This window comes from Trachypithecus francoisi, unplaced genomic scaffold, assembly GCF_009764315.1.
Source record: "Trachypithecus francoisi isolate TF-2019V2 unplaced genomic scaffold, Tfra_2.0 Lachesis_group3, whole genome shotgun sequence".
NCBI lineage: Eukaryota > Metazoa > Chordata > Mammalia > Primates > Cercopithecidae > Trachypithecus > Trachypithecus francoisi.
Genome location: NW_022681468.1, coordinates 56,173,182 through 56,749,897, shown reverse-complemented (window position 1 = coordinate 56,749,897; position 576,716 = coordinate 56,173,182). Strand labels below are relative to the sequence as shown.

The 576,716-nt window shown below is 37.2% G+C and overlaps 1 long non-coding RNA gene across 1 annotated transcript; it reads right to left on the bottom strand.

Moving 5' to 3' along the window:
* Positions 1-232,204: 232,204 nt before the first annotated feature.
* Positions 232,205-557,590, bottom strand: LOC117069693. Its single transcript, XR_004431636.1, has 5 exons — positions 557,198-557,590; positions 448,524-448,646; positions 357,841-357,964; positions 251,193-251,320; positions 232,205-233,161 (listed from the first exon to the last, which is right to left on the bottom strand). It is a non-coding gene; the product is annotated as an uncharacterized LOC117069693 (long non-coding RNA).
* Between the last annotated feature and the right edge of the window lie 19,126 nt (positions 557,591-576,716).

Genomic DNA, 576,716 nt, shown 5'->3' with positions numbered 1-576,716 from the left:
TTCCCTTCTCCTCTCCTCTACGGCTTCTGGCTTCTGCTCTCCCCACTCCCCTCCCCTCCCCCTCCCCTTCCCTCCCCTTCCCTCCCCTCCCCTCCCCTCCCCTCCCCTCCCCTCTCCTCCCCTTCCCTCCCCTCCCCCCCTTTCTGCCCCTCCCTTTCCTTATACTGTGGTGGTAATGTGTACTGTAAATACAGTCAGAATGAAATGGCAGCACTCCAAGGAATAGACATGAGATATCTAGCTAATCAGCACCTTGGGAATAGCAGAAGTTTGAGGACAGTGACGACAAAACAGATTTCCTTTTGCAGACTTGGTTAGACCCAACTTCTCTGTGAAAGGTCTTGCCAATTTAAACATAAAGCTCTAAGGGGAAATAAGCTATATCTTTCTTGGGTGAAATTCACTGAAAGGAATATTAGAGTAGGACCTAGACAGGTCAGTAGAAATTTAATACAAATGAAGGGGTAGGAAATCTTATATAGAGGAATTATATTTTGCAATGCAAGGAAGTATAAAGAAATCCCATTAAAATTAAGTATGGCTGAAGTATTGCATGTCTGCTACAAAGTACAGATAAGGTATTATCCAATTGGGAAGGATCTTGTATGTCAAGACTTTAGCCTTTATCCTGTAAGCAATAGTTAACATGTAAACACTGTTGAGGAAGAAATTACTGAGTCTAGAATTGAGGCATTTTTGTTAGCTAGGCAGTTTCTTCAATTTCTTAGCAAGAAAAGATTGAAAAAAAAATCATACTGGTATCTATTACATGAAAACTATTTAATTTATTCTTCATGTTCTTTAGCTCATGTGATAAGTGTTTGGCATAGAATGCTGTAACAGTGAAAAAAGTTCACAAGTGATCAGGTAATGAGTGGAAGTGTCAAATGCTGCCATGGGTGCAATGATAACACATAAGAGGGATATTTATGTTGGTCTTGTGGGACTTGGGAAGGCTTTTCAAAAAGGTTTTATTCTCTTTGACACCTCAGAATTGGCATTACTTTTTTTTTCTTGTCTGAAGATGTAGAGTTTTTAATCACATAGTGTTCATTTAATCACTCTCAACAACACCTATCCCTCTTAAAATTTTTTTCATACCTCAAATAAAAGAAACTCCTCAAGACTTGCTATGGATAAATATATGCACAGATAGTCCTTTCAGTTAAGTTTTTTTTTGTTTGTTTGTTTTTGAGACGGAGCCTCATTCTGTCGCCCAGGCTGGAGTGCAGTGGCACAATCTCGGCTGACTGCAACCTCCGCCTTCTGGGTTCAAGCATTTCTCCTGCCTCAGCCTCTCGAGTAGCTGAAACTACAGGTGTGCATGCCACCAGGCCTGGCTAATTTTTTGTATTTTTAGTAGAGATGAGGTTTTACTGTGTTGCCCAGGCTGGTCTTGAACTCAAGAACTCAGGCAATCTGCCTGTCTGGCCTCCCAAAGTGCTAAGATTATAGGCATGAGCCACCAGGCCCAGCCTCTACTGCTTATTTTCGTAAAACTGATTTGTTTTAAGTACCTCTTAGAGAACAGTATCTTAATAAGGTGCACTCTCATCTGAGTAGGCTACACCTTGCAACCAATTTTCTGTCCCTTGTACAGCATGCTTGTTCAAAATTTTGTGTAAAAAGAGAGGCATTGCTTTTTGCCTTCTCTCCTTAAGAGGATTACTAAAAGTCATAGTATTATATTTTCCTCCTCCAGAATTAATTGTATTTTTTAAAACACACTATTGTATATTTAACTTACTGCCAAACTCTTCTTGATGGCCCAACATCAGGAACAATGCAACATCAGTAAGAATAGAAGAGCTGTAATACTTCTCTACCCAAGCAACACTGTTTAAATCATTTCTTGCCCCAGCTCACTCCTTTCTCTGTTGTTCAATTAAGCATACCACCAAAAGAAAATGCCCAGAGTCTCTTCAAAAGAGCAGCAAACTATTGAAAAATTTCCAGAATCAGGGATAGAAGCTTTATGTTTATGCTCCTGTTTCTACAACATGGACCCCAGCTGCCATCTTAGGTAATGGCAGCTGCTGTTGTGGCCAAAACGCAAGAGCCTGAGTAGAGTTCTAAGTTTTGGGTAGTGCCAGTGAGAAGCAGAGGTGAGGAAACTCCATAGTGTCATCTTAGTCATCAATGGTTGTGAGGGAAATAAATTGGTTTGACAACATGTTTGTTTTTGTAACAAATAGAATTAACTTCAGAAGGTTCAAGTGAGGAGACTTCATGGAAGGAACTATTTACAGAAGCATGGTCAAGAGCAAACAAGGATGTTAAAATGTTAACATTCCTAAAATTGAGAGAACAAGAGGAGGAAATAGGATTTCCAGAGTCCAGAAAATGAATCATGAAGGACAGGCTGCCTGGTGGGGGCTGTTGTCCTGAAGGATGGCAGCTACTGTCAAAAATTCAGGGCTGGAGCAGAGAACTGCCCAGGGTCCTCTTTCCTATTGCATTCAAATCTCCTACAGATGACTCTCTGTTTGCTAAGTCCGTCAGGAAGCCAACTGGCAAAAGAGCGGAGAGAATACATTTTGCATTGTCACTCTCCCAAAGCACAATTGGGACAGAAAAATGGGAAGAAGTGGTTAAATGGAAAATAGCCATGTGGTGGTTTATCTTAGGTGTCAATGTGACTGGCTCCAGGTGTGCCCGGATAACTGATTAAACATTATTTCTCTGGATATTTCTGAAAGAGATTAGCATTTCAATTGGTAGACTAGGTAAAGCAGATTGCTTTCCCAATTGTGAGTAGGCATCATCTCATCTGTTGAAGGCCTGAATAGAATGAGAAGGTGGAGAAACAGATAATTCCTCCTCTCTCTGTCTGATTGCTTAGGCTGGGATATCAGTCTTCTCCTTCCTTTAGGCTGGAATTATATACCATTGGCCTTCTGGTTCTCACATCTAGTTCTGGTTCTCTTGGATTAGAACTCACATCATCAGTCTTCCTAGTTTGTAGGCCTTCAGCCATGAACTGGAACTATACCACTTGTTTTCCTGAGTCTCTGCCTTACAAACAGTAGACCTCAGCACTTCTCAGCCGCCATAATCATGTGAGCCAATTCCAGATAGATAGATAGATAGATAGCTCTTATTATTTTTAAAATGTAATAGAAAATTAAAAATCAAGTACTTGCACTTAAAGTACTTATACTTAAGTATAAAACAGGGCTGAAATATTTCTGGTTTAGATTAAAGCATGGTAATATTTGTTAAGACATAGGTAATATGTCCTTAAGAAAAAAGTTCAGCCTTAGGGCAAACCTTTTAGGATCACCTGAAGATAATATAAGTTTATGTATTATCTTATGATCAACACTGATTGCTTTATTTATGGATTATTTTAATATAAAGTATGAGTATTCTTACCCATACAGTATTTTATTATTTCATGTAACATGAATTTATTTATATTCTACTTTCTGGAAGTTTACCTTTTCCACTTCTAAAACTGTTTTGTCTTAAGAAAACAGAAGATACATTTAAATAAACAGTTTCTAATTGTCCATTTGACATCTTTACTTGGAAGTCTAAATGTAGATTAGACACAACATATTCCAAAGGTAAATTCATCACTTTCTCCAGAAATATAGTCCTTTTCAAGCATTTTCAAAGGTTTTCTATTGGTCTTGAAACTAAAGACAAAACTGCTCACATGGCTTATAAGGCTCCAAGTTACTCCTCAAGCCTTATTTTGTTCTGGTCACAATCTCGTTTCAATTTCTTCAGCAACATTGGTGTAGTTTCCTTGTTCATGTTTACTGTATTTCCTATAGCCTCAGGAAGTAGATTTGAAAAAACTGTTTCCTAAGCCGCTTTTTCCCTGCCCTGTAACTCTTGGCTTAGTTAACTTGTGCTTATACTTCAGATCTCACGTCAATATCATTTTTTCATCATTGTTCTAAAATCCTGCTATCATGTGAATGTTTCCCATAAAATTCATGTGTTGGAAACATAATCCCCAATTCAACAGTGTTGGGAGGTGAAGCTTTTCAGGTGTTTAGGTCAAGACTGCCCTCATTAATGGATTAATGATTATAAAAGGGCTTGAAGAGGGAGTTTGGTCTATTTTGACCTGCTCTTCTGCAATGTGATGGAACAGAGTTCTGGTCCTCCCGAGGATGCAGCAGCAAGGCACCATCTTAGAAGTGGAGATGGGCCCTCACCAGACAGTGAACCAGCTGGTTCCTTGATATCAAACTCCCAGCCTTCAGAAGTGTGAGAAATAAATGTCTATTCTTTATAAATTAGCCAGTCTCAAGTGTTCCTCCATAACAACACAAATGAACTAGGATAAATCCCTACTCTAAATCAAATACTTCTATGTTTTCTTTCATGGTAATTATCAATTTTATTTAAATATTGGCCTGATAATGTTTTCTTCTTTTCTTCTATAATATAATTTCCATAAGTTCATGTATCTCAATAAACTAGTAAAGTTATTAGGCAGTTAATAAAAATACTGAATGCATGAAAAAATTCATGAATAATACATATTGTTGAGTCAATAGTTTCTGGACTTCGCTTGACACTGCTGTTATCCCAAGAAGAATGATGAATGGTTATTGTAAGAGTTTTTCCTCTTCACTTTTTTATTTTTTATGAACTCCTAAAAATATTTTGAGTAATTAAGTTTGCTGGAATACTAATTCCATGAGTTCAAAATATATTCACATTATGAATTTCTAAATTATTTTGCTAAATAGTATATAAAAGTGTAATTCTTTAATTTCAAGCCAACTCAGGTTAGGAGAATGTGAAATCCTGCTTACATAAATATGCCCATCATACTAACCATAGGTATATTGATCATTGGATATTGTCTATTTAGCTTTAGTAAGTGAATGTATTAAAAGAGATAGATGCCTCTTATACTTCTAATATGGTCCAATGTTTTTCTTTTATATAACCACCACTCAGTCATCATATAGCAAAATAGTTTTTTATAAAGTATGCAAGTAATCTGTGAACTAAATCATCTACCTAAATGAAACAGATTTGGAAATATTTGTTATATAATACATAGATCAATAAAATTTGGAATTTGAAGACATATTGTAGATTATAGCCTAACTCTTACACCTAGGAATTACCTGAAGAATGTGGGACCTGTGGGTACTTGAATAACTTGTCTAAAGTCACTCAATTGTTTAATAATGTCTAGATCTAAGTTTTGATATTCTTAGACTTTTGCTCTTTGCATTAGACATTATCTCATATCTTAGAATTTCATTTGTGCCATAATAGCATGGATACTTACTTTATTTTATTAATTCATAAAGTCATAATAACTATCTCCCTTAAGCCTAGTGTCTATACCTAACAATTTGGCATATAAAATTATAACCAGCAACTGACAAATACCTTTAATTTCAGACTTATTAAGCGATGTTATAAAAGAAAATTGGTGTGTTAATTTGGAATATATAATTGGAGTGGATGTTTAAAAATGTGGATCCAGTATTTACTAAGGGAGAAAAACAGAAGTTTTCAGTCTTCAAGTGCAGAGCTCCTGAAATAATCATCAACTATGTTTAGCTAATAACATAACTACGCAGGGTATTAGACTTTACTAAAGACTTAGCGTATAGGATGAGAGAAGAAATAAGACAAAGATAAATTTAAGATGCAAGAAGCTTTTAAGATTTTGATGAAAAAATTATCAGAACAATAATTTATCTTTTTGCAGTTAGTTTGTTTTACCTTACGTAATGAAAGGAGTCACCAAGTTACAACCAGAGTGTCTATTCTTTCTATGCTTGTGGGCTTTACTATTCTTGCATTACTTTTACATAGATTATAGGTTGTCAGGAAAATTGGAATTAGATTGAGAATTCTGAAATGTTAATTAAAGAATAGTTTTGAATATGTCGATATATTGTTTTGATTTTAGTCTTCTATAGTTATCTCATACAGTTGAACCACTAAATGTAATGATCATGACATTCTTCATCTGCACAGAAATGTCTGGTGATTGGACTAATATAGTTCATCAGAGTTTATTTATTGGTGATAATGAAAATAATGGGAATGACATTGTTGAGTTATATCACACAGTGAGTAAAGAGATGTTAGTACTCATACATAAAGCAAGCAAGCATATTTTCTACTTTCTATAGGTAAAAACCAGTAACAGGTAATTCACTGCTAACAGATCTCTTTCCCTAAGTCTTGTTAGATACTCAGTAATTCACAAGTGTATTTTTTGAGTAACAAGCAAGAAGAGTAAAACAGCAAGTGCTTCATTTGTTTTCTAGCCTGAGTTGAAACTAAGCAGCTCCATGCTGGCAGCGCTTTGTGAAGAATTCTGTAATTTATATTGCTTTCCAAGGAAGCTGGAACTTCATATAGATTACTGGTTTTTTGACATATAAAGAGAATGTTCTTATCACTTAAACTGGCAAGTGAAGTCCCCATTTTATAAATCAAACAAACATTTTAGGATTTTCTTGAGAAACAGAAAATGTTTTACATTTCCAAAATATACTATACTTTCATTTCAATGAGATTTCTATAATGTTTTCTATAATATTTGACATACTCCTTTCCTTGTAAGCAATGTTATAGAAAAATATGTGTATGTGTATATATGTAGGTGTATACACACACACACACACACACACACACACACAGTCTTGCACTGGCTTTGGGGTTTGCTTCCACGTGGTGGGGTGTTAACAGGCTCTTTTGTCCCTTGTGATATCTGTGCTTATATTGGTTCTCATATCCCCAGTGCCACTTGAGCTGCCCAGGGGCACATGTTAGACTGGAATTTGGGTTAAATAAATATGCACCTGGGAGAGAGAGAATAATGTTACTAAATGAAAGAATTTATTGATAATCGGCAGAAAATACCTTCTATGGGAAACACATTTGAAAGTTTTTAGGGAGTAACAAGAAATACCAGAAGCTACATGGTTTTAAATATTCCATTGAAATTCTAAATCCAAGTAGAGGGTAATTAAATACTTGATCTAGAGCATCTTGAGATAGCATCTTATGAAGCCCTCCTATTACACTGCCCAAGAATCTTTCATCAACATCTAAAGTAACCACAAAGAAGAAGTGATTACTATATGTCCTGTGAGGCTGTGGGCTGATAGTCCTACTACAATTCTGTAAATGCACTTTAACTGGTGTAATAGCTATTTATTACTGTTCTTTCTTTCGTCTAGAACTCAATCAGCCTCTGTTTAATTAGATAAGCCCTTCCTGATTCAGTAAAATTACTTTTTTGTCTCATTCTCCAATTCTTATATCAAAAGCTTTTCTCTCTTGATCTTTTTCTACTACTTGCATCCACCTTAGTGAGGGCCAGGTTGCCATATACAGGTTTTGACTTTGTGCACTGCACAAAAAAACTTGCCCCCCAAAAAAGCAGCTGGAGACTGAAACCCAGCCTGCATTCTTCCTGACATGCAATTTTCCCAGGGAGAGAGAGAGCATGTTTTTCTAAATGGCACAAATTAAATAGAGTAGAAACAGCTTATGAGATGACTTAAACATCCTTTTTAATTGTGATTGCTGACATTCCAAAATTTAAAAGAAAAATAAAGCCTAAAATTCCAAATGCTAATTTGTATGTGTGTGCATATGTGTGTGTGTGTGTGTATACAATATATATTTTCCACTTTGTGGAATTACAGGTCTTCAATTTACATTATTCCATTCTCTTTCTTATAAATGAACCAAATGATGTCTGAGGAAAGACCAGAAGTCACATGTTCATTTTAGCTAAAACCTAATCCCAAGCTTGTGCAAAATATTACTTGTTTTGCATGTCTAGTGTTTGCTGAACACCACAAAGCTTACAGAGTTTCCTGTCAGGCCTATGTATATGCTATAATGAAAGTAAAATATTTAAATCTTTAGCTGTATGGTGAAGTATCTTCTTGAATTAACTGGTAGGAATCCCATTAAAATATTTCACACATTCACAAAAAGATGAAAATTAGGTTTGAGCCATTTGATATTCTGACATGTGGTATTTAGCTTGCAGATAAGATCCTTTTAATTCAAGCCTTGAAAACTTTTAAATAGAATGAAAGACTAATATCTGAAATTTCTTATCTATCTTTATCTTAAATTTTAGACTTTTTTGGAGAATCAGAGAAAAGCATATTCAGACTAATAGCTTTAGTAAGCAGGATTCATCACTCTCTTCCTTGACGCCTTAGTTTACGGGACATACACCACCAGCTGTAATAATAAAAGGGAATTTTATCCATAAAATATTGAAAGTTAGACTCTAACACTAAGATTACTGACAATTTAATAAAGATTTTTTCTTCATGCATCATAGCCACCTTCATAGTTCTGATGTACAACTTGGGAAAGAATGTTTTAACACTGATGAAAAAAAAACACTGGACAAATTACAGGAATCTCTTTATTCTTTATTTCCTAATCATGGATTCATCTGTGATGTGTCCAAAGCAGAGACTGGCCTTTTAGTTCTGAAACTTTACTTTTTTATGGTTTGTGATATAGGTGTTACAGAGACGATTTTAACATTGTTGTCATTCAATGTGACATTTTAAAACCTAGGAGATATCAAAAACTAAGAGGTTGATTATAGCAAAATGCCAGACACTGCAATATTTGAATGATTTACACATAGCCACATACTTGTGAAAATTGAGACAACTAAATATATAATGCATCAAATATTTCCTTTTAAAGAAATTTATCTTTAGAGCATGAGAGGAGCAATCTCTCATTAATCATCTACATCAAACTACTCATTACGTTACTGTGCAAAACTTCATATCCTTCTACAATTGTACCATTAATCATAGGTTGTACTGCCAGTAAAGAATGCGTACATATTTCATGAAAACAAAAGGAAATATTTTTAATTTTCTTGGCACATTCCTGAAAACTGAAAATTAAAAATATTTAGTATTATGTCCGGAATTTGTTCCTTCCGGTGGGTTCTTGGTCTCGCTGACTTCAAGAATGAAGCCACGGACCCTGGCAGTGAGTGTTACAGTTCTTAAAGATGGTGTGTCCAGAGTTTGTTCCTTCAGATGTTCAGATGTGTCCAGCATTTCTTTCTTCTCCTGGGTTTGTGGTCTTGGTGACTTCAGGAGTGAAACCGCAGACCTTCGCAGTGAGTGTTACAACTCTTAAAGGAGGTGAGTTCAGAGTTGTTTGTTCCTCCTTGTGGGTTCTTGGTCTCACTGGCTTCAGGGGTGAAACTGCAAACCTTCACTGTGAGTGTTACAGCTCATAAAGGCAGCATGGACCCAAAGACTGAGCAGCAACAAGATTTATTGTGAAGAGCGAAAGAACAAAGCTTCCACACCTTGGAAGGCGAACCAAGCGGGTTGCCCCTGCTGGCTCTGGTGGTCAGCTTTTATTCCCTTATTTGGCCCTGTCCACATCCTGCCCATTGGGCCATTTTACAGAGAACTGATTGGTCCATTTTACAGAGAGCTGATTGGTCCATTTTACAGAGAGCTGATTGGTCCGTTTTTACAGAGTGCTGATTGGTGCATTTACAAGTCTTTAGCTAGACACAGAGCACTGATTGGTGCATTTACAATCCTTTAGCTAGACAGAAAAGTTCCCCAAGTTCCCATCCTACCCAGAAGCCCAGCCAACTTCACCTCTTAGTATGGGTTTGACATTTTTCTGTATCTTCCAGAGAAAGGAGTGAATACTTTGAAAACTCATTCATATGCATACTATTTCATAAAGTGTATCCATAATGTTTTATTTTTTTCTGGAAAAATCTTGTTACTTATTTCCAGTTGAAACTGCATATTTCTTCAGAAAATTTTAAAGACATTTGAAATTGTCAGAAATTAGAATTTTGTACCCAAAGTTATTATTTCATAAAGAGAAATATGTATATTTAATATTTATTAAAAACATTTAAATATTTTTAAATAAACATTTATATTTATTAAAATATTTAAAATTAATAGAAACCGTGAAGTGACAGAGTTCAATTATGATCAGTTGATCTTTTATTAGTAGCTACCGAGCAGCCAATTTATCCCTTGAAATTTACTCTGATCCTTGAAAACATTTTGAGATGTGAGTAAATATAGAATAGTTGATAAAGATACATGGTACAGAAAAAAAAGACAAACGAAAGCTACCAGAATATCAAAGCCCATAGCACTATAGAAAATATATTGAACTTATCATTTTATTACTATTAATTATGTATAGTGCTTTCTAATTAAAATGTTTTATGTAAAACTTCCTGTCCTCTCTGTAAATTGTAAAAAATCATGCATATGTACTACATTTTTCAAATATTATGAAAGACAATTTCTGACAGTTATTATATGAGTGGATTTCGAAGAATGCTTCTGAGGAGTGAGTGATTCAATTCTACAAAGAACACGGCTCAATAAATTCTTTCATGCCCTGATAGAGAGAGATGAAATGTGTGGCTTGTGAACTTTCCAAACAAAACATCTCAAAATCTGTAATTCATCTAGAATATTCTGATTACTTTTTGTGACCAGGGCTCCTGTAAGCCTTATTCTGTATTAAAATGCTAAAATTTCAACCAAGCTTTTAAGAAAGGAGAACTAACTTGAGAACATGTATCAACTTGTTAGCTGACTTAAATATCTACATTTGTCAGGTCATGAATCAAACACAAATTTAGTTAATCATAGATAGCCTGAGAAATTTACTCCCACGTCTAGACAACAAGAATTTAAAAATCAAGCCATATGATGTAAAGAAATTAGCTAAATTTTGTGTGCCAATTAATTTCAATTTTTTGTTCAGCAAAATCTAGGAACTGCTTACTCTATATTTAGATTGGAAGGTTCAGAAAAAGAACAAAATAAGATTCAAACTTTTAAAAAAATCGAGTTTTATTTACTATGTGGAAGTTTGTGGAAGTGTCTCTGAATTGTATGAAAACATATATGATCTTGAAATGAAAAAATATGTTGCCTACTTTTCTGGTGAGGGGGTAGACTAATTTACACCTTGTTTGAGAAGCTGTCGTCTGTTTTTTATGCTGAAACTCCAGCTCTTTATTCTGTAAAAAGCCTCAGGCTTGAACTGTCCTAAATGAGTCTCACCTGTTAAATATTGCAACTGATATTCACTGTCTTTCCTAATTTACTTAGCAGCTTGTTCTGGCAAACACTAGGTGGAATACCACGTCCACAAGTGAGAACAAACTATGTTCAGGCCTAAAGCAGTACCCAATCTGGGGCTCAATATATATTTATTTATAGACCAGCATCTTTTATCTTCCTTTCCAAATAAGGCTTACAAAATATTTTTACTAGTAATGAGATTTGAGAGTAGATAATTCTTTTTTTCCAGATGGAATTTCACTCTTGTTGCCCAGGCTGGAGGGCAATGGCACAATTTCGGCTCACTGCAACTTCCACTGCCAGGGTTCAAGCGGTTGTCCTGCCTCAGCTTCCCAAGTAGCGGACATTACAGGTACACAGCACCATGCCCGGCTAATTTTTGTATTTTTAGCAGAGACAGAGTTATATTATATTGGCCAGGCTGGTATCTAACTCCTGACCTCAGGTGATCTGCCCACCTCAGCCTCCCAAAGTTCTGGGATTACAGATGTGAGCCACCACACAAGACCTGGGAGTAGATATTTCAAGGGAAATAGAGCAATAATAAAAATGTTGGCTACATCCTTTTCCTTGTGTATAAACATTTTTTAATTTTTTGTATGTAATTTTCTTCTTTCTTCTTTCTTTTCTTCCTCAATCTCTTCTTTTTTAAAATTATTATACTTTAAGTTGTAGGGTACTTGTGAACAACATGCAGATTTGTTACATATGTATACATGTGTCATGTTGGTGTGCTGCACACATTAACTCGTCATTTACTTTAGGCATATCTCCTGATGCTATCCCTTCCCCCTTCCCCCACTCCATGACAGGCCCCGGTATGTGATGTTCCCCACCTTGTGTCCAAGTGTTCTCATTGTTCAATTCCCACCTATGAGTGAGAACATGCAGTGTTTGGTTTTCTGTTCTTCCAATAGTTTGCTCAGAATGATGGTTTCTAGCTTCATCCATGTCCCTACAAAGGGCATGAACTCATCCTTTTTTATGGCTGCATAGCATTCCATGGTATATATGTGCCACATTTTCTTAATCCAGTCTATCATGGATAGACATTTGGGTTGGTTCCAAATCTTTGCTATTGTGAATAGTGCCACAATAATCATACGTGTGCATGTGTCTTTATAGCAGCATGATTTATAATCCTTTGGGTATATACCCAGTAATGGGATGGCTGGGTCAAATGGTATTTCTAGTTCTAGATACTTGAGGAATCAACACACTGTCTTCCACAATGGTTGAACTAGTTTACAGTCCCATTAACAGTGTAAAAGTGTTCCTATTTCTCCACATCCTCTCCAGCACCTGTTGTTTCCTGACTTTTTAATGATCGCCGTTCTAACTGATGTGAGATGGTATCTCATTGTGGTTTTAATTTGCATTTCTCTGATGCCAGTGATGATGAGCATTTTTTCATGTGTCTGTTGGCTGCATAAATGTCTTCTTTTGAGAAGTGTCTGTTCATATCCTTTGCCTGCTTTTTCTTGGGGTTGTTAGATTTTTTTTCTTGTAAATTTGTTTAAGTTGTAGATTTTGGATATTAGCCCTTTGTCAGATGGGTAGATTGCAAAAATTTTTCCCATTCTGTAAGTTGCCTGTTCACTCTGGTGCTAGTTTCTTTTGCTGTGCAGAAGTTCTTTAGTTTAATTAGATCCCATTTGTCAGTTTTGGCATTTGCTGCCATTGCTTTTGGTGTTTTAGTCTTGAAGTCCTTGCTCATGCCTATGTCCTGAATGGTATTGCCTAGGTATTCTTCTAGGGTTTTTATGGTTTTAGGTCTAACATTTAAGTCTTTAATCCATCATGAATTAATTGTTGTATAAGGTGTGAGGAACAGATCCAGTTTCAGCTTTCTACCTATGGCTAGCCAGTTTCCCCAGCACCATCTATTAAATAGGAACCGGTGGTGATATCCCCTTTATCATTTTTTATTGTGTCTATTTGATTCTTTTCTCTTTTCTTCTTTATTAGTCTTTCTAGCAGTCTATCAGTTCTGATGATCTTTTCAAAAACCCAGCTCCTGGATTCATTCATTTCTTGAAAGGTTTTTTTCTGTCTCTATCTCCTTCAGTTCAGCTCTGACTAGTTATTTCTTGCCTTCTGCTAGCTTTTGAATGTGTTTGCTCTTGCTTCTCTAGTTCTTTTAATTGTGATGTTAGGGTGTCAGTTTTAGATCTTTCCTGCTTTCTTTTGTGGCCATTTAGTGCTATAAATTTCCCTCTATATACTGCTTTAAATGTGTCCCATGGATTCTGGTATGTTGTGTCTTTGTTTTCATTGGTTTCAAAGAACATCTTTATTTCTGTCTTCATTTCATTATTTACCCAGTAGTCATACAGGAGCAGGTTGTTCAGTTTCCATGTAGCTGAGGGGTTTTGAGTGAGTTTCTTCATCCTGAGTTCTAATTTGATTGCACTGCAGTCTGAGAGACAGTTTGTTATACTTTCTGTTATTTTACATTTGCTGAGGAGGCTTTACTTCCAATTATGTGGTCAGTTTTGGAATAAGTGTGATGTAGTGATGAGAAGAATGTGTATTCTGTTGATTTGGGGTGGAGAGTTCTGTAGATGTCTATTAGGTCCACTTGGTGCAGAGCTGAGTTCAATTCCTGGATATCCTTGTTAACTGTCTGTCTCATTGATCTGTATAATGTTGACAGTGGGGTGTTAAAGTCTCCCATTATTATTGTGTGGAAGTGAAAGTCTCTTTGTAGGTCTCTAAGGACTTGCTTTATGAATCTCGGTGCTCCTATATTGGGTGCATATATATTTAGGATAGTTACTTCCTCTTGTTGAATTGATGCCTTTACCGTTATGTAATGGCCTTCTTTATCTCTTTTGATCTTCGTTGGTTTAAAGTCTGTTTTATCAGAGAATAGGACTGAAACCCCTGCTTTTTGTTCTGTTTTGTTTTCCATTTGCTTGGTAGATTTTTTTCCATCCCTTTATTTTGAGCCTGTGTGTGTCTCTGCACATGAGATGGGTCTCCTGAATACAGCACACTGATGGACCTTGACTCTTTATCCAATTTGCCAGACTGTGTCTTTTAATTGGGGGAATTGAACCCATTTACATTTAAGGTTAATATTGTTATGTGTGAATTTGGTCCTGTCATTGTGATGTTAGCTGGTTATTTTGCTCATTAGTTGATGCAGTTTCTTCCTAGCATGGATGGTCTTTACAATTTGGCATGTTTTTGCAGTGGCTAGTACTGGTTGTTCCTTTCCACGTTTAGTGCTTACTTTAGGAGCTCTTGTAAGGCAGACCTGGTGGTGACAAAATCTCTCAGCCTTTGCTTGTATGTAAAGGATTTTATTTCTCCTTCACTTATGGAGCGTAGTTTGACTGTATATGAAATTCTGGGTTGAAAATTCATTTCTTTAAGAATGTTGAATATTGGTCCCAACCCTCTTCTGGCTTACAGAGTTTCTGCTGAGAGATCTGCTGTTAGTCTAATGGGTTTCTGTTTGTGGGTAACCCGACCTTTCTCTCTGGCTGCCCTTAACATTTTTTCCTTCATTTCAACCTTGGTGAATCTGACAATTATGTGTCTTGTGTTTGTTCTTCTCAAGGAGTATCTTTGTGGCATTCTCTGTATTTCCTGAATTTGAATGTTGGCTTGCCTTACTAGGTTGGAGAAGTTCTCCTGGATAATATCCTGAAGAGTATTTTCCAACGTGGTTCCATTCTCCCCATCACTTTCAGGTACACCAATTAGAGTTGATTTCCTCTTTTCACATAGTCCCATATTTCTTGGAGGCTTTGTTCATTTCTTTTTACTCTTTTTTTCTCTAAACTTCTCTTCTCACTTCATTTCATTCATTTGATCTTCAATCACTGATACCCTTTCTTCCACTTGATCAAATTGACTACTGAAGCTTGTGCATGCATCATGTAGTTTTTGTGCCATGGTTTTCAGCTCCATCAGGTCATTTAAGGACTTCTCTACACTCTTTATTCTAGTTTGCCATTTGTCTTATCTTTTTTCAAGGTTCTTAGCTTCTTTGTGATGGGTTTGAACATCCTCCTTTAGCTCATAGAAGTTTGTTATTACCGATCGTCTGAAGCCTTCTTCTCTCAACTCATCAAAGTTATTCTCCATCCAGCTGTGTTCCATTGCTGGCGAGGAGCTGTACTCCTTTGGAGGGGAAGAGGTACTCTGATTTTTAGAATTTTCAGTTTTTCTGCTCTGGTTTCTCCCCATCTTTGTGATTTTATCTACCTTTGGTCTTTGATGGTGGCGATGTACAGATGGGCTTTTGGTGTGGATGTCCTTTCTGTTTGTTAGTTTTCCTTCTAACAGTCAGGACTCTCAGCTACAGGTCTATTGGAGTTTGCTGGAGGTCTATTCCAGACCTTGTTTGCCTGGGTATCACCAGCAGAGGCTGCAGAACAGCAAATATTGCAGAATGGCAAATGTTACTGTCTGATCCTTCCTCTGGAAGCTTCGTCTCCAAGGGGCACCTGGCTGTATGTGGTGTCAGTCAGCCCCTACTGGGAGGTGTCTCCCAGTTAGGCTACTCTGGGGTCAGGGACCCACTTGAGGAGGCAGTCTGTCCATTCTCTGATCTCAAACTCCATGCTGGGAGAACCACTACTCTCTTCAAATCTGTCAGACAGGGACGTTTAAGTCTGCAGAAGTTTGTGCTGCCTTTTCTTCAGCTATGCCCTGCTCCCAGAGGTGGAGTCTACAGAGGCAGGTAGGTCTCCTTGAACTGTGGTGGGCTCCACTCAGTTCGAGCTTCCTGGATGCTTCCTTTACCTACTCAAGTCTCCGAAATGGCGGATGACCCTCCCCCAGCCTCACTGCTGTCTCACCATTGGATCTCAGACTGCTGTGCTAGCAGTGAGCAATGCTCCATGGACATGGGACCCTCCCATCCAGGCAAGGTATATAATCTGCTGGTGTGCTGTTTGCTAAGACCATTGCAAAAGCACAGAATTAGGGTACGAGTGTCCCAATTTTCCAGGTACCATCTGTCACAGCTTCCCTTGGCTAGGAAAGGGAATTCCCCGACCCCTTGTGCTTCCCAGGTGAGGCAATGCCCCACTGTCCTCCGTGGGCTGCACCCACTCTCTGACAAGTCCCAGTGAGATGAACCCAGTACCTCAGTTGGAAATACAGAAATCACCTATCTTCTGCATTGCTCACACCAGGAGCTGCAGACTGGAGCTGTTCCTATTTGGCCATTGTGGAACCTCAATTTCTTCCTTCTTTACTTTCTTCTTTTCATCCTTTCTTTCTGTTTAATGGGTAGACATTTCATAATTGATTTTCTGCATAAAATAAGAACAATTTTGAATCTGAATTGTAATCCAGTGTCTTTCCATCCTTATAAAGACTTGAAATTCATCGCTTTCAGGATGTTTTATTCTAGAAACATTTCAGTGTATTTTTTTAATTATTGCAACTATAATATTTTTATATCATATTTAAGAATATATAGTATACTTTGCAGATGTCACTTCTGTCCTATCCATTTTATAGGATTGTGAAAATTAAAATAAGAAAATATTTATATAAATAATATTCAAATATTAGGTCCTTGCAAATTCTGAAGTATTGTACTCCTAACTGGTGCAATTATCTTTTCTTGGGATTATTTTTTACAGCAGAGTTTGCATTTATGATTATAAGATACTCTTCAAATAGGTATTAAATCAGTGAAGACTCATTCATTATGTTTTAGTTATTTGCCACACTTAACACTTTATTTTGGGCTGGTTGTCTTTGTTTATTAGTTTCCTTGGAAACTAGTGTGTGAATCACTTGCATTAGAGTGTGAAAATAGAGTTGCCATGGTTTGACCCCAAGTTTTGATTGACATGAGTTACCTCAACCATGAGGAGAGTTCCATTGTATGAAACAGACTCACACCTGTGGTTGATTTCAGTGTAAAATTGACACGCAAACCTGAGTGGCATAAATGATACCACTGTAAATGCACACTGTAAAGGCTTGTGAAATCTCTTCGTAACACCTGTTCTGTGATTTAAATCAATAGGGACTCTTACTTTCTTAAATAGAACTTTTACTGGTTTAGAAACACTAAAATCTTCTGTTTCTAAAATAGTAACAGAAGCTCTCTGAGAGGATAGCACATACCAACCTAGGTTTGTCTCTTGACCTTGCTGCTGATTTATGGATGCCTCTTGGTCAAATCTGAGTTTGTATGTGTTTTTCAACCAAGAATAGTTATCTAAACATTGACTATTATGAACTTAAGTATAGGGACTGTTTTCAGATATTAAATAACTCTGTAAAGTAAGTACGATGTCAAGAAATGTGTGAAAATTTAAACCAATAAAAACATAGGTTTGTCTTTTATTATAGACATTTGTAGGAAGTCCAAGCTGCACTCTTCCATGTGGCAAGAAAGATATACTCTAACTATCTGTTCTGGCTGGCAAAAGAAGATTGTTACATTTTGGGGAATTTTATGAGTCAGCGGTTAAGTAGTTTGTAGGTTGAAATTTGCCAGGGTAGCAGTATTTACACCACAGAAACTGACCAGTTTTACCAATCGGGACTTTGTTTTCTCCCTGTTTTGGGGAGGTGAGAGGGTGGTGGTAGTTTTTTCTGCATGTGTTCTTTGTTTCTGGAGATCTAGCTGCTAAGCATTTACCAACATACTACTGGGCTTAAATTATCTCTTCAGTAACAGTTTCTTTTTTGAAAAGCGAAATCAATTTCTACATAAAACCATATTCATTAGGTGTCTTCTAAATGCTTGGCATGGCCAATTGTCCTTGAGCTCACTCTGCTTCTGTTATCTGTATTCAATTTTAAGAAAGGAACAGGATGACTTGTTTTATAAAAATAAAAATACCTGAGTGAAAGAAAAAGGTCAGCTTTCAGAAACTGAATAAGAGAGAACATTTGTAGACAAAAGCTGCTGCTGGGAAAGCTCCTCTCTGCCCTGTTCACTGAATAACGTTTGCTCACAGAATCACATGGCTCTCAGTGCCCATCTTTTTCCTTTCAGGGACATTTTGTTATTTTTATCTTCTGTTTCTCCTGGTTTTCCAGTTGTATGTATTGTGTCCCTAGAAATACATTGTACTGGAGAGACCATGACATAATCTCTGCCCTGAATAAAACCATAATCTAGTGGGGACTGCAAATCCAGTCACAATTGGTTATTTACATGCAGGTACATATGCATGTAGATAGATATGCATGCATGACTTTATGCATGATTATTCCCACAGGTTTCAAAAATTGAGTTTAGAGTATTTAAGGGAGCTGTACATAGTCCACAGTTTTAATGCAAAGAAAATAAGATACATAATTGTGTTACTATTATTGCTATTATTTGGATAGTAAAAGTAACTCATAACAAATAACGACAAAGGGCAAAAACGTTTCACTCTGGTTCCAGGTCCATATAACACTAGAGGTCTGCTCTCCTCAGGGATCCAGGCATCTTCTTTCTTGGTCTCTCTCTTCTTAATATGCAGTTTTCATTTAGCGGCTTAAGATAGTTGCTTAAATTCCATATTTCCTATCTTTATTCTACTTAGCATGAAGGAGAAATTGGAAGGAAAGTATATGTTTTTTTCCCTTTTAAGGAGACATCACAAATTTCTTGCAACACATCTACACATACATCATTGATCAAAATATAGTCATATGGTCACATGTAGCTGCAAGAAGTCAAAGACGCATAGTCGTTTAGCTGGTGGCAATGTATAAGGTGATTAAGAGGTAGCTGTCTGTTATGAAAGGAGAAGAGAATGGATATAGAGTGGCGCTAGGAGAATGGCTCTATGTGTGAATCCTGTCTAGGGGTCTGGTTACCTGAGGAAATCAAAATGACACAGCACTTAGGACATGAGTCAAACAGTATCATACACTGAAGGAAATACTGAAGAAAGAGCATTTTCTATCAGTGCCTGAGAAAACACATTTGCCTGGGACAGTCAATCAAGGCCTGACCCAGTGGTAATGATTAAAAAGGAGATCCCTGGGTAAAAATAGAGAAAATGTTACATACAGGCCAAATCTCAACAGGTTACTTGGGCTTCAACAAGCAGTGATACAGATTCTCTGGCATCCAGGAAGCAAAAGGTTAGCGCACTGGATCAAGAAAGGTAGTCAAGATCATCTTAAGTTTCTTTTTTTTTTTTTTCTTTTTCTTTTTCTTTTAATGGAGTCTCACTCTGTTGCCAGGCTAGAGTGCTCTCAGCTCACTGCAACTTCTGCCTCCTGGGTTCAAGTGATTCTCCTGCCTCAGCCTCCTGAGTAGCTGGGACTACAGGTGTGTGCCACCATGCCCAGCTAATTTTTGCAATTTTAGTAGAGATGGGGTTTCACCATGTTGGCCAGGGTGGTCTCGATCTCTTGACCTTGTGATCTGCCCACCTCGACCTCCCAAAGTGCTGGGATTACAGGCATAAGCTATTGCACCTGGCCATTTTAACTATTAATACATGAGAGAAGGCAATGGACAACAGTCCTATTCCAGTGTGGCCAAGCTGAAAACTGCATTTAAGGATTCTTGTGAGGAACAGGTCTAGTCCTGCTTCACTTGCAAACAGATGGTACAAGCAGGTCAGAATCTCAGGCAAGTGCCTGAAGAACGTGCACACCAAGGAAGAAAGATTAGGGGAAGAGATAGTCTTTCCCTATTTGGCAGGTAAGAGCCAGAGTGAGATAAGTTGGGTTATTAAAGTAGATGTAACTTTTCTTGTACCAAAATTTGCCTTGCCCTGTCACCCAGGCTAGAGTGCAGTGGCATGATCTTGGCTCACTGCAACCTCCGCCTCCTGGGTTCAAGCGATTCTTCTGCCTCAGCCTCCTGATTAACTGGGATTACAGGCACCCACTACCATGCCTGGCTAATTTTTGTATTTTTGGTAGAGAAGGAGTTTCACCACATTGGCCAGGCTGATATTGAACTCCTGACCTCAGGTGATCTGCCTGCCTTGGCCTCCCAAAATACTAGGATTACAGGCATGAGTCACCATGCCTGACCAGTGGCCCTAATTTTGATTTCCAATTTTCTTTTCTTTTTCCTTCCTTTCTTTCTTACTTTTTCTTTTTCCTTTCTTTTCTTTTTTTTCTTTTTTTTCTTTTTTTGTAGATGTGGAGTCTTGCTTCATTGCCCAGGCTGGTCTTGAACACCTGGCCTCAGGCAATCCTCCTGCCTTGGCTTCCCAAAGTGCTGAGATTACAACTGTGAGCCATGGTGCCTGGCCATGAATTCCAACTTTCACATTCACTGGTAATGTGATTAGAGACAAGTTGCTTTACTTCTGTTTCCTATCTGTAAAGTAAGAATAACTCTGGTAGTACTCTCTTTGGTAATTCTGTTATATGGATTTGTTCATTTGCTTATCTGGAATATTTATTGAGCTGCTTCTGAATACAGGACACTTTTCTTTTCTCTTTTTTCTTGAGACAGAGTCTCACTCTGTCACCCAGGCTGGAGTGCAGTGGCACAATCTCAGCTCATTGCAACCTCTGCCCCCCAAGTTCAAGCGATTTTCCTGCCTCAGCTTCCTGAGTAGCTGAGATTACAGGCACCTGCCCCCGCACCTGGCTAATTTTTGTATTTTTGGTAGAGACATGGTTTCACTATCTTGGCCAGGCTGGTCTTGACCTCCTGACCTTGTGATTCACCTGCCTTGGCCTCCCAAAGTGCTGGGATTACAATTGTGAACCACGGTGCTTGGCCCACAAGACTTTTCTAGGTGTTAGAGATACCCGACCCAAAAAAAGAGTGTCAAATACCTGTTCTTATGGAGTCCACTATCTAGTTGGAGAAGGATAACTGAGATAGTAGTTTAATACATATTTCCCAGAATATAGAAAAGCTTTCCTAAGAGTAGCTGCCATCATTTCTGTTATGTGTGAAATAAGGAGATGATTCAGAATGTCATTTTATTCAAGTTTTGCAGTTGATATAATATTCTATTGACTTTGAAGCAACAACTATTTTCAGGATGATTCCAGCCATAATACTCCTTAAGGAAAATATGAGATACATTGAACTTAAATCACTTAAAGTTAATTATTACTTGTTTTTTATATTTTTATTAATATTTGTTTAAATACAAATATATGATATAGAGGAATATTATTTACCTTTTTCAAATGAAGGTAAGATTTAAAGGTTTGAGTGACATGTACTTCTCCCATCAGAACTATTTTGCATGAAATACCTAACTCAAGTGCTCTAATTCAATTACAATTGAGGAAATATTTTTCATTCATGTTTCCATTAGAAGAAATTATATACTGTCTTAGTTCATTTTATGGTGCTATAACAAAATACTACAGATTAGGTAATGTATAATAAACAGAAATTCATTATATGGCTCACAGTTCTGGAGTCTGGGAAGTCCAAGACTGAGAGGCCACATCTTTTGAGGGCCTTCTTGCCGGCATCATAATGTGGCAAAGGTGTCACATGGGCAAGAGAACACGTGCAAGATAGAGAACAAGAGATCAAACATCCTTTTATCAGAAACCCACTACCACAATAACTAACCCACTGCAATAAGAGCATTAATCCATTCATGAGGCAGAGCCCCTGTGACCTCATCACCACTTTAAAAAAACCAACCTCTCAATGCCCTGTTGCATTAAGAATTAAGTTTTCAACACCTGAACTTTGGAGGACACATGCACACCATAGCAGATACTTTCTTACTTCTGGACTACTTCCTTTGTTATCAGAATTAGATTGTCCTTTATTCAAGCAAGTAATTTAATATTAACTTAATGTTCTCAATATATATGGTATATTAAAATTACAGTGTATCACATGACCTACTCTGGTTTCTTAGTTTGAGAATTAAAACCAGTATTGACAAGGTTTATTAAATTCTTCCTTTTAGGAAGTAATATTTATTTGACATGTAAATGCTTCCTATTTTATTTTACACACTAAAATAGAAATGATAAATATGGATTGCGATAGAGTCTAATATCTGGATAAAACTTTTAGGAGAAAATGAAAAACAAACAGAAGTACTCTTTTATGAACTTTATTGCCTACTGCTTAGAAAATGTTTTTATCAGGAAATAATTGATGTGGTGTCTTTGTATAGCAATCACACAAAATAGAGTGGTAGCACAGCTCTCTTCTCGTGTGTGGAAAAACTATAAACTATAGATGTACTATATTTTATTGTTTAATTTTTTCTTTATAATTATGAAAGAAGTTACATTAAATGGAATAGATATCAATAATGATTTATATTTGTATTTCTAAGGTTAGAAAGATTAAAATGAAGCTCCCTTTTCCCCCTCTTTACAGCAGGTGGGGTATGAGGAGTCTGTAGCTGACTGGGACAGTTGCTGCCCTATAGTAATTAATCTTAGGAAGATGCACCATGATCTGTGCATTTGTGGTTTGTCCCTCTTTATTTGGACTTTAAAACAACACAGAATTATTTCAAAATATTTGACTAAGCATAATATGAATGAACTTTAAATTAATTACATGTAATATAAAGTATTAAGTTTCAGTCTCATTTAGCCACTATCTTCTTAACTGCAGACATGTTAATAGCTTTCAAGCTATTAAGTACCAATAGTGTATTCGAGAGTCTATTTATTGGCACCCAAGCAACACTTGCTATTTTCACTTCAGGTGATTTTAAATTAACAACACCTGCATGGAATTATTTTGCTAGAAAATTGGAGCAAATGAATGAGAAACAAAAATAGTAGTATAAAATTTATAGTAGTTATTAATGTATTGAGCTGCTTGGTGCATGCATAACTGATTATAATGTTTGCAATTATTTGAAGCCGTTGTTTAACCACCAATCCCACCCTATTAAGGAATTGAAAAACTAATTAGAGACATCAGCAAACAGAAAGAGAATCTGAGTCCTGGCCTTGGTCCCAAATTGTTCTTCGTTTTTATGGTTTTCTGGGTTTTACTCTTTTCTAGGCAGTTAAATTTCTATGCTAGATACAAGAATTTTCTCAATGACTACCTCCATTTACCTAAGTAATTTGATAATGTAAAATGTTTTCTGAATATACCGCTCTACTCTTGCCCTTCCGTTGCTCCCATCCTTTTATTTCTTTGGCAGCAAATTTAATAACACATGAGACATTTATTCTAAGTACTTTTAGACATGATGATATTGACCACTCCTAGATAACCTAAATTCCAAAGGTCAAATTTAAACTTGGATCTCATTAAAAATGTTTTTAATCTACCTGTCTGTCAAAAATATAACACTAATGAAGAAAATATTAAAATTTACAGGAATATCAATTGTCATATATCGAGCCAAAGCAAATTTTATTGTGCAAGTGAGATTAAAAGCCAAAAATATAGTTATGAAGAGTAATGATAGTTGAGGACACATTTGCTGTAGGAAATATATAGTCTGTAACAGATAATTAAACACTGGAACCTTAGAAACAGTTATGCCTAACTTACTTGGTAACATCCAGTGTTGTAGTGCAGCAGGTTCATGTGGATTTGCAAGAGTCCATTTCTCCCCCATTTCACACTGAGTGACCTTACATTTGTAGCTTGACATTGGCCATGGTGGAAATATTTATACCACAGAAATCAGCAAATGCTTCAAATCAGCTTTACCGCCCCTGGAGAACTGGTTGTTAAATTTACTAGTATGTCACTAGTAATATTCTAAGAAATGAAGATTAGAACATATAACTTTGTAAATTACATTTTGAAGCAAGCATATTCTCCTTGGTGTGTTTCCAGAGATCCTATTTCTACTCTTTTTACAGTATTAGAAACTGGGGCTGATGATCTTCCTGAGTTCTATTTCAAACCTTCCATCTTTTCTAACTCGATTCCTGGATATACTGGACACCAAAGAATGCCCAAGAAATGTGTCTCCGTTCAGGCCTATAAGGATCAGACCTCTCTAGCAGTGAAAGCTACCTCTTCCTGTAGTTTACTCGAATCCTTTTTATTTAAATGGTTTGTTGGATGAGAATCTTACAAAAATTAAAGGTCTACTAAAGCATATCATCAAAACCAATAGATTTTGGGGCCTTAAGAATGCAGCCTTTAACACTGATAAGTAGAAAAGAGTTAAATCAGCAGGTTTTGGGTGCTCATGGTTCAGTGAAATGTTAACTCCATGGGTTTTGGTTGTTAAAACCCTGCACATTCCAAAGAACTAGCCTTTTACCTGCTTCTGGACGATAGTCTCTAAATCCTTTGAATTCCCTGCTTGAAGAGTGTTTGTTTGTTTGTTTTTTGTTGTTTTGCTTTGTTTTACCTGTGGCCTGAGTCAGCCTAAAGAATTTGTGTTAACAATATAATTTTTGGTAGGGACTCTGAGTCACATTGCATGAGTTTGACTTCTGGAGGGGCTGGCAATGGAGGTAGTCAGGTCAGTCACACTGGTGCTCTGTGCCTATAGGATAGATCCTGCAAAATATCCCTGGACACCACAGCTCAGCTGAACTTCCCTTGTTAGCAATACTCTGTGCATGTTTGTCATGCATTGTTGCTGGGAGAGTTTAGCACTGTCTGTCTGTATGATGCTATGAAGAGAGAACAACTGGAAGCTTATGCCTGGTCTCTCCTGAACTCTACTGTTGACCTATTCCTTTGCAGATTTTCATGTGTATTATTTTTTCTGTAATAAGCTGCAATTGTGATTAAAATAGCTTATATGAGCTCTGTAGGTTCTTTCAGCAAATCATTGAACTTAAGAGGGTCTTGGGGATTTCCAGTACAGTGGTCTTCAAAGGAGAACACTCATACACTGATTGGGATTCAGAAGTGCTTGAGTCTACCCTGCCCTCTGTCATGAATACAATTCTGTGGCTACGCATCTGCTCCCTTTGCTAGATTCCAGATTCTTTATATAATAAGTCTAAACTATATGATTTCTAAGTTCAATCCCATATCTGATATTCTATGATACTAAATATACAATTTACCTATGATATTACTGGCTAGCATGCCAAAGATGGCAACTCTCAAAGCCCACATCTTTGAACGTATTGAGGCGTGTGATAATACTTCAATGGCAGTAGTTATTGCTTTTGTTTTTGTTTTCTTGCTCCTTCCTATCATCTGCTATTCAAAGGTTAAGTAATCAACAAAATATTTTGAGCCCCCATAAATATGACAATGTGTTAAGCACTGTGAACAAAAGAGATATTTACATGAAGTTATAATTATACTTTTCCTTGTTATTATTAGAAAGTATGTTTAAAATATTAAATTATTTTGCCTAAATATGAAGACTGAAAAGCTTTCAAGGGATTGGAAAATAACTTCTATCAATTTAAACATTCCAGAAACATATTTATGAGAGTAATTACATATGATGGATGGTAAATATTATCCTCAGAATGTAGTGTATGTTTTTCAGTTTCTTACCAGATTGATTCTTACAGTCAACAGTAAGATAGAGGCAGGTACTTGCTTGTTACATAGCCATCATGTCTTGTTAATAATTATTATGTTTTCACCTACAGAGGCTTTTCAGATTCGAGAAAGCAGAACCAGTTTCTACCCCAAGGGGTAGGAAACAATGTGCCAATAACACAGAAATATTAAACAAACACAGTCATCTAAATCCTTAAATAAAATGTTGGTTTTTTTTGTGTTCAGTTGCATAAAAGAAAGGCAAAAATGAATAATACCAAAAGTTAATTCAAACTGCTAATTCTATTCACTGTTCTTGTGATAATAAGGCCATACATTTAAAAAAGATGGGAATATCAAAGATTTAACTTTTTTTTTTTTTGAGTAGTAGAAAAAAATAATGTTCTATTTTAAAACTGTTCTGAGTTTTTCCTGGGAAGTGAGTAATGGTTTGATTAAGATTGTGTGTGGACAATCTTGATTCAAATTGGCACTTTGGATTCTAAACCAAGGAGCGTAGAATGAATGGAGGCTTTGCATTGTGCAAAATATGTCATTTGACCTTTATCGTTCTCATCTTTTGGGAGAGTTATGATGGGTATCAGGAGAGACATCAAAGTGCCTTCCTTTTTTTGTAAGATAAGGTCATAAGGCAATGCATCTATTTTCTCCCAGATACAGAAATGAGAAACAAGGGATGATACTTTTAAAATATGGTAAAATGTTGATACATTCCTTCACTGAAGGGTACAATTCCTGAAATTTTAAATTAAATGTTAGTAAGAGAATATCAACAATTATTTAGGGGAATCGGTGATTTAAAAGAATGTGTTGTAGAAGACTCAAATGTATTATGGTGGCGATTTTATTGATTTAAAGTAAGCAACTGTCAACATTATATGTTGATACAAAGTTATTTAAAGATAAGCAATAATCTAAAAAAGAAAGGAAAGAACAAATAAATAAAGCAAAATAGCACACAATGAGATCCTCTTGTCTGCCAAACTTGAGCTTTGGCTACTGGGGTTTCATCTGTAAGCAGAACCACTTGTGTTCTGATCTTCATTCTTTTTGTCTCTGTGTGGAAAACAAAACAAACAAGCAAGCCCAAACTCTTTATGTCTCTGGAGAAAAATGCCTTTTAAAGACGGTATGTGATGCATCCTATTTCATAAAAGTCTTGGATCCCACAGACACAATGTACAGATAATTTGGGAAGATGAAACAGCAAGTCTTTTCTTGGAGAAGGTGAAATATTGTTATAAATTGTTAATGTGAAACTAATGAGCCTTCTCAGGGATGTGAGGGATGGGCTGGCACAAGAACCATTGGCTGGGGCTTTGTGAACGTCACTGAGGCACACCGGTAGTTGGTTCTCACAGCTGCCTGGAGAACCCGGGCCATCAGTGACTTTTAGACCAGGAAAACATGCGGAAGCTACACTGCTTCGCTCGCTCACTCCTCAGTTGGATGTGGAGCTTTTCTTTTTTTCATTCGCTTAGGTAGACCTGTTTTCCAATCTTTTTTTTTTTTTTTGCTCTATCGCCCAGGCTGGAGGGCAGTGGTGGCACGATCTCGGCTCACTGCAAGCTCCACCTCCTGGGTTCACGCCATTCTCCTGCCTCAGCCTCCTGAGTAGCTGGGACCACAGGCGCCCGCCACCACACCCAGCTGATTTTTGTGTATTTTTAGTAGAGACAGGGTTTCACCGTGTTGGCCAGTGTGGTCTCGATCTCCTGACCTCGTGATCTACCCGCCTCGGCCTCCCAAAGTGGTGGGATTACGGGTGTGAGCCACCACGCTCGGCCCTTGTTTTCCAATCTTTAGTGAGGTTTCTGGGCAAAGTTTAAGTCTCTGGTTGAGACCCCAGATGACTTGCTGACCACTTTGTGGTAACTTCTTTCAGGTCCTAAGGTAACTCTGGCCTACAGAAGTTACTCAACAAAATATTGTACTACCATTCTCTTTCAAATAATTTTCTACCTGAATTAAATCATTTGCAAATTGCTTGCCAATGTTATTCAGTTTTAGGTTATAATAATAGACAAATCCACTTACGTGTCTTCATCATCCATATTTTTACAGTTGATTTTTCAGTCTAGGAAAGTTTGTCAAACATTGTCACAGAGCAGTTATGGAGACCTGGGATGTGATGTATTACTACTTACCCTGGTGGATTATGAATCCACTTATAGGCCAATCTAGTGTGTACTAGGGAAAAAGCATCATGCCGCACATCCCTTTAGACCTAATTTGAGGAGGGTTGATGGAGAGGAAAACTGGTTCTTCAAAATGATAGGGGTGTGTGCATTGTCACTCCGGGAATTACTGTGAGTTTGGGAGTCTGCCTCTTAATTTGTGCATAGTAGAGTTACCTTCCAAAGGAGGAATTTTAATGGCCACATATTCAGTTAGTTTTGTAAGCAGGTGCTGTAACTTTTCTGTTTTAAATATAATTTAATATATTGAAATTTTAATTTTTAAATTATGATTTTTATTTGACATTCAAATTGTAGAATTGGCCACTTTTTTTTTTTTTTCCTTGAGATAGGGTCTCATTTTGTGACCCAGGCTACGGTGCAGTAGTGCACTTACAGACCACTGCAGCCTCAAACTCCTGGGCTTAAACAATCCACCACCTCAGCCTCCCAGGTAGCCGAGACTACAGACACGCACTACCACATCTGGCTACTTTTTTTATTTTTTTATTTTTTTTAACATTTTTTAGTAGAGATGAGGTCTTTTTATGTTGCCCAGGTCGGCCTTTAATTCCTAGCCTCAAGTGACCCTCTTACCTCAGGTTCATAAAGTGTAGTCATTATATTTATAGAAGGGTTTCTTATCAAGTTACTTTTGATGTTTTTTTTTTTTTATTATACTTTAAGTTCTAGGGTACATGTGCATAACGTGCAGGTTTGTTACATATGTATATTTGTGCCATGTTGGTGTGCTGCACCCATCAACTTGTCAGCACCCATCAATTCATCATTTATATCATGTATAACTCCCCAATGCAATCCCTCCCTCCTCGCCCCTCCCCATGGTAGGCCCCAGTGTGTGATGTTCCCCTTCCCGAGTCCAAGTGATCTCATTGTTCAGTTCCCACCTATGAGTGAGAACATGTGGTGTTTGGTTTTCTCTTCTTGTGATAGTTTGCTAAGAATGATGGTTTCCAGCTGCATCCATGTCCCTACAAAGGACGCAAACTCATCCTTTTTGATGGCTGCATAGTATTCCATGGTGTATATGTGCCACATTTTCTTAATCCAGTCTGTCACAGATGGACATTTGGGTTGATTCCAAGTCTTTGCTATTGTGAATAGTGCCGCAATAAACATACGTGTGCATGTGTCTTTGTAGTAGAATAATTTATAATCCTTTGGGTATATACCCAGTAGTGGGATGGCTGGGTCATAAGGTACATCTAGTTCTAGATCCTTGAGGAATTGCCATACTGTTTTCCATAATGGTTGAACTAGTTTACAATCCCACCAACAGTGTAAAAGTGTTCCTATTTCTCCACATCCTCTCCAACACCTGTTGTTTCCTGACTTCTTAATGATTGCCATTCTAACTGGTGTGAGATGGTATCTCATTGTGGTTTTGATTTGCATTTCTCTGATGGCCAGTGATGGTGAGCATTTTTTCATGTGTCTGTTGGCTGTATGAATCTCTTCTTTTGAGAAATGTCTGTTCATATCCTTGCCCACTTTTTGATGGGGTTGTTTGTTTTTTGCTTGTATATTTGTTTGAGTTCTTTGTAGGTTCTTGATATTAGCCCTTTGTCAGATGAGTAGGTTGCAAAAATTTTCTCCCATTCTGTAGGTTGCCTGTTCACTCTGATGGTAGTTTCTTTTGCTGTGCAAAAGCTCTTTAGTTTAATGAGATCCCATTTGTCAATTTTGGCTTTTGCTGCCGTTGCTTTTGGTGTTTTAGACATGAAGTCCTTGCCCATGCCTATGTCCTGAATGGTATTACCTAGATTTTCTTCTAGGGTTTTTATGGTATTAGGTCTAACATTTAAGTCTCTAATCCATCTTGAATTAATCTTCGTATAAGGGGTAAGGAAAGGATCCACTTTCAGCTTTCTACTTATGGCTAGCCAATTTTCCCAGCACCATTTATTAAATAGGGAATCCTTTCCCCACTTCTTGTTTCTCTCAGGTTTGCCAAAGATCAGATGGCTGTAGATGTGTGGTATTATTTCTGAGGACTCTGTTCCTTTCCATTGGCCTATATCTCTGTTTTGGTACCAGTACCATGCTGTTTTGGTTACTGTAGCCTTGTAGTATAGTTTGAAGTCAGGTAGCGTGATGCCTCCAGCTTTGTCCATTTGACTTAGGATTGTCTTGGCAATGCGGGCTCTTTTTTGGTTCCATATGAACTTTAAAGCAACTTTTTCCAATTCTGTGAAGAAACTCATTGGTAGCTTGATGGGGATGGCATTGAATCTATAAATAACCTTGGGCAGTATGGCCATTTTCACGATATTGATTCTTCCTATCCATGAGCATGCTATGTTCTTCCATTTGTTTGTGTCCTCTTTGATTTCACTGAGCAGTGGTTTGTAGTTCTCCTTGAAGAGGTCCTTTACATCCCTTGTAAGCTGGATTCCTAGGTATTTTATTCTCTTTGAAGCAATTGTGAATGGAAGTTCATTCCTGATTTGGCTCTCTGCTTGTCTGTTACTGGTGTATAAGAATGCTTGTGATTTTTGCACATTAATTTTGTATCCTGAGACTTTGCTGAAGTTGCTTATCAGCTTAAGGAGATTTGGGGCTGAGACGATGGGGTTTTCTAAATATACAATCATGTAATCTGCAAACAGGGACAATTTGACTTCTTCTTTTCCTAACTGGATACTCTTGATTTCTTTCTCTTGCCTGATTGCCCTAGCCAGAACTTCCAACACTATGTTGAATAGGAGTGGTGAGAGAGGGCATCCCTGTCTTGTGCCAGTTTTCAAAGGGAATTTTTCCAGTTTTTGCCCATTCAGTATGATATTAGCTGTGGGTTTGTCATAAATAGCTCTTATTACTTTGAGGTACGTTCCATCAATACCGAATTTATTGAGCGTTTTTAGCATAAAGGGCTGTTGAATTTTGTCAAAAGCCTTTTCTGCATCTATTGAGATAATCATGTGGTTCTTGTCTTTGGTTCTGTTTATATGCTGGATTACGTTTATTGATTTGCGAATGTTGAACCAGCCTTGCATCCCAGGGATGAAGCCCACTTGATCATGGTGGATAAGCTTTTTGATGTGCTGCTGAATCCGGTTTGCCAGTATTTTATTGAGAATATTTGCATCGATGTTCATCAGGGATATTGGTCTAAAATTCTCTTTTTTTGTTGTGTCTCTGCCAGGCTTTGGTATCAGGATGATGTTGGCCTCATAAAATGAGTTAGGGAGGATTCCCTCTTTTTCTATTGATTGGAATAGTTTCAGAAGGATGGTACCAGCTCCTCCTTGTACCTCTGGTAGAATTCAGCTGTGAATCCATCTGGTCCTGGACTTTTTTTGGTGGGTAGGCTATTAATTGTTGCCTCAATTTCAGAGCCTGCTATTGGTCTATTCAGGGATTCAACTTCTTCCTGGTTTAGTCTTGGGAGAGTGTAAGTGTCCAGGAAATTATCCATTTCTTCTAGATTTTCTAGTTGACTTGCGTAGAGGCATTTATAGTATTCTCTGATGGTTGTTTGTATTTCTGTGGGGTCAGTGGTGATATCCCCTTTATCATTTTTTATTGCGTCTATTTCATTCCTCTCTCTTTTCTTCTTTATTAGTCTTGCTAGCGGTCTGTCAATTTTGTTGATCTTTTCAAAAAACCAACTCCTGGATTCATTGATTTTTTGGAGGGTTTTTTGTGTCTCTATCTCCTTCAGTTCTGCTCTGATCTTAGTTATTTCTTGCCTTCTGCTAGCTTTTGAATGTGTTTGCTCTTGCCTCTCTAGTTCTTTTAATTGTGATGTTAGAGTGTCAATTTTAGATCTTTCCTGCTTTCTCTTGTGGGCATTTAGTGCTATAAATTTCCCTCTACACACTGCTTTAAATGTGTCCCAGAGATTCTGGTATGTTGTATCTTTGTTCTCATTGGTTTCAAAGAACATCTTTATTTCTGCTTTCATTTCGTTATGTACCCAGTAGTCATTCAGGAGCAGGTTGTTCAGTTTCCATGTAGTTGAGCGGTTTTGATTGAGTTTCTTAGTCCTGAGTTCTAGTTTGATTGCACTGTGGTCTGAGAGACAGTTTGTTATAATTTCTGTTCTTTGACATTTGCTGAGGAGTGCTTTACTTCCAATTATGTGGTCAATTTTGGAATAAGTGCGATGTGGTGCTGAGAAGAATGTATATTCTGTTGATTTGGGGTGGAGAGTTCTATAGATGTCTATTAGGTCCGCTTGGTGCAGAGATGAGTTCAATTCCTGGATATCCTTGTTAACTTTCTGTCTCGTTGATCTGTCTAATGTTGACAGTGGAGTGTTGAAGTCTCCCATTATTATTGTATGGGAGTCTAAGTCTCTTTGTAGGTCTCTAAGGACTTGCTTTATGAATCTGGGTGCTCCTGTATTGGGTGCATATATATTTAGGAGAGTTAGCTCTTCCTGTTGAATTGATCCCTTTACCATTATGTAATGGCCTTCTTTGTCTCTTTTGATCTTTGATGGTTTAAAGTCTGTTTTATCAGAGACTAGGATTGCAACCCCTGCTTTTTTTTGTTCTCCATTTGCTTGGTAGATCTTCCTCCATCCCTTTATTTTGAGCCTATGTATGTCTCTGCATGTGAGATGGGTCTCCTGAATACAGCAGACTGATGGGTCTTGACTCTTGATCCAGTTTGCCAGTCTGTGTCTTTTAATTGGAGCATTTAGTCCATTGACATTTAAGGTTAATATTGTTATGTGTGAACTTGATCCTGTCATTATGATATTAACTGGATATTTTGCTCGTTAGTTGATGCAGTTTCTTCCTAGCCTCGATGGTCTTTACAATTTGGCATGTTTTTGCAATGGCTGGTACCGGTTGTTCCTTTCCATGTTTAGGGCTTCCTTCAGGGTCTCTTGTAAGGCAGGCCTGGTGGTGACAAAATCTCTAAGCATTTGCTTATCTGTAAAGGATTTTATTTCTCCTTCACTGATGAAACTTAGTTTGGCTGGATATGAAATTCTGGGTTTAAAATTCTTTTCTTTAAGAACGTTGAATATTGGCCCCCACTCTCTTCTGGCTTGGAGAGTTTCTGCCGAGAGATCTGCTGTTAGTCTGATGGGCTTCCCTTGTGGGTAACCCGACCTTTCTCTCTGGCTGCCCTTAAGATTTTTTCCTTCATTTCAACTTTGGTGAATCTGGCAATTATGTGTCTTGGAGTTGCTCTTCTGGAGGAGTATCTTTGTGGCGTTCTCTGTATTTCCTGAATTTGAATGTTGGCCTGCCCTAGTAGGTTGGGGAAGTTCTCCTGGATAATATCCTGAAGAGTGTTTTCCAACTTGGTTCCATTTCCCCCCCCCTCACTTTCAGGCACCACAATCAGACGTAGATTTGGTCTTTTTACATAATCCCATACTTCTTGCAGGCTTTGTTCATTTCTTTTTCTTCTTTTCTCTTTTGGTTTCTCTTCTCACTTCATTTCATTCATTTGATCCTCAATTGCTGATACTCTTTCTTCCAGTTGATCGAGTCGGTTACTGAAGCTTGTGCATTTGTCACGTATTTCTCGTGTCATGGTTTTCATCTCTGTCATTTCGTTTATGATCTTCTCTGCATTAATTAGTCTAGCTGTCAATTCTTTCACTCTTTTTTCAAGATTTTTAGTTTCTTTGCGCTGGGTACATAATTCCTCCTTTAGCTCCGAGAAGTTTGATGGACTGAAGCCTTCTTCTCTCATCTCGTCAAAGTCATTCTCTGACCAGCTTTGATCCGTTGCTGGCGATGGGCTGCGCTCCTATGCAGGGGGAGATGCGCTCTTATTTTTTGAATTTCCAGCTTTTCTGCCCTGCTTCTTCCCCATCTTTGTGGTTTTATCTGTCTCTGGTGTTTGATGATGGTGACGTACTGATGGGGTTTTGGTATAGGTGTCCTTCCTGTTTGATAGTTTTCCGTCTGACAGTCAGAAGGACTGTCTGTTGGTCTGTTGGAGATTGCTTGAGGTCCACTCCATACCCTGTTTTCCTGGGTAACAGCAGCAGAGGTTGCGGAAGATAGAATATTGCTGAACAGCGAGTGTACCTGTCTGATTCTTCCTTTGGAAGTTTCCTCTCAGGGGTGACTCCACCCTGTGAGGTGTGGGGTGTCAGAGTGCCCCTAGTGGGGGATGTCTCCCAGCTAGGCTACTCAGGGGTCAGGGACCCACCTGGGCAGGCAGTCTGTCCGTTCTCAGATCTCAACCTCCGCGTTGGGAGATCCACTGCTCTCCCCAAAGCTGTCAGACAGAATCGTTCGCGTCTGCACTGGCCCCCGCTGCTTCCCCTATTGGACTTCAGCTGTGCGCTGTCCCCAGAGGTGGAGTCTACAGAGACAGGCAGGCTTCCTTGAGCTGCTGCGAGCTCCACCCAGTTCGAGCTTCCCAGCGGCTTTGTTTACCTACTTAAGCATCAGCAATGGCGGGCGCCCCTCCCCCAGCCTCGCTGCTGCCCTGCGGATAGATCGCCGCAGACTGCTGTGTTAGCAGTGAGGGAGGCTCCGTGGGCGTGGTACCCTCCCGGCCAGGTGTGGGATATATTCTCCTGGTGTGCCTGTTTCCTTAAAGCGCAGTATTGGGGTGGGAGTTACCCGATTTTCCAGGTGTTGTGTGTCTCAGTTCCCCTGGCTAGGAAAACGGATTTCCTTCCCCCTTGCGCTTCCAGGTGAGGCGATGCCTTGCCCTGCTTCAGCTCTCGCTGGTCAGGCTGCAGCAGCTGACCAGCACCGATTGTCCGGCACTCCCTAGTGAGATGACCCCAGTACCTCAGTTGAAAATGCAGAAATCACCGGTCTTCTGTGTCACTCGCACTGGGAGTTGGAGACTGGAGCTGTTCCTATTTGGCCATCTTGCTCCGCCCCCCCGATGGTTTTAATTAGTGATGTTGATAAGGATTCAGTATGTGTATACATAATATATAAATGTTGTTTCTTAGCAAATATCCTTGGAAATTTTGAGTTAGAATGATGATAGTATGCTAGATTGCTAAAACTAAAAACTGTTGTATTTATGTTGTTCAGACATGTGTTGACCCATTCTGAATGCCAGGCACTGTTCTAAGACACAAAATATCTCTACCCCACCAAGGTAATGCAGACTCTTCCTGAAAGCATTGAAGATACTGAGTGAAGTGTATAGGCTTCTTATTCCTTACACACTTGTCCCTTTTAAATGATACCAATTCTTTAAAAGGTGCAGAAGAGTGGGATTCAGCTTGAGGGAGACATTAGTTTTGTGGGAAATAAGCATTCTTTTTCTGATTCTCTTTTTCTCACACATTAGAGTAGGCATAAAGGGTATGTTGTTAGTGTAAAATTTGATTGGAATGCAATTTTGATTTATTCAGGAAGAATAAGACTAGTAGAGTTGCTGCCCATTTAAGTTTGCAGCCCTTCTTTCAAAGCATTGTCTGCTCAAGGACAATACTTGTATTTAAAGACACAAAAGCAGCAGGCATACAAACAAAAACTGCCTTTTTACTCCCACCTGGTTATTTCGCTTCACTTCCCTTCATCTGAATACACATAAGCTTTTCTGAGGATGTTTAGAAAGAGCATCCCTAAGTGTCAAGTGGAGTGGTGACCCTATTATTTGCTTTGTTTGACACAGAGGAGAAACTCAATGAATATTTTTTCAATGAACAAACTGGTTCTTATAATTTCCTCACCTAAACTGAATTAAGTCTGTGGGAAAGGGATTGTGGAGTGCTTTTTAAAATCCTTCCTTTTATCCATCCATCTTATTTTTTTTCAATTTACCTCCACTAATTCTAAGTCTAAGGTAGTCTGACTTATGGCTTAAAATAACTCAGTGCCTTCCACACACCACTCATTGTTTTTGTTGTTGTTTGTTTTTTGTACATCAAACGCAGGATTTAATTTTGAAAATATTGTTTCTTGTTGTTCTCCAAGCATGAAACAGCCTTATTTATTCATTTTACGTTTGCCTTATGCTGAAGTATACGCTGAAACTTAGGGGGTTAAGAAAGTATCTCAAAATATTTGATACGGATCTATTTGTGACTTGGCATATTCATCCTATAGTTATGCAAGGTTTCTTGGAGCATTTCTCATTCAAAGCACAAAATACACTCTTCAACAAGAACAAATAAAAATACAATATGCAGTCTTATTAATAAAGTCTAAAACTTTAACAATTTCTAGACATTTTTGTTATCAGTCCAACTTTATAAGGAACTTCTCTGTATCCTTACTTAGTAGATACACTTTCTAAAAGCATCTAATACTACGGACACTGTGCACATTTTTACACATAACTTCCAGAAGCTTACCAAAAACTTGAATAGAAACATTGAAGAAAAACTTCAGTTGTAGAAAGCTTAAGTAACACAGTACATTAAAATGTTGTGACCTTACTATATAACAGGAACTCTCCTAGGCACTTTGTACATATTCTAATTCGTAGTATAGTTGTAAGGTATATGTAAGTAACCTTCTCCATCATAACCAAGATAACCCATTTTTGTAGTTTAAGTGGAAAAATGATTCATTAAATTATTACACAGAATATTTGGAGAGGCCAACAATTCACATTTTGATGTAATAAAAATCACACCACAGTTGGATACAGCAGATACAGAGATGTGACACACTCTGCCAATATCTAGATCCTGGACCTCTGCCAGTGCTGTCTCTGGAGCATAAACACCTCCTGCCATCTTCATCACAATGATTCTACAGGGAGCCACTTTTCTTGAGTCATTCTCTTCAAATTCAAAGTTTCATACAGGGGTGGGAAAAACCCATGTCACATGTCAGTATTCCACCTGCAAGGGAGGCTGGGAAAATGGTATTTGTCTCTCTTACAGATATGAAACATAGGATGTGGAGAACTCTCAAATTTAGGAAGGATGTTTAAAAGATCCTGGGCAAGCATAAAATGTCTACTAGAATAAATATTGAAAACCCATGATACAGATGAAAAATGAAGGCTTAGTGAATTTCTCAAAGTAAAGCCTGACTTCAAACTCAATTCTACATGGCTCCAAAGCCTGAAGCCATCGTGCTTAGCAGCAGTGTCTTCTGTATTCAGCATTGCTGAATTGGTCTAATTAATGCTTTTTTGAGTAGAATGATTTTTTTAACGCTAGAATATTAATAGTGACTTATAACTGTATTTTTTTCAACACTTATTAAGGCTTGATTCTATGTTTGGTAATGAGTTAAGTTTTGGAAATGCAAAGATTAAAAATATTCCATGTTTTCAAAGAGCATATAAAACTTCAAAGAGCATATAAAACAAGAGTTACTCCTATTTGGATGTGTGTATTTGTAAGGGCTCTCCAGAGAAGCTGAACAAATAGGATGTGTATGTGTACAATAGTCCCCTTAGCTGCAGTTTTACTTTCCCTGGTTTCAGTTAACTATGGTCAACCAGGGTCCAAAAATATTAAATGAAAAATTTCAGAAATAAACAATTCGTAAGTTTTAAATTGTACGCCATTCTGAATACCATGATGCTATCTTGGGCCATCTGCTCCATCAAGCTCTGGATCTGAGTCAACCCTTTGTCCAGTGCATCCATCCTGTATCTAATTCCCACCTGTTAGTCACTTAGTAGTCATCTCAATTATCAGATCCACTGTTGGGTTATCACAGTGCTTGTGTTCAAGTAACTTTTATTTTACATAATGGTAGCCTCAAAGCACAAGTGTCCTGTAGCTAACTAATAAATTACACTTTATCTCAGGTATATATGTATATATAGAGAGAGGAAATAACATACCGTGGGTTTAGGTGTCCACTCAGGGTTTTGGAACATATCCCCCACACATAAATGGAAACTACTGTATATATGAAAAGGGATTTATTTTTAGAGAATTGGCTCATGTGATTATGAAGCCTGACAAGCCCAAGATCTACAGAGTTGGCTGGCAGGCAGGCAACCCAGAAGAAGCCGATGCTGTACTTCAAGCCTGAAGGCCATTAGGCTAAAGACACAGAGAAGAGCTGATACTGCAGTTCAAGTCCAAATATCTGCTGGCAGAATTTCTTTTTGTTCTGGGGAGATCAGTTTTTGTTGTATTTAGTCCTGTAACTGATTGGATGAGGCTCACCCACAATATGAAGAGCAGTCTGCTTTACTCAAAGTCCACCAATTTAAATGCTAATCTCATCCAAAAATACCTTCACAGAGACATTCAGAATAATGTTTAACTACATAAAAGTGCACCGTGGTCCAGCCAAATTGACACATAAAATTCACCTTCACAATTATTCATAGACTTTATAAGGCATTCTTCATCATTTGGAGACAGAGATCCCAAAATGACTAGCATTAGTTAGGACTAATTTTAATATATCTATATTTATATTTATCTCCTGTGTTCTGATTTCACTTTATGAAATTTAGAGGTGTGGAAAAAAAAGCAAAACTTTAAATTCTATTGCCATTATTAAAATATGGCAAAATTTGGGAGGAGGGTTTGCATTGTTTTGTCTCAAGTACTTGATACATGGCAAAATAAGTATATGCCATTAAAATTTAATTTAGAACATAAATACAAAGCATTATTGGCTAATTTTTTCTGAATTTGCTCACACTGTTTTTGAGAAACTTACTTTCAGAATGACAGCGTACCTTAAAATTGTGCTTATGCGTCATGAGGAAAATGAAAGAGATTTCTAGATGAATACTCAGCAAGTAATACATGTTAATTATAAATATTCCCTATATCTATCCTCAGTATTTCAGTCTGTTGAATCAAATCAAATCAAATATGCATTGCAATCTAAGTTAGCCTGTTATATGCATATATACACATCCCTTTAAATATAAAATATGTCTCTCTATATAAAATAATCAATTTTATAAAGTAAGTGTTGAATTTATGATGAGATAAATCTTTAACACTGTAACAAGTGTTTTTCTCTAATACTCTTGGGAAATATCCTATTTTCCTGAATTAATCTAACAAAAAAGATGAATCAATTTTACTTTATACTTATTTAAAAGTATCTTTTCTAAAACATTTGATTTTTTTTAAATGGATAAAGTGGATTTTTAATAATCTACAAAGCCAAACATTTTCCAGTTGTGAGTAAGAACAAAAGTTGTCATCTAGACACTGCATTTCTATCAGAGTTGAATGGGAATTTTAGACTTCTTGGTTGTAAATACTGTTTAAACACATTTGCACAGAATTAGGTAACAATTATTGTTAAAATAAATTTTTCTAAATGTGAATAAAGTTATTGTAATGAACCTATTTCTTTAATATTTCTTTTATTGCCATACTAACTGTACATTAGGCTTTCAAAATAATAATCCCTACTTTGTTTTTTACAGATCTCATTGGGAAAAGAGCCTCTGGAAGGTTCAATAAAGCCATTCTAGTTTCTCAAAATATCGCTAAAGTAACAATGAAGAAAATTTTATAAAATTTTAAAAGGTCAAGGAAAACATCTTATATTTGAAATAAAAAAATAATTACTAAAGCCATATTTTTTATTTCTTACAAGAAGCGAACAATAATTGGCCAAGAATTCAAAAAGTTTTAGTAGACTTCGCTTGTTCATATATATAGTTAGATGCTTGGGTGCCTTAGGTTTTCTTTTCTCATGCTCTTTTCTCTCTCTCTCTCTCTCTCTCTCTCTCTCTCTCTCTCTCTCTCTCTCTCTCTCTCTCTTTCTCTCTCTTCTCTCTCTTTCTCTCTCTCTCTCTCTCTCTCTCTCTCTTTCTCTCTTTCTCTCTTTCTCTCTCTTTTTATGTAGGAAGTTTGGGTGGTAAGAATCCACCTACTCACTAGAATCACCCGACAGAACATTAGAACTCTGCTCTTTTGAAGGATGAATAGAGCAAGTTATTACACACATGATTTTTGACTTACATTAAAATTGCAGTTAAACATAAAAAACACAGAGTAGTCAATTTAAGGTTGTGATTACCTATATACAAAAGGAATTGACAGGCCCACATATAAAATAAATTACAAAATTTTTGCTTATAATTAGATTCAAAATGCTCTTTCACCAAAACATGTAATGTTGTATTATAAGCATATAATTATGAGATTGAGATACATTTACAATATTGGCATACAAAGTTTTTTATTGAAGGGAGGAATTACAAGTACCAGATAATGGTGATTCCAGTGAGTATGTCTGATGCTTTACACTTACTCTGTATTTAAGCACTTCTTTTCTTTCCTACTTAACTAGGTTTTCTTAAATAAAATATTATAAAAAATAGATGAAACATTTTCCTACAAATCATGAATCTCTACTCAAGGGCCGCTATATAAAGTCAGGTGATTAAGAGAGCTATGTATTTTATAGTGATATGGAACAGACAAATATGATTAGAACCAAGGTATTTTCCAAATTGTGAGTATCCAGAAACAATTATTCCGATGACAGGTAACTCTTAAGAAACACAACAGAGCAAGAACGACAAGACAACAAAAACTCTTCAATTTGCATGAACTACATCTGCTTTTCTCAGCATAAATGATAGGCTAGCCTCATTTTTAGGTTTTCTGTGAATGCTGATCTATATTCCACAACAAAATAATTTGATATTTAAGAAATCTTAAAACTTTGATCTTAGAGAAAATAATTAAAACAGGAAAAATATAGGTATATTGGAAATAAATAGTCTCCCTAGTTGAAGTTAATTAGAGGAATCTGCTGTTAGAGCTAGGTAGTTGGAATACGCCACTCTTTTTCGACTTTTGGGGTTGTCTATGTTTATCTTGCATCTTTGTAGCCTCTTAGACTTCACTACCTGAAAGATAGACTAAAAAGGGTCATCTGTGTGTTCCTTTAATAGATTATGTTGTAAGGCCGGGCGCGGTGGCTCAAGCCTGTAATCCCAGCACTTTGGGAGGCCGAGACGGGCGGATCACGAGGTCAGGAGATCGAGACCATCCTGGCTAACACAGTGAAACCCTGTCTCTACTAAAAAAATACAAAAAACTAGCCGGGCGTGGTGGCGGGTGCCTGTAGTCCCAGCTACTCGGGAGGCTGAGGCAGGAGAATGGCATAAACCCGGGAGGCGGAGCTTGCAGTGAGCTGAGATCTGGCCACTGCACTCCAGCCTGGGCGACAGAGCGAGACTCCGTCTCAAAAAAAAAAAAAAAAAAAAAAAAAAAAAGAAAAATAGATTATGTTGGTTGTATTTCAAATTCTTGTTATAAAATCTAAAATTTTTATATCAAATATATTTGTTGTAAGAAATATGTGAAAAATTATGTTTATAAAAGCAGGTTGAATGTTTTGGAAAAAACTTGATATAAGTAATTTTCTGTCAAATTAGACTTAGGTGAGACTGTTATAGGTAGTTAGACATGAGTGGGGCAGGAGAGGGCGCTTCCTCTCACACACTAGAAATGGTTCGGTAATTATTTCATTGCCTTTCAGAAAGTGATAAATTGGCACCTGACGCCAGGGCGAGGCCATTTCTTGATGATCCACACTTGTTAACGTTAAAGTGTTAATTAAAGGCAGGCCCCAGGGAGAATAAACTTCCTGATTATGCACATTAAGAGACAAAAATGATGAAGTATGATTTCCTAGGTATACACCACCGGAAAAAGGAAGAAACTCTCAGATGGGCATGCATATAACCCCTTAAACACACTGCGTGTGCGCATTTCCCAATGGTAGCGGAGGTTCTGCGCGTGCAGGCAGCCCATCCTAAGGGAAGAATCATAGGAAAGAGGAGAGCCTACAAAAGCCCTAGGACCATGGCGACACGGGGCACTTGATCTTCTCTCTTTTTAACCTTCAGGGGCCCACTTGGATCTCTTCCACTTGAGCTTACCTTTTTTTCCTGTTCTAAGGCCTTTTAGATAAACTACCACTCCAGCTCTGGAACTCCCCTTGGTCTCTTTTTCTGCTTTATATGCCCCTCAGTTGAATTCTTACTTCTGAGGAGACAAGAATTGATTTGCCACCAGATAACTCATATAATTCAGATCTCGTCCACTGATAACAAGACTAATTATACTTCACTGCAAACCCTGATTAGCTTCTAGAAGCATTCTGCCCAGAGTTTACATAGCAAGTATATTTCCCACATTTCTAAAAAAAAAAAACTATAACTTAATAAATAAATAAATAAATAAAAATTATATTTTATCATATTATATAATATATAACTATATTATATAGCATTATATATGATGAATTAATATACATTATGTTTTAGGTTAAAATAAAAATGTTTTCATTATATATCTATTACTTTTTATAGTTCCCTGATTTGACTGGGTTTTAAATAAACTGGCCAAAAGAATATTTAATTTCTGTGTTTTCATTTCTTAACCAAAGAAATACATGAAAAATATTCTCATGTGTGGAGAAGAAACTTGTCAAAGGTAGCTAGACATGTATATTGAGGATGATGTGCTATTGTAGATTTTCCTTTTCTAAATTAAAGAACTCAATTTTTTTCAGCACCTCATCAAGTGCATGCTAGAATGAAAAAAAATCAGTAAGATTATTTGACCATAATGGTATACTCAGTTATTATTAATGATCTAAACATTCTATTTCACTGTTTATTGTGAATTCAAATAATAACAGTAAACTCTAGTTGGTCCATGTACCTAAAAATATACTTGTAATTGTCCCAAGTAGTATTAGCAGTATACCTTCTTAAATATAAGAAATGAAATTCACATATAAGTACATGCTTTTCTCCTATGGTCATACATGAATTAGATGGAGGATCTTTGTCAGCCTTCTCTACATTCTACCAGAAGATAGCAATGGAAATATTTCATCATGAGTAGGGGCACATTGTAAGATGTGTGCCCTGCATGAGGGTGGTGGCTGAAGGACTGAGTGTTGCAGAATCATGCCCCTGTTATTGGGCTAAGTCTGCTCCTAGGGAAAAATAGGGAAAAAGTGCTTTTTTTTTTTTTTTTTTTTCTAATTTTCACAGGGGGAAGTGATGAGCTAGCTGTTGCACTGCAGGAAAAAATCATTTCTATTATTTCTTGGAGCTAGAAAACATATTTGGACTGCTTATAATTATAATAATCTTAGTAATATTATCATTGGTCAGTGAAATGAGAGTCCTTTGAATTCTTCTTCATCCATGTGTCTACTATAACATATTACTCATGTGCTCTGGTAACAATATATTTTAAAACTGTATTTTTATAAATGTGTCTTTATTTTTTGAAGTAAGACTTTCGCTATTTCTATTTTTATTATTTCCTATTATTATTTAAAAACATTCTTTTCCAGCTTTATTGAGGCATAATTGACAAATTGTTTAAGTTTGGGACATATAATGTGATGATATAATGTGAAATGGTTGCCACAATGAAATGACTTAATATATCTAGCACCTCACTTAGTTACCATTTTTTTACTGTTGTTGATTTGTTTACTTTTGTGGAACGAACATTTCAGATCTACTCCCTTAGCAAATTTCAAGTATACAATATAATATTGTGAACTATGGTCACCATGTTGAATATTAGCTCCCCAGAACTCATTTCTCTTGTAACTGAAAGTTTGTATCCTTTGACCAACATATCCCCAGTCCCCCTAACCTCTAGCCCCGGGCAACAACCACTCTGCTCTTTGTTCCTGAGAGTTCAACATCTTTAGATTCCACATATCAGTGAGATTATATAGTATTTGTCTTTCTCTGTCTCACTTATTTTCTTTAGTGTGATATCTTCAAGATCTTTCCTTTAGCATAGTACCATCAAGATCCATTTATCTTGTTGTTTTTCCTATCGCAAGTGGCAAGATTCTTTCCTATATAAGGCTGAATAATAGTCCATTGTATATACATATATACCACAATTTCTTTGTCCATTCATCAGTTGATGGACACTTGAGTTTTCATGTCTTGTCAATTGTGAATAATGTGATGAATATGGGAGTGCAGGTCTCTTCCAAATACTGATTTTGTTTCCTTCGAGTATTCATCCACAAATGAGACTGCTGGATTATATGGTAGTTCTATTTTTAATTTTTTCAGAAACTTCCATGCTGTTTTCCATAATGGCTGTACCAATTTACAGACCCACCAAGAGTATAAAAGTGTATTTCTTGTTGCTAAATTCTACTGGGAAAATTCGACAGTTTATTTTCCATTGCATTTATTCTTCTATGGTTTTCTATTGAAGTACTATTTTAGAATCTGGATTCATAGTTTGAAAGAAGAACTATGTGTAAGCATTTTTTCCCCTCACAACATGTATAGAGAGATAATACAGGTATTTCTAAATTTAGCTAACATTAATTTAAAGATAAAATTCCAAATTTTCCTGAATTAGATCAGATGAACAGATTAATTTTGCAGTCTTCCTCAGCTTTTCAGTCTTATATCTTGTTCTTTTCTGTTGTTTGTTTTACTGTGTACAGTCTTGATCTTCATTTGAAACTTTACCTTCCAAGTGCCTAGTTTTAAATGATATGACCAGAGTAATAGCAATCACATTGGAGTAGTAGAAATTCCACAAGGGTCATAAAACAGAATATATTTCTCTAGAAAGAAAACTCAACCTTTAAGTGGAAATGTGTACAGATGATGCTTCTCTGATTATTTGTTCTGCCAAGACCTGGTTTAAATTGTATGTATACTTTGGAAGGCTAGTGTTTTTCTTCTTCTTGTACCTCTTTGAATTTTATTTTCACTTTTGCTTATCCGTGAAAGTTAGTACAATTTGTACTTTTGGCTTCTAGCATCATATTCCAACTGACTATGCATGAGTAGAAAGATTAAAAACCACAGTTATAGGCAAATGTATATAGGCTAATTGGGAAGGTATTGCTTTTATATTGTATATTTATCTTTGTTTCTGTAATGCTCTTTGTCAGAGCCCATTTACTTCATGCCATGCCTGGAATAACAGCATCATCATCCCAATATTCTCTCCAAATAAATCCAGATCAAATTATAGACTATAACTGAGTATGTGGTAAATCTGCCAAGTAATTAAGCCACTCACTGGTGCTAAAATCCGAAATTCAATTACCTTTGTCACTAGGAATATGATGACAGTTATGAGTCCAGTGAAAAGTAACTTTTTTTTCCCTAAAATCTTTAGATCTTTTCATTATGGTTGTATTTTGAAAGGACTGTAATGTGGAGGGTTGTCTACTCTAGATCTTCCTTGAAATGATGATTTTTAGGATGCTGTTACTTTTCTGGTTGGCTTCTTTGGAGATTTGTGTGGACTTGTTTATACACAAAGCATACAAACAATTTGGGTTCTGGTTCTAGAGAAGTATTGACTAGAGGGCAGTGAACAGGGAGAATGTTTCTTTTCAAGAATCTTGGGTCAACAGTAAGTTCTATGAAAGATGTTTGGTGTTTCCCCCTGCTTTTTCTCTGAGTTATATATTCACTAAATTGGCAGTTGAATATTCTTCAGAAGAGAAAGCAAGCTCAAAGAAATAGTCTCAACTAATTTATCCAGCAAGTGTTCACTGAAGATCTACTCTCTACTGTGTACTGTGAACATCCTGGAAAGACAGTGGAGAGCAAACTGAGTTGTTACCTTTATGGAAATTATAGTGCAGTAGATGTCTACATTAATGAATACTTTCAATGTCCAATTGTGTTTTGAATGAAGTATATTATTTCCATGGAGGTGATAATGCTAATCAATCTGAGGTCAGAGAAGGCTTCCTAGGGAATTAAGAGTAAATTTACAGTCAGTGGGTGGAAGGACCATTCTAGGACTAGGAGAGAGTATATGCAAATGTTTTGATATGGTGAAAATGTGGTCCCTTGTGAGAAAAAACAAAGCAAAACATGACAAAACCCAAAAACTACCAGAAGAAATACCTTTAAATACCTTTTTATGATTCTAATATGAAGTTGTAAGATTTTTTTAAAAAGAAAAACTTATGGAGGGCAGTTCCAAGATAGCCGAATAGGAACAGCTCCAGTCTGCAGCTCCTAGCATGAGTGACGCAGAAGATGGGTGATTTCTGCATTTCCAACTGAACCGGGTTCATCTCACTGGAACATGTTGGACTGTGGGTGCAGCCCACAGAATGTGTGCCAAAGCAGGGTGAGGTGTCGCCTCACCCGGGAAGGGCAAGGGGTCGGGGAATTCCCTTTCCTAGCCAAGGGATGCCATGACAGACAGTGCCTGGAAAATTGGGACACTCTGCCCTAATACTGTGCTTTTTCAACGTCTTAGCAAACAGCACACCTAGAGATTATATCCCTCATCTGGCTCGGCAGGTCACACGCCCACGGAGCCTTGCTCACTGCTAGCACAGCAGTCAGAGACAAAACTGCAAGGCTGCAGAAAGCTGGGGGAGGGGCATCCACCATTTCTGAGATTTCAGTAGGTAAACAAAGCAGCCTGGAAGCTCGAACTGGGTGGAGCCCACCTTAGCTCAACGAGGCATGCCTGCTTCTATAGATTCCACCTCTGGGAGAAGGGCATAGCTGATGAAAAGGCAGCAGAAACTTCTGCAGACTTAAATGTTCCTGTCTGACAGCTTTAAAGACAGTAGTGTTTCTCCCAGCATGGAGTATGAGATCTGAGAATGGACAGACTGCCTCCTCAAGTGGGTCCCTTAACCCTGAGTAGCCTAACTGGGAGATACCTCCCAGTAGGGGCTGACTGACACCTCATACACCTGGGACCCCCTCTGAGAGGAAGCTTCCAGAGGAAGGATCAGGCAGCAACATTTGCTGTTCTGCAATATTTGCTGTTCTGCAGCCTCCGCTAGTGATACCCAGGCAAACAGGGTCTGGAGTAGACCTTCAGCAAATTCCAACAGACCTACAGCTGAGGGTCCTGTCTGTTAGAAGGAAAACTAACAGAAAGTAATGGCATCAACATCAACAAAAAGGACATCCACAACAAAGCCCCATCTGTAGGTCACCATCATCAAAGACCAAAGGTAGATAAAATCACAAAGATGGGGAGAAACCACAGCAGAAAAGCTGAAAATTCTAAAAATCAGAGTACCTCTTCCCCTCCAAAGGAACACAGCTCCTCACCAGCAATGGAACAAAGCTGGATAAAGAATGACTTTGATGAGTTGACAGAAGTAGGCTTCAGAAGATTGGTAATAACAAACTTCTCCAAACTAAAGGAGGATGTTTGAACCCATCACAAAGAAGCTAAAAACCTTGAAAAAAGGTTAGATGAATGGCTAACTAGAATAAACAGCATCGAAAAGACCTTAAATGACCTGATGGAGCTGAAAACCATGGCACGAGAACTACTTGACGCATGCACAAGCTTCAGTAGCTGATTTGATCAAGTGGAAGAAAGGGTATCAGTAATTGAAGATCAAATGAATGAAATGAAATGAGAAGAGAAGTTTAGAGAAAAAAAGAGTAAAAAGAAATGAACAAAGCCTCCAAGAAATATGGGACTATGTGAAAAGAGGAAATCAACTCTAACTGATGTACCTGAAAGTGATGGGGAGAATGGAACCAAGTTGGAAAATACTCTTCAGGATATTATCCAGGAGAACTTCCCCAACCTAGTAAGGCAAGCCAACATTCAAATTCAGGAAATACAGAGAATGCCACAAAGATACTCCTTGAGAAGAACAACCACAAGACACATAATTGTCAGATTCACCAAGGTTGAAATGAAGGAAACAATGTTAAGGGCAGCCAGAGAGAAACCTCGGGTTACCCACAAACAGAAGCCCATCAGATTAACAGCAGATCTCTTAGCAGAAACTCTGCAAGCCAGAAGAGGGCTGGGGCCAATATTCAACATTCTTAAAGAAACGAATTTTCAACCCAGAATTTCATATTCAGCTAAACTAAGCTTCATAATTGAAGGGAAAATAAAATCCTTTACAGACAAGCAAGTGCTGAGAGATTTTGTCACCACCAGGCCTGCCTTAGAAGAGCTTTGGAAGGAAGCACTAAACAGGAAAGGAACAATTGGTACCAGCCACTGCAAAAACATGCCAAATTTTAAAGACCATCCATGCTAGGAAGAAACTGCATCAACTAATGAGCAAAATAACCAGCTAACATCATAATGACAGGATAAAATTCACACATTACAACATTAACCTTAAATGTAAATGGGCTAAATGCTCCAATTAAAAAACACAGACTGGTAAATTGGGTAAAGAGTCAAGACATATCAGTGTGCTGTATTCAGGAGACCCATCTCATGTGCAGAGACACACATAGGCTCAAAATAAAGGGATGGAGGAAGATCTACCAAGCAAATGGAAAACAAAAAAAAAAGCAGGGGTTGCAATCCTAGTCTCTGATAAAACAGACTTTAAACCAACAAAGATCAAAAGAGACAACAACATTACATAATGGTAAAGGGATCAATTCAACAAGAAAAGGGAACTATCCTAAATATATATACACCCAATATAGGAGCACTGAGATTCATAAAGCAAGCCCTTAGAGACCTACAAAGAGACTTAGACTCCCACACAATAATAATGGGAGACTAACACCCCACTATCAACATTAGACAGATCAACAAGACAGAAAGTTAACAAGGATACCAAGGAATTGAAGTCAGCTCTGCACCAAGTGGACCTAATAGACATCTACAGAACTCTCCACCCCAAATCAACAGAATATACATTCTTCTCAGCACCACATCACACTTATTCCAAAATTGACCACATAGTTGGAAATAAAGCACTCCTCAGCAAATGTAAAAGAACAGAAAGCATAACAAACTGTCTCTCTGACCACAGTGCAATCAAACTAGAACTCAGGATTAAGAAACTCACTCAAAACCCCTCAACTACATGGAAACTGAAACAACCTGCTCCTGAATGACTACTGGGTAAATAATGAAATGAAGACAGAAATAAAGATGTTCTTTGAAACCAATGAAAACAAAGACACAACATACCAGAATCCATGGGACACATTTAAAGCAGTGTATAGAGGGAAATTTATAGCACTAAATGGCCACAAGAGAAAGCAGGAAAGATCTAAAATTGACACCCTAACATCACAATTAAAAGAACTAGAGAAGGAAGAGCAAACACATTTAAAAGTTAGCAGAAGGCAAGAAATAACTGAGGTAAGAGCAGAACTGAAGGAGAGAAAAAAAAAATCCTTCAAAAAAAATCAATGAATCCAGGAGTTGGATTTTTGAAAAGATCAACAAAATTGATAGACCACTAGCAAGACTAATAAGAAAAGAGAGAAGAATCAAATAGATGCAATAAAAAATGATAAAGTGATTATCACCACTGATCCCACAGAAATACAAACTGCCATCAGAGAATACTATAAACACCTCTAGGCAAATAAACTGGAAAATCTAGAAGAAATGGATAAATTCCTGAATACATATACCTCCCCAAGACTAAACCAGGTAGAAGTTGAATCTCTGAATAGACCAATAACAGGCTTTAAAATTGAGGCAATAATTAATAGCCTACCAACCAAAAAAAGTCCAGGACCAGATGGATTCATAGCTGAATTCTACCAGAGGTATAAAGAGGAGTTGGTACCACTCGTTCTGAAACTATTGCAATCAATAGAAAATGAGGGAATCCTCCCTGACTCATTTTATGAGGCCAGCATCATCCTGATACCAAAACCTGACAGAGACACAATGAAAAAAGAGAATTTTCGACCAATATCCGCGATGAACATAGATGCAAAAATCCTCAATAATATACTGGCAAACCGAATCCAAGAGTACATCAAAAAGCTTATCCACCACGATCAAGTTGGCTTCATCCCTGGGATGCAAGGCTGGTTCAACATGTGAAAATCAATAAATGTAATCCATCATATAAACAGAACCAAAGACAAAAAACACATTATTTTCTCAATAGATATAGAAAAGGCCTTCTACAAAATTCAACAGTCCTCCATGCTAGAAGCTCTCAATATACTAGTTATTGATGGGACATATCTCAAAATAATAAGAGCTATTTATGACAAACCCAGAGCCAATATCATACTGAATGGGTAAAAGCTGGAAGCATTCCCTTTGAAAACTGGCACAAGACAGGGATGCCCTCTCTCATCTCACCACTCCTATTCAACATAATGTTGGAAGTTCTGGCCAGGGCAATCAGGCAGGAGAAAGAAATACAGGGTATTCAATTAGGAAAAGAGGAAGTCAAAGTGTCCCTGTTTGCAGATGACATGATTGTACATTTAGAAAACCCCATTGACTCAGCCCAAAATCTCCTTAAGCTGATAAGGAACTTCAGCAAAGTCTCAGGATACAAAATCAATGTGCAAAAATCACAAACATTCCTATACACCAATAACAAACACACATAGAATCAAATCATGAGTGAATTCCCATTCACAATTGCTTCAAGGAGAGTAAAATACCTAGGAATCCAACTTACAAGGGATGTGAAGGACCTCTTCAAGGAGAACTACAAACCAGTGCTCACTGAAATAAAAGAGGACACAAACAAATGGAAGAACATTCCATGCTCATGGATAGGAAGAGTCAATATCATTAAAATGGCCATACTGCCCAAGGTAATTTATAAATTCAATGCCATTCCCATTAAGCTACCAATGACTTTCTTCACTGAATTGGAAAAAACTACTTTAAAGTTCTTATTGAACCAGAAAAGAGCCTGCATTGCCAAACAATCCTAAGCCAAAAGAACAAAGCTGGAGGCATCATGCTACCTGACTTGAAACTATACTACAAGCCTACAGTAAGCAAAACAGCATGGTACTGGTACCAAAACAGCGATATAGACCAATGGAACATAACAGAGCCCTCAGAAATAATACCACACAACTACAACCACCTGATCTTTGACAAATCTGAGAAAAACAAGAAAGGGGGAAAGGATTCCCCATTTAATAAATGGTGCTGGGGAAACTGGCTAGCCATATGCAGAAAGCTGAAACTGGATCCCTTCCTTACACCGTATACAAAAATTAATTCAAGATGGATTGAAGACTTAAATGTTAGACCTAAAACCGTAAAAACCCTAGAAGAAAACCTAGGCAATACTATTCAGGACATAGGCCTGGGCAAGGACTTCAATACTAAAACACCAAAAGCAATGGCAACAAAAGCAAAAATAGACAAATGTGATCTAATTAAACTTAAGAGATTCTGCACAGCAAAAAGAAACTACCATCAGAGTGAACAGGCAACCTACAGAATGGGAGAAAATTTTTGCAATCTACCCATCTGACAAAGGGCTAATATCCAGAATCTACAAAGAACTTAAACAAATTTACAAGAAAAAATCAAACAACCCCATCCAAAAGTGGGCAAAGTATATGAACAGACATTTCTCAAAAGAAGACATTTATACAGCCAACAGAAACACGAAAAAGTGCTCATCATCACTCGTCATCAGAGAAATGCAAATCAAAACCACAATGAGACACCATCTCACACCAGTTAGAATGTTGATCATTAAAAAGTCAGGAAACAACAGATTCTGGAGAGGTTGTGAAGAAATAGGAACACTTTTGCACCATTGGTGTGACTATAAGCTAGTTCAACCATTGTGGAAGACAGTGTAGCAATTCCTCAAAGATTTAGAACTAGAAATACAATTTGACCCAGAGATCCCATTACTGGCTATATACCCAAAGGATTATAAATCATGCTGCTCTAAAGACACACGCATACGTACATTTATTGTGGCACCATTCATAATAGCAAAGATTTGGACCCAACCCAAATGTTCACCAATGATAGACTGGATTAAGAAAATGTGGCACATATATACCATGGAATGCTATGCAGCCATAAAAATGGGATGAGTTCATGTCCTTTGCAGGGACATGGATGAAGTTGGAAACTATCATTCTGACCAAACTATCACAAGGACAGAAAACCAAACACTGCATGTTCTCACTCATAGGTGGCAACTGAATAATGAGAACACATGGACACAGGGTGGGGAACATCACCCACTGGGGCCTGTCATGGGGTGATGGGTGCGGGGAGGGATAGTGTTAGGAAATATACCTAATGTAAATGATGAGTTAATGGGTGCAGCATACCAACATGGCACATGTATACATATTTCACAAACCTGCATGTTGTGCACATGTACCCTAGAACTTAAAGTATAACTTAAAAAAAGAAAATCTTAGGAAAAAACTTCTTAATTTTCATATGTTTTCAATTATAGGATCAGATATCCATTTGTAAGAGCCTTGTAAATTTTGATTTAGTTCAAATGCTGCTCAACTTGAATTGATTTAGCAAACTTTTTTCATTTCAGCATACCTTATTGCTTTGACTTTCCTAGCTGTTAAAGTGTATCTCAACTCCTACGTTTAGCAATCTGAGGTTGTTGCTCTTAATAGCTTGTCATATACTTCAATCTATAGCAAACTAAAAGCGAACTAAATTTTATCTAATCTATTTGTCCAATAATTTATCATCAAAATAAGGCGAAAAAGTTCTCTTCCCACATCCTTCCAGGTTTTCTGTAGTTCTTTTTCTTTCATCATCTTCTGCTAAATATTCTTACCAATCACCCTGAGTTTTCACGTCATGATTCTTTACTTTTTGCTACTTATTTATGACTGTCCTATTAGTTTCCCATACCATTCTGAAGAAAAGGAATGTTTCAAACTTCAAATGTGTGGCTTAGCACAGTGTCTGGAACATGTTAGATATTTAATAAATACTCACATTTTTTCCAGAAATTTTGATGAGAACTCTTTATTTTTCCTTCTGTGTTTAGCAGGGTTATTTAGCAGAGGCTCCATGAAGGCAGGAATTTCATTTTTGTCTGTAGTTCACGCCTAACTTTTTAGGAAAGTGCCTGGCATAAAGCAGGCATTAAATAGTCATTGGAAGAGATAAGGATTGATTAATTAATATAATGTTTATATTTTCTAAAGCATTGGATATGAATTTAGAAAACTTTTTTTTTTATTATACTTTAAGTCTGGGGTACATATGCACAACGTGTAGGTTTGTTACATATGTATACTTGTGCCATGTTGGTGTGCTGCACCCATCAACTCGTAAATGACGAGTTGATGGGTATAACTCCCAATGCCATCCCTCCCCCCTCCCCATAATAGGCCCTGGTGTGTGATGTTCCCCTTCCAGAGTCCAAGAGATCTCATAGTTCATTTTCCACCTATGAGTGAGAACATGCGGTGTTTCATTTTCTGTTCTTGCAATAGTTTGCTGAGAATAATGGTTTCCAGCTAAATCCATGTCCCTACAAAGGACATGAACTCATCCTTTTTTTATGGCTGCATAGAAAACTTGAATTTTTATGGTCATGCAATAGAGCGATTTCAAGAAATGTTTTCTAAGGCAAAAGCTACTATGATGTACAGTTTACTTTCAAATCGTTTTCTGTTATTTAGAAAATTAAATGCAGTGTAAACTTTTTAATACTCACTACACATATCTTATATAGTAGAGGTTACTGCTGAGTAATTAAAATGTACATGAATAAGTAACATTTCAATTCAAGATCAGATATCTGAGATCCTTAAGTGACTACATTTACTGATGATTTTGGCTATGGTCCAAATATAAAATATCATGGCTGTTAAATGTACTTGTTGGCATTTAATCTGTTAATTATCATTTAAAGAGAAAGTCCTTGACATTTCAAGAGTTATTTCCAATCAATGCTGCTAGATTGTGCTACACTTCATTTCCTTGCACAAAAAAATTACATAAGGCTGTGACAGCATAAATTGAATAAATATTATTATCTAAATAGAAGAATTTCCTGTAACAGGCTTTAAATTTCCTATAAATTTTCCTCATACAAAAATAGACTAAGAATGCCTATGGCATGAGAGTTACTCACAACTACTTTAGCAATGCACTCTCTTGGGGAATACAATCAGGATGACAACTGTGTCTGAGTGATTGATTAGCAAGAAGTTCTAGGCTTCTTAGTTCAATCTCTCATCTAGAAACCAGTCAAGCAGGAATGATTCCTTCCAGAAATCACACACTGATATCTCAATTTTCTTCATGGAGTTATAGTGAATGCTAAATATGTTTTCAAGCACAGGCTTTAACAAAAGATTTCTCATTTAAAAGGAATTCATTTCTAGCTTTAGAAATTCAACCTGTATCAATACTCTTAGGGAGATATCAATCAATTTCAAATATAAGAACTTATTTGGAATCAGATTCAAATACAAGTACTATAAAAATAAGATAACTGGGGTAATTTGAATACTGAATAGATTTTGATGATATTAAGGAATCATTGTTTCCTTTTTATAAGGACAATAATGACAGTATTACTGCTTTTAAAATAATCCATTTTTTTCAGAGATTCAAACTGACATATTTACAAATAATGTAGTATCTGGAATTAGCTACAGGTTGATCTAGCAAAAGGTTGGAGAGAGTGGGTGAGGTATAAATAAAATAGAATTGGCATTAAGGCAATAACCACTAAAGCTGTGTGATGTGTTCATCACGTTCATTACAGTATTCTTTCTTCTGTTTATGTTTTACTTTTCCATAATAGTAATTTTAAACAACATAAAAATTACCTTACATAGAAAGAGAAGGAAAAGTAAGGAATTAAAAGTATGGGCTTCATGCTAAAGGTAAAGAAAAATAAAATCAGCCCACGCAGAGCTTTCTCTCCTCAGCTCTGTCCCATATAGTCACAGAACTGCCATTTTGAGGCAAATATTTTTATATTTTTTTCTGTAATTTTGTCTGTCTTACTACATTTTCAGGTTATTGAAAGAACCCATTTAAAAAGTACTTTGTGTCTCCTACAGTATATAACAGCAACAACGAATTACTTAGTATTGAAAATGTGTGGTTTAATTTGTTAATAAATTTTTAAGTAAAGCAAAATGGAAATTTCTGTCTGCAGGAACAACAGGATGCAAATTACAACTGAAGGCAATGTCAGTGGGGGAATACATTAAGCAGATAAAAGCTCAGGAAGGATTTTATTTTAACAAACTATCCAAAACCAGAAAGAGGTAAACAGAACAAAAATCTCAAAAAGATGAGTAGTTGTTAAAAGGGCAATCTACAAGCAGCGTAAGAGGAAATTTACTGGCGGTCACCTAGAAATATGAAAAAATACAATTGATCAAATGGCAAAATAATATTTACTTAGTGTCTCGTGTGTGCCAGGAACATGAAGTATGTCTAAAACACAAAATAAAACAGAATTCCTATCTTCATGAAATCTCCCTTAAATACATTAAATAATTACAGTTGCAAAATTTTTTTAGAAAAAAAATGCAAACATTTAAATTAAAACACTTCAGAGAATGACAATTCCATTTAGTAAATTTACACTTTATTCTAATGCTGTTAAATGTAATTTTATTTATGTTGGTACAAATTATGTGATGTTTGCAAATTGCTACCTTACATGAAGAATCAATCTAAAATTTTAAAAAATACACTGTTGAATGAAGCAACTAGAAATTTTAAATGCAAGTTTTTCTCCATTTAAAATTTTAGCATAATAGATAAACTTTACAAGAAAAACCTATCACTTTTTATATTTAGTATCATAAATACTATTTTGGTATGTGTTAATTTTGTATATTTTCTATTTTATTTTGAAGCTGAGTGGCCGGGTGCGGTGGCTCACGCCTGTAATCCCAGCACTTTGGGAGGCCAAGGTGGGCGGATCATGAGGTCAGATCGAGACCATTCTGGCCAACATGGTGAAACCCCTTCTCTACTAAAAAATATATATATAAAAAATTAGCCAGGCATGATGGTGGGCACCTGTAGTCCCAGCTACTCGAGAGGCTGAGGCAGGAGAATGACTTGAACCTGGGAGGCGGAGCTTGCAGTGAGCCGAGATCGTGTCACTGCACTCCAGCCTGGGCCACAGAGAGAGACTCTGTCTCAAAAAAAAAAAAAAAAAAAAAAGAAGCAGAGTTAGCTGAGGTTTAAAGCACTCATTTATTCTGTTGTAGATGCAGGTGATTACTCCTTTTACAAAATCCTTTTGGGGCCCTTGAATCCCTATGCTCCAGTTCGCTTCCACACTGTGGAGTGTACATTCATTTTCAATAAATCCCTTCATTCTTTCCTTGGTTTATTTGTGCATTTTGTCCAATTCTTAGTTCAGACACCAAGAACCTGGACACCCTCCACCGGTGTCCTATTTTGGTGAGCCAGCCAGGATGAAGAGGTGAGCCCAAAGTTTGGTATTTACTTTTCTCTTTTCTCCTTTTCCTTTCTGGTCCATACAGGGAAATCTCTCTCTCTCTCTTTTAATTTCCAACTCAGGACACTTGGTGGGCAGTGTGTAAACACAGAAGCAACTGCAGGTTTCTGGCCGTGGCCAGGGAAACTAGGGTTTCCATGTGGATAAACCTAACCACCACTACACAGTTCACTTAAGGAGCCTGCATCTTTCATTTTTTGTCCCTCTCTTTTTTTTTCAGTCTTTCAATGGCTGTTTCCTAGTAGCTCCTTGGAAATTGAGGGCAATTGGTTGGGGTCATCCTTGGTACTGCCTGAAGGCCTAGGAATGAATGGGAATAATTGCCCTGCCCAAAGGAGGGAAGGATTCTGTTTTTTCTTATTTTTTCTGTGTGTGATCACTGATCCCTACATGTGTCACAGTTCAGAGCAAATTTGCACGTTTCAGGTGCCTTAAATCTCCTTTTCTTAAGCTAAATTCTTTCCTTATCATACTCAACTGGCTAAGGACAAAAAGCCCACCCAGTATCCAGTTCCTCTCATTACAATTTATAACTATTACTATGAAGCTCCTAGTAGGCTCTGGAGGGAAACCTGCATGTGGCACCGGTACCCACCTAATGTCAGAGACGTCTGACACTCTAAGTTTGGACCCCAAAGGAGGATGCTCTGGGTGATCCTGTGGACCTTAGCTTCCCCAAAGGAGATGCTCTTGGTAGAGGTTCTGAGGTCTAGTCATAAGCCTTCCTTAGAATTTTCTCTCACAGTTGCAATGCTGCTTGGCCCCAAAATTGTTTAGAATCTGGAGTTTACTGACTAATGGGAAAGTGGGATGGTGTTGCACGTATGCAAACTTTTATGCTGCTGTCCTAAGCAGGGGGCTTGGTTAACATTTATGTCCTCCTTTGGTATTGTTTGGCACCAGTGGTCTTTGGAGACTGGGGAGGTTTGGCCTTTAAAAATCAACTGCGATGGAGAATGTTTTTGGCCAAAATTTTGGTTCACAGCCTTCCTTGGATTATCTATTGGGACAAGGTAAAACTGGCAAGCTTGGCATTGCTATTTCATGGCTAGGGTTCCAAGCTGTTGGATCTTCATTTATGCATGTGTATATGTGTCTAGATGTGTTTATTTGTATGTGCACTTATTATTATATGTTGTGTCTACCAAACTGTCTTATAAGTAAAAGAGCGCTCATAAATAAAATAAGTCTAAGCAATTTTCAAGTTCACATGACTTAAAGTATAACTTTACTAAACAAGCTAGCTTTAAAATTATTAGTGGAATAAAAATAGAAATGCCTCCAGAATTTTGTCTGAATTTTATGTTTGTCTTTACTAGATATTTTTAAATGTCAGTGTTAATTCAAGCTGGGAGCTACTTGGGGCAAACCTGCCTCACATTCTATTCAAAATCTCACTGAGATAAATGCATATCTGATTGCTTCCTTTGGAAAGGCTAATCAGAAACTCTGAAGAATGCTACCACTTGTCTCCTACCTACCTGTGATTTGAGAGCCCCCAAGCTCCCTCCCTGCCTCGCCTCGAGTTGTCCTGTCTTTCTGGACTGAACCAATGTTGATTTTGCATATGTTGATTGATGTCTCATGTCTTCCTTGTTAAAAGTAAAAATTAAGTACAGAGAATGGGATAAATGTTTCAGGTAAACTTTTTGCATAAATTAAAATCTTAAAGTTATTTTTGATGCTCATTTAATATCTGGGACATTTCCAATTAAGGGATTATGATATGGGGAAATATGTTTCTAAAATTGTAGAATTGTTCTTATTTATAAAAGTCCATATTTGATAGCTCAGGATTTCTTGCTTTTTAGGGTTTTGCTAAAGTGTAAGGTTATTAAGATAAAAATTCTAGTTAACACGTAATTCTGTATACAAAATGTGACAGGAAAGGTTATGCTAATAGTGAAAAAGAATAATTTTGTCTAATTCAGAAGTTATCTAAAAGTTATTTCAAGTTATAGATTTGAAAAGGTTATTTATGAAACAATGTGGTAAAGAACCATTAAATAGGGGAGAAAGATGTGGAAAAAGTTTAAATAATAAAATATTCTTTAAAACCTGATAGAAAATTGGAACCATTTGGCTAGTTAACATTTTCATAGTTAAAGCTCTTAGTCTTGATTAAAGTAAGAAGTTTTGTCAAGAAATGCATCTGCAGTTTGGCAATTCTTTTTTTAAAATAGTTAAGCAGGAAGCTGGATTTAGTGTAGAGCCAAATTTCACACACATGCTTGCATTGCTTCATACTATGTCTACCATTTTGCATGACTAGTGCTAGAGTATTGGTCATGTGCTTAAAGTGAATTTCTTGATTCCACAGGAGGTATAATAATATTGCTGAATTTAAGGATATTGAATTCTATATGAAGTATTAAATATTTGTTATGTGGGTTTTCTGGGAACCTAGGTAACACTGTAGCTTCCAGGGTAAATTAAGTAGGAAAACTTAGGGTTGGTTTCCATTTTATTTGTTTTTGTTTCTAGTTTTCATTTGTTTGCTATTTACTCTCCATTTATCTTGAATTCCTTGGCTGCTTGTGTCTGGCCTGCAAGAATTGATAGAGCACACCTGCCTTTAACCTAACTTTGGATTTTAGGCTTCATGAATAATTCAAGCATGTTGAGTATTTTTTTGTAAATAGAATTTGAGTTATATTTCTGTTTCTGCCTGATTTCTTCAAAATTCATAAACTATTTGTGAATATTCTTAATTCATGGGAGAGGATTTGTTTGCATACAGTCGAGCAGGGTTGCTAGGGCCGCTCAGGGAAAGAGAATGCAGAAACCTGGCATGCTGGCAAAAAGGCAAGAATTTCTTACCAGTCAATATCTTGCCTCTTTCTCTCTGTGCAAACTGTTTAAATATGTTAGAAATAATTTTTTGGTGCCACAAAAGAACTAGCACTTGATCATAAATTTAATTTTCTCAGCAAGGCAATTTTATTTCTATAGAAGGGTCCGACTTGTAGATGGAGCAATGGAGAGAGCACAGCTGAACAAGGGAGGGGAAGGGGTTTTTATTCCTGACACAGGTAGCGTCTACTGCTGTGTTGTTCCCCTATTGGCTAGGGTTGGACCACACAGTCTAAGCTAATTCCAACTGGCTATTTTAAAGAGAGCAGGGGTATGAGTCAGAGTGGTGGGATGAATAATTTGGTAGATAGGATGGTTACTAAACAGGTGACTCATGATGACTCAGGTCAGAGCAGGTGACCAGTGGTGACTCAGGATGGAGCAAGTGATAGAGATTAGGAGGGGGTTGTTCACTGAAGCTAGGGGCAAGGAGACAAGAGAATGAGGAACTTAAACTTTAAAATGAAGAACAAAGAACAGGGGAGCTGAACATACTGATGCATTTGTTCTTTGGAGAGCATCTCAGAACTCATTGTACTTAACAATTTACAGGCTAAAACCTTTGAAGAGGAATTTATTATATCCTACAATTTCCCCTTCAATTTTCATAGTACTTCCTCTTCAAACTTTTTTATCATGTCTTGGCTTTGCTGCTTGACTTAATCCTCTGAAAGAAAAAGCTTATCTGAATAAGGTGGAGGAGAGTTAAGGAAGGTTTTAGTAAGTGCTGCTTTTACATGTCTTTGCACTAGCCCACCGATGCATGGTATGACACAACACCTAACAAGAATGAGCACACTTATTATGCCCGCAAGAGAAGTAAGAATTGAGGCTATGAATTCTTTCCATTTACTGAACCACCTTTCTAGCCACCCTGAGAAGGGGTTATTGACTCCAGAATTTTAGCTAGTTCATTGGATAAAGCAATAAATATTTGTAAGGCTCTTGTTATGCTCCCAATGGGAAGTTGTCTTATGGACTACCAACAAACAGTGCTGTTTGGGATAAAGGTACAACACTGAGTTTCAATCATAACACAAACACCACCTTTTGTGGCTAATATCATATCTAGGGCCATTCTGTTTTCCCAGGCCATCTGGCTAGTGGGTCCCAATTGTTCTGCTATCCCTTTGATAGTATCCCTGGTGTAATTAATAAACCACTGCTGATTATAATAGATGTAATTTATCCAATGTATGTTATTAATTTAAAGATTGATTTAAATCCTGCAGCTCTTTGATCTCAGGCTTTAAATTCATCTGGTACTCCTCAAGGAACCCCAACAGAATTTATATCAACATGGGGGTCAAACGACCCATGTGAGGTACTTCTTCTTTTGTGATTTGTTTATTATCATATTGATGGAATGCTAGAGTGAAAGGGATGGCGAATTGGACTGCAGCACAAGTGCTGCTCTAACAACTTGGCAGAATACTCGGTAATAGTCCCCCACAATACCACCACACATCTGCTCGGGGATGAACAAGGACAGACTGATTGGTAAACTCTTGAAAAAGACTTGGTTTCACTGCATGCTGTTAAGTCTCCAAGGAATGTTAACTTTTCCCCCTGCCATGAAAGGCACAGGGTGAAGTTAACATCAGGGGCTGGAGACCAGATGGCCCTCAGGGGCTGACCTGCAGGGCTCTTGACCTCAGGGAACAGGAGTGAAAGAGTCTTGCATGACTCATTACCCCAGGCTGTGGGGTTCTGGAAGAGAGCTACCATACAACTCATGCCCGGTCCGTGAGAGGACCACCCAAGTGGAAAGGGGACAATTTGGGTCTCTGGCCTGACTGTCGCACAAGCGTAACAGTAGCTTTTCTTTAGCATGCAAACAGAATATTTAATCCATTCCAACCAAACATTTGTGTCCTGATACCCTGTTTCAATTGCTATAGTTTGTTTTAAATCTTTTACCACTACAACAGTTACTTCGGTTTTATTGTTGGATATATAATGAGAGAAGGTTTGGTTAGTGGAGAACTTATGAGGGGGAGAAGGGGGTGCAGGCGGTGAGGAGGCAATGAAGCACATTTCAAAGAATCTTATGGGGTCCTTCTCTGAGACTTCTGTTCCTATACCATAGACATAGCCTAATGAACGGGAAGAACTCCAGGGAACAGAGATGGTAATCTGTACTGGATTACATTGATTCAACTGACAATGGGGTGGTCCGTCCTTGCTCCTTGATAGTCCATAAGACATTAGATCAGCTATGGCATAAAATTTCTGTTCTAAGAGGGCAAGATTCCCAGTTCATTCTGGGATCATCATCAAAATCCTCCCAGACTAACTGATCCCAGTTAAAAGATTTTCAGTCTGAAGAGAGCCAGGAAGGACCAAGATACTTTTCTGAAGTGGTGAGTCTCAACATTTCTTAAGGGGATAAGCCAACATCTCTCCGAGGAGCATTTCAGATTCTCAGCAGGGCAATGAAAAGGCATTTGCCTCTGGTTTGGCAAAACTCCACAGGGTATCACAAGACAAGCATCAAAAGTAATAGTTTGGGGTGAACTTGACCTAGTTACATTAATAATGAGAGGACTAGCAATAGAAGGGCAAAAGAAAAAGATGCAATATAAGAGGATCAAACCCCTTTTAGCGTTAGCGTGGTTGGAGTTGGCCCTAGAAGAGCTGTCCATGATTCTGGAGGAGGTGGTGCTCTTTTGACCCAGGTGTGGTGAGTCCATCCTCTTTCTGCTGTTTGAACTGTGATCTCAGTGGTTAGAAGCACTAGGTAGGGTCCTTCCCAAGCCAGTTCAAGTTTTCTTTCCCTCCAACTTTTGATGAGGATATGGTCCTCAGGCTGATGTTGGTATACTGGAAACTCTAGGGGTGGTACCTGTGCTAAAAGGCCTTTAGTTCTGAGGGAAGAGAAAGTGGAATATAAACCGATTATGTAATTTCTGAGAAACTGATCTTTTGTTTTGAACATGGGAGTGTGAGCAGTGGAGTGCAAACAGGACAATTTATACGTATCTTAAGGGGAAAAGCCAACATCTCTCCAAGGAGCAGTTCGGATTCTCAACAGGGCAATGAAAAGGCATCTGATTCATGGTAACTGAATCTCTAAGGCTAATTTGGTTAGGTGGCATTTTGTATAGTTTGGTTCTTTCCTTCCACTCTTCCTGATGAAGGTGGGTGCCAGGGAGTATGATATTCACATATTATATTCAATACCTGGGCTAATTTCTTAATGACTTGTGCAGTTAAATGAGTCCTATTATCTGAATCAATGTTTTCTATTAATCTAAACTTGGTATAATATTTTCAGCTAATGCCTTGACTACTTTATAAGCAGTTGTACTTGAAAAGGAAATAGCTTCTACCCAATGAGTAATGTGATCTATTACTAATAAATGCTTTAGACGACCAAATTGGAGGCATCTCTGTGTAATCAATCTGGATATTTTGGAATGGCCTTAAGTCTGGACTCCTTCCCACAGGGACAATCTTTTTATAGTTTGTTTATCAGTTTTCTTACATACTAAGCAACTGTCCTTAACCCGTTTGGCCAGGGTATAAATTCCTACGCACCCATAAACTCTGAGGACTGCATCACACATGGCTTGGGGCCCTCAAGGGCTCCCTTAATGCAGTTGGAACAAGATTTCCATCATGAGGGGTTTGGATAACAGGTCTCTCTGGCCTAGCAATACCCATTTTCCTTCTGAATTCTCTTTAGCACCTATTTTTATTAGTTTTTAGACCAAAGAAAGCCAAACACCATTTTATATTTGATAATGCTTCTGGTATGATTTTTATACCAGATGAACTAAATTTTACCTTTATATTAGTGTGCTATTAATGTAAAACTCAATTTTAATAAAACCTTGTAGATATATATTTATCCAATTTTAATGTCTGACCATAAGCTAAGATTTTTTTATACTCTTTTTAACCCTTTATAATTCTTATTAAAGAGCAGGTTAGTGCTTTCAGAAAAACCCATTGTGCTTCTATTTTAATGTCCAGTTCAGAGAAAAACTGGGTAGGGTGATACCACTTTAACTTTAGCCAATATGTTTACACACAGAATTTCCTTTACAATTAACATTTCAAAACTTACTTAAACCTTTAAAACATTTGTTTTCTTTTCCTTCTTTCCTTCCTTCCTTCCTTCCTTCCTTCCTTCCTTCCTTCCTTCCTTCCTTCCTTTCTTTCTTTTCTTTCTTTCTTTCTTCTTTCTTTCTTTCTTTTTTGTTTGTTTCTTGAGACAGAGTCTCACTCTATTGCCCAGGCTGGAGAGCAGTGGTGCAATCTCAGCTCACTGCAAGCTCCACCTCCAGGGTCCACACCATTCTCCTGCCTCAGCCTCCCGAGTAGCTGGGAGTAAAAGCACCCACCATCACGCCCGGCTAATTTTCTGTATTTTTAGTAGAGATGTGGTTTCACCATGGTCTCGGTCTCCTGACCTCATGATCCACCTGCCTTGGCCTCGCAAAGTGCTGGGATTACAGGTGTGAGCCACTGCGCCTGGCCCAAAACATTTTTTTTAACCATTTAATGTAGGTAAAAATCCACTTTCTTATGCCTCCTTATAATCCTTTTACCAAAGGTATATTTTGCTTTCCTTACACACTTTGCACATAAACTTTTTCAATAGTTTTACATTCAGGAGGCCTAATTACTTTCAAATTGTGCAACATTTCTTGCATAAATTCTCTTTTATAACACTTTTCATGACTTTCACAATCTTTGACATGCCTTAATTTTCTGATGTAAACATCCCTTTTTTTAAAACAACCAGTTAATTTAATTTAGGACGAGAATTTACCATGTAAGATTCTTTTTACATGAATTCTCCTTTTTTTAAATGTCAAAGATGATAACCATTCTTTTCCAAAGCAAACTTCCTTCGTGTGTGGACTAGACTGCCTAAGGCCACAAGTTAGGATAATACATGTTACATTGTTAACTTAGCAAACTTTACTTTTGTTTAAAACCTTGTAAGTTTGGGATCTTAATTATCCTTTGCTATTAATAAGACCTTGTTCAGTCCAAATTTTTTCCAAATGTATGAGCCACTCCAAAGGCATACTTAGAATCAGTATAGATGATTCCTTCCTGGTTCTGTAAGTGCTTTAAGGCTTGGCTGAGTGCAAATAGCTCACACATTTAAGCAGACAAATGATTAGGCAATTTTCCTAACTCTCTTTCTACAAGAGTTTCTCCATCAAGTAATCAATACCCATTGTGTCTTTTTCCCACGTTCACCCGAGAGAAACCATCTATCAATAAGTGTCATCCCGTCCTGAAGGGAGTTTCTCCTAGGTCTGGTTGGACCTTTGTGTGGTAATTAATTAAATCTCAACATGTGTGCTCTCTCTTTAGATTTAGATCCCCTGTTAAGAAACCTGCTGGGTTAAGCGAATTATCAGTGGTTAATGTTAGATCATCTTTTTCTAACAGAATAGCCTCATACTTTGAGATTCTTGAGTGAGCAAGCTCCTTTTTCCTTTTTGACTTAGGATAGTTCTGACCTGGTGAGGTGTGCTCACAATGAGATTTCCTCTAAAAGTTATTTTTCTACTTTTTTGTTAGCAAAGCAGTTGCCACCGCTACAGATTGAATGCAACTGGGCCATCCATGGATTACTGGGTTAAGGACTTTTGGTAGGAAGGCTATGGGTTGTCAGTGGCCTCCATGCTTTTGGGTAAGTACTTCTAAGGCTATGCCCTTGTTTACAATGACAAAAAGGTGGAATGGCTGCTTAAGGAGGGTAAAGCTAGGACGGGGCAGTTACTAGTAGATGTTTTAACCTTTCCACCTGTTGGATTTCTGGTAATTGCCAAATGAGGGAGTTTGGCCTGTCTTGCATGAGCTTTTTGTATAAGGTTTTGTTTTTAGGGCATAAGAGTCTATCTGTAGACAACAATATCAGACTAATCCTAAACTTTTCGAAGTTCTTGTTTAGTCTCTGACAGAGGCAGGGATATGATGCCTTCAATCTGTTTAAGCTCAATTTTCCATTTACCTTTGCTAATTAAATGACTTGTTCTAATATTTGACTAAATAAATTTGGAGACTCCGTAAACCCTTAGGGTAAGACTGTCTATCAGTATTGCTATTTTTGACCAGAGTGAGGGTCTTCTCAGTCAAAGACAAATAAGTCCCGACTGTCCTATGCCAACAGAAAAGCCCAGAAGGCATCTTTCAAATCTATTACTGTAAACCACTGGTGACTGCATCGGATCCTACTGATAATAGTAAAAGAATTGGGAACTACAGGGTGTGTAGTTTGAACTATTTGATTAATATCTCTAAGGTCTTACACTAACAGGTATGACCCATCTGATTTCTTTACAGGCAGTATTGGAGTGTTATAGGGAGACATACAGGGTTTAAGAAACCCATCACAGAGAAGACCTTCAATTATCAATTATAGGTTTTAAATTTACCCTGGCTTTTAAAGGAATAGGGTACATTGCTTTTGCTTTACTACTTCCCCAGGGGTTTTTAATTTAACATGAATTGGAGGAATCTGTAACTTACCTTGATTCCCGTCTTTTGACCATATTTCGGGATGAATGTGTTCTTTGTCTGTGGTAGTGAGCTAGCTTAGGGAGGGGAAGAATTTCCCATGTTTCATTTGGAGGTCTAAGCCTAATTCTAGCATTAAATCTCTTCCTAATAGATTTATCCCTTCTTCTGGAATTAACAGAAATTTAATATTAGCTGATTTGCTTTCATATATGACTTTTGTTCTTTTTTCCATTTAGGACATTCTCTTTTGAAGTGACCTATATAGATTTTTTAATTAGAAACATTTGTTTTGTCCTCTTTCTCTCCCTTTGCCTCTCCGTCTCTCTTTGCCTCTCTCTCTCTCTCTCCCTCTCTTTGACTCCCTCTTTGCCTCTGTCAGTCTTTCTCCTCTCAGATATTTTTTTTCTCTACCTTTGAGTGTCCTGGCTTTACTCTTTCATACACTTTATATTGCCTGGAGAGTGGGGGTCTAGGTTCTTTTACAGGTTCTAGCCCCCTGGGTACTTTGTTGTATGGTGGACAGCAGAATTTTTGCCTTCTGCTTTTGTTTTTCTTCATCTCTTCTTACAGATACTATTTGGGTTTCTCTTAGGAGCTCTTCTATATGTTTATCTTTGTAGTTCTCTATCTTTTTAAATTTCTTGTTAATATCTGGCCAATGGTTAGTGACAAAAATGAAGTTTTAATATTCCCTGCCCAAGAGGATCCTTGAGACCTAGACCAGCATATTTTCTCATTTGTTCCCTTAATCTGTCTAAAAATTCTATAGGCCCTTCATCTTTCCCTTTCTGTATATTAAGTGTTTGGGTACGATTCTGGGTTCAGGGTACTGATTCTTTAATCCCCTTTATTAATTTCCTATGGTCCTGCATATTTTCTTGGTGGACTGCATTGTTATTGGCCCACCAGGGGTCTTGGGCAGGAAATTTTTGATCTGCTCTAGGAATATTTTGACCAGGAAGGTGTTCACATTCCTAGGCTCCCATAGCAGCTCTACGGATCATGCCTTTCTTCCCCCAAGAAGAGGGTAAAGAGAAGTTCTGAATATCCTTTTTACTTGCTCTATCACATGTTGAAGTCCTTTTAGGGAAGGGTACTTTGGTTGGTAGTAAGTGGGCTCTTGGGACAATTCCCAAGAGGCAGGTTTATAAGGAGGTGAACAACAGGGATAGGAGAAGGGTCTGGGACAGCAGCTGCTTTTTCTTATTTTTGGTTTTATCCTTCTAATATTTTAACATTAGACCTAGGGGATTACCAGGGGGAATATTATTGTTGCTAGCTTTATCCTTTTTATCTCTTACCTTACTTGAGGTATTTCCCATTTTTGGGGTGAGGCTCCATATCCCTTACTGGAAATTTCTCACCTTTTGGTGCAAGGCTCAATTTCCCCTGCTGGAAATTTCTTACCCTTTGGGGTGAGACTAGATTCCTTGCCTCTTTTTAACCCCCAAGATACCTTGACCAAGGAATACTTCACCACCCCCGCAGATTTTCTTGCCTTTGTATGTCTTGACCAAGGAATACTTCACTGCCCCCACAGCTTTTCTTACCAAGTAAATGCTTTGCCACTTTTGTGACATTTCTTGCCTTAGCCTGTGCAGAGATACGTGATCACCATGGTGTGTGAGGATCCATTCCCCCAGGTCACCAGCGGGTTTCTTTCCTCATTACCGGGAGTATGGGTTTATTCATCACCCCAGGTGGGTCTCAATTCATTACCCCTGAGGCCACCACATTGAGGCAGTGGGGTGCACCTCCTCACTGGAGAGGTCTAGACCCTTCCCTGAGGAGAATAGGAATCCCAGGTGAGTCCTCAAATTTGTTAGAAATAAATTTTTAGTGCCACGAAAGAAATAGCACTCAAACATGAATTTAATTTTCTCAGCAAGGCAATTTTAATTCTACAGAATGGTGTGACTTGTGAATGGAGCCAATGGCAAGAGCACACCTGAACAAGGGAGGGGAAGGGGTTTTTTATTCCTGACACAGGTACCCCCTACTGCTGTGTCATTCTCTTATTGGCTAGGGTTGGACCACACAGTCTAAGCTAATTCCAACTGGCTATTTTAAAGAGAGCAGGGATATGAGTCAGAGTGGTGGGATGAATGGTTTGGTGGGAAGGATGCTTACAGAACAGGTGACTCAGGATGACTTGGGTCAGAGCAGGTGACTGGGGTGACTCAGGATGGAGCATGTGATAAAGGCTAGGAGGGGGTTGTTTACTGAACTTAGGAGCAAGGATACAAAGAGAACAAGGAAGTTAAACTTTAAAATGAAGAACAAAGAACAGGGGAGCTGAACATACTGATACATTGGTTCCTTGGAGAGGATCTCAGAACTCATTGTACTTAATTTACAGGCTAAAATCTTTGAAGAGGAATTTATTATACCCTACAATTGAAAAGTAAACATCACTGTTTATGTCCTCTGTAAATTTTTAAATTAATTGGTTTAATAATAATATGAGCTTAAATATTTTTTCAGAAAAGTGAGAAACATAATGCCTTTTATTTAGCTCATGTGACTTGAGTTATCTTTGGGAAATAAGCAGTTTTAAAGATTATTGATAAAATACAAATGTCTTCAAAATGTAAACGTGGTCTAAATTATGTTCAAATATTAGGTTTGCTAAATGCTTTAAGGTCATAAACTGCTTCTTTGGCTTTTGAAAATTGTTTAACTTGCCTGCTTTCCAGCTAGGTAAGGCCTGGGGACATGTGGAGTTGGCCACACCCCTAGCTATACTGGAAATATTCAAACCTTTTCAGAACATAACTTACCAGATTTTATGTTAAAATTAAAATTGCTAAGAGTTGTCTTTGTAACATGTAATTAAGACTACTAGAAACAGTTTTACATGCAAAGTGTGTAAGAACAGTAAAATGTGTTCTTTTGTAATAAAATTTCTGAGTCATTTTGGCAAAATATATAATTTATGGTATTCTGGAATTCCAAAATCAAACTTCAATTTCAAAATTGTCTTTCCTAATGCCTGGCTTTTGGGATGGATCAGAGGCCTCCAGAAAATATCCAAAAAAGAGGTGTACAGGATTATTTGACATGTTTAGGTACACAGGATTGCCAAAATGATGTTCAATCTTCTTTAGGTATTTTTTGTGAATTAATACTAATATATGCTCCAAAATTGTATGGAATTTCTAAAATTCTGATGTCTAAGTATGTTTATTATGTTAAGTTATTGTAAGCTACAGAAATAACCAAATTTTCTTGTCAGTGCTCTGCACCTAATTTGGAAAAACAACTGGTATTCAAGAGGGTATAAGTCTAATGTTGATTAAGCATGGACTCATGGAGAACTAGATGACCATCTTGTCCTTTATGAGTCCTTAAAGCTTTTATTATTAAAAGTTCTGCATTCCATGACTCATGGAAAAGATAAAATGATCCAAATTGAATATATTGGTGTAGTGACTCAACAAATTACTGAAATAGTTTATAAGCCAATATTTGGTCCCATATTATTGGGAAAACAAAGCTTCAGGTACATTTGGTCACCTAGTGGGCCATTTAAACATTTTATAAAGGGATTTCATTCAATTATTTTTAATGCATGTTTTCTGTTTATGTAAAAGCTTTCCCATGCAAGAGGGCTGATGTTATAACAGTAGATTCTTATGCTACAGTGTATTTTCATCAGGTAAAAAAGCTTTTCATAGTTTGGATCTTCTGAAAACATCAGAGAAAGACTTTCCTTGCCATCCACACAACAACAAAACTTTGGGAACTTTAGCTTTGGGTTCATAATCTTACAACTGTGAAGGGGCCCCCTACACTCTTAGAACTGTACACCCATTGGAACCCTTAAGGTAAAACTAACCAGGTAATTTTTCCAAAGAAGACGATGGCATTCTTGATGTGAACAGCTTTTCCCAAGTTCACAGATTAAGACTTCTACTGTCATGAAACTCCTATCTTTGAGTATTTTCCCTTGCTTATGCCTCTATAAACAATAGAAGTGGAAAGGGGATCTGTTATATACACTTATGGGGTGTACTTTTATTTGTGAAGGAGTTTACAGCCAGCCTTACACATGGATAAACTTATGCTTTAATAGATACAAGATGAAGGGCCAACGTAGGTAAGAAACTTTAGTGGTACATACATTGCCTCCTAATCAGTTAAAAACAAAACATTGGTTTATTCCTCTTAACCCACATCATGAGTTAAAGAGAACATTACCAGGAGGCCTTCACTCTTCTAGAAGGGCATCATTTGTTAGGTCCTTTTTCTGTGATTTAAGGTAAAAGAGGCAATGATTAGAAATGTATTCCTATGATAGGCTCTATACCAAATTCTACTGTAAAGGCCTTAGTTATACAACAGACTTTAAATTCTTTTGTGAAAGTTATGATATAATTGGTTAAACAAAGAAATATCTGTGCAATCGCTTGCACTCGTGGCCTATGGAAAAATATATCAAATGAAGATTATAGAAATTCAGCGGTAGGGGATTAACAAAGAGACTGCTTAGTTAAGTGAGCAAACTCTTTAGCTGATTCTTTGATCTATTTGATTTTAGGAGGTTTGACTTGCGGGGACCTTGAATAAGGAGCATACTCCAAGCTCTTGTTATTATTCTCCCAGTAGTCATAATAATAGTCTTCCTGGTGTGCTGTATTCTCTCAAATGTTTTAAATGCTTCCATGCAGCCATCTCTAGAATATCATATGGTCTCTCTTCAACTAGAATGACAGAAGCTAAAGGAAATGTGCGCCCATGAGGCCACTATAGCCTATAAATGATGTGCTGGGACTGGAAACCCAAAATGATGGCAACTGAGAGTGATGCTAAGGCTCTAAGTTTTGGTCACACTCTCACCTAAGTGAGAACTTCGCCAAAAAGAGGGAGTTTTTTTAAACAAAATTCTGGGAGGCCATTTTTTTTTGGACTAAGCTCATGGACTAGGCCCCAACAGACCAAACCAAACCAAAATGAAGTCGTTTGGGCTAAGACTTTAAGGAAACACATTGATTCTAGAGCAGACTAGGTTTTGTTTTTTTCTCCTGCAAATCTCTATAACAAACATTCTCGACAGCATAGGTATCTATGAAGTCCCACTGACGTTCCCATTAAATCTTTTAACCAAATTCATTTCCTCTCATCTAGAGACCATCAAGCTTCTGATGATCAGGCAATAAAGGCTCCAGCCAGTTCCAGGTGAAGACACCAGCCCTGGCCATCAGGGAGTTACCCAGCCTTTTCTAGACAGAGCAGGACGAGAGTTCTATGATCCCCAATATGCAGGGACTATGTCCCAAGTCAGCATGAAGCAGTTACAGAAAAAAGACCATTGGTTTCTCTGCCTCCCATAAAGATTGATGGGGATCACATCTCTCAGCTGGGAGATGAGGCAGGAAAAGGGTCTGGAGGCAGGGAACATAAGGCCAATTCACACTTCAGCTATGACAGGAAATATCCTCTTCATAGGGTATAGACCAAGTAAATAATTTTGTAACTTTATCATTTTCATTTATATACAGTGTATCCCAAGTAACCAATGGAATCCTCTAGAGGGTATTTAAACTCCCAAAATTTCTATAATGGGGCCCTTGAGCCCCTATGCTTGGGCCCACTCCCATACTGTGGAGTGTACTTTCATTTTCAATAAATCCCTTCATTCCTTCAAAAAAAAAAAAAAAAAATTGAGGGGAGCACTGTCTCTGTTTCCCAGTGTGATTATAGACTTACTGTCATTCAACCAGTCAGAAAGTCAAAAATAACAAATATTTATTTACCAGTTATTATTTATAATGATGTAAAGCTAACCAATTGCTAGCCTCAGAGAACCATGGTTGAGTGGAAGCCTGAGTCAACCCTTTGTTCTCTGATTCCACTTTCTTACTAATCAACAATAGTGGTAGGGAAGGCTGCCCTCCTGATTTTATCATATTGTTTATTTCAACCATTAAATGGGTTTATTCTTGTAATTAAATTTAGACCATTGTAACACTCCAAGGAGGAATTCTATACCCGTAAACAATCACTTATTATTCCCCTCTACCACTAGTCCCTGACAACCCCTAATTTCTATTGCCATAGATTTATTGTTTTTGAATATTTTATGTAAATGGAATTATAAAGTCTGCGGTCTTAAATGATTGGCTTCTTTCACCCGGCGTAATGTAATAGCATATGTTAGTACTTCATTTCTTTCTATGACTAAATAATATTGCATTATACAGATATTCGACATTTTTTAAATCCATTCATCTGTTGATAGATGATATGGTTTGGCTCTTTCCCCACCCAAATCTCATTTTGAATTTTAATCCCCACGTGTTGAGGGAAGGACCTGGTGGGATATGACTAGATCATGGGAGTGGTTTCCCCCGTGCTATTCTTGTGTTATGATGTAGTTTTCACAAGATCTGATGGTTTTAATGGTGGCAGTTTTTTTCCTTTGCTCTCTCTCTCCTGCTACCACATAAGATGTACCTTGCTTCCCTTCACCTACCCCCATGATTGTAAGTTTCCCGAGGCCTCTTCGGTCATGTGGAACGGTGAGTCAATCAAATTTCTTTTGTTTATAAATTGCCCAGTCTCAGGTAGTAACTTTATAGCAGTGTGAAGACGGACTAATACAATAGACATTAATTTATGTCTACTCTTTTGACTATTATGGATAATGCTGTTTTAAGCAGTTATTACAAGTTTTTGTGTGAACACGTTTTGATTTCTCTTGGCTGTGTACCTAGGTGTGGAATTGCTGGGCCATATGGAGACTCTATGTTTAGCATTTTAAAGAACTGCCAAACCATTTTCCAAAATGGATATACCTTTTTATATTTCTAGTAGCAATGAATTGGCAAGCCAAGTTGTATCCTTGATGGCACTTATTACTGTGTATCTTTTTTATTATAGCCATCCTAGTTTGTGTGAGGAGGTATCTCATTGTAGTTCTGATTAGTATTTCCCTAGTGATGATGTTGTGCATATGTTCATGTGCATATTGTAATTTGTAAGTTTCATTTGGAAAAATATCCATCCAAATTCTTGCCCATTTTTGAAAAGTTACTATTTTTTTAATTAATAAATTTTATTCTCAGAGCATTATTAAGTTTAAGGGAAAATGAAACAGAAAAGACAGAAAAACAGAAAGTTACCAGGTATTCCCTGTCACACTAACCCAAAATTTCCCTGTTATGAACATCTTTCCTTGGTGTGGTACATTCATTACAATTGATGCATCACTATTAATCAAAGTCCATAGTCCATTAAGGCTTATGGTCTATGTGTTCTAATAAATGTGTAATGTTATATAAGTACTATAAAACTATCATACAGTATAATTTCAGTGCCTTAAAAATTCCCTGTAGTCTACATATTAATTATTCACCGCTCCTCCTCAAAACCCTGACAACCACTAATCTTTTTATTATTTCTAGAATTTTACCTTTTCCAGACTCTTATGTCATTGGAGTCATATAATATATAACCTTTTCAGACTGGCTTTTTCACTTAGCAATGTGCATTTAAGGGTCTACCATGTCTCTTTTGGTGGCTTGATATTTCATCTGTTTTTATTTCTGAATAATATTCCATTGTATGGATGTGCCACTGTTCATCTATTCATACATAGGAGTACATCTTGGTTGCTTCCAAGTTTTGGCATTTATAAATACAGCTGCATTCTTAGGGATGGCGTAGTGGAATAAAAAGCATCACTGATGGTCTCCCCTGCAAGGATACCTAGTTAACACCTTCGTAAGAAACAAAATCAAGTGAGCACTCATAATACCTGTTTTTAACTTAATATGACTGAAAGAGGCACTGAAGAGAAAAAAAAAAAAAAAAAAGAGTCCTGAATTGCTGATGCCACCCCTCCCACACCCCCAGCAGCAGCAGCAGCAGCAGCAGCAGCAGCAGCAGCAGCAGCAGAGTGGTGCAGACAGAGTCTATACGTTCTGGGAGACGGAAAGCGCAGCAATTGGAAGGCATCGAACTCAATGCTTTTCTTTTAGAGCAGAAAGAAAAACAGACCAAAGTTAGCTGATGCCCACCCACAGAGGGATCATTTAAACTAGCCCTAGCCACGGGAGAATCAAAGATCCTTGTGGTCCAAACTTGACCACAAACCTTGTGCCCCCAAACTTTGTCACTGAGGACGAAGATGCTCTCACCCTCTAAGTAAACTTGAAAGACAGTCTAGGCCAGAAGGACTGCAACTTGTAGGCTAGTCCTAGTGCTGAACTAGTCTCAGAGACAGTGGACTGGGAAGGCATGCAACATACTGAGACACCATCTGGGGAAGTCAAGGAAGTGCTGGCATCACCCCTACCCAAGCCCCAGGCTGCACACCTCATGGCTGCAAAAGGGACCCCTTCTATCTGCTTGAGGAGAAGAGAGGGAAGAGTGGGGAGGACTTTGTCTTCCATCTTGGACACCAGCTCAGTCACAGCAGGATAGTGTACCAGTCAGAGTCATGAGGCCCCTGTTCCAATCCCTAGCTCCCAGATGACATCTGTAGACATATGCTTGGCCAGAAGAGAACCTGCTGCATGAAGGAAAGTAGGCAATCCTGCTAGCATTCCCTGCTAACTAAAGAGCCCTTGGGCTCTGAATAACCGGCAACCATACCGAGATACTACACCAAGGGCCTTTGTGAGCCTCTCAAACTTACTGGCTTCAAATGAGACTCAGCACATTGCCACCTATGGTGGCTATAGGATAAAACTCTGCTTGAGAAAAGAAGAGGTAAAAGTAAAGGGGACTTTCTTTGTCTTACACCTTAGGTACCAACACTACCACAGAGGGATAGAGCACCAAGCAGGATCTTGGGGTCCCTGATTCTAGGATTTGATTTTGTCTGGCATGTTTAGACCTGCCCTAGGCCAGAAGGGAGTCAGCTGCCCTGAAAGGTAAGTACCAGGGTAGACAGCATTCACCACAACTGACTTAAGTGACCTTGCTCCTTAAGGGAACATTGGTGGTAGTCTGGCAGTACTCCCCATGGCCAAGGGTGGCAGTGGCTATGAGGTCAGGCTCCTTTCTCTTTGAAAAAGACAGGGATCAATGGACAGTATTGCATCTTGTGGTTTAGGTGCCAGGTAGACTTCTAAGGTTTTTGACTCTAGTCCCTGAATCCTGGATGATACTTCTAGACTCACCACAGGCCTAGGAGATCTCACCACCATGAAGGGAAAGACACAGGCCTGGCTAGCTTTGCCACCTCTGATTGTGGAGCACAAGGGCTTAAGAGAACATATGTGGTAGCCAAGGAGTAGATATAACAGGCCTTGAGGAAGACCCAATGCTGTGCTGGCTTCAGGTATGACCCAGCACAATCACAGTGGTGGCAGCCACAGGAGTGCTTGTCTCAGTCTATCCCCAGCTTTAGGTGGCTCAGAACAGAGAGAGACTCTGTATGTTTGGGAGAAAGTAAGGAAAGAGAACAAGAGTCTCCCCCTGGTAATCCAGAGAATTCTCCCAGATCTTGTCCAAGACCATCAAGGTAGTACCTCTATGAGTTTGCAAAAACCACAGCATCACTGGGGTTGGGGTGACCCTAAAGCAAAATCAGCTTATATCACATAACTGAAGTTCTTTCAAATATTTGGAAAGACTTCCCAAGAAAGATGGCTACAAATAAGCCCAGAGAATGAAGACTAAAATAAATACTTAACCCTTCAATTCCCAGACACCAAAGAACATCTACTAGCATTAACACCATCCAAGAGAACATGACTTGGCCAAATTAACTAAATAGGGCACCAGGGACTAAACCTAAAGAAACAGAGATATGTGACCTTTCAGACAGATAATTCAAAATAACTGTGTTGAGGAAACTCAAAGAAATTCAAGATAAAAAATAGAATTAATTAGAATTCTATCAGGTAAATTTAACAAAGAGTTTAAAACAATTAAGAATCAAAATTCCAGAGGTAAAAAAATGCAATTGGCATACTGAAGAATGCATCAGAATGGATCAAGCAGAAGAAAGATTTAATGAGCATGAAGACAGGCTACTTGGAAATATATAGAGGAGACAAAAGAAAAAAGGAATAAATAAATCATACCTACAGGATTTAGAAGATAGCCTCAAAAGGGCAAATCTAAGAGTTATTGGACTAAAAGGGAAGGCAGAGAAGGAGATAGAGGTAGAAAGTTTACTCAAAGGGAAAATAACAGACAGTGTCCCAAATCTAGAGAAAGATATCAATATCCAAGTACAAGAAGGCTGCAGAGCATGAAGCAGATTTAACCCAAAGAAGACTACCTCAAGGCATTTAATGATTAAACTCCCAAAGTCAAGGATAGAGAAATGATCCTAAAAATAGCAACAGAAAAGAAACAGCTAAATATGCAATGGTGCTCCAATAAATCTGCCAGCAAACTTTTCAGTGGAAACTTTACAGGCCAGGAGAGAGTGGCGTGTCATATTGAAAGTGATAAAGGAAAAAATGAAACAAAGCTTTTACCCTCAAATAGTATTTCTGGTGAAAATATCCTTCAAACATGAAGGAGAAATAAAGACTTCACAGACAAACAAAAGCTAAAGGATTTCATTAATACCAGACCTGTCCTATAAGGAATGCTAAAGGGAGTACTTCAATCAGAACTACAAGAACATTAATGAACAATAAATAATCAGCTGAAGGTACAAAATTTACTGGTAATAATAAGTACACAGAAAAATACAGAATATAATAACACTATAACTGTGCTGTGTAAACTACTTTTATCCTAAGTAGAAAGACTGAATGATAAAGTAATGAAAAATTGTGACTAAAACAACTTTTCAAGACATAGTCAGTAAAATAAGATGTAAATAGAAACAACAAAATGTTAAAAAGCCCAGGAACAAAGTTAAAGTGAGTTTTTGTTAGTTTTCTCTTATGTGTTTGTTTATGCAAATAGTGTTAAGTTGCTTTCAGGTTAAAATAATGAGTTATAACGTAGTAATTGTGTGCCTTATGGTAATCTCAAACCAAAAAACATAAAATGGATACACAAAAAAACAAAAACAAGAAACTAAATTGCATCACCAGAATAAATTATATTTATTAGAGAAAGAAAAGAATGAATGAAAGAAGAAAGAAAAGACCCAAAACAACCAGAAAACGAGTAACAAAATGGCAGGAATTAAGTTCTTAATAATAGTAACATTGAATATAAATAGACTAAGCTCTCTAATCACAAGACATAGAATGGCTGAGTTGATGGAAAAACAAGACTCATTGATCTGTTGCCTACAAGAAACACACTCCACATAAAAAGATACACATCGACCAAAAATAAGTGGATGGAAAAATATATTCCATGCCAATGGACACCAAAAGGAGCAGGAGTCACTAGACTTATATCACACAAAGTACATTTCAATGCAAAAACTACAAGAAGAGGCAAAGAAAGACACTATATAATGATAAAGGAGTCAATCAGCAAGAGGATATAAAAATTTTAAATATATATGCACCCAGCACTGGAGCACTTAAATGTATAAAGGAAATAAAATTAGAGCTAAAAAGAGATGAGTCCCAATATAATAATAGCTGGAGACTACAACACCCCACTTTCAGCATTGGACAGATCTTCCAGACGGAAAATCAACAAAGAAACATCGGACTTAACCTGCACTATAGATGAAATAGCTCTAATAGATATTTACAGAACATTTCATGCAAGAGCTTCAGAACACAAATTCTTTTCCTCAGCACATAGGTTATTCTCAAGGATATATGTTAGGTCACAAAACAAGTCTTAAAACATTCAAAAAATGAAATAATATCAAGTATCTTATCTGACGACAATGGAATAAATCTAGAAATTAATAACAAGAGGAATTTTGAAAACTATGCAAATACATGGAAATTGAACAGTATTCTCCTGAATCACAACTGGGTCATTAAATAAATTAAAAAGGAAATTGAAAAGTTTCTTGAAATAAGTAATAATGGAAACACAACATACCAAAACCTGTGGGATACAGCAAAAGCAGTACTAACAGGAGAGTGTATACTTATAAGTGCCTACATCAAATAGAAGGAAGAAAACTTCAAATAAGCAATCTAAAGATGCATATAGATTGCATCTTTTCTAGTTTTAAAGAACATAATACCCAATAGGTAGTTTTTCAAGCTTTTCCCTCTTCCTTGCTTTTGGAGTCACTAGTGTCTACTGTTCCCATCTTTATGTTCATGTGTACTCATTGTTTAGCTCCCAATTATAAGTGAGAACATACAGTATTTGGTTTTCCATTTCTACATTAATTCACTTAGGATAATAGCCTCCAGCTAAAGCCATGTTGCTGCAAAGGAGATGATTTCATTCTTTTTCATCACTCTGTAGTATTCCATGGTGTATATATATCACATTTTCTTTCTTTATCTTGTCCACCATTGATGGGTACCCAGGTTCATTCCATGTCTTTGCTGTTGTGAAGAGGGCTGCACTGAACATGTGAGTGCAGGTGTCTTTTTGGTAAAATGGCTGATTTCCCTTTGGGTATATACCCAGTAATGGGATTGCTGGGTTGAATAGTAATTCTATTTTTAGTGTTTTTGAGAAATCTCCAAACAGCTTTTCCTGGGAGCTGAACTGATTTACAATTCCCACCAACAGCGTATAAGCATTCCTTTTTGTTCTGCAACCTTGCCAACCTATTATTTTTCACTTTTTATAATGGCATTCTAACTTGTGTAAGGTGATTCCTCCTTCTGGTTTTAATTTGCATTTCTCTAATGATTAATGATGTAAAGCATTTTTTTGGGGGGTCTGTGTTTTGGCTGCTTGTATGCCTTCTTTTGAGAAGTGTCTGCTCATGTTCTTGGCTTACTTTTTAATGGCCTCATTAGTGGTTGTGTTGTTGTTGTTGTTGTTAAGTACCTTGTAGATTCTGAATATGACTTCTTTGTCAGGGGCTTAGTTTGCAAATGTTTTCTCCCATTTTGTAGGTTGTCTGTTTACTCTTCATAGTTTATTTTGCTTTGCAAAAGTTCTTTATTTTAATTAGATCCATTTCTGTTTTGGTCACATTTTCTTTTCAGGACTTAGAAATTCTTTGCCTAGGCCAATGTCCAGAAGAATACTTCCTAGGTTTTATCCTAGGATTTTTATAGTTTGAAGTCATATATTCAAGTCTTTATTTCATACTGAGTTAATTTTTATATATGGTGAGAGGTGGAAGTTGAATTTCATTTTTCTGTCTATGGTTTGCCAGTTTTCCCAGTACCATTTATTGAATAAGTTATCCTTTCCCATTGTCTTTGTTGACTTTGTTGCAGATTAGTTGGTTGTCAGTGTGTGGCTTTATTTCTGGGTTCTCCATTCTGTTCCATTGGTCTATGCACCTATTTTTGTAACAGTGTCATGCTTTTTTAGGTACAAAGTCTTATAGTATTGTTTGAGGTCAGGTTGTGATACCTTTAGTTTTATCCTTTTTGCTTAGGATTGCTTTGACTATTTGGGCTCTTTTTTTTTTTTTTTTTTTTTTTTTTGGTTCCATATAAATTTTAGAATAGATTGTTTTTTTCTAATTCTGTGAAGAATAACATTGGTAATTTGATCAGAATTGTGTTGAATCTACAGATTGCTTCAGGCAAATATGGACATTTTAACGATATCGATTATTCCAATCAATGAGAATGTAACATTTTTCCTTTTGATTGTGTTCAGTGATTTTTTTCAGCAGTGTTCTGCAGTTCTTGTTGTAGAGAATTTTTTTTTTTTTTTTTTTTACTTCCTTGGTAAGCTGTATCCTAAGTATTTTATTTTTTGTGGTTATTGTAAATGAGATTGCGTTCTTGATTTGAATCTCAACTTAAATGTTATTGGTATATAGAAATGCTACTGACTTTTGTACATTAATTTTGTATCCTGCGACTTTGCTGAAGTTGTTTATCAGGTGTAGGATTTTTTTGGCAGAATCTTTAGGGTTTTCTAGATATAGAATCATATCATTGGCTAAGAAAGAGAAGTTGACTTTCTCACTTTCTATTTGGGTGCCTTTATTTCTTTCTCTTGACTGATTGCTCTGGTAAGGACTTCCAGTACTGTAACAAATAAGAATGATGAGAATAGACATTGTTATATTGTTCCAGTTCTTAAGGGGAGTAATTCCAACTTTTGCCCATTCAGTATAATATTTGTGGGTTTGTTATAGACGGCCCTTATTATTTTAAGTTATGTTTCTTCAATGCGTGGCTTGTTGAGGGTTTTTTATCTTAAAAGAATGTCGCATTTTATTGAATGTTTTTTTCTGCATTTATTGAGATGATCATATGTTTTTCGTTTTTAATTCTGTTTATGTGGCTAATCATATTTATTGACTTTGAACCAATCTTGCATTTCAGGAATAAGGCCCACTTGATTCTGGTTATCCTTTTGATATTGCTGGAACATTCAGTGTGCTGGAATCATGTTGAGGATTTTTGCATCTATGTTTATCATGAATACTGGCCTGTAGTTTTGTTTTTTTATAGTGCCTTTGCCGACTTTTGGTATTAGGATAAACTGGTTACATAGAGAGATGAATCCTTCCTCCTTTAATTTTTAATAGTTTCAGTAAAATTGCTACTGAAATTTTTGTACTCCTGGTAGAATTTGGCTGTGAATCCATCTGCTCTGGAACTTTTTTGGTTCATAGGGTTTTTTATTATAATTATTATAAATATATAATTTATAAATTATATATTATAAATATATTATAATTATTATAAATATTATAATTATTAATGACTAAATTTTGGAACTCATTTTTTGTCTGTTTATGGTGTCTATATCTTCCTGGTTCAATCTTGGGAAGCTGTGTGTTTCTAGGAGTTCATTTCCTATAGATTTTCTGATTTGCACATATAGTGATGTTCATAGCAATTTCAGAGGATCTTTTGAACTGTGTGATCAGTTGTAATGTCACCTTTGTCATTTCTGATTGTGTTTATTTGAATATTTTCTCTTTTTCTTTGTTATTCTAGCTAGTGGTCTGTCAATCTTGCTTATCCCTTCAAAGGGGCAACTTTTCATTTCATTGATTCTTTATATAGTTTTTTTCTCAATTGCATTTAATTATGTTCTGATTTTTGTTATTTCTTTTCTTCTACCAGCATTGAGTTTATTTTTTTCTGTTTTTTCTAGTTCCTATGGTTATATATTAGGTTGTTAATTTGAGATCTTTCTATCTTCTTGATGTAGGTGTTTAGTGCTATAAACGTTTCTCTTAACACTGTTTTTGCCATATCTCATAGGTTTTGGTGTATTGTGTCTCCATTTTCATTTGTTTCTTTGAATAATTTTTTGATTTCTGCCTTAATATCATTGTTTAGTTTCCATGTGTTTGTGTGATTTTGAAAATTCTTCTTGGTATTGATTTCTAATTGTAGTCCACTGTGGTCAAGAAGATGCTAGGTATAATTTGGTTCCTTTTGAAATTGTTGAGATTCGTTATGACTCAGCATGTGGTTACTTAGAATATGTTCTGTGTGCAGATGAGAATGTACATTCTGTGGTTCTTGGGTGAAGTATTCTGTAGATTTCTATTACATCCAATTGTTGAAGTGTCAAATTTTAGTCCAGAATTTCTTTGCTAGTTTTCTGCCTTGCTGATCTAACACTGTCAATGGGGTGTTTAAATCCCTCACTATTATTATGTCGCTGTCTAAGTATTTTCTTAGGTTCAATAGTAATTTTTTTTGAGACAGAATCTCGCTCTCTCACCAAGCTGGAGTGCAGTGGCATGATCTCAGCTCACTGCAACCTCTGCCTCCTGGGTTCAAGTGGTTCTCCTGCCTCAGCCTCCTGAATAACTGAGACTACAGGCACGCACCACCATGCCCAGCTAATTTTTGTATTTTTAGTAGAGACAAGGTTTCCCCATGTTGGCCAAGATGGTCTTGATCTCTTGACCTTCTGGTCTGCCCACCTTGGCCTCCCAAAGTGCTGTGATTACAGGTGTGAGCCACTCACTGTGCCCTGTCCAGTAGTACTTGTTTTATAAATCTGAGTGGTCCAATATCAGGTGTATATATATTTAAGACAGGTAAGTCCTTTTTGAATTGATCCCTTTATCATTAGGTAATACTCTTCTTTGTTCTTCTTTTAAACTGTTGTTTCTTTGAAGTCTTTTATCTGATTAATAAAACAGCAATCTCTATTCCTGTTTTCCTTTTTTGAAATAAATCCTTCTCCATTCCTTTACTTTGAGCCTATGGGTGTCATTGTGTGTGAGATAGAACTTCTGAAGACAGAAGAAGTTAGGTCTTCTTATTTTAATCCAATTTGCTACTCTGTGTCTTTTGAGTGGAAGGTTTAGGATACTTATCTTCAATGTTAATATTGATATTTGAGTTTTTGTTCCTGCTGTGGTGTTCTTCATTAGTTGCTGTGTAGTCTCAATTGTATAGTTGCTTTACAGGGTCTGCGGGCTACATACTTAGGTGTGTTTTTGTGGTGGCATGTATCATTCTTTTGAGTCCATGTTTAAAACTCCCTTAAGCATCTCTTGTACAGCTAGCATGGTGATGACAAGTTCTCTTATAGATTGCTTATCTGGGAAACGCTATTTCTCTGTTGTTTATAAAGCTTAGTCTGGTGGGCTATGAAATTCTTGGCTGGAATTACTTTTCTTTAAGAATCCAAAAAGTAGGCACCCAATTTCTTCCAGCAGGTACTGTTTCTACTGAAAAGTCCATTGGTAGTCTGATGGGATTCCCTTTATAGCTTACATGGCACATTTGTCTAGTTACATTTAGGATTTTTTCTTTTACATTGACCTTGGAAAGTCTGGTGACTATGTGCCTTGGGGATAGTCATCTTGAATAGTATATTGTAGGAGTTCTCTGGATTTCATGTATCTATGTGTCACCTCTATAGAGAGATTGGGGAAATTTTCCTGGATTATATCCTCAAATATATTTTCATAATTTCCTACTTTCTCTTCTCTTTCAGGAATGCCAATTAGCCACATACTAGGTTACTTTACATAATTGCACATTCCTTAGCTTTAGAATAGCTGTCATTAAAAAGTCAAAAAAATAACAGATGCTGGTGAGGTTGTAGAGAAAACGGGACACTTATGCACTGCTGGTGGGAATGCAAATTAACTCAGCCACTGTGGAAAACACTTTAGAGATTTATAAAGGAACTTAAAATAGAACTACCATTTGACTCAGCAATACCATTATTGGATATATACTCAAAGGAATATAAATCTCGATACCAGAAAGATACATGCACGTGTATGTTAAACACAGCACTATTCACAATATCAAAGATATGGAATCAACCAAGATTCCCATCAAAGTTTGACTGGATAAAGAAAATGAGGTACACACACCATAGAATAACACACAACCATAAAAAACCAAGATAACATCCTTTGCAGCAATATAAACGGAGCTGGAAGTCATTGTCCTAAGCAATCTAATATAGGAACAGAAAACCAAATACCACATATTGTCACTTATAAGTTGGAGCTAAACAATGAGTACACATGGACACAAAGAAGGGAACAATAGAGACTGGGGACTACTTGAGTTTGGAGGGTGAGAGGAGGATGATAAACTACCTATGACTAAAACACCAAAAGTAATGGCAACAAAAGCCAAAACAGACAAATGGGATCTAATTAAACTAAGGAGTTTCTGCCCAGCAAAAGAAACTACCATTAGAGTGAACAGGCAACCTACAGAATGGGAGAAACTTTTTGCAGTCTACCTATGTGACAAAGGGTTAATATCAAGAATCTACAAAGAACTTAAACAAATTTACAAGAAAAAAATCAAACAACCCCATCAAAAAGTGGGCGAAAGATATGAACAAACGCTTCTCAAAAGAAGACATTTATGCAGCCAACAGACACATGAAAAAATGCTCATCATCACTGGCATCAGAGAAATGCAAATCAAAGCTACAATGAGATATCATCTCACACCAGTTAGAATGGCGATCATTAAAATGTCAGGAAACAACAGGTGCTAGAGAGGATGTGGAGAAATGGGAACACTTTTACATTGTTCATGGGAGTATAAATTAGTTCAGCCATTTTGGAAGACAGTGTGGCATTTCATCAAGGATCTAGAACTAGAAATACCATTTGATCCAGCCATCCTATTACTGGGTATACACCCAAAGGATTGTAAATCATGCTGCTATAAAGACACATGCACATGTATGTTTATTGTGGCACTATTCACAATAGCAAAGACTTGGAACCAACCCAAATGTCCATCCATGATAGACTGGATTAAGAAAATGTGGCACATATACACCATGGAATACTATGCAGCCATAAAAAAGAATGAGTTCATTTCCTTTGTAGGGACATGGATGAAGCTGGAAACCATCATTCTGAGCAAACTATCGCAAGAACAGAAAACCAAACACCACATGTTATCACTCATAGGTAGGAATTGAACAATGAAAACACTTGGACACAGGAAGGGGAACATCACACACCAGGGCCTGTCATGGGGTCAGGGGAGTGGGGAGGGATAGCATTAGGAGATATACCTAATGTAAATGATGAGTTAATGGGTGCAGCACCCCAACATGGCACATGTATACATATGTAACAAACCTGCAGGTTGTACACAAGTACTCTAGAACTTAAAGTATAATAAAAAAAATTTAAAAAGAGGAAAACTACCTATTGGGTACTATGCTTTCTAACTTGGTGATGAAATAATCTGTACTCCAAACCACTGTAACATGTAATTTACCTGTGTTACAATCCTGTACCTGTACCTGTGAGCCTAAAGGAAAAGTTATTTTTTTTTAAATGGAAGTGCTTATTCATTTTCTACTTTTCAAAGAGTTTGTGAAGAATTAGATTTAATTCTTTAAATGTTCTATAGAATTTACTAGTGAAGGTATCTGGGCTTACACTTTGCTTTGTGACAAGTCAGTTAAAAACATCAATCTGGGCTTACACTTTGCTTTGTGACAAGTCAGTTAAAACCATCAATCAGTCTCTTTAATTGTTATAAGTCTATATAGAATCTTTATTTCTTCTCCAGTCATTTTCAGTTAATTTATATTTCCAGGAATTTGTCTATTTTATCTAAGTGTTTTGTTAATTTGGCATACAAACATTGATAATATTTAATTTTTTAATTGTTTCATAGGTTATTGGGGTACAGGTTGTGTTTGAGTACTACTAAGTTCTTTAGTGGTGATTTTGAGATTTTGGTGCACCCATCACCTGAGCAGTATGCACTGCACCCTGTTTGTGGTCTTTTATCCCTCGTCCCCCTCCCTCCCTTCCTCTTAAGTCCCCAAAGTTCATTGTATCATTCTTATGCCTTTGTGTCCTCATAGCTTAGCTCCCACATATCATTGAGAAAATGGGATGTGTTTCCATTTGTTTGTGTCGTCTATGATTGCTTTTAGCAGGATTTTGTAGTTTTCCTTGTAGAGGTGTTTCACGTCCTTGGTTAGGTATATTCCTAAGTATTTCATTTTATTTTTTTGCAGCTATTGTAAAAGAGGTTGAGTTATTGACTTGATTTCCTACTTGGTTGCTGGTAGTGTATAGAAGGGCTTGATATAATTTTAATTTTCTTAAATTTATTGAGGCTCATTTTGTGACCTATCTTGAAGAAAGTTCCATGTGCCGTTGAATAGAATGTGTGTTATTCTTTATAGTCTTTTTAGTTATTTAATTTTGAATTTTTTTCTTCCACTCTTGTCTCTCTCTTCTTTCTTTTGGCTCCCTTCTCCTCTGATGTATATATTGTTGTGCTTAATGGTGTTCCACATTTTTCTTAGGCTTTACTCGTTTTTAAATTTTTTTTCTCTTTGCTTAATAATATCTTTTAATATATCTTCAAGCTCCTGATTCTTTACTTCTGCCATCTCAAATTTACTATTGATCATTTTCGCATTTTTTTTTCATTTTGAATATGCAGTTTTTGACCCCAGAATTTCCAGTTTCCACTTGGCACTTACTTAATAATTTCTTTCTCAATGTTTATATTCTATATTTGATGGGAAATTTTCATCATATCTTCCTTTGTTTTCTTTAGTTTTTTTAAAAAAATTATCTGAATATATTTGTAATATCTTCTTTTAAGTTTTCGTTTATAAATTAATCATGAGGGCCCCTTCAAAAACAGTTTGTACTGTCAACATATTTTTTTCTGCCACATTTCCCTGTTTCTTTGCATGTCTTATAAGTTGTGTTGAAAACTGGACATATTTGACAATATGTAAATAAATTTGATAAATTAAAAACAATTTATCAAAACTGAATATAGAAAATTTGAATTACTCTGTATTTATTAAAGGAAGTAAGTTCAAAATTGAAAACCTGTGCACAGATTTTAACCTAAACTCATGGAGTGATTCGCACCAGTTTTGCCTTTCTGTAATGAACAACTAGATAATTTGAAAAATATAATAGCTATTTTCACACACATTCCATCAGCCAATAGATGACTGTGATCATGAAATGAAATAATCAACCAAGGTAAGCATCACTGTAGATCCCATAATCCTGGAGACATTGACAAGATATTAAGAGAATGTTAGATTTACTATTTATCAAAATTAAATTTTAGAACTCAGATGAGGCCGGGCACGGTGGTTCACACCTGTAATTCCAGCACTTTGGGAGGCTGAGGCGGGTGGATCACAAGGTCAGGAGATCGAGACCATCCTGGCTAACATGGTGAAAACCCATCTCTACTAAAAATACAAAAAATTAGCTGGGCATGGTGGCGGGCGCCTGTAGTCCCAGCTACTAGGGAGGCTGAGGCAGGAGAATGGCTTGAACCAGGGAGGTGGAGCTTGCAGTGAACTGAGATCACGCCATTGCCCTCCAGCCTGGGCAACAGAGCAAGACTCCTCCTCCTCCTCAAAAAAAAAAAAAAAAAAAACCTCAGATGAAATGTAAATGTTTCTTGTAAGACACGCATCACACATAGTAACATGTTTAATGGTAAAAGACTGAAGTGCTAACTTCTAAAATCGGACTTCTAAAATGAGAAAAATATAATAATATTTGCTCACATTTATTTTATTCAATATTGTACTGAAATACCTACTTAGTGCAAGGAGGCATGTAATAAAAGGCACATAGTTTGGAAATGAAGCAGTAAAACTGTTTTTATTTGTAATGACATGTTTGTCTACACAGCTGATTCTAACATTTATATAAAAAAGTACAGAGCCTAGAATAACCAAAATAATTTAAAAACAGAAGAACAAAGTTAGAGGTTTTACAGTACTTGATTTCAAGATGTAGTATAATGATACAGAATTAAGTAAAGTGTCACCTTGGCATATTGACATAAGACATATAGATCAATGTAACAGAATAGAATCCAGAAACACACACACATGTGATAAACTGATTTTAACATGGATGACAAGGTAATTCAATGTGAGAAGATCATGTTTTCCACAAACTGTGCTAGAACACCTGAGTATTCATATGGAAAAAGAAATGTATTTCAGTATCTACTTCATATTATATGAAAAATTAACCAAACATGAATCATATACCTAAATGAAAATCTAAAACTAGAAAAATCTAGATGGAAATATGGAAGAAATTCTTTGTGAACTCGGAGTCAACAGCAATTTCCTAGGACAAAAAAAGGCCACCCACAAACTAATAACAAAATCAACAAATTGTACTTCATTGAAAAGTCTTCTTCAAAGAGCCACATTAAGAAATGAAAGAGTAATCTAAATAATGACAGAATATATTTAAGCTTCCTATTTCTGAGAAAGTGCCTATCAAAAGATATAAAACCTCTTATAACTCATTAATTAGATAACAGCCAAACAAAAATGGACAAAAGATGTTCAATATTTTTAGTCATCAGCTCAATGCAAAATAAAAAACAACGTTATATCAATTTGAAAGATAAAACTGAAATGATGATGATATCAATTATTCATGAGAATGTGGAGCAAATGGAATTCTTATACATTTCTGATGGAAATGCTAAATGGTATGACTACTTTGGGAACTAGTTTCCCAATGTATTACGAAGGTACAAATACATTTATCACACAATGCTACCAAGAGATATAAAAGCATGTGACTGCGTGGTAACTTCTATGTAATTGTAGCAATTTGTTCATAAGCCCACAAACTAGAACAGTACATATGCCTACCAACAGGAGAATGAATAAACCAATTGTGGTAACTCATTCAAAGGAATACAGCACAGCATTGAAAAGGAATAACCATATATATATACATATATGTATATATGTATATATAAAATATAGGTCATATATATAACATAAAAAATGAATGAATCTTAGAAATCATTATGTGGAATGAAATAAGGCAAAAACAATAAATAGTATACCCTATGATTCTATTATATAAAGTTCCAGGATAGGTAAAAGTAATGTATAATGATGGAAAGAAATATTGGCAGTAGATTAATTAAGGAATAAGGTTGTGTTTACAAGAAGTTATGTATTTGTCATAATTGATCTCTACCCAAACATTATACTTGATTATGTTTTCTTGTAAATAAATTATATTGTAACCAAGTAGGTTCTGAATGTAATACATGTCATGAACAAAATACATTCAAATGGAACAAAAGAGAAACCTAAGAAGAGGTAGATCTTTCTCCAGCCTACAGGCAAACATTATAAACAGTTTGGGGTGTATTTTCCAGAAATATATGTATATGGATACATTTGTAAGAGCACAATTGAATTTTTAAATATCAAAGGCATATTTTATACCTAAAGGAGCATTTATAGATTTCTATAGCAATGTTAATAGAATTGTAAAATTTAAAAAGTCTATTTTCTTTCACTATTTGAAATAGAGAGCAATAACAATGTTTTATTAAGTTTTGCTTCCTCACTGGCTTCATTTTTTAGTGAATTACAGTGCTTTTAATATAATAGTAGGTCAAGGCATAATTGTTAACTCTATAGCATATTAGTCTCTTCAATCTCTCCATCAGGGGGATAGAAGAATATATTTTAGAAAAGGAGTGCATGAAATGTAGTAATCAGAACTTGAGAGAGAGCTATTTTAGAAGTTTATGTAGCAAATCGAGATTTTAAAAAACACTCTGCTGTACCAAAATTTTTATATCCTAGCCATTTGATTTCTAAGGGTTATTTTTCCTTTGAAAATTAGTAAGCAAAGTGAAGCACCGTAATTTTTACTACTGATTTATATAACCCTGAAAAGTTGATCTATTTTTGGAAGATTAAAGGTAGACCAACAAAATTTTGGTAAATGGTAAGTAATGAGCAGATTTCATCTTATCTGCCTCAAAATGATTTTTTAGCACTAAATCTTCTTGTTATATTCACATGCATATTTAACTGAAGAAAACGTGATGATGAATATACATTGAAGAGCAGAACCAGTTGTATGTCCAAGGAAAATGCTTCAAATGAATAGGAGAGCAGATCACTCACATTTTATAAATATGAGAAATCTAAGCTATTTTATCTAATTATTTGTTAAATTGCAAAAGTACATTTTTTTGTTAAATGTTCCAAGAATATCCTTCTTATTTTTCTTATGTGTATTCATTTTAATTAACAACAAATTGTGCACATCCCTTAGGATTGATGGAACTTTATAATATAAGATTCCATTTACCTAGAACTGCTGACGTAAATGAAACCTGATTACACATCTGATAAATAGGAAAAATTCTCATTTTTTTTTCCTCAGTGATTTTGCTCAGACACAACTGAGCAGGTTTCATATAATTTCTTTATTTTTTAATGAGTTTCACAGAGAGCTAATTTAAGATGTGGATTCATGAAATAATTTTTAGGGTCACAAAATGGACCATTAATAGAGTCAGAAGTAGACACATATTTCTAGTCTGTCAAAATTATCTAAATTACACAATAGCTTGATTCCAATATTGTGTTGTCTCCATTTGTATTAATCTATAGTTGGGATTTTGAAAGCATCAAGACATTGAGTAATATTGCCTTATGAAAAAAAGCAAGTTCACTTTACATGAAAAGTAATGTCTAAATTAGGCATTCATTGTTGGCCATCTTCAAAGAGTGAGACCTATTGGGGAGGCTTGGGAATTGCAGATAAAAAGTAGGTTGTGGAGCATATATGAGGAATTCATCATAGAATAGACTACTGCATAGAGGTGAGTCTTCCGACAGAATCAGGACACAGCCTATAAATCTCAATATGAATCTCAGTGGGCACAACATCCAATGTTTTGTATTCCATATCCATCCAGATTTTTCATCTTTTTTGCATCAAAATGTTGAGAAATAAAATGGAAATTTGTATTTTTATCTGAAATGTTTTCATCAATATCATGTTTGAAATTATGATGGAAGTATTTTATAGGATGAAATTATATTAAGAACACTTAATTTTAAATAAAGTTCCTTTAAATCTAATCTGCAATAGATACTATATTCACTTTCTAATTAATGATAAAGTACAAACTCTCATATTACTCTGTCATAGATGGTAAACTATTTTACCATGATTAGAAATTACTTTTAATTCTTATAATTTTTATTAGCATTTTCATCCACAATTGTAATAATCTTGTATTTAAATATTATATTTTTACTACATAGAAGCACTTCTTTCTGAATATGGCAAAAAGACTTATTTCACTGTACATTTAAAAATACTGAACTTGATAAATAATAAAGTTGCCATTTAAAAGAATTCATCTCAAAATTAGGGAGAATCAATAAAAGAAAATGATGACTGAACAAAATATCTTCTCAAAATGATTGCCACTCTTGCTTCATGTTAGAATTCATTGGAAGATACATTAATATTATAAACAGTATCTTTTCTTTTTCTAAGCACAAAACAACTGGACTTGCTCTTTTCAACGATGACTGTTCTGTGTTTGGAAATGATCAGAACTGGACTTTTCTCAGGAATAAGCCCACATACTAGAAAACATAAATTAATGATCCTCTTGCGAAAAACCCCGAGAATGCTGTATTGCTCTCTTGGCCCTTCTCTGGCATGACACCTAATGGTCTCTTGCTATCTATTGTTTGCACCTTGAAGAAATAAGATTATTTATGCCAGCCTTGCAAATAAGTACATAGCAATTTATCAGCACAGAATTGTTTTGTCAGCCCGTCTTATCCCATTGTTTTGCCAGCTAATGAACAATAACTTATTTTACCTTAGTAACCTAGCATAAATCACTGGTTGTTCTCAACCAATGTCAGTAGCAGTATCATCAAAGTTGATAGCATATAGTCTAAACAGGAAAGTCTAAGTAAAGTAGAATAATATTAGCATTTATTTTTAAAAAATAATATAGGCATTATGCCCATAAAGTTCTGTGCCATTTTGGTCTATATAATATCAAATACTCTTTTACATGCAATTGAATCTGGCATATTGATCCTATGAATTTTTTTTCTCTTCTCCTTCCCAAAACTTCACTAAAACTACGTTGTTTTTTTAAAGCAAATTCTGGTTTCCAAACCAACATGTAAGAGAGAAGCTCAAAGTTACCACTGCATCCTAACAAAAAGGTGAATAAACAGAAAACTCAACAACTTTCCGTAGATTTTTCAGAGACATGTGGTCACAGGGCAACACACTGCTCCCTGCCACACTGGAGAGACCTATCAACGAATAGCCACAGCTTGCTGGCGCAGAAACCCGCGAACACAAACATCTGCAGGAACCAGCACTGAGGTACAGAAACCTGAACTATAACTGGTGAATTGCTGGAGGCTCAGAGTGGGCAAGTCTGAGACATAAAAAATTCAGGGTGACCTAGTCATCAGGGTCCCACACTTTTATAAGTTTTATCTCCAGAAGCTTGACTAAGTTCTCATAATAAATACTGAAGAAAAATCCTCCTATGCTTTTGGCAGAGGGAGAAGAAAAGGAACCATCTGGAATAAGCCAGAGTATTCTGTTGTTTTTAAATGGTCTCCCCTCAAGAGAAGCTATTTGACCAAAACCTGACCTGCTGGGGTCTATCAGAGCCTTACTTGCATGGGGAAAGGAAATATCCAGATCCAGCCCCCTCTAGCCATCCATCCTAACTAAAGGATGGGGAGACACTGAAAACATGTGTGACATTCACAATCCTGAGGTACAGGCTCACTGAAAGAATGATGCCTATTCATGGAACCACAGAATGCTTCCCCTTCCTCCACACTTTACCAATACGTTAGTAACTAAAATGCTAAGGGCTCTACTGGGTAAAATAAACAGCATGCAAGATCTGATGCACCATGTAAGCAGAAATCTGAAAATTCTAAAAAAGAAACATAAAAATTGCTAGAGACTTAAAAAACACTGTAACAGAAATGAATGCTTTTTCTAGGTTTATTGGTAGACTGCATGTGGCTGAAGAGAGAAACGTTAAGCTTAAAAATATTGCAATAGAAACTGCCAATACTGAAAAGAGAAAAAAGGGCTGAAGAAAAATCAGACCAGAATATCCAAGAACTATGGGGCAACTATAAAAGGTGTAACATACATGTAATGGAAATGCTAAAAGAAGAGAAGAAGAACAGAAGAAATATTTCAATTAATGTCAGACATGAAACCACGGATTAGAGAACACTGAGCAGGATAAATACCAAAAATACTATACACCTAGGCATATCATTTTCAAACTACAGAAAATTAAAAATAAATTTAAAAAATCCCTGAAAGAAACCAAGGACAAACAAATCACCTGAAGTATAGGGGAGCAAAGATAAGAAATACATCTCTCTTCTTATCAGAAACTGTGCAAGCTAGCAAGAAGATAGAGGAACAAACTATGTAAAGCATTGAAAGAAAAGCTTCTAAAACTAGAATTCTGTACTCTGCAAAATTATTCTTTGAAGGAAATATAAGCTTTCTCTGACAAACAAAAATTTAAGGAATTTATTGCCAGTAGACCTGCCTTGCAAGAAATGATAAAAGAAGTTCTAAATTCTAAACTCAGATCTACATAAAGAAAGGGAAAGCATAAGAGAAGGAGTAAGTAAAGGTAAAATCAAAACATTTTGTTATTATTAATTGATCTAACAGATAACTTTTTTCAAAATAATAATAGAAATAATGTAGTAAATTGCTTTACATATATGTATATATAAATCGCTGTTTATTCTAATATATAAGTGAAATGTAGGACAGCACTGCTAGAAGAAATAGGAAGAAAGGAATATTTTGTTATTATAAGGTACTCATGTTATTTTTGAAGTGGTATAGTTTTATTTGAAAGTGGACTAAATTATCAATGCATATTGCAAACTGTAGGGTTACTATTTTTAAAAGTTAATAAAAGGAAGGATGATTAATGTGCTAATAAAATAAAGAAAATGAAATTATATAAATGTTTAATTGAAGCCATAAGAGGTAAGAAAAGTGTAGAAAAAATAGTAAACAAGGAAAAGAGTAACAAATAGAAAACACAAATAAATATATTAATTCAACTACATTACAATAATTACTTTAAGTTTCAGTAGTCTAAATACACCAATTAAAAGAGAGACATACTGTCAGACTAGATCAAGAAATAACACCCAATTCTTTTGCCTACAAGAAAGACTTATACAGATTCAAAGTATTGGATGGAGAAAGATGCCATGCCAACATAAATTAAAAGAAAGTAAGAGTAGCTATATTAATTTCCAACATCAGACTTCAGACAAAGGGCAGTTATCAGGGATAAAGAGGGACATTACATGATGAGAAAGGGGTCAATTCTCCATGAAGTCGTAATAGTCCTTAACAGGTGTATGTCTAACAATGGAGTGTTATTAGTACATTTGGGTTGCTATAACAAAAATATCACTGACTAAGAGGCTTATAAACAACAGAAATTTATTTCTTACAGTTCTGGATACTAGGATGTTCAAGGTCATGGCACCAGCAGATTTGGTGTTTGGGGAGGGCCTGTTTCCTGGCTCATAGATAGCTGTCTTCTCTCCATAATCTCACGTGGTAGGAGGGCCAAAGGATCTCTCTGGAGTTTTTAAAATAAGAATACTAATTTTACCCATGAGGGCTCCACCTTCAAGACCTAATCACATCACAAAGCCCAACTCCTCTGCCATCACTGATGATCAATCAGTTGATCAATCAATAGATGATAGATAGATAGATGGATAGGTAAGAGGGTAATTATGGGGGAATTGGCTCACACTACTATGAAGGCTAAGAGGTCCCATGCTACACTGTTTATAAGGTAGAGAAGCAGGCATTCTGGTAGTGTGGCTTGGTCCAAGTCCAAAGACCTCAGAACCAGGAAAGCCAATGGTATAACTCTTAATCCAAGTCTAAAGACCTGGGAACCTGGGGAACCACTGGTGCATTTCCCAGTGTCAAAAAGCCAGAGAACCTGGATTTCTGATATTCAAGGGTGGGGAGAAAAGTATCTTGGCTCTAGAAGAGAGAAAGAGAGAATTTGCCTTTCAGTTGCCTTTTCATTCTATCCAGGCCCTCAGCCTATTGGATGGTGCCTGTCCACATTGTGTGAGAGCAGATGTTCTTTACTCAGTCCACTGATTCAAATTTCAGTCTCTTTTCAGAAACACCCTCGCAGACATACCCAGAAATAATGCTTTACAAGCTATTTGGGCATCTCTTAATTCAGTCAAGTTGACACCTAAAATTAACCATCACAATCACATTGGGGATTATAATTCAACATATGAATTTGGAGGGAACAAAAGTATTGTCTATAGCAGTATATATAACTGAGATAAAAACTGCTTGAACTTCAAGGAGAAATAGATGACTCTACTGTCATAATTGGGAACTTAAACACCCTTGAATCAGAATGGGCAGATCCAAAATGCAGAACATCAGTAAGGACATAGTTAACACCACCGTCAGACAACAGGATGTAATAAACTTCTATTTATTTATTTATTTATTTATTTATTTATTTATTTATGAGACAGAGTCTCACTCTGTCACCTAGGCTGGCACAATCTCAGCTCACTGCAACCTCTGCCTCTCAGGTTCAAGTGATTCTCCTGCCTCGTCCTCCCCAGTAGCTGGGTTTACAGGCACGCGCCACCACGGCTGGCTAATTTCTGTATTTTTGGTAGAGATGGGTTTTCACCATGTTAAACAGGCTGGTCTTGAACTCCTGACCTCAAGTGATCTGCCTGCCTCAGCCTCCCAAAGTGACAGGAGTACAGGCGTGAGCCACTGCACCCGGCCAGGATGTAATAGAATTATATAGACTACTTTATCCAACAACAGCACAATACACATTTTTCTGAACCTCACATAGGATATTCACCAGGACAGACCCCATTCTGAGTCATAAAACACAACCTTAACCAATGTAAAATATTGGTAATCATGCAGTGCCTGCTTTAAGACCACAATCAAATGCTGCTAGAAATGAATAATAGAAAGATAGCTGGAGAATCCCAAAGTACTTAGATATTAAATAATAAACTTGTAAATAACATATAGGTCAAAAATAATCTCAAAGGAAAATAAAATATACTTTGAACTAAATGAAAATGAAACTAAAAATTAAAATTTGTGTAACACAGTGAAACCAGTGCTTAAAGGAGAATTTATGGCACTGGATATATATGTTAAAAAAAGAAGAAATATCTAAATAACCTAAGTTTTCACCTTAGTAAACTAGAAAGGGAAGACCAAATTAAGTCCAAAGTAAGCAGAAAAAAGGAAATAATACAAATTTAGAACAAAAATCAATAAAATTTAAAACAAGAAATCAATAGAGAAAATCAATAAAACCAAAAGCTGCTTCTTTGATAAAATCAATAAGCCAGAACCAGGCTAAGTAAGAGAAGCAGAGAGGACACAAATTACTAATATCAGAAGTGAAAGGAGGACATCAATATAGATCCCAAGAGCATTAAAAGGATAATAAAGAAATACTATCAACAGCTCTATGCCTATAAATTTAATAACCATGGTAAATGGACCAATTCTTTGGAAGACACAATCTGCCAAAACTCACACCAGAAGGAATAGATATTCTGAATAGGCTTTTATCTATTAAGTAAATTGAATTAATAATTAATAACTTTTCAAAACAGAAAGCGCAAGGCCCAGATGGATTTACATGTGAATTCTGTCAAACATTTAGCATATTATACCAATTTTCAGCCATCTCTTTCAGAAGATAGAAGCAGGCCAGTCATGGTACCTTATGTCTGTAATCCTATAACTTTGGGAGGCTGAGACAGAAGAATTGCTTTAGCCCAGGAGTTCAAGACCAGTCCAAGAAACACAGCGAGACCTCATGTCTACTAATAATTAAAATATTAGCCGGGCATGAAGGGTGGCATGTGCCTGTAGTCCTGGTTACTCAGGAGGCTGGACAGGAGGATCGCTTGAACACAGGCGGTCAAGGCTGCAGTGCACTCCAACCTGAGCAAGAGTGAGACCTTGTCTCTAAATTAAAAAAGAAAAAAGAAAAAGAAGAAGATAGAAGCAGAAGAAATACTTCCTAACCCATTCTCTGAGGCCAGTATTACCTTAATATCAAAACCATCCAGAGACAAAATAAGAAAAGAAAACCACAATCTGATATCTCTCATGAACATAAATGCAAGAACCTCCAACAAAATGTTAGCAAATTAAATTCAATAACATATAAATATGCTACATGACCAAGTGGAATTTATTCCAGGTATGCATGACAGGTTCAACATTCAAATTAATGTAAACCATCATATCAATAGACTAAGAAGAAGTGTCACATGGATAATATTGATACATACAGGAAAAGCATTTGACAAAAATCAAACACCCATTAATGATAAAAACTCTCAGTAGAGAGAAGAAATAGAGGAGAACTCCTTTACTCCATGAAAAACACCTTCAAAAAGTGTACAACTAGCATCATACTTAATGGTGAGAAACTTGATGTTCTCCCAGTAAGATCAGGAGCAAAGCATGATGTCCCCTCTCACCACTTGTTTTCAACATCATACTGGAAGTCCTAGCTAATCCAGTAAGGCAAGAAAATGAAATAAAAGGTATACAGGTTAGGAAGGAAGCAATAACTCTGTTTTTGTTCACAGATGACATGATTACACCGAAAATGAAAAAGAATTTACAAAATTAAAAAAAAAAACAGTTGGTACTAATATGACATCACAGCATTAAAGGTTGAAGGAAAAAGGTTAATACAATAAAAAGCCAGTAGCTTTACTATATATCAACAATGAACAAGTATAATTTGAAATTAAAAATGAAAGACACTTTATATTACAAGTCCCCAAAATGAAATGCTTGGATAAAAATCTAACAAAATGTGTGCATGGAAAACTACAAAATTGTGATGAATGAAATAAAAAAAGAACTAAATAAATGGAGCTATTTCATGTTCATAAGTCTGAAGACTCAACATTGTCATGATGTCATTTCTTTTCAACTTGTTCTATATATTCAATGCAATCTTCATTAAAATTCCAGCAAATAATTACATGCCTATTGGTAAACCATTTCTAAACTTTATATATAAAGTCAAATGACCCAGAACATCCAACATAATATTGAAAGAGAATAAAAACATGGAAAGACTTAATACTACTCAACTTCAAGACATACTATAAAACTACTATAATCAAGGCAGTGAAAAAATGGTAAAAGAATACACAAATAAATCAATGGAACAAAATAGATGGTCCAGAAATAGACCACATAAATAGAGTCAACTGATATTGACAAGGAAGCAAATGTAGTGCAATGGAAAAAGACAGTCTTTATAACAAACGGTACTAGAATGACCAGACATCCATACGCAAAACAAGTAATTAATACAAACACAGACCTTATATCCTTCACAAAAATTAAAAGTTGATTATAGACCTAAGTGTAAAATGCAAAACCATAAAACTTCTACAAGATAATATAGGAAAACATCCTAGATGACCTTTTTAGATAACACGAAAGATATGCTTCATGAAAACTTGTATGTTGGACTTCATTAAAATTATTATTTCCCGCTCTGCAGAAGACATTGTTAAAAGGATGAAAAAAGAGCCCATGGACTAGGAGAAACTATTTGCAAAACCAGCTAAAGGACTGTCATACAAAATATACAAAGACCTCTTAGAACTTAATAAGAGCACAAACAACCTGATTTTTTAGAAAATCCTGAACAGAAGTCTCACCAAAGAAGATACACAGATGGCAAATAGGTATATGAAAAGATGTTCCACATTAAACGTCGTCAGGAAAATGCTGATTTAAATGATGAGACATCACTACACACCTATTAGAATGGCCAAAATCCAGGACACTGACAACACCTAATGCTGGCAAGCATGAGGAGCAACAGGAACTCTCATTCGTTGCCGGTGGGAATGCAAAATGGTACAGCCGGTTTGGAAGACAATTTGGCGGTTTCTCACAAAACTTAATATCCTTTGACCATAAGTTCCTGCAGTCATGCTCCTCAGTATTTACCCAAAGGAGTCGAAAACATATGCCCACATGAAAACCCACATATGGATGTTTATAGCAGCTTTATATAATTGACAATAGTTGGAAGCAACCAAGATGTTCTTTGGGAGGTGAAAAAATAAATAAACTGTGGTGCATCCAAGCAGTAGAATAGTATTCATTGATAAAATAAATGTGCTGTGAAGTTATGAAAACACATGGAAGAAATTTAAATGTATATTTCTTAATGAAAGAAGCCAATCTGAAAAGGCTAAATACTGTATGATTTCAATTATATGACATTTGGGAAAAGGCAACATTTTGGAGGCAGTGAAAAAATCATTGGCTGCCAGGGGTTAGCAGGTAGGGAGGGATGAATAGGTGGAACATAGAGGATTTTCAAAACAATAGAGCTATTCTGTATGATACTATTGTGGTGGATGCGTGTCATTATACACTTGTCCCAAACCCATGGAATACAGACGAAAAGCAGACTCTAGTATAAACTATGAACTCTGGGTGGTAATAATGTGTGTCAATATGTGTGTCAATCATTGGCTGCCAGGGGTTAGCAGGTAGGGAGGGATGAATAGGTGGAGCATAGATGATTTTCAAAACAATAAAGCTATTCTGTATGATGTTATTGTGGTGGATGCGTGTCATGATACACTTGTTCCAAACCTATGAAATACACACCAAAAGCAGACTCCAGTATAAACTATGAACTCTGGGTGGTAATAATGTGTATCAGTGTAGGGTCATCAATGGTAACATTTATACCTCTTTTGTGGGGATATTGAAAATGGGTGAGGCTATGCATATGTGGGGACACTGGGTTTTGAGAGATCTTTGTACCTTGCTTTCATTTTTACGTGAACCCAAAAGTACTCTAAAAAATAAAGTGTATTAATAATAAGAAAGAAAAAAGTATTAGACTAATAAGAGATCAGGGAACAGAAAAGATGATAACATACTGGAAATTATAGAGAGGATGGACACATTTATAATGGCTTAGCAAACCACAGACCAGCTAAACATTAAGCAAGCTCTGGTAACTGTGTTGGGCGGGTGGAGACAACATAAATCAGGCTCTTCGGGAACCTTATATCCAGGAAGGCTATAATGTCCACTTCTTGAAGTATATTACAGTGGTCACAAGGGAAAGATGATTTGAATAACGTTAGAATCCAATGTACATGTAGGTGTTAGATAACCATACATTCCTTCTCTCAAAATGATGATTTTCTAGAGATGTGAAACCATATAAATGGACTTGAGACAACAATCAGGGCTGAAGGTGGAGGTAAATCACAATTTAAAAGAATATTGTTACATAGTTATCTCCATAATAAACAATAAAACTGTCACACTCTGGGTTTCTTATTATATTCCTATTCTTTTGCTGGATATGCAAGCAAAGAAATCACGGTTTTTGTTTGCTTCACAGCTTGAGGGCAGCAAGGGAAGTTACCACTGCAGTGACAGTGGCAGAGAGATAGCACTTGTCTCTTGGAATTCTCCCTCAGAGAAATGCAGAGCCACCATCAGTTGAAGGGATTAGGAGGTGGATAAGGCAGTCGCATTGGAGGCCCAGGTGAGGAGCAGCAGGGGCAGGGACCCATGCTGAAAACAAGGCAGCTGCAGGTCTGCTGGAAGCCCGCAACAGTTCTTAGACTCTGCTCCCTCCACAGCCTGAGGACAATAGGGGCAGAAATGCAGCTGGCCTGTTGGTTACCTCTGGGAGCTTTCTCTCAGAGAAATGGAGAGCTGAGACCAGCCAGCATGCTCAGGTATGGGTGGAGTGGCTGAGCTGGCATTCCAGGCTAGTAGGCCTTGCCTGGCAAAACAATTTACAGATTCAATGCTATTCCTATCAAACTACTAACTACATTTTTCACAGAATTAGAAAAAAAGAGAAAAAACAATCCTAAACCCATTTGGAACCAAAAATGAGCCAAAATAACCAAAGCAATCCTAAACTAAAAGAATAAAACCAGAGACATCACATTACCAGACTTCAAAGTTATGCTACAAGGCTACAGTAACCAAATCTGCATGGTACTGGAACAAAAACAGACACAAAGACCAATGTAATAGAATGGAAAACTCAGAAATAAAGCCAAATACCCACAACATCTTCTTCAACAAGGCAGACAAAAACAAGCAATGGGGAAAGGACTCCCTATTCAACAGATGGTTCTGGGATAACTGGCTAGCCATATGCAGAAGATAAAAACCCGACTCCTTTTTTTCACCATATACAAAATTCAACTCAAGATGGAGTAAAGATTTAAATGTAAACCCAAAACTATAAAAACTCTAAAAGAAAACCTATGAAATACCATTCTGGACATCAGTCCTGGCAAAAATGTCATGATGAAGACCCCAAAAGCAATTGCAACAAAAACAGAAATTGACAAATGTGACCTAATTAAACTAAAGAGCTTCTGCACAGTAAAGGAAATTACCAACAGAGTAAACAGACAACCTACAGGAAGGGAGAAAATATTTGCAAGCTATTCATCCAATGAGGCTCTAATATCCAGAATCTACAAGGAACTTAAACATATTAACAAGCGAAAAACAACTCCATTAAAAAATAGACAAAGGACATAAACAGACACTTCTCAAAAGAAGACATTAATCCTGGCAGCAAGCATATGAAAAAATGCTCAACATCACTAATTATTAGAAAAATACACATAAAAATCACAATGAAATACTATCTCACACCAGTCAGAATGGCTATTACTAAAAAGTGAAAAATATAAGATAGGGTGACAAGGTTATGGGGACAAGGGAATGCTTATTCACTGCTGGTGCAAATGTAAATGATTTCAGTCATTGTGGAAAGCAGTTTGGAGATTTCTCAAAAAACTCAGAACTACCATTTGACCCAGAAACCTGTTACTGGGTATATACTCAAAGGAATACAAATGGCTCTACCATAAAGATACATGCATGCATATATTCACTGAAGCATTATTAACAATAGCAAGGACATAGAATCAACCAAGATGCCAATCAATCAATGGTGGACTAGATAAAGAAAATGTGATATATATACATTGTGGAATACCATGCAGCCATAAAAAAGAATGAAACTTTATTCTTTGCAGCATCATAGATGCAGCTGGAGGCCATGATTCTAAGTGAATTAACAGAGGAACAGAAAACCAAATACTGTGTGTTCTGTCTCATAAGTGGGAGCTAAACATAGAGCCATTGAGTTCACATGGACACGAAGAAGGGAACGATAAATACTGGAGCCTACCTGGGACTGAAGGATTGGAGGACGGTGAGGATTTAAAAACTACCTAGTGGCTACTACACTCATGACCTCAGTAATAATGTACACCAAACCCCCATGACATGCAATTTACCTATGTGACAAACCTGCACGTGTGCCCCATGAACCTAAAATAAAAGTTGGAAAGCAAAAACAAAGTTACTTGCATTTGGGTATTTTCTTGTTTGCAACCAAAGTGTCCTGATGGATATAGAATGTTTATCAGTCATTTATAAGTTTGTTAGCCATTTGTAAGTCAGTACTTGACAAATCTGCTTCGATATATTTTGCTTCCACAGGTAATGAGAAATTTGAGAAAGGTACCAAGACTTGATTTAAGTCACACTGTTACTCCATCAAAGTAGATTTTTTCATTCAAGTGTTTCTTTTCATTCAAATTTCTTTCTTTTTCTTTTCCCTGGATCACCTCTGGAAGAATTAAAAGAAGCAGAAAAAAATGACAAAATCCAATGATCAGAAATAAAAAAATGGTTTGGGTTTGGATAATCCACAAACTGCACAATACATCTTGGAATAATTAAGTTGATTATCGTTCAGAAATGGTTTAGCTTCAGATATTCCTCTCTGTGTATTCCGTATATTTGTATATGCTTTCAATATAAATCAAACCCAAACTGTTAGGCAGAAATATGTTTACCCACTAGATTTTGTCATTTTATTAGGGACTCTGAAGACTTTCCTGAATTCATAGAATTTTAAAATAATTTAGGCATTTCCCAGAGATTCCTGGAATGGAGTGGACACTAGTGGAAACACTAGTATGCATATAGAAATGTTGATGAGTATAAAAAATTTACAGTTTGAATTTAAATGTTCAGATATGTAGCAATATGGACAAATTAAAGTGCCTTAATTTTCCTATTTTCAGAAATTAAGAAACAATGGGAATGTGACACACTCACAGTTAATATACACATTGCATTGTATTTTCAATTTAGACTGTCTGCATGCCATACAGATATGTGGCCTCTACTTTCAGGTGTCAAATTTCACATTATTAACACCTTCCCCACTGAATCTTCTTTTCAAAGTGCAGTCTGCTGATACCTCTGCCCAGCAAATCTAGCTCTTGGGTCTGCTTTACTTTGATTAATAAATGGGCAACACATTGTCTAGCATTCTCAAGATGTGAATTCCAGGTACGGCTTTAGTAGAGAATATGGGTCTTGAACTTACACAAACTTGTGCAGACTTGTTCAGATCACTTCACTAATGGCATTGGAGTTCCTCAGGGTTATCATAGGCTATGCTCTTTTCTCACATTGTCTTTTCATAGATGATTAAATCAATTTCCCATAGCTTTAAAAACTTATTATAACTTGACAATTCTTGAATTATCACCAGGCCAGCCATCTCTTCTGAACTCCGTATCTGTATAGATACTTGCTTTTTGACATTTCCACTTGAATGCTCCATTGGCATCTCACATTTTTAATGTTCCAAAACTGAACTCTTATTTTCTTTTGTAATAACATTTTTGACATTTTTCATTTTCCTGGCTGTCCACGTCAGAAACATGAAAATTATCCAGATACCTCCCTTCTTCCCATTTTCCACATCTAATTAAACTCACATCCTACCAAAGCTTTCTCCGGATGTTTTCTTATGCTACCTTTGTCTAAGTCACTATCATCTTTTCCTATGACTTATTGTAAATATAAATCTGACCACAGAAATGCCTTGAGAAAATTTAATGCTTCCAATTGCTCATAAGATGAAATTTAAAATGATTAATAAAACATACAGGCTGGGCGTGGTGGCTCACGCCTGTAATTCCAGCACTTTGGGAGGCCTAGGCGGGTGGATCACCTGAGGTCAGCAGTTAGAGACCAGCCTGACCAATGTGATGAAACCCTATCTCTACCAAAAAATACAAAAATTAGCTGGGTCTGGTGGCGGGCACCTGTAGTCCTGGCTACTCAGGAGGCTGAGACAGGAGAATTACTTCAACCTAGGAGGCATAGATTGCAGCGAGCCCAGATCACACTACTGCACTCCAGCCTGGGTGACAGAGCGAGATTCCGTCTCAAAAACAAACAAACAAACAAATAACAACGATATACATACAAAGCTCTGCATAATGGATTGTGTAACTTCTGTCACCACTCTTATTTTGTTGTATATTTTTGTCACACTGATTTGCATATTTTCCTGCTTTTCTTAACATGACATGTTTCTTACTTTCCACCCTGAGAGACTTCATGTGTGTTGTTCTCTCCTCCCAATTTCCTACTTTTTTCTCTGCATCTAATCACCATGCCTGACTTCATCCTACATAACAAGCAAGTTTCCATTTAAGTGTCATTTGCTTAGGAAGGTCTCATGTTTTGTCTAACTTACCAGCAAACTTGATTAGATTATCTTCTCTTATGGTATTTCCTAGGACACTAGATTTTTATTCATGATAAAATATTTAATAATATATACTATCTAGAGTTTGTTTACAGAGTCAGCTTTGAGAGAAAAACTCTATAATCCAAATTATGTTTTGAAATGCCTTAGGAAGGTGTAATATTGGAGGCCAGTATTTCATTTCCCTCCAATACGTCTAAGTAGGTCGTTCTTCCAAGAATGATACAAATGACTGTTTCTTTTGACCTGCCTTCTATGAAGCATTTATGATGAAGTGGTGTATAAATAAAAAATGGTATCTTTAGACACTAGACATGCATTCTATATTACTGAAGGCCCTCAGAAACAGACTCTAAGAGAAGATCAGTTTCCCACAATTTACACTTTCTAATCCCTGCACACCAGAGAGTATGTGATTGGCTAAACTATTTATGCATATGATTCAGTTCTAAGGATGGGTTAATGAAAAACGTGCCATATTTCATTTCTTCAGTACATCTGATTTCATTAAGAAACTCCCCTCAAACTTTGCATTCGATGTTGAGACTAGTAATGCCACACACACACCAAAAGGTATGAAAAGGTTTATCACTCACATAATAAGTGTTTCTGGAGGGAACAGTGTGACTCCCAACTAGGTCTGAGAATGTCTTGAGAGAGAAAGAAAACCTGACAGGCTTGGGGTACTGATGGCGTTTAAGAGGTGGAGCTTGGGTGAGGGATCTAGTATGTGGCTTGAATGTCACGTGAGGGCCAAAGGAGAGGGCACAGGGGCTTTCTTAGCTTGCTCAGATGTAGGGTAGAGAGAAAAGGGAAGTGAGACTTAAAAGCTGTACCAGTCAAACATAAAAAATGGAACCACATTATTTAAATGATGAAGCTATTAATAAAAGGGTGAATAATAAAATGGTTTTACATTTGCCCCATTAGAATGTTTGCTTTTGCTTCTTTTCCTCCCTTCTCTTCCTCCCCAGCCCAGGCTTTCTGTTTGCTGTTTGCATGTTTGGTGCTATTAACCCAGGATACTTGTTAAACTAATTTTCAAATTTGGTACATCCTGGAATCTGCAGGTAATGGGAGTTCAAACCAAACAGCCACAGGAGGGCTAACCTTTGGCTGTAGACATGGTTAAATTTTTCCACCCAGCTTTCAAACAATTTTCCTCATTATCTTGTAGCTATTAGGCAAACATGAACCTTTCACTGAAAGTGTACTCTTTCACAGTGTCCTGGGTTTACATAGTGGTCTCAATTTCAACTCCCCACCTTAGTTCTGTTTCTTGAGTATCTTCTAAAACCCAAGACTCTAGATTCTTAAAACTGGCAAGAACCATCAAGAAATCAGGGTTTCAGGACCTACCTACCCTTATTTTTCTTATAGCCTCTTTATTTTTTTAAAAAATTCCTGGTCATTTAGATAATGTGTGTCTATTATTTTGAAAATTTTTCCAAGTTTGAATTCGTTTTCAGGACATTTATTTCACAATAATATTAGAAATGAATATTAAAGCCTTTCATTTACATTCCATTCTCTACTTAAACCAAATAGGTACATTTTAGCAAGACCTTAATATTTGTTTTGTATATAAGAAGAAGTGTCCGATTCTGGTAGAAATAGAAGTTGAATATTCCAACTCAGAGTGCTCATAGAGCATGGATATGTGCATATTTATGTGAATACTTATGAAATATTATCTTTGTCCTGCAATTTACATAATTGGCAAGACAATCTTCGGATTTTTTGCTTCACTGTAGGATTATGAGGAATGACAATATGCAATGTATAGAAAAAGAAAGGTAAATACAAATGTTTCATGTGTCACATTGTTTTTTCAAATGCTTCTGAATTTAGAATGTACGTAATATTTTACTGTCTTTTTGTTAATTTTTTAGGCACTCATGTCTAAGGAAATGTTCTAAGTTTTGGGTGTATAATGGTGAGAACTAAAGTTATACCACCTGTTGATAACATCGTGAATGAAAATTTAATTTTAGTAAATTAAAATTTAATGTACAATTGTACATGAAAAAATTTAATTGTGCGTTAAATTGTAGAAATTTATATATTTTGTATGCTTATTTTCATTCTGAGAAAAGTGCTGAGATTACAGGTGTGAGCCACCATGCCTGACCTGAAAACTTCCAAATGATACTTTTTATAGAAAATAACTAAAATATAACTAAAACAAAATATATTAATTTTCATTTGTAAAATATTGATTTATTTTTAAAATGACAAAAGTTATATGTATTATTGTGTACAACATGTTACTTTGAAATATGTATACATTGTCAAAAGGCTAAATCTAGCCAATTAACATATGCATTACTGACATATTTATGATTTTGTGGTGAGAACGCTTAGACATTTTTCTCTAAGCAATTAAAAAAATATAATACATTGTTATTCACCATAGTCACAATGTTCTGCAATAGATCTCTTGAACTTATTCCCCCTATCTAATTGAAATTTTATATCCACTGAAAATTTCCTATTTTTGTATTCACTGAAATTGTGTATCCACATCATCCCAATACACCTCCTGTCCTCTAGTCCCTGGTAAGCATCCTTGTACTCTCTACTTGTGTGAATTCAATTATTTCAGATTCCATATGTAAGTGATAATTGTCTTCTGTGCTTGGCTTACTTCAGTGACAATGTTCTCCAGGTTCCTCCATGTTGTCACAGATGTCAGAATTTTCTTCTTTTTAAACGCTGAATAGTATTTTATTCTAAGTATTTGCCACATTTTCTTTATTCATTCATCTATTGATGGGACATTTAGGTTGATTCCAAGTTTTAACCACTGTGACTAATGCTGCAGTGAACACAGGAGTGCAGATTTTATTTCCTGTGGATATATGCCCCAAATCAGGATTGCTGGATTAGCTGGTAGGAACTTCCATACTGTTTTCCAGAGGGGCTGTACCAACTTGCATTCCCACTAATAGTGAGCAAAGGTTCACCTTCTGTCCCATACTGCCCAACATGTTATCAATTATTTTGTATTCAGTTGATAAGCAACATGTTTTAAAATAAAGTCTCTATGCACTATCCATCAACGTTCAATAAGCATTTTAATGTTTGAGAAAAACTGAATCAACCATTTATTAAAACTGACATTTTGAAAAATTTTATTAACTGGTAATTCATAGAATCTATCTTAGAATACACTCTGCTATGCATTTTTTCAACATAAAGCACATTTAGAATTTGCTTTCCTAAACTTGTAAATACATCAATATTTGATTGTGTAAAAGACAATTTGATATCATTGATCTGACCAATATTGCACATATAAAATCAGTTTGGAATTCATCAGTGGGAGGCTGAAAATAGTCACCTCCAGTGAGGTGATACCTCACAAATGCTAGACTTAGATTTTCTTTCTTTTTTTTTGCCCTAGAAATGTTGGTGTATAAGGTTTTAACTTATGTTATTTCTTCAAAAGTTTTTATAATTTGGGGACCCAAACACACAAAACCAACACTTCCAATTTAATTATTAATTACATCCTATTACTTTATAGGATCAACTTCAAGCAGTTAAGTGGTTCAATTTAATAGTTGTATTCTATTTCAGCCACCCCATAAATAATTTCATAGATTTCAAGGGCATATATTTAACAAATGATAATAGGAAATTTCAGTATTTTTAAGATACAGTAAATTATTGGAAAAATCGCATGGTCAGTGTCATAACTGTTTCACTGTAGCGTTCTAACCATACCAATTTGAATACTTTCAGAAGTGCAAATGAACTTTAGATTTGGTTGTAAATGGTAATTTATTTATTTTTTATTTGTTTGTTTATTTATTTATTACCTACTCACATTTGTCTTTTGCTATTTCAGAGTGAAACTAGAGCTTTTCTGGGCATATCACTATTTTTTAAAGATTATATGGAGCTTTATCCCTTCCTTGAACACTCAGCATATTTGTTTGTGTTTAAGTAATTAAGTTAGATTTTGGTTTCTTTGACTTTTTATGCACTCTTTCTTCTTTTTTTAAAAAGGAGACATTTTACACTTCACAAGACATAAAATACTATTATATTTAATTCTCCTTAAGAGAATATTATTCAATTGTTTAATTCACAATACAGAGAGTGAAACCATGTAGGATGAATGGAGTAATAAAAATTATCTTAAATCTTTTTGTATATCCTATATTTAAATCAAATTACAGGCAGTTTAGTTGTTCTCAAGCAGAATATTTGTAATGTGACTTAATACTAAAATACATCTTACTTCTCTACTGATTTTATATGTAAAAATCTGAATAATTAAAGTAGATTTTAAAAAGAATTTACCTTGAGAAGCTATAAAATGAGGTGTCAGTTGAGGTTTCTAAATACAAAGGAAGGATTACTTGCAATTGTCCTCAAATTAGTGTAATCTTTCCCTGCAGCCCACAACTGAATTTTTTTTCCACCTGTATTTCTCTTAATTTTATGTCAACTGTTTGTTCGAGATACTTGGGTTTACTAGCATGCTGAGCTGATGGAGTAGAAAAAAACACATTTTCCATACGCAATCACAAAAAGATGAATTGGTACCAGCTTGTTAAGCAACACACTGTATTATTTAAATAAGCTTTCTGTGCCTTTTTTTTTTCTAAGATTGGGCAGTATAATTCTCAATGGGACCTATATAGGAACTCAATCACATAAGTCAGGAGAATCTGTAGCGCCAAGGCAGGGCTGACTGTCTCCGTTGTCAGCTGTTAATTATTGAAATAATTTCCTACTGGTTGGTGCAAAATTCCTTTTCCAACCCCTCAAGGTCCTTTGTGCTACCTGCTACTATGACTCCTTCCTGAAGATTCTGAGGACCACTCTACAATCTAAGGGGAATTTCTGGCACAGCAAAAGCCATCCAGTACCCTTCTCTTGTATCTGTTCTGATTGGTTGTTGCTTTTTCTCTGTAATGATTGTTAGATGTGTTGAATAAGATCCCTGGTTCTATGAGATACAGTCCTAACAGAAGACAAATTCTATGTCACTGTTGGTGAAATGACCCATTACCTGGTATAAAATATGCTTTAAAAATATAACAATGAGAGTCAACCAAAGTTTGAGTAAATAAACCCAGAGATACATTATTTACACATTTAGATGTTAAACATTGATCAAAATATCTGACATTGAGTCAAACAAAGAATGCATGTCTCCTTGCTTCTTCCCAAAGGCAATATTGGGTCCATAGAGAAATTAAGATGGTATGAGGTGTCTAGGGAGTTAATTAACTAAGTTCTTTTCAAAAGCCTGTCCCGTATGCTGGAGGGAATATGACCCACCACAGAGACACAGGGAATTCTTCCACCTCCACACCTGAGGAATTGACTAGAAACTTTCATTCCAAATATCTTAATAATAGGTTACAAATTAATGATCATTATATGGAATTCTTTAGTTAACTCTCAGAGGTACACAAAGATGGAGGCTGCAAGTCAGGAGACAGTTGATATTTTGAGACAATTAGAGTGAAATGGAAGGAACAATATAGAAGGATTTTGAGTCCTCCAGTGACTACTTGTGGACCTTTAATGATGATTTCCTTGATCAAATGGGAATTCTAATACAATTGTAAAGAACTTTTATGGAAACTGAATATGAAACATATGTAAAACATCAAGATTAGTGGGTGGCACACTTCAAGAACTCAAAAAGTGAAATTATTGACATTATGTATACTAATTGAAGCTAATAATCATTGTTGGTTTCCTTGTCTTTCAAGTATTTTCATATTGTCTTCTCCTGTTAATTATGACTTTAAAAATGTCAAGAGCAAAATAATACAAAAAAAGAGAAAATAGGAAAAATGTCAAGAAAAGAGAAGATGAAACACTGTTAGGGAGTAAAGGGACTGTTTATGAATGCTAAAGACAGTGGCATTCATATGAATTACCTGTTCAGGTAACTTCCTAACTTGTTCTATTAGTACTGTGCACACGTGGCAGGCAGTTCAGTCAATGGGCTGTCAATCTCTTCTCACCTCTCCTTCCTTTTGGTATTTTTTTCCACTTCGCCACCAGAAAATATTTGAAATATTTTTTAGAATCTTTCTAACTCTGAAACATTTTGGTAGAAACATACATAAACCATAAAAAACATGCCTATTGTGCCCCAAGTCTCAATATTGGTAAATTTTACAACTTTACCAATTCTTCGATTGTTTCTCAAAAACCTTGGATGCAGGGGGAACAGTGTCCGTGAAAACCTGAAGCAATTTTTTTGTTTCAATAGCCAGAATTCCCTTTTGTCTTATATTCTACTCTAGTTTTCTCCAGGCCAAACTTATCTGAGTAACGCAATTAAAATCAACCAATTCTGATTTGAAATATCTCACAGGATAATTTTAAAGGTACAGTTGAATTTTGTTAGTAGAAATTAACAGTTTGTATGTTTATTATCCTGGGTAAAATCTCAGATGATACATTTTTTAGAATGTTATCCATATTGGTTAGTGTTCTATGTGCATTTGAGAAGAATATGCATTCTGTTTTTGTTTGATAAGTACCTTTATTAGTGCTTTTGAACATATTCATTTTTATTTTTTTCTGAGTTCTTATTTTGTGTAAGAATTCTTTAATAGCAATGTTTGCTCAATTGTACTGATCATTTTTAGTTACAAAATATACCTTTTTAATAGGACTTAATGATATATCAAATTTAGTAGATTTAATTCACTGTCCTATACTGTAGATATAGAACCAACTTAATTGAAACCACTATTATATGGCCTAGTTTATGTTTCTATTTAATTTATGTTCTTCCTCCATGTTCTTGATTGTACTTTTTGTTGAACCCTATTGCGTTCTAATTAGTTTAAGTATAAGATATGCTACTCTCACAAAATGAATTGGTTTGATTAAGTTCTATGCTTCAGAAAAATTTATATAAAATGAATATTTGCTATTTTATAAAAGCTGAAAATAACTCTCCTATAAAATTATTTGGTTTCAAAATGTTTTTGGAGGTAATTACTTATTCATTTAAAATAAGCCACCCAGGATACTGATCTATTCAGGAATTTAGTATTTAATGAGAAAATTTTGTTTATTCATTTAATTCTAACTATCTTCTGCTTCAACTGGATTATCACATTTATTGTATGGTTTCTTATGGCTATGTTTCTTTTATTTTTTATTCAAAATATTATTTTATCACCATTTTGGAGGCTAGGAGGTCCAAGATCAAGGTGGCAGTAGGTGAAGTATATGGTAAGTGCTCAAGTACTCTGCTTCCAAGATGGCGCCTTGTTGCTGCCTCCCCACATGGCAGAAGGCAGAAGGGCCAATGTAGCTACATTTTTTATATTTTTAACCTACTTGTCACTTTAAAATATTCCAGTTATGTCCATTTACTGTTTTTGGTTCTTCAATTAAAGTTTCCAGGCTAGATAATATTTATTTATTATATTTCTTCAAAAAACATGTTTGGACTTCTATTTTTATCAATTCTTAAACTTTCCTGGTTTTAATTCACTGGTATTTGCTTTTATCTTTTTCCTTATGTTGGTTTTGTTTTATTTTGTTTTTCTACCTTTATAAACTGAATGCTTACATCAATGTATTTTCTTTCTAACTTAATAAGAAGACATTTAAAGTTAAGTTTTAAATTTTTGGATAATTTTGCATATAACCTATAATATTCAATATCTAAGATTCAGAAAGAGATATTTGCTATAGTGTTTGTGTACCTATCTTCAAAGGAAAGTTCATATGACTTCAAAGTAATCATATTCTCTACTGTCCATAGCTAATTCTCTGAGGAGTAACCATTTTACCCAAGTGAGATAATATCTAGACTGGCCAAAAATAAATGGAACAATTTTATATGTGTGTGTGTGTGTATATATATATAATGTGTACATTATATATACACATAATTATACATATATAATACACATGCTATATATGCACACATGCATAAACATGCATATGTGTGTGTGTGTGTTTTTTATGTGTGTATGTATATACACTCACATGCTATAAATACACATTTACATACATATATACTACATCTATATACCCATATGTGCTCATAATAATTTGTACATATACTTTTAGTATATTAATATACATACACATAGGGAAATAAGTCATATTCTCTGTGTTGCCATTTTTTAAATTGCCTATAGTTGAACTTTGTATATCTTCTTTAACTCACTAGCATTTACAGGTGGTAAGGAGTTGAGTTGAGGTTTAAATATTGACACCTGATTATTCTTTTTTGGGGTATCATAAGATTGTAGTCAATGTTGTTTATGTGATAGCTACATTTCAGAGTTTGTGTTTTAAGATCTATATTTATTTGTTTCTTTCAAAATATTCAATTTACAAATAAGGATTTAATATACTCACAGTGTACAACATGATGATTTGATGTATGTATACCTTGTGTAATGATGACCACAATCAGATCAACACATCCGTCACCACCCATGCTGTCCATTAGATCTCCAGAACTTATTCATCTTAAAATTGAAAATTTGTGGCCGGGCGCGGTGGCTCAAGCCTGTAATCCCAGCACTTGGGAGGCCGAGACGGGTGGATCACGAGGTCAGGAGATCGAGACCATCCTGGCTAACACGGTGAAACCCCGTCTCTATTAAAAAAAAAAAATACAAAAACTAGCCGGCAAGGTGGCGGGCGCCTGTGGTCCCAGCTACTCGGGAGGCTGAGGCAGGAGAATGGCGTAACCCGGGAGGCGGAGCTTGCAGTGAGCTGAGATCCGGCCACTGCACTCCAGCCTGGGCGACTAAGCGAGACTCTGTCTCAAAAAAAAAAAAAAAAAAAAATTGAAAATTTGTATCCTTTGACCAACACCTTCTCACCCCTGTCCCCTTAACATCTAGCCACTGGCTACTACCATTCTACTCACTGTTTCTATGAATTTGACTTTTTAGATTCTACCTCTTAAGTTAGGTGATAGACCATTTATCTTTTTTTGTATCTGGCTTATTTTTCTTAGCATAATGTCATCCAGGTTCATCCATGTTGTCACCAATGGCAGGACTTCTTTACACATTCATAAAATATTTAGAGATAAATTTAACCTGGGAGTTGAAAGATCTGTATACTGAAAACTATAAAGCATTGATAAAAAAATTTAAGAATAAATAAAATGACCTCCCATGGATTGGAAGAATTAATTTTGTTAAAATGCCCACATGAAAAGCAATCTAGAGATTCAATGCAATCGTTATCAAAATTTCAATGACTTTTTTTCACAGAAATAGAAAAAAATACAAAAATTTATATAAGGACCTCAAATAGTCAAAGCAATTTTGAGGAAAAAGAACAAAGCTGGAGACATCATACACCTTGATTTCAAACTATACAACAAAGCTATAGTAATCAAAATAGCATACTACTGACATAAAAACAGACACACAGACCAATGGACCAGAATAGAGAGCCCAGAAATAAAGCCACACATATACGGTCAAATAATCTTTAACAAAGATACCAAAATACACAATGGGTACAGAAAAATCTGTTCAATAAATGACATTGGGAAAACTGAATATCCACATGCAAAAGAATAAAATTGGACCCTGGTCATATATACAAAATTTAAAATGAATGAAAGACTTAAATGTAAGGTCTGAAACTGTAAAACTCATAAAGAACGCATAGAGAAAAGCTCCATGTTTAACACTGATCTTGGCAGTGATTTTGTTTAACATGACAGCAAAAGCACAGACTAAAAATAGAAAAATTAGCTGGGTGTGGTGGCGGACGCCCGTAATCCCAACTACTCAGGAGGCTGAGGCAAGATAATTGCTTAAACCCACGAGGCAGAGGTTGCAGTGAGCCAAGATCACGCCATTGCACTCCAGCCTGTGTGATAAGAGTGAAACTTCATCTCAATAAATAAATTAATTAATTAAACAAACAAATGGGACTATATCAAACCCAAATGCTTCTACACAGCAAAGGAAATGATCAACAAAATGCAAAGGCAACCTTTGGAATAGCATAAAATATTTGCAAAACATATTTAATAGAAGGTTAACATCCAAAATATCTCTCACACAACTCAATAGCAATGAAACAAATAACCTGACTTTTAAAATAGACAAAAATGAAGAGACATACAAATGGTCAACAAGTGTATGAAAGTGTGGTCATGTCACTAATTATCAGAGAAATTCAAATCAAACCCACAATGAGATATCACCTCATACCTTTTTGTATGGCTATTACGAAGAAAGAGATAAGTGTTGGTGAAGTTATCACAAAAAGGAAATGCTTCTACACTGTTGGTGGGAATATAAATTGATATATTCATTATGAAAAACAGTATTGTATTGAGGTTTCTCCAAAAAAAGGGTAACATCATATTATCCAGCTTCTGGACATATATCCAAAGGAAATGAAATCGTTATCTCAGAGAGATATTGGCACCCCCATTGCCACTGCAGCATTATTCACAATAGCCAAGATATGAAAACAGTCTTAAGTGTCCAGAGTTTATTTTTATAATCTATTTTTTGTTCAATACTTGTGATTTTTCAGGGCTATTTAAAATGAGTTTATATTCAGTAAAGTATGAATTATGACATATGTGATAATCATACTGAATACACTGATTCTTATTTTGGTCTTTGATATATTTTCAAAATCTGTTACATACCAAGATCACTTTATAGTCTTCTACCAGTATTGCACTTGTATAATTTTCTTCTGATATTTTTAGTTATTTCAGTTTTGTGTATTATGTTACATTACCAGCCAATACATATTCATGATTCCTAATCTTCACTATGTACCCATTTAATTTACTAATGGAGGGTTATAGTCTTTTTCTCATTTTAAGATTTTTGCATTTCCTTATAAGTGTAAAGTTAATTTTGCTACTCTCAATATTTTATATAGTATTTATGTTTTCCTTTTTTAAATGTTATACATGAAAGCAACATTTTCTTGTTTAAACAGTCATTTTGTTTTAGGTTTATGTAAACATTGTACAGTCATTTAAAATAGTACCTAATTCACAAGTTTATAAGGATTGGAAACATGTATATTGAATTCGTAATTGTATACTCAGTGCACATTAGACATTCAACTAGCCATTATATAATTCATTAATGTTATTATTATGATCATTATCAACATACTTTATCCTTGCTAGTATTTTGGTTTATGTAACTGTCAATATACCCTACACATTTTATTTTTTAAGAAACATCTTCTAGTGATTTATAATTTATTTTTCGTCTATATATCATTACCTATATCTTAAGCAGTATTTTTCTAATTTTAAAAATTAAAAATAATTTATATTTTTGCTATACTTTAGGTGAAATTGAACATTCAACATGCTTTGTTATTAACTCACTTCCTTATATTTGATAATATATGAGAACTTTAAACCGATTATGGTTTATACACTCAACAACTGAATTATACATATATTCCTTTTCATACATAACATTTCAAAAAATGTGCATTGTATTGGAGCAACACACTTATTCAGCTTTAACTACATATTTAACTATTTTAATATTTTATTAGTCTCTGCCATGATAGAAAACATTTCCAATATTTCAGTGTCTTGCAATAGTAAACATTTATTTCTTGCTTGTGTTGTGTAATAGCTGTTTGACTGTAGTTATGCTGAGTTGTCTTGGCTCAATTGCACTTAGCAAGGATCACCTCCTTGTAATTTCTCAATCTAGAACCCCGGCAAAAGGAGTTGCCACTCTTAAGTACACACTTTTCACATGATGAAGAGTAATAGGGCAGAGTCAAACCGTGCAAATGCATGTAAACTTTCTGCTTGGATTGTTTGTACGTTAGTCAAGTCATTTTTCAACTGGAAAATGAAGTCATACGGCCAAGCCAAAGTTCAATGGGAAAACATATTTCTCCTACAGGGAAGTATGGGCAGAGGGGAGTAATAACTTTGAATAAATAATGTAATCAACCACAGCTGTCTAACATAAAACCAAAGTCTTCTGCTATAACTTCCTCTATCTTTTTTAATTGTTCTTGCTGAAGTACATCTGAGACTTGCATTTTTAAGGAATGTATACTTGAGTAATATATTTTCACACCCTTGTGTTTTTAGAATATCGTTTGGATATTTTTCTCCTGGGTAGGTGTGAATCCCTTGGAACACTAAAATTTTCCTCTTAAAACTTTTTTAGATGATAGTACTTTGGATCAAGGAAGAATGCTGAAAGTAGATGGAAATGGTAAAAACCACAAGAGATATCTATATTTAATAGAGAGGAGGAAATGAATTTCTGTAAAATATTAAAAATCAAACACTAACAGAATGAAAGTTGGTAGAGTGTAGGTAAATATTTTAGTAAATGTTTCAAGAAGAGAATTTTAATAGAGTCAAATTCTACAGAGAGATCAAGTAAGATGATTGGACAGAATCTATTAGAGTTAATAAGAAGGATACTATTGCTTTCTTGAGCATGATAGGGAAGATCTTATTCTTCAGTGCGTAGATGAGCAAATGAGAAATAACTGGGGCATAAACAAATGCAGACAGTCTTTCATTTGACTGTGAGAGAAAAATCAAGCCAAGGAGTAAGGGTACTAAAGGAGTTTCTTTTTAAATGTGGGAGCGTGTTTAAATATAATTGGAAAAGTTAGGAGAGAAAAAATATCATATGATAGATTATAATTTTTGGAGCAATATGTTAAAGAGATAGTAGTAGGACTTGGGAGCATGAAAAGACAAGGAAATACATCTTTTTCTTTGTAACAGTGGGGAAGGAAGAAAAGATGAATGGGGATATAGACAGGCATACACAAGAGGTGTTCACAGAAACGAAGTCTTTCTTATTCAATGGAGCCAAATCCCTCTATGAAATGAGACGTATTCATTTTACTGGTCTTTGGTGAAATATGTGAAAGGATATTTGAGGCAGGTGCTAGAGAGTTCCAGTTAAAATAAACATCAATTTCTTGGCTTGAGAGTCCAGTTAGGTTTAGATACCACAATTGGTTGTTTTGTTTCATTATGCTTTCCAATGCGTTCTGAGTTTTCTAGGTATTTTGGAGCAGGAATGTACTTTCATCAAATTTAGGTCATATTAAACACCATAGATATAAAAGACCTATCTTAGCACAATGATGTTATTACTAATAGTAAAGAAAACACAGCACCACATACTATATATCAAAATTTTATAAAACTGGGTTATGTCTTATATAATGTTTTATGTGTCATCAAATATTGTTTGGATATTCTCTAGCCTTATTAATACTTTTCCTGAGTTGTTTCAGTCTTCCCTTTGTCATCATAGTTTCAACTCATTTTTCTTTTCACATGTTAACTTCAGTGTAGTGTCACATAAAGTGAAGAGTTAATGTACTGTTTCCATCTTCCTCATAAATTTTACATTTTATTTTAACATGCAATGTTTTTTAATACTCCCTTTAATGCTTTAGAAACTTTAATCCTATTTTATCTATTTAAATTGCTTTTCTGTTTTTTTTTTTCTTTTGGTGCATTTGCCTAATTTATATTTTACCACCATATTCCTTTTCATACATAAAAAACTTAAAAATGGTTTTATTTTTATTTTAAACATAATATAAGCTTATTGCAGAAATTCAAATAATGCTGAAAAATATAAGATTAATAAAACAAAAAACTTTGCATAGAGAAATAATTTTTGCTGACATTGTGAATATTGTGCCAGATAAGTTTCTACAATTTTACATACAGGGAATATACTTTTTATGTTAGATATAACTCAAAAGCATTACGTTCATTTTTAAATGCCAAAAATAGGGATCTACATTATCATTTTAATTAAAAAGTCTTCTATCGTATGGATTCCACATATTTGAAACCTTAAATAATGGAGAATGAGGTTGTTCTCAATATTGTACAATTATATTCACAAGATATATTCACAATACTATATTACTATTAGTATGAATTCTTTTACACATTTTTAAAAAATATAATTAAGCTGGGCATGGTGCCTCACACCTGTAATCCCAACACTTTGGGAGGCCGAGGCAGGTGGATCACTTGAGGTCAGGAGTTTGAGACCAATCTGGCCAACATGGCAAAACCCCGTCTCTACCAAAAGTACAAAAAATTAGCTGGATATGGTGGTGGGTGCCCATAATCCCAACTACTAGGGAGGCTGAGGTAGGATAACCGCTTGAACCCAGGAGGCGGAGGTTGCAGTGAGCCGAGATCACACCATTGCACTCCAGTCTGGGCGACAGAGCAAGACTGTCTCAAAAAAAAAAAAAAAAAAAAAAGATAACATTCTTGGCACTATTATTGGGATTACCTTAAATTTATAGATTATTAGATTTTTAGGTAGAATTACCTGATGTTGAGCTTTCCCATTGAAGACTTCTTTTGTATCTATCTGTAGTCCTTTCTTCATATTTACTTTTTCACGTTTCTTCCTAAGTTTGTTACCAACTATTGAGGTCTTTCATGTTCCTGCTAGTGCCAGTTGGGTGCTTTTATACGTAGCATCTTCTAATGTGCTTTTTTCCCTGAATTTAAATAAGTAATCATTTCTGTAAACCAGTTTGTGCTCATAAATCTTACTGAATTCTCTTGTTATTTGTAAATTTTTTGGTTGATTCTCTCAGATTTTTCAGGCGTACAGCATTATCATGTATAAATATTGATAGTTCTACATTCCAATGTTTGTAACTTTTATCTCTATCTCTCATCTATGACAATGTTAGAAATGATTGTTGACTTGTTCTTTTCATGACTTAAACAGAGAACTTTCTAGTGCTTTTCTCATTAATCAAGATACTGACTTCATACTTAAGATACACATATTCTATCATGTAAGCTTAAAAAAATACAGATTTTTGAGCTCGCTTCATAATTAATGAATCAAAATCTTCAGGTTGTTATATAGTGATTTTTATTAACAGCATAAATGATTTTTTAAACTAGGGCCAAAATGCATAATTTCAACTACTATATTGATTATACAAATGTTTTGTCAGACTTCTCTTCCCTACCCTTACCCTTCAAGTCACTTTTATCTATAAATACAGTCTCATTTTCAGGTGAACTTCAGTGCAAAATTTTAAACTCAGATCAATTTAATTCTTCCCTTCTTTCACTGACTATAAGCTGACTCCCTCCCTCCTTTCTCTCATTTCTCAATGCTAATATGTGACCCTAGACTCATAATTAGGAAGAGAGTGTGATGAATTATTTAAGATTTTCTTTCTATTTTACTTTTTATTCCTCTGCCCCACCCACACCACATAGCCCTAGTGCTTGTGTAATGGGAATACAGGATTACAGTAAAATAAAAAATCTCTCTTCCTTAGCTGGTACAGTGTAGTTCTTTCTTGGATAACACTAAACTTTCAGCATATCTTCCATGATGGCAGGCTCACAAGTTCTTGTTCCATTGTGGGATGCATATGTGTGTTCTTCAGTGTCCCTGTGGGAACTCCCCATGGCATAGGTTGCAGACATAAGAAGTATACTCTAATACTTAAAGCTACCAACTCCTTTCAACAGGTGTCTATCCCACCGTATTTTACTTTTTAGCCTCTCGAGAAGCCTTCTTAGGCAGAGTCCCACAAAATGCTTCAAGCCTGGTAATCTGCTTCAGTGTTCATTCATCTAGTCCCCAGGAAACTCAAGTCTGGTTACTTCCACAACTGTCGACGCTTGGTCTGTGCTTAAAGAGATCAGTGCTCTGCCTCATCATCTTGGGTAGTTACAAAGTTATCCAGGCATGAATCAGGCATCCATCCAGGCATATAGATGCCAATCTCTCCTTGCAGCAACACTGGTCTTTTTCTGAAGGGTTCTGTTAAAACCCTTTAATTCAGTCGAATGTATCAGAGAGTGCCTGTTCCTGTCTCCCGTGGGAAGGAGTGGGGAAAAGTGAATGCTCTCTAGTCCTAGGCCTATAACTGCTTACTTTGATGCCTCACTCTGCTTTCAAATTCTCTTGTTAAATAATTTGAAGGTAGAAAACCAGGTAAGAGGGCAAGACACACTAAGCTACCTTTACCTGTCTAGGAGCTTTTAAGTGTTTACGTATGCAGGGCATAGCCAATAATTTTTCTTTCCAAAATTTAATCCTAGAGTTGATTCCATTAACTTAATAACTATCACATGCCACTATATTTTTAATTTAGTAGCTATGGTTTAATATACTAAATCTCTGTTAATAAACCAAAAGAGTTCTACTGCATTTCATTACCAGAATTTGTAATGAAACTCTTTCATTTCAAGTACTTTGGTGTCATTTCAGATTGCTCAGGGTGAATGATTGACATGTGCTCATTTAAGCACTTCATATATATCCTTCTGGATTAAGAAAACATTCCTAAAAAAGCAAAGTGTAATATTAATTCTCTTAGATGTGTTTCTGAAGGAAGTAAATGCTGTAGTATGAATTCGAACTTCTCAATAAAACTTTAGTTAATGAAAATATCAAAAATATTGAATTTTACTTTTCACAAAAGAAGATATAAAATGATTGTAGAACTTCCTCAGGATACACAACCCTATGGAATTTCATGGCATAATAAAAAACTTATGAGATTAGGGACCTGTGGGTATTCCATTTTATTTTAGTAGCATGTGATTTATAATCATCCGAGTTGATGGGTGCAGCACACCAACATGGCACAAGTATACGTATGTAACAAACCTGCACGTTATGCACATGTACCTTAGAACTTAAAGTATAATAATAAAATTAATTAATTAATTAAAAATAAATACAAAAATAAAAAACATTAGTTGTAAATACTTTTTAAATCATTCTAAATGATTTAGGCATAATAGAAAATGAATTGGCTCATGATATTGAAACTTAAAATGTAGATCTTGGCTGCCATCTCAGAGCCTCTCCATTTATGAAGACAAGGTGATTAGTGGCACCTTGGGACACGCAGAAAGAGATTATCAACCCCTGGAAAAAAATGGTCTCTCATTTGCAGCACTTCCACTAAATGTCCCAAGTTTAGTAGTTATTTGCAAAGATTTGGACACATGCTTATCCTTGTTCACTTATTATTGATAAGGAAATAAATTGGTTAAAATTTATTAAACCAATAAATGTAAGGTTAAAGCAGCCCATGTTTTAGAGAATGAGTAGTGCCAATTTCTTCCAAACAATAAATTATAAGAATATGTAGTTCCCCAAAGGAAATATGATTTCTGTTACCAACAAATACTAAATAAAAACAACAGATGCTTACTGGTGTATGAGTTTTGGTGTTACCACTTTTTACTGGAAGCATAGCAGTAAATATATAACAATATATTTCAATCTCAAACCCCATACAGTTCTAGATTTTTGGAGTAGAATCTTAAAAAGTGATAGATGAATAAAATCCATAAGCTAAATGAAAATAATTTTAAGTAATTAAACACTATAAAACAGAATAAACATAACAGGAATATAAAAAACATACCTCATTAAAGAAAAAAATATTTTTTGGTTTTAGTTTTTAAATTCTATTTCCTAATTTTTATTGATTTTCTATCTGTTATTTAGAACTGTATGTTTAAATGAAGTTTTAAAGTTATCTTTCTGTTACTGATTTCCAAATTTATTTCTCATTTAGACAGAGTATTTTTATCTGATACAATTTTTGAAATCCATTGCTTTATGGCCTTATCTCTGGTCTTTCATATAAATTACATGTGTTCTTAAAAGAATATGAATTCTGTGTCAGGGTCAGGTGCTTCTTTTGTACATGTATATCAATGAAGTAAATATTTTAAACTTTGTTCTTAAATTTTTTCATCTCTCACTTGGTCTTTTTGCCTTTGTATCTTGACTCTTGAATTATTGCTTTCAAATAACCGAATGCATCTTTTGAAAATACGATGGAAAAATCAGCTATTTGTGTTGAACTTCCTACAATGCAATTGCTGTTGGGCATTGCAAATATTAATTAATTAATTAATTAATTTTTTGTTTTTGAGATGGAGTCTCATGTCACACAGGCTGGAGGGCAATGGCACAATCTCGGCTTACTGCAACCTCTGCCTCCCATATTCAAGCAATTCTCCTGCGTCAGCCTCCCAAGTTGCTGGGATTACAGGCATGCACCATCACACCTGGCTAATTTTTGTATTTTTAGTGGAAACAAGGTTTCGCCGTGTTGGCCAGGCTGGTCTTGAACTCCTGACCTCAGGTGATATGCCCACCTTAGCCTCCCAAATTGCTGGAATTACGAGTGTGAGCCACTGTGCCCAGCCAAATATTAATTTAAAAGAAAGTTGTTGAGCATTGCTAAGAAATTGTCTTTTGTGTTTGTTATTTTATATAAATTTTGTCACACATTGGTTTATGTGTGAAAAGGATAAAGCAGAATATTCATTTGGCTATGTTTGATAAAAAATTTCTTAAAAATTAAATATACCCATATTTTTAATAAAGCGAAGGCTGGAGGGAAATTAATCACACTCACAGGTGAACATATTTTCTGCCACTCACACCTATTTTTCTATTTAAACTCCTAACCAAATCTTCCCATGGCAATTTATATTGTGATTGTTAGGTTAAATCATTGCACTATGGTGAATATTTGGCATTTCTTTGTCATGTGGTAATTTTCTAATGTTAATTTTGTTGTTTTAAATTATTGTTATTGTTAAATTTTAATCAGATGTAATTAATTAGATATCCTCAATTAGATATAACTAAAATTAGATTAATTTACATAATCAAGCCTTAGTACAGTGTAGGAATAAAATTTCAAAATAATAGCTTTAAAATATTTTAATCTGTTGCTTATGATGACAGCAATAGTAACTTTGACATTTGAAAATAGTAAAGCAGCAAATAAAGTTTTTAAGAAACAAACAGCATAAATTTTTCTGGGAGATGGAAATAATTTAAACATCAATGTGAATTTATAAGTAATATTCAATAATGCATATAACAGAATTAAAAGATCCCTATCTATTTACTTATCTGTGTATCTATCCATAATAGTATCATATATCTTGTATGCACTATGAATATAATTTTAATAACTGACATCATCCATTTGAAAATAACTTGTAAATGTAAGACTTGTCAAGCACCACTTAAACCAGACAGAAGAAGTAATAAGGGCAGTGTTATTTCAGTCTAGTTTAACTGTCAAAATTATTTAATAAGCTGCCACACTAGAAAGTTGGTTTTAGGCTATTTTAAAATAATTCATATTTGTTCATTAGTACTACCCGATAAGCCACAACCATGAAGTTTCAACTGCAAGAGTAGGTCACTATTATTGCCTTAAAATACAGTATTTTGTGACTTGAAACCTATCCTTGTTTCTGTAAAAATTACTGTTAAAAGTATACTTTTAAATTATATCTATTAAATTATCAACACAATGGTATTCTTTATTTACTTTTATTTTTATTTATTATTATTCTTTTTTGAGATAGAGTTTCGCTCTTGTTGCCCAGGCTGGAGTGCAATGGCATGATCTCAGCTCCACTGCAACCTCTGTCTCCCGGGTTCAAGAAATTATCCTGCCTCAGCCTCCTGAGTGGCTGGAATTACAGGCATGTGCCACCATGCCCAGCTAATTTTTTTGTATTTTTAGTGGAGACGAGGTTTCACCATGTTAGCCAGGCTGGTCTTGAACTCCTAGCCTCAGGTGATCCACCCACCTCAGCCTGCCAAAGTGCTGGGATTACAGGCATAAGCCACCGCTTTATTTTTAATGGCAAAAATCACAATTACTGTTGCACCAACCTAATATATAACAAATACAACTTCTTAAAACCAGGTTGGAGAAAACAGCATAACCTGTCCCCAGATTATATAACTAAATTTTCCTGGGCAAAGAACTGATGACACAGTAGTTTTTTGTTCATATTTGATTATCTCCTTCCACTGTGGGTACTACTGTATTAAAATTAAACTTTTGAAAGATTTGATAATGCAGCATTAACAATAAATGCATGAGTTTTTCTGTTTATTATCAAGTAATTTCTCCCTAAATTTATTTCCTATTTCTATACATAGAAAACCTTCAAAGAATCAAGATATATGCTAATTACCAAGGTTTGACTGATGACAAAAATAAGGCTCAGGATGATCACTAAGGAGCATGTCTATTTGCAGTTTTTAGAAATAAGTATGTTGCTTTACTTTTTATTCCTCTGATTTTTTTCAATGAAAAATATATTTTAGGAATATATGCCAGCAAATACAGGTCAACTTCATTTTGTTATGGTTACTGGCATTTCATAATTTCATAATTTGGTATACTGTTATGTATACTTATCATTGCTAGTCATTAGAGTTTCTATTTTAAAATATTACAACAAACGTTCTATAAAATAATATTCATTTTTATATTTTTGTATTCATATAAGAGTATTTGTGTAGCCTAGATTCAATAGAAGTGATTGTCAGACCTGAGTGAGTACAGTAAAATGTTTTTGTTTGTTTGTTTGAGTCTGGGTCTTGCCCAGTTGCCCAGGCTGGAGTACAGTGGTGAAATCACGGCTCACTGCAGCTTTGGCCTCCTGGGTTCAGGCAGTCTTCCTACCTCAGCCTCCCAGGTAGCTATGATTACAGGCACGTGCCACAATGTCCAGCTAACTATTTGTATGTATGTATGTATGTATGTATGTATGTATTTATTTAGTAGAGATGAGGTTTCACCATATTGCCCAGCTGGTCTCAAACTCCAGGCTCAAGTGATCCACCTGCCTTGGCCTCCCAAAGTGCTGGGATTACAGGTGTAAGTCACTGTGCCCAACTGCATTTAAAATTTTAATACTATTGAATTGTCATCCTAAAAAGGACTACCAATTTTTACTCTGCTGTTGACTAGTTCCTTATGCTCCTAGGTAATGGATTCTGACACAGATGGTTTGCAGATGGATTATTGGGGAGTCCTCTAAAGAACAAACCCGATGAGAGAGTTGTAGAAGCAGGATTGTGCAGCGAAGTATTTGAATTATGATACAGTTGCAACATGGACCTCAGATAATTCCACATGGAACTCTAGAGTTGCATTGGCCATTCACGAGATGTCTGCAATTCAGGCAAAGAACTAAGCTGTTGTAATTCTCATGTCTACTTGTCATTAAAAGGAAGGTGCACTAGGTTAGGTGCATAAATTGAGTGAAGTAGCTCCTTTGGCTAAGGGCAATTTTTGTGGAAGGAGCCAAGTTCGAGCTCTCAGCCGACAACATTCCTAGCAGTGAAGGATTGAGCGCTTTGGTAATAGCCTAAGTCATCTGGATTTTCTTCACATAATTCAAAATTTACCCCTTGTGTTACTCAGATCCACTTATTAATACTTCATGTGATGAATTCACCACATAGGGTACCAGCTTCTTAGGATTCTGGTTGAGGTATTTTCTTGAGAAAACTTATAAAGGAAATATTACTGGGACAAACTGCACTTAACACCTCTGTAAGTCTAGGTGACATACTTGGTAGAATTTCCTAAATCCTCTTCTTTCAAGGGTTTGGTCCACTGGTCGCCATGTGCTTTTCAGACCACGGCCGCACACTTGTTCATTTACCATTGATTTGGGGCTAGGAGGATTTTGAGAGACACCCCCGTAGATCTCCTAGTTACCAAACATATTCTTTCCTGCCCCTATCAGTCTCTGATGGTCAGGATCAATTAACCTTGCCAGGGTGATGGTTTTTCCTTGCCTACTGGCCTCTTGACACAATAAGCCTAAAGGTATCACACTGCAGCCTTCCCTTAAGTTTATTCAGAGCCACCACTAAGTGGCATTATAGTGTAGCAGCAGTCATTTCAGCTTACACCCACATGCTGAGTTGCTCCATCTGTGAACCAGTTAAGGCTTGTTTTTTTATTGTCAGCTGGATAATGTGAGGATAGCTCACTCCTTCTTAGTTATAGGTATGAGTTGAGGGAATGGTGCTGGTTAAAAATGAGAGGTGACATAGGAGTCTGAGTTGCCTGTTTTTACAGTTTACTTGTACCCTTACACCCTGCTCAGGACAACATGATTACCATGTCCATCTTCCCATGGGTTGCTGCTGGTTTACCCTTAACTTACGGTGTGTCCGAGAGAGCTCATCTTATGATGAAAAGTCTCACTTATATATGATCACTTCATGGTGCCTACCATTCAGGGCACATGCTGCAGCTGTTCCTCAAATGATACATAATTATCTGAGACAAATGACACGGACTTCACTTGAGAAACCAAGGGTCTACATTGTGTTTTACCTATTGGTATCTGTCATAACATCCACACTGGGTCCTTTCCCATTATGGATACCTCTATAACCATAGGTTCTTAAGTTGTATAGCTCAAGCCCCACAGGATTAATTGTCCACAGCCTAGAGCTCCCAAACAGTTCTTCCCTAAACTGATTTGCCACCCCAAGCCCCAATTCACTTCAGTAGTCTTCTATCTCATTCACTGAAAGGATTAGAGCTGTATTCTCAAATATGGAATATGCTCCTTCCAGAACTCAAAGAGGCCTTTCAGGTATTGTCTTTTCTTTTTAGTGATGGGAGATACAAAGTGTAATAAGTTTTCTTTTAGTTAAAAAGAGATGTTCTACCATGATCCAGACCACTAAACTTCTAAAAACGTATGTGATGTTACAAGGAGATATGGTTATCTTGTATCTAATAGAACATTTGTATCTTACCAAGGACTCTGATGTACTTGTCAACTCTGGCTCATCTGATGTGATTAATAGGATGTCATTGATATAGTAGACCAATGTGATGTTTTGCAGCTATTATGGTCTACATGCATTTGGAAAATATAGAAGAGTTACAGCATCCTTGAGGCATCCTATTGCCCTTCCTATGTGAGTACATACTGCATTCGGTCTTTTCTCTGTCCTGTTATGGATAAAGAAGACATTTTCCAGATGAATGACCACATTGATACCATGTGTCTAAACTATGTTACCTGCTTGGCAAAGATAACAGCTAGTATAACAACTGCAGCTTATGTTACTATTTGGTTGAATTTGTGACAGTCCACAAATAACATACTCAAGGATTTATCTAGTTTTTTTTTTTTTTTGGTAGAAGCCAGATTACTGAATAAAATTTAAAATGATGGAGACCATCACACCCACACCCTCACTCTTTGAAGTTTGAGAGGGACACTCATCTCTGCATTCCCATGAGGAATTATTTTTGGGACACTATCATGACATGGGAAGAAAGGGGAAATTTCAGGGCTCCTATTTGCCTTTCTCTACTATGATAACTTACCCCTCTGAATAGGACATGAGAGGGTTCCACGAAATACAAAGTAAGTCCATTTTGAAGACTAGGGAAGTGAACACTTGTGGGTATTCTGTAGGCTCAGGGGACCCATAGTAGGCCAGATCTGGATCAGTACTCCCTTGATTAGTGGCCCCCATATCACCTCATATCAAAAAAATGAGAAGGAAGAAGCACGCTGGTGCTTTGGGTTGTTAGGTGTATCTGTGTCAACTCACCATAAGTTTAACCATCCATGAACTCTCTGAGTATAATTCTTTCCCCAGCTGCTAATATCTGAGTAAGTTGACAAAGATCCCTGAGAGGAATAATTCTGTCTGATCTTGCAGTGTACTTTCAGAGCTCGTCTTCCTTTGAAGCAGCCTGTCCCTTCAGTCACTGGCTTGCAGGTCTAAAAATAAACATAGAGTTAGGTGTTAGACAAGGAATTGTGACCTTATATTGGGATGGTTTCCCTCAGCTTCCTTAATGCCTTTAGAAATTCACAGAGGGAACAAATCTTTGTTTGACAGCCATCTATTTTACCTTTGAGGGGGGAACTGTATTCAATTAATGATAAAAATGATTTAATATATATGGTTTCATGGTATATTTTAAAATCTGCTAAACTGTTTGCAAAATTTCTTGACATTCTTAAATATTTTCTTTTCCAGGTGAAAGTAAAATTTCTCAGAAAAATTCTAGAGAATTTAATTAGGCTTTCAGTGAATATATAGGTTTTATGGTTTAAAAATTTTATGGTTAAAGTTTTATGATTTTCTTTATTTATATTGCACATATTTCTCTTTACTTCTCCCTCCTTCTGCCTCTTCTCTTCTCTCTTTTTCTTTTACATTCCGAGATGTTTTATATTGAAGTTGTTCTAGGAAATAGTATTACTTTTCCATTATTTTAAAATTGCTTATTAATGATAATTAAGAAAACTACTGAATTTTGAAAACATATATACCAATATTCTAAACTATTTTAATTCTAATAATTTTACAATTTATTTTCCTGATTTTCTAAACAATCTGAATGTTGTCTGGATACAAGTTTTGTCTCCCTCGTGTCTTCATTGACATTTATAAGTCTTTTTTGTTCCCCTATCATTGCACTGCAATAGAACTGTCAGTACTATATTCCCTCTTATTTGATTGCAGGAAAGTTATTTTATTTCTGTCTTAAATGGTACTATTTCTACGATTTCACCGGAAAATACAGTTTATTTATAAATACAATTTTCTTCTGTTTCTGCTTTGTAAAGAGTTTTATCAATTTGGGAGATAAAGTTCATCAGATGATTTTTAAGCAAGAATACCATTTTACTCAACTTTTTAATCTGCTAAAATGATGGGATCAATTAATATTTTTGTAAGGTTGAACCATCCTTATATTTTTGGGACAAGTTGTAGTGGTAATGCATATTTAAATCTTTAAGAATTGCAAATTCCCACATATATGTGAGTAGAAATTATCTATATTTACATTTTTTAAATTTCATCATTGTTGGTTTTGGTATGAGAGTTATCCCAGCCTCATAAATGATTTATGAAATTATCCAACATTTTCAATGCTGGACTGTTTACAAAATATAGATAATGTTTGCTTTAGAAGGTTTGTAGCTCTCAGTAGTCAGAGTCTAGCCCTGGTATTTTTAGTTTAATTCTTAAATATTTTTAAATGTTTCTTTGAGTTAATGGTCTATTGAAATTGAGTCACTTTTGATTATGTCTTATTATATGTACTTTTTTACTCTACTGTAAAGAATATTTTTACTGTAACTATATACCACAAAAATATTCCTATGAGTCTTCATGTTAGCATTTTATCAGGGTATAAAATTGAGTTCAGATAATATTTTTGTTAAAAATCTATAGTCAGGCCAGGTGCAGTGGCTTATGCCTGTAATCCCAGCACTTTGGGAGGCTGAGGCGGGTGGATCACGAGTTCAAGAGATCGAGACCACCCTGGCCAACATGACAAAACCCTGTCTCTACTAAAAATACAAAAATTAGTGGGGCATGGTGGCATGTGCCTGTAGTCCCAGCTACTTGGGAGGCTGAGGCAGGAGAATTGCTTGAACCCAGGAGGCAGAGCTTGCAGGGAGCCGAGATTGCACCACTGCACTCCAGCCTGGGTAACAGAGTGAGACTCCATCACAAAACAAACAAACAAACAAACAAACCTATAGTCAAAAATTTATATTTAGTGTCAAAACTGAATTCCAAATTCCCATTTTTTCAAGAATTCACTTGTTCAATTCAGTTAGGCTAAATTCCCATTTTGTGGGAATAACACCATAAGAATAGGTGGGTGGCTCCATTTATTGACTTTGCTGTTATGAAGCAAGTCTCTCAATTTTTATAAGTTTATTTCCTCACATATATAATTAGGTAAGTTTTGGAAATAATTTCATTGTAGGACTATAGAATACATTTCTAACTTCAAATATTATTTCAAAATGTGTATAATTTTCAATGTAATGTGAGAAGGTATTTTATAATGGGAGAGAATTCTTATTAATAATCTAGCTTCTGAAAATATATAAATCTGACTGAGAAAACATCTGTTACATTTTATGGGAAAATCTGAAAAACAATACTTTAAACCTTGACTCATAGTTCATTTAATATATTCAACTACAATGGCATGGTAAAATACAGAAAAATGGTCATAACTAACTCAATTGATTTTGATTTTTGGAATATTTTATTAGAAAAATTAACAAATATATGTGAATAGAATATGTATTTATTCTTTGGTGAAAGTGAAAGTACTTAATTATCCAATGTGTTATCAATAATGTCATAGATTTGCTTAAAATAATTTATGATAGTTGAGAATTTTTTTTCCCAAAAGCAGTATAAAATTAGACCCATAATATCACACTGAGTATTTTCACGTAATTAAGTGTTCTGCATTCTTTATGTTTTCATTGTCTTGCCTGCTCATCATGATTAAAAGGATATATGCTCTAATTTGTATGGGTATGCAAATGCCTGGAAAATTTTAGCTTTAAAGAAAATTATACCAACATAGGAATCTATCTGGTCTCTATTGAAGAAAATATTGTACACAACAAAAGCAAATCTGCATGTTTTGCTCTTTAAATCTATTTGTGAGCTAATAAAAAATAATTCACTATATAATTTATAACAAATAATGTAAGAAAGTTATGCTGAGAATGAAACATTCATTTTTATGAATCTGTCACGGAGGTATTTTTTATCCTGTCATAGAAAATGTTTATATTTGCATGATTTACAGAACTTCATTTTATATATGGTTATATGGTTAATTTTAAGATTTATTTTGAAGAACATGGGAAAATACAAGGCCATTTCTAAGAAAATTCTTCTGTGAAACACACATTTTTCAATATATTTTTATTTATGCTTATGACTTTCATGTTTTTTTCATTGTAAGCTTTCTCTGAATTTAATTTGTGTCAGAAAGCTAATTTAATAGCTTACTGGAAATTCACAGCCCAGTTCTCTAAGTAAGCATTATATTAACATTCATATAGAAAATTCTATAAGCTATGTCATGATGACATATGTTACTTTTATTTACCTTGAGAGTGGAAATATGTTCTTTATTCTTGGAACTTATAGGGTAAATGGATACAGTGAACAACCCTTTGGTGTTTTTAGTATTAAAGCAATAATCTTAGTATTAAAATAGTTGTTCCAAAGACTTTGCAAATACACTTATATCTATGATGCTGGAAAGTGAAAAATATAAGGAACAGATCTGAACAAATTATCACTTGACAGGCAGAAAAATAAATCTGACTCACAGGAAGAAAATATATGAAAGAAGAGAAGAAAAACCCTTAATGATAGCTATTTCATTGGATTTGATTACAGAGAAACTTTCTTTTTCCAAATTGGGAATGTATTTTGAACTATATATATTATCAGGAAAAATATACAACAAAGGCATGTGTGTGTGAAGATTATAACCGTATATATTCATTTTGTCTTACTTTAAACAAATGTGATAGTTAATTTTAAATGTCACCTTACTTGGCTAAGGGATGCTTGGGTGGTTGGAAAAACATTTATTTTTATGTGTTTCTGTGAGGATGTTTTCAAAAGAGATTAGGTTTTAGATCAATAGACTTATTAAAGAAGGTCCACCCTCAGAAAATGTGTATGGGCATCATCCAATCCATTGATGGCCTGAATAGAACAAAAGAGCAGAGAGGAAGCGTTAATTTTTGCTTTCTGTATATGTTTTAGATGAGAACTCCATTTTTTCCTGCCTTCGGGCTTGATCCAGGACTGACACCATCATACCCCACCTCTCTCCACCTCAGGCCTTTGAACTCAGACTGAATTATACCACCAGTTGGTGGCCTTCCTGGGTCTCCAGCTTGCTAACAACAGATACTAAGTCTTCTCAACTCTATGATCATGTGAGCCAATTCCCATAATAAATATCTCTCTCTCTCTCTCTCTCTCTCTCTCTCTCTCTCATATATATATATATTAATATATAATATTTATTGTGAGAATATATGTATACACACACTTATGTACACACATACACAATATTGGTTCTGATTCTCTGGAGAACTCTGACTAATACGCTGTATAAGGACTTTTGTCTTTGTTAAGCCCTCGGAACTTCATGACCCATGATAGTGAGATAATATCAGGGCCGTGTGTGGTACCTGTTAGAACTTACAATTATGCTTGTTATGCCTATGAGGAGATAAGATGGCTACAGTTCTTCAGAGCAAATGATGCATATGGGCTTGAAGGGTTTGGAAATGAATTTTCCACCTTTTCTTCTCCTAAGTGTATTAGTTTCCCATTGCTGATGTAACATGTTACCATAAATTTAGTGGCTTAAAACAATGCAGGTATTTCATCTTGCAGTTCTGGAGGTCAGATGGGTGTCTCTGGGCTAAAACACAGGTGTCAGCAGGATTATGTTCTTTTTTCTGAGGCTTTAGGGGATAGTCTGTTTCCTTGTCTTTTCCAGCTCCCAGAGGCCTCCCATTTTCTTTGTCTTGTGGTCCTTTCCTCCTCTTCAAAGCCAGCAATGTAATATCTTTAAATCTCTTTGGCATTAACCTCCTACCTCTCTCTTCCACAATGTAAAGACCCTTGTGCTAATATTGGGCTCACCTGTATAATTCAGGATACCCTTATTTTAAAGTCCTCTGATTACAAATATTAATTCCGTTTAAAACCTTAATTTCCCATTGTCATGTAACATAACATATTCACAGGTTTGGGGGATTAAGGTATGGGCATTTTTGGAGGGGATCTAATAGTACACCTACTATAGCATTTCAAAAGCCTTGCCATATTATTACCTTATTAATAACTTTAGAGACAGCCAAGGGAGTATTGAGTCCACTTGTGTCTTAGTCTGTTACTGCTGTTATAACAAAATGCCATAGACTGGAAAATGTATAAACAACAGAAATTTATTTCTCACAGTTCTAGAGGCCGGGAAGTCCAAGATCAAGGTGCCAGCAGATTTAGTATCTGGTGAGGACCGGTTCCTTCTAGTAGCATTTTATCTGTTTCCACACATGGCAGAAGGGATTAAGAGGCTCCCTTAAACCTCTTTTATAAGTACATAAATTTCATTCATGGGAGTAAAACACTCATGACTGAATCATCCCCTAAAGGTTCTACCTTTTAATAATATCCCATTGGATATGAGTTTCCAACATATGAATTTTGTGGCAACACCAACATTCAGACTACACTAGTTTGATAGAAGAACATCAAAGAAATCTATTGTAAGAAACACTGGGTAGAGAATAATAAGGTGTAAATTCTAGTTCTACCTATGTCCTTGAAGATATGAATTGTTTCCAGAAAGTCACACTGATGCTTGTGAGTCTAAATTCCAAATATGGATTATAGAATTTCTAAATTCTCAATAGGTCCTCTCATACGAATTTATATTTATAAGAAAGAAAAAATATCAAGACAAACAAGAGGTTTCTAAAATTGGAAGACTAAGTAAATAAAGAGACTGTAGTATTATCGTATACAAGACTCCAAAGGGGAACACAACTGATTTTTCTCCCACCCTTCAAAAGTAGTTTACAAATAAATTAAGTTATTTCCCAGTATTTCCTCTACTAAATTGCATCATTCACCCTAAAGGAAATGCACAGAGCATAAAAGATAAAATAACACTTGTAGGCACCAGAACAGACTAATAAAACACCATCCTGATTTTCTTGACAAGGAAATCACCTAAGGCTAGAAATAGTTGAGTATGATAGAAAAATGAAAAACTGAGGAGGCTCAGATGGCTCCCTTGTAGGGCTATTTTATGGCATGATTTATGGACTGAGGACTGGGTAAGCCATACTGAATGTATATTCAATCACAGCAACAATAAGTCACAAGGATGCACTTTGCTGACAATCATTCAAGACTGTGTGTATTTATTTTCAAAACTAAAATCCATGCATATCTAAGTCAGCAATTTTCAGATAGGTAATTTTAATTACTATCTCTTATGCTTAGAATTTATTTATTATATACCTTGACAATCATAAGGGCATTTATCTGCTAGCATGCAGCATCAATGGATCCTGCATTAAAACACATGATTTAACTAGCAAAACTTGTAGACAAAGATTCTCTTGTTTGACAGTTAAGCAAGTTTTCTGTTTAACAGATGTTTAGCCAAATATTCTGGGTGATAGGTTAGGACAGGTTGCTTAAGGAGCCATAATCATAGTTTTCATCCCTGTACAGACCAATTTGCATACTACATTGCAAATTTTATTAACTATGCCTTTAATTTAGTCTTTGAAAAGTATATTCATAAGACATTGTTGGTGACTTATCATAAACACCACCAGTGAACATAAAATTTACAATAATGCTTAACTAAAAATGCACCTATCACATCACTTTCATAAATAAAACCACTCTTTTTTTCTTGTTTTTTCTTTCTTTTTTCTTTCTTTTTATTTATTTATTTTTTGAGACAAGTTCTCTCTCTGTAGCCCAGGCTTGAGTGCAGTAGTAGTGTGGTCACAGGTCACTGCAACCTCCACCTCCCAGGCTTAAGTGATCCTCCCACCTTAGCCTCCCGAGTACCTGGGACTAAGGGCATGCACCACCATGCCTGGCTAATTTTTGTAATTTTGTGAGGGAGGGTAGACACAAGGTTTCTCCATTTTTCCCAGGCTGGTCTCAAACTCCTTGTCTCAAGCAATCTGCCAGCCTTGGTCCCCCAAAGAGCTGAGATTACAGATGTAAGCCATCATGCCCAGCCTGAAAGCATATTCTTAATGTGGGATTTACCTAGAAGGGATACTACAAAAGATAAAATTATAGAAAAAATGTGAGTAAACTGAAAACTAAATAGCATTATGTAAAATAGTTGATGCAATTCCAGGTGGCTATAGATTCTGGTATTTTCCTTTCTCTAAAACTAAGAAAGAAATTTTTACTTTTAATATAAATAATTACCCTTTAAATTGGCAACAAAGACAATAACAGTAAATAATTCTTATGCATATTGGATATTTTATTTGGCACAATTTGAATATGGTAACTAATTGACACTATGACAATTATTGATAACATATATAATAAAAATACATATGGAGATGCTCACTATATTTATATAAATATAAGAAAACATATAATTGTGGGTTGTTTTTGATTAATATCTGTTGAAGCTATAGGTATTAAATATAGATTAATAGATAGTAAGCATATATTGTGTATCATTTCTTCTGAACAAAAAGAGGCTTACTTTTGCTTTATGATTTCCCTCAAACATGTGATAGAATTACGTAGAAAGATATCAAAAAGCCAAAATGCCAATAGTTGCTTCTATTCTAACAGCATAAGGTGAGATAAAATGAGATATGAGTTTGCTGATACAGAATGAACAAGGAAGAAGTAGCTTCCTGGTGCTCTTAGGAGAATAAGTAATGTTCTGAAATACTGAGTGCCAAAACACAAAGAACAAGCTGGAATAAAGAATGCCTTGGCCATCTGTTTGGCTGTCAGAATGAGACATGATTCAGTAAAACTTTTACACTTAAAATTAAATAAAAATTATTGGCTCTATTTAGTATTGTTAGTTTATTACATGCACACAAAGTAAACATCAAAAACAATCTAGTGCTTTGTTCAGGCAAAGATGAACACAGGAGGATTGTTCGTGGATTTTTTTTTTTTTTTTTTTTTTTTTCAAGACAGAATCTCACTCTGTCACCCAGGCTGGAGTGCAGAGGTGCAATCTTGGCTCACTGCAACCTCTGCCTGCCACGTTCAAGCAATTCTCATGCCTCAGGCCCCTGAGAACCTGGGAGACTACAAGCGCCCACCACTATACCTGGCTAATTTTTTGCAGTTTTGTAGAGATGGGTTTTCACCATGTTGCCCAGGGTGATCTCAAACTCTTGAGCTCAGGCAATCCACCCTCCTTGGCCTCCCAAAGTGCTAGGACTTTTCCTGAATTGTTGATAGGAATTTGTGAGAACTACAAGCAAAATAGATGGTGTATTAGTCTGTTCTCACGCTGCTAATAAAGACATACCTGAGACTGGGTAATTTACAAAGGAAAGACGTTTAATTTACTCACAGTTCAGCGTGTCTGGGGAGGCCTCAGGAAACTTACAATCTAGTGGAAAGGGAAGCAAACACGTCCTTCTTCACATGGCAGCAGGAGGGAGAAGTGCCAAGCAAAAGGGCGGAAAAGACCCTTATAAAACCATCAGATCTCGTGAGAACTCACGGTTATAAAAACAGCATGAAGGTAACCGCCCCCATGATTAAATTACCTCCCACAAGGTCTCTCCCACAACACATGGGGATTATGGGAACTACAGTTCAAGATGAGATTTGGGTGGCGCACAGACAAACCATATCAGATAGAATGGTCAGGCATCTGCATATACCATGGATTTATCCCTCTTGTTTCTCTAACTGATTATGAGACTTACCCGGATTTCTATCCCAATTCTGAGAACTTTATGGTTCTAATCAGGAACTAGATTCCATACCAGTATGAAAAAAATCTACAATTTGACATCTTTAAAAATATATGCTTAATTATACATTTGTTTATTTCAACAAATATTTTTGAGGGCTTACTATGCATCACATACTTTTCTAGGAGCTGTTGACATCTCAGAAACTTAGACATGGTCAGAAAGCTGCTGGAGTTGCCCTTTGCCAAGGATGAAATAAAGAATATGACTCCCCAAAAGTTGGTTATCAAAAACATTTCTCCTACTTCTCACTAAAAAGAATGGATTTCTATGATCTGTGTAAAATATAGAAAGCATTTTCCTTAAACATACAAACAAGTGGTTCACACCAGGAAAAATATCAATAGCTTAAAGTCATGCAGGGAGAAAATCTCAACCTTTCTTGTAAGGAATGAAATGCAAATTAAAGAAGCAGTTTGATACTTTATATTGTTTTGCAAAACTTATAAAGTTAGTGAATATCATGTGCTCACCAAACTGTCAGGAAAATATCAATCTTAATGCATTCGTGGTGGGATTTTGAACATGAAGTCTATCAGTACCTCAAAAAATTAAGATTAAACAAACTCTGAAACTGCCTACCCAATTCTAGGTATATACCCTAGAAAGGGCTTCCAGATGTAGCAAATAAAATCCAGAACACTTATTGAAATTTGAATTATGGATAAGCAAAAAATAATGTTTTGGTGTAAGAATGCCCCATGCAATATTTGGGACATACTTATACTAAAAACCTGTTTTTTAAATCTACAATTTAAATTTAATTGGGTATCATGTATTTCATCTGACAAATGTAATCCCAGAGAAACCATCACCAGGTTATTAGGATTGTAAAAAGACATTTATTGCAGTATTCTTTATAGAAGTCATCCATTGGGGCAACCTAAATGCCCACTGCCCGGAAAATTAAAAAAGAAATTACAATTCATCTGTTGTGTCAACCTGCTTATTTTTTTCTTTTATAATAGTTCTTTTTTTAAAAACTTTTAAGTTCAGGGTTATATGTGCAGGTTTGTTACATAGGTAAACTTGTATCATGGTGGGTTGTGGTACAGATTATTTTGTCACCCAGATATTAAACCTAGTACTCATTAGTTATTTTTTCTGATCCTCTCCTTCCTCCCACCCTTCACCCTTCGATAGGCCCCAGTATGTATTGTTCACTCTGTATGTCTATGTGTTCTCATCTTTTAGCTTCCATTTATAAGTGAGAACATGAGATATTTAGTATTCTGTTTCTGTGTTGGTTTGCTAAGAATAATGGTCTCCAGCTCCATGCATGTCCCTGCAAAGACATAATCTCATCTTTTGTTGCCTACATAGTTTTCCATGGTATTACGTGTGTTTTGACAAACGGAGGCAAGATGGTGCATTTCCGGGTTTTTCATCACCAACTTTTCCCCGTGTGCGCGAGGATGCAGCTGGTGCCGGGAAGGTGCAGACCAACCAGGCATGCGCCAGGTGATGTCAATCTGAAGAGATCAAGATTTACCTGGTGGCACCTGCGGCGCCTTCCCCCCCCCCCCCCCCCCGCCTCCCCTGACACGTCCGTGCCCCGCCTATTGCCCTTCCACTCCTAGAAAAGCCACTCCCGGCAGATGCACGGGGCGGGCTTCCTCAGCCCCTACCTTTGTCGGGACTGCATTAGGAACTCTGCCCGAGAGCTCTACTGGGTGACTCTCTCTCGCCTCCTTTGCCGGAGGCCAACAGACTTCACCCCCATACCTTTTTCTCTGGAGCTAGATGACCAAAGAATAAATTTGCAGTTTTGCTTTTAGCCTTGCCTACTCGCTGGTTCTTTTGTGCTCGCTGGACTGGTCTTAGAAAAACAAATCAGTTGGTGCCGAACCCGGAGGAGACCCCTTCTCAGGGCCCCAGGGTCTGGGGAGCCTCCTCCTCCTCCTCCTGCTCCCACACGGCAGACGGACCAGGACCTGAGATCCGCTTCCCTCACTCTCACGGCCTCTCTGGGGTAAGTGCCCTTGTCTCCTCTTTACCTCCCTCGGCCAGAAATCCTGCGCAGGTCCGAGGTCCATTTGGAGCCACCAAGTGGCTCGGGAGACCCGTTCAGGACAGAGACGTCTGCCTGAAGGTAATCTCCATTTTGGCTTCAAGAGCCTCCAGTTTGTCTCTGCTGGTTCCAAAGGACGCTTTGAAGCCAGGCAGGGATCCATTTCCATTTCCATTGTGTCCATTGTGTAAGTAAAGAGGAAACAAACGGGAAACCCCCAGTCCAAATTTCCAAAGAGCACCCCCTTAGGGTGCCTCCTAGCCAATTTAAAAAACCTTACAGCTTGAACAAGACCTTAGGAGGAAGCGGTTTATTTTCCTTTCCACTGTGGCGTGATCGACCTCAGCAATTTCTGCCAGTGGCTAGGCAAGTGGTCCCAAATTAATTACGTACAAGGCTTTGGGCCTTATGCTCTCGTCCCGACCTGCCCTATATTCCTCCTTCTCTCCCCTCTCTCTCCAACCCCTCCCTTCCTGCCCAGACTCCTCCTTCCTCCTCCTTATCTACTAGTAATCCATCCACTCGGTCCCGTGCCTCCTTCGGGGCCCCCAACTGGCTGTCTTGAGTCCCCTATCTCTGCCCACACCCTCCTACAGTGTTAGCACCTTTGTGAGAGGTGGCTGGGGCAGAGGGGGTAGTCAGAGTACATGTCCCTTTTTCATTGGCCGATCTTTTCAAAATTGAGAAGCGTTTAGGCGATTTCTCAGCTAATCCTACCATATACATAAAGGAATTTAGATACCTTTGTCAGGCCTATGACTTAACTTGGCATGACCTCCAGGTTATCCTAACCTCCACCCTAAACTGACTGAGGTTCTAACCCAGTATACCCGGTTAGATCCGGCCTCCCCAACAGGGGCCACCATTTTGGCGTCTTATTTCATTTCTCAATCAGCTCCTGACATTCGTAAGAAACTTCAAAAGGTAGAGGATGGTCCTCAGGCACCAATACAAGACCTGGTTAAATTAGCCTTTAAGGTCTATAACTCCAGAGAGGAGACAGCAAGCTCGCCTTGAACAGAAGTTACAGCTCCTAGCAGCGGCTTTACAGCCCAGTTGTAACCCCAGACCAGAGCACACACCCGCAGACTCCAAGGCTATGAAAGGAGCCTGCTATAAGTGTGGCAAGGCAGGACACTATGCCAACAGGTGTCCGCAAGGTCCCCGAGCCCCAACGTAGCCTTGCTATAAGTGCAATGCATCAGGACATTGGGTCAGTGAATGTCCTAACCCTCGTCCACCAGCAGCCCCCTGCCCTGCTTGCCAGCAGGGAAGACACTGGAAGTCTGATTGCCCCACCCTGAGAACAGGTGCTGCGTCTCTACGTGACCCCCTTTCCCAGGATCCTGGGAGCTCCTTCCAGCTCCTACATCTGGACGACGGCGGCAACTGAAGGTGCCGAGACTCGGGGACCCCCATCACCCTCGCCGAGCCGCGGGTAACTCTCCTGGTAGCGGGTAAGACAATCAATTTTTTAATCAACAGCAAGGCTACCTATTCTGTTTTGCCGTCCTTCTCTGGACCTAGCCTTCCATCCAATATCTCTGTAGTAGGAGTAAGTGGAAAGCCATCCACTCCACAAAAAAACTCCACTCCTTAATTGCTGCCTGGCCAACAACTACTCTGCGCACTCGTTCCTCATTCCCAGCTAAAAAGGGCCCCTACCGAAAGCAATCAGTGGAAATCAGTTTGGCTTTCCCCCACTTGCCTCAAACTTACTAAATTTTCTTAACTATCTCATACTCCTCAACCTTGCTGGGACCTTCCTTCTGGGTTTTGCCCCTATTCCAACAAATGCTTCCATTCCTCATTCCTATACTAATACTGTGCCTTATTTTATTCTTCATCCGTACGTCCAAATGCCAACCATGGGCCCCGACCTTGACGACGCCCCTTAACAGCAGGAAGTAGCCAGACAGACCACGGCGCCCCTTATCACTATTACCAATAAAAGGTTGGAATGTTTTGACGAACGGAGGCAAGATGGTGCATTTCCGGGTTTTTCATCACCAACTTTTCCCCGTGTGCGCGAGGATGCAGCTGGCGCCCGGGAAGGTGCAGACCAACCAGGCATGCGCCAGGTGATGTCAATCCGAAGAGATCAAGATTTACCTGGTGGCACCTGCGGCGTCTTCCCCCCCCCGCCCTCCCCTGACACGTCCGTGCCCCGCCTATTGCCCTTCCACTCCTAGAAAAGCCACTCCCGGCAGATGCACGGGGCGGGCTTCCTCAGCCCCTACCTTTGTCGGGACTGCATTAGGAACTCTGCCCGAGAGCTCTACTGGGTGACTCTCTCTCGGCCTCCTTTGCCGGAGGCCAACAGACTTCACCCCCATACCTTTTTCTCTGGAGCTAGATGGCCAAAGAATAAATTTGCAGTTTTGCTTTTAGCCTTGCCTACTCGCTGGTTCTTTTGTGCTCGCTGGACTGGTCTTAGAAAAACAAATCAACGTGTACCACATTTTCTTGATCCAATCTATTATTGATGGGCATTTAGATTGATTTCCTGTCTTTACTGTTGTGAATAGTGCTGTAGTAAATCTACATATGCATGTGTCTTTATAATGGAAAAATATCTATTCCTTTGGGTACATACCCAGTAATGGGACTGCTGGGTCAAATGATATTTCTGTCTCTAGGTCTCTAGAGAAATAGCCACACTCTCTTCCACAATGATTGGACTGATTTAAAATCCAACCAACAGTGTATCACCATTCCGTTTTCTCCACAACCTCACTAGTATCTGTTATTTTTGACCATTCTGACTGATGTGAGATGGGATCCCATTGCAGTTTTGATTTGCATTTCTCTAATGATCATGATGTTGAGCTTTTTTTCATATGCTTGTTGCTTGCATGTATGTTCTGAAAAGTGTCTCTTCATGTACTTTACACACTTTTTAATGGGGTTGTTTCTTTAAATTTGTTTACGTTTCTTATAGATGCTGGATATTAGAACTTTGTCAAATGAATAGTTTGCAAAAATTTTCTCCCATTCTGTAGGTTGTCTGTTTACTCTGTTGATAATTTATTTTGCTGTGCAGAAGCTCTTTAAATAAATTAGATCCCTTTGTCAATTCCTGTTCCTGTTGCAATTGCTTGTGGCATCTTCATCATACAAGCTTATGATAGTTCATAGTTCACAAAATTATTTTTAATCTTTTACCAAATCTAACAGACTCTGGCTTCAAATAAGTTAAGTCCATTTAGACTGATAATTTTTTTATTCCCAATATCTTTTTCTATGTGTATTACTTATTTCAGTGTTTTTTCTTTTACTTTGTGGGTTTGATACAGTTGTCATTTATTTCTTTTTTATTCATTTAGATGTTATTTTATATTTTTCTTTTTATCCTATTAATCATAACCATCACTTCCCCTGCTTTCCTAATTAGTTATATCTGACTCTCCTTTTATTAGTGGGAAGAATGCTATTTCCTTCAGTAAGACAAATTGTTTCCTTCCTACAACATACTAATCCCTCCAACTCATCTCTCTACCCGCTTCCTCACAAAAAGATGTTTTACCTCTCTCCTACCCAAATCATAGACACAGCCTACCCAGCAACTTCAGTATTATAACAGCATAGTTATTAGTTCCCATAATTTTGTGTGTCTACCTCGTGCAATTTTTAATTTACATAATATATTTTTAAATTATAGAATTTCTATTTTTTGTATGTTTTTCCTTATTCAGCTGATATTTTCTATTTGTTCATTCAATAAATATTTTTACCTTTATTTTCTTGAGCACAGTTAAAATACATATTTTAAAATTCTTCTGTGGCATTGCAACATTTCCTTTTTCTCAGGTCCACCTACTCCATTGACATTTTCTATTGGCAACAGGTTGCATTTTTCTGTTTCTTTGTATTTGTAGTAATTTTGCTATTGTTTTAAAAATATTTCTGTGGAGAGTGTTTAGTTTAGTGTTCTCTGTTTTGTTTATTTTAGCTTGTTTTACCTAAGGAGGACTACCACTAATTTTTACTACTAATTTTACAGAGACTATTTTTTACTTTTGATGGGCTGCTTGCCCCAGGGGCCAGGTAGAGATATGGCAGTTCACCCACAGAATTTGTGGTCCCCCTCCCCTACTCTCTTTTCTAGAATTTTTTATCTTACTTTCTAGCTGTTGTGTTATCTCAAGTACCTGTCCTGGTCTTCCAAACCAGTAAGACTGCAGGGTGCTTATCTGTGTTGAATTTTAGTTTTCCCTAAAAGATTAATAAAAGAAACAAAACTTGGAAAGTGAAGTTTAGTTGCTTTTTTTAGAAATCTGACACGGTTTGGCTCTGTGTCTCCATCCAAATCTCACATTGAATTGTAACAATCCCCACATGTCAAGGGCAGGACCAGGTGGAGGTAATTGATAGTAAGTACTCAAAAGATCTAATGGTTTTGTAAGGGGCTTCCTGCTTCACTCAGCTCTCATTCTTTCTCCTGCCAGCCTGTGAAGAGGTGAGTTCCGCCATGATTGTAAGTTTCCTGAGGCCTCCCCAGCCATGCAAAACTGTGAGTCAATTAAACCTCTTTTCTTTATAAATTTTGCAGTCTCAGGTGTTTCTTCATAGCAGCACGAGAATGGACTAATACAAAATCTGAGCCTGATAAAGCTGTAGAATAAATTAAAATTCTAGAAATGCTTGCTCAGTGTTGATAGGCTTGGGCTTGTTGCCTGGTTTATGGCCTTTGCCTATTATAGGAAGGATTATTGGTGATTTTTTTTCCTATGTGTAATGTAGATAGCAAACATTCCATGCAATTGTTAGGTAGTGTGATAAGGACCAGCTCCTATCTCTGAACAATGAAGGAGAATCTTGTTGTTCTGTATTTTATCACACATTTGGTATTGCCAGATTTTCAGATTATAGCCATTGTTACAGATACTTCATTGGTATTATCTCTATTCCATCCTTTATTGTGTAAAATTTGGTCTACTTGGGTAGCCATTTTAAAATTCTCTTTCACATTGTTCTATTGTTTATAGTTCCCGGGGTGAAAGTCATTCTATTTGGTGTATTCCCTCAGGATGTTTTTTCCCCCTCACCTGTTTGTAATCTTTGACTATGAGCTTATCTTAAGTGGGCTAATTTTCACTGAGACTCACTTTGGCCCTATGCTATGGAATCATCTCTATAAGGTGGTATGACATTTGTTACTGATAATTTCTCATGCATTTTTTCAATTCATAATTAGTCTCATACTTTTGTCCTCCTATATTTTGTTAATAGTTTCTCATTTTGAGGTTATCGAAACCAAATGAGTAATATTATTTTGACACCACTCACTGTTCCTGATGTAAGACTGAGTTTTAAAATATTTTAATTTTTTTTTCACAATCCAAAATCTTTTTGATAGAGAGTAGGATCTAGGGTTAGTTTTTGTAGCTGAGGCTAGCCCCTGGACCTCTGGAGTGTTAGAACTTCTGGCCCTTGGAGCAGGGTTAGGTTTGGTGTGGCTATGAAGTGTTATCCAGGCCCTGTAGAAATGCAGGTGTGCTTGGTACTTGCAACAATCAGGGAGCAGAACGGTGCGACGGCCCTTGAGAATCCAGCTCACCAAGATGAGTGTCTTGCCCCAAGCCTTCAGGATGTAGTTGTGACCCAGCTACTCAACTGCAGAGCACACACACCTGCAATTTGGGCACCTCCTGAACCTACACATCATCTGTTATGGTCTCCACAACCACAGTAGTTTTCCCAGCCAGAAAGTTTCATCTGCTGGATCATCCAGGAAAGCAATACAGGTAGCCAGTTGGTGCAACCCATAAACAGCCTCTTCAGCACAACTTTGTTAAATGTGGAGTTGGTTTCTCTGGCCATAAACCTGTATAGCCTGACCAACAGCCTTAGGTAGATGTCTTGGCTCTTGGGCTCCTTGCGTGGAACCTTTCTGTCCTTGTGGTAGATGTTGACTTACAAGATGGCATCTTCTGTTCAGCCAGGTTCAGAAAAAGACTCAACTGGTTATTTTCTATCCAAAATTCTGGCATAGAGAAAGTTTCTTATAACTTCTCCTGCTATTATCAAAATCTGTTTGTTTGTTTGTTTGTTTGTTTGTTTGTTTCGGTATTTTTTAAGAAGGACGACACTTCATGACTAAGGCTTTATTCAAGAAGCCAGGTTCCAGGTACCCAAGTGTAGAGTTCTCTAATGAGCATCCCTAGTATTTAATAATAGAACATGTTAATTAAAAAACCAACTCCCAGGCCCACACCGAAGTGGCTATGTTTCAGAGAATCCGTAAGTCTTATTTCTGTGAAGCTAAGTAATTCTGGAGCATAGTCCAACTTAGAAAATACTGCTCTAATAGAACTTTTACATATCTTTCCTAGAAGTGGTCCCTGAAGAACCCTTTTGTAGATTTAACATAGTTATATTAAGTAAGCCACTTAAACATACATCCAGAACAGAAAATAATGTGGTAATCTGTGGTGCTATTTGTCCAGTATTTCCCCTTTTAGACTATCTGCATTCCTCTTGTCAACCCATTTGAATTATGTATCATGAATGCCACAGGTGAAATAAGCCTTTGATTTTTAAAGGAACTGCAGTTTGAGGATTTTTTGTTGTTGTTGTTAGCATGGCATAACCTAGCTGACCTTTCATATAAATATCCCAGTTCATAAATACATATAAACCATATAGTTGTCATCCAGAATCCTCCATCACATTCATAGCCTGCTGAAGGTTGATGACAAAGTAAAAAGCGCAAAGTAACTTTTGGAAAATTGCTGTAGTTAAATTAAGGGGCCCTATAGTACCTTTTGTTTTGTCTCAATGGATTTTACTAATGCCAGAGACTATTTTCCTCTGTTTATGGCATATTATTAGACCATAAAAACTCCTGTGATGTTTTGCCTTATTTTTGAATGATCTATGTAAATTTCTGTGTGTAAAATTGTTTAATACATTATGATTGATTTATAATATTTCCTATTATGCCCCCTTTACCTTTCACTCATTCAGAATCCCTCAGTGACGGGGCATCTATGTGGTCTCTATTATCTCACCCTAACAAATACTGTTGCAATGAATATTCTGGACCTTATCCTAGTTTGGCATGTGCAAAAGTATCTCTAGGATAAATATTAGTGAATGGGACTTCTGGGCTACTTGAGTGTGCGGACTTGTTTTCACTCTCCAAATTATCTAAAGTCACTGGAATTAGTAGTGTGGGACACTAGAAATCAGAGAATTGTGTACTGAATGGGACAGAAGTTAGTGTCAGGGATCCCCATGAGTTTTTGGTTGTGGGTTGGTCAGCCAACAGAGATTGGCCACCATGGATATGAGAGAAGGGCAGATACACTAGAAGTCAAGCATTGCTAGTGGTAATTGGAGCTCTGGACCAGCCAGAATAGAGAGGCTTTGGTAACACCTCAATAACAACGCTGGCATCCAGCTTAAACTACATAGCCTGAACCTTAGAAGAAATTATCTCACTCTAAATTAAGGGCAACGGTTGACCCACCCGAACAAACCTGAATTAAATCCTAATGAGATCCTCAGAAGTGACAGAATTGAGAGTTTGTATGAGTTCTAGTAACTTAGAGGAACTCAGGAAACAATTTGAACTTTTCTCAGGTCTACTACAACAGGTATAAAGTTAGTTTTACACAAGTTCAAGGCTATCCAATAATTGAATTGCCCATAATAACAAAAATAAATATTTCAGAATACTAGCAATATCTAGCATCTCAGAAATATGTTTCAGAATGATCAGCATATGATAAAAATTTTCTAGACGTGCAAAGAAACAAGAAAATGTGAATAGTCAGGGAAAAGACAATCAATAGAAACCATACATTTATGGATTTTGCAGCCACAGACATTAAACTGGTGTTTAGTAAAGAATTAAAAGGCAATTTTCAAGGATGAAAGAAAAACATGAGCTTAATTAGTGAACAGATACAGATTTTTCACAAGATAAATAAAAACTACAAAAAATGGAGTTTCTAAAATTGAAAACTACAACAATGAAAAATAAATACCTGGCCAGGTGCAGTGGCTCACACATGTAATTCCACACTTTGGGAGGCTGAGGTGGGCCTATCACTTGAGGCCAGGAGTTCGAGACTAGCATGGCCAACATGGTGAAACCCTGTCTCTACTAAAAATATAAAAATTAGCCAGGCATGGTGACCTGTGCCTGTAGTCCCAGCTACTTGGGAGGCTGAGGCAGGACAATAGCTTGAACCTCCAGGAGGTGGAGGTTATAGTTAATTGAGATCCTGCCACTGCACTCCAGCCTGGGCAAGAGAGCGAGACACTGTCTCTAAATAAATAAACAAACAAACAAAATACATATAAATTCCAAGATGACCTTAACATCCAATTGAAGATAGGGAAAGAAAGTCAGTGAACAGGAGGACAGATCAACAGAAATTTTCCAATCTGAAGAACAGAAAGAACAAAGATTGAAGGAAAAGAATCCCAGATAGTTGTAGAATAATATCAAATGGTCCAGCATACATGAAATTGAAAGTTAAGAAGGGTGAGTGAGAATGAGGCCCAAAACAGGCTAAAAATTCCTCAAATTTAATGAAAAACATTAACATATATACTAGAAGTGCAGGACACTCAAAGCAGAATATACAAAGTGATACCATAAAGCAAAAGAAAAAAACACAAAAACTCAAAAGACGCCAGAAAATAAATATAAAGGAATAAAAGTACAAATAAGAAATATTAATTTCTTACCAGAAACAAAGCAGAAGATGATAAAAAGATATATTCAATTTGCTGAAAGTTGAAACATTATATTCAGCAAAAGTATCACTGAAAAATTTGGCTCAAGTAAAGATATTTTCTTTTTATTTAAAAGCTGGAGGAATTATTCACCATGGTGACTCACACTGGTATGGCAATATTAGTATCAGACAAAATAGATTTCATGACCAAAAATGTAAAAGTAATGCTAGTTGGAGTAATTCGTTATAAAGGTATTTCAATATTAATATGCCTACCTCTAATAAGAATTTCAAAATTCATAAAGCACAAATTGATAGAATTGAATTAAAAAAACAGGCCGGGCGCGGCGGCTCAAGCCTGTAATCCCAGCACTTTGGGAGGCCGAGACGGGCGGATCACGAGGTCAGGAGATCGAGACCATCCTGGCTAACACAGTGAAACCCCGTCTCTACTAAAAAAATACAAAAAAACTAGCCGGGCGTGGTGGCGGGCGCCTATAGTCCCAGCTACTCGGGAGGCTGAGGCAGGAGAATGGCGTGAACCCGGGAGGCGGAGCTTGCAGTGAGCTGAGATCCGGCCACTGCACTCCAGCCTGGGCGATAGAGCGAGACTCTGTCTCAAAAAAAAAAAAAACAGACAATCTGAGAACATAATTGGAGATCCTCCCTCTCATTTTAACTACCTTCTCTCAGATAAAACAATGGACAAAAAATCAAGTATAATATAGATCTACCATTGAACCTCAATGATATTTTAAAAATATTACACCCAATCCAATGATTGAAAATTCATATTCCCTCAAATGCATATGAAACATTCATCAAAATATATAAAATATATTTTGTGTATCTTAAAAGACTAAAATCTTAGAGTATGTTTTCTGTGTGTGTGCACCAAAAGTAAATTGCAAATCAAAAAGTGAAGACATTCAGAAAATTCTTAAATATTTAGAAATTAACTACACTATTAAATAACTCAAAAACAAAATCACAAAGGAAATAAAATATTCAACTGAAAGATAATGGAAACACAGCTTATCAATTTTTGTGGGACACTGCTGACAGTGTTTAAAGAAAAAATTCACAGTCTAAAAGCCTACATTATAAAAGAAGAAATGGTTAAAATAAATCACTTAAATTATCACATTAAGAAGCTAGAAAAAGAACAAATTAAGTTCAAAATAAGTATGAGCATGAAAACAGTGAAGATTAAACTATAAATCAATGTAACAAACATAGACAACAGTAAAAAGGCCAGAGGTTTATTCTTTGAAAATATTAATAATATGTCTAACGCTCTTAACACAATAAAAGAAAAATAAAAGCAAAAATATCAGGAAAGAAAGAGGGATATTATGAAAAGGAAGAAATACAAATTTTGAAGGCTACAAATGGAGTATTTTGAATAACTTTACTACATGAAATATAACTGAGATTAAATGAATACATCCCTTATAAAAAAATAACTGACCAAACTAACTCAGTAAATTAAAAAGAATATATTTAATGAAGAAAACTCTGGTTTTAGACAGTTTTGACAGCAAATTCTATAAATCTTTAAGACAGGAACTTTACCAAACATTTATTCATTTTTAAAGAAAGGTGAAATGCATGCTTCTAATTAGATTTTATGAGACATGCATGACCATCATACCACAAATCTCACAACCTTTATTGAAGAAAAAATGTGAACGTACGTTTTTCATGACATAGATGTAAATATCTTCAACAAAATAACAGCAAGTAATGACATATAAAAACATTAATATATCACAACCAAGTGGAGTTTATCCTATGAATGCAGGATTAGCTTAACATTTGAAAATAAATCTATATAATAATCACCATAATAGAATAAAAGAGGAACACAATACCCTTTCATAATAAAAACATTCAACAAAGTAAGAATGGAAGAAAACTTCCTCAAACTGATGATGTTCAAAAACCAGCTAGCTATATGTAAATATATATCTCATGGTAAAGGACTGACTAATTTCTCCCAACGATTGGGACAAGATAGGAATGTACACTTTAACTACCTCTATCAACATTGTACTGAAGATCCCAGCTTATTAAGTAAACAAAACAAGCAAAAATTATAAATATACTAGAAAGAATGTCCAGTTGTATATACTTGAAGACTACATAATGTCTGTAAAAAACTTTAATGATCAACCAAAAATATTTTTTAAACTACAAGATTTAACATTTAAATATACTAAGATTGGAGGTTAAAAGTTAATACATAAATAGAATCTTTTTTCTTTTTCATTCTTTACTTGTGATTTCGATTGGATAAATACAATTTTCTTGTGTTATATTTAAAAGATAAAATTTCTATTTGCATTCTTGTATTGTTTACCCTTAATTTAAAAATATGCATCTATGTTTACTTATTCCTATCAGGATCTTGACTTTATTATGGATTCCTCTCAAACAGGATAAGCATCTGTACTTGTTCTCACCTAATCTTTTTACGGTCTGAATCTGCCATGCTAGTGTTATTCAGATTTTAGATCATAGTTGATAGTTTTAAATATTTTACTAAACAATAATATACATACAGTAGAGTTTCTGTATCATAAGTGATTTATAAATTTTCACAATCCATTCATGTAACATGTTCTCATCACGAAGCCAAGCAATACCAGCCCCCAAAATAACACATCTCAGGCTCCCATCCAGTAACTGCAACTCTCTGCATCTTTTCTAATTTCTAACAGTTAGTTTTGCCTGTTTTGGTTTTCTATATTAATATGCTAATGAGCATATACTTTCTCTGTGTCTGACTTTTTAAGTTCAAAATTATGTTTCTGAGAATCATCTATTTTCTGCATGTAGTTGTAGATGGCTCATTCCCAGTGATGCATAGAATTCTGTTATGTTAATATAGCACAGTTTTTTATCCACTCTTTTATTAAGGTAGATTTCTTTTTTATTTTTCTAATTACAGTTATTATGAATAAAACTTCTGTGGGCACACTTACACATGTCTTTGGTGAATAAGCACTCATTTCTTTGGGATATATAACCAAATACGTATTGCAGGATCAGAGCATATACATATACTCAGCTTCAGTAGATACTGGTAGTATTTTATTGTGGCACCAATAATCTCACAGCAGGGTGTTGGAATTTTGAGTGATTTCCTTCTGTTTTATTTTATAAATAATGTTTTACCAGTTATCTGGATATGCCTTAGCCCAGTCAAATCAATTGACCATCATACTGGTTGTGGAGAGAAGGGGCACTATTGTGTCGAAAAAGAGCACTTACTTGGATCCAAGCTTTTTTATTTACCGAGTATGTAGGCATAAACTCACTTCTTTTCCCATCTATACACTGAGAGTGAGAATATATACATAAATCTTTCTTGTAAGAATTGTAGATAATGTAAGTTATCTGAAATGGAGAGTAGCCCAGAGTATATGCTGGAAATTTTGAGTTTTTTTCATTTTTGCTGCATACACATCCTCTGTTATGTGCTCACTAAGGGCTTTGGAAAATGAATGGATCCACTGTTAAAAAGAAAAACAAGCTTCCCATAACTGTTGCTTCTGAAGTTCAGCAAGAGGTGTCACTTACATCCCCAGAGAGAGGAAGACAGTCAGGTTATGTAGACTATTGATCCTTAATTAGGAGAGAGACTGAAGTGATTTGATATTCTTTGCATCTTTATTAGGCTGAAATGAATCTTATAAAAACTCAATTTAACTGATTTTGAGATTTCAGTAAAAAATGTGGACCATTAACAGCTTACTTTAGCAATTAGAGATATTGAATGTAACCAAAAGGTCATCTGTTCCTAGTTTAGAAAGTAACAGATTCTTATGATAATCTTCTAACTCATAACTCCTATACATTTTTATCATAAGAAATTATTGCTTCTCAGATCTTGGCTTTCTTGCCTCAGCTCCATTAGCTTAATAAATACCAACTTTGAATTCACAGACTCAATCTGCAGCTTAATTTTGGAGATTTCACAATTGGCGGCAATTATTCTATAGGGCTCACTTACCTTTAAAAGCAGGACATTTCTTGGATAGCAACTATCAGCTTCCTTGTTTTCATTAATGTTAGGATTATCCTGCACTTGCCAATTTCAGGCAATATTTTCTTATTTTGCTGTGAACGAGTTAAAGGAATTATATACTTTTCTTATACACACAGTAAAGTGTGTTTTAAACTGGCAGATTTTCGCTGTGGTTGAGGACCAAAATGGCCAAACCAAAGGAAGAACTAACACAAAGTGCACATCATGGGCAGAACAAATATAACAATTTAGAAATAACCTATCCAGCACCAGATAGTTCAAAACAATAAAGACAAATGGTGATGTGCTAGTCTTACATGCATATGCTTTATGTTTGAAAAGAAACATGCTAAAAAATCTGGAAAGGCCAAACACGGTGGCTCATGGGTATAATCCCAGCACTTTGGGATGCCAAGATGGGAGATTCGCTTGAGCCCAGGAGTTCGAGACTAGCTTGGGCAACATAGTGAGAACCTTTCTCTACATAAAATCTAAAAATTAGCCAGATGTGGTGGATCATGCCTGTAGTCCCAGGTACTTGAGAGGCTGAGATTGGAGAATCACTTGAGCCAGGGAGGTCGAGGCTGTAGTGAGCCATGATCGCACCACTGCACTCCAGCCTGGATGATAGTGAGATTTTGTATCAGGAAAAAAAAAAGAAAAGAAGAAGAAGAAAAGAAAAAAGAAAAACTGGAAAGATAGACTTGAATCAACTGAAATTAAATTTAACTTTTTAAACAACCAGTCACTACTCACATGCCTCAGTAGTAATTAGGCTACCAAAAGTATAATCACTTAATGAAAGATAGTAAGTTAATAGATCCTCTAATTCTGCAGGACACACTCAGCCCAAAAATGTGTGTATGGTCTTTTGGTATGGTTCTTAGTTTTTCATTTAATTTATCATTGAATGATCAATATTCTTTACCTTTTTAAGTATTATTTTCAAATCCTTTCATATCTCAAACCAGGTTCAAAATCAACCTGCTGTAGCAAAGGTTCTTGGGGATTATAATAGGATATATATTCTGCCTCTATTAAATACTTCGGATAATATTTCACTAATAATAAATGATCTTATCTATTTGTTACTTTCTATTTCCACCTCCATATTAGCAAAATTCTAGAGGATAAAATATATATACATTTTTCAAATACGATTTCATGTTATTTTGTTTGTGATAACATATCCTCTAGAGGCCAATAAATAAATAGAAAAACATATCTCCCCTACCAATAGATAAAGTAACTATTTAACCAGTGTGTTTTGTTTGTAAGGTTTATTAGCATTATTTAAGAAAAGGGAGATGTTATGTTTCTAGTTGCAATCATTGCATAATTCGGTCTTATTCATTTAATCATCATGTCAAAGATATAGAAAATAAAATGCATGTTGGAAAAAGCACCACTGAATAAGTCAATAAAATATGCTTAATTGGTATTAAGTATATTTTTGATAAATCGCACATATATACTCTTCAATGTTGCCTTTTTTTGTTAGGCAATAGTCTCTACAAAGGTTATGGTGAATGCAGCTAAGCTATTCTAGTCCTATAGAATTATGGTTTAACTCTTAGGACTAACATTCCAATGAAGTAAATGTTACTTATTACTCAGTTTGTTACACTGAACTCTTAGGCTCAACCACAGGTTACCCTGCCTAGGATCTGGAGTATTTTTTCAACATTCTGCTCTCCCAGTCCCCAGGTTCTCCAAATCCTTAATGATTAACATTCAGCATTATCTAGAGAATTCATATAATCATTAGAATGAGCCATGTTGGTATCTTCTACTCAAAGCGTTAACTTTTAAAGACATTATTTCTTTAAAGAGATTCATTCTGACATCAATATTCAATACTAGAAAATTAGGCCTTAAATAATTGTATGTTTCTGGATAAGGCTGGTATAGACAAATATGAACAACTCAGTGTGTCTTGATAAAATCCCAATTTGTTCAAATAAAAACTCCAATTACAACATAATCATGTGATGGAATATGACAGGCATAATTCTAACCAATCTCATCATATCTAAATGACTTTCCCCTTAGCTCACTCTACTCCAAACCACATTTGCCTTTAGCTGTTAGTCAAAGAAAGCAGGCCTAGTCCTGTCTTGGGGTCTTTACTGAAACGCTTTTCTCCCAGATATCCATAGGATTCTCTCACTCAAGTTTCTGCTCAGATGTCCACTTCACAGGGAAGCCTTTCACCTCCAATTCACCACTTGCCCCTCAAGGATAGGTGTCTTATGCTACTTCCCCACTTTACTTTTCTCTCTGGCAATTGTCAAGATATTAAATAACATTTTTTTTTTTTTTTTTTTTTTTTTTTTTTTTTTTTTTTTTTTTTTTCCTGAGGCGGAGTCTCGCTCTGTCGCCCGGACTGGAGTGCAGTGGCCGGATCTCAGCTCACTGCAAGCTCCGCCTCCGGGTTTCCGCCATTCTCCTGCCTCAGCCTCCCGAGTAGCTGGGACTACAGGCGCCCGCCACCTCGCCCGGCTAGTTTTTGTATTTTTAGTAGAGACGGGGTTTCACCGTATTAGCCAGGATGGTCTCGATCTCCTGACCTCGTGATCCGCCCGTCTCGGCCTCCCAAAGTGCTGGGATTACAGGCTTGAGCCACCGCGCCCGGCCTTTTTTTTTTTTTTGAGACGGAGTCTTGCTCTGCCGCCCAGGCTGGAGTGCAGTGGCCGGATCTCAGCTCACTGCAAGCTCCGCCTCCCGGGTTCACGCCATTCTCCTGTCTCAGCCTCCCGAGTAGCTGGGACTACAGGCGCCCGCCTCCTCGCCCAGCTAGTTTTTTGTATTTTTTAGTAGAGACGGGGTTTCACCGTATTAGCCAGGATAGTCTCGATCTCCTGACCTCATGATCCGCCCGTCTCGGCCTCCCAAAGTGCTGGGATTACAGGCTTGAGCCACCGCGCCCGGCCTAAATAACATTATTTACCTATGGTTTTTTTTTTTTTTTTTTTTTAACTGTGTACAAAAGGTAGATTCAGTAAAAGGTAAATTTGTGAAGACAGGAAAATTTTGGTTTGATTGGTTCACTTCCTTATACCCAAGATTTAGAGCAGCTCCTTTTTACTATTAGATTATCAACAATATTTGAGTATGAGATAATTAATAAGAATTTTTGAGCTTTGTGAAGAACTTTTTTTTTGTATATGAGACTTTTATTCATTTTTATTTTAATTTTATTTTATTTATTTTTGAGACGGAGTTTCGCTCTTGTTGCCCAGACTGGAGTGCAATGGCAGGATCTCGGCTCACTGTAAACTCCACCTCCCGGGTTCAAGAGCGTCTTCTGCCTCAGCCTCCTAAGTAGCGGGAATTACAGGCACCTGCCACCATACCCAGCTGATTTTTTGTATTTTTTTAGTAGAGAAGAAGTTTCATTATGTTGGCCAGGCTGGTCTCAAATTACTGACCTCAGGCAATCCACCTGCCTCATCCTCCCAAACTGCTGGTGGGATTATAGGCTTGAGCCAGTGTGCCCGGCCTGAGACTTTTTAATAAAGAAAATGTGAATCTGAAGAAATCAGAACATGCTTGGAAAAGCAATTTCAGTCTAACGCTATTGGTTTTTATCTTAAGTGTTAATAATGAGCATTCCATTCTAATCTTTAATTTCAACATTTTGAAGGATGTTAAATAGTAGCAATGTTAGAAAGGTGATGAAAAACATAAGACAATTCACCCATTAAAAATAAATGATTAATAACGTCATGGGATAGTTTCTGCTGTAGAAAAGAAGTGTCATGAAGTCAATTTGTATTTCAGCTTTTAGCAATGACACCTTGATAACTTGCACTATGTTTTTATAAGGATAGACAGAGTCTAAAGCTTCCTTGATTTATTCAAAATTCATTAAAAAATTTTCATCATCTCAGTATTTTTTTCAGACTACTGTTTTATCTGAAAATATTGTTACTGGGAAAGATTACTTATTGGAAAAAATAGTAGACTTGCTTCAACATCGTTGGCCTACATCTTAAAATACGTGAACTAAAAAAAAAATAATAATAACATTACCCTGTGCCCATTCATTTAATTTTTTTTCCTATAAGTCATAGCTTTGTGTCTCTGTGTCAGCTCTGTAAACTAAATTAAAGTAGATCTCTCTGAATTTTCTCTTCAATAGTTATCTATGTTTAGTCTTTAATAGCAGTTTTAAAAGAATGGGGGTGCGATACTGACCTCTTCTGGGTAGGGTTAATGATTGTTCTCATCGTCTATTCTTCTTGTTAATGTTTCATCATCAACATCCTTACAACAAAATTTTAAGGCATTACAAAAGAGACCTTTGTATGATCATTTTGTTACTGATTTTCTTTTTTATTTATTCTTAGGTAGAAAGACTAATTCTATAACACTAATTCAGAAATGGCTTATAAATCTACACATATATCAAAAACTAAAATAAGTGGGTACAGAAATCTAGAAAGCATGATAAATTAACAAGAATAGTTAAGATGAAGCTGGGAATAAGGTTAGTACCAAAATACACACCAGAAAAAAGTACATTTTTTCATTGGTAGCTCAACATTTTATTTTTATGCTTTAAATTAACCAAAACAAAGAGGAAACCATAGTAAGCTTTATGTGATAATAAACATGATCAGCTTTAAAGTCCTTATGATAGAAGCTCAGTAATTCAGAAAGAGAACATCTATAGCTAAGATTGATAGCCAAGAGAAGTTTTCCCTGTGAGAGCTCAGAAAGAGCCCACTCTTTCATCATTAACTACATTATCACAGTAAATTCAGCAATTCATTTCAGAGTTCTGTTTATTCAGCCATGTGTAATATGCCCTAACCAAAAGATGTACATGTAGATAGTAGGATTAGTTAATTTGGAGTTTACCATTTTTTTTCTCATTCTTTCATCTACATTAAGTACTGGAATTACAATGAACAACAGAGCTGGGGGCTACATTGTCAAGGAGTTCATAGCCTCGGAGGAAAGAACGATATTAAAGAATTGATTTTGTGATAAGCATTAGTAAAAACTTTATAACATGAAATAAGCGTTAATACTACAGACTCATAACCAGTCTTGGGCAGAGGGATGTGAATAATATATCTCAGTCTTGGGAAAAAAATCAAGATTATTTGATTATTGTTTGCACGATATATCTTTTTTCATTCTTTTATTTTTGATCTTATATTTTGAATTCTGGCTTATTGATTTGCTCTTTGCTTGTGGATAGCATATAGTAAAATATTTTCCTTCTAATTAAGGTGTTTAGGCAATTTAAGTTTAATGTGATTACTATTATGTTTGTGTTTTAATCTATTATCTTTCTCTTTGTTATTTGTCCTATCCTTCGTCCTATTCTTCACTTCTTCTTTCTTTTGAATTTTAAACAATGCTTTTATTTTATCCCCATTATTGATGTATTAGTTATAAAGTTTGTGTGTATGTTTGTTATTTTAGTGATTGCTTTATGAATTATAGTACATATATTTAACTTATCAGTTCTACCATATAATAATATCACTTTATGAGAATCATACAATAGTTTACTTCTGTTTTCCCCTCATGACCGTAGTGCTATTGTCATACATTTTACTTCTACAGATATAATCAAACCAACACTACATTGATACCACTTTGCTTAAATGTCAATTATCTGTTTACATATAAATTTACCTATTTAAATAATAAAAATAATAAACTTACCCTCTTACTTACCACTGCCAGTTCTCTTTATTCCTTTGTGAAGATCCGTATTTCCATCTGAAATCCTTTTCTTTCTACCTGAAGGATTTCCTTTAATTTTGTAGTATGTATCTTCTGAAAATACATACTTTTTTCAATTTCATATGCATTTAAGGCTCTTCATTTCACCTTCTTTTATGAAAGATATTTTTGTTGGCTATAGGATTAGAGGTAGATGGTTTTTTCCATTCTATATTCTTTCAAGCTGTTCTATCTTAGAATTGGATGCCCTTATCCTTTCCAAGGAAAAATGCCTTGTTTTGAACTCTGGCTTATAATCTTCAATTCTACACACTTTTCTACAGGTACAGAGTGGATTTTAAAGACAATATATCTAATATAGGTACTCTATGCATAAGAAGATTAGAAAAACATACAAATATATTTATTTGTATTATATATGCTCAACATTAAGTAATAAGGTAAATCTATATGGATACTGATAGCAGATGCTTATCCCATCAAAGAAATCTGAAGTATTTTTTACATGACCAACTAAGAACAGAAGGTATCCGTAAGGGAATCAGGCCACAGAGGTTAATCGCTGGAGTTTAGCATCCATATCATCGTAACCACAAAGACAGCATAACGCTCCTCATACAAACTAGAGTCCTATGAAGAGAAACTCCTACCATTGAAACAGAGAGCTAACAACAGTTCACCCTCTATTCTGTGGAATCAGCAAGGAAAATATGTAAAGGAAAGAAAATTATTAAAGATTGACAAATACGTAAAAATAGCAATAGATTTAAAAATAGCAATATATACTTTTGGAGTATAGTTATTAAATTTAAAATTTAATAAACATTTTAAACAAAAAATAGGTTTACTTAAAGAGAAAATTGGTAACATAACTGACAAATTTGAGCAAATAACCAAGAATATAAGAGGGATGAAGAAATGTAAAACACTAAACAGCCATTAAGAAAGATTGGGGGTAACATGAGAAGGATAGAAGCTCTCCTTGTATGTTTGGCAGTATACAATGGAGAAAAGGAAGAGAAGCTACATTTGAAATAGTATTTGCTGAAAAAATAACCAGACTAAAAAAATAATTCTGACTTCTCAAATAGTCTTAGACAACAGAAATACAAATCTGGGTCCAGATACACCATTCTGAAACTATTATAGATTATGAAAAGTGGAGAGAAATCTTAAAAGCTGCATAAGAAAAAGACTGGATAAAGTGAACAAATATTTCTTACAATAGCTCATCAAAAATAATGAACGTCCACAGACAATAGATTAATATCACTGAAGCACAAGGGAGGATATATCTGTTCAACATTAAATAATTCTTTTATTTCTTTGAGATGGAGGCTTGCTCTGTTGCACAGGCTGGAGTGCAGTGAAGAGATCTTGGCTCACTACAACTTCCGCCTCCTGAGTTCAAGCAGTTTTCCTCCCTCAGTCTCCTGAGTAGCTGAGACTACAGGTGCCCACCACCATCCACAGCTAATTTTTGTATTTTTAGTAGAGACGGGGGTTTCACTATGTTGGCCAAGCTGGTCTCGAACTCTTGACCTCGTGATCCGCCTGCCTTAGCCTCCCAATGTGCTGGGATTACAGGAGTGAGCCACTGTGCCCGGCCAACCTTAAACAATTCTATACCCTGCTAAGCTATCATTGAAACATCATGGAAAAATACAAACATTATGAAACAAACCTACAGACCAAGACAATTTCCTACTCCTATACACTCACTGAAAGACCAACCAAAGAACATACTTCTGTAAGAGAGATGGAGATGTAAAGAGCAAGAAAAATGACCTAAGAAATATGTAAATATTATAATAAGTAAAATAGCTGATTACATACAGCAAGATGTAAATAAAATTTTGATAAATTTTGTTTTAATAAATCTGCCTATAATTTATTTTAGCTATAGTTATCTGTAAAATGATCAAAATAGAATATAACTTCTGAAGAAGTAAAAAGTAAAAGTAAAAAAGGGAAGAAAAATCAATAAATATAATTAATGTTTTTAAAAGAAGATATGAATTGCATGATCAATGGAAAACACCAGATAAATACAGTAACCAAAACAGCATGGTACTGGTACCAAAACAGAGATATAGACCAATGGAACAGAACAGAGCCCTCAGAAATAATACCACACATCTACAACCATCTGATCTTTGATAAACCTGACAAAAACAAGAAATGGGGAAAGGATTCCCTATTTAATAAATGGTGCTGGGAAAACTGGCTAGCCATATGTAGAAAGTTGAAACTAGATCCCTTCCTTACACCTTATATAAAAATTAATTCAAGATGGATTAAAGACTTAAATGTTAGACCTAAAACCATAAAAACCCTAGAAGAAAACCTAGGCAATACCTTTCAGGACATAGGCATGGGCAAGGACTTCATGTCTAAAACACCAAAAGCACATGTATACATATGTAATAAACCTGCACATTGTGCACATGTACCCTAGAACTTAAAGTATAATAGAAATAATTTAAAAATATTAAATATATATCCATGTTTATAAACACCCACAAAATGTTAAACAGATTACACTTTCCTGAAGACAAACAGATGCTTTCATGTTGGATTAAAAATATTCTTTATCTTATTTTGCTAATTTATCTTTTACTATGTATTCCTTCAGTGTGGTTAAAAAATTTGGTTTAATAACTTAGAAAGTTGAAAGAGATAGAAAATAACATAAGAAAATTTTCATGAAATTACAGTTAGCAGTTATATCTAACAAGTGTACCTGTATTTTAAGACAAAAATCAAAATTAATCACCAATTACTGAATGACAAAATTAAAATTTAAGAAGCTATAAGAATAATTATTTTTATATTAATATGGAATAAAAATAAAAAGTAAAAATTAATAGAAATGGCTGTGTTCAAAATTATGTAGTAAAATTTAATTTCATTTTATGAAAAAATTAGATAATACAATCAAATATTAACAAGGATAAGATAAACTAGCAATGCAATTAATATACTTATTTAAAACTCTGCATTGCAATAGTAAAAACTTTTTTCTAGCTCACAAAGGGTTTATACAAAATCAGATCTTTTACTTGACCCCAAAGAAAATATACACGAGTATAAGAAAATCAAGATTCCATGAAATATATATAGCCTCTGGCCAAAATGTGATAAAATTAGAAACCAATTACAAAAAGTCAGATTTTTTTATATTTTTGAAAATTAAAACAAGACAAGATAATTAAGCAGGATGAGCCATCCTCTTAAAAGGTGAAAGAGGAAATGATCATGACAATGTTTGGAACTGAATGGCAACAATGCCACTATAAATAAAAACTAATGGGTAATATCTAAAACGATATCTGTAAAATAAATTGTAGTGCATGTTTAAAAAAAAAAATAAGAAGGTTTAAGTTGAGTGATCATTAGTGCTTCTTGTCAAATATTTCTGGCACTTACCCTCTTCTGCACACATGATAGGATTTTATTTCCTTGCTTCTTGAAATTAGGTAGCAGTATGTAACTTTTTAGGCTGATGAATTTTGAGAGTCAAAATTCAGTGTGTAATGTTTGGGGAGAAATTCCAAGTGCCAGTTTCTGAGATACTATAATATTTGTTTTTCTACTGCTGCAGTGATTGTGGATATGTGTGCCAAGACAAGACATTTCTCAGGTTGGTTTTTAAATAAGTGTAAACAACACTGTTGACACCAAACGTGTAGGCTTTTTCCCCACACCAACCAATTCTTCAACACCAGCTAGGTGTCCTACAGTTCAATTCAGTTTTGACACTACCTGAAGTTAGTATCATATCCTACACTTGTAAAGGGCTCAGGCTCACAAGACTATCTCCACTTCAGATGGCAATTACAAGTCCTGGGGTTCCTGTACTTCTGACAGATTGGCTATAAATCTGAGGTTTCCATGATTCCCTCCTTGGGTTCAGTAATTTACTAGAATGGCTCACAGAACTCAGGAGGCCACTTTGTTTACTCTTGCCAGTTTATTATAAATGATACAACTCAGGAACAGCCAAATGGAAGCTATGTATAGGGCGAGGTATGGGAGAGGAAGGGTGCATGTGACTCTTCCATGCACTCTCCTGCATGCTGCCCTTCCAATACCTTGATATGTTCACCAACCAAGATGCTGTCTGAACCACCTTATCCAGAGTTTTTAATGAAGGCTCCATGCATGATTGATTAAATCATTAACATTGATAATTAACCCAATCTCCAGTCCCTATTCCCTCCCCAGAGGTCAGAGGGCTGGACCAAAAGTTCTAACCCTCTAATCATGTTTTGGTCTTTCTGTTGAAGAGCTGCTATCCTATTTATCCAAGGGTCCCAGCCACTAGTCATCACATTAGCATACAAAAAGGCACATTTATCACTTCAGAGATTCCAAGGGTCTTAGAAGCTCTTTAGAAAGCGGGTACTAGGCCCAGCTACTCAGGAGGCTGAGGCAGGAGAATGACATGAACCCAGGAGACGGAGCTTGCAGTGAGCCGACAGTGTGAGACTCCGTCTCAAAAAAAAAAAAAAAAAGGAAAGTGGGTACTAGGACTAAGTATTATTACAAAAGATTTTTCTATCACTTGTATCACTCAGGAAGTTACAAGCATTTTAAGAGCTCTGTGCCAGGAACCAAAAATGAAGATTAAATGTATATTTCTTATTATGTCATAATATGATCAATATGAGCAGAAACTCTGTCAATCAACATGGAATGTGCAACATTAACAAAAATAATTTTTTATGTTTACTTCACCAAGATTTGGGGATTGATAGACATAATATGGACTAGTGTTTGGTATTAAATTTAAGAAGTTAAAAATAGAAAAACAGACATGAAAAGACTAGTAAAATAGATAAATCTCTGTAAATATTGTTCCAGGACAAAGGAAATGAGATGCAGATAAACAATATGAAGATTTTAAGAAGGGACCAATTTCCACATGCAATAGCACAAGAAAAAATTATGAGACACCATAAGATATTTTATACCAAATATTTTGAAATACATTGAAACAAAATGTCCTAAAAATATATAAACTTGCAAAACATTAAAGAAAATACCTGAATTAAAGTGAAGCCATAAAATAGTAAATTGGGTTTCAAAATATCCCTCAAAAAGACACCAGAATAGGTAGTTTCACATTAAACAAACCTTCAAGCATTTCCCCCATTTATATTAGGTGTTTCAAAGAACACGTACAATAAAAGTTTCACAACTCAATTTATAAATCCAACCTAACGTTGTTAGCTAAAAACTGGTTGAAAAACACTATCACCGTCTTCAGGATCTCATCTCTCATAAAAGTATTAGCCACTTAAAAAAAAAAAAAAGAAAGAAAAGAAAAACACTATCAAAATGGAAATTATGGAACATTAAAATTATTAAAATTCTTATAAACAGTGAACTGGACTACCTTAGTTTGAGCTTGTACTCTCTAGTTATGGCTACAATCCTCATAGTAATGAGGGATAAGTAATACGTTTTATGTAATTCTTATAAGTGTTGCAAACAGATTGAAGCTATTGGCTGACATACTGACCCACTCAGCCAGGAAGTAATTGCACAGCGATGGAAGGGTGAACCTTCAGGTGGACTCTTGCATCCCATTTTCCCATTTTGGAGCGCCAACCCACTGCTTTTCCCAAAATGGCTTATACATACTAGAATTCTGCATGTGCCAAGATTTTGAAAAGAGCTGGGATCACTCTTCTCATTTCTTCCACTCACCCCAATTCAAATATTTGTTATCTGCCACGTCCCTGTGAACATTTTAGTGTGTAATCATGGAGTATCTGGGAATTAATTCTAGTTTCAGAATTAATTCTAGTTTCACAATTAATGAAACATATAATTGATACTAAGAATAAACTTGTGTTGAGTGTTGACTTTGGGTGTAATTAATATGGTAATTCTGAGTTGTACAATTTTAGGTTCACTTTCAGTATTGTATAAATTCAAATACATGACACGTGTGAAATGATATTGAAAATGTACCTAATTATTTTAATTTGCCAATTATTTTATTAGCTTTTTACATTATTTTATCCCGAACTTCACAGAACATAACCCTCATTCAAGTAAAATTATCGGGTCCCTATTGAATTGGTTGTAACGTTCTGAGGAGGAATCACTGAGACTTATCTTGAGAACAAAGAATAAAAGGTCATATACCACCCATAAGGAACTGGTAGTTATTTTTATATGTGAAGGAGAGAATGCCAGCTACCTGCCAAATTTTGTATACGACACCAAATATTTTCCTAGTGGTGTTTTAGGAATTTCTGGTATAGTTTCAATCTCATATTATATTGAATAAATGATAGAAGTATTTCATATATACCAATATTTGAAAGTAGCATACATCAAATTTCTTTTATTACTCAGTATTGTTTGTATTATTCTGCTTTGTGATTTTTACTTTATTGTCATCAGGAAAAGTCGATGTATTAAAAATTTATCCCAAAGTGTTTTTCCTTTAAGCTGTTTTGTCATTTTATATTGGCTTGTTTTCTGTTGAGTTATTTTATTTGGGTGCTATTCTCAACAAAATGAAACTTTTGTATATTTAAAATCTTTCAGAGTATTTTAAAATCCACCTGCCACTTAGTGAGCAGTATACACTGTCACATTCTTTATAAAGCCAATCTCACTTCTCTTGTAAAACTGTGGTGTAAAATAGGCTAATCATAGCCTATTGAGTTTTTGTACTTTGGTGTTATTGATTTTAGTGAAAAGAGACCTATTTATTTAAAGTTGGAAGTTAAAAAGAAGGTAAGGTTTTTAATTGCTTGAAGCATTTTTACCAGAGTTCAAGTTTTGGCACTAGAAGTGAAATAAATACAAAGATTAATTTTAATCTAAGTATCATCTTTTTTTTTTTTTTTTGCTTGTTTATGAAAAAAGTATTCTGCCACTGTGGCAGAAAAGGATTTAATCTACTCCCAATATGATATTCCCCAATTTTTTGCTTTTATGATATATTTCTGGCAATGGAATTGTGATGTGTCATGCTAATATGCATTTTTGATGTTTAGAGATCGTTTGTTATAACTGCCATTTAACTGGTCTTGCACTGTGCCAGCCAACAGGTAATCCATGTAATAAACATTCAAGAAATAGCTATTTCATGAATGAATATAAGTTAAAATTTTATTTTATAACTGAAACATCAAAACCCCATCACATAAGTATTTGTTTCTCCCATTGATATATCTTGCTGTCTTGGCATTCTGTCTTTCCCATCTTAAACAAACAAACAAACAAAAAACCAGATAATTGATTCCTCTTAACATTACTTGAAATTTCACCTTTCAAAAAGGTACCATTAGTATTACTACCTCTGTAATTAAGGAAGGTGGTTTTTTTTTTTTTTCTTTTTTTTTTTTTTTTTTGAGACGGAGTCTCGCTCTGTAGCCCAGGCTAGAGTGCAGTGGCGCGATCTCAGCTCACTGCAAGCTCCGCCTCCCAGGTTTAGGCCATTCTCCTGCCTCAGCCTCCCGAGTAGCTGGGACTACAGGCACCCGCCACTGCACTAGGCTAATTTTTTGTATTTTTAGTAGAGACGGGGTTTCACTGTGTTAGCCAGAAAAGTCTCCATCTCCTGACCTCGTGATCCACCCGTCTCGGCCTCCCAAAGTGCTGGGATTACAGGTTTGAGCCACCGCGCCCTGCTGGAAGGTGGTATTTTAAAGATATTCATTATAGTTTGTTTTTTCAGGAATGTACTGATTAAATATTTCACCCACAGGGAAGTTTATGGGCAACAGTTTTTTTTTCATTATGTCCCACATCAGTCTTCCATTTAGCCTGCCAATCTGATGTTGTCTTTTCTTCTTGAACTGTTTTTATTCTAGTTCTTCTGTCTTCCTTGTGACTGTGAACATGTTGGTCAATTTTTTTCTAATCACTTAACTCTGTTCTGTTCCATGGATTCCTCAGTTCTTCATACAAATTGAACTAGCTCTGGATTTGCAGTTTTCATTGCTGCTCCAGCTCCTTGGGAAGGAGCCTGCCAGTATAAGTCTAGTCTCTCCCAGAGGAAGAGTCACTTGGAATATGTAGAAAACAAGGTTTTGTGAGTTTCATAATTAACTTTCCAAACATTTATTATAGTGAGTAACTTATGAGTCCAGAAGATTGAGAATGTCTACATAAAATCTCAGGTAGAATTTGTCATCCTCCTTTCCATGTAAAGTTTTGAATCTGTAGCTTATCTAATTAATTTTGGAATGTAAGTCGTAAAAATTTGTAAAAATTTTTAAAAATCAAGCTGTATTTATATTTGTCAAATAAACACTCTTCATTAATATTGCCCTTAATATCCTATGTATATCCTCAAGTTATAGACTCAGTATCACAATTGTGTTTTTACTGAGAAAGTGCTTAAAATGCATTATGTGTCCTATTCAATTTATACTATGATGATTCACATCGTCCTCTATAAAGCAAATGTAAATTTAATATATAAATACTTTTATAACCCACAGCATAGGAACTTTTATTTAATAAAAAATTTTTAAAAGTTTACATCTGTGGAAGAAGAGATTTGAATTTTATGATGTCATCTTATATCTGATGAAAAGAAATTTTATTCAAAGCTGATACCATTCAGGATAAATGTTTTCACTTATCCCCACACTACATTTAATTGTTACTTATTTTGCATGGCAACAATGATAATGGAAGCCTTTCAAATGTTCTTTTTAGTAACACAGATATGCCTTTATTTTTGTTATTAAGATTAGAACTCTTCATTTTTTGAGCAGTAAGATTGTATTTTTTATAATCTGCAGAAAACAAGTCTCAGATTTCATTTAATTTTGTATCAATACTTCAGATGTTTTAATTCTATCAACTAAGAACCGACTGAAATCCCGAGTGACTCAACATATTTAGGAGAGCAATTATCTTTCATATAGATTTATCTTTGGTTACATGGGTTTCAACATACAATTTTTATTTGAAAGTTGATTTGTTATATTCATGTGTAAAACCCTGTGAAATAATTTAAACTAAGTATATTTCTGGCAAGTCTGAAAGCTTGACAATTTCAGAAGAAAAGTAACATGATGCTTTTGTGGGAGAATTTTACATTGTTTTGCTGCATTCCCTCTACACCACTTATAAATTAATTGCATTCAAATGTGTAAATTTGCTAAGTACCTAATACAAATGTTTCCTTGTAACTTTTTAAAATTTTTATTATTTTAAGTAAAAATCCCATATATTTCATGACATATATTCCTACACAAAGTAATATGTACAATAAAAATGTATTCATAACTTAATTTTAAAATGCTTGTATGTAAGGAATGGTTAATTATCTTGAACCCATGTTCTGAAAGGTACTGTGAAGTATGACTGAGATATTGAGTCTGACAACAGATTTGGAACTTTCACATTGTATTCTACACTGAATAATTTTTTCCCAATTTGTGCTTAGATGTATTCTTCTTGTTTCAAGACCTTTATTTCTGAATTCATAGTTTTTTACAAAATCAATGATTTTATCAAAATATATTGAGTCATTTTATTTAACATACACTCCTTTCTATTACTGTCTCCTGCTGGCCCCCAATCCTCCTGCCAATTGCTATAGGCCACAAATGTTAACACTCTGATGTGTATCCTTGCACAATGTACTACATGGTCCCTTAACTATATACAAATGCATTCACACACACGCATACATTTAATTATACACCTATGTATTTTGGTTTTCTGTTTTTCAAAAATGGGTCTGTAGTATACACACTTCTCTCCACCTTGCTTTATTGATTTTTGGTATTTCATATATCTGTAAGTCTTACTTACATAGTTTTTACATCTTCTATAGTTGTTAATATCAGTATAGTGTTCTATTGGTGAATAATGGTTTAGACAACCCTCCACTTATTGAGAGATTTACTTTGTTTATAGTATTTTCTCTTCTATAACCATCTTTATGTCTAGGTACTCATGCAATTAAATGGATTACTAGGAGTAGATCTTAAGGTCAGAGGGTATGGACATTTTAACAAGTATTCTAATATTGCTTCCTCCAAAAGCATACCCATTATATATTTATGGATATATAAAGTAAATATAAGCTTCTTTATATCCACCAGTACGTAAGAGCGTATATCCTCTGTCTGCCTTCACTGGCACTAGTGATAGGAATAGTTTCTTTTTAATTTTTTTTGTTTTTCTGACTACTTGGTAAATTGAGAATGTTTAGATATATTTTGTAACATTTCATTTATTTAGATTTGCTTTTCTGTAAATCATACATTTATATTCTGTCCCGACCAGCGGGATCGTTAACACAGACCTTGAAGGAGGGGGTGGGAATTATGAGAGACAAGAGACACAAGAAATGGAGACAAGACAGTATTCTGATCAAGTCTCATTTAATGGCGGCGGTGTAATGCCTTATATATGCTGCCAGGTAAGAGGAAGGGCTCAGAGCAGGAGGGGAGGGGAATAATGAGAGACGTCACCGGACGCATGCTCGGTAGACTTAGTCATATCCGGACACGGGAGGTAATCTACCCGCGGGCGGGAAAAGTTCGCGCCAGAGTGGGTTATCAATCATCTCTTTTCGTCGTTTTTCTAAGTCTTCTTGTAGTCGTTTGATTTTGTCTCTGACGATCCCGGACTTGTTGGCGTAAAAACAGCACTTTTCCTATAAAGCTAAACAGATACTTCCCGTTCTGCGGTTAATAAATCTAGGCCTCTCCTATTCTGGAGTACTACTTCGGCCAGGGAGTCTACTTGATCTTGTAGATCCTGTATAGTGCTTGAGACAGCCTGTATATCTGAGATTAATTGGCGAGATAATTTGGTGTACTGAGTAACAGAAACCCCTAGACTAGCAGCCCCCGTTGTTACAGCAGTGGTTATGCCCAATCCTACAAGTAGGGGGATAAATTGTATTGCCCTCTTGTTTCTTCCTAAAAAATGATCTATGGCCAGAATAGGTATAGGCTCATCTCCAGGAATAATGTCTGTATCTGGCAGAAGGGCGACTAGGATACAAAGTCCTGTCCAATTTGTGGGCAAATATGTATATGCTCTATTGTTGCCACATATGAAAACTGAACTGTTTGGGGCACACAGCGAGTGGAAAACATTAGTGATAATAGAGCAATTAGTGAACTCAGCTATGCCTACGTCAATGTCGTAGGAATTATTGAGAAACGGAGAGTAGATGCACGAGGAGTTAGAGAATTCGAGGGGCTGTACTCGAAGGGGGGAATGATTGTACAGGAAGTATTGGATATATATCTTGAGTCATTACTGGGTATGGCAAGAGGAACAGGATCCCCTAATGGTAAGCATAGCCAGCAATCACTGGCTAGACCAGAGTTGGAATTATTGAGTAGACTATGTGTAACAGTGAGGAGGTCAAAGGTCTGGGCATCGATTTTTTCTTTCCCATGAGTTTTGGGCAGGGCCAAGGGGTGGTAGTGAATTTCCGGGTACAGATACCTTTGTAACTCCTCAAGTTTTTTGTGTACCGTAATTTCTCGGGCCTTGTCTTGTGGTCCTCCTCCATCAGAGATATGAAGAGGGGGGTGAACATTCCAACAGACAGGCTGTCCTATAGTTCCAGTACAGCCAGCCGATATAAGGTTATTGGTATTTCCTAAAACTGTAGGGACATTGCTGGCCCCTATAGCAGGGGTTCTAGTTCTGGTTAAGATAGCCGTATAGTATGTTTTACCACCAGAGGTACATTTTTGATAAGTGGTGAAGCAGGAGCTGTGTATAGAATCTATAAATGTAGTGCAAGGGCAGGTTATGTTGTCCCCTCCACTAGATATTCTTGGGGTAGATACACACCTCCACTTAAGGGAGTTAAGCGGTAGGTATGCTGTGTAAGAGGAGCAAGATACTGTTGTTATATAAGAATTAGGTGGGCTGGCGAAATATCCCCCAGCACAATCACAGGGCTTACCATGCCGTTGTTGTATTACTGTGAGGGCTTCACGTGGATCGCCGAAGCCGGCATGAACCTGGAATGCCTTGTAGGTCAGCACTAAGGTCCAGAGGAATCTGTAGTTGGAGTTCATCTCTGTAATAGAGGAAAAGAGTATTCTCAGGGAGAAAATTACTCCCTGGATTGACTATTGTTAGGTACCTGTCTTACCAGTCGTTCCGGTAGCCATCTGGCTGCATCATGAGCTTGGGAAAAAACACACACTGAGCCTCTGCCCCAGATTAACACTGGGTCAGGACCATGCCATGTGTTGTCTAATGGGTCTCTCCATTTGACCATGGCAAATTGTTTTTTGGAGTCAGAATGCCAAAATCGATCAGCTGCTGATTTGTTTAAATCGTCTAAATTTAAAAAATTCAAAATAAAGAGTGAGTGATTAAGAATATTTCTAGGGGTGCCCTTAGTAGGGTACCATTCCCCCTTTTTTATCTTATCAATGGTAGTTTTTAAGGATAGGTGAGCTCTTTCAACTATTTCTTGTCCTTGAGGATTATATGGGATACCAGTAGTGTGTTTTATCAGTAATTTAAGACAAAAGTCTTGGAAGGCTTTGGATGTACAGCCAGGGCCATTGTCTGTTTTTAGTTGTTTAGGCTTTCCAATTATAGAGAAACAGTGTAGTAGATGAGCTATGACATGTTTGGTAGCTTCACCTGTTTGTAGGGTGGCTAGTATAAATCCACTAAACGTATCTATACATACATGAATATATTTTAAATTGCCAAATTCTGAATAATGGGTGACATCCATTTGCCAGATCATATTAGGAACTAGTCCTCTGGGGTTTACTCCTAAGTGAGGGACTGGTAGGTAGGTTATACATGTCTGGCATTGCTTAACTATTTGTCTAGCTTGTTCTCTAGTTATTTTAAACATTAATCTTAGAGTTCGAGCATTAAGATGGTGTAGGGCGTGAGCAGTCAGTGCCTGATCTAGGTTTGTATTTGTAGTTACAGCTACTGTTTTGGTTGCCAAGTCAGCCATTTGGTTGCCTTGGGATAGGGGTCCTGGCAGTCCAGAGTGAGCTCTAATATGTCCAAGAAAGAAAGGGGTTGATCTGCTACATATTAATTGTTGGCATTGTAAAAATAAGTTGGCTGTGTCTGACACATGTTTGATTTGTGCTGCGGTCTCAAGCAAGGGTATTGAGTGAGCTAAGTAGTCACTGTCGGTGTAAATATTAAGAGCCTGATTAGGGAAGTTTGACAGTACTGCAATTAGAGCTTGTAATTCTACTAGTTGAGCTGAAGTTTGGTTGGTATTGAATTTAACGGTGGTATCGGCAAAGGTATATGCAGCTGTTCCTGTGGATGACCCATCAGTGAATATTAATAAGGCATTATCTAAAGGTGTTTTACTAATAACACGAGGAAAGATAAAAGCATGTAGTTTACAAAATTGAATAAGCTTATTTGGCGGGTAATGGTTATCTAAATTACCAGCATAAGAGGCACAAGCAATCGGCCATGTTTCCGTATTTTGCATTAACCAATGTATTTGTGGCTTAGAATAAGGTTGTATGATTGTGAAAGGTTCAATTCCAAAATATTTTTTGCTATTGTCTTTACCCAAGATAATTAGATCGGCTATGGCATCATAATAGGGTAGCAATACCTTTTTGGGAGATGAAGGCAAGTGGACCCACATAATAGGGTCATTTTGCCAAAACAAGCCAGTAGGTGTCAGTGTTGTGTTAAATATTAAAAAGGTTAATGGCTGTGAATAGTCTATGCAAGTAACAAATTGTTCTGCAATGGCTGTCTCTACCTTATTAAGTGATAAAAGAGCTTCTTTTGATAAAAACCTAAGAGAATTAGGGTTTGGGTCTCCCCTTAGGGTGTCAAATAAAGGTTTTAAGTCTCCCGTGGTGAGTTTTAAGTATGGTCTAAGCCAATTTATATCCCCGAGGAGTTTTTGAAAATCATTAAGGGTTTGTAATTTATCTTTACGGATAACTGTCTTTTGATTATTAATTCTTGGCCCGTACATTTGGAAACCCAAATGTGTATAGGGGTCTTGTAGTTGTACCTTTTCTGGAGCTATTTGTAACCCTGCCGTATTTAGTTCTTGTTTAAGTTGAGCAAAACGCTGTAATACTTGCTCTCCTATCTTTCCTGCTATGAGGATGTCATCCATATAATGTATAATATATATTTGTTTCCATGTCTTTCTGACTAAGTGTAGGGCTGTAGCTACATATTTTTGGCACAAGGTGGGACTGTTGGCCATGCCTTGAGGTAACACCTTCCATTGATATCGCTTCATTGGTTCTTTAAAATTTATAGATGGCAAGCTAAAGGCAAATTGTTTTTGGTCAGCAGGATGAAGGGGAATTGTAAAAAAGCAATCTTTAAGATCTATGATAATTTTAAAATATCCTTGAGGGATTGCTACCGGGGAGGGTAGTCCGGGCTGTAAAGCTCCCATAAGGACCATAGTAGCATTTACAGCTCTTAAATCTTGTAAGAGTCTCCATCTTCCGACTTCTTTTTTATGACAAATATGGGTGTGTTCCAGGGAGAGTTACTTTCTGTAATGTGCCCTGCCTCTAATTGTTCCTGCACTAACTGCTGGGCGGCAGCAAGTTTCTCATGGGTTAATGGCCACTGATCAACCCAAATGGGCTCATCTGACTTCCATGTTATGGGGTCAGCGCACCTTTGGGGTGCAGGCATGTCAGTGGCCAACGCTAACAATTTCCAAACCCCTTTGTGTCAGATTGTCCTCGAGTTGAAATAGGCTGTAGAATACCATTTTCTCTTTTCCCTAGTCCTTTTCCGGGGCTATACCCTTGGGCTAGCATTTGTGCAGTAACTATATCGTTAGGGCTGCACATTATGATTTTCATCTGGGAGAGTAGGTCTCGGCCCCAAAGATTAACAGGTAATTTGGGGATAACAAACGGTTTAATGAGGCCTGAATTATTTTCTTTGTCTTTCCAAGTAAGGTACTTGGAGCTTTGTCTGGGATTATTGCTTTGTCCAATTCCTCTTAAGTTAAAGTTTCTGTGGTAGGCCAGTGAGAGGGCCAGTCTTCTTGTTTGATGATGGTTCCATCAGCCCCCGTATCTATTAAACCTGTAAACGGCTTACCATCTAGCCACAAGGTCAGGGAGGGCTTTTGATTGGTGATTGGCTGTACCCAATATATGTTCCAAGATCCAAAACCTCCCTTTCCTCTGTTAAAATGCTGGACTTTATTAGTTGTTTTAATTAGAGGTAGTAGGACTAACTGAGCTATTCTATCCCCTTGAGGGACAGTAATAATATTATCAACAGCCCTGGCCATTATTTTAATTTCTCCAGTATGGTCGTTATCGATTATCCCTGGAAAAACTTGTAGACCTTTCATAGTGACACTACTCCTTCCCAATACTAATCCAAAGGTATCAGGAGGCAAAGGCCCATATATCCCAGTGCTTAAAGCTTGTGCCCCCATCTCAGGCGTTAATACTGTGTGGGAGGTGGAACAGAGGTCCAGTCCCGCACTTCCTGGGGTTGCTCTACTAAGCTTTGAAATGGATTGTTGTTGCTGGCCGGAACAAAACTGACCGCCCCATAAGCTTGTTTCGGGGCCTGGGGCTGGCCCCTCATTCCGTTTCCCTGTTGGGGTGTTAAAGGATTTCCCTGACTGTCAGTTTTAGATTTGCACTCATTAGCCCAATGTTTTCCTCTTTTGCACCTTGGGCAAAGGCCTGGGACCTTTACTTCGAGGTATTTATTTGAATCTCCGCGGCAATCTTTTGCGAAATGTCCCCTTCTGCCACACTTAAAACACCCCCCTTTTTCTTTGTTCTTATTGTTAAGGAAGTCTTTTACAGTTTGTCCACTGAAAGCTGCGGCCATTGCTAAACCCTGTTGATAAGAGGGCCCAATGTCTGAGCATAGACGGATATATCCAGCTAAGGTCGAATTGCCGCTTGACAGGCTGGATTGGCATTTTCATAAGCCAATTGTTTAACATAATCTACACCCGCCTCGGCATTACCAAAAATCCTTCCTGCTGTTGTCATGAGCCTGTGTACAAAATGTGCAAACGGCTCATCAGGTCCCTGCTTGACTCCAGTGAGCGAAGCTCCTGGGTCTCCCTTAACAGGGAGTTTCCTCCAGGCTTTTGTAGCGGCCGCCTGGATTTGTGAAAATAATCCGGGGTCGTATTGCATCTGAGCGTCAGTGTCGGTATAATTACCCGAGCCAGTTAACATATCAAAGTCCCAACCATTCCCTGCTTGTTGATTTCTTTTGGCTGTATCTCTGCAATTTTCAAAATTCCGATTTCCATATCAAGTGATCTCCTCCTGAGAGGACGGCTCTGACCAGTGTGTTCCAATCTGTTGGAGTGAGCCAATTATCGGCCACAGATTCTACTATAGCAAGAGTATATGGAGCAGTAGCCCCATATTGAGAAACAGCAGTTTTTAATTCTTTTATGACAGTGAAATCAAATCCATTATGATGTCTCCAGGCCTGGCCCTGTCCATCTATTGTTTCAGTTACCGGGAAGATATCTTTAGGGGAGGATTCTTCTCTATCTCGGCTAGTAGAAAATCTTCCTTTTGGGACATGTTGTCCGGGCCGCTGAGGTAGGCGAGGGAAGCCTCCCATATTCTCTGTATTGGTTACGCTCTCATTTCCTGTTTTTAATTTTTGTAACCTAGTAATTAATGACTGATGTAACTCTTCTAGCTTAATTTGTTCTTCTAGCTGAGCGATTTTTTCTTTGAGTTCCTCTTTTGGATTAACTACTGCCATTACGTTGGGCGCAGAAGTTCCACGTGTCCCATTATAGGGAGGTGGGCGCGAGAAAAAGGGAGGCCAGTTAGGATTATGATATTTAGCTGCCTCTTCCTCTAATTCGTCCCAATTTACATCTGAAATGTCAGGATTGTCGTTACTTTTGTCTTTTTGTGCGGTTTGCAAAATTGGGTATTTTTTGGGCCTTTTCTTGCCTAGCATCACTTTGTCTTTTACAGAAGGAGCCTTGGCCCCCTCGTCATCACTTTCAAGGGAAATAAGATCTACTTCTTTGTCTGGTGGGGGGCTCCCGAGGTCAGTCTGAGAGCTGACCTTTAAAATCTCCTCAGTCTGGGTGACTGCAGCCATTACTCGTGGATCGCCCCCCTTTTATGTCTATAAGATCTTTGATTAAATTCCAGTAAGAAAAGGCGGTTACAGGAACTTTTTCCGGACCAAAGGTATTATAATAATCTTGAAAGGCGTCTCCCACCCTCCGCCATCTTTTTATATCAATGGTTCCTTCCTGTGGGAACCAAGGGCAGGTATCTTTCACGAAATCAAAAAATCTAAATAAGTCACCACTTTTAACCTTTACTCCCCGTGTCTTTAAAGCCTCTTTTAATTGTCCTACGTAGATTTGATGTTGGCTTAATTCTTGTCCCATTTCGGGCGCGTAACTTACCCTCTATCCCAACGCAGCAGGCTCCCACGACGGTCAGAACTTTTCTTTCACTTTAGTCGCCGGCCTTTCTATGCGCCCTCTTCCTCACGCAGTTCCCTCGTATCCAAGCCCCGCGTTTGGGCGCCACGTGTCCCGACCAGCGGGATCATTAACACAGACCTTGAAGGAGGGGGTGGGAATTATGAGAGACAAGAGACACAAGAAATGGAGACAAGACAGTATCCTGATCAAGTCTCATTTAATGGCGGTGGTGTAATGCCTTATATATGCTGCCAGGTAAGAGGAAGGGCTCAGAGCAGGAGGGGAGGGGAATAATGAGAGACGTCACCGGACGCATGCTCGGTAGACTTAGTCATATCCGGACGCGGGAGGTAATCTACCCGTGGGCGGGAAAAGTTCGCGCGCGGGAAGGGTTGATGATGAAGAACCAGGAAGTGCGCCATCTTGTCTTACAATGTGGAGTTTAAGCAACAGAGGCTGCAGCAATTTCCAAACCTCACAGCTCTGGACAATATTCTTTGCACATATTTTTACTGCAGTCTTTCTCTTTTAGTTATCAATTTGTAAAATGAAATTTACTTTAAAGATATATTGGGAATAGTCATACTTTTTTCTTATACTTGTTTTAGATCCTTTCAAAATGAATAGTCATGTTTCATAACATGATATTTATCTTATTAAAGTGTTAATTATAGAAGAATACATACATTTAAAAGTTGCTAAGCAATATACATGCTTTAATTCTCTCTCTAGCCCTTCTAATTCCAAGATACAATCACTGGCAAAAGTTTGAAGTTTGAAAAGCATCATTTAGATATTCTCTAGAACAGATCTGCATATGACAAGTTCTTTTAGCTTTCGTCCATCTGGAAATTATTTTATTTCTAAGGGATATTTTCACTAGATTTAGAATTCTGAGTGGAGAATTCCTTTCTTTCAGCAGAGAAAGCTTGTACACTGCCTTATGGTCTTTATGATTTCTGATGAGAAACTTGCTGTCATTAGAATTGTTTGCAAGGGTAATTCATAGTTTCTGTCTGATTTCAAGATATTTTCTCTTCAGTTTTTAAAAATTTCATCAAGAAATATCTAGGCACAGGTTTCTTTAATGTTATCTTATTTGTACTTTGCTCAATTATTGAATTTGTAGTTTGTGTTCTGCTTTTCACCTAATTTGGGTAGTTTTTAGGCATTTTTTCTTCAAATATTTTTTTCAGCTCCAAAATATCTTTTCTTCTTTTACTGGGACTCCAATGAATAATTATTTTAAATATTTTTTGTTATTGTCACACAACTCCTAGACACTCAATTTATTTTTTCAATATATTTCCTCTTTGTTGTTCAGATTGAATAATTTCCATTGTTCTCTCTTCAGCTTCATTGATTCCTCTGTCATCTACATTCTGCTATTGAGCATTCAATGAGGTTTTCTTTTTAATTTTCATTATTGTTTGCTTATCTATTTATTTATTTTAGGCAGGGTCTCATTCTGTCACCCCGGCTGGAGTGCAGTGGCACAATGATGGTTCACTGCAACCTTGACATCCCAGGCTCCTGGGTAGCTGGGACTACAGGTGTGCACCACCACACTCCACCAATATTTGTATTTTTTGTAGAGATGGGGTTTTGCTATGTTTCCAAGGCTGATTTCAAACTCCTAAACTCTAGCAACCCACATTAGCTTCCCAATATGTTGGGGTTACAGGTTTGTGCTACCGAGCCTGGCCTTGATTATTGTATTTTTAAATCCTAAAATTTCATTTGGTTCTTTTTATCATCCATTTATTTGCTGAGATTGTTGATATTTTAAATTTGTTTCTAAAGTGTTTGTAATTGCATTTTAGAGTGTTTTTATGATAGCTATTTTGAAACTCTTGCCAATAATTTCACCACCTATGTCATCTTAGTGTTAGTGTTCATTAACTATATTTTCTCTTTCCATTTGAGAGGTTTTATTTATATATAACAGTGATATTGAGGTGTTCTTTTGACTAGGTCCCCAGCTATTCAATAAAACACTAATTTGTGTGTTGTCATGAATGTATTTTGTAAATGTGATTAAAGTTCACAATCAATTGACCAAGAGGAAAGAAGACGATTTAAAATAACCTAAGTGAACCTGATTTAATCAGTTGGAGGGCCATAAAAACATAGGTGAAGCTTGCCTACAACAGAAAAGTCTCTGGACAATGGCTTTAGTCCATGTACAATAGCTCCAACCTGCTCTTCTTGAAAAGTGTCATATGAATTTAAATTTGTCTAGTCTCCACAATAAGGTAAGTCAATTTCTTGCAATAAACCTCATAATATACATCTCCTACAAGTTCTGCTTTTCTCATGAAACCTTGACTGATATACCTGATTCTTAGAGTTACAAGCAAGTATAGACTTTTCCCTGAACATTCTGTGTATTATGCTATAAGATGATGGTTTCTTTACAAATCTTTTATTTTAGTAGGTAGCTAACTTGCTTAGATACAGGATGCATTTCCTGGCTCATTTCTGTTGGTCTTGGTTCAAATGTGGGTGGGGGAGGTTGTCTTCTCAATAGTGAAAGGAATGGAGGTGTGAGTTACACACACAAGATCTGCTGGGGAGGAGCAAACAGAAAACAAACTGTAATGAAAGAATATAAAATATCAAGAATGAAGAAAGAATAATGGAAAGGATAAACATGTAAATAAATATAACAGAGTGTTCTCCTCTGGAGATTTTAAGGTTGTGTTTGACAGTCAGAAGCTAAAATTATAATATGACTTTTGTTCTTAATATATGTATAGGTAATATTTCAGAGAATTATAAAAAGAAATGGATAAAGAAATGTAAATGATGATAAGGTATCTGTATGATACTTGGAATTGTAATATGTTGATACTATAGTAGACTTATACTATAGTCTTAGCAATCACACTGCAAGGTATTTACATATAGGAATTAATTTTTAAAAAGTATGGAAAGGCAAGAAGAGTGACTGTACAGTGGAGAAGTCTGGTAGCTTCACCTCAACAAAGCAAGTGAGGTTATCATCACCCATAAGTTATGCTGCTATCATGTGATGCAATGAGAAGGGTACCTTGCCCTCTGTGGTATTCATCCTCAAAATCCACAACCCCAGTACAACCATGAGAAAACATCACACAAACTCAAATAAAGGGACATTCTAAAAATACCTGAAAAATATTTTTTTAAAAATCACTGTCTTGAAAAACAAGCAAAGAGTGAGAAACTATCACAGACCAACAAATTAAGGAAACATGATAACTAAATGCTATGTGACATCCCATACTGGATCCTGGAAGAGAAAAGGATATTAGTGGAAAAGCTGGTGAAATCTGAATAAAGTCTCTATTTAATTTAATAATGTTGCACTGATATTACTTTTTTAGTTTTGAAAAATGTGCTGTTAGTATGTTAAAATGAGAAGATGAATAAAGTTACGAAGAAACTATATTATCTTTGCAACTTTTATAATTACTCCAAAATAAAATGTGTATTTAAAAAAAGCATTCCTAAAAATCCAAAATTGCTTCAATTTTTTTGTTTTCAAAAATTTAATGAAACAATTTTACATGTACTCTTTCAGATAATACAGGAAAAGAGAGCAATTCTCAAAGATCTTTATTAGCCTAGAGTATCCTCTTTTAATTAATAAGAACATAAACATAAATTAAAATTAAAGGGCAAATTCTCTCAAGAATGTAGATACAAACAAACAGTTTGTACAAAATTTAAGTGTGTTTTATCTAGCAATGTATCATATGGCTAATACACCACAACCAAGTTGTGTTAATTCTAGGGATGATTTTTTAACATTAAAAATCAATCTATGTAATTCACCATATTAACAGAATAAATGAAAAATAATTTGATCACTCTAGTAGGAGGCTAAAAAGCACTCATTCATGACAAACTCAACGAACTATGAATAGATAAGGAAATCTTCAATACAATAAATTATAGTTTAAAAAAACTCAGCATGTATTATATTCAATGATAAAGTATTGTAAATAATGTCTTATTATCAGCAACATTGTATGAATGATCTTTACCATAACTTTTACTCCACTTGATACACTATTTAGCTAACTAAGTAGACAAAAAAAATTAAGTCACTAGTCTAAATAATTTTGCATTTAAAATGTACAAAGGGATACATTAAGTTACTTTTTGTCAGAAATTTTGTTTGTCTATAAGATTAATTTACAAAAAAGTCCACATAGCATCAGCAATTAGCACCTGTGATTTTAAGATGTATTTGTAATATCATAAATTATCACATATCTAAAAATAAGAGTTTAAGCCCTTTATAGATAGTCCATGTAAAGACATGGAATCAATGGAAATGCCCAACAATAATGGAGGGGATAAAGAAAAAGACTGCATGTTCTCACTTGTAATTGGGAACTAAATATTGAGTACACATGGACACAAACTGGGGCAGAGTAGACAAAAGCACCTGCTTGATGGAGGAGGATGGGAAGGGGTTATAATTTGGAAGGCTACTTATCATGTACTGTGCTCACTACCCAAGTGACAGGATCATTTTGGACACCAAGCCTCATAACATAAAATTTACCCATGTAACAAACCTGCATATGTATCTCCTAAATCTGAAATAAAAGTAGAAGGCCAGATGCAGTGGCTCAAACTTCTAATTCCAGCAATTTGGGATGCCAAAGTGGGAGGATCACTTGAACCTAGGAGTTCCAGACCAGCCTGAGCAATAGTGAGACCAGGTTCCTACAAAAAATAAAATAAAAATTAGCCAGGTGTGTTGCGGTGAAAGAGATCAAATGAAGAGACTAAAAGGCAGAAATAAAGGCCACAGGCAAACAGCCTGGGCGGCGCCCTGAGCCTAGTTAAAGATCGACCCCGGACCTAACCAATTAAGGTTATCTATAGACTCCAGACATTGTAAGGACAAACGTTGTGAAAGTCTCTGTCCTGCTCTAATTACCAGTGTCTGCCACATATCTTAGTCCTGGGCCCAGTACAAACAATCCTCTATTTTGTCCCAACTTCCTGAGCCCAACGCAAATACATCCCCCTCCCCACACATCTCAGAACCACCACCTAGAGAGCCCCTGATAAGGTCACAACCGTTTGTAGTTTTACTAAATGCACGGGAACAAATAGAAACTGTTAATTGTATTAACCAAATTACCAGTTGTGATGCTGCAACCAAAAGAATTCCTTTGTACCTCTGTAACCTTACATATCCTGTATGCATCGGGTTATAAAAAGCGGGCACATGCATCATTCGAGGCCCTCTTGTATGTTGTGGAACGGAGGGACCAAGTTCGAACTTGCATTAAAGATCCTTGCCGCTTGGCTTTGACTCTGGACTCTGGTGGTCTTCTTCGGGGAACAAAGGGTCTGGGCATAACAGCGGGAGGTCAGGGACCCTGAACAGAGGGACCGGCTGAAGCTGTGGCAGAAGAACATAAATTGTGAAGATTTCATGGACATTTATTAGTTCCCCCAAATTAATACTTTTATAATTTCTTACACCTGTCTTTACTGTCATCTCTGAACATAAATTGGGAAGATTTCATGGACACTTATCACTTCCCCAATGAATATCCTTGTGATTTCCTATGCCTGTCTTTAATCTCTTAATCCCATCATCTTCTTTGTAAACTGAGGATGAATGTCGCCTCAGGACCATGTGATTGTGTCAAATGCACAAATTGTTTGTAGAGCATGTGTGTTTGAATATGAAATCTGGGCATCTTAAAAAAAAGAACAGGATAACAGTGATGTTCAGGGAACAAGAAAGGTAACTTTGAACTGGACACAGGTGAGCCAGACGAAACAGGGCTATATTCCTCCTCCTTCATAAGCAAATAGGAGAAATATCACTGAATTCTTTTTCTCAGCAAGGAACATCCCTGAGAAAGGGAATGCGCCCTGAAGGTAGGCCTATAGACGGCCCCTTTTTAAGGCGTCCTGTCTTTTGTGGTCCAAGCCGAAGGAATGAAATAAGCCCTGGTCTCCTATAGTGCTCCCAGGCTTATCAGATGGACAATTCCCACCTAATTGTGGTCAGACAGGTTACCTGCTCTCAAACCCTGTGTACTAGGCTGAATAATGACCTCCTAATCCTTGGAATCTGCAAATGTTACCTTATTTGGAAAAAGCAATGTTTCAGATGTTATCAATGACAATCGTGCCTGAAACTTCATTAGCAATTTTAATTTCTCCTTATCTGGTGGTCCTGTGATCTCACCCTGCCTCCATTTGCTTTGTGATATTTTATTACCTTGTGAAGTATGTGATCTCTGACCTACACCCTATTCTTGCACTCCCTCCCCTTTTGAAAATCGCTAATAAAAACTTGCTAGTTTTACGGCTTGGGGAACATCACGGATCCTGCCAACATGTGATGTCTCCCCCGGACACCCAACTTTAAATTTCTCTCTCTTGTGCTCTTTCCCTTTATTTCTCAACCCAGCCGAGACACTTAGGAAAAGAAAGGAACCCACGTTAAACATCGGGAACAGGTTCCCCCGATACAGGTGTGGTGGAGCACACCTGTGGTCCTAGTTACTCAGAAGGCTGAGGTGGGAGGATAGCTTAAGCCCAAGCATTTGAGGCTGCAGTAAGCCATGGCCATGCCACTGCACTCCAGCCTGGGTGACAGAGTGAGATTTTGTCTCTAAATAAATAAATAAATACAAAAGTAGAAAGGAAAAAAATTATAAAGAACTCCCTTTCTTCACATCCTCTAAAAAGTAATTAAAACATAATTCAACTTCCATTCATAATTAAAATTTTAAAACCTCTTAAAGTAGTATTAAAAACAAACTTTCTTAATTTGATAAAGATTATCTGCAAAATACTTTCAACTCTATACATAATGATGAAATATCAAAAGATTTCTCCTGAAACTCAAAGCAAGATAAGAATGTCATACGATCAACACTTCTTTTAATACTGTACTAGTATCCAAATCCAGAATAATAAGAAGAGCACATCAAAGACGCTTAAGAAAGCTCCAGGGAAGAAAACAAAACACATCATTAGAAATGACTTGTTCATAGACAATCAAAATTATTGATTGTTTATAAATAATTACTATTTAATGAGTTCCATGGATACAAGATCAACATATGCAAAACAATTGTATTTAAATATAGCAAAAACTGAAAAATGGGAAACTATATTTCAAATTCAACAAGCCTTTTATGATCTATCAGAAAACATGTATCTCGGCAAAAATCTAATGAAAGACATGTAAGACATCTTCATTGAAACTGAAATATCAAGAGAAATCAAAGACCAAAATAAATGGAAGAAATTATCACATTTAATAATTTGAAGATTCATTATCATGAAATTGAGAGTTCTTCACCAAATTTTTCTCAAATCTCAACGCAATATAATCACAATGTAAATCTCAGCAGGTTTGGTGCAGAGTGGGGAAGTTAGAAGGTATAGCAAGGGAGACCGATAAATTGATTGTATCAAAAATATCAAAGACAGTCTTGGAGAAGAGGAACATAGTTGGAGGATGTATGCATCCAGATATAAAGACTTATGTTAGCACTACAGTAATCCAGATGGCATCCTATTGATGCAAAGATAAACAACCAGAAGAAGCCAAGGAGAGTTTAGAAACAACCAGACAAATATGAATAATTTATGACAGAGATGGCACTTACACTTTAGTAAACATTGAAATTTAAAAAGTATTGTATCCTACCCTGTACCAAACACACACACACACACACACACACAACCTCAGTTCTAGATAGTTTGCAAGTAAAAACTTGAAACAACAATCATTCTGGAAAATATCAGGAAACTATCTTCATTAACTCTGTGTACTAGGCTGAATAATGACCTCCTAATCCTTGGAATCTGCAAATGTTACCTTATTTGGAAAAAGCAATGTTTCAGATGTAATTAAGGATTTTTAGATGGAGAAATTGTCCAGGGTAATCTGAGTGCACACTAAATGCAATCACACGTATTCTTATGAAAGGAAGGCTGAGGGAGATGTTGACCAAAAAGACAGAAGAGGTGAAGGCAATGTGAAGAGGTGGTGAGCATAGTGATGCAGCCACAAGTCACAGAACAACAGCAGCCATCAGAAGCTGGAGGAAGAAAGGAAGGGATTCTCCCTTGAAACTTCTAGAGAGTATGTGGCTCTACCAATTCTTTGATTTCCACCCTGTGACACTAATTTTGGGCTTTTTGGCTTCAGAACTGTGAGAGAAAAAAATCCTGTTTTTTAAGCTACCAAATATTTGAGAATGTGTTCTAGCAGATGCAGGAAACAAATACATATAGAGTAAATAGAGATTGTCAAAATATGTCACCAGAAAACACCTATCCGAAATAAAAATGTTAATAAGTTAGATTTTATTAAAAGGAAGAATGTTCATCAAAAGACATCATTAAGACAATGTAAATGGAGGCAAGCAATGGAGAAGATACTTACAGTATATAGAACTAACAAAGTACTTTTGCCCAGAAAAACATACATAAATCAATAAGAAAAAAAAAGACACCTTAACAAAAAATGGATGAAAATATCTAGGAAGATACTCTACAAAATAGCAGACATAAATCATCAGTAAGAAAATGTCAACTCCACTACTCATTAGGAAGCATAAAGTAATATCATAATGATACGCAACTACATCCCTGCCAAACTGGCTATGATTAAAGCAATCGACAGTATGAAGTGTTGGTGTGTCCATGAACAATAGAAACTTTGCAAAAGTGGCTATAACTTAGCAAAGCAATTCTGGGAATGTGTCAGGCAATACAAATTGAAGTTGAACATACATGTTCTGATGACCTCAAAATCCTATTCTATTTCTAGATATATCCCCAAAAGAAGTGTTAAGTGTGTGTTTGCATGTGTGTACCCAAAATATGTACAAAATCATTTTAGTAGTGTTGTTTCTAATAACACCAAATGTGAAAAAAAAAAAGAACTTCCAGTGGAGGAGGAGAATGTGAGGGTAGCTGATGATGTGCTGATAACATTTGTCACTTAGTCTGTGTAGTGACTTCCTTAGTTTATTTAGCGACAATGCATTGAGCTTTACCATAACAATTTGTATATATTTTTGTATGTTATACTTTCATAAAAATATTAAAAACATTTTTTGGTACTTTTTAACCTCTTTAGTCTTCCTTATGTAATTCCAACAAATATTCTTGGAATTTTCAATGAAAATTATCAGAATATATACATTTTTATGAGAGGAATTTTCATTCTAATAACACTGCATCTCCCCATACATAAGCATAGTTTTATTTAGTATTTATATAATATGTAGATATATATGGGTCTGTGTGTGTGTATATATATATATAACTAATGCCTATACACGTAGCATACTATGTATATATTCCACCATGTGGGTCTTACACTTTGTAGGTTTTATACTTAAATGCTACTGTGAAAAGTATTTTTTTAAATATACTTTCCCAATTGGTTTTTTAGTGTGCAGAGAATTGCTCTCAGTACTATTTTTTATGTTGATACTATTGGATTTTTTTCAATTCAGCCATCATTTTATCAGCAAATAAAATTTTATTTTTCCTTTTTTATAATAGTATCTCCTCTTTTAAAAATGTTGCTTTATTGGACACCTCAAGTTAAATATTGAATAGAAGCCATTGTAACTAGTATCCTTTCTTTTTCTTGACATTAAATGTTTCTAATATTTGTGCCTTAATTATTATGGTTATTTGGGGGTTTATAGCAATTAAAATAAATATATTTTTAAATATTCAACAAATTCTTGCATATTGATGTTAAATCCTAATTTCCTCTGATGCATTTTATCTACGTATTATTTGATAGATTTTGTAAATAATTTCATAGTATTTTTACCTCTATGTTCATAACCTATAATTTTTATTTTTCTTACTGTCCTTGTGCAGTTTTATGGCAAAGTAATACTAGCCCTTCAGAAGAATTTGGAAGACCTATTGCTCTTTAATCTATAGAGTAGTTTATATTACATTGGTATTATCCTTTCTTTAAGGTTTTGCAAAGTGCCCTTGTAATCCCTTCTAAACCCAGGATTTTGAAAGGTGGGCACAGGATGTGGAACAAAGATACCATTTATTCAGTAGTTGTAGGTTTCATCTGGTTTTTACTTCTCTGAGGCTATTTTGATACTTTAAGTGTTTTCAGAACATTTTTTATCTAATCTTTCAGCTTTATTGGTATAAATTTGCTCATTTTGCTGATAATGTGGACAAGTAAAATGTAACATAATCTATGTCCTCTTTTTATAATGAATACTGTTTTTTCATCTCTTAATCATTCTTGCTAGGTGATGGTTAATTTATCTTTTCAAATCGTCAACTCCAGGTTTAGTTTATCTTAGCTACTATCTCTTTGTGAAAAATATATTTTTCAGGTGAATAAAATTAAATTCAAAGTGATCTGAAATTATATCATCAATTTATATACAATAGAAGATACAATTTATATACAATTAAATACAATTTATATACAATAGAAGATACCAATATGAGTAATTTTCAAATAAAATTCACTCTTGGTAGGGAGGATCAATCATAAGATTTTTGAATTAATATAAAAGAAAGATTTTTTAAGAGATTTTTTGCAAGCATGGCTAGATGGATGATTGTTATTCTTCAATTAAGGCCTATTTCTGTCTTAAGTACCAAAATTATTCCTTAGGAATCAATATCTTCTTTCCTCTTCATTGTCTGTCATATATTAATAACAGGTACTCAATCTTATGTCTTGAGTTGAATAAGTGAAGGAGGCAAACTAACATATTTTTATGTTCTGTCATTTTTTTATTTCAGTTGTGTTCGTCTCATCTTTATTGACTCATTCCAGAAATAAATATTCAGCACTTTTCTGGGACATCACAACACACTCGTAAATAACAACAGGAAGATCCTGATTCCCAGAGCTTACATTCTTTCATGAGGAAAGTTCGAAAATAGACAAGCAAAGAAATAAAGACAATGCCAAATAGAGGGGAGGGAACATACTATCTGAAGTGTTATCAAAGGTATCTCTGAAAAATATATTTCTGATTACCAAAATTATGAAAATGAACGAGTCATGAGAAAATAAATTACTGGCCAGGCACAGTGGCTCACGAATTCTAGCCCTTTGAGAGGCCAAGGCAGGTGGATTGCCTTAGCTCAAGACTAGCCTGGGCAACATGGCAAAGCCATATCTCTACTAAAAATATAAAAAATTAGCTGGGCATGGTGGCCTGTGCCTGTAATCTCAGCTACTCGGGAGGCTGAGACATGAGAATTGCTTGAACCTGGGAGGCAGAGATTGCAGTGAGTCAAGATCATGCCACTGAACTCCAGCCCTAGGCCACAGAGTGAGACTCTGTGGAAAGAGGGGAGGGAGGGGAAGGGAGTGGAGAGAGGAGAAAGAAAGAAAGAGAAAGAAACAACTGGGAATATAATTGAAAGAAAAGCATATAATGAATACAAAGACCAAAGAGTTTGGCATGTTTGAGTAAGAGCAGGAACCCAGGGAAGAAGAGGGGGCCTGAAGATGATGGAGTAGATGCGAGTCAGATCACATCATGTCTTGTAGGCCAAGGTTTGTTTTGATCCTGAACACAGTAGCAACTTACTACACAGTTTTTGTTATTACTTGTTGGCATCTTTGTTCGTATTCTCACTGCTTTACAAGCCATTCTTTGCATAATTAATAACTTATCATTTTTATTTTTCTTACTGTCCTTGTCCAGTTTTATCACAAAGTAATACTAGCCCTTCAGAATGTATTTGCAAAGAATGACTTGTAAGGTGGTAAGAGTAGGGTTAAAGATGCCAATTCAGTTTAAAGATAAATATGGGTTTGAACTAGCACAATGACAGTGAAAATGGTGAGAAGTGAGTCAATTAAAGACATAATTTAGAGGCAGAACAATCATGATTTATTGATGAATTAAATGTGAGTGCTGGGGAGAAATAAAGGATCATAAATAAAGGATAAATCCACGGTTTGGGTCTTGAGGAGAGGAATATTGGAACAACGTTATGACACATTGCAATACAGTTATCAAGACGCCAAATTTATTTCCACTAAGTATATTGCACAGAAATTTTCCTGACAATACATAGACATTAAAGTGCAATGTACAGGCTAGGCCCGGTGCTCATGCTTAGGCACTTTGGGAGGCTGATGTGGGTGGATCACCTAAAGTCAGGAGTTCGAGACTAGCCTGACCAACATGGTGAAACCCCGTCTGTACTAAAAATACAAAAATTAGCTGGGCATGGTGGTGGGCACCTGTAATCCCAGCTACGTGGGAGGCTGAGGCAGGAGAATCACTTGAACCCAGGAGGTGGAGGTTGCAGTGTGCTGAGATCATGCCATTGCACTCCAGCCTGGGTGACAGAGTGAGACTCCATCTCAAACAAACAAACAAACAAAAGTACAATGTACAAATCTATTAATTATGAGTCCAGAGAATTGGTACAACTCTTATAAAGCTCACTGCAGAAGACTTTCTCTCAAATGAAAATTATAAAACTTAAACAAATGATTGTGAGCATTAAATTAGATAACAAGGGCAAAAGTAACCAGCACAATACCAGCACATAAAAATTGGTTAGATCTGGATCTATACACAATCTGATCACCTCAATGAGTGAATGAAGATATCCTGGTACCCTTGGATTAATTTTGACCTTTTTCTCTCTTCAGATGCGGAGACTGAGGACCATCATATTCTGAAGGGTCCTAAGTTGATCTATTATCACAAGTGAATTACTTCTCCAAAAGCTTAATTCTGCCAATTTTCATACTGAATGTATTTAACTTGAAATAATTTTTGGATACTATTGTCACATTTTCTAAAATGTGTCACACTTTAAACTGTCAAAAGAGAAATATAAGGAAGGCATTGAATAATTTAATGTTAGATAGTTTAGGGGTAAACTCCATCTCAATGCTTCCTTATGATTGGTGCAAGTCAAATATCTCTAAGCTCAAGTTTTCATAACAGCAATGAGAGTTGAAATAGATGATCTTTTAAACTGCATTTACATATTGCCTTCCTTACTAATACTTGTTAATTGGATAATGAGTTTACAGGCATAAAACCCCTTTGTGAATTGTAAAATATTAATGAAATAATTCCCTGCAAATGTTTATTGACCATTTATTAAATCCAAGACCAAGCACCTGCACTGTCAGAGCCAATAAAATAGAAGTAGAGAAATAAGCAATAATTGAATAAATGAATCAATAAAAACACAAGACAATGATTAAGTGTCTAGAAGGTAAGAAATGGATAACAACGTGGAGTGAATGAGTTATTTTAGTCAGTGTTGGCTCTACTAAGAAATAATTTCAACCGAGAGTTGAAAGATGAAAACAACTCAGCATTACAATGCAACGAAAACAAAAGGAGACTTCCAAAATAACAGCAAATATAAATGTCCAAGATGTGAATAAGTATGGATTGTCAGAGAAAAAAATAGAAAAGCTAAAGTGGGCAGAGAAAGGAAACTGGGTAGAGAATAGCACAATAAGAGATGAGAGTTGGCAGGGGCCATATCATTTATGACTTCATAGGTTGTGGAACATAATTTGGATTTTATCATAATGGAAAATTATTAGAAGATTACAAGCAATAAAATAGCCAATTGGTCTAGGGGAAAGGTTAGAGACAAAGGGACCATTTAAAAGACTAGTAATCAGGAAGGTAGTAGTCATAGAGAAGGTAAAAAGTAACAAAGTTTGAGAAATATACTGTAGGTAGGGTTCACAAGAATTGCTGATGAATTGGATATATGAAAAATGGAAGTCAACAGTAACTTCTATTTTTCTTTAGTAACTGGATCAATGATGGCATCATTTACTGAGATGTTAAAGGCCAGAAGAGTAGCAGGATGACAGGAGATGGAGGATGGAGCCAAAACTGAGAGACACACTTGGGATAAATTAGGTTTAGTATGCCTACTGCATATCCACAGGGAGTTGGTGAAAAGATAGGAGAGTCAGGTACATCATTGTAAAACTGAGAGGTTAGGATTAGATATCCAAACTGGATAGTCATGCATATAGGATGGTATGAAAAGCCACAGGACTATGTCAGATCACATGAGGAGACAGTGTGGACATGAAAATTTGAATTATTTTGTTGTTTAAAGGTTGGGAAAAGGACAATTCAGCAGAAGAGATTAAGAAATAGGATAAAAGTGAGTAAAAATGTTCTTCCAAGAGACAAGTAAAGGAAGTGTAATTTCAAGAAGAAAGAGTAATCAACTATGTAAATCCTGCTGGGAATTTCAAAGTTGAAAAAAAAGAATTTACCAGTGGACTTACCAAGATTGAAAATATTGGTGACTTTGACAAAAGCAATTTCAATGGATTAATGAACAAAAGTTTAACTGAAGTGGATAGAAAAGAGAATGGAGAGAGAGTGTGCTAGAATGCACGTTTGCAGACAAGCAGAGAAATAGGGTTAAGAGCTAAAAGAACATTTGGGGACTAGGAATCATGTTTAAGAGGAAGATATTCTCATTGTTTTAATGTTGGTGGTGATCGTCAGATGGAAGAAATGAAATTGATTATGAGACAAACAAAGCTGTAATTTCATATCCTTGAGTTGACCAAAGTATCTAATAACCAAGCAGAAAAAAATTGGCTTCCTATGGACACAGGGGAGAGTTTGATTTTGACAGGAAGGAAGAGAATGTACATGGGTACAGATGAAGACAGCATTTGTGAAGATATATTCACAAATATCTTCATCTCAACCTCCTTCCTCTGTGAGAACTGTCTGTATATGGTGGTTAAAAGTGTAGACGAGGCCAGGTACGGTGACTCACGCCTGTAACCCCAGCACTTCAGGAGGCCAAGGTGGGTGAATCATGAGGTCAGGAGATGGAGACCATCCTAGCCAACATGGTGAAACCCTGTCTCTACTAAAATACAAAAAATTAGCCAGGCGTGGTGGTACACGCCTGTAGTCCCAGCTACTGGGGAGGCTGAGGCAGAGGAATTGCTAGAACCTGGGAGGTGGAGGTTGCCATGAGCCAAGATCATGCCACTGCACTCCAGACTGGTGACGGAGCAAGACTCCGTCCCCCACACCCCACCCCCAAAAATAGTGTAGGCTATGGAGTCCAACTGACATGGTTCAAATCCCAGCTCAGTGTGACTACGAACAAGCTGCTCTCTGTGTCTCAGTCTCTTCATCTGTAAAATGGGGATAATAATAGTACCAACCTCATAAATACTGTTGAGGTGACTCAAAGTTTTAAGATCCACAGTTGAAAGGAAATGTCAAGTAAATGTTTTTATTATTATGACCTATTATTATTATTATGTTACTATATCCAACTGCTTATTCTACATTGCTACTTGGCTGTCTGAATATCTAGAACCAAACATCTTTTTGTTTGTTTGTTTGAGATGGAGTCTCGCTCTGTCACCCAGGCTCCAGTGCAGTGGCGCAATCTTGGCTCACAGCAACCTCTGCCTCCCAGGTTCAAGCAATTATCCTGCCTCAGCCTCCTGAGTAGCTAGGATTATAGGCACACACCACCATGCCTGGCTAATTTTTATATTTTTAGTAGAGACGGGGTTTCACCATGTTGACCAAGTTGGTCTCGAACTCCTGGCCTCATGATCCATCCGTCTCGGCCTCCCAAAGTGCTGGGATTACAGGCATGAGCCACCGCGCCTGACCTAATACCAAGTATCTTAAGCACAGCATGTCTAAAACCAAATACTCAATAAATTTCTAAATTTGTGAATGCAAACCCAGAAAAGGGTGCTCCTAAACCAAAACCCAGCTTGTATTTGTCTGAATTTATTTTCTTTTTCTTATCCTTTTTATCTTCTCTGGAATTTATCAACAATAATAAGTGCTATTACTTCTAACATGCATTTCAAAACTTGAGATACTGTTTTTCTAATCTACAACTTAATTCATGGTGAAATACAAAGTAATATCAATTTAGAAATCATTTGAATTTTTCCCTCCATATCTAATGTAAACATTGTAACAGTTTCTCAAAAACCTTTTAGTCATACTAAAATTGTATTGATGTCTCATGATTTGGCACAGAGTCAATTTATAAACATAAAAATCTAAATTAAAATTGACCAATTTCAGATTACTCTATTTTATCAAAACATTCTTGAAATATTTGGTAGAAAACATTTAAAGTTGTCATTTAGCTGTCAGAATATATTTTTTCTTCTCTTTAATGAAATATAATTAAAATGAAAATATTCCCAATTGAAAGGAAAAGACATTTCAATTTAAAAAATATTTTATTAAGCTAAAATTAAGTTTCACATTTCATTACATGTGACTGCATTAAAGCACACTTCAGCATTTATATCTGCTTTCAAGTTATGTATAGAATACTTCAGTTTGTCAAGTATGTCATATTGTTTTAGTAAAAAGAGTGAGTGTTCTTAGGAAATGAAATCTTACCAAATTATAAAATAAAATAATCCCTATCAGCAATTAATGACTTGTAACAAAAATGGACATATAAAAGAATTAAACCTTGTAATGAAATATTCCTAGGAACAATATTAGGTAAATGTACTTCAAGCTTATTGAAGTTATTATTTAATTAGGTGGTTACTGTGGCACATACATTTATATTTCCTCTAAAAAGCTTCCAGAGAAGTAGTTTCACTCTATTTGATTGTCTTTTAGTAAAAACAAAAAAAGCAAATAGAATCAAGCTGTTTATATACAATATTATACTATACATTGAATTGTATATTATACAGAATCCTAAAATAAGATTTCACTAATGCTAAGTATTGGGTATTATATTGAGTGTTGGAAACAATGTACCTTAAATATATTTAACCAATAATGTTTCATATATTCAAAACACTAGAAGACAGCAAAATTGAATTATCTCTAATTGTCATTGATAGAAACCCCCTTTTATACAATATACTTTTAAGAACCCAAGTAAAAACAACTGAAAAAATATTCATAGATCTAAGGATATTAATGACACATATTGTCTAATGTTCTTTGTACCACATCTGAAGAAAGACGATGCCCTTCGCAAAACAAGATTAGAAAGGAGAAACAAAGAGAATAGGTTTAAACATACGAAATTGCTGAGATTGGTCATGTTTTTAATTACAAATTTATTTTTATATGATTCAGCTTACTATATGACAGCAAGAGCGCAGCAAATATATTGATCAGTTTTTTATGTGTTTGAGATACTCACAAGGACTTAATTTTCCAGTTGTCAAGAACTGGATGGAATCTAAATTTTGTAAGTAACTCAAGCTTTTAAAAAGTCTGAAGTTATACATGCATCTAACCTTGAAAATGATCAATTCAATTTTAGGGAATCATGTAGAAGAAAGAAAACTGAATAATTTTTATTCTAAGATGAAGAAGTTAAACATTCTATTTTGGTTCCATTATTATCTAAGAAACCATGGTTTATAACAGATTAAAATTTTTGTTTTATTTTAAAGAGCATTTTTCCACTTCACCTAACCATTTCATTAAAAGTTTTCATGTGCTACCTGAGAAACTTCACATTAAATAATCATCTATTATGTACCACATTGGCTTTTTTTCTAGGTACCTCTCTCCTCTAATCTTGTCTTCATTTTAATTTTTATCCATATGTAATAATCATACATATTTATGGGGTACTGTGATATTTTGATACATGCCACAAGGTATAGTGATTAAGTCAGGGTATTTAGGGCATCTATTACCTCAAATATCATTTCTTTGTGTTGCAAACAGTTCAAATTTTTCCTGTAAATATTTTGAAATCTACAATAAATTAACTATAGTTACCCTACTGTGCTATCAAGCAATATAACTTATTCCTTTTAGCTATGTTTATACCCATTAACCAAACTCTCTTCACTCCCTCCCCTCCCCACACACACTCTTGCCAGCCTCTAGTAACTATCATTCTAATCTACACCTCCATGAGACCAACATTTTTAGCTCCCATATCAGAATGAGAACATGTGTTATTTGTCTTTCTGTGCCTGGCTTATTTAACTTAATGATCTCCAGTTCCATCTATGTTGCTGCAAATAACAAAATTGTATTCTTTTTTATGGCTAACTAGTATTATCTTATGCTTTTTATCCTATCTATTCCATATGTTCTTTATCCATTCATGTTTTTATGGATACTTAAGTTGCTTCCACATCTTGGCTATTGTGAACAGTGCCTCAATAAACATGTGGGTGCAAGTATCTCTTTGATACACAGATTTCCTTTCCTTTCCTTTGGGTGAATACCAGGTGGAGGGATAGTTGGATCATATGGCAGTTCTATTTTCAGTTTTTTGAAAAACATTTATACTGTTATCCATAATGGCTCTGATAATTTACATTCCCGCTAACCACATGTAAGAGTTCCCTTTTCTCTGCATCCTTGCCAGCATTTGCTATTTTTTTGTCTTTTCTATTACAGCCATTCTAAATGAGGTGAGACGACATTTAAAGTAACGAAAACAGCATGGTATTGGTATAAAAATAGGTACATAGACCAAAAGAACATAATACAGAACCCAGAAATAAATCCACATATTTACAGCCAACTGATTTTCAACAAAGGTGCCAAGGACATACATTGGGGAAAAGTCTTTAAATGGTTCTGAAGAAACTGTGTATCAACAACAGAAGAAGGAAACGAAACCCGTCTCTTATCATACACAAAAATTTACTAAAAATGGATTAAAGACTTCAATACAAGACCCAAAACTATAAAACTTCTACTGGACAAAAACATATGGAAAATGTGTCAGGACATTAATCTAGACAAATATTTTATGGCTAAGACGTCAAAAGCACAGGCAACCAAAACAAAAATACACAAATGTGACTGCATTAAACCAAAAAGCTTCTGCACAGCAAAGGAAACAACAGAATAAGGAGACAACCTGTCGAATGGGAGAAAATATTAGCAAACTATTCATTCAAGGACTAATATCCAGAATACACAGGGAACTTAGCAAAAATAGAAAATAAAAATAAAAAATAATACTCCCCTTAAAAAATGAACAAAGGACACGAGTAGACATTCCTCAAAAAAAAGACGTACAAACAGCCAAAGAGTATATGAAAAATTCAGAACATCACTAATCATCAGGTAAATGTAAATCAAAACCACACTGGCGGCCGGGCGCGGTGGCTCACGCCTGTAATCCCAGCACTTTGGGAGGCCGAGGCGGGCGGATCACAAGGTCAGGAGATCGAGACCATGGTGAAACCCCGTCTCTACCAAAAATACAAAAAATTAGCCGGGCGCGGTGGCGGGCGCCTGTAGTCCCAGCTACTCAGGAGGCTGAGGCAGGAGAATGGCGTGAACCCGGGAGGCGGAGCTTGCAGTGAGCCGAGATCGCGCCACTGCACTCCAGCCTGGGCGACAGAGCCAGACTCTGCCTCAAAAAAAAAAAAAAAAAAAAAAAAAAAAAAAAAAAAACCACACTGGCTTTTTAATATAAGCTTAATATTATCTGACTACTTAGAAATTTAACTTAGAGGAAATACAACTGTGGGAAAACATAACTATTTTAAAACTGCTGCTCAGTAAGTCCTCAGTATCAAGGAACTGGTTAAGAATCCACCATCCCACTGCCTGACCGTGTCTTCTATCATTCCCCAGGATAGAAAGGTCTTTCCATCTATGGTCTTGGGAAATTGAAAGAAGTTATGCTTCAATAAGAGTAGCAATTGTGGTTCAACAAAAATCAGTAAAGGGTCAGCAGCTTCAGTCTGATCTTTCTTCTTTAATATTTGCACATCTTAAATAGAGAAGTCTCACAAATCCAATATTTAAAGCTAGGCAGAAAGGAGAAGTTGGGGACATATTTAATAATGCTACCTCCACAAATTCCTGTATGTGCTAAGAATCATGACTCCAATAATTTAGGTGGCAGGTCTTACCTGCCTTTTACTTATCACACACATTCAGAAAATCCTTGAAGGAAAATTCATAAGAAACATGCTAATTCACAAATGTCAAGTTTACTTTTTGTTCACTAAAATTAAATGAGACAAATCTCAAAGAGGGTAATCGTATTACTAGTGCATATGTGAAATTAAATGTCAGTTACCATGTCAAAGGCAAAAAAAAGTCTTCACAAATAAATAATATTTTTCTGTTTCTAAAGTGCTTTTACATGTTATTTCATTTTACCATTACTAACATAAGGTACATAAAATCTCACTTTACTATTGATGAAAGGCAGGCTTTAATGGATTAGGTTTGTCCAAGCTGACATAGCAAGTAGCAGAAATAAAATTCAAATTCTTATTATCTGATTACATATCTCTCTTTAATACTGCAGACTATTTTAACAAGATTACTAAACATTACGAAATATACAAAGAGATCCTACTAAATCTTAAACATTTTTTGCATTTTCTGCAAATTATGATGCTATCATTTAGTCCTTGACTTTTGGGAACTTGACAGCAGTCAATTCCTGTTACTATTTGATGGTTATAATCACAGACACTGAGGAATAAATGACATTCTGAAGTCACAATATCAAGTGACTCGTAGCTGTATTTCAGCTCTAAAAGAGAACGAACTTGTGTTGTTGAGATCGGACTCTGGGTGACAAAACAGAACCAATCAAACTAACAAACAAACCAATAAATAAATACAATGAGAATATAGTAAGACAAAACAAAAATAAACAAGACAAAAAAATTGTTGATGAAATCCAGCTTTTGCACAGCTATGCCAATCTCTAGTAAATAATTATTCTTCGGCACTTTTTTGTCCCTCATGCGTTTTTAATGAATGAAAGTACTGATTTGGAGAAAAAAGATAATATCAAATATAATTTTTGTCTTTACATAGTTCTCTTCCACCAGTGAAACTGAATAATTTTTTAGCTTTACAGTTGTTGTAAATTTTAGCAGGTAATTTTTAAGAAAAATATATAAAAGTTAAAAATATAAAAATCTTGATATTTATTTTTACCTTCTACTACGTTTCCTTCTTGAATATGATACTTAGAAAACTAAGACCAGCAAACAGTTTTTTGACAATTACTTCACCAACTTTATCATATTTGCTTTCTACCTAATCATGATTTGAAAAAAATATAATAATTGATAACTTAGTTAATTTTGCTAAATAATTTTTGTTTTCTAACAGCAAATATAGTGGAAGCATTAGGAATTCAATGCACGTTTAAAATTCTCTTTGAGAAAACAGATGAAAGTTACAATCAAATAAATTTTGTTCTTATTGATGTGTATGTGTTTAACAGTACTACCAAATTAAAATATTAGTCCATGCATGGAATAAATAATAGAAAGGAATTGGCCAGCTGTAATGTAGATTACATGTAAGGTCAATTAATTTAGTATTCCTAACTCTGTGGACATTTGTATATAATTTTAAGGATATTAAAACAGAATCTCAGGAAAAAAATGCAGTGCTAGAGATATAGAACTTGATACTCCTAGAGCAATGTACCATTTAGCCTTCATTGGGAGGACAAGAATATTGTTGTGCAGTGGACTGGAGGGAACTTGAATTAGTTCAGTCAATTAAGTCATGATTAATTTATGTTAGATCCTACTCTCCTGAGTCTATAAAATCTAAGAGACTTTAGTTAACCAGCAGTATTTATTTTAATAAAAATAAAGTCTTTAAAAATGAATTCTAGGCCAGGAGCAGTGGCTCATGCCTGTAATCTCAGCACTTTGGGAGGCTGAGCTGTGCGGATCATGAGGTCAAGAGATCAACACCAGTCTGGCCAAAATGGCAAAACCCCATATTTACTAAAAATACAAAAATTAACAGCATGGTGGCACATGCCTATAGTCCCAGCTACTCGGGAGGCTGAGGCAGGAGACTCACTTGAACCCAGGAGGCGGAGGTTGCAGTGAGCTGTGATCGCGCCACTGCACTCCAGCCTGGGCCACACAGTGAGACTCCATCTCAAAAAAAAAAAAAAAGAATTCTAAAGAGAAAATAATTTACTACTGACAAAATCAATAGACAGCAAGATTCCTATTTTAATCTGAGTCAATAGAAGTTAAAATAAATTTAGAAATTAGTAAGAACAAGGTTGCTCCCTTCAAATGGATTACCAAATTTCCCAAATAGTTATTAGCATGGCTTATACAGCAGCAGCTCTTCCCTGACATGTGATAAATTTTAAGTATGCACAAGAGCAAAGACTTTCTTTGTAGCAAGAACTGCCACTAGTGATAAGTTCATGCTCTCTCTCGGTCTAAATAGAAACATTCAGTTGCTAATACCTTCAGTCAAAAATGATTCTGCAGAGGCTGTGAGTAGATGTTGATTACTCTAATTATCTATCTGAACATAATACATGAGTCTAATGGACCATTGTGTATTTAGGGTATATTGAGAGAACGTGTGGTTGTAGGCCTAGCTGGGTTTCTAAACCACTGAGAAAATAATAGCAGCTTACTCAGTCTCTTCAAGGAAAGAACAAAAATGAATCTTAAGGAAGATGCTATAGCTCCATTCAGAGTGGCTGAGATACTCTAAATATTATGCAAAGTGTTTGATTGAAGGCAAGCATAGCACTTATAATAGATCTTTCTTTACAAGAAACCAATGATGGAAGTATGCACCTTCAGGAATATCTTGTTTGATGAAGAAAAATTATGTAGCTGATTTGAGTCACATAGTTTTTCAGAAGCATTTCAATAAATCCTACCTGTGTAATCTGAGTTCTATAAAAGTTATAAATAATGTCATCATATGGGGTTGACTTTGATAGGGCAACTACTGCATACGTATTTGTTTCTTATTTTTTAAATTAGAGATAGGATCTCGCTATGTTGCCAAGGATGGTCTGGAAATCCTGGGCTCAAGTGATCCTCCCACCTCTACCTCCCAAAGTTCTGGGATTACAGGTGTAAGCCACAGCTCCTGGCCATATTTGTTATGTAAAAAATAGTAAACAGATAATTGTTCCCAAATGTGCTCTTATATTCACCTGAATTTAAACTCCTAACCACGCTCTATCATTACTTTAAAAATATTTCAGCTTAATACTGTTATATATACTTAAAACATGTCATATAAAGTGTCTGAGATCATAACATTCCATTTTCTTTTTCTTCATTTACATTTTTTATTTTTAAACATATACAGGACAGGAGGCCATACTTGAGACTTTTTTCCAAACTGAGTATGTTTTAGTTGTTCCTAAGAATTCTGGCTAATGGCATCAGTGTCAGATATAAAGTCACTGTTCAAAAAAAATGACAATGCAAAAGACACACTCTCCACGGTAGTAAATGCCTAAGGGCTCACATTATCCCTCATGAACCGCACGCTTCAAGTAGCGATCAAGCACAGCTATCCGTCCTTCTTACAGCCAATGTGGCGGAAAGTAAGAGGAGTCCCCTCTTTGTGACATGCCATGTTTCATTGCCAACATGAAAGATTTTTTTTTTTGCCAAAGTCATTCAGTAATAATATACTAGCTCAAACGTGTTATTTTCAGCAGTAACTATCATAGTTTCTATTGGTCTAGAAAATCAACAATGACTTGCTTGCATTGAATGAAGCATTAAGTGCACAATGGAGGAAAGGTATTTTTGACAACAATAGCACTTCTTGTGTTAGGGTCTTGAAAACAAAACCAACAGAGAAGGGTATAAAAAGTAATATGCTTTTTGCCGTGGATGTAAAGATGCCCTTGTATAATGACAGACTGATGTCTCCAAAAACAAAAATAAAACAGTGAACTGCTTTCTATGTCTCACAAAGGATAAATCACTAAAAATAACTTTTAAGAGTTGGTTAGAAAAAAAAAAAAAACAGAAATATGTATATAGCTATACAGAAGTCAATCCCTTTTGGAAGTTGTGGAAAATGGTGAAAATAGTAATTATCCCATGTGTCTAATTGTTAAAGTCTTATAAAGGAATACCTGACCATTGTAAGTGTTTTGGAAAATATAGATGAACAAAAAGAGAATCATTTAAATAATCCATTGTCCCACTATTTTTGCCACAGGATAGTCCATTTTGTACAAAGCAATTAATGTGATCTTTTAAACTTGTTAATCTGTTCACCACCCTCTAATCGCTCTTTGGCATACCTAAAACGAAGTCTAAATGACTCTCCATGCCTACATAGTCTAAATGACCTTGTCCCAGGCTCGCTCACTCTCACTAATTTCCCACCACTCCTTCCCCTGGCTCATCCCACTCCAGCCCAGAACCCAGAAGCAATTTCTCCAGCACGCCAAGTACATTCCCACCACAGGGCATTCCTGGCTGTTCCCTTGACTTGAATTGTTATTTACCCAGATACTTATACTTTGTTCAGGTCTCTGCTCAAACATCTCCTCCTCAGTGAGGTCCTTCCTGATAATTCCCTCTTAAGAAACACCTTTACCACCACCCTTTCTCCTTTTTACCCTGCCATTTCTTAAACTCTAACATGTATCACTACTTAAATTTATACAGTCAGTCATTCTTTTAAATGCTTTATATGCATAAACTTACTTAATCCTCCCAAACATCTGATGAAAAAGGTATTATTTTTTCCCATGATATGAATGAGGAAATTGAGGCACAGGGATATTAAATAACTTGCCTCAGATACAGCTAGAAAATGATGGAACTAGAATATTAATCTAAGCAGTCTGGCTTCAAGGCCAAAACTCTCAACCACTAGCTCATGCTCTCCTTTCTCTCTTTCTTGCTCACACACATTCTCACATGCACAATTATGCACACACAGTCATACCTCCTATAGTGTATTGGGCATACTTTTACATATATTTAGATATCGTCTGACATCATTTTAATACCTGTACCACCTTCTACTTTGAGTTTGTGAGAGGGATTTTAAAACCCATAGCATATGGTAGGCATTAATAGATGGCTTGTTTTAATTATAATTAACACATTTCCTGTAAGTCAAATTATCAGATTAAAAAAGACACATGTTCTCAAGGGGTTTTAATTAATATTACCAACTTGTTCTCAAGAAAAATTAATAATCATTTTCTCATATCCTCAAAACCTGGGTTTTTTAATTTTAGTCATTTTGATAAAATTTTTATTTGATTTTTCATTACTATTTAAGGTTTGTCTGATTTCTAGTGTGGTGGAACATTTGTTATACATCTATTTCTCCATTTTTTTGATTCCTCATTTTTATTGAGCAAAATTGCTGTGGTTCCTAACTGGTTTTATATATTGTTAAACAAATACCCTAATGCATAATATATTCAAGTTATATCCAAGTCCTTGGTTTTATCTACATGCTTTTATTCTAGGCCTGAAACCAGATTTCCATGAATTGAGTTTTGACAATTTTCATATATTTGTTACTAAACAAGTCAGTAGGTACACCTGGTATTTCCTCTAAAAGTGAAGAATTTACCAGAAGATAACAAGTAAAAACAGTCTAACATTTTGGTTTATATTCCACCTACCTATTGACTTGGCCTCCTATATATCTGGGACTAACAAAGAGAAACAAAGATATAGGTAAAGGCATGTACATAAAAGAGTAAAGGTGTTAAAGTCATTTTATGATTTTACATTACCTATCTGGCTACTGAATAATTTACTGTGAAACTATGCTAGGTGAAAAAAGAAGAGGTGTTTATCACTTCACACTGGGATGGTGAATTCAATTGCACTTTATCAGCTATATAGGTAATATTTTTGATAGTTGATTTTGTGCCAGGTAGTATACAGAGTTTTATATACACACACACTTTATATACGTAAATATATGTCAAACACATTGACAATAGATACATAGATAGATCAATCAGTCAGCCAATCACAAAGCTATTCTTTCTCACTGTGATAATTAATTTTAAGTGTCAATTTCATTGGATGAAAGGATGCAAAGTATTGTTTCTGGGTGTGTCTGTGAGGGTATTGCCAGTGGATATTAACATTTGAGCCAGTAGACTGGGAGAGGAAGACCCACCCTCAATGTGGGTGGGCACCATCCAATTGGCCCGCCCACAAATTCTAGTTGCCAGAGCAACTAGAAAAGCAGGCAGCAGAAGGTGAAAGAGGCTGGCTTGTTGACTCTTCCAGCTTTCCTCTTTCTCCTATGCTGGATGCTTCCTGCCCTTGAACATCAGCTTCCAGGTTCTTCCACCTTTGGACTCTTGGACTTACACCAGTGGTTTGCCATGGGCTCTCAACCTTCGGCCAAAGACTAAAGGCTGCACCATTCTTCCCTTCTTCCCTGCTTTTAAGGCTTTTGGACTTAGACTGAGCCACTACTGGCTTCCTTGTTCCTCAGCTTGCAGATGGCCTATCAGGGGACTTGACCTTGTGATCATGTAAACCAATATTTCTTAATAACTCTCTTTCATATATATATATATATATATATCTATATATATATATATATATATATATATCCTATTACTTCTGTCCCTATGGAGAACTCTAATACACTCATCTATAATTCCTCTCACCTCTGATAGGCATTTTTATAAATTTTTATAAAACGCACAGACTTTTTAGTGAGTTTTAGTGAGTTTCACCATTGCATAATAGTAAATAAGAGAAATAACTACAGTAACATAAATTTAGTTAAAATCTTCAAAAGACTAAACCTTGTTTTTGTTTTTTTGAGATAGGATCTTGCTGTAACCCAAGCTGGAGTACAGTAGTGGCTCACAACATCCTCAAACTCCTGGGCTCAAGCAATACACCTGCCCCTACCTCTCTAGTAGCTGAGACTAGAGGCTTGCACCACCATTTCTTGTTAACGTTTTAAAATTATTTTTAGTAGAGATGAGGTCCAGCTGTGTTGCCCAGGCTGGTCTCAAACTTCTGGGCTAAAGGGATTCTCCCATCTCAGCCTCCCAAAGTGCTGGAATTACAGAAGTGAGCCACTGCACCCAACCTGAAGAACTCTTTATATCCATCATGATGTAAAGAAGTACATGAGACATGAATCAATGCAACAATGACAGCCATGGGTTACTAAAGCAACCTGGAGAAAGATACAGAATGAAATCAGAAGAGGATGCCTAGACCAGTACCAAGTACCAAAGTGAATCTTCCAAGAGCCTCTCTTGAATAAAAGGATATCCCTAGTTTCCTAGGGAAAAGGAATAGGGCTAAACTGGAGCCATAACTACAAAATATACAATTATGAAGATGGCTGAATAGGAACAGCTCCAGCCACCAGCTCCCAGTGTGAGTGACACAGAAGACAGGTGATTTCTGCATTTTCAACTGAGGTACCAGGTTCATCTCACTGGGGCATGTCAGACAGTCCATGCTGGTCAGTGGGTGAAGCCCAACCAGCAAGAGCTGAAGCAGGGCAAGGCATCACCTCACTTGGGAAGTGCAAGGGGGAAGGGACTTCCTTTTCCTAGGAAGGGAAACTGAGACACACAACACCTGGAAAATTGGGTAACTCCCACCCTAATACTGTGCTTTACCAAGGGTCTTAGCAAACAGCACACCAGGTGATTATATCCCACACCTGGCCTGGAGGGTCCCACGCCCATGGACCCTCTCTCATTGCTAGCACAAAAGTCTGAGATCTAACTGCAAGGCAATAGTGAGGCTGGAGGAGGGGCGCCCAACATTGCTGAGGCTTAAGTAGGTAAACAAAGCCGCCTAGAAGCTCCAACTGGGTAGATTCCACCACAGCTCAAGGAGGCCTGCCTGCCTCTGTAGACTCCACCTCTGGGGATAGAGCATAGCTAAATGAAAAGCAGCAGAAACCTCTGCAGATGTAAATGTCTGTCCCTGTCTGACAGCTTTGAAGAGAGCAGTGGTTCTCCTAGCACAGAGGTTGAGATCTGAGAGTGGACAGGCAGCCTGCTTAAGTGGGTCCCTGACCCCTGAGTAGTCTAACTGGGAGATATTCCCCACTAGGTGCAGACTGACACCTCACACCTCACACGGCTGGGTACACCTCTGAGACAAAGCTTCCAGAGCAAGAACCAGACAGCAACACTTGCTGTTCAGCAATATTCTATCTTCTGCAGACTCTGCTGCTGATACCCAGGCAAACAGGGTCTGGAGTGGACCTCAGGCAAACTCCAACAGGCCTGCAGCTGAGGGTCCTGACTGTAAGAAGGAAAACTAACAAACAGAAAGGACACCCACACCAAAACACCATCAGTACGTCACCCATCATTAAAGACCAAAGGCAGATAAAACCACAAAGATGGGGAAAAAGCAGTGGAGAAAAGTTGGAAATTCAAAAATTCAGAGCGCATCTCCCCCCCATAGGAACGCAGCTCATCACCAGCAACGGAACAAAGCTGGACGGAGAACAACTTTGACAAGTTGAGAGAAGAAGGCTTCAGTTGATCAAACTTCTCAGAGCTAAAGGAGGAACTACATACCCAACACAAAGAAACTAAAAGCCTTGAAAAAAGAATGGAAGAATAGATAAACAGAATAATCAATGCAGAGAAGTCCATAAGCAAACTGATAGAGATGAAAACCATGATATGAGAACTACGTGACAAATGCAGAAGCTTCAGTAACCGACTTGATCAACTGCAAGAAAGGGTATCAGTGATTGCAGATCAAATGAATGAAATGAAGTGAGAAGGGAAGTTTAGAGAAAAAAGAGTAAAAAGAAATGAACAAAGCCTCCAACAAATATGGGATTACGTGAAAAGACCAAATCTACATCTGATTGGTGTACATGAAAGTGACAGGGAGAATGGAACCAAGTTGGAAAACATTCTGCAGGATATTATCCAGGAGAACTTCCCCAACCTAGCAAGACAAGCCAACATTCAAATTGAGGAAATAGAGAAAATGCCAAAAAGATACTCCTCAAGAAGAGCAACTCCAAAACACATAATCGTCAGATTCACCAAAGTTGAAAGGAAGGAAAAAATGTTAAGGGCAACCAGACAGAAAGGTCGGGTTACCCACAAAGGGAAGCCCATCAGACTAACAGCAGATCTCTCGGCAGAAACTCTACAAGCCAGAAGAGTGTGGGGGTCAAAATTCAACATTCTTAAAGAAAAGAATTTTCATCTCAGAATTTCATATCCAACAAAACTAAGTTTCATAAGTGAAGGAGAAATAAAATCCTTTACAGACAAGCAAATGCTTAGAGATTTTGTCAACATCAGGTCTGCCTTACAAGAGGTCCTGAAGGAAGCACTAAACATGGAAAAGAACAACAGGTACCAGCCACTGCAAAACATGCCAAAATGTAAAGACCATCAGTGCTAGGAATAAATTGTATCAACTAATGAGCAAAACAACCAGCTAATATCATAATGACAGGATCAAGTTCACATATAACAATATTAACCTTAAATGTAAATGGACTAAATGGTCCAATTAAAAGACACAGACTAGCAAATTGGATAAAGAGTCAAGACCCATCAGTTTGCTGTATTCAGCAGACCCATCTCACATGCAGAGACACACATAGGCTCAAAATAAAGGGATGGAGGAAGATCTACCAAGCAAATGGAAAACAAAAAAAGGCAGGGGTTGCAACCCTAGTCTCTGATAAAACAGACTTTAAACCAACAAAGATCAAAAGAGACCAAGAAGGCCATTACATAATGGTAAAGGGATCAGTTCAACAGAAAGAGCTAACTATCCTAAATATATATGCACCCAATACAGGAGCACCCAGATTCATAAAGCAAGTCTTTAGAGATTACAAAGAGACTTAGACTCCCATACAATAAAAATGGGAGACTTAAATTTAACACCTCACTGTCAATGTTAGACAGATCCATGAGAGAGAAAGTTAACAAGGATATCCAGGAATTGAACTCAACTCTGCACCAAGCAGACCTAATAGACATCTACAGAACTTTCCACCCCAAATCAACAGAATAAACATTCTTCTCAGCACTATGTCACACTTATTCCAAAATTGACCACATAGTTGGAAGTAAAGCACTCCTCAGCAAATGTAAAAGAACAGAAATTATAACAAGCTGTCTCTCAGACAACAGTATAATCAAACTAGAACTCAGGACTAACAAACTCAATCAAAACTGCTCAACTACATGGAAACTGAACAACCTGCTCTTGAATGACTACTGGGTACATAATGAATGAAGGCAGAAATAAAGATGTTCTTTGAAACCAATGAGAACAAAGATACAACATACCAGAATCTCTGGGACACATTTAAAGCAGTGTGTGGAGGGAAATTTATAGCACTAAATGCCCACAAGAGAAAGCAGGAAAGACCTAAAATTGACCCCCCTAACATCACAATTAAAAGAACTAGAGAAGCAAGAGCAAACACATTCAAAAGCTAGCAAAAGGCAAGAAATAATTAAGATCAGAGCAGAACTGAAGGAAATAGAGACACGAAAAACCCTTCAAAAAATCTATGAATCCAGGAGCTGGTTTTTTGAAAAGATCAGCAACATAGATAGACCGCTAGCAAGACTAATAAAGAAGAAAAGAGAGAAGAATCAAATAGACGCAGTAAAAAATGATAAAGGGGACACACCACCGACCCCAAAGAAATACAAACTACCATCAGAGAATACTATAAACACCTCTATGCAAATAAATTAGAAAACCTAGAAGAAATGGATAAATTCCTGGACACATACACCCTCCCAAGACTAAACCAGGAAGAAGTTGAATCCCTGAATAGACCAATAGCAGGCTCTGAAATTGAGGCAATAATTAATAGCCTACCAACCAAAAAAAATCCAGGACCAGATGGATTCACAGCTGAATTCTACCAGAGGTACAAGGAGGAGCTGGTACCATTCCTTCTGAAACTATTCCAATCAATAGAAAAAGAGGGAATCCTCCCTAACTCATTTTACGAGGCCAACATCATCCTGATACCAAAGCCTGGCAGAGACACAACAAAAAAAAGAGAATTTTAGACCAATATCCCTGATGAACATCGATGCAAAAATCCTTAATTAAATACTGGCAAACCGAATCCAGCAGCACAGCAAAAAGCATATCCACCATGATCAAGCGGGCTTCATCCCTGGGTTGCAAGGCTGGTTCAACATATGAAAATCAATAAACATAATCCAGCATATAAACAGAACCAAAGACAAAAACCACATGATTATCTCAATAGATGCAGAAAAGACCTTTACCAAAATTCAACAGCTCTTCATGCTAAAAACTCTCAATAAATTCAGTATTGATGGAATGTATCTCAAAATAATAAGAGCTATTTGTGACAAACCCACAGTCAATATCATACTGAATGGGCAAAAACTGGAAGCATTCCCTTTGAAAACTGGCACAAGACAGGGATGCCCTCTCTCACCACTCCTATTCAACATAGTGTTGCAAGTTCTGGCTAAGGCAATCAGGCAAGAGAAAGAAATAAAGAGTATTCAATTAGGAAAAGAAGCAGTCAAATTGTCCCTGTTTGCAGATGACATGATTGTATATTTAGAAAACCCCATTGTCTCAGCCCAAAATCTCCTTAAGCTGATAAGCAACTTCAGCAAAGTCTCAGGATACAAAATCAATGTGCAAAAATCACAAGCATTCCTATATACCAATAACAGACAAACAGAGAGCCAAATCATGAGTGAACTCCCATTCACAACTGCTTCAAAGAGAATAAAATACCTAGGAATCCACCTTGCAAGGGATGTCAAGGACCTCTTCAAGGAGAGCTACAAACCACTGCTCAGTGAAATAAAAAAGGACACAAACAAATGGAAGAACATACCATGCTCATGGATAGGAAGAATCAATATCATGAAAATGGCCATACTGCCCAAGGTAATTTATAGATTCAATGCCATCCCCATTAAGCTACCAATGAGTTTCTTCACAGAACTGGAAAAAACTGCTTTAAAGTTCATATGGAACCAAAAAAGAGCCCGCATTGCCAAAACAATCCTAAGTCAAAAGAACAAAGCTGGAGGCATCACACTACCTGACTTCAAACTATACTACAAGGCTACAGTAACCAAAACAGCATGGTACTGGTACCAAAACACAGATATAGACCAATGGAACAGAACAGAGCCCTCAGAAATAATACCACACATCTACAGCTATCTGATCTTTGACAAACCTGACATAAACAAGAAATGGGGAAAGATTTCCTATTTAATAAATGGTGCTGGGAAAATTGACTAGCCATAAGTAGAAAGCTGAAACTGGATCCTTTCCTTACTCCTTATATGAAAATTAATTCAAGATGGATTAGAGACTTAAATGTTAGATCTAAAACCATAAAAATCCTAGAAGAAAACCTAGGTAATACCATTCAGAACATAGGCATGGGCAAGGACTTCATGTCTAAAAACCAAAAGCAATGGCAACAAGAGCCAAAATTGACAAATGGGATCTAATGTAACTAAAGAGCTCTGCATAGCAAAAGAAACTACCATCAGAGTGAACAGGCAACCTACAGAATGAGAGAAAATTTTTGCAATCTACTCATCTGACAAAGGGCTAATATCCAGAACCTACAAAGGACTCAAACAAGTTTACAAGAAAAAAACAAACAACCCCATCAAAAAGTGGGCAAAGGATATGAACAGACATTTCTCAAAAGAAGACATTCATACAGCCAACAGACACATGAAAAAATGCTCATCATCACTGGCCATCAGAGAAATGCAAATCAAAACCACAATGAGATACCATCTCACACCAGTTAGAAAGGCAATCATTAAAAAGTCAGGAAACAACAGGTGCTGGAAAGGATGTGGAAAAATAGGAACACTTTTACACTGTTGGTGGGACTGTAAACTAGTTCAACCATTGTGGAAAACAGTGTGGCAATTCCTCCAGGATCTAGAACTAGAAATACCATTTGACCCAGCCATCCCATTACTGGGTATATACCTAAAGGATTGTAAGTCATGCTGCTATAAAGACACATGCACACATATGCTTATTGAGGTACTATTCACAATAGCAAAGACTTGGAATCAACTCAAATGTCCATCAGTGACAGACTGGATTAAGATAGTGTGGCACATACACACCACGGAATACTATGCAGCCATAAAAATGGATGAGTTTGTGTCTTTGTAGGGACATGGATGCAGCTGGAAACCATCATTCTCAGCAAACTATCACAAGAACAGAAAACAAAACACCACATGTTCTCACTCATAGGTGGGAACTGAACAATGAGATCACTTGGACTCGGGAAGGGGAACATTACACACTGGGGCCTATGTGGGGAGGGGGGAGGGGAGGGGGAGGGATAGCATTAGGAGATATACCTAATATAAATGACGAGTGAATGGGTGTCACACATCAACATGGCACATGTATACATATATAACAAACCTGCATGTTGTGCCCATGTACCCTAGAACTTAAAGTATCATAAAAAAATAAATAAAATAAAAAGAAAATATACAATTACACTGCACTGTGTGGAAATATTTGTAAAACAACGTTTTGGTAATTTATGGGTGATTTAGTCTAAAGAGTAACTTAACTCTTCTTAATAAATAATGATATTTACTAAGTCCTGCATTAAAAGAATTCCTTTAGGTGCTTAAACTACTAAGCCCAATCAGCATTAGAATAAGGCACCTTGGTTCAAGGTTGGCTAGCCAGCTGGCTTCTAGTCCTTTCAGAATGTCACTATCACTGTAGCCTAAGCCACCATCATATCTGACCTGGAACACTGCAAAGGCCTCCTAATGGGCTTCCCTGAGTCCAGGCTTGGTGCCCCTACACTTTACTTTACACACAATAGCCAAAGTTTAAGTAGGGTATCTTCCTATTGAATAGTATTGATGCTACTATTTACATTACTGCAATAAATGATTCAGACAACTTTAGAGAAAAGAATTCATTATTTTCATGGCAAACTGGAGACATAAACACTAGCCTTCTCCATACCTTTCCATTAACCTGAAAACACAGGACACAGACTCCAGGGACATAAAATGTACCTTCTGTTCCTATGAGCAAACCATCTCTTCCTATGTATCTCAGGATAGCTACCTGAAGTCATTTGATTTCGGGTTATAATTACTTAAACTTGGTTTTCACTGACCATTCCTAGATCTCCACTGATGAGTTCTACTTTCCTTCCCAAATTCAGAATGGTTCTGCCCATCATTCTCTATTCTTCTTTTCTGAAATTACACTGTAGTTGAACTCAGCGGTTCCATGGCTTTATATAGCCTCTATACATTGATGAACCAAAGTTGACATCTAGCCTTGACTTTTTTCTTGAACAAAAATTTTATACATGCAAGCATGCTGAATATCTCTCTTTATAGGTCAAATGGCCAACTCGAACTTAGCAAGCCCAAAATACAGCTCTTGAATCACTCCCTTGGCCCCTGAAGTTTCCTCATTTCAGAAACTGTAGAGTAACATACATTCATTCTATTGTTCTACAAAACTTGGAAGTCATTATTAACCCTTTTTCCTTATCTATGCACCCAACACCTCATCTGCCAGCAAATTCTATCATCTCTACAATCAAAATACATCCAAATATAACTCAAAACCCAATCACTTCTCACCAATGCTACCACACTGCTCCAATGACCAGCTTCGCTTAGTTACAGCAACACTCTCCTACCTGGTTTAGCTGTTCTATCGCTCCATAGACATCTATTTTTCTATACTGCACCTAGAGTCGTGTGTTTAAAATGAAAATCTAATTATTGTATTCTCCAGCTCAAAGTCACACCAGCTGTATTTACAATCAAATCTATTTTTCTTACTATGACTTATAGGGCTCATGACGTCCTGACACTATGCTCTGGTCCCTGACCTTAAGCTTGCCACTCTTCTCAATTTCTCTCTCCAGTCTTTACTGTCTTTATTGTGTTCTTTCCTAACATGCCAGGCATATTCTCAACTTACAGCCTTTGCTCTTTGGTCATTGTGACTCAGAGGCTCTTCTGTGACTCCCACTATGTTCCCACCCACACACAAATTTTCACATGACCTCTAAGTGTATGCAGACCCTGCTCATAGAGGCTTCATTGTTGACATTATCTAAAAGAGCACACATTCCCTATCCTAGATCTTCTTATGCTGTTTCATTCATTTTCATGGTATATTATATATGTATTTGTTCATTTGCATATCTGTTCTCGTCACCAAAATGAAAACTCCATGGGGTCAGGGATATTGCTGCTTTAGTCCACCACTATATCCCAGTGTCTAGAATGGTACCTATTTTAGATGAATGACTATATTAGAGGACATTAATTATCATCTAACATAACACAATCTTGCCTTGATTTATAATTGCCATTGGAGCAGTAAAACATATAGCAATACTAATGTAAAAATGATCAAAGTGTTTTTGTTTGTTTGTTTGCTTTATGAGATGGAGTCTCACTCTCTTGCCAAGGCTGGAGTGCGGTGGCTCAATCTCGGCTCACTGCAAGCTTTGCCTCCTGGATTCAAGCTATTCTCCTCCCTTGGCCACCTGAGTAACTGGGATTACAGGCATATGCCACCATGCCCAGCTAATTTTTTGTATTTTTAGTAGAGATGGGGTTTCATCATGTTGGCCAGACTCGTCTTGAATTCCTGACCTCACGTAATCCACCGCTTCAGCTACCCAAGGTGCTGGGATTACAGATGTGAGCCACTGCACCTGGCCCAAAGTAACTCTAAAAATAAATTAATAGATATAAAAAGAGCTCTTACACAAAAAAAGGAGCGTCACTGAGCCAAAATTTTAAACTGGCAACCCAATTCATTAATCCACCACTACTATTCTATCAAAACTATTTCGTCCAAATAAAAATTATTGTTTCTTTTATAGATTACTGTATGTTTATTGTATCTGCAATATGGGTACAGCCCACTTATTCCCAATATGCAATTGCTTACATTATATTTTAAATTCAACTTCTTTATATTTATTTTATTCCCCTGCCCCATTTCCATATAGTTCTCTTAATTGATTAATGGCAAATGTACTCCTTGGGCATATGCCTGAGATTCTCCAGTCTCCTTATATTAGCTTATGGTACAGATTTGATTGTCAGAACTTCCTCTCCCTTGAGCCTCCTCTCTCTATAACAAAGGAAATTTTTTTCATAAAAATTTAAAAAGATTTCCTTAAGAAACTCTTGATTGTTTAAAAAAGTGTCCAAAACTCCATTTAATCTCTCAATATTTATTAATAATTTTTTTTCATTTCTTTTGAGATACTAGCTCATTCTGTCACCCAGGCTGAAGTGCACTGGAACAATCGTAGCTCCCTGAAGCCTCAAACTCCTGGGCTTAGGTGATCCTCCTGCTTCAGCCTCTCAAGTAGCTACGACTACAGGCAAGTACCACCACACCCAAAACATTCTTTTAAATTATTAAGAGGTAAGAAGAGTGAAGAAAATATTTAAGAATGCTCAAAATTTTTTAATTGCTTAACTAAAATGGCTTAAATTTATTTAACATTTCAGATTTTTTTCCTCCAGACTTGTATGTGCTCACTGTCTTTTTTCTATCTATTGAGGGGAGTCAACAGTTTTAAAGATCCCAGTGTTTGCAATTGATCACACCTATTTTCCAGGATTATTTATTCTAGTTCTTAGTTGCCTAAATGTTCCGTATAAATAAACCTGTTTTATTTCTACATCAGTTATCAAAACCATACTATTTTTAATTTAAATTAAATATTTTCTAAGAATTATTTATTTGGGATTACATCATTTTTTTTTTTTTTTTTTTTTGAGACGGAGTCTTGCTCTGCCGCCCAGGCTGGAGTGCAGTGGCCGGATCTCAGCTCACTGCAAGCTCCGCCTCCCGGGTTTATGCCATTCTCCTGCCTCAGCCTCCCGAGTAGCTGGGACTACAGCCGCCCGCCTCGTCGCCCGGCTAGTTTTTTGTATTTTTAAGTAGAGACAGGGTTTCACCGTATTAGCCAGGATGGTCTCGATCTCCTGACCTCGTGATCCGCCCGTCTCGGCCTCCCAAAGTGCTGGGATTACAGGCTTGAGCCACTGCGCCGGCCTTGGGATTACATCTTTAAAAATTACCTGCATTTGCTTTTTCGGTAAATTTCTGGAATACTTTATATATGGCTGAAGACCAAAGACATGGTGACTGTTCTCTTTTCCCCAAGCTGGAACCTCTATCATAATACAGAGCCAATCTAAATGAGATTTAAAAGTTTATGCCCAAGGGAAGTGCTTTCTATTAACTAGCAATGTATACAATTAAACTTAAAGCATGGTCACAGTGTTTTAATCAGGAAAGCTAATAGTCATTTCTGTCCTGTGGGGTAATAAATGAAGGCAAAAGCAATTGAACATGCTTTCTGATATGCTAAGTGATATATGGGCTCTCTTGAGCCACCAAATTGGAAGGACCACATGCTTAGTTAATCAACACTGCACAGTCATACTGGGGGAGAGGTGATAAATTTAACAGACGTTACACTAGCAGGGGTCGGGGTAAAATGGACTTGATCCACCACCTCAGTAATTAAAGTGATGTCTTTAAATGCCTATTATCAAATGCCTGACTATAAAAGAGAATGAATTTTTTACTCTCAGTCATTCACTGTAAGTGAATTTAGTAATACTATCACCACAATGGTCTAAGCTGGCCACTGACTAATACGTATTGACTAATATGTTGACAGGGTAGAAAATCAGATCCCAGGAGACCAGATAATGTATTTCTTTCTAGAATTTTCAGGGCAGATTAGAACAAAATCACATCCATAGGAAACCATTAAGACTACACTCAGGTGATAAATTACTGTTCCTATAGGCTTTTCTCCTTCAAGGATGAGGCATGTACTCTGTGACTAGAAACATTGTTTCTCTTGCACACAATATAAGAGCAAATGGACAAAAGGAATTTGTAGCCAAAACGTAGTGACTTTTCCATTTCAAGCATGTATACCACAACTTGTTTTGTAAATGCGTTAGAATGAGCAAGTCATACTTCTGCAATTAAAATTTTGATGCCAGTAATCCCAGCACTGTAGGATGCTGGGGCGGGTGGATCACAAGGTCAAGAGATCAAGACCATCCTGGCCAACATGGTGAAATCTCGTCTCTACTAAAAACACACACACACACACACACACACACACACAAATAGCTAGGTGTGATGGTGGGTGCCTGTAGTCCCAGCTACTCGGGAGGCTGAGGCAGGGGAATCACTTGAACCTGGGAGGTAGAGGTTGCAGTGAGCGGAGATTGTACCACTGCACTCCACTCCAGGCTGGTGACAGAGTGAGACTCTGTCTCAAAAACAAACAAACAAAAAAAAAAAAAAACAAAAAAAACAAAAAAATATTGATTCCTGTTTTTGGATAAAACCTTTTCTGTTCTGAAATTCCAGTCACTATTTAAACTTTTACAGCATGGAAGATGAATTAAATAGTGTACATGGATTCTCCCTATCAATAGAGAGAACAGAATTTTTTATTTATAAGTCGTCATACTCCACAAAATTTCAACTTTTTTTTCACCATTTCCATCATCTCTATCCACTACCTTCAGACCTACAGTTGTACTGCTGCTTTTTGTTTGATTTTGGTTTAGCCAGAAAAGAATGATGTCTTGGATAATGGCCATTTTCCTTTCTTTCATAACTTCAGGAATAGAGAAGAAAACTCTCTGTCTCTTCCCTGCTTTATGTATCCTCAGCATTGGATGGAAATACCCTCAAAAGTAAACCTAAGAAGATAAATAAAGGAGATATTTTTAAACATTTTCCTTTCTCATCCCGTCTGATGTCCTGAAAACTATACCAAATTCTAAAGCTTCCCTTAACCACAACTTAGACTGAACTTTAAAACCAAAAGCCACTGGAATTGAAATTCAAGTCTACACTTTACTGATGACAATGTTCACCAATTAAATTATTCCTGCAGCATATTAGTTTGAAGAGGTTATTTTAAGTATCTCTATCTATTTGTCTCACCTGGCTTCTTTTCTATTCTGGGTTAAATAATGGTATCCTCTTCAAAATTCACATGTTGAAACTTAACACCAATGTGATAGTGTTAAGGGTGGAGCCTTTAAGAGGTGATTAATTCATGAGGGTAGACCCCTCGTGGATGGGTTTAAGGCCGTTATTAAAGGGCTTGAGTGAGTAGGTTGACTCTGTTGCCCTTATGCCATGTGAGGACACAGAGAACACTTCAGAAGATGCAGCCACAAGGTACCATGTTGGAAGCAGAAATCAGTCCCATACCAGACACCAAGACTATCAATACTTTCATCTTGGACTCTCAATCTCCAGAACTGTGAGAAATATATTCCTATTGTTTATAAATTTCCTAGTCTGTGATATTTTGTTATAGCAGCCTAACTGGACTAAGATACTCTCTCACATGACTGGCTAAGCCCAAACTCTCTGAGCCTCAGTTCCTCAACTGTAAAATAAAAATGAAAGTAATACCAATTTTATCTCCTTGCATATTAATGAAATAAAGTAATTTTCATTAGCATAAAAATGAATAATTTATAACAAAATAATTAATGTTCCATGTAAAAAGTATGCATGAGTATAATGTACTAAAAACCTGCTTGTCCTCCATGCTCTCTCTCAAAATTCCCACCCCTTTGAGGTAGCTTATGTTAGCTGACCTCTATTCTTCTAAACATGTCTGTGATCTAGAAAGAAGCAAGCAAGCCATGGTTGAATCATAACTGAAATGTAAGCAATGGAAAAAATGTAGCATACGAAATCATAGAGTAATATCTCAACATGGTGAAAATGGAAGAAAAAAAAACAAAAAAACATATAAAGTCAGATCACGGCCAGGGTTAATGGCTCACGCCTGTAATCCTAGCACTTTGGGAAGCCAAGGCAGGCAGATCACCTAGGTTAGGAGTTTGAGACAAGCCTGGCCAACATGGTGAAACCCTGTCTCCAGTACAAATATAAAGCTTTGCCGGGTGTGGTGGTGCATGCGTGTAATGCCAGCTACTCAGGAAGCAGAGACAGGAGAATCGCTTGAAACCAGGAGGCAGAGGTTGCAGTGAGCCAAGACTGCAAAACTCTGTCTAAAAAATAAATAAACAAATAAATAAATCACAAATGCACTGTTTTCACCTTGATTTTTGCTATTGTTTTACTTAGTTTTACTCTTTATAGGATACAATTTTCTCTGATGTCAAAACTTTTAGCCTTTTCTGTATTCTAGCACACTGAAATAATAGTGTAATATTATTTTGATGAGCATATATTTCAATGAGCCTGTAACAGTAAGGCATTCAGAAGAGTTCCTGGTAAGTAGTAAGTAAATATTAGCTTTTATTAGCATTATAAATTATCACTGGCTCATTTTTCATCATATATACTTTTTTGCTTCTAATATGGCTTTCATTTTTGTAATGGCTTTATTATCAATTTCCTTCCTTAGCTCTCCAATCTTACTTTTCAATGTCTTCTTTCTTTTTCAGCTTCTCTAGCATGTGTCCTTTCCCTTTGTTCCCCCGTTAGAGTACATGTTCTCGTTTATTTCAACATGCTTTTTAGAGCCAATTTCTATTTTTCTAATGTAAACTAAGTAGGCTCATGGGCACACTGTAAGCCATTCCAACTGTGGTGATCTGTTCAATCTGCAAAGAGAAATTCCACAAAAACAAGGTAAGATCGTCTTTGAAGTGATTTAGCATTTATTTATTTCTTGAAAACTGCAAATCTAGTTTCCACTTCCATTCTGTCATCTATCCTACCTCATCTCTATCAATTCTTCGTGTTAGAACTTACAGTTGCCTAAATATTCTTATTTTACAGTAGGTACTGCTATGTGCTTCACATCACTCCACTTATGATTTTAGCTGTAGTGCTAGTGGAGAGTTCTATTTGAGCTCAGTCTCACATCACACCACCGGCATCCAGTCTGAAGTCTAAGCTGTGTATCACTCTGCTTTCAGTGTCACTGCCTCTTAGGAGCCTGTTCATCTGCCCACAAGTGCTGCTTGGCAGTATGGGGGTGGTCAAGACCCCTGAGGCAATCTTCAGCCAGTAGAGAGAGATAATGCTTTGTCTCTGCAGACTGGAGATAAATGCTTTGTCTCCTGTCCTTCAACTGATCAATTCTGAGAGGCATTCTGTACACTCCAGAGGTTCCAGTGGAATCACATGCTTATTACTTACTGTAGCAACTTTGATAACATACCTGAACATGGGCTTTCTCTGCATCCTTGTCTTACCTTTTCTGCTCTCTGGCTCCTGCTTCTTGAGTTATCTTCTAAATAATCTCTCTTTGCCAAAATCCTTGTCTCAGGTTCTGCTTTGAAGAAACCCAAACTAGGACATACATACAAATATCTATACAATCTCTCTTTAAGCGCTTTCCCCCATATTGTTCTACAATATGGAACTTAACCTCAAGTGATAACCCCAAATTTTCTGGTAGACTGTTTTGTCACAAGCCTTTGTGATTTATAATATTGCTACTTTGACAACTCAGGATCAAATAAATTCAAATATTCAAATATACACACCCTGCTTAAGACTTAGAGTTATAGATGACCTTGTGTCATACAAATGAAGGGTTTTCTCCTTTTTTAAAAAAAAAAAGGTAAAATGTTTTTCTAAAGGGTAAACAATTTACTTTGGAAAGCTCAGAAGTCATTAATAATTGAAGCAGAATTAGATGGCCAAAATATTAGATAATCCAAGGAGAAGGGAATTTCCTCTTTGTTCCTCACTACCTTGAGCTCTGTAATAAGGGAGAAGGGTTGCATGAATAAACAATATCTACAAATAAGAATAAATCACATTATAATCATTTCAAACTTCATTTTTATTATTCTTAAGTTGAAATACAAATAAATACAGCGAGCTGCAAGTTTATCTACTTTCCTTTTGAAAATGCATTTATGATTGATATTTGCATGGTAAGGTATGAGAGGAAAAAACATGGTGATTTAGGAGAACAAAGCATTCCTAACTGACGTTGGGTTTTGAGAATTAGTGTCACATGTTGAATACATTTAATTTCCTGCACAGAAAAATTGTCTTAAATATTTTAAAAACATGATTCTATTTGGTTTACCCATTAATACTATAATTTGCTTATATAATATTTATATGCCTAAAAATCAGGTCACTACAATTCTAAATGACTTACTGACTTGACACTGTCCATAGAACCTGATTATTTATGCAATCATGTTGAAAGCATGAATTAGTAGCATTTTCAAATGTCTTCTGTCTTCTAGACTGTGCTAGTCAACAAGAAGGAGAGGTTGAGGCCTTTGACCACACAATGCTGACAGTCCGGAGAGATTACCAACATGTGAACAGGCAGTGCCAACCCAGAATGAGCTGCACCATAAGAGAAAAACAGAACTTTCCTGTATCCAGGATGGCTGTCTAATCCAGACTTATGGGATAAGAATTGTGTTCTCAAAAGAAATCCTTATCTAATTGTCTAATAATTGAAATAAAAAGCTTTTCTATTATAAAGTTGGTTCCCTAAAAGAGATCAAAAGAAACTATTTACCTGAAAATGTCTATGCCAGTTAGAGTTAGCTATTTTGCCTTCCTTTGTCTTTAAGTAGGCAAGGCAAAAGAATGCTGTCAATATAAGTCTGTCTTTTAACAGATTTCTTCTGAAAATGATTTATTAGCTGTGATTCGTCCTCTGTAAACATCCTAAAAGAATAAAGTTTTAATACTTGAAATTATTCAGGAGAAGATAACACAAAAACCTTTATTAAATGCACTTTGATAAAGGCAGAATACTGTTGCTAATCCTAATTAAAACCTTTTATAAAATTCCAAAGGACAAACAGAAAATAATGATCTAAGAAAGAGACATTGTGATTCTCTCAATGCATTATTCTATTTCTTTACAAGATAAATGTTTTATGAAGGTAAATCAATGTTGGGAAGAAGAGTTTTAACCCACTTAACTGTACTAATACTTAATATTTGTTGAACATTAACAATATATAGAAAACTGTTTTAAATTTCAAGTTAGTCATGGTTTCTGGCCAAATATGATCTTTTAAATTCCTAACTGCATTTGGGTTCCAGCCATCATTCTTTACAACCATGCTTCTTTTGTTAGAGATCTAAATGTTAATTGTTATAAAATTGTTAAATTCTTCACAAGCAACCTTAGACAAAGCAACTAAGGGTTCATGGCCCCTAAACATCAAGCATATCAAAGATGAAACTATTCGTATAAAATTATTGAAATACAGAGAAAACTCAAAGTAATCTACTTTTAAAATGTATTGGAAGGATGCAGGATAGAAAATTAATATGCAAAAATTAATTTTACTTCTATATATTAGCAACAAACAATTGGAAATTAAAATTTTATTTTAAAATACCATTTACAATAATCACAAAAACATGGCATAGGCAAAAAAAAAACTGACAAAATATGTGTAAGAAAGATCTAAATACTAACAAATAGGACAGAGAGAATTTAAAAGACTAAAAAATAGATACACCATGTTCGTGAGTCAGAGGACTCAATATTGTTAAGATAACAATTCTCTCAAATTGATCTATACGTTTAATAAAATCTCAATCGAAATCTCAGTGGGCTTTTAGGTAGAAATTGACAAACTGATCCTAAAACCTACATGGAACTGCAAAGGACCTAGAATAGTAAAACAACTTGGGAAAGAAGTGCAAAGTTAGAGGACTAACACTACCTGATTTCAAGGGTTCTAATCAACTTGATGTAGTCAAGACAGTGCAGTTTTCTTGTAAAGATAGAAAAATAACAATGAAACTGAAGAGTCCAGAGATGCAGCTATATAAACAACTGATTTTCAACAAAGTTGCAAAGACAAATCAGTAAAGGCAGTTTATTCAACAAATAGTTGAATTTATATCTCACACCTTATAAAAATACCCTCAAAATGAATTATGTATGAAAATGTAGAGCCAACAATTACTTTTTAAAATCTGTAAGAAAACATAGGAGAAACCGCTTTGTTACCTAGCCTTGACCTAAGCAAAGAATTCTTAGATACAACACCAAAAGTGTAAGCCATAAGAGAAAAATTGATAAATTAGACTGCATCAAAATTAAAATATATTCTCTTTGAAAGACATTATTAAAAGGAAAAGACAAGCCACAAGAGAAAATATTTGCCAATCATAACTGGTACAGGAATTATATATTTAACATTTTTAAAATTGTACCCTTTAAATATGTGCAGTTGAATAAAAATATTTGAAACATTTATTGAAATATTTCTGCTTCATTAGGTAAACAATATTCCATAACATCATCATCTTTTCTAGGATGGACAATTCCCTTTATTTTCCAGAATAAAATGGAAATTATCTTGCAAAATTCATTCTAAGAACCTTTCAGGTAGTCTTCTGGAGTTTGAGAAACTTTTACCAACAGGAATGAAAATGTGTATTGCCTTTTTGTGAGTCTCTTTACAGTCACATTTACCCTTCAATGAGCATTAACTTGGGAAAATACAATAATGGCACCCAGTTTTTAAGCAGGTTCCGGACCAGTTTTTCTTAATTCATTTTCTTCACTCAATTTTACCCAACATGTCCTCGAGTAAAAATAATTTCCACATATTCAGCCTTTTTCTTATCAACACTATTTTTTTAAATATTATTTTTTCCTAGCCTATTTGGGCAATGAATGGAGAATTTTATTACTAAATGAATAAACTTGCCTTGTGTCAGCAAGGACATTATATGATAGCAAATAAAGCAAAGACTGTATACTTCTAATCCATCATCTTACCTGAACTCCTGCACCAGCAAAGATGAAAAAAACATAATCGTATACTAAAAACTCTACTTCAGCCAACCATGAGAAATAGTAATGTGTCCACTGAGCACCAGTGAATTACGGAGCCAATATAATTGCAAGTAAATCATGAACACATTTGTAAATCTAATAAAATCAAACAACAAATCATGCAATGAAATTGGGAGCCACATTAGGTGGGAATTCTTTTTCAGTATACATTTATAGAAAAATTGAAAGAAAAAATCCCATTGTGAGTGTAAGGTTTATTGACATAAGGGCAAATATATACTAAACCTATTCCCATAATTTGGAGTAAGGGGAGAATAAGGAGGAGAGAGGGAGGGGAAGAGAAAGGAGTTTTTCTTTTTGAAATGAATATGATTGGGCCATTTCATGTGCTAAACATATCAACTAAACTCTGAATGTATTTACCCAATATGACCTGTAATACATTTGTAACACCAGAATTGGCTCCCAGCCTCTGTATCTAAAAATGAGAGTCCAGAAAAAAAAAAAAAAAAAAATCAAGAAAGGGAAGTTTGATGAGTTTGGTTATCTAAACGTAGTTAAACTTCCATTTAAAATGAAAATAGGCCGGGTGTGGTGGCTCACACCTGTAATCTCAGCACTTTGGGAGGCAGAGACGGGCAGATCACTAGGTCGGGAGATCGAGACCACTCTGGACAACATGGTGAAACCCCATCTCTACTAAAAATACAAAAATTAGCTGGGCATGCCTGTAATCCCAGCTACTCAGGAGGCTGAGGCACGAGAATCGCTTGAACCAGGGAGTCGGGGGTTGCAGTTAGCCGAGATCGTGCCACTGCACTCCAGCCTGGCGACAGAGTGAGACTCTGTCTCAAAAATAAAGTAAAATAAAATAAAATAAAATGAAAATAGCAGTAGACACTATGCCTTCTATCATAAAAAAAAAAAGATACAACAGACTTGTGTTATGCTTTTAATTTTTTGAAGTGTATGAGGTTTCACTTTCACCCCATATTAGGATTCTGCAGGATGAGTCTTTATTAAATGTATCAAGACACTGTCTAATCTATTTTAGGATTCTGCAGGACCATTCTTTATTAAATGTATCAAGACACTGTCTAATCTTTTCAAGTGGCAAGGTATTTTTCGCACTAGACCAGAGGGTTAATATCATCTCAAAAAAAAGTCAAAAAGTCATAATAACAGCCCAAAGCAATAGGTTCAACACTATTTCTATCAAGCTGCCAACACCTTTTTTCACAGACCTAGAAAAAACTATTCTAGAAATCGTATGAAACTAAGAAAGAGCCCAAATAGCCAAAGTGATCCTAAGCAAAAAGAACACAGCCAGAGGCATCACATCACTTGACCTCAAAGTGTATGGTAGGACTACAGTAACCAAAACAGCATGGTATTGGTACAAAAACAGACATATAGATCAATGGAACAGAATAGAAAACTCAGAAATAAAGCTGCACACCTACAGCCATCTAATCGTGAAAGCTGACAAAAACAAACAATAGAGAAAGGACTCCCTATTCAATAAATGTTGCTGCATCAAAAAGCTTATCCACCATGATCAAGTGGGCTTCATCCCTGGGATACAAGGCTGGTTCAACATTCGCAAATCAATAAACGTAATCCAGCATATAAACAGAACCAAAGACAAGAACCACATGATTATCTCAATAGATGCAGAAAAGGCTTTTGACAAAATTCAACAGCCCTTCATGCTAAAAACGCTCAATAAATTCGGTATTGATGGAACGTACCTCAAAATAATAAGAGCTATTTATGACAGACCCACAGCCAATATCATACTGAATGGGCAAAAACTGGAAGCATTCCCTTTGAAAACTGGCACAAGACAGGGATGCCCTCTCTCACCACTCCTATTCAACATAGTGTTGGAAGTTCTGGCTAGGACAATCAGGCAAGAGAAAGAAATCAAGGGTATCCAGTTAGGAAAAGAAGAAGTCAAATTGTCCCTGTTTGCAGATGACATGATTGTACATTTAGAAAACCCCATTGTCTCAGCCCAAAATCTCCTGAAGCTGATAAGCAACTTCAGCAAAGTCTCAGGATACAAAATTAATGTGCAAAAATCACAAGCATTCTTATACACCAGTAACAGACAAACAGAGAGCCAAATCATGAACGAACTTCCATTCACAATTGCTTCAAAGAGAATAAAACACCTAGGAATCCAACTTACAAGGGATGTAAAGGACCTCTTCAAGGAGAACTACAAACCACTGCTCAGTGAAATCAAAGAGGACACTAACAAATGGAAGAACATACCATGCTCATGGATAGGAAGAATCAATATCATGAAAATGGCCATACTGCCCAAGGTTATTTATAGATTCAATGCCATCCCCATCAAGCTACCAATGACTTTCTTCACAGAATTGGAAAAAACGGCTTTAAAGTTCATATGGAACCAAAAAAGAGCCCGCATTGCCAAGACAATCCTAAGTCAAAAGAACAAAGCTGGAGGCATCATGCTACCTGACTTCAAACTATACTACAAGGCTACAGTAACCAAAACAGCATGGTACTGGTACCACAACAGAGATATAGACCAATGGAACAGAACAGAGTCCTCAGAAATAATACCACACATCTACAGCCATCTGATCTTTGACAAACCTGAGAGAAACAAGAAATGGGGAAAGGATTCCCTATTTAATAAATGGTGCTGGGAAAATTGGCTAGCTATAAGTAGAAAGCTGAAACTGGATCCTTTCCTTACTCCTTATATGAAAATTAATTCAAGATGGATTAGAGACTTAAATGTTAAACCTAATACCATCAAAACCCTAGAAGAAAATCTAGGTGGTACCATTCAGGACATAGGCATGGGCAAGGACTTCATGTCTGAAACACCAAAAGCAACGGCAGCAAAAGCCAAAATTGACACATGGGATCTAATTAAACTAAAGAGCTTCTGCACAGCAAAAGAAACTATCATCAGAGTGAACAGGCAACCTACAGAATGGGAGAAAATTTTTGCAATCTACTCATCTGACAAAGGGCTAATATCCAGAATCTACAAAGAACACAAACAAATTTACAAGAAAAAAACAAACAACCCCATCAAAAAGTGGGCAAAGGATATAAACAGACATTTCTCAAAAGAAGACATGCATTCAGCCAACAGACACATGAAAAAATGCTCATCATCACTGGCCATCAGAGAAATGCAAATCAAAACCACAATGAGATACCATCTCACACCAGTTAGAATGGCAATCATTCAAAAGTCAGGAAACAACAAATGCTGGAGAGGATGTGGAGAAATAGAACACTTTTACACTGTTGGTGGGATTGTAAACTAGTTCAACCATTATGGAAAACAGTATAGCGATCCCTCAAGGATCTAGAACTAGATGTACCATATGACCCAGCCATCCCACTACTGGGTATATACCCAAAGGATTATAAATCATGCTGCTATAAAGACACATGCACACGTATGTTTATTGCGGCACTATTCACAATAGCAAAGACTTGGAATCAACCCAAATGTCCATCTGTGACAGTCTGGATTAAGAAAATGTGGCACATATACACCATGGAATATTATGCAGCCATAAAAAAGGATGAGTTTACGTCCTTTGTAGGGACATGGATGCAGCTGGAAACCATCATTCTTAGCAAACTATCACAAGAAGAGAAAACCAAACACTGCATGTTCTCACTCATAGGTGGGAACTGAACAATGACATCACTTGGACTCGGGAAGGGGAACATCACACATCGGGGCCTATCATGGGGAGGGGGGAGGGGGGAGGGATTGCATTGGGAGTTATATCTGATATAAATGAAGAATTGATGGGTGCTGACGAGTTGATGGGTGCAGCACATCAACATGGCACAAGTATACATATGTAACAAACCTGCACGTTATGCACATGTACCCTAGAACTTAAAGTATAATAATAATAAAAAAAGATAAAAATAAATAAATAAATGTTGCTGGGATAATCGACTAGCCATAGGCAGAAGAATAACACTGGACTTCTACTTTTTACCATACACAAAACTAACTCAATATAGATTAAAGATTTAAGTATAGGACCTCAGACTATACGATTCTGAGAAAAAAACCTAGGAAACACCATTCTGGAGATCGGTCTTGGGCGAGAATTTATGACTAAGTCCTCAAAAGCAATTGCAGCAAACAACAAAACTTTACAAGTTACAAATGGGACCTAATTAAACTAAAGAGCTTCTGCACAGCAAAAGAAACTATCAACAGAGTAAAGAGACAACTTACAGAATGGGAGAAAATATTCACAAACTATGCATTCAACAAAGGCCTAATATCCAGAATCTGTTAGGAACAAACTATTGAACAAGCAAAAAACAACCCCATTAAGAAGTAGGTAAAATACATGAACAGATGCTTCTCAAAAAAGGACATACAAACAGGGAACAAACATGAAAAAATCCTCATCATCACTAATCATTACAGAAATGCAAATCAAAACCACAATGAGATGCCATCTTACACCAGTTGAAATGGCTATTATTAAAAAGTCAGAAAACAACAGATGCTGGTGAGGCTGCAGAGAAAAGGCAACACTTATAACTATTAGTGGGAATGTAAATTAGTTTAGTCACTGTGAAAAGCAGTTTGGATATTTCTCAAAGAACTTAAAACAGTACTACCATTAGACTGAGCAATCCCATTACTGGGTATATAGCCAAAAGAAAATAAATCGTTCTATCAAAAAGACACCCACATGCTTATGTTCATCTCAGCACTATTTACAATAGCAAAGACACAGAATCAACCTAGGTGCCCATCAACAGTGGATTGTATAAAGAGAATGTGGTATATACATATATATTCATGGAAGACTATGCAGCCATAAAAAAGAATGAAATCATCTTTGCAGCAACATGGATGCTGCTGGAAGCCGTTATTCTAAGTGAATTAACACAGGAACAGAAAACTACCACATGTTCTCACTTACAGTGGGAGTTAAACAATGAGTGCTCATGGACAAAAAGATGGCAATAATAGATACTGGGGACCACTGGAGGGCAGAGGGAGAGAAGGGAACAAGGGTTAGGGGACAACTAACTATTGGGTAATACGCTTAGTACCTGAGTAATGGGATCAGTCATACCTGAAATCTCAGTATCACGCAATATACCCAAGTAATAAACCTACACGTGTGCTCTTGAATCTAAAATAAAAGTTGAAATTTTTAAAAAGAAACACAAAAAGAAAAGCCATAAAAATGCAAGTACAATTTTCATTCAAAGAAATTATTAGAATAAATGAGACATCATTATAAGTACCAGGAGGAATTTTTAAATTAATGGTTTAACATGAAAACATAATTAAATCCCAAACAAAAATGACTCAAAATAATTTAGCAGCTTTGTTAATATACAGTAAGTTGATTTGCCTATTTCATAATTTACCATAGTCCACATTGTAAAAATAAGTAAGCCCAATGTAATTACAGTCTATAGGATAAGCATAGCTTATGTTCACTCTTGGCTCATGTCATCTTTTCCCACAGAGATGATGATGTCCAAGATACTTCAATCATTCTATTTGCCGATAAACACAAAGACAATCTGTATCAAAATGGCATTGAATTGAAATGCTCATTTGTAGACATAACCACAAATAAGCAAGAGCTTTCTAAGTTTTTAATTTATGCAAAATAAGAATCATGGTGTCCAGGTAACAATGTGAAATCCAAATTTCTGCATTTGTGTGCTTAGGAACACTATCCAAGAAGAGAATTGGGGGTGGGGGGGAGGAAAAACATGTTAACTCACATGAAATACAAGATGGAATTTAAAACTTAAAAATTATGAGTAATAAATCCTGTATTTCTTCTACATGCTAATATGTCGTACTCCTGTTTTAAATTACCTTAAGAATATATAACTGCATGTGACACCAGATTATAAAATATGAGCACCTAAAGGACCTCAAGTAATATTTCTAAATCAAAATATTCTTCAAAGTCCTGTCTTTAACCCCTCCATAGAATCTCTACTGCCTACAAGTCCAGTCCAAATGCCCTTCATCCAAAGCCTTTCACATCTGTAGCCAACTCTTAGCAGTATCTCCGTTTCCCTGCTAGCCTATGACTCAACCCTGCGAGAAAGAACACTTGCTCACTGTTCCCCAAATAATCACAAATTTTTGTGTTTTCTTTGTTCTTCTCCACTTGGTGAGTTCTTTTCTTTCCACTAAGTTGTAACATCACCTCTGCAACAAAGGTGTCCCTGATCCTTGCCTGTAGAGGCAGTTGTTTCTTCTCTGCTTATAGTGTAGTGAAAATAGCAGAGAATCTAGAGTTCAGTATTTATTCAAAAGTGTTAGCCTCCACCACTGACCACTGGTTTCTGAGTAGCTTACCAAATCCTTCTAAGCATAGTTTCCTCATTTTTAAAGTACTACATTTCAGTAATTGCCTTATATAATAGGAGGAACAAATACCATAAGGTACATAAAGCATCCAGACCAGAATCCAGCACATAATCGATGACAGTGAATGAGAACTGTCACTATTAGTATTTTAGACAACTCTATGCAAGATTCCATTGCCATAATTTAATGTATGTCTATCCTCCACACTACGCCATCAGAGGGAGGAATTGATCATATTTAATCCTTGAATTATTAACAACCAGCACCATGCCTGGCGGAGAGCAGTTACTGACTGAAGAATAAATGAATGGACAAATGAATAAATGTAAATCACACAGCACATTATTTTATAACTGAAGAAACCAAGGCCCAGACAATTTAAATGATTTGGTGTAGGTCACACTTCTAGTTAATGAAAACTGTAATTAAAACACAGGTAGAGAAGATTTAGTTATCAGGCATTTTTCTCTTTGGGAACCTCATCTCCCCTTCTCAGTGCTATTTGGATATGGCTGTAAATTAGGTGGGTCTGCGTCCCTCCAACATCTGGGAGCAGTGTGACTCGGGCCAACCAGTCAGTCAGGGCACCTCACTCCATCTCCAGGTGGAATGATTGGTAAAGGGGTGGATTTGTAGCTCAAGAAAGGCCATGAGAATTCTTTAAAAGTTACTCCTCTCCTGACAGTGATTCTGCTGTAAGATCAAAAGTTAGCTGAGATCAAGTGGAGAGGGAAACAGGAAAAGAATAAACGTTGACATCAGTAGAAACTGTCTGTCTGCAGTTGAAGCTCCTTGTGCTTCACTGTTTGCTTAACCTATACAGGCTGGGTTGCTAGTATTTGCGATGTTAAGAATATGAATACATATTTCCTAATTTCTAGACCCATGTTTTTCCCGTACACCCTGATGTCTGCTAAACCACTACCAAATAGCATAAAACACCCAGACAAGTAAGTAGCAGTACACTAAACCAACTGCTTCATTTGCAATGGCATATCTGGTATGTTTAACCTGAATTTCCTCCAGTTATTACTGACCAAAACTTGAATAAAATGGCATTCCTAATACTTGCTACTCACAAATATTATCCCTTATCATTTACAGAAATCATACCTTTAATTAGTAAAGTATAACATTTATCAATTGCCCTTTGTATGTAGTGCAAACTTATGAAAGCACTTAACCCTGCGCTATCACCAACTTTGCAATAGTTAAAAACTCTGTGTTTCAGACAGCAGTATCAACATGTTCCCTTCCCTACATCAATTTTCTTGAAAACATTACATTAACACAAAGCAAATTTTCAAATTAGAAATGTAAAAAGGTTCTTCATCAGAGTAATGTTAAACTAGTTTACCGTCTTAAAGACAAATTTTTAAGATCCAAATATAAAACATTTAGTTTTATAAATAAATTACAAGTCTTTGACCTAAACATAAAGTTCCACTGACTTGCAACACAGGCAGGAACTTAATTAAAAAATGTCTTTTATAAACAAGGCTGTTAGGTATACATAGTCTATCACTGAGAGTTGAAAATTAAAACAATTATTAAGTCCCCTGAGAGTCCTAGTATTTTTTTGTTTTACAAATCCTTGAATTACTTTGTTAAACAATACTATTTCATAAAAATATTCTTTGAGGTTAGATAAAAATATAGAACCCAATAAACCAAAAATCAGAACATTTGAGCTAATTTCCTCTGAATTTTCCAAACCTATATTTTTATTAACTGTACTTTCAAAAATTAAATGTTGGATCACTATCTGAAAAATCTTAAAATATTTTCAAATTACATATTTGAAAATAATCAAATATGAAAAATATGTAACAGCACGCTAATTAAACTCATTCTTTACCTTCCTAAAACTATTTTATTTTAAATGCCCTATTCCAGAGAGAATACTTCTGGTTCCTCAGTTATTATTCTTAATTTTAATTGAGAACTAGACAATCATGTCCTCTTTAAATAGCTCCACCTTTCTTAAGTTACTCTAAAAACGTGTGGGTGATAAGGAAATATCTGAAGCATTAGTTGTTTTTTTTTCTCTTCCCTATAGTTCTTCTATATCCCATCACCCTTATGCAGCACTCATTACCTTAGTACAGAGTTATCACAGCAAAACCAGACATGAAGAGTCAAATAATTGGGTCTCGATTTAATAGGCCAATGCCTAGGTATGAGCCAAATATAACTGAAAGAATACTTGCTTTATTAGTCTGTTTTCATACTGCTATAAAGAACTGCCTGAGACTGGATAATTTATGAGGGAAAGAGGTTTAATTGGCTCACAGTTCAGCATGACTGGGGAGGCCTCAGGAAACTTACAATCATGGCAGAAAGAGAAAGCAGGGTACTTTCTTCACAAGGCAGCAAGACGGAGAAGTGCTAAGCAGAGGGAGAAGAGCCGCTTATCATCAGATCTCACGAGAATTCACTTGCTATCAGGAGAACAGCATGAGAGAAGCCACACCCATGATTCAATTACCTCCACCTGGTCTCTTTCTTGACAAATGGAAGTTGTGAGGATTACAATTCAAGATGAGATTTTGGTGGGGACACAGAGCCTAACCATATCATTGTTATGCACATACGTTTCTGTTCAATGGATATAAAGTTTTCCTGCAAAGTGTTGAGGAGGGAAGCCACAAAATTATATGTTGATATCAATCTCTAAAGGAGGGAATCTATACCCTGTCCCTCTCCTAACTCAAACATCTAGTATAGTAGGTTAGAGAAATTTAGAGCTAAAAATGAGAGAATCCCCAAAGAAGTCTGGAGTTTTGAGAGCATAGAAAACAACTGTTTCCCCAAGAAAGCTCTAGGAATTTTTCCATCCTTGTAGAAAAATTCTACGTTCAGAATGGTGAGGAACAATGGTTTGGAAATGCCTGCACAAGGATTTCAGGAATTCGCTCCTGAAGACAGCCTCACAGAGAAGGTGCCTGAGGGATCATCCTAAAGAGGGAGGTGGTGAGGACAGCAGCAGATACCAGCATGGGCCAATATAACTGGAAAATAGGGAGAATATACAACAGAGACCAGTGTGGAAAGCCTACTGATCAGAGAGAGATGGGGGAGTAGATGATGCAGCAGTGGGTTTGCAACTTGGACTGACTGCCTCTGAGTATCTTGTGTCATCTTCTGAACTCTCTCCCCTCCTGACACCTTAATGCTACATTAGCCTATTAGAACTTACATGCAACCTCAGAGAAAAGCAAATGTGTTCGTTATCCATTGCTGTATAGGAAATTACCATGAATTTAGGGAGCTTAAAATAACACTCATTAGTTCACACTTCTGTGAGTCAGAAGTGACGACATTGAATTCTCTGCTCAACGTGTCAGAAGACTAAAATTAAGGTGCCTTCAAGGCTGACTTCTTGCCTGGAGGCTCAAGAAAAATCTGCTTCCAAGTTCACTGAGTTCATTGGCAGAACTCAGTTCCTTGTGCTGCCCTTTCTCACGGCTGGCTGTTAGCCAGGAATTTCTGTCACTCCTAAACACTGCCTACATTATTTGCTGCATAGACCCTTCTATCCTCAATAAAATCTGTGAAAAAAAATCTCCCTCACATCAAATCCCTCCCTAGTTTCAAATCTCCATGACTTCTCTATCTCTGACCTTCAGGCTCAGATTGAAAGGGCTCGTGTAATTAAGTTAAATTCACCCAGATGGTCTCCCTTTCTTAAAGTAAAGCTTAATTGTATCTTCAAAACCCATTCATAGCAGCACCTAGATGAGTGCTTGATTGATTAACTGGAAGAAGGTGTGTGAACTCCAGAGGCCAACAATCTTGGGAGCTATTTTAGAATTTGGCCTACCACACAGATGGAAATCTGGAATTGATTTATAAAACCCTAACTGAATGTGTTTATGTTGAGGTATTGTTTATATTCCAAAATTTCTTTCACCCAAATCTGCAGCTATCTAATTTTATTCATTTTATTTATTTTTTATTTTCAGATCATGCCTACAGCTGTTAGATAGTAGCCCAGGACAGCAGGAAATGTCCAAGTACATAAATGTCCAAGTACATATCCTAGTCAGAGGGGAGCCAGGATATTAGTTTTCTCTTTCTGATCAACTTCTTTACTACCTGACTGATGGAACCCAGGTGAGACCCAAGCCACAAGGTCAGAAGCACACCTTGGGAAAATTGAAAGAAGCAGCTGGGTCCTTAACGTTCTTCAGAAGCTAAGGAGGGATAAGAAAGACTAGAAGGTGCTTTGAAGAGCACTCTTGAATTCCACTTCCTGTAAGAGTACTCTGATCCTTGTAGACCAAAAAGGTTTCCCTGTGAAATTGCTGCTATGAAATAACCCTCCATCTTCACTGGTGGCTGAGAACCATTTTCCTGAGAATTATGATTCCCCCATGAAACAAAACAGGAAAATGCTGAAGACCTCTCTACACCAAGACTAGACTCAGAAACACACATATATAATTAATTTACACAAGAGTAGGTTTTTTAAACATTAAAGTGCTCAGTTACAAATATAATTTTCCTGTTCTAGGGCTTTTGTTTTTACTTTCTAAAACAGAAATTTTGAATCAGATTTTCAATACTGTCTTCACTAGGCTTTAGTTACGCCCAACTATTACTCATAATTATGCTGGCTCTATCCATGATGCCAAGAGCTCTTTCCATAAACCAAAATAAATAGACAGTCTCCTTAGGAATAAAGGCAGACTGAATAAGTTGAAGCAAGACACTCTTCGATCAGCATCTGGAACACCAAGCAGCTTCTAAATGTATTCAATTCGTACTTTGTTTTTAAAGAAGACTGAGCTATTTATTTCTATCCTGTGGGCAAACTCAGAATATAATGGACAAAGTGTCAGGGAGAATGAAGAAAAATGATGATATCCCCCAGCAGAGTAAATACACCTTTTGCAAAAATAAAGTTACCCAAGTCACCCTAAGCCCCAAGTGCTCAGCTGCTGTGAGACATAGGACTGAGCTGAAATCATTGGGCAAAGAACTTGGGTAAATGAGGATTTATATTTAGAATAAAGTAGCATCAGTGAAGATTGATAATCTTTCAAGAACAGAGGCTCTAGTTCTCAAATCCCTAGATGTTATTCCAATTTTCCTAAAGATATTTTGTAACTTTGGATCACATTCCACTCTTGCAAATCTTAGAGACTCCTTATTAATAATATGTGTTTTGAGCTCTAATATAGAGAGACAAATGGCTACCTCAATATGCATATGGAGGAACATTTGGAATTTCTGAACTGCTACTTTCACGTCTGCCAGAGAATGGGATTTTATTGGAGAATGAAGCCCTGCATTTAGCAATTTAAGCACAGCCAGTTTTTAAAAAATAACTATTTGATAATAATCATTTAAAAATATATGAATACTGACTTTCCTAAGTAATACTTACCAGATTCTACCCAAAAGACCTCCTCATTGTCCCAAAATTTATTTTAGCCATTGCTAACACCAGATCCCTGCTCAAGTTTTCTATCAAAAATCCTATATAAACCTGAGTCCAAATGATTCCCCTATTTTCTCAGGTTTTATCTGCACTATTCACATTGATATGCTCCTGCTTCCTCCACAAAGCCTGTAGCTCTCTCCTGGTAAGTCCTTGCAGTAAATTGAATAATAGTCAACCAAAGATATGAGATTCTAATCCCTAGAACCTGTAAATGTTACCTTATTTGGATAAAGAGTCTTCGCAGATGTAATTGAGTTAAAGATCTTGAGATGAGGTGATTGCCTTGGATTATCCAGGGAGGCCCTAAATGCCATAACAAATGTCTTAATAAAAGAGAAGCGGGCTGGGCACTGTGGCTCACGCCTATAATCCCAGCACTTTGGGAGGCCGAGGCACGTGGATCACCTGAGGCCAGGAGTTCAAGACCAGCCTGGCCAACAGGACAAAACCCCATCTCTACCAACAATACAAAACATTAGCTGGGCGTGGTGGCCGGCACCTGTAGTCCCAGCTATTCAGGAGACTGAGGCAGGAGAATCGCTTGAACCCAGGAGGCGGAGGTTGCCAGCCTAGGCAACAAGAGCGAAACTCTGTCAAAAACAAACAAAACAAAAAAACACACAGAGAAAAAAAGGAGCTAACACAAAACACAGAGAAACAAAAGGAGCTAACACATACACGCACACAGGAGAAGGCAACGTGGAAATGGAATCTCCCCTAGAGGCTTCGGACCTAAAGAACCCCTGTCGACTATGATTTCTGACTTCCGGCATCCCAAACTATGAGGATACATCTCTGTTGTTTTAAGCCAGCGGTTTGCAGCGATTTTGTTATAGCAGCCACAGGAAACTAATATAGTCCACCAAATAAGTTTGTTAATTAACCCACTGCTCCTCACAGAGGGATTGTATAATAATTCAGCATATAGCTAAGCTCAGTCTGTCTTGATGAGACACCTGGACTTTCGTAGCTTCATAATTGCACGTGGCTGGACATGTTAAAATTTGATTTTCCCCAGTTGTAAGAAAAATGTAATTCTCTCTTTGCAAGGTTATTCAAGTTCTGTTATTTCTAAGTAAAACAGTTATTTTGTTTATGATTTGTTTAAAGTAAAACGTACGTGGGTTCCCATGGGTTCCGGTCCCAGCCCTGACACTTACTAGCTTGTCTGGAATAGGCAATTTTCATTTAACCTCTTTAAGCTTCCATCTTCTCAGATATAAAAGTGTGATACCTTTATGGGATTGCTGAATGAACGAAATAATTCATGTTAAGCACAGTGACTAGTCCATGGTAAATGCTCAGTGAATTGCAGCTGTATTTATTATTGAGATTCCTATACTTTACTTATTCAACACACATTTCCTAAAGGCCTCTTATAAACTAGGCACTCTTCTAAGAGCTGAGATTACAAATCTAAAGAAATGGACTAAATCTCTATAGTCATGGAATTTACACAATATGATTTCAATTCCTAGTCAGTGCATTTCTTATTTTTAATTCCTAAGATGAGTCATTGATTTCTCTATTTGTTTTCTCTCTTCTTTAAGAAGCCTTTTGGCTATAGAGTACCCTTTGCTTTCAGCTTTCTCTAGATTCCACATATATGAAGTAGTTTCCTTTTTATAGTTTTTTGCATGGTTCACAGTTTCTTTTTTCAGTTTCTTCATTGCTACAAGGGTTATTTAGGCCTGTGTTTTCTAACTTTAAGTACCTAAAGTATTTTGATCAATTTATAATCAATTATTTCAATTATATTGACTTATTAGTAGAGAATAAAATGATAAAATTGCACACTTTAAAAAAATGGAAAGGTTTTCTTCACAGCCAGGTTCATTTCATACTAATTTATTACTACTGCATCTTGTTTAAAAATATGTTTTGGGGGGGCCAAGCATGGTGACTCACGCCTGTAATCCCTTTGGGAAGCCAAGGCGGGTGGATCGCCTAATGTCAGGAGTTTGAGACCAGCCTGGCCAACATGGTGAAAGCCCATCTCTACTAAAAATACAAAAAAGTAGCTGGGCATGGTGGCAGGTGCCTGTAATCCCAGCTACTTGGGAGGTTGAGGCAGGAGAATCCCTTGAGCCTGGGATGCAAAGGTTGCAATGAGCCCAGATTGCACCACTGCACTCCAACTTGGGCGACAGAGCAAGAATCTGTCTAAAAACACAACAAAATAAATTTTTTTGGTGTTATTCATTGTTCTTTTTCATCTTGTTTACTGCTCTTAAATTTAATCTTGTCATTAATATTGCCACCCCTGCTTCTACTACTGTGTATCTGTCAGGACTTCTTTACTGTTAATCATTCGTCAACATTTTTGTAGTTGATTTCTTGTAAATAGCATACAGCTAGGTTTTGTTTGAATGCTATATAGCAGCCTACCTTTTATTGAATATCATCAATCCCTTCATATTTGCAATATACTTCATTTTATTTCTTCCATCTATTTTATGTTTTTTTTTTTTTTTTTTTTTTTTTTTTTGAGACAGAGTCTTACCTGTCACCCAGGCTGGAGTGCAGTGGCCTGATCTCAGGTCATTACAACCTCTGCCTCCCAGGTTCATGCAGTTCTCCTTCCTCAGCCTCCCAAGTAGCTGGGATTATAGGCACATGCCATCATGCTGGGCTAATTTTTGTATTTTTAGTACAGACAGGATTTTGCCATGTTGGCCAGACTAGTCTCGATCTCCTGACTTCAAGCGACCCACCTGCCTCAGCTTCCCAAAGTGCTGGGAATACATTCGTGAGCCACCGCACCTGGCCATTAATTCTTTATTTAACATTATTGTTTGCTCTATGTATTTATTTATTAATGTTTTTATTACTTTTAAAAATATATTCTTACATTCCTCCCCTGTTTATTTTAAAATTTAATTGTACTTCATCATGCTTATATCACCTTCCATGTTAGTTAAGGTAATACTAGCTGCTTTACAAAACTTCACTTCTGTAGTTTAATATGCAATAATTTATTCGTAACTCACATTAACACTCCAATGTCATTTCAGGTAGTAGAGTTTTGCTCTGCTTAATAATTTTGGAACCCATAATGACAGATACTCTGTACGTAACTACACCTTAAACTGGATGTGAACATCAAGCTGGCAGACAGGGAAAGAACATGAAGGATCATGCTTGGCAGTGAGGCGCAGTTTAGTCACATGCAGAAACTGGAAAGTTGACCCGAGCCATGTATTAAACATGTACTAGCCAAAATCAGACACATATGACTCTCCTTTTACTTAACAAGATATAAATTATATATACCACCAGGTTTTTGATATTTCTATCATGAAGTTACCAATACCAAGATGTAATGAAAATAAATTTTCAATACTAGCTGATGTTCAAAAGTACATTCAGGAGAAAAATGAAATGGAAATTGATAAATATGCTAGTTATCTTACCTGTTTTTATTTATTTATTCTAATTAGTTCTGACTGTTTCCGCACGCACTGCATATGCCCTGAAGCAGAGACAAAGCTAAGAAGCCTTGAACAGCTCCAACGGTCGGGATGAGCATTCATACAGCATTGTCTCATGTCATCCTAAAATGCCTCCAAATATTTCATTAGAACCTTTCTAAAAAGTGTTTGTAATGAATATATAATAAATTTATTAAGACTGACTTTGCTGGTAGGTATTTATAAATAATATGCATTATCTGGGGAAAGGGAAATTATTGAGGAAGAGCTACTGAAAATGTGCAACACTCCAGAATCACCAAATTTCTTCATGATTCATTTTGCTCCACAGTCCCTGGAAGGAGAAAAGGCCTGGAATTAGTAAACTCACATCATTCAATTTGGTGACCCACCACTGAACAGGACCATAATTCTGTAGCAGCTCAGCTATGGTTAAGGATTAGGCTAAGGATTAGGTTACAAAGGTTAATTAAAGCACCCAAAGAAGGATTCAGAAGACAATTAGAATGCATCACAAAGCATCAGCACTACCTTGTGCTTTATGAGATATTTTGTACAGCTGGTCTTTGCTAAATGGAGAGCTAGTTTTATGTCACTATAAATTACATTTAATTGCAGTTTTTGTTACATAATTTACTGCATCCTTGTCTTCTTCAAATTTCTAATTTAGCTCTACTTTTCGAAAGCTTGACTTCCTCTGTACTTTTTTTCTTTTGTTTGCACTGTATGTCCATCCTTTCTCCCACTGCAGTCACATATTGTCTAAGCCATGGAGATTTGATCATTTATAGCCCAAGTTCTATGTACCTCACTAGGAGTCAAATTCAACTTGTATCTGTCTCACTTCTAAATCTAAGTTCATTGATGAGATGGTTGGTCTATCCTGCATTCAGGCATTCCAAAGACTTCTAAAATAAGTCCTCATCCTTAAGAACATGCTATTTTTATAAATACTTTGAGATCTTCCTCAATACAGCTCCCTTTTGTGTAAAATAGAATACCGGGAGGTTTATCTTGAGCCCCACCTATAAAGTTGATTATTAGATGTCCTGGAAGAAACTCATGATAGTTCTTCATCAGAACTATTTCATGGCATGAATCAAAGCTGCCGTGTCATTGTTAGCTCTAGAAGATATCAAATTTTATCTGAATATCATGCAAGCAAATATTAGTATCTGGTGGTAAACAGGTAATATAATAAGCATGTTTTGGTGTTTCAAGGTTTTCTAATAACCTGAATTAGATTACAATAATATCATATAGCTTATACAGGGAAATCCAAACACACAGAATACATTTATGTTACTTCTCTCACCTAAGTGAATCTAAATTAGGTTACAGTTCACATAGGTGTGTGTGTGTGTATGTGTGTGCATGAGTGTAACCCCAATAAAATAATCACACTTACATATATCTTGAAATCTGAATTATTCACATAAAAGTTTGTTAACATAAAAGTTTGTTAAAAATGCAGCTGAGTAAAACATTACTCAGCTGCATTTTTTCTGTAGGCTGGGACATGCAAAGATGTAATCAAAATAATAGCCTGATCCTATGCATGCACCTACATGCATGCATACATACACACACAGTACCCTTATCTGATCATTTATAAAACAGAGAAAATAATAGGAGCTCACAAAGCTATTACTGAGATAAATGTATATTTCAATCTATGCATAATGTCTGATACAAGCATTCCCAGTAAAAGTTAACTATTATTTTAACAACAGTGATTATTATTGTTCTTTGAACAATGTTTTATTATGGCTTTTATTATTATAATATAGGATATAGTTTGGGGCATCACATTGTACCTTGTCTCTTTCATTAAGCAAAACACCTCTATTAGCTATCTTAAACTAAATGTAAAATTGATATTTCTTTAAAACATTTGATGAACAAATTGAAGGATAGAAATGAATCCCTTTCCCTGAATTACCATCTTTGCTTTGGAAAATATCTTTAATATTGAGAATCTATCCTTTCTAAGGAATAAAATGGACAGAAATGAAAGGACATGGCACAAAGATACAGAAAAGAAGAATTAGAAAGATTGCTTAATGAGCACTTTGGTCTTCTTGTCCAAGAACTATGAATTTTTAATATTTGCATATATCAAAGTTTCCAAAAAGAACTACTTATAGATGTTTTCATTAATAATGCATCCCATAAAAGCTGCATCAAAATATACTAATTATACAATTATTCCCTTTCTGTTTATTTGACTTGTTTTAGCATTCTTGTAATTGCCACAAACCAACTTCAAATTGTATCATCAAAATTCTATAGACACAGCACAAATCAAAGAATATATTTGATTCATCCTAAAATTTAATTAGAAAAGTGTATCTGTGACCTTTTTGTTGGAGAGTGTTGAATGTTTTTCTTAACGAATGTCCCTAGGCAAGAAATAATTATCATAAAATGTGAGAAAGGTACACTAAGGTACAGAGCAATGAGGTTATTTATCAGCTAATAGGGTATCTCACGGTTTGATATCATGCAAATTTTTTATCATTATGGAAATTTAATTTGCACCTCTGATTCTTTTGTGCTTTCCTTAAACCCAGTTCAGCTGTTAAGAGTTACCTTTTATCTCAATAATTGTAGCTCTGATTTATTCCTCTTTTTCAAACAGTGAAAATAGTCAAGAAGATATCTGCCATTTAATGATTTGGAGAACACACAGCAGTTCAAGGCTTTCTTAATACTCAAAGGCAATATAATTGTGCTTTCAATTGTGGTCACAGTAATTTGCAGGCACTTGGCTTGGTACTCAGCGTGGGTGCATACTGAGAAGTAGGGGCAACTGCTCAGACATTCTAATTCTTCATTCTAATTGTCTGGCCATTCTTTCAGTTTAATAGCACATGCAAATTATCACCTTATTCTTCAGTCAAACCATAAAACTAAGAACCAGCAGATCTGTTAATTGGAGTTTAATTTAGGACCTGGGCCAGATTTCTATTAGAGTAATTCCCTGGATTGGCCTATAATTTCAGGAAAACATTTTGTTTTCGTTCATTTTCTGACTTAAAACTATTGAACAATATTATCTTATACCTTCCCCTACATCCCTACTAAAAAGATGCAGAGATATCTTCATTCTTAAGTTAAAATCATTCTACAACTAAAATGCCAAAACTTGATAACCACATAAAATAATATTAAAAGTTTGGGATAGTATCTTATTAGAAGGAAAACACAGTGAAAAAGATGAGTTTTGAAAAGCCGTGGTGTTGTCAAGCTCAAGGCCACAAGTGGTGGTAACCTCTCAACTGAAGCCCTCGATTAGAGGGCAGCCACAGGCCATCCTGGTCATCACAGCCACCTTTGCCTGACCACTTGGGCTATTGAAAATGCCATTCTGAATTTGGTTTGATCTCACAAATCAGGAATCTCATACACGTCCAAAAGTTGTCATTCTAATCTGGGAGACATAAGTAAAAGCAAATGGGTTCAATTCAAAAACTATGTACAAAGTGACTATATGCTAAGTCACTTTTAAGGATGGTGGACAATATAAAAATAATAAAAGCATAGTTTGCATCCCCTAATCTAGTAAGGAGTTTGGCACTTGCAAAAGCTGTGCATAACACAAGGCAAAGAAAGGCAGTAAATTCTATAAGAAGGGAACAAAGTGGAAAGGAAGCCAGAGAAAGAAGGTAATTCTATGAAGGACATGAATACTAGAGGCCTCGACATGATTCCGAGTTTAGTCCAATGTAATAGTACAGTCCTCCTAAAGGCATAGCCTTGGTGGTTCTATACAAGTGACAATTGTAAAGTCCACACAAGGTTAAGATGAAAAGGCAGAACTCTTATTGTTGGTCTTGCCCATATCATGCTGCATGCCTCAGTGAATTTTTTCATAAATAAATATTCAAACTCATGAAGCAATGGCCTATTAGAAGGTTTATTAGAAACTTAGTTTAACTGGCTTCACTTAGTAATGGTATTTCAGTTATATAATCATTTCATTACTTTCTACTTATTAACAATATTATATACCATTGAAAATAATCCAGGTATCTGATTATTGAAGGGTGAAATATACATTGGGTTACTAGTTGAAATCTCCTAAATTATGAAGAGGGAAACAGACACTCAAGGAGTTTAAGTGACTCTCCCAATGTCACAAGTAGTTAAAATGGGCAATGCTTGGCCAGGTACAGTGGCTCACACCTGTAATCCCAACACTTTGGGAGACCTAGGTGGGCAGATCACGAGGTCAGGCGTTCGAGACCAGCCTGGCCAACACAGTGAAACCCCGTCTCTACTGAAAATACAAAAATTAGCCAGATGTGGTGGTGGGTTCCTGTAATCCTAGCTACTTGGGAGGCTGAGGCAGGAGAATTGTTTGAACCCGGAAAGCAGAGGTTTCAGTGAGCTGAGATCATCCCACTGCACTCCAATCTGGGTGACAGAGCAAGACTGTCTCAAAAAACAAACAAACAAAAAATGGGCAGTACTAAGAATTGACTTTTTAATTTGTTTATATATGAATACTTTTATCTTTTGATGATCAATATTTCTGATAATTCACTATCCAGCTAGCAACTATTTAAGAATGTATCTTTATGTACTTGCACAGTTTAGGTTGAGAACACTTTAAATGTTTTAGTGTAGAGCTCTTTTAAAGATTTTTGGTTTTGTTAAAAGGACTTTATTGCATAGCAGCAGTCTATATAGTTCAGTTTACAGAGGCATAAGGACATTAAATAATGATTGTTCACTCCCTTTCAATGCCAAATTGGAAACATTACAGGTACATCCTGAAGGTCTTTAGAATGTTCCTCTGTGGTATATCTTGGACAAGTTGAAAGAGGTTTATGAAAACCAAAGGACAGGATGGGAAGAGAGTTAAATACAACCAAGTAATTATTGTGGAGCTGGATAAAATAAAAAAGGAACTAAAATTCCAAAGAATATTAGACACAAGGCAGAAGGAATTGCTGCTGGGTTAAACATGAAGATATTATAGACCGTGCATCTCTGGAAGGCAAATAAGAAAATAACAACAACAATAACAATAATAATTTATAGGTTTTTTTTTTAACAGAATGGGCATTATGCCAATTGGATCAACTCCAATAGGCAGAATTAGAATTAACTCAATTCAGTAGCTGGAAGATAATTTAATTCCACTAGAAAAAAGAACTTTCTAACAGAGCTTTCAGATAGGAAATGGGAATTGTTGTTTAATAGGTTTAGATTTTCAGTTTTGGAAGAGGAAAAATTTCCAAAGATTGCACAACAATGCAAATATACTTAATGCTACTGAAATTTACACTTAAAAGTCACTAAGATGATACACTTTTTGCTATGTACATTTATCACAATTTTTAAAATTTAAATTTAAAGTACCATCCTGTAAGGTAATGACCACCCATTTTTGTAAGTACTCTGACTGGGAACACAATATAGCATTTTTGTTATGGAGGGAAACTACTACCTTAAATAGAAGGTTGAATCAGACATTGGGAAATCCTTTCTAACTTCAGGAGGTTAGAATTTTAGCATCAACTTTCTGTTTTGAAGCTACGTTTATTTTATCAAATCCTCAAAGAAGTAAGTAAGTAACCAAAGAAGACTGACAGTTACAGATTAACAATTATCCAAAGAGGCAAAAATTCAATTCAATAAAAATATTAAACACACATTGTATCAATTTCCTAAGACTCCCATAACAAAATACCGCAGAGTGGATGACGTAACAGAAATATATTGTCTCACAGTACTGGAGGCTAACATAAAAAACTCAACCTGTTGACCAAGTTATGATCTCTCTGAAACTTGTAGGGATCCTTCCTTGCCTCCTCCTAACTTCTGGTGGTTTTCTGGCAATCTTTTGCATTCCTTGGCTTGTAGCTGCATAACTCCAATCTCTGCCGTTATCATCTCTATGTGTTCTCTCCATGTCTCTATGTTTTCATACAGTCATCTTTTTTATAAGTACAACAGTCATATTTTATTAGGGTCCACCCTACTCCAGTGTAATCTTATCTTAACTAATTACATTTGCAAAGAAATAATATAACAGAACACTTCTTAAACGTGAGAAAGACATAAACATCCAGGTACAAAAAGGTCTTAGAACACCTAACAGATTCAACCCAAATAAGACTATTCCCAAGCACATAATAATCAAAAGTCAAGGGCAAAGAGAAGATCCTAAAAAACAGCAAGAGCTAAGAAGCAAATAACATGTGAAAGAACACCAATTCATCTGACAACAGACTTCTCAACAGAAACCATACAGGCCAGGAGGGAGTGGAATGACATTTTCAAAGTGCTCAAAGAGCAAATTAGACTCCAAGAATATTTTATCCAGCAAAATTATAATGCAGTGATGCTATTTTCAAATAAGGTCTCATTCTGAGATACTGTGGGTTAGGACCCCAACATATAATTTTTGTGTGTGTATAGGGAGACACAATTTAACCCACAAGATAAACTATGCAAGATATTGTCCAGACTAAAACGATTACTAGATGATCTTCTTATGATAAATGAAAGTTTTGCCTTATTCTCCACTGAAGCCCTAGTACCTGACCCAAGCTATCAATTAAGAAATATTTGTTGAGGCCAGGCGTGGTGGCTCACGCTTGTAATCCCAGCATTTTGGGAGGCCAAGGCAGGCAGATCACCTGAAGTCAGCAGTTCAAGACAAGCCTGGCCAACATGGTGAAACCCTGTCTCCACTAAAAATACAAAACTCAGCCAAGCATGGTGGTGCATGCCTGTAATCCCAGCTACTCGCGAGGCTGAGGCAGGAGAATTGCTTGAACCTGGGAGACGGAGGTTGCAGTGAGCTGAGATCACACCATTGCACTCTAGCATGGGCAACAAAAGCGAAACTCCATCTCAAAAAAATAAGAAGAAGAAAAGAAAAAGAAAAGAGAGAAATATTTGTTGAATAAGAGAAAAGTTAAATGTGACCATGAGCTCATGTTGAAATAATAAAGTTAGCATGTCCTTTGGAAACCTAACAGCATAGCCCCAACAAGAAGTTGCAGAACTAATTTAGTTTATAAATCACTAGCATCGCTTGCCTTTTCTTCAGCTGTGAGACCTGGACCTACAACAGATAACAATTTCAGGATCATTAGCATTCTCTTAATGCCACTTTCTATGGAAAGACGAGCTGTAATGGATGTCTGCAAAATAGCTCATTTCAGCAGTTAGGAGTTCAGATCACACCACACAGCTCCTCAAGATGTTACTGAGAATTTCAAAGAAAAACAACAGCAAGGTAGTGTGACAGTTATTGTGTAAGTAATCCCAAGTGAGGTCATTGCAAACAAAAGAGATTGAGGAAAGGCTTTCTATGAGTGACTGATTAACATTTTCAAATAATTTGATGTGATTGTGGAAAACAGTGACAGACAAATCAAAATGACATCCAACTATAAAGAAAATTCTTGGGCCAGGTGCAGTGGCTCACACCTGTAATCCCAACACTTTGGGATACCAAGGGAGGTGGATCACCTGATGTCAGGAGTTCAAGACCAGCCTGGCCAACATGGTGAAACCCCGCCTCTACTAAAAAATACAAAAATTAGCTGGGCATGGTGGCAGGCGCCTGCAATCCCAGCTACTCAGGAGGCTGAGGCAGGAGAATTGCTTGAACCCAGGAGGTACAGGTTGCAGTGAGCCAAGATCACGCCACTGCACTCCAGCCTGGGTGACAGAGTGAGACTCTGTCTCAAAAGAAAAGAAAAGAAAAGAAAGAAAAGAAAGAAAGAAAAGAAAGAAAAGAAAGAAAGAAAGAAAGAAAGAAAAAGAAAAGAAAGAAGAGAGAGAGAGAGAGAGAGAAAGAAAGAAAGAAAGAAAAGAAAGAAAGAAAGAAAATGCTTTAGCCACAGCTCAGAGTAAATGATAGCAAGATACTAAAATTGCAACTACCAGAACAAAGTAAATGACAAATGTCAACTGTACATGATGTAGAGGTGACAGTTGTACTTTGTCTTTTTAGCCTCATCCACACACAGAAATACTATTGTCACCATTAGTACTTTATCAAGAAGAAAATAATAACACATTTAGAAAAATATGCCTCAGACATTTCTACAAGTACAAATCTTAAAAGATTTTTATTTCCACATATGCCTAACAAATTGTGGGCATTCACTCAATCTAACAGAGGTTGACAGCCCAGTTTCTCAAAATAAGATTCATGCTTTATGTAAGTTTTATGTATATGCTTGATCCAAGTAAAGTTAAATATGACAGAAGAAAATCATATTTTACCCAACCATCTGGAATAAAAGAACCTAAACTGGTATGTCAAGAATAGTCAAGAGAGACTCGTCATACTAACCTAGCTGCCTTAGCCTGGCACTGAGGATTTTGATTTTCTTCATGTCAGAAGTGAGAGACAGCAGCAGGCTGGTCAGCGCCTCACCCTTGTTGTGTGCAGAGCAGAAGAGATTGTCCTAGATGTGTCGGTTTGTAATCACACCTCATGAAAAATACCGCACCATCCTCCAGATATCCGTCTAGATATATATAGACAGGGTCTTGCTCTGTCCCCCAGGCTGGAGTGCAATGGCTCCATCATGGCTCACTGCATCCTTGAACTCCTGGGCATAAGCAATTCCTACTGCTTCAGCCTCCTGAGTAGCTGGGACTACAGGCAACAGATATTTTGAAGAGTCACTCCATTCTTCATATTTGCAAAATAGGAACCTTGAGATATTTTCCCCCTCCTACATAATATACATTCACCAAACACAAGAATATTCTAGGCATACATGTATAATACATGCATGATCTTAATGACTTTCAAGCACTTTTCCAGGACATATTCACGTTCAAAATGATTTTAGATCCCAAAAGAAATAAATGTCAATTTAAAGTACAAATAACAATGAGACATCTAAAAGTTAAGCATGTCCTCACATCATTTTCTTCATTATATCAGATCATTAAAGTCTTCAAAATTGTCCATTATAGGGGCATTTTAGTTTAGTGTTACTTATTAAAAATGGATTAAAATAAAATTATTATTATTATTATTTTTTTTTTTTTTTTTTTTTTTTTTTTGAGACGGAGTCTTGCTCTTTCGCCCGGGCTGGAGTGCAGTGGCCGAATCTCAGCTCACTGCAAGCTCCGCCTCCCAGGTTTTACGCCATTCTCCTGCCTCAGCCTCCGGAGTAGCTGGGACTACAGGCGCCCGCCACCTCCTTAGCACAACATCCAATGCAAATAACAATTACTGACTGATAAATACCTAAAGCAAATACTCAAATCAAAATAAACATAATTCTTTTTATTTTGTATTGAAGTATAACTGACATTGACATAAACAAGAACACATACCTAAAAGCGTACCATCAGAAAGATGTTGACATATGGATACATCCTTAAAACTGTCACTACCATCAAAATAATGAACATATCGTTTGCCCCCAAAAGTTTCCTCGTGCCCTGTTGTTACCTTTCCCTCAAGTTTCTGCCTCGTCTTCCCCAGATAAACATTGATTTGCTTTTCACTACAATAGATTAGTTTACAGTTTCTAGAATTTTATATAAATAAAATCATACAATATGTACTCTTTTGTTTTAGTCTGGCTTCCTTCCCTCAGTACAATTATTTTCTGTGTCATCTATTTTGTTGCATGTAAGAATAGATCATCCCTGTTTTATTCCTGAGCAGTATTCTATGGCATAGATATACTACAAATTATCCATTCCTCTGTGGAATTTTGGAATCTTTCCAGATTTTGGCTGTTACAAATAAAGCTGTGCTAAACATCTACAAGTATTTGTATGGACATATTTTTTTTGTGAGGGAAAGCCAATGTCTAGAGTAGAACTATTGAATCATATGTAGGTATATGCCAGGCTCTTTTCCAAAATATTCATCATGCTATTTTACATCCCCACTAGCAGAGTGTGAAAGTCTACTTCCTCTCCATTCTCATTAACACTTAGTATGGTCAGTGATTCTCATCTCAGCCATCCTAATAAATGTTTAACGGTATTTCATTTTGGTTTAAGTTGCATTTATGTAGTGACTAATGATGTTAAGCATCTTTTCATATGCCTATTTCCCATTGTATATCTTATTAGGTAAAGGGGATGTTAAAATATTTGTCCATTTTATAGAGGGTCTTTATTTGCTTATTATTAATTATTAAGCTTTGAGCCTTCTTTATATATTCTGGAACAAATCCTTTATCAGGTATATGAATACTTCCAAATATTTTCTCCCAAACCATGCTTGCTCTTTTATTCGTTTAACAATGTTGTTCAAAAAGCAGAAGTTTTTAATTTTATTTTGGTCATGATTTTGACCACATCTAAGAAATGTTTGCCTTACCCACATTGACAAAGGTTTATTTCTGTTAATTCTTCCAGAAGTTTCAGAGTGTTACATTTAGGTTATTGATTTTATTTTATTTTATTTTATTTTGCATTCAGGTTTGTAGTTTCCTAGCACCATTTGTTGAAAATACTAACTTTCCTGAATCACCTTTGCACTTCTGTCAAAAATCAGTTTTTCCTAGTATTTTCTTTTCTTTAATTTTCTAGAAGAGGCCAAGAATTCACCAGTGAAGTCATCTGGACCTGGAATTTTCTTTGTAAAATGGTTTTTAACTACAAACCATTTTTTTTTTAACAGAGCTATTTAGGTCAACTATATCTTTTTAAACAAACTTCAATAGTGTATGTCTTTCATAGGCATATAAGCTATCAAATTATCTACAAAAATTTGTTCATAATATTTTCTTTTTTTTTTTTTTTTTTGAGACGGAGTCTCGCTCTGTTGCCCAGGCTGGAGTGCTGTGGCCGAATCTCGGCTCACTGCAAGCTCCACCTCCCGGGTTCCCGCCATTCTCCTGCCTCAGCCTCCCCAGTAGCTGGGGCTACAGGCGCCCGCCACGTCGCCCGGCTAGTTTTTTGTATTTTTTTTTTTTAGTAGAGAAGGGGTTTCACCGTGTTAGCCAGGATGGTCTCGATCTCCTGACCTCGTGATCCGCCCGTCTCGGCCTCCCAAAGTGCTGGGATTACAGGCTTGAGCCACCGCGCCCGGCCCATAATATTTTCTTTTTTTTTTTTTTTTTTTTTTTTTTTTTTTTTGAGATGGAGTCTCGCTCTATCGCTGGGGCTGGAGTGCAGTGGCCAGATCTCAGCTCACTGCAAGTTCCGCCTCCCGGGTTTACGCCATTCTCCTGCCTCAGCCTCGCGAGTAGCTGGGATTACAGGCGCCCGCCACCTCGCCCGGCTAGTTTTTTTGTAATTTTTAGTAGAGACGGGGTTTCACCGTGTTAGCCAGGATGATCTCGATCTCCTGACCTCGTGATCCGCCCGTCTGGGCCTCCCAAAGTGCTGGGATTACAGAATATTTTCTTATTATCTTTTCAATAGGTGTAGAATCTTTAGTTATATTATTCTGTATATGGGCAATTTCTGATTTCTTGCTTTGCTTTCTAATCAATCTGGCCAGAGATTTATCAATTTCATAAATGTTTCCAAAGAAGGAGCTTTTGATTTCATCATACTTTTTATTGTGTTTTTGTTTTCTATCTCGCTGATTGCTACTCTGATAGTATTCTGTTTCTTCCACAACAGCAGGAAATTGCTCCTTTTCTTACTAGTTTCTTAAAATGGAAACTGAGGTAACTGATTTGAGAATTTTTTCAAATAAATATATTTAACACTATAAATTATCGTTTATGGGAACTCACAAATTTTGATATATTTGTGTTTAATTCTTACTAAGCTCAAAATACTTTCTAATTTCCTTTTGTATTTATACTTTACTCATGAGTTATTTCGAAGTATATTAGCTTCCAAATATTTAGGAATTTTCCAGTGACCTTTCTGTTACTGATTTCTAATTTAATTCCACTATGATTTTAAAATACGCTTTGTATGGTTTGATGATATTTTTAAATTTATTAAGACTTATTTTATGGCCCAGAACATGGTCTATCTTGGTAAATGTTTCACATACATATGAAAATGATGTGTATTCTGCTGTTGTAAGTGGCTGTGTTCTAAAAATGTCAATTACGTCGATTTGGTTGCCAGTATTGTTCACCTCTAAATCCTTACTGATGTTTCTCTAGTTGTTCTATCAATTATTGAAAGGTATTGAAATCTCTGAATATAACTGACGATGTGTTTATCTCACCTTTCAGTTCTATCAATTTTTCCTTCATATTTTTGAAACTCTGCTATTAAGTGCCTGATTGTTTAGGATTGTGTATACTCTTGACTAAATAACCCCTTTATTATTATGAAGCTATATCCTTTATTTATGCTAACATTCTTTGCTCTGAAATCTAATCTTTCTGATAATAATATAGCTACTATCTTTTTATTAGTATTAGCATGGTATATATTTTCCTATCCCTTTTTTATTGCATGGATGTTAACATTTTAATGTTTCTCCTTTGAAACTGTTTTGCATATATAATCATATTTTCTTACAAATTGAGTTCCAAATTATGTACCTGTCTTTCATTTAACATACTTAAAGTTTTTAAAACACACACACAGTTTTGTTTCCTATTTTGTTTACTAAATATTGTGTTTGATCTATATTTTTCTTTTCTTTTCTTTTCTTTTTTTTTTTTTTTTTTTTTTGAGACAGAATCTCCCTCTGTCACCCAGGCTGGAGTGCAGTGGCTCCATCTGGGCTCACTGCAGCCTCCGCCTCCCAGCTCCAGTGATTCTCCTGCCTCAGCCTCCTAAGTAACTGGGATTATAGGCACGTGCCACCACACCCAGCTAACTTTTGTATTTTTAGTAGACACGGGGTTTCACCATGTTGGCCAGGCTTGTCTTGAACTCCTGACCTCAGCCTCAGTCCACCTCGGCCTCCCAAAGTGCTGGGATTAGAGGAGTGAGCCACCATGCCCGGCCATACTTTTACTTTTAACCTACTTGTGTTTTTACCCTTAATGTATTTGGATCATCAGCTGAGTTTGTTAAATGCTTTGTAATTCAGAGACTTTGTTTTAAGTTACTTGCATAAATAAGAGTCAACCTAAAATTTACAAGACAGTACTTTGCATATATTATTTAATAGAATATCACATGCAAATAACAATTACTGATAATAAATTAAATAACCAGAGTAAATAGTCACATCAAAATAAAAAAATACAATTTTATGTTAGTTTAAAGCAGAACTGATTAACCTAAATGTGTTTAAAATATCTTATTGAATATTGATTTTTTTAAATTATTTGCTAAATTAGATTCATCAGTCTTGTTTAAGAAGAAAGTAAATGAGTAGTCTGATATAATGTATATTTTGTAACTCTGAACAAGAAGTAGACAAGTGAATCTAATATATTTGATTGTGTATGTTATTTTTTCTATCCTTGCCTACAATATATATGTTTGTCTATAGGTAATAAAATAATATGTATATATTATATATGTGCATATAATACATATATGAATATATATAATACATCTATATTATATATATGCACATATATAATACATACATTACATTATATGTGTATATATAATACATATATGTATCATATATGTATTTTATAGACAAAATATTAAGCATGTATCAGTGATTAGCAATGTTAATAGTAGTTTAAATCAGTATCTTCATTCTGAAATCTAATATATATGTCTATTTGATCCAGAAATTTCACTTCTGGGGTTTTATAATAAGGTAATTACACAGTATATGCACAAATATTTTTCAGTGATGATATTCTTCAAAACAGTATCTTAAGAACTAAATTAAAAATAAACCTCTAAGGGTAGGTAATTAAATTGTGCTATATCCATACAGTGTAATACTATGCATCTTGTAAACAAATAATATCATAGGAAAGTATTCACAACATACTATTAACCTAATGCAAATTGTATTACAAACAGCATACACAATGATTTCATTTTTAAAATATATATAGTAATGAAAGTTCTGAAACACATGAGATTACCCCCAAAAATAAAATAGGTCCATTAAAATGTTAAAAGTTGTCATCTTGGTTTTATTATCTAAGGTGCTTTGTGTATACAAAAGAAACCTTTTCTTTCCAAAGTTTTACACTGAATATGTAATTATTTTATAACTAGATAAAAAGCATCATTCACAATTAAAAAAGGAAATCCAAGACTTCCCATTACATTAATGAAACATTTATTAGGAAATGATATGCATCATAAATTACACATATATGAAAAAACATGGCCCCTAGCTTCAAAGTACCTAATAGAAATCGACCCTGACAGACTGTGCTTAGGAGAAACAAACATACATTTGAAACAAAGCTAAAATAGTAAAAACTGAAATCAAACTCCCTTTCTGGTTAATTCACATAAGGCTGCATCCAGCTGCTTTAGAAATATCAAAGACAGTCCACGCATTAACTGCTAATTCAAAAAGCAAACCTTGTAACTCTAATTATGCCTTTTAGAATTTTGTAATGTCTTACTAGTATTTGCCAAGTGGTGCGTTAAACATGAATATTGTAATAGCCATCACTCATCATCATTTTTCTCAATGCAATGCATTGAATGTTACAGCCTATATGATCTTAAAGTCTAAAAAGCAAACGTTTAAAATGAATTGAATGTACATATATATGCATATGCGTGATGTGTGTTTGTGTGTGTGTGTGTGTGTAAAAATGGAGGAAAGGGGAAATGGGACTTTTGATACTTGCTATGGCTAAGGAATTGTGTGAAGCATTTCTGGATTTACAAATATAAATCAGAAAATGACTAAAGATCTAATGAATTTCAAATCTAGAAAAGATAATAAAGTTTTACATAATACAAATTAGAAGTCCCATAGTGCAAGCTATAGTACACAGCAGTAAGTTATGAGTCCCCAAAATGTAGGTTCAGAAACAAATAGAGAGCTGTAGGTATTCCTGGAAACAAGAAATATTTCTGGCTTGGTTGATCTAGACAGGTTTCCTGGGTGGAGTGTCATCCGAGCTGCAACTGCAATAAACATCTACTCCCTATGAAGCCAACAGAAACCCTACATAACAAAGGAATGATAAATAATATAGATATATTTTTCTATAGAGGAAACACACAGCATCCACTGCCCTACTGCCTTCCATCCACACAAATAAGAATTTTTCTACACATAACCTTTGAACTCTGACAAAGACTCTCTTCTTGACCAAATCTTAGTTAGGCTCCTCTAAGCCTTCCTTTCTATTACACCTCAATCTTGGCCTCTGTCCTGTCTTTGGTATGCCTAGCCCAGTCTTAGCAAAAATCCTGCTGAGTCAGTTTAGCAAGAATTCCCACACTTTTAGTATATGATCACCCTTGACATCAGATGAAATTCCTTATTCCCCTACCCTTGACATCTGCCCTTGTCCTGCCTTCAGCAAAAATCCTAGTAATTCAGTTTAGCAAGAATTCTTATACTCTTGATGTCTTATCTTATTAATTTCCATCCACTGAGCCCCTCATTCTGCTTGTTGGCTATCAGTCTTCAGCTGTCTCTGTTGTACTTGAAGTTGAGTTTGATCTCTCCCCCCCAGTTGCACTATTGCAATAGTCTTGAATAAAGTCTCCCTCATCATTTTAAAAAGCATTAGAATAATATTTTTTAACAACTCTGAGGGCCAAGATGATGAATCCAGTCGAAATGGGTACTCCTTGATTTTTCCAATATATGTTAATACTATTTAAAAGTTGTAATTCAACTTTATGTAAATCAAGTTCTATAAATTTGCCAGGAAAACTGTTTAGTTACTCAAGAGGTGTTTATTTAAAACCTATCCATAAGAACAGTGAAGGGTCTTAAGAGTTTAACAAGTTAGGCTGCCAGTTTTGTGGATGCTGGCAAAAGACCTGAGACCCCTGGGATTAAAACAGAGGACATTTACTACTTAAGGCACAGCAAACAGCATGACCATCAGAATATTTGTAGCAATTCCCTTTTCCTCCCAAGTCTCATGGGGTGATGTGAATAGACTCAGATGAATGTTACAGATGTAGTGAGGAAGTGAGTTGCATAACAAGAAACTCTGAGCTTAAAGAAAATGAATCTTTTATAATGTACAGCAAGTATGCCTCCTCTTTCCTCTAGAGGAAGACAATTTTTCACTATTCAGATATCCTTGTAAAGACGTCTAGGACAAAGATCCATTAGGGCCTCACCCACAAAATGTTTAGAAAAGTCGAGACACCTGTGGAGAATTGTCTCTCAACGCCACTTTGTGCCTACCATTATAGGAATCCTGTTAAGTGTGTAAGAAGAAGGTAATTTATCAGTGTGCATTTTCATGCCTGATTTTCACAAAGCCTGAAATACACTTACACATGACACTGATTTGTGACTTAACCAAAGAATATCAGATAACAGTCCCTTTTAACATAAATTCTTGATGGTTTGTGAGATGAAGAGAGACAAGAGAGGAAGCATCTTTCTATTTCTTTCTATCAGCTCCAGTTCTGCTCTTCACCTTAAGGTATCTCTGCTCTTCATCTTAAGTAATGGCAAACTTCTCCAGAACTTTCCCCTCGCTTCATCTACTATGTAAGCGGGATAAAGAAAATATCAACTTCTATGCTAGACATTGTAATGGGTGCTCTTTCTTCCTCTTTCTTTCTATTGAGCCTAACCACTCTTCAGCACCAAACCCTATATTCAGCATAAAAACCTGGATGTCCTGAAGAAGCTTAAATTTAGCAAAAGGAAAAATCATTCCCTCAATTCCACAACACAAAACATCTAACTCAAGCAGATTTGAATTTTTCAGTAGACATTGAGGAACAACCAAAGTTTAGCCATTCAGAACCTTTCTTTCTGGTTTGCAAACATTCTCACCAACGAGACCCAAACAGTAAACCTGCAAGTAACTTGTCCTCTCTCGTGCTCTCACTCTCATTCCACCTCTCGGTCTCTTCCTCTCTCCCTCTCATTCTCTTTCTTTTATATGGTAATAAATGCATCAATGAGATCTCCAGAAATCCATCTGTCTTCATTTTCTCGATATACAGAAGCAAACAACCCCTCAAATACAACTTAAATGTTACATTTTAAATCTGAATGAATTTAGAAAAGCAGCCTCATATATCATAAACTTTATAAACAGAAGGGCTTGATGTGTTAAGGCCTATTGCAAACTTTTGCATTCCATTTCTTTTAGTCTATTTTCCAAGTCTTGGATAAAATATATTTTTCAAAAATTGAATTTAGGTAAGTTTGTCTAACAATACTGAAGTAATTTTTAAAAGGTAGACTGTTATCCAAAGTCACCACTTAACTTTTTAAATCAAATTGAACTACTTCATTTGTAGCTTTAGCAGTGTTGAGAAATATCTGTATATTTCATAACGTATTTTAAAAATTCAAAAGATTATGTAAATGCTTTTCTTTAAATGTATGTTTTTTCCTTTGCCTGCCTTTAGTCATTGTAAAGGGATTATTTCTAGATAACATGTCTGATCTTCTGGATATTATTTCCCTTTTACATTGGTTTCTGAGAATTACAATGAGGTTGGCTGTCAAGTTTATAAGATTTTAGCAATCACATATGCTCTTCATGCTCTTCACTAAAAATAAAAACCTATTTTCTCTGCCCCAAGCATCCTAAGGGATGTTTCAAAATAAACTCTAATTACGTAAATTCTGAATCAGTCCAGTGATGTTTTAAAATAAATTCTAATTACATAAATTCTGAATTAGTCCTAAGGTAATAGATTGAAAGGATATAGAACACAGTGTCTTTTACAGGAAGCATCAGGAACACAGGGGATGGGAAAGATTTGCCATAGTTTATCCTTCTCAAATGCATAGATTTTCAAATGCTCCTGTCATGTACTACCAGGCTTCAGGTATTTAACAGGAAACTAGGGCCATCCCAAAAGTAGAAATACAATTTTCAGGTGGGAGAAAAATCAAGGCAGATGTAACAGGTGTCTAATTAAGAAAGATTACAGTTGATCTAAATTGTGAACAGGTTTGAAAATCCTGGGGATCCTTAAAAGTTTGGAGAGGTTGTAGGGCTTAGTGAATAAGAGCCTGAGCTCTGAAATCAGAGAGCAGTGGGCTTGACTTTCAACTCATTCTGCTATTTATTTGGAACACTGGAAATTTACTTAATAGGTATTAAACTTATCTTTTCCTATGCAAAATGGAGATGGTAATACCCACTAAATAAGACTACTGATAGGATTTATTAAAATAATACATAAAATACATATTACAGCATTTCACAAATGTTAGCTACTAAAACCTTGATGAAGACCGTAATGAAACAATGATAATCATGACGAGGTGGTGGTGCAGGCAACCCAAGGCCTTGTCTGCGGAGCACTAAACCAGGAAGGCTGATATTTGGCTTCCAAGTATCTATAAGTCTTTTGGCTCTTTAACCAGAGTTTTATTTTTCATTTACCTTAATCAAAATAGGTTCTATGTGAAAATGAATCCCAAATCAGATGTATTGGGTTTTATTTTTTACATATGTCACCCGAAAGTAGAGTTCATGTGGTCTATCAATAATTCGATTTCCAGGAATTTCTTCTAAGGAAATAATGAAAGAGATTCACAAAGAATTGTGCTCAAGAATATTAACTTAATGACTTTTAATGCTTTAAAACAATGTAAATATACAAAATATGAGATTGTTAATAAATTATAGGGTATATAAATATATGGACACATGTTGAAGTTGTTAAGTGTTATATTCTTGAAAAATAATACAACTTATCAGGATAAAACTTCTTAAAGAAGGAAAAATACAAAACAATTTGGACAAACTGAGCCACATTTATTAGTACATTTTTAGCCGCAAATATACACATGAATATATGTATCATTAGTAGTGATTTTTAAAAAATATATGGCTTTTGTGGTGAATAGTAATTTTATTTTCTTCTTTATATTTTTCAAAATTCTAAAATGAAAAAGCATTACCTTTGTATCAAAAAATTATATTCTGGGTTTGACTATTGTCCTTCTATGTATATGAAATAAAATGTTCTGGGACACAAAGAAAAATGTTTTATGAGACCTTTCTAGACTGGAAATGTTTGATTTGGTTAACCTGTTTTCTTGGATAAGTCAGTGCTACGCTGGATTGTAAATAAACTAAAACATTTATTTTAAAAATTAAATCACTTCACTTAAAAAACTATAAATTCCTTCTACCAATAAATTTCCTAGTTAGGTTCATAATGATATATCCATAACTCTCTTATAGCCATCAAACCAAGGATATTGCAAGATTCTCATATCTAGTGTAAAAGGGGAAAAGCAATAACAAAACTGGTTTTCCTTTCTCCCTATAGGGGAATTATTATAAGTGTAAACACTAATTGGGGAATAATAATAATAGATACTAGCAAGAGTTTCATCTATTGAATACTTAGCACAGTACATAGCCCTGTTTTAAGATGTTCTATTTTCAGACTTTATGTCTTTTATTTTCTTAACTATATAAGCTAGAAATTTATTATCATTACCATTCAACAGATGAGAACACTAAGGCTCAGAGAGATTAATATATTGTAGGTGACACAGCTAATAAACAGCAGAGTTACATTTTGGACCCAGGTCTTTCTGACACTAAAATCCATTTTCCATAAACAATATTGTTTCCCTAACCTTTAATTTCTTTACTTCACAATTATCCCTCACCATTCAGAATGTTTCTGGGCAACCAAATTTTAATGTACCCGTTACTTCTGTGTTATAACAATCTATAAGCCTAATCAAGAAATTTGGAAAAGATCATGATTCTTCTCCTACTGTGTTAGTTTATAAGGGCTGCCATAACAAACTAGCACGAACTGAATGGCTTAAACAACAGAAATGTATCCTCTCCCAATTCTACAGATTAGAAGTCCAGGATCAAGGTGTTGGCAGGCCCATGCTCTCTCTGAAAGCTCTAGGCAAGGATCTGTTACAGGCCTCTCTCCTAAGCTTCTTGGCTAGGGGTGTGCCTTAGCTCGTGGAAGTATAACTCCAGCTTTCACACGGTGTTCTTCCTGTGCATGTGTTCCTTTTTATAAGGACACAAGTCATGTTGGATAGGGGTCCACTCTACTCAAGTAGGACTTTAACTATTTATATGCATGACAACCCTATTTCAAAATAAGGTTACATCCTGAGTCATTAGAGATTAGCACTTCAACATTTGAATTTTGAGGAAACACATTTCAACCCATAACACCCACCGTGACTATATCCCACTTCTACTCTGCCAAACATTCTTCAACCCCAGCCACCAGGGTTATTAACTGGGGGACCCTCAAGAGATTCATGAATATAAGTGAATTTCAATTCATTGGCTTTCTTTGTAATTCTATGTTTGAAATTTCATTGATTTTAAAGAGCATTTCAGGAACAGATACTTCTAAGAGGCCTCAGTAGACTGCCAAAGGGATAAATGCCCTTCCTCCCAAAATTAAGAACCGTATTATATCGTGTGACACATAACAAAAAAATGTAACATTTGTATCTCCATGGTTCTCAAAATTAGTTGGCTTAAATATTACCTAGAAAGCTGTACTTAACTCTGATAATTACTTCATGGAGGCAAAATTATTCAGTGTTGTACCTTTTGGGGCCTATTAAGCCTTGTTGTCCAAATTATCAATACCACCATCCTAATCCAAGCAAAAATGTTAGCAGTACCCTAAAGTGCTTACTTTGATTGTACTTAAAGTGCTATCTTTAAATAGAGACCATTAGGGATGGGCCACATTTTATAGTGTGTATTTTTCACAGTGCTTAGTGTTAGAACTTAGAAATATTATGTAATAAAATGTTAATGATATTTATTAAATGAATAGATTAATAGATGGATTGATATATTTTGGAAATGTTCCTTTTTATGCCATCTATAATGTCTACCTGCCCCATGTGTTGATTTATGCTCTGAAAGCGGGAAGCTGGTTCACCATGCCATGAGATCACTGATTGTCTATACTAAGATTTCTGTACTACAGTTCATAGGTTACTCTGTCATGTTCAGATGATTTGTTCCACTTCTAATTAAGAAATTTCTCTGATTAGCCTATTAATAGAAATATTTTTATTTAGTCCCATAAAATTAATGACAGAGTAGTTAAGTGTTGAGACTTTGAAGCCAGTCTACCTATGTTCAAATTCCAGATCTAATGTGAATTTGTTACAAATTATATAATCTCCCTGGAATTCAATCTGCTTACTCATAAAATGAGTATGACAATATGCTCACCTCTTTATTCTAAGAATTATTTGACTTAATTCACGAAGCACACTTAAGTCAGCATCTTACAGCACATAGTAAGACTCTATGATTGACAATTATTTATAATTAAAGAAAATACCTGTAGTGAGAATACATAAATATATGTATGAAAGCAGTCATCAATACCTGAATTAGCTCTCTTTATCCAAATGAGTTAGAAAATATTAACACAGCTTGTAAGAGAACAAATGATATATATATATATGAAGGAAAGATATTAATACCTCAAAATTTTAAAGTCAAACTTTCTTTTAAATTATTCCTAAGAAGAAACATAGTGATGCTTTTTAGAGTTACTTCCTCATAGAATAATACAATGTTGGATATATCCATTTGCCATGCAAAAATTGGCCTTTCCTAATAACAGTTGCACTGTTACATTGAAAATCATCTGCCTTTCTTGAGGGAAAAAACTATCTAAAATACATGAAGAATCAATTAAGATCTAGTATTTTTAAAAAAGGTAATTCTTGTGAATTTCCTAATATCAAATATGCTTATAACAATGCAGTAACATTACCAAAGAGTTGTGGTGCGCCCATTCCCAGAGCTTTAAGGACAGGTCTCACAAACATTGCCTAGAGCAGTTAAAGTTCAGACTGCAAAAATATAGACAGACTTGAAAACTACTAGAAGCTTCTGTGATTAATCAACCCAGAATTACAGATTATAGCTCATTTTTTTACTTTTTTTTACTGACCTGACCAACTATTTGTGTAAACACAAGAAAATCTTGACACTGGGGAGTCTTTAATTCAACAGATCATTTCAACATGCACTCATTAATTGTTTCTTATGCACAAAGCACTCAGCTACACATTGAGTATATACCTATCCTTGAGGAATGTTCAGTCTATAACTAGGAATACAGTAAAGTAACCAGGGAATCAAAACATATGTCAGGACAAATGCCATGATTATGGTAAGCAGAAAGTGCTATAGAAGGACCTAGGATGCAAAACACCTAACCTAGGTGTCAGTGGTCTAAGACTACTTTCTGGAAGAAGTCATACTTGAACTGAGGCCACTAGGGCAGCTAGTAGTTAATATAGGGAAGTGCAGGCTGGGAGGTATAGAATGAGAGATTATTCCAGTAGGACATATTTGTTGGCCCAAGTCTCCAGACAAGAGGGTGATAGTTTGAAAAATGTGCAAGGAGTATAGATTGAGGGAAGAAGTATAAAGAGATGAGCCTAGGGAGGTAAGCAGGAAGAGGCAGGTTCATGAAGGGCCTGGTAATCCATGCTACACATTTTTAACTTTATCCTAAGGGTATATATGAAGCCATTGTGGGTTCTCCCTAAAGAAGTACCACACAAGAGTCTAGTCTAGGTCAGATTAGAGCTAGAGAAAGAGCATTTTATCCTTTTCTCAGCTTCTTTACTTCTTTATGTTAAATGACTTGGGAGATTGAGAAAAAACTGCTGAATATCTTCTTCATAAAGATTTTTATCATCCAAGGGGACCATATAATTTATCATTCACACATAGTTATACCAGAATAATAAGTGTAAACTGAAACGTATGGTCACCCTAAATTTAAATCTCTTCACAAATTTAAGTCCGCCTCTAGCCTATTTTTTTCAATCCTATTTAAAATGCAGAAATAAAAACAAGACTTTTGAATAATCAGCAAGAATGTGTTCACTGGTAAGGTTAGAGGATTAGCATGCTCTTCATAATTAATTGTATCCCTTTTGCTTTTCTGGATATAACCCTGTGTTGCTGACTCATTTATAGTTTGTACCTTATTGCAATTCCTAAGTATTTTTATGGTATACTTGCGCTTTGAAAGTCTTTACTTATTTTGTAGTTATCCTGCCTAAGAATTTTCCAACCATAATGTATCTTGGTTTCAATCGATCATTTCTCTAACATATAGAGATCACTTTCAATTATTCCCATCTTTAAGCTGTTAGTCACAGAATTATCAGCCATTAGGTCATAAAAGACAGGAACTATGCCTCCCTAGATGTAATAAGGTATGTATCTGAGTACTTTCTAGATGAAAGAACCAAATTATGTTATTTTTATTGTTGTTTCTCTCAATTCTATAATATATATAGATGGTGTTACCACCACATTACTGAAAAAGAAAATGAAGAATTGGAGGTTGGTCAAAGAACTGAAATTTTTATTCATTCCCAGATTGTGCTTAATTACTTATTATTAGCTACCAAATGAAATTATACTTGGATATGATTTCATTTATCTTGATAAAAATAGTATTATAACAATATACATACTGTTCAATGCAAAAATAATTTAAAACAAAACGTTTTTAAGTTATCAAAAGTTTCTAAAGACAAAGAATGATTTACTTATGAATTAAAATGTTACATTGACCTCAAGGTAGAAGTTAGGTTAGCAGAAATGAGCTTTGTTGCAAAAAATATATATTCAGGATACAAACTATAAAAATCACATTGGAAATAAAGCATAATTCTCAAGTTTATTTTTATTTCTAAACACAGAAATATTATTGAAATCATAAATTAAAGCATAGCTGACATATTTGTATTTATTGACCCACAAATAAAATCCCTTAGAGCTTTTTTTCATATTGAATTTCAGGATTCTGGCTAATTAGTTGCATCTCCCTTAAATGTGCTTTAAGACAGATATAGGAGAAACATCCTTTTTCTGGGTTTTAGGAGATACATAAATATCTAGTTATATATAATTAATTTGGGTTTCTATTTTAAATGTTACTTACATTCAAAGCCACCTCTGTGAGTCCCTGCACTTCCTTAGAAACATCAGTGATTTCCACTTCATTTCACTTCAACCATCTATGTCTATGTCCACACTCTGAAGTCTGGCATCCCTTGATATCGAGATAACAAATGCAAACATTCTTCTAAGTTCCGAGGTCTTCTCCTTCCAGCTGTCTGACCTACTTACCTATACTTTACTCATCATTCAACCCTATAGAGACCTCTGAGTCTTGATTTGCTGATTGCTTTATTGCTTGATAAAGATTTGCATTTTTCTTTTTTATTTTCTTTCCTTTTCTATGTATGTGTGTGTGTGTGTGTGTCTGTCTAGGCAAACACATACAGTGGGTAGCTCTCTCATAATATTTTATTTATTGCTGTAGACAAAAGCAGTTCCATTGGCACAAGAAATGCCTATCACTTATTCAGCCCAGTGTAAGACTCACAAGGCTGTAGACTGGAGCGTGCACTGCATTTGCAACATGGATGGCAACTCAGTCCCAGGAATCAGTGATGGACTGTCACTAGCCCTAAACCCTAGACTCCTCTCATGTCCAATATGAGATCAAGTCACCCCAAATCAGCATGTCAGCACCATTTTGGAAGCCCAATCTCACATAGTTCCCATAAAAGAAGTACAGCATTGGCCAGCAAGAAGATATTGCACATCAAACAGCTCTCCTGGGAATGGGCCCAGCCACAGAGCTCCTAATTTCCATTAGGCATGACTCCTTAAGTATCTGGTCAATCTCATGAGTTGGATAGAGAATTAGATAAACAGGCATGGAGGTCCATCTCACAGTTCTGGAGGATGACAGGACCAAGTCACCAGCAGATTTTGTATCTGGTGAGTGTTCTGGCTCATAAAACAGATGCCTGTTTGTGCGTCCTCACATGGCAGAAAGATCGCACAAGTTCTTGCAGGCCTCCTTTATAAGGGCCCTAATTCTATTCATGAGGGCAGAGCCCTTGCGACCTAATCACCTTCCAAAGGCCCCACTTCCAAATACCATCACACTGGAGGTTAGATTTTAACATAAAAGTTTGGGGAGATACAAACATTCATTACATAGAAATCTCTGTGAATGACTAGGTATAGGAAGGTAGATCTCCCAAAGGCCCCACCTCTTAAAATCATCCCTGGGGGTTAAAATTTCCACACATGAATTTTAGGGACTCACATTCAGATCATAGCTGGTATTCTGTCCAGACAACATTGCCAGCCCCAGCCAGTCACCAGAGGGTGTCTTAGAAAATTCCAAGGAAGGCACTCCAAAGTGTAATAACACCCAGAGGCACAGGGTCTTGAGCAGGGACCTCATTTCCCTAAGCAAAAGGGAAGTATAGGCTTTTGCGTTCAAAGAGGAAACACTCCAAGACACAGCATGCAGAAAGCAAGGATTCAAAGGGTCCGAGGCAGAAGCTGTCACACTTCTGACCTAGCCTCAGCAATCCCACAGCATCATTTCTGTCTCATGTTTGCAGATACAGGCAAGTCACTGTGGCCAGACCAGAATCAAGGGAAGCAGAATTAGACTCCACCTCTTGATAGAAGTCAAGGTCTAATTTCAGAATAGCATGTAGGATACAAGATATTGATGCAGCCAGCTTTGGAAAACATAATCTGCCATAATCACCATAACTGTGATTCTTCTCCATAGTACTTACAGTGTTTTACTATGATTACTTATTTCCTTTTCTATATTCTCCACCAAATTTTCAAGTAATCTAATGAATAACACCAACACTTGTGCCCTTTACACCCCTGGATTCTGTTGATAGAAGTAGTTAATATGGGAAAATAGAAATAAAATGGCTGAAAACTATGAAGGGGCACCAATAAACAAGTTATGCTTATTGATATGCAATTAATTACATATTTACTAAACTGCAAGAAAATGCATAATAATAAAAGTTGACTCATAAAAGTCAACTTCTGTGGGAGCTGTGTCAAATTCATCAAATAACAATTCAGTCCTTTGCCACAAAGTTTTTGCTTAATATGCAAAACTACTATGCTAGTTCCATACAGCACAATGTGGAGAACACAGAAGATAAAACCTTTGAGTAGAGCAGTATGTATGCCAAAGATGCTATTCCTTCCAAATGCCCATGGACAGAATGAGGAGGCGTCCTGAGAGTAAGGAACTTAGTGCTTTAATAACAAAGGTGAAATTAATAGTTTTAATCTGTTTATCTATTCTCATTCCAGTCTGCTCCAACCCACAATGTCTGGAAGTTTTCATCCTCAGAAAAAGTGAAGTACTTTCTAAGTCTGTCATTTTTTTGCTAATCTTCAGTTGCTGAAAATCATTTTAAATCTATTCCTGTCATTTTGGATTTGCATAAGTGTCTAGAAAGAAAAGTCTAAAAAGGCAACAGCTGATTTAGTGTGAATGAACATGCCATAAAACATTTCAAACCTTACATCATTCATGTAAATCTTTCATGATTTAAAATGTTTGAACTTGCCAATAACGAGTATTCTGGTGTTGGGCTGGATGTAATAGCTAAGGCTGAAAAGGCACTTTCATTAAAATCATACCTCTTGAGGCACATATAATTTTGGGAGAGGGCAAAAAAACATCTTCACTTCAGTCTGGAATTTGGAATATTAGCCTCAACCTTTGACATACCAGTTGAGGAAAAAGGACATTTCTATAGCGTTTCATTAAGATACCAAGGGCAAATAATGTCTTCACCAGTGAGACGGGGGATGGTTTTGATATTCAAATTCTGTCTATAGTCAAATCAATTTAGTAAAGAATGTGTACTTTAGTCAAGTAACTGATTTAAAAAATTACTTACATACTGGGAATTTGGCTTTACTAAATCAGCTACTTATTGTCTTGCAAAGTGAACCCATCATAGACATTCACTTAGGCAGTGGCTTTCAACAGTGAGGTAGAGATTTGACAAATCTCTAGCTGGTTTGTCAACACATGGCACAACAAAAGCACTCTTCACCAAAGTGCCAATTTTTAGCAAACACAAGTCACCTATTAATCTAATTTTCATTCAGACCATACCAAAATCTTTAGAATTTCAGTTGTACTTTTCAAAATCCCAAACTTGTAGTGACTTTGAGGCATCACTGTTACTTTCACATATTCTGACCTCATCCAGTTGTTACTAAAACTTATAAAAAGATAAATTCCATGCGAGAGAATAACTGAAAAGAACCTTCCCACTCCCAGAAATTTGACAGATAATAAGAAGGAAATAATCTCTAAAAGATATAATTAAACAATATTCTTAAAGTTGAAGGTGGAGGATAAGAATTTCATTTCCTTTTTTTTTTTTTTTTTTTTTTAACGCTAGTGACCTGAGACAGCAACACTCCGTGTTTTCAAGAGTTCTTATTGATGAAAGTTGTTCAGTTCCATTTGGTGAAAGGGCCATTAGCTAATGTCTTAGACCTGTCTACAGAGAATGTGGTTAGCACTTGAGGGCCTGTGCCTAATGAGGCTCATCTTCACCTGTGACAACAGACGAACGTCTCCTACACAGTTTGTATTAGGATTGCAAGGAGAAAACGGCCCAAAACATCTCTTTAGCTTGACAGCCACAAGGACTCCCATTAGAAGTGTATTGTTTTGAATAGAGCATTCTTTTTCTAATATGTTTTTCAGTATAACTGCCATACACATACACTACAAAGAATCTACATTGAGTGATGACTCATCTTGTGAATGTGGAATAATACTTACCCTCTGCCCCTACCACCAGCCCTGCTGTGGACTGTTACCCCAGAGAGGACTTGAATGTTACTAATAAAAGTCATTTCAATGGTGGGCTGTCATGAAAAAAAAAAAAAAGTCATGAAACCACACAGCGTCTAAGGTGAGCATCCCGAAACATTCACCAATTGTCTAATCCTTTTACTCCATCTCTTGTTGATTCCCCCACATAACTGAATTCTCCATGACCCTTGCCTCAGACCTTCTTCAGAGGATAGTCATGGTTAGGATCCCAAGATATACACTAAGAGCCATCAACGCATAGGTCAATGATTCCTTAGAAAGCAAAAAAGCATTTCAATGCATCTTCCACAATAATACCTTTAGAGTCTCTGGTATAGCAGGTGTGGCAGATGCCCCAGCAGTTTTTATTTCAGCAAGCACCAGAGGTGATCCTGATATAGGTGTTTTGCAGGATACATTTAGAAAATACTAATATTTTACAGAAATGGGAAATAATACTCAAGCATAAAAATAGAAGTGGAGGCCGGGCGCGGTGGCTCAAGCCTGTAATCCCAGCACTTTGGGAGGCCGAGACGGGCGGATCACGAGGTCAGGAGATCGAGACCATCCTGGCTAATACGGTGAAACCCCGTCTCTACTACAAAATACAAAAACTAGCCGGGCGACGAGGCGGGCGCCTGTAGTCCCAGCTACTCGGGAGGCTGAGACAGGAGAATGGCGTGAACCCGGGAGGCGGAGCTTGCAGTGAGCTGAGAGCCGGTCACTGCACTCCAGCCTGGGCGGCAGAGCAAGACTCCGTCTCAAAAAAAAAAAAAAAAAAAAAAAAAAAAAAAAAAAAAAAAAAAAAAAAAGAAGTGGAAAGAGTGAAGGATGAGGGACAGAATTCTATGAGGCACCACACTCACTTATAAACTAATCTGTGTTTATTAATTCATCACTGTTTATTGATTAATAGGATTTCACTATTTGAGGCCAAATGTTTAAAACAGAGTCTATTTGGCCAGGCACAATGGCTCACGTCTGTAATCCCATCACTTTGGGAGACTGAGGCGGGTGGAACACGAGGTCAGGAGATTGAGATCACCCTCGCTGACACGGTGAAACCCCATCTCTACTAAAAATACAAAAAATTAGCCGGGCGTGGTGATGGGCACCTGTAGTCCCAGCTACTTGGGAGGCTGAGGCAGGAGAATGGCGTGAACCCGGGAGGTGGAGCTTGCAATGAGCCAAGATCGCACCACTGCACTCCAGCCGGGGTGCCAGAGTGAGACTCCATCTCAAAAACAAAACAAAAGCAAAAACAGAATCTATTTGGATAAATTATTTTAATTCAAAATAAGTGATGTTAATGAGAAATTTTAGATAATAGTTTATGGAAGATATCTTGGGGAAGATATGTGTTAGCAGGCAGGCTTTCCCCTTTCCTCTCCCAAAACATACCACATAAGTGGCTTCCTACTTTCACATGCTTAAGAACAGCTGTTTTTTTTTTTTTTTTTTTTTGAGACGGAGTCTTGCTCTTTCGCCCGGGCTGGAGTGCAGTGGCCGGATCTCAGCTCACTGCAAGCTCCGCCTCCCGGATTCACGCCATTCTCCTGCCTCAGCCTCCGGAGTAGCTGGGACTACAGGCGCCCGCCACCTCGCCCGGCTAGTTTTTTGTATTTTTAGTAGAGACGGGGTTTCACCGTGTTAGCCAGGATGGTCTCGATCTCCTGACCTCGTGATCCGCCCGTCTCGGCCTCCCAAAGTGCTGGGATTACAGGCTTGAGCCACCGCGCCCGGCCAAGAACAGCTGTTTTTGAGGTCTCCAAGACACAGATCTGACTGACATTCACAGTTCTGTGACCTATTAACTCCAAAACTTTCACTGAGTAATTAAGAAAGTTCTCACAATCTTGTTAGACTTTGGTCCTATGGCACTCATTCCCTGAAGAAAGAATAAGATTATACAGATTAATGTACACCAGGCCTAGCAGATTTGAAGCCAGCAACAAGGCTCTCATTGAAGACTTAGTATGACTAAGTAGAATTATTTGAATTATATGGTATGTAAATTTGTCTTAGGAGACATTTAAACCAGTAATGGAACTGCTTTTTTTTAATTCTTTGGCCATGTGTGTGAATTTTAATTTAGTCTTCTAATACCACCACAGAAGAAATGAAGAACAATGCATATTTCTACTAACATTAGGGTCATTAAGTTATTAATTACATATCCGAAGTATGTTTAAATAGTTGCTAGCTTGCATATGGACGGCAAAGATATAATTCTGTCTAAAATATCTCATAGTACTTAATATGATAGTACAGCATAATTTGTAATTACTCTTAACATATTCCCTTTATAAAACACAGTCCATCATGATTGTTTGTTCTTCGATGTTTCAGTTTCAGGAAGAAGACAATGCTTACACTTTCTGAAAAGCACCAGAATCTAACTTTGAACCAGAAAGACCAATATTTTGGCACAAAAATACTGTTAAAATTCATTTTGTTCACCATCTAAAAAGACATGTACACAGTTATTAAAATTGATTTGGCATGGAAACTTTAAAAATTGTTATCTACTCAAACTCTCTGCAGTGATGTTTACCTACTTACCTTTTTCATTGCTATGAATTATCCCAGTGTTTGTTAATCCCACAGTTTTGAACCACATAATTAGCCTGACCCACTTCCTTTGCCCTCTTTAGCTATACTGGAGCATTGAGTCATGCCAATTTTCACTATTATAGTTCGAAGGTACTCCCTAAAATTCAAGTGTCAGAAACTCAATCCCAAGGAAGGGGATATTGGGAAATGGGGCCTTTTAGCATGTGTTTGGCCCTCATGAATGGATTAATGCTACTATAAAAAGGGCTTGCGGTAGCAGATTTCTCTTCTTCTGCCATGTAACAATATGATGCTCCTTCCCCCCAGAGGACTCAGGGTTCCAGGTGCCATGTGGGAAGCAAGAGACCAGGGCCCTCACTTGCTGGCACCTTGATGCTGGACTTCCAAGCCTCCAGACTGTGAGAAATAAATTTCTCTTATTTATACATTACCCAGTTTGCAGTATCTTGCGACAGCAGGCAAAATGGACTAAGACAATCACCTTCTCAAAAGAAGTGCCGATTCACAAATATTCCTAAAGTCCACATTGTGAACCTAGATTTGAAGTATTGACAATCATGATAAAAATACAAACTCCTGGACTGCATCTGGTACTTGACACATTTCAGAGTCATTCACACAACCAGCAATGATTGAGCAGTCACTTAGTCACTAAGAGATCAGTACTGCACTTAGCATTACAGACATCAAAACAAATAAGACACAAGCCCTCCTCAAGGACATGGTCTACTAAAGATTATTGATACTCCAAGATGAAATAAAGTATTAAAGATGTCATGATGAATGTATATAAGAAACACAGGAACAACAAAGGAAAGAGTAGTGATTCCTACCTAGATATGGAGAGAACAGCTCCTAAAAATTTACACTAGAGAAAGCAAAATTCTGAATGTTAAAAATAATGACCAATCTTTCGTCTGGTGAACAAAAAGTATATATCAGTCAGGATTCCAAAAAGAAACAGATGGCATATGTCAAGTAAGTTAGTGAGCAGAGGGTTTATTTACAAAGTTTTTTTTTTTTTTTTTTAAACTTCTGAGTAATTCAGTTAATTTCTGCATTGGAATGACCAGTTGATACATTTTAAGAGCAAACAATAATTAAATAGTTAATAAGACCAAATACTACCAATGTCAAGTGCTTCACTTACAACACCGTTGCAAAGATAGGTACTCATTCATTCAGTAAATACTCAGTGAACCCCTACCATTTAACAGGCATTGTTTGAGCACTGGAGATACAGCTGTGAACAAAGAAGTCAAGGTTCCTCCCTTCATGGAAATTTGGTGGGAGGAGGCAGGTGATAAATAAATAAACAAGGTAATTTTGGCTGGTGGTAAGTATTATTAAAAATAAATAAATAAAAGGGCACACTTGCTTTCTCAGGTCGCTGCTTGGCCTTCTTCCAAGTGTACTTTCCTTCCTTTCTTTCCTTTCCTCACAGTTTTAAAGCTTTTTAAATTAACTTTCACCCCTACTCTGAAACTTGCCTTGGAAAAATTAATAAATACATAAATGCATAAAAGGTTTATATAAGTTAAAGTAGCTGAGTAAAGGTATGAAGGGCTATTTGGGGAAAGATCTCTCTCAAGGGAAGACATTTGAGATAAGACCTGAGTGATGGAAAATAACTTTATTTTAACATTCTGGAGAAGACAAAACTATGGAGACATTGAGTAGAGAATCGTTGTTAAGGGGAAGGGGGAGGGAAGAATGAACAGGAGAGCACAGGGGTTTTTTAGAGCAGTGAGACCATGCTGTATGACCCTACAATGGTAGATATGTGTCATTATAAATTTGTTTAAACCTGTAGAAAGTACAACAGCCAAAGTGAATCCCACTGTGAACTATGGACTCTGGGTGATAATGACATGTCAGCGTAGGTTCATCAACTGTAACAAATGTGTTACTCTGGTGGGGATGTTGATAACAGGGAGACCATGCATGTGGAGGGGTAGGAGGTATGAGGGAAATCTCTGTACTTTCTGCTCAATTTTGCTGTGAACATAAAACTGCTCAAAATATAAATTCTATTTTAAAACTGTTTTGAAATATGATCATCTAGCTCACAAGAGAACTCAATTAAATTACCTGTGATTCAAGTTAAAAACACATATTAAAATCCTAAGGTATCACTTATGTTATGAGAATTGCTTCTGGTTAACCTGTTGTAATCTGGAGTCTCTAAAATGCACTCATTTGAATTTCGACATAACATCTGAATTAGGTGATTACATTCGGAAAAACTGTGATTGCTACATTTTTAAGCTGAGAATCATATTGGGGTATGGATTGGAAGAGGATGGATATGGAATGAAAAGATGTGAAAGGTAGGAAATTAGAGGGTATTAAGTAATTGAAACTCATCTGAGTAAAAGCAAAAGCAGTTTTAGTTCAGCGTGAACCATTAAGTCAGCACTGAATGTCACTGGTTACAAGAGGAACTTGGCTAATGGAAAATGAAAACAGCTGGATTTACAACTCCCAGAAATAAGTTAAACAGCCTACTCACTGCCAGTGAAGACTTTCACAGTGGTAAATGGTGAGGCTTCTACATATAAGCTTGTAGGAAGGAAATGAACAAATGGATAAACCTTTAAAGCTACGGATTAAATAAGTTTGAATTATCTTGCTTTTGGTCATTCTTTACTAAGCACTGGTTTATCCTGATAGTTAAAAATCATAAAGTTTCGTATATTTTTTAAATGTTGTATTGAGTTGAATTTGGTGTTCTATAAAATAAACCTGCAAAAATTTTACTATCAGTTAGCTATACTCAAACAACTGTCTTAAATAAGTAGTTCAGGAACTCAAAAGTTATGGTGGTATAACCGTATTATACAACCAAGTTATGGTTGTATAATTACAACCTTGATCTCCTTTTCTTCTAACCTCAGGATCACCCCCTTAATTCAGGCCCTTGTTTCCTGACACGCGGACAATTACAATAACCGCTTAAACTATTTTCTTCAGGCATCCTCTTCCAATTTGTTCTCCACACTGCTGCCTGAGCTATCTTTCTAAAACATCACTCCTTGCTGAAACCCAAATCCTGTAGAATACAATTCAAACTGCTTACTTGGAAATACATGTTTTGATAACCTAGATCCAACTAACATTTTTAGTCTCATCTTTTAAGAGTAGGATAACCATGTAATTTACATAGAATACTTTTGGTAATAAAAGAAGGAACTATTTATAATTTCTGTGAGACAACAAGTTTAAACTGGACCATCAAGGCAAGCAAGAAAACATGATTACCTTATTTAAAAGCCAATAGTTTCTTTGATAAATCAGTGGCTCCTCTCCTCTGGGCTCCAGAGCACAGAGCAACATTCCTCTGCTTAGCAATTTCACATCACATTTTGGGTATCCGGTATATTTCCGCCACTACACTCATAAGTCCAAGAATTCAAAGATACATCTTTGCAACCTGGTACCAAGTATAGGACCAGGTACATAAAAGGCTTTCAATAAGTGTTTTTTGATGGTGAATTAATACTGAAGCAGAGGACTGACAGGCCTAAGTGGAAGAAGAAGTAAGTAAATATCCAGGAAATGGGACAAAAGTCAAGTAAAGATCTAATCATCCAGATAAATCCATAAAATTATGTTTACATGGGAGCTGTACATATATACATATTCATCCAAAGGAAAGAAGTATTATATGTAAAAGATCAACATTACCTGTGTAAACATTTGTCATAGGTTTTGATTTTTATATTTATTCTTTGAGATGAAAAAATAACTTTGCATTCTCCTTTTAAATGGCAAGGTACAAAAATAAAAGATAAATTTTTAACATCCTGGTTTAAAAAAGCTTCCCAACATGTTCAATAGTACTTATTATGGCTCCAAAAGCATCTCTTCCCAGTCACTCCAGGACTCTAACATTTCAGATTCTTACTAACAAATGATCCCCCAATTATGCTGCTCAGTTGATTAAGATAGTTCATGCTTTACTCCTTACAAATGTTCCTCTCCTGTGTGATGTTTCCCACACAGGATCATCACAGCTGATTCTGTGTAATCACCACAGCAGAAATAAGTGAACAAAAGATGTAACTCTGATGAAAACAGCTATGCCTCCAAATGGTATCTCATCAGGGATCCCAATGAAAAATGCTCAGAACTTCAAGTCTATTTTCTTATTTTGCAAAGCCATATATTTGCTTTTTAAAAGCATTTGATTTAGAATGACATAAAATAATTTAAAACAAAAATGGGAGAATAAATATTCATAGGCAAGCCTTTGTATTAATAGTTTCAATAACTTTAGCAATTTTCATGAGACATATACTCTTTAATGGTAAAATATAAGGTGAGGACCCTCATCCAAACTCCTGCAAACTCTCACCCTTAGGAGAGCCCTCATGACTCTAGAAATCTCCAAAGTTTCATCAGCTTCCTCAGACTCAGTTAGACATCATCTGGGAATTAAATGAGTTAACGGATCTTAAACATTTAAAGCACTTCCTGGCATACTTTATGTTAGTTAATAATATTGCAAGATATTTTATTTAACTCTGAGATTTATTTATCTGTTATATGCAAACTTGTCCTTTTCATTCATTAAGTTCTCTAGATTCTTTCAAGGTTTATTTTCCACCCTGTATTTACTGTAACCCCTAGAAAATGTAACCTCCAATAACCTCATATTATAACTTCTGAGTTGTCTTTACTCCAGTGATCCTCACTTCTGTTCACTCAGTTACTTCCCATAAGGGCCACACCAAAGATTTTGTGATCATCAAAAAATATTCCAATTAAGAAACCACCCAAGGCCCATGCCTTCTATCACAGCAGTTGATCTTTTGATTTTAACTTAATCAAGAAAATCCCATCCCAGCACCACGCAAGATGACCTTTAACTTCAAACCCTCCTTATCTATATCCTTAGTCATTCTTGCTTGTCTTAAAGAGTAAATGGTGTTCTTCCTGCTCAAGGCCAAATTCTCTCCCCAAATCTTGTCCCTTTCTCCTCCTTTCTTCCCCTCCTTCAGGATTTTGTTCCCTCTGTTATCATTCATTCTTTATATGCAACTTCTTTTCTTCTCTCTCATGTGTCTTTCCCCTCACCTGAGAATAAGTTCAAATATTTTACATCAGGACTACTCTTGAGCTTTTCATCCAGCTCTAGATACTACCTAGATAATTTTTCCATGTCTTATCCAATCTTGTCAAAAATAAATCATCATGTTATGTTTCTAATTCCTTACCTCCCATTCACTAATTCATTATTGTCTTCACTCAACAAAACTTAACAAGTGCTTCCTGTCTAACAGTTAACTCTAACCCAAACTCTTACTTCATAAATCCACTAATATTTATATTTCAGCTTGTCTTTTTTTTTTTTTAGTTTTTGATAGTGTTAATCACTTCATCAGCCTCCCCTCCCACTATGTCTCTGTGAACATACTCATTTTTATGTTTTATTCTACCTCTTGTCAAGGAAAAATTGTACCAAACAGAATCAAGCCGGCAGGACTATTCAAAACTATTGCCATAGAGGAGAAAGATTAAATTTGACTGCAGACACAGAAAGCAAGAAGATTTTTAAATGGTGGTGAGAACTAATGGAAAAGCACTGGAGGATGTTGTAGGAGTAGCTCAATGTAATCAGGCCATCTTTGTTTGCCCACTAGTATTTATTAAAGTTAGTCTCCTATGCTCCTGCATATATGGGAGACAGGGGCACCATCTCCTTAGATGATATTTCAAAAGGATAATCCACAAACTCTTAAGAAAGACATTCCTGGTGACATCATACATCAAGGCCTGTTGGGGAGTGGGTAGCAAGGGGAGGGAGAGCATTAGGACAAATACCTAATGCATGTGAGACTTAAAACCTAGATGACGGGTTGATGGGTGCAGCCAACCACTATGGCACATGTATACCTATGTAACAAACCTGCACATTCTGCACATCTATCCCAGAACTTAAAAGTATAATAAATAGGCTGGGCGCGGTGGCTCAAGCCTGTAATCCCAGCACTTTGGGAGGCCGAGACGGGCGGATCACGAGGTCAGGAGATCGAGACCATCCTGGCTAACATGGTGAAACTCCGTCTCTACTAAAAAAATACAAAAAACTAGCCGGGCGAGGTGGCGGGCACTTGTAGTCCCAGCTACTCGGGAGGCTGAGGCAGGAGAATGGCGGGAACCCGGGAAGCGGAGCTTGCAGTGAGCTGAGATCCGGCCACTGCACTCCAGCCTGGGTGACAGAGCAGGACTCTGTCTCAAAAAAAAAAAAAAAGTATAATAAATTTTTTATAAAAGAAAGATATTCCTGGATTGTAGAAGATTTACTCTTAAAGGGACAGAGGAAGAATGTACAGTTTCAAGTTTTCTAAAGTAAATGTTCTAAGAAAAGGGAAGTCAGGGGCCTCTAGATAGGGTTCTTTAGAAAGAACTTGTCTAAAGCTCAGTCCAGCTGAGGTGAATGTTAACGATAATTTGATCGCTGTCTATCATGCTTTCCCTTCTTTCTTTGTCCTTCTTCTGTCACATCTTAAAAGCAGGGATCTTTAATAATTATTCGTTCACCTACCACTGCTCATTTTATTCAATACTAATCCTGGGATGCCTTGGCTATCTCATAGTTTCAGTTATCACCTGCTAGATACCCTGCATAGCTTTTCTCATTCATTCATTACCACCCAAATCATAATTTTTCTCTCTTAAATATTTCTCAGATAATTCCCCCATTAATTTCTACAATAATTTGATGCCTTAGTCATTGCGATAGCTTTTTAAATGTGTCCTCCTACAAGTTTGCCGTCACACATCTGCCAAACATCTAACTAAAATGTAAATGTAACATGAGACTCCATAACTAAAAGTACTTCCAATTCTCCACAGAGCCCTAAGACAAAGCCCAGGCTCCCTAACATGCATAGCACACAAACCTCCATGACCAGGTCCTAGCCCACCTCTTCGGCCCCATTACTCAAAAGATTGCCCTGTGAACACCAGGATGTCTCTCATCTCCAACCCCTAACTCACTTTTGTTTTTTAACCCATTCTATTCTCATTCTCTCAACAAACCAAACACAACTTGTTTGGTATGATCATCTAAATTGTTATTAAGTTCCTGGCTGGGCATGAGGGCTCACTCCTGTAATCCCAGCATTTTGAGAGGCCAAGACAGGTGGATCACCTGAGATCAGGAGTTCAAGACCAGCCTGGCCAACAAGGTGAAACCGCATCTCTACTAAAAATACAAAAAATTAGCCAGGCAAGGTGGCGGGCACCTGTAATCGCCGCTACTTGGGAGATGACGAAAGAGAATCACTTGAACCTGGGAGGCAGAGGTTGTAGTGAGTCAAGATTGCGTCATTGCACTCCAGCTTGGGCAACAAGAGCAAAACTGTGTCTAAAAAAAAAATTAAATAAATAAATTGTTATTAAGTTACTGATCCTCATTAATTGGGTAGGGTGCCCTCTATAATGCTCTGTAGGTAACACTCTGCATTTATCTATAAGTAACTGAATGTGTTTGTACATTTCCCCTAAATATAAAGTCCTTACGAGGACTCCATCTTTTCCATTTTAAAATGCCCAGCAAAGAATACAATGCCAAATACATAGTAGATATCTAACAATTATTCACTGAATTAGTCATTAAATTAAATGAGTGAACAAGTGTCAGTCCATACAGGCTGGTATAACAAAATGCCATAGACTGGGTAGTTTATAAACAACAGGAATTTATTTCTCACAGTGATAGGGCTGAGAAGTCCAAGATCAAGGATCTAAAAGACTAGAAATCTGGTAAAGGTCTATTTCCTCGTTCACAGATGCCACATTCTTACCGTGTCCTCTCATGATAGAAGACTGAATGAGCTCTCTAGGGCATATTTTATAAGGACACTAATCCCATTGAAGAGGGCTCTGCCTTCATGACCTAAACACCTCCCAAAAGGTCCCCGTCTCCTAATATCATCACTTCAGGGATCAGAATTGCAGCATATCAATTTTGGAGAGACACAAACATTCAGAACATAGCAACAGGTAAATATGTAAATAAAAGGTTGAATGACTTAGGATCCTTTTATGCTCACAACCAGATCACAAAGAAAGCAAATATGTCCATCCATCATTAGCAAATATAAAATGACCTTCAAATCTGTTCTGTAAGTTTAGTGAAGTCTAACCTTACTGACTTTTTAAGTGCTTTTACCGTGCATTGCACAAATCTTCTCTTGGATGGAGGGGATATGCATAAAAATATTCTAGAGGCAGAATTCAATTAATCTGATAGAGAACCTCAGGCAATCAGAATCCTCTAAAGTCATGACACCACACAAGACCATTTTAGAAGCAAGCCTCAGGTGCCATTCTGAAAAATGAAAGGGTAAAAGACTCACTACAAATTTTATATCCTGTTTAAGAGCGAACGAGATGTCTAAAATATTTTAGCCAATCTAATATTTTTAAACCACTACTTTCACCCCCATAACTCATTAATATCATCCATTATGCTAATTAACAACCCATTAATTCTGCCAGTGAACACCCATTGCTAATGTGCTAATTAGCTAATATTTGGTTCTAGGAATAAAGAAAGCTAAAGCACTTAAAATAGTGCTTCTGGAGTGTGGCCTTGCTAATTAAATGTTAGTTGACCACCTTCAGAGTGTAAATACTGGATTAGGGCAACTGCCTACCACTCAGGTAGAGATTAAAGCTAACGAAAGCACACACATTGTTTATGCTAAAGAATTGTCAAGCAGATTATGGTCACCATAGCACTTACTGTTTTACATGCGCGTAAACTCTGACTATTAATAATAGAACCCCAAAATTCTTGTTTAGCCTTTCCTTCCACAGAATGAGAAATTACGGTCTTAAGATTTATTTTCCAAATGCTTCCACATGCACTTTACAAATGTGGTTTCTACAATCAATATTTAAGAGAGAAAAGAAAATGTGTTTGATGTACCTATCCAAATGTTTAGCATTACACCTCAGAGGAAAATGTATCTTCATGTCTTTATTATGTCATCAGCTTATGGCTTGAAGTGTAAAGATAAATGTCTTCAAAGTGCTTATTTTATTAACAAGATAGAAAATAAATAAGAACTTTCAACAATCCAAGATATAATCCTTTCTTCCTTAATATCCTCACATTAATCTTTACCTCTGCAATGGTGATGAAAACCGTGTAGCATTATTATTGTTTAGTCTTGAATAAGACGTATTAGCAAAGTTAATCCAAGGGGAATGCATGCTATCATGCATCTGAAACCTGCAGCATTAATACAGTTCTAGAATCTGTAGGATAAACATATAACTTTTTGGAAGTCAAAACATAATAGATCAGCACACAGCACAGCCTATTTAAATATATTTTGATATATTTCCTTCCATTTATCTTAGATATAAAGACAAGTCAATTTAATACTCAGATATGGTTTTCTGTGTTAAATGCTAGATATACTATAGAGGACAAGGAAAGACTCCTAAGTGTTGAATACTAAATCTTTACTCAATTCTTATAAACATAAAGAATGACAAAAAATGGACTCTAAAGTAAACAAAAGAAATGTTGTTACATTGAAGTAATTGTAACTATCCATGACAATATCAGAGTGGACAATTCACACACACACATACACACACATCCCAACACATACTAGATTTTAATCATGTTTCTCTTAAATACCCTGGGTGTTACATAGTATAAATTAATTATTTTATCTCAACTTTGTCTAAATTAAGTCAAGTTTGGATAAAAAAACTGAGTTCTGTTTTCATGTTTGCTAAGGTACTCTTTACTGTGTAGAGTTCATTTGCTCTGGAATAAGTTTTTATAATATTCTATATGTTCATCAAACTGATAAGTATTTTGTGCTTGTCATTAGTGGAAATGAACATCCTCAGGCTTCAACTAATCTATTCAGATGAAAATTACAATGAAGCAATTATTTTATTTAGGATTTCCTAAGCAAACTTGTGGGGCGGGGGGAACCAAAACACCTAGATTTGTTTTACAAATGATTGAACGCCAGCTCTTGACACCACTTCTAGTCTAACTCCACATTGCCATATTTTATAGCTATACATGGGTCACTGATTGATTCTCACAGTGAAATCTTTCCTGGATTTACCTATTTTGAACACAAAACAATATTCAAACCTTCTCATCTTCTATTCCATTGAAAGGTATTACCCTTCTATTATTTGCTCTGTTCCTGCATATCCATTAGAAAAGCAAATAAACTAATTTATACTAGGCTATTAATATAATAATTGAATATGGGATCCCCTAAGAAACATATTTGAATATTAATAAATTCTTTATTCAACAAATATTCATTGAGTGTCTCCAATGCATTAAGTATTGTTCTATTCTACACCACTGGGGAGGTGTTAGTGAAGATGATCAGTGAAGAAAGCAGACAAAGACACCAGCCCTCCTGAAGCACACATTCCACCAAGGAGAGAAAGAGACAACAGACAACAGACACGAGTATATTTGTATATTAGAAAATGGTTAATGCTATGGGATAAAAAAGAAGAAGAAAATAGAACAGGGTAAGAAGATCTGCAGTACAGGGAAGTAGAAAGGGTTGCAATCATTGAAAAGGTGACTTAGGACCAGAGACTTGAAGGAGGTGAGGAACAAGCCATTCAGACATCTGGGAAAAGTGCTGAGGGCAGCCACTACAAACGCCCTGAGGCAGGAAGCAGTCCTGGGATGCCTGGGGAACAGCAAAGAAGAGAGTGTGGCTGAGCTGAGCAGAGTGAGCTAGGTAGAGAGTAGGAAGAAAGATAAGAAAAAGGGGGAGTGGAAGAGAAAGTCAAGATTATCTAGGGCCTTGTTAATAAATAACTTATGAACTTAACCTATCATGACCAAAAGCAGTGCAGGACACACCAGATACAACTGCATACTTATTCCTTTGTTCATTCAATAAGTTTTGAGTGTCCAATAAATATCGGTGAACGATATTTATTGTAGAGGGGGCCTCTACAATAAGCTTGCAGTTGGAATCATGAAAATTGCAAGATCTATGTGTGTAGAGGTGAGCGGTCAAAAGACAGAACCCCAGGGAATTGTGAGTTAAGCGACAGAGAAGGAAAAGGAACGAAGGCGGTGACTGAGGAGCAACCAGACACTGGGCGGAGAAAGACCTACTTAAGTCAAATAGGAGGAAAGTTCCAGTATCAAAAAGAAAAAGAAATAGGCCAGGCGTCGTGGCTCATGCCTGTAATCCCAGCACTTTGGGAGGCCGAGGCGGGCGCATCACGAGCTCAGGACATCCAGACCATCCTGGCTAACACGGTGAAACCCCGTCTTTACTAAAAATACAAAAAAATTAGCTGGGCGTGGTGGCGGGCGCCTGTAATCCCAGCTACTCGGGAGGCTGAGGCAGGAAAATGGTGGGAACCCGGGAGGCGGAGCTTGCAGTGAGCGGAGATCGCGCCACTGCACTCCAGCCTGGGCGACAGAACAAGACTCCATCTCAAAAAAATAAAAAAGAAAAAAGAAGAAGAAGAATAGCAGAACTAGCCACCTACAAATTTGTTTAATTCAAGCTCAAGACCACAAGTCTACATGGTTACTGGGGTTCTGGCAATCGCAAAGGCATCTCTACCAAACGAAAACTACCTGCAAGATACATCTTAGCCTCCTCTGTTTTGACAAGCATAGAATGTGGCACATTAGCATAACAGAACAGTAGCACCATTTTCATTTCCACCATCCTCAAGCTACTTTGACTCACATCACCTTTTATCCTAACAAAGATCCTGCTACATAGCTATTATCTGTCCCCACTTTATGTAACATTAATGGGAAAATTCTTTTAAATGGCTGCAACAGACTGTTTCTTTGTTTTAGACAATCCCTGACATTCATCTCAGGCGTAGATAAAGTTTAAGAAAGCTCAGTAAGAGGTAATTTTTGGTATTCATCAGAGGTAGCCATCAAAACCTCATCTAAGATGGAAGCTAAGACAAAGAAGAGCCCCTGGAAACGTCAACAGAGCAGAGCCTAAGGAGAAGACACCAGTGAAGAAGCCCTCGTGACCAAATAGCCAAAGGTCCCTAACAACTGTGATGTCTAATATTCAATTTTAGGCAATTTTGTTAAAATTACAGTAATCCTTCTCCCTCCTACTTCTATTATGCCTCAGAAATGAAAAGAGTAACAACCATTTATAGGGCAAAGCTAGGGGGACAGTAAAGTTGACAAGGTGAAACGGCGATGGGGTTTCAAGAATAGAGCAGAAGACAGAACTTACAAGTGTGTCTGTTTTTCTTCTGCTCCACTGTCATCATCCTGGTTTAAGCAATTGTCACAGTAAGTGTGACAGAGTTGCAAAATTGTTCCTACTTCTCTTCTTTGTAGAAAATAATCCAGCGTGGATGTGGCGAAAGAGGAAAGCTTATACACTGCTGATGGGAATGTAAATTCATACAACCTCTGTGAAAAATAGTATTGAGATTCCTTTAATTCCGCCCTAACTAATCTGCTTTTCCTCATGATTCCTAACTGTGCAGTACATCAACAAAAAACAAATGAACAAAAACACTAAATGTCCACTCTGATAAACTCAATCTGACATGCTACCCAAACATTCTCCTTTAGATCATACTAAGATTTTTTAGTCAAAACTGTTTCATTTCCCATTTTTGTCCCCATCTCCTGATCAATTTTAAGATGACTTCATGGTATAGCCCATGGGGATAGGTATGGTCTACGTGATCTAGAGGTGAGGAGATATGGGGTGGTATTATGGCTCTCTGGGTGTCTGAGGTGATGGGTCTTGACTCATGGATTGCTACTTGGCCTGCTGGTCTTCATAGCTAAACTCAGTAACTGTAGATCTTATAACCCAGTTCCTCTGATCTAGGTCAGGATCCTCTAGTGTTGCCTGATTTTCTTCAATTGTGTTACCCCCACAGGTCCCTCTGAACCTTTGCCATATTAAGCTAGCTTCTATTCTGCATTTTCCTCCCTACATGCCTCTTATTGTTCATGACAGAAGGGATCCCATGACAGACAGCCCAGCATTCAATCCAGTATCCAAACCATCATGACCCTAAAGGATGAAGGAAAGGAATTTAGAAATCTCTCCTCCTCTCTCTCTCTCTCTCTCTCTCTCTCTCTCTTTCCTTCTCATGTTTGAATTTACCATCCTGCAAAATTCTTTTTGACTGTCAACACTAACAAGTAATCCTCTTATTCTCCTTTCATTCCTGTGTCATCATCTTAATTTTGGGGGGCAGATAGGTATGCTTCAAGCAGACTACAAGGTTAATGTATACACACAAAAATGAAAAATTTAAAAATGCTTTTAGATATTACTTATTTTATTCCATGAGATCTCAGTCAATAAATATTTGTTGTATGAAAGAAATACATAAATGTTTACATTGAAACAAAGTGAAATACAGAAAATAGCAACAAACCTACCAGACCTAACTAACCACACAGCTGGTGATAAAACTCTGGAAAAAAATAAGTTCCTGCAAGTCTTTCTCCACCTTCCTACAGTTTTGTCTTACAGAAAGAAAAACAGTGTCTGTAAATATAATTTCAACAAGAAAAAATTAATGCTTTATTAGTCCATGGTGGCGGTTTATGGTGAAAGTTGAAGTTTATAATCCTAGACTTTGGCTTAAAACACAGCAAACACAAAGATGCTTATTTTGTTCTGCTTTTCTTCAAGGAGAAAAATAATCTTGAATAGATTTTAAAAATCCTATGGAAACATATTGAAAACTTACCTGTTTTAAATGAAAATAATTTATAAAGCTTAGAAAAATTCTACTTCACAATATGAAAAGACATCATAGCTGTAATTGAGACCTATTGCCTATAATTTTGAGAAATTTTAACTAATGAGAAAGAGAAGGCATTGAGAGCAAGACTGTATTGGAGCTACTCCATTTCAGTTTCATGGAAATAAGTGAAAATGTTCTTCAAAGAAAATGAAGCAAAGGCCCAAATTTGCGAAAACAGACAAAGTAAGATTTAGCTGTAGTGCTGGTGCATGTGAGGAGGCAGTTAAAGAGAAGCCTGGAAAAGACTGAAATCAGATCCTGGGGAACTAGGAATAACAGACTAAGTAATTTATTCACTGTGTTTTATTTAGCCTTTCATCCTAGGGACACAACTCAGAGTATATATATTCTCCTTATCATTATTTATTTTATCAAAGAAATATTCCCTACTGTAAGCACACTATGGGGGATTCTACGCCTATGTGTAGTGAGCCACGATCCCTTGGGTTGCTTCAAGCATGTGTATGTGTTTTATCAATATTATAACAAGAGACTAAGTCAAGGGAACTAGCAGCAAGTGGGCATGCCCTAGGAAGAAATCAAGGGGAGATACAGTTTTCCCATCAATTTCAAAGGTGAATTATACAGGCCTTGTCATAAAACCAAAAAAAAAAAAAAATGAATTTCCAAGGATGGAAAATAATGAGATGGCTAGAAAAGCAAAAGGCCTGGAGACAGAGTAGTTTTGTTAGTCTAATGAGAAGTACAAAAAAAAATTATAGGAAAAAAGAGCTGCATTTTACATTACCTACTTCCACTTACTACAAAGTATCCAAGCACAGAAAGTTTGACTTAACACCTACGAAAAGAAATTATGATTTCCAAAGATTGACAGATTTTCCTGCCATGGCCAGCCATGCCAGTGTTCTTTCCTTCCTTTATGAGACTCATGATGCTTTCCAAGGTTTTTCCAAAGAAAGAAATCAGAATGTGTCTATTTAACAATATTATCTTTTCCATTTCCTTCCAAATTTTACGATCATAAGTGGAAATAGATTTCTCCATAGTTTATGTCTCTTTCTCCAAAGAGAGTAGAAATTTATACTCAGTAACCACCTCTGCCTTTTTCCCCTTCAGGGGGCAGAAGTGATGACTCAAGTATAAGAGTGAAAACAATGGTAAAATGAAAGTTTAAATTTATACAGAAAAAGAAGAAAAAGAAATTTTACTTTCAGATTTTCTTTATAAAAAGTGTTGACAATATCCTTTAGAAAACACATTATGAATAAATACTTTGCTGCTCAAACCCATTGGATATTGCACTGAGCATACTCCAGCATTTAATGAATATTTATTGAATGACTGGTAGGCCCTGAAGAATAAGTAGGTAAGAACTAAACACTGCAGCAGTTAGTATTTTCAACAGAGGCTAATGATTAGGAAAATATTTATGATCTATAATAAAAGATGAACATACAATAAAGACAATTTGCTTCACAGTATTCATAACCAAATTAATAGTGTTTTTTAACTTCTGATTCCAATAGTGATGATAGAAACGGGATGGGATTCATAACTACAAAACTGAACAGGCAGTACAAGACTGTGATCCCTAAGTAAAGGGAAAAAGCAACATACGCCCTAGGATTGCACCAGTCTGCTGCTTGGAGTCAGTTTCTAGGCTTCCACCCAAGGACGGGGAACCCAATCAGAGTCCAAAGTTTCATTAAGTTGAAAAAAACAGAGATTGGAGTTTGTGGATGTGAAGGCAGCTAGAATTTGCCATCTGAAACACCAGACAGGGCCAGGCACAGTAGCTCACTCCTATAATCCCAGCACTTTGGGAGGGTGGATCACTGGAGGCCAGGAGTTCGAGACCAACCTGGTCAATATAGCAAAACCCCATCTCTACTAAAAATGCCAAAAAATTAGCCAGGTGTGGTGGTGCATGCCTGTATTCCCAGCTACTTGGGAGGCTGAGACAGAATTGCTTGAGCCTAGGAGGTAGACGTTGCAGTAAGCCGAGATTGTGCTACTGCACTCTTGCCTGGGCAATAGAGCGAGCCTCTGTCTCAAAAAAAAAATTAATGAAAAATTTTAAAAAATAATAAAACACCAGGCAGGCATGAACTGCACAGAGAGAGCTCTGGATACTTAAATACTGATCTGCTCATGTAAAAGGAAAAACTACCCAAAACCAAGGAAATAACCACTGAAAAGTAGTAAGCAGAGTTTACACTGGGCTTAAAATCATTCATATTCTGACCAGACAATGTGGAAACACCTCCTAATATGAAGGACATTGGCTAAAATTCTGAGAAAGATATCTCCTTAATAATGGGGCTAAATTATGCCAAATTAGAGTCTGCTCTGGACTCACCCTAAGTTTAAAATAAAGCTTCAGATGATCTAACCTATTTTAAATAATATAACATGTTAGAATAAAGCATGACACAGTTTAAAGAATACAACCAAAGCCAAGTGCAGTGGCTCACACCTATCATTGCAGCCTTTTGGGAAGCCGCGGCGAGGCAGATCACTTGAGCCCAGGAGTTTGAGACCAACCTGGGCAACATGGCAAAACTTTGTCTCTACAAAAACACAAAAATTCCCTGGGCATGCTGATGTACACCTGTAACCCCAGCTACTAGGGAGGATGGGATGGAAGGATTGCCCGAACCTGGCAAGGGTGAGGTTGCAGTGAGCCATGATCACACAGCTGCACTCCAGCCTGGGTGACAAAGTGAGACACTGTCTCAAAACAAACAAAAAAAACAACAACAACGAAAAACAACTGAACACAGCAACCAAGAACATACAATCCACAATGACCATCAGACCATCGTCTAATAAACATTATTAGGTACACAGAAAAAAAGGAACATATGACTAATTACTAAGTATCAATCCATAGAATCAAACACAGAAATAACAGACCATAGAATTAGCATTAACGTACCTTTAAAGGGCTACCATAAATATTTGTCATAGGTTCAAGAAGTTAGAGAAAAACCTGAACATAATGAGGAAAGAAATGGATAATATATGAAATGCACAGTGAACTGGGAGAAACACAGAGAAAATATACTAAGGGAAAAGTGACAGCATCAGTAATTTGTAGGATAATAGCAGGTAGACTAACATACTTGTAATCAGAGGTCCAGAGGCGAAGAGAGAAAGAAGAGAATACAGAAAAAAAAAAAAAAGTTAAAGAAATGATGTTTGAAAAAAACCCAAATCTGGTTTTATAAAAGTGAAACGTCAGATCTAAGAATCTCAACAAACCTGAAGTAAAAGAAAGACAAAGAAAACTCACAAGGCCATATCATAAGAAAGTTGCCGAATACTAGAAGTAAAAGCAAAATCTTAAAAACAGCCTAAGGAAAAATGATATGATGAAAGACTAAATGATTAATCACATGCTCTATGGCAGAAGGGCAGGGAGGTGGAGCATGATGTGTAGTGTTTGCTAATTCCTGTGGTGTCGCTACTTCTACCTTGTCTATCTACAACTGATGTCCTTGAATACCGAGTCTGGGGCTGAGGCACACAGTCAACTCTCACCAGATGGTAACAAGTTAAACACAGCACACCACTGCACACAGAAAGAACAAATCTAAGAACGGCAGCAGACTTCTTGTCAGAAGCCATGCAAACAATAAGACAAAGGCACAGTTAGTTTAAAGCAGTGAAGGAAAAAAATTAACTTGGAATCACCTATTAAGCAAAAACATCTTTCAAAAATAAAGGCACACTAAAAATTCCTTTACTTAAACAAAAGCTTAACTTAAAGAAAACTGACCACCAGCAGGCTAAAAAATACTACAATAACTATTAAAACAATCTCTTAGGCAAATCAAAATTACAATAAGATACCATCTGACACCAGTTAGAATGGCAATCTTTAAAAAGTCAGAAAGCAACAGATGCTGGAGAGGATGTGAAGAAATAGGAACGCTTTTACACTGTTGGTGGGACTGTAAATTAGTTCAACCATTGTGGAAGACAGTGTGGCAATTCCTCAAGGATCTAGAACTAGAAATACCATTTGACCGAGCAATCCCATTACTGGGTATATACCCAAAGGATTATAAATCATTCTACTATAAAGACACATGCACACATATGTTTATTGCAGCACTGTTCACAATAGCAAAGACTTGGAACCAACCCAAATGCGCATCAATGATAGACTGGATAAAGAAAATGTGGCACATATACACCATGGAATACTATGCAGCCATAAAAAAGGATGAGTTCATATTCTTTGCAGGGACATGGATGAAACTGGAAATCGTCATTCTCAGCACAGTAACACAAGAGGAGAAAACCAAACACTGCATGTTGTCACTCCTAAGTGGGGGTTGAACAATGAGAACACATGGACACAGGGAGGGGAACATCACACACTGGGGCCTGTTGCGGGGTAGAGAGCTGGGGGAGGGATAGCATTAGAAGAAATACCTAATGTAAATGACGAGCAGCAAACCAACATGGCACATGTATACCTATGTAACAAACCTGCACATTGTGCACATGTACCCCAGAACATAAAGTATAATAATAAAATAAAATAAAATGATTTCTTAAGGCAGAAGGAAAATAATATCAGATGAAAATTTGGGTAGACACACAGGAATGAAGAGTGACAGAAGTGATAATCCTGTCAATAAGCACAAATATGTATTTCTCATTTTCACACTTTTTAAATGATAATTATTAAGAGCAGAATTAATGATATATGTGTACATATACTACATATGTAGAAGTAAAATACAAGCCAACCACAGCACAAAGAATAGGAAAGGAAATGGAAGTGTATGTTTTAAGGTTCAACATGCTAAGTAAAATGTCATAATTTTTTTTGAAGATGGACAGTAATAAGGTAAAGATGTATATTGTAAAACCAGAGCAAATATTAAAATAAAACAAGGAAGCACAGATTTTAAGTCAAAAGTAGAGATAAAATTGGAATAATAAAAATCCAGAAAAATCAGAGAAAAGATAAAAGTATAAAAAAGGTTGGGACAAATGAAAAAACAAATAAAAGGTTGGTACAAATGAAGAAACAAATAGCAAGATAGTATATTAAACTCACATTGATGGACATTACAGTAAATGTAAATGATCCACACACTCCAATTAAAAGGAAAAGATTGAAAGATTTGGTTAAAGATAGTACCCTAATATATGATATTAACAGGAAACCCACTTTAAACATAAAGATAAAATAAGGTAAAAGAGCAAAAAGGAATATGCCACCAAAACAGGAATCAAAAACTAGGACTGAATTAGCTATGTTAATATCATATAAGCTAAATTTCAGAGCAAAAATACCTAGGATAAATACCTAGGATAAAAATAATCTTTTTATAATGATAAATAGGTCAATTCATCAAGAGGCCATAACAATCCTCAATGTATAAGTTCCTCAACAGAGATCCCAAACACATGAGGCAAAAAATGAAAAAATGGGGAAAAAATACACATTCACAACTGTGATAGTTAATACTGAGTGTTAACTTGATTGGATTGAAGGATGCAAAGCATTGTTCCTGGCTGTATCTGAGAGAATGTTGCCAAAGGAGATTAGCATTTGAGTCAGTGGACTGGGAGAGGTAGCCCCACCCTCAATCCAGGTTGGCACATCTAATCAGCTGCCAGCATGGCTAGAATAAAAAGCAGGCAGAAGAACGTGGAGTGATTAGACAAGGCCTAGCCTCCCAGCCTACATCTTTCTCCCATGCTGGATGCTTTCTGCCCTCAAACATAAGCTTTAGGACTCAGACTGGCTTCCTTGCTCTTCAGCTTGCAGACAACCTATTGTGCAACCTTATGATCATGTAAGTTAATACTCCTTAATATACTCCCCTTTATATATACATCTATCCTATTAGATCTGTCCCTCTAGAGAACCCTGACTAATACAACAACTACAGTAGGATATTTCAATATCCTTTCTCAGTAACTGACAGAACCAAAACCAGACTCCGTAAAGATATAAAAAGGTTTAAACACAATGAAGTTATCTAATTGAAAGTCATAGAACATTACTGCAAAGCCAGACTACACATTCTTTCTTAAATTTATTCACCAAGATAAATGACATGTAAGATAGATTTATTCATTTATAAAACAAGTGTCAATAAAATTGATACAACTGAAATCAGGCCAGTAAGCTATCAGACAACAAGGTAATTAAAGTAGAAATAAGTAATGGAAAGGTATCTGGAAAATCCTCAACTGTTTGAAAATTATACAACATGCTTCTAAATAGTCAAGGGTGAAAGAAGACATCTTGAAGCAAATTGGGAGAGACACTGATCTAATGAAAATGAATATAGAATGTTCAAAAATTGAGGAATTCAACTAGGGTGATGCTTAGAAGAACATTTATAGCATTAAAAGTTTATGTTAGAAAAGGAAAGAGATTTCAAATAAATTATCTAAGCTTTCACCTTAGATCATGCAAAATCAATGGCAAAAAGAAATGATAAATACTTTTTGAAGAGCAAAAATTAATGAAATTAAGAGGGAAAATAGAGAAAAATCAATAGAACCAAAAGGTGGTTTTTGAGATGTCAAGAAAATGAAAAAATGTCTAACCAGACTGATGAGAAAAAAATAAGGAAAAAGCCACCAATTACCAACATTGGATGTTACTATGGGCATCACTATGAATCAAACATTTAAAGACTAAGAGAAAATTATGAACAATTGCCTATAAATTTGACAACCTAGATAAAATAGACAAATTTCTTAAAACTTTGAGATTTAAGTCAATAAATGTGATTCACCACATAGACATAATTAAAAATGAAATTACAAAAATAACTCAACAAGAAATATGTAACTTGAATAGCAGTATATCTAGGAAAGAAATCAAATCCATTGTAAAAATCTTTTCCACAAAGAAACTTCCAGGTGTAGATGGTTTTAGAGGTAAATTCTATTAAACACTTACGAAAGAAATAATATCAATTCCACAGAAACTCTTCTGGAAATAAAATAAGAGGTATCTCTTTCTAATCTATTTAATAGGGGTCTACATTAAGATAAATCCTGCTGCCCAAACCAGACAGTATTGCAAGGAAAAAAAATAACAACTATAGACCAATATTCCTCATGAACATAGACACAAAAATTCTTACCAAATTTTTTACAAATTGAATCCAGTGATATTTTTAAAATGTAATATCTCATGGCCCAGTGTATTTTATTCCAAGAATGCAAAGTTGCTTAAAAACATAAAAGTCAATCAACGAATCTCACCATTTTAAAAGACCTAAAAAGAAATCATACAAACTTATCAATAAATGCAGAAAAGATTTTGACAAAATTCAGCATCCTTCATGATATTTAAAAAATTCTCATCACATAGGAATAAAAAGTGAAATATTTAACCTCCTATAGGAAACCTGTTTAAAAAAAGTCCTACTGCTAATATTATATCTAATGGTGAAATATGGAATGCTTTCCCTCAAACATCAGGAACAAGGCAAAAATATATACTGGAGGTCTTAGCTTCTTTTTATTTGTGCATGGCATGATTACCTGTGTATAAAATCCTTAGCAACTAATTGTAATAGAATTAATAAGTAGATTTACCAAATTTGCAAGAAACAATGGCAATAAGGGAAGATCAATAGTAACTCTCTACACATATAGTGAACAACTAGAAATTGAATTAAGATAACAATAGTTTCAGAACAGCTTAAAACATGACATAGATAAGTTTTATGTTTGTAAATCCTATACACTGAAACCTACAAAACATTACTGAGAGAAATAAAAGTAAGTCAATAAATATGATTCACCACACAAACAGAATTAAAAACAAAAACCGTATGACCATCTTAATAGATGCAGGAAAAGCATTTGATAAAATTCAGCATCCCTTTATGATTAAAACAAAATCAACAAACTAGAGGCTGGAGGCATAAAAGGAGCATATCTCAAACTAATAAAAACTATATATGACAAACCCACAGCCAACATCATACTGAATGGAGAAAAGTTGAAAGTATTCCCCCTAAGATCTGGAACAAGACAAGGATGCTCACTTTCACCACTTCTGTTCAACACAGTGCTGGAAATCTTGGAGCAATCAGACAAGAGAAAGAAATAAGTCATCCAAATTGGAAAAGAGGAAGTCAAACTATTTGTTTGCCAATAATATAATCTTATATCTACAAAACCCTGAAGATTCCTCCAAAAGATCCTAGGTTTAATAAATGAATTCAATAAAGTCTCAGGTTACAAAATCATTATGTATGAATCAGTAGTAGTGCTATGTACCAATAAGAACCAACCTGAGAACCAAATCAAGAATGCTACCCATTTACAATAGCTGCAAAAAAAGTAAAATATCTGGGAAAATACTTAACCAAGGACATGAAAGATCACTGCAAGGAGAACTACAAAACACTGATGAAAGAAATTGTAAATGACACAAACAAACGAAAACACATCCCATGCTCATGGATAGGAAGAACCAATGTCATAAAAATGACCATACTGCCCAAAGCAATCTACAGATTCAATGCAATTCCTGAGAAAATACTAATGTCATTTTTTACAGTGTTAGAAAAACCAAACACAACAAATAGACAAGTACAACAAGTTGATCTTTGACAAAGCAGACAAAAACATACTCTGAAGAAAGGACACATATTCAATAAATGATGCTGAGAAATAAATGGATAGAAGAATAAACCTGAATCCCTATCTCTCATTGTGTACAAAAATTAACTCAAAATGGATTAAATCTAATACCTCAAACCATAAAAATTATAGAAGATAACCTGGAAAAGCTCTTCTGACATTGGCCTAGGCAAAGAATTTATAACTAAGACCCCAAAAGCAAACGTAACAATAACAAAAATAATTAAATGGGACCTACTTGAACTAAAAAGCTTTTGCACAGCAAAATAAATAATCAACAGAGTAAAAAGACAACCCACCGCATGGAGAAAATATTTGCAAACCATACATTCAGCAAAGGACTAATATCCAGAATCTGCAAGAAACTCAAACAAATCAACAAGAAAGAAACAAATAATCCCATTAAAAAGTAGGCAAAGGACATGAACAGACACTTCTCAAAAGAAGATCTACAAATGGCCAATGAACATATGAAAAGAGATTCAACATCCCTAATCATCAGGGAAATGCAAATTAAAACCACAATTATATACCACTCTACTCCTGCAAGAATGGCTATTATTAAAAAGTCACAAAACAACAGGTATTGGCACGATGCAGTAAAAAGGGAATGCTTATACACTGCTGGTGGGAATGTAAATTAGTACAACTTCTATGGAAAACATTATGGAGATTTCTCAAATAACTAAAAGTAGATCTACCATTCAACCCAGCAATCATTCTGCTGGATACCTACCCCCCAAAAAAAGACTGCATTATATCCGAAAGACACCTGCACACATATATTTATCACAGCACAATTCACAATTATAAAGATACAGAATCAATCTTAAGTGCTCCTCAACTGATGAGTGGATAAAGAAAATGTAGGATATAAATATACATATATATGCATATGCATATATGTGTAACGTACCATGGAGTACTGATTAGCCATAAAAATGAAATAACATCTTTTTCGGTGACTTGGATGGAACTAAAGGCCATTATCCTAAGTGAAGGAACTCAGGAATGGAAAATCAGATACCATGCATTCTTTTTTTTTTTTTTTTTTAATGAGACGGAGTCTCGCTCTGTTGCCCAGGCTGGAGTGCAGTGGCCGGATCTCAGCTCACTGCAAGCTCTGCCTCCTGGGTTTACGCCATTCTCCTGCCTCAGCCTCCCAAGTAACTGGGACTACAGGCGCCCGCCACCTCGCCCGGCTAGTTTGTATTTTTTAGTAAAGACGGGGTTTCACCAAGTTAGCCAGGATGGTCTCGATCTCCTACCTCGTGATCCGCCCGTCTCGGCCTCCCAAAGTGCTGGGATTACAGGCTTGAGCCACCGCGCCCGGCCCCATGCATTCTTATTTATAATTAGAAGCTAAGCTATGAGTACTCAAAGGCATACAGCATAGTATAATGGACACTGGAGACTCAGAAGAGGGGAGGAAGGGATGGAGGTGAGAGATAAAAAGTTATCTATTGAGTACAATGTGCACTATTGATGTGACAGGTATACTAAAAGTCCAGACTTTACTACTATGCGATTCGTTTATGTAACCAAAACCACCCGTACCCTTAAAGCTATGGAAATAAAATAACAATAAACAAATAACTAAATAAATGGAGATACCACATTTATGGCTGCGAAGACATATTTAAAATGTCAATTCTCTCTAATGTGACATATGTTCTATATAATCTCAATCAAAATCCCAGAAAGTTATCTTGAAGAAATCACTAAGCTGATTCTAAAATACATATAGAAATACAAAGAATATAGAATAACGAAACAAATTTAAAAAGGGAACAAAATTAAAATACTTTTATTAGTTGATTCCAAGGCTTACTATAAAGCAAGAATGACGAAAACACTATGGTATCAGTGTAAGAACAGACATGCAGATCAATGATACAGAGTAGGAAATTCAGAGATTCGTACACGAATGGTCAAATGATTTTTCCACAAAGGTGCCAAAGTAATTCAATGGGGAAAGTGTAATCTCTACTAAAAATGATACTGGAACAACTGAATATTCATTCATGTTTTAAAAATAGACATCAACCTTTGTCTACCTCACATAAAAAAGATCTTATATGGTTCATAGATCTAAGATAAAGTGGCAATTATAGAAAATACTTTGAAGAAATTCTAATTTGAAATTAGAAAAAAAATTAAGAGAAATTCTTTGTAATTTTGAATTAAGCAAATTTTTAAACTAGGATATAAAAGGCATGAATTATCATAGAGAAAGTTGATATATTGGACTGTATGAAAATTTTAAATGCTTGCTATTCAAAAGACACTTTGGAAACTAAAAAAAAAAAAAAAAAAGAACAAGTAAAGCCTATAGGAATGTATTTGTAAAATAAATATTAAAGTATTTGTAACCAGAATAAAACTAAACCATTTTAATGTATAAAATTATGTCATAATGATATATATATATATGATATACAAATCTTTGTATACAAAGATATACAAATGGTCAAGAAACCTAGGAAGAGAAACTCAACACCTATAGTTACTAGGAAAATATAAATTAAAACACAATTCAATACCACTAAACACTCACTAGAACGATTAAAATTTTAAAGACTGGTGATAACCAAGTACTGGTAAGCATATGAAGCAACTGTCATGTTTACATATTTCTGATGGGAATGCAAAATGGTACAGTGTCTTTGGGAAGCAGTTTATCATTATTATATAACTTCAAATATTCACTTATATACAACTTACCAATCTTACTACTACATATTTCCCCAGTAAGAATGAAAATATTTATCCATACAAGACTTGTTCCTGAATATTTTTTTAAAGTTTTATTTCTATTAGCCAAAACACTGGAAACTATCCAAATGCATACTGCTTGATGACTAGTTAAACAAATTGGATTACATCCATACACGGAATACTATTCAGTAATGAAACGGAATTACTGATACATGCAACCTGTATAAATCTTTTAAAACATTATGCCAAGTAAAAGTAGCCAGACACAAATAACTCTGCTCTTTTTTATGGCCTACAAACTAAATTTGAAAAAAGGCAAAACTATAGTTACAGAAAGCAAATTGGGGGTTGCCATAAGCAGGAAGTGGGGTTGCAGATTGGCTACAAAGGTACAATGAAGTGACAGAAATGTTCTGCATTATTTGGGTAGTTAGAAAACTGTATATTTCTGTCAAAACTCATTAAAACTGCTTCATTGTATTATATTTAAATTATACTTCAATAAAGCTTATTATTTAAAAAATAACTTTAGTTCTTACGTGTATTGATAGATCTCTTATGTCTCCCTAAAAATACATAAAACCAAGCTGTAGCCCGACCACCTTGGGCACATATAGTCAGGATCACCTGGGGCTGTGTTATGGGCCATTGGTCACTCATATTTGACTCAGAATAATCTCTTCAAATATTTTAGATTTTGACTCTTTTTGTTGATAATATATACATAAAATTTATCATTTAACCATTTTCAGTGGTATTAAGTATATTACAATGTTGTATAACCATCTTTACAACCCATTTCTAGAGCTTTTTCAACCTCTCAAATGCAAAATCTATAACCATTAAACTGTAGCTCCCCATTTCCTCTTCCCTCAATATGATCCCATTCTTGTCATAAAAGTCTGGAAGCATGCACATCAACTGTCTCAAATGTTCATCTTACCTGAACATTTACTAAGTATTTGCTTGACACCTATTTTGTTCCTCCAAAAAAACAACGGATGACTAGATTAAAAGCAATTTTAAAAACTATTTTGAACTTTATAAAACAAATGATTTATTATATGTATAGCACTTAGAAATAGTACCTGGCACATAGTAAGCTCTACATTGGTGTTAGTTATTACTTTCTTTTTTGTGTTAATCTTTATTTTCTATTTTTCCAAGAGTGAATTATTCTTATGAACAGAACAGAATAAAGTTTAGTTGAATTTTTTTTTTTTTTTTTTTTGAGACTGAGCCTCACTCTGTTGCCCAGGCTGGAGTGCAGTGGTGCAATCTTGGCTCACTGCAACTTCTGCCTCCCGGGTTCAAGCGATTCTCCTGCCTCAGCCTCCTGAGTAGCTGGAACTACAGGCATGTGCCACCCCATCTGGCTGAGTAAAAGTATTTGTATTTTTAGTAGAGACGGGGTTTCACCATGTTATTTGTATTTTTAGTAGAGACGGGGTTTCACCATGTTAGCCAGGATAGTCTTGATCTCCTGACCTCGTGATCCACCCGCTCACCCTCCCAAAGTGCTGGGATTACAGGTGTGAGCCACCATGCCCAGCCAAAATTTTTAATAACAGGAAAACTACAAAACAGATAAAAATTTGCTATCCAAATCATATAATTTTTTGATATAAAACAAAAATATATAAAGAGATATGAACACACATATAAGCAGCTGTATGAATAGAGCTGTCCCAAAATGTGACACTGAAAGGGCCTACCCAGGGGATCAGAGCACACACCAAACCAGGGAAGAAAGCTCCAACATGCTGGGTGCAGGTTGCACAGCTTTCAAATCTGTTTCTGTATAGTCAGATTTCCATAGTCTCTCTCTACACTCTACCCATTATGTTTCTGCGTCATCCCTGGCCTGATTTCTTTTAGCTGTGACTCATTTCATTTCAATCCTGGGGACTGGGCTAATTTGCTCAGCTATATAAAGGAATAGAATGGCACACATCCTGATTAGGAACTTCTGAAAATGCAGGATTTCCTCTGCATAGAACAGTAGGGTTTAGTTCTGTCAGGAAGATAGGCCTGTATCTTCCCCTTCTTTTGTTCTCCAAGCATTTTCTATCTCAATACCCTTAGAGTACTATGTGTATTACTCTCATTTATTGCTCCTCTGAATGTGAGGTTTTGATAGTCAGTGGGGCAAAGCTTACATCCTCAGTAGATTCCTCTTCAATACGTGTCAATGACTCTAACTCTTTCCATGCAGGGATATTGAGTATGGCTATTTGGATCATCTGTGCTAGTTAAATTACACAGTCTCAGCCTTATCACTACTTTTCAAGGCTACTCAGAAAGTCACTAAATTATGTGTTCTGCTTACCAGAGGAAAAGGATATGTCATCGGGGTCTGTTGCTTTAACACTTTGGGGGCCTAATGTCTTCTTCAGTTCTTTTTAGTGACTAATCCAGACCACATTTGCATTAATAGCCTTAACCCCAGTCACAGGTTTAATTTGTTTAAAACTATATTTAGGCCTTTGGGAGCCTCTATAATGAATTTCATTAAACAGAAAGATTATATAATGTACTCTTTTATGATTAATTAACTCTCTATAAAGATGGTAATTATAATTAAACTCATAATTTGACTCGTGTGTCATTATCATAATAATTGATCAAGTCATTTTATCCTGTACGCATTCAAAAACTGCAATGCATGTGAAACAGAAACAATTCTAAATCATCAAAAAAACGCAGTTTTCACATATATTTCACACACTCTACAGCCTTTTTCCAGTCTTTTCAGTTAATGGCCTCTTTCCTAACAATTTTCTTCCCCCAGAATACTTTTTATTACCCAAAAGATGACAATAAACTTATCTATAACATTCATATTTCATATCAGAATGACTGTTTGGCATATCTGATGTTTCTGTTTTTAAAACGCAGGATAGGCTACTGCCCTCAGGATATTCAATATGTGGCCTTTGGCTACACTATTAAACAAATGGACAGCATTAATCAGAGACTCCATGCAACATGTTTTTAGAGGTATGACCTGGGTAACCTTTGAAGGCACTAACACTAGATACTGTAGAATAGTCTTATTTCAAAAATGAGAAGGAAGACTCTTCCGGTTCTGACTGCTCACAGCAGCCCAGAAAACCCACGCAAATACCCACCGGGAATTATAATTAACCTTAATGAACTGCCACATTCCAGGCTTTCAAAGGTCCTATCCTGAAACATCACTGCTCTTCATAGTGCACCGCTGTAATCTGGAGGCGTATACAATAGCAGCTGTGAGGAAATGCTGCAGGCAAAACAAACAGCAGCATCATTACGGCTATTTTTAGCCTGTAGGATGGAATCAGCTCAGGGCTGCTGGCTCGGCTCACACACTCACCTACTGAGGCATCAGCGTTCCACAGCACACGGGAGCAGGATCATTTCAGTAACGACTCAGAAGACTTCAGGACAATTCTGACTGAGCACAGACTTCACCCTGAAATTGCTATACGCAGGTAAAAGTCTCAAGGAAACAGTGGAAGACCCACCGTGAATTTTACGGTTCTCTCATCCAAAACCATCTCCTTGAGAGAAGGGCAGTGGAGTGAATATACATATTGACCTTTTGGCTCATGTAATTTGTCTTTATTAACTATTTCTATTCCTTTATATATACATATATAGTATATATAATATATAATAGATAAGTATATTAAATATGTACGTTATATATATACACACACACAAATATTCTTTTCTGTAAGTCATCTTGAGAACTTGTTTGAAAAGAAGTGAGAAACAAATAAATATTAAGACCTCCAGCATGAATTACATTTTAATTACCTCGGCCAAACCAAGGTAAAGCTGCTTAGTTTAACCCACTCATTTCTATAGAGGTAGAAACAGGACCTTGGTTTCTATGTCTATAAAATGAACGGGTTAAACTAAGTGGCTTTCCAACCCAGAGCATGCTCCCTTTCTGATTGTCCCCTGCCACCTGCCTCTGGCTTCCTGCCACTTCTGGAACACATTCTATGCTCCAGTCACAGATCTCTGTACCTTGACACATGCTGCTCCTCTACCTGGGCTAAGCTTCATCCATTTTTTTTTTTTTCAGTTTCACAATCCTACTTATCTTTCAAAACTCTGCTCAAGCATTGCTTTCTATAAGAAGCCTTTCATGCTTACCTGTACCAAGCATTTATTCTCACTCTGCTGCAAGCCATGATTGTAAATAACTTTCAAGTACAAAACCATCTTTCATTCATCTTTGCAACTCCAACACCTAGTACAACACCTGCCAATAGGACCTAAAAATATTGTGTATTGAACGATTAAATTAATGTCTTTTCCAGCTCTGACATCTACTTAGATTGAGATAAGCCAGTCAGATAACCAGCACAGCCCTCACACATTACCCGAAGGGCAGCTGCCTCTGATGGAGGTGGGAAGGCTTAGGAAACTACAGAGATAGATCAAACTGACTCTATAGGACAGGCCTGGCTGGGATGAGCACCAGTTAAAAAAAAGAAAAGAACAAAAAGGAAGTTTCCATTACTAATTTCGCTTATGACTAACCTGGGGATTTGTACAGTAAGTTAATTAAATGTGATCAAGCTTGGACTTTTGGATAAACAAGTAGAATAACCTGACATCAGTCAAGATTTCCAAAATGTGTCATATACACTCAAGAAGCAGCAGGAGAGGCATCAAATCTTAAAGAGATACCCTTAAAATACCTAGATTACAGGTCCCATTGGTTATAGGGTTCCTCAGAGTTCTCACTGGGGCATTACTTACTGCCCCACCCCAGAGGTATTTTGAAAATTTGTGGAGTTTTGTTTCTTTGTCTTCTACTATAACTGTGCCTATGCATTTATATATTGAACTGTATATTATCTTACTAAAATTTGTTTCCTATTACATTTCCCTTAAATTACACTTTCATTTCTATTTAAAAATTGAGTGTTTGGCCGGGCGCGGTGGCTCAAGCCTGTAATCCCAGCACTTTGGGAGGCCGAGACGGGCGGATCACGAGGTCAGGAGATCGAGACCATCCTGGCTAACACTATGAAACCCCGTCTCTACTAAAAATACAAAAAAAACTAGCCGGGCGAGGTGGCGGGCGCCTGTAGTCCCAGCTACTCGGAGGCTGAGGCAGGAGAATGGCGTGAACCCGGGAGGCGGAGCTTGCAGTGAGCTGAGATCTGGCCACTGCACTCCAGCTTGGGTGACAGAGCGAGACTCCGTCTCAAAAAAAAAAAAAAAAAAAAAAATTGAGTGTTCATATGATTTATTATCTATAATTTTGTTTCATGAAAGGAAAGGAATTATTATATAATATTTACTATAGAAAAACTCAGTCTCACCTCCAGAGATCACAGAAAACACACCAAGAAAATGAGGAACAGATCATGGCTCCCTCCACTTGGCTTTTTCCAGTCTTCATTGTCACACACTCTTCAGCTACCAGAAGCCACGGCCCCTGGAGGCCCCACCTAGACTTCTCAGACTAGAATGTCTTGCTTCCAGATTTGAAGCAGATACCAATGCCTTCAATGATGTCAGATCTGCTGCCTTTGAAGGAACAGAATGCTTTATCCCACTGTGGAAATCAAGGAAGTCAGAGGATACACTTAAATTTGTCCTTGAAACAAGAGTAGGAGGATTGAGGTTTTCCTCCCTCCTTTTTTTCTTTTTTTTTTTTTTTTGCTCCTTCCTTTCTTTTTTTAATAGGTGCAAGAACTGGATCAATCATAATCCTTTGTTCATAACACACCATTATCACTGACTCACACCAAAGGATTCAAAGTCCCTTGAACAAGATGAATTACAGCAGAATAGAATCCTAGCTTAGGGTTAGATTACAAAGTCAGTGTACATAGCCCAAATCACCTAAATCTAACTAGAAGTTTCCTTATATCAAGCATAAAGTATAGTGTACATGATTTTGATCAAGAACCCTGGATAATAGTTATTATGCATGTCAAAGTTTGAGAATCAATTAGCTAGAATAATGGAAGAAATAAAAATCATCTAAGCAGGCTTCTGATCATTTCAACTTTTCTGCTGCTGTGACAAATGTCAATATTTGGCAGTTAAGACGAAATTGGTAGAGAATTCCAAAATGATCTTATTCCTTTAAGATTTGTTTTATTCTGTTGGTTTTTCTTTTAGGATCTCTCAAGTTTTCTTTGTTTCTATTTTTTTAATTTTAGAATAGTTTTAGATTTAGAGAAAAGTTGTGAAGATTGTTGATATGGTTTGGCTGTGTCCCCACCTAAATCTCATCTTGAATTGTAATGCTCATAATCCCCAAGTATCAAGGGAGGGACCAGTAATCCCCAGTGTCGAGGGAGGGAGGTGATTGGATCATGGAGGTGGTTATCCCCATGCTGTTCATGTAATAGTGAATGAGTTCTCACAAGATCTGATGATTTTATAAGTGTTTGGCAAGTTCCTCCTTGGGTCACTCTTTTCTTTCCTGCCCCCATGTGAAGAAGGTCCTTGCTTCCCCTTCACCTTCTGCTATGATTGTAAGTTTCCATTGTAAGTTTCCTGAGGCCTCCCAGCCATGTGGAACTGTGATTCAGTTAAAGCTCTTTTCTTTATAAATTATCCAGTCTCAGGCAGTTCTTTATAGCAGTGTGAAAACGGACTAATACAATTGTATAGAGTTCCCATGTACCCCACATCCAGTTTTTTCTCATTTTTATTAGTATGATACATTTGTAACAACTCATGAAGTAATATTGATACATCAGTGTTTACTTAAGTTTTTAATTTATGCATATTTTCTCAATTTTTACCAACTATCCTTGTTCTGTTCCAGGAGCTCATGCAGGATCCCACATTACATTTAACTCTTATGTCTCCTTAGGCTCTTTGTGACTGTAACAGTTTCTTAGAACTTCCTTGTTTCCAATGACTTTGCCAGTTTTGAGTAGTACTGTTCAGGTAGTTAGTAGAATGTCCTTTAATTGGTATTATCTGATGTTTTATCATAATTAGATCAGAATTATGGGCTTTTAGAAAGAAAATTACAGAGGTAGAGTGCCAGTCTCACCACATCATATCAAGCATGTATACTGTAAACATGACTTATCACAGCTGATGTTAACCTGGCATTCCCACCAGTGATGAATGAGAGCTCCTGTTGCTCTGCGTCTTTGTCAACTAGCAATGAATATTGTAAGCTTTTTGGATTTCAAACATTCTAATACATGTGTAGTGGTATCTTATTGTTCTTTTAACATATATATCAGGTTGAGCACCCTTTTCATGCTTATTTTCCATCTGAATATCTTCTTTGGTGAGGTGTTGCTCAGGTTTTTGGCCAACTTTTTAGTTTTTTGTTTCCTTATTGTTGACTTTTAGAAGGCTTTTTTTTTAGTATATTTTGGGGATACAAGTCTTTGATCAAATATATGATTTGATTTTCTCCCAGTCAGTGAGCTGTATTTTTACTTTCTTGACAGTATCTTTCACCAGAACAAAGTCTTAATTTTAATGTCTAACTTATTAATTTTTCTTTCATATCAGGTCCATTAATCAGGACCATTAATGTCAGGTCAAGCTTCTGATATTATATTAAAGAATTCATCTCCAAACCCAAGATCACATAGATTTTCTCCTATATTTTCTTCTGTAAGTTTTATCGTTTTGCATTTTGCATTTAGGTCTATGATCCATTTTGAGTTCAATTTTGTGTGTAAGGTTCGTGGCTTGGCCTCAAATTGTTCCATATTCCATTCCATTTTATGTATATGTGTTGGAATAGAAGGGTGAGGTGGTGGGGAGGGCAGTGGTGCAAGACCAGGGTCTGAATTAGATGAATAAATGTTGTGATCCTATTGTGTTCACTATGAGGACATTTCATTTTTTTTTTCACAGTTCCTCCAGGGAAGCAGTGAAGTAGTGTAAACAAATTTTCCAAGGACTACTTTAGTGTCCTCATTTTCCTCGGAGAAAAATGCCTGCCTGAACTTTATGGGTCTCTTTTGGAGGTCAAAAGAGATTATAAAAAATTAAGGCACTTTGCGAAATTCAAAGGCCAGTACAAATGTAATTTAACAAATGCCGCTTTATAATGAACAATCTTCCTTCAGGCTCCCTTCTTACACCGTGCCTGGGAGGAAGAATCATTCCCTTACTTATGGGAGAACTTTACATGGTGTAAACATTCATTCTAGAGAGCATTTCCCCATCAAGCTACAGGCTGATGCTCTGACTGGTGTTCCCTGCAGAGCAATTTGATAGGATTAAGTATCCCCACCCTCAATGTGTTTCTCCCTCCCCCACTTTCCTTTTCTGAAAAGGACTGCATGAAACCACATGGAAATGATACATTTGCATGCTATTCAGAAAACATCTTGGCTGTCTGGGCTTGGCAGTGGATAAGCCCCTATTTTGAGCTCTCCTCAACTCACCATGCTCCGCCTAGAGGAGGCAGAAATCATCCTTTGCCTCCACCTCCACATTGTAAGTTGAATGTCAGCCACAATCCCTGGCCACAGAGCCATCTACGAAGTAGACATCAGCCCTACATCATCCAAGTCATCTGCCAAGTCATATCCCAGGGGGTCGGTGGCATGGAGTCGCATTCATCCTGGAGACTTAAGTTTGGCAATGGCAAACTCATCACTAAATGAAAAGCTAGCCAATTCTTGAGCTTTTGTCTTCTTTCTGAGTTTCCCTAAGTCCAAAATTCCCTTTCAATAAAAAGAGGAAAGTTGGATTCTTGGCCCACACGTATCCTCAACACATTGCCAAATCATTCTAGCTTTGAAATGAATTACCTAATGCTTACAAAATATGAAATCTTTCTGAACCTTCTCAAATCAAACTGGAAAGAAAAATACTTCAGATTGAAGATTTCAAATGCGAGATCTGAATAATGACTCAGTTCTTTCCTTCCATAAGCAAACTGCTAGTTTTCAAGTATAAAATATTCTCTAATAAGCAAAAGCAATGACCGTTTTCTGGAAAAGAAAATACAGATGAGTAGTGATACCTTCAGTATTGATATTTCCATTAGCCTGAAATCCCATTAAAGACATTTGTAATTAATTACAAATATATTTTGAACACAGAAGATTTAACAAGAATACCATGTGCACATTACATTCTAATTCCATTGATCTAGGTCTTTCTATCTCTGGAAACAACGTATGTAATGAATACCTAACCTTTGCTTTGTGAAATGAGGGACTAAATGAAGCTCACATTTAAATGTAACTGAAGATGTGTCAAGTGAGTTGTAAGTGAATAAAGCATGTCAGAATGATTATTTTCTAAAGGTGACAGACACTGAAGCTGTATTTCCAGGTATGTGGAGAAGCTATTAAAATTCTTGCAAGGTCTATCAGGTTCAGAGAATGACACTGGAAATTTATTATAGATGCCAAATTCAGTCATATTCTGAAGTGTGTTAGTGTTTCCCACTGCAGACTCCTATAAAATATATTTCAAGATCTTTACAGGGAAAAAATGTGTTTATGAAAATCACAGGGCCTCCAAAGAGGAAATAGAATAAATGAGAGAGAGTGTGTGTGTTTGTGTGTGTGTATGGTAAGTGGAGTGTGTATATGAATTGCTGTATTATCAGATGAGATAAACTATAGACTCTAATATAGCCCTATCTATGTTCTTTACCTTCCAAAGGACCATATACCCAGTGTGTTCAACAAAGCTTCAACGAACTACTCTAGTATTAGTCTTTCTTATTTTTATCTATGCTACTTCCATGGCCTTGTTTTCTCCTGGGGTAACCAGACAGCCAAACAAGCTTCTGTTTATTTGACTGTTTTCTAAATACCCTCTCAAACACACAAACTCTCCACTATAAAACCTATGTGAACAGAAAGGAATCATGGATAAATAGACTTTCAGTTTCTCTCTGCAATTCCTTTCACTCCTTCCCACTGTCTTTTGTCTGTTCATTGGTTTATTTGGTTGATTTGGGGGCTAGATGGCTGTTTGCTTGCTTACAGCAAGTTGAGACACTTGTTTTATTTATTTTAATTTAAGGTGTTATACTTTAAACTGTGTTTAATGTCATTAGCTCTGTCCAAGGATGATACAAGTTAAGAAATATTCTTCCCAGTGGCACACTTGTCTCCATATAGATGTAGGTAACTGATTCTGCACTAACCTAGCAGAACTATTCTAGGAAGAATATATAGAAATTGCATTTACTTTGTTAAAGACTTTCATCACAGAGGGGGATCTCTGATGGGAAAGACTCAAAGGGCCAATGTGCTTGTGAAGTACAAGGGATCAAGCAATGCACTATAAGACTAGGGCTGTAGTATGTTATCACACCCCAGTGAAAAGTAAAACTCCTGTGCCGTAGCTGTTTTGCAACAACTCATTGATTATTGGGAAAACTGATTTCACCTGTTATCTGGCGGTATGTAGTTAACATAAATAAGAATGTATTATCCTGTGGTTGGATCACAGAACATCAGAAAGGTCCACCTGATATCAAGAAGAAAACAAAAAGAGGAAATTACAGTTCAATTCTTAATCCCAGTCTTGCAGGATACTTAAATCATTGTCTATGATCCATTCATGCAGATTAACTGGCAGTCACACCACACTACAGAGAGGTAACTAGTAAATAGCTTTAGATCCAAGTCAGCAGTATGGGCAAAGGACCAGCTCTGAACTGCTCTGTTATGCTTCTGTCATATCATGCCCCTGGCTTGGAGGAATCTCAGGTAAATGTGTAGACTCATGTTCTTCTCATGGGTATCAAAGGTTTTTTTCATCACTGCTAGTGGCTAAGATTACTAATCACCCTACAACAAGATAAAAGAGTAAACACAAAGCCTGTCATACATGCCTGAATTTTTTCCAAGCCACCATTTTTCACCAGGTCTCACTAACCAGGAGATCCCCCTTTAGGTTCAGACCCCTCCTCCTGCCCATCTTCCTAACATTTAAATCTTCTTTTTCACCAAACTTTAACCCACTCTCCACCATCAAGGCTACATTCTTCTCTAAGGCTTGAAGAAACAGTGTGGAACACGCAAGAAATAATAAAAATCACATAATCAAATATATATATATTTCTCCATTAATGCAAGAATATGTCACTGAGAACAAATATACCACCTAGAAAGTACAGAATAAGAATATACTGCCCACAAGAAGCACAGAAAGCTAGAATGGGAAAAGATGAACAGTTTTCTTGAACCCTTACAGTTTTATTTTTTAGTCTGCTGGGCAATTTACAACCTGGAAGTTAGTAATAATTGGTGGTAATTTGCTGGTGACAGTCATGTGAATGTGCTTGTATCTGAGTGGCTGGAGGCCCCGCACACCGCCTTATCTTGTTTATGCTCCAGGTCTGTGACCTGTGTCAAAAACACACCAACACATCCATCGATAATTTACCTCAGGGGGTTTTTCATATATGCCTACAACAGTATCACTTCTGTTGCCCTCTTTTTTTTTGTAGCCTCACTCAAATACTTTTTAGTGTGCTACCTACAATATGGTTCTTCAAAGAAAGAAACCCATCCAGAAAGAAAGCGTACACCTGCTGTTTGAAGCTGATGGTGTATTGTTGGTAGATGACAAAAAGAAACTGAACTCCTTAACTCCTATTTTGCTTTTGTCCTCACAGTCAAGGGAAAAGATATTTAGACAAAAATGAGTAGAACAAACATTGGTTACCTGGAAATTGAAGCTCTTGAGGAGAAAAGGAGTTGTAAGGGACCGCCTGTAGTCTACAAATAAGTTCAAATCTCTTGACCTGAGAATTACATTTCAGGTTACTGAGCAAACTTTCACTTGAGTTTGACAAACTACTGTAGATAATCTTTAGAGGATAAAAAGTGAAAGTTGCTGGAATACTGTAGATAATGTGATTTTCATTTTCAAAAGTGGTAAGGTGTACTTAGTACAAAATTAAATTCCAGGCGGGACCCAAATATGAAAAGAAAGTACGTGAGCACGACTAATGCAGAGGTTGGTACATTTTCATGAATGATTAAAAACAATCCCTTTCAGAAATGTGATTCAATAACACAAACCTTGGCCCCCAAATATGGGACAAATAACTAAAATATAGGATGAGTATCCTCCCAAAATATGTACATGCACACAAACTAAATTTTACATACAGTCTCAGGAAGTTCATTAACCCCCTTAATTTCATTCATGACTTGACTAATGAGCTCATTAAAAAAAATCATATCCAATTAAAATAGTTTCTGCCTTAGCAAGGTTTCTAACTGATAAATCTATAAATAGGGTCAATAATGCATATATTAATTTAGACAACACATTTTGATAAACATCATATTCCTGTGAACAGGATGATAAAAAAGTGGGTTGACTATTCAAATTAGTTTGTTATCCCTTTAACAAATATTTACTAAGTACATTTTACGCGTCATTTACTATAGGCACTAGGGATAAGGTGAAGCCCAAAATAGACAAGATCCCAACATTTGAATACCTTGTAGCCTACTGGATAATTCAGACAACAGACAAAAAATAATTTCAGATAGTGATAAGTGGTATGGTATGAACAAAGTAAGCAACGTAATATGATAAACGGTGAGGTGTATGGGCAAAATATGTGGGCTATTTTGGTAGTCTAGATCAGTCTTTCTGATGTGTTCATACTTGATCTGAGACTTAAGCCCTGTGAGGGTTTAAATGAGGAACGAGGGAAAGAATATCCTAGAGAGAAAGACAAGAAAGTGTGAAGATCTGAAATTGAACAAATTTGGCTTATTCAAGGAAGAGAAAGGCCAAGGAAAATGGGAGATACAAGGTCAAGGGAGGCCTTTAAATCATGGTAAGAACTTTGGATTTCATGCTAAATGAGATGGGAAAGTATTTGAGGATTTGAAACAGGACAGTAACATAATCTGACATGCATGGGTTGCAATGTGGCAAATAGATTATGCTAGGTGTTAAGAGCAGAGCTAGAGAGGGAGGAGTTGTTGCAGCCTGGAGTAGGACAGTGGTCATGGAGATGGAGAGAAGTGAATCTATTCACAATATGTTTTGAAGGATTTGCTAGTAGATTGGATATGGGAAACAAAAGAAAAGAAGCAACTTAAGATAACTTCTAGGTTGTTTTCTTGAGCAGCTAAGTGGGATAGGAAACCTATTTACAGATTTAGGAAAGACTGGAAAACAAACAAGTTGACTGGGAGGTGGAGAGGGAACAAAACTAGAGTTAAATTAGTTTGTTATTAAATGGTTCTTATTAATGATAGTACCACCTCATTAGAAAGCTTTAAGTAATGTGGTAAGTGACTATATCCTTGACCTTGTCTTGCTCAATTTTTATTAATAGCATGGTTTAGAGAAGGAGAACTTGTCAAATCTATAAATAAAGAAATTTAAGACCGTATTTAGGTTGAAAGTATGTGCCAAATATAATAAAAATTAAATTTAAAAGGAAAAGTGTAAAGTCCTTCTCTTGGGTCCAAAACCTATATATTTAAATATAGGTTGGGAGAGATGTGGCTTGTAGCAACATGTGAAAAAATACATTGGGTTTTGGTCAACTATAAATTCAAATTCCTAAGATGCAGCATATAAAGGACTTAGCAAATTGATTGGCACATAACCAACATTGAATCAACAGTATTTTTGTCATCATTATTATTGTCATTTTTATGGTTATTTTAAAAGTTTGAACCAATACATAATGTTTGTCAAAGAAACTAATGCAGCTTAAAGATGAATTAATAGAAATGGAGCATCTACAGTATGGGAAGTAATAATTTCAATTTATTCTCTACTGATGAAACCACTCTTGCATTATTATGCTTAACTATGTAGTAGTTATAGACATGCTGCCCTTAGGAAACCAATGGAAATGGTAAAGGGATTAATGGCACATCATGTGAAGAATGTTAAGGAAATGAGGATATTTGGAAAAGAATAAAAAAGAACCATAGGGAACATTTGAAGAGCTCTCTTATAAAAAGAAAGTAGACTTTGACTGCATGTCCCCAGGAGATAGAAAAAGGATGATTGTATAAGAGTAATGAGGGGACAAATTTTGACTTGCTTAAAGAACTTTCTAATAGTCTGGGATTACCCATGAGAGAATGGGCTCCTTTGAGAGACAGAAAGTTTTGTAACATGAGGGATATTCAAGAATTCATAGCTTCCTGGTGTCAAGAGTGTTGGAGAGAGAATCAAAGAATAACAAGACTGTTACACTAGTGACTGTATAGGTTCTTTCCTGCCCAGTGGTTCATAATCACTTTGTATATACAGAAGCATAATATACAATCTCAGTTTGATGTTTTTTCTTTTTTTGATAGAAAGCAACAAAATAGAAAATATCAGTGGTCTTTTAAATTTGAGAATATCAGTGACAATGGACACATACACACAGGCCCAATAAATGCTATATATTTGCCAAAATGTTATGTGGAAAATCCTTTCCCATAATCAGAATTGATGCATACAAAACATTGCAAGGGTGTTGGCCATGACCTCAAATTTCTGCTAGGAAGTAGCCAGTCTGTGAGTTAGTCTTCCTTATATATATATGGCATAGCCCTTACTCACATTTTTGCTTAGTAAATTATTTCTGCTATATTACAGTTGTAGAATTTCATTTGATTTATGAAGAAATGTTATGAAACCAAATGTGGGTTCCTCATTGAACCCATTATTTAAACAAAAAATAATTTACTTTACTAGATGACTTAGAGCCACAAACAAAATCTTATTAAATTTGGTTTATGGATCCAAAACCATTTATCAACTTCCACTTCCCAGTAGAATGGAAAATACAACAGTTGTGTGAATTACCTCTAAGTTCCAGACTTGCATATCCAAATGACTACATAGCATTTCCACTTGAACACTTGACAGAGTTCCCAATTTAACATACCCCAAATCAGCTCTTGATTTATATCTCTAAAGCTTGTCACATCTCCAACCTCCCCACATTGGAAATTGTACCTCTATCCCCCTATCTACCTGTTGCTCATGCCAAAACCCTAGAAGTCATCCTGAGATCTATCTTTTCCTCCTCCCTTTCTCTGTAAGACTGACTGATTCTTCCTCCACAATGTATATGAAATCATTTCACTTCTTGCAATCACCTTGGCCATTACCCTAGCCAAGATTACCATCAGTCTTCTCTTGGTCCTCAATGGCAGCTCCCTGCCAGTCTTTCAGATGCTACTTGAAAGCATTCCTATCTATTCTCTTCAGAAATCAGCCAGAGATATTGACTTGGAATGTAAATCAAATTGTGTCATTTCCTGATTAAATTTCAACTGTTTCTCAACATAGAATATTAACTCCTTACCATGTCCCTCAGACTTCAACTGATATGATATCTACCTGTCTCTCCATCTTCATCTCATGCTTCTCATTTCTTCTCTCAACATGCTCCAATCTTCTTTCAAGTCTTCAAAAACATCAAGCTCTTCCCTGCCCTAGGTCCTCCAGATATTCTCTTTCCTCTCCCTAGCACATTTTGGCCCCATCTTTTCTCTTGGCTGGCTCGAATCATAGATTTCACCTTAAATTAACCCTTTTTGAAGAGGCTTCCTTGACAACCCTCTCAAAAGCAGATTCCCTGCCTGTGCCTCCTTCCTATCCTGGCCCACTATCTCTAGCTTACCACTCCCATCATTTCCTTCCAAATATTTGTCACAATTTGTAATTATTTTACTTATGTACATATTTTACGTGTTTTTTTGCTCCAAACTATAAGCTCCAAAAGACAGGGGGCATCAGTTTTGTTTACTGCGCATTGGGCAAGTAAGTACAGCACAAAGCTAAGAGCATAGGTTCTGAAGCTGGAGTGCCTGGGCTCAAATTCTACTTTGCTAATTCATAGCCTTTCTGACCTTGACTTCTCTGACTTCAGTGACATCTATGTGAAAAATGAAAAGAAAATGTACTTACCTCAAAGGTTTTTAGGACGACTAAATAAAGATACAAAGTGCTTTGTATATAGTAAACACACAATAAATATTAACAATCATTATTTTAGTGCCCAGCATATAGTAAGTACTGAATAAGCATTTGTAAAAGAATGATTTCCTCAAACAGTAGTCTTTATAAAAAACGTCAAAACTAACTGGAGATTATCTATAAGATTAAGAAATGACCTTTACCTACAAGAGATTTATAACCTCAAGTCAATTGTCATTGCTGTTTTAATCTATTCACTCATTTTGGGTTGACTTCCCAAGTAGATTTTTAAACTCTTCATCACCTTAAGCTCTCAAAGGACCACCCATAGTCTTCACTTTATACTACATCAAAACAATAAAAAGTATTTTTATGCTGTCTTAGTCTGTTTTGTGTTGTTGATAACAAAATATTACAGACTGGATAATTCATAAACCATAGAAGTTGATTTGGCTCAACGTTCTGGAAGCTGGGAAGTCCCAGATGGAGGAGCTGCCTCTAGTGAGGGTCCACTCGCTGTATCATAACATGGCAGGAGGCACCACATGGTAAGAGGTGCTGGAGGGAGGGCAAGAGATAAACTCGGAGACTCAAGCCCTTTTATAATCATCCTTATTCATGAAGATGAAGCCCTCTTGACCTAAACACCTCCTTGGGCTCAATCCCCCAACCCTGTTGCACTGGGAATTAAATTCTCAAACATGAACATTGGCGGGCACATTCAAACTATAGCACTGGCCAATTCCCAATTTTCCTCACCTCTACCTCTAAATTTAACTCTGCCTTTAATTTCTTTCTTGTTTAGCTACTCAGAAAGAGAAAAGCCCCTCGTTTTTCCTGGGTCAACTCTTTTTCCTACGTTTCTTAATTTTATACTCTCCTATTGAGTTTATGCTCTCAGTCTACAAGGATGCTAATGTCTTCCCCAATATTAATAAAACTTTCTGGTAATCTTACTTTTCTTTACCACCAAATTTATTTTCCATACTCAATACTTTCATTTTCTCACCAGCATTCACTTTATAACCCACTTTCCAGCACCATTTGTCATTCTCACTGAAGTATTTCCTTCTTTCCAATAATGCCATGTATTTTCACCTTCCATGGCTTTGTTCCTATGTATCTAGAATGATTTTTCTTGCCATTATATTTCTCTATCAATCAATCAAATTATCTTTCAAAGTCTGATGCAAATTCTCTTCTTTTGTGTAGCTCACTCTATTCCTTTTCTCACTAGGCAAAATTGTTACTCTTTCCTTTGTCTTTAATAGAACTTCAATTGTATTTCTAATGTATTTTAAATTCTTTCTAGAACAAGGTAGATAGATGATGGATATATTAATATAGAGGTAGGTATTCTCTCTACTAGCTTTTGAACTTCTTAATAGCAATGTATATGTCTCACTTATTCCTGAATATTTATTGAATTATTCATCACTTAAAGTGTTTCTTTTAGCACTATTTCAGTCACTGTGTTAAGCATTTTAACTTTAATCCTAAGAAATCAAGAGGAAAACTATATTATCTCCATTCACAGACAAAGAAAATGAACCTTACAATAGTTTACTTGCCTAGAACAATAGTCAATTTACTTGCCTAGAACAATAGTCAGTTTACTTGCCTAGTACATCAGCTTTTGTTCTTAACCATCATATTATATCTCCTCTCAAAAATTTTTGGAAAGGGAGAAAATGGAGAAGTAATGGGATGATTTATAAAATAAATGTAACAATGTAAACCTAATCTCCAAAAACACTTCACCAACAGTTGTGCTTCTTTTATTTTCTGTTTTCAGCCTCCAGTAGATTCTTTTTTAACAATAGCTTAAACCTAAAAATTATTAAGATGAGAGCAATAGGTAGAATTGTATTTTGTTGCTTATTCAACTGTCAGACTTTTCTCAGTTTACCTTATTCTATATTTTTTCAGACCATTATTACTAAGAATTCTTGCTTTGGGAGAAAACAACAAAGGAAATTCAAGTTACATTCTTACTTTTACAAGTGTTGAGGGGCCTTCATAAGAGAAATACAAACATTAATAACTATAAATAAGCCTGAATAAATAATACAACTTTCTATTACTATATTAAGCCTTTAGGAATTTAGGGATGCCTGGCTCTTGCTCAGTCTAAATGAATAGCAGCAGGTGATATTAGAAAGAGAGGGAGAAATAAAAGAGCCAGAAGATGTAATTTAAAATGAGCATGAAGGTAGAATTAGGGAGAGAAATGAAAATATTAATTGGGTGGACAGAGAGGGTTGAAGGAAGTAATCTTCTCTTACTTAAGGAGCAATATTTTAATCTCTAACTTCAGCAATATTAACACTAAAAATATGAGGTTCATACAATATATACATTTAAAAATTATAAAGCACATGACTTATATTGGATAAAATATTAGAAACAACCTAGATATGCACCATTAGAAAATTGATTAAATAAATTGTTGAATAACCATACAATGGAATATAATACCAATGATAAAAAGAGTATTGGCATGGAAAAGCTCTTAATATTTTTTATTTACAGAAAAAAGCAAAACTACCCAAAGAGTATATAATGGATAACTCTGTTTATGTAAATAAGTAGGACTACATGTTATATGTGGTGTATATTCATATATTGCTAGATAAGTGATATAAAATTACCCAATATTGTTATTTTTGCTCATTTCTAGAAGGTATAACAATAGGATGGGATGAGGACATGAAGAAAGAAGTGGAGAACTTCATTTTCTGAGTTTAAAAATTTGTACTTAATTTTTTTACAATAAGTGTATATTACCTTGATGTGTGTGAATATATTCAGATTTACTTTAAAATATAGTAATCATGGAATAAAGACAATTTTAAATTAGTGATAAAATTTTTAGAACTTATCTTTGTTCTTAGGGGTTATAATTAACATGGTAACCATCAAATTATAGAATGTAAAGTTGAAAGTATTTTATCTGATCTCCCTTTTTAGATAAGAAAATAACACTAACAGGGTAAAGTGATTTACTCAAGGTCTCATAGACATTTAGCATCAGAGTTGGAAGAAATGAATGAATCAGTGAAAACCAAAAGGAGGCCTGTCAGCTAAGTTAACAAGTGAATAGCAAAAAAAAAAAAAAAAAAAAAAAGTAATAATAAGCTGTTTGTATGTACAAGAATTACGAACAGATTTGTTGTCTTTCATTTGTTCTTCTAAAGGAGTCACTTCTATGTCTCAGCCCTGTTGTACTTGAAGGTGGGAGCAAGAAAAACTTTAACAGCTGCTGCTAACTTAGGGGAAAAACAGGAAAATCAGGCATGTGGTGCCAATAGAGAACATAAAAGAGTGATTCACTCTCCAACAATATTTACGGCTCTCCTACTGTGTGCCAGGCTGAACATACTTGATGATGTTAATAGGAACAGGGAGAACAAACAGAGCATGTGCAGGGTCACCTGAAGCCTCCAGCCAGAACACAAACACCCAAACCAAATTATAAGCAAATAAAAATAGATAACATCATACCATCCAGCAAAATAACTTGAGCACATTTTTAAAACTGAAAACCAAAATAGTTTCACTGGGTGACTAATGCTATCCTATGTAAACCTTTCCATGGAAGCTATCAAAGACTATTTGTCCTTTTTCCTTCTTAATTGAAATAAACTTAGTCTAACGAACAAAAGGATTCAATTTGGGCTGCCACTGTGTGTCAAACCAGGAAAGCCTTACTGGCAGTCCATTCTGAGTAATGATTTGGCAGGAGTTAGACCACTTGAAGTGATGACACCGCTACACGTACCCTTTCTTTCAGGACAACAGATATCAAATTGTCCTTTTTACCATTTTAGGTAATTTGATCTTGAGGCTTCAAAGTTCTAGATGCAGACCATATAAAGAATTAAAATAATTTTCGTAAGTGTGAAGGCCTCCATGAATACACAACTGATGAAATCTAAAAAGCTCCACAGATTGTACCAATGTCAGTTTCTTGATTTTGTTATCGGGCTACAATTGTGCAAGATGTTAACATTTGTGGAAGCTTGGGAAAGATGCATGCGTCTTCCCTATATATTTATTTGCAACCTCCTGTGAATCTATAACTATTTACAAGTTAAAAGTTAGAAAAACAAAACAATCTAACTTTTTTATTTAGAAATAAAAGTTAGAAAAACAAAATCTAAAGTACATTTCTTCTAAGTGCAATAGAAAGTGGGGGTTAAGTTATAAATCAAGTGGCCAATGTCTTCGATTAAGGGCTATGAATTGTATCACCTCAAGGGGTTATTTTCCGTTCACTGTCAGTCCCACTAACTTTCATTTAGAGGTTGTTTGGTTTAACAAGCATTCAAGCAGCATTCTGAAGCTAAGAAAAATTGCAGTGTTGGCAGCTATATGACACCCAAACCACACTTCATCTTATTAATAGAGTTTCAATGCAGATTTGTCTATGTTCTTACTTTACTGCAGGGCTCATTTTCTTTCATTTGTTCTTCATAAAGTGTTTACATCATCAAAAAAGTGATTTTATAACAGGTACTAAATCTTTCCTCAAGTTATATTTTCTTTATCACATTTCTTTTTGTTTCTGGTAAAATATTAATTTTCTTTTCTATCTCAACAGTCAGTCTAAATATGCTCTAACACTGGAATGAAAAATTGTAATCAGGACGGAGCAAGATGGCCGAATAGGAACAGCTCCAGTCTCCAACTCCCAGCGCAAGCGACACAGAAGACCGGTGATTTCTGCATTTTCAACTGAGGTACTGGGGTCATCTCACTAGGGAGTGCCGGAAAATCGGTGCTGGTCAGCTGCTGCAGCGCGACCAACGAGAGGTGAAGCAGGGCAAGGCATCGCCTCACCTGGGAAGCGCAAGGGGGAAGGGAATCCCTTTTCCTAGCCAGGGGAACTGAGACACACAACACCTGGAAAATCGGGTAACTCCCACCCCAATACTGGGCTTTAAGCAAACGGGCACACCAGGAGAATATATCCCACACCTGGCCGGGAGGGTCCCACACCCACGGAGCCTCCCTCATTGCTAACACACCAGTCTGCGATCTAACCACAAGGCAGCAGTGAGGCTGGGGGAGGGGCGCCCGCTATTGCTGAGGCTTAAGTAGGTAAACAAACCGCTGGGAAGCTCAAACTGGGTGGAGCTCACAGCAGCTCAAGGAAACCTGCCTGTCTCTGTAGACTCCACCTCTGGGGACAGGGCACAGATAAAAAACAACAACAAAAAAGCAGCAGAACCTCTGCAGACACAAACGACTCTCTCTGACAGCTTTGAAGAGAGCAGTGGATCTCCCAACACGGAGGTTGAGATCTGAGAATGGACAGACTGCCTGCACAAGCGGGTCCCTGACCCCTGAGTAACCTAATTGGGAGACATCCCCCACTAGGGACAATCTGACACCCCACACCTCACAGGGTGGAGGACACACCTGAGAAGAAGCTTCCAAAGTAAGAATCAGACAGGTACACTCGCTGTTCAGCAATATTCTATCTTCCGAAACCTCTGCTGCGGATACCCAGGAAAACAGGGTATGGAGTGGACCTCAAGCAATCTCCAACAGACCTACAGCTGAGGGTCCTGACTGTCAGAAGGAAAACTATCAAACAGGAAGGACACCTATACCAAACCCCCATCAGTACGTCACCATCATTAAAGACCAGAGACAGATAAAACCATAAAGATGGGAAAAAAGCAGGGCAGAAAAGCTGGAAATTCAAAAAATAAGAGAGCATCTCCCCCTGCAAAGGAGCGCAGCCCATCGCCAGCAACGGATCAAAGCTGGTTAGAGAATGACTTTGACAAGATGAGAGAAGAAGGCTTCAGTTCATCAAACTTCTCAGAGCTAAAGGAGGAATTACATACCCAGCACAAAGAAACTAAAAATATTGACAAAAGAGCGGAAGAATTGACAGCTAGACTAATTAATGCAGAGAAGGTCATAAACGAAATGACAGAGATGAAAACCATGACACGAGAAATACATGACAAATTCACAAGCTTCAGTAACCGACTCGATCAACTGGAAGAAAGAGTATCAGCGATTGAGGATCAAATGAATGAAATGAAGCAAGAAGAGAAACCAAAAGAAAAAAGAAGAAAAAGAAACGAACGAAGCCTGCAAGAAGTATGGGATTATGTAAAAAGACCAAATCTACGTCTGATTGGGGTGCCTGAAAGTGAGGGGGAAAATGGAACCAAGTTGGAAAACACTCTTCAGGATATTATCCAGGAGAACTTCCCCAACCTAGTAGGGCAGGCCAACATTCAAATTCAGGAAATTCAGAGAATGCCACAAAGATACTCCTCCAGAAGAGCAACTCCAAGACACATAATTGCCAGATTCACCAAAGTTGAAATGAAGGAAAAAATCTTAAGGGCAGCCAGAGAGAAAGGTCGGGTTACCCACAAAAGGAAGCCCATCACACTAACAGCAGATCTCTCAGCAGAAACTCTACAAGCCAGAAGAGAGTGGGGGCCAATATTCAACGTTCTTAAAGAAAAGAATTTTAAACCCAGAATTTCATATCCAGCCAAACTAAGTTTCATAAGTGAAGGAGAAATAAAATCCTTTTTTCTTTTTTTTTTTAATTATTAAATTTTTTTTTATTATACTTTAAGTTCTAGGGTACATGTGCATGACGTTTATATCATGTATAACTCCCCAAAGCAATCCCTCCCTCCTCCACCCTCCCCATGATAGGCCCCAGTGTGTGATGTTCCCCTTCCCGAGTCCAAGTGATCTCATTGTTCAGTTCCCACCTATGAGTGAGAACATGCGGTGTTTGGTTTTCTCTTCTTGTGATAGTTTGCTAAGAATGATGGTTTCCAGCTGCATCCATGTCTCTACAAAGGACGCAAACTCATCCTTTTTTATGGCTGCATAGTATTCCATGTTGTATATGTGCCACATTTTCTTAATCCAGTCTGTCACAGATGGACATTTGGGTTGATTCCAAGTCTTTGCTATTGTGAATAGTGCCGCAATAAACATACGTGTGCATGTGTCTTTGTAGTAGAGTAATTTATAATCCTTTCGGTATATACTCAGTAGTGGGATGGCTGGGTCATATGGTACATCTAGTTCTAGATCCTTGAGGAATCACCATACTGTTTTCCATAATGGTTGAACTAGTTTACAATGCCACCAACAGTGTAAAAGTGTTCCTATTTCTCCACATCCTCTCCAACACCTGTTGTTTCCTGACTTCTTAATGATTGCCATTCTAACTGGTGTGAGATGGTATCTCATTGTGGTTTTGATTTGCATTTCTCTGATGGCGAGGGATGATGAGCATTTTTTCATGTGTCTGTTAGCTGTATGGATGTCTTCTTTTGAGAAATGTCTGTTCATATCCTTTCCCCACTTTTTGATGGGGTTGTTTGTTTTTTTCTTATATATTGTTTGAGTTCTTTGTAGATTCTAGATATTAGCCCTTTGTCAGATGAGTAGGTTGCAAAAATTTTCTCCCATTCTGTAGGTTGTCTGTTCACTCTGATGGTAGTTTCTTTAGCTGTGCAAAAGCTCTTTAGTTTAATTAGATCCCATGTGTCAATTTTTGCTTTTGCTGCCATTGCTTTTGGTGTTTTAGACATGAAGTCCTTGTCCATGCATATGTCCTGAATGGTACTACCTAGATTTGCTTCTAGGGTTTTTATGGTATTAGGTCTAACATTTAAGTCTCAATCCATCTTGAATTAATTTTCGCATAAGGGGTAAGGAAAGGATCCAGTTTCAGCTTTCTACTTATGGCTAGCCAATTTTCCCAGCACCATTTATTAAATAGGGAATCCTTTCCCCATTTCTTGTTTCTCTCAGGTTTGTCAAAGATCAGATGGCTGTAGATGTGTGGTATTATTTCTGAGGACTCTGTTCTGTTCCATTGGTCTATATCTCTGTTGTGGTACCAGTACCATGCTGTTTTGGTTACTGTAGCCTTGTTGTATAGTAGGAAGTCAGGTAGCGTGACGCCTCCAGCTTTGTCCTTTTGACTTAGGATTGTCTTGGCAATGCGGGCTTTTTTTTGGTTCCATATGAACTTTAAAGCCGTTTTTTCCAATTCAGTGAAGAAACTCATTAGTTGCTTGATGGGGATGGCATTGAATCTATAAATAACCTTGGGCAGTATGGCCATTTTCACGATATTGATTCTTCCTATCCATGAGCATGGTATGTTCTTCCATTTGTTTGTGTCCTCTTTGATTTCACTGAGCAGTGGTTTGTAGTTCTCCTTGAAGAGGTCCTTTACATCCCTTGTAAGCTGGATTCCTAGGTATTTTATTCTCCTTGAAGCAATTGTGAATGGAAGTTGATTCCTGATTTGGCTCTCTGCTTGTCTGTTACTGGTGTATAAGAATGCTTGTGATTTTTGCACATTAATTTTGTATCCTGAGACTTTGCTGAAGTTGCTTATCAGCTTCAGGAGATTTTGGGCTGAGACAATGGGGTTTTCTAAATATACAATCATGTCATCTGCAAACAGGGACAATTTGACTTCTTCTTTTCCTAACTGGATACCCTTGATTTCTTTCTCTTGCCTGATTGCCCTAGCCAGAACTTCCAACACTATGTTGAATAGGAGTGGTGAGAGAGGGCATCCCTGTCTTGTGCCAGTTTTCAAAGGAAATTTTTCCAGTTTTTGCCCATTCACTATGATATTAGCTGTGGGTTTGTCGTAAATAGCTCTTATTATTTTGAGGTACGTTCCATGAATACCGAATTTATTGAGAGTTTTTAGCATAAAGGGCTGTTGAATTTTGTCAAAAGCCTTTTCTGCATCTATTGAGATAATCATGTGGTTCTTGTCTTTGGTTCTGTTTATATGCTGGATTACGTTTATTGATTTGCGAATGTTGAACCAGCCTTGCATCCCAGGGATGAAGCCCACTTGATCATGGTGGATAAGCTTTTTGATGTGCTGCTGAATCCGGTTTGCCAGTATTTTATTGAGGATTTTTGCATCGATGTTCATCAGGGATATTGGTCTAAAATTCTCTTTTTTTGTTGTGTCTCTGCCAGGCTTTGGTATCAGGATGATGTTGGCCTCATAAAAAGAGTTAGGGAGGATTCCCTCTTTTTCTATTGATTGGAATAGTTTCAGAAGGAATGGTACCAGCTCCTCCTTGTACCTCTGGTAGAATTCAGCTGTGAATCCATCTGGCCCTGGACTTTTTTTCGTGGGTAGGCTATTAATTGTTGCCTCAATTTCAGAGCCTGCTATTGGTGTATTCAGGGATTCAACTTCTTCCTGGTTTAGTCTTGGGAGAGTGTAAGTGTCCAGGAAATTATCCATTTCTTCTAGATTATCTAGTTGATTTGCGTAGAGGCATTTATAGTATTCTTGATGGTTGTTTGTATTTCTGTGGGGTCAGTGGTGATATCCCCTTTATCATTTTTTTTGCGTCTATTTGATTCCTCTCTCTTTTCTTCTTTATTAGTCTAGCTAGCGGTCTGTCAATTTTGTTGATCTTTTCAAAAAACCAACTCCTGGATTCATTGATTTTTTGGAGGTTTTTTGTGTCTCTATCTCCTTCAGTTCTGCTCTGATCTTAGTTATTTCTTGCCTTCTGCTAGCTTTTGAATGTGTTTGCTCTTGCCTCTCTAGTTCTTTTAATTGTGATGTTAGAGTGTCCATTTTAGATCTTTCCTGCTTTCTCTTGTGGGCATTTAGTGCTGTAAATTTCCCTCTACACACTGCTTTAAATGTGTCCCAGAGATTCTGGTATGTTGTATCTTTGTTCTCATTGGTTTCAAAGAACATCTTTATTTCTGCTTTCATTTCGTTATGTACCCAGTAGTCATTCAGGAGCAGGTTGTTCAGTTTCCATGTAGTTGAGCGGTTTTGATTGAGTTTCTTAGTCCTGAGTTCTAGTTTATTGCACTGTGGTCTGAGAGACAGTTTGTTATAATTTCTGTTCTTGTACATTTGCTGAGGAGTGCTTTACTTCCAATTGTGTGGTCAATTTTGGATAATGCGATGTGGTGTGAGAGAATGTATATTCTGTTGATTTGGGGTGGAGAGTTCTATAGATGTCTATTAGGTCCGCTTGGTGCAGAGATGAGTTCAATTCCTGGATATCCTTGTTAACTTTCTGTCTCGTTGATCTGTCTAATGTTGACAGTGGAGTGTTGAAGTCTCCCATTATTATTGTATGGGAGTCTAAGTCTCTTTGTAGGTCTCTAAGGACTTGCTTTATGAATCTGGGTGCTCCTGTATTGGGTGCATATATATTTAGGAGAGTTAGCTCTTCCTGTTGAATTGATCCCTTTACCATTATGTAATGGCCTTCTTGGTCTCTTTTGATCTTTGATGGTTTAAAGTCTGTTTTATCAGAGACTAGGATTACAACCCCTGCTTTTTTTTGTTCTCCATTTGCTTGGTAGATCTTCCTCCATCCCTTTATTTTGAGCCTATGTATGTCTCTGCATGTGAGATGGGTCTCCTGAATACAGCAGACTGATGGGTCTTGACTCTTTATCCAGTTTGCCAGTCTGTGTCTTTTAATTGGAGCATTTAGTCCATTTACATTTAAGGTTAATATTGTTATGTGTGAACTTGATCCTGTCATTATGATATTAACTGGTTATTTTGCTCATTAGTTGATGCAGTTTCTTCCTAGCCTCGATGGTCTTTACATTTTGGCATGTTTTTGCAATGGCTGGTACCGGTTGTTCCTTTCCATGTTTAGGGCTTCCTTCAGGGTCTCTTGTAAGGCAGGCCTGGTGGTGACAAAATCTCTAAGCATTTGCTTATCTGTAAAGGATTTTATTTCTCCTTCACTGATGAAGCTTAGTTTGGCTGGATATGAAATTCTGGGTTGAAAATTCCTTTCTTTAAGAACATTGAATATTGGCCCCCACTCTCTTCTGGCTTGTAGAGTTTCTGCCGAGAGGTCTGCTGTAGTCTGATGGGCTTCCCTTTGTGGGTAACCCGACCTTTCTCTCTGGCTGCCCTTAAGATTTTTCCTTCATTTCAACTTTGGTGAATCTGGCAATTATGTGTCTTGGAGTTGCTCTTCTGGAGGAGTATCTTTGTGGCGTTCTCTGTATTTCCTGAATTTGAATGTTGGCCTGCCCTACTAGGTTGGGGAAGTTCTCCTGGATGATATCCTGAAGAGTGTTTTCCAACTTGGTTCCATTTTCCCCCTCACTTTCAGGCACCCCAATCAGACGTAGATTTGGTCTTTTTACATAATCCCATACTTCTTGCAGGCTTTGTTCATTTCTTTTTCTTCTTTTTTCTTTTGGTTTCTCTTCTCACTTCATTTCATTCATTTGATCCTCAATCGCTGATACTCTTTCTTCCAGTTGATCGAGTCGGTTACTGAAGCTTGTGCATTTGTCACGTATTTCTCGTGTCATGGTTTTCATCTCTGTCATTTCGTTTATGATCTTCTCTGCATTAATTAGTCTAGCTGTCAATTCTTCCACTTTTTTTTCAAGATTTTTAGTTTCTTTGCGCTGGGTACGTAATTCCTCCTTTAGCTCTGAGAGGTTTGATGGACTGAAGCCTTCTTCTCTCATCTCGTCAAAGTCATTCTCTGACCAGCTTTGATCCGTTGCTGGCGATGGGCTGCGCTCCTTTGCAGGGGGAGATGCGCTCTTATTTTTTGAATTTCCAGCTTTTCTGCCCTCCTTCTTCCCCGTCTTTATGGTTTTATCTGTCTCTGGTCTTTGATGATGGTGACGTACTGATGGGGTTTTGGTATAGGTGTCCTTCCTGTTTGATAGTTTTCCATCTGACAGTCAGAAGGACTGTCTGTTGGTCTGTTGGAGATTGCTTGAGGTCCACTCCAGACCCTGTTTGCCTGGGTATCAGCAGCTGAGGTTGCCGAAGATAGAATATTGCTGAACAGCGAGTGTACCTGTCTGATTCTTTCTTTGGAAGTTTCCTCTCAGGGGTGACTCCACCCTGTGAGGTGTGGGGTGTCAGACTGCCCCTAGTGGGGGATGTCTCCCAGCTAGGCTACTCAGGGGTCAGGGACCCACCTGAGCAGGCAGTCTGTCCGTTCTCAGATCTCAACCTCCGCGTTAGGAGATCCACGGCTCTCCCCAAAGCTGTCAGACAGAGTCGTTCGCGTCTGCACCGGCCCCCACTCTTTCCCCTACTGGACTGCAGCTGTGCGCTGTCCGCAGAGGTAGAGTCTACAGAGACAGGCAGGCTTCCTTGAGCTGCTGTGACCTCCACCCAGTTCGAGCTTCCCAGCGGCTTTGTTTACCTACTTAAGCCTCAGCAATGGCGGGCGCCCCTCCCCCAGCCTCGCTGCTGCCTTGCGGATCGATCGCAGCAGACTGCTGTGTTAGCAGTGAGGGAGGCTCCGTGGCGTGGGACCCTCCCGGCCAGGTGTGGGATATATTCTCCTGGTGTGCCTGTTTCCTTAAGGGCAGTATTGGGGTGGGAGTTACCCGATTTTCCAGGTGTTGTGTGTCTCAGTTCCCCTGGCTAGGAAAACGGATTTCCTTCCCCCTTGCGCTTCCAGGTGAGGCGATGCCTCGCCCTGCTTCAGCTCTCGCTGGTCAGGCTGCAGCAGCTGACCAGCACCGATTTTCCGGAACTCCCTAGAGAGATGACCCCAGTACCACAGTTGAAAATGCAGAAATCACCGGTCTTCTGTGTCGCTCACGCTGGGAGTTGGAGACTGGAGCTGTTCCTATTCGGCCATCTTGCTCCGCCCCTCTCGAGAAATAAAATCCTTTATAGATAAGCAAATGCTGAGAGATTTTGTCACCACCAGGCCTGCCTTACAAGAGACCCTGAAGGAAGCCCTAAACATGGAAAGGAACAACCGGTACCAGCCATTGCAAAAACATGCCAAAATGTAAAGACCATCAAGGCTAGGAAGAAACTGCATCAACTAACGAGCAAAATAACCAGTTAATATCATAATGACAGGATCAAGTTCACACGTAACAATATTAACCTTAAATGTTAATGGACTAAATGCTCCAATTAAAAGACACAGACTGGCAAACTGGATAAAGAGTCAAGACCCATCAGTCTGCTGTATTCAGGAGACCCATCTCACATGCAGAGACATACATAGGCTCAAAATAAAGGGATGGAGGAAGATCTACCAAGCAAATGGAGAACAAAAAAAAGCAGGGGTTGCAATCCTAGTCTCTGATAAAACAGACTTTAAACCATCAAAGATCAAAAGAGACAAAGAAGGCCATTACATAATGGTAAAGGGATCAATTCAACAGGAAGAGCTAACTCTCCTAAATATATATGCACCCAATACAGGAGCACCCAGATTCATAAAGCAAGTCCTTAGAGACTTACAAAGAGACTTAGACTCCCATACAATAATAATGGGAGACTTCAACACTCCACTGTCAACATTAGACAGATCAACGAGACAGAAAGTTAACAAGGATATCCAGGAATTGAACTCATCTCTGCACCAAGCGGACCTAATAGACATCTATAGAACTCTCACCCCAAATCAACAGAATATACATTCTTCTCAGCACCACATCGCACTTATTACAAAATTGACCACATAATTGGAAGTAAAGCACTCCTCAGCAAATGTAAAAGAACAGAAATTATAACAAACTGTCTCTCAGACCACCGTGCAATCAAACTAGAACTCAGGACTAAGAAACTCAATCAAAACCGCTCAACTACATGGAAACTGAACAACCTGCTCCTGAATGACTACTGGGTACATAACGAAATGAAAGCAGAAATAAAGATGTTCTTTGAAACCAATGAGAACAAAGATACAACATACCAGAATCTCTGGGACACATTTAAAGCAGTGTGCAGAGGGAAATTTATAGCACTAAATGCCCACAAGAGAAAGCAGGAAAGATCTAAAATGGACACTCTAACATCACAATTAAAAGAACTAGAGAAGCAAGAGCAAACACATTCAAAAGCTAGCCGAAGGCAAGAAATGACTAAGATCAGAGCAGAACTGAAGGAGATAGAGACACAAATAACCCTCCAAAAAATCAATGAATCCAGGAGTTGGGGTTTTTTGAAAAGATCAACAAAATTGACAGATCACTAGCAAGACCAATAAAGAAGAAAAGAGAGAGGAATCAAATCGATGCAATAAAAAATGATAAAGGGGATATCACCACCGACCCCACAGAAATACAAACAACCATCAGAGAATACTATAAACACCTCTACACAAATCAACTAGAAAATCTAGAAGAAATGGATAATTTTCTGGACACCTACACTCTCCGAAGACTAAACCAGGAAGAAACTGAATCCCTGAATAGACCAATAGCAGGCTCTGAAATTGGGGCAATAATTAATAGCCTACCCACCAAAAAAAGTCCAGGACCAGATGGATTCACAGCTAATTCTACCAGAGGTACAAGGAGGAGCTGGTACCATTCCTTCTGAAACTATTCCAATCAATAGAAAAAGAGGGAATCCTCCCTAACTCTTTTTATGAGGCCAACATTATCCTGATATCAAAGCCTGGCAGAGACCCAACAAAAAAAGAAAATTTTAGACCAATATCCCTGATGAACATTGATGTAAAAATCCTCAATAAAATACTGGCAAACCGGATTCAGCAGCACATCAAAAAGCTTATCCACCATGATCAAGTGGGCTTCATCCCTGGGATGCAAGGCTGGTTCAACATTCGCAAATCAATAAACGTAATCCAGCATATAAACAGAACCAAAGACAAGAACCACATGATTATCTCAATAGATGCAGAAAAGGCTTTTGACAAAATTCAACAGCCCTTCATGCTAAAAACGCTCAATAAATTCGGTATTGATGGAATGTACCTCAAAATAATAAGAGCTATTTATGACAAACCCACAGCTAATATCATAGTGAATGGGCAAAAACTGGAAAAATTCCCTTTGAACACTGGCACAAGACAGGGATGCCTTCTCTCACCACTCCTATTCAACATAGTGTTGGAAGTTCTGGCTAGGGCAATCAGGCAAGAGAAAGAAATCAAGGGTATTCAGTTAGGAAAAGAAGAAGTCAAATTGTCCCTGTTTGCAGATGACATGATTGTATATTTAGAAAACCCCATTGTTCAGCCCAAAATCTCCTGAAGCTGATAAGCAACTTCAGCAAAGTCTCAGGATACAAAATTAATGTGCAAAAATCACAAGCATTCTTATACACCAGTAACAGACAAACAGAGAGCCAAATCATGAATGAACTTCCATTCACAGTTGCTTCAAAGAGAATAAAATACCTAGGAATCCAACTTACAAGGGATGTAAAGGACCTCTTCAAGGAGAACTACAAACCACTGCTCAGTGAAATCAAAGAGGATGCAAACAAATGGAAGAACATACCATGCTCATGGATGGGAAGAATCAACATCGTGAAAATGGCCATACTGCCCAAGGTTATTTATAGATTCAATGCCATCCCCATCAAGCTACCAATGACTTTCTTCACAGAATTGGAAAAAACGGCTTTAAAGTTCATATGGAACCAAAAAAAAAGCCCGCATTGCCAAGATAATCCTAAGTTAAAAGGAGGACAAAGCTGGAGGCGTCACGCTACCTGACTTCCTACTATACAACAAGGCTACAGTAACCAAAACAGCATGGTACTGGTACCACAACAGAGATATAGACCAATGGAACAGAACAGAGTCCTCAGAAATAATACCACACATCTACAGCCATCTGATCTTTGACAAACCTGAGAGAAACAAGAAATGGGGAAAGGATTCCCTATTTAATAAATGGTGCTGGGAAAATTGGCTAGCCATAAGTAGAAAGCTGAAACTGGATCCTTTCCTTACTCCTTATACAAAGATTAATTCAAGATGGATTAGATACTTAAATGTTAGATCTAATACCATCAAAACCCTGGAAGAAAATCTAGGTAGTACCATTCAGGACATAGGCATGGGCAAGGACTTCATGTCTAAAACACCAAAAGCAACGGCAGCAAAAGCCAAAATTGACAAATGGGATCTAATTAAACTAAAGAGCTTCTGCACAGCAAAAGAAACTACCATCAAAGTGAACAGGCAACCTACAGAATGGGAGAAAATTTTTGCAATCCACTCATCTGACAAAGGGCTAATATCCAGAATCTACAAAGAACTCAAACAAATATACAAGAAAGAAACAAACAACCCCATCAAAAAGTGGGGAAAGGATATGAACAGACATTTCTCAAAAGAAGACATTCATACAGCCAACAGACACATGGAAAAATGCTCATCATCACTGGCCATCAGAGAAATGCAAATCAAAACCACAATGAGATACCATCTCACACCAGTTAGAACGGCAATCATTAAAAAGTCAGGAAACAACAGGTGTTGGAGAGGATGTGGAGAAATAGGAACACTTTTACACTGTTGGTGGGATTGTAAACTAGTTCAACCATTATGGAAAACAGTATGGCAATTTCTCAAGGATCTAGAACTAGATGTACCATATGACCCAGCCATCCCACTACTGGGTATATACCCAAAGAATTATAAATTATTCTACTACAAAGACACATGCACACGTATGTTTATTGTGGCACTATTCACAATAGCAAAGACTTGGAATCAACCCAAATGTCCATCTGTGACAGACTGGATTAAGAAAATGTGGCACATATACCATGGAATACTATGCAGCCATAAAAAAGGATGAGTTTGCATCCTTTGTAGGGACATGGATGCAGCTGGAAACCATCATTCTTAGCAAACTGTCACAAGAACTGAAAACCAAACACCGCATGTTCTCACTCATAGGTGGGAATTGAACAATGAGATCACTTGGACTCGGGAAGGGGAACATCACACACTGGGGCCTATCATGGGGAGGGGCGAGGGGGGAGGGATTGCATTGGGAGTTATACATGATATAAATGATGAATTGATGGGTGCTGACGAGTTGATGGGTGCAGCACACCAACATGGCACAAGTATACATATGTAACAAACCTGCACGTTATGCACATGTACCCTAGAACTTAAAGTATAATAAAAAAAAAGTATAAAAAAAAAAGAAAAATTGTAATCTCTTTTTCTTTATGTGGTGTCTTCAAATTTCCAGGTAGTTTTTCTCATAAAATCATTATTTAATCTTCTTATTGGATAGGGACATTTTAGAGTGACTATGCTCAAGGATGATATACTAACCTAAATAATTTAAAGCTTCTCTGAACTTACTATCTACCACCCTGCAGATAGAGGAAGTTTAATAACACTCGTATCTTTAGTTTGCCAACCAACATAGAAAAGATGATAACAACCAGATGGCATGGGACGCAGAAGGAAAATTTATGGAAGCAATAAGATCTTTGTGACTCAGGCAAGAATGAGAAAGCTTTAGATGTAGAAGGGCTGGTCCCATTTAAAGATACACTTTCTAAAAAATGTCAAAAGATATTTGACCAATTTTTTCAGCGGTCAATTAAAACAAAAAGTGTAGTCCATGATGGTTATTTACCGGTGACCCTGACAATGGCATTGCTTTAGCCAGGACATCCAAGCCTAAAACCAATCCCTCCTACTCGTGCCTGGGTATGACCTGCTTATATAGACATCTTGCTGTATACTTGTCATACAATGGGATGGGAAACCAAAATGTTGGACCTGCTTGAATCATGGGAAACAATTACAAGGTTCTGTCTTATCTTCAGAACTTTTAATTATTCTGATTGGTAAACAGTGACTGACAGGAGACAGTAGTCCTTGCTACTCATATCAATCAAGTTGTGAATGTACGGGGTGTTTTTGTAAAGGGAAATGATACAGGGGGAGCCAGACGTGTTGCTGTGTGTGCTTCTTTCCTTGAGACAAACAGCAGCACCAGCTATAGCTCCCCCTCTTCTGAGATTAGAGGGAAAATGGATGGCTGTTTCTGTAATTGCAAAGCATTTAAATCTGTTTGCAAGGGATTTATTTATATCCAGAGTCAATACATTTAGTAAACTGAGCAAAACACTGCCTGCAATGACAACTTCTTAAACCACATTAAGCAGCTTTGTTTCCAGCTCCAGTCAATAGAGGGACAACAGGCAACTCCTCTGTGGTTTCTGGACTATCTGACTTTCCCCATTAATTGACTTTGGAAATGGTTCTTCCCCTGATTGAATTTTGCTGCTGTATATAGAAAGTAACAAAAGGTGTTATAGTTGAAAGAAAGAGTACTGACAATCTTCTGACCCAATCCTTATCTGACAGTCATACCATCAGCAGAAATATGTCTCATCTTTATTTTTTTTTTCTAGACAGAGTTTTGCTTAGTCACCTAGGCTGGAGTGCAGTGGCATGATCATGGCTCACTGCAGCCTTGAACTCTGGGGCTCAAGTTATTCTCCTGCCTCAGCATCCTGAGTAGCTGGGACTACAGGCACCTGCCATCACAGCCAGCTATCCCATCTTGACAAATAAGCAGAATTAAAACCTACTAAATATCTTAAAGAAGAAGTTACTCCTGATAAACTAACTCTCATAAAGAAAAATTAACTACATAATGCCAAAATGTTGAGAAAATGTCAGGATTATGGACCTAGGAAATGTAACATTAGTAACATGTCTTTCTTGGTCAATGTTCAAACGTCATCTTAGAGTCAGAAATATCACTGTCCCATCTTATAAGAAGGAAGAAGGCAACAGGCAACAAAAGAATAGCCAAATGGAGCCACATCAAACTTAAATACTTCAGCTCAGATGAGGAAATGATTAATAGAGTATAAAGGCAAACTCTGGAATGGACGAACACATTTGTAAATAATATATCTGGTAAGGAGTTACTATCCAGAATATACACGAAACTCCTATAACTCAAGAACAAAACAAATAACCCATTTTTAAAATAGACCAAAAAAAAAAAGATATTTCCCCAAATAAGCTATACAAATGACCAACAAGCATATGAAAAAAAAAAAAAAAAAAAGATGTTCCACATTACTAATCACCAGGAAAATGCAAATCCAAATCACAGTAAGAAATGCTGCCACATCAATTAGGATGACCACAATAAAATATTTATAGAAACACAATAGAAAATAACAAGCATTGGTTAAGATAAAGAGCAGTTTTTCATAGCAGCTGTGCCAGTTTGCATTTCCACATTGGAACATGTGGTTTAAAGGTTTCTTGAAAAATTAAAAATAGAATTATTATATAATCAATTCCACAATCCTACTTCTGGGTATATATTCAAAAGAATTAAAAACAGGATCTCAAAGATATATTTTCACATCCATGTACAGATTTGTAGCATTATTCATAATGGCCATGAAGTAAATAAATGGATAGAGTAAATATAGTATATCCATACAATGAAATATTATTCAGCCCTAAAAAAAGGAAATTATGTTATAAGCCATAATATCAGTAAACCTGAGGACATTATGCTAAGGGAAGTAAGCCAGTCACAAAAAGACAAATACTGTATAATTGTACTTATGTGAGGTATCTAAAATAGTCAAATTTTTAGAAACACAAAGTAGAATGCTGGTTCCCAGGGGCTTGGAGGAGGGAGAAAAGGGACTTTTTCAATGGGTATAGAGTATCAGTTATGCAAGATGATCTAGAGACTTTTTGTACATTATTGTGCATATAGTTGAAACTGCTGTACTGTACACTTAAACATGATTAAGATGGGAATACTGCACCATATTCAAAGCAGGAAAGTCTCTTTCGGGCAGCAGCAGGGCCTAAAGAATACTTGGATTTGGATTATCACTGCTGCGTGTGAAAGTGGGAAAAGGAGCGAGAGGCAGACCGCATCCACTACCTGAGTGCTTTGTGGAAGGCAGAACTTATGAATGATTGGTGAAAAAAAAAAAAAAAAACTCTAAGCAAAGTGTTGAGGGTGTGGCATGGCTTCTCCTGACTGCTTAATAGCAAAATGTGAGAAGAGAGAAACAAAATAAATACGGAATTTATAATCAAAAGGAAAGTACGTATCACCTCTAGAGGTAGAGGCTTGAAACTCCAGTATTGGAGATTGAAACCCAGAAAGGCAAAAAAAAAAGAAGCAAGCCATGTTGTAAAGAATGAAAAGTCATATTCAGGAGAGAACACCAAGTATATGGCCAAGCAAAAGTTTGATAAGGTGATTAATGTGGCTTAAGGGAAGCCAAATGCTATTCATCAAGATAACAGAAGAATGATCCCAAAGGCATTTCAGAGATTATTGGTGCCTGCCCCTTTCATTAGAGGCTCAGAGTATCAAGGCCTGGGAGACAGAACTATATCAAAAGAGGGCCCTTAGGCCCCTGTGTGACCTTAGCACTTACTGCTCTATGCCATCTCAAGTCCCTGCTCTCTGTATTCTAGCAGAGCACTCCAAGACTTCTCCAGGTGTGGACCAAGTGGGCCCAGATGTGACTCAGGTCGCCCCTCCAGAGGGCACAGGCAGTAAACAATGGCAGTGCCCATGTGGTGCTATCTCTGCAGGCACACAGGGTGAAAGAGCATGGGAGCATGGCTACATCCACCTTGATTTTAAAGGATGCCCAAGAGTGTCTCAAGGTCTGGGAGAGAACTGCCACAGGGATAGGGCTACAGTGAAAAGTCTCCACCAGGGCAATGCCTAGCAAAGCTGTGGGGTCAGGGCCACCACAGACAGCCCCTACTAGAGCAATGTCTAGTGGAGCAATGGGGGCAGAGTAGCCCCCAAGACTTCAGCCTACAAGAGCTGCAGGCATGCACCTCCAACGCATAAGAACTGCTATACGGGCTGCACCCAGCAAAGCCATGGGGGCAGGCTTCCCTGGAGCTTTGAAGGCTCAATTCTCATCCCAATGTGTTTTGAAGCTGGGTCATAGAGTCAAAAATTATTCTCAAGGTTCAATATTTAAAGTTGCTTACCTTGTCAGATTTTGGACTTAAGTGGGACATATTACCCCTTTATTCTTGTTTATTCTTTCTTTTGTAATGGAATGCCTACCTACTCCTGTCCCATCATTGGATTTTGGATTTAGATAATACTTAGATACGATTTTAGACTTAGATCTTAAAGTTGATGCTGGAACAAGTTAGGGCTTTGGGGGCTATTGAGATGGAATGAATGCATTCTGTAGATGAGAAAAACATTTTTGGGGGAGCCAGGGATAGACTGTTATGGTTTGAATGTTTGTATCCCATCAAAATTCATGTTGAAACTTGATCCCCATTGGGTTGGTACCAAAACATGGGGTCTTTTGGGAAGTGATTAATTCCCTTATGAAAGAGGCTTCAGGGAGCTGCCTTTCTCTTCACCTCTTCTGCCATGTGAGGGCACAGCCACAGGCACCATATACGAAGCAGAGAGTGAGCTCTCACCAGACACCGAATCAGCCAGCACCTTGATCTTGGACTTTCCAGTCTCTAGAACTATAAGAAATAAACTTCTATTATTTATAAGTTACCCAGTCTATGGTACTTTCTATAGCAGCAGGAAGAGCCTGAGACAACTCCAATGATACTATCAGCACACTAAGCAAAATGTATTCATATCCTGAAATTTGACACTTCCTATCCCTTTCTTCTTGAAAATAAATTTTACTTTCTGAATAAAACTCCTCTCCTTTAATAGCTTGCCTGTGAGTATTTGCTCAGAATTATCTTGTTCTTTTCCCCTAAGGATCTCACACACTACAACAGCTTCAACTCTACCTGAAATTCAGACAACATCCAAATCTACATTTGTGGCACTGCAGGTCCTGCCGTCAAGAACTCTAAAATCTACCTAATTGACACCTGCTACGTTCTACTCTTCTCTGCCCAACCCCCAAAAAACTTACATTCCACCTTAAGTTATCTTTCTACACTCTTCAATTAACTGGTTCTTTCTCTTGATTTTTGTTATTCTGTTCATTACAACAACATCCCTCCAAGCATTCTTACATGAAATCTTGGAATCGTATCTTCTCCTGTCCTTACATTCAATACATTCCTAAGACTTGTAGATTTTTTCCTCAGGAATCTGTTTCACTTTTCTTACCTCTATTTTCTCTCTCACCAACCTGGTTCAAGACCTCATCATTTCCTACCTTTCTTTAACTAAACTTCCCATTAGAATTCTATGCGATTTATCAGATCAACCATTCTAATCCCAGTGCTGGTTATATCCATCTCTGCGGAATCTCATAATATATTGTGAAATCCTCTTCTTTGCTCCATTTTGCCTTAATGTAATTGTATCACTGAATTTTGTACTTTTGGGGCAGATAACCTGTGTTTTCTCTTCTATAAAGAAATATCTAGCAGAGATTTGCCTATGGAAGTAATTAAGACTATTCTACTGAAACTGCATTCAATTAAGAAAGGCTTCTTTGAAAAGAATACATCAGTTGTACCAATTTAAGTAAGTTTTTCTGCAAAGCAGCCGTCAACACTGTAGATATTATTAGAAAATATTGGTACGTTTACCAAATATATCATGAAGGACTAATTTGTAGAAAACAAATGAGTAAATTTCAAACTTTGTACAACTTTTTCTCCCCCTCATTTTCTTAATGTTTTGGTTTATTTGACTCCATGGATGCCTGTGGTGTTATGGCATTCCCCAGAAGTGCATGTCAAACCCTACATAAACACATCTACACATACTAGATAGTTGTCAATAAATGTAAACCTAGTTTTAGAGAAAGGGAACAGGTTCACTTTACCTGAAGAGGAAAATATCTGGGTTAACCATGTACTGAGTTCAGTTATTGAACCTGAAACTCAGTGGTCCATGAGTGATTAATAGAGGAGACACACTTAATGGGGCTGAGGACTAATATTTGTTTTTAGGAATGTTACTCCCACAGTTGTTGTTCTATAGAATGTCACATACAAATTATTGCCAGATGTAACTTTAATTAAGAGTTAGGTAAATGTATGCATCATTTATCAATATAAACAATATGAATTTGAAGGGTTATATAAATATGGTCATATCTCTTGTCTTTCATTTATCTTTTCAGCCCTGGTCCTTAGGGAGTTTGGTATAAAGATGGTAGTCAACAAGTCCTTGATGAACTGAATGTGCTCAGTCTTTTATCTCCTGTGCTCTTGAGGAGTTGAAAGTTTTACTTGCAATTGTTTATTAAGCTAGGCAAAGATTTTAGGAGCCTTATTGTCAATGGGCAGATCCGTTGAAGAAAAGAATTAGAGCAAAACTATCCCAAGGCAGGCCAACTTTGCCTAGGCAAAGATTTGTAAACAGATCTAAAGAGTTTATGTGGACCCTATTACCTTAATACAGCATTAATGAGGGCTGAAATTGGAGCTATTTCTATTACATACTGCAGTAGGCAATAAAGTGCCATACAATAAAGATAATAGCAACTTTATAGGAAGAGGTTGAGAGGAATAAAGACTAAACTCCTACTACAGATAAGGCAAGAATATTGCATGTAAACAGATGGAACATTTGCAGTTTCATCAACCCTTCTCTTACCACAATGCCTGCTTTAGCCTTACTACTAAAGTGTGGTGCATGAAACATCAGCATCACCTGGGAACTTGCTAGAAATGCAGAATCTCAAGACCCAAAATATCAGTCTATATCTTCACAAGAATCCAATGTGATTCATAAATTTAAGTGCTCAATGAGAAATAGTTTACTTGACACTGTATAAGGTAACCCAAGTTACTAGTAGTGAATAGTGGATTAGAACTAGCACTGGACTATTCTTGAAATATTAAAATAAGACAATGCTACATAAACATATTAATACTAATAACATAACAGCATACTTGATTCCCACTCTGATTCATATTTGAATCCATTATGGACCTAGCAAAGAACTGGGACACTCAGGGCTATGTTAGATGCTTGTCATCCACAAAACACCTTCCTCAGGGAAGACTTCAACTCTCAACAGACAGTAATGCATGAACGTCTCCATATAAGTGTGCAGAATGCATGAAAGTGCACACATGGCAGCAAAGGCAATACTATCACTTACTCATAAGCCTTAAAATCTAATCCAGGAAAATATCATTGGCAATATTTAGTAAAAGTACAAGCACTTTCAACTGCCCATGAGGCACCATATATTGATGCATGGATAGAGAAAAAGTCACACCAATTCAAGAAATTAATTGTAGTCCTATTTGTATCTGTTTTAGGAAAATAAAAAATAAATGTGTGTCCATTCAGGATTAGCTTTTCAAAGCTAATTAATCTTCCAACCCCAGGAGACACTAGAGCAAGCCTCTCTAACACATCCATTTGAAACCCCCACAGATATTGCTGTAGAAACTTGGTCCCAAACTTTCCTGCCTCCACAGTTCTGTTGGAACATGTAGAACATAAGATGTCACAAAGATACCTGAGCAGGATCCATACGCCGCAACAGAGAACAACTGGAAAAGGGAATTATCTGAAGACAGCCTTCAGTGTAACCTAAATCAATGCCCCAGGGGAAAGGGATATTAAGGACAGCTGTGGCTGAGTCTCCTTAGGAACAAAATCAGAATGGGTACAGCAATCAGAGGCCTGTGCTGGGCCACACAGGGAAGAACTTTGCTGGAGTTTTAAATTGCATGCTTAGCCAAATTGTGAAATATTGCTCTTTAGGACTCAGCGCCTTTCTCAACTTGGACCTCACTTTGCTTGTGATAGCCCGTCATGGTCACCAAGGAGCTGCAGTTATTCATTATGGATTATGTGTACACATTTCAGCAAGGCAGTATCCATCTCTGTCCTCCCTATCAGACATCACAAGGTTAATGTGGAAAATGCTATCTGAGTGTTAATCATGTATGAAAACGGCTGCTGAGCAGAAGAGGGTTGGGAGGACTATGAGGAACCAAGAAAATGCATTCCCTTGCTAGAATATGCATGCGTTGGGAATCGATAAGCTGCGATGCATATGCTTGCAACTTCAGGGAGAAAATGGGTGACAACTTGCCTCCTTTCTAGGACACAATCAGTATTCTCACTACTCGCGTCACATACAGCATCGTGCTTCAGACTTCTGTCATCTGGAAGCCTTTCTGTTCTCTAAAAAGTCTTTAAGGGCAATGTATTTGGGGCTTTGCCACAAAAAAAAAGGAGGAGTGGGCTGCTATAAAAAGGCAAATGCTTTTATTACATCATACACAGAGGATTTGTTTTCCTTTTCACTGTTAGTGGCATTGTGAGATGAGATGTTTTACAAAAGTGAGCCCTTGGAACTGAAATCTTTTCATTTACATGCCCAAACTTTCCTTTTTCATTTTAACCATTTTAAATGAGATGCTTTTTACATTTTTAGACTACATACTTGGATGTGCAAAAATTACAATGCTCTTTATTTCTTTATAACTAAATTTACGTTAGCACATGAGCCATTGTTCTTCACCTTTGCCAATTAAAGGCAACCTAGTCTCTCCAGTCAAAGTTCCATCTCTTCTGAGTAATTGCTTAGTCCATTCAGAACTCTCTCCCTTCACATTCTTCCTTTCCTTCTCATCAAATGTCTGACGAGTTCCAGAGAATGATGAGCGTGCAGGGGAGAGGCATGTGTCACCATTTGTACTTAGCACCTTTTCTTTTTTAAATTTTTATTTTTAACTGACAAACAATAATGGCATGTACTTATAGGGGACAATGTGATGTTTTGATACATGTGCATGTTGTAGAAAGAGTCTACCAAGCTAATTAACATGTGTAGCGCCTCACTTATCCTCTTGCCCTTCATGTCATTCTCATTGCTGCTGGCGCCTGCCTGTGTCAGCCAGGCCTATACACGTGTCCTCCTGACTGGAGAAAGTATGTCGAGTGTGCGGGCTCATCTCATTCACTTTAGAGCAGTGATTCTGAAGGGAAGGGTCACAGAACTCATTTCAGTGGATTCCCCCACTATACTAGAGAATCCTGAAGAACTTATGACCTGGGAGATCCACTGAATTATTGCTCCTGACTATCCTCATGTCCCACTGGACACGTGGCTTATCTAAGAATCTCTCAGTGTTCCTTTATCATACCCTTCAGCAAAAGGCGCTGCTTTCAGACCCTCTAGACTGGACTGATCTAAGATTTTAATGTCTACTCCCTACCCCTTATCAAAGTAGGAGGGGGCACTGGGCCTTTCTCAACGACCCAGGCAGTAAGCTAAGCTCCAGTCACATCCTCCTCTAATTCTCTTGCCCTCTCTGACCAGGAAATGGCATTTATCTCATTAGGCATTCCTCCCACTCTAGGGCTTAAGGTCCAAATTCTATGCTCTGAATCTCCCAGGCTTCAGGCCTTACTATTTAAAGGCAAGCTTCTGGAATTCATAAAATCTAATTTTCTGACCTGAGTTTCTGGCTCCTTCAATTGAAAGCTGTAGCTTTTAAGACTTTTATCTCTGCTATAGATATACAAAAGTATGCACGAGAGCTCAAAAGCCTAGAATTTACTCTTTTCTTTCTGTATCATCTCAGCCCTGCATAGCAGAGCAATATAGATAACTTTCACTGCTGTTTCGATGATAAGGAGAAGTGAAGAGTTAGAAGGAATTGAAAAAATACACAGCTTAATATCAAAGTATTACACTGCTACACATGACTTATTTACTTCCTAAACAGGGGATGCTGAACATAATTGTGCATTTTCTGAATAATATAGGCTCCTTATTGGCCTGGGTTGTAAGTAAATGCCTTTTAGTTGTACTGTTTCTGCCTTTCCCATCAGACTGTCAACTATTACTGCTATTTTGAAAGCTACCTCCAGATCTGCCTCTTTTCTAGTTTCTAGTTTCTTGCCTGTTATGAGCTGGATAACCATATAATCGAGCTTGTTAAAAATTGCGTATTAAAGGAAAGTCAGTAAGAAGTCCCCGCCTTAGAAGTTAAGTGCATGCCTTTGTAACCGCTATGTCAGCCTAAGAGGCTGTTTTTTTTTTTTCTTACTTCTAAGTTTGGGCTGAATTACCAAGGGTAGAGGTTGTCAGAAATTCCACCTCTGAATAAGCAGATCATTACTATCATTTAAGGCATAGTTGGCATCATTCTCCTTCATAAAATTGACACAATAAATGCCTTGAAATTGATACCATGAGCATCATGTTTGAACTTAAAATGGGAGTCAAAGCCCTGTTTTCAGATATATCTAGGTTATTTTTAGATATCTACAGAAAAGCAAGCACACCATGAGAAAGCAATGAGTTTTTCTTTCTCTCTGCTTTCATTGATGAAAGTATATTTTCATTTCTCTTTCCCATGAGAACACTGACTTCAGTTATTCAGAGTTCAGATATTTGACCCAGCTGCCACTGCAAAGGTTTCAACTGAACATCCTCAATTGTGAGAGATCAGTACACAAATTGGGCTAAAAACCCATGGCATTTTCTTATAATTGCTTGAGAATGTCTCAGATTAGGAACAAAGTCAACGATAAGAATATAAGGCACTCAGGTCAATCTTTAAGAAATTATTAATCATCTGAATAAATATATATGCAGCAATTCTTTCATTCAGCATGTTGACCCCTTGAGGGGAATAATATCCTAACTTCAAAGCTGAGGCCTTTTAGCTTTGGGGCTGCTCGTTTTTCTCAAGCATCAATAGCAAAGATGCTCCAGGTGAAGAGACACCAAGGATCAGCCATACAAAGCCAATATATTAGAGGTATATCAGGAGTATATTAGGAGGTTCACTCTTCCTAGTTTCTACAGCTGAAGACATTCAGCATTAACTCACTGGAACTAGAACCTTTTGTCTGGTTGATTTTTTATGTATTTTGTTTCTCTTTTTCTCCACCTCACACTTGGCTAATAGGAAGAATGCAATAGCAGGCGAGACAGTGAAATTTACTCATGTTCTACAAATAAACACCTCATTAGCTTCAATCTGTTTACACTCCTGGAAAATGCAGCATCCATATTTTGCTACCTGCTCCTAGCAGTAGCCCCAGGGTTAATCTCCTGTACTTCTTGGTTTAATAGGATTTTTCCTCTTGCCTTTGATTGTGTTGCACACTCTTAAAATAACTCTTTATACTAAGTGAATACAAAATAAACAATTGATGAATTCATTCATTTCTTTAGGAAATACATATTTGCACACTAAGTGCTATCCCCACAAATTAATACAGTTTCTGCCTATATTAGTAATCCATTGCTGCATAAAAATATTACCACAAACTTAGCAGCTGTTTTTAGCAGCTTAAAACACACATTTATTATCTCACAGTTTCTGTAGGTGAGGAGTCTGAGCACTGCCCTCGTAGGCATTATAATCTAGTAAAGGATACAGTTAAATACATTATCAGGTATATCATGTTGTAATGAGCAGGGCCTACCCCTTAGACCCAGGCAGAAGAGAGGATGCTATGAATGGGCATGAATGTGTGGGTTTCAGTGTTCATATGCATGCCTAGGAGGCCCCTTGAAGTGAGGCACATAGCTGGAGATGGCAAAAGGAGTGGGACAGGAATAAAGATAGCTCTTTCCCTGTGCCATCAAGTTCTGCCTGAAAACTTGGGATGTCTGAGAATTCTACATTTGAATCAGGCTTTCCAGGTTATTATGAGTGAGCATTTGTCAGCTAAGAATAGGATGTGTGGGCCACTGTCTATTCTTGCACCAGGCTCCTCAGGTTTTAAGGGTAGACCTGCTAATACATGATATAGTTAATTCATGGGAAAGAGTTCAGATGAGAGCTACCTAACCTCAGACTAGGAATTATTCTAGGGGTGGAGTGGGAGTGTTGGGGGACATGGCAGCTATGAGAATGAGCCTCTCAGATTCTGAGGGCAGGGAGTATAATTGAGCAACGTCCTCAGCTACCGTCCTCTGAAATCCATCACCATGTTTGCCACTGCTCTCAGTGCCAAGGCCACTGCTCACAGCCAGTGACTGGGTTGCTCTCACATCAGGGATTGTGGGGGTTGCTCCCAGCCAGTGATTGTGACAGGGATATTAAAGGAGACCCATTCCCAGGAGATGTAGGTTTTAGGTTTCCTCCAAAGGATGACTTTGCCTTAACGACTCCCCAGTGGCCTTGCTCAACTCTTCTTAGAACTGCTCTACAGTCCAGTACACTTCCCTCCAATCCTTCTTCCTTCCTTCCCCTCTCTTTTATTCAAGGTCAGCCTCCCATGGCTGTCTGGCAGCTTTTTTTTTTTTTTTTTTTTTTTTTTTTTTTTTTTTTGAGACGGACGCGCTCTGTCATCCAGGTTGGAGTGCAGTGACCAGATATCAGCTCACTGCAAGCTCCGCCTCCCGGGTTTACGCCATTCTCCTGCCTCCGCCTCCCGAGTAGCTGGGACTACAGGCGCCAGCCACCTTGCCCGGCTAGCTTTTCGTATATTTTTAGTAGTGACGGGGTTTCACCGTGTTCGCCAGGATGGTCTTGATCTCCTACCTCGTGATCTGCCCGTCTAGGCCTCCCAAAGTGCTGGGATTACAGGCTTCAGCCACCGCGCCCGGCCAGCTTTCTTAATCTCAAACAGCTTCCTCCCTGTTTTCCCTCACTGGTCATTTCTCTCTAAATTCATTGCATGTTTAGCCCTATTTTGTATAATGCCTTCTACCAATAAGTTTCTTTCAATAAGATTATTTTAGGAAGCCTTCCTTGTTCCTCTGTGTTAATCCAGGTCCTCTGACAAGTCTGTGCTCAATAACTCTGCAGGACAAGCAATGACATGCCAGATTGGAGTGGGCCCTCAAATCACATGCAGTCGCCATCATCTCAGCAACACATCACAGAATCAGAAGAAAATGTTCCATCCTCTAGGGGAGGTGACATTGCCTAGGATGACTGCAGGGGTTAAAATCCTGGCTCCTCACATGTAAGCTGCGGAATATTGGGCAGATTATTCCACCGGTGTGCCTTAGTTTCTCTAATTGTAAAATGACGATAATTGTAGTGCCTACCTCATAAGATTATATTGAGAATTCAAGGAGTTTATTCCTGTAAACCTTTAAGAACAGCACTTGGCTCCATAAGAGTCATTCAACTACAAAGTATAAAATAAAGGAAAAACAAAGCTTTAAGAATTGTAAATCCTCTTAACAATCTTGAAAATCTTGGCACCTAAAACAAAGCTACATTTGCTTTTAATTTTCTACAGAGAAGCTTCCCAGAAATGGGAACAAATGACTGCATTTTTTCACATAACACATTATACAATAGGATTTGTAAAAAGCAATGTCTATTTCGGGGGACCATGAATCTGTGTTTGCCTTTGAAGATGCAACTAAAATATTGCCATATTTAGAAAAGTTATCATAATCTTATCTTTTAGAATTTTTATGGTAGAAAAATTGTCCTGTGTCACAGTCATCTGCAGATCACTTGTTAAATGTCAAAAATCTCCGGAAATCATATTATTGTAAGGTAGAATGGAGGGTGGCAGATACACTTGCTTGTTTAAGCACTTGTTTAATTTACCTCAATAACTTTTTAAAATATTGAGATAAAAATTGGTATTTTAGTGTATGTCTGTGTGTCAGGGAATTTAGACAATTTAGAGCTGCTACATCATTCTGCTAAAGGTTAAATTTCACCAAACATAAAAAAAAATTATCACAGCCCAGTAAACTTTAATGTTCAAAACCTGGTCTTTTCAACTCCTAAAATACTGAATTTTGCCTCTTGAAATACAGCATTCAGAACTGTGCTTTTTCTAAAACATATTTTCTGATGAATGAAAGTACACAGCAAGCACTATAGGCCTAAATGAAATGTATACGTGTGCAGAGTCATCTCCTTGATAGGAAAATCTCACTTAGAAGTTTTTAAAGTTTGCTGTAGATAAGCATCTAAAATTTAACCACTTTCAAAGTCATCAATCCCTCTTGCATTTAAAAAGTGAGCCAGAACCATGCAGAGTGCAAACATTCTTTACAATGATTCTAACAATTTTTGTTAACATTTTTACGCTATAAATACTTGTGTTATGATTACTACTTATAATAATTATATTGTGGATTTAAGATTGCCATAGGGAATCACTATCATAAGTAAAATATTATTAAAAATCTTTTTGTTATTTTTATTGCATGATAATGTGATGCAGTGTTTTGAAAACTGAGACTCCTAGTTTTAAAACATGGGCCACCCCTTATTAGCTTGTGTGACCTTGAATAAATTACCTAATATCTCTGAGCCTCAACTTCTTCATCTGCCAAAATGGAACATTGTCACAAGAATTACATAAAATATAGCATGGAAAACTTTTGGAAGAATGCCTGACTCATGGAGACAATCATCAGATATAGTTCCCTTCTGCTTTCCTTCGGAAAAACAAACCTGAAATGGGAAAATAGTGATTGGATAATATGTTTCACCCACATATACTAATAAAGGGACATTTTCTACTCTTAAAAGCATCTGTTTGTGATGTCAGTTTTCTTGTCTTCATAGATAGTCATTCCTCTTCTCATATGACTGAAACCTAAGAAAAACACTCCTGTGATAAGTCTTCTAATAAAACTCCATCTACTAAAATTGTCTTCTAGCAGGATCAAACTATAAGTTAATCTACTTGGAATAGTCCCAGATATAAGAAACCTACCCAAAGTTAGAAACCCTCTGGGTTTTTTTGTGATCCAAATGGATATATTATACATTAAGGGCAAATTTGTCACAAAGAACAGTTTTAGGCTCCAATCATCATATTTTGAGGATCATGAGAACTTTTCATGATCTTACTCTTTCCCTTGCAGTTTACCTCTAGTTCAAGTCGATTCCAAAGCTGGGTATCTGCCCAAATCTATGGGGGTCATGTCTAAGGCTCCTGAGGATTCTCAATCTCTCTAAAATGCACTCCCTTGTCCCCTATCCATAGCCTCAGGGAAATCTTCCTGTATTTCCATGCATTTGGGAATCTATCTTGCCTAACACAAGACCCTGAACCACCTTCCAGAAAAACTCATTTTGAGATTGGAGTTGAACCAAGAATTAATCAAGTCCTAATCATTTGGAGCTCAAAAGAAGCTCCTTGAAGGGGTGCTCAGACAGGCCAACACTTCTCACTTAGCTTTCAGAGGCTTTTTAGCAAACAGATGGCAACTTAGGAATAGAAGCACGTTCTTGATAATTACACTCACATAGACTGGAAGTCTGATCATTAGGCTAATTTTTATAATAAAGCTAGTTCAGAGATATGTAGGAACATAAAAGCAAGTAGGACAAACTCCAGGGGTAGGGATGGAAAACAAGAAGGCTTCCCAGAGAGATGGCATTTCAGATAACTATCAAAAAATGAATATATGGTCATCACGTTCAAAAGGATGAATAGAAGGTATATTCCAGGCAAAAGAAGCAACTTGGGGAAAAACAAGGAAATATGAAAGAAAAAAGTACACTGGAGGACTCTATAGTACACAGATACCCTGTTTTGTGATTTTCTCCTGAGTGCTAATTTCTTATAAAACTGTCCTTGCATATTCCTCATTAAAATGGATAGAAGATATCACATGCATGCTTATATATCTACATGGTGTTATTACATGTGTTGTTTACATTCTCAGAGCACTCTCCAACATTTTTCCCAATGGGTGCTCCCACCAAACTGCTTTACACCCTCAGTCAGTGAGAGTTAGCATACCATCATGCAACAGCTCTCAGCCAATGAGCTTTCATCAACCAATCCTGGGCTAAGTGCATTCTGCAAAATAAATTTATTTTTCTGTGGTCTCTCTCTGCAATTAGTGTTGTATGCTGATAAACAGCTTTGATACATCATGACTGCCAAGAGATGATGTTGTTGGACCTGCAGCTAAGAAACAAAGGAAGAAGATGGCATGGGTATTAAAATGCCAGATACTGCAGCCATGTATTTTAAAGGAAATTGTCAAAGAAATAGGATAGGAACCACAAAGTCAAATGAAGCACTTAGTAAAGATCACTGGAACTTGAAACAATTGAGTAACCAACAGTAAGAATGTTAAGAAAATTATAGACAGAGGTATGGCGGAAGTCAGGGGACTTAAAGACAGTGTGAAAATAAAGAGCAGCTGCCAGTGTGTGATGCTGAAAAGGAATTTTGGCTCCGATTTACAATGCACAAACTTAACTCTAAACCAGGTGGGCTTTTGGCTCGTTGTGGCTGGAGGCTACAGTTTGCTGGGAGATGCCACAGGAAGGAAATTAGTAAGGTAAATTAAGGCCTGATTTACCTTAAAATAGTTCATGTTCCAACTATAGAGCTTAAACTTATTCTCTAGGGAAAGCAATAGAAAAAAAAAATTCAAATGATGAAATGACAGAAAAAATAGTTGTGTTTCAGAAATAAAATTAATGATAGAGTAACACCTCTTTTTAGTGCATAAAATGGCATTATCTGTGAAATAAACTAGGAGATTAACACTGTTACAAAATAAAAGATTGAGAAAGAATATACAAAACAATAGAAATATAAGGAAGAATTCCAAACTCCAGAGTTGTAAATTCCAGTGAAAATAAAGCAGGTGAAAGCAAGGTTTCCTGGTCTGGTACCAGCTGTCACCTGACCCATCCACTCTTAGTACCTCTTCCTGTCTATGTTTATTCTCCATTTTCTTCTATCATATTCTACCTCTACTCTGAAAATATGGATGGACCTCAGCAGATGGAACAAGAGACACTTAAAATGTCAGGTCGCAGGTAAAGGTTACTCAGCAGGGACATATCCTACTCCAGCACGCCCTACCTAGCTTGACAGAAGAGTTGAAAAGGTTGCCAATGCCTGTTAGACAATCTTACAGGAATGAAAGTCACTTTTATCTCCTTTAGCGAAAGGATCACAAGAAACTGAAGGTCAGGTTTTCAATAGAAGATGAAGGTCCACTTCATTTTGAGTTTCAAACAAAGAAGATCGTAGTACCACAACAGGACCGTGAGAATCTCAGAACAAAGTAAACTGCCATATTTCCCATAGGGAGTTTTCCAAGCATAACTGTTAGTTTCATAGTCCTTGAGGTTTTGAGATGCTTACTAGTATTTTCATGGGGGCACCTTTCTTTGAAATTGCAACCCCTTTCTTTGAAATTGCACCTTTCTTTGAAAGTTTATCCCCTAGTCCTTTATCACTTAAGGACAGGAGTGCTTAACACTATTATATAGTCAAAACAGTGCATTCAGAAGTACCCTATTAATCTAAAATCAGTTGAACTTTAGGCAATAATAGAGATTTGCCATCATGATTATGGCACTGTGCTATAAAGATGACACAGCTTATGAGATTTTGTTACAGCGAATACCCTCAAAAAGGGCTTCATGTCATCCATTTTCAATATCTTTGCAGGAAGTGTGACTTCAGTGGTACTCTGAGTGTGACTGCCATACTAATGACACCAGCAAGAGCGCCCACTCAGAATAGCTGGTGAATTTATCAGGTTTATCCATCTGTAAGTCTTTAGGATCCACTGTCATTAGTCTGAATAATGGCTCCAGTGTCTATAAATGAAAACAGTCCTCTACATGAATAATCACTTCAGAGAACAGGAAAATGTTGTAGCGGGAGGAGAATCAAAGATTACACTTCGTTGTGGGAGTTACTCAGAATCTTCTACTCATTTCTTTAACTAGCAAATGTTCAGGAGAATCTTAAAGCTTGTCTGTGCTGCAAGAACTAGGAGAAAGTTGTCAAATAGGATTTATAACTGGAAAATGAGAAGATTTTCTAAACAGTGTTTAAGAATTGAGAATCATAATATGTATTTTGCACTTCACTACTTTAAAATTAATGACTTCAGAAATCACAAGGACAAAAATAATTAGAAAATTGAGAGACTAAATTTAAAGAACTAAAGATGTCCACACAAACCTTTACATTCTTCAGTAGATTTGAGAAACTTCAAAGCATAGCTAGCATAAAGAAGCTGAGTATGGGAAGGCATCATTTGGAGTAAACTGTCGTATATTTCACAGCAAATAGATCCATTTGTCTCGTGAGTCCTTATTATGAGTCTGTAAACGAAAGTGCCAGCTATCACACGGAAATTAACCATACCTTATAAATAGCATTTGTCTTATAATAGAGTCTTCTAAGCTATGTAAATACAAAATAATTTCTGTATAGACACTGATTAACAACCAACACTAAATTATTTTTTAAATGTGCCTCATGAAGGTAGACATGCAAAAGTCTTCTGAAAATACCTCACTGTACATTGGTTTGTTTAATAAATTCAGTGAATTTAGAACCATATTTAAAGAACTCACAGTGATGACAGTTACAGATCAGAAAGTGTCCCTACAATAAGAACATCACTGGAACACATTGTTCACAATAAGAATGAATGAATGTCAAGGGCTTCCCAAACTAATCAAATCAATTGGCTTCCTACTTTTTTGTGCTGTTTTCAATTGTGAGATAGTAGGCCAGGTAAATCTTGAAATCTAAAGTATTCTCTTTGTGAGCATCATCCACACTAGAAGAGACAAACTTTTCTGTACGCTGTCAGGATACACTATTTTCTTAGAGCAAATACGTACTTCTTTATAAGTGTTTTATTCTACTTCAAGTAAGACATGTCCTTCATGTTCCTTGGTGCTATAAACGTACCTAAAAAGCAGTGATTGAATTATCTTTTTAAAAAATATTGAACACTCCAGTATTTTTTCTATTTATTCTTTCAAATAATTCAGGTTAAAAATCCACCTTTTTTCTAACCTGCCATATATTGTGCTGCAATTCTTAGCTTTAGAGACTGCATACTGGTACTAACTTTATGAAAATATAAGTTTATATCTCTCTCTTAGCAGTTTAGACTTGATACAATTTTATATAAGGGTTTAAAACTTAAAGGTTTATAGTTAAAATAACCTGTGGCAAATAAGGCAAATACTGAGTCCCATATAGAGTGTTTTATGTTAATATTATGAACAAAGTCAAGAGAAGAAGATGTTATAGTTCTGCTAGAATACTTGAAATCTGATGCCCCGTCCAAGGCTGTGTCTACATATGAATGTAGAGATTGAATGAAAATGGTAAAATTCAGAAAAGCTACTAATTTTTAGTTAATTAATCCAATGAGTTTACCGAATAATTTGTAAATTAAACTGTATGTATAGTCATGTATTTTCAAATTCATCTTAGAACACAGAAAGGCATCTAATTTATACCTTTTATTTATAGCATATATTAGAGTAAGAAAAAAATTTTTATAAGATAAATTTTTTAAATTAATGATTCATATTTCTGCACTCAGCCACAATGAAATAATTGGTAGCAAACTTGTCCTCCTAACAGCTAGTGCAATTAGAGCAGAACTACCCTCTCAACAACTAAAAAATTGGATTGGAAAGCAGACAGTGAAAGACTATGTTTCCTGAAAGAATAAAAATTAAAAAGATGAGCCCAACAATCAGCATGTTTTTTTGGTTTTTATTCCCTAGATTCACTTACTGGGCTGCAGTGTAAGAAGTGGGAATCTAAGCAAAGTATAGCAACTTTGCTGAATAGAGGAAAAGAGCTAAGAGTTCAGAAATGCTGTGGTGACTGGAATTGGACCTATTTCAGACTTTGGTCAAATATACAGCTACATGTGAGTAAAGTTCCATAAGGCTTAGCAAAAGACAGTTACCAGTGAAATAACATCATTATGGAGATAGAAGATGTAAGTTCCTAGAATTCAAACAGGATTAATATGTATCTGATTTCAAAAAGCCAGAATAGTGAGATCTCAGTAAGGATTCAGGTCATCCAGTAGAAATGCCAAAAGAATCACACATTACTAGTAGGGCTTAACTAGCACTACAGTACAGGCTACTTTTGAGTCTTTCATTAGAAAACTTAAAAAGAAGTCTTGAAAGGATAAAATTGAGCTACAAATAATTTAACTGCTAGCCAAAATAAAATGCACAACTGACAGGAAGAAAAAATTTAGATAGTCAGCAATGGAATGTGGAAAATGCCCAGCATTTATTGAATAATTATTAGACAGGCAACAAAAAAGAGATATAAATAATAAAGAAACAACAATACATAATAAATTTAATTATTATTAAAATAAATATTGTAAATTATTACAAATGCTTTCCAGGATGTACACTAAAACATGACCATAATAAGAAAAAATTGAATATATAAAAAATAGCTAAATAGAACATCTAGAAAAGTTAAACTCAATATCTGAATTAAAAATTTTACCAAATGGGCCCAATAGAATATTGGATATTATAAAACAAAAGATTAATGAATCATGAACCCAAAGACATAGCAATAAACTATCTAAACTAAAGCAAGGAAGGGAAAAAAGGCTAAAAAAATGTACAGAGTCTCAGTAACGTGTAGTAAAAGATCAAACATCTAAAATGTGATAATTGGAGTCTAAGAACGAAGGGAATAGAAAATGTGCAAAAATATATATATTTGAAGAAATAACAGCAAAAATTTTCTAAATTTGGTAAAAACTGTAAAACGAGATCACAGAAAATTGATGAACCTCAAACATGATAAAATATACAAACAAAACAACATCAAAGCATGTCAAAATAAAATTGCTGAAATGAATATGAAAAAAATCTTTAAAAGAGCCAGAGATAAGAGACACATTACAAACAGGGAAGCAAAAATGAGAATTACTACAGACTTCTCATCAAAGACAATCCAAGCCAAAAGACTAAGAAACAACATCTTTAAGGTGCTCAAAGAAAAATACATAAACCTAGTGTTCCAAAACCAGTGAAAATATGCTTCCAAAATAAATGCAAAACAAAGGCATTTTTAGTCAAACATTGACTGATTCATCTTGTTACCAGCAGATAGGCTCTCAAAAAAAATTTAAAGAAAGTTATTCAGGTTGAAGGAGCATCATAGATGGAAATGCAAGTCTATACAAAGAAGGAGGAGAAGTGAAGAGTTATGGAAATGTTAAATATGTGGATAAATATTAAATGAAAGATTTTTTCTTTTCTTTAAATGTAATTAACTATTTAAGGCAAAAATATCAACAATGTAGGCAGCAGAATAATGGTCCTTCAAAGTTGTCCACATCTTAATTTCCACAACCTGTGAATACATTACAATGCACAACAAAAAGGACCTGGCAGATGTGATTAAGGTTACAAATCTTGATATGGAGAGATTATCCTGGATTATCTGGGTGGGTCCAATATGATCACATGAGTTTTCAAAAGCAGAGAAAACTCCCAGCTGTGGTTAGAGAGAAATACACAAAGATGGAAGAAGGGTCAGAGAGATTTGACATGAGGACTGGGTGTGCCATGTGTTGGGAGCCAAGGAGTGCAGCATACTCTAGATGCTTGGAATGACCTTCAGTTTACAGCCAACAAGAGAGTAGAGACTAATTCAACAATCTCAAGGAACTGAATGTCAACAACCCAAATGCATAGGAAACAGATTCCCCGCAGAGTCTCCAGAAAGGAATGCAGCCCCCTGACACCTTGATTTTAGCCCAGTGAGCCCCATACCAGACTTCTCATCTAAACTATAAGACCAATTTATATTGTCCAAGCCACTGAGATTATGATAGTTTGTTATGGCAGTAATAGAAAACTATTATAAATATATCATGGGGTTGATGACATATATAGATGCAAAGTGTATGACAAGTATAGCAGAAAAAAAAAACAGAAGAAATGTAAAATTTTACATCATACACTGAGTAATATAACATAATTTGAAGGTTGAGAGTAATAAATTTAATGGTGCATGTTACAAATGCTAGATAGATTTATAGAAAAGACATAACATTCCTTGACTCATTGTGTATCAAATTTGGTGGTCTATGATAAGTAAAAGTTTTCATTTGCATTTTCTTTTACATGATATTAAAGAGCTATTCATATGTTTGAGAGTTATTCGTATTGTCTTTCCAGTGTGAAGCTATTTTTCAATTGGTTTATTGGCCCTCCCTTACTGGTTTGTAAGAGTATTTTATATATTAAGGAAATTAGACCTTCCTTATAATATGAATTCTAAATATTTTCCCAGATGTTTTTCTTTTTGAAGAAGGTGTTTTTGAGTCATAGTTTTAAAAGCTTTCCTGCTTGCATATTATAAAATTTTTTTCATTATTCTGTCAAATTTTTCATGGTTTTTTTAAAAAAATATTGCTCTTTGATAATTTTAAAGTTTTCTGAATTTAGGAGAAGATTCCATTTTTTTCAAGATGTCTAACCATTCTCCCAAGACAGTTATTAAATCCATCTTTTTACAACTTATAGTAGATGCCTCTTTGTCATAAATTCCTATGAGCATTTATATGTATTTCTGGATTTTCTATTACATTTCTTTGTCTGTCTATTCAAGCAGTAATATCAGTCTCTTTTCAATGACTATAGATGTAACATGTGCTTTAATGTGTAACACCACCTAGCACATGCCCCCCAAACACATACACACACACACACTCATAGTTCTAGCTATTTTTGCTTATTTGTTTCATATAAACTATAGAAATCTGTTTTTCTGGTATAAAATACCATTACCATAATCATTAAAATCCCATTAAATATATAAATTAGTTTATCTATGGCAAGCTGTCAATTTATGAGGTAAAAATACTTTCTTCATACTATTAGTCTCTATATCTTAGAGTCTTTTTGTGTGTTCCTCACAGTGATTTAGAAAAAATTCATAGAGATCACGCTTATTTCTTGTTATTCTTGTTGTAAGGTGTTTTCTTTTTCTATTATGTATGGAGTCTTTTGTTATGCATTAATATATCCAACTGGATATTATGAGATACACACACACACACACGACATTTTGGGGGTTGGAGTTGGGGGAGTAATATACAAAACGACCAGCAAAGGAAATACTTATTGGCACCTACTTTGTGCCAGGCACTGTGGTAAATGCTGACTCATATATTACTTTATGTAACATCATTTATTTATTTACCTGCCAAAAGACAAATGACTAACAGGAAAAAGTATGTGTAACCATTAGCACAAAGAGTTAAGGTTCCTAAAATATTTAATAATAAATACATATATAGAGAGAGGGAGAGCTAAGAAGTGTCGGACGCTGGATAAATTACAATCGACACGCTTTGCAACACATTTTTAAGCTCAATAGCTTAAAAAGAAAATCTCTTAGAGCCATATAAAAGTAAGGCTAAACTACAATCATGAACTTAGAACCCTGCTGACTCTGTGACGAAAGCCAGTACCTGAAACCTATGGTGTGCAGAATTAACAACTACTCTGGGGAACAAAGATTAGTCTTCGGCATCAACAAAGTGAGTTGTAGCCTGAAACCAGTACATAAAAAAGCCAGGACACTCAACTGGGCTTTCCTCTCAGTTAAATGTTAGTGGTAAAATTTCACTTGCCCACCAAGAAAACCACAATCAATTTAAAAAAAAAAAAACAACTATTTCTCCTACTATTCACGAGGAATATATGTGTGAAGAGGCAGTGCTTGAGAATGAAGTTCCTTCCTGTGTGTTTTTCACAGATACTGTTCATTAGATTTATTCACAGTTTGTTAAAAGATTTTATCATAAATGATGTTGAATCTTCTTCAAAGCTTTTGCTACCTCTATGTCTCCTTTAATCTATTGATAGATTTAATTAATTACCCTTGAATTCTCAGAATAAGCCCAACCTGATCATTTGAAAACTGAATTGCCAAATGTTTACTATAGAAATTTTACATTTAGATTAATAAAATTTCTCTAATAAATTGCCTTTTTATATTGTCCAGGTATTGTCATGGGAAATAATCACTTTTACATGTTTTTATTTTAATATGAGAAATTTACTAAAGTTATTAATTTATTAATCTGCATTTATATCCAGAAAGAGAAGAGACAAACAACAGAGTCCTTAACGTATGTGTAAAGAAAGGAGTTGAGATATCCCAGATTAGATGTCACCTTTCATGAGAAACAATGGTTTACAAGGATTTGCGGTTAAAGGTTATGTTCTCCAAAAGATAGCAATATATCTTTAAAAACATGCTTTTTTAAAATTTCTTCTAAAAAAAAAAATACATCAGGATACACGTGCAGAACGTGCAGGTTTGTTACATAGGTATACGTGTGCCATGGTAGTTTGCTGCACCTATTGACTCGTCCTCTAAGTTCCCTCCCCTCACACCCCAGCAGGCTCTGGTGTGTGTTGTTCCCCTTTCTGTGTCCATGTGTTCTCAATGTTCACCTCCCACTTATTAGTGAGAACATGCAGTGTTTGGTTTTCTGTTCCTGTGTTAGTTTGCTGAGGATGATGGCTTCCAGTTTCATGCATGTCCTGCAAAGGACATGACCTCATTCCTTTTTATAATTGCACAGTATTCCATGGTGTATACATACATTTTATTTATCCAGTCTATCATTGATAGGCATTTGGGTTGTTTCTATGTCTTTGCTATTGTAAATAATGCCACAATAAACATACATGTGCATGTGTCTTTGCAGTAGAATGATTTACATTCCTTTGTGTATATACCCACTAATGTGATTGCTGGACCAAATGGTATTTCTGGTTCTAGATCCTTGAGGAATCTCCACACTGTCTTCCACAATGGTTTAACTAATTTACATTCCCACCAACAGTGTAAAGGCGTTCGTATTTATCCACAGCCTTGTCAGCATCTGTTGTTTCCTGACTTTTTAATAATCGCCATTCTGACTGGTGTGAGATGGCATCTCATTGTGGTTTTGATATGCATTTCTCTGATGATCAGTGATGTTGAACTTTTTTTCATGTTTGTTGGCCGCATAAATGTCTTCTTAGAAATGTCTGTTCATATCCTTTGCCCACTTTTTGATGAGGTTTTTTTTTCTTGTAAATATAAAATCATACCGTTTCAAAAAGGATTTTCTGTAGACAAGAGCATAGGACATCTTTCAGTAAAATCCCAACACTCTAGCCTTCATTCCTGTGACTTCACCTCCCACTGCTCTTCTGGTTTATTCTGCTTTAGCCCTTCCTCAAACACGCCAGGTCAGTTCCTGCCTTGGGGCTTTTGCATTTTTCTCTTTCTTCTGCCTGGATCCATGCTTTCTGCCCTCCTTCAGATTGTTGCTCCATGTCAACCTCTCAATAATGCCCATTCTAATCCCCTAACTGAAATTGTTATCCATCCAACTCAGGTTCCTTATTTCTTTGGTTTTGTATTTTTTTAACATGAAAGAAATAGCATATGATTTAGTTTTGATAACTATCTCCCACTTCCCTCTAGAATAAAATCTTCATGAAGGCAGTGACCTTTGCTGTTTTATTCAGTGTGGTATATCTTGCACCTAGAGCAAGTGCCTGACTCATAATAATTGTCTAATAAATGATTGACTCACCTCTATTATTTCTTACTAGTTACTGTTCATTACTGTTCTATTTCCATCTTAACCTTATACCCCTTAAATGAGTGCTTATTATGACTATTGTTTTATTCAACTATAATGTTTATCTTGGACCAGAATTCCAGATTAATAACCTTGAAGATCATTCTATTTCATGGTTTATATTATTGCTGTTGAAAAATCATGTGAGAGTCTACCACTCCTTTACATGTAATCTACCTTTACTTTCTGATGCCTTTAAAATTTTCTCTTTATCCTCACTGTTCACCATTTCATTAAATATTCCAAATGTGAATTTATTTTGATTGATCTTGTTTTGGGATTCATTGTGATCTCTGAATTTGAGAAGTCATGTCTCTGAAAGCTCCTGGAAAATTCTCAGTTATATTCTATTTCAGTAAAGTCTCTCCCTATTTCCTCAATTTTCTCCCTCTAGAACCCATTTAGAGAGAGATGCTCAATCTTACCATTCAGTGATTCATGTTTCTTAACCATATATATTATCTCTTCATCACTTAGTACTGCAGTCTGGGTGATTGCCCCAGATATGCCTTCTAAATCATGAAATTCCTCTTTTTTAAAAATTTATTTTCTTGTTATTTTTTAACTTTCAAGTTCAGGTGTACATGTGCAGGTTTGTTGAAATCTTTCTTTATCTCTAATTTGATCTTTAAACCCATCTACTGGACATTACTTTAAATTTCTAGCAACCAAATATGCATTTTTACAAAATTTTCCTACTAATTTTTATCTCATCCTTACATATCTATTTTTTATTTATTACTTTGATAATTGTAAAAATTTATGTTATAGTCTATGTCTGATATCTCTAAATTTTGAGAGGCTAAATCCGGTATTTGTTATGTACACTAATCCATTCTTGGCTGATTTTTTTCCTTGTATGTTATACAAGGAATAAAGGATAATTGGGATCATTAGCTTACATTGAGCAGGGCTTTAGCTGTCTATTTCCACAGAAACATTTGGCATCTCTTCTGCCAGTTACCCCAAGTACAACGTTTATCCTAATTTCTTGATTTAAAGGTTAACAGACTGTATATTTTATAAGTTTGAAGCCAACCCCTATAAAGGTAGTTCTGATTACAAACTTTTCTGAAGTATTTATTTAATTTTTGCTTATTTATTGTTTTATTGTTTTATTCAATGTCAAAAACAAACTTATTTGTCATATTTCCTAGCCAATTAGCAATTTTTCCTATTACTTCATTTTATGAAGGTATAGTTATTCAAAAGTATTAGCTTTTTAATAAGAAATTCAGTTCCATCTCCATTCCCAGTCCCTTCACTCAGCCTTGTCTCTTCTCATCATGTAGGTATTAACATTCTAGGTTCGTCATTTGCTGCCGTTTCATAACTGTGCTTCCTGAATTAATTTCCCTCTTTGTTTTTTGCTACTGGAAGTGTTCTTTATTTTTTAGGTTCCTGGGTCTGAAATTAAAGTTTTTAAAATATTTTCTACAGTATTTCTAAATATTTTATAGTAGTGTAGTCAGATTGTCTACTACCACATTCCCAATACCAAAGTCCTTACGAGTTTCAAGAGTGGAAGTGTATTCCAGGGAAATCTACAACAAAGAAGTTTGACTTGCAGGGCGTGGTGACTCACGCCTGTAATCCCAGCACTTTGGGAGGCCTAGGCGGGCGCATCACAAGCTCAGGACATGGAGACCATCCTGGCTAACAAGGTGAAACCCCGTCTCTACTAAAAACACAAAAATTTGCCGGGTGTAGTGGCGGGCACCTGTAGTCCCAGCTGCTCGGGAGGCTGAGGCAGGAGAATGGCGTGAACCCGGGAGGCGGAGCTTGCAATGAGCCGAGATTGCGCCATTGCACTCCAGCCTGGGCGACAGAGCGAGACTCCGTCTCAAAAAAAAGAAGTTTGGCTCAAACCAGATACATGAGGCAGGGCCAAAGCTCCTATACCATATGGGAAATCATAATGAAACTTAACTCTGAAACACTTCAGGCTCACATGCTTCAGTGTGAAAGGGCCTGAAGAACTGTCTTGGGAGAAAGCTGCTTGTCTATAAGTCTCAGTAAGAATTATACACTTTCCACATCCATAGTCTTTATGCAGAAGGCATTGTCTTCGAGAAGTGTTCTCTTGTATTTCCAATACATTCTGTCATGAGGCTACCAAGTATTTGTACCACCAACTTCCTCTTTAAGTGAGTCTTCAATTTTAAGCATTCATAAGGGAATTCAGTAAGAGTTGGACGCATAATGAAGCAGTCATGGTGACATTGTCTTGAAACTGTGTCAGATTCTGAACATATGTATTCACTATTAGATACCAATAATACTTTTAGTCCCAGACTGGGTATATCCAATTACAGTGCTGTAAATATCTTGTGTTATAAATTGTATCCTTTCTATGACTGTTTTCATTTTGCAGGATGTATTTTCCTTGTAACTGTGAAATTTGGATGCAACTGCTCATTAACTGGGACACTTATTTATATAATCTGGCATAACTTAGAACATTAATTAAGGCAGAGCATGTTTCAAATATACATGCCCATTCCAACAATTACTGAATTGGTTGGGAGGAGGGTGCATATCTGTTTGGTACAACAAAAATTTATATCTTCAGTTGCTCTTTTGATGATGTAACATGAATTCACAGATGTAGAGCATTATGCCTAGTAAAAGAAGATAAATAGATGATATAGATAGATAGATAACAGATAGATGGATGGCCATTGTGCTTTATCTACGTTTTGAACATTTCCGAAGGCCTGAAAATTGAAAACTTGTTTTGTAATTCATTTGACAACAAAACCTGAGCTGACCCCAGTTTTTTTAATGGTAAAGCATGATCTAAACTCATATGAGCTTTTTAACCCACTTACTGTGCCTATTACACATTGGACTGAATAAATATTAAGGTGTTTATTACAGGGCACTTCCCCAGACCTTAGTAGGGTGTTACATAATAGATGCGTTACATAAAATTAGCACTGCATTACCTGTCTGAAGTCCAAAAAGATGCTGAACTCTGAAAAAACTAAAACTAAGAGTCAGAATGGATTGTGGGCCTGTAATAAACTAGCATTAAAAACTAAAAACATCTTTTAAAGAATTACTAAAATATCTATGAATTTGGAAACTCCAAACAAAGATTTAAGACAGCAGTCATAAGTCATAATTATACTTTCTTGTATAAAGTTTAACAAAAAAGTGTGTATATATATATGTTAATGTATTATCAAAATTTAATTCAAATAGGCTGTAATGCTATAGTGAGTACTACTATTTTTAAGCATATCTGGAATTAAAGCATGCATTAAGTAATAAATATGGCATTTATAGCCACTAAAAGATGTTTGAAAAAATTGAGAGAGTAATCTCCTTAAAGTTATATAAATATTTGAATTTTTTAATTTTATTCCAGGATTTCTCAATAACGGTACTATTGAGATTTGAGGCCAGGTAATTCTTTGTTGTGGGGGACCAGTCCTGTACAGTGTACACTGTTTAGCAGCTTATCTGACCTCCACTCACTAGACGCCACTAGCACATTTCTTTGCCGATCCCCAATCCTTACAATCAGCAATGTTTCCTGACTTGCTAAATGGCAAGGTGGCAACTTAGTGGAGAAAAACACTGCCTTAACTCAACTCTCAAATAAGACTTCATAGTTTGTAAAAGCATTTTCACATATACGCTGTTATTTCACCACAAATAGCTCTGTGAGGTAGTATTAATACGTCCAAGTTAGAAATAAGGAAACCAAGGCCCAGGGAGGTTAAGGAACTTGCCCAAACCACAAAATTGACCAGATAGGACCACTTCCTGTGGTTCTGCTCAATCAGGTTCTTCCTTCAACATCATCCTGAAAAGAGTATTGTGTCTGTAAGACATGTTATAGATCATCTCTAATATTTTGAAAAAACAAACTAGAAACAATACATTTTGGAACATATGTTAAATCGTTTAAGAACACAGCAGACAATTGCTTATGAAACCACTCATCTCTGGGTTTAAGCCATAAGTTGATAATCAGCATGCCAAATAGAGTCAGCTGTTTTCATACTTCTAAGTCTTACTAGGCAATGACTCTTGTGGATAAGAAAAACCAGCAACATAGAAATAAGCTGGTGGTATAGAAATCACCTTGTGACTTCTTGTAATAATCCCACCATAAAATCACTTAAAATAATTCCAAATTCATATTTTAAAATGGAATATTACAATGAACTGTAATATGAATAATCAAGAAAATTAGCATTAAACCCAGGAAATTAGTTCCCAATAGCTGCAGCTGTTTACAATTCAGTCTAGGGAACAGGTAGTATCACATTGCTTTAAATGCATAATAGGAATGCATTTTCAATTGCACACTTATCTCTAAGGCTTTAAATCTTCATGAAGTTCATTTGACACTGTGCCAGATAAGGAGCAGCACAGTCACTGAAGCCGGTACACAGCCAGTCCAAACTCTTTTCCAAAACACTATCAGCAATTCCAGTGAAACCTGGGACAGTCTCCACATTATTGATGCAATTTCATTTTCAAATGTCACATTCGTGTCAAATTGTTTACTCCCAAGAGATTTTGCAATTCACAGTTCAAAGACATAATTTTCTTATCCATCAAACTAAAATGATTAAGTAGTATTTTGCATGACAGGTGTATCATACATTGCTGTTGTTATAACCTATGGGTAAAAACACACACATACTCCCAACATTTAGTAATAGTCATCAAAATCGTAACATTTTATTTAAAGATAAAAAGCTCAGTTGATTGGAGTCCCTGTACACCACACATGGATCTTTAACTGAGAAGTAAGGCTTTTTATCTATTTAAAATGTGAATAAGCGGAATAGGAGCAGCTCCAGTCTCCAACTCCCAGCGCGAGCGACACAGAAGACCGGTGATTTCTGCGTTTTCAACTGAGGTACTGGGGTCATCTCGCTAGGGAGTGCCGGACAATCGGTGCTGGTCAGCTGCTGCAGCCTGACCAGCGTGAGCTGAAGCAGGGCGAGGCATCGCCTCACCTGGAAGCGCAAGGGGGAAAGGAATCCCTTTTTCCTAGCCAGGGGAACTGAGACACACAACACCTGGAAAATCGGGTAACTCCCACCCCAATACTGCGCTTTAAGGAAACAGGCACACCAGGAGAATATATCCCCACCTGGCCGGGAGGGTCCCACGCCCACGGAGCCTCCCTCACTGCTAACACAGCCGTCTGCGGCAATCGATCCGCAAGGCAGCAGCGAGGCTGGGGGAGGGGCGCCCGCCATTGCTGAGGCTTAAGTAGGTAAACAAAGCCGCTGGGAAGCTCGAACTGGGTGGAGCTCACAGCAGCTCAAGGAAGCCTGCCTGTCTCTGTAGACTCTACCTCTGCGGACAGCGCACAGCTGCAGCCCATTAGGGGAAAGAGCGGGGGCGGTGCAGACGCGAACGACCCTGTCTGACAGCTTTGGGGAGAGCCGTGGATCTCCTAACGCGGAGGTTGAGATCCGAGAACGGACAGACTGCCTGCTCAGGTGGGTCCCTGACCCCTGAGTAGCCTAGCTGGGAGACATCCCCCACTAGGGGCAGTCTGACACCCCACACCTCACAGGGTGGCGTCACCCCTGAGAGGAAACTTCCAAAGAAAGAATCAGACAGGTACACTCGCTGTTCAGCAATATTCTATCTTCGGCAACCTCTGCTGCTGATACCCAGGCAAACAGGGTCTGGAGTGGACCTCAAGCAATCTCCAACAGACCAACAGACAGTCCTTCTGACTGTCAGACGGAAAACTATCAAACAGGAAGGACACCTATACCAAAACCCCATCTGTACGTCACCATCATCAAAGTCCAGAGACAGATAAAACCACAAAGATGGGGAAGAAGCAGGGCAGAAAAGCTGGAAATTCAAAAAATAAGAGCGCATCTCCCCCTGCAAAGGAGCGCAGCCCATCGCCAGCAACGGATCAAAGCTGGTCAGAGAATGACTTTGACGAGATGAGAGAAGAAGGCTTCACTCCATCAAACCTCTCAGAGCTAAAGGAGGAATTACGTACCCAGCGCAAAGAAACTAAAAATCTTGAAAAAAAAGTGGAAGAATTGACAGCTAGATTAATTAATGCAGAGAAGATCATAAACGAAATGACAGAGATGAAAACATGACACGAGAAATACGTGACAAATGCACAAGCTTCAGTAACCGACTCGATCAACTGGAAGAAAGAGTATCAGCGATTGAGGATCAAATGAATGAAATGAAGCGAGAAGAGAAACCAAAAGAAAAAGAAGAAAAAAAATGAACAAAGCCTGCAAGAAGTATGGGATTATGTAAAAAGACCAAATCTACGTCTGATTGGGGTGCCTGAAAGTGAGGGGGAAAATGGAACCAAGTTGGAAAACACTCTTCAGGATATCATCCAGGAGAACTTCCCCAACCTAGTAGGGCAGGCCAACATTCAAATTCAGGAAATACAGAGAACGCCACAAAGATACTCCTCCAGAAGAGCAACTCCAAGACACATAATTGCCAGATTCACCAAAGTTGAAATGAAGGAAAAAATCTTAAGGGCAGCCAGAGAGAAAGGTCGGGTTACCCACAAAGGGAAGCCCATCAGAATAACAGCAGACCTCTCGGCAGAAACTCTACAAGCCAGAAGAGAGTGGGGGCCAATATTCAACGTTCTTAAAGAAAAGAATTTTCAACCCAGAATTTCATATCCAGCCAAACTAAGCTTCATCAGTGAAGGAGAAATAAAATCCTTTACAGATAAGCAAATGCTTAGAGATTTTGTCACCACCAGGCCTGCCTTACAAGAGACCCTGAAGGAAGCCCTAAACATGGAAAGGAACAAGCGGTACCAGCCATTGCAAAAACATGCCAAAATGTAAAGACCATCGAGGCTAGGAAGAAACTGCATCAACTAACGAGCAAAATAACCAGTTAATATCATAATGACAGGATCAAGTTCACACATAACAATATAACCTTAAATGTCAATGGACTAAATGCTCCAATTAAAAGACACAGACTGGCAAACTGGATCAAGAGTCAAGACCCATCAGTCTGCTGTATTCAGGAGACCCATCTCACATGCAGAGACATACATAGGCTCAAAATAAAGGGATGGAGGAAGATCTACCAAGCAAATGGAGAACAAAAAAAAGCAGGGGTTGCAATCCTAGTCTCTGATAAAACAGACTTTAAACCATCAAAGATCAAAAGAGACAAAGAAGGCCATTACATCATGGTAAAGGGATCAATTCAACAGGAAGAGCTAACTCTCCTAAATATATATGCACCCAATACAGGAGCACCCAGATTCATAAAGCAAGTCCTTAGAGACCTACAAAGAGACTTAGACTCCCATACAATAATAATGGAGACTTCAACACTCCACTGTCAACATTAGACAGATCAACGAGACAGAAAGTTAACAAGGATATCCAGGAATTGAACTCATCTCTGCACCAAGCGGACCTAATAGACATCTATAGAACTCTCCACCCCAATCAACAGAATATACATTCTTCTCAGCACCACATCGCACTTATTCCAAAATTGACCACATAATTGGAAGTAAAGCACTCCTCAGCAAATGTACAAGAACAGAAATTATAACAAACTGTCTCTCAGACCACAGTGCAATCAAACTAGAACTCAGGACTAAGAAACTCAATCCAAACCGCTCAACTACATGGAAACTGAACAACCTGCTCCTGAATGACTACTGGGTACATAACGAAATGAAAGCAGAAATAAAGATGTTCTTTGAAACCAATGAGACAAAGATACAACATACCAGAATCTCTGGGACACATTTAAAGCAGTGTGTAGAGGGAATTTATAGCACTAAATGCCCACAAGAGAAAGCAGGAGAGATCTAAAATTGACACTCTAACATCACAATTAAAAGAACTAGAGAGGCAAGAGCAAACACATTCAAAAGCTAGCAGAAGGCAAGAAATAACTAAGATCAGAGCAGAACTGAAGGAGATAGAGACACAAAAAACCTCCAAAAAATCAATGAATCCAGGAGTTGGTTTTTTGAAAAGATCAACAAAATTGACAGACCGCTAGCTAGACTAATAAGAAGAAAAGAGAGAGGAATCAAATAGACGCAATAAAAAATGATAAAGGGGATATCACCACCGACCCCACAGAAATACAAACTACCATCAGAGAATACTATAAACACCTCTACGCAAATCAACTAGAAAATCTAGAAGAAATGGATAATTTCCTGGACACTTACACTCTCCCAAGACTAAACCAGGAAGAAGTTGAATCCCTGAATAGACCAATAGCAGGCTCTGAAATTGAGGCAACAATTAATAGCCTACCCACCAAAAAAAGTCCAGGACCAGATGGATTCACAGCTGAATTCTACCAGAGGTACAAGGTGGAGCTGGTACCATTCCTTCTGAAACTATTTCAATCAATAGAAAAAGAGGGAATCCTCCCTAACTCTTTTTATGAGGCCAACATCATCCTGATACCAAAGCCTGGCAGAGACACAACAAAAAGAGAGAATTTTAGACCAATATCCCTGATGAACATCGATGCAAAAATCCTCAATAAAATACTGGCAAACCGGATTCAGCAGCACATCAAAAAGCTTATCCACCATGATCAAGTGGGCTTCATCCCTGGGATGCAAGGCTGGTTCAACATTCGCAAATCAATAAACGTAATCCAGCATATAAACAGAACCAAAGACAAAACCACATGATTATCTCAATAGATGCAGAAGGCTTTTGACAAAATTCAACAGCCCTTTATGCTAAAAACGCTCAATAAATTTGGTATTGATGGAACGTACCTCAAAAATAAGAGCTATTGACAAACCCACAGCTAATATCATACTGAATGGGCAAAAACTGGAAAAATTCCCTTTGAAAACTGGCACAAGACAGGGATGCCCTCTCTCACCACTCCTATTCAACATAGTGTTGGAAGTTCTGGCTAGGGCAATCAGGCAAGAGAAAGAAATCAAGGGTATCCAGTTAGGAAAAGAAGAAGTCAAATTGTCCCTGTTTGCAGATGACATGATTGTATATTTAGAAAACCCCATTGTCTCAGCCCAAATCTGCTTAAGCTGATAAGCAACTTCAGCAAAGTCTCAGGATACAAAATAATGTGCAAAAATCACAAGCATTCTTATACACCAGTAACAGACAAGCAGAGAGCCAAATCAGGAATCAACTTCCATTCACAATTGCTTCAAAGAGAATCAAATACCTAGGAATCCAGCTTACAAGGGATGTAAAGGACCTCTTCAAGGAGAACTACAAACCACTGCTCAGTGAAATCAAAGAGGACACAAACAAGGAAGAACATACCATGCTCATGGATAGGAAGAATCAATATCGTGAAAATGGCCATACTGCCCAAGGTGATTTATAGATTCAATGCCATCCCCATCAAGCTACCAATGACTTTCTTCACAGAATTGGAAAAAACGGCTTTAAAGTTCATATGGAACCAAAAAAGAGCCCGCATTGCCAAGACAATCCTAAGTCAAAAGGACAAAGCTGGAGACGTCACGCTACCTGACTTCAAACTATACTACAAGGCTACAGTAACCAAAACAGCATGGTACTGGTACCACAACAGAGATATAGACCAATGGAACAGAACAGAGTCCTCAGAAATAATACCACACATCTACAGCCATCTGATCTTTGACAAACCTGAGAGAAACAAGAAATGGGGAAAGGATTCCCTATTTAATAAATGTGCTGGGAAAATTGGCTAGCCATAAGTAGAAAGCTGAAACTGGATCCTTTCCTTACCCCTTATACGAAAATTAATTCAAGATGGATTAGAGACTTAAATGTTAGACCTAATACCATAAAAACCCTAGAAGAAAATCTAGGTAGTACCATTCAGGACATAGGCATGGGCAAGGACTTCATGTCTAAAACACCAAAAGCAACGGCAGCAAAAGCAAAAATTGACACATGGGATCTAATTAAACTAAAGAGCTTTTGCACAGCCAAAGAAACTACCATCAGAGTGAACAGGCAACCTACAGAATGGGAAAAAATTTTTGCAACCTACTCATCTGACAAAGGCTAATATCCAGAATCTACCAAGAACTCAAACAAATATACAAGAAAAAGCAAACAACCCCATCAAAAAGTGGGGAAAGGATATGAACAGACATTCTCAAAAGAAGACATCCATACAGCCAACAGACACATGAAAAAATGCTCATCATCACTGGCCATCAGAGAAATGCAAATCAAAACCACAATGAGATACCATCTCACACCAGTTAGAATGGCAATCATTAAGAAGTCAGGAAACAACAGGTGTTGAGAGGATGTGGAGAAATAGGAACACTTTTACACTGTTGGTGGGATTGTAAACTAGTTCAACCATTATGGAAAACAGTATGGCGATTCCTCAAGGATCTAGAACTAGATGTACCATATGACCCAGCCATCCCACTACTGGGTATATACCCAAAGGATTATAAATTACTCTACTACAAAGACACATGCACACGTTGTTTATTGCGGCACTATTCACAATAGCAAAGACTTGGAATCAACCCAAATGTCCATCTGTGACAGACTGGATAAGAAAATGTGGCACATATACACCATGGAATACTATGCAGCCATCAAAAAGGATGAGTTTGCGTCCTTTGTAGGGACATGGATGCAGCTGGAAACCATCATTCTTAGCAAACTATCACAAGAAGAGAAAACCAAACACCGCATGTTCTCACTCATAGGTGGGAACTGAACAATGAGATCACTTGGACTCGGGAAGGGGAACATCACACACTGGGGCCTATCATGGGGAGGGGGGAGGAGGGAGGGATTGCATTGGGAGTTATACATGATATAAACGTCATGCACATGTACCCTAGAACTTAAAGTATAATAAAAAAAAAAAAAAAAAAAAAAAAAGAAAAATCTGATAATTTGAAGGCACTTTCATGAGTAGCTTAGATCATCATGAATTATGCCAGGCATTTATTTAAAAAGTATCAAGTTGAGCAACTGATTTGTTTTGTTTGCCATCAATTACAAAACATTTAATTAAAGTAGGGATTTAAAAAAAAACAAAAAAAAACAAAAAAAAAACAAAAAAAAAAATAAATAAAATAAAATGTGAATAAGCATAATGTCAATATACAGGTGCATTACTTAAAAGAGTTTTGTGAGTTGCCTTGAAATCTGACATTTTCACCTACATTCTGTTTTTAAATAAATCAGAGTAACATAAAAATTTTCAAAACTGAAGGATATCTGTAGCTTAAAAAGAGATGTGTCTTATGACTTAATGCCTGGACTTCTTAGGATACAGTTGCTTTTCTCCTCTAATATATATTTACATGACGTGGGTACATAAAGCAGAAGAATAATTTTTATGTTTTTTTACAAAAATAATACCTGCTTACCAAAACAAACCTTAAATAGCTAGAACTACAGGAAGCATTAATTTTCTAAATAAAGTGCTAACTTTACCTAATTATTTTTATGATACTCTTTATCATAATATTTCAGAATCAAGAAACTTATCACATATGTTCATTTCCAAGCTGAAGTGCACACTATAACAAATGACCTATTCCATCCAATTTTATTGTTTCTTCACAATCACAGCAACTTCACTTCCAAGTTTTGGTGTTTATAAACTAAGTAGAAGATCTAACTAACCCAATGCATAACTGTTCTAGCAAGCTTGTAAAAATCCATATTATATTTCTTACTTAAACAATTGCCTCATACCCTGTGGTCCATCCATTTGGAATAGTAGTAGAAGAACTGAACTAAGTGTGCGGAGATGACTCACTCATCCAGACTCTACCATTAAAGAATAACAAGAGGTGACTCTGAGCTGCAGGATCCTTATCTGAAAAACAACACAATTGCAGCTGCTTTCTTACCCAATTACCATAGACAAGATTTAATTAAAATCAACACATTTTTGAATACACACACACGCATTTGTACAAATGTAGGATATTTTTACTTATCATTACTTTCTTAACATTCCAAAATTAATGGGTTTGAATCCTATCTAATCCATAGTTTTGAATTCCCCCCAACCAAACAATACTCCTACAATAGATGTTAAAAATTTTACAACCTAACAGTAACCTAATTCTAAAAAGGTAGTTGAAAAATCATTAATGAATTTTGAAATTAAAGATCTGAATATGGATACCTATAAATCAGAGTCTTAGAGATTGCAAATGATACTGATTATATTTTGTAACAATGGAAAAAGTAAGTGAAGTATACCAGTTCTTATACAACTTGAATCTCAATTATGCTGTCTCTTATTTACATAACTCCTAACCCACAGACATTGATAACCACATTGCAAAAGCCTACCTATATCTGTTATGTGAGATAAGTATTCACCAACCTCAAATAACTCATCCCTAAGAAAACAAGATTTTATTTTTCTCAATAGATGACTTAAAAAATAAAGATAACCCTTCAAAATTTTTATTTGCTCACTTATCAAAATGTTAGACAAATCAATCAACAAAGTATAACAGCAAAAATTGAAAATAACTGACTTTTTAAAATACCATATTCTATTTGGCCTAGAAGCATACAGCTTTACTTAGAAGCCCAGAGAACATATGGACAAAAATTCTGCCAAGTTTTTATTAATGCCATATAAGCTTCTTGAAGATAGTATTTGTATTGTCCCAGTGTATTTGTATTTGGTCCCAGTGACCATCACAGTAATGAAGGATTAGGAAATATTTAATAGCTCTATTCCAATGACTGGCAGACACCAAAAATATAGCAAGTCCAAAACTAAATTCTTACTTTTCCTCACGTCTAACCCTCATCTCCTTTATCATTGCAGTGGTCTTGATAATTGCAAATGTTATCAGTAAATATTCAATTATGTAAATTAGAAATTAGAATAATTATTGAAATCTTCCTTGCCTGAAATGTGATATGTTCCCTATGAGCATTGATTTCACTTCTAAATCTGACTCAGATATGACATCACATCGGTCACACAGAGAGGCTGTACTGACTCTTTGAAAGGAGCTGACATTCCACCAATGTGGAACTTTCAGACTTCTGGGAAATAAAGCCCATAAGTCTACTGAATACAGAATTCCACATTGCTTGGAAAAAATCATTTAAATTCACGAACTGCACTTCTTTGGGTTCTCTGTTTCAAAGGGACCCTAGGATGTTCTGCCTTTAAACTTTAAGAATTCGTCTAGAAAAGTAGAATATGGAAACATTTGGTGACCTCATTATCTCATGTAAAATATTCAAATTATTTTCTATAATGGGAGATCAAATTATATTGCTAAAGATTCTGTAATTCCTAGTTTTAGGTAATACCCTTAACAATTTTCTCTTTTCAACACAACTAAAGATACATGGCTGAATACAGTGGAATTTAACATTGTAATACATTCTTCTCCTGTCATTTTAACCAATGAAACAATCCAATCCGTTTCAGTGGCACAATTTACTTGTAACTGGAAAGAGCTTAGAAAAAAAAAAAGAAAAATCTATACCATCTAATGTTTCAAATAAATATTTTCCAGAAACCAAACCAATTATTTTAAGGACATGGGTTCTCAAAGGTCAAAATCTATAGTTCTTTTTAACAATAAGGGCATGTAAGCTTAATTTTTCTAATTTCCCATCACTGTTCAGATACTTCTTATATTTTTAAGAATAATTTTCAGTAATAAACCTTATTGAAGTGATTTAATGTTCCTTTTTTCCTTATCCCATTCTTAAGAATTAGGTTTTCATACACACTGCTCCTCTGCCTGCCATTTGATCTGTCACTGTAAACCGCACACCGTGACTTCCAATTCAGAGTACCCACACTTACCTTCAAGGCCTGCTTTCTCCTGTCCTTGCTACCAACAAAAGAAAAAGAGCTCTGGATACTTAATTTTGTTGCCATTCATTTCCAACTATTGTCTATGGTTGGGCTCAGCCTCTGGAATCAAACTGACTTATTTCAGTCATATGGTCAATTAGGTGGTTATTTTTCTGTTAGTGTTAAAACTTGTTCAATAGAGTTTTATAAATTCCAATTCCTAAATGAAAAGGTTTTCTAACCTATTTTAATTCATTGTGAATAGATAATGTTTAACAGTACAAACCAAAAGAAAGAGAGTATTCTTTTCCTTATTTCTTAGGATTTTCCTCTTTAATGAATATGCATACCTGGAATACCTTCACAAATGTATTCTAGTAAGCATAAAATATAAAATTCCTATTAAATTTACATAATGACATTCCCAGACCTGTGCTTATAACTAACAACTTGTTCAATATTCACTGGTGTTTTCACTAAAAATATGTTTTCTACAATTTCTACACAAGAAAACTCTTTGGAAACAAATATGCTGAATTTCAATAACCTTATATGAAAAGGGAGTTTTATAATATAGAAATTCTTAAATATTCTCATATATTACCTAGAAAAGAAGAGAAATGTGAAACAGTCGGTGCAGAAAACAAAAAAGAAGGAAAGCTCTATAGGATGACAGTTTCCATGGTTTAACCCAATAAGTAATTTATAAACTGATAGTAAACTAGTATACCTGGAAAGGTCTCAAACTAAGAACTCAACAAGGTGAGGTAAAGGCTCCATGGGGCTCACCTATATCCCAGAGGCTGTAGGATATGAAGATCTGCAGGATTTAGAATTTTGAGCCTAGATTCAGAGCCCTGTTCTATTACTTATAGTCCTATGAACTCTGGCTAATCACTAAACCTCTCTGAGGCTCAGTTCCCAAGCTGTAAAATGGGAATAATAATGTCTACCCTGAGCAAAGACATAAGAAATAAGTTAAATTTATATGCAATCCAAATACATAATATACTGAACAAGTGTTAGCACACTCAGCTACAAAAAGAATTTTCCAAGTTGTACCCTTAAGGTATGAATGTACTTTACTTGGGTATACATATTGCTTTAAAAATGTTATTTCCCTCAAATAAATTCATCAGGTCAAGTAATATTACTTTGGTTGGTGCTACTGTCATGAACCGAACTTATTCCAAAAATTTTTACAAAAATGTAAACATCACTAATAAGTAAAGCAAAAACACTACACGTAAATATTCAACAAATACTTATTAGGCACTTTTATCTCCCCATTCAGTTTCTTGTCCTCCTTATGCTTTGAGAAGACCTCTATTCTGCCAGAAAAGACATTTGAGCTTTTACCAAAAAATGAGGTACAAAAATGAGGAAAGGATAAAGGACCGGAATCAGTCTCAGGCTGGGGAAAGTGTCAGAGAAGAAAGGTGGGTGAACAGGCTGAGGAATGTGAAGCAAGTGGATTTGGGAGAAAATGGTGAATTAATAAGTATTCCTATGGATAGATAGATATAGATATACATATACATATACATATAGAGAGATATATACATACATATATTCCAGTAGAGTTTAAGAAACGCAAGTGATGTTCACAAATCAGTATTACTTTTAGGATTAGGACTGTATTCTTTCAACTACAAAATGTCTTTAATGCAGACAACATTTAAAGACACCATAAACATTATAAAGTCAAAGGAGTGGCTTTATCAAACCATAAGAGAATGGACCTATTTCTCCACATCCTCCCCAGCACCTGATGTTTCCTGACTTTTTAATGATTTTTACACTGTTGGTGGGACTGTAAACTAGTTTGACCATTGTGGAAGATGGTGTGGCAATTCCTCAAGGATCTATAACTAGAAATACCATTTGATCCAGCCATTCCATTACTAGGCATATACCCAAAAGATTATAAATCATACTGCTATAAAGACATATGCACATGTATGTTTATTGTGGCACTATTCACAATAGCAAAGACTTGGAACCAACCCAAATGCCCATCAATGATAGACTGGATTAAGCAAATGTGGCACATATACAGCATGGAATACTATGCAGCCATAAAAAAGGATGAGTTCATGTCCTTTGTAGGGACATGGATGAAGCTGGAAACCATCATTCTCAGCAAACTATCTCAAGGACAGAAAACCAAACACCACATGTTCTCACTCATGGGTGGGAATTGAACACTAAGAACACTTGGACCCAGGAAGGGGAACATCACACACAGGGGCCTGTCATGGGGTTGGGGGAAGGGGGAGGGATTGCATTAGGAGAGATACCTAATGTAAATGATGAGTTAATGGGTGCAGCACACCAACATGGCACATGTATATATATGTAACAAACCTGCACGTTGTGCACATGTACCCTAGAACTTAAAGTATAATAAAAAAGAGAGAGAGAGGGAGAGAAAGAGAATGGACCTACCCTGATGTGAGTGTGAGTGGGGCTAGGGGCTGGAGCAGAACACGGAGGCAGGTAAAAGCTAAAGGTAAGTAGAGGGTGAGAACAAACATTTTTGCTGTTAACAATAACAAGTATGTTTATAAGGCTTACTATACATGAAGCTGTGCTCTCAATTGTTTTCATGTATTAACTCTGTTAATCCTCTCAACAAACCTATGAAGTCGGTATGATAATTATCTGCATTTTACAAATTAGGAGACTGAGTCAGGAGGTGGTTAAGTAACTTGTACAAGATCACAGAGCCAATAAGTGACAGTCCTAACATTCAGGTACAACCAGTCTGGCTCCTTGTTTTCTATTAGTGTTTTGTTAACTGAAGTTGAACAAATTAAACTCTTCTCAGCAATTTGTCCTTAATTTAATTTAAATCTCTTTCAATATTTTAAACTGGGCTCATACATCTAATATATCTAATTTGTAAGCACTTCCCCTATCCAATAAATGCTTTCTTAAGCATGATCCTTGTAAATCTAACAAATTAAACATTATATATACACTTAAATGTTGCATTTAGTTAAATATTACAAACATTTTACATAACAAACATAATGATTATCCTGAATTAAACACAAAAATATTTATGAGTTTGCTTTGATTTTTGTGTTTTGGTTTTTCTCTTCTGTGTTTATTTGTTTATTTTCCTAAGATTGTATCATGTTTTTGCAGAAAGTTTAGGGAGGTGCAAATTGCAACATTAGGCAATGTAAGATTCCTGGGTCAAAAATTCAGTCAAACTATATTATTGCTTAATGCTTATTAAGGATTTAAGACTGGACAAAGTTTCTAAGGGAGAGCAGCTTCTAAAATGATTCTGCCTAAATTGCTTGTATAGTTGCTATATTAATAGGGGCTTCAGCTCTATATTTACCAGAGATTTGTTTGACTCCTTACATATCTCCAAGGATTAAGTAGTTACTTCCACAAACAACTCTTTTTAACCTGTTGATATTTTATTGTTTAATTCATATAGGCAAAATTTTCACCCCACACAGGTTGCTGTTACTTTCCTTCACATCTGTGTTCCTTTCATATTCTTCTTTTCTAGGATTTCAGCCACAGCTCTATAAACCATCACACTGACATTTTTGCTGAATATTTCCCTTTTCATTCCATTGTAAGTGAGGATGAGCCTAAGGTGCTTCTAGGTGGTATTATGACCAAAGGACTTGAAGTCTGCCCCCAGACCACACTCACTCTTCCCTGGGTCCACCCAGGGAAGACACATTTATAGAATAATGATAAGTAAATAGGGATGGTGTCCTACTTTTATTAATTAGCTTCGAAAGCACTCTTAGGCCACCTTCTACTTAAGAAGAGGTGGGGAAGTGTCTAAACCATGTTCACACAGGCCATATTTCTAACATTTTGAAAAGCTCCTCTTTCAGAAAATGGAGCTCCGTCAGTGGACTGACTGTGATGACAATTCAGATTACGCTGTTTCATCCTTTGGTAGAGCTACAGAGAGGTAGAGAAGGCCACAAAGGAATTTTGAGGCCTCAATGTCCTTAGTTGCATTCTCCTTAAAGTTCGAGACTTAAAAGAATAAAATGACCATCGTAGTTTTTCATAAACATTCTCTCCAAAATTAATTGTACTTTGTCATTTGTGAAAAGCAACTTTAAAAACCAACAAACTTACATTTGAATTCCTCTTTGGGGAGGTTTTTACCTTTCTGACATTGGATAAATTACTTTTCTGAGCCTGAATTTCACTTATTTATAAAATTAAGTCAGTTCTATCTACTTCCTAAAGCTATCATGATGAAATGACAGATTTAAAATATTAGAGATATATTAATAATTATTAATGTAATAAGCTGAGAGATATTGGTTTCTCCATTCAGACACTACCCCATCTCTTCAACTTAAACACATTGCCCTCCTTTACCATCTAGCTTATCCAGCTTATAGTATGAAGCAATACCACTGCCTGTGAATGGTCATGAATCTCCAGCCGTTCTACCTATAATAATGATTTTATCACTGTAACATGTTTATCTGAATTTCAAAGTTAAATTAATTATCCAAGGCTACTTCATTACTCTCAATTTAAAATAAATAAAAAAGCCATTTACATTCAAAGAGAACTGAGAGCCATTTTTATCAGAATTTGTGGTATAATTAATGCTAGCTTGGTATGCCCTCATAGTGGAGTGATTGGCGCTACAGATCTTTGCCAAATGTGGTTTCAGGTTGACTGACTACAACTCGCTAAACACAATGGTTTCATAATTCTTCTGCAGCTGTGGTCACACCTACTCACAGATAGCATTTTTCTAAGGTTCTCGTCCCTTCTTGTTTTTACTAAAGTTAGGCAAATGTTACATTCTCATGAGAAAATAAAATTTTTATATCCATCAGTGCTACAAGAGTTTAAAAAAATTATGTCAGCCCAAAGGGGGCTCATTTATGATAGAACCATTGGAAGTAGGGCATGAATGACTCAGAATTTTAAATTACAGCCTCATCTTAATTTACTTCCATGTCTTATCAAAGGAACACTCAAGTTAACCATTGAATAGGACAGATTCCTCCATGATTTGCTGCAAGCATCCACTCCTATGCCAAGCCATTCACTCTTGGCATCACTTCTTGGCTGGGTGTCTTCAAAAGGAAAAAAAACTTATAACATTGCCCTCATCTTTTAAACCAAAAGCCAAATGATGCAAGAGAACAAAAATATAAATAAATATTAAAAGAAAATGTTCTATTTTATTTTTGAGGACTCTCAAATTCACAGTTCCTGTCTCCTACGTACAGTCAATAATTATTCTTAAATGCAAATTTCCAAATACACAGAATTGTCAGTCCATATTTCTGGGTTCCTCACTTTTGTTGTTGGAAATGTTGAACATGGGTGCAATTCATTCTACTCGGCAAGAACGAATAAAGGAAGCACGCAATTAGCTACAGAAGGCCAGGTTACCATAGCGACATGGTAAAGATAAAATGATCTCTCAAACTTTTTCAGCACCATGTGTCAAAGGAAAGTTTGAGCTCTTTTATCTTTCTTCCTGGGATGGAAAAGGCACACTTTGTTTTCATCCAAAAGAAGCACCTGCTTCCTTATGATCCTCACTGAGTGGCTTGCAGCAGCTGAAAGGAAAGTATTCAGGGTACAGTAATGACTGAAAAGATTGGAATATCCTTGGTGTCATGGGGAAAAAAATAGCTCACCTCTTATACTCAGGCTATCCTGACCCAGCCTTCACCAAACTGACCTTCCCATCCCATAGGTTTCATAATCCTCCTAGGATGTACCACAATCATAAACTAGAGTTGGGACAGAAAACTCCAGTGCTTTATAAACTTTTCCAAAACACAGAATATATAAAGCCAAAAAATATTATTTGTGAACCTAGCATAGCCCTGATATTAAACATCAAAATATAGCTCAAGAAAAAAGAACCCTAAGCCTATCTCACTATTGAATATAGATGTAATATATTAATTAAAACACTTGCATGTCAATCTTAACATGTAAAAAAAAACCAGGAACATCAATAATTGCTTCATATTATGAATCTATTAATGAAGATGACAGATATGGCTAAAATTAGAAATTATTAGAAACTTTGACCTAGACTATTCAAATTAAAAACTTTGACCTAGATTAATTTTTCAAATTTAAAACAGTGATTAGCTCAATATATCCTGAAAAATATTTGAAAAACATTGCTACCATATTAATATATAAAGTAACTCTGAAACCAACAAGAAAAGAGTTACTTTGTAAACAACAATGTTATCAAATCTTTGCTGTAGTTTCACAGCTAAACGCCAAATCTGAAAATAAAGAATGTTATGCCCACACATTCTAAAGAGGAGTTTCAGGATTCCTTACCTTCCCTACATACTCTACAAATTCAAGTCAATCAACCACAGAAACTGTGGGTATTTATCAGACAAAGATACTGATCTTTTGTCCCCAAGCTGATTATTTTCTAAGCTCCAGAAACCTAAGCTCTTCTTTGCTCAAGAAATTCTCTCAAAGACTCATATTATGAATAGAACAAAATGAAAACCTCTGCTGTGCTTCTCAAAAAAGAGCCAGTATTTCGATACTTGCCATACCAAGGGGATTCAAAAACCAGATCATAATTTTACCAAGTGAGGAATTCTCTCTTTTCCTTACGTGTCCTCCCTCCCCATCTCCAACTCAATATCCTGATGAGAAGAAGAGGGTAGAAGAATGAGGAGAGAATTGGAAAAGAAATTATTGTAACTGTGCATTTAAAAATCTATACCTTATTCAACATCTTGGAAATTCCCCCTCAAGTCCATACAGAATCAGAATGTGGTATCTCCTACATAACAGTAGGGCTCTCTCCTGTAGAATCTAATTTGGTAGGTGTACGGTGGGGCCTAGGAAACTGAATTTTTAATACCACTCCAACGCCAAATGGGGGAAATGTTGCACCAGGGAAAGAGAAAGGTGATAATGTGTTACAGGTTTTATCAGTTGCTTCTAGGAAAATACAAGCTGGAGGATAGGCCAATGATCTTTCAGAAATAGCATCAAACCTTGAATGCTTAGGTCAAAATCCCAGGTACCCCCCCAGCTCAATGTCCTAACAGTGGTAAGTAAAAGTGCACAATTATCAGTCACACAAATTCTGCCACCACATTAGTAGATCATATTGTAGACAGCAAGCTACATACAGAAGAGTTCTTGGGAACAAAAGTTGTACATACCATTTTAAATCAAGGTCAGTTTACAACAGAAATCTCACCTATAACCACATTTTAAAATAAATTCTGATAAGGAATAACTTATGTTCTTATCCATCTAATCCATTGTCAAACCTGATCCAGGTCATACATCCAGAAAAGATTAAATAGCAAGAACAGGTTAAAATATGTTTGCACTGGTAAAATTACCAAGTATGTGCTCAAACCTGGCAGCAATCCATGACTTGCTTCCTTACTTCTAAAAGTTCAACCGTGTGAAAATGTCTAAAATTTCAACTATCAGGACAAAGGAAAAAGTACACATTTTCATTTTATCCATGAATTTTCCACATTTTCATCCAGATAACAGCGTCACTCTACCAGGGGTGGCCATCACAGCTTTCTGACTGGTATGCCTTCAGGCAGGCTGCTCCTGTGACACCCACATTTCTAAAAAACTGATGTCCTCAGATTGTCTAACAAATTGAAAATGAAAAATAGGGAATAAATTAAAAGCCTGCTTTCTCACTTTTTATTCTGTCATCCACCTTTTGGAGAGAGAGCCTGGTAGAAACGAATAAAACCAACTTCATCATTACTCTCTTACTACAAAATGGTAGCCTGAAAAACTCACTTTATTCTCCCCCTGCCTACTCTCCTTCCTGAATGCAACCCAAGAAAATTCCCAGAAGCATATTTAGAAAACTACTGAAGAACATTTAATATTTTAAATTAAAGTTGGAATTAGGCAGGCAGGTGGGGTCATGCAGTCTTTTAACAGTGCACTTACTTACCAAAAAAGTGGTATGCACTTCTGGTGCTGGAAACCCAGCATAAATTGCAGGAATTGAATATACAGCTACCATTTCTGATTGTCTGAAAGGGTAATAATACTATTCGCGGATTATGATTTTTTACATTATTTCCAGTGAACCTCTGAATGTTTGGGTAGCTATAGAAAACAACTAAGAAAGTATCTGTTGCTCCTCCCCTAGCACATTTAAGTAAATTTAAGAGCAGCTTAGGAGTTTATTAAGAAGTTTGTAAGGGTAGTTTAGTTTTTGTTTTGTTTATAATGTCACAAAGAAAAAAATTATCAATGCATCTTTGTCTGCTTAACAATACATTGGTTTAAAACTCAAAATGCAAAAGATATTACCACTTTATTGCTTCCTGACCTCGGAATAAAGTCAGTAGATAATGCAAACATACTGCTGTTGTCCATTACAGCAATTACAATTTTTTAATGTATAATAAAAGAATCCTAAATCCAATCTAAGACTGCACCAATATCATCACTAGATTTGTGGAGTCAAATAAAATTATTTTCATGGGTAAAAATAAAATCAGTCAACCTACTTGTTTTTTGAATTGACCAGATGTCTGTATTATGGTCCTGGAAACATACTTCCTCTTGCCAGCATACAGCGGTGTCAACATCTCCCTGAGACTGTTAGGGCAAGCTAACAAATACAAAGACAAACCTAGCTTGCAGATCTTAGAGGACATATCTCTTATCTCATAACTGCTCTGGAATAGTCATTCAACAAATACATACTGAGGTTGTAATGCACTCTAGCCATGTTCTAGACACTTGAGATCATCACTGAATCAGACAAAAATTCCCTCCCGGCCGGGCGCGGTGGCTCAAGCCTGTAATCCCAGCACTTTGGGAGGCCGAGACGGGCGGATCACGAGGTCAGGAGATCGAGACCATCCTGGCGAACACTGTGAAACCCCGTCTCTACTAAAAAATACAAAAAACTAGCCGGGCGAGGTGGCGGGCGTCTGTAGTCCCAGCTACTCGGGAGGCTGAGGCAGGAGAATGGCGTGAACCCGGGAGGCGGAGCTTGCAGTGAGCTGAGATCCGGCCACTGCACTCCAGCCCCGGCGACAGAGCAAGACTCCGTCTCAAAAAAAAAAAAAAAAAATTCCCTCCCTAGTAGCACTTATATTCTACTGGGGATGGGAGGAAGATGGAACAAACAAAGGCATAAAAAAAGTAATTGTATGACACATGTTAAGAGATATAGGAATTAAAAACAAAGCAGCATAGGGGGAATAAGGAGTGTGTGGAGTATGGTGGAGTTGCAATATTAGAGTAGTCAAGAATTTTCTTTTTTTTTTTTTTTTTTTTTTTAATGTGAATAGAGTAATTTTTATTCTTTCATATAAAGTATCTATTTTTTATATACTTTTAAATTTATTATGCTATACATGTCATCCTGATACAAAATGCTCTTTCTTTTTTTTTTTTTTTTTATATATTTTTTTTTATTATACTTTAAGTTCTAGGGACATGTGCATGACTTTTTATCATGTATAACTCCCCAATGCAATCCCTCCCTCTCCCCCCTCCCCTGATAGGCCCAGTGTGTGATGTTCCCTTCCGAGTCCAAGTGATCTCATTGTTCAGTTCCCACCTATGAGTGAGAACATGCGGTGTTTGTTTTTCTCTTCTTGTGATAGTTTGCTAAGATGATGGTTCCAGCTGCATCCTGTCTACAAAGTGCAAACTCATCCTTTTGATGGCTGCATAGTATTCCATGGTGTATATGTGCCACATTTTCTAATCAGTCTGTCACAGATGGACATTGGGTTGATTCCAAGTCTTGCTATTGTGAATAGTGCCGCAATAAACATACGTGTGCATGTGTCTTTGTAGTAGAGTATTTATAATCCTTTGGGTATATACCCAGTAGTGGATGGCTGGGTCATATGGTACATCTAGTTCTAGATCCTTGAGGAATCGCCATACTGTTTTCCATAATGGTTGAACTAGTTTACAATCCCACCAACAGGTAAAAGTGTTCCTATTTCTCCACATCCTCTCCAACACCTGTTGTTTCCTGACTTCGGTAGTTACGATGGTTAATACTGTGTCAACTTGATTGATTGAAGGGTGGGTGTGTCTGTGAGGGTGTTGCCAAAGGAGATTAACATTTAAGGCAGTGGGCTGGGAAAGGCAGACCCACCCTTAATCTGGGTGGGTACAAGCTAATCAGCTACCAGCACAGCTAGGATAAAAGCAGACAGAAGAACGTGAAAAGACTAAACCAGCTTAGCCTCCTAGCATACATCTTTCTCCCATGCTGAATCCTTCCTGCCCTTGAACATCAAACTTCAAGTTCTTCAGCTTTGGGACTTGGACTGGCTTCATTGCTCCTCAGCTTTCAGACAGCTTCTTGTGGGACCTTGTGATCATGTGAGTTTAATACTCCTTAATAAACTTCCATTCCATATATACATATATATATATGTGTGTGTGTGTGTCTGTGTGTGTATGCATGTGTGTGTGTGTATATATATGCTATTAGTTCTGTCCCTCTAGAGAATGTAATACAGTAGTATTACTCAAGATTTAGACAAGATAATAGAGTGAACTAGGCAGCTATCTGGGGAAGAGCATTACAGGTTGAAGCAACTGTCAATGCAAAGACCCTAAGGTAAAAACCTCACTTGCCTATTCCTAGAGCAGCAGTAGTAGTGAGATCTGGCTCTATACGGGATAGTCTCCCTTCCAAAACCCTGTCTCTACTAAAAACACAGAAATGTACAGAACATGTAAGTCATGAACTTTTTGTTTTCTTTTGGAAAACATTTTATAGTCATGGCATGGTAAGTCTATGATGCACCGATGGTCAACATCTTAAGAATGGTAAAAGTGGTATGATATAATTTATGAATTACATACATAAAAAACCCTAAGGTTTCAACTCATTATCCAAGCAAATATTTGATTTGATTATTTTTTCTCTCTGAAAAAAAAAAAAAGAATCTGCTTCTTCCTTTTTATTTGCTTTACCAAATATAATTTTAACTGTGGTCACATATGACTGCAATTTAATACATTTTTCTGAGTAAAATTAATATAAAGCATTGTGGCTACTCTGAATAGAGAATCATAACATCAAATTTCAAACATTTTGAGAACTGTTTAATATAAAAATTCTACTCTTTAAACTATTCTTATATTTAAGCCACCATGGAGAATGTTAATATGTATTTTAGTGCTTCTAATGAATATTTTTAAAGTCAGTAAAGAAATAATAAAAATACAGACTTGAGGCCGGGTGCGGTGGCTCAAGCCTGTAATCCCAGCACTTTGGGAGGCCGAGACAGGCGGATCACAAGGTCAGGAGATCGAGACCATCCTGGCTAACCCGGTGAAACCCTGTCTCTACTAAAAATACAAAAACTAGTCGGGCGAGGTGGCGGGCGCCTGTAGTCCCAGCTACTTGGGAGGCTGAGGCAGGAGAACGGCGTAAACCCGGGAGGCGGAGCTTGCAGTGAGCTGAGATCCGGCCACTGCACTCCAGACTGGGCAACAGAGTGAGACTCCGCCTCAAAAAAATAAAAATAAGATAAAAATACAGACCTGAAAAGCCATATCAACACTTATATATCAATAAACCAAATAATTATTATAAAATTTAAAATAACTTTGAAATATTTAATCTACTTGCAAGCTTTAAGGTATAAGGGTAAAATAGTTCTCAAAAATAAAATAATAAGACTTAAAAACCTCACATTAAATCAATCACTGTCTATTTTAATTAATGACTCTTAATTTCATTCTGGAAAATGATATAATCCATTACCATTTTCAACAGTGTATAGTAAAATAAGAATAAAGCCTTTGTGGTGGGTTTTTAATAAAACTGATCTAATTCAATTTAAAAGAGTGTCCTTTATTCTAAAATGATATCTTTTATTTTCTGATATCCTATTGATCACAAATAATTGTTGTTGCTGCTGCTGCTTTGTTTTTTAATGTCTTTATTTAGATTCTACTTTTGATTTTTAAAACTTGTTTGAAAGTTACTGATCTCTTAAATCAAAATTGAGAGAATCCCTAATTTAAGTGATTACTTAATTCCATTTCATTTAGCACATTTCTTTTGGATTGTCCATTTTGTACATTTCCTTTGAAAATTATATCAGAACTAAAGCAAGATTTTTTTAAATTTATCATTGGTCATTACTTTGAAACTCACTCCAAAATGAATTTCATCACACTTTTCACCAACTTCCCATAATAGTAACAGCCACGTTTATGACTATTATACATATGTATCATAAAAGAGAATACATTATAAAGGAAAGTTCACATAATATCTGTGTTTTTTTAACAGATTCAGTTAGGAATGCAATTTAGAAACAGTCTCAACTAATGACAATTACTTGTAAATATTTCTGCACAAACAAACGTATAAGGCTAAGAAAGAAATGTAGCAACACCATTTCTCCTCATTAACATATTACCTCTTGAAATACCAGACTATTAGTTGTAGATAAAACATGAAAGTTTATCTTTTATCTATATAAAATACAATAATTCATGTAAGAAACACATTCTTACTACAGAGATCAAGTCTAATAAGTGTCGAATTGTACTTACCTTGTCTATAGAGATACAAAACTTGTTATTCATTCTGTAAAATTAAAAGCCTAAAGCAGATTGTTTAACAAAAAGATAATGTGAGCCACATATGTATTTTTTTAATTTCCTAGTAGCTACATTTTAGAAAGGAAGAGAAACATATCAAATTAGTTCTATTTAATTTAACCTGATAAATCCAAAATACTATCTTTCAATGTATAACCAATATAAAAATTATTAAGATATTTTATATTATTGTTTTGATATTAAGTATTGAAAAATCAGAGTATATGTTACACTTAAAGTGTACCTCAAATCAGACCAGGTACATTTCAATTGCTCAATAGCCGCATGTGACTAGTGATTACCATATTGGACAGCACAATCCTAAAGACATATTATTCTTTTTTTTTTTTTTTTTTTTTGAGACGGAGTCTTGCTCTGCCACCCAGGCTGGAGTGCAGTGGCCGGATCTCAGCTCACTGCAAGCTCCGCCTCCCGGGTTTACGCCATTCTCCTGCCTCAGCCTCCCGAGTAGCTGGGACTACAGGCGCCCGCCTCGTCGCCCGGCTAGTTTTTTGTATTTTTAAGTAGAGACGGGGTTTCACCGTATTAGCCAGGATGGTATCGATCTCCTGACCTCGTGATCCGCCCGTCTCGGCCTAAAGACATATTATTCTTAACTCTGAAATACTTGGAATATAGACCACAGGTCTGTAACTGTATAAATGTAAGATAATTAGATTGAATTGGAACCCAGAGTTTCTCATTTGAACATGGCTGTTCCTACCTAGATGAACTCTTCAAAAGCCTACAAAATGTGATTGATCCCAACAAACAGGACTGGCCCATTTTCTTATAATAATCTTAAATAAAATGAGTTTACAAGCAATGAAAACTCAATATCTCGCCTCACTGCAAGCTCCGCCTCCCGGGTTCACACCATTCTCCTGCCTCAACCTCCATGTAGCTGGGACTACAGGCTCCCGCCACCACGCCCGGCTAATTTTTTCTATTTTTAGTAGAGATGTGGTTTCACCATGTTAGCCAGGATGGTCTCGACCTCCTGACCTCATGATCCACCCGCCTCGGCCTCCCAATGTGCTGGGATTACAGACGTGAGCCACCACGCCCGGCCTACAAATCATTCTTAATGCAAATTCAGAGGTATAAAATTGGCAAGAACAATGATTTCATAATTTTCATAATTTATATCATATAATCTGGACAAGGGCATCAAGAGTGATGAAGGTCCTAGATTTTTACAACCTAAGGAAATCCTGGATATTCCATGGACACGTTTCTTGCCAGGACTTTTGGCCAACCCAGGGCTAAATGCTGAAAGCCTAGCCATGACACCCACAGTGGATATTCTCTTAACTCAGCTACTCTTAAAAAGGCATTACACAATCTGCCCACACATTGCTTATTAATTTGCAATAGGAAGAGAAATAACTATGTAGTCTAAAGAAGCTAGACAAACCTTGATCAGGTGATCAAATTAACATCCTCAGTGAGGGGCAGAAGTACATGACGTACTTCCACATCTGGTACTATTAAATGAACACAATATCACTTTTGTGGTATTCTGGGCAAGAACACATAACCTCAATCTAATCACAAGTAAACATCAGACAAACACAAATGAAGGGACATTCTTTAAAATATACAGGTTGTATTCTTCAAAAATGTCACAAAAGATTTTAAAAAATAGTAGAACTGTCTTAGATGAAAGGAGATGGAACGCAATGTGTATTCCTGAACTGGGCCCTGTATTGGAGAAGGAAAAAATACTAAGAAGGGCATTATTAGAATAAGTGTCAGAATTGGAGTATAAGCAGCAGATTATTATATCAATGTTTCTGAATTTGATAACCATAAATGGCTACACAAGCAAATATTCTTGTTTTTAGGAAACACACTGGAACACTAAGAGATAAAGAAGCATGATGTATACAATATATTTTGAAAAAAACACTGTAAAACATATATATGTGTTATATGCATATACATGTCTAATATACATATGTAAAGAGAGAGAATATGAGCGAGAAATGCAGCAAACTTGGTAAGTCTGTATAAATGGTATGTAGGAATTCTCTATATTATGTTTGCAGCCTACCTGTAAACTTGAAATTATTTCATGTAAGAAGTTAGGAAAAGGCAAGACACAATTATAATTGGAAATAATACCACCTTATAGATAGGACTGAGTTTTAGAATAAGATGCCATACATTTGAATTACGCTTTCATTCAGGGCTTTCCATTTTAGAAAATATTTACATTTCTATTATTATAACTCTTCTCCCTATAGATAAAAATTTGACATGTTTAAAGATAAAAATAAATCATGATACACCATTGGAAAAGCAAGGTTGTTTACTAATGGAGCACAAACGAAGTGATGAATGTGCCCAAAGCAAACATATGTTATCTGTGTGAACTAATTACTTTGCAAAAATGTAAATCTCACATAAAGACCAAATTCTCCCTATCTTATAAAAGTCTAATGAAATAATGAACAAAAGATCATTCTGAAAAGTATAAAGCATTATATAAATGTGAGGCTCATACTATTGCTCACTGCTAAGTGGTGACTGCATATCCACTAGGTATACATATCCACCTGCCTGCCTGCTTCACTGGTGACTTGAGATTTTGGCCTTTTCTTGACTTCAGACTTGAACTGAAACATCAGCTCTTCTTGCATATTGAGACTGTGAGCTTTTGAAACTATGACCTACCCCATTGGCTCTCCTGGTCCTCTAGCTTACCCATTGCAAATATTGGCACTTCTCAGCCTCTATAATCATGTGAGCCAATTTCTTATTAGAAATATACACATATCCATTCTGTCAGTTCTATTTCTCTCTGGAGAATCCTGATTAACACAGAATGTAGACATTACAGATCCATTCTAATGATAATTTTTATTGGAACAAATTGCTTGTGACAGAGCAATGCCTTCACAGGGATGACAAGTCTAGCAGTGATTCATTCAAAACAAAGTTATAGTCAGAAGGGTTCTGTAATTTTTGGATACTATGCCTGTAGAAGGAATTGAAGTAGAGTATTTAAGAAATAGTTGGAAAAATCAAGTTCCAAAATTTTGCTTGCAAAGAAAATTTTGCAGGTTTTTTTTGTTTTAATTTTTTGCACAGCTTTTCTGCCCATTTCTCTATTTAGGCTGCAGAATGAGCAATGGAGGCTGACTACTGTTCACTAGTAGTCATTGTTCCTTTTAGTAACAGAAACCTCAAGATGTAGCTGGGCGTGTGGTTTCCCAGCTACAGATTCCAGTTTTCAGGTAGTTTGTTGCTGCTAAGGGATGAGTATGGGCCAACGGTATGTAGGTGGAAATGATGCTTACAATTCACAGGTCATCTTCTTAAAGACACGAGTCCTAGACATGGTCTTCACCAACCCCTTCTACTAAGCAGGATGAGGCAATGACTGGAAGAACCTAAGAACCCGTGGATGCTGAAAATGGTAGAGATGCCCCACTAGTTCTAGACCATTCACCTCTAAATTGCTATATGAGAGAAGTAAACTTTTCTTATTTACACCACTGTTTTTGGAGGTCTCATTTAACGTGTACAGCATTTAATGTACACCCTAATGAGCATACAAATTAGCACTGAAAGTAGGAAATTTGTGCAACAAAAACATCACATATGTGTAAATATATGTGTGCATATATAATGGCATATATATGTGCATATGTGTATCTCTCTCTATATATATATAATGTGGAATCAGGTAGCAGGTAGCCAGATACAGATGCTGAAGCTGGGAAGCCTTTGACCTTGTTATATTATGGGCTGACATAGAAGGTAGATTACAAATGTACTGAGTCTACAGCTGTGGAAACTTGGTTGGGGAAGGTCAGAATGTTGTGATGTGATAGCTGCTATTGCTGCTTTTATGATATATGAGAAATTTGAGCTCAAGCAAGAACTTTCCAGTTGGCAAGAAGAAACTAAGGGAAAATCCACTAGAAGAGGTTCTCAACCTGTAGTCTGTAATCAGTTAAATGAGAAACAAGACGTTTGGGATTTCACAGATTGGAAAAACCAAATGCTCTTGTACCTCCCAGAAAATAGCAAGAAATAAGAATGTGACTGGGAGCTGGCCCAGCAGCAAAAATAAGATTAAAATTATCCTCTAAGATGACCGTAGAACAGCTAACTCTAAATTAAAAGACAGAAAGACAGACTGAATACAGAATCTGGTAAACAAAAGAGGAGATTTGACAGGTTTAAGAACCATGACCAGAAAAGATTTTTGTGTGTGGCTATTTTCACATAGAATTACTGGGAACAAATAGGCCTGAAGCTTACTAAGTTTCTGAAGGAATTGTGTTGCCAAATAAATTCTAAGCCAGGTGTCTTAGTTTGCTGTGACAACTGTAACAAATTACCACAAACTTGGTGGCTTGAAACAACAGAAACATATTCTTTCACAGTTCTGCAGACCCAAAGTCCAAAATCAAGCTTCCAGCAGGGCTGGGTTCTCTGGAGCCTCTCAGAGAATCTAGTTCATGCCTTTCTCCTGGCTTCTGACAGTTACTGGCAATCCTTGGCTTTCCTTGGCCGTTGGCTGCATCACTTCTATTTCTGCCACCATCTTCCCATCCATTCTCCTCCTCTGTGTGTCATTTCCCTCTATTTCTCTTAGAAGGATATTTGGGATTTGATTTAGAATCGACTCAAATAACCAGGATAATCTCCACTTGTCAAGATCCTCAATTACATCTGCAAAGACTCTTTTTCCTCAGAAGGTAACATTCACTGGTTCCAAAAATTAGGACCTGATATCTTCAGGGGACAATTATTCAGTCATTTATACCAAACCCAAATAAACTTTACATTTCATCTTTAAAGTAACCATCAGATAATTCTGCACCAGCAAGAAGCTGGCTGCCAAAGCTGAACAGTGCCCAAGAGAGCACAACCTGCAACACCTTCTCCCAAGGTGCCCAAGGAGGATAACAGAAGAACATCCCAGAGGCAGAGCCAATGACAAAGGGATTGAGTGAATCCAGGAACAGAGATGGCAAGATGGGCCCACCAAGGAACTTGTCCTCATACCAGGGCAGGGAAGCCTCACAATTTTTACCCAGTAGGATCTGAGGAATGCTCTGGACCAATAACTCCTAGATATTTCCACACTTGCCTCTTGAATATGGAAGTTTTAATTATCCTATTGCTGCTCCCCATTGTACATCAGGAGCAGGTAGGATGACACCCGGCCTTTTAGTTTATAGTTTGGTGAACCTCAGAGAGCTGCAACAAGACCTGCTGGAGAGATTTGGTATCACCCCCAAGATCCTAGATTTTGAGGTGGGTGAAGTAACTAGATTGGATTTATCACTGTCTCTCTTGCAGAGGGGTGTATGTTCTATGCGGAGGAGAAAGATCAACAGGGATATTTAAATGACAAGAGAGGGAGACCATGATGAAGTCTTCTGTCACCCCTTCTTCCTCAGAGTAATAGAGCCCTCAGAACTTCAACAGGGCCATGGCCATCCACTTACGAATTACATTTTCTAATCTCTCTTGCAGTGAAGTGTAGTGGTGTGAGTAAATGTAAAACAATAGAATATAAGTGAAAGTATAGACATAACTTCCAGTCCTTAATTCTTTCTGTCTGTACTTCCTTTTACGTTCTTTCTACCAGCAAGGAAATGGCAACAATAGTGCCACCACCCAAGTCTTATGTTGGGATGGCAAAGCCACCCCACCAGCACTTCAGCCCTGGATCACTTATTTCTAGACTATTATGAGAGACAGAAATAAACTACTTATTTCTAGTCATTTTGCTAAATGGCTTAGCCTAACATTAACAAATTTAAGTTTCATCTAGCTTTCAAGAGCCCTAGTGCAAAATTATATTTGACATTCCAAGAAAAGTAATAGGAAAGATGCACATAATGGAAGATCATGAGCATTCTGAATACAAACATAGACTCATTGCTTCTTAAAAAGAACTAGAAGTCATAATCTTCCCTAAAAGCATACCTGATTACTAATTTTTCATTCACACACACAAGAAAACAAAATTTGCCTTATTAAGCTGAAGACTTGCATTTGAAGCAATAATACATGGACATCATGTTGAATATGCCAGTTACCTGGCAAAAGCACGTAACTGCTTAAAAAGGAACTTTACTACTACATGAGAAAAAACAGTCAGACTACAAGAATTTCACTGGGTAAAAATGTTCCTCCGTAATGCAGCTATGCTTCACATTCCCAAAGATAATGGTAAGACACTTGGAATTATTATCCTGGATGTGGCAGATCATTATGATACACTTTTACTCTAATCTTGTTCAACACTGTTTACTAAAATAATGATAAATATGCCAAATAGTGGTACATTTGCAGAATAAAAGTTACTTCTCTCCAGCTTAACCAGAGGTAGAGTTATACTCAGCCTCCTGCAGACACCATATTCTGAGTTTGTAAAGATCAAAAATTATGTTAAAAGCATCTCTGTACCCCAATAGTGCTTTCTCCAGAGAAGATGCAAGAAAAAAAATCAACAATCTAATTTTTAATTTTCTCTGTTATGATGTACACAAATCTCCACTTTAAAATCAGAGTGAATACACTATGCTTTTCTTTGACCTTCCTGCATAAAAGAAATAAATCCAGGAATAATAAAATGCATTTGAGGTTATATAAGTGTGTGGGGGTGTGTGTGTGTCTGTGTGTGTGTGGTGTGTCTTGTCAAAAGAAAAAAGAAGCTGATGAAGTTTGAGGGTTTAGACTGAGGCAACCCAAGGATATATGGGAACGTTCCTGAGGGAAGATGACAAGGTTATTTTTTACAGAAATGTCAAGTACAGATTAAATTCAGAGTCACTCCACCCTTAATTTAATAGTTGTCATAAACAAGGAGGTGTGAGTTATCAGCTGTTCACATAAGCAGCTTTAGAGAATCATAGAAACAAAGATTAAATGGATATAATTTATAATCTGGGCCCTCTACAGTCTTAGGGCTTTGAGTACTGAATTTCTGCTGAGCCTCTGGGTGGGCCTCATTACTGACCTTAACCACAACACTGGTTAACATTGTGCTGTCTTTGGTATTGACCTATTATTCCTCAGAGTAATACACAACAATGCAAATGCAATTTGCTGGATTTTCAATTCCCCTTACAAGACTTTCACTGTAAAAATCAGAAAAGGAGAAACAGCATGCAATTTGGTCTGTAAGCACACCGCAGACAGACCTATCACAATTGGTCACTCTATTTACCTTTATAATATGCAGTAGCCAATTTCTTTGTTGTGTGTATTACATGTGAATATATATAAAAACATAAAAATGGATTATATCAGTTTCTCTTTCCTGACATAATAAGCCAAGATATATAAATAATGCAATGGAAATGTTAACACCCTGTTACTCTACTTTAAAAAATCACCTTTTCCTTCTCTAAATTATTAAATCAAATTATAAATGGTGAGTTTTTACATTATAGCATCTCTTCCAAAATGTGATACACGGCTTTTTACTTCCTAAGGGTGAATTTTTTCTACTTTATAAAATGTTTGCTTATGTATGTGATAGTGCATAAGGAGGAGAAATTACATTAATCCAAACATAAATTCCTATTACGTGAAACAACTATTTTAAAGAGCATAATAACAAAGACTGCCAGTTCTAGAGTCAGGTTTTCTGAAATTAAATCTCAGCTTCCCCATCTACTAGCTACATAACTTTAGGCAACTTATTTAACCCCCCTGAGTTTCTTTCTCCTTGTCTCAAAAAAAGGCACATCAATAAAGTCTATATGCATTTTGAGGATCAAATGAAATGAGGCATCCTAACTAGCAAAATGCTCAGGAGTTAGTAAATTCTCAGCACGTGTTACCTATTATTATTATCAAGATGTTTACCTTGTTATTGCTACACCGGGGAAAAAAAATTATTGTTATAGTCAGTCGGAAAGAGTTATGTAAACATCCTGCAAAGTGACAAAAAATGAATTCCTCCTTCTTTACCACTGCTAAACAGGACCAAAAAGAACTAATCATTATACGTGTGTATAATTGCTGTGTGACATAAAAGAATATTTTAAAACATCTAATTTGTCCTCAAGTTACTCCAGTTGAAAAATGAACACTACTGTAAATGTTCACCTTTACTTTTGGGCCATTTTAAGCATAACTCTGTATTCGTGTTCTGCGGGGGAACAAGGAGAACCTCCTTTCTGTGGGCACTCATTCCCAAAGCTTGTTCTCTCTAACGGTCTTTGTATTTGGAATATTCCTTCCCCACCATAGCCTTTGTTTCCTTGATATTCTACTTTGAAATCACACTCTAAAATACGATTTCCAGAATAATGGGACTTTCATCACTGTGCAAACTTTACTACTCTATACCATGATCCCTCCTTCTTTCTTCCTGTGTCCTTTCCATGGCATAATCATCCCCTCACTCACCCAAGCTGAAAAATTTGGAGGCATCCTCAACTTACTTCTCCCTCATCTCAGCACATGTACTTATCAAATCCAACCCAGTCCACTACCAAAATATTTATTAATAGGATCCCTATTTACTCCACACCCACTTCCGGGCAAAAACTACTACCAAATTAAAGTATTTTATAAATGTTCTTCTTTCTCTTAAAATATTGCAATATTTGCTAATTTTCTTATTGCTCTACATATATCCCATTTCTTGTGTACTTTCCTATTGTTTCAGTATGTTTGGTATTAATTGTATACAACCATAGGCTCAATTTTGACTGAATATAGATACTCATTACTTGTATTTCTCTCACATCACTAAAGTGCTCCAAGAATGTGATGAAAGTTATGTATTTAACAACACAGTAGCCTCTGATGATTAAGCCCTCATATATACAAGAGCCAGTGTGGGTCAACTTTCACATGTATATTAGTCAGAAATCAGCCTGCCCTCAGAGCACATTATAATATGCCCTTTCTTAATAATTTACTACTGATACCAAATATAAAACTGCTTAATCATCAACTTCCCATTTGGATTTCAATTTTTAAAAGAGACAAGATCCTCAATATATCTAATGCTTTAAAAACTGTGGATTTGGTAGCCAAAAATATTCCCATTCATATGTGTTTATATAGACTGAATCTGTTAATACAACGTGAGTATAAAATAGTTTTTAAAAAAGGACCTAAAGGACAACCTCATGTTAAAAGACAATGAGAGCTAAATGAAATCAGACGCTTTGTTCCACGTGAGGATGGTGTATTTATCTTTGGTGAAAGTTTTGCTTTAGAGAAATGTTTAATTTTTCAAACAGATGCAGAAATTCAGAAAGGTTGATATTTTGCAAATGATGTGAAGAGTTGTGGTAATGGTTTACCGCAAATTGATAAGAATTTTAGAGCAGTTCTCCTGAACATAGTCCATCTTCCCTCACATTAGTATCATTTATAGCATCCAAAATGCATTTGAATTCAGCAGACTTCCTGGAACCCCAGAAGGGAGTCATTACACATCTTTCCCAAAGTTAATGTCATTTTATTTGCATAAAAATACGATTCCATCACAGCTTCCAATCAGAGGTGATCAGAGAGCATTGTGGATGTCTCATCTAAAGATTTTCATATCTGAATAGATCATGAGAATGGAACTTCACATTCATTGTTGACCTTTTGCCTTTTATCATTGAATTACACACGCTACAAAAGAATATACAAGCTTAGAAAAAAACATCCTTTACAAAGACACCAGAGCTTATCTGGAGGACAGATCCTGTGATGTGTTTTGTAACAAAATACCATCAGCCTTTTTTTCAAAGTCAGGAGGAATGTCTACACAGATTCCAATGATGGAAAGTGTTTCAAAATATGACCTCTTAAATTTAACCTCTACGGAGGTACTAGAATTCCCCTTGTAGGCAACTGTAGAAAGTTGGCAACCACAATACTTTGATCTTGTCCTTGTTGCCTACCTGTAGGAAGATAGAAAATAGTTAAACTGATGAGTGTTTATATGAACCATTCAGGCTCAGGCTCCCAGAGTAGGACTAACTTCGATATCCTAAACTTCAGTCACAGGCAGAACGTTAACAGAGAGTGAAAGACATTATATTTATTCAGTCATTTGGGAAAGCTTTACTGAGAGGGTGACCATAGGTCCTGGTTTGCTTGAGACAATCACTTTTTATACGTATTGCCCTGGTATCATTATTAATAGTGTTCCCTCAAAGAGACTTCTTTGGGCAACAAATTATGTGGTAACCTTTTTAACATAAGGATTCATATATGCCAGGTAAGTTTTGAGTTTCAGATAACGCGCAAAAGTCTTTTGCTCAAGGAATTAAACCCTTTTTGTGGCCTAAAATCACAGAAGCAACAGTCAGTCACACAGGAGTATTATCCGAGGCATTTTGTTAGGCAATACCTGGTATGCCCAGGCCTTGTCAATAAGGGAAGCCTATGAATACTAATCCAGAAAAATACCCAAGCCAGTGTGGATTAAGGAGCCAAAATAGATTGGAGGCTGACTGGGACAGCTCAGAATTGAGATTATGTATAAAATAACTTATCTGGTTACTCGGAGATAAGGGTTTTATCTTGTTAAAACCCTGGAGATGGTGGGTTAATATTTTTAAAAAGAATCACACCGTAATTATGCCTACATGTTATTAGTATTTCATTTAGCATATATATGTGCTTCAGTAAGATATTAGCTAATGTGTCCTGGACCTGGTTCATCTACAGTGTTTAATAGTTCAGCCCAAAGATCCTCCCTGCTTTTTCCCACTAAAATATTAGGCTCTGAAACCCTTAAATATAGGTCCGTGTTTAAGCTCACATCAGCAAAACAATCTCAGATGCCAAGCAACATGCAACCTTCTTAGGGCAAAAATGATAATGAAACCTGTGAGCATGTTAGGTCCAGAATCATGGCTACCAGGGATATTCTTTGAGGGAATCTTGGAGGAGAGTTTTACCCCTAGATGTTTGAAATTAGGAGCTGGTGCATAATGTATTAGAAAATGCATGGAATTTACAATCAGAAAATTTGGACTTGGGTCCTATGTACTAACTAAATGAGCTCAATTCAATTTCTTACCTCTCTGAACATCATATTCTCAGACAGAAAATGCAGATGAGAATTATGCTGATTTCACAGGGTTATTTTTAGGATCACATGAGTTAAAGTACAATCATGGAATAGAAGATGCTAGCAACAAAGGTAGGATGGCTAATACACCCTTATTCTCTTCATCCTATTTCTAAAACTCCTTTCAAATTGGTCAGACTTCAACCATAGCAAAGATATTTCTTTCTTCCCTTGCTCATTTTTTTTCTTTATCATTGCTGGCATATGGGCAAAAAGAAAAGTGGTCATGTCAGCACACACAAATTTTTTTTTGCCACATTCTTTATTTTTTGCTGAATCCAGTTAACTCTGCTCTTGGGTTTATTAATAATATAATTAATGCCACTTGCCTAAACACTTCGCTTCTCAGCTATTTGTTTTATTGCCAGGAGGGAAGAACCACACTTGATTTTTATCTCCTTTCTAAAAGCAAAAATTTTTCAAATAACCAAATGAAGCCAGTATGATTCTTAGTCTAAGGACATCTCATGTCTTTCCTGAGGAGTGCATAGTTACTGGCTGCTTACAAAGTAATTGGGAGTAAGTGCATTGATTCAGATGCTTCATGATTATCTACTCCATACTTCATTTCAAATGACATCTCCACTTGCCCATAAATAACCCAATGGTCCTTTTATGATCCATTCTAGAAACCAGTTTTTTTCTTTTTTTTCAACATATGGAAGGAAGTACTCATGGTTGAGAATATGAATTATTAAATAAAAAATTAGAAATTAAGATTGGATTTGAGAAAATTAAAAAGCCAGTTCAATATCTAAGAAAGAGAAAATCATTTCAAACCACTAATCTTTAGAAGGCAAAACCAAAGCTTCATTTTACAAACTTGCCTTCTACCCTGTTATTTAACTAACCATCTGAACACTCGATGTCTGAATTTCCATAGTGGTTGAAAAGCTGTGCTCAACCACTATGATGCAAATCTTCAGAATTAGTTCTTGATTATTTTCCTGAAAGGCTCAAGCTTAATACTAATTCTCTGGTTCCTCCGTAACATTTGTATAGGAAACTGACAGATATCAATATTAATATTTCATAAATGTTACAAAATCTTTAAGATAGTGACACAATTACACTACTACTAGTGATTAGATCCCAACTAACCCAAGGGAAATTCCCTCTGTTGCTTTAGGCCTCAGTCACCATTAATATAGTTATAATGTATCTTAAATTTAAACTTTATAGTAAGCAATTAAACTAATTCAAAAGTCTCCAGGAAGTGATGTTAAGCTACCAGGGCATAACTGACTATAGACGATTTAGAGATAAATTTAAAACTAGAAAGTTGACAAAGAAACATACATGTTAAATTTTTTTTTATTTTTTTATAGTTATGCAGGCATTCATTTTTTCAAGAAACATTCTCTAAACACCTACTTTGTGCCAAGCATCATTTTAGATTATCAGGATGTATCAGTTAAGAAAATTCCTGCCCAGAAGGAGCTAAAATTTTACTAGGTGGGGACAGACAATACACAATATATATAATAAAATAAAATATATAGTATCTCAGAAGTTTATGAATGCAGTGAAAATAAAAATGAAGATCAAGATTGTTGGATAGTATGGGGACGAATATTTTTATCTTTCATCAATTGTACACCAAGAAACAGCTAATACTTAAAAATCATTAGTACAAGTACAATTTGTTTCTTTCAAGTATTCATTGGCTTTTATAGTATAAAATTGTCCATTTTCCCTATATCTCTTAAATGTATTTGTAATTGGAATTAAAATACACAGCTAAAAAAGAAAGAAGGAGGAACATGTGTCATCTTAAATCTATTGGTATCTATTTCATTCCAAAGGTGATGTCACGTAATTCAAATCAATAAAATTATGTTCTGACACTGTATACTAAAAACAGTATCTGTAATTACTCTGGGAAAAGCAGCTGCTGCTTTAAAACAGCTGTTGAATTATTGTGGAACCAACTTATTTCCATTGATGCCTTAACTATAGTAGGCTCAATAACACTCCAATGTAGCTATACAACCATGTTTATTTTGTAGGTGACTGTTGCTTTAATTGCAGAAGTACATTTTGTTTTACATGTCTCTAGTGACTCTACTCTTACAGGAAAAATGGTGGTTAGCAACATCCAGAAGATGTTGGTCACTAATGCAATAATTGAAGCACTGTGCATATTCTCCATATCTCTGCAAAACTGCATTTGTTTCACACTTAGAATTTAAGAAACATTAATGGAATGCCTACTAAATTTCAGGATTTTTACAAGAATATGATGTTGAACAAATTAGGCTTCCCATCCTCAAGGAACTGTCTCTTAGAAGGGTTTGCAAAATGCATAAATAGCTGTTTCAAAAGATGTCTGTAATTGAATATAAATACTAGATATTTTGAACTGTATTCTGATTTGGCCATTGTTATTAAGCATTCTAGATGTCAGAAATGTCACTCTAAGCTTCTTGGGCCTATATTTTTTATTTGCTTAATTTTTCTATATCAAATCACACTTGCAAATTTGAAATTTGCAATAGTGAATCAGGATACAGAAAGACTGTACTCATCTGTAGACCAGGCAGACAGGCAAGACACATCTCTGTAAAGACTACCCAGTACAATAATGAAGAGTAAGGAAAAGAAGGGATTAGAAAAAGGAATGTGTTGGTAGCCTAGCAAAACCAGGTCACCTATCAAAATAGAGCCTTATAATCTTTTGTGCCACAGACCTCTCCTCAGAAGAATGTTTTTAAATGCATGAGGTAAAATAAATAGCATTACAAAGAAAACCAATGAAGTACAAATATCAAATTTTTATTGTCATATAGTAATATATATACTTCTTTTATAGCCCATTGAGTCATAAGATGTAATAGTATATCTAATAACACCTATAATTTTAAAGTAGTGAGTGTAAATGATATTTTGAAGTATCTGCAACAACTGTGATGTGATATAAAAACCTCTGTGATTTCTATTGATGATAAAGTCACAGGTGCTCCTAAAGAGTGGTTTGTTGTCTTCATTCATAACTGAAAGAAGTGCCAAAGTTCATATGCATAACATGTTATATTTTACTGATTATAAAATGTACTGTTCACATGCCTGCCCTCAGTCACTGGCCCATGGTACAGACCTAATTCTTACCAATGCTAGTGTCATGCAGCAATCTAACTTCCCAGTGCCTCACAAAAACAACATCTTATTAACCTCCCACATTTTACACAGAAGCATAAACCTCATTATGCCCTTCAGACTTCCCTGTCACCAGTATTACTGGGCTCTTGATAATGTGCACTTGAAGTTCTCTTTACCCAAAATGCACCACCATTAACTGTCATTTTTGAAACCACAAAAATTATATAATACTAATCATTACTTTAGCTTTCCAGAAATACACTAAAAAATATAGGTTACAGCACCAAGACAATTCTATTAAGACATACAATCCAGCTTAGATGGTTTGCAAAGTCAGGATATGAAGGAAGAATCCATTAGTTAACAACTGACAACAATAAAAATACTTAAGCAATGGGAACTCCCTGAATTGTGTTATTCCGGGAATAGGCTGTCAAAGCTGGTGCTGAAAGATGAAAACTGTGTCAAGAAAGGTAGAACATCTATTGGAATGCAGACAGACAGTCTGGTTTCATCCGAGCTCAAGTATACAAAAAGTAAGACATGCTGTTTGATTCATGTGTTTGTGTGTGGAATCATGTGGCATTCAATTTATAGAGTAGTTTCCTCTATGACACCTACAAGAAATATTTATTATATGACAAAGTAGGGTCATTCACTCACTGAAAAGAGAAGAATCAGACATATAATATACACTCGAAACATCCTACATCCACTCAGAGTGTTAGCAACATGCAGATCACATGAACACAGCAGCCTAAATGCCAATAGCCCCTCTGCTGCGCAGAAAATAGTGCCTTTGAAGGCAAAAATGAGAGGAGTGCATTTTAAGCAACAACAAAGAAATAGTGATTTTCACCAGACTGAAAAAAGAGGTGGGAGATATGGGAGGTCAGATGAGAAAAGGAGAGGAAGAGTCAGACTCACAACACTTAGGGAAAGCGCTCTCAAGGAAAGGACAAATATGGTCACCCTATGTGCCCAAGGACGTGGGATCCTTGGCCATTGGGTTCCAGGCAACTCAAAGCTCCTTGTACCCTGTGCGCCGCTCACAAACAAAAAGCTACAAAATTTCAAAACCCCATTATGACCTTGGAAAATGGGAACATCATCTTCCCCCATTTTCTACTAACTGTAAGATTCTCAGATTCTGGTAAGGGAGGGAACTGAGACTAAATTTTTCTATAATAAAAATAAAATCATAAATCATCTCATGTTCTTGTTTTTTTAAACAGGAAAAAAATTTGTTAGAAATTTTTGAAAACATGCCATATTTATTTCTGCTTTCTTAAACTGTTTGATCAATTTAGGCAGCCATTTCAATGAAAATAAAATGTTGGAAGTCACACAATATGTGAGGGAAAAAAACTCAAATATTAAAAAGATAACAAAGAATATACATAGTAAAGAGACTTTGGATAAACCTCAAATAACAGCCTCAAACTCATTACCTGATGAATTTTGATACAAGGCATACACAGAATTCTTCTGGCCATAAATTATACTATTCGTCCATTTTTCATTTCAAACCTATACTTTTTCTGTGGCTGCTCATATTCATCCCCTAGTGTCTCAGAACTGAAATAATTCTCTTCTGAGCAAAGTCTCCACTCAGATATATGTGCAGTTATTGTGTATCTCAAGATTTCTGAGTTGAAATTAATTTTTAATGTAGGTGCAATTATGCAAATCATTAAGATTGTGAAAATATTATAAACAAAGTAAAACAAAATGAATGATGAAGTTATCAGCTCGTTAACCTCGACAGGGACCAATGAACTCTGTCTTATTACCTAAGACCGAATCTCACAGAGCCCACATTCATGCAGGTTACTTAATAAACCATGAACAGAGACAGACACAAGGCAGAGTCTCCAGTTACTGCAGTCTTTAGAATCTGCACCAGCATCCTGATCCAGGCAGCACTGGGGTAATTGACATCTTCCAGGAAAGGGAGTACCCAAGAATGTTACACAGAGAGAAACTGGCACAACCCCAGAATACTTTGGTGTGTTTTAAACTCCAAATAGTAAAACAAAAAACGTAGAAAACATAAATATGTGATATTGCAAATTAGAAAAAAATAGGGAGAATTTTATTTCTATTGTAGAAGGAAAAATAGACATAATGGTTTCAATTCAGAATATAAAAATCACTACAGAGAATGGGTTAGGAATAAAAATTAGTGGCTTTTGGAGGAATGATGCTTATGGGAGACTATATACATATTTTTAAATGATTACACCTCTCCTCGTGAGAGGATTATACACCTCCACCCTATTGATATCAGCCTTTATGTGTCACACTGGGCCATTAAAATAAAAACAATGAGATATGCCACTTCCAAAGATAAGCTTTAAGTGTCATGTTCTCTTGTGCCCTGTCATGAGATTGGTATGACCCAGGTAGGAGCTACTTCTTCAGTCTGGATTCTGCAATGAAGCTGACACAGCACAGAGTCACAGTTCATTCAGGATAGATAAGCAGTATAAGCAAGAAGCAAATTTTTGTTTTTGTAATCCCCCAAGATTTGTGAAGTTTTGCTATTTTAACATAACTTAGCCTATATATTAGGATTGGTGAGACTCCAAAGGCAAAAAGCAGGACCAGTGAACATCTTCTAGTACATATAAATGTACTCCAGTTACATACCATACTGTTACTTTTATCCTAGAATCCTAAGATAGACATGCTGCCTTCATCTTTGAGCCAAGGAGATAGTACCAGACCAGCATTGCAGGATACAACCCAAAGTCAACGGTTTCTGCATTGTTCAAGCATTCTGGAGCACATAACTCTAAGTCTTATATCTCATTAGCTTTGATAGCTCTAGAGAATAGACCATCTAGCACTTTACTTCTCCTGATACCAGGGATCCTGTAGGGTTTGTAAACAAGACTTTACCCCTTTTGTGTTAATAAGGAGTAGGAAGAGGTTAGAAAAGGAAACTGTGGGGAGAAGAGAAGGTAGTGTGTAAAAATCCCAGTCCACATACCTAGGCCCACAAGATGTATAACTTTATTTTCTGAAATAATGTGATTCTGTATTTGACCTGTATTTCTTGACGTCTTTTATCATTAGGTCAAACTACAGTTTCAAGAGTTGATGTAGGGGGCTTCCTAAAAAAATTGTAGAGGAGAAGGTTCTAGGTCATCAGTCCACACAGATTGTCACTGAGATATTTACTGTCCCGGTTCTTAAAGTTCCCTTGACATTTGTGACTGGCAGGTGCTTCTGTGACACACCTGAGAAAGCCCTTCATGAGGCTGACTCTAAACTACTTCACCTAGCAATCTAGTAGCAGTTCCAGATCAAGGATCCTGCTCTCCCTATAACTGCACACTGGGAATCAGACCTCTCTGCTTGCATAATATTCATCTTTCTTCAACTGGACATCTCTAAAAGGAGGGGGAATTCTACTACCTTTGTGTTTGGGAACAAAATAGTTTTGTTTTTTTGTTTTGTCTTGTTTTGGATTTTTTGTTGTTGTTTTGTTTTGTTTTGTTTTATAGCTGGCAATTTCTACCTTCCCTTAGGCTTAAATTTTCAAAGCAAATGCCAGGAAAAAAAATCATAGACTATTTCTGCTTTGTATGCAGCCACCACTCTACTCTGAAGTGGTAGGAAGAAGCCAGACAACCTGACTGAATGGGAAGAAAAACAAACAGGCAAAGACAGGCAGGTAAATTTAAGTTAGCCTTTTGCCCCCACCCAATATTACAAAAGCATTGTGGTAAGGCAAAATTTCTATGAGAGGCCCCTAAGATTCCATATTGTAATCATCAGACCTGTGAATGTGATATCACTTCAGGGTTATATTATGTGGCATCGTTTACCTTACAAAAAAAGAGATCATTCAAGTGGGCCTGATGTAATCACAGGAGACTTTAGAGGAAAAGACACTTCTCTGACTGGTGGCAGAGAGGAAGCTAGAAGAGGAAGTCACAGATATGCATGAGTAGGGCTTGATGCACAGTTGCTCCTTTGAAATTGGAGGGGCTGCAAGGAGCTGAGGGCACACCCCTGACAGACAGACAGACAGACAGACAGCAAGGACACAGGGACTCAGACCCACAAACACCAGCAATTAAATGTGCAAACACTTGAATGGGCTTGAAAGCAGATTTTTCCTTAGAGCTTCCAGACAAGAGCTGACACCTTGTTTTTGACCTTGTAAGCCAAGAGCCCAAGTGAGCCCACCTGGGCTTCTGACCTAGCGAGCTGTGAACTAGTAAGTTTGTGTTATTTCAACCACCTTTGTGGTCATTTGTTACACAGTGACAGAAAACAATACAATCTTATTTCCCGTACCCAATTTCACTCCTGCAGGAAGTTCACAAACTTCTTATGCGCTATTAATAATTCTTCAAGGACCATTTTTCCTTAAATTGTTTGGTTTACCAAGAGTGACTGCCTCCCTTATCCTTCTTAGGACATTAAAATGGTGTTCATTAAATGTATATAATGATTGTACTTTTTTCTTTTTTAAGCTTTCCATGTGTGCCCACACACATTTTAGATCCTTGCTTGGGATGGATCTAAATAGCACAAAAATGGCAATTCAATATCTTTAACCTAATAACTTATTTTGTCAAGGACAATCAGATTGTCTTCAATGTTGGGAAATATTCTAACACTACGCTTTGATCTCTGAAGATGTGATTTCCTTTAGCAATTAATAGAATTGAGATTATAAGAATAAAATAATGAATTTTTACCAGTGACTGACTCTGCACAGTGACTGCCTCACAATTGTCCTTGGTTTTGAAAATTCAAGTTAGAAAATCAGTTATTTTCTTACTAGTTTAATTTTGCAAGTCAAAAAAATCAAAAATTATGTGATATGCTTCAACTTTCAATTTAATTAAGGCCATTTTACATCATTTGGTTTTTTTTTTTTTTTTTTTTTTATTTACTTTAAGTTCTAGGGTACATGTGCATGACGTTTATATCATGTATAACTCCCCAATGCAATCCCTCCTCCTCCCCCCTCCCCATGATAGGCCCCAGTGTGTGATGTTCCCCTTCCCGAGTCCAAGTGATCTCATTGTTCAGTTCCCACCTATGAGTGAGAACATGCGGTGTTTGGTTTTCTCTTCTTGTGATAGTTTGCTAAGAATGATGGTTTCCAGCTGCATCCATGTCCCTACAAAGGACGCAAACTCATCCTTTTTGATGGCTGCATAGTATTCCATGGTGTATATGTGCCACATTTTCTTAATCCAGTCTGTCACAGATGGACATTTGGGTTGATTCCAAGTCTTTGCTATTGTGAATAGTGCCGCAATAAACAAACGTGTGCATGTGTCTTGTAGTAGAGTAATTTATAATCCTTTGGGTATATACCCAGTAGTGGGATGGCTGGGTCATGTGGTACATCTAGTTCTAGATCCTTGAGGAATCGCCATACTGTTTTCCATAATGGTTGAACTAGTTTACAATCCCACCAACAGTGTAAAAGTGTTCCTATTTCTCCACATCCTCTCCAACACCTGTTGTTTCCTGACTTCTTAATGATTGCCATTCTAACTGGTGTGAGATGGTATCTCATTGTGGTTTTGATTTGCATTTCTCTGATGGCGAGTGATGATGAGCATTTTTTCATGTGTCTGTTGGCTGTATGGATGTCTTCTTTTGAGAAATGTCTGTTCATATCCTTTCCCCACTTTTTGATGGGGTTGTTTGCTTTTTTCTTGTATATTTGTTTGAGTTCTTGTAGATTCTGGATATTAGCCCTTTGTCAGATGAGTAGGTTGCAAAAATTTTTTCCCATTCTGTAGGTTGCCTGTTCACTCTGATGGTAGTTTCTTTGGCTGTGCAAAAGCTCTTTAGTTTAATTAGATCCCATGTGTCAATTTTTGCTTTTGCTGCCGTTGCTTTTGGTGTTTTAGACATGAAGTCCTTGCCCATGCCTATGTCCTGAATGGTACTACCTAGATTTTCTTCTAGGGTTTTGATGGTATTAGGTCTAACATTTAAGTCTCTAATCCATCTTGAATTAATTTTCGTATAAGGGGTAAGGAAAGGATCCAGTTTCAGCTTTCTACTTATGGCTAGCCAATTTTCCCAGCACCATTTATTAAATAGGGAATCCTTTCCCCATTTCTTGTTTCTCTCAGGTTTGTCAAAGATCAGATGGCTGTAGATGTGTGGTATTATTTCTGAGGACTCTGTTCTGTTCCATTGGTCTATATCTCTGTTGTGGTACCAGTACCATGCTGTTTTGGTTACTGTAGCCTTGTAGTATAGTTTGAAGTCAGGTAGCGTGACGCCTCCAGCTTTGTCCTTTTGACTTAGGATTGTCTTGGCAATGCGGGCTCTTTTTTGGTTCCATATGAACTTTAAAGCAACTTTTTCCAATTCTGTGAAGAAAGTCATTGGTAGCTTGATGGGGATGGCATTGAATCTATAAATCACCTTGGGCAGTATGGCCATTTTCACGATATTGATTCTTCCTATCCATGAGCATGGTATGTTCTTCCATTTGTTTGTGTCCTCTTTGATTTCACTGAGCAGTGGTTTGTAGTTCTCCTTGAAGAGGTCCTTTACATCCCTTGTAAGCTGGATTCCTAGGTATTTGATTCTCTTTGAAGCAATTGTGAATGGAAGTTGATTCCTGATTTGGCTCTCTGCTTGTCTGTTACTGGTGTATAAGAATGCTTGTGATTTTTGCACATTAATTTGGTATCCTGAGACTTTGCTGAAGTTGCTTATCAGCTTAAGCAGATTTTGGGCTGAGACAATGGGGCTTTCTAAATATACAATCATGTCATCTGCAAACAGGGACAATTTGACTTCTTCTTTTCCTAACTGGATACCCTTGATTTCTTTCTCTTGCCTGATTGCCCTAGCCAGAACTTCCAACACTATGTTGAATAGGAGTGGTGAGAGAGGGCATCCCTGTCTTGTGCCAGTTTTCAAAGGGAATTTTTCCAGTTTCTGCCCATTCAGTATGATATTAGCTGTGGGTTTGTCATAAATAGCTCTTATTATTTTGAGGTACGTTCCATCAATACCAATTTATTGAGCGTTTTTAGCATAAAGGGCTGTTGAATTTTGTCAAAAGCCTTTTCTGCATCTATTGAGATAATCATGTGGTTCTTGTCTTTGGTTCTGTTTATATGCTGGATTACGTTTATTGATTTGCGAATGTTGAACCAGCCTTGCATCCCAGGGATGAAGCCCACTTGATCATGGTGGATAAGCTTTTTGATGTGCTGCTGAATCCGGTTTGCCAGTATTTTATTGAGGATTTTTGCATCGATGTTCATCAGGGATATTGGTCTAAAATTCTCTCTTTTTGTTGTGTCTCTGCCAGGCTTTGGTATCAGGATGATGTTGGCCTCATAAAAAGAGTTAGGGAGGATTCCCTCTTTTTCTATTGATTGAAATAGTTTCAGAAGGAATGGTACCAGCTCCACCTTGTACCTCTGGTAGAATTCAGCTGTGAATCCATCTGGTCCTGGACTTTTTTTGGTGGGTAGGCTATTAATTGTTGCCTCAATTTCAGAGCCTGCTATTGGTCTATTCAGGGATTCAACTTCTTCCTGGTTTAGTCTTGGGAGAGTGTAAGTGTCCAGGAAATTATCCATTTCTTCTAGATTTTCTAGTTCATTTGCGTAGAGGTGTTTATAGTATTCTCTGATGGTAGTTTGTATTTCTGTGGGGTCGGTGGTGATATCCCCTTTATCATTTTTTATTGCGTCTATTTGATTCCTCTCTCTTTTCTTCTTTATTAGTCTAGCTAGCGGTCTGTCAATTTTGTTGATCTTTTCAAAAAACCAACTCCTGGATTCATTGATTTTTTGGAGGGTTTTTTGTGTCTCTATCTCCTTCAGTTCTGCTCTGATCTTAGTTATTTCTTGCCTTCTGCTAGCTTTTGAATGTGTTTGCTCTTGCCTCTCTAGTTCTTTTAATTGTGATGTTAGAGTGTCAATTTTAGATCTCTCCTGCTTTCTCTTGTGGGCATTTAGTGCTATAAATTTCCCTCTACACACTGCTTTAAATGTGTCCCAGAGATTCTGGTATGTTGTATCTTTGTTCTCATTGGTTTCAAAGAACATCTTTATTTCTGCTTTCATTTCGTTATGTACCCAGTAGTCATTCAGGAGCAGGTTGTTCAGTTTCCATGTAGTTGAGCGGTTTGGATTGAGTTTCTTAGTCCTGAGTTCTAGTTTGATTGCACTGTGGTCTGAGAGACAGTTTGTTATAATTTCTGTTCTTGTACATTTGCTGAGGAGTGCTTTACTTCCAATTATGTGGTCAATTTTGGAATAAGTGCGATGTGGTGCTGAGAAGAATGTATATTCTGTTGATTTGGGGTGGAGAGTTCTATAGATGTCTATTAGGTCCGCTTGGTGCAGAGATGAGTTCAATTCCTGGATATCCTTGTTAACTTTCTGTCTCGTTGATCTGTCTAATGTTGACAGTGGAGTGTTGAAGTCTCCCATTATTATTGTATGGGAGTCTAAGTCTCTTTGTAGGTCTCTAAGGACTTGCTTTATGAATCTGGGTGCTCCTGTATTGGGTGCATATATATTTAGGAGAGTTAGCTCTTCCTGTTGAATTGATCCCTTTACCATGATGTAATGGCCTTCTTTGTCTCTTTTGATCTTTGATGGTTTAAAGTCTGTTTTATCAGAGACTAGGATTGCAACCCCTGCTTTTTTTTGTTCTCCATTTGCTTGGTAGATCTTCCTCCATCCCTTTATTTTGAGCCTATGTATGTCTCTGCATGTGAGATGGGTCTCCTGAATACAGCAGACTGATGGGTCTTGACTCTTGATCCAGTTTGCCAGTCTGTGTCTTTTAATTGGAGCATTTAGTCCATTGACATTTAAGGTTAATATTGTTATGTGTGAACTTGATCCTGTCATTATGATATTAACTGGTTATTTTGCTCGTTAGTTGATGCAGTTTCTTCCTAGCCTCGATGGTCTTTACATTTTGGCATGTTTTTGCAATGGCTGGTACCGCTTGTTCCTTTCCATGTTTAGGGCTTCCTTCAGGGTCTCTTGTAAGGCAGGCCTGGTGGTGACAAAATCTCTAAGCATTTGCTTCTCTGTAAAGGATTTTATTTCTCCTTCACTGATGAAGCTTAGTTTGGCTGGATATGAAATTCTGGGTTGAAAATTCTTTTCTTTAAGAACGTTGAATATTGGCCCCCACTCTCTTCTGGCTTGTAGAGTTTCTGCCGAGAGGTCTGCTGTTATTCTGATGGGCTTCCCTTTGTGGGTAACCCGACCTTTCTCTCTGGCTGCCCTTAAGATTTTTTCCTTCATTTCAACTTTGGTGAATCTGGCAATTATGTGTCTTGGAGTTGCTCTTCTGGAGGAGTATCTTTGTGGCGTTCTCTGTATTTCCTGAATTTGAATGTTGGCCTGCCCTACTAGGTTGGGGAAGTTCTCCTGGATGATATCCTGAAGAGTGTTTTCCAACTTGGTTCCATTTTCCCCCTCACTTTCAGGCACCCCAATCAGACGTAGATTTGGTCTTTTTACATAATCCCATACTTCTTGCAGGCTTTGTTCATTTCTTTTTCTTCTTTTTTCTTTTGGTTTTCTCTTCTCGCTTCATTTCATTCATTTGATCCTCATCGCTGATACTCTTTCTTCCAGTTGATCGAGTCGGTTACTGAAGCTTGTGCATTTGTCACGTATTTCTCGTGTCATGGTTTTCATCTCTGTCATTTCGTTTATGATCTTCTCTGCATTAATTAATCTAGCTGTCAATTCTTCCACTTTTTTTTCAAGATTTTTAGTTTCTTTGCGCTGGGTACGTAATTCCTCCTTTAGCTCTGAGAGGTTTGATGGAGTGAAGCCTTCTTCTCTCATCTCGTCAAAGTCATTCTCTGACCAGCTTTGATCCGTTGCTGGCGATGGGCTGCGCTCCTTTGCAGGGGGAGATGCGCTCTTATTTTTTGAATTTCCAGCTTTTCTGCCCTGCTTCTTCCCCATCTTTGTGGTTTTATCTGTCTCTGGACTTTGATGATGGTGACGTACGGATGGGGTTTTGGTATAGGTGTCCTTCCTGTTTGATAGTTTTCCGTCTGACAGTCAGAAGGACTGTCTGTTGGTCTGTTGGAGATTGCTTGAGGTCCACTCCAGACCCTGTTTGCCTGGGTATCAGCAGCAGAGGTTGCCGAAGATAGAATATTGCTGAACAGCGAGTGTACCTGTCTGATTCTTTCTTTGGAAGTTTCCTCTCAGGGGTGACGCCACCCTGTGAGGTGTGGGGTGTCAGACTGCCCCTAGTGGGGGATGTCTCCCAGCTAGGCTACTCAGGGGTCAGGGACCCACCTGAGCAGGCAGTCTGTCCGTTCTCGGATCTCAACCTCCGCGTTAGGAGATCCACGGCTCTCCCCAAAGCTGTCAGACAGGGTCGTTCGCGTCTGCACCGCCCCGCTCTTTCCCCTAATGGGCTGCAGCTGTGCGCTGTCCGCAGAGGTAGAGTCTACAGAGACAGGCAGGCTTCCTTGAGCTGCTGTGAGCTCCACCCAGTTCGAGCTTCCCAGCGGCTTTGTTTACATACTTAAGCCTCAGCAATGGCGGGCGCCCCTCCCCCAGCCTCGCTGCTGCCTTGCGGATCGATCGCCGCAGACGGCTGTGTTAGCAGTGAGGGAGGCTCCGTGGGCGTGGGACCCTCCCGGCCAGGTGTGGGATATATTCTCCTGGTGTGCCTGTTTCCTTAAAGCGCAGTATTGGGGTGGGAGTTACCCGATTTTCCAGGTGTTGTGTGTCTCAGTTCCCCTGGCTAGGAAAAAGGGATTCCTTTCCCCCTTGCGCTTCCAGGTGAGGCCATGCCTCGCCCTGCTTCAGCTCACGCTGGTCAGGCTGCAGCAGCTGACCAGCACCGATTGTCCGGCACTCCCTAGCGAGATGACCCCAGTACCTCAGTTGAAAACGCAGAAATCACCGGTCTTCTGTGTCGCTGGCGCTGGGAGTTGGAGACTGGAGCTGCTCCTATTCGGCCATCTTGCTCCGCCCCCAACTCCATCATTTGGTTTTATGCGTTCATTTTCTTTGTTTTTATTAAATGACTCTTAACGTGCAAGAATTTTTTGTTATTTCAAAACACATGAAAAAGCAAAAGTTTACTCTTGCTGTTTCTGGTTTTTAGTCAACAGAAAATGTAGACAGGCCAAAATAGCTGTTTCCATCTTAAGTCACCATTATACACTTCGAGTTCTTAAGCGCCCGCCCCTTCAGACAAGATTTTCAGCTTTCACCTCCTAAAAAAGGCTGGCATTTGGAAGGAAGCACCTCATTCAAGGAAGTTTGAAAAGCTCCAAAACTTGTATTCTGTAACTCAGGAACATATGAAAGCCCTAATGTGCTGTGAAAATGCTTTTTGATTCTGGAAATGTTGCTTCTCTGTAATTCTGAGTCCCTCATGTCAGTTTGTCAGCAATAAAAACATCATTAGGTTGTGGTCCCTGAAGTTTTGATCGTTAAAAAAATTGTCTTCAACACTCAAAGTTCAGGCAGTGTTTCATTACACAATTTCACATCTGGGCACTAGCTTATATTATCTGAAGGCAGCTGTAATTCTCCTTACTAAATGACTAGAAATGAATTGGTTAATATACAATAAAACATAGTGGAGTAAGAATTTGACTATGTGATTTATGGTTAACAAGGCCAGCCCCATTCTCTGATCAGATTATCAAAGTACGTTTTAAAAATCACTGTCTATGCCCCCCTTTCTATAAAGAGTTTGCGACCAAAATTTACATGCCAATACTCTTTCGGGGATTTCAATACTTGGGAAACGTGAATAAAAAGAAGAGGTCTGAGGCAAAAAAGGAGGCAGAGCAAATAATGAGGAGAGTGTTATTAAGCCAGTCTCAACTTTCCACCGAATGCAGTTGAGTGTTCGATCTCATAAGATGTCTCGTGAAGGAAGATGTCTTCAGGAAGGAAGTACGAAGGGCTGTTTCTTCTAACAGTCCACTGGGACATCTGCAGCCTTGTGTGTTCCATAGTGCACCAAATACCGCCCAACTTTCAGGTTACACCAGAAAGACCAATATGGCAGTCTCTAGAACGCCAGATCCCAAGACAGCAACAACAGCATCGGTAGTGCTTATGTAAGACCTGCAAACAGGACAAGTAGGGGGCAGATGCAAACTCAGATACTTCCACCATCCCACCAGCTGCTACCTGGACTCAGCCTATTAAGCCATTGCACATGAGCACTCGGAAGAGCCCAGGACAACCTGTGCCTCAGCAGCAACTGTGAAGACCTAGAGAAAGAGCTAAGAAGCTCTGAGCACGATGCTTGAGAAAAGATGTCAAGTCATGCCCATGAGCAACAAGAAGACTTCAGAACAGCTGCCTCCAATAAAAGGTAATAATGGAAACCCATTAGACTTCCCTTAATAAAGATTGAAACCAACCCCATTAAAGTCTATGAAAATGCATTTGGCTCCAGGAGGTATCTCTGGAGACTCATCTATGACATCAAGCAGAAAATCTTGGCCAAGCAAAAAACCCAGAGATTCATTTAAACTGATCCAACACAGTCTACCCCTTGTGCCATTCAGATTCCCTTACATCCTTTTCTGAGGAAAAAAAAACATCTTACTTCTCTCTTAGACAGCAGTCACTTCTTAGGGGTGGCTAATTATAGTCACCAAAAACAGACATAAGGATGGTTAGGAAACTAACCTTCATCCCCTCTACTCAGTGGGAATGGTCCCAACATTGTCATTGAAATTCATTAGTTTCCTCCTCCACAGGCCATCTATAATTCCGTCACCTTTAGCCAGCATTTTAGCTTGTCTGGGTTGTATGTCTAATGAGGAGATGCAGACCTTTATCACCAATTAGTCTGAGTCCTTCCTCAGTTGCCTCATCCTTGTCAGACCATGATTGTTATAATCATCCACTTAACAGTTATTACCAGGCATGGCAGCACCAAATACACAAAAATACACAGCCATAATCACAAAAATTTTCCTTCTTGCCTCTATTATGTATCAGGAGGAACAGATAAGCAAAAAAGCAGTGGAAATCCACTGAAAAGACAAATTAATCATTTGCCTAATGACCACCATCATCGCCACCAACAACAATAGCAGCAGCAGCAAGATTGCCTTTCTAAAATTAAGAAAGCCTAAGATATCCAATCCAGAGGCTCAATGGACTTCAAAAATCAAACACATATAACTGATTAACCATGAGCAATTTTGTTATAAAAAATCAGTAGGCCAAGGCCAGGCGTGGTGGCTCATGCCTGTAATCCCAGCACTTTGGGAGGCTGAGGCAGGTGGATCATGAGGTTAGGAGTTTGAGACTAGCCTGACCAACATGGTGAAACTCTATCTCTACTAAAAATACAAAAAAATCAGCTGGGTGTTGCGAGTGCTTGTAGTCCCAGCTACTCAGGAGGCTGAGGCAGGAGAATCACTTGAACCCAGGAGGCGAAGGTTGCAGTGAGCCAAGATTGTGCCACTGCACTCCAGCCTGGTGACAGAGTTAGACTCTGTCTCTAAATAAGTAAATAAATAAATAAAGTTAAAGGTATAGCCTATTTATAGAAGGAAAGCTATTACCCAGGATATCAAGAGGCAAGACCTACTTGCTATTATCAAAAAACAAACAACCAAAAATCTCTGCAGTGAATTCAAGTCATACTTACTATTACAACAAATTCTGTAGTAAGGTAAGGATTGAGCGTAGCACATCTGAACACAGGAAATAATGGCTAGTTATATAGAAATTCAGATTCTTTCCATGTAAACCATTATGTACAGTTTACACTTTGCTTATTTTTATTATTTGCATTTCATCAAATAGTGGAACATAGTTATATTTTTGCTAATAAACCTACAGAATGCCCAATAGCTCCCTTGGAAACAGTTAAATTGGATGTTGATATAATGATGGGTATAGATTGTATAAAAGTACAAAATGCACAGAGGGTAAGGGAAAAATAAAAGTATGTTTCAGCAAATGAAGAAAAATTGTTTAGAAATAGTTAAGAACCACTGTACTAGTATCCAGGGCCCTTATTTAGAATTCTAATCTGAAACCCAACATGTCTGCTTTTCTTCTTTGACTAAGAAGTGAATGCTTCCATCTTTGACATTGTTCCAACAAACTTCCATCCAACAACTCAATGTTTAAGGTGTCACAGTTTTCCGGTCCACATGGGGTTTTGTTTTTGTTCTGTTTTTAATTTTTTTTTACCATTTCATCTATGTCAAATTTACACAAAACATCTAGAAAATCCAAAATCATTTAAGAAAAATAATCTCAAAGGTAACCATTGCCAAACACAACATACTGCAGCTTTTCCCCATGCACGAATTTTATTTGTGATGAGAGTGCATGATAGACCATTAGAGAAGAAAAAAAAAAAATAACTGGAATGGTTAAAACAATTATACAGTGTAATAGTTTCATCATCATCATTTCACTAACTCACATCTGTGACTATTTTGAATCTGCCACTAATTAAATAGGGGAATCATAGGAAATCAAACATCTGGACCAAAATCATGGCTGAGGTGCTCATCACAAACATTATCTACCCCTCACATTTTCTTTTCACTTGATGAGGCTTCAAGAGGAATACTTTTCCTCCTTAAAAAATTCTGAAACAAGGAGATTATTCCCATAAATATCTATGTTATCCATTTCCTTTTATAATAAGGTATAATAATACAAATAAATTTGTCAAATTAGTTCTGTTAAAATATTTTTCCTCTGATAATTTAGAAAATGAATCTAATTTCACAACTACCTCTAGGGACAACACTGAGCTTTTTTCATATTTGTAATTTCTTTAGCTATAATCACTAAAATTTTTAAGGTGGTTCTTCACAGGTCATTTCTTTGGTAGCCCGATGATACAAATATCTTAGAGTAGCCTCCTTAACACTTCTGAAACCATCTTTAGCTAGCACCAACAATTTAAAATGTCCCTAAGATCTATATCAATGTTCAAGAATAACACACAAAAGAAATATTGAACTGTGTTAAATGTAAAACAAAAAAATCAAGCCAAGGTTTCTTATTTTGTACCCTAAAATGATTCAGAAATGGAGGAGAGCTCGAAACATGTCATTGTGAGGAAAGGGGCCCTACAGAATTCCTATCTCCAGGGCGAATCAGTCAATATAATTACAAAGTATCATCATACTCAAAAAACAGTCTAGTTCTTACCCTTTCTTCACATTCATACAAAGGGGTAATTGTAACCTCTGCTACCAGTTATCTTCAATAAGACTTTTCAAGGTATGGATTTCATCTGCATTGTTTTAGCTAAATGTTAGATTTTATATATTCACTGAAAATACATGGGATGCCTAAGTCCCAGCATTGTATTGGATATACCATTCAATACAAGCAGACTAGTCATTAGCTTAGCTGCATACAAAAGAACCAAACGCATCTAGAATTGTTTGTTGTGTCTTCCTCCTTGAAATGAAAAGAGTTGAAGGGCAACTAAAATACAGTACCTAACTTTATGGAGTTTGCATTCTAGCTGAGGAGATACAAAAGGACTGCCTATACATAAAAAGTTAAGCTGCAATGTGATCCAATGAGAAAGGAGAGGTTGTATCTGTGTTATTTTTCAGATTTCTGTTAACACTGAATTTCAACAATAATTGCACAGTCATTTATATTTGTCTGTGAATCACAAAATAAATATTTAGAAGGAATAGACAGATAATGTAAATATGTCTGTTACCTTTTAGGTGTTACCTTTTGTTTCCACTCAAAGTTTTAAGGATTTTTTTTTTTTTTTTTTTTTTTTTTGCTTTGTTTTGTTTTTCCCGGAAATGTAAAATATCACTTCCTGATTTGGGCGTGCCATATACCAGACCAGAGAAAATCAGATTTTCAAGGTTAGAGCAGGTAAACCACCAGAATACTATAGGACAATTGTATAACTTTATCTTCTACAGGTAACCATAAAAATTCTAGTTAAACTTAAGCCTTTTGGGGTGATACAGTTTGGCTCTGTGTCCCCACCCAAATCTCATTTTGTAGCTTCCATAATTTCCCTGTGGAGCTGTAGGAAGAGTGCCACCATCCTTCAGACCCCAGAATGGTAGATCCAATGACAGCCTGCACCATGCACCTGGAAAAACTGCAGACACTCAACACCAGCCTGTGAAGGGAGCTGGGAGGGAGGCTGTTCTCTGCAAAGCCACAGGGGTGGAACTGCCCAAGACCATGGGAACCTACCTCTTGCATCACTGTGAGACATCGAGTCAACGGAGATCATTCTGGAGCTTTAAGATGTGACTGCCCTGCTGGATTTCAGACTTGCAGGGGGCCTGTAGCCCCTTTGTTTTGGACAATTTCTCCCATTTGGAATAACTGTATTTACCCGATGCTTGTACCTTCATTGTGTCTAGGAAGTAACACACTTGCTTTTGATTTTACAGGCTCATAGGCAGAAGGGACTTTCCTTGTCTCTGATGAGATTTTGGACTGCGGATTTTGGAGTAAATGACTTTGGAACACTGTTTGGGAGGCATGATTGGTTTTGAAATGTGAAGATATGAGATTTGGGAGGGGTCGGGGCAGAATTATGTGGTTTGGCTCTGTGTCCCCAACAAATTTCATCTTATAGTTTCCATAATTTCCATGTGTTGTGGGAGAGACTTGGTGAAAGACGAATGAATTATGGGGGTGGGTCTTTCCCATGCAGTTCTCATGATAGTGAATGGGTCTCACAAGATCTGATGGTTTTAAAAATGGATGTTGCCCTGCACAAGCTCTCTCTCTTTGTTGCTGCCATCCACGTAAGATATTACTTGCTCCTCCTTGCCTTCTACCATGATTGTGAGGCCTTCCAGACCACGTGGAATTGTGTGTCCAATGAAGCCTCTTTCTTTTGTAAGTTTCCCAGTTTTGGGTATGTCTTTATCTGTAGCATGAAAACGGACTAATACATGGGAGATGCAAGAGGTAAATATTATTTACTTCAGTTTCTACTGGGATTTTTATACTATTGTCTACTACACAATAAAACCTTACAAGAAATATCAAAGCATGAAAACATTACCCCAAATGATGGGTAAAAAAAAAATCAGTAGAGGCATATTCAGAGAAAACCCAGATATTGAAATTGGCAGATAAGAACTTTAAAATAATCATTATGAATATGTTAAATATGCTAATGTAGAAGAGAAAAAACAACATGTGTGTACAGATGGGACATTTCAGCAGAAAAATGGAAACTGCAAGGATGAACCAGAGTAAATTTCTAGATGTGAAAATTGTGATATTAAAAAGAAGTAATACTTCAACTAGGCTTAAGAGCAAAAGAAAGGATTAGTGATCTCAAAGACAGGTTAATAGAAATTATCCAAATAATAATATAAAAAGAACTTTAAAATAAGCATTATGAATATGTTAAATATGCTAATATAGAACAGAAAAAACAACATGTGTGTACAAACGGGACATTTCAGCAAAAAAATGGAAACTGCAAGGATGAACCAGAATAAACTTCTAGATGTGAAAATTATGATATTAAAAAGAAGTAATACGTCAACTAGGCTTAAGAGCAAAAGAAAGGATTGGTGACCTCAAAGACAGGTTAATAGAAATTATCCAAATAATAATATAAAAAGAAATAAAGAATAGAAAAAAAACTGAACAAAGCTTCTGATATTGTTAGGATGATATCAAATGATGTAACAACTGTAATTAGAGTCTCAGGATGAGAAAGAGAGGCTAAATAATACCAATCCTACACAAACTCCTTTACAAAATAGAAAACATTTTCCTACTCATTTTATAAAGCCAGAATAACCCTAATATCAAAACTTGATACATACATTGCAAGAAAATAACAGAGCAATATGCCTATCATTAAAGGTGGGAAATGTCTTTTAAAATATTAGCAAATTAAACAACAATGTATAAAAAAGGATAACACACAATAAAAGAAAATTTGACTAAATTTAAAACCTATCTGAGGCCGGGCGCGGTGGCTCAAGCCTGTAATCCCAGCACTTTGGGAGGCCAAGACGGGCGGATCACGAGGTCAGGAGATCGAGACCATCCTGGCTAACACGGTGAAACCCCGTCTCTACTAAAAAAAAAAAATACAAAAAATTAGCCGGACGAGATGGCGGGCGCCTGTAGTCCCAGCTCCTCGGGAGGCTGAGGCGAGAGAATGGCGTAAACCCGGGAGGCGGAGCTTGCAGTGAGCTGAGATCCGGCCACTGCACTCCAGCCTGGGCGACAGAGCGAGACTCCGTCTCAAAAAAAAAAAAAAAAACCTATCTGATAATTTTTATAAAAAATACTGTAAGCAAACCAGAAATGGAAGAAGTCTCCTAAGCCTGACAAAAGGCACCTAACGCTAGCATCATACTTAAGGCTGAAAGATGAAATGATTCTCCCCTAAGATCAGGAATCAAGCAAGAATGTCCACTATCATCACTTCTATTCAACTTTGTACTGAGTGTTCTAGATAGTAAATGAGGGGGTAAATGAAACAAAAGCCATCGTATTGGAAAGGAAAAAGTAAAACCTTTTTATTCGTGGATAACGTGATTGAATACACAGAAAATCCTCAGGAGTTTTCTGAATTAATAGTGAACTTAGAATGTTCTCAAAAAATCAATTGTATTTGTATATATTAGCAAAAAATAATAGAAAACTAAAACTTTTAAAACAATGCAATTTACCATATTACCAGAAAATATAAAATATCTAGGGAAAAAATTAACAAGAGATGTGAAAGACTTCCAGAAAAAAGCTAGTTTGATATTTCTCATAAACATAAAAGTTAAAGCCATAAGCTTCTGGGAAAAAGAAAAAGAAAATATTTTTATGATCTTGGTGAAAGCACAGAGAGACAGAATGTAAAAATCACTAATCATAAAATTAAGAATATAATTAGGCTTCATAAAACTAGAAAATTCTGCTTATCAGAAAACTAGTAATAAAATAAGCAAACTACAGGCTAGAGAAAATATTTGAAATATTTGACAACATAATAATTCCCAGAATATATTTTTAACATTTTATGAAACAATAAAAAGACCAAAACCTAATTTAAATGATTAAAATATTTGAACAAATACTTACAGAAGAAGATAGAAGAATCTCCAATAAGCACCTGAAAAGGTACTCTAAGAAAATACCATTTAAAGCCACAAAGAGATACCATTTCACAAGATCAGTGGCTAAACTACTGGATAATACTAAATGCTGACAAGAATATGGCACAATTGGAACTTTCATACAGATAGCACAATGACTGAAAACACCATATGACCCAGCAATGTCAGTTCTAGATATTTACGCCCAAAAGTAAAAAAAAAAAAAAATGCCCATTTTTAAAACCTTGTAGAAGAATGATCATTGGAGTCTTATTTGTCAGAATTAAAAATTAGAAAAAACTCAAAAGTCTATTGACATTAGCATCAATTAATTGATTGTGGTAGATATACTACTCAATACTACTCAACAATGAAAAGGAATGAACCATTAATACATGCAACAACATGAGTTAATCTTGAAACACTGTGTTAGACAAAAGAAGCCAGGTCCAAATGATCACAGATTAAATTATTTCATTTTTACACTGTGCAAGAACAAGAAAAACTAACCTGTGATTATTGAAATCAGACACTAGTTCTTCTGGGGGTTGGGAATTTGACTAGAAAAGATCATGAAGGAATTTTATGGGTGACAAATTGTTCTATACCTTGAGTGAGATTACATAGGTATATAGAATTGTCAAAAACTCATCAAATTGTACGCTTAAGATCTGTGAATCTTACTAATGTATATGATACGTCAATAAGAGAAACAAAGGATGAGGAGCATATTTTTTTAAAAAAACAGTGTTAGGAAAGATAAATTTATCTGAAAGCGTGCCAGATATAGGACAATAATTATTCTGTAAGGTTTAACAAATGGTTACCATATGTATGCAAAACACTCATGGAGAGGCAAAAAGTGAAACAGTCGCTAAGATTAAGAAATTTAAAATATAATGGAAGTTCACAACTAGCACCCTGCCATGTTTGAATGTCCATGAAAGATCCTCTTCGATTAAAAATATTACCAGTTGAACAGGAAAAGTAGTGGGAACAATACTCATTAGGTGAATCTTGAGTCAAGAGGAGGCCAAAGTCAGGGAGGCATCGGTCACAGCCTGGGAGAAGAGAGAGTCAGTCAGTCAGTCCAGAAGAAATACTCTTCAACTTAAGGGTGTTGCATGAAGGCTCCAGATAAGGAGGCAGATTCCTGGCCAGTGTGTGGAAGAGAATTGGAGTATTCAGAGCAGAGTGAGAACAGAGAAGCACCTATTCAGCCTTTACAGAAGAGATCCTGCCATTTGTGACAACTTGGATAAACCTAGATGACATTATCCTAAGTGAAATAAGCCAGACACAGAAGGGAAAATACTGCATGATTTCATTTATATATGCAATTTAAAAATCAAATACGTAGAAATAGAGTAAAATGGTGATTATCAGGTGGGGGGAATAGGAAGATGTAAATTGAAAGGTACAAAGTCACATATATGTGACATGAATAAGTCTAGAGTTATAATGTACAGTATAAGGATGGACTATTGTTAACAATATAATAATAACACATTATGCACTGGTAATTTGTCAGGAGAATAGATTTTAGGTACAACTACCACCAAAAAAAAGTAATTACAAAAGATGATGGATATGTTATCAATAATTTACTTGACTAAAATAATCACTTCCCTATGCATACACAGATCAAGATAAGTATATCAAAACATCATGCTGTACACCTTAAATATATACAATAAAAAAATTTTTAAAAAAAGAAATAGAGAAAAAACAAAAGAGGAGAAGGTTTCTTATCAGAAAGATGGTACCTCCTGGTGAGCTGCGGTCTGCTTTGTCAGAGCCTACATACACGCCTGGTTTTGCTCAATTCTTAACATCCAGAGGACCAAGATCTCAGCTGCATCTGCAAACTCCTTACCAGCAAGACAGGCCATTTGGAATTTCAGGGCCTTCTCTGGCCATCACCTCTATTTTCCTCCGTATTTCTTTGTTCCAGGTGTCCGTTTTCTCAGTGTTCTTCCTGACTCCAAACTTTCATTACAACTTTCTGGATTCCTCTGCAGTTCTCTGGCCTGGCCTGCCATCTGTCTGATAGTCAGCTCCCTCCACAGAGAGACGGCTTTTCCACACAGGTGTTGCCGTCCTTTTCTCTCTCTCTTTTTTTTTTTTTTTTTTTTTTGGAGGAGGGGACGGAGTCTTGCTCTGTCACCCAGGCTGAAGTGCAGTGGCGCGAACTCACTGCAAGCTCCGCCTCCCGGGTTCAAGCCATTCTCCTGCCTCAGCCTTCAGAGTACCTGGGACTACAGGCACCCACCATCGCGCCCGGCTAATTTTTATTTTTAGTAGAGACGGGGTTTCACCGAGTTAGTCAGGATGGTCTCGATCTCCTGACCTCATGGTCCCCCCGCCTCGGCCTCCCAAAGTGCTGGGATTACAGGCGTGAGCCACTGCACCCAGCCCATCCTTCTCTCTTGACCACTCCTCTGCCTCTCCTGACAGCTGGAAATAGTCAGTCTGCATTAGTCTGCTCTCAGCTACAGCACGCCTGTTTAAATATTCTAGGCTCTCTTCAAGCTAAACAACTCTGTATTTTTCAAAAAAATTTTCAATCGCACTTTTGGCTTTTAACTGAGTTTGCCAAACTCATTTTTCTGAGTTTATCAGAAAAATATATGCCTACACTTATTCACTAGAGTTGAAAAAATCGACAATTACAGTCTGGTGCTATTTTTATCCTTTCTTTCCCTCGGTTTCTATTTTCAAATATTCTCCTTATTTATCATCTTTACTTGAAGAGTGAAATGGCACTAATTGGATACATGGCAGTGAATTTCCTGAGAGACTCAGCAACCTTAGTAGGCGACAGGTCTTCCAGTGCTAGGGACGAACCTCAGCAGTAAGAGAGGTTTCCTCAGAAGAAACCTTCACTCAGTCAGCCTTCAACGAACCTCAGATGAGCCTAGGAGCACACCCTAAATTTCCTAACTGAGCCAGGAGCAAAGCATTACTATTCTGCATGCTTAGTAGCAGCCACTGACTGCATTTTCTGTATGTTCTACAGACTAAAAGTCTCCAGGTTGCATGCAGATGCCCTCACAGTGGTGTGTGACATGGCCCAGCCCTCTCCAGCTTTAAGCTCTTCCTCAATGCAAGATTTACCTTGTCTCAGCAACCACCAGGAAGCTTTTCTTTGGCCATCCTATTTCACAGAAAACAGAACTGCTTGTTGCCAGTTTTATTTCTTAACAGAGTTCTTCTCCCTCCCAACTTATAAAAAGAGCACTAAGTCTTCTAATTATACTATTCAAGGGAAAAGACTGAGAATTAAAAGGAAGTGGGAAAGGAAAAAAGGCTTTAAAACAGGACTTAGGATACACGCAGCTTTACAAAGAGGATGGTAGGCCTCCTTGAGACAGCCAGGTGGGAAGGGCTCCCTGGCAGAACCCCCTAAGGCCTGCGCATTGGTGGAATGTGCACTGGGGTGGAGCCTTGGGAAGTTCGCACTCTTTGCAGGAGGAGGAGCCTGGCCTCTCTCTCTTGTTCCTGGGTATGGTGCCTGGGATTCAATCTGCAAAGCGGGAAGCGTACTAACAGGACCCTGGCTTTGCAGAGTCCCTGTTTCCCTTTTTATCCTGGGCAATTAAAAAAGGATATATCTCATTTTTCTCATGTTCCCAATATATCTCATTTTTCTCACCCTTCAAATTGTCTGCCAGCCTAATTTTGGTGGTTGTATGGCAAGGACCCCATCTTTAGCTGAACTAAGGAAAAGTCCTACAACATCCTTGCAAGACATACTTTTATTAACCTGTTAATGAAGTTGATATGAATCTAATCTATTAAATTTCTAATCTAATCAAATCTGCTTTCCTGGCAGAAAGTTGGGGTCTCACACTCTCCTCCAGATCTTTATTGAGGTTCCCAGAGGATGTAGGGTATCTGGACACTGAAGATGGCCCATCAGGTTCTTGAGTCATCTGACCAGGCAGTATCTGCTGAGGCTTATGTTTCAAGTCTCTATCATCTTTCTGTGTATCTTCCCCAATCCCCTTGAAATGGCCTTCTCCAGTCCATGGCTCTTTCTACTAAATCTGTGTGTTGCTTTGATGTATAAAATATCTCCATGGAGGAGAAAGAGAAAAAGGTGAAGGTAAAGGAGAAAAAGCTGAAAAGTTGCCAGTTCTTACTGTCATCATGGGCCAGGTGTCAGAACATGTGTTAACATGGAACTTGTCTAATTTGCAAACTGAATTGAATTAAAAAGACAGGAAAATTCTACTACAAAGAGTAAAACTTCACGTGGGTCAATTGGCTTTGTCCTTACACACTCAAGAATTAGAAATTCAAACAACTCGACAACAACAAAAGAAAAATAATCCCACTAAAAAATGGGCAAAGGACATAGATGGACATTTTTCAAAAGAAGACCTACAAATGGCCAACAATATGAAAAACTGCTTAACATCACTAATCATCAAAGAAATGCAAATGAAAACCACAATGAGACACCATCTTAACACTAGCCAGGTGGCTATTACTAAAAACTCAAAAAATCACAGATATTGGCAAGGATATGGAGAAAAGGGAAAGCTTACACACTGTCGGTGTGAATGTAAATTAGCACAACCTCTACGGGAAACAATATGGAGATTTCTCAAAGAACTAAAAATAGAACTACCATTTGATCCAGCAATCCCACTACTGGGTAACTACTCAAAAGAAGAGAAATTGTTATATAAAAAAGATACTTATACTCATGTTTATCGCAGCACCATTCCCAATAGCAAATATTTGGAATCAACCTAAGTGTCCATCAACAGATGATTAAAGAAAATCATATATATTATGAGATATATATATATATATATGTCATATGAGATATATCTCATAATATATATGATATATATCATATATATTATATGTTACATATATTATGTATATTACATGTACATATACTACATATATTACATATGTAATATTTTACATATATTATGATATAGGATATAACATCGGAATGAGTGATTTGCTACATGATACAATGATATATATTTTTATATATATAAAGAAATGTGGTGTACATAAAAAGAATGAAATCATGTCTTTTGCAGCAACATATATGGAACTGGAGACCATTATGTTAAGTGAAACAACTCAGAAAGACAAATATCACATGTTTTTACTTATAAGTGGGAGCTAAATGTGTAGACATGGACATGGAGTGTGGACGGATAGACACTGGAGGTTCAGAAGGGTGGGAGGGCATGAGGGATGACAAATTACTTTATGAATACAATGTATATTATTTGGGTGATGGTTACACTAAAAGCTCAGACTTCACCACTATTCAATATATCCGTATAACAAAACTGCACTTACACAAATTAAATAATTAATTTTAAAAATTAAAACAACATGAGTGGGTCCAAACCTTGAAAACAATAAACAGGATAAGTAGTAAATCATGAAGACAGAGTTGTTGTGGATAGTAAACAAAAGAAAAGTGGAGAGAGAGAGGCAGAGCCCCCAAGAATCCTTGCAGGAAAAAAATATGCCCACTCTCCAGCAAGAGCAAATTGGCTAAAACCATGCACAGAAGATTGGTCCTCAAGCCTGGGATCCCTTCTAAGGTGCTAAGCCCTGGTAATTTGTATGGGCTTTCCTCCTCTTCACTCTTACTAGCCGTGGTTAGAAGTAAAATAAAAGCTACAGGGATGAAACATATCAGAATGAGTGATTTGCTACATGATACAACATTTTTGGAAGCATAGTAAGAAAGGCCATTGGTAGTTGCATCAAAATAATTCTGGTGCTTTTCACTCACTAAACACTGTGAATGGGAGTTAAATACAGTAACACATATGTCATACTTATCAGACTTTAAAATAAGAATACACACACAACATCAGCTTGCTACAAAGCTTTGGCTACTTTTTTCCTGCAGGAGGCAAGAAATGGCCAGAGCTTCCTTCTGCCAATCATTGCCACCTCGTGTGACTATCACAAACCAGCTTTTCTAACACAACTGCACACACACACTTCCAGATAGCCCTGATAAAAGACTGCCAAAGGCTTAGAGACTCTTGCTGACCATGGCTTAAATAATTACTTCTCTTTGTCCATTGACCATTTCAGAGTCTGATCCAATTACTGCGCAATTTCTGCCCTCATTCAGGAAATTGACAATGCCCATATAATCTCAGACTGAGAGGATATGGGTCTACTCTGCTCTGCAAAGGCCTAACAGGTCTTTAATTCCTTTTTTGGCAAACTATTTTCTGATTAAAAACTTGTGAATTTCTAGTTAAACACTCAAGAAGAATCTTCAGAGAAAGACTGTAATGTATCCAGTGTCATTACCGTTGGCCGCTGATCAGCTCATTGTCAGTAGAGTTCCTTTGGGCTTAGAAGCCTTTTTTTATTTTCTATACAAATGCTCAAGGCTCAAGGCTGACGTTTTCATACAGTTAATTTGCATTTTTATGGGGATGAACCCATTTTGTATGCCGGGGAGTCATCTGTGGATTTTGCACTGGATACTTTTTTAAATGTATTTACCATAATGAAGGATAGATTGCTAGATACGGAAGTATAGAGGTTAGTACAAAATAGTTGAAAATGTGTTTCATCTAGACATAAGAAACCAAAAAATAGTGTATCTTTCTTTTTGAAAACCAAAATCTATGCAATTTCAGACAGAATATATATTTATATATGTGTGTGTGGAGAACACACATACATAATTAGCGCTTTTATAAAAGAGTGACTGTAAAATTCAATAAAAAATAATAAAGTTATACTCTGTATAAAAAAGATATACTAAACTCACCAGAATTCTACAACTGCTGTAGAAACCTCCTAATTCAAGATATTTAAAATTAACAGAAAACATTGTAAGCAGAAATAACACTAATTAAAAACACTTATAAATCAGCATGGATTCTTTTCCAGAAGAAAGAGAGAAAAAGAATGGGAGACGACTGTGGCTGACATGAGGGAGCCAGAATCAATGTTTTCAGTGGAATTACAAAATGAATTGCAAGGAATACAAAGTCCTATCAAGTCAACGTAGGAATAGAAAGATAAATAAGACACAGTCCTTGTTCTGGGCTTATGAAAAAAAATGGAAAATCACCATAAAGAATTGTCAATACCTTTTTTAGCTTTAGCTTATGTTTCTCATGGCTTCAGCTCCCGGCATAAAAACTGTCAGACTAGTCATGCCTTGCTATTCAAAAAGTGGCCTGTGGATCAGTAGCATAGGTAACACGTGGAAGTTTATTAAAACTGCAAAGTCTCAGGCCTCACCCCACACTACTGAATCAAAATCTGCATTTTAACAAATTCCCAGGTGACTCTTACACACATTACAATCTGAGAAGCACTGATGTAGAGCTCTCTTTGCCAACATTTTTAATTCTGCCAAAGCTCTATTTAAAACAATTGATTTCCTAATTATAAGTTATATCTCCTTGAAAAAACACTTCGATTATGCTCTTTCTTGTTCAAAACCCTTCAACGGTTTCCCAGCTTTCTAACTGTAGCCCTCAGGGCACACTACAATCTGACCTGTACTTAGCTTTTCCATAAATGAAACACATGTGTACACACACACACACACACACTACACACAAACACACACTAGGAATCTGGTATCACCATCCCCAGATACTCCTTGCATTCATTTGTACCTGCCATCTTTATTCATCGGATCCCCTCTCCTTCAAACAATGCTTCTTAATTTTGGCTTCCCATTAAAAAATATTGGGAAAGATTTTAAAATCCTGTTGCCCAGATGTCACCCCAGACCAAGTAAATCAAGTCACTAGAGGTGCAGCACACACGCATTAGTGTTTTTATAGCTCCCCAGGGAGATTCCAATGTACAACCAAGGTTATGAACCAGTGGCCTAGAAAATCTTCCCTCCTCACCATTCATGTTCTGAAATCCTATCCATTCTTCAAGGCAGAGATCCAATGCCCCCAGTCATTCTAACATACTGAAATCTCTTCCTTATAACTCACAGACACCTTTTAGTCCACGTTTTCTTTTTGCAAACTGCAACATAGTGATGCTAATTTTATCTTTAAAGACTGTTAAATCTAAAGTTGCCACTGGATACCTAGGGAAAGAGCAGAGGCAAAAGATACTCCCATCTCCCACTGATGGCTAATTTGCATGATATGACAGAGTCTAGCAGGGAGTGGGGCTCTGAAGAACACACAAAAATATGACAACTGAAAAGAGAAAAGGGAGAAAGAGGAGATGGGGAGCTAGAGGGCTCCTTTCAGATTCTGGTCTTCCTCCTACCTAGCTCAGTCATGGCAGCGTCACCAGATAACCCACTTGCCAGAGTCAAGAAGAAACCCTATTCCTCTCTCTCATCTTGTTTATTGTTCATCTGCCTCCACTAAAATATAAGGTCCGGAAAGCAGAGAGTATTGTTTTTTTATTCACTGATATAGTTTCCTATTGACTAGAGAAGTATGTGGCACAGAGACAATGTGATAGTTAATTTAATATGTCAACTTGACTGGACCACAGGATGCCCAGACATTAGGCCAAATATTATCCTGGCTGTGTCTGTGAGGATGTTTCTGGATGAGATGAACCTTCTTGCCAGGAGACTGGGGAAAGCACATTGCCCTTCCCAGCATGGGAAGGTCTCATCCATCTGTTGAAGGCCTGAATAAAATAAAAAGACTGAGTAAGGGGGAGTCCACTCTCTTTGCCTGTCTTCAAGCTGGGACATCAGTCTTTTCCTGACTTTGGACTCCGATTCAGACTGGAACTCACATTCCCGGCTCTCCGGCTTTTCAGGCCTTCATACTTAACCTGGAGCTGTACCATCAGGCCTCTTGGGTCTCCAGCTTGCTGACTGCAGATACTGTGACTTCTTAGCCTCCATAATCATGACAGTCAACTCCTTATAATAAATACTTTCTCTCCCTGTCTCTGTCTCCTCCCTTCCCTCTCTCTGTCTCTGCCTCTCTTGTTCCACGTCCCCCCACCTGTCTATATAACTATATACAACTTATTGGTTATATTTTCCTGGAGAACACTAACACAGAAGAAGTTCAATAAGTAGTTGTCGAGCGAATGAATGATCTGATGAGCAATTCCTTCCTTTTCCTTAGTTCAGGCTTTCATTGTGTTCTACCTGAATAACTTTTCCTAGCTTAGACACACACACACACACACACTCAATCGTTTATGCATTGATTCTTGGAAGAAATGGCCTTTTCAAACCCTAAATGTGACCATGGTGACCACAATTTCTCTCCAGCGTAAAATTAAGTGCTCATCATCTGCCCCGAATATAGTTTAGTTTCTTAAGCACCCCACATAAAACCTTGAGAATTGAACCCCTACCACACATTTAGCCTCATCATCTACAGTTATCACCCTTCACTTTCCATTTCTGCACCAAAAGTTGCTTTCTTGGTGGTTTATCTGATATCCAAGGGCCTCGCTCATCTCTGCCCATGCATACACGGTCATCGCTGCCTAGAATGACTTTCTGCCCTTCATCCACTTAGAAAGCAACTTTCATCCTTTAAAACCAAGCTCAGTGACAGCTCCTCCAAAAGCCTTTGTTTCTTCCAAAACAGGATTTACTATTCCTCTCTTCTTGATATTAATCCCATAGGTTTAAGTTCTCTTTAATTCCACTTTTTTTTTTTTTTTTTTTTTTTTTAGACGGAGTCTGGCTCCTCACCCAGGCTGGAGTGCAGTGGCGCGATCTCAGCTCACTGCAACCTCCGCCTCCTGGGTTCATGGGATTCTCCTGCCTCAGCCTCGCAAGTAGCTGGGACTACAGGTGCCCGCCACCATGCCCAGCTAACTTTTTGTATTTTTAGTAGAGATGGGGTTTCACCACGTTAGCCAGGATGATCTCCTGACCTCGTGATCCACCCACCTCGGCCTCCCAAAGTGCTGGGATTACAGGTGTGAGCCACCACGCCCAGCCTAATTCTTTTTTATACTTTTATTGGTTGTGTAATTAGGATGCTCTGAGCTACAAAAACCAGAATGCCTACGAGTAGTTTTTAAATGAAAGCCATTTAATTACCTCACATATTAAGAGTTCAGACCATTCTAGGCCACGTGCAGTAGATAAACTAAGCCATGATGGATCCAGGCTTCATTACCGTACCCAGTACGTCTGTGATGCTCCTCTTTAGAGCTGTGAAATGGCCCCTATGGCTCCAGGCATCCTCACTTCACAGGATGGGGTCCTAAGCAAGAAGTAAGGAATTGGGGCAAAAGGACTTTATTTTTCATCAGGTAAAAAAACAGCTTCAGAATACCAACACAGACTTTCTTTCAGGTATTCTTGGCCAAAATTGGTCATATGCCTGTTTCATAACCGATCCCTGGCAAAGAGACACAGGACACCAATATATACACCAATCATAGCTCATCACCTAGGCCTGGAAAAATTGTCACAATAACAAAACCCAGATCCTATAAACTGAAGAAAAGAGAGTGACCACAGGATGAGTAACCAACATTGGCACCACATTGGTCTATATGTCTCTCCCCAGTGAGATGCGGTAGGTTTGAGAGCAAAGTCCATATCACTTCACCTTCTAGCCTAAGTCTACAGGACAATGCCTAGCATTGAATGTATGCAATTGAATTCTGAAGCTCATCTAGGAATACAACCCTAGTTAAAATAATTACATAAGCAGCCTGAGGAGGGAAAAAAAGCCAAATTTCCCTTTGGCTTTGCTTCCCCATTCATCAAGTAGAGGTAATACCTCTTCACTCCCTAAAATTCACATTAAAAATTTTAGGCTAGATCCAGTCATTGTTTATGATACATAAGAAAACAAAGCATGAAAATACACATCAAAAACCTAAATACCTATTTTCATGAGCAACAAGGAATTGTTGTCAAATGATGAAGGTGTTGATATTTATGGGGCGCTTGCCTCTGAGAGGCAAACTTTACATACTAGGTTAGCTTACAGGGCTGCTGTAACTAAGTACCACACATTGGGTGACTTAAATAATAGAAATTTATTGTTTCACTGTTCTGGAGGCTACAAGTTCAAAATCAAGGTACCAACAGAGTTAGTTCCCTCTGAGGGCTGTGAGGGAAAGACCTCTTCTAGCCCTCTCTTCTTGGCTTGTAGATGGCCATCTTCTCCCTGTGTCTCTTCACATCAGCTTCCCTCGGTGCACGTCTCTGTGTCCAGTTTCTCCTTTGCATAAGAACACCAGTTGCATTGGATTAAGGCCCGCCCTAATGACGTCATCTTAACTTGATTACCTCGGTAAAGACCCTATCTCCAAATATGATCACATTCTGAGGTACTGGGGGTCAATTTGAAATTTAACGTATGAAATTTAGGGAGATACAATTCAGCCCATAACATATACGTTATCCTCCCGGTCATCTTCTGTAATAGGTGCTATCATTAGCCTCATTTCAGAGAGAAAGGCAGTGTGAATTGGTGAGGCCAAGTCGGTTCTCCAAGGACACTAGGGACTGGTGGAGCAGACTCCCTCCAGTCTAATTATAGTTTATGAACTAACTATAATTTAGGATGGCAGGATTATTTATAAAATATAGATGCTAACCTTGAAATACTTGATAACGTCACCTAACATATTCATTTTAATTACATTTTGAAGACATTACAACCAGGAAATATAAAACTGACGTAGATAGTTTCCTGGCAATCATTGAGTCCAATCCCTTTTCACACCTCTGGAAACTGAGGCCCAGATATGGAAAGGTACTACTTAAAGTCACATAGCCTGTTCAGGGAAAGACAACCAGAATGCAGGTGTCGGCCCAGGGTGTTTTCTACACTGTGCCTCTGACTCTCAAAGTACAAAGCAGACCACTGTTAAAGGAGGCTCACTGGCCTGAGAGTTCAGAGACTCAGGAGCTTTTGCTAACTTTGCTACTGAGTACATGGAACTGATTACTTATACTGTCATTCATCTAACAAATATTTCTGTGAATCTGTCATCTACAAAGGAGATATGTCCCAGTTAAAAACATGGGCCTTGGGATCCTACCATTCTGATCCTGATTCTGTCATTTACTAAATGACCTTGGAAAATGGACCAAACCTCCAGCTATTCTAACTCCTCATCTGTTCAATGGAGATCATCACAGCACTTGACTCACAAGATCGTAATGAGAATTAAATGAGTTAATACATGCAAAGGACTTAATAAGGAGCCTGGCATACAGTAACATTCAGCACATGTTAGCTCTTAGCTCTTACTCTATGCTAGGAACTGTGCTAGGCACTGGAGATCTAGATGTTAAAGACAAACAGAGGGGAACACAAACCAATACATAGAAATTGCAATAGACACTAATAGCATAACGTTAGGCATACTGTGACAGAGTCCGTTACCCAGTTTGGAATAAACTGTGGTATATCACTTCACACTCTCGGTTAATTTGGTGGGAAAAGTATCTCCAGCTAAAAATTTTTTATATTTCTATTAATTCTGAAGGTCAGGGAAAGCTGCTCAAAGGGGTTGTCACCTAAGCTGTGTCTAAAAGTTAAGGGGAAAAGAAAAAAAGGAACATTCCAGATGCAGGAAAGGGAAATCATCAAGGACAGGCAAGGATTTCACTAAGGCCAGATTTTAAGGACTCTTGGGGGTGGCAGATAAGGGGAGGAGTGTTGAAAGATGAGAGTGGAGAAGCCAAGCCAATCCAGAAAATAAAAGGCTGGGCGAAGATCTTGAGGATTTATCCTGAAAAAAAAAAAGAAAGAAAGAAAGAAAGAAAAGAAAGGAGAACCTGTAAAGGATTTTAAGCAGAAAAGTAAAACAATCATGTTGCACTTAAACATCTATTTCCCACACTCTCCATTTCTGTAAAACGACCTAGCTGAACAAAATATTTTAGATTTTAGGTATTAGTGGGATTTGTCTTTTCTAGTTCCAAAATTGCTTTTACTTTGTAACAAATCTCTGTAGATCTTAATTCAAAGCAACTTTGGGTTTATTTGGAGATAATGCAAGTAGAATGGTTGGTGTATGACAATCTGTTAGCAGGAAAGCTTAATGTGGAAAAGAAAACCCATTTTAATACTAGACACTCAAATTGAAAACTACTGTCCTAATTTTGAAGCATGGCCTGAGCCATAAACAACGTTACAGATCACCGGCAATAGCTATAGCCATGTGCCTCTGAAAATGAAGTGGCACCAACAACACTTGTACAAAACAGTAATGCATAAAGGTTGGTGCATAATTAATAAAATCTTGTTTTGCAACAGAATTTGAAAAGCCAGGATAAGCATTTCGGAGTATGAAAAGTCAAAGACTAATGATGAGTAGAATGATTAGTATACTTTAAACCTTAAACTAGTTCTCCCAGTGCATGAGTGATAGCCCATCCATTAGTGTTTGCACAGCTACAAATCTTTGAGAGGAGGACCTGTCTGAACATGAAATATGTCCCTGTTGGGGAAAAAATACTAAAGGCTGGAATGAACGCTGTAACAAACTGACAGTTTGATTCTTTGAGGTATTTTTTAATCTTTTAAATACACATTCTGAAACATCAATCTAGCAGCAAATTCTCTAATTTATTTCAGCACCACTTGAACAATGGCCAACTTACCTATTTTTCTTAGTGCAACTTAATTTCAATTATATATGTAGGTCATAAGTTTTCAGAGTTAAAAGTACATTTAAATTGAGACCAACCCTGATTTCCAAATTGCTTTCTTAATTAACATTCTACTGATGATGACTGGTGTATGCAGTACACAAAACTACACTCTGTTGAATTTAATTTGGTGGAACATTAGAAAAGGCAACACCACCCATATTCCTAAATCAAATACCAGTAAGAGGATGAACCAAGTCATCTTAGTCACAACTTCAGAGAAAACGAAAATGAATTTAAGTTTTAATATAATGGCTAAGACAGGGACTGACAGGTTTCCAACCCTACTGGCATTAACCTTGGTAACTAATATATACCAGTCAGGCAAAAGTTACATTAAAACAGCTAACATAGAAAATCCTGGAGGGCAGGTAAAATAGTTTGTCTTGATACCCACATCCAAGCACAGGGCCTATTCCAGTGCAGGTGTTCAAAAAGTGTGTTCCAAATTGTTAACAGGAGGATGACTATAGAACCCAACTCATCATTTCTGTTTTGCAGCATGTCTTTTCTTCTCAATGAGAAATACTACCTTATGAACCTCTGGAATATTCCAAAACAGGTATTGTTTACTTCCCTCTCCATGGAGCTCCGGATATGCTGACTAGATTTATCACCACAATAAAACAGAATAATTTTAGGCCAGAAGTTCTGATTCTTCTATATTTTGTGAGTCTCTCATTGATTTTTTTTTATTTTATTGGATTATATTGCCCTGAATGGCAGAAGTCACATTTTTGTACCCATTTTTTTGAATCACCCCCATAGTGCCTAACACAGAGACTTTAGCAGGCAAGGAAATGTTGTGCAAATGAATTTTTAAAAATGAATCAATCTAAGTCATTCTTTCTTGTTCCCACACTTCCAGGTCATCATTTTACACATAAGAAGATTGAGGATTTGAGAAAGTAACTTAATTGTTCAGGGAGACATAGCCAATTACTGGCAGAGTTTCTAAATCAAGCTGCTGTCCTTGTACTGCTATTTCAGCAAGAGAAAATTGTAAAAGAAACACACTAAGAAAGAAAAGCTTACTGATACTGAAAGTTGTAAGTAATGTGCTACAAGAGGAAAGTCAAGCCTTTACAAATGTAACAACAACATTGTAATTTGGTCAAGGCATAGAAACAATTTGCTGTGGCTCTTAATGTCAGTCACCAGCTTCAATTTCTCAGCGTTAACATTCACCAACTGCATGTTACATGCCAGGCCCTGTGACACCAAATAAGTGTTATACATAGATTATTGTGTTTATTTTTCAAAGCAGGACTCTAAAATGAACATCATTATCCACATTTTTACATATGAAAAAAACAAGAGTCTAAATGGTTTACTTCAGATCACCAAGCTAAAATGGAGTGGATTTAGGATTTAGACTCAGATCCACCATTCTCTTTCTGTTATACATTTTGGCTTCTTGCCAACAAAAATTAATACAAATATTTTAAGGATTTTCCAATGTCATTTGAAATTGGCTACTAAAGACATCACTTTTGTCACTGAAAGGATGCACTGTGCATTTCCCCTTAGTGCACCTCCTCCCTTTACAGCTTCCTCTGCACTGGGAGAGGGGAAGGTAGGAACAGCATTCCAAGAGTCCACTTTCTCATGTGGTTCTGGGTTAGAGCTGCCAGTGTGGAGTCGTTGTTGTAAAAGCTGGAAGCTGGGAGATGGGGAGAAGGCATTCTTCCCTGGAGGCAGACACATAGCAGAAGCATAGGCAAGGTTCGTGGCAGCTTCCTGGCTGTGGAAGGCAGCTGTGATTGTGGGAAGCAGTTCCTTGAGAATGGTTGCTTCAGCACTCAAGGCTGAGATGGTAGCAGGTGCTTCATAGAGTTCCTTGAGATTTGCAGAAGCTTCTACATGGACAACCACTAATTTTGAAACCACATCATTGTTGACTTCCTGGATCTTTGCCTCTCCAGTCTGTCTGATCTCCTGTAAGCCTACAATTCCCTGGAATAAAGCCTCCATAGTTGGAATTACATAAATGGTTTATATTTTCATGCCAAATCCTGGCTAATACAACTACCTAGGTCAATTTCAAAAATATCCAAGTAAAATAAAATAAAATAAATTTACGTATCAAAGCACTAACCATTTCCCTTGATCTCCCACAAAAAAAAGCATCAAAAATTTTGTAAGTAAAATGTTTGTTTCTTTAGAATTGCAATTGTTCTTTGTGGGCCCTAATATAAGTTGGTAAATGAAGCTGTAGACTCATCCTCGTTTAGATTTTTTTAGATTAAGACAACCATCTGCTTTGATATCTCAGGATATTTTTTTCCTGGAATCAGGGTTTGTACAAGAAGAGTTTCTTAAGATGTCTACTAGGCCGGGTGTGGTGGCTCAAGCCTGTAATCCCAGCACTTTGGGAGGCCGAGACGGGCGGATCACGAGGTCAGGAGATCGAGACCCTCCTGGCTAACACGGTGAAACCCCGTCTCTACTAAAAATACAAAAAACTAGCCGGGCGAGGTGGCGGGCGCCTGTGGTCCCAGCTACTCCGGAGGCTGAGGCAGGAGAACGGCGTGAACCCGGGAGGCGGAGCTTGCAGTGAGCTGAGATCCGGCCACTGCACTCCAGCCTGGGCGACAGAGCGAGACTCCGTCTCAAAAAAAAAAAAAAAAAAAAAGATGTCTACTAATACCACCATTTTAAAATTTCCTCTGGCTGGTGACATAAAAACAACAACACCACGTAACACTGAATTAAAATATACACACACACACACACACACACACACACATATACTTTATATATCTATATATTTTAATTGCTAAGAACATTCTTGGGGAAAACATCTGTTATGCCAATGTAAAACATTTTAAACGAATACAATCTGGCTGTTTTAACTCCAAAATTAAAACTGCCAAATTTGTAATTTGATGGTGGACTGTCTCTGAATTCTTAATTGTTCCTATTTTCTTCCAAAGCTGCTAGATGGTGTTTCCATCATGGAAACCCTCATAGTCATGGAAAATTTCTCCATATCTATTATAGCATTATTGGAATATACACTGTAAAGGAAGAATCTATTTCTAAAAGAAATAAAGACCCAGTAAAAAGATCTGAGAAAAAGCTAGGGTGAACAAGTTATTTGGAAACTTCTATCATTTTCACGGATGTGTGCCTTCCAGATCCTGGCCTAATTTATATGTCAGCTCCCCACTGTATATCAAATGCTTCTGGATGTGTAAAACTGAAACTTCACATGGAGTAGATTTTTCAAGAAAGTTTGAAGCAGGGTCTCTGTCACAGGTAGCATTAGATAAGCTACTATATACTGGAGTTAAGAGAGATTTTTTTTTAAGTTTATTAATACTGAGCTAAAAATGTGGCATGGTTCAGCCAAGGGGGGCACTGGAACTTGTACAGTGATCAGCAAAAGATGATGACAGAGAAACATAAGTAAAAGCCAAAACATGAAAGGATTCTGTACCATATTAAGGAATACAAATGTTATTCTATGGACACCAGAGAGCCATTGAAGGCTTTAAGGAAACCAATCAGATCAGACTTGAATGTTAGAAAGTTCATGTTGGTGGTACTAAGGAAAATATAACAAGAAGAAGAATTAGTCATCTGTTTCTTTGTTTCCTCAAAGCCTTATTCACTGATGCCTCTTTTGTTGCTCAGCCCTCAATTCCTAAGGTTATATGGGGCTCTGGTCTCGGAGCTCTTCCCTCGCACATGGCCTTCAGTGTTCCTTAAACTCTGTAAAGCTGAGATTGCAAAAGGTAATGTGAAAAATAATTAAGGTAGCTGAGGAAAGGTAGGAGATGATTCGATGCCTGTTTCTGTAAGGTGAATCAGCTTTGTATCACTCAGGCCCCCTGGAAGAGACAGATGGCACATACAGAAGGGGCCTAACTGAAGAGATTTCAAATGAAGGTACTATTTACAGTGGCATCAGGCATGGTTAAGGAAACCACCAAGAGAATGGTGGAGCAACTGGGGACTAGCAATAGCAAGAGAGAACATACCACGTTCTTGTTGACAGTGAAAACTGGAGCCAGGAAAAGGTGCCACTTAGCAAAAGTTATGACCACAAAAGAATGGATACATATGTAACAAATCTGCACGTTGTGCACATGTACCCTAGAACTTAAAGTATAATAAAAAATAAATAAATAAATAAATAAAAGAATGGTGACCCCCAGAATTGCCAGAAGGCAGGGAGGGAGGAAGGGGAATACAAGTCCTGGCCTCTCTTTTCTCTTGTTCTCTGATCTCCAATCAGTTCCTCTGACTGGCTGAACATTAAGGACGACAGGTGATGCAGACCACAGAGGTCAGCCTTCCAAAGCACAGAGCAGAGATAAGACAAGCAGAAAATAGACCCGGGGAGTGGGGGGCACAAATAGAGAATAATAAGCACAAATTCTTTCACTCTCAGAACATGAGAGAACGATGTCAGTATAGCACAGAAGTCACACAGGTATGTACACACATTTATGCTTTGCATCATACAGTACTAGAGGCTAAATAGACAGAAAATGTGGAGTATTCAAACCCATCAGCACAAGAGAGTTTATTCAAAAAAAGAGAGAAATTATCAGAGATCAGTGCTTTACATAACACCAGTACTTAAAGGGTGAGTACAAGGAAAGGAACTCATCTTGAAGGCTTGAAAGAAATAGATTGAGGAATCCAAAGACAAGGTTCTGAAGGTGGCATGAGCAATAGTAAAGTAGCCTCTGGCTACTTTATATAGTTATATAGCTTTAACTTTCTTAGTTTCAGTTATTCGAGGAACCTCAACTCCAGTGACAAGGAACAATTTAAAATCTGAGTGAGGGTTCAAACTTGAGCCCACAGCTGGTGTGGAGAGCATGTCACTTAACAGGGAGCATCCACTTCTTTAACTGGATTCGCCTTCTTCTACTTATTGTCAAGGACACATTAACTCTCATATTCATAAGAATATGAATCAGGAAATTCTTAAGCTGCAATCTCTTGCAAGTTATGATGACATTATAGGTTATGGTGATATTCAAGAATCTAGAATGCATAAATATTCTTGAGATATATTTCCACCCAAGTGTCAGGTACCTACTATACCATAGAGGTAACAAGTAAAATGAGTGTTGAAACTTTATCAAGTTTATTTGGAATCATTGGAAACTTTGACAAAGGAATGTCCTGAAATACTGATGTGGAGACCAGTCAAGGTAGGTTGGAGAGATGAGGAACAGGAGCCAGATTGTAGCTGGTTATGGAATGAATGGGAGGTGAGGAAGTCAGGCAGTGAATGTAGAGTAAGGTTTAAAGGGGAGTGACCCAGCTATCACTTCTGTGATATCAGAGTTATCAGAGTCTGACTAATGAGGAAGAAAAATGTATAGGATAGAAGGAACTTACTAGAGACCTCTTCCTGATCTTGGAGATCTCTATAATTCAAGAATTGGAAAGTTAGGATGTCGCATGGAGTAAAGGTGGGAGGGCCAGTGGGGCTGTATGTGCTCAGATTTCAGGTCCATGTGGTATGAAACCTTCTGTTTTTATTAACTATTGAATCACCAGAGGCTAACTCAACTCCTGTGGAATAGATACTTTGTTATTTTGTTAAATGAGATGAAGAAAAAGAGAATGATCAAAGGTAGAGGCCAGCTCACTCCATGAAGGACTTCAGCCATGAGGTGGATCAGCCCATGGGAGAGACCAAGCTGAAACCCACGTGGTTCATAATCAGCAGAAAAATGTTAATCAGATTTCATTACCTTTATCATACCATTGAGATTCATTCACCTTGAATAAGAGCAGCAGGAAAACACACCCTCCAAACGTGTTCATTTTCTCCATAACCCTCTAATATTTGCAGTAGGTCGTGGAAAAACATTCCACTAGAAAACAGGAAACCAGGCTCTGAGTCTTAGTTTCATCACTAATTGGTCATGTGGTCTTAGATGATTCATTCACAGTGTATTTATTATCTATTACAAGTCAGGTACTGTATCCAGCTCTGGGTGTGGGATGACACACAAGACAGTCACCATGGAACTAATGAAACGAGTAAGTAAACAACCACTGCAATATAGTATCTGAACAACTGAGTGGTGACTGTAGTGAACGTAGAGTGTCAAACAAGATGACATAACACTGTACTTCCATGAAGTCAGGAGAGGAGCCATGGAGGAAACGGTGATGAATCTGACAAATTAAAGACACGTTGAGTGGAGGTAGACCCTCACCTCTCTGACATAGCTTTTGTAAGAATAAAACAAGGAGAGTTGCCAGAGCATCCCTCAGATCCCTTTGTCCATTATAGTATAATATGTGATCCAATTTTTCTGTAATAGAGCTGAAGAAATGCTTGAAATGCTATGCATAAAAAAGAGGAAATTCTGTGCTTAAATTGCAGGATGAAAAGGAGCAGAAAAAAGGTAGTGTTCAAAAACAAGAGAGAGACAAAACACAAGTGAGAGCACATTTTCTAGGGCATAAAGGATTTTTGTTTATTTTTTAACATAATACACCAAAAAATAAATACAATTATCCCAATTTCTGCCCACAGTTTTCAGCATTGTACAGCCTTTATTTAATGATACATCAAAACACATTCTCTGCCAATCCTTCTGTTGCTTAGGAACAGGCAATCAAGAGCCTAAGCTCAGAGACTCCAAAGTCATCATTAAAAGGCTTTGTGCATTGCTATCAGAAAAATGCTAATTTAGTAAGCCTGATTGATACTCTCCTGCTAGCAAGTTCCAGGAATGGGGACCCAGGTCCCTCTAATGTGGCTAGTTCCCCTTTATTTGGCTCAGTGTGGCCTGTGTAAAAAATAAATAAATAAATAATAAAGGCCTACCAGCCAGTGACTAAGAGCACTTTATTTCTGAAGAGTTGGTTCTTCTTGTTCAACACACTCCATGTTCTTCTTGAACCAAGATGGGAAAGTTATTTACTTGCAGTTTGTATTTACTGAGTGTTTTCTGCTCTGCAAAGTCAGACTATTTCTAATTGCAGAGTCTGTATTCCATACCCTTTTCAGTCACTTCTTGGTTTAATCATGCTTGACTTGTGCTAAAAGGAAACTTCTTTCGTTGGCACGAGCAGTATGACAGGTATTAGGAAAGTCAACTGCCCCTGAGTGCTCTGCAGCTGTGTCATGGCTGGAACCCTGAGCTCCTAATCCATGCTTTTCTCTGATTCGCCTCCATAGAAACCAGCCACAGTTATCCCCACTTTTGGCCCTCCTTGACTTGACCTGGGGACAGTGCTGCTCCACATTGTCGGTCACTGCAGAACTGCTGTACCTCTGCTGCCACTGCAGGAGTCACCTCTTCAGCCATTGTCTTCTCCATATGGCTGTTACTACCATTGCTGCAACCTGGCCCTAAGCTAAAAGTGCTGTTTCTCTTTGCTGGCTCTGTGATGGGTATGAAGACAAAGCTCCCCCTCCTATGGCTGGTTCTTTACCTCTCTCCCATTTCAAATGCTGCCTCCTCCTCCCTTCCACTCTCAAAGCAGAAACTGTAAGGACATGAGACTGCTCTCTTTCACTAAAGGGGACAGAGGCCTCTTCTACTGTCCTCAGAAACCTGGCATCTCTCTTCTCCACCTTGATACAGATAGTGGTGTTTATGCTCCAGGCATCCTTTTAAGCACACTGAGTCAGTCCTTTATTGAAGCAGCTGTGAGAATGCTCCTTATAGACCTCTACAAAAACTGTAATTGGCCTAGCGCCCCAGCTGCTGCACTCTGAAATCCATCACCATATGTACAGTGAGATCACGCTTCCTGAGCTGTTGCCAGTGGATGACTGAAGTGACAGGGATACTAAGGCAGGCCTGCCCCTGGGAGACATGGGACTTCTCTAATAGGCAATTTTGGATTCACAGATACCCCAAAGGCCTTGTTCAACATTCCTTAGGCCACCTAACTATCTGTGATGCCTCCACCCAGTTTGCCTGCCCATGGTTCACCATGGTCTGTCAGTTCCCCCTACCTCCCCTAGATTCCTGCCCATTTTCTCTAACAGGCGATTACTCTAAGATAACACAGCCACACTGAATCCCGGCTTGTAGTCTGCTTCTTAAAGAACCCAAATTAACCCACCCCTTCACCAGATTTCTTTGACTGGGTCTGCGTGTTTGTAGCCTCCTGCGTGTTTGAGGCCCTTACTGGGACTACTCACTGGCATTTTTACTTGTGAATTCCTTCTGACATCTTTACCCCATGATACTCGAGTGCTATCTGCATGACTGCACTGTGAAGTAGCTGGCCACTGGTAAACCATCTCCTAGCTTCACATTAACAGACTCAGAGGTGGGACCCACCCAGAGATGCTCTATCTGCCTCTAAAACACACAGTGGCTGTCCCATGAGCACTCACTTCTCCAAATGTATGCCCCCAGCAGTTAGGGCCCTTCTGAATAAGTCCAGCAATTGCCCACACAGGCTTTAGGAACCTGATCTTGAGTGCTGTGGATCTGAGAAGACTATTCCAATCCTAAGCAGTTCCAAGAGGATTTTCCCTGACCCTCCAGCCCTCTTCTACCACAAAATGTTAGGTCTCCTCTCAAACATACGTATTTGTGTTTAAAACAAGCTTAAGTGGGTTAGAGAGTGCTCAAGGAGATCACAGATCACAGATCACAGAACTCTCTGAGTTCTGAGTTCTGCCCTAGAAGGTACTGAAAACCTGAGTGGCCTGAAATTGATCCAGCTTTGAATGATACTCTAAGTCCAATGCGGTCCAGAAAGAAACCAGATCTTAAATGCACATTACTGACTAGCTGCGAACTAAGCTTGCTCATAGAGTAGAAAATAGTGAAGATGGGGAATAGAGGAGATACAGGAGTGACTCCAGCTGTTTCTTCTATGAATATTGGAGTTCCACGCAGTGTGTGTGAGTGTGTATGTGTGTTCTGGCCAGAAAATCTCAGATACAAAAGATGGCTTATAATGTGGAGATGCTTGCTTAAGTTGGAAACTCTCTACATTTGCAGACGAAAGATGCATAACTACTAAATTTTTTCTTGAGGCCCCAGAAATGGGGCTTCTCTGCCTTGGGGTAGCTCATTAGTTCCTTACCAGGTCTATGTACTGGAACCCAAAGAGAATGCAAAAATGAATTGGCAAGATGTATTTCCCCTCCTCTTATGAATGAGAAAAGCAAGTTGTAGTAAAAAAATTCATGAAAATTCAAGAAAATGTAGTTGTGATTGGACCTCAATAATGGTATGAAAACACAGCTTTTACTCTAACAGGCTCTCTATTCATTCTAAAATGAACCAGAGAGCAGAAGGATTGCCCTTCTTTGAAAAATAATGCCCTTGCTTGAGGAGTGCAGGCCAAGTAACTTCATGGACAAGGGAAGGTTCACCATTTGGACAGGAGCTGAGCAGATGTGACCTCAATGTCTGCACTGCATTAAAGCTTCGGTGTAAATCTGATGACCTCATCTCCCCACAGCCTGCGATTAATTCTATTTATAAAATACAACTCAGCAGATCAAAGTTAATCCTTTCCATCCCAAGTGGGGAGTACACAATGATGGGTCACTCTGTCAAAGGTTATGAAACTAAATCAGGCTGCTGTTCTTCATCACGGAGTAGTATTCAGGGCTTTTACCTTCAAGAGGAAAGGTTTAATGACTTTGAAGAACTTGTAATGCCCATTTCTTGATACCCTTAAATTCTATTTCAATTTGTAACTCTCTTCAAAAAATATATAATTCCTCAAATATCATTGACTCATATTTTTATTTGTTGCACCACACAGCTTCCAATAATACCTCACCAATACACACACACACACACACACACACACACACACACACACATTTTTAAATCCCATGCCTTTGAGAGAACTCTACCAAAAGGTGAGAATGACCACTAAGAGCATCTGTACAGCATCTTACGCATATGGCTTCTGGAATCAGAATGCTTACGTTTCCATTCCAGGTATGCCACTTATCCAGCCAGAGGATCTTGGGTAAGTTAATTAGCCTCCCTTTGTCTCCATTTCTTCGTCTTTAAAATGGAATTATAGTAGTCCCTGACTCACAGGGTTACTGAGAAGATTAAATAAGATAATACATAGAGGACTCAGAACATTGCCTGGACCTTGGTAAATCTACATGTGACAGCCATAGTCTGATCCCACGCCAAGCTCAGGAACATGACATGTACCACGGAGTGTTCCTCTGAACTAGTTCGCATTTTTAACTGACATGGAGATCCAAAAGACCAGTCTTCTTATATCCTCGTGTCAGTTAAAATTCCCTAACACTTTGGAACACATTCCCCCACCTTGCCCACAACCCCATGACAGAGGTAAACTGCCATTCAACTTGGGGCAAAAATGCTATATTCTCAATGTGTATACATTGTGAGAGGAAAAATAGCAAGTTTAAACCTTTTCTGCCCCTCAGCATGGTTCTATTTGACTAGTCCCCCTAATTTTCATTCACAGTTAGGTCTCAGTATGGTTATTATCAGGTCTCCATAGCATTAGGCCTCTGCAACGTTAATACTCTTTAACGAAATGATTCTCATGAGTACCTTGTGAACTGAATGCTGATTTGAGGATCCTAATTTCCCAATGTGTAAATGAGGTCATACTAACAGAAATAGCTCAAATTTCACTGGGTCATGATTCTACTTGTCCTGAACACTCTCAGCTCCTTACCACCTCCCAGCACTAAGGACTTCAAAAATCTACAGGGGGTGAGTCACATGTGCTCTCAGTAAATCTGTCCCTCTGGACACTGAACCTCCACTGCAAGGTTCCTCTAGAGTTGCCACCATGATTTTCCCCAGTGTTCTGCCCATGCTCTGGGCCTTTGCTGTGACCCAGATGTTTTAATTGTTTTTAAAGACTGAAATAGTACTTTTAATTTCGTTCACAGTGCTTGTGCTGTGTGAGGATTCAGACATGAGTCCAGTGAGAGGTCAGGGCAGAACCAGAATCCAAAGGATAGGCATGGTTGTGTAGGCACAATTGTCTCACTTCTGCAGTGACTGAGGTTTTCATATTGAGTCTGAGATGGGTATTTCCTGGGGGCAACTCAGTTTTCATGCTAATGTCTGGCTGGTGTTGAGTTCAGCTTTGTATCCACAAACTAAATCTGATTTAAGCCAGAATCCTGAAGCTGCAAGAGTGAGAATCAATGACCCACACACTGGTCCATAAATAGAATCAGGTGTATCCTTTTCCTAAAGGAGTGAGTTACTAAATGCTTAAGAGTTAACCAAAGAATATAGCACTTTGTAGATATCCTAATCAAAGCCTTTGGCTCAACAAAGCGTTGCCTGCTGCTTGTTATGAAACCATTTCATCCCCTCCACTAGAAAGAACCAAGCAACGTGTGAAACTTTTACTTCCCCTCAGAAAAATGTGTAACAACATTCAATCATTTTTACACCTTTACTTCCTAATACACGATATCCAAAATGAGTTAATAGGCAGCAAAAATGCCATGAGGGAAGTTTGGTCTTTTTTTAACCAGCAAGCTTTTTGGATGTAACAGTATAGAGCCTTTCTCACTACCACCAACAGACGGGACACAATATCCACCAGTGAGCCATTATGGTCTTTGGTTGTTATTTTTCCTGTGGTTCAGCTGGAACACATTAAAAAAAAAATACACATTTCTGGGGCAGGTTTGCATTGTAATTTTGGAGTGTAATCCAGACTTTCCCTTGTCTATTTCCTGCTGCAGCAAAAACAGAGCCTCCCTCTCTAGTTCCATTTGGACTTCACTGGGAGGATGCAACTTGGCAAAACACAGTGACACTGGGCTGCAAATGGTTTGTAAAAACATCAGTGGTCCCACATGGGAGTCAGTACATCTACCATTCGAACTAGATTGCATTGGCTCTGTTGGCAGTAATATGGGTGCATGTATGTAGTTATCACTAAAAGGCTTTTCATACTGTGACAATCAGATCCCCTGGTGCTCAGATATTGCATTCATTTTCTAACTCATTCATCATGTGAATGGAATGAGGAAATAATGGGATGTGTTCCTCATACTTAGCCATCATTTAGTGAGGACACCACGTTCAGTTTTTTTGGTTGAAAAAAGAAAGACAAGTAAGAGGCTTAGCACTCCTAACATCTGACAGTCCTAGCACCTCGTGAGGGCAAACGTCACTCAGGAACCATATCACAACAGACAAGTTCTTGAGAAATAGGGAGGATGATGAATCTAGCAGAGCCCACCAGGCAATTCTGAGCAGACACACCTTCAAAACCCTGCTTCTTATTTTACCACATTCTCGATAAATCTTTTAGTTACATTCAAATATTCTCAACTAACTTAGAATAAAATTGTGTGTCTTTTGACCTTGCAAATCCACTTTCAAGAATTTATTCTTAAAAAATCAGAAATGTGCATAAATACATATGTTCAAGAACGTTCATTCCTGTGGTATTTTAAATAGTGAAAAATTGGAAATGACCTAAATTTCCAGGAAGTTTAGGTTACTTAGATTATAATAGAGTATGCATCATAAACAATATCTGCGAAGAGCATTTAAATGGAGTATATGGAGAAATATGCAACTATGTGAAGTGAAAAATCAGATTACAAAATAATACTTATTTTGCCAATTAGGTAAGAAAAAAGTATTAGTAATTTTTCTCTCTAGGTTAGTAATTTGAAATAATGATTTTTTTCTTTTCCATTTTTTTTGTGTCTCTTAATATTTCAATAATAGATACATACAAAAAAGCTAGAACAAATGACATGTTTAAGAAGTCAAGACTGAGATAATAGCTTTCTGGCCTGCAATTATGTTGACTTTGTTTTACAGTATACAAGAAAATAAACTAGCAACTTTAGATTGGAAGAAATTACTAGCATTTGGGAAGCAGATAGAAGCCAATAGTAGCCAAAACCAGGAAATGACTGGGACAAAACAGAGAGAGGGACTAAAGAATGTTCCTCAATGAGAATACTTGGACACATGGCGGGGAACATCATACACCAGGGCCTGTCCTGGGGTAGGGGGAGTGGGGAGGATAGCATTAGGAGAAACACCCAATGTAAATGACAAGTTAATGAGTGCAACAAACCAACAGGGCACATGTATACATATGTAACAAACCTGCACGTTGTGCACATGTACCCTAGAACTTAAAGTATAATAAAATAAATAAATAAAGAATGTTCCTTACTGAAACATTTTTTGCTCCATTTTCTCCTTTGATTAGAATATACTGCCTTCCACCATGGCAACATTCCAACACAGACACTTCTACATGTAGTTTGCTATGTATGAACTGTTCATTATTGTTTCATTTATTCTTTCTAGGTCACTGTTACTTCTTGAGAGAATGGAAAGATCGTGGCAAACAAGATAGAATTATTTCTGCTTTTGTGGAATTTAAATTTTCATTTAATTCTTGCAATCATCCCACAAGGTAAATTGCTTATTCCTCAGAGGAAGTTAAGAGAGTTTATGTTACCTGCCATAGGTAGTCAAGAGAACTAGTATTCAACCCAGGTCCTCTGATTCCTTAAGACCAAGGTTCTTTTGATGATACCAGCAGTTCTCAAATATTTTTGAAAAGTGACATGCATTGCTTTAAATAAAGTCGTAATTGCCATATTTCACCAATTCTGATGAACACTTTTTCACCTTTCACCTCATCTGAAAACAAGAAGCATTTATTATGGCTGTTGGCAAGGAAATTACAGATATTAAATTCTGGCACCCTGAATATTTGCATTCATTCTTGCAAAGATGGTATCAGTGGCTTGCAAGAAAATCCCAGAGGTAGTGGTAGAGTGCTCTTTCAGAAATACTGTCTTACTAATACTCTCGATGGCACAGAGGATATTATCTGGAAAACATAGACATTGGGTAGTCAGATTTCAGATACAAAGAAGTTTTAGAAATACTTGAAGAAATTCAGATTGTGTGTATGCCTAAATAAGACTAAAAGAGTGCTTTCGGTAAGTATAACATTTTTTAAAGCTCAAGTGATGAAAAATCATTGTAGCATGTTTATTTTGGCGGTTATTTTCTCTTTCTTAATATAATATAATACATCTTGCCTTCCATGTAATTATAGATTCAATGCAATGTGGTATATCTACAACACTTTGGGCTTGACTAATAAGGTGGAATTATAAGCACCACCATCTTCACATCAAGCTTCAACTGGATTAACTCTTCAAGGGGCTTGGCACCTCTCCTCTTTCTTGATGAGTAAAGATTAGCACCATCAGAACTTCACTGCAAACTTGATAATTGAAATCATGTTTTGGCAATTACTGAAATATGTCTAAGGGATTTGATATTGCATGAGCCAGAGATTCTTGATACTCAGACCTCCTAAGTCTACTCCAAACTATGCCCAAATGAGATGGGGTGAAGTAAGATGTGCAAACTTTATAGGCACCAGTTGTAGAATCAGGTTTCTCTGGTTTCAAGGCTAAACTACCTATTTTCTTTTTCTGGCAATGTGACCTTGGCTAAGTTACTTAAACTTTCTATGCCTCTGTTTCCCCATCCACAAATATTAATAGTGCTAATCTCATAGGGCTTAAAAGATTGAAAGACAAAATCCCTATCAACTACCAAGATGTTTTAAGTATTCAACAAATATTGTGAGGGAGGGAATAAGCCTAAAATTATAGGTTTACCTTTGAGACTTTCCCTCCAATCTTCCAACAAAATATGATCTAATATCTGCCTTCACCAATGACAGATATTTATTGAGCACTTTTTCTGTGGAAGTCACCCTCTAGAAATTTATCATCTATTAGAGGGATGAAATACAGATGACAGAAAAACAACTACAAGACAGTATATTATAAGTGGTATGGAAAATGGCACTTTACAATTCTAGAAGAGGTGATATTGCTTCTAGCATGGGCAGGAAGACTTCACAGAGGCAGTAGGATTTGGAACTTCAGACCCAACACTAATCTGAAAAGCAAACAAATAAAGAGTCACTGGAGTTTTGTGAACACAAGTGACCTACTCAAGGTCATGTTTTAGTGAACATTCTTTGTAGATCAACAGGAATATAGATCAGCTCCTCTTTGGAGGAGAGCAAGGGAAAAAAGTGACATTTTCCTGCAGTCTTGTTAAGTGTATTTAGCAATAGGTCAGCTCAGAAGGGAAGCAAGATCTTCGACAACAAAGATTAAAAAGCTGTTAAAGGAGTGGGTGCGGCAAAAGGAAATAGTTATCCAGAAGAAGACTACTGAATTCAGACTGTGATAACAAAAAAAGTGAGATTCAGGTTACAGTTACCAGTTGAGAGTTGAACAAATTAGATTAATACAGGCTGGGGAAGAATTTGCTAAATTTAAAATACTCTATCTCAAGTTAGGTCAATGACTCTATGACAAACACAAGAGTAATTAATGTGTAACTGCAGGCTAAAAGGAGAAATTGAAAAGCTGAATTAAATAAAGCTCATCAATAATAGTGACATTCAAAAACCCACCATGGCCATTTGCTCCACAATTACCAAAGTCCCTGAACAATGAAATCTCACGATAAAAGATGCATTCATCACAGAGTGAGAGAGAAATGATTCCAGGAATCTGCCTTAATTTTTATTACCACTATCATAAAACTGTTATGGGATTATTAATATTGATGTTTGTTCAGGGATTCTGCATCACCATTTCATGCAAGCAGCTTAAAAGTTGCCTTCTGTGAAGCCCACCAAGCTGTTTACATAACCCTAAATGGATGGCAAGAGTTCAACTGGTAATTGTGATTTCAGACATAGTTTGTATTAGTCACTCTCCTAGTGTCTAATCACTACAGTTCATGAGAAACAACAAAAGACAGGCAAGTGTTTTCAGTTCCCTGAGATGATTTACTTGGGCATTCAGTGTCACAGATCAAATAGGTTACTGCAAACATATACAAAAGGGTTTATTAAGGCTATTAAACAACTAAAATTATATAGCTAAGCGATCCAAAATATGTGTTTAAACACTTCATGAGAGAGAGAAAAATTAGGTCAGACACAGATGGGAATTATTTAGGTTTACTCTTAACTCTTCCGAAAATCATCATTGACTCTCTGGCTGCCACTCACCCCTTCTCCCTATTTCTAGCTCAGAACAACACATCTGTTGTTATTTCCTCTCATATTAATGTTTCTACATTTGTGGGTCAGCACATCCCCTAACAGGAGCACAAGAGAAAAAGCATTCTGGGGAAAATGGCTAAATAGCTAACTACAAAGATTTGGGCCAGCTTGTATCTGAATTCTGAATGCAGCTACCTAAAGGAAGGCAGATCAGTCACAGAGGGCAGTGTGATCTATAGCTCCAAGCTCTGGGGAATGGGTTAGAGCAGAGATGGTTTCACAGTTTATGGGGAAAATCCTAGGATCTCAGAAAACAAGTATCAGGGATAATACTGCACATCTACCCATGGCGAAATTCTGCCAATTCAAAGAGTGCATTCAGAGGCAGACAAGGACCTGAGGATGACTGGCCTCCATTAGAAAGAGAGAGCTTCATAACTGAATGATGACAGGATACGGACCAGAGCCCAAAGGCTACATAAAACAAGGAGGCCTTCCTTCAAGTCAAAGTCATAGGACATCCCTCAGGATTGATATTTATTGTCTTCAGGGGCTACACCATTCATGTAAATAGATGAAATGGTCCCCCAAATGGTTCTCAGCCTTCGCTGCACATTGAAGAGCTTTAAATAATACTAATACTACTAGTTCCTGGGTTCCACTCCCGAAGCTTCTAATGTGGTTGGTTGGAGATGCAGCCTGGGAATCATATGTGAGTGCCCCCAGGTGATTCTGATATAGAGCTAAGGCTGAAATCCAGGAGCCTGGGGTGATATAACAGGGAAGGATGAACATGTGACTAACTAGGGAATATGTCATGCTTAAAACTATTCACATTCTTTTGTTTTTTTAAACACTGAGTTGGCCATGTAAACATCTCCATTTTCTGGAGCCCAGAGTTTGTAAAGGAACCAAGAGAGACTCGACAAAAACCAATTCATCCTTAGAAAATGGTGCTAATGAAATAAAATGAATTATGGTAAAGATGATGGGAACTATGACTTGCTAATACTGAGCATTAACTTTGTGCCACACATCATCTCCTTTAATCTTCTAATACTTAGAATGTCACCAGAACAACAATGCCTAGCACATAGGAAGTAGTCAATAAATATTTGTGAATAAATATTGTCACATTTTACATATGGGAAACAAAGGCTCAGAGAGGTTAAATAATTTGTCTACCGTTACACAGTTAGTAGTGAAAGATCCAGGATTTGTCTCCAAGTCTGTCTAAATCTTACCACTTGGCTGTGCTGCCTTCATCTTCGAGAAGTCTGAATTATCCAACATCTCAGAGAGAAACGTAGTCTTAGGGACCTGGTAAGGTATTTGTCCTAGATACAAGTTGTAGTTGAGATACATAGCAGCACTGGCTCTCACTTTCCAGAAACAACTTGATTACTAAATTGAAAAAGCACAATAGACTCCACACGTGAAAGACTGGTTGAATCATTTTAACAATCTATAATAACAATATTTGCAGGACATTCAAAGCAATTCCAAGAATTAACCAACTCTAAATAACTAGAGCATCTGCTACAGAAGATAAAATAGGATAGCAGATTTGATATACCAGCAAACTCCCAGTAACAAGCAATCAATGAAAGAGATGCATAAATGCTTAAAAGACTGTCCATAATGGGGAGGGAGGGGAAAAAAAGCCAATGTATGGTGTCAGCTACCAAGTCATATACAAAAAAAAAAATTGGAAAGGAGAAGGCTAACATAAACAACTAATGGCAACAGTGCAAGCTGAATATAAAGAAGTAGCCCTAAAGGTCAGGCCTTAAAGGGGCTTGAACTTTATTCAACACATGCTGTTTTCACTCCCTAGAATCCTTCTCTCTTTTTTCTATCTGGAAAGGTAACTCATATCTAAGGCATGGCTCTACTATGAACAGGTCTCCAACTCTTTTCATCAAAGCAAATAATTTTCTGAAGCCTATTATCACAATATATTCTATATATCTCAAACACAACTTTCACAATTTGTATCACAATTACATATGTATTAAATCTCCCTTTTGGCATGAGCTCTTTAAAAAAATGAGAGAGGCCATAATTTGTCTTTGTGTCCCCAAACCTTGGCATGGTGCTTGGCCCACGCTAGATGATAAATATTTGAAGGAATGTTTCTGCCAAAAGAAGCCTTTAGCTGCCTCTAACAGCCACATGGGGAAACCTATTAACCTTTAAGTGATACTGAGAGTGTTACTATATTTGCCTATATAGTCAATCCCAAAGGCAAGCTGGTAAAGTTTAGTTTCAGTATAACTTCCAGGATATTAAATCTGGTCCTAAAGTTGCATTCAAGAATACTCTATAAAAGCACAGGTTTTCTGCAGCCATCAAAAACTATCAGTTAATATTTACAGGATCATAATACCATGGTTCTCCATAGCCAAAAGTAAACATTTACTGTTCTATAAACAAGCTTTGCTTTAAGAAAAATTCACTTAAAGAAACACAGCCTCTAGTCTTTCAGACCAATTCAGTAGTTTAGCTCTATTATGCAATAAATGTATAATGTTGACCCAAGAACACTCTGAAGATTTAAGAAGGTACGTCAACTCATTAGGCCATGAAATCACAAATTTAGAGTCTATTATATTGAAAAGAGTTAATGCTAATCACCCCTCCCCATCCAATCTCTAAAAAAAAAAAAAAAAAACCTTATAAAAAGGAAGATCTGTTGGTAAGACTTAAATTGCCTTAGAGAGCAGCATTTTTAACTAATAACCAGAGTAAGGCTCACAGACAAAATACTTGACCTGTGAAATATCTCTTGCTTACTTTTAATGACTATCCTCAACTCAGGAGTTTGTCATAATCACTGCTTCTTATTGATGTGATGGTAAATTAATCTTTGCACTCTGTCAGAAAAAAAAAAACTGAATGCACCTGAATACACCCTTAAAGTTATGTTCTGAAAATCAATTTTTCTTGATGAAAGATGGTAAATCAGTTTTTAATAATTTAGATTCTTCAGTGTGAAATTGTACTTACAATAAAAGATATTTTAAAAAGATGCTTTGATAGAAATAAATTAAACAATGTACAATAAAGTTTGATCCATGTGCCATTATAAACACCCTTCACTTTACATAGAGACAATAAAAATCCCCTTTTAAGGATGGATAGATAAGCATTTGGGAGTATGGTGCAGGAAAGGAGTTGGGGGGAGGGAGAGGGACAAGAAGAGGGAGTGAAAGAGTGAAAAAGTAGAAGGATACACATATTATTGAAATAAAAATTAACTGTTATTATTTTAGTTACTAAGAATAATCTTATGAAAGATTTCCTTTGATAAGCCAGTCTTCAACTCCAAATAAATGTTTAGGATTCATAATCCCTGTGCTGATAATCCTTGACAAAATGACAAGTATTTCCCTGAGCAATATCTAAGCATGGTGGTAAGAAACATGAGCTCTACTCCAGCTGGCATCTGGTGCCCCTCTGGGACGAAGCTTCCAGAGGAAGGAACAGGCAGCAATCTTTGCTGTTCTGCAGGCTCCACTGGTGATAGTTAGGCAAACAGGGTCTGGAGTAGATCCCCAGCAAACTCTTGCAGACCTGCAGCACAGGGGCCTGCTAGAAGAAAAATTAACAAACAGAAAGAAATAACATCAACATCAACAAAAAGGACGTCCACACAGAAACCCCATCTGAAGGTCACCAACATCAAAAACTAAAGGAAGATAAATCCATGAAGACGAGGAAAAACTAGCACAAAAAGACTGAAAATGCCAAAAACCAGAATGCCTCTTCTCCTCCAAGGGATCACAACACAACTCCTCACCAGCAAGGGAACAAAACCAGATGGAGAATGAGTTTAAGGAATTCATAGAAGTAGGTTTCAGAAGGTGGGTAATAACAAACTCCTCTGAGCCAAAGAAGCATTTTCAAACCCAATGCAAGGAAGCTAAGAACTTTGAAAAAAGGGTAGAGGTGATCAAGTGGGCTTCATCCCTGGGATGCAAGGCTGGTTCAACATATGCAAATCAATAAATGTAATCCAGCATATAAACAGAACCAAAGACAAAAACCACATGATTATCTCAATAGATGCAGAAAAGGCCTTTGACAAAATTCAACAGCCCTTCATGCTAAAAACGCTCAATAAATTCGGCATTGATGGAACATATCTCAAAATAATAAGAGCTATTTATGACAAACCCACAGCCAATATCATACTGAATGGGCAAAAACTGGAAAAATTCCCTTTGAAAACTGGCACAAGACAGGGATGCCCTCTCTCACCACTCCTATTCAACATAGTGTTGGACGTTCTGGCTAGGGCAATCAGGCAAGAGAAAGAAATCAAGGTACTCAGTTAGGAAAAGAAGAAGTCAAATTGTCCCTGTTTGCAGATGACATGATTGTATATTTAGAAAACCCCATTGTCTCAGCCCAAAATCTCCTTAAGCTGATAAGAAACTTTAGCAAAGTCTCAGGATACAAAATTAATGTGCAAAAATCGCACGCATTCTTATACAACAGTAACAGACAAACAGAGAGCCAAATCAGGAATGAACTTCCATTCACAACTGCTTCAAAGAGAATAAAATACCTAGGAATCCAACTTACAAGGGATGTCAAGGACCTCTTCAAGAAGAACTACAAACCACTGCTCAGTGAAATAAAAGAGGACACTAACAAATGGAAGAACATACCATGCTCATGGATAGGAAGAATCAATATTGTGAAAATGGCCATACTGCCCAAGGTTATTTATAGATTCAATGCCATCCCCATCAAGCTACCAATGAGTTTCTTCACAGAATTGGAAAAAACTGCTTTAAAGTTCATATGGAACCAAAAAAGTGCCTGCATTTCCAAGACAATCCTAAGTCAAAAGAACAAAGCTGGAGGCATCATGCTACCTGACTTCAAACTATACTACAAGGCTACAGTAACCAAAACAGCATGGTACTGGTACCAAAACAGAGATATAGACCAATGGAACAGAACAGAGTCCTCAGAAATAATACCACACTTCTATAGCCATCTGATCTTTGACAAACCTGAGAAAAACAAGAAATGGGGAAAGGATTCCCTATTTAATAAATGGTGCGGGGAAAATTGGCTAGCCATAAGTAGAAAGCTGAAACTGGGCCCTTTCCTTACTCCTTATACAAAAATTAATTCAAGATGGATTAGAGACTTAAATGTTAGACCTAATACCATAAAAACCCTAGAAGAAAACCTAGGCAATACCATTCAGGACATAGGCATGGGCAAGGACTTCATGTCTAAAACACCAAAAGCAACGGCAGCAAAAGCAAAAATTGACAAATGGGATCTAATTAAACTAAAGAGCTTCTGCACAGCAAAAGAAACTACCATCAGAGTGAACAGGCAACCTACAGAATGGGAGAAAATTTTTGCAATCTACTCATCTGACAAAGGGCTAATATCCAGAACCTACAAAGAACTCAAACAAATTTACAAGAAAAAAACAAACAACCCCATCAAAAAGTGGGCAAAGGATATGAACAGACATTTCTCAAAAGAAGACATTCATACAGCCAACAGATACATGAAAAAATGCTCATCATCACTCGCCATCAGAGAAATGCAAATCAAAACCACAATGAGATACCATCTCACACCAGTTAGAATGGCAATCATTAAGAAGTCAGGAAACAACAGGTGTTGGAGAGGATGTGGAGAAATAGGAACACTTTTACACTGTTGGTGGGATTGTAAACTAGTTCAACCATTACGGAAAACAGTATGGCAATTCCTCAAGGATCTAGATCTAGAAGTACCATATGACCTAGCCATTCCATTACAGGGTATATACCCAAAGGATTATAAATCATGCTGCTATAAAGACACATGCACACGTATGTTTATTGCGGCACTATTCACAATAGCAAAGACTTGGAATCAACCCAAATGTTCATCAGTGACAGACTGGATTAAGAAAATGTGGCACATATACACCATGGAATACTATGCAGCCATAAAAAAGGATGAGTTTGTGTCCTTTGTAGGGACATGGATGCAGCTGGAAACCATCATTCTCAGCAAACTATCTCAAGAACAGAAAACCAAACACCGCATGTTCTCACTCATAGGTGGGAACTGAACAATGAGATCACTTGGACTCGGAAGGGGAACATCACACACCAGGGCCTATCATGGGGAGGGGGGAGGGGGGAGGGATTGCATTGGGAGTTATACCTGATGTAAATCATGCGTTGATGGGTGCTGATGAGTTGATGGGTGCAGCACACCAGCATGGCACAAGTATACCTATGTAACAAATCTGCATGTTATGCACATGTACCCTAGAACTTAAAGTATAATAATAATAAAATATAAACATAAATATAAATAAAATTAGGATAATAAAAAAAAAGGTAGAGGAATTGCTAACTAGAATAACCAGTTTAGAGAATAACATAAATGACCTGATTGAGCTGAAAAACACAGCACAAGAACATTATAAAGCATACAGAAGTATCAATAGCCAAATCAATAAAGCAAAAGAAAGGATATCAGAGATTGAAGATCAACTTAATGAAATAAAGCATGAAGAAAAGATTAGAGAAAAAATAATGAAAGGGAAGGAACAAAGCCTCCAAGAAATATGGGACTATGTGAAAAGAGCAATCCTACGTTTGACTGGTATACCTGAAAGTGACAGGGAGAATGGAACCAAGTTGGAAAACACTCTTCAGAATATTATCCAGGAGAAATTCCCCAACCTAGTAAGACAGGCCAACATTCAAACTCAGGAAATACAGAGAACAGCACAAAAATACTCCTTGAGAAGAGCAGTCCCAAAACACAAAATCATCAGATTCACCAAGGTTGAAATGAAGGAAAAAAATGGTAAGGGTAGCAAGAGAAAAAGGTTGGGTTATGCACAAAGGGAAGCCCATCAGACTAACAATGAATCTCTCTGCAGAAACCCTGTAAGCCAGAAGAGAGTTGGGGCAATATTCAACATTCCCAAAGACAAGAATTTCCAACCCAGAATTTCATATGCAGCCAAACTAAGTTTCACAAGCAAAGGAGAAATAAAATCCTTTACAGAAAAGCAAATGCTGAGAGATTTTGTCACCACCAGGCCTGCCTTACAAAAGCTCCTGAAGAAAACACTAGGCATGCAAAGGGAAAACCAGTACCAGCCACTGCAAAAACATACCAAATTGTAAAGACCATTGACACTATGAAGAAACTGTATCAACTAGTGGGCAAAATAACCAGCTAGCATCATAATGACAGTATCAATATCACATATAACAATATTAACTTTAAATGAAAACAGGCTAAATGCCCCAATTAAAAGACACAGACTCACAAATTGGATACAGAATCAAACCCATCAGTGTGCTATATTCAGGAGACCCATCTCTCATGAAAAGACACACATAGGCTCAAAATAAAGGGATGGAGGAAGATCTACCAAGCAAATGGAAACCAAAAAAAACAGGGGTTGCAATCCTAGTCTTTGATAAAACAGACTTTAAACTAACAAAGTCAAAGAAAGACAAAGAAGGGCATTACATAATGGTAAAGGGATCAACGCAACAAGAAGAGCTAACTATTCTAAATATATATGCACCCAATACAGCAGCACCCAGAATCATAAAGCGAGGTCTTAGAGACCTACAAAGAGACTTACACTCCCACACAATAATAGTGGGAGACTTTACCATATTACTGTCAATACTAGACAGATTAATGACACAGAAAATTAACAAGGATATTCAGGACTTAAACTCAGCTCTGGACCAAGCAGACCTAACAGACACCTACAGAACTCTCCACCCAAAATCAACTGAATATACATTCTTTTCAGCACCACATTGCACTTATCCTGAAATAGACCTCATAATTGGAAGTAAAACACTCCTCAGCAAATGCAAAAGAATGGAAATCATAACAAACAATTTATCAGACCACAGTGTAATCAAATTAGAACTCAGAGTTAAGAAACTCACTCAAAACCATACAACTACATGGAAACTGAACAACCTGCTCCTGAATGACTACTGCGTAAATAACAAAATTAAGGCAAAATAAATAAGTTCTTTGACACCAATGAGAACAAAGACATAATGTACCAGAATCTCTGGGACACAGCTAAAGCAGTGTTTAGAGGAAAATGTATAGCATTAATGCCCACAGGAGAAAGTGGGAAGGATCTAAAATTGACAACCTAACTAACATCATAATTAAAAAAGCCAGAGAAGCAAGAGCAAGCAAATTCAAAAGCTAGCAGAAGACAAGAAATAACTAAGATCAGAGCAAAAATGAAAGAGATAGAGACATGAAAAACCCTTCAAAAAATCAGTGAATCCAAGAGCTGATTTTTTGAAAAGATTAACAAAATAGATAGACCGCTAGCCAGACTAATGAAGAAGAAAAGAGAAAAAAATCAAATAGATATAATTAAAAGTGATAAAGGGGAGATCACCACTGATCCCACAGAAATACAAACTACCATCAGAGAATACTATAACACCTCTAGGCAAATAAACTAGAAAATCTTAAAGAAATTGATAAATTCCTGGACACATACGCTTTCCCAAGACTAAACCAGGAAGAAGTAAAATCCCTGAATAGACCAATAACAAGTTCTGAAATTGAGACAGTAATTAATAGCCTAGCAACCAGAAAAACTGCCTGGGATCAGATGGATTCACAGCAAAATTCTACCAGCAGTAAAAAGAAGAGCTGATACCATTCCTTCTGATACTATTCCAAATGATAGAAAAAGAAGGACTCCTCCCTAACTCATTTTATGAAGCCAGCATTATCCTGATACCAAAACCTGGCAGAGACACAAGAAAAAATGAAAATTTCAGGCCAATATCACTAATCAACATTGATGCAAAAATCCTCATAAAATACTGGCAAACTGAAAGCAGCAGCATATCAAAAAGCTTATCCACTACTCTCAAGCCAGCTGCATCCCTGGGATGCAAGGCTGATTCAACATATGCAAATAAACATAATCCGTCACATAAACAGAACCAATGACAAAAACCACATGATTATCTCAATAGATGCAGAAAAGACCTTTGAGAAAATTCAACACCCCTTCATGCTAAAAACTCTCACAAAATAGGTACTGATGGAACGTATCTCAAAATAATAAGAGCTATTTATGACAAACCCACAGCCAATATCATACTGAATGGGCAAAAGCTGGAAGCATTCCCTTTGAAAACTGGCATAAGACAAGGATGCCCTCTCTCATCATTCCTATTCAACACACTATTGGAAGTTCTGGCCGGAGCAATCAGGCAAGAGAAAGAAATAAAGAGTATTCAAATAGGAAAAGAGGAAGTCAAATTGTCTCTCTTTGCAGATGATATGATTTTATATTTAGAAAACTGCATTGTCTCAGCCCCAAATCTCCTTAAGCTGATAAGCAACTTCAACAAAGTCTCAGGATACAAAAGCAATGCGCAAAAATCACAAACATTCCTGTAAGCCAATAATAGACAAACAGAGAGCCAAATCATGAGTGAACTCCCATTCACAATTGCTACAAAGAGAATAAATACCTAGGAATCCAACTTACAAGGGATGTGAAGGACCTCTTCAAACAAATCACTGCTCAAGGAAATAAGAGAGGACACAAACAAATGGAAGAGCACTCCATGCTCATGGATAGGAAGAATTAATATTGTGAAAATGGCCATACTGCCCAAAGTAATTTATAGATTCAATGCTATCCCCATCGAGCTACCACTGACTTTCTTCACAGAATTAGAAAAAAATACTTTAAATTTCATATGGAACCAAAAAAGAGCCCATATAGCCAAGACAATCCTAAGCAAAAAGAACAAAGCCCTGGAGGGATCACACTACCTGACTTCAAAATATACTACTAGGCTACAGTAACCAAAACAGCATGGTACTGGTACCAAAACAGATATATAGACAAATGGAACAGAACAAAGTCCTCAGCAATAACACCACACATCTACAACCATCTGATTTTTGACAAACCTGACAAAAAACAAGCAGTGTGGAAAGGATTCCCTATTTAATCAATGGTGTTGGGAAAACTGGCTAGCCATATGCAGAAAACTGAAACTATACACCTTCCTTACACCTTATGCAACACTAACTCAAGATGGATTAAAGACTTAAACATAAGACCTAAAACCATAAAAACCCTAGAAGAAAACCTAGGCAATACCATTCAGGACATAGGCATGGGCAAAGACTTCATGACTAAAACACCAAAAGCAATGGCAACAAAAGCCAAAATTGAAAAATGGGAGCTAATTAAACTAAAGAGCTTTGCACAGCAAAAGAAACTATCATCAGATTTAACAGGCAAACTACAGAATGGGAGAAAATTTTTGCAATCTATCCATCTGACAAGGGGCTAATATCCAGAATCTACAAAGAACTTAAACAAATTTACAAGAAAAAAGCAAACAACCCCATCAAAAAGTGGGTGAAGGATCTGAACAGACACTTCTCTAAAGAAGACATTTATGTCACCAACAAACATGTGAAAAAAAGCTCATCGTTACTGGTCATTAGAGAAATGCAAATCAAAACCACAGTGAGATACCATCTCATGCCAGTTAGAATGGTAATCATTAAAAAGTCAGGAAACAACAGATGTTGGCAACAATGTGGAGAAATAGGAACACTTTCACACTGTTAGTGAGAGTGTAAATTTGCCATTGTGGAAATTAACCATGTGGAAAACAGTGTGGCAATTCCTCAAGGAACCAGAAATACCATTTGACCCAGCAATCCCATTACTACATATATACCCAGATGATTATAAATCATTCTACTATAAAGACACATGCACATGTATGTTCATTGCAGTACTATTCACAATTGCAAAGACTTGGAACCAACCCAAATGCCCATCAATGACAGACTGGATAAAGAAAGTGAGGCACATATACACCATGGAATACTATGCAGCCATAAAAAAGAATGAGTTCCTATCCTTTGCAGGGACATGGATGAAGCTGGAAGCCATCATTCTCAGCAAACTAACACAGGAAGAGAAAACCAAACACCACATGTCCTCACTCATAAGTGGTAGTTGAACAATAAGAACACGTGAACACAGGGAGGGGAACATCACACACTGGGGCCTGTTGGAGGGTAGGGGGCTAGGGGAGGGATAGCATTAGGAGAAATACCTAATGTAGATGACAGGTTGATGCGTGCAGCAAACCGCCATGGCAAGTGCATACCTATGTAACAAACCGGCACATTCTGCACATGCATCCCAGAACGTAAAGTATAATAAAAATAAATAAATAAGCATTATTAAATGTAGCAAAATATATTCAGATTACCATGAATATGTACTTCAAATTTGCTGTTGAATAAAATTAATGAGATCACTTTTAAAAAAAAAAAGAAAGAAACATGTGCTCTCAAGGCACAAAATCTGGGTTCAAATTTTGGCAATTATGACTGCCCATTGACTTCATCTTTCTGTTCTTCAATTTCCCTATCTGTAAACTGGTAATAACAGTGTGCTTATGGAGTTATACAATGTTTAACTCAGTAAGTGCTTAACAATGTTATTAGTTATGTTACATTTATTTACAGACTAAAGAAGCCACTAAAAATAACAGTGATTTCTAGAACATATAGGCAGAAAGTTGTTGAAAATAATAGCTAATAACTGCTATTTATAAGGTCTTACTAACTTTAGACACCGTTCTAAAAGCTTTCTATGAAGTAATTTATTTAACCCTTATAACAATGCTATGATTTAAGTACTATTATTTTTCCCACTTTTATACCGAAAGAAGTAAGGCTCAGAAAAGCAATGAGAATTGCTCACAGTTGCTCCTTTGGAATGCAGCAGAACTGGGAGTCAAAATGGGGACTGGATTGACTAGAAACAGAGATTTAAACAATCTGCTTTTATATAAGCCTTATTCTCAATGAAATACAGGAGAAAAATCTTTTGAAATTTTTTTCTACATTTGTCTTGATTATCCTGATCTTTTCGTTTAGGTAAACTCATGTTTGCAACTATATTCCAAATATTAACGAGATTTTGTATACCTAAAAATATTCCTTCAAAAGGTATGAATTAATAAGAGGTGGTAAACCAGTGATCAATCATAACCATGCATGTTTTCAATGCTGAAAACATTTTTGAGATTAATGGAATGTCAGTTCACTTCTTATTGAAAATGTCAATTCACTTTGTTACACCTATCAATTTTAAAGAAACTTAAAACCAATTTTACTTAATTTTGTTGCAGAATATAATTAAATTTCAAGTGGGTATAAAAATTAAACAAGGGAGTATTAAAACACGAGTTATAACATATACCTGGAGTCAAATGCAAGTCATCTTTTATACAGCCATTTTTCATTTCTCAAACTTTTCATATACATTCAATCAGTCTTCCTCCAAAATATACCAATTCCTGTACTAAGATATTAGGCATAGTTTTAAAATATTATTTTTTAAAGTTTGAAAACTCATTTTGCCCCATGCTTCTCTTTGTTGCAACAACTATGATTTGTTGAACATGTATTAGATGCCAATACTGATAAATAACATTTTACTTATTCAACATAACACAGGAAAAACCGAGGCTTAAGAGAGCTAAATACTATACCCAAGGTCACCCAACACTTTATCATAGGACTTACAACTGTTTCTCCAGTAGCCATATCAAACTTATAGCTTCCTCAGCTATGACATTCATCTACCTCACCTGAGAGATTGTAGACACATAAAAACAGAACCATCTTTCTGAATATTCAGTGAAATATTATGAAATATTAGAAACATGGTTTGCATCATGTTCAAGACTAGTGGTTCACAAACTAGTGCACATGAAAATCACCTCCAAACCTTGTTTAAAATGGAGATTCCTAATTACCATTACTTACAAACCCAAGAGTCTAATTTGGTTTGGAGTGTTTGGAACAAGCACCTCAGGTGATTTTGACAAAAGTAATTTGCAGATCATACCTTAAAAAGCAGCATTCTGGCTGGCAGAGTGAGATGGCACAATAGAAGCCTATACATTTGCCCTTTATCCCAACAGGAACACCACATTTTAACAGTTATCTGCACACAGAAAAGTACCATCACAAGAACCAAAAATCAGACAAGCAATCACCATACCTGGTTTTAACTTCATATTGCTGAAAGAGGCATTGAAGAGGGTAGGAGAGACAACTTGAATTGCTAACATCACCCATCCAGCATTCCTTGGCAGCAGCCTTGCATTGCGAGGGGTCTGTAGACCTGGGGAGGGGAAAACACAGTGACTGTGGGACTTTACATCAAACTCAGTGTTGCCCTATCACAGTGGAGAACAAAGCTGCTCTGGGCTCACCCAGTGTCTGAACAAGGAACATTTGGACCAGACCTAGCCAGAGAGGAACTGCCCATCTCAGTGGTCAGAATCTGAGTTTCTCAGCAAGCCTCACCACTGCAGACCAAAATAATACTCTGGGGTCCTGGGTAAACTTGAAACGGAATCTAGGACACAAGGACTGCAACTCCTAGTACCAAGCTGAACTCAGAGCAAGTGGACTAGGGTGGCAAGTCACCTAGAGAGACATCAGTCATGGTAGCAAAGGTAGGGCTTGAGCCACCCCTTCCCCAACCCCAGGCAGTGCAGCTCACAGCAACAAAAGTGATTTCTTCCATCCACTTCCTTAAACAAGAAGAGGAGAGCTAAGAGTAAAGGGGACTTTGTCTTGGGTCTTGGATACCAGCTGAGCCACAGCAGGATAGGGCATCAGGCAGAGTTGCAAGGACCCCATTCCAGACCCTAGCTCACGGATGACATTTCTAAACTTACCCTGGGCCAAAAGGGAACCTACAGCCTTGAAGGGAAAGAAGTACTCTTGACAGGAGTCATCACCTGCTGACTAAAGAGCCTTGGTCCCAGAATAACCAGCAGCAATACTCAGGTAGTATGCTGTGGGCCTTGGGCTCTGACACATGCTGAACCCAGCACATTCCCAGCTGTGGTGACCATGGTGAAAGATCCTCTCTTTTGAGAAATGCATATGGAAAAGTAAAGGGGACCTTTGTCTTGCACCTTACGTACGAGCTCGGCCACAGTTGGGTAGAGCAACAAGTGAGTTCTTAGGGTCCCCAAGTCTAGGTCTAGGCTCTTAGAAAGGATTTCTAGACCTGACCTGGACCAAAAGGGAGCCCATTTCCCTGAAGGGTGAGTCTTAGGCCATGCAGTATTCACCACCTCTTCACATGACTGAAGAGTTGTTGGGCTTCAAGTGAATATTGGTGGTGGCCTGGCAAAACCTGCTGTGGGTTGGTGGTGGCAGTGGCCACAGGGAGAGGCTTCTCTACCTACGGAAAGGGGAAGGACTTTGTGTTGTGGTTCAAGTGCTGCCAGTTTAGCTGCACTGGAATACAACATCAGGAAAATTTCTAAGGATTTTTACTCCAATCTGTAGCTCCCAGGAAGCACCTCTGGACCCACTCCTAACCCAGGGCCTGAGGAAATTTGCCACTCTAAAGGAAAGGGCACAAACATGGCTGGCTTCACCACCTGCTGATCACAGAGCCCTAGGTCCTTCAGTGAACATAGGAAGTAGCCTGGTAGTGGTTACACTGGGCCCTGGGTGAAAGCCAGAGCTGTGGTGGCTTGTGTTCTGACCCAGCGTGGTCCCAGTGCTGATGGCCACAGGGGTCCTTGCATCACTATTCCCCCAGTACCAGGTAACTCAGCACAGATAGAGACTGTTGTTTGTTTGGGAGAAAGTAAGGGAAAATAACAAGAGACTCTGCCTGGTAATCCAGAGAATTCTTCCAGATTTTATCCAAAACCAGCAAGGCAGTACCTCTACAAGTCTGCAAAATCCACAGTATTATTGGACTTGGGGCCCAAGTCCCTTCAAATACTTGGAAAGCCTTCTCAAGAAAGATGGGCACAAACAAGTCCAGACTGCAAAGACTACAATAAACACCTAATTCTTCAATGCCCAAACACTGATGGACACCTACCAATATCAATATCATCAGGAAAACATGACCTCATCAAATGAACTGAATAAGGCACCAGAGAACAATTTTGGAGAAAGAGAAACATGTGACCTTTCAGACAGAGTATTCAAAATAGCTGTTTTGAGGAAACTCAAGGAAATTCATGATAACACAAAGAAGGAATGCAGAATTCTCACAGATAAATTTAACAAAGAGATTGAAATAATTAAAAAGAGTCAAGCAGAAACTCTAGAGTTGAAAAATGCAACTGACATACTGAAGAATGTGTTAGAGTCTCTTAATAGCAGAATTGATCAAGCAGAAGAAAGAATCAGTGAGCTTGAAAACAGGCTATTTGAAAATACACTGTCAGAGAGGACAAAAGAAAAAAAGAATAAAATACAATGGAGCACCTTTATAAGATCTAGAAAATAGCCTCAAAAGGCAAATCCAACAGTTATAGGCCTAAAAGAGGAGATAAGAGAAAGAGATAAAGGTAGAAAAGTTTGTTCAAAGAGACAATATCAGAGAACTTCCCAAACCTAGAGAAATATATCAACATTTAAGTACAAAAAGGTTATAGAACCCCAAACAGATTTAACCCAAACACTACCTCAAGCTATTTAATAATCAAACTCCCAAAGGTCAAGAATAAAGAAAGGATCCTAAAAGAAGCAAGGGAAAAGAAACATATAACATACAATGGAGATTCAATACATTTGGCAGCAGACTTTTCAGTGGAAACCTTACAGACCAGGAGAGAGTAACATGACATATTTAAAGTGCTGAAGGAAAAAGTTTTTACCCTAAAATAGTATATTTGGGGAAAATATCCTTCCAACATGAAGGAGAAATAAAGACCCTCTGGATAAATAAAAGCTGAGGGATTTCATCACCTCCAAACCTGTCCTACAAGAAATGCTAAAGGGAGTTCCTCAATCTGAAAGAAAAGGATATTAATGAGTATGAAAAAAAATCATCTTAAAGTTCCAAACACACTGGTAATAGTAAGGACACAGAAAAACACAGAATAATATAACACCAGAATGGGGGTGCTTTCTTAAGTAGAAAAAATAAATAATGAGCCAACCAAAAACAATAACTACTACAGCTTTTCAAGACACAGTATAATAAGACATAAAGAGAAACACTAAGAAGTTAAAAAGTGAGGGATGAAGAGTTTTTAGTAGTTTTTATGCGTTTGCTTATGTAATCAGTGTTATCAGCAGCTTAAAATAATGGGTAATAAGATACTATTTGCAAGTCTCATGGTAACCTTAAATAGAAAATCATACCACAGATACACAGAAAATAAAAAGCAAGAAATTAAAGCATACCGTCAAGAGAAAACCACCTTCATTTAAAGGAAGCCATGAAGGAAGAAAAGAAGGATAAGAATACCACAAAACAACCAGAAAACAAATAACAAAATCACAGGAGTTAAGTCCCTACTTACCAATAATAACATTGAATGTAAATGGACTAAACTTTCCAATCAAAAGACATAGAGTGGCTGAATGAATGGGAAAAAAATGAGACCCAATGATCCATAGCCTACAAGAAACACACTTCACCTATAAAGATATCCATAGACTCAAAATAAAGGAAACTAAAAAAGAGCAGGGTTAGCAATACTTATATAAAACAAAATGGATTTCAAGACAAAAACTGTAAGAAGAGACAAAGAGGTTTTTATATAATGATATAGGGGTCAATTCAGCAAGAGGATATAACAATTGTAAATATATGCACCCAACACTGGAGCACCCAGATATATAAAGCAAATATTATTACAGCTAAGGAGAGTTAGACCTCAATGCAATAATAACTGGAGACTTGCATCCACTTTCAGCATTGGACAGATCTCCCAGACAGAAAATCAACAAAGAAACATCGAACTTAATCTGCTCTATAGAACAAATGGACCTAACAGGTATTTATAGAACATTTCATCCAATGGCTACAGAATACACATTCTTCACCTCATCACAGGAATAATTGTAAAGGATATACCATATGTTAGGTCACAAAACACGTTTTAAAACATTCAAAAAAATTGACATATCAAGCATCTTCTCTGACCACAATGGAATAAAACTAGAAATTAACAACAACAGGGATTTTGGAAACCATAAAAACACACGGAAGTTAAACAGTAAGCTCTCAAATGACCAGTGGGTCAATGAGGAAATTGAAAGAAAAATTGAAAAATGTCTTGAAACAAATGATAGTGGAAACACAACATTCCAAAACCTATGATATACAGCAAAAGCAGTACTAACAGGGAAGTTTATAGCTACAAGTGCCGACATCAAAAAAGAAAAAACAAACTTAAAATAACTTCATGATGCATCTTACAGAGTGCTGATTGGTCCATTTTACAGAGTGCTGATTGGTGCGTTTACAATTCTTTAGCTAGACACAGAGTGCTGATTGGTGCATTATTAGAGTAATGATTGGTGCTTTTACAATCCTTTAGCTAGACACAGAGCACTGATTGGTGCAACTTTACAGAGTGCTGATTAGTGTGTTTACAATCCTTTAGCTAGACACAGAGCACTGATTGGTGCGTTTACAATCCTCTAGCTAGACAGAAAGGTTCTCCAAGTCCCCATTCGACCCAGGAAGTCCAGCTGGCTTCACCTCTCACTTTTATTTTCACATAGTTGTGTAGTTTTAAGAGGTCTTTGTGGTATTGATTTCTATTTTTATTCCACTGTGGTCCAAGTGTACAGGTGATATGATTTTGATTTTTTAGAATCTACTGAGATGTACTGTATGGCAGAGCATGTGGTTGATGTTACAGTATATTCCATGTGCAGATGAGAAAAATATATATTCTATGGTTGATGGGTGGAGCAGTCTATAAATGTATATTAGATTCCTTGGTCAAAAGTCTAATTGAAGCCCAGAATTTCTTTGTTAGTATTCTACCTCAGTGATCTAATGCTGTCGGTAGAGTGTTGAAGTTCCACACTATAATTGTGTGGCTGTCATTTTGTATATGTAGAAGTACTAGTTTTATGAATCTGGGTGCTATAATATTAGGTGTGTATATCTACAGATTCAATGCTATTCCTATCAAACTACCAACGTGGGTTTTCACATAACTAGAAAAAACTATTCTGAAGTTTATATGAAACCAAAAAGAATAGCCAAGCAATCCTAAGTAAAAAGAACAAAGCCAGAATCATAACATTACCTGACTTCAAACTATGCTATAGGGCTACAATAACCAAAACAGCATTGCATTGACACAAAAATAGACACACAGACCAATGGAACAGAATATAGAACTCATAAGTAAAGCCACACACCTACAGCCATCTGATCTTTGACAAAGTTGACAAAAATAAGAAATGATGAAAGAAATCCCTATTTGGTAAATAGTGCTGGGATAACTGACTAAGTATAGACAGAAGAATGAACCTGGACCCCTACTTTCACCATATACAAAAATTAACTCAGGATGGATTAAAGATTTAAATGTAAGACCTCAAATTATAAAAATTCTAGAAGAAAATCTGGGAAACACCATTCTGAACACTGGCCTAAGGAAAGAATTTATGACTACATCCTCAAAAGAAACTGCAACAAAAACAAAAATTGAACAAGTGGGACCTAATTAAACGAAAGAGCTGTTGCACAACAAAAGACACAGTTGACAGAGTAAACAGGCAACCCACAGAAAAGGAGAAAATACTTTCAAACTATGTGCCTGACAAAGGTCTAATATCCAGAATCCATAAGGAACTTAACTCAACAAGCAAAAAACAACCCCATTAAAAAGCAGGCAAAGGACACGAACAGACACTTCTCTAAAGAAGACATACAAACATATGAAAAATGCTCATGTCACTAGACATCAGAGAAATGTAAACCAAGACCACAATGAGATACCATTTTACATCAGTCAAAATGGCTATTATTAAAAGAACAAAAAAACAACAGATGCTAGCAAGGCTACAGAGAAAAGGAAATGCTATTACAATGTGCATAGAAATGTAAAGTAATTCAGCCACTGTGGAAAGCAGTTTGGAGATTTCTCAAAGAAATAAAAACAGAACTACCATTCAACCCAGTAATCTCTTTACTGGATAAATACCCAAGGGCATATAAATCATTTTACACAAAAGACATATGGATTTGTACGTTCATTGCACCACTATTCACAAAAGATATGAAATTGAACTAGGTGCCCATCAATGGTGGATTGTATAAAGAAAATGTGGCATTCATAGACTGGAATACTATGCATCCATAAAAAGGAATGAAATCATGTTCTTTGCAGCAACGTGGGTACAGCTGGAGGCCATCATCCTAAGCAAATTAACACAGGAACAGAAAACCAAAATGCCACATGCTCTCTCCTGTAAGTAAGAGATGAATATTAGGTATGTAAACTTGGGAAAAAATAGACATTGTGGACTACTGGGGTGAGAGAGCAGGAGATGGGCAAGGGCTGAAAAACTACCTATTGGGTACCATGCTGACTACTGAGTGATAGGATCATTTATACCCCAAACATCAGTGTCACACAACATATCCATATAACAAACCTACACATATACCCTTAAATCTAAAAGTTGAAATTATAAAACACAAAACAAAAAACTTGATTATTAGCATACTTTAAACTCCAGACATTTCCCCTATTTTCTGCTACAATATCAGGTTCTCCCACTCAACTAGGTCTTTCCCATCAAATAAACCAGCTCTTATTTCTCCCATCTTAAAAGTACTTTAAACATCTTGAATCTATTTTTTCTATTTCCTTTTATGGCAAAATTCCTCAAAAGAGTTATGTATTATTGATGACCCAAATTTCTCTTCTATTACTGTACTACTTATCTAATCTGTTGAAACAAATCACCTTGAACCACTTCACAAAAACCACTCTTGTAAAAGCCACCAATAATCTCCAAATTGTTCAACTGAATGGTCAGTTCTCTACCCCCATTTAACAGAGTTTGATGATCACTCTCCCCTCTTTGAAACATTGTCTTTATGTGGCTTCTGAACAATATAATTCCCATGGTTTTCCTCCTTGCTTACCAGCTATTTCTTCCTGCTCTTTTTGTTGATCCCTCTGTATCTCCTTGTCCTTTTAATGTTGGAGTGTTTCAGGGCTCAGTCATTGTCCTTTTTTTCCTTTCTATGTCCACTGATCCAGATTCCTTATTTTAAACACAATAGATATACTATCATTCTCAAATGCATATTTCATTTGAGCTTCAGAGTTACATACACAAGTGCCTACTTGACACCTTTATATGGCTAACTAAAGGAATCTCAAATTTAGCATGTGCAAACTAAACTCTTGATCTCCCAACAGTCTGATCTTCCCAGCATCTTCCCTACCTCTCCACTTCATTTTTCCCATTTGCTCAAGCCAAAATGCTAGTCTCCTCTTTCTGTCATAGTCCACATCAAATTCCTCAGAAAATCTTATTAGTACATTTTCAATTTATAGCTGAAATTTGGCCACTCCTCACTCCTCTATTGTACCATCTGGATCTAAGCACTCATCATTCCCACCTGCGCTATTGAATATCCTCCTAGTTTATATTCTTGCTTCTACCTTTGTCTAGTCTATCCTTAAATCAGCAGCCAGTGTAATCTTGTTCAAAGACAGGATAATTTTGTTACTCCTTTGCTCAAAACACCGCAGTAACATTTCATCTCACTCAGAGAAAAAAAAAAAAAAAAAAAAAACACATAATGACAATCGCCGAAAAAGTAAGTTTCAATTGCAACTGCAATTGTTTTCTTAAATGCTCATAATACTGTTATTTTAGATGTTTCACTACAATAAATAAGACAGGGCCCCTGTTCCTTCTCTGACCTCTTCTGTTATTATTTGCTTCTCATTTGCTCCTCTCCAATCACAATGGCTCTCCTGATACCCCTTGACCCTACCAAGACTGCACTCTCCTTATGACTTTCACACTTACTGTTCTCTTTACCTGAAATGCTTTTCCCCCAGGGAGCCACACAACTTATTCTCTCGCCTCCTCCAGGTACATATATGAATACATTACTTTCTCAGGCAGGCCTTACCTATCAGCCTCTTAAAAAATTATAACACTTCCCTCCCTCTAGCATGCTGTAGCCTTCTTTCATGCTTCATTTTTCTCTGTAACATATATCACTATCTAATATACCCTTTCATTATTTCTATTTGGTTTTCTATTGTCTCCCTGCTCCCACTGGAATGTAACCTCCATAAGGGGCGGGATTTTTGTCTGTCTTCTTACTGCTGTATCTCCAATACCTACTGCAGTGTATAGCATATTTCATATTCAATAAATATTTGTTGAATGAATGAATGTACAGAAAAATAGCACAATTTTAACAGCAAAAAAAAAATTGAAAATGATTTAAATGTCCTTTAACAGAAAAATGGATAAATTCAATGTAATCTCATAACACAATCTCAGAAATATATTGTTGGGGGTAGAAAATCTACATAAAGTGTGATATCAGTTATAAAGCTTAAAACCCTGCAAAATAATACTTGCTTCATTTACAGTTAAATACATATGCAACAATAGAACAAAATCACCTATGGGTAGAGTAAACATGAAAGTCAAGAGAGTTTTAACTCTGGGATAACAGAAAAATTGGATGATAAAACTAAACAGAAGGTTTTATTTATCAGCAAATTTTACAATATGTATATACACTTCCAGCAATATTTGAAATATTTAACAATGACTTATATGTCTCTCGTTTGCCTAAAACCCACCTCTGCATGTTGTCAGTGTTTCTGAATTAGCGAATCGGAGATCTTGTGTGAAAAGATTGTTTGCAGATAGAGCTATAGCATAAAATCCAGTCTATGACTTCACTCAATTCTGAATTGATTGTACTTCAGCAGGTTGAGCATAAAACCACATGGAATGTGTTAAGGATTCCAGATTTTGCTTGCAGTGTGACATTAATCAATCTCTAGTGATTCCTAGATCTTCACAGTTCCATAACCAACTCTTTATATATATATACTTTAAGTTCTGGCATACATATGCAGAACGTGCAGGTTTGTTACACAGGTATACACATGCCATGGTGGTTTGCTGCACCCATCAACCCATCATCTATATTAGGTATTCCTCCTAATGCTATCCCTCCCCTAACCCTCCACCCCCTGACAGACCTTGGTGTGTGATGTTCCCCTCCCTGTGTCCATGTGTTCTCATTGTTCAACTCCCACTTATGAGTGAGAACATGCGGTGTTTGGCATAACCAACTCTTATCCTATCACTCACAGCCAGATTGTGCTGTAATGTAGCATAAAACTTCCAGGCATTCCCACCACACACCCTACTGAGGGCTTAATGTGTTCTCAGCATGCAACTTTCCAAAGAAATAATAATTTTTTTAACCACAAAATATGATCTTGTCACAAAATCTTGTAAATTCATATTTTAATCTAATTATTAGACATCCATAAAGTTGGATTACTCAAATTGTTTTATATTTGCTATAGAAATCATTAGAAAATGTCAAAGCTCCTGATTCTGGATAAAATAGACTTGCTGTGTTTTAGGATCACCATCAGCTCTTCTTTTGCTATAAATTCCATCTAAAACATAACAGTGTATTTTCTTAAAATTAAAAGAGCTTGTCCTGAACTAACCTCCATATTCTATACAGGAAGCTCACATTTATCTTTGTAAGACACTATTTGACTGGGCGTGGTGGCTCACGCCTGTAATCCCAGCACTTTGGGAGGCTGAGGCGGGTGGATCACAAGTTCAGGAGATCGAGATCATCCTGGTTAACATGGTGAAACCCCGTCTCTATTAAAAATGCAAAAAAAAATAGCCGGGCATGGTGGCGGGCGCCTGTAGTCCCAGCTACTCAGGAGGCTGAGGCAGGAGAATGGTGTGAACCTGGCAGGCAGAGCTTGCAGTGAGCCAAGATAGCAGCACTGTACTCCAGCCTGGGCAACAGAGCGAGACTCCATCTTGGAAAAAAAAAAAAAAAAAAGAGACACCATTCACCCCACTCCTTTTAATAAGAGAAGCTGTGATGGTACAAATGAATTAATTCAGTATTTATTGGGAGGCAAACCCTTAAATCCATAAATATTTAATAGGCACAGGTATTATTTTGAACGAATGCTTTTCTACTTGCATAGATACAGGAAACTGTCATTCTAAATCAACACCCTCATCCCCACCCACCACCCTTCTTAGAGCATGGTCTTGTGCTTAAATAGTCTTCATAATTACAGCAATAAGGACCTAGCCTGATAATGGACAGTTCCTTATGCAAATGGTCCTCGCCTGAATGAATGAAGAGTAACTGTGGATTAGTTGATATTAAAATGCGTAATTGAAATTAGTACTTACAAATTTGTTGTTCAAAGTTGTCAGTGATTTGACTGATTTCTATCAGCTCTTATTTCCACCTACCCTCTCCCTAAAGAATTGAATAAGTAGCCTCTCTGGCCCACTATGTGGCCTAAAATAAGAAATCTTGTGCTTTAATTGTATTTACATTGTAACCTAAAGGTGGGAAATCCATATCAAAATTGGAAATGCCTTAATATCAATGGACCCAACAAGCTCATCTATTGCCTGTGTCAAATCCTGACAGTAAGTTGACAGGCAGCTCATATATCTGGTTGGCTCTGCTCTTCAGCTAGATGCAGAGATCACAGCTGCTATTACACATTTAGAGATGTAGATTTTAAAAAATAAAGAACGACTCACAGCTCCACATATCACATATAATATTGCCACAGAACAATCGTTGACACAACTTGGTCCATCCCCTTTAAGAGGGGACCTGAAAGAAGTCATTCCTTTTGGTGTTCTGGTCATCTACAGGCAACATGGTAAATATACTGTTATAATTTATAATTTAACAAGTGAGTTGTATTACAGTAAAAATAATTTCACACATATACATTTCTGCTTTACTTTTACTACTTGTCCCCTCCAAAAATATTACACGTTGGTAGGAGGGTTGTGTTTGGGAGGGATTTTGAGATGAGCTCAGCATGCTTCCCAATGGTTTCTAGAAGCCAACTCCAAGAGACAGGAGATCCCCAAATGGTGTTGATTACACAGTCCTCTGCACTGCTGTTGAACAATTATTGAGTCTACAGTCATACCACCCTAGTCTACAGCCATACCACCCTGAATGCGCCCAATCTCATCTGAACAATTATTGAATATTTACTATTTATCAGATTCGTTTGGCAGACCTGGAAATACTGAGATGAGTAAGATGCTGACACTAGCCTCCAGGATGTCTATTCACACACTTAGACAGACAAACACAACACAAATAATAAAAAGCTTAAAATGATGCTGAGAGAACCAAACTTCTCCCAGCCTCAGAAAGAGTACCTAATTCTGGCTGAGGCAATCAAAAAAAGCTTTTGGGAAGAGTTCACACTTAGAGTAAATCATTAGGAATAAATGAGAATGTGTATTATGTGGATAGGATAGATAAGGGCACACCAAGCAAAGAACAGCACATACACAGAGGCACAGCCATATGAACTAATGTGGAGAATCCACACAAAAGCATAGGATGGATGCGGAATTTTATCCTGAAGGCAATAGAATCCTTTCAAAAATTTTAAGCAAGGAAGTGAACTGATCACACAGGTGCTTCAGGAAGATCACTATGGCAGCAGCATGGAAAAGGGATCAGAGGAGGGCCATAGGAGAAATGGGAAGGGAAATCATGTGGCAAAAAAACCTACAAACTGTATCAGCTGTCTGTCGCATCAGGAAAGGTATCAGATCGAGTTGGCACTAAATAGTACTTGGGTGACAAGAGAGAAACATTTCAAATGTTGTTGGAATATCATTATGACTGCATTCCCTATGAAAATAAATGAAATAATAATAAAGTAACAATTAACTACCATTCAGTGTCTTTAATCCTCATAACTATTCTACAAGGTAGAGTTTACATTCCATTTTACAATCATGCCAACAAAATCAGAAAAATTAAGTAAATTAATTCAAGTCACATATCTACTAAATGACAGAATCAAGATCTAAACCTGGGTTGTCTGGCTCCGAAACACACACTCTTTTTATTGTACCATGATTTGTCTTGGATTCTCCATCTCAGGGGATTTATCAATGAAGTCCCCCAAAAGATCACTAAATAGTTGTCTCTTAGAAAATATTCCAATAAGGTTAATATAGAAATTTCTCCATCATTTTATTTTCCCCTCTTCCATGTATTCAAGATTAAAACATTTTTCACAGAAAATGTACTAGAAGGAAACTGGCCACCATAGTGCTGATCTGGGCCACATAGGGTTATTATCAAGGCTAAAACAACTTCTTGGAGAGAAATACTAACATTAAATTATGCTAAAAGTATTTTTGGCTCTTTCGAAATGATGCGTATAGAAAGGCTAGTTTAAAATAGTCACAGATTGGGGGTTGGGAGAGAGGAAAGATACCTCACTGGCATGCCCTTGCTTAAATTGCCTAATTAGTCATGCAAAATGCAACCTATATGCAATGGATGAGTTAACATTGCTATCACAACCTTCACTTTTCCATTATCTGACTTTTATGAGTTTAAATTTGCAGTCTTAGAGGTTGCAGTTGCGCCACTCTAGAATTTTTGCATTTAATTAAACAAAGCAATAGAGAAAAATCACATTTTTCAAAACAAATGTTCATCATCTTAAATCTAGCAATAAAAAAGATGACTCATCAATATTCTCAGAGGAAAGCTTTCAACTTGCCTTGCTACCATACTATTCTTTCTTTTTTACAGCCAACATGAGATCTGCCAAAAACATATGGCTACATCTGTAAAAGACGATTACTGTATTTGTTTTTAAACTTTCCTACATGCTATTCTGTGACTAAGTGCAAAATCAAATCTAGCTAGAATGTGTCATTTAAACCTTTAATAGATGTAACTTTATTTTTTACTATTAATAGGCCAAAGTAAATTCTATCTTAAAAATTGCAAGAATACAATGTTTTCTGTAATTTAAGCTATCTATCCTCAAATCACATGAAGTACACTAGATATCAATATCAAAACCCAATGGAACAAAAGCATCTTTTTTCCTAAAATTGGGTGGTGAGAATGATCCTCAGTGTATGTTAAAAACACTAAAAATTACATATCTTGTAATGGCATCTTATGAAAGCATTTAAACTTATGAGGTAAGCTTTTGGTGGTCATTAAAGGGTCCACTTAACTGGAATGTAAATATTATGGTCTTAATGTTAAAGGAGTCTACATGTGGATAATATTCTAGAGAACCTAGAGATTCTCTAGAGATATCGCTAAAGAATCTTCCATTATTCGGTCAACTAATATTTATATGTTATCTTCTACAGCCAGGTCCTATACTAGGCTCCACCATCTAGGGAAGGGGGACACTGGCCTTGACAGACACATTTTATTCTATTTGGAGGAGGAAGTTTGTTGGCTGAGAAAAAGGGCAATAGTGCTTAAGCAGGTGTTTTGAAGGTGACAAATGTTTAGAAAAAGGTGATGCGAACAAATAGAAGAGCTGATTAAGGACGATACTGAGGTTGAAAATCACACTACAGACCATGAGTTTGGTATGACTCTTCTCACCTCTGATTTCATCTAGCATCTTTCAGCGTCTGAGACACAAGAATACAGAAGGCAGAGGCTGATGCCAATCAGAGTTAACAAAGTAGATCTGGTAGAAACAGAGGGAGACTCTAACGTTGAGAGTACTGATAAGAGAATGGGTGGTGTGTCATACCCCAGGCTTCCAGACAATATTTGGACTCATGTAATAAAAAAGGAACTGAGATCTGGCCAGTAGAAGTGTTACATTGGCCACCACAATAGAAAAGCATAGTTTGCTTATGTGCTTCCCACATCTAAGTCAATTCTTAAGAGGCTGTCTTGGTGAGGAGGCCAGGTCTCCCTTGAGAAAGAACTCTGTAATGCTGCTATGCATACATACTATAAGATTCATCCTCATTCTTCCCCAAAGGGACTTGCTGCCACTCATCAGAGTACCTATGTACTCAGGGAAAGGGAATAACCATACTTTTCAAGAATAGCTAGATATGGGGTGTGAATGATATCATCATGGTTTTATGTTTAGAGACAGGGGCTTGTTGTCACCAGTTGAAAAGAGAAGTTTTCCCCTAAGTTTATCTGATAGATGATCCAATGAGTTTTTGGACCCAGCTTGTAGGTCCCTGTTCTCCATGGTTTATAAAGGAACACATATACCCTGACCTGTGAAATGGGGGCATTATGCTAGAAAGAGCTTAGTAAAAATGCCTAAAATGACCTCCCAATAATATTATCTCTGATAAGGGACCTATTATAAGGCTAAGGCTATAACAGAAGGCCAAAGACAACAGAAGCCACTGCTCTTCCCATGATCTCTATCAGCCAGAAATAACCAGTCTCATAGGATTCTGGAGTGCCCTGTTAAAGGCATAACTAAGACACCCTCTTGGAGACAACACCTTTAAGGACTGAGTTGTCATCATCCAAAAGGTAATGACTGATATGTGAGGCCGTATCTTCAAAGGCTAGAATATGTATCTGTGACCCAAAGGGCAAAACTAAAATCGGCCATTTAAACCATCTCCCCCAGAGACCTACTTGCAGAATGTGTGCTCACCATCCCTGCAACTTTAGTTTCTGACAAGTGAAGAGGGAGACAAGTAAATGAAGGCAGTTTCTACCAAAAGCCACATCTCTACAACTATGCTAACAATCTTGTCACTTTGGCTCCCTGTGTCAGAAGACTAGGAAGAAAATAAAGGAGTGATTATAGTGGCAAAGATGATGGACTCTGACTGACAAGATGAGCTAGTGTTACTTCGAAACAAGGGTGCAGGGATCCGCGCATGTGGAACGCAGGGTGTGTCTCGTTTCCATTCCCATCAACTAATAGTCAATCACAACAACCATAGGACATAAGGACAAAAAAACGGGACTTGGACATTTTGGGGAAGAAGTCTGTGTTATCCCATCAGACAGGCAATTCAGATCAGCAAAATTCTGATAAATGATAAGGGAAATCAAGAACACATGGTAGAAAAGATAAATGAAGTCTACGAAATAGGGCCTCAGAACCAGCTGCAGTAATTGAGACGATAGCCTGTTTCAACTCTCCTTCTTGCCTCTACTCCTTCAGAGACTGTAGCTGGCCACCACTTTGAAGTGAACTCTGTGACCTGCAGCTCCCCACTGGAAAAGAGAGGAGGACATCAAGTTGTCATAGTATTGGAGGTCCAATATCATGATGGGGATGGGAAGCAGATATAATGGAAGGATCGAGTGGATATGAGTGATCCAAAAGGTAGATTGTAGCAGGTTTCTCTTATGTAGCATTTCAGATGTTCCTGATCTCACCTGTCTCTTGTCTCAGCTCTTGTCTCAGTGAGCCAATGCCACATAGGCTCCTATGGACTTCATACTGGTACATCCTGACAGTATGTCACCTCATGCCTGAATTAAGTTCTTCTCTTGCCTCTCTTCCCTTTGATATTTATTCAGGACCAATCAAGACAAGAGCCAGTGGGTAAATTATTCCCCTTTTGTGTTAGGAGTCAAAATCTGAGACAGAAATTTGTGTTCAAGTGATTCATTGAAGGAATATTCCCAAGAAAAAAGGAAAAGAGGCCAGCACCTTAGGACAGGGGAGGAAGCCAACCAAGGATTTGACCTCAGCAGGTGACTAATTTTACCCTGATCCCATAGGGTGCTCTGGGCCATGAATCAAGGCAAGGGGACAGTCCTTTGACCCTTCTGTGAGTCAGTCACTGGCTAGGGGCTACTCCTCAGGCTAGAGACTAAACTTCCTGTTACAATGACTTTCTGGCAATTTTCCAGAGAAGTGTCAGTGATATATTTCTGGCAGCCAACACAGCAGCTGGGGGAATGGGTGTGCAGGCCCAGTAAAGAGAATCTCGGGGGACTCCAACAGCATCCTTTTTGTCCACTGAAGGAGAGTCCTGAGAAGTCGTTTATATGACTGCTCAGGGAACAACCTTTAGAATCAAGTAATCATTTGCATTGTGTGCATGAATCATTGTATATGCAACTGGCCCCATAGCACACCCTGGTATTGGCTCTCCTTTCTCCTCTGTGTCACTTCCCTTGTCCTCCACTCATGCTTCCTGGGGATTGTAATCTCTAATAAATTAAACCTGATACACCCTCTGCCTCAGGCTCTGTTTTTTAAGGCACCCGAACTAAGACTACTGCGGAAGAAAGAAACAAAGAATAAAGGACCTGAGAGGATATGCAAAGCCTCAAGGTGCTGCCGCAGTGAAAGGGTGGGGACAGGGGCAGATAAGAGACCTGATTGGATTGAGAGGCCTGTACAGAATGAGGTCTCCTGTGCATGGCACTGGAGGCCTGAGGAAGGTGACAGTCTTGCTCAATACTTAGGCAGTATTTTGCCAAGAAGTTACTTGCAGAGTCCCGTACATAACTCAAAGAAGCATAACTAGTCAAAGATTTTGGAAGATAAAAATATCTTCCAACCAAAATTTGTGACTGGGTAGGCCATAAGAGTTAATTATAGTAATTTATAATGAAAAGTCCAAGATGCCTATATGTTTATAGGTGACTAGGAAAGGACTGATATTTTGGTTTAGCTTTCTTCTCAGAAGACTCACAAAACATCCCTAGTGGCAAAAGACCTACTTACTTGGGGAAGTTACCAATTTAAATCACAGTTTCTACAGGTAGCATTAATTCCTATATGTGGCTGTTTCCTATGCAGTCTTTTGAAATGTTCCTAGTTGTTGAAGTGTGAACAACTTTCATAAAGTACAGAGAAAGAAAATTTTCTTAAAGCCCCATTTGAATTGCTTCTCTAGTAGAACATTACATAGGTTATTATGCCTAGGGATTTGATTTACTTCACCTCTTTGGCACTTTCAATAAGCACCCCATTATCAAAAGCCTCCTTAATTTCATTTAATGTGAAAAGCAAAAAGTCACTTACCAAAGCAGGAAATAAGTTTATTATGCCTGGCAATACTATCATCATTAATTACATTTGTTAACTTTTTAAATTTCCCTAGATTCAGAATGCTTCTTAAAAAAATATCATCAAATGCAACAATGCCATATAGAGTTCACTGGAATGAAAAATAACTCTGATGTCACCAAAGGGTAAAGCATTACCAGTCGAAAGCCATTCGGTAAAGATGACAGAGATTTGAAGTTGAAATGCTCTCCCATTGTCCAGTTAGCACTATAATCTGTGTGTATACATATAAAAAATACATGAACACATTTTTAAACACATTAGTCAGAAGCACAGAGCTCTATAAACAGATGTCAGATCTTACATACAACTCACGTGCCTTCTTAATGAAGTTAAAAGTTTGTGGGAGTTTTTTGGCAGAAGCTAGGCATAAAAAACAAAGATAAATGCCTACAAAGATGAAAAACATTTAAAATATGAGCAATTTTGGAGAGCTTATAACTTAATAAAATGTGAAGCATACCTTCTAATAAATGCCTGTGGGTAGATATTTTAAAAGCTTAATCCTTTACTATCCAGCGCCCAGGGTACTCACACATCTTAGGTAGCTACACATTGTCATAAAATGCCTAGAGAAAAGACATACATTTTTTCTCACAGTTATAAGAAGCAGAGTGAATATCCAGGCTCACCAACAAATAAATCTAGAAGGAGCTATTAAGTAATTTTACTATGAATTTCCCTGTCAAAAGAGTGACCAAGTTTTAGTCTTTCTGAGTCAACACAAGCAAAACCTTGGTATTCTGTAGAAGCATCAGCAGAAATCCTGCGTATTTCTGAGACTCCTCATATCTACTTCAAATTTCAGTTCAGCATTAAGTGACATTTTAATATTTTTCATTCAATTGGCATTAGTTGTTGAGAGTCCACTCTGTGCCAAGCACTAAGGTAGGGGCTGGGGTTTAGAAGGGTGAATGAAAAACACTTTGCAGTTTAGTATATTATGGTTCTCAGGATTATAAAGTGTAAGATCCTTAAGGAAGGGACCATGTTGTCCATCTCTCATGGAGATTAGCAGAGTGCTAAGCAGATATTAGGTGCTCAAAATTCACTGCACTTTTTTGAAAATACTAATGGTGGTCGCTGGCATGTGAACAACTAATTTTTTTTACTCTAAACTACCTTATTTGGTAGCACTAAAATACTAATTCTTACAGATTAGGGGATAAGATGCCAATATATTGACAGGCAACTTTGCCTGTCAGACACAGGGTCACCCCATCCTTTATCATTATACTACTTGAACTATATGCCACCACTGTAGGCCCATCTCATGGATATAGGAAGTGTTGCAATGTCCTCCAAAGGGATTCTACTACCCACACTTCTTGCAGGCTCACCAATTTGATTTTAACAAATATAGTTCCTTTTTCAGTCTCCTTACATTAGCTGCTGTTTGTGCAGTTACCTTACTGCATTGTGTAATTCTATTTATTATTTATATCCCACTTTCTGAAAGAATTTGGGATGGCATAAGATACTAAAATGTGTGATAGACAAGACCATTATAAGTAAAAGAGGACATCAAAAGCCAGATCAGAATAATGAATAAACTTATCAAAAAACGAAAATGATTTACTGTAAGAGAGCACTAAATTTAGCTTTAAGCGATATCAAAGTCAAGGGGAATAGGGAGCTTATGGTCTAATATATAGTTCTATAATATGCAATATTGCATATATTATGGAATGGCAGATTCAATGAATTCTATCAACTTATCTATGGCAGGGACTGCTGGGCATCCACCAAAATCTGTTCTCCTCTTCTTCCATAGTGACAAAGTGGTGTCTGGGTCACAGTTAGGGACTATATTTTACAGCCTCCCCTGCAATGAGGAGAGGTCACATGTAACTAAGCCCTCACAAATGGGATGCGAGTAGAACTGATATGTGCAATTTCCGCATCTCATGCTTAGGATGAATTTTATAGTCCTGACTTCCAGTCTTTTCCCTTCCTACTAGCTGGAATGGGCATGACCAGAGTGACCTTGGAAGCTACAAGTTGAAAATGGTACAGCCTCCATTGACTTGGTTCCCCGATTGTAGAGAAAGTAGGCTTTCTCCTTGGAAATCCAGGGTGCCCAACTTAAATAATTTTCTCAAGTCATCCAAACACCTCAAAAATATGAGCTGAAGGAGATATCTTTGAGTGAAATCAAAAATATATCTCCCAGAGGCCGAGGAGGGCGGATCGCGAGATCAGGAGATCAAGACCACCCTGGCTAACATGGTGAAACCTTGTCTCTACTAAAAAATACAACAAAAATTAGCCAGGCGTGGTGGCAGGTGACTGTAGTCCCAGCTACTCGGGAGGCTGAGGCAGGAGAATGGCGTGAACCCGGGAGGTGGAGCTTGTAGTGAGCTGAGATCGTGCCACTGCACTCCGGCGCAGGTGACAGAACAAGACTCTGTCTAAAAAAAAAAAAATCTCAAAAAATGCCACTGAACATCAGGAGAAATTAAATCTGAGGTCATAGCAAGTACTTAGGATCAGACTGGTTAAAGAATTGGGAAAGTACTATAAAGAAACATGATGCATTTTGTCTGCCACCTAGAGTACTGTGATAGCACAAATGCGCACCAGGGAAGCCTGTCTCAGCAGCATGGCACTGCCTACTGCAGAGCTCTCTAAAGGGCCACTCTCTGGACTTCTTTGGGCCAGAGTGCCCAGTGATCATCATATCACTCAAGTCTAGTCCTGGGGAAAGTTTTATTGTTAGTCATGTTTCATATTTCCTCCTCCTTTCCATCACATCCCCTTACTGCAAAGTACCCTTAAGCCAGTGCTATCTCTGGCTCTGCAGGGGCTACCTCCTGCATCAGCACCCCATGCTGCACATTTCCTTTTCCCTATCAAATTTTACTGGTCATGTGTCCAGTCCCTTTAAAGCTTCATTATGGAATGACGTTCTAATCTGATTGTCTAATAGCAAAGTAGGGCAAATAAAATTATGTTACTGCAATTCCTTCTTAATGTTTGCCCCACCAGACATTCTATTTGAAATGTAAATAGGCTTCCACTGCCAAGGCACACATTTGCATATATACACCCAACTCATTGTCTAATATATGGTTCTATAATATATTATGTAATATAGCATATATTTTGAAATATGGCAGCTAATACTTGGAACTTAGAGCACGTAGGTCGTTGGGTTGAAAGTTTGGGTTCAGTGGAAGGAGAGAAAATGGAAAAGCCATGCCATTATTACGGGTGTCAAGATTCTACTATAGCATTCTCAAGTTATGTGGCAACTTAGAGGAAGATGAGTACTGTCTGTTTCCTGAAATCCTAGGAGATTTTATTGAGGTCATAGGTGCCCCACTGTGCTACAAGGACTATCTCTTGACTGCCTTCTGATATTCTAAAAAATCAGATTTAAGTAAAACAGACAAAATTTTAACCTTTGTTCTTAACATGATGCTTGTCATCCTTTTTCCTTCTTAGAATCTAGTAACAGATAGTTAAGTGCTTTGGATCTTGAGTTTTTTCCCCAAGTTCTGTACCAATAGATTGTATATATGTACATATATTTTTGTATATACATTGTGATATACATATTACAATTACATAGACACTATACAGGACTGTGAACACTAAAGGTTAAGTAATCTATAATGAAAGGGGTAACAAATGATCTTCAAATAGCTCTATTTGAAAGATGAGTAGTAAAAGCGTGCTTTAAAATGAGGGCTACTATACAATTTAATCCTGGAACACGACAGGAAGAAAATATTAACTACAAAATATATGTTTGCATAGGACATAGTACTAAATAGCCCTTCAATTCCAGCTTTAACATATATGTAGTATTTTTAATTCTAACAATCCTGCCATGTAGGTATTATCAGCTCACTTTTAGTGGGGGAAATAGTTGCAGACATCAGTGAAACCCATTTCTGTATTTTCTATGACTCTTTCAGTTACACAAATCAGAAACCCAACTCAAACTATCTTGAGTAAAAAAGGGTAGGGGACAATCACCAGTTTACACAATCAAAATGTTGATAGGGAGGTCTGACTTGAAACATGGCCGGATACAGGTAGGCAAATGGCCATCTTCAGGGCTCTGTGTCTCTCTTCATCTCCTAGACAAAAGATAGCCATAGTAGGAGCATGATAGCCATTAGCAGACCAAGAGTCACATCTCTGGAGTTTAGCAACCCCAGCATAGAGTATTTTTCCCCAAGGCTCTGATTGAAATTGCATGCCCATTTCTGAACCAAGCTCTGTGGCCAGAAACATGATTGGTCGGGCTTGGGTATACTATATACCTCTTTGAGAGAGGGAAGATACAAATTAAGCCCTCTCTATTACCACATGGAATGATCCCCACTATCTGCCATATACACACAAAAGTATTATCTTTCTAGAGAAAGTGGAAAATGGATTCTGGGCAAGCAAAACCAAGAGATGTCAATTACACTTATCACCCTTAACCTCCAAGCATATTGCAATTTTTTTGGTCATATATATAAGTACAAAAGTATTTCACTTGGCATATGCAAATATTCACATAAAACCTAAAATCCACTAACACTCTGCTCAAAGGACATAGTCTGAATTCTCATATACTTAGAATTTCTGAATATTGTGCATCTTTTTCCATCAGATTTGAATATGGCTCCTTAAGACCTAGCAACCTATGGCCAATTGGATAATTTCACCTCCCTTTGCAGACATAGAAGAAAAACATAATAAAGACAAGTGATGTCCATTTGGGAGAGAAAAGGTAGCAACATTCAATAGTTAGCTCTTCACAGCATTGCCCATTCTGTTAGGCAGAGATAGCAAAGACTCACTGCCCCAAAGGTAAAGTGATGCCTTCATCAGCTGAGTCACTCCAGGGTACTCACCTGGAGAACCTCTGCTGTCCCTGGACCTCCATGGCAATACCTGAGAGAGCCACGAGGGAAGGCAAAGCTGTGGGCGTGGCAAAGCTTCAGGAACATGCTTGTTGGTATGGTTTCTAGGGCTTAAGCAATCAATCCCACATGCTAGGCCTGGGACTCCCGTTTCAATACAGCCCCCTTAACAGCACCTGAACTACCTGGGACACATATACTATTCCTGAATCTCTAGTTAAGCTCTCATGTCATCTTATCCCTGGCCAACAGAGTGAAATTCTGTTAACTAGCCCCAGGAGAATTGGACTGATTTTTGTAAAGTCTCTCAGAATCAGAAAACAGCACCATAATATCCATTACTACTTTTTCTCCTCCATCACCTCCTCCTCCTTTTATTTCTCCTCCTCCTTTGTGCCATTCAATATAACGCACGAGAGCTGCATGATGCACAAACTGATTATAACACTACAAAACGATAGTAAAATCTAAAATCTCCTTCCAAAATCCACAATAGTGTTTTAAGGCATCTGAAAATTGTTAAATTACATTGACTTTGCTCCTGAGAAATGAAGCCTGGACTTCAGTTTGAAAGCAGGTGTCTCCTATCAGCCAAGCCATCACTTCCCTATAACCGTGAGCTGCTGGTTCCCAAAAGTGAGTGCCAAGATGATTTTAATCAGGGCTTGTCTGGTGGATCACACTCCCCTGTCACCCACTGCCACACACATAGACACACATCCATGCACTTACAAAAAGTACAAAAAGCCTGATTTTCATTTACTGTAAAATAGACACATTTTGTTTGTTTTCTTTTCAGAAGCCACCACGTCTGAAACTATCACCAAAGTATTTGGCTTGTAAAGCATGTGTTTTGCTTGGGAGCTAATAGCAGTTCTAATTCTAGTCAACAATGTCTGTTTCATAAACCCAGCATACACATTCCACTTTACACAACCCCTACTTGGAGGCAGGGAGCTGTCTTTATACTTCCAACTCATTTCTATTATAACTTTTTGAGTTGCTACATTTAGGATAGCTGTTTGGCAGAATTGCAATTTTCCTCATGCACAGTAAGTGAAAACTCTCATTATATATTGCTACATCGGGAACAACTAAAACTGCTATTTCAGAGAAGGAAAAGGAAGACATCTAGCTTTGAGAAACCTTCTCTAAAAGAATTCTCCACAGTCACATTATTCTTTTGGAGTTATCCAGCACTTTTTCCATGCAGGGACACAGGATTTCCTGCTGTGTCATTTAGTTATACTTACAATATCCCCAAAATGAAAAATATACATTAAAATCGTCTCTGTCTTCTTAAGGGCTGGTTACGATGACAATGAGGCAACCATTATTTCAGGTAACCAGAGCAGGCTAGGAAGCAAGGTGCCTTGATTTGAAGAAAGATGGTTTAGGACTGAAGAAAAAAAAAAAAAAAAGAGGGAAAGAAATTTGGAGGTCAAGGGGGAACTAGACACCGACCCTAAGCCTAACTTTAATCTTAATTGAATCTCCATTCTATTGGGTTTGACTTTGTGGTTAGTCTGCCACACTGGTCTCTCGGAAACTTGAGGATGGAAATTGTACAGTAGGGGGTTAATTCATCAGGTCCTGATCACTCTCAATCTACACATTCCAAAGAAAAGTCTTTCTTCAGGAGAACTGGCCCTTGATCAGCTCCTGTGAGATAACCTTTGACCCCTTAGAATGTCTTGCTTTGTAAGACTGTTTTGGCATTCCTGAGGCCTAAGGCCACCATGTATCAGTTTGACCAGATGGCTTATGCTAACAATGACTTGTGGTGACTGTTTTTGCATGCCTGAGGCTCCGGGATTCCATGTATTCATTTGACCTCGCAGTAGTGATAGGAGGGTGAAGGAGTGGCTCACCCTGAATAGCTAAAGTTAGTCGTGTCCTGAATAAAAACCCTGGACATCAAGGCTCCAGTAAGCTTTTCTGGTTATCAACGCTTTACACATGTTTTCACAAATTATTTCTGGGATAATTAAGCACATCTTTGTACAACCCCACTGGGAGGGGATTCCTGGAAGCTTACATTTGGTTTCTACTGGGCTTTGCCCGTCCACCTTTCCCCTTTATTGATATTGATCTGTATCCTTTCACTATGATAATCCATAAACAGAAGCATGACAGTATTTCTGAGTCCTGTGAATGCTAGTTAATTATCAAACTTCAGAGTGGTCTCGGAGCTCCCCCAATACAGAAGTGACTGAAAGAGATAGCTGGAGGAATTTATCCCTGAATGATAATTAGAGATAAATATTTTGTACCATCCAGCCAGAAACATAAATGTTCAAGGGTCTGCAGATAACCCTTCCCTTGGAGCCAGAGTCCTGGAACCAAGTCCTTTCCCTTTGTAACGCCTATGTTAGAAAACAAAAGAGCTACTAACCATGGCAGGCCTTCTCATGTTAGTGTATTCCCAGATAAACATTTTTAGCATAGACTCTCTCCCTTTCCTCATCTACTGCAGAACAAATACATGTCCAGTACTCTCAAAATACAGGAGCTTATTACCTTGTTCAAAAAATAAATAAATAAGACTGTGAATTCTCTGGCACTTTATACTCTCTAGTATTTTTTGTAAAACAAGTAACTTTATTTAGATAATCATAAAGTTTTATATAATTCATAAGACACAATTTTTATATTTTGTTTTATTCTCATGCAAAAAGTGTTAAACAATCTTAAAATATTGAAAAATCAGAATAATACACAATATTAGACCATTGCCCCCACTGGGTCAAAAATTTACTTATGTTTATAAGAAGTAATTAAGAAGAATGAGAAAAGAAAAAAATAAACTAGTATAGCAGCGTTGTAAGCCCACTCAGGCAGAGAAATTCCCATATCTAATGCATTCAGGTTCTGTTTCCCTCTTGGATAATCAAAATGAACTATCATACTTCCGCATGCTATTATGCCTAAACCACCTCTACTGTTTCTAAACATCCTGTGAAGAGATTGCAAATATCATTTAGCTTTTATATTAAATCTTCCTATTTCTATCCAGCAGTTTCTGACTTCTACCTCTTGTTAATCACAAAAGTTCTTAAGATGGTTTTTTTCAGCCGGGCGCGGTGGCTCAAGCCTGTAATCCCAGCACTTTGGGAGGCTGAGACGGGCGGATCACGAGGTCAGGAGATCAAGATCATCCTGGCTAACACGGTGAAACCCCGTCTCTACTAAAAAATACAAAAAACTAGCCGGGCGAGGTGGCGGGCGCCTGTAGTCCCAGCTACTCGGGAGGCTGAGGCAGGAGAATGGCGTAAACACGGGAGGCGGAGCTTGCAGTGAGCTGCGATCCGGCCACTGCACTCCAGCCTGGGTGGCAGAGCGAGACTCCGTCTCAAAAAAAAAAAAGATGGTTTTTTTCTAACATACATTTTAAAAATCCCTAAGTCACCAATTACAGAAACCACTATCATCTCCCAATCAGTACAAAGCATGAAAATCCCATTTGACCTGGCAAATCCCATAAAGCTTTTATGTTAGCATACACAACACAATTCATCAAGGGGAAGCTGTGAAGGACTGAGGAACTTGGGTTTTCCAACTCAGGGCCAGCTCGGTCAGTTTTCCTTGGTTTACCACTGGCCAAAATTAAGATAAGAGTTCCACAGTTTCACATTAGAGACAAAACATAACTCCTTCCCAACTGGAAAAGTGTGTTTGGACCTCTTTTTAATTTTCATGTGTAAAGGACACAAGAAGCAAACAATCAAATCTCAAAATCTTTGAGTTCTCCCTTCAAAGCATAAAATAAGAGCCTTGAAATTCTGGGCGGCATTAAAAGATCCTCCATTCTAGCCATGTATAAAAGCAACAGGCAGGGCCAGGCTCAGTGGTTCACACCTGTAATGCCAGCAACTTGGGAGGCTGAGGCAGGCGGAGTACTTGACGCCAGGAGTTCAAGACCAGCCCGGGCAACATAGTGAAACCCCATCTCTACTAAAAATACAAAAAAAAAAAAAAATGGTTTTTTTCTAACATACATTTTAAAAATCCCTAAGTCACCAATTACAGAAACCACTATCATCTCCCAATCAGTACAAAGCATGAAAATCCCATTTGACCTGGCAAATCCCATAAAGCTTTTATGTTAGCATACACAACACAATTCATCAAGGGGAAGCTGTGAAGGACTGAGGAACTTGGGTTTTCCAACTCAGGGCCAGCTCGGTCAGTTTTCCTTGGTTTACCACTGGCCAAAATTAAGATAAGAGTTCCACAGTTTCACATTAGAGACAAAACATAACTCCTTCCCAACTGGAAAAGTGTGTTTGGACCTCTTTTTAATTTTCATGTGTAAAGGACACAAGAAGCAAACAATCAAATCTCAAAATCTTTGAGTTCTCCCTTCAAAGCATAAAATAAGAGCCTTGAAATTCTGGGCGGCATTAAAAGATCCTCCATTCTAGCCATGTATAAAAGCAACAGGCAGGGCCAGGCTCAGTGGTTCACACCTGTAATGCCAGCAACTTGGGAGGCTGAGGCAGGCGGAGTACTTGACGCCAGGAGTTCAAGACCAGCCCGGGCAACATAGTGAAACCCCATCTCTACTAAAAATACAAAAAAAAAAAAAATTTGCTGGCCATGGTGGCATGCACCTGTAATCCCAGCTACTCAGGTGGCTGATGCGGGAGAATCGCTTGAACCGAGAGGGGGAGGTTGCAGTGAGCCAAGATAGTGCCACTGCACTCCAGCCTGGGCGACAGAGTGAGACTCTTTCTCAAAAAAGTAAAAATAAAATAAAAGCAGCAGACAATCTTCGTGCTCATGAAGACTGAGTCATTTTACATCCTCAAGAAGAATAAGCCACGAAACCAATCTATAGGCCCATTACCACTTAATAAACTTACATTTAAAAAGCACTAAACCTAATGCTGGAAGAAACTGCCTCTTTCTATGGTGCAGTTTCTTGAAAAATCACAGCTGTAGAGCCCCATCAGCTAATTTGCCTACAATCAGTTGAGGCAAGACTTCCCTGGAATAAAAATGGAAAAATCAAGGTGTAGAGAGACACCTTCAAATTCTTTAAATGTAGGTAAAGAAGCAAGTCTGGACCTAAGGCATATGAGAAAAGCAGTTTTCTCTGATCCTTTTCTTCTTTCCTTTACCTCCACTCATTGATTCAGAATACTTTTGCTATATCCAGAAAGCCTTTAATGGAAAATTAGCACCTTGAGGGATAACATTTTGGTAACCTGGTAACCTATACAGACACACACACACACACACACACACATACATATATACACACGTAATCTGTGCATATGTGTGTATTTCTTATGGGAAGTGGCTCACACAATTACAGAGGCCAAGAAGTCCCATTATCGGCCATCTGCAAGCTAGAGAACCAGGAACACCAGTGGTGTATTTAGTCTGTGTCCAAAGCTTAAGAACCAGAGCAACTGACAGTATAACTCTCACTCTGAGTCTGAAGGCCTCAGAATCAGAGAGGGGTGGTGCTAGTGTAAGTCCCAGAATTCAAAAGCCCAAGAACTAGGCTCTCCAGTGTCACAAGACAAAAGATAGATGTCCCAGCTTAAGAAGACAGAGAACGAATTAGCCCTTTCCCCACCATTTTGTACCATACAGCCTTTCAATAGATCAGACAATGAACAGCCACATTGGTAAAGGTAGATCTTTTTTACTCGGCATATTAATTTAAATGCTAATCTCTTCTAGCAACACCCTCACAGACATACCCAGAAATGATATCTTACCAGCTATCTGAGTATCCCTTAACCCAGTCAAGCTGACACATAAAATTAACCATCACAGTTTGTGATTACTAAAAATCTATCTTAAGACTTTTTAATATATAATGGTGAAAAATTAAAACTCATCTGAATGTCTACCAATAATACAGCGGTTAAGCAAATTATGGTATATATGTATAATTGATTAAATATTATGTCACAAATAAATAAGATGGTTATGATGAGTATATCATTTTAAGTGAAATAATCTAGATATATAGTTCATGATGGGATTAAAATTATATAAAAATACATATGAAAAAGTATTAGTAAATATATACAAAAAGGATAACAGAATATGTTGTGATGGTGAGAGGTTTTTTTTTTGTTTGTTTGTTTTGCTCTTGTCGCCCAGGCCAGAGTGCAATGGCACAATCTCAGCTCACTGCAACCTCCACCTCCCAGATTCAAGCTATTCTCCTGTCTCAGCCTCCCAAGTAGCTGGGAAAACAGGCATGCACCACCATGCCCAGCTAATTTTTGTATTTTGAGTAGACATGGGGTTTTGCCATGTTGCCCAGGCTGGCCTCAAACTCCTGACTTCAGGTGATCTGCCTGCCTTGGCCTCCCAAAGTGCTGGGATTACAGGTGTGAGCCACTGTGCCCAGCCTATTTTTTCTAATAATATAAAAAAATTAAACCTAAATTTTTAACAGAAATATTGGTTTTAGCCCTTAAAACCAGGACTTGAGTTCTGGAGTAGGCAGAATGAGCTAGGTGTATTATTCTGGATTAGGGTTCCTCAACTAGGCACTGTTGACATTTACAGTTGGATGATGCTTTGTTCGGAGGGGCTGCCCTGTGCATTATAGAATATTTATCAGTGTCACTGGCCTCTAGCCACTAGATGCTGGCAGCAACAACATTGCCAAATGTCCCCTGGGGGACAAAATCTCTGCTGGTTAAGAACCACTGCTGTGGGTGCTTTCTGAAAATATTTATCATCTATTACTTTAAAGATCTTAAAATGCCTGAGTCATGGCCCTGTTCTCAGGAAGCAGGTATAATAGTGGGAATAAAAAGACACACAGGCAAATGTGAGCGTAAACATTAGTAAATAATAATAATAAAGATGTGACATTTACCAAGTCTGTAGTCATGAAAAAGAAGGGAAGAATCAGCTCAGGCTAAGGTAAAGGTTGAGCACCACTGACCACTACCTTCTCATTGGGCCCCAAACTTCTCATAAGAGCTAACACATGAAAGTTTGAGAACAGTTTAAGAAGTGTATCCATGACTAGAAGGGGACTGGCAGGGGAGAGCAGAATGAGGGTTTGAGAGGGTCATATTCCCGGCAGAAGTAAGGGCATGATCATATTCCAGGCACAGAAAATCCCAACAGAGATTTGGAAAATAGCAATCAGGTGAAATTGGTTGCAGCCTAGGATTTCCTCATGAAATAGTGGAAGATAAAGTGAGAAGAGTAGAGTGGGGCTTGATTATGGAAGGCTTTGAATGCCAGTGTGGGCTTTCTTCTTATCAGTTGTTCTCAACTATGTCTGAACATTAGAATCAACTGAGGTGCTTCTTTAAAACTCCCATGCCTGGGCCCCACTCCAACCATCAACATCAGAATCCTCAATGAATGAGACCAGGTGATTATGATTGACAGGCAGGTTGAGAACACCTGTCCTAGACAGTGGCTGTGACAAGGCCAAACATTACATCCCGCCCTAACAACAATAACCTGACTCTTCCCATAATCCTCTTCCAGAACAACAACCTAATCCATACAAACATCTCATCTCTCAGCTGCAGGCTTGAAGCTGAAACCTACAGCAGCAGAGGCTTCTATTTCTTCTAGAATAGTCCCTCAAGTGGCCAGCCTACTTCTGACAAGACACTACCTCTGGCAGTAAAAACTCTCAGTCTCCTAAGAAATATTTTGTTCCAGTTTTGAGAGATCTGGAGATTTAGAGAACTTCAAGGTACTCATTTGAAAATCTGTATCCCGGAAATCTCTACTGCCTAATCCTGGTTTTCTTCTCTGGTGTCACATAAAACAAACCGAAAATGTTTTCCCGTAAGAACTTTGAAATTTCTGAAAACAGCCAATAAATTGGCACCCTAACTACTCAATAGATTAAACATCTCCACTTCTTTCACTTATTCCTCTTGTGATATGGTTTCGATTCCTCTCATCACAATGGTCACGCTTTCCTGAATACACACCAGTTTGCCATTGTCTGTCTTGAACTGTGATGCCCTGACCTAGATAAAATACTGTAGTAGTTACACCAATATAAGAAAAGCACAGATTTCTCTTTTAATCTCACGTTAATGCATTCGAGGTAGAGTTGGAGGGGCCACTAGGACATGCACACTGAGGATATGCACAGGAGGCAAGCTTCTCTTCCCTTTCCATGCTAAGTCCCACATTCTGTATCTGCTTCTCTTTCCTTTCCATGCTAAGTCACACATTCTGTATCTGCTTCTCTTCCCTTTCCATGCTAAGTCCCACATTCTATATCTGGTTCCTCTTCAGAAGATTCTGGTTTCTTTATGTTAGAAAACATCACATTTGGAACTCCTGTGATCAGTTTTTCCTCTGGCTCAGTCTCCTCTACTCACTCCTATTTCTGATTCTGACTCTCCTCTGTAGCCTCAGAATCTTCCATTTCCTGGCTCTCTTTTATTTCTTCAGTTATCCGCTTTCTTCTAGATAATATGCAGGAAAGTAGAGAATATGTATTACTGAAAGCTTTTCAATTTCTCCTCAAGCTAAGAATCCAAAAGGTAAGTATAGTTTAGTATACTTTCCTCATTGTCGGTTCCTCCTAGGATGGGGTTCTATAAACAAGCTACTTACAGTTAAAACCTTACCCCAATGATCCTTATCTATTTCCTCTGCTTTATTTTTCTGTGACACCATCTAACTTATTGGAGATTTTACTTATTTTGTTTACTGTCTATGCCCCTCTACTTGAATGGAAGGAATTTTCACTATTTTACTCACTGCTATATCTCCAGTGTCTAGAAGAATGCCTGGCATATTTTACATACTCAGTAAATACTTGTGAGATGAATGAATGACAATGTCTTTAATAGCTCCCACAGATGTCTGCCAGAGTGAACTGCCTGTGTTTATTCCCTTGTGTTTAGATTCAATACTTCTGAATACTTTACCACTTTGCATAGTACGGTGGACTTTCAATTGTTGGCAAAACCTTCATCATTTACCACCGATCTGACAGTTCCTCCCAATATCCAGCAGATAGCTTATTGGAGAATTGTTTCACTTTTTCTACTTTTTCTTCTACTCAGCTGCTACAGAGTTCCGCTGCCCCAGAATACCCTGGGTTCTGACCCAACCATGGTCCCTGCATGTGACCCAACTAGGTTGCAGTGCTTTGCAAACACTGCCAAGTTCCAAGGTCCGTGGATTCTTACAATTAAGGCATTAATTATTTTAAATCTATGGCATGGATTTTTCCTCATTTTACAGCTTTTATTACTCTGGATCTTCTGAAATTTCCATTGATTCCATTGCAAAAACGCTTGAACTTAGTTTGATTTCTTATATTTCAGCACTACAAATGTTTCATGTGAGTATCTACTGCAAAGCGTGCTGTTGGTATAAAAGGTATGCTCAGGTGAGCAAGCTACGTCAGACAAATCGAAAGCAATTCCCAGTCTTATAGGTGTTGATAGTCCAATTTATCACCCTGATTCTTTACTCCAGGGAGCCAATTCAATGTCCTCTTATCTTCCCTGGCATAGGCCAGTGACCCAACTTCTCAAAAAGTCAACAGGAGAAACACTTTTGAAGGACACACAGAAGTCCTAGGATGCTTTTCAAAACACAGTGGAAGGCAATAAGATAGAGTATGCAGCGTCAATCTCCCATCCCTCTTAGCGTTCTGAAGATGTGCCTAATGCAGGATGAGAGAGAAACAGACCAACAGCTGTAAAATAGAAAGAACCCTTAGAAGAGATATGTATGTACATTGTGAGGAATAGTCGTCAAGCACAGTAAGAAAGAAAGGGTGACATAAGGCAGTTTGATTGCTCTGTGGCTGCATCTAAGATCTAAAGTGTATACCCTGAAAGCTAATAGAGAAAGATGGTTCTTATTTATGGTTCTTCGTATTATCTATAAGTTCCAGCAAGAAACTGTATTGTTGTAAGTACTTTCCCTGATTTTCCGTAGTTATGACGAAGAGAAATAAATACTCCTGTGGAATTATTTCCATGAGGAACATAAGCCATGCTTGACCCAGTTTTCCTAGCAGAGCGAGGGCATTTCAGAAGCAGCACTTGAAAGGCTCTGAATTATACAGCCTTAACCACAGTGATGATCAAAGTGTGGCCCTCTGGTAAAATTGGACCAAACACAAAAATCTAAACTGAACCCTCCTATGGATCAATATCCCTGGAGCAAAATTTTGCCTGAAGCCCTTACTTCGGCCACTCCTAAAGTTCACAATGTGAGTCTTAGGCTATCAAATAGCTCTGACAATTCAGGGAAGAATAACGAAAATTTAAATGGACAGAAGTCCTGTTTCTGTGTTCCAGAAGAGAACGTGGTGTACTGTCATCTTCACATGGAGCAAGAAGAGATTGGCCGGCAGTCCCATTCTCTGCCTGTATTCAAACACAGCTCATTTCATCATATCAGAATTCATTTCTGCTCTTGCCTCCTCCTCAGCAAGTTATCAGGGCTGTCAATATGGCACAGTTACATAATCATTTCCTGGGAACTTTGCAAAGCAGGCTCCCTGAATACCCTTCCCTTGCTCTCAAAGTCCAGCTGTCTGTTATTTGTCAGGGGTCGGTGGGACTACCTTTTACCTTTGTTTAAGTGGGACTATAAAATTTAAAGTACAGGGAATACATCGATGAAGGTTAAAGCAGTAGCACGTTAAATCTACAGTAAATGAAAATTTAACTCTAGCTACAAACAGTAGTATTTACTGAACCATAGACATTAGCTTTTCAAAATCACATTGAGAGTTATCAATGCTGGATTGCTATTGTTGTAGCTTTAAAATGATCATTGAAGTATAATTTCCCTGTTCATGATGATGTAATTGCTGAGAAGCCATGTGGTTGGTAATTACACAATGCAGTATATGGAACTGAGCTAATGCCCTGAAATCTATTAATTGTTTGATTTTTTTCTTCCTCTTTATTCATTCCACTGCCTGGTGTGCATTTTGTGTTGAAATAAAATAAGCTATAACATCCATATTCCCTTGCTTAGCCTCTGGATTATGAGGGAGTGTGGAAATGGAAGTGAAGAGGCTGTAACTGACTGGATTATTCTGAGTTCTGAGGGAACACACACAGAAGTGCTGATCCACTGCACCATTTGTTGTTGCTTCCTTTCTACTACCGGCCAGCCATCAGCACGAAATGCAATTGCCAGTTAACTATATTAAATACGTATGTATGTGTATATTATATATATATAATATATATATATATATATATACTTTTGTAAGTACACTGGCTGTTACCACCCTTATTTGACAGATTCTAAATAGTGTCTCTTTGTTTTTTTTTTTTTTGAGACGGAGTCTCGCTTTGTCGCCCAGGCTGGAGTGCAGTGGCCGGATCTCAGCTCACTGCAAGCTCTGCCTCCCGGGTTTACGCCATTCTCCTGCCTCAGCCTCCCGAGTAGCTGGGACTACAGGTGCCCGCCACCTCGCCCGGCTAGTTTTTTTTTGTATTTTTTTAGTAGAGACGGGGTTTCACCGGGTTAGCCAGGATGGTCTCGATCTCCTGACCTCGTGATCCGCCTGTCTCAGCCTCCCAAAGTGCTGGGATTACAGGCTTGAGCCACCGTGCCCGGCCAATAGTGTCTCTTTATTATCCATATAAAGCATAGCTGGACAGGAAAATCAAAAACATATATTTAGAAAAATACCTGTAATAGACAACAATTACTTTTCTATTTTTTTACTTCATCTGCAAATTAAGGTACATGTCTGCGTGTAGAAAAGATTATAGTTGTAAGAGTTGACAAAACAATGCAGATTTCATGTGGAACCAGCCACTGTTGCTTGCCAGGGGGTGATTTAAACATATATCTTGTCTCAGTGGTGTGTGTGCATCAGTCACAGGCCACACAGAGAGCACAAAAAGAGAGTTGGAACCAGTCAGCCTGGGCTTGCATCCTGGCATGGTCACTCACTATCTGTGAGATTTGGAGAACATCATTTCACTTCTATCACAATTTATCCATATGTAAAAAGAGGATTGTGATAGTATCTTTCTCACAGTATTGTTGTGAGTATCAAATGAATTAATATATGTGAACTGCTTAGAGCAGTGCCTGGCATACAGTAAGCACTATTCAAATGTTGGCTATTATTGCCTATAAACAATAGAAATGGTCTCTAGCTAACTTAGAGAAGGAGTATACTGAAAGGAAATTAAGTATCTTGCAGAATCAACAGGAAAGCTGAAAAAAAGCACACAAAATGGACAGGAACAAAGACAGCCATGCAGCAGGATCCCCCAGATGGTGTAACATGCTACAGCCACCAGCACAGCCCCATCACCACAGGCCAGTGCAACTGCCAGGCATTGTGTTTGCCCCCCCGACCACTGGACACTGTATGCTGCCCCAAGTAAGTCCTAGCTGATCCTTCCTCTTTGTATCACTAGCCCCAGAGTTGAAGCCCCAGGCATGGCATTCAATGGCCAAGCCTTGGTTACCTGGCTATATCCACCAAGCATCAGTGAGAAGAAATATCTAGTCCCTTTAGTTCCTCAAGTGGGAGATGGGGCTCTGCCTCCTACCAAGATTCAACACTGTGGAGATCCTTCAAAACAAGAAGGGAGTTTAGATGTGGGAGGGGAAAAAAACCAAAGCCAAACTAAACAGAAGTCTACTACTCTTCTAAGTTGCCAGGAAGAGAACTTTCCCAGGTCCGCTGACTAATCAAGAAAGAGAAAAATGACTATGAGAACCAGAAAACAGAGATCACCCCAAGTCACCAGTCAGGTAGAAAACACAGAAAAGTGAGAGAAAAAATAGAAAACTAGAAGCAGGTCATTAGGTAGGAACAATCCGTGTGGCAGACAAAGAAATTTGGCCTAGAAAGCAGTAAAATAAGAAGCATAGTGCTTCTCATAGAGTCAGAAGAAAAGAGCCTAGTCTGGTTTAGTGGTTCTGAAACATTTTGATCATTAAGACCCCTTTACAAACCTAAAGATTATCAAAGTCTTCAAATATCTTTTTTCTAATGTGGGTTATATCTATGCATATTTGGTGTACTGAAAAAGCCAAGAGATTATGAAAATGATACTAATTCATTTTAATAAAGTAACCCCACTACCAACATAAATGATATATATTTATGAAAAGCAACTGTATTTTCCTCCAAAAAACTATAGTGAAAAGAGTGGCATTGCTTTATGTTTTTGCGTATCTGGCATATTAGAAGTCCCATATCTGCTTCTACATTTAATCTGTTGTGATATTACAAAACATGGAGCCTCTGGAAAACTCCAACTATGAGAGAATGAGTGAAAACAGCAAATAACATGTTAGTATTATCATGAAAACAGTTTTGACCTTCTCTAAAAAGCATCTGGGGAACCCTGATAGAGTAGACCAAGAATAGTAACAAGTTAGAGCCAAAGAGACAATACAAGCTGGAGATAGTGTCTCATGCCTGTAATCCCAGCAATTTAGGAGGCTGAGGCATGAGAATCACTTCAGCCCAGGAGTTCAAGGCTGCACTGAGCCATGATTGCACCACTGCACTCCAGCCTGCATGACCGAGTGAGACTCTGACTTTAAAAGACAGTATAGGTTTCACAAGGAACTACAAAAGATGGGCTATCATGATAATTATGACAATATACTCTCACCTCAGCTTACATTTATATAGCACTTTGTTATTTACAAAAGCATTTTCACATATTCATTCTATTTTATGCCCACCACACTGTGGGAGGCATTACTTCCACTTTATAAGCAAGGACGCCAGTGTTCAGAGAGGTTAGCAGGACCACATAGCTTCTGAGTAGAAAAGCTAGATACAACATTCCCACCCACTATTCCATATGGAAAAGGTAGTTGTTATCACGAGGGACGTATGGAAACACAGATACAGCCGTCTCCGTTTCCTAAGCAGGATCCAAGGCCTACAGTTTTGAAAATGGTCCTTCCTTTGATTCGCAAGCAGGGTCAGAACTGTGTCCAGATCCTAGATTTGTTGGCTCTAGATTGGACTTTAGTAACTAAGCAAGCACAAGTCAGAGTTTAAAAACTCCATGAATTTTTTTTTTTTAATAAAGAGCTGGATTCTAAATTCACTTTGTCGATAAACAACTTCTTGGTAGATATAGGCAGTGGATTCATTTGTCCCTTGCTCCTTAATCTTATCACACACCAAAAAAAATTGTTAAGCCCTTCAACAATTGACCTAAAAATAAACAAGAACTAGGAGTCTCCAGTTCCTGGCTGGCAGCAGCAGGAGGTAGAAAGTTTGATAAGAAGCTCATTTTTTATAGATATCTTATAGATATTTCCAGATACTTTGTGAATCAATCATGATTCACACCCTTGGTTTCAAGGGGGAAGAAAAAGAGAATAATGACTAAGCTGGCTTAAATGATAATGACATTTTATTATCTTAGAAATCCAGATGTACCAAGGTGGGGCATCTCCAAGATAAGCTCATTCAGAAGTTAAATAACATAATAAAGATTCAAGTTCCTCCCCTCTTTCCTCTCTGCCTTCATCGCATGTCAATTCCCCTTATAACCTCAAGATGGCTCCCAGAGTTCCAACTGTCACATGTAAACACAAGAACTTCAAAATAAGAAAAAGGGGCCTTTTCTTCTTTGTCTTCTTTATAAGAGCAAAATAAATTTTCCCAAAAGCTCACATGCAGACCTCATTGCACATCTTATTTCCTTTGCCTAAACACTACTGGTGAGAAGAACATGACCCAAAGATGAACAGAGACAACCAACATTTATTTCTACTACCGGGGACAAATCAGCTTTTACTGACACCATTTGGGAAGGATTTGTCTGGAAGAAAAAAACAGGGAAATGAATAATAGTGGTTTCTACATTTTAGGGGTTTTTTTCACGTAAGAATTCATTTGCTACAATCTTTGGGAGTTTTTGTGTTTTTTGTTTTTTGAGAAAATATGATGCTGACATAAACACTATCCCATGAAAACAAAGAGACCTAAAGCCTAGCATAAAAACCATGATTTTTAAATATAATATTAATAAAGGTAGGTGACTGGTTTTGATATAATGGAGCTAAGTAATTGCTAATTTACTAAATGTAACATGTTAATTTTTTCAGTGTCTTCCATATAAAAGTTGTCACTAAATAATACTCCAGAGCCCCATTAAAATCACTGAATGCAAGCAAATTCAGTTAGTGTTCACTTTCAGGGCAGAATGTGCTATTCGTATTAGGTCTGTAGATGTGGCAGCACGAGCATTAGGGAGAGCCCAAAAGCAATTTGGAGAATAAATGACTGGGGTTGGGGCAACTAAAAATGGGGAGGAAAAAATGGATTAACTATTATTAGAGGAAAATTATCAAAACAAAGCTAGGAGTGGCATTCTATGAGCCAGCCCTCTGTGAGCAATAAGCCACTCTCAGATCCTTAAATTGTTAAATCATCATCATCCTGACCCTAAATCATCACCAGCTCTGAATGTCTTGCAGTAAAAGCCACCTTGTTCCTAGGGTCAGTGAATTTAGTGCCTTTGATTGCAACAACTAATTCCCTCTATTTTTAAGCATATATATATATATAGGCATACATATATGTGTATATATAGTGTACAATACACTATATATATATAGTATATGAGGCAATAAGTGCATGATATATATACACTAATGGTTTTGCAAAGCCTATATATGACAGGCTTTGCAAAAACATTAGTCAGTGTGTGGTAGTGGATACATATAAGGACATCTTTGTACATCATTTCTTCTCAGCAACTAAGAATAATATTGTATGCTAGGGAATACCAAAGTCACTTTGATATAGTTCAAAAGAACATCTATTCTCTTTCCTCTATGAAAATCTCAAATAGATAAAAGCAATCCAAGGCAGTTTTTAGTTCATTACAACTCTCCCACCCAGCAAAACCTCTAAATACTGCAATTGACAATGAAAAAATTTGATATTAGAGAAAAAAGTCCAAAGAGTAGCCACCTCTACTACTACCCAAAGAGGATTCACTGATAATTTACCTAGGTGACTACAGGTAGATCAGTGTCTCAGACACATTTTCATCTACAAAGGGAGTGATTTCCACTTTTCTGCATGACTCAAATGTCCTGACTAAATGTGGACACACTTTAAAGTTGTCCCATAATCCTGCCTCTTGGATTTCTTGCCCTTGTGAGATCTCCTCTCCTTGAGTGTGGGTGGGACCCGTGACTGCCTTCTCTTTTTTTTTTTTTCTTTTATTCCCTAGTACGTGCTTCTAACCAACAGAAGACAGCAAAGGAGATGGGATCCCATAACTAAGATTACATTATGTCTAATTACATCTTGCTAAGAGATTTGCTATAGAGGCTTGCTTCTTTCTCCTTTGCTGGCTTTGAAGATGCAAACTGCCATATTAAGAGAGGCTTTGTAAAGATAGTTGCATAGCAAGGGAGCTGTAGTCAGCCTCTGAACAATAGCCATCAAGATGCCCAGGCCTTCAGTCTCCCAGCTGCAAGAAAATGAAATTTATCAGTTAACTGAGTAAGATTGGAAGCTGATACATTGCACTGGCCAACACCTTGACTGTATCATTTCAAAAGATCCAGCTAAGTCTTGCCTGCACTACAAACCCACAGAAACTGTGAGATGATAAATGCATGCTGTTTTAAGCCACTAAATTTGGCATAATTTGTTACACAGCAATAGAAAACAAATATACTAACCAAACCTAGCAAAAGAGGACTTCAGGTTGTAGAGAATGCCAAACCAACATAGTCGGACCAGCAATTCTTTGTCTCCCACACCATGTTTCCTATTCCTCGGAACCTTACTGACTCTTAGGTTAGTGGGCTAATCTAGTGTACACATTTTATTATTTACACTTGTCACTTTCTTCCTTCCCAGAGACACTGCGACTCTTTCCAGCTAATGGATAACCATTCCATGCAATGAATCAAAATTTATTAAACTGTGTCCAAATGGTCTGATAGAATTTATGCACCACCAAAGTGAACCAATTTATTCCTCATTCAGACACATCATTTTCATTGTCCCTACATCCATTAATAGAGCATCCTTCGCTGATGTTTCCTTTGCTCTAAGCTGGATCATCCCCTTATGATGGTTTATGATGAGAGAGATTCTCAGAAAAGAATAGCACAGATGACTTCTTATAAATGTTTTGGCTGTCTTTCTCAGGTTGTTTTTTAAATATATAGCTAGAGAACCATTAACAATAGTTTCATTTCAGATGTAGAGAAGTGACACATGGTTGACATTTATACTATATGTCCCTTTTATTCAAAGTGCCTTTATAAGTGATAAATGAGGTTGACTTTTAGGCTCAAAAAAAAATTGGAGGTAGAGATAGAAAAATATATGAATACCTTGTCTCTCTTACTCTGCAAGTAAAATAGCGTATGTGTGACTTTTAAGTTAAAAGGACAAATATGGAATCAAGGACAGTGAGGCAGGAGATTGGGGGATGGAAATAAACATTTGTGGAAAGTAAAATGTTGATAGCCTGTGCAGTTTGAATCTATGCAATTTCTTATGTAAGAAAAGAAGACCAAAGTAAAATTTACAACAAATCAATACATCTGCTTAATTGATCTATGACTGAAATTTACTTTCCTCATTAGTAAAGAGTCAGAGCAGTTCATTTCATTAACATAACTATATCTCAGTGCTCACTGAAGAGCTAACAAAACCAGAAACTCAAGGACTATACAATAAAGCAACAAGGTTTCAGAAAACATCAGCTGCAAATACATCAACACCTACACGTTCCAGAGTAACTGGGAGGGGGAAATTTAGCTTACAAAATAGACACTAGGAAAACACCATAAAAGATCGGGTTATAGTGTCTTAAATAATAGAGATCGACGTTAGATCCCTTCAGAAAGCTGGATTCATACAGAAAAGCTCTAATGGTGAGAACATGGCAGTTCAGGAGTTTCTTTATAGAAAGGATTTGGGGGTACTACATGGTTGGGAGGGAGGTTAAAAACTTATCTTCAGATGTGTTTGCCTAGACTGTAGACTTTACATAAAAACTTTAAAACATCAATTATCCATTTTAAAAAGTAGGATGTTTAGGAGGAAGTTGATAGCTAAAGTCACCTCTTAGCACTACCACTGATGAGAAAAGCAAAATAATTTTACCTAGGATGCCCAGGTTTTAGGAGCATAATAGGATGAGAAAAACTGCTGAGTAAGTAGCTGTCTTGGTCTGTTTTGTGTTGCTATAACAGAATTCCTAAGACTGGATAATTTATAAAGAAAAGTTTATTTAGCTCACAGTTCTGCAGGATGGGATGTTCAAGGCATGGTCTTGGCTTCTGGCAAGGGCTTTTGTGCTGTATCTTAACATGGTGAAGAAAGTCAAAGTGGAAATAGACATGTAAAAAGAGGCAAAGCCTGTGGGGTGTCCTGGCTTTATAACAACCCACTTTTGTGGGAATTAATCCATTCTTGCAAGAACTAATCCAATCTCCCAAGAGCAAGGACTCACTACCTCAAGAGGAACACCAAGCCATTCATGAGGGATGCCTTCCATGACCCACACCTCTCACTTGGCCCTACTTCTCAACACGGCCACATTGAGGATCAAATTTTAACGTGAGTTGTGGCAGGGACAAACTAAAACCATAGCAGTAGACTTACATCTACTGGATGATGGCGAAAATCCCCCACATGTGTGGTTTGTTTTATGTGACCTCACTTCTCTCAGCTTTTCTTAGGATAGAACCATGCCTTGATTTTAGCACCTGCACTTGGAGAACACTGCAGCCTTTGGTATACTAAGGATTACTCTTTCCAATTTTCAAATTTACCATGGGGATTTATTATAATTTAACTTGTCCTCAAAGCTTTAAGCACCTCCTCTGCTATCCCTTCATTAAACAGAAACTGACAAAAGATACGGGCACTTTCTCTCTTAACCCTTCCCTGAATTGTGGCATAGAAATACAAAGTTTAAAATAATGTACTACCGTCATTAAATGTGCTTAGGAAAAGTAAAAATAAGTTATGAAAATAAGAAAGATAATATCAATCTGCCCCACATAGAAGATTTATCGTTAAGTAATAAAAATTTTAGTTTTTGTTTGTAGGAGCCCCTACAACCAAGTTCTAAAATCAAATAATCATAACAATAGTAATAATAAAATCTCAGGTGAGGCACTGTGGCTCATGCCTGTAATCCCAGCACTTTGGGAAGCCCAGGAGGGCCTATCACAAGGTCAGGAGTTCGAGACCAGCCTGACCAATGTGGTGAAACCCCATCTCTACTAAAAATACAAAAATTAGCCAGGCCTGGTGGCAGGCACCTGTAATCCCAGCTACTCGGTGGGGACCAAGGCAGGAGAATCACTTGAATCTGGGAGGCAGAGGTTACAGTGAGCCAAGATGGCGCCGTCGCACTCCAGCCTGGGGGACAAGAATGAGACTTCATCTCAAAAAAAAAAGAAAAAGAAAAAAATTATGGGATTCCAAAACACGTTGTGTTTGCTGCAATTTCAGCCCTGTCTACGGTGAGCATAAAGGCTTTGGAAGAAGGAGTATCACAGATGAAGTCATGGCTCTAGCACTTCTAAGCCATGGTCTAGGCAAGTCACTTTCTCCTCCTTATCTATAAAATGTTGATCATACCTACTTGTTTTTCTGCGATTAACAATATAGCATATAAAACATTTAAAAATGACAAACACACTTTGGGAGGCCGAGGCGGGCGGATCATGAGGTCAGGAGATCAAGACCATCCTGGTTAACACAGTGAAACCCCATCTCTACTAAAAATACAAAAAAATTAGCCAGGCATGGTGGTGGGTGTCAGTAGTCCCAGCTACTCGGGAGGCTGAGGCAGGAGAATGGCTTGAACCAGGGAGTCAGAGGTTGCAGTGAGCTGAGATCGCGCCACTGCACTCCAGCCTGGGAGAGGGAGGGAGATTCCATTTCAAAAAAAAAAAAAGACAAACACTGTGTTATATATGTTTTAAACACATGGAATCCTTATAATAGTCTCATGTATAGATACTATTATTATTCCTGTTTTACAGGTAAGGAAACCGAGGCCCAGAGATGTTCACTTGCTCCTACTCAGAGTCTGGACTTAAACCTTAAACCCAGCCAGTTTAGGGTCAGAGCTTGTTCTCTTAACCTGTACTACATTAAGGCTGCCTCTCAAAGCAGCAATAATAAAATCAATAATAACTGACTTTTATTGAGCACTTTCTTTATGTAGGGTACTGATAAGCATCTTGCTTGAATTATTTCATTTCATTTTTAAAACAACCCCATGAAGTAGGTACTGCCAGAATCACCAGTATGCTATATCATATTACTCCTCGTGAAGTGCCTGGAAAAATATAGTAGCTCAATAGAGAGTAGTTATTATTATTATCCCCATTTGTACTAATATGTCTTCAAGCACGAAGCAAAGAAATAATCCTGAGCGATACAATTGACATTAGAAATAAACTTACTTTGTAGAACAATGTTTTCTCAGCATGTTGGCACACAGGCAAACGCATGCCCACATCTTATCCAGCCTCCCTCTGTTACAGCCATCTCTGCAACTAGGCAGACTTTCATTTCTAGTTTCATTAAAAAAAAAAAAAAAGTATGGCTTTTGGCTTGGACTGTTTTCTGTGGCTTTTTGGGAAATGAAATCTCCCTACTTCTGTTCAGTGTATTGAACTCTGTAACCATAGCATCAATACCTCACACACTGCCCCATCTCCATCTTTTGTATTAAAAATTAGGGAGAGATTGTGAGAAGCTGCTGCAATGGAGGCAAATGATGAATAAAATGAAAAATTCGTTGCTTGGTTCACCGAGAAAATTCCATTTTTAACATTTAGCCTTGTGTACTACACCTACTGCTGAGCTACAAATATACTGTGAAGGGTAGATTTCAGGAATATGGTTTTCTGTTCCACACTGGAAACAATCTGAAGCAAAGGAGGGGTGGGGACAGGCTGCCTTGTCGGGGTGATAACACAGTAGTGAACGCAAGAGATGGCCTCTGAGGCAACAGTCCAATGTCATGCAGGGCAGACCGTCCCACGATCTGGTGCTGAGATAAGACAGCAGAGCCCCTCTGATGCAAAAGGAGATTGAGATATTGGAAGAAGAGCAATGTTTACATCTCCCAGGGAACAGAAGGAAGTGTATAATCCAAATGTAAGACAGATTTCTGACCTAAGAATGAATATCTATACAGCTCGTCTGCAGCAAAATTGCTAAATCAGCTTAAGCTAATTTTAGAATTAGTGCACATTTTAAATTTTTCCTGTTGGGATCTTTTGTTTTGTTATTATACTTTAAGTTCTGGGATACATGAATGTTCAGGTTACATAGGTATACACATGCCATGATGGTTAGCTGCACCCATCAACCCATAAACTACATTAACTATTTCTCCTAATGCTATCCCTCCCCTAGCTCCCCGACCCCCAACAGGCCGTGGTGGGTGATGTTCCCCTCCTTGTGTCCATTTGTTCATAAGTTTCACCTCCCACTAATAAGTGAGAACATGCAGTGTTTGGTTTTCTATTCCTGTATTAGTTTGCTGAGAATGATGGCTTCCAAATTCATTCACGTCCCTGCAAAGGACATGAACTCATCCATTTTTATGGCTGCATAGTATTCCATGGTGTACATGTGCCACATTTTCTTTATCCAGTCTATCATTGATGGGCAGTTGGGTTGGTTCCAAGTATTTGCTACTGTGAACAGTAATGCAGTAAACACATGTGTGCATGTAGCTTTATAGTAGAAAAATTTATAATCATTTGGGTATATACCCAGTAACGGGATTGCTGGGTCAAATGGTATTTCTGGTTCTAGATCCTTGAGGAATTGCCCCACTGTCTTCCACAATGGTTGAACTAATTTACACTCCCACAAACAGTGTAAAAGGATTCCTGTTTCTCCACATCCTCTCCAGCATCTGTTGTTTCCTGACGTTTTAATGATCACCATTCTAACTGGCAAGAGATGGTATCTCATTGTGGTTTTGATTTACATTTATCTAATGACAAATGATGATGAGCTTTTTTTCATATGTTTGTTGGCCACATAAGTGTCTTCTTTTGACAAATTTTTGTTCATACACTTCGCCCACTTCTTCATGATGTTGTTTTTTTCTTGTAAATTTGTTTAAGTTCTTTGTAGATTCTAGATATTAGCCCTTTATCAGATGGATAGATTGCAAAAACTTTCTCCAATTCTGTAGGTTGCCTGTTCACTCTGATGACACTTTCTTTTGCTATGCAGATGCTCTTTAATTAGATCCCATTGATCAATTTTGCTTTTGTTGCCATTGCTTTTAGTGTTTTAGTCATGAAGTCTTTGCCCATGCCTGTCCTGAATGGTATTGCCTAGGTTTTCTTCTAGGGTTTTTATGGATTAAGGTCTTACATTGAAGTCTTTAATGCATCTTGAGTTAGTTTTTGTATAAGGTGTAAGGAAGGTGTCCAGTTTCTGTTTTCTGCATATACCTAGCCAGTTTTCCCAACACCATTTATTAAATAGGGAATGCTTTCCCCATTGCTTGTTTTTGTCAGGTTTGTCAAAGATCAGCTGGTTGTAGATGTGTGTCATTATTTCTGAGACCTCTGCGCTGTTCCATTGGTCTATATATCTGTCTTGGTACCAGTACCATGCTGTTTTGGTTACTATATCCTCATTGTATAGTTTGAAGTCAGGTAACATGATGCCTCCAGCTTTGTTCCTTCTGCTTAGGATTGTCTTGGCTACAAGGGCTCTTTTTTGGTTTCATATGAAATATAAAGTAGTTTTTTCTAATTCAGTGAGGAAACTCAATGGTAGCTTGATGGAAATAGCATTGAATCTATAAATTACTTTGGGCAGTATGACCATTTTCACGATATTGATTCTTCCTATCCATGAGCATGGTATGTTTTTTTTCCATTTGTTTGTGTCCTCTCTTATATCCTTGAGCAGTGGTTTGTAGTTCTCCTTGAAAAGGTCCTTCACATCCCTTGTAAGTTGGATTCCTGGGTATTTTATTCTCTTTGTAGCAACTGTGAATGGGAGTTCACTCATGATTTGGCTCTCTATTTGTCTATTACTTGTGTGCAGGGATGCTTGTGATTTTTACACACTGATTTTTGTATCCTGAGACTTTGCTGATGTTGCTTATCAGCTTAAGGAGATTTTGGGCTGAGATGACAGGGTTTTCTAAATATACAATCACGTCATCTGCAAACAGAGACAATTTGACTTCCTCTTTTCCTAATTGAATACTTTTTGTTTCTTTCTCTTTTCTAATTGCCCTGCCCAGAACTTCCAATACTATGTTGAATAGGAGTGGTGAGAGAGGGCGTCCTTGTCTTGCACCAGTTTTCAAAGGGAATGCTTCCAGCTTTTGCCCATTCAGTATGATATTGGCTGTGGGTTTGTCATAAATAGCTCTTATTACTTTGAGATATGTTCCATAAATACCTATTTTATTGAGAGTTTTTAGCATGAAGGGGTGTTTAATTTTATCGAAGGCCATTTCTGCATCTATTGAGATAATTACGTAGTTTTTGTCACAGGTTCTGTTTATATGATGGATTATGTTAATTTGACTTGCATATGTTGAACCAGCCTTGCATTCCAAGACGAAGCTGACTTGATGTGGGGGATAAGCCTTTTGATGTGCTGCTGGATTTGGTCTGCCAGTATTTTATTGAGGATTTTTGCATCAATGTTGATCAGGGGTATTGGACTGAAATTTTGTTTTTTTGTTGTATCTCTGCCAGGTTTTGGAATCAGGATGATGCTGGCCTCCAAAAAGGAGTTAAGGAGGAGTCCCTCTTTTTCTATTGTTTGGAATAGTTTCGGAAGAAATTGTACCAGCTCCTCTTTTTACCTCTGGTAGAATTCAGCTGTGAATCCATCTGGTCCTGGGCTTTGTTTGGTTGGTAGGCTGTTAATTACTGCCTCAATTTTGGAATCTGTTATTGGTCTATTCAGGGATTCAGCTTCTTCCTGGTTTAGTCTTGGGAGGTCGTATGTGTTCAGGAATTTATCCATTTCTTCTAGATTTTCCAGTTTATTTGCACAGAGGTGTTTACAGTATTCTCTGATGACAGTTTGTATCTCTGTGGGATCAGTGGTGATATCCCCTTTATCATTTTTGTTGTGTCTATTTTATTCTTCTCTCTTTTCTATTAGTCTGGCTAGCAGTCAATTTTGTTAATCTTTTCAAAAAACCAGCTCCTGGATACATTGATTTTTTGAAGGGGTTTTCATGTCTCTATTCCCTTCAGTTCTGCTTCTCTCTTTAGAGCCAGCAGGCAGGAACATTTACGTCTGCTGAAGCTTCACCCACAGCACCCCTTCCCACTGGTGCTCTGTCCCAGGGAGATGGGAGTTTTACCTATAAAGCCCCAACTGGGCTGCTGCCTTTCTTTCAGAGATGTCCTGCCTAGAAAGGAGGAATCTGGAGAGGCAATCGGCTACAGCAGCTTTGCGGAGCTGTAGTGGGCTCTGTCTAGTTCAAACTTCCTGGTGGCTTTGTTTACACTGTGAGGGAAAAACTGCCTATTCAAGCCTCAGTAATGTCAGATGCCCTTCCACCCCCCTCCCCCCCCCACCAAGCTCAAGCATCCCAGGTTGACTTTAGACTGCTGTGCTGGCAGTGAGAATTTCAAGTCAGTGGATCTTAACTTGCTGGGCTCTGTGGGGGTGGGATCCGCTGAGCTAGATCACTTGAATTCCTGGCTTCAGCCCCCTTTCCAAGGGAGTGAATGGTTCTGTCTCACTGGTGTTCCAGGCACCACTGGGGTATGGAAAAAAAAAACTCCTGCAGCTAGCTCAGTGTCTGCCCAAAGGGCCACCCAGTTTTGTGCTTGAAACCCAGGGCCCTGGTGGTATAGGCACCCAAGGGAATCTCCTGGTCTGCAGGTTGCGAAGACTGTGGGAAAAGCGTAGTATCTGGGCCAGAGTGCACCATTCCTCAAGGCATAGTCCCTCATGGCTTCTCTTGGCTAGGGGAGGGAGTTCCCCAACCCTTTGCATTTCCTGGGACAGGTGATATTCCACCCTTCTTCGGCTCACCCTCTGTGCGCTTTGCCCAGTGTCTAACCAGTCCCAATGAGAAGAGCTGGGTTCCTCAGTTGGAAATGCAGAAATCATCCACCTTCTGTGTTGGTCTTGCTGGGAGCTGCAGACTGGAGCTGTTCCTATTCAGCCATCTTGCCAGCTACCTAGTACACATTTTTTAAGTACAGATGACAGTTAGTGGCAAGAAAAGGTGTACTGAACAACTGAAGGAATTCAGACTTGGATTAACATCTAGCCACCTTAGTTGCCTTTCTATAATTTAAAAAAAAAAAAAGTGATTTTATAATACAATGGACATAAGAATCACCTGGGAAGTTTTTCGAAAGCAAATATTTAAGCCCCACCCCTGATGATTCTGTTTCCATTGGCTTGGTGACCTCACTCTAGGTATTTCTGATGAAGTTGGATTTTGGATCAGTGCTGAGATGTACTACTATTAAGTGTGTCCTGAGCTCTGGTTACAGCAAACCTGTGAGTTTCTGGATTGGCTGTGGAGGAAGCTTGCATCATGTATTCTCCTGGGCTTTCGTACCTGGGGTTTATCCCAAGTCCTGTAGAGGAACCCACTGCAACTGCCTCCAAGATTCTTCACTCCTCCATTCTATTTTCTCACTTTTCCCTAGAAACCATTTTAGATTTTAACGTATCATCTAATAATTATTCCTACCCCAAAATGAGGAGACATACTCAAACAGGGGTCATAGAATTTTCCCATATTTTTATAAAAGATGTGTAATAACAGTAGTCATATTCAAGGCCTATGGTATCTAATGACAGCTAAAATTTATTGACCCCTTTTATATGCACCATGTACTGAATAGATTGTATTGACTATCATGTTTAATTCTAGTAAACGTTAATGGAAAATGAGATCCTAAAGGTTATTGAAAAGAAAAGATTTGGAAATGTTTTATTAAGAATCTTAATACGGCAAAAGAAAAAAATTTAAGTAAAAAGCAGTATGATTATTCTAGCCAAGTGTTGATGGAATTAGACCAACAGGAATCTCCCTTAGGTAGCTTAAGCCTTACTCAAGTTTACTGTATAACACATTAAGTTGCCATCAAACAACAGTAGCACCTACAGAAATGTAGTTTCTGCCCCTACCTCCATCCTCCCCCACTAGGCAAGCCTCTCCCAAGAACAATAAAGAAGAGAGGAAGTAAGGAAGAATTCGGAGCAGGTGTTAAGGCTTGAGGCAGATGACTGGAGAATGAATCAAAGGCACTCAGAAGTGAAATTTTGGAATTTTTGACACTAGCCCTACATGATATTTTATAAAATTTATAGATTGAATGTGATAACTAATGTGTTATTCTTTTAATAGTTACCTTTTAATCTTTTAAAATGTACAAGAAAACTGAACTGACCTCTCACAGGTTTTCTCAGAACTGTAGAGAAAATAATACATTAAAGCATGTAGAAAAGTGCGTAGCACATCATGAGTCTTCAGCCAAGATTAGCTGTTGTTATTTTCCATGACACCTTCCCACAGTGATGTTAACAGCTGTGCCTAGGCTACTTTAATAAACCTTTAGTAATCACACAATGACAACTGCTGCAAAGGAAGGTACTGGGAAAATAAAATTTACAACAAAATCTCCTGCCAACCCAGAAAACCTCTCCACAAAGGTAGAAAACAAAGAAAAATTATATTACTGAATAAACATTAAACCAGAATGCAATGCTCATCACAGCCAATCTGCAAAGAGAATGCAAAGACAGGCAGAAACTTCCTTCTGTTATATTGCCAAGTGGATACAACCCATTACATATATATTCTTTAGATACATAATAATTAGTCCTCAAGCAAGAACGTTTGATGGCACCATTTCTCACACAAAATTCATACAAAATTCACTCAGTAATTGAGGTGACCACTTGTGTTAGCTTACTTGGCTTTACCAAAAGTTAAAATAAATTTATTGTATCTTTATGACAGCAGGTAGTTGTGAAGCCAGGCATCCTCTGATGCTAGGATCTTGCCCTCCCACAGAGACTGGAAGATAGGTGCATTACCTTTCTCTCTTGATGATTACTTGATCTTAAGAAAGACATTATTGAGCCATAAAACTAGTAAGAGGCTAATTTATCTTTTAAAAAGGTTTACATGCATTTTGAAGAGACAGAAAAAAGACCTTAAAATGACAAGTTTTCTAAAACATATCATCTAAGAAAAGGGAGAAGGAAAGTATCTTCCTTTATTTTCATCAGGGAGAATTAAGCCTCTTATTTTTAAGCTGTATTTGCCATTGCAAAGGCAGTTATCTGGGAGGAATTTAAAAGCTTCTTGGTGTCTTTTCCTGATTATCAGTTACTTCCTAATGAGGAAACCCACATAGACATACACAAGGGAAATACAGAAATTAGAAATTTCTGGTCAGGCACGGTGGTGCACACCTGTATTCCCAGCACTTTGGGAGGTCGAGGCGGGCATATTACTTGAGGTCAGGAGTTCGAGACCAGCCTGGCCAACATAGTGAAATCTTGTCTCTTCTAAAAAATATAAATAAATATAAAAGTTAGCCAGGTGCAGTGGCAGGCACCTGTAATCCCAGCTACTCTGGAGGCTGAGGCAGGAGAATCGCTTGAACCCAGGAGGTGGAGGTTGCAGTGAGCTAAGATCATGCCACTGCACTCCAGCCTGAGGGACAGAGCGAAATTCCCTCTCAAAAAAAAAAAAAAAAAAGAAAAGAAAAAGAAATGTCCAAGGAACATATGAATAGTAGAGGGGACACAGAGCATCTATTTTTTTATTAAATCAGAAGAGAGAACTATTACCTGTTAAAATGAAAATACTATATTGGCATGCTGTTAAGAGACTGTCCGACCAAGGGCCATGTAAAAGTTAACTTCTGACTTCACAATCATCACAACCTTTCTGAAAATCATTTGAAAAATGTTACTATTGTGTGCTAGTCAAAGTGGGTGAGTAAACATTACTGCTTTAAAATTAAGGCCTAACTGACGGTCACCATCGCCCTGCCCTCAGTGAGTACAACCACCAGTGGGTGGTGGTGTCACTCTCCTAAGAAATGCCTGCATCACAGAAAATAGTCATTCCCGTAGACATATGCTTAGAGGGCACTGTGGGATCCTTCATGATGAAAGTGCCTTGTAAATGTGAGATATCACCACCATTATGAGTGAGATCTAACCCTGGATGATATCATAAACTTAATGGCGGGAGTCAAACCACCATCATCTCAATGTATTCCAGTCAATGTGTATTCTCATCATACTTCAAAAAGCATAGGCTGTCCAAAGCAGGATATCTGCCTGCAGACCCCAAACTATGTTATTCAGATCATTAAAACCACAGGACACTGTAAGCCTAGATCATTCCCATTAAGTAGTAGATTTAAAGTATTATCTGTTAGGAAAAAATATGCAACAGAATGATTTTACAATACTGCTTAAAATCAGCAAGTAGTGCTGATGCAGTAACAATCTTTAACACAATAATTTGGTTTTTATTAATACAAACTATCATAAAGTGAAATTCACTTTCCTTTAATAAATAACCAAAATTTATTTCATTTTCTTAATTCAAAAGGTTAACATTTTAAGGTCAGCAAGATGCTATACCTGAAACAATATTGTGCCTAAAACAAGGAGATGATAAATCGTAAAGACAGTCTTTGTACATTTTAGGACTTATAATGATAAAAAAAAGATCAGCAGGTTTCCTGTCACCAGAAGGCAAAAACTACAACACACACCAGTTATCTAATGAAAGTGTACACTGGGAAGAATTGCCTAGCTGCTCAGTGACCTACAATGTCACAGTTCCGTACCTAACACATTACTTTACTGCCTTCCTCAGCTTCCAAGATAGAGTCTCCCCCAAGATTATAGTGTTCAGAACTTTAGTTAATTAAAAGACAAAATTTCTCAAAATAAAAAGCCAAGGTCATTCTCATTAGAACAAAAATTGTTTTAAAGATAGGCAAAGTAAATCAAGCAAATGGGAACAAAGAGAGTAGAGGGATAATATTAGTATTAGACAAAGTGGACACTGAAACAAAATGCCTTACGTGGTTTGTGTATTTCTTCAGTGGTTGAAGATGATGAGACTCGAGCTAGGCTTCAAGGTCATGAATGTCTTAGTGAAGGATGTTTATGGGAGCACTGTTCTGTTCCTTCCAAGTAGATATTTGAAGGTCAAGCCTTAATTTTTATTATTTTTATGACAAGGCTGAGATAGGGAGAGGTTTGAGGTGTATTGCTAGACTCTCTTCTCCTCCTACATTAAGCTCATTATGTCCCATGCCCAAGAAGGAAAGAGTAGATGGAAGAAAAAGACAATCTGGCTATATCTACAATTGTTATATATTATATTTCAGTGTTCAGCACTCATCCTAGCCTACTATAACTCCCAACTTCTGAGTCTAAATTTTGATTCATCTCTTGGTTATCTAGAGTTTGTCTCCAAGTAGTTTTATTAGGAAGAATACCTAGGTGATAAATGTATTTATTTATATTTAGAATATTTAAGGAAGAATATAAGGACATATAAAATAATAGGAAACATTAAAATAGAAAAAGAAAAAGAATGATGAGAACATAAATTAGTTCCAGGGCTGAGACATCTAATGCACTGTATGTACTTTTTACCTGTATTAATTGAAATTCAGCTGATGTGCCAGAGAATAAAATGGCAATGAATTTAAAAGATAGAACATTATTTCCCTGTCAGAGAAAATTTCAAACAGATAAAGTGAATCAGCTCTACAGTCTTTGGAGGCCCATGCTACTTTGTGTACCTTGTGGTTATGTCATCCCAAAGGCAGTCTACATTCACACTGTTCAAGATGGTTTCTCATTACCTTGCATTTCAACTGCACACATCCTTTCCACTCTATCTCACTGGCCATGTATTCCCATGGTTACACCTAGTTGCAAGGAAGATTGAGAAACATAATCTTTACCTAGGCATCCATGTATTCAGCTACAAGTTCTATCATTGTATAAGGGAGGGGAAGAACAGATACAGTAGATGCATTGATCTCATCACAGCAGGCCTCAAATATACTTGACTCTTACCATTTTTACAATCAATGTAAAAAGAAAAGCCATTAATGATACTCTTAAATGTAAAATTATAAGGATGGCAGTAATAATAAAACTATTCAAAATTTTAAAAATAAATAAAAGCCATTGTAGTGGCACAATTCATGGATATAAAAATGGATAATTTTCTTAGAGGAATTACAAATTATTTGCTATGAAGACCCAACTAGAATTTCTCCAAAGCACTGTATATTCTGGAAATTTGCATGTCAGAAAAAGTTTCCCTTATCCATGAACTTCAACTTTGAGTGACACTAAATTCTGAGGCCATAATTTTTCACCCAAAATACTCTTTAAATACCATCCCAAGCTATACGGTGTTCTGAAAAAGAAACTTAATGCCAAACTCATTGTTATTCCTTTGGGTTATGTGCTTGGATATGTGATTGTCTTTTACTGGAACAAGTCTAAATATAGCTTTCTTTTATTTGGTTCCACATATATTGTAGGGAAACTTCTTTCCCCAACTCAGATCTTCTTTTAGTCTACAAAAGCTTTCTGTTATTTCTTTGATCAAATACTCCACATTAATTTTTTTGTCTTATTCTTCAAGAATACTTATTTGTATCTGTGGCTTGAATTTCCATAGCTCTTTTCTTGTATTTTGTCATGTTTATCTCTCTTCTTTTTCCCTTTGCATTATGATGGTATTTACCATGTTTGCCTTCCATACTCTGGTCTCAATTTTTCACTAAGTGGAAATATTTTTGTTGCTTAGTGCAAATCCATTTATAATTATAGTTATATTCCTTATGATTTCTGATTTTCTCATTAAAAAGAACTAGCTTTATTTCATGTAATAGTTTTTGGCATAAATTCCACTTTGTTTATTATGAAAACCACAATCCATGCTTTTGTCTTCATTTCTCTAATGATTTTTTTTTCTTTAACCTCTTTTCCAGGATGAGGGAAGTTCTCATACTTTTTTCTCATTGGAAGTGCTACCACAGGTATATATTATTGCTAAATTTTTTTATTCCCATATGTTTAGAGATAATCAACCAACCCACCAACCAAGTAGTATTTACTGAGCATCTACCACGTCTCAGGGATTGTGCTAAGAATTTATCATTCAGTGCAAAACACAAAAGGCATGGTCTCTGCTTTCATGGAGCTTGCAATCTAGTTGCTAGCAGAAGGTAGCAAAGTATCACACCAAAGAGAAAGCTTTGGGTGTTTGTTATGGGAGCTCCTATGGTGAGAGACTTGATCTAGGCCAGGTGTTGGAGAAACACCTCCCTCAGGAGGTGGAACCTAGGTAAAGATGTAAACTGAACAGGAGTTAAGCATTAGGGAGTCATCCTGGGGTAGGGAATAGAGGGTAAAAGGAGATGAGAGAGAGAGGTGACTGGATTAGGGAGACTCAGGTACAGAAGCTGGCTCTGAAAGGAGACAGCAGGGCATCCTAAAGGCATTTCTCCCAAATGGCTGGAGCTTGGAGTGTGAAGGACAAATTCTATCTGAGGGTAAGCTATGCTGACCTTTCTATGTGTGTGGTGGGGGTCAGAGAGCAGCAACATTATACGAGAGTGAATAGTGACTTTTAAGCCCTCCATCCCTGAGATTTTATAACATGATCTTAGCCTAGTTAAGTCATCCAGTACCAACTGAGGAAGGATGAGTTATAACCCAAAATTTGCCACAAGTATAGCCAATACCTGAGACAAAGATATCACAGTCACCTAGGAAAATCTGTGGCCAAAATCAAGCAACACACATGCAGATGCTCAGTAAATCCTAGTTGATTGGTTAGTTGGTGGATTTTTGCCAAAGACCTAGACATGAAAAGGCTAGCAATTGAAATATACCATGGGTTAAATCTCAGTTTAAGTTTCAGACCCATCAAAGACCTTTAACATTAACATGAGAAATGAAAGTCAGCTACAGTTGTAACATATGCATATTTTACAAAAGATTAAGAGAAGCTGTAGTTTTTCAACAGTCACAACAGTTTATCTTCAATGGCTCACAAGGATCATTAAGCAGAAAAAAGAAAGGTGGTGGTCAAGTGTCAGTGCTTTCTTTCCAAATATGAACTGAGGGTGCAACAGTGTAACTCATTACATGTAAAATCAAAGACGTTGAGGACTGAATAAACCACATGAACACCAGACTAATCCTCTTTGTGCCATGACTTAATGTAGGATGCTGATGACTCCACTTAACCTCACCGTGTCTCCATTTCCCAATCTGTAAAAGAGGGTTAATAATTTTAACCCACTTCTCAGAGATAGTAGGTGGCTTAACTATAATAACAATAAACTAATTGAAAACACAAATCATGAGAATGTTCTAACAAGAGTTATACTTTCTTATAGTAAGAAATGTGAATTTCTTCTTATCCAGAATCATTCCAAATGCATCAGTGAATAATTTATTAGAAAAAAAATACACTGTGACTTCCCTTTCAGGGACTGAAGATATTCTCTGGACTGAGTCTTTTTTTTTTTTTTTTTTTAAATAAAAACGTACCTTTTTTTAGGGGTAAAAAATGACTTTGATCCTATCTCAGCTTGGTGATTCAATGGATGGCAACTCGGCCAGGAAGATTTAAGAGCACTGTCTACAATTTACAAGACTCCACTGAAAAATACTCATTTAGCAGTTTGAGAATTACCTTGACCTAAAATTTATGCCAGAAACAACAAGGGCATAAAGATAAAACCACTTTAGCTCACTAATCAAAATAAACTTATCCTAGACAAATTTACTGAATAAATACAAAGCAAACCAATTCAATTGTCTACCCAAACTTTGTAGTTACATGAATATAAATACCACACACCTAAATATTGTTCCTAAGGTAATTAAGTGTATTGTTCCTCCAGAGACTGGAATAACAGGAAAACACTGAAGTTCATTGTCAAACACTTATTATGACTGTTACTAAATAGTCAACCTGTATTTGTACTTTATGGAAATATTTACATTCCTATACCATCCAGAATCCTGAAATTCTGGAACAGAGTGCAGGTTAAGCAAACATTACGTGAATCCAAAACTGCACAATAGATAGTAGTGTTAAACCCTGGCAGACTGCAATTTATTAACACCCACAAATAGATTACTTCTGTTCAAGTCAAACAGCCTGAAAAAAAAAAATGGATTTTCTATAATCCAGCTACCCAATTTCCTTTCAGTTTTCAAGATTACAACTTCCATTTTATGACATGACCACATTTTCTAGAGGGCAAAAAAATAAATCACACTGTATGTAATGGGGCTAGGATCCCAAGACAAAAGAACCATAAATTCCACTCCCAAAAACGTTGTAAACTCTCTCTTTCCATAACAAATGCAAGTATGCAGAACAAGGCTTCCAGGTAACTATCTGGCCACATGACATACACAAAATAGGTCAGAAAGCTCCCAATGTAGCAGTTAAACCGTGTTTCCAAGGTCACAAAATAGCATTACTTTTTATTTCCCTCCCTTCTCAAGGCAGAGAGAGGAACTCCCCAATTTTGCTAATGTAGTACTTACTTCTGGAGATATTCCAACCTATTTTGATGAAGAATTTTCCATTGAGAACTTGAATTTTGGAGAGGAAAATAGAAAATGAACTAAAAATCACAAAGAGTAAATGTACTGGATTATTTTAAAGTCGTTAGCAAAAGTTTAACATTTATCATTTGTAAAGTGTTTATCTTTTAAAATATGTTAAATAAGGCTTTTAAGTTATAAAGGGGTAAGTTACATTACCATTAAAATGCTAGATTACTTAGGTATGATTATTGTTTCTTGAATAACTACAGTTAAGTTGAGGAAAAATTTGAATTAGATTAACATTAATCATGAAACAAAATTATATTCTTGCTGTTCAGGCTAGATATCCAAGAATAATGAAAACTTGGAGAGAAACAGAAAGGTTTCGATTAGTTTGAACTACTCATAAAATTTAAGGAAGTAAAGATAAGTCTTTTGAATAAAAATAGAGCAACCATTCCACTGGTACTCAAACAATACCAAATGGTCTAACACTGGTACAAACCTATCTTCTACATACATTTCAGAGAGGAATTTTTATATTCACTGGGCCAATTTAAATAATATATATGAATATAGGTAGTCAAAGGAGAAAGTAAATCAGAAAAATTTCCAGGTCCAATATTAAAGATAAAATTAGCATAATATTAGACTGTCTGTAGCTTCAGACTTTCTATTCTGTCCTCAGAATGCCTAACCAATGGTTTCTTCTGAGGTTCCTGCTACAAGATATGTTGGAAAAATATATATTCAAATGAAAAATCTTATTATTTTCCTAGGGGAATATTTGACTGTAGTTTTTCTCTATATAAGTGTAAAAGTGTGTAAGCAAATATGATGGAAATGCTAATTAGAACATTAAGGCAGTCTTTTCAATGCAAAACAAACATTAAAAAAATAAGTATTATAGGCACTGGAACATTAAAATTCTTAAATCAGATTTTGCATATTTGAAAAGAAATATGAATTATGTGTTATTTCCTTTTTAACACTGCTAAGTGCATTATTAATTTGGATAGAAATCTAAATCCATTGCTCACTAATGAATAACCAAAAACCACTGGAAATCCTATAAACAAGAATTACTCCCATGGAAAATGATTTCTATTTTCTAATATGTAACGTGAGGAGATGCTACCCACAAAAATCAGAATCTAAATTTCCGTCTGTCGTGTTCAATGCAAAAGATTAAATTTCCATGTTCAATTGTCACTGTGATAGAAATGAACAAGCCAAGCCCCTGGTGCCCTATCCCCAAATACAAACCAGATGAAGTTTAAAAACCAGACTTTCAAAAGAAAACAGAAATGCTTTGTGCTTTACACAGAGATAAAAAATACATTCACCAGAGGAAGGATTAGTATAAATGTTTAAATTCTGGTTCTAAAAGTTTGTAATAGGTACTGCTGTTTTCACTATTTCAACTAAAGGAATTCATAAAAGAAAGACCCTAACTTTGAGCATTCTCCTTGATTGGCTGTGGGTTCAATGTGATTGTTGTAGGCATTATCATTTTGATTCCCAGATTTACTCAAAAGTTTCAGTAAGCCATTGTTTATGGATGTTGTAAATATAATCATGTATTTCAGTTAATGAAAACCAAAACAGAAACACAATCTCTTGCCTCCCTCCTTTGAGCAAGTTTCTACCTTTTGTTAATCTATCAATGGAACCTATAAAATTCGTGTTTAAAAAAAAAATCAACTTATTTATTTTAAAATACGAATATAAGTTAACATTCTGTTTTCCTCCTTTAATACATATTTATGGAATAGTTCCAATTCATTATGAATTTTTATAACCTCATTATTACATTGCCAGTTGATACAAATATATGCCAAGTATCTCCTCCATGAAAAGAAACATGCTAGAGGTAGCTCGTTATTATAGTTCAGCTCAAAGAAAAACAAAAAGGCCACTTCCTCTCTCTCGCCCACCAATCAGAACCACTTATAAAGTTGTCCTTCACACTGGTAGACTCAGAAATATGTGCATAAACCAAAGATAATGGTTTAATCATAACTACCATTTCTTAAGCAGTGTGATGATTATTTGCCACCTCAAGTCAATTCGCTACCCTTCTCTGCTCCTATGGGCCCTAGAAGGTTGACCTCTGTGGACTGCACCACCCAAGTTCTGAGCCCTTGGTTTCTGGTTCAGTTTGGCAGAAGATCAGAAGGCAGGAAGAGAGACATAGGGGTTTCCTTGTCTGTTCTATCCTCAGTACAAAACTCTGGCAGTGGCTACTTTCCTCCAGGACCAGAGCATTCCCCTACAGTCCAAAGTCTCACCAGGTTGTGATAATAACATCCTCTTGTTGTTGGGCTCTGACTGCTTCACTCTGCCCCCTTTGCTTCCTTAATCCTGCTCACACCTCTGTAGTTAGTCTCTTTATTAATGTCTATTCATTTAAACCATTTGTGGGAGGCATAATTCTAAGATGGTCTCAATATTCCTACACCTTTGTTTGCACACTGTCCAAGAAAGTCCTATGGTACTGCTTGCTGTTATTCACGTGGGATATTTCTACTGGGCAGAAACCGCTCTAGGACACCTCGAAAACCTTCATATCTAGCCTTTGACTTGAGCCCCTACCATTCTTGTATTTTTGGCTAGGACAGCTAGGTCAGTTTCTCTCAACACACGTGCCATATGCCATAGAAACTTATAGAAAAAGAGAGAAAAACAAAATAAGAAAAAATGAAAACCACATTGGGCTTCTCTGCTAAGGGTGGAGGCAGTAAGTAATGGAGATTACAGAACACAAACTTTGGCTTCCGAGACACATAGGTCAGTCAGGCTCTGTTCTTTGCTCTCTGTATGACCTCGAGGAAGTGATTCCTGCCCCTTTGTTTGCACACTTTATATAATCCTCTCCCGGTAAGTGTGAGTGAGACTGGTCCAATCAGTGAGGTCTTTAAAAAGAGAAAGTCTAGGAGTCCAAGGTGGAACAAATCAGAGATATCCACAACTGTAGCAGACACTATCCTGTCAGTCCTGAAAAAAGCAAACTGCCGCAGGGCGCGGTGGCTCAAGCCTGTAATCCCAGCACTTTGGGAGGCCGAGATGGGCGGATCACGAGGTCGGGAGATCGAGACCATCCTGGCTAACACGGTGAAACCCCATCTCTACTAAAAAATACAAAAAATTAGCCGGGCGAGGTGGCGGGCGCCTGTAGTCCCAGCTACTCGGGAGGCTGAGGCAGGAGAATGGCGTGAACCCGGGAGGCGGAGCTTGCAGTGAGCTGAGATCCGACCACAGCACTCCAGCCTGGGCGACAGAGCGAGACTCCGTCTCAAAAAAAAAAAAAAAAAAAAAAAAGGAAACTGCCATATTGTGGAAAAGGCTACTTGGCAGGGATTGGTAGCAATGTTGAGGAGCTAAAAACCGTAAGAAACCATAAGAAATTTTGTTGCTGATTGACAGCCAGCAACAAAATGGGACCTCAGTCCAACAACCACAACCCAAAGAAGCTTGGAAGAGGGTCCCAAGCTCCAGAGAAGATCACAGCCCTGCCCAACACCTTGATTTCAATTTTACGAGACCCAGAACAATCTATTTTTATACTACCTGTTTTTAAAGTTTGTTATGCAAAGGATTATGGGTGAAGCTGCAGAAGGCATGTTTAACTGAAGGAAACGAAATGTGTAAGTAATTTAGCATTTTGTGATTGCTTTTTTCTATGCAAATAATAAAGTTACCAGTTTATTAACTACAAATGCTAATGCTTTCTTTAATAGAGTAATTTCATGTACTTAAAAGAAACCCATTCTTTTTCTTTTTCTCATTCCAGAATGGATTTGAAGTAGCTAACCTAGCTCTCCCTGCATTCTATAGTTTAAACTTTTTGAAATATATTCACCCCTTAAAGTCTATCTGCATTAGTGAGTTTGTATTGTCCTGAAAATTGATTTCTTAACTTTATTTGAACGAGTTATGACTCTAAATATTAAAAAATCTTTGTCTTCCTTCAGCATCTCGATAAATTGCAAGTTGTACAGTTCTGGTTCAATATCCTCTTTCTTTCCTCCTATTCCTGTCACTGTTCCAAAATTAGGTGAATGGCTGGCTAACTCCTTTCATAAATCAAATAACATTCTTCCTGTGGTTTTAATGGAGTAAGTCAAGCTTCAGAAATTGGCACAGATACTTACAGTAGTACTGTTCCGGGGACCCCAAGGAATCAAAGACTTTATGAAATTGGTCTATATAAGTCACATCCCCACTCACCATAATCACAAGCTCTGCTGCAGTTACAAACAATGGAGTGTTTAAATTCTAAATCAGTCCTTCAATTATCAAAGCTGTCACTCCTTCTCCTTGATGGTTTTTCTACCCCAGCAAAACCCCAACTGCTGTTGCTAGTGCTGCAAAGTTATCAAATTCTTACTCTCAGAATTTTTCCAGAGTATGAAAAGTTTTCATGAAGCAATTGCTTTACTGAAACAATACTTGCTAAGGTTAACAATTATTTCCACTAAATCCAAAAGATGTTTCTCAGACTTCATTTTATTTACACACTCCAAAACATTCTTGAAATTAATCTTCCTTTGGCCTGTGGATCACACTCTCCTGGTTTCCTTCCGCCTTCTCCAGTTGCTTCATCTTAAATTTATTTGTGGGCTCATTCTGGTCTACCAGCCATTAAATGCTGACAAAGAGAGAAGTCCCAAGACATTCTTGAGAATCATCTTTGGAATCTCCCTGTTCAAGTCTGATTAACTTTGTCTCCTAGTTTTCAAATCCATTACTTCTCCTCATCTCCATGATCACCACCTTTCATTCAAGTTATAATCATCTTTCCCTGTACTGCACAAACCTCCTGTCTGGCCTCCTCCTGCACCCCATCCCCTCTCTAATGTTCTCTGCTATGAGACCAGAAATGTCCTTTAAATAAGCCAATCTGACCTTGGCATCCTGCCCCTTTTACATAAGCTTTTCCATGCCTTACTCTTTTCTTTTTTTTTTTTTTTTTTTTTTTTTTTGAGACAGAGTCTTGCTGTCACCCACGTTGGAGTTCAGTGGTGCGATCTCAGCTCGCTGCAAGCTCCGCCTCCCGGGTTCATGCCATTCTCCCGCCTCAGCCTCCCTAGCAGCTGGGACTACAGGCGCCCGCCACCGCGCCCAGCTAACTTTTTTGTAATTTTTAATAGAGACGGGGTTTCACTGTGTTAGCCAGGATGGTCTCAATCTCCTGACCTCGTGATCCACCCGCCTTGGCCTCCCAAAGTGCTGGGATTACAGGCCTGAACCACCCGCCCAGCCCCACTATTTCTTTTAGGATAAAGACCTTTAAAAGACCTCCAAGTTCTTTAAACGATCTACATATTTTACCTGCTGCCTGTTTATTTCATCATCCCCCATTTTTCCCTCCTTCTTTGCATTCTTGTGGTTCCTTGAACAGTCAATATTCCTCCATGGTCTTAGCAACAGCTGTGTGCTCTAGAAAGCAAAGTTTACCTGTCAATTAATTCAATAATCACTTCCTCAAAGCAGTTTTCTCTGACCCTGCAGTCTACGTCATATCCTTTTGTTGTGTCATTTATAATTACGTACATTGTCAGTAACTACACTGACTACCAAAATTATATCAATTTGTGTGACCTTTTGATTGTTTACTTAAAGACTGCCTCTCCTGCTAGATGAGTTCCTTGAGAAAAGGAGCTGTGTCTATTTTGTTTATAGTTGTAGGATCTGCTCTTAGTACAGATCCTGAAAGATGCTCTATAGAAAAGGTGCTCAGTATCTTCCTGAAAAAGTAAAAGAAAAATATTAGAGACATACATGGAAAATTGGTAAGGCTTGGCCCTACATCTCTACTCCTCCCCTTTTAGAAAAACCATAAGAAATCATGTGAGAAGTTCAATAAAAATAAGAAACTATTCCCTCAATTAGTCCCAAAAAGTGTTTTTTACCAAAGACATACCAGAGCTTTTGTGAAAGTTAATTAAAGGAATTAAATAGTAGGTTAAGATATCTATATATATTTCATAATGCCCCCAGGTCCTAAACATACTAATAAGCAGTACTATACCTAGAGCCAGTCAACTAGGGCTTGTAACGCAGGCTTCTGCCCGTAGGACCCTGTTCTGACCATCCAGCAGCTGAGCCTCTCCACACAGGCTGAAGAGGGGGTTGAGGCCCAGGGGATAAGCCCAAACCTACCTAGAGCTATGCCTCCCCACTTCTAGACCTCACCTCAGATGCCCAAACAAGCCTCAGCTGAAGCCTACATATGCCTCTTCCTGGGTTCATTCTCCTGAGGGAAGACAGCAACACAAGCGACCATGTCCATAGCTCTAACCCATTTCAGGGTAGAGTGGAGGTGGTTGACAGAGTTTGGATTTGCCCACTGGAATGTCCACAGGCATAAACCAGAAGTCCCCTCCAGAACAGGACTGTGCTCAGGGTGGGAAGACAATGGGCTCCGGCATTAGACCAGGGGCTGCCACGTGTGTGAAATAATGAAAGCGAAAACAGAATTAAAGTTATGCAAATGTTGGGGCAGACCCACTAATTAGGTGTCTATCCTTACAGGACTGATTTCAGTCTCTCCCCATCTGCTCCAACCATTAGGCCAAAACATTCTTCACACTCCTCTCTCCCTTCTTCAATATATAATTTATAGCCTGACTTTTTGCCTGTTTTGCTGAATACGAACTTCTCTTGAGAAGTTCTAAAAGCACTCTATTAGAACCCCAACCTCCACAGCCTGCAGGTTTGCTGGGAACCCTCTCTTCCTATCCCACCCATTTGCACATGTGCTCTGTCCTTCACCTCTGTGCTCTCTCCGGCTGTCACGTCTGTACCCTCTCAGTCTACCCAAAGACCCGTGCCCAAACTTTAGACCTTGCTGACCTCTATGATTTTCCAAAACACACACTATATGTTCTTATCCCTGAACTTCTATAGCAGAGATGTCATAAAATTTTAATTAGGGCCGATCAGAAATCCAACTGTGTAGACCCTATCTGTTTTTGTAAAAATGGCAAAGGACTTATCTTATTGGCCATCCAGAAGAATGGATCTAAGTACAGTCTCAGAAAGGGTCAACTTTACTTAGATGTGTGCCATTCTAGGCTTAACATTATTAAACATTTTTTACCAAGTGAATGAGAGCTCTGGCATTTAACAAACTGAGCTATCCTTTTGCAAAAGGGTGATGGCCTGGCCAACATGGCGAAACAGCATATCTACTAAAAATACAAAAAATGAGCCAGGTTTGGTAGTGTGTGCCTGTAATCCCAGCTACCTGGGAGGCTGATTCAGGAGAATTGCTTGAACCCAGGAGGTAGAGGCTGCAGTGAGCAGAGATGGCGCCATTGCGCTCCAGCCTGCGTGACGGAACGAGACTCTGTCTCAAGAAAAAGAAAATTAAAAATTAAATAAAAAATTAAAAAGTGTGATGTTTTCAGCCAAGACATACCTAAATTCCAATTCCAGATTTTCCTCACCTCACCCAGGGATGCCCCTGGGTTTCCCTTTCAGTAGTTTCACAAAAGTTTCTATTTCCGTATACTTTCAGAGAGTTTCACAGAGACAAACAAAAACATTGTCCAGGGATGTGCCACAGAGCAAAGATTTTCATGTGAGTTCTAAGACTGATATTCTCAACTCTGAAGCTTCAGGAATACTTCTGGATGAACATAGCTAGTTTTCAACTCATTCAGTTCTTTTTGAAACTAAGTATCCCTCACCGCCCTCTTCCACACCCATAAGGCTTTACTAAGCTGAGCATCCAAAGCTCAAAAAATATCTGCTACTGAGTCCATTGAGGCATTTACAAAATTGTGGTAGAATTTCAATACAGCCCATAATTACCATCACCTACAAAGATGTGGGTAGCTGAAATAGCCAGCTCTTAATATACTTACAAATAGAAAAAGGCGAACCATGAAAACATCTTTGGATTCTTATTTTTTCTTTAAAAACAACACTAATAGACATAGATGCTCTTTTAATAAATGTTTCCAGACATGCTATTTCCTACAGTTTTTACTAATAAATATATGTAACAGGTCATTTACTGACAAGTGTACATAACGATTTTTTATATAACATCTAATAGGGAAAATCTAATAACTCACAATACCATCAGGTGAAAAAATTTAATTCATCAGGTGAATTAAATCTCTTGTGGAGTGAAAGTCTTGATTTTTTAAATTATTATTCATCCATCACTACTGATGTCATATTATGCACATCATAACATTTCGAACTTGGGCTTTTATGTTTTTCATTGGCTGAGTCATCATCAAAAGAAGAAGTAATAAGCAAAGAAAAATTCCCTAGAGAAATCTGCACAAAAAAAATTTCGTATTTTCCATTTATTGTGAGATACATAGATAAAGAATATTGAGATGCTATTATTTTTTGTTTTTTGTTTTTTTTTTTTTTTTTATTATACTTTAAGTTCTAGGGTACATGTGCATGACGTTTATATCATGTATAACTCCCCAATGCAATCCCTCCCTCCTCCCCCCTCCCCATGATAGGCCCCAGTGTGTGATGTTCCCCTTCCCGAGTCCAAGTGATCTCATTGTTCAGTTCCCACCTATGAGTGAGAACATGCGGTGTTTGGTTTTCTCTTCTTGTGATAGTTTGCTAAGAATGATGGTTTCCAGCTGCATCCATGTCCCTACAAAGGATGCAAACTCATCCTTTTTGATGGCTGCATAGTATTCCATGGTGTATATGTGCCACATTTTCTTAATCCAGTCTGTCACAGATGGACATTTGGGTTGATTCCAAGTCTTTGCTATTGTGAATAGTGCCGCAATAAACATACGTGTGCATGTGTCTTTGTAGTAGAGTAATTTATAATCCTTTGGGTATATACCCAGTAGTGGGATGGCTGGGTCATATGGTACATCTAGTTCTAGATCCTTGAGGAATCGCCATACTGTTTTCCATAATGGTTGAACTAGTTACAATCCCACCAACAGTGTAAATGTTCCTATTTCTCCACATCCTCTCCACACCTGTTGTTTCCTGACTTCTTAATGATTGCCATTCTAACTGGTGTGAGATGGTATCTCATTGTAGTTTTGATTTGCTTTTCTCTGATGGCGAGTGATGATGAGCATTTTTTCATGTGTCTGTTGGCTGTATGGATGTCTTCTTTTGAGAAATGTCTGTTCATATCCTTTCCCCACTTTTTGATGGGGTTTGTTTGTTTTTTTCTTGTATATTTGTTTGAGTTCTTTGTAGATTCTGGATATTAGCCTTTGTCAGATGAGTAGGTTGCAAAAATTTTTTCCCATTCTGTAGGTTGCCTGTTCACTCTGATGGTAGTTTCTTTAGCTGTGCAAAAGCTCTTTAGTTTAATTAGATCCCATGTGTCAATTTTTTTTTTTGCTGCCGTGCTTTTGGTGTTTTAGACATGAAGTCCTTGCCCATGCCTATGTCCTGAATGGTACTACCTAGATTTTCTTCTAGGGTTCTTATGGTATTAGGTCTAACATTTAAGTCTCTAATCCATCTTGAATTAATTTTCGTATAAGGGGTAAGGAAAGGATCCAGTTTCAGCTTTCTACTTATGGCTAGCCAATTTCCCAGCACCATTTATTAAATAGGGAATCCTTTCCCCATTTCTTGTTTCTCTCAGGTTTGTCAAAGATCAGATGGCTGTAGATGTGTGGTATTATTTCTGAGGACTCTGTTCTGTTCCATTGGTCTATATCTCTTGTTGGTACCAGTACCATGCTGTTTTGGTTACTGTAGCCTTGTAGTATAGTTTGAAGTCAGGTAGCGTGACGCCTCCAGCTTTGTCCTTTTGACTTAGGATTGTCTTGGCAATGCGGGCTCTTTTTTGGTTCCATATGAACTTTAAAGCAGTTTTTTTCCAATTCTGTGAAGAAACTCATTGGTAGCTTGATGGGGATGGCATTGAATCTATAAATCACCTTGGGCAGTATGGTCATTTTCACGATATTGATTCTTCCTATCCATGAGCATGGTATGTTCTTCCATTTGTTTGTGTCCTCTTTGATTTCACTGAGCAGTGGTTTGTAGTTCTCCTTGAAGAGGTCCTTTACATCCCTTGTAAGCTGGATTCCTAGGTATTTTATTCTCTTTGAAGCAATTGTGAATGGAAGTTCATTCCTGATTTGGCTCTCTGCTTGTCTGTTACTGGTGTATAAGAATGCTTGTGATTTTTGCACATTAATTTTGTATCCTGAGACTTTGCTGAAGTTGCTTATCAGCTTAAGGAGATTTTGGGCTGAGACAATGGGTTTTCTAAATATACAATCATGTCATCTGCAAACAGGGACAATTTGACTTCTTCTTTCCTAACTGGATACCCTTGATTTCTTTCTCTTGCCTGATTGCCCTAGCCAGAACTTCCAATACTATGTTGAATAGGAGTGGTGAGAGAGGGCATCCCTGTCTTGTGCCAGTTTTCAAAGGGAATTTTTCCAGTTTTTGCCCATTCAGTATGATATTAGCTGTGGGTTTGTCATAAATAGCTCTTATGATTTTGAGGTACGTTCCATCAATACCAAATTTTTGAGCGTTTTTAGCATGAAGGGCTGTTGAATTTTGTCAAAAGCCTTTTCTGCATCTATTGAGATAATTATGTGGTTCTTGTCTTTGGTTCTGTTTATATGCTGGATTACGTTTATTGATTTGCGAATGTTGAACCAGCCTTGCATCCCAGGGATGAAGCCCACTTGATCATGGTGGATAAGCTTTTTGATGTGCTGCTGAATCCGGTTTGCCAGTATTTTATTGAGGATTTTTGCATCGATGTTCATCAGGATATTGGTCTAAAATTCTCTTTTTTTGTTGTGTCTCTGCCAGGCTTTGGTATCAGGATGATGTTGGCCTCATAAAAAGAGTTAGGGAGGATTCCCTCTTTTTCTATTGATTGAAATAGTTTCAGAAGGAATGGTACCAGCTCCTCCTTGTACCTCTGGTAGAATTCAGCTGTGAATCCATCTGGTCCTGGACTTTTTTTGGTGGGTAGGCTATTAATTGTTGCCTCAATTTCAGAGCCTGCTATTGGTCTATTCAGGGATTCAACTTCTTCCTGGTTTAGTCTTGGGAGAGTGTAAGTGTCCAGGAAATTATCCATTTCTTCTAGATTTTCTAGTTGATTTGCGTAGAGGCATTTATAGTATTCTCTGATGGTTGTTTGTATTTCTGTGGGGTCGGTGGTGATATCCCCTTTCATTTTTTATTGCGTCTATTTGATTCTTCTCTCTTTTCTTCTTTATTAGTCTAGCTAGCGGTCTGTCAATTTTGTTGATCTTTTCAAAAACCAACTCCTGGATTCATTGATTTTTTGGAGGGTTTTTTGTGTCTGTATCTCCTTCAGTTCTGCTCTGATCTTAGTTATTTTTGCCTTCTGCTAGCTTTTGAATGTGTTTGCTCTTGCCTCTCTAGTTCTTTTAATTGTGATGTTAGAGTGTCAATTTTAGATCTCTCCTGCTTTCTCTTGTGGGCATTTAGTGCTATAAATTTCCCTCTACACACTGCTTTAAATGTGTCCCAGAGATTCTGGTATGTTGTATCTTTGTTCTCATTGGTTTCAAAGAACATCTTTATTTCTGCTTTCATTTCGTTATGTACCCAGTAGTCATTCAGGAGCAGGTTGTTCAGTTTCCATGTAGTTGAGCGGTTTGATTGAGTTTCTTAGTCCTGAGTTCTAGTTTGATTGCACTGTGGTCTGAGAGACAGTTTGTTATAATTTCAGTTCTTGTACATTTGCTGAGGAGTGCTTTACTTCCATTATGTGGTCAATTTTGGAATAAGTGCGATGTGGTGCTGAGAAGAATGTATATTCTGTTGATTTGGGGTGGAGAGTTCTATAGATGTCTATTAGGTCCGCTTGTTGCAGAGATGAGTTCAATTCCTGGATATCCTTGTTAACTTTCTGTCTCGTTGATCTGTCTAATGTTGACAGTGGAGTGTTGAAGTCTCCCATTATTATTGTATGGGAGTCTAAGTCTCTTTGTAGGTCTCTAAGGACTTGCTTTATGAATCTGGGTGCTCCTGTATTGGGTGCATAGATATTTAGGAGAGTTAGCTCTTCCTGTTGAATTGATCCCTTTACCATTATGTAATGGCCTTCTTTGTCTCTTTTGATCTTTGATGGTTTAAAGTCTGTTTTATCAGAGACTAGGATTGCAACCCCTGCTTTTTTTTTTTCTCCATTTGCTTGGTAGATCTTCCTCCATCCCTTATTTTGAGCCTATGTATGTCTCTGCATGTGAGATGGGTCTCCTGAATACAGCAGACTGATGGGTCTTGACTCTTGATCCAGTTTGCCAGTCTGTGTCTTTTAATTGGAGCATTTAGTCCATTTACATTGAAGGTTAATATTGTTATGTGTGAACTTGATCCTGTCATTATGATATTAACTGGTTATTTTGCTGTTAGTTGATGCAGTTTCTTCCTAGCCTCGATGGTCTTTACATTTTGGCATGTTTTTGCAATGGCTGGTACCGGTTGTTCCTTTCCATGTTTAGGGCTTCCTTCAGGGTCTCTTGTAAGGCAGGCTGGTGGTGACAAAATCTCTAAGCATTTGCTTATCTGTAAAGGATTTATTTCTCCTTCACTGATGAAGCTTAGTTTGGCTGGATATGAAATTCTCGGTTGAAAATTCTTTTCTTTAAGAACGTTGAATATGTGGCCCCCACTCTCTTCTGGCTTGTAGAGTTTCTGCCGAGAGGTCTGCTGTTATTCTGATGGGCTTCCCTTTGTGGGTAACCGACCTTTCTCTCTGGCTGCCCTTAAGATTTTTTCCTTCATTTCAACTTTGGTGAATCTGGCAATTATGTGTCTTGGAGTTGCTCTTCTGGAGGAGTATCTTTGTGGCGTTCTCTGTATTTCCTGAATTTGAATGTTGGCCTGCCTACTAGTTGGGAAGTTCTCCTGGATGATATCCTGAAGAGTGTTTTCCAACTTGGTTCCATTTTCCCCCTCACTTTCAGGCACCCCAATCAGACGTAGATTTGGTCTTTTTACATAATCCCATACTTCTTGCAGGCTTTGTTCATTTCTTTTTCTTCTTTTTCTTTTGTTTTCTCTTCTCGCTTCATTTCATTCATTTGATCCTCAATCGCTGATACTCTTTCCTCCAGTTGATCGAGTCGGTTACCGAAGCTTGGCATTTGTCACGTATTTCTCGTGTCATGGTTTTCATCTCTGTCATTTCGTTTATGATCTTCTCTGCATTAATTAGTCTAGCTGTCAATTCTTCCACTTTTTTTCAAGATTTTTAGTTTCTTTGCGCTGGGTACGTAATTCCTCCTTTAGCTCTGAGAGTTTGATGGACTGAAGCCTTCTTCTCTCATCTCGTCAAAGTCATTCTCTGACCAGCTTTGATCCGTTGCTGGCGATGGGCTGCGCTCCTTTGCAGGGGGAGATGCGCTCTTATTTTTTGAATTTCCAGCTTTTCTGCCCTGCTTCTTCCCCATCTTTGTGGTTTTATCTGTCTCTGGACTTTGATGATGGTGACGTACTGATGGGGTTTTGGTATAGGTGTCCTTCCTGTTTGATCGTTTTCCGTCTGACAGTCAGAGGACTGTCTGTTGGTCTGTTAGAGATTGCTTGAGGTCCACTCCAGACCCTGTTTGCCTGGGTATCAGCAGCAGAGGTTGGCGAAGATAGAATATTGCTGAACAGCGAGTGTACCTGTCTGATTCTTTCTTTGGAAGTTTCCTCTCAGGGGTGACGCCACTGTGAGGTGTGGGGTATCAGACTGCCCCTAGTGGGGGATGTCTCCCAGCTAGGCTACTCAGGGGTCAGGGACCCACCTGAGCAGGCAGTCTGTCCGTTCTCAGATCTCAACCTCCGCGTTAGGAGATCCACGGCTCTCCCCAAAGCTGTCAGACAGAGTCGTTCGGGTCTGCAGCGGCCCCGCTCTTTCCCCTAATGGACTGCAGCTGTGCGCTGTCCGCAGCGGTAGCGTCTACAGAGACAGGCAGGCTTCCTTGAGCTGCTGTGAGCTCCACCCAGTTCGAGCTTCCCAGCGGCTTTGTTTACCTACTTAAGCCTCAGCAATGGCGGGCGCCCCTCCCCCAGCCTCGCTGCTGCCTTGCGGATAGATCGCCGCAGACGGCTGTGTTAGCAGTGAGGGAGGCTCCGTGGGCGTGGGACCCTCCCGGCCAGGTGTGGGATATATTCTCCTGGTGTGCCTGTTTCCTTAAAGCGCAGTATTGGGGTGGGAGTTACCCGATTTTCCAGGTGTTGTGTGTCTCAGTTCCCCTGGCTAGGAAAAGGATTTCCTTCCCCCTTGCGCTTCCAGGTGAGGCGATGCCTCGCCCTGCTTCAGCTCACGCTGGTCAGGCTGCAGCAGCTGACCCGCACCAATTGTCCGGCACTCCCTAGAGAGATGACCCCAGTACCTCAGTTGAAAATGCAGAAATCACCGGTCCTCTGTGTCGCTCGCGCTGGGAGTTGGAGACTGGAGCTGTTCCTATTCGGCCATCTTCGATGCTATTTATTTTTGGTACCTTATTTGATCAAAAGTTTCCTGTATTCCTTTTTAAAGCTAATCCTATTCACCAACAGGTGAAGAAAATTGACATAATTTTGCTTTATTTCTACTCTAACAAGATATTTTACTACATTAAAGAGCCTCGTTGAGCTTCTAGTGTTTAGCATTAGTGTTAAAAAAGAAAAAAAAAAAAATTCACACACACACATTCTGTGCTGTAGCCCAAATGGCTAGAAATTGTAAGCTGTTGAGATCTTGCTGCTACTAAATGAATAAAAGCCTCTCTGCCGCCTAAGAGATTATATAGATATGAATATTATTTTTGTATCTATACAGACACACCCACATATATATCATTATGAGTTCAGTTTTTTATTTTCCTGTATATGAAATGGTTGAAAGATCTTATCAATTTCACAGCAATGAACATTTTCTACATTTTGTTTTCTCAGGGAACTTCCTCTTCACACTGTTTCCTTTTTTCCCAGTCTCTTAGGTGAGTTTAGACAATGAAGAAGGTAAGAAAAGACAGGCCACAGTGTCAGGTCTTACCAAGTGTTTCAGGTATATGATTGTGAGAAAGGACCCATCTCCACAAGAGTCAAGCAAGAAAAGGGGAGTTACATCATTTTAACGGGGTTTCAAATGGCTAGAAGAGAGGATTTTGAATGTTCTCACCACAAAGAAATGATTACTGTTTGAGGTGATATACTAATTACCCTAATTTGATCATTACACATTGTATACATGTATCAAAACATCAAACTGTACTCCATAAATATGTATAACTATTGTGTCAATTAAAAATAATTTTGGGGGACCGGGTGCAGTGCCTCACACCTGTAATCCCAGCACTTTGGGAGGCCAAGGTGGATGGATCACGAGGTCAGGAGATCAAGATCATCCTGGCTAACACAGTGAAATTAAAAATATAAAAGATTAGCCGGGCATGGTGGCAGGTGCCTGTAGTCCCAGCTACTTGGGAGGTTGAGGCAGGAGAATTGCTTGAACCCAGGAGGTGGAGGTTGCAGTGAGCTGAGATCTCACCAGCCTGGGTGACAGAGCGAGACTCCATCTCAAAAAAAAAAAAAAAAAATTAAAAAAGAGTATTTCACTTACTGTATTTCACACCAGAGAAACACATGCATGTATTTGATACGAAACATACATTGTCTTTTTGGACAATTCAGCCCTTGATATACCTTAAGTACCTGTAAGCACTGTTCTTATGCACTTACCATTAGTAAATCTCGTTGAAGAACCTCTGCACAAATAATTTTTTTTTTTTTTTTTTTTTTTTACCAAAAACACTAGATACAATCTGCTGGAACAGAATATAAAACAGCAAATAAGAAATGTCCCAGAATATAAAAGCAAGGCCAGAAAGTTTTATTCTCTGAGGTAAGAAAAAAGCCACCTCCAAAATTATGTTTATTTAAACTGGATTTAGATGTTTCTCAAACTGAGTAAGGTGGTTCAAGTTGATATCAGGATACCAACTAAAACATAACTTATGAAACAAGTCAATGAAGGTTATCTACTCACTTACCTTGACAGTATGAGATAGAGCTATGTCCCACACAGAGTGGGGACCTGCAGGGAGATGAGGCAGGAGTAAGAATTTATCACAGTTTTAACAAATGCTAAGGACAGAGGATACTCTTTTAATAGGCAGAAATATTCCTGGTGTGAAGAGCAATCCATTCTATTGGCCCAGATCAATATAAATATGCCTCTGATTATTTGATCCCCTTGGTTTAGAATCATTCATTTATTCATTCAACAGTTCTCCAATATGTTGATTTTGTAATGAGCACTTCAGTACATGAGGGAGAATAAAAGGCTCAAAGAGAGCTCCGTCTAGTAAGAGAAGTAGACTAGTACACAGACAATTACTAACGAGTTTGATAACTCACTGTTCACTGAGTCACTTGATGTATATCCTCTCTCCAGGGGACCCACCAATGTGGTCTTGGTTCTTAAATCAGGTATAATTTCTACCACAAATTCATAAAGTAACTCCCCTTATCTTGCTTGATTCTTGTGGAGATGGGGACTTTCTCATAATCATATACCTGAAACACTCGTCTTGTTTATCAGTAAGTCTCTTGTGAATTTATTAGCATGAGTCAGTCTCCCTGTAGGCAAAAACATCCAATTTAATGTCTGCCCATGCAAAGTAGGGGTCCAGGCCCCAAAACCATGAAGACTCCATCCCATGAGGCTCTGAGACAGCCAATTATGTCTCTTGATAACTCAGGATTTTGCAAAAAAAAACCATGTCTTCGTAACACTCAGCCCTGACATGACAGGGCTTCTATCACAAGATAACATTTCCCTAAGTCATTTTCATCACAGGTGTGCATGGGCTTTCAGCTTATTTTACATCAGTAATTCTCAAACTTTAGTGAGTTTAAGAATTCACTGGGAAGAATATTGAAAACACAGATTCATAGGCCCCACACTGCACTCCAGCCTGGGTGACAGAGTAAGACCCTGTCTCAAAAAAAAAATATTGTACCATATGGTACATTTGCATAAATGTAATCTTATTGTCATTTTATTGTTGTACCCAATGTGGATGTTAGAAATGACACAATGATATGACTGATGACTTTTTTATTTTTTTAAATAAGTTATTGGGGTACAGGTGGTATTTAGTTACATAAGTAAATTCTTTAGTGGAGATTTGTGAGAACCTGGTGCACCCATCACCAAGCAGTATACACTGCACCATATTTGTTGTCTTTTATCCCTCACCCCCTCCCACTCTTCCCCACACTGTTTTCCATAGTGGCTGTACTAGTTTACATTCCAACCAGCAGTGCAGAAGTTGTGGGGGTCTGTCCTGCAGACCCCAGCTACATGATAGATGAGACACGTACTCAGACACTGATATTCAGTGAAAGAGTTGGCCAGGGGACTGCCGGCACTAGAGGCTGAAGAGAGTTTGCAGCCCCTTCCAAGTTGGCAACGTTTGAATTTATTTAGTACAGATTTAATTGACAAAGGCTTTGAGTCAACACACCTGTGGTCACCCCCACCCTGGAGAGGGCCATCTTGCCCATGAATGATCAAAGGTTGATTTTAGGATGCTATTTAGATAAACTACTCTATATTTCTTTGTATCTGTGCCCCAAGCTATTAACTCAAGGTAAGGATTAGGCTGCTTTCAACCATAACCCATCCTGAGACTTTTACAAAATCTTACAGCCTTCCAAGAAGGTTTGTGTCTATATCCTATAACTTCATCTTAAAATTTTTCCCACCAGCCTGACTGAACTCCCACAAGAAGTGTTCCCAGATCAGCACATCCATGCCAACATCCACTGTTTTTTGATTTTTTGATTATGGCCATTCTTGCTGGAGTAAGATTATCGCATTGTGGTTTTGATTTACATTTCCCTGATCATTAGTGATGTCAAGCATTTTTTCATATGTGTGTTGGCCATTTGTGTATCTTCTTTTGAGAATTGTATATTCATTGGCCAGGCGCAGTGGCTCAAGCCTGTAATCCCAGCACTTTGGGAGGCCGAGACGGGCGGATCACGAGGTCAGCAGATCGAGACCATCCTGGCTAACACGGTGAAACCCTGTCTCTACTAAAAAATACAAAAAACTAACCGGGCGAGGTGGCGGGCGCCTGTAGTCCCAGCTACTTGGGAGGCTGAGGCAGGAGAATGGCTTAAACCCGAGAGGCGGAACTTGCAGTGAGCTGAGATCCAGCCACTGCACTCTAGCCTGGGTGACAGAGCGAGACTCCGTCTCAAAAAAAAAAAAAAAAAAAAAAGAGAGAATTGTATATTCATGTCCTTAGCCCACTTTTTGATAGGATTGATTGTTTTTTCTTACTGATTTATTTGAGTTCATTGTAGATCCTGGATATTAGTGCTTTGTCAGATGTATAGATTGTGAAGATTTTCTCCCACTTTGTGGGTTGTCTGTGTACTCTGCTGACTGTTCCTTTTGCCATGCAAAAGCTCTTTAGTTTAATTAGGTTGCAGCTATTTATCTTTGTTTTTATTGCAATTGCTTTTGGGTTTTTGGTCATGAAATTCTTGCCTAAGCCAATGTCTAGAAGGGTTTTTTTCAATGTTATCTTCTAGAATTTTTATAGTTTCAGGTCTTAGGTTTAAGTCCTTAATCCATCTTGAGTTGATGTTTGGTAACAATTCTAAAATTAATATAGAACCAAAACAGAGCCCACATAGCCAAAGCAAGATTAAGGAAAAAGAACAAATCTTGATGTATCACACTACATGATTTCAAACTATACTATAAGGCCATAGTCACCAAAACAGCATGGTACTGGTATAAAAATAGGCACATAGACCAATGGAACAGAATAGAGAACCCAGAAATAAACCCAAATACTTACAGCCAACTGATCTTCAACAAAGCAAACAAAAACATAAAGTGGGGAAAGGACTCCCTTTTCAACAAATGGTGCTGGGATAACTGGCAGGCCATATGTAGGAGAATGAAATTGGATCCTCATCTCTCACCTTGTATAAAAATCAACTCAAGATTGATGATTTTTAAATCCACATGATGGCTGGACATAACAGAAGTGAATCCTCCCCCCTCCAATGCTGGGAAAGAATACATTCCAATGATTTCCTTGCTAATGTTTTCCCTCCTGCCAAACTAAACAAATCTTGAGGTATCAGATTTGTTATGCACTTGGTCTTGATACGAGCAAGGTTAAAAAACACAAAAAGATCATATGTGACTAGAGGAAGAAGTGGAACATAAAAAGCCCATGCCTGCAAATTTTTGATACCAATACTCTTAGGAGAAATTACAGGAAACCTCAGTGTCCCTGGGTAAGACATGTGAATATAACCAAATGTTGAGGGGGAATTTAACCTGTTACCTCAGAAATGGTGTCTTGAAGACAAAACCGATGACAGTGACATCAAATACTCCACATTCCAAAGAAAGCTGTAGAAAACTGATGGCCAGATACCCCCTCCATTGATTACTAGGAGAAGCCAAATCAGTCCTGTGACCCCACCATCACCACATTGATCTCGCCAATCTCCAGGCCCTCTCAACCTCCTAACCTCAGAAACAACAGACTAAGGAGAAGAGAAGGGGTGAACAGTATGTGTTACGTAGTGGTGAAGGGCTCCTGCTTTCAAGCAACCCGCTTGTTAGTTGACTTCCTAATTGTTTTTTGCATCCTGAGTGGTACTTGATAACTCAATTGAGGAGTTATACAGAGATGCCAGGCACTACACAGAGATGCCATTGAAGAGCCAAGAGTTTGATTTCTACAGTCTCTATTTTTGCTGGTGTATCATGGCAATGACTGAATGTTAGCTCCCATATCCTGAAATACAACTTTCTTTAACATTGATTTTGTAACCAAAACATTTATTTTTATCTTGCATCAATTCATTATTTTAAAACCCTGTCCTGATATGAATTAGTCCTAATCAAAATACCCTATTCAGTAAATTGACTTCAGGTCTGATGCCACCAATGCTAAGCACTCCATTGAAAAGTACAGCATTCCTCTTCCAAGATGTGCAGCAGAGCAATTCTTGACGTTGATCCAACATGAACCCTCAGGTAAACTGGGGGAAGAATCTGATGCTCTTACCATTGCTCAGAAATACCTCAAGAGAAGAGTGGAAAAGTAGAAAAGAAGTCCCATATTTCTGCCTTGAGATATTAAATGGAGAAAAAATATCCCAGATTCAGTAGCCTGGTGACTACTAAATAAGTCAAATGATGCAATAAGTCAAATGATGCAGTGATTCATTTTGTATCATCTGTTAAATGAAAATGATGCTCCTAACTTTTCAGACACAGCACCATTCTGTCATTGTCATTGTCATCCACACATGCTAAGATGAGAGCAAGACTCCATTTATTTCCAGGGCTTCTTTGGTGAAAGATGCTGTGATGTGCAATGAGATGTGTACTGATCTATCAATTCACAGTTGATTGTAATTGTCACAAAAATGTAAAACTTCAGACAATGTAAAAAAGAGAAGGATCTTTGCTAGGATATAGAAAAGATCATCATTTATCTGCTTCTCTGCCTTTCTGCTATTAGTAACTCAGTGTGTGGACCCGTCTAAACCATGGCTCATTTCCATCCAGACCGCAATCTGGATCATGCTTGACCAAACACTTTACCTTATGGCAGCTATCATATAGGGAAAACCTCATTGGACTTTGAATAATCTAGACTGGGTTGCTGGTGTAGTTTTGCCAGTTGTCAACTAAGTGGCCTCCAGCACACAGTTTTAAAACTTTCAAAGCCTCAGTTTCCCCATCTACAGAATTTGGACACTATTTTAACTCTTCTGATTATTGGGACGTTTTAAGTTAGAAAATATTTGTGAAAACACCTAGCACAGACGTTAGGGGGCACAGATGCTCAGTAATTCATCTTTTCAAAAATCTATTAATAATAGTATCTTTATAAGTTATCCTCTATGTTATTTATTCTTTTTCCTTCTCTGCCACCTGTTGTAGTTTTGACAAAGTTTCCAAGTACAAATGAAGTGACCCTCTTCTAGCAATAAAGAAACAAATTCTCGAACAGCTATTTCCTGTCTGACAGTTGGTATGCATATGCTTCACTGACTTTACTGTTTAGCCATGAAACCTTCATCATAAGTGTCATTTGGCCTTAACTTGGCAGTAAGGTAATTATAGTGCTGGGCTTATTAAAAACAGACTCCATCACATGAGACATTGACGGATGTTGGTTGAAGTTCTAACTTGACAAGCAAGTGGGATGAGCAAGTGCATGGCAGAGCTAAAGACATTATATTGCAAATGCTGTTTATTTTCTGTCAACTATAAACTATGCAGTAAATAACACATTATAAAAGAGATCCAGAAATAACATTAAGCTAAAATGGGACCATCAATTATTCTCTCTTCTTTAGCTTTCAGAAGATTTTTTTCCCCTTCACTATTGGTACTTTTTCCTTTACTCGTTAATTGCTTTTTTTCCTGACTCCCCTGTTCTGCTCCAATGCCTATAAATCATTGTAAAAAAAAAAAAAAAGATAAAATGTTACTATTATGAAAAGAGTGTAAAAATGGTATTTAAATAAATTTGCTTTTGCTATCCAGCCAACTTTCTCTAACCTTTAAGTGAAAGTGTAAAGCTTCTGCTGTGAATGTTGTAAACTCTTTTGGGCACATGCATGTATTTTTAGCACTCACACGACTCTAGGCACTGGGTACAGTTCCAAATTTAAGCAGTGAGTTTTGACATGTAAATTTAAAATATGCTATGGCAGGAAGTTCAAGGTTTTACTGTAAGGAACAACTTTGAAATGCATTTGCCTATGGTGTTAAATCACAAAGGATTCTGAATTAGCTGCTTATAACAGCAAAATGATAATAAATGGAGCAAACAGAGAGGAGAAGAGGAAGAAAAGAGTAGGTGAAAAACTGTCTGACCTTACTCAGTTCCATGCCTACAGCCATGCCTTAGAAAGTCACTCCAGTTATAACAGTTCCTTTCCCAGTGTGAAGATTCAGGATTCTCCTCCAAATCAATAAGTAGTTACTTACTGAACGTCTATTCCATATCCATCATCATGCTAAACATTGCTTTTATACATGAGTCATTCATTCACGTATTTGGGGTACCTAATATGTGTCACATGTTGGGGATCGAATTAAGAATGAGACAGAAATTACCTTCAAGGAGCTTACAGTTTATTTCTGTGTGTTCTTAAGATATGCAGGCTTAATTCTGAAAATTTTCTTATTTTCTTCAGAAAAAAAATGCCCATTGAATATACCTAGTGTTACCACTATAGAACCTCTCTGTTACACAGTCTTTGAGGAGCATAACACTGTTACAGGTAAAACAATGTGGGCATAGGAACCTTCACTTGCTTCCAATTAAACACACACATATATGTGGGTCAAAGCAGAGAACTGATGAAAGTGAGTGAATTGGAAATGAGGAAAGCTGGGTTCTATCAAGGAGTTATAGAATTACTATTTACTCAGCAACTATATGCATACAGAAACCCACAAATATAAAACACAAATACAATAAAGCCCACTTAGCACATCCAGATTCTCACTGAGTATATTACATGGCTGCAAGTATAGAGGTGCACTTATGCAATGTGGTCGAGGGCTCTTTGAGGAATAGCCAAAGTTACTCATTGATCAAAGCAAAAAGGCTACTGGTCCCTCGTCGACTTTTCCAGCCATATACAGATCATTCATCCCATGTTAATAATAATAATAATAACAAAATATATCTCATTTGAAAAACATTGAAGAATTTTACATTTTTTGCATCCCTGCAGACAACTGGAGATCATTTGAAATGTCTCAAAATGCCATGATTGGGAATCATGATCTCGTTATCAGGGCATTAATTGAATTACAAGGCTTTGGGGAATGTGAATAGAAAAGAATAAGTGCCTCTTGGTGCTTTTTGGCTAGTATAAAGCACTACAGGAATAATTGGGAAGTATTCAAAACCACTATACAATTACCACAATTCAACAGGAATAAGACATAGGAACAAAAAAGGGCTACAAGAATTAAATCTCACTGACAAGTTATTTCAAGGAAATCCCACCACACCAGGCCAACACAGGTACCATGCTACCATTTCTTTAACTCACTGAGCACTAAAATTCTCTAAAACCACAAAATAAAATGTTGATAGCTTTATTTAAATATTCTACCATAAGGAAATTGGGTATTATTTTGAGTATTATTATAAAGCAACTGTTTCTGTTCATCACAGAAAATCTCTACCTGACATTTAAGACACAGGCAGCAGTCACTGAGTCCTCTACCATTCTTAGGAGCATCTTAAAGCAATCACTTTAGAATGTACACATTTATGCTTGTTGACTTAGCCACTTTTCCAGCAGCATATTTTGGCACCTATATCTCTCCCTCATCTTAGAACATAAATGTATTTATAACACATATTGGTGATGTGGAAAGAACACATCAACAATCAATTTCAGAAAGACTTGTTAAATCATGATATCACTACGTGTTTTTTCATTCATGATGCTTTGGTTTCCCCAATTATAAAATCAGAATAATATTATCTTCTTCCTTGGTGTGTTCTAAGGAATAAAGAGCTTGGCACTGTGCCTGGCATTGTAGTTGCTATAATTACTACTATTGGTGTTGTTGATATAGTGATATCTTTACCGATACTGTAACTGATATGTACATATTCATATGTAACTAGACAGAGACAGAATTTATACAGAATGTGTAGGAAATAGGGCTTTCAAGATGGTAATTTTTTTAATAATCAAAAATTGTGTTTCAGGCCTAAAATCATTTAAACATCTGAAAACAATCACCACATATTCGTCCCGGTCTCTAAGATACAGAATTCCTCCCATCTGCCCCAGCGTTCCCCTGGCAGGCCCTTATCGGGTCACACTAGTCATCCTTCAAGGTCTTTCTTTCTATAGTATTTTGGCATGCCTCCATGAGAGCACTTTCCATATAATGCTGATGATTTCTTCCTGTAGAAATCTCCCCCACCAAACTGTCATCTTCTGAAAACTGACCTTATCCATCTCTGAGTCCTGCAGTCCTAACACACTGCCTTGCTCCAAAGTTTGAAGGAGGAAAGCAAAGAGAAAAGAAAGCAGACAAAAGGGAAAAAGAAAAAATCAAAAGGGATAGAAGGAAAAGACAAAATGCACACAATCAAATCTCCATGTTTTAAGCTTCTCTTCTCAGGCAATTTTGTTAGAGATTTCCAGAACCTCCTGTGGACTTTTCGGCTCTTTGCTGTGGTCTGAGTCTGTACTCTCAGAGACAGTGATGTTACTGGCTCAACAAGAAAGATCCACAAGGCCACAAGAAAAATGGTAACAAGGAAAAGCCTTCATTTAAATATCCAGACATTATCCCTCTGCATATGGCAAGAATTTTAAGAAATTATAAATCCTAGATATTTTAAGAAACACTGATAATCTTTTTTAAGAATTCCTATTGTTATTTGCTAGTTATTTCATTCATTTGAAAAAGATGTGTTTAGCATTTCCTATGTGCCAAGCATTCCTTTGGGTACTAGAGCCTGCCTTTATGATGCTTATATTCCCAAGGGCAGGGATAGACAATCAATCAATCAATCAATAAAACCTCAATAAATAAGTCATCAAGTATCCAAGAAGGTGACAGATGTTGGGGGTAGTATGTGGGAGCAGCAGAGGGACAGAGGTGATGAAGAAATCAGGAGTTCTGGATTCAATTTTAAATAGGCTGCTCAGGGTAGGTGAATGATAGGGGGACATTTGTACAAAGGGTGCACAGGTAGTTGTCAGGGTGTATTAGTACGGATTCTCTAGAGGGACAGAACTAAGAGGATAGATGTATAGAGAAAGGGGACTTTATTAAGGCGTATTGACTCACATGATTACAAGTAAGTTCCCACAATAGGCTGTCTGCAAGCTGAGGAGCAAGGAAGCCAGTTAGAGACCCAAAACTGAAGAACTTGGAGTCCCATGTTCGACGGCAGGAAGCATCCAGCACAGGAAAAAGAGGCAGGCCAGAAGATTAAACCAGTCTAGTCTCTTCACGTTCTTCTGCCTGCTTTTATTCTGGCTGTGCTGGCCGCTGACTAGATTATATCCACCCAGATTAAGGGTGGGTCTGCCTTTCCCAGTCCACTGACTTAAATGTTAATCTTCTTTGCAACACCCTCACAGACACACCCAGTACCAATACTTTGCATCCTTCAATTCAATCAAATTGACACTCAGTATTAACCATCACACATGGAGTGTTCCACACAGGAGGAAAAGCCAAAGAAAATGTAGCTGGCATTTCTGAAGTTCAGCAAGGAGGCCAGTGTGAATGGAGCAGAGGGTACTGGCAGGGAATGGGGATGGGGGTAGATGAATTCAGAGATACCATACGAAGGAGGGGTGGCAGATCAGGCATAGCCCTGTAGCCACTACAAAAACTACGATTTTACTCTGAGTTACATGGAAACCCATTGGAGAGTTTGCCTCAACTTACCTTTCTCTTCCTATAAGCAGCTGCCTAGAGTTGCCATCCTCTCCCCCACTGGAAAATTAGGGACTTTTGCAGTTAGTTGCCCTGGCTTTTACTAAGAGGGGCAACGTCAGTTTGCTGTCAAATGTCACATTTAATAGGAACCACCCTAATGGCCTTTTCCTGGTTATATTTCTCCCAGTGGAGTAAAGAGTCAAAGAGATCCAGGGATTTTCCCACCTAGACCTGCCTCCCTCTTTCCAGACCACAGTCCAATACCCAGGAACTTTCTGCCTAAAAGAGAAGACTCCCATTCCCAGGGCATGTACAACCCCCTTTTCCTGGGCTGTCCTCCATGACCAGGTCATGCTCTCTCAGCATGCAAACCCAAGATGGCCAGGGGCTGGGTCTTTACAGAAAGAGACAGAGCTTGCACTTCCAGGCTGTTGGGATGATGGAGGTTCTATAGGCCTTGATATATGGAATTGACTGGAGGCCCCCTAAAGTGTAGATGGAGCCAGAGGGGATGGGTTGGAGCCAGTGCCCTATTTTCACTTCAGCTCCAACCCTACAAGTGTCCAGGCAGCCTAGGTATCAAAGCCCTTCAAATTTAATAAGTCAGAATGCTAAAACTCCCTTGCCAAAAGTAAAACTCTCCTGTCTACCTAGTTCTAACTGTATCAAGAAGCTGTTTCCCTCTGCAGTTCTATTTTCCCTGCTCCCCTGGCTTATTCACTTTATCAAAATGGATTTCCAGATCAGATGGAGATACGAATTCCCGGCATTACCTGAGCACATCTCTCATGGGTCCCCATGTTCCCAGGCTGCCAGCCTTCTATGAGATAAGTGTCACCCGATCACCCCTGAGTCTCTCTTTTCAGCCACAGGTCATCAGGTACACCATGGAAATTGATTATTCTACTCACTTCAGCTAGGAGGCAATAACTGTCCATCAAAACGGCTATTGCCAGCAGCAAAAAGGGACTAAGCACTTCTGAACAATTTTAACTTGAACATAACATATTTCCAACAGTTAAATAGTAGCTTTCTCCATAAGAGTATTTCTTTTTACGAGTGCTTTCAAATCTGTTATCTCCTTTTATTATCTTAATATCTCTGTCAAGCAGGTAAAGTAGCTTGAAGGAGAAGAATCCCAGAGAGTGTGAGAGTTTTGACTGCAGCCACTTCCACAGGCAGTGTTCCTACTAAGTCTAAATCTCAATCTAGACCAGGCTCTGATGGCCTTTCCAGTACACCGTGCAAATCCTGACCCCTCCCCAGTCAGAAACCCTGAATTTTTTGGCCATTTCCAGGACTCACTTAATATCTCTTCTTTCCTGGATCTGCCATGTAAGTGTCACCTACCTTAACATGAAATAAATATAAAAAGCTATATGTTTTCCTCTTGAAACTTCGTATCTCTTCATTGACTCAACTAATGTTTATTGAGTGCCTATTTTATTCTAGGCGGTGTGCCAGGGGAACACAAAATAGTCAACCTCCCTGGTGTCATGGAGCTTGCATTCTGGGGGAGAGGAATAGTCAGTAAAGTAGAACATACATAAATGAACAACAGCGCACTGGACACCGTCTCTACCTGCTCATATGACCTGTGTATTCCCTTTCTCATGCATGCCAGTCCTACCACTTCCTCCTATAAGCACCCATGACTTTCCCCCCCCCGAGACTCTCTCTGGTGATCCTGGCCTCCACACAGGAAAGGCCTTCCTCAAGTGCTGGGGACTTGATAGTCTGAGCCCTCAATCAATGACCAATTAGAGTTACTGGATAAATACCCCAGGTCCCTCACCTTTCAGGTGGGACAACTTTGAAGCAAAGTCTTCTACACTGTCACCCAGAGTTCCCCAGTGGAAACAGCCCCAATTTCCCATAGCAGGTACCCTGATTGGCTTCCATTTCTTCCCATACTTGGACTTCCACACTCCCCAATCTGTTCTAAGATCACCTCCAAGAAAACTACTTAGAGAAAACTCTAATGTCTTGGGACATTAGAGATAGTGATAAATATTATAAAGGAAATAAATTAATATAATGATAAAGAGATTGAGAGAAGAAAAGGCAATATTAGATTGGGTGTTCAGGGAGGGCTAAAGAATAAGGTGATGCTTGAGCTGGGGTGATAGCTGAGCTGAGACTTGAAAGATGAAGAAGAACCTGCTGGTGGAAACTGGGAATCTGAGGGCAAGTATTCCAAGGAGAAAGAACAGCAAGTGGGAAGATCCTGAGGCTGGAGGAAGTGTGGGGTGCTTGAAGAACAGCAAGAAGGCCAGAGTGGCTGGAGCAGATGTAGTCAGAGAAGCAAGAAGGAGCTGGTTCCAGAGGACCTGGATGGCACACTAAGGATTTCTAGATCTTATACTAAGCACAATGGGAAGCTGCAGGACAGCCCAAGCCACGGAGTTGACATAATTCAATCTACTTTTTTGAAAGGTCGTTACAGCTATTGTTAGATCCTGTGCCCTCCACTTCAGCACCATGCAGGACACAAAACCAGTCCCTTTGGATGGTTGGCTTAGATCACATATGAAGTAGAGTTAGAATGAACTTCAGAAAGAAAAAATAAAGAAAAGAAAAAGATAGTGATCCAAGAATTTTCCTATGGTGAACAGGCAACTTCCCAAGTCTCTAGTTCTGCACTCCCCATATCAAAAATATGTTTGATGAGCCTATTGTGAAGAAAGTCATGGGAAGTCCTCCTAAATCTGTCTCAAGTAGAAATGTGCTATAAGAACTCTGCATCACATATGAAAGTTTAGAGAATTCATTCGCTTCCTTGATAAATCGTTTTGAATTAAAAAGAAAGGACATTTTTGCTAATAGGAGAGAAATGAAGGTCACTATATCTGACCATCTGGCCCCTGATCTCAAAAGATCACTGCTTTTAAGTACTCCCTGCTATTATTAATGATGCTGTACTAATGCATATTCCTCCTGATAGAAACTGCTTTGCCACTTTGTTAATTAACGCAGATGCTATAGAAGCAAAGGTTAGAATCTTGCACCTTTTAGGGCAAAAAGATGAGGCTAGTTAGGCTAATGCTTGACAAGCAGTCGGAATAAATTAATTTCCCTTCTCTGAAATGTTTCTTTGTCAGCTTCTGGGGGTCAGTCACCACTTTAGCTCAGCTAATGCTGCCAAGAGTAGAATATCAGATGACAGATGCAGAGAAGTTTACTTCAAATCAGTGCTTTGAGCTAAAGCACCTGATGCCTATTCATACAGTGCCTACCAGTCCATTAACCCTGCCCTCAAAGGCTCATTCTGTTGTTCACAGGAGTTATTTACTGTGAGGCAGATAATCTTGCAGAAGAACACATTACTAAATTCCTTAATCCATGTGCTCTTTGAAAGAATTATTTTGGGAAAACGCCTCTCAAAATTAAGCAAAAAAAGTCTTCCACATTTTAAAAAGGGAGATTTTGTTTAAAATAATGAAAAATAGCAGTGTTACACACTTTTAATTCTGGATATTTTCAGAAAAAAAATTATACCACCAAAAGAATCACTCATTGATTTTTTTCTTTTCTTTTTTGGTAATTTCACTTCTTGCATAATTATCCTCTGCAATTTGAAAATGGTATTACTAGGTAGTGATGCAAAGCAGCACATACCTAAAATCTAAGAAGCAGTTGTGTTTGGCTGGAGAGTGAAGATAGTGTCTGTATGACATACTCAGGTATGAGGATTATAACCAGTGCCATAAGAAGGAAGAGCTATCATGAGCCCTACTACATTCACATTATTGTTGGGAGATTACTACAGCTTTGTAACATAATTTGAAATTAGAAAGTGTGAGGACTCCAATTTTGTTCTTTCTCAAGAGTGCTTTGGCTATTAGAGGTCTTCAGTGGTTCCATACTAACTGTAGAATTGCTTTTTCTATTTCTGTGAAAAATGTCATGGAATTTTGATGGAGAATACATTGAATCTATAAATTGTTTGCAGTAAGATGGACTTTTTAATAATATTCTTCAAATCTGTGAATGCAGGGTATTTCTCCATTGATTTATGTCTTCTTCAACTTCTTTCCTCAATGTTTTATCAGTTTTAGTGTATAAATCTTTTTCTTCCTTGGTTAAACTTATTTCTATTTTTTTATGCTACTGTAAATGAAATCATTTTCTTGATTTTGTTTTTGTGTAGATTTTTTACTGGTATAAAGAAGGCAACTGATTGACTTTGTATCATGCAATCTTATTAAATTTACTTATTAGTTCTAACAGCCTTTTGTTCATTTGTTTCTTATGTATTTGCTATATGTTGGTAGAGTCTTTGTTTTTCTATATATAGGGCTATGTCATATGCAACCAGGGATAATTTTATTTCTTCATCTTCTATTTGAATGCCTTTTACTTCTTTCTCTTGTCTGATTGCTCTTGATGGTTTCAGTACTATACTAAATAATACAAGTGAGAGCATGCATTTTTGCCTTGTATGGGATCAAAGCTATAGCAATCAATACAGTATGGTTCTGGCATAAAAACAAATATATAGACCAGTGAAACAGAATTGTGAGCCCAAAAGTAAACCCAAGCATGTATAGCCAACTAATGTTTGACAAGCAGACCAATAACATGCAATGAGTAAAGGATATTCTCATCAATAAATGGTATTGAATAAACTGGATATTCACATGAAAAAGAACGAAAACTGGACCCCTATCTTACATTATACACAAAAATTAACTCAAAATGGATGAAATATTTAATCATAAGACCTGAAACTATAAAATTCCTAGAAAAAAATATAGGCAGGATGCTTCACGACATTGGCCACAGCAATGATTTGTTGTATATCATACTAAAAGCTCGAGCAACAAAGTGAAAAACAAAAACAAATGAACTACATTGAACCAAAAAGTTTCTGCACAACAAAGAAAACAGTCAACAAAATGAAAACCCAGCCTATGAATTGAGAGAACATATTTAACAATCATATATATGATAAAAATTAGCAACCAAAATATATAAGAAACTCTCACAATCCAACAGCAAAAAAACAAATAATCCCTTTTATTTTAATGGACATCTGAGCACATTGGCTCACCCTGTAATCCCAGCACTTTGGGAGGCCAAGTAGGGAGGATTGTTTGAGTCCAGGAGTTCAAAACCTTCCTAGGCAAAATAGTGAGACCCTATATCTACAAAAAAAAAAAAAAAAGCTAAGCATAGTGGCATTTACCTGTAATCCTAGCTACTCCAGAGGCTCAGGAGGTAGGATCGCTTGAGCCCGAGAGATTGAGGTTACAGTGAGAATCATTGCACCATTGCACTCTAGCCTGGATGAAAATGCAAGACCCTGTCTCAAACAAACAAATGAATAAATAAACAAAGGGCAAAAGACCTGAATACTCATTTCTCCAGAAAAGAAATAAGAAGCCAACAGGTATATGAAAAAGTGCTCAGCACTGCTAATCATCAAGCAAATGTACATCAAAACCACAACGAAATAATATCCCACATCTGTTATGATGGCTAATATTGAAAAGACATAAACTAACAAGTGTTGGTTAGGATGTAGAGAAAAGACAACCCTTGCACACTGTTGGTGGGAATATATAAAGCTTTATTAAAAAATTAATATTAGAACTGCCATGTGACACAGTGATCTCTCTTTTGGGTATATACCCATTGGAAATGAAATCAGCCCTTCATACAAATATCTGGGCTCTCATTTTCACTGAAGCATTATTCACAATAGCCAAGATAGGGAAAAAACCTAAGTGTCCATGGATAGAAAAATGAATTCAAAACTTTGGTATTGTTCTGCCTTTAAGAAGAAAGTCCTGCCATTTTCATGGTAATATAGATGAATTTGTAGGACATTATGCTGAGTGAAATAAACCAGACACAGAAATAAAAACATTTGATTATCCCACTTAACATATTGAATCTTAAAATAAAAAGTCAAATATATAAAACTGAGAGTAGACAGTAGTTACCAGGGGTAGGGGTTGGAGGGAAATCTAGAGTCATATGTCAGGGTACAAAGTTGCAAAAAAAAAAAAAAAAACATATGCAATTATGTATATGTACAAAAAAATAAATAAGTCTAGAGATATAACCTAGGCCATGATGGCTATGGATAATAATATTACATAACATACTGGAAATTTACAAAGAGAAATTTCAGGCATTCTTATTACCAAAAAAAAAAAATGATTAGAAAAAGATCTACCTATGTGAGGAGATAGATATATTAATTTACTTGACTATAGTCACTTCACTATGTTTATGTATATGAAAATATTATTTATATTAATAATTATTTATACCTTAAATATTTATAATTTTAAAATTAAGGAAATGATAACAATTCAAAAAACAAGACAGTTATCACTGGGAGACAAAGGTATGCTTTTTAATTGATTCTGATTTCATACAAGCAAAATGGGAAGTAAATTTTGATTTTGAATCTGTTTTCTGTTTTAAGTTGCATCCCATTTTGTTTATATTTGGATGAATGCATTGCTTTGTTTTATTCTGAGTAATTATTATAAGATAAATAGTAGAAAAACAATAAAAAATAACAATGTAACAAGAATATTTGAAAAGAAACAAAATCAACAAACTTGCTAGACTTAAAAAAGACAGAAGGTTCGAGTAAATAAAATTATTACTGAAAAAGGAGACATTATAACTGATACTACATAAATACAAAGGATCACAAGAGACTACTATAAACAATTATACCAACAAATTGGATAACCTAGAAAAGTGAACACATTTCAAGAGACATATAGCCTTCTATTCTTTCATGTTTCAGCCTTGAATAGACCAGTAATAAGTAAGGAGATTGAATCAATAATCAAAAACTTTCCAACAAAGAAAATCCCAGGTCCTGATGGCTTTACTGCTGTCTTAAAAAAAAATTTTAATGATATTTAATACAAGTTATTCTCAATGTCTTTCAAAAAATTGAATAGGAAGGAACACTTCCAAACTCATTTTAGGAGGCCAGTATTTCCCTGAATCCAAAGCCAGACAAGGACACTACAAGAAAATAAAATTACAGGTGAGCATAGATGCAAAAATCTTCCACAAAAGACCAGCAAACCTAATTAGGCAGCACAGTAAAAGAACCATTCATCATGACCAAGTAGGCTATATCCCTGGGATGCAAAAATGGTTTAACATACTCAAATCAATAAATGTGATACACCACATTAGTGTAATAAAGGTTACATCATATGATCATCTCAATAGATGCAGAAAAAGCATTTAACAAAATTCAACATATTTCATGATGAAAACTATCAACAAGTTATGTATAGGAAAAACTGAACTCAACATAATAGAGGCCATATATGAAAAGACCACAACTAACATTGTACTCAGTGTTGAAAAGCTGAAAGCTTTTTCTCTAAAATCAGGAATAAGACAAGGATAACTACTCTTACCACTTCTATTCAATATAGTACTGGTCCTAGCCAGAGTGATTAGGCAAGAAAAAGAAATCAACGGCATTCAAATTGGAAAGGAAGACATAAACTTGTCTCTGTTTACAGATGACATGATCTTACATATAGAAAACACTTAAGGCTGCATCAAAAAGCTGTTAAAAATAATAAATGAATTCAATAAGATTGCAGAAAGTCAACAGGCAAAAATCATTAGCATTTCTATACAATAAAAAGGAACTATCTGAAAAGAAATTAAGAAAACAATTCTATTTACAATCCTACCAAAAAAATACTTAGGAATAAGTTTAACCAAAGAGGTAAAAGACCAAAAATTACAAAACATTGATAAAATAAATTGAAGGAGGAAACAGAGCAAGATAAGCAAATTGCCCTCCAGCAATTGCCCACACACACAGAGGAATATCAAGTTGAACAACTATCCATGCAAGACATTAACTTCATACAAACTAAAAAAAAAAAAAAAATCAGGTGAGAGATCACAGTACCTGGTTTTAGCATAACAAGAAAGAATGCATTGAAGAGATTTGGAAGAACAGTCTCACATTACCCCTCCCTCATTCCCAGGAGGCCCAGCACAGAGAGAGACTCCTTTCACTTGGAGGAAAGAGAAGGAAGAAAAGTGGTGGATTTTGCTTCATTTCCCAGAGAATTCTCCCTTAAGTGCATCGTGGCTGAGTATCTAGGAGTCTGCAAGAGTCACAATATAACTAGGCTTAGGGTGCCCTCTAGTGCTGAAATAGCTGCAGTGACCACAGGCTTAGTTAACATAACCGTCCCCTTTGATTTTTGGAAAGCCCTCTGAAAAAGGACCAGTACAAACAAGACCAAACTGTCGAACTGGAAAAAAAAAAAAAATGCCTAATTCTTCAATGTCCAGACAGCAACAACATTCAAAAGCACCAAGAGCATCCAGGATAAAATGACCTCACTAAAAGAACTAAAGAAGACATCAGCAGAAAATCCTGGAGTGATGACGTGCACCCTCTAACACAAGAAGAAATTCAGAAATCTATCACAGAAATTTTACAAAGAGATTAAAATAATTTTTTAAAATATGAAACTGAAAAATTCAATTGACAAACTGAAAATACATCAGAATGTCTCAATAACAGAATTGATCAAGCAGAAGAAAGAATTAGTGGCCTAAAAGACAAGCTATTTGAAAAAAATACAGTCAGAGAAAAACAGCAAAAGAATGAAAAAGAATAAAGTACACCTACAAGATCTAGAAATTAGCCTCAAAAGGGAATATCTAAGAGTTATTGGCCTCAAAAAAAGATGTAGAGAGAAATCAGGATAGAAAATTAATTCAAAGAAATAATTTTTTAAAAAAACTTTCCAAACAAAGAGAAAGATATAAATATCCAGGTAAAAGAAGGCCAAAGAATAACAAGAAGATTTCACCCAAATAAAACTACCTCAAGACCTCTCTTTCTTTATTCAACAAATATTTATTGAGTGCTCAACTTGAGCCAGATAAGGTTCTTAGACCAGGGAATCAGTAATTAACAGACACAAATAATTGCCTTTATGAAGCTCATGTTCTAGTGGAAATACACTACAATTAATCAACAAGATATATATATGTATATACATATCAGATAATGATAAATACTATGAAAAAAATAATGCAGGAAACAGGGGATAGAAACATGCCAAAATCGGTTTTGTCATTTTAAATAAGGTTCTCAGGGAAGATTTTCTCAGACAAACGAAAGTTGGGGAAATGTATTACAAATAGACCTGTCTCACAAAAAAATGCTAAAAGTTCTTTAATCCAAAAGAAAATGATGCTACTAACATGCAACAAGAAATCATCTGAAGGTATAAAACTCATTGATAAAAGTAAGTACACAGACAAATTCAGAATACTCTATTACTGTAATTGTGGTTATAAACCACATGTATCTTTAGTATGAAGACTAAAAAAGTCTCAAAATCATAATAATTAGAACAATTTGTTAACAGGCGATATAAAAGACATAAGACAACAAAAAGTCAAAAGAGTAAGGGGGGATGAAGTTAAAGTATAGAATGTTTTTCTTTATACACATAAAAGAAAGCAATTTCTCTTTTCTTTGCGATCAAAGTTATGTTTTTACTAGTTTAAAATAACATACTATAAGATGTTATTTGCAAGCCTCATACTAACCACAAAGCAAAAATCTGTAATAGATAACGCTAAAAATAAAAGGCAAGGAAGTAAAACATACTACTAAAGAAAATCATTTACTCAGGAAGGCAAGAGGGCAAAAAGGACGGGAGGGAGGGCAGAAGCACTTACAAAACAACCAGAAAACAAATAGCAAAAAGGCATTAGTAAGTTCTTACCTGACAATAAAAATAGTGAATGTACATAAACTAAAATCTCAAACTAGAAGACATAGAGTAGCTGAATGGACTTAGAATAAAAAAAGAAAGACCCCATATATGGCCTACAATAAACTCACTTCACATATAAAGATATAGAGAGACTGAAAGTGAAGGGATGGAAAAAATATTCCACACAAACAGAAACAAAAACTACAGCAAGTAGTTATATTAGATAAAATAGATTTCAAGTAAAAAATACTGTAGAAAGGGATAAAGAAGTCATTACATAATAATAATGAGGTCAATTCAGTAAGAAAATGTAACAATTATAAATATATATGCCACCAACATCAGAGCACTCAAACATATAAAGCAAATATTAATACATCTAAAGACAGAGATAGACTGTAATACTAGTAGAGGACTTCAGCAACACGTTTTTGGCAATATACAGGTCATCCAGACAGAAATCAACAAAAGAAACATGAGAATTAAACTACACTCTAGAGCAGATTTACCTGACATTTATACATTTCATCCAACTATTGAAGAGTATAGATTCTTCTCATCAGCACAGGGAGTACTCTGCAAGATAGACTGTATATTAGGCCATGAAACAAGTCTTGACAAATTCAAAAAAAATTGAAATCATGTCAAATATCTGTTCTGACCAATATAGAAAAACAAACTAGAAATCAATAATAAGACAAACTTTGGAAACTATACAAATACAAGGAAATTAGATGACATGCTTCTGAACAACCAATAAGTCAATAAAGAATTTAAGAATGAAGTTTTAAAATGTCTGGAAATAAATAAAAGTGGAAACACAACATACCAAAACCTGTGAGGCACAGCAAAGGCAGTACTAAGAGGGAAGTTGATAGCACTAAATACCTATATTAGAAACGCAGACAAACTTCAAATAACCTAATGATGAATTAGAAAAAAAAAAAAATCAAACCCAACATTAGTAGGAGGCAAGAAATAATAAAAGATCAGAACAGAAATAAATGAAATTGAGACCAAAAAAATACAGAAGATCAATGAAATGAAAAGTTGGTTTATTGAAAAGATACTGAAAAACCTTTAGCTAGACTAAGAAAATAAGAGAGAAGACCTAAATAAATAAAATCAGATATGAAAAAGGAGACATTACAACTGATACCAAAGAAATTCAAAGGATTACTAGAGGCTACTGTGAGAAACTACATGCCAATAATTTGAAGAGCCTAGAAGAAATGGATAAATTCTGACACATACAACCTACCAATATTTAGCCACGAAGAAATAGAAAACCTGAACAGACCAGTAATGAGTAACAAGATCAAAGCAGTAATGAAAAGTTTCCCATCAAAGAAAAGCCCAGAATCAGATGGCTTCACTGCTAAATTCTACCAATTGTTTAAAGAATAGACAACAATTAAATTCAAACTATTCCAAAAAATTGAAGAGCAGGGAATACTTCCAAACTCATTCTATGAGGCCAGCATTGCCTTGATACTAAAGCCAGATGAAGATACAAAAACAAACAAATGAACCAAAATCCTCTATAGGCCAGTGTCTATGATAATCATAGATGCAAAATCCTCAACAAAATACTGGCAAAGCAATTTCAACAACACATTAAAAAGATCATTCACCATTACTAAGTGGGATTCACAAATTAATGAAAGTGATACATCATATTACTAGAATCAAGGACCAAAACCGTATGATGATTTTAATAGATGATAAAAAAGTATTTAATAAAATTCAGCACCTCTTTATGATAAAAAAAAGAAACTCAACAAATTAGTTATGAAAGGGAAATACTTTAAAATAATAAAGGCCATATGTAACAAATATGACCCTAGACCATATGACCCAAACCCATAGCATCATACTGAATGGGGAAAATCTAAAAGCCTTTTCTCTAACATCTGGAATAAGCCAAGGATGCTCACTTTCACCACTTCTACTCAACAATATACTAGAAGTCCTAGCCAGAGCAATTAGATAAGATAAACAAACAAACAGTACCCAAATTGGAAAGGAAGAAGTCAAATTCTCCTGGTTTGCAGATTATATAATTTTATATTTAGAAAAGCCTAAAGACTATACCAAAAATCTCTTAGAACTGGTCAAAAATTTCAGTAAAGTTGCAGGATACAAAACAAATATGTGAAAATCAATAGCATTTCTATATTCCAGCAGTGAACAATCTGAAAAAAGAAATTAAGAAAGCAATACCATCTATAATAGCTACCAAAAAAAATGCCTGGGAATAAACTTAACAAAAGAAGTGAAAGATCTCTACAGTGAAAACTATGAAACACTGATGAGAGAAATTGCAGAGGACACCAAAAAATAGGAAGAATGTCCCATGTTCTTGAGTTAATATAATATTGTTAAAATGTCCATACTATCCAGTGATCTACAGATTCAATGCGATCCCTATCAAAACACTAATGAGATGATTCCTAACCAAAGTAGAAAAAACAATCCTCAAATTTGAATGGAACCACAAAAGACTCCAAATAACCAAAGCAACCCTGAGCAAAAAGAACAAAGCTGGAAGAATCACATTACTTGACTTCAAAATATACTACAAAGATATATCCAAACATAAATTTATCCACAAATCAAAATAGCATGATACTCATAAAAACAAATACATAGACCAAAGAAACAGAATTGAAAGTCTAGAAATAAATTCCAGGGCCAGATGGCAAAATAGTAACAGCTCTGGTCTGCAGCTCCCAGCAAGAACAACGCAGAAGGTGGGTGATTTCTGCATTTCCAACTGAGGTATGCACCTCATCTTATTGGGACTGGTTAGACAGTAGGTGCAGCCCATGGAGGGTGAGCCAAAGCAGGGTGGAGCGTCGTCTCACCTGGGAAGTGCAAGGGGTCAGGGAACCCTCTCCCCTAGCCAAGAGAAGCCATGAGGGACTGTGCCTTGAGGAATGGTGCATTCCAGCCCAGATACTATGCTTTTCCCACAGTCTTCGCAACCTACAGACTAGGACATTCAGTTGGGTGCCTACATGACCAGGGCCCTGAGTTTCTGTCCTAAACTGGGCAGCCATTTGGACAGACACCAAGCTAGCTACAGGAGCTTTTTTTTCATAACCCAGTGGCCCCTGGAATGCCAGTGAGAGAAAACTGTTTATTCCCCTGGAAATGGGGCTGAAGCCAGGGAGCTGAGTGGTCTTGATCAGCGGATCCCACCCCACAGAGCCCAGCAAGCTAAGATCCACTGGCTTGAAATTCTCACTGCCAGCACAACAGTCTGAAGTCAACCTGTGATGCTTGAGCTTGGTGTGGGGAGGGGCAGCCACCATTACCGAGGCTTGAGTAGGTGGTTTTCCCCTCAAAGTGTAAACAAAGCCACCGGAAAGTTTGGACTGGGCAGAGCCCACCACAGTGCCACAAAGCAACTGTAGCCAGATGGCCTCTCTAGATTCTTCCTCTCTGGGCAGGGCATCTCTGAAAGAAAGGCAGCAACCCCAGTCAGGGGCTTATAGATAAAACTCCCATCTCCCTGAGAAAGAGCACCTGGGGAAGGGGCAGCTGTGGGCACAGCTTGGGCAGACTTAAACATTCCTGCCTGCCAGCTCTAAAGAGAGCAACAGATCTCCCAGCACAGTGCTCAAGCTCTGCTTAGGGACAGACTGCCTCCTCAAGTGGGTCCCTGACCCCCATGACTCCTGACAGGAAGACACGTCATGTAAGGAGGTTCCTCAAAAAATTCAAATAGAACTACTATTTGTTCCAGAAATTCCACTTCTGGGTATATATCTGATGGAAATAAAATCACTATATGTAATAATAATGTATTGTATACTTGAAAATTGCTAAGAAACTAGATCTTACATGTTCGCACTACAAAAAAATGATAAGTATGTGAGATGATGAATATGTTAACAAGCTTGACTTAATCATTTCACAATATATGTGCTCTTTTGGTTACCCTGTCTATAGAATATCTTTTTTATCCCCTTTTCTTTCAGCCTATATGTGTCCTTAAGGCTTAAGTGAGTCTTGTGGACAACATATTGTTGGATCTTCCTTTTATTATTATTATTCACTTAGTCCATTTTGTGTTGCTATAAAGGAATATCTGAGGCTGCATAATTTATAAAGAAAAAAGGTTTATTTGGCTCACAATTGTGGATGTCTACAAAATGCAAGATGAGGCATCTGTATCTGGTGAAGGCCTCAGGCTGCTTCTACTCGTGGTAAGAGGTGAAAGGGAACTGGTGTATGCAGAGCTCACACAGAGAGGGGTGAAGTGTCAGGTTCTTTTTAACAACCAGCTCTCTTGGGAACTAACACAGTGAGAACTCACTCGCTCCTAAGGGAGAACCTTGACATACTCATGAGAGGTCTGCTCCCATGACCCAAACACCTCCCACTAGACCTTGCCTCCCAACAACTGGGATTAAATTTCAACATGAGGTTTGGTAGTGACAAACATCCATATCATAGCATCCATTTTGCCACATTGGTGTCTTCTTTGTTTTAATTGACAAATTAAAAAAATAAAGCTAGTTAACATATTTATCACCCCTCATACTTACCATTTTTGCAGTGAGAACATTTATTCTCTTAGCAATCCTCAAGTATACAAAACCTTTATTAACTGTAGTCACCATGATGTACAATAGATCTCCAGAAACTATTCCGTCTAATTGAAACTTTGTAAACTTTGATACACATCCCCCCAATCCCTGGTAACCACCATTCTGCTCTCTGCTTATATGACTTTCACATTTTAAGTTTCTACATGTAAGTGACATCATGTCGTATTTGTCTTTCTATGCCTGGCTTATTTCACTTAACGTAATGTCCTCCAGGTTCATCAATGTTGTCACAAATGCAGTATTTTATTCTTTTTTAAGACTTGATGGTATTCCATTGTATACATATACCACATTTTTGTTATACAGTCATCTGTTGATGGACGTAAGTTGATTCCATATTTGGCTATTGTTAGTAATGCTATAATATAATGACCACAAAAGTGCAGATATCGCTTCAATATACTGGCTTCATTTTCTTTGGATATATACCCAGTAGTAGAATTGCCTGATTATATGATAGTTCTATTAACTCTGTTCTTTCTGTTGGAAAAATAATCCATCTGCATTTAAAGTAACTATTGATAGGGAAGGACTTACTATTGCCATTTGTTTTTTTCTGACTGTTTTATAGTTCCTCTGTACCTTTTTTCTCTCTGCTGTCTTCCTTTGTGATTTGTTGCTTGTTTGTTTTTAGTAGTATACTTTGATTCCTTCTCTTTATCTTTTGTGCATTTACTAGAGATTTTCTTCTTTGGGTGGTTACTGGAGGTTATCATGAGCCTTATATAAAATATCTGTAGTTATAGCATTCTATTGTAAGCTGAAAAAAACTTCAAACACATACAGAAACCCTATACTTTCATTGTTCCCCTCCCTTGACACATTTTATTCTATTGATGTTACACTTTACATCTTTTTACATTGCATATTACTAACAAATTCTTATAGCTGTAGTTATTGTAATACTTTTGTCTTTTAACTTTTACACTAGAGTTAAAAGTGATTTGTACATCCCTATTATAGTTTTAGAGTATCTGAATTTGACTATATACTTACCTTTACCAGTGAGTTTTAGACTTTCATATGTTTTCATGTCATGACTTATCATCCTTTTGTTTCAACTCAAAAAGCTCCCTTAACATATCTTGTAAAGCAGGTGATGATGAAATTCCCTCAGCTTTTGTTAGTCTAGAAATGTCTTTATCTCTCTTTCATTTGTGAAGGACAGCTTTGCTGGGTACAGTATTATTGTTTGGTAGGTTTTTCTTCTTTTAGTACTTCATCCTAGCTTACAAGGTTTCTGCTGAAAAGTCTACCAGTAACCTTATGAGAGTTCCCTAGTATCTCTTTTCTCTTGTTGCTTTCAAGACTCTCTGTCTGACTTTTCACAGTTTGGTTATAATATGTCTTAGAGTATTTTAAGGTTTTTCGGATTTTTTTGAACACATTAATCTGGAAGTCCATATCTGTTCCAATATTTGGAATGTTTACAGCCAGTATTTTTAAAATAAGACTTCTGTCTCACTCTGTTCCTTCTGAAAATCCCATAATTCATATGCTCATTTGCTTGATGGTGCTTTCTTCACTCTTACGCGTTCTTCACTCTTTTAGATTCTTCTCTCTTTTTGTTTCTCTAATTGACTAATATCAAATGACCTGTCTTTGAGTTAGCCAACTCTTTCGATTCTTCTCTTGAAGCTTTTGATTGAATTTTTCAGTTCTATCATTATTCAGATGGTCCTCCACTTATGACAGTTTGACTTATGATTTTTTTTTTTACTTTATGATGGTGCAAAAGTGATAGGCTTTCAGTAGAAAGTGGTACAGTACCCTCTCACAATGCTGGACAGTAGCAGCAAGCCATAGCTTCCATTTAGCCACATGATCATGAGGGGAAACAACCAATACCCCTACAGTGCACTGTGTTGCCAGATGATTTTGCCCAACCATAGACTAATGTCCTTTAGGGCAACTATAGGCACAGTTAAGATAGGTTAGGTTAATGTATGACATTTGATAGATTAGGTGTATTGGATGCATTTTTAACTTATTACATTTTCAATTGACAATGGGTTTATCACAACATAACCCCATTGTATATCAGGAAGCGTCTATATTCTTCAGCTCCAGTATTTCCGCTTGGTTCCTTTATATTATTTTGACTTCTATTCTCCTTTTGTTCATGTACTCTTTCCTTGATTGTTTTAGTTTTTTATCGTTGTTCTCTTGCATCCCATAGAACTTCTTTAGGATTATTTTAAATTTGTTTTCAGGCAATTCATAGATCTCTATTTCTGGGGTGAGTTGCTAAAGCTTTACTGTTTTCCTTGAGTGGTTCATATTTGCCTGATTCCTCATTATTTGTGTAGCCTTGCATTGGTGTCTGTGCATTTATAGGAGCAAATACCTATTCCTGTCTTTATACACGGTTTCAGCAGGTGAAGATCTTCTCCTGTTGGGCCACTGGGCTGATAGGATTGCCAGAATCATGGTAAATTGGGGTTGGAGCTGAGTCACATGACTGCTGCTGGGTTCACAGTTACCAGGGGCTCAAGCAGGCATGGATCCTATGCAGTCACTGGGTAGACTGAACTGCCTTCAGGACCTTGGTCAGTAGGGCTGGTGCAAAGATGTCGGTCTGCTTCAGGGTTTCCAGATGGCAGGCCTGTTACAAGGTAGTGTAGCTTCCTCCAGGTGTCCCTGGGAGAACTTCCACTGCATGACTGGGTGGGTCCCTTGGCAGGTGGTGCTAGTCTCATACCATGGCTGACAGGAACTCAATAACAGGGATGGTTAAGCATCCACGGCTGAGACCAATGTCTCCAGGCCTGCCTCTGGGGACATGGGCTTGTGTGTCTCCCTCCAAGTCTACGGGTAGGCAGAACTGCTCAGGCTGCAGCTGAGAGGTGCTGGAGTTGAGTTGCAAGGCCATGTCAGGATCTGCACTGAGATCCAGGTCAAATGGCCTGCCTACAAAGGCATAGATAGGTATGTCTCCCACGAGGTCCCTGAGTGGGCAGAACTGCTTTCAGACCCAGCTAAGAGGGGTTAGAGCCAAATTACAGGACAATTTCAGAGTCCACAGCTGAGACTAAGGTTGATAAGCCTGTCACCTAAGGCATGAATGGTCATGACTCCTCCCAGGTATCTTGGCAGATGGCTCTGGAGGCAGCACCAGGGCTAAATGGAGTTGTATCTGAGTCCACAATGGGATGGGTATATTTCTGGGTAAGGGTTCTATATCCAGATCTGGACTCAGGTCTGTCCTCTCAAAATGACTCTCCTAGATGTTGGGTTCCACCAAGATTTAACAACCTCCTACCTAAATCCCAAAGCTCACCCAAAGGCACTTTCATCCATAGATAGCTGTTTAATTGTTGATGCTGAGGGAATATGATCAGGAGACCACCTACTCTACCGTACTGTTGACCGTCACTCCCTCTGATGTTGTTTTGGTGACAATCAGTACTGCAGGCACAGAGCCACCCACTGCCCACCACTTACCATCTAATGGGCCACCTGAAGAATGGCAGTCGGCAAACAAACTGTGTCACTAGCTCTCTGGGGCCTTGTTTGTGATTCTTTAGAAACCCAGACCTCATTGACACCACAGTGCTATGTATTCTTCACTGACCTGGAATTATCTCTAACCACTCAGATATTTTTTAGCTCTCACTCATCCCCCAACACACACACACACACACACACACACACACACACACAGAGGCAGAGAGAGAGAGAGAGAGAGAATATGAATCAGAGACAGAGAAAGAGAAAACAAGGCTCTGCCACCTACTAGGCATTAACCAATAGCTTATCGCTCAGCTCCATGGTTTTGTTTTATTCCCTTTAAGGATCTTTTCTCCATAAGCTTCCTGAGTTCATGCCCTGCTTCTTCATCTTTCTCCCTTGTTGACTTCAAAACAAAAGCCACCAACTTCCTGCTGGGAAATGGAGGTGGAGAAGAGCAGGAATAGGGTTAAGGTAAGACTGTTCTTCACCACTCCCGAGAGCATGAAAGCACCCTGACCTTGCCCATTTATTTTCTAGGCAGGACTCAGTGGCTTTATCTGTATACAATGACAAAGGTTAATTAATTAACTGCCTCTGGCCTGGTTGCCCTAGCAACTGGCTTTGGTTCATAACTAAATTCTAGCAAGGGATATTTCGCAGAGACTTTTTTGACTTATACTAGAAGAGAAATTAGATAAGAATTTAAAGAGAAAATTAACTGGTTGTAAGAGAAGCTTTTTCCATTCATTAAAATCTTTGAATTTCTATCTTATAACTGTGGTTATGTCCTTATTACTCAAGGTCACAGTAAAAAAGTTTCTGGTTACATGATGTTTTTTCAAATTAAAGAAACAAACATCCAGAGGCATTTAAACCAATCTAAAACAGCTCCCACTCCTACCCTCACCCCGACAGAGCTCTGGAAAACCAATATGAACTAAACCAAGGGATCTGCTGTGGGAGCAACAACTCATTCATAATTCCCACTGACCAAGCTCAGCCCTGGCCATCAGCACATTGACACACATTGCAACCAACCAGCCCCAATTCTCTCCTTTATGGAAACCACTCTGTGCCACTGTGGAAACTGTTCAAACCTTTTCCAGCCCATTAATTTCTCCGTATTTGAGAGTAACAGCATTTCCATCTCTTAGATTAGATTTTGTTCATTAAATTCTCATCTCACTTCCCAACCTGCCAAATTTTCATCAGTAGAGATCTGGGATTCAGACACCACAACCCATTAAGCACAACATCTTGGAATTTACAATTTTGTTTTACAAAACCCTCCACAGACAGTCTATCTTACATACATTAGCGCAGTAAAAGATTAAATATAAATGGATGCTTTCTAAAGCATTTTAAAGGTATGACTGCTTAACACTTCAAATACAATTTCCATTTTGAAGAATACTCTTAATCATGCATAATATGCAAAGACTGGAGATCTCAAATTTTTGTTTGTTTGCTTTTAATGATAAGTATTTAATGTAACTATTTGTCAACTTGCTCTTTTAAAAGCTTTTCTTTAAAAGAAAAAACTAGTGAGTGATCGGGGATGAAACATGATGGTTTGGGAGCATGATGTTAGAAGACTTAAAGTAGAAAATTTTGATGATCCTACTGTGTTATGCCAGAAAAGAGGAGTTAAGTGGGAAAGCCTGAACTCTTAGAGGGAAACAATACAGCCCCCTTGTCAATTTTGTTTGCTTGGGTGTGACCTCCATGATCAAAGGAAGGCAGGGCATAGAGACAACGTTAAACAGTTCCAGGGGACAGCCTGACAACATTAAGTCTTATTGGTCAGCCCTCCGACTTCTTTCTTCTAAGCAGAGGGATATCACCTACTGAAGCACTGGGCCAGTGGGACCATACAGAACTGATTGTGTCTGCAGATGCCAGAAGTAGGAAAGCCCCCATCAATGTGAGAGGAGCAGCAAAGGCCTAAGAATAAAAAATTCTACCCCAAGAGTTGAAAAGACAACCCAGAGGTAGGGTGCTGGAGGAAAGTTCCAGGCCTACATAGCTTGATCCAAATAAGGAAGAGTTTAATCATGGGAAGGAGCAGCTTTAGGGGTTTTACAAATAATCTTTCAGTCTCAGGAAACTAAAGCAGGGCTGTCCTCTGAGGAAAGCCATATCCTGGTTTAAATATTTGGGACTTACATTCATTCTAATGCAAAAGCTAATCATGTCAGAGATGAAAAAATTCATATACAATTTCTCACATTTCCTGATCAGGCTGTTCTACAATGTGATTAACACTGTGATCACAATAAAAATGTTTTATTTAGTGGATAATCGTATGTACCGGTATCTACCATTTCCAAATGTCTCCCTTTATTACCCTTATTCAAGAAAGTCCTAATAGTTAAGTGATTTACTGATCACTTAAAATGCCAGCCTCGCCATTAGGAGGTACATTCACTATACGTTGCTTAATTTTATAGTACATTATTTCTTTATAAACAGACACATTACTGTAGAACATTAATTAAACCTTTTCCCCATTATGCAGTACATTTTGAAGACAACAGTGTAACCAAGTGTTGCCTTGACAGATATGCCTGTGACTCCATTTCTTGGCTCACAAAAGAAACAGATTCCCCAAGAAGTAGTGCTACTGGGACTCCGGGATTAGGCAACAGACAGCTATGATTTGTGAAAGACGTACTTAATGAATAATGCATGGCAGATGCGCTTCAACAACCCAATTTGCTGAACTATTTAGCATCAATAACCTAGCTATAATGGAAACAGAAGGCCTTTTAGAGGTAGATTATGAGAAGAGTTTTAATAAAATGATATCACTCCAATCATGTGCATAACATTTGCATTTAGTAGAAGCTGATGTTTAGATTGGTATAAAAAGAAAACTTCTGCAGCCACTTTTTGTAAAGCTCTCACTCAGAAATACACTGACATATGAGAGCTGTGCGAGGATCAGCCATTAGGGAAGGATTTGAAGAAACACTGAGCAAGTTCTTCTCCCTGCAAATCACACAGACTAAAAAGGCCACACTCTGATTTCAGAAAATCCTTCTGGTTGAAAAATAATTCTAATGAGCACAAAACTACAAGCAAATTTCCTATTTGCTTTGAGACAGAATGGCAAGTATTACATAAAAATTCCTATGGCATAATATATTTTCTAACATTAATGGAAAAGGGCAAGAGTAGTGTCATAAAACTAATCTTCAGTAAATCATTTGCTAAATGCATTTGAATTACCTATTTCATATTTCCCTGCTGACCCCCTGCTCTCCAAAATCAATATTCAAGAAAAAACTTGCCCTGAGATGCCCTAGAAACCATTAAAATGCTATGTGTGAGCTATCCAATTAGCAATATTTAAATGAAAATTTATAATTTAGTGCTTTCCCATTGATAAGAATGAGAAAGTTACATGCATGTCAACTTTTCTAGTACTAATAACATATGTAAAAAATAGAACTAAATTTGATAAGAACAGGATTTTACTGTTGCATCAGTAGAATTTATTGAGTGACCAGAGGTGAGTTCAACATTCAATATTAGTAGTTACATAATGACAGGAGAAATTTCCTAGGGCAAAAGACTTGTCTGGAACTCATACTCATAAAGAATGGTCAAAGCCCATCTTCCAAGAGGAACACAATAAAATTCCCCCAAAACCCATCCTTGTATCTCTTGAAGCCTTGAAATCTATATCTCTAAAGCCTAAGAGTTCACTGAGCTGGAGACTGGATTTAGGGATCCCAACTTCTCATCATAGTAACTTAACTGCTTGGTCAGATGTGAGCAGTTAGGGCCTTAGAGAAAGTCATTATAAATGCAAGACATAGGCTTCTGCTGAGAAGGGAACTGATAAATATTGAGTAGCTACTACCTGCTAGGCCTTGTGCTAGGTAATCCATGCACCGTCAACAATGATTTGAAAAGGTGAATATTGAAGTTGACAAAATAAAATGAAGGTAAAATAAATTGAAGAACCAAAGTATGTATTTTTGCAATGCAACCTTGGAGAAAAGAAAGGTAAATTGAAACAAAATAATATAGGGAGGGGCCCTACTGGAACTACACTGTCTGTCTTGGAGAAGGTGCTGAGTAAGCAAGTGGACAGACTCCAGTACCTCATGGCAGGCCCCTTGTTAGACACTCTTATGGCATCTTATACCTTTCCTTCCTGGCACTTATCCAGGTTTAAAACCATACACATATTTATATGACTATTTGACTCTCTTTTTTGCTCAGCTATAAGCTCCATGACGGCAGGAACTTCATCCGTGTTCATCTCCTCTGGTTCCCTAACACCAAACACAATTCCTGACACCTAAGAGGTGCTTAGTAAATATTTATTGCTGACAGAAGAAAAGGATAAAGGGAGAAAGGCAAGAGGCCAGGAGCATGGTGAAACTGTTAATGTGCATCCTAAGTCTCATATGGCCTGGGAGCTGGGGTGGGGTTAGCCAGCCCAGCCAGCCCTGCCCATTTCCTGCCTTTTCCTGGGGCAGGGAGGCATAAACTGGTAATGAGGAGGGCTGACAACACATCTGCTCCACTTGCCCTGAAAATCCATTTGCGTGTCCACACTTGAGGCTGCTCTGGATAAGCCAGAATCTCCCTAATGAGATTTCTTCCAGCATTTGTCCTAGTTTTCTTTGAGGTAAAATCAGAGAGCAGGCAGGATCTGAGAAAACGTTAATAATTTGCATTGATGTAAAACTCTGACTACATTTATGTAAGCTTTATCTGCCCAAGCAAGGGAACTACAAACTACTTGGTCAAGTTAGCAGTGTGGTGCTTTCCCCCAGTCAGCGGTTCTGTGTTAACATAGATGTTTGTGCATCACCAAGTTCACTGTACAGTGGTTTCACTACTGCCATAGAATTTCTTTCTGCCACATTACCTTTCCTCTTCTCTTATTTCCTATAGAGTCTGCTGTGAGCTAACTTCCTCTAGCCCCACTCGTAACTCCTCCAGGACTGTCCCCTAGTTTATACCACTCCCACTGTGATGTTAGCACCTGCTGCTGGGAGAGGGGGTGATTTTAAATATGCTGACTGGCATACAAGGCTTAACAAGCTACAAAGGCTGCCATGTCTGCACCATGTCAATCCTGCTTATGTGCTCAAAGGATTCCTAGAGCAGGCTAGTTACAATCCAAAAGCTGAAATCCTGTGTTTACAACAGACTGAAAGGGATGTCCTAGTCACACTCCGGCATCAGTTGTCCCTGAGCTCTCTCTCTCCTGTCCAGTTTAGAGGGCCAATTGAAAAGCTGCTGCCAGTGGCTTCCCTGCCAGGGCGGCTAAGTAGCGTGACAGTTTAGATACTCCAAAAAGCCCACACCACTGGCACAAAGACAATCTTTCTGCGAAACAAAGCGCAAGAGACTGCAAAAATGCTGGCAGCTGACACCCATGGTCCTTCATGTATCTACTGATTGCAGAGCAGATGGGGTTTAAAAAGGAAGAAAGCATGCTGGAAAGTCTATCTGCTCCACCTTTTACAGTAAAAATAAAACCTGTTCATGTCAAGCAGACACTGAGTACTGACAGCACAGAATTCTAGCACCTAGCTGCCTCATCCACCACTACAATTTGCAAGTGGATTACTAGGAATTAAGAGACCAACTTCAAACTGAACTCCCATTCCAGAAGCATTGGTTTGGGTAGACAGAAAAGAGAACTGCAGATATAACCACTAAAAAGGGTAATGTTTCTCCTTTATCAGAGCTTTGGGTATTTTCATCAAAAAGATCACTGGGTGGGAGAACTCTCAGGTATGATTCAGACGGAGACCCTCCTCAGCACTGGAGGCAGAGCTGTGCCAGGAGAACATATAGATTGTGTAAATATGCTCTGTTACATCTGATGTGTAGCCTTGTGTTTTCTCCATGTAGTTCCAAGAGGTAGGACTAGTGCCAAAGGGCAGAAACTACAAAAGAACAGATTTGGGTTTAACATAAGCAGGAACTAAAGAGCAGCCTAGACACAGTGTTGTCACCTGCTAGTGGCAATGAGTTCTCTGCCAGTGGATGCCCAATCTCTTCTCACAGATAAGTGAGGAATCGCAACTCTTGCAATGGACTAAATGTTTGTGTCTCCCAAAAATTCCCAGCCTCCAGAACTGTGAGAAATAAATGGCTGCTGTTTAAGCCACCTCATCTATGGTATTTTGTTATAGCAGCCTGAACTAAGACAGCTCTTGAAGTCTAAAGAGGCTAGACAGGGTGCAAACATACCCTTCTGGTATTTCCCCCAAAGGAAATGCATCCAAAGGCAACATCTTAACAGAAACCATAATCAGAAAGTTTATCAAATTGTCCCAAAGAGTCATCTATCTGAAAGAGAAGAGAAACAAATGCACCCTAAAGAAACAGACATAGAAGAGAGAAACCCTGTTTTAAAACAAAGAAAAGAAGAAATTGATTTTAAAGTAAAGGATGAGAAGCAAAGCCTTAAGAAGCTCCTGAGGTGACCAGTAGACAGAGACAGCCATGGTACCTAGAGATTTTAGGGCCAAATTTGAGTGCATGGCCAGGAGATTTCAAATCTAGACTGGAACAACTTCCTGCTAGGGTATTACAGAAGGTGTTCAAGCTCTGGATGAGTGATTGGATTACATCAGGAGTTAGGGGCTGGGACTTCTAAACTCTCAAATTACATATCATATTTTGTGAGTATGTGTTGATGTACATTTTCTGGAGAGAGGTGACAGCTTTTTTTCAGATTCTAAAAACGTACATAGCACTGTTTTAGATAAACTCCAGAGCATCTTCGAATTCAATCTGCATGTTTAATATCAAATATTTGGAGATGAATCACTTTTTTACTTGACATTATATGATGACAATTTAAAGATGATAACCAGTATTAATCCTTGCTTTTTCTGGGCCTGAGAGTAAAAGAATACATTTTCCTTCTACTGAATAATTGTACTTCAGGTAATCCTGGATTTTGTAGTCATTTTATGGAGCCCTGGGAATGCAAACATACCACAGTGTCTAAATAATATGCCCAGCCTAAAGAGGGAGATGTACACAGTATCTATAGTGTCTATTTGTCCTTCACCTCTCCAACCTCCCTTCCCTCTTCTGGCAACTGCCTTAATGTTTGCTTGAGGATCCACCCCCTCCCATTCTCAAATAATACGATCTGGGTAGGGCCAATCGTCAGTTCTGGGGGTGAACCTTTTTCAGTCAGAGTATTACCTTCCTGGCCACAATGAGCAGTGTAGGGCAGGCTGGTAACCTCGTTCAGTCTGGGCCTGGTGGCTGTCAGGGCATTTCCTGGGAACATTGGGACAAGACTCTAACATTTTTTATCCTGGATTTAAACCTCTGAGTTGCTGACAGGCACCCAGTAACTATGCGAGGTCCCAAAATAGAGCCAACATTGAAGAAACAGATCCAATAAATGAGTTTCAAGAACCCAGTTCTTGGTTGTATAGTTTTAGCCATGAATTCAGGCACAGTTGAGGCTGTATCACATATGACTCATATGTACCAGTAAACTCTCTCTTTTTAACAACACAAGACAGTTTAGGTTGGGTTTTCAGTCACTTGCAACCGAAAGAATCCTGACTAAACTAGTAGTTGAAAATGCAGCACTAAAGTTTGACAGTTACCTTTTAGAGTCCCCATAAAATAAACTTCTGTCAATTAACACGACTTCCCCTATGCACACCTAATTGTGCACCTTTCTTCATAGAAAGGGTCCTTTTATTTGCTTTCCCCTCCCCTGTATCTTTGTTTCCTCTTCCCTCTTTTAAAGTACCTCCAAGATAACATAAATTTCCTTGAGGACTCATATTTCCATTTAAAACATGCTCTGAAATACAATCAGCCCTTGAAATCATTTCACAGAAACCTTAACAAGGCAAAGCAGCAAAAGGAATGTAAAATGTAATATGGCCACGGTTTTTGAACAGGGGTATTAAGGCCTAATGAGGAAACAGAACTCCTTCCAGTTTCATTTATCCTAAGAAACTAAAATCAGTGTAAAAGCTAATGTCACTCTTTTCACAGAAATAAATTAATTTTTTCATGGAGAAAAAAATATGGGCTTTAAAGCCTGAGACTTAATCTTCTGTTTGTTATTTGTGAAATTATAATTCAAATGGCAATTAGCAAGTGACTAGAAACCAAACCTTGATCCCAGAAGACTTGAAGGCTATTGATAACAGAGACAGAAATAAAACAGGCAAATTAACACTTTGCCTGATATGTTCATTGAGCTTGTGAATACTTGGCAAACCACTATTTAGCACAGTCCTTTCTATAATTATTTACACCACATGCAACATTATGGTGGTAAGCCAGACACACATAGTTACACCTAATTTGAAATTAGACAATTAATCAATCAATAAAACTAATAGGAAAAGTTTTATTGTAAAGTTTTTACTTCAATTGAAATAGTAGCAAAAGAAGCTCAGAAGTGATAACACAGAATTCTGCATATTATAAAATTTAAAATAAGAATAGCAATTACTCGATAAAGTAGCTGTAAATACCAAAAAAATTTTAGACAACCTTTTCAACATGTCATTAACCCAATAGTTCACAAGAAAGCGAATCTATGTAAACCTCTACATATCTAACAATTTGCCTCAGTTGGAATATTTTCCCAGACTGACTTATTTACTGTCATTCTAGAAGTAAATGAAAACATATCACTAGAATGGGTTCTCTGATTTTCTCAGGTTTATCTAGAGGCACTTATTCAGATAGAACAAGAGTTCATTCATCCCGCTACATTAAACCCAAACTTACATGGTTTTCTAAATTTCTTTAGTTCTAAAAGTTTTCTTTTATGCTACATTTAATTACAGAACTTTTCAATCATAAAATTATCCCACCATCACTTTAAAAAGACCAGTTCAGAGGAACATTGGTCAAATCCTATGGCTCAAAGCTTTAAAAAATTGGCAAATTGTAGTGTTAGATTTTGCAACATCTTCTCTCTCCCCACTTCCTGTGAATTCTGAAGCATACAAGTTGAGTTCCAACTAATTTAGTTTTAAGACATCTTTATGACAGCTGTTGGGATACTTGAACAGCCATACCTTCTGATAAGGAGAGCAACATGTACACAGAGACTCTATTTCCATAGAAATGCATTGAGCTGTATTGTTCTTGGAGCCCAGCTCTGCCTGATTGAAGGCTCAGGGCCCTTTGAGTCAGCTAAGTCAAAATACAATGGCTGGAAGTCATCATTTCAGGTCTTTAAAAGATGCTCAATTGTGGTCAGACTAAGTACAAAGGCTTATGAAACATTAGACAAAAACACAAGCCATTCTTCATATGGCTTACAAATTTATAGCCTATAAAAGAATATAAACTAACCACTTGAAATTTGAGATGGCAATGGAAATGGGATATTGGGGCAACGCAAAAGCATTCCCAAAACACTGTAAGCACTTAAAGTATAAAATATGCTAATATATAAAAATAATATTTTATTAACAAGTTTTCATTCCTAAAATAAAAGGAAAATACAAAGGAAAGTAAATTTGGAGTCTAAAACACAGTTCCAATAAAATTATTTCATTTTTAAGTATATACATTCTTTAAGTAGTTTGTTCCGTGTAATAATACTCAAAAGTAAAATAATCTTTTCTAGAAAATAGTAATAGCTAATTAAAGCTACCAAGTCACACATCTGGAGCATGAATTATTAATGACCTTAAGAGTTGGTAGTAAGCTAACATAAAAGGCAGCTTAGTACTGCAAAATACTATAGAAATAGGAGAATCAATGGAGGGAAAACTAGCCCTCTTGAGGGAAAGAAATAGTCTCTATAATTGTGTCTCAAATATGCATAAAGCAAGAAAACTAGAGATTACTGGTAAACCCAACAACCAGCCATAAAAGTTCCATTAATGAACATTATTGATGCAGTTAACTACTAGATAGAGTAACTGTTGTATCATCAACACAAGAGATACAGGTTTCACTTTAGATTAGTATTAAACATTTAAAATGCTTGTTAAAAGGACTAATTTTTTAAGCATCTTAAAATGGTAACTAGCAGATGAACCAAAATATCAAGGCCAGCTCTCAAGTCACAAGTACTTAACCCCAAAATTCCCATCTGGAACATCCTTTAGAACACCAGCACTCCCCACAAAAAAAAAAAAAAAAAAAAAAAAAAAATTTACCTTTACCAGCAAAGAAAGAGATATGCAAGAGCCAAGCATGCAGCAAAACAGGACAATCTGGAACCAACAGGCAAAAAACAGCTGTCTTGCATCACTGCCCACCTTCCAGAAAGTTCTCATTTGTATGGATTTGTCAGCAGTTCCCATTCATCAACTCAGCAGTGCAGAAGAAGAGAAATTCATCACTCAGGTTCTGACATGTACTGTTTCCAAGTTTTCAACCACAGTGTGCTTCTGTGGCTTTCTTAGTTGAAAAACTTCGAGAAAATTGAAATAGTTAACTATATTTAGAAACTTCTAACAGGTCATTAATAAAGATAATAGCAAGAAAAAAGAAAATTCTAATGCTATTGTATGCCCATGCTTCAATTCAGTCAGCCAGTCTTCTTGGAGAATCTTTTTTTCCAGATATTGAGTTCAGTAAGTTGCTACCCACTATAGCCCTATTTTTACCCCACCCATTCTGTGGGTGTTAAGATAAGGGATACAACTTTTTCCTTCGTGTGTGTGTTTAACTTCTCTAATTAATGAAGGTCTTCAGGTTCTACAATCTAAGGAATTGAAAACTCAGGTATCCTTGAGAACCAAAGCAATTATTTTCTGCCCATATAGAAAAATACTATTTAACTCAACTGTAAAAGAGTAAAAACATTTAGTTAGTGCTTCCTATGTGTCAGATACTGTATTGACAGGAGATATAATAAATGACAACTCAGAAAACTCTAATCACAGGTAATTCTAAAAGTTTTCTTTATCTGAAGTAGCAACCTAAACATGAATGAATTTTCTTTTCCAGATCTATGAATGTTGGTGGGAGTTCTTATCTTTCCTTGACTCGTCCAATTCTGGTACAGCGCTTCATAATCTCTGGCATAACTAAAAAACAAAAGAAGGGAAGCAAAGCAACAAGATTCCGTAGATCACTACCCGTCATCTCTCCCTGGAAACATCTTATCTTGAACTTTATCCACTGGAGATAATATTGTATTGGAGAAGGACCAGCTAGCCTGAGGCAAAACTCCCAAAATCATGGGGTTTATTTTCAGAGCTCTATACACTTCTCCTTTCAGCTTCTCTTTTTTGCTCTATACCAGCATATAGCACAATATCTGGCCCAGAAGAAGTATTCAATAAATAATGTTGTTTCAACTAATTAAATAATTAATTGGTTGATTATATTCCTGGATTCCTTGGCTACCATCAGCCAAGTTCTACACCATCAATGTAACAAGCTCCCTGTCCTTAAGAGTCTTATCACAGCTAGTCGTCTAAGAAAGTAATCGCAGATGTAATTAAAATGCTAACAGCAGGGAGGAGGTGCTCAAACTTGAATATCCTGGTATAGGTAAATCATGTCAACAACTATTTATCTGAGAGCTCCTATAAGTACAATGAATCCCAGGATTAAAATTTCAGACATTATCAAAAGCTGAGGCCAGGAAAATTTCTCAGATCATATAACATCTGCCCCTAATCAATGTGGCCATGCTCAGAGCCAAGGCCTGTGACCTCTGCTGGAGAAAGGAAGAGGAGGGAATAGACTGCATCCCAGTGAGCCAATCTTTAGCTTTACATATTTTCTATGTTCCTCATTACTACAAAATGAATCTGAAATAGATTGTGCAAAAATCATTTAAAAATGTATAATGAGACCCACCCAAGAACAGTGAAAATATGGTAGTCTCTTATTAGCACATATGCTATTTACATAGAATTTACATAGAGGCATACTACTATACTGGTTAGCAGCACAGACTCTGGGAGTCTTACTAGTTGTGGCGTTGGACAAGTTGTTTAACCAGTGTGACTCCGTTTTCTCATCTTGTAGAGAATAAAACACCATCCTTATAGAGTGTGATGAGAAAGAACTATGCCTGGCACAAAATGAATACTTCATAAGCAACGACTTCTATAACTTGTAGAAGCTGGTTAACATAAGTTCAAGTATTCATCAACAAATAGGAATTTTACAAGGAAATGGCCGTCTCAGCACCCCTAAAATACACTGCCAAGTAAATCAGTCTCTCTACCTAGGAATGATACTTAAAATGCTGTCCTGCCAACTGGAAGATAGCCTCTGCCTCACGTTTATCTAGCACCTCCCTTCAATCCTCTCTCTAAGAGTTCTCCAGGTATCCCCATAGTCCAGCACCAAAGGACTGATTCCTGACACTGGCCCAGCCGGAAGCCTCCAAGATCTTACTCCAGGGCTACAGCCAGTGTGCCAGACCAGCATATACCATTCGTTATGGGTAGAATTGGATCTCCCAAAAACAATAAGTCAAAACCCTAGCCCCCGGTACCTCAGAGTATAAACTTATTTGGAAACAAGGTTTCCACAGAGATAATTCTGTTAAAATGAGGTCATTCGTGTGAGCCCTAATCTAACATGACTAGTATCCTTATAAAAAGGGAGAATTTGCACACAGAGACACATATGCACACAGGTAGGACACCATGAGAAGATAAAAACAGATATCAGGATGATACATCTACAAGCCAAGAAATGCCAAAGATTGCCAGCAAGCCACAAGAAACTAGGCAAGAGGCCTGGAACAGAGTCTGTCTCACAGCCTCAGCAGGAACTTACCCTCCTGATACCTTGATCTTGGGCATCAAGCATCCAGCACTGGGAGACAATAAACTTCAGTTCTTTAAAACATCTGTTCAATGGTACTTTGTTATCAGCAAACCAATACTACACTTTTTTTGTTGTTGTTGAAGTGGAGTTTCACTCTTGTCACCCAGGCTAGCGTGCAATGACACAATCTCAGCTCACTGCAACCTCTGCCTCCCAGGTTCATGCAATTATTCTGCTTCAGCCTCCCAAGTAGCTGGGATTACAAGCGTGTGCCACTATGCCCAGCTAATTTTTGTGATTTTAATAGAGCCAGGGTTTCACCACATTGGCCAGGCTGGTCTCAAACTCCTGACCTCAAGTGATCCACCCACCTCAGACTCCCAAAGTGCTGGGATTATAGGCGTGAACCACCATGCCCGGCCCCAATACAACACTTCTGACTGCATCTCTCCATGAGGTGGTGTCTACCTCCCTGGCTTTCCATAAAATATAAGCACAATTTACTCAAATCTTGGAAAGATAAAAGCAAGATTGTTCTTTAGCCCAGTGAGTACGTTCTCATAACCCAATCAAAGAGTCCACAGCCTTAAGGAACTAGGGGGTTTTGATAACCAATGGACTCTCAAATCCCGGAACAGGTTAAATTTTCATGTTTTTGAATAGAAGCCAGGTTTCACTATCAAAGATTACTTGCAGCCCTACCTGCTCTTTAACCCTGGGCAACAGCCCATATGATACCTGAAAGACATGAGCAAGTCTCCTGGGAAACCCACAAAACCGAATAAGATTAAAGTATGCATTCCTGTGAAATTGTTTTACCATGCATGCCTGGAAGAAAATAATAAGAATGGCTGCTTCTGAAACTCCCAAGCATAAATCTGACTTGGAGTTATATTGTACCTGCTAGCCACACCCAGGCACAAACACCTGTTTGTACAAGATTTGAGTAACATTCTCATTCTTCATCTTAAAACCTCACTATGTAAATTAAGAACACTTGCAGTAGAGACTCAGGCTCTCATGACCTGATCTGATAAACCTGTACTTATATTTTCTCCCTTTTTATAGGCAAACAAAAGAGAAAAAGAGACCCATAGTCAATCAGGAGAGGGACTGAAACTAGACTCTAACTAGATTTTCCATCAAACCATTCAATCATTATTAAATACCAGTTAAGTGCTAAGGATACAGAATCTGAGAGTGGTAAGGAGGGGTGAGGAGTGGGAATAAGAATTAAGGTAGAGAGAGTCAATATGGCAAGAACACTTGTAGTGGCAGTAGAAGAGAGTAAAAGACACACAAAGGAGATGCCCCTTGAGTTGGACCTTTGAAAATAAGTCTCTGTTCATTAAGTCAACATAGAAGGCAGAAAGGCAGAAAAAGGAAGGTCATTCCCATCAGAACAGTAAAGAAAGAAAATCACAAAGCATAGAGTGGGGTGTCCATGGTTGGAAATATCTGGAGGAGGGCAGGCTGGGTCTTGGATGTTAGATGTTTGGAGCTTTATTTGACAGGCAGTGGAGAGCTACTGAAGGGTTTGTATGGTATTTGATCAGTTGTGTGTTTCAGAAAACTTACCTAATTGACAATATTCAAAATAAACTAGCACTGGGGATAGGCTGGATGCTGAGAGACTTACTAAAAGGTTATTTCAAAATGTAAAGTAAATGCACCTGACAGCAATAACTTAAGCACACCCTTAGAATGACCCTATATGGCAGATGCCCCTGAATGTGTGTTCCAAGCTAGGGAATTCAGAAGTGGCCTACCTGGAGATTCATTCCCTGTCTATGAGGAACATCTGAGCCCCTGTCCTGTCTCATGGAGCACAGGCTGTGCAGGGGATTGAGGCCCTAAGTTTTGAGTTAAATGAAGGTTGCCAGGTGTAGGTCATTAAGGAGAGGCTGCTAAGTGAAAATGCTTTCTAAACTGCATACTGTTTGCAAGTGGTTGTGGTTTTCCTGCCAAGCCCGCCATGCCTGGACTCTCTTTCTTGTATGTAAGCCCCTAATAAAACCCCATGTCTCATTTGATGGTTCTGGGTCTCTGTTCTTCAGCCTTTTGAACGGAGTGCCTTCCCTACTGAGGTTCACAAGAGTTCAGCACAACACATGAGCTCGGGAGAAATCAGAGGTAGAAAATGATGAGACATTTCAGAGGTCAGTTGACCAATTTTGGTGGCCAGTTGAACAAAGAGAAGGAAAACAAGGCCAAAGATGACTCTGAAGCTCTGAGGTTTCTAAAAGACAGGAAAGGATGCTATTAACTGGAAAAATAAACCCAGGGAGAGTTTGGAAGCCTTGAGAACTTCCAGACTGTCTCTCATCACTTCTTACTGACGCTAACAGGATCATAAAGTTGTGTGGAATGAACATAAAACTTTGTGACTAAAAAAAACACGAAGCATAAAACTTTGTGTATTCATTAAAGAAAATAAACTTTTTCTTCAGATGTCCAATACTGACAACACACACATTTCAACTACTTCCCTGGAAAGCATCCATACTTAACCTAATTATAGGTTAATTATTGTGACTTTGTGACTTTGAAAGATAATTCTCAAATGGGAGAAACCCCAAATATTTCTTTTTGTAAATAAGTAAAGGTCTATATTGGTAAAGGTATCAACAGACCAAAAATGCTATTGATTTTAATAATTCAGGATTTATATTTTAACACAAAGAGGTGCAATATAACTCCAATCTAGATTTATGCCTGGATGTGGGTGGGTATTCATTCAATCAGTGGGAGGACACAAGAGGAGATTCAGAAATAAAGGTTATTCCTATCCTCAAAAATTCTCTGCTCTTATTTACCATGAGTTTGAACAAAATACAAGACATACATGGGTTTGTGTTCAGTACTACTCGTAAAAAGCATAGCAAGGTCTCTGTAAGACCAGTCATTAATAACATAGACTTGACCCTTAAATCTTTTCATTTTACACACTATCTTTAGGCAACCTCTTCTATACAATTGTTGTCTTATGAGTTCAAATACCACCTTCTCTCCTGGGTTCCAGATCTTCTTCAGCTGGGTACAATGCCTCTCTGCTCAAACTCAACACAACCAAAACCGAAGTCAAATATTTTGTTACCCCAAATCTGCTGGTACCTTCTTTTGTATTTGCTATCTTGGTTAATGGAATAGCTGTCTACTTAGGCTCCCTAAGACTGAAAGTTGAGAGTCACCCAGGATGACTCATCCTAAAGACCTGGATCAGCCTCCACATTCATTTTTTTAGCTAAGTCTACCATCTCCCCTTCCATCCACATTGCCTTGCCTTGTTTTAGGATCCCATTGTTCTTGCATGAACAACTGCAATATCCTTTTAATTTTCCCCCTACCTCCAGTGTCTATTTTCTATAGAGTGATTCTTCTAAAGCATAAATTTCTAAAGCACCACCATATTCATTGGCTAAATGTGTGTCAAGAGCATCTTCTTGCCTTCAGGATAAATTTAAACACTTTCTGTGTAAGAAAAGTAATAGCCTTCCAAAGATATGCATGTCCTGGTCCCCAGTACTAGTAACACAGCCATAAGCTGAAGAATACAGCCAGGCTCTAGAAGCTGAAAAAGGCAAGGAAGAGATTCTCCCTGTTGCGGGAAGTCAGGGACCCTGAACGGAGGGACCGGCTGAAGTTGCGGCAGAAGAACATAAATTGTGAAGATTTCATGGACATTTATTAGTTCCCCAAATTAAAACTTTTATAATTTCTTACGCCTGTCTTTACTGCAACCTCTGAAGATAAATTATGAAGATTTCATGGACACTTATCACTTCCCCAATCAATACCCTTGTGATTTCCTATGCCTGTCTCTAATCTCTTAATCCCATCATCTTCGTATGCTGAGGAGGATGAATGTCACCTCAGGGCCCTGTGTTGATTGCGTTAACTGCACAAATTGTTTGTAGAGCATGTGTGCTTGAACAATATGAAATCTGGGCACCTTGAAAAAAGGAACAGGATAACAGCGATGTTCAGGGAACAAGAGAGATGGCCTTGGACTCTGACTGCTGGTGAGCCAGGTGGAACAGAGCCATATTTCTCTTCTTTCGAAAGCAAATAGGAGAAATATCACCTAATTCTTTTTCTCAGCAAGGAACATCCCTGAGAAAGAGAATGAGCCCTGAGGGTAGGTCTACAGATGGCCCCCTTGAGGCGGCCGCCTTGTATGGCTGAAGGGATGAAATAAGCCCCCGTCTCCTGTAGTGCTCCCAGGCTTATTAGGATGAGGAAATTCCTGCCTAATAAATTTTGGTCAGACAGGTTGGCTGCTCTCAAACCCTGTCTCCTGATAAGATATTATCAATGACAACACGTGCCCGAAACTTCATTACCAATTTTAATTTTGCCCCATCCTGTGGTCCTGTGATCTCGCCCTGCCTCCACTTGCTTTGTGATATTTTATTACCTTGTGAAGTATGTGATCTCTGTGACCCACACCCTATTCGTGCACTCCCTCCCCTTTTGAAAATCACTAATAAAAACTTGCTGGTTTTATGGCTTGGGGAGCATCACAGAACCTGCCGACATGTAATGTCTCCCCCAGACACCTAGCTTTAAAATTTCTCTCTTTTGTACTCTTTCCCTTTATTTCTCAAACCAGTTGAGATGCTTAGGGAATAGAAAAGAACCCACAATAAATATCAGGGGTGGGGTTTCCCTCCGATATCTCCCCTTGAGCTTCCAAAAGGCATACAATTCTGCCAACCCTTAATTTTAGCTTCACAAGGCCCATTTCAGACATGTGACCTCCCAAGCTGTAAAATAATAAATTTGTATTGTTTTAAGCTACCAAGTCTATAATAATTTGTTACAAATGTAAAAGGAAACTAAAACTCCTTTGTAAGGTATACAGAACCATTGTATGGGTCTGTATGGGCCTCACCTACCAGAGAAGCCATACGTTCCAAGGTGCCAAATCATATATTAATTTTCTCATGTTTTTCTGCCTGCCCATGCAGGACTTTCTATCTTCTCTACTAATCTTTCAAGATTCTACTAGAGCATGATCTCTTTTGAGAAAGCTTCCTGGTCTTTGAGATGGAGTCACATGTCCCATGCTCTGTGTCCTTCAATTCTTCAATGTCTAACTCTGCTTTGTACTTAGCACAGTCTACCAGGTCGCCCACTTTGTCTGCATCCTCTAGTAGACCATGAGCTATCTGAAAGCAGACACTCTTTGTTAATTCATCTCTGCACCCCAGTAGCTAACACTATGCATAATCCATAAAGCCAAATTGAATTCAATTAATAGTAAGAAGAAAAATAGGACAGTAGACCAAAGGGAAGTAAGGTTACAAAAAAAAAGTGGGTTTCAGAATGATGAGAAACCTTAATTTATTGTAGATAAATGGCAAAGGAGCCAAGGAAGGAAGAGGGAATAAATATGCAAATGAAAAAAGGAAGAGAAATTTATTTTACTACTCTGAAAGTAGTCCAAATAAATGAGATCATCAGCAAAAATGGAGGAACTATCCTTGAAAAGGAGGAAAGTTTTTTCCTTTAAGTAAGAAAAAAAGCAAAGATTTAATACACAGACATTAATGTAATTAAAAGTTAATATTCAGATAGGAAAAGGAAAAATATATCTTTTCACAGGGTTAAGGATTTAATTTTATTTTAAGGCATTATATTTATGTAGTTTCCTTATATTATCTTTCTCAAAAATCTTGCAGGATAATTTTCATAGTAGGTCAAATAACTACTAGCTCTTAGGACATTTTTAGGGTAGCAGATTCTTTTCCAAGTTGCAAAGACATCTGAGTATTCCTAAGTGCTTCCTTCCACAAAGACAACTACCAGTTTATTTCTAACCAGTTCAAGTTCTGCTAACATAGCCCCTAACAAATCTCTCCCAGGCTGAAGTCAAAACAGTTTCTGTCCCTTGATCTCTAGGCCACAGCACCTCAACTACATTCTCTTAAATGTATTTTTCACAAACAAAACACACAGAAGTTAACTCAAAAATTCCATCCCTACTGAAGTCAGCGCTGATGAGATGACATCAAAATGCTGCACAAATGAAGGAATATTGAGAAGCCTACATAACCACCTGCCTCCAAGGAAAACAACAAGAGGGCACATCACTGATGCTGCACTCGCCAAGCCATTTTTGGAGTCAAAAAAAAAAAAAACCTCTTCATATTAACAGATTGTGAAGCCAAAACAATCTTACAAAAAAGTGTGCACCCCATGAACAACACAGCTCTCCTGGCAAGAAACATACAATGAAAGTCAAGCAGAAGAATTTCTGGCACCGATATTCCAAAGACAGCTGTTCTCTGTTACAAACGACCTACCACCACAGCACTCCTCTAGCTGGAACTGCTGCTGAGTCAGCAGCTTTGGGTTTTTTGGGTTGGTTTTTATGCCCATCACTTTCTCCAATGGCATTTAGAAAAGGCTTGTTCTTAGCCAAAAGGGTCAGACTCTTAAAACCAATAAAAAAGCATGGTCAGACCATAGACACGGGACTAAGATGCCCAGATTCTCAATCAGAGCTTCCATTTCCCATATAGCATGGGGTCTAAGCATATGGTCTTGTCCCGGTAAGGAGAAACTCATTTTCGTCTCATCTTTTTGCCTAGTTTTCAGTGTCCTGTACAGCTGGCTGCCACCATATTTGACATGTCCATTTGAAATACTCCATTTTAGGCAGGTTTTATACCATTTCTATGACTTTTTAAAAAGATCATGTCACCTAATTCAAAAACAAGCAAAATAAAAACAAAAGGACCACATCTCATTAATTATCACATTCATATATTCAATTAATATTCATCAAGCCACTTCTATATGAAGACACTGGGCCTTCCCACAAAGGAAGCCAAAGGCATGAGGAAGTAAACAGCACTGCTCACTGGATGTCATTCAGTTAATCAACACCAATTTTTTCCTCAGTGGCTACTCTGTTTCCAGTATCACAGGGGTGTAGAGGATTTATAAGACAGGGGCCCTAGTCCCACAGACTTTACATAGCAGTTTGAAAGCCAAAACACATACAAATCAAATAACTAGAGAAAGGTGGAAGAGACAATGGAAAGACCTTCTTCTAATGCAGATAAGTCAACAAAAAGGGGTGCTTCAATACAGGCTAAATCAGACAAAATTTAGGACATTCAGAAAAGCTGTCATCTGAGCTGAGTGTACTTTCTAGTGGAGTTAGGTTTGGGATGGCATCACAGGAAAAGGAAACACTTGAGCAGGGTGCTGAGTTGAGAATTTGCACAGTATTTTGAAGAGTGCCAGAATATTTCCCAATTTGATCAAAGAAATGGCTGAAAATACTCCCTTTATGCTAACAAAGTACAGAAAATATCCTAGGTAGGGGTTGGGGGAGAGTGCAAAGGGAATTACGTGAAAAACTACACCTGGAGCAATATTACTTGCCCTTAAGGGAGGAAACACTAACACTATCAACTCTCACCTCATCCTATTATTTAATTTAAATTAAAAAAAAAAAAAAAACAGAAGTGCTTTGGACTTTTTCTCTCCCTTATGAAAAAAAAAAATGCTCTTTACATTGGTATTTACAAATTACATTATATGTGGAAATGACAATACTAATAAGACACCATGGCTTGTGTTGAATTGGACCAAACAGAGACACCAGAGATCAACAAAGGCACAAAATTTCATGCCTCAGATTCTTCAAGGCTCATTTTTATGATCTCACAAAACATAGCATAGAAATATTACATAACATTCATAATTCACAGAATAAAAGAATTCCTGTCAAATGCTAGTAGATGTCAAAAAGCAATATCACTGCTAAATTTTCAGTCATGTGTGTTGAATTTATATTTCCAACATTAAGGAACAGTTTGGAAATAAATCAACCATTAACATCAACAACAAAGAATAAGAGAAAGCAGAACTTGTAATATTAAAATGGTGTCTAATCGGCTAAAAGAAGTTTCAGTCTTAAATCATAACACTTTACTAACCCAGTGAGAAAGTGGGAGAGAGAATATTGAAGACAAAGTTAATGGTTCTAATATTTTATCAAAACAAGAACTAGTCTTCCCCTTGGAGATGTTTTTTTTCTTCCTTTCAGATCATTTTGGTGGCCTTTTACTAATCTTCTAAGATGATCTTTAGTGTCCTGGAAATAGTGAATGAGCAGTTCTCAAGGAAAATATAAGAGCAAAAACAATCTGCATGCTGGCAGTGAGCTGTTGGAAAACCCAAATTATCTTATTCAAGGGTTAGATGCAAAATACTAAAAACAAACCTGCAGCAAAAAGAGATTGGCATTTTTGTTTGTTAAATAAAGAGGGGGCTTGGCAAGACTTGCTATGTTTTTCAATGAAAAAAGAATTGCACTGTTTAACTCAAAGTATTTTGTATATAGGGAGTGCTCAAAAAACAGTAAAGAATTAATTACTTTAACCTATTTTAACTGTGAAAATTTCAAATTCAGAAAAATCTTAATCAGATCGGCCTTGCCTATACAATGAAGACAGGTCTTTTTTATTTTTTCCAGGTTTATTGAGGTATAACCGACAAATTAAAATTGTATATATTTAGGATATACAACATGGTGTTTTGAGATATGTATACACTGTGAGACATTTAACACAATTAAGCTAATTAGCATAGCCCTCACTTCACATAGTTACCATTTTTTGTAGAAGAGGAAATTTTACCTGTCTTCATACCTTTCCTCACCCCCACTCACCTCTACTTTCAACCAGGTCTGCCAGGCAATCATCTGCCACTCAGTAAACAGGAACTCCTTATATATACAATTACTTTCTATTGCTTTTCTGCTATAAACAAACACAAAATTTCAACCAAAAAAAGGTAACATTTGGCCTAGATTATTTTTCATGTTCTTCCACTTGGCAGAAATCTGTGAAAAGCAGATGGAGAAATAGTGGTGACTCAAAACAAAAAACAACACACTTACAGTCTTTTTATAAAAATCGGAACAGTTCTGCATGCAAATATTTAATCTGTCTTGGTAGACACAATGAATATTCAATAGGCACAGTCAATAAAAAGACAAATTTGATATAGAAGACTATCAAGTGATATCTGTTACCAAACAAGCTATATTTGGAATACCTGAAACTGTCCTAGTCTCTAAGTAACACATTTTTGGAAAACAAAACTCACAGAGTGTTTTTAGTTTACCAGCACACTTACATTCCTCCTTGATGGATCTAAAAGGTGCAAATAGGGCTGTGATCGTTCACATAATTTCTCAATCTATCTAGAAAGAGCAATAAATATCTACTAAATTTTGATTTTTTTTCTAATGAAGTACTATTACACTGGGGCCCCCTTTCAAAATTAAATCTTCTTTAAAAATGTTGAAAATAATTATAATCTCTTACAATGTTTACCAAAGGCTCATGTCAGCTCCCAAAATTTAGAATAAAGCATTTAAATATTTTTCATCAAGAACCTAGCTCATCATCATTACCACTATTATTATTTAAATGAAGCAAAGATACGAGAGGGGCGGAGCAAGATGGCCGAATAGGAACAGCTCCAGTCTCCAACTCCCAGCACGAGCGACACAGAAGACCGGTGATTTCTGAATTTTCAACTGAGGTACTGGGGTCATCTCACTGGGGAGTGCCGGACAATCGGTGCTGGTCAGCTGCTGCAGCCCGACCAGTGAGAGCTGAAGCAGGGTGAGGCATTGCCTCACCTGGGAAGCACAAGGGGAAAGGAAATCCCTTTTCCTAGCCAGGGGAACTGAGACACACAACACCTGGAAAATCGGGTAATTCCCACCCGAATACTGCGCTTTAAGCAAACGGGCACACCAGGAGAATATATCCCACACCTGGCCGGGTGGGGCCCACGCCCACGGAGCCTCCCTCATGGCTAGCACAGCAGTATGCGATCTAACCGCAAGGCAGCAGCGAGGCTGGGGGAGGGGCGCCCGCCATTGCTGAGGCTTAAGTAGGTAAACAAAGCCGCTGGGAAGCTCGAACTGGGTGGAGCTCACAACAGCTCAAGGAAACCTGCCTGTCTCTGTAGACTCCACCTCTGGGGACAGGACACAGATAAAAAACAACAGGGGAAGCAGCAGAGGCCTGTGCAGACCCAAACGACTCTGTCTGACAGCTTTGAAGAGAGCAGTGGATCTCCCAACACGGAGGTTGAGATCTGAGAACCGACAGACTGCCTGCTCAAGTGGGTCCCTGACCCCTGAGTAGCCTAACTGGGAGACATCCTCCACTAGGGGCAGTCTGACACCCCACACCTCACACGGTGGAGTACATCCCTGAAAGGAAGCTTCCAAAGGAAGAATCAGACAGGTACACTTGCTGTTCAGCAATATTCTATCTTCTGCAACCTCTGCTGCTGATACCCAGGCAAACAGGGTCTGGAGTGGAACTCAAGCAATCTCCAACAGACCTACAGCTGAGGGTCCTGACTATTAGAAGGAAAACTATCAAACAGGAAGAACACCGATACCAAAACCCCATCAGTACATCACCATCATCAAAGACCAGAGGCAGATAAAACCATGAAGATGGGGAAGAAGCAGGGCAGAAAAGCCGGAAATTCAAAAAATAAGAGCGCATCTCCCCCTGCAAAGGAGCGCAGCCCATCGCCAGCAACAGATTAAAGGTGGTCAGAGAATGACTTTGACAAGATGAGAGAAGAAGGCTTCAGTCCATCAAACTTCTCAGAGCTAAAGGAGGAATTACGTACCCAGCGCAAAGAAACTAAAAATCTTCAAAAAAGAGTGGAAGAATTGATAGCTAGAATAATTAATGCAGAGAAGGTCATAAATGAAATGACAGAGATGAAAACCATGACACGAGAAATACGTGACAAATGCACAAGCTTCAGTATCCGACTTGATCAACTGGAAGAAAGAGTATCAGCGATTGAGGATCAAATGAATGAAATGAAGCAAAAAGAGAAACCAAAAGAAAAAAGAAGAAAAAGAAATGAACAAAGCTTGCAAGAAGTATGGGATTATGTAAAAAGACCAAATCTACGTCTGATTGGGGTGCCTGAAAGTGAGGGGGAAAATGGAACCAAGTTGGAAAACACTCTTCAGGATATCATCCAGGAGAACTTCCCCAACCTAGTAGGGCAGGCCAACATTCAAATTCAGGAAATACAGAGAACGCCACAAAGATACTCCTCCAGAAGAGCAACTCCAAGATACATAATTGCCAGATTCACCAAAGTTGAAATGAAGGGAAAAATCTTAAGGGCAGCCAGAGAGAAAGGTTGGGTAACCCACAAAGGGAAGCCCATCAGACTAACAGCAGACCTCTCCGCAGAAACTCTCCAAGCCAGAAGAGAGTGGGGGCCAATATTCAACATTCTTAAAGAAAAGAATTTTAAACCCAGAATTTCATATCCAGCCAAACTAAGTTTCATCAGTGAAGGAGAAATAAAATCCTTTACAGATAAGCAGATGCTTAGAGATTTTGTCACCACCAGGCCTGCCTTACAAGAGACCCTGAAGGAAGCCCTGAACATGGAAAGGAACAACCGGTATCAGCCACTGCAAAAAATATGCCAAAATGTAAAGACCATTGAGGCTAGGAAGAAACCGCATCAACTAATGAGCAAAATAACCAGTTAATATCATAATGGCAGGATCAAGTTCACACATAACAATATTAACCTTAAATGTTAATGGACTAAATGCTCCAATTAAAAGACACAGACGGGAAAACTGGATAAAGAGTCAAGACCCATCAGTCTGCTGTATTCAGGAGACCCATCTCACATGCAGAGACATACATAGGCTCAAAATAAAGGGATGGAGGAAGATCTACCAAGCAAATGGAGAACAAAAAAAAGCAGGGGTTGCAATCCTACTCTCTGATAAAATAGACTTTAAACCATCAAAGATCAAAAGAGACAAAGAAGATCATTACATAATGGTAAAGGGATCAATTCAACAGGAAGAGCTAACTATCCTAAATATATATGCACCCAATACAGGAGCACCCAGATTCATAAAGCAAGTCCTTAGAGACTTACAAAGAGACTTAGACTCCCATACAATAATAATGGGAGACTTCAACACTCCACTGTCAACATTAGACAGATCAACGAGACAGAAACTTAACAAGGATATCCAGGAATTGAACTCATCTCTGCACCACGCGGACCTAATAGACATCTATAGAACTCTCCACCCCAAATCAACAGAATATACATTCTTCTCAGCACCACATCGCACTTATTCCAAAATTGACCACATAATTGGAAGTAAAGCACTCCTCAGCAAATGTACAAGAACAGAAATTATAACAAAGTGTCTCTCAGACCACAGTGCAATCAAACTAGAACTCAGGACTAAGAAACTCAATGAAAACCGCTCAACTACATTGAAACTGAACAACCTGCTCCTGAATGACTACTGGGTACATAACGAAATGAAGGCAGAAATAAAGATGTTCTTTGAAACCAATGAGAACAAAGATATAACATATCAGAATCTCTGGGACACATTTAAAGCAGTGTGTAGAGGGAAATTTATAGCACTAAATGCCCACAAGAGAAAGCAGGAAAGATCTAAAATTGACACTCTAACATCACAATTAAAAGAACTAGAGAAGCAAGAGCAAACACATTCAAAAGCTAGCAGAAGGCAAGAAATAACTAAGATCAGAGCAGAACTGAAGGAGATAGAGACACAAAAAACCCTCCAAAAAATCAATGAATCCAGGAGTTGGTTTTTTGAAAAAATCAACAAAATTGACAGACGGCTAGCAAGACTAATAAAGAAGAAAAGAGAGAAGAATCAAATAGATGCAATAAAAAATGATAATGATAAAGGGGATATCACCACGGACCCCACAGAAATACAAACTAACATCAGAGAATACTATAAACAACTCTAGGCAAATCAACTAGAAAATCTAGAAGAAATGGATAATTTCCTAGACACTTACACTCTTCCAAGACTAAACCAGGAAGAAGTTGAATCCCTGAATAGACCAATAGCAGGCTCTGAAATTGAGGCAATAATTAATAGCCTACCCACCAAAAAAAGTCCAGGACCAGATGGATTCACAGCTGAATTCTACCAGAGTTACAAAGAGGAGCTGGTACCATTCCTTCTGAAACCATTCCAATCAATTGAAAAAGAGGGAATCCTCCCTAACTCATTTTATGAGGCCAACATCATCCTGATACCAAAGCCTGGCAGAGACACAACAAAAAAAGAGAATTTTAGACCAATATCCCTGATGAACATCGATGCAAAGTCCTCAATAAAATACTTGCAAACCGGATTCAGCAGCACATCAAAAAGCTTATCCACCATGATCAAGTGGGCTTCATCCCTGGGATGCAAGGCTGGTTCAACATTCGCAAATCAATAAACGTAATCCAGCATATGAACAGAACCAAACACAAGAACCACATGATTATCTCAATAGATGCAGAAAAGGCTTTTGACAAAATTCAACAGCCCTTCATGCTAAAAACGCTCAATAAATTTGGTATTGATGGAATGTACCTCAAAATAATAAGAGCTATTTATGACAAACCCACAGCCAATATCATACTGAATGGGCAAAAACTGGAGAAATTCCCTTTGAAAACTGGCACAAGACAGGGATGCCCTCTCTCACCACTCCTATTCAACATAGTATTGGAAGTTCTGGCTAGGGCAATCAGGCAAGAGAAAGAAATCAAGGGTATCCAGTTAGGAAAAGAAGAGTCAAATTGTCCCTGTTTGCAGATGACATGATTGTATATTTAGAAAGCCCCATTGTCTCAGCCCAAAATCTCCTTAAGCTGATAAGCAACTTCAGCAAAGTCTCAGGATACGAAATTAATGTGCAAAAATCACAAGCATTCTTATACACCAGTAACAGACAAACAGAGAGCCAAATCATGAATGAACTTCCATTCACAATTGCTTCAAAGAAAATAAAATACCTAGGAATCCAACTTACAAGGGATGTAAAGGACCTCTTCAAGGAGAACTACAAACCACTGCTCAGTGAAATCAAAGAGGACACAAACAAATGGAAGAACATACCATGCTCATGGATAGGAAGAATCAATATCGTGAAAATGGTCATACTGCCCAATGTTATTTATAGATTCAATGCCATCCCCATCAAGCTACCAATGAGTTTCTTCACAGAATTGGAAAAAACTGCTTTAAATTTCATATGGAACCAAAAAAGAGCCCGCATTGCCAAGACAATCCTAAGTCAAAAGGACAAAGCTGGAGGCATCACGCTACCTGACTTCAAACTATACTACAAGGCTACAGTAACCAAAACAGCATGGTACTGGTACCAAAACAGAGATATAGACCAATGGAACAGAACAGAGTCCTCAGAAATAATACCACACATCTACAGCCATCTGATCTTTGACAAACCTGAGAGAAACAAGAAATGGGGAAAGGACTCCCTATTTAATAAATGGTGCTGGGAAAATTGGCTAGCCATAAGTAGAAAGCTGAAACTGGATCCTTTCCTTACTCCTTATACGAATATTAATTCAAGATGGATTAGAGACTTAAATGTTAGACCTAATACCATCAAAACCCTAGAAGAAAACCTAGGTAGTACCATTCAGGACATAGGCATGGGCAAGGACTTCATGTCTAAAACACCAAAAGCAACGGCAGCAAAAGCCAAAATTGACAAATGGGATATGATTAAACTAAAGAGCTTCTGCACAGCAAAAGAAACTACCATCAGAGCGAACAGGCAACCTACAGAATGGGAGAAAACCTACTCATCTGACAAAGGGCTAATATCCAGAATCTACAAAGAACTCAAACAAATTTACAAGAAAAAAATCAAACAACCCCATCAAAAAGTGGGCAAAGGATATGAACAGACATTTCTCAAAAGAAGACATTCATACAGCCAAAAGACACATGAAAAAATGCTCATCATCACTCGCCATCAGAGAAATGCAAATCAAAACCACAATGAGATACCATCTCACACCAGTTAGAATGGCAATCATTAAAAAGTCAGGAAACAACAGGTGCTGGAGAGGATGTGGAGAAATAGGAACACTTTTACACTGTTGGTGGGATTGTAAACTAGTTCAACCATTATGGAAAACAGTATGGCAATTCCTCAAGGATCTAGAACTAGATGTACCATATGACCCAGCCATCCCACTACTGGGTATATACCCAAAGGATTATAAATCATGTTGCTATAAAGACACATGCACACGTATGTTTATTGCGGCACTATTCACAATAGCAAAGACTTGGAATCAACCAAATGTCCATCAGTGACAGACTGGATTAAGAAAATGTGGCACATATACACCATGGAATATTATGCAGCCATAAAAAAGGATGAGTTTGCATCCTTTGTAGGGACACGGATGCAGCTGGAAAGCATCATTCTGAGCAAACTATCACAAGAACAGAAAACCAAACACCGCATGTTCTCACTCATACGTGGGAACTGAACAATGAGATCAACTGGACTCAGGAAGGGGAACATCACACATCGGGGCCTATCATGGGGAGGGGGGAGGGGGGAGGGATTCCATTGGGAGTTATACCTGATGTAAATGACGAGTTGATGGGTGCTGACGAGTTGATGGGTGCAGCACACCAACATGGCAAAAGTATACATATGTAACAAACCTGCACGTTATGCACATGTACCCTAGAACTTAAAGTATAATTTAAAAAAAAAAATTAAAGTAAATAAATAAATAAATGAAGCAAAGATACTAAAGAATGAAGGATGCAAAAAAATTTGACATAAAATGATATTTGGGAAGATCTATATTACTTAAACATGCTAGGCATGGTAGCAAAATAAATATCAAAGAAAAGAAGAACTGTTTATTTCAGTTAACTTCTGGACTTCTTGCTGATTGAATATAATATTTGTTAGCAGGAGATTCACTATAAATGACATGACTTTAGAAGACAGTACTAGAGCCAAAAACCTATTTAATTCATGGTATTGAGAAACTTCATATTATTTCATAATAAGTTCATCTTGACTTTTTTAATAGTATTTTTTAATATTTGGAATCCACAGGTGTATGCACACACACACACACACACACAGAGAGAGGGAGACAGAGAGAGAGAGAGAGATTTTATTCATACATTGTCATGAGCTGTGAAGGGACTGAGGTTTTAACCTCTTGCAAGCTAACAAGTAAGCCTGCCATAGCTTCATGGATGACGGCAGAAGAGATTAGCCTCCTAGGTGAGAGACAAAGAACTTTATTCTTCGCAAGAGCAAACATAAGCTTCACATTTATACTGGTTCTCCTTGCCCCTCAAAGCCCATGGGGGTAATCTCAAGAAGCCCAGATAGATGCTGAGTGCACAGTGGGTTTGCATCACAGCCACAGAACACAGGAACACCAAGCTAAAGGAAACCCCATCTTTTACAATGGGCAGCAAACAAACCTGCCCACCTTCACCCCCAAGGGAAATATGATTTTTATTACACTAGCAGTAAATAAACCTACCCTTGGTCCAGAGAAGACCAGACTCTATCTCTGTCTTCCAAGGCTGTTCACTATACAAACATCCTGGAAGGATCATCTGCAACAAAAAGCTGTCAGTGCTTCTGCTCACAAGAGTGCAGAGAAATACAAGAGACCCATGAAGAGCTGTCTCCCAAAATATTGATATTACCTGTAACCTATATATATTGTTTGTGACCTATAAGTTACAGTTTCCTTGGAAAGCCTCCTGTCTCTTTAAATATTCTCTTTTAACAGAACTCCAAGGCCCTATCTATCTCTACTGTGAAAACATCTTTGTTCTCCCAGGGTCCGGCCTTCCTCAATAATTCTGAGAACCCTAGAGGCCTGGTCAAGGCAAAAGCCAATTCTGATTGTCTTACTTCCTTCCTGGATGTGAAACGCAGATTCACTGTATTCATACTGGATGAGTCCATGCGAGGTGCTGTGGATTACCTTGTGTATGGTTTTGTATTGCTGCCACAACAAATCACTTCAAATTTA